The following is a 576716-nucleotide window of genomic DNA, read 5'->3' on the forward strand; positions in this document are numbered from 1 at the left end:
GGGGAACACCTGTACTATAAAATTTAAGAGTTAGGGGTTTGTGTTGTGTCATAGCAGCTTAAATTGCTACTTGCAAAGCTGGCATCTCATTTTGGAGTGCTGGTTTGAGTCTTGGCTGTTCCTCTTCCAATCCAGCTTCGCATGCCTGGAAAATCAGCAGATAATAGCCTAAGCACTTGATCCCCTGCCATCAATGTGGTAGATCAGAATGGAGTTCCTGGCTTTGGCTTGACCCAGCCATGGCTGTGGTGGGCATTTGGGGGAGTAAACCCACAGGTGGAAGATCTCTGCCTCTTTCTCTCCTTTTCTGTCACTCTACTTTTCAAATAGATAAATAAATAAATCGTTTTTTAAAAAATTAAGGTTTAGTTAATATGGTGTATAAGGGTACAAGTGAAAGTTCTTTCCTTGTTAGTTCCCTATCCCACTGTGCTCTCCAGAAGAAAACACTGTTAACTGTTTAATGTCTGGAATTGCATACACTATGGATTCACATAAGATATGAGCATGTATTTTATGCATATTATATTTTGGACTTGCTTTTTAAATATTAGGGCTTGAATATGTTTTTGAATCTGCAAAGATGGGACTATTTGAATTCTTTAAACTTCTGCATAGATGTTCATTTTATGGATGTGTCACAATACTTTTAACCACTTTCCTTAGTGATAGACTAAGATTTTTTCTCTTACTATGTACAACACTATTACAGTGCATAATCCTCTCTGATATTTAAGTGTGAAAAGAAAAGTTATATCAAATTGAATTCACATTTGAAAATTTGATAATACTTGGAAATTGTTCTCCATAAAGACTACTAACTGGCATTCATACAGATAGAAAAATGACTCATTTTTCCTCACCCTTGCCAATACTGGCAATCATAAAATTTTAATATTTTGCAGCTGAATTAGGGTAAAAGGTATGTCATTATTATTTTAGTTTACTTTTTTGATTATTAATGTTATTAAATATGTTTGCAAGCATTAATTGGCCACTTTTATTTCTTTTTCTATAAATTGACCATGAGTATCCTTTGCTCAGTCTTGGTTACCATGTCTTTTTCTTAGTGCCTTTTAGGAGTTCTGCATTTATTAGACATATAGTTAATTTGTTACATGAATTACAAATATTTCATTCTCTTTCACTTGCTTGTGGATTTTTTATGGGTTTTTCTAAAATGTAGCTATTTATTTGAAAGGCAGAATTACAGAGAGAGAGAGAGAGACAGAGAGACAGAGAGAGAGAGCTTCCATCCTGATTCACTGTTCAAATGGATGCAATGAAGCCAGGGCCCAGGAGCTTCTTCCAGATCTTCCAAGTGGGCGCAGGGGCTCAAGTACTTAGGTCATCTTCTGCTTCTTTTCCAGGCACATTAGCAGGGAGCTAGATCAGAAGTGGAGCAACTGGGACTTGAACCAGGGTGCATAAGGGATGCTGACACTGCAGGCAGCAGCTTTACTTGCTATGATATAGCTTTGGCACATTTTATGGATTTTGTTTTAAAAAGTTATCTATTTATTTGGGAAGGGGAGGAGCAAGAGAGAGAAAAAGAGAGAAAGAGGGAGAGAGAAAGAGACAGAGAGAGACAGAGAAAGAAACTTATATCTGCTGGTTCACTCTTCAAATACCTACAATGGCTGGGTTTGGGCCAGACAAAAGCCAGAATCTAGGAATTCAATCTATGTCTCTTAAATGGGTAGTGGGAACTCAGTTACCTGCGTCATCACCTCTGCCTCCCAGGGTCTGCATCAGTAGGAAGCTGGAGTCAGAAGGTAGACCTAGGCATCAAACCCAGGCACAATGAAATGGGATGTAGGTTTCTTTTCTTTTTTTAAAAAATATTTATTTATTTGTTTGAAAGAGAGAGCTACACAGAGAATGAAAGATACACAGAGGTCTTCGATTTGCTTGCTCACTTCCCAAATGGCCACAATGGCCAGGGTTGGACCAGTGCCCATTTGGGGTGCTGGCATCACAGGCGATGCCCTATCTCACTATGCCACAATGTGGGTCCCGGGACATGAATTTCTTAACTACTTGGCCAACACCGGCCCCATCAATATTTTCATGTAGTTCCACCTGTCACTAGTTTCCGCTATGGCTTCTTGGATTTACACCAGGCTTACTAAGTGTTCACTTAGCACCCAATGACTGTGCAGTGGCCTGATAACACTATGAGTATCATGATTTTCCCACCAACTTTGTGTTCTCAAAGAGCTTGGATAGAACTGAGCTCTCTAGATATTTTTTAAAAAATAACTTTTCTGTAACATGGGAGTTAATATTTTAGTTTATTTTTTTCTAGAATTACCAGAAATTAGCTTATTCAGTTCCTTGTTCTCTACCCTGACATAGAATTTTTACTTGGAGGGGCCGGTGCCATGGCTCATTTGGTTAATCCTCTGCCTGTGGCACTGGCATTCCATATGGGTTCTGGGTTCCAGTCCCGATTGCTCCTTTTCCAGTCCAGCTCTATGCTGTGGCCAGGGAAGGCAGTGGAGGATGGCCCAAGTGCTTGGGCCCTGCACCCGCATGGGAGACCAGGAAGAAGTACCTGGCTCCTGGCTTTGGATCGGCGCAGCACTGGCCATAGTGGCCATTTGGGGGGTTAACCATCGGAAGGAAGACCTTTCTTTCTCTCTCTCTCTCTCTCTCTCTCTGTCTATAACTCTACCTGTCAAATAAAAAATAATTTTTACTTGCAATAAAACCAGTGCCAAAGAAAATGAGGAAATAATGGATAAACTCATTCTACTTCCCCAGGATCATGCTGGTGAGAGGGTGCTTCTTAGTCTCCCCTAAATCATTTGTATTGTTAGTTTTTATTCTCCGCCATTTTATTGACTGAGAGTTAGTTGTCCCCAGTTTCATCTATCATGTGAGGAGCCCAACTGGAGATGGTATCTGACATGGAAGTTGAGTATTTTTTTGTAACCACACCTGCCGAGTTACCCTGCAGCAGCTAGTTTTGGTCAGTGCATCATCAAGAAGTGACACAGTTTCAACTGACATTCCCGAATCCCAGGAAGCATTAAATATGAATGATTACCTTGTGATATGGTGTAATGTGGCTTCCTGTTGGGCTTCAATTGAGTCCTCACCTGTTTCTTTGATGTTTCATCTGTTGTATGCAGCACTGAGGCATCTAGAAAATTCTCCTGTTAAATGTTTTTCATCAGTTTTCTCATGCTCTTGTAACCTGAGAATTTGGCAAGAATAGACTCCTTTGAAAAATTTCAGTCTTCAAAAGTTATGTTTATTGAATGTTTTTAAGGCACAGAAATTTTTTAAGGAATTGTGTTTGGAATGTTGTATGTTTCAAGGCTTTTTTGAGCCAATGTACCTAAGTGGACGTAAATAAGAACTCAATATCTGAAAAAGGAAAGAGAAAAATCAGTGAGCATTAGATTCAAACTCCCGTGAAAAATTATAACTCTTATAGCATTTAAAGCTTTTGAATAGGCAATATATTCATAGTTATTAAATATATTCGAATTCATAGTTACTAAATGATATTCAGTGAGAAGTGTCTCTATGTTCTCTATTTGCCAGCCACAAAATTCCTTCCAAGAAGGCAAACAAAATGACCAGTTTCTTATGCATTTTTAAATTTATTTATTTATTTATTTATTTTTTGACAGGCAGAGTGGACAGTGAGACAGAGAGACAGAGAGAAAGGTCTTCCTTTTCCGTTGGTTACCCCCCCCGCCCCCAAATGGCCACTGCAGTCCGGGCACCGCGCTGATCCGGTGGCAGGAGCCAGGTGCTTCTCCTGGTCTCCCATGCGGGTGCAGGGCCCAAGAACTTGGGCCATCCTCCACTGTCTTCCTGGGCCACAGCAGAGAGCTGGCCTGGAAGAGGGGCAACCAGAACAGAATCTGGCGCCCCGACCGGGACTAGAACCCGGGGTGCCAGCGCCGCAGATGGAGGAACCGCGACACTGGCCAGTTTCTTATGCATTTTTAAAACCAGTTACATGCAAGAAAACATCTCTCTCTCTCTCTTCATGTTTGTATAAACACATATATACATATATAATCTATCAGTTATCTCTTTCAATCTATTGTTATTTGTTCTGTAGAGTGGGCTGTCAGAAAAGGTAAATTAGAACTCTCAGACTAGAGGCTGAATTTCTGCATCAGGGAGATTTTAGTTCTTCTCGTTAGAACATTCAGCTGGTAGAATAGGGCCAAATCAGATTATCTAGGATAACATTACTTACGTAGAGTCAGTTGATTGATTAATCATAGCTACAAAATACATTCATAGTAACATCTAGATTAGAATTTGAGAGTATGTATGAGAGTATGTAACTAGAGTATGTATCCTAGCCAAGTTGACACAAAAATGATCATCATGGTCACTCCTTTTCAACCAGAAACCCATTCACATCTCCTTGAACCATACTTATACCCAAATAAAGACGATAACAGTCATACTCCTACCTAACATGCTGCAACTACCACACATACATTGAAAATATCCCGGTCGGCGCCACGACTCACTAGATTAATCCTCCGCCTTGTGGCGCCGGCACACCGGGTTCTAGTCCCGGGCGGGGTGCCGGATTCTGTCCCGGCTGCCCCTCTTCCAGGCCAGCTCTCTGCTGTGGCCAGGGAGTGCAGTGGAAGATGGCCCATGTCCTTGGGCCCTGCACCCCATGGGAGACCAGAAAAAGCACCTGGTTCCTGCCTTCGGATCAGCACAGTGTGCCGGCCGTGGCAGCCATTTTGGGGGGGGGTGAACCAATGGAAAAGGAAGACCTTTCTCTCTGTCTCTCTCTCTCACTGTCCACTCTGCCTGTCAAAAAAAATTAAAAAAAAAAAGAAAAAGAAAACAAAAAGAAAATATCTCAACCCTCTCCCAGAAGAGGATGCAAATTTCCTGGTAATATTCACTCTTATACTTGATACTCTGTGACATAAGTAATGTGATATAAATTTATTTATGAAAACATCTTATATTAGCTGATAAGGGGATAAGAGAGGGAAGAAAACGCATACATATGCTTAAAATATATGCAAAGATAATTATAACAAAATAAAAAGTCCTTAAACTAAAAATAAGGAAGAAATCTTCATAACTAAAAATAAGGAAGGTATTCTCATGTGATCATAACTGGTGTTTATAGCTACCTTCTCCTACTACCCATTTCATATCCTTTTTGCTGCTATCATACAACTTAGCTTATCATGACTCTGTCTGGTAGAGGGATCTAACTTCATTCCGAAAGGTCTGGGATATTAGTATTCCTACCTGAATTGGTATGTTGTAGTTTTTCAGCATGACAGTACAACAGTACAAGGAGACACTTTGAAAAATTTCTGGCATCTCAGACAGGGTGTTGCATACCATTATTGTGCAGTACCAACACAATTCCATATTGGTAATAGAATCAATATCTCCCTTCCCCTCTTTTCCTGTTGGTATTCAGGGCCATGAGGAGCAAGTAGCTGGGTGGTAGCCTTAACTTCTAGTTTAGTGAATCATTGTTGAGTCTCCTGGTGGAAGCTTTCTTGAATTTGAAACTAAGGCTTAAGTCAAAAAAGTCTCTGCTGGGTATGGGGACTCTTGTGGATTACAAGCACAAATTTTACTTTTTTGTGATCAGGGCATTCTCATTTCCATCCATTGGTTCAAGAACCTGTGAGTACAGATTATAAAAAAAAAACACCATTTATTGGATGCTAATTCAGAGCATATGTAGATAGCAACCTGGAGAACATCACCACAGCTTTGCAAGTTATAGCCAGGATTAATACTTAATTGAGCCTATAAAGTGAACTGTTTAAGGATGGTGGTAACATGATAATATCAGTGAATTTTAAGACCTTGGGGCATTCCTGCACTTTGTTTTCTGAGAGGTGAGTTCCTTGACTGAAAGCAATGCTGTGTAGAATACTGTGATGGTGATTAAGACATTCTACATGTCTTAGACTTGACAGAAACAAAGCCATATCTAGAAAATGTGTCTATCCTAGTAAGAAGAAAGTGCTGTCCCTTCTGTGATGGAAAGGTTCAAGGTAATCAACCTGCCATGGGTAGTTGGCTAATCTTCTTGGAAAAATGGTGCCACATTGAAGATTCTGTGTTGGTCTTTGTTGATGGGAGATTGGGCACCCAATGGTGATGTAACTAGATAAGCCTTGGTAAATGGAAGTCCATGTTATTGAGTCTATGTATAACCTCCATTTCTGCCATCATGGCCATTTCATTCATGAATTTATTAGGAAAAGTCAGGGGTTTCAGGGGGAAAGAACTGACTCATATTTACAGTAATGCTACCTACTTGAAATTCACTCTACAGACTGACTTCTTCCTTCCTTCTTTCATTTATTAAGCCCTTGGCAAATTTCCTGTATTAGTGCATGGGGAGTCATAAGAAGATACATCTTTCAAGAAATTGTATTTTTTCTTTTGTATGATGTGACCACACCAGTTTTATAGCCATGTGATTTAGTGGAAGTGGACAATAAAGGGCAAGCTTATTTCTAGACCTAAACTGTGCAATGTTTTCTGATATTTTAAGCTGACATCATGATACTACCAATACTCAGGACTTGATCAGAAAATCTGTGCCATTGAAACACCAGAGAAGTTGTCAATGCTTTAGATTCTAGTCCCATTTGGGCCATAATTGTAAATCATTTGTATGGTGGTTAGAGATCATTGACCAAAACCAGAAACTATTCTTAGCTGTCCTTGACTCCTCCCAATCACTTTAATGCAATGGTGTCTATTGCTTTTGCTCATTTAAAATGTTATTTCTTTTAATTTATTTGAAAGGCAGAGCGATAGAAAAAAAGGAGAGAGAGAAGGGAGAAAGTGAGAGAGAAGGAGATAGAGCGAGAAAGGAGAGAGAGAGAGAGAGAGAGAGAGAGAAAGAGAGAAAGAGAGAGAGAGAAATTTTGCTCATCCACTTTCCAAATGCCTGCAGTAGCAGGAGCTGGGCCAGGCTGAGATCTGGAACCAGTAACTCCATCTGAGTCTTCTATAAAGGTACCAGGCACCCAAGTAATTGAGCCATCATCTGCTTCATTCTAGGGTGCACATTAGCAGGAAATTGGACCTGAGGTGGAGGCAGGACCTGATCCCAGGCTCACTGATATGGAATGCAGGTGTTCCTAGTGGTGGATTAACCACTGTGCCACCTCTTTCATTCATTAGCTTGTGTATCCTATCTCTAATTTTCTTGTGGATGGGGATCTTGATGCATTCTAAGTGCCTAGGATAATGACTGATACACAGTGTTTATTTCATATTCACTTATGAATTCAACAAATATTAACTGATCCCTTACTACTAATAAATGTTGAATGGACGTGTTCTTTCCCTTTCCCTTATTAGTCAAAAAACTTTATTAGCCGTAACATTTTCCTGCTTGCTTTATTTATTTATCAAAAAAGGAAAAGACCTTACTGAAAGACATCTTAGTTCAGTTGAATTCTACAAACACTGAGGTCCTACTTTGTGCTAGGCATAGATTTGACAAAACTTCCACTTAAGACCACTGCCTGTAGGAAAGAAAGACATGAAAGAATACAGTCGACCAAAAGTAATGTGAAGAATGTCATGAGAGGAAGCTGTGAAGCTAGGAGAGTATTGTGCTGCCAGCAGATGTTTATGTGATGGAGGAATTCAGAGATAAGAGATTGATAGTAATGACTACAACATCTAGCATTGATATGGTGATTGCTAAGTGCAATTTACAAATATTTTTATATAATTCTCACATAACTCTAAAAGATAGTGTTATTCCCACTTTATGCATGAGGTGATTGAGACAGACAGATGCTCAAGAATGTAATACAGACCTATATTCCACTGCTACCTTTGCCCAATCATATCCTCCATTGATGGTCATCAGGAGCTGGTGAATTAATGTCTCAAGAGCCTTGCCTCTTAGATGGATTGTTCTGGGTGGATTATTCAGAAGCAAGAGCTCTACACTTTTGCTCAGTTTCCCTGTGGGATAAGCCAGCCATCTGCAGAGATAGCTGGCTTGATAATGATCTCTTTACTGGTGAGACATTTCTTTCCTGTCTCACTTTCCCACTCCCTTGCTAATATTTTCTGAACCCCCCAAATAAACTTTGACACCTGACTCATTATCTTAGTCTGCTACTGGATAGACCGAAGTTTTGAGTGAACCCAAACCAAGACAACTAACATGACCAGGAGAGAGAGAGTATTTGAACTCTGACATTTGGATATGAGTCCATGCTTTTATTAGTCCCTTTACTGACGTTTGGGAGAAGGTTAAGCAGGGAATATGAGCAATGGCACTGAGGCTTGAGAAAGTCTGGTGGATTTGAAGAAGTAGTTCACATAGCTAGGACAGATTGCTCTGGGGTACGTAGGTGTCCATTGTGAGAGACAGACAACCCAGAATGAATGCATGAAGTTTTGTAGGTCGAGCTAAAGCATTTGCATTTCAGCACAAGGTCAATGGGAAGTCATTACAAGGTTCAAGATATGGTATAATCAGATATCCATTTATGAAAGTTCTTTCTGGTGAAGATTTTTTAAAAAGATTTATTTATTTATTTGAAAGTCAGAGTTACACACAGAGAGGAGAGGCGGGGAGGGCAGAGAGAGAGAGAGAGAGAGAGAGAAAGAGAGAGAGAGGTTTTCCATCCAATGATTCACTCCCTAATTGGCCGCAATGGCTGGAGTTGTGCCCATCCAAAGCCAGGAGCCAGGGGCTTCTTCCAGGTCTCCCATATGGGTGCAGGGGCCCAAGGACTTGGGTCATCTTCTACTGCTTTCCCAGGCCAAGCAGAGAGCTGGATCAGAAGTGGAGCAGCTGGGTCTCAAACTGGCACCCATATGGAATATTGGCACTGCAGGCCAGGGTGCTAACCCACTGTGCCACAGTGCCGGCCCCTCTGGTGAAGATTTAAAGTATTAATTGAGATAAGGGGCAATGGAGAGATTTCAGGTAGGAAGACTGGTTCTGAGGTTAAAGCTGGAAGAACAACGGAGTGGGTGGAAAAGAAAGGATTAACCTGAGAGATGCTTGGAGCATAGGATCAATGCAACATGGTGACTGGTTGTAGTTGCATGCATGCATGAGGGCCACCAAGAAGTGTAGGATTAATTTGAGCATTGAAGTGAAAGTAGTAACTTCGATTGAGGCAGGAATATGGTGGGGAGGTTTGGGGCATGTATAAATGTATTTAGAAAGAGTATGATGTTGATTGAACAGGCAGAGATGTTAGTACCTGAAGGTTTCCCAGGTGGAGCTGTCCACAGGTAGGTAAAGGTAGAGCTTTGAGATTTAAGAAAGAGGCCACAATTGCAACCACAAATCTGGAAACATCAGTGAACCTGTGAAGATTTTTAAAGCCTTGGGCATGGATTGAGTTCTTTGGGGGGAAAATCTATTGACAGTATATAAAGTATTTTCACAAACATTTAATCTTCATAATAACAATCTTTGGTAGGAAGGATGATATTATTTTCACCATCATTTTGTTGAGGAAACTGACACACAGAGAGATTTGGGGGATTTGCCTCTTTGGGGAGGAAGGGAGAAGAGCTGAGACAAGAATTGTGTATACTGACTCCATGTCCAGTGTTCTTTCCGTAACACCACACTGGCCCTCCAAAAATATGTTAGCATGCCCGTATTGATTTTGGATATCTTCAGAAAATGTTTTTAAAGAGACATAATCATATTTTCCCTCATATAATATACCAAGGTACTTCAAAACGTTCTTAGAAAAACATGGAGCTAAAAGGTCAGTGTATTTTGGCAGAAAAAAACTTGCAATCTAGGCGTTGTTTTATTACAATGTACATTTTCTCTGATCTTTCTGATGACCCTTCATGTGCATGAATTTCAGGGTTTTTTTTGCACCAAAATAAATCTATCTTTTAATCGCATTTTCTCATGAATGTTCGAAGAGTCTTCATATGTCTGTCATATTGTAGAAATGACTTATGTTAAATCATGATGCAGATGTTCTTTTCTGTAACATGTTCTTGTTTACTGGTAATCAGACATGCATCTAACATAAGGATTGGGCTTGGGAATAGATGACAGAGTTCCACACTTTAAAGCAGTGCTTTCATGACAGGTGAATTTTAAGCTAGGGCCTGGTCATTTGTCTTGGTCCTTTCATTTCTGCATCGCCTGTCACCACGGTTGTCTCCCTTTCCATTATTTTTGGCCATGTGATAGCATCCAACCTAACTTTATAGAATTAAATTTTAGACTGTAATAATTCAGGTTTATTCAGTGGGCGCCTACAGCAAATCTTCCTGAGGTTTTTCTCTCCCACCTTTTATGATCTGGGGAAAGCATTTCCCAAGCAGTACTGTAAGTCATGCCAGGATAGGATTCTGTCAGCGAGTCACCTCAGTACACGGAGAACACAGCCATTTTTGGGCAAAGATAAAAAAAAAAATGACTTCTCTCTCTTATTTTCCCTGGAGATAACACTGACATTTGGAAAATGCTACAGAGGAGGTCTTGTATGTGACAAATTGTAGCATCTCTTATTGCATGATTCGTGGCATATTTGACTTATTTGGGAGAAATGGCACATGCACATAGTATTGTCACATACATGTAAGAAAGTCAAGGCCTTGTCCCATGCCTGGGTCAGCTACAGTCAGAACTTGACTGAACAGATCGAAGGAGCAGCTCCAGTACACAGAGATCTTGTTGGGGGGGTGGGAGGTGGTGGCCACAGTCTCTTTCCCATCTCTTCAAGCCCATGGTAAGTGGTGGGGGGAGAAGTAACCTCAGATTATGGTCTGATACCCTCTGTATTATGGCTTTTAGCTTTCTGCTGTTTTAATTAATTTCTAGTCAATTACATTGATGTGTGGGTGTATGAGTAATTTTTGTTTTAGGCAGAAAAAGATTGCTATCCTGATCTTTTTCTGTGATCACCAGAGTTTGCTTATTCTACGTTTTCATTGTGATAGAACTCAATTATGACTCATTTGTGACAAGGAACAGTTTTTGTCCAGAACAGAGCAACTACATAATGACTCACTGAGGAAGCAGATGTGCCCTGCCTAGTGAAACTTGAATATGATATATCTGTTTAAAGATTTATTTATTTATTTGAAAGTCAGAGTTACACAGAGAGAGGAGAGGCAGAGAGAGAGAGAGAGAGAGAGGTCTTCCATCCGATGATTCACTCCCTAATTGGCCGCAATGGCCGGAGCTGCGCCGATCCAAAGCCAGGAGCCAGGGCCTTCTTCTGGGTCTCCCATGTGAGTGCAGGAGCCCAAGGACTTGATTCATCTTTTACTGCTTTCCCAGGCTATAGCAGAGAGCTGGATCAGAAGTGGAGCAGCCGGGTCTTGAACTGGCACCCATATGGGATGCCAGCACTTCAGGTCAGAGGGTTCACCTGCTGTGCCACAGCGCTGGCCCCGAATATGATATTTCTTACAGAAAGTGTGTTTGTGTATGCATGTACAGAGACTTCTGAAGCACACCATAGCCCTTTTTCTACCACACCAGGCTTTCTGAGTATTTAATTTATTTTTATGAGAGCAGGAAATGTTTTATCTTATGGAAAAAATGCTGCTCACCTATAGCCATCATTTTGTTCTTGGTGGATAAAAATATTTCCAGTATGATGATATTGAGCCATATATTAGGTAGTTTTTTTCTTTATCTTTCTAGTTGTCTGGAAATTGGATACAGAAAGTAAGGGATAAATAACAGTTTCACTTTTTGAATGGATAGCTCAAGTCTATGTCCTTAATCTGATGTGAAAATAAATGCTGAGTCATTCAAGTATTAAAATGTGAACATATTTAAGACAAGGTGTGTGATTAACTAGATCCTAGCACCTTGATTCTCTTTTCTAGGGAAAAACAGAATTTCAGTCTGGTGACTGGCTCTCTTAAATGTGACTTTGGCTACCGACCCTGATTCAACTGCACATATTGATACTCTACTTCCCTGTGTGTATCGCCCTGTACCGCTTGTGTCTCCCTGCAAGTGGCTGGACATGAATTGGCACTCATATGAAATGCTGACACTGTAGGCTGAGCTTAACTTCCTGCTCCACAACTCCAGCCCACCATGCTCCTATGTTGTAAAAATTTCTGGAATTTCAGACATGCCACATGAACTTCAATCAGGGACCAAATCCCTCCTCATACCACTGAGGAGTGGATAAGTACCCTTGCCAAAGATTTCTTCCCTAAAGAACTGGGGAGCGAGTTATCCATGTTCTTCTGTAGCCAGATGCTTTCCTATCGCCATAGATCTGATCCTAATTGTGATTTCACTTGGCAGTGCTGAGACTGGGGCCTCCCTAGGAAAAACCAGAAGAGGTGAAGCTTGTCTGAAGAATCCTTAGTGCACATGCTTGTGCCTCTTCCTACCTCTACCTCAGACTCTCAGTCTCTGCCTTTCGCTGGTAATTATCCTTTTTTAATATAAAAATATTTTAATAAAACACAGTTTCAAGTATTGTTCCACATAACAAGGCAAACCTAATGTGGGAGGAAGGGCTTGTGGAAGCAAAGGCCCAGTTCCTAGCACATTATAAATTCAGGATGTTTTCATGTCTACTTCAACTTTCATTTGCCACTGGACCTCTTGGGTCTTCCCTGCAAATGTCTGCAATTGCTCCGTCGGGGAAGCGTACAGGAGAACTTAGCTCACTCTTCTATAGCTCTCTTATTTTCAGAATCTCTCCATTAAATTTGAAGTACGTTCACCACTTACCCCAACAGGAATTTCAACCTCAAAGTAGAAGCCATGGATTTTCCCACTCATTTCTAATCAATTTTGTTATTTTTATTGACCTTGCTTCTGAGTATGAGATTTTTTTAAGTTTTTATTTAATGAATGCATTTTTTCATAGATACAACTTTAGGAATACAGTGGTTCTTCACCCATACCCACCCTCACCCCCCCCCTCATTCCACCTCCCTCTCCCTCTCCCATCTCCTTCTTTATTACGGTTCATTTTTAGTTTGATTTTATATACAGAAGACCAGCTCCATGTTTAGCATAGATTAAACAGTTTGCACCCACGCACACACACACCATATAGAACACAGTTTGGGAACAAAATTTGCAGTTGATTCTCATAGTACAACTCATTAAGGACGGAGGTCCTACATGGGGAGTAGGTGCACAGTGACTTCTGCTGTTCCTTTAACAATTAGCACTCTTATTTATGACATCAGTGATCACCTGAGGCTCTTGCCATGGGCTGCCAGGGCTATGGAAGCCTTTGTGACAACAGACACCATCAGTATTTGGACACGGCCATAAGCAAAGTGGATGTTCTCTCCTCCCTTCAAAGAAGAGTATATCCTTCTTTGATGACCCTTTCTTTCCACTGAGGTCTCACAGAGATCCTCTGTGTAGGATATTTTTTTGCCACAGTGTCATGGTTTTCCATGCCTGAAATGCTCTTACAGACCTTTCAGCCAGACCAGGAAAACTTAAGGGTTGATTCTGAGGTCAGAGTGTTATTTACAGTGAATGTCATTCTAGGAGTCTGCTGTGTAGACTGCTTCCCATATTGGACTTTCTTTCCTTTTTAATTCTATTATTTTTACCAGACACTTCATGTTATTTATATGATAACTTTTATACTTAAACCAATCTATATGTGACTTTAACATTTAATATGATCATTTTAACAGTTAAGATGGCATTTATACCTCTGATTCTTATGGGTTTGGAGCCCCATGACAATTTCTTAGGCTGCACCCATAGAGGTAAGTCTGTAGGACTGTATGCAGGACTATACTGCTTTACAGTTATAGACTACCTCCTCCATCTCTGATTCCCCCTCTTATTTTTAATTGGGATTTTTTTCCCATTGCCTTAAAATGCATATGATTATGTTATATAAAGAGTTCAGCATATAGTATGAAGAAGAGAAAAGAAAAATAAAGAAAGAAAGCAGAAAAAAACAAAACAAAACAGAAAGGATATACAACATAAAAAGTAACAATGATAAACTGTCCCTCGACAGTCAGGTCAAGGACTATTAAAGTCATTGATTCTAAAAGTGACAATTTCACTTCTATATAGCTTTCATTTTAGGCACTCTATTAATTCTCCCAAATCAGGGAGAATATATGGTATTTGTCTCTTTGGGACTGGGTTATTTCACTAAATATGAAGTTTTCCAGCTTGCTTGATTTTGTTGCAAATGACCAATTTCATCTTTTTTTTTTTTTACTGCCATGTAGTATTCCTTAGTGTATAAATACCATGATTTCCTTATTCAGTCTTTGATTGATGGGCATTTATGTTGCTTTCATGTCTTAACTATTATGAATTGAGCTGCAATAAACATGGAGGTGCAGATAATTCTTTTGTTTTTTGATTTTATTTCTCTTGGGTAAATTCCCAGGACTGGGATGGCTGGATCATATGGTAAGTCTATATTCAGATTTTTGAGGTATCTCCATACTGTTGTCCACAGTGGCTTTACCAGTTTACATTCCCACCGACAGTGGGTTAGGGTGCCCTTTTCCCCACATCCTTTCCAGCATTTGTTGTTTGTTGATTTCTGTATGAGGGCCACTGTAACTGGGGTGAGGTGAAACCTCATTGTGGTTTTGATTTGCATTTCCCTGATGGTTAGAGATCCTGAACATTTTTTCATGTGTCTGTTGGCCATTTGGATTTCCTCTTTTGAAAAATGTCTAAGTCCTTGGCCCATCTCTTAACTGGGTTGTTTGTTCTGTTACTGTGGAGTTTCTTGATCTCTTTGTAGATTCTGGTTACTAATCCTTTATCAGATATGTACTTTTCAAATAATTTCTCCCATTCTGTTAGTTGCCTCTCTACTTTCCTGACTGTTTCTTTTGCTGTGCAGAAGCTTCTCAATTTGAGGTAGTCCCATTTGTTCATTTTGGCTTTGACTCCCTGTGCCTCTGGGGTCTTTTCCAGGAATTCTTTGCCTGTACCAATGTCTTGCAGGGTTTCCCCAATGCTCTCCATTAATCTGATGGTGTTGATGTATAGAATTAGATCTTAATCCATGTTGAGTGGATTTTTGTGTAGGGTGTAAGGTAGGGGTCTTGCTTCATACTTCTATATGTGGACATCCAGTTTTCCCAGCACCATTTGTTGAAGAGACTGTCCCTGTTCCAGGAGTTGGTTTTAGCTCCTTTGTTGAATATAAGTTGGTTGTAGATTTTTGGATTGATTTCCATGGTTTCTATTCTATTCCAGATCTGAGAAGAATGTCTTTAGTATTTTGATTGGTATCACATTGAATCTATAAATTGCTTTTGGGAGAATGGACATTTTGATGATATTGATTCTTCCAATCCATGAGCATGGAAGATTTTTCCATTTTTTGGGATCCTCTTATATTTCTTTGATATTTTGTAATTTTCATCATAGAGATCTTTGACATAATAATTGCTTTTGTTTCACCAGAGTTTATTACATGCTATACATTTTGTTAAGCACTTTATATTTGTTGAATCTTATGATTATTACCTTTCCCATTTTCAAAGGAAGAAATGGGTGCACAAGTTAGGTGTATTTCCCCAAATGCCAAGGCTAGCGAGTGGCAGCACCAGGAGTCAAGTTCAGTTCTGAATGATTCCAAGACCTGTGGGATCAATCACTCCTTTAGACTTTCTTACCCTTCCTGGGCATTGTTCTAGAAGTTTAATAGTCCAGCTGTTTCCCACAAGAACTTACCTCTTATGGTTCCTTGTGGCCCAACTCTTAGGTTTCTGGGGTGACAGATGGTAGATGGTTCTAGGGCACACTAGTGTGCTGAAGAACTATAGACTGAGAAAGTCAACATTTTCCTGGGCCATCTGCAATTTTATTACTGGAAGAGTCTGCAGTGAAAGGCATAGATCTCTAATGGTGGCTTTTCAGGTATCTGGTCTTTTGGGAAGATCTTCAGTTTATAATGGAGATAAGTCTGCTAAAATGCCCTATTTTTAAAAGTTAGTGATTCAGTCAGCTGTGCATTCATTTAAGTAACATTTCTTGAGCTTTTCTTGTGTGCCAGGAATTATATGGGACTAGTGGGTGGCAATGGAAGCACAGACATTAAAATAAAGGTGAATAATATAAGTACATGCTCTCAAAATCTTGTAGATGTTCCGGAGAAATAAATCAAAACTATAATGTGGTTTGATAAGTACTTTTATAGAGATGTGCAATGCGATGGTGTTGAAGCATAGCAAATGGGAAGTAGCCCAGGCCTAAGGAGGTCAGAATCCTTCTGGTGCTAACAAGGTTCCAGCTTAACCTTAAAGGATGAGTATGAGATAGCCAGGTGGAGAGAAGGAAGATCAGAGATGGGAATCTGAGCAAGAAGAGATCGTGAATTAAAAACAAAAATCCAAAGGTATGAAAGAATTTGGAACATTTGGGATGAACTTTGATTGGAATCGCTGAGGATAACAGCTGTGGGGATGACAGTGGGAAAGACCCTAGAAGGAACAGTGTACTCCATGATCCAAGTCATCTGTGGCAGCAAAATGCTATTAACTGTCTAGGAGTACAAGTTTGATTTGTAAAGGCTGACCTGCTTGTCCTTGTTGAGTGAAAATCTCCTTTTGGCCTGCCTTGACGTCAGCAAGTGTAAGGTTTGGGCTGAGCTTGACTTACTGCTTTTCACAAAACAGAAGTGGAAATGGGAACAGGACCACCCAGAGATGGCTTTTAATTCTGCAGGAGCTGTTGTTCCTGGATCTGGGACTACACTGATCTAAGAAGTAAAGTAAGTTGCTGAGTTTTCCTGGTATTCCAAAGACCTCATCTGTTCTGAGTCTCCGTGAGGTTGTTCTAAATTGAGTTTAGTGGTAAATTCTGGCAGTTTCTGAGGCCACTCAACTATTAAAATATTCCCTTCATAAAAGAGTAAACAGTTGCTGAATTGCACTGTCAGATGATTTGGACATGTGGATTCTCAGACATACGGAGGGAATCTTCTAAATAGTCTTGGATGTTTGCCAGGATTGTTAGTATTCAAAGGATTATTTATTCGGCAGATAGTGTGACATTTTCAAATAAACTGAGAATTAGAAAAGGGGAAATCTCTTTGTTTGCACAAAAGCAATCTGCTACAAGTGGCCTCACCCAGCTAAGCTGGACCTGGCTCCTGGGATTTCTGTTGGCAGTTGCCTGAGCAGTATTTAGATTGTTTTATTTTTCTAAGAAAGCTGAAATCTCCCAACTGAGTATGACTTTTTGGATGTGAACTTAAGGGTAGTATTGGCACCAAATTCTGCATCTGTCACAACTGTTGGAAAGGAAGGGATATATTTTACATATATTATGAACCCCCAGTATGAACTCCATGCTTTCTTCTCAATATTGCTAGATGTTAGACAGCAGCTGAATGCTTTTAGTTAGAGATAGACACTGTTAATTGCTCCAAAATGATACTTCTGTCATGCTCCAGGATGGCACAGGGAGGGCCTGTTGTGTTTGCTCACCATGAGAAGCAGTAAAGTGTCAGGGTTTACAGCTGCCTGGTGGAAATTGCTGGAATTTTAATGCAGCAAATTAAAAGGGCTGAAATTTGATGACTCTTTGCCTAGAGGAGGCTGATGAGTTTGGACAGAGCTTAGTTGAGGATGTCCCACACAAGTATAGGGGGTGAAGTAACAATGGTGGTGCAGATGACAGGTGAGGCTACAGAGGAGAGTAATGCAGCCTGTTGATTTATGTCTGAGAAGAAACATCTCTGGATTGTCTAAGGAGGAATCATTCTCTTAAATGTTATGATGTGGAAAATCCTAAGGAAGAGGGAGAACTCATTTTTCCATTTCTTTACACATTCCTTAAATTAATTTACTCCAAAAATAAGCAATGAATAGGACAACTGAATTTATGCTAGGCCAAATAGATATTTCTCAGCCCCAAAAGATCAGGCCCTTAAGAAAAATGTGGAGAAATTATTCAGCATCTGATTAAGAGAATATTTGTTCAAATTTTTATAATTTCCTATCTACTTTCCATGTATATTATCACCCTCCTTCCATCTTTTCAGTTAATTTCTGTTTCCTATTAACCCTTTCATCCTGTTCTGGAAAAAGTTGCCCAGACATTTTCCTGTAATTTAAACTCTTGTCTCCTACAAAAATCAAAGAGAGAACTTCCACTTTGACTATGACCTTCTCTAAATAAGATCGAAGTCAGCGAACTCAAGAGGCTTCCATAGCCTTGGAAACTCATGATAAGAGCCTAGGGAGATTTCTGACGCCATAAATAAGAGTGTCAAATTGTTAAGTCAACAGCAGGAGTCACTGTGTACTTACTCCTTATGTGGGATCTGTCCTTAGTGTGTTGTCCGATGTGAATTAACAGCATAACTAGTACTGAAACAGTATTGTACACTTTATGTTCTGTATGGGTGCAAACTGATGAAATCTTTACTTAATGTATCTAAATTGATCTTCTGTATATAAAGATAATTGAAAATGAATCTTGATGTGAATGGAATGGGAGAGGGAGCGGGAGATGGGAGGGGTGCGGGTGGGAGGGAAGTTATGGGGGAGAAAAAGCCATTGTAATCCATAGCCTGTACTCTGGAAAATTATATTTACTAAATAAAAGTTTAAAAAAAACAAACAAAAATCAAAATGTTACTGAAGCTCTCAAGTAGTGAAAATCAGAAACGATTTTTCCCTTTTAAATTATGTGAGATAATTGAGAGCATCACAAAAAATGTGCAAAGTGAATTCTGAGTAGTTGTTCCCTTTAATCTTTTACTTTCTTGGTAGCCTTGTTTTTCCTCCCATTCAAATGGTGCTGTTTTCTGTTTGACCAAAATCTGTGCTGCAAGAATTGGGTGTGATATTGTCCCAGTTGCCTGTAGTGGACAGCAGCTATTTTCACTTGGCCAGCACCCATTCTACTGTTCTTTAATATACATATATATATATATATATATATATATATAAATTTCTCTAAGAGGAATTATTCTTCTGGTGGTGGCGCTGCCAATTGCACGACCTACCTTCATCATTACAGATGTGAGCCTATAATGCCATATATAATGTGGGAATATAATGCTCTGTGGTCTGGCCCGTGGGGGTTTACTATCCCCTGGGCTATACTAGTCGGCTCAGTAGTGGACATATGATACAAAGAGAAGTGGCTTTTTAAATCACTGATAGGAATGATATGTTTTTCTCCTGTGGTTATAGATAAAGGGTCTTATGACATGTAGTTGCTCAGGATTATCTTTGTTGGTATATGGAGATTAAGAAGCAACCAAGAGAAGAAAGAAGAGGTATGGTTTACATGGGGAGGGGGATGGATTTGGGGAGGCGGAGAGAGAGAGAGGAGAGAGACATGATGATAGTAACTTGGGACTTTTATTGCCAACAATTGGTGAAATTGTGTAGAGGATCTTGACGCTTTCTCCATGACCCTGATAAATGGTGTTGGTAAAAAGTCATAATTTGCAAGGTCTCAAGCATTGAATTTGTTTTATAGGATCTGGTTAAACAATGCTTCTGGAAACTCTAATTAGATGACTCTATTTCTCTTCCTACTTAAACACTCATGAAGTTACAACTAGAATTCACAGGCTGACATTTCTTCCAATTTGTTAGCAATACACTGGAGAATAGTAGCTTAGCCAAGAAAAACCCATGGCAATTGTAGCAACATTTTGTTAGGAATGCATTTATGCTCTTAGGTAATCCTAGTATGGTTGCCAGAAACTTGAATAAGAGCCTGGTGTGGAATTTCAGACATTGTTACCTTTCAGAAGGCCACATCACCACGTTTCAGAAGGATTAAAAGTCACATGGCAGCAAAAATATTTAGCTAGCTCATCAATTTAATTCATCCACGAACATTTAGATTCTAATGGATCCATTCTTAACTGGTAAAATTGATGTCATTTATGCTACCCTCACAAATTTCCCTTTATGCTTTAAGTTCGGCTGAGTGGGTTGTTTTCATGATCTTGTATTTTAAGCAAAAGGAAGTTTCTGTTTCCTCAACTCCTCCTTCATTTTTCTCAATAAAATAACACTAATAAAATAAGAGAGCGACAAGATAATTGGTTTTATTTTGTGCATAATTGAAGAGTAGATATCATGGGATGGCAAACTTCAACTTGTTGGCAGGTAACCTTTCTAACACTAAGTGATGACATATTTCATCACTGGCGGGATTCAGTTAGTAACCATCCCTATCACTAGATGATCCCTTCTGAGGATATTGTAGAAAGGATTCATGCATTGGTGTGAGTTTTGGACAAAGTGATATTTTAGAGCTATTCTAGCGCCAAGGACTAGATACTACTAGTATTTACACTAGATTTCTACACTTATTAATAATTGCATTTTGCACACACACACACACACACACGCCCCAACACACAGTGTTTTCTCAACACCTTGCCAGTACATTATAGACTCAATAAGATAAGGCAGTGTTGTATGCTTTGCATACTTTGTATTATCTTTTACAGTTGCTGAAAATATGGAAGGATGAAACAGACTCAACATGTACATTTCCTGTCAATGTCTGCTATACATGTTATGCTGATAAATTTTTCAGGAGAATCCTGAAGCTTTTATTCCTTCAAATTTCCCATGTGGTACATATGTTGGAGTGGTTATTGTAGAACCATGAGGTTATTTATTTTTTTTTTACAGGCAGAGTTAGATGGTGAGAAAGAGAGACACAGAGAGAAAGGTCTTCCTTTTTCTGTTGGTTCACCCCCAAGTGGCCGCTACTGCCAGCTCTTTGTGGCCAACGTGCTGCGCCGATCTGAAGCCAGGAGCCAGATGCTTCCTCCTGGTCTCCCATACGGGTGCAGGGCCCAAGGACCTGGGCCATCCTCCACTGCACTTGCAGACCACAGCAGAGAGCTGGACTTGAAGAGGAGCAACCAGGACAGAATCCGGCGCCCCAACCAGGACTAGACCCGGGGTGCCGGTGCCACAGGCGGAGGATTAGCCTAGTGAGCCGTGGCGCCGGCCCCATGAGATTATTCTTACTGAAATATTTTACCTGGGGAGAGGGAAGAAAGCAGATATTGAAAAGATAAGGAATAATGTCTAACCTCTTCCCTGTCAGGACAATGAGAACTACCTCAGTTGCTTGGACATTGTTCACGTTAGTATTTTGGTGAAGGAGAGGAGAAGTTAATCTGTGCTGTGTTGTAACAAATAATTCCTTTAAACTGTTTTAACTTACTTCAGTTAATTATTCATATTATTTTTCTATTGCATAGGCCTCTCTGGTAATTTAATAGCATGATTACAGTGTCAGGATGTTTTACTCAAAGGAATGTAGTTACGTATTTTTTGCTTGACATACTGAAAATAATATATAATATTTGTTTTATAAATGCAATGAATTAGTTTTTTTTGTTTTGGTCATTGATGTCAATGGGAAAAGGGTGGCATGCTAGAATGCTAAATGTCATGTGGTCTACATAAGAAGTATTTTATGATTGCACACACCATTATTACCATCAGTCAGTGTTTTGCCAGTAGCTTTCTATAGAATCATTTCTTTTTATTATAGCTATTTGCAAGAAGTCATTGGTACATTTATCATTTCTGGTTTTAATACAATTGCAACTCAGGGAATCTGAAATCAATAAAGTTTTAGATGGCATGTGCCAATTGGATAATGAAAATGATTTGGAAGCATAGGCATTCATATTATTTGAGGAAACCATTTGTGTTGAATAATGTGAAGTCTCAGAGCTCTGCTTCTGGCAGACATAAATAAAGTTTTGGACCTAAAGAGGCAAGTAGGTTATTGGGAATGTCAGCAGGGAGGCTGCTTTTTAATCTGTGGATTAATATACACAGAATCTGTTTGAGAATCAGACCTGTGCTCTGAATGTTGGAGAGTAATGTTTACTACTCCTTTCACATGCCTAAGATACACCGTTAGTGTTAAAGAGAACCTTAGTGGTCAGCTGGCCGCACCTCCTAATTTCATAAAGAAGTCGAGAGACTAATTGAGAAGCAAAAAATTACCTAGTTACCAGAGCTTAAACAAAGCTCTTTTGACTTCCAATTCAATATTCTTTCTTCTTTAAACTCTTTCAAACCTCAGCTAACCCAATGTTAGCAGAAAGACCCCACAGCTCTGGAAATGGTTGCCATATTAGAAAGATAAGCATTTTCTCAGCTCCCCACTATCATAATATCAGTTTTTAATCCTGCAGAATTTATTTAACATTTCTGAGCTTCAACATTTTCAGCCCCAAAATGAGATAATAGTGCCCCCTTCAATAGGGTTGTTATAAAGATTAACATGTAAAGTATTTAAAATATTGTTGTGATTCCGGGTGTTTCTCCTATAATAATGAGCATTTAGTTGTGTACATAACTAAATTATTTAAGTGACTGTTGCTGTGTTGGAATTCAAGAAGGCACTAGTTAATATCTTTTATGTGTGTGTGTGAGTGTGTGTCCTTCAGATTTCTACATTCTTAACTAAAATATCAATTTTCCCCCAATTTTATTTTTGAATAAAAATTCAGAGGGAGGAAAACCTATCTAATAATTTCATTCACATTTATTTCACCCTTGAGTTGTGGGTGATCCTGTACCTGGCTGGAAGTGTACCTGCCTACTAGCCTATGCAGGAGGTCAAGAGAGCATGGCACACCATGCTCCCTGGGAAAAACCCTTGTTGAGGACTCAGCACACTGAGACCCACATATGATCTGACTGCTGGCAGGCAGCAAGGGCCCCAGACACATTTCTCCCACCCCTGTTTCCTGTTGAGGGGCCTTGTAACTGTTAGCTAGATGTGGCCCAGACTCATAAGACCACCTGGAAGTCCATGTGGGCTACATGACCTTCAAGCTGATTGGAGAAGCACAGCGGCATCAGTATCAGCTTTATCCTTTAGAATTAGTGTTGCTACCCTGAGCTAGCTACTCCCCTTTGCCTGCCCTATAAAAGCTTGTGTCTAACTGCTAATAAATGGACATGTTCACCAAAACTGTCTCTGGTGTTTATTGTCAAAGAACACTGTCGCCCTACCATCCTGACAGTGTGGACCTTGCAGGATGAGCCCACATTGGATCACTTGAAGGGAAGCCCATGGGATATTAAAGGTTATGGATTGTTGGCTGCATTATCCCAAAGATTACTATCTTCAGAATTATGTTTTAAAGGGAGAAGAAGAGTAAAGAGTTTTCCCATATTTTTCATTTTGTAATGTTATGTGTATGTTTTTGTGTGTTAAAAAGGGAACTTCTTATAATCTCTTAAAATACTTTAGGGCTAGCAGATTACAGGTTTTTGGACTGCTATAGGCCTATCAGCCCAGAATGCAAGAATTATTCAAATCTTGTGATTAATGGACTTAAAAAATGTTAACTTACACATTTGAGACCTGATCACACCCTAGGGATTTATTTGCTTATGAAAAGTCAAACTATAAATTACAATATTGCAGAATAACTTCCACTTCATCATATTAGTTTTACCATTCACTTCACAAAGTGATTTGTAAAATTTTGCAATACCTAAAAAACTATATTACAAAAGGTACTTAAATATAGATGAGAAAGATAATAATGTAATATACTACATTACAAAAAGGTACTTAAATATAAATGAGAAAGATAGATGTTTGTCTTCTCCTTTTGATGTTGATATTAAATAAAAGATGGAATGTTTTTATTTAAAACCAACCCCTCATTCCCCGCCCCCCCAACACAATATAAATAGCAATGTGAACAAAGGCTTCCTTTAAATCTGTTATTCAATTCAAATGTGTGTTAGGAAAAAGGTATATTCTGTGTATAAAATATAACAACCAAAAAACAAAAAGAATTGTAAATAGAAAAATAAAACATGTATAGGAGACAAATATACTGTGTACATAGTTTTAAAATCCCACAAGCGAACACTTGGTCAGAAGGAGAGACTACACATTCATTATTTCAATAATAAGTTCCCAAAGAACAATATTCCAACATGTTAATTTGCCACAATAGATTTACCCATTGAAACAAGTCCATCCATTTTTATCAGAAAGTAACATTTTAACTTTACAATCTAACAACTCAGTTGAAATGAAATTGGGGTTTTTCACACAAGAATCTCAGCAACAGACATTTTTGGATTGAAATGGAGCACCTACTAGCATTCAGTCAGCTCTTAGGCTATGAAACTCCTTTTAAATATCATTTCTTCACACAGTAGCAGGGTCTTAAATGGAAAAGGGCTCTGTTAATTTCCTATTTAAATCACAAGAAGATATTATAGAATTGGTTAATGAAAACATTACTTTTTGAAATCAGTTAAAAAGTTTAAAGTTATGAATAAAAAGTAATGAAAGAAAAGTAGCTGGCTAGGTTTCCCCTCTTCTTTCCAGCGATATGGTAAAAATACAAGGAAAATATTTAACACCTTTTAATTGGGAAATTTTGATTCTCATTTGCTATGGGGCTCCATTTAGAATAAGAAAAGAAAAAGATTTTTGGCTATAGCTTTAGTAAACAAGAGATGATGAAATATTGTCTTCAAGAAATCTTACAACTGAGAATACCAACCTTATCCCATCAATATCATCTACACTCTTCCACAAAGCTTGGCAAATGAGTAACTGAGCCTGTTTTGGTGGAACAAGAGAAGGAAATACTAGGTCCAGCACTGAAACAAGATTATGAGAACAACCAACCAACACAAAACAGTTATTTCTTCTCCTGAATAAAGACATCATGTTTGCATATAGAACAGCTTTTGCGTTATTGCTCTACATAGAAGAATATATTAAAGAAATCATAACAGACTGCACATTACAAACTTAAGGTTCTTTGGTGAAGATGAAAGAAAACAGTATTTGAGCTTTAACAAAAATTATTTCATCCATGTTTGCTTTTATCTATTAATCCGTTGGATCCTCTCACAAAGCAGGGAGAGGTACTGTGTGAGTTTCACCAGGGCCACGATTGCCACACCCCCAGCCATCATACATGTAGGCCAAAAGAGTGAGTGGAACAGCACGTTGGAACTGTAGAGTTTGGTTAGGATGACGCTTTTCTGGTTTCCTTCTGGGTCAGAATAACAAGAGAAATGTTGGTACTTCCTGAAGTTTTCCATGACGACATTCACCAGGGACATGGATTCTTCAAAGTTTTTCTCACATTTAGGTATATAGGAGCACTGTGGAGAATAAGATAAACTGTTATGGAAAGATGGGGTGTGTGTGTGTGTGTGTGTGTGTGTGTGTGAGAGAGAGAGAGAGAGAGAGAGAGATCTGTGAACTAACCATAGTGGTTATTCTTTCTACATTCAAAGTGCATTCTAGAAACTCTAAGAAATCATAAATTGATTAAAACAATGTTTTAATGTGGTGAAGATGTTCCTTGATAACTCATCAACATTTTATTTATTTATTTATTTTTTAAAATTTATTTATTTATTTGAAAGAGTTACACACAGAGAGAAGTCTTCCATCTGCTGGTTCATTCCCTAATTGGCCGCAGCAGCTTGAGCTGCACCAATCTGAAGCCAGGAGTCAGGAGCTTCTTCCAGGTCTCCCACCTGGGTGCAGAGGCCTAAGTAATTGGGCCATGTTCTACTGCTTTCCCAGGCCATAGCAGAGAGCTGAATTGGAAGTGGAGTAGCCAGGACTTGAACCAGGGTCCATATGGGATGCTGGCACTGTAGGTCGTAGCTTTACCTGCTATGCTACAGCGCCAGCCCTTGATATATTATTTAATTATTGATTATACTCATATGATGAGTATGTTCATTGACTTGATGTAATTGTTCCCCATTTTATACATAAGAATTAAAGAGATTCCCAATGGCTTGTTTTTTCCATAGCTAAGTGTGGTAGGTTTTAATTTTCCCCAATTTAACATACTCCTGATTCCAGCTTCTTGCTATATCAGAATATCAACCTTTCCATCTTTTGTCCATATAATATCAAAAGTTTCTGGGTATGATGTTGTGGCATGTGGGTTAAGCCACTACCTGTAACACCAGCATCTCCAATGTGTGCCAGTACAGCTGCTCCACTTCTGATTCAGTTCCCTGTAGTATGTCTGAGAAAGCAGCAGGTGATGGCCGAAGTACTATCCACCCACATGGGAAACCCTGATGCAAATCACATGGAAGACCAGGGTGGCGTTCCAGGCTCCTGATTTCAGCTTGGCCCAGCCCTGGCTGTTGTAGCAATTTGGGGAGTGAATTGGAGGACGGAAACTAACTTTCTCTCTCTCATTCTGTTTCTCTCTCTTTCCAACTCTGCCTTTATACATATAAAAGTCACTTTTCTGGGGATGTGACAGTAGTTGTTTAACTCTTTCCCCTCTCTATGGTAACTATTTCTTGATAGGGAAAACAAAGACTCCTGGTTCTCTCTGTAATCTAATGATCAATGTAACTGATTAATGTGAATTAAGTTTGCTTCTGACAAGATCACTGATAATCTATATACTGCTTTAGTATGAATTAGAAAGCTATGCCTTCTCTTCAAAACACTATTTAATTTGGAAAATTAACATAACAAACCTATTTTATGAACAAAACCCTCACATTTTATTGCCACTTACCAATTTGTAAATTGTGATTATAAATACATCTATGACTTTTACAATGTGGCTGCTACTCCTAGAGTTTGTGAGGTGCACAACTGACACGACTGTAAGCTGAGACACAAAGGAGGTAGGCTGTGGGTGACTTTCAGGAACATTGATAGAAGTTTTGGGGATAGGATCCTGGAATTATAGAAAATTTAGACCTATAGATTTCCCAAGATGAAAGTATAAAAAAATAGAGTTTTTACTAATGAAAACTAGCCTTACTCTTTTCCCTGATTTTATTAATGGGCACCCATGCACCTTGTTTTGTCTGCTGAGCTGCAATCATTAGATTATTTTACTATAAACAGCAGGAAGGTTTTTTGATTACTTAAGCATGGAGGCTGGGCATGCTGACAGTACTATAAACCATGTGTAAAGTGATATTCTTTTTAGCAGTATCTAGTTGATACCTTTAAATGTAAGCAGGTATGAATGAAGTGAAAACATTCATACATGTGCATAGCCTTTTTTTGGGGCTGGCACCATGGCTCACTTGGTTAATCCTCTGCCTGTGGCGCCGGCATCCCATATGGGCACTGGGTTCTAGCCCTGGCTGCTCCTCTTCCAGTCCAGCTCTCTGCTGTGGCCTGGGAGGGCAGAGGAGGATGGCCCAAGTGCTTGGGCCCTGCACCTGCATGGGAGACCAGGAGGAAGCACCTGGCTCCTGTCTTTGGATCAGTGCAGTGCGCCGGCCGTAGCGGCCATTTGGGGGGTGAACCAACGCAAGGAAGACCTCTCTCTCTCTCTCACTGTCTAACACTATCTGTCAAATAAAAAAATTTAAAAGTATAAATAATAAAATATAAAAATAAAAAATATATGTACATAGAGCAGGGTGAGGTGCCAGTATGGTATTAAGGTTCTGAAAGTATCTCCAAGGAGCAGGATTTCATAGCAAGTTAATGATGTAGTTCAAAAATTGGCTGACGACTGCCTGAAGCAAATTTCCTATCAATAGATGCCTTTGAACCAAAGGGTGAGGGTGGTATGTGGATCCTTCTTCTTTGCCACCATCTTCAAACATGCTCAAGTCATGTGTTTAAAAAAAGATTTAAAAGATTTTGGAAGCAAAGCATTAGCAACAACAACAACAACAAACCCAAGGACATCATTTGTGTTTGAATTTAATGTGGGCCAATTTAGATTATAGGTACATAAGAACTCTGTCTATTTTTTGTGCCAAGATCATTTATATTAATAGTTTCAGGGTTTAATAGTACTGAGTTATTGTAATGATCTCTATAAAATGGCATTCCATTAAAAATAGAGTTTTTCCTTATCTTATGCTCTTGTGTGTTGACTTGAGTTAAAAAACCTTTCTTTGAAGAAACGTTTGTTGGCCAAATGGCAACAATTCTATCACTAGGTAAGAATTCTTCCAGGGACTGGTATTGTAGCATAGCAGGTTAAGCTACTGTTTGCAATGTCAGAAACCCATATGAACACTAATTCAAGTCTCAGATGCTCCACTTGTGATCCAGCTTCCTACTAATGCTCCTGGGAAAACAATGTAAGATGGCCCAAGTGCTTGGGCCCTTGCACCCATATGGGAGACCCAGAAGAAGCTCCTGGCCCCTGTCTTTGGGCCACATCCAGCCCTGGACTTTACAGCCATTTAGGCGAGTGAACCAACAGATGGAAGATCTTTCTCTCTCTCTCTCTCTCTCTCTCTCTGTCTCTCTCTTTCACTCTGGCTTTCAAATAAATAAATAATTCTTTAAAAAAAGAATTCTTTCAAATAAAATGGGATTATAGACTGCCTTTGACACCATCTGGCAATGCTACAATATAGGAATTGCCTTTTTTTTTTTAAAAAAAGAAGATTTTATTTATTTATTATTAAAAGAGAGTTTCAGAAAGAGAGAGGGATAGACAGATAGAAAGATCTTCCATCACTGGTTCACTCCCCAAATGGCCACAATGGCTGGAGCTGGGCTGATCCAGAGCCAGAAGCCAGGCGTTTCTTCCAGGTCTCCCACTTGGGTGCAGGGGCCCAGGCCCTTAGGCCATCTTCCACTGATTTTCCATGCCTTAAGTAGAGAGCTGGATCAGAAGAGGAGCAACCTGGAACTGAATTGCATCCATGTGGGGTGCAGGTGCTGCAGGTGGAGGCCTAGCCTACTATGCCACAGCACTGAACCTAGGGGCTGCTGATTGACGTTTCAATCCATCAAGGTCTGAATGTGTACTTTTTGTTGGCAGGTTGAGGCATGTTCTACACATGTCTGGACTTAGGTCCTCAGGCCAGTAGCACACATAGGTGCAACAGGCAGATTGCTAGTGAAGAAATGATTATTGCCCTAGTAATATAGCTCTTCATGATCTCATCATCTGCCACTAGATTATTTTTTATTGCCTCTGAAAATTCTACCATATATCACTCTCTCTTTTCATTTTATTATTTTTACATTTTTTTTCCTGAAATAGAATCAGCTTCTATCTGCTAGTTCACTCCCCAAAGGATTTCAATGCCCAGGATTGGGCTGGGACCAAATTTGAGAGTTGGAAATTCAATCCAGGCCTCCCACATGGGTAGCAGGTACTCCATTTCTTGAGCCATTACTGCTACCTCACAGCATCTGCATTAGTTGATAACTAGAGTCAAGAGCTGGAGCCAGGTGTTGAACCTAGGCATTCATATATGGGACATGGGTACCTTAACTGGTGTCTTAACTGCTGAGCTAAAAACCCACCTCTACTTTTATTATTGATGAGTCCATTTGTGATAATTAATGTATGAGGTCATATAACAAGCTCCTGACTTGTGTTCAGGAGATCTGGTTGCTGGGTTACTATCTTACTGTAGTCAAGTTATATTGTCCCTCAGAACCAATTTCACTGTATAATGGAGTTAACAGAGCCTTTCTGATTGAGTTTTTGTGAGGATTAAATAGAAAATAAACTAAAAGCCTCAATAAATTTTCATTATCATGTTTTCCTATGGGACTATCACATTTGTCCACATGATCTTTTCTAAAGTCTTTAATCAAGTGCCACCTACTAATATCTAAAACCTCTAAGGAAGACAAAACTACCAACCACGTGTTTTTGCAGGCACAGGCCCATTCAATTACTCTTGTCTCATGTTCTTTAGCTTTTTGCCCTAGATGATTTGCAGTATGTTAAATTCTAAATTAGGATTCTAGGATTCTGTGTGTGTTTTTTTTTTATGGCTCAAACTATAGCTCTGTGTATGTTCTTGAGGCTGGAATGCATTTGGAGTTCAAGTTATTTTAGTATGGTCTTGGAGGATAGTTCTAAATGATTGGTTTACAATAAATAGAATGTATGTCAATAAATGATTATTCCTTTTTAAAAAAGATTTATTTATTTATTTGAAAAGAAAAGTGAGAGAGAGAGAGACAGAGACAGAGACAGAGAGACAGAGAGGGTTCTTCGATCACTCCCCAAATGGCCACAATGGCTAGAACTAAGCTGATCTGAAGCCAGGAGTCAGCAGCTTCCTCCGGGTCTCCCACGTGAGTGTAGGGGCCCAAGCACGTGGGTCATCTTCCATTGCTTTCCCAGATGCATTAGCAGGGAGCTGGATCAGAAATGGAGCAACCAGGACTCAAGCCTGTTTTCACAGGTGCATTAGCAGGGAGCTGGATCAGAAATGGAGCAGCCAGGACTCAAGCTGTTTTCACAGGTGCATTAGCAGGGAACCGGATCAGAAATGGAGCAGCCAGGACTCAAACTGGCTCAAATCATATGGGATGCCAGCATTGTATGCAGTAGCTTTACCTGCTATGCCACAGTGCCAGCACCATGTTTTTCTTTTTAAAATGTTTATTTATCTGGAAGGCAGAGTTATATACACGCATAGGGAGAGATATAGAGAGATCTTCTATCTGCTGGTTCACCCCCTGAATGGCTGCAATGCTAAGGCTGGGCTGGGCAGAACTCAGGAGTGAGGAGCTTCATTTGAGTCTCCCTTGTGGGTTCAGGGGCCCAAGGACTTGGGCCATCTTCCACCTAGGCGCATTAGCAAGAATCTGGTTAGCAAGTGGAACAGCAGAAACTCAAAGTGGCATCCATATAGGATGCTGGTGATACAGGTTAACTGCCGCCTGCGACACTACAACGCCAGCTCCAGTGAATCTTCTCTAAGTGATCTACTCTTAGTTGGAAAAACATAATGTAGATTGAGTGGGTAAAGACCCTAGTATATGTAGGTCATTTTTATGGCAGTTTTGGCATATAAAGAGTTAACTTTTAGACTCTGAATGATATAAACACAAAGGAACATATGAGTAATAATTTTATATACACAGTGATGATAAAACTGTTACCATTTTTATCATGTTATTGGCCATTCTTTCTTCTGTGCCTTACATGAATATATAAAGCTACCAAACCTCTAAGGTAGCCAGTCCATGGAAAATAAAGGCTTACATCTCTCTTCCTAATCCAGAGCTTTGTTCATAACTCTTATTGCTTTATGCAATCCATTGGATGCTTTATGGACAGACCTTCTCTTTTGTATTGAAGAGAGATGGCCCCATGGGCATGACCTTTCTTCTCCCCGCAGAACGCTTGTGCTACCAACATTTCCTGATGATCCTTTCCCTTACCCAGACAATGAAGAACTAACAGTTGCATCTTTCCTCCAGTTCTTTGCAAAGTGACTGAAAGTTTTCTTTTCTTAGCCTCATGTTGAGGATCTTTTCATTGAGAAAGTTATTTTTATTTTCATGATGGACAGAAGTTTTGAAAAACTACCTGTTGGATCACTCCACTCGGACATGCTTCACTAGGCATGTCTGAAGCAAAGAATGACAAGACTTCACCTTAAACAGTGAAGATGTGGGGAGGGGGCGGGGCAGTGAGGGGGATTTGGCTGAATAGCCTCACTGACAGTCTCCTTCTTCTTGTGAGGGAAGGAAGGGAAAGAACAGCTTCTCAGGATCATCTCCAGGGAAGGGTGCGTTGTACATTTATTTTTTTCTAAAAAGAGAAGTATCTTATTTGAGAAAGGGTTAGAAGTTTAATAAAATACAGTCACTATCTATTAAATGTGAATTAATACTGTGCCAGTGTGCCAGGCAGTATGATAAATATGGGTGTTAGAAAACATAAACAATGCATGAGAGACAATTAGAGAGAAATGGAGAAGAGAAATGAGAACGAGGGTGGAGTGAAGCCATGGAACAGGAATGTGGCTAACACAGCTTTTAGTAGAGACTGCACCAGCACAGAGCTGGGGCACAAAGTCCTTCAAAGAATTCTTCGGGAATGGGCACGTCCTACATTGCAATGTCTATGAGCTCAACAAACAACACCAAAAACAAACAAAAAGCCCACCGCAAAGCAACATTGCCCTTGTGGAACATTCATTTTGATGCTAGGACCAGATGCAACATCTAGAGTTCACAAGCAGCAAGCATTATGCACATATTTAAGCACATACAGTGTTCCAGACTCTGTGTTCTGTGTCAGAGGGTAGGACAGAATCTCCATGTCCAAGGAATAAAGAGATCACCAGCGGATAGCCTTGGCTTACTCTGGCCCAAATTTTTTGAGTTTTTTGAACACTAGTGATATATAGAGCAGTTGAGAATGTAAATTGGACTTCATTTTCTTTTCCCCTTTGAGATTTCCTGCTCCTTATAATTTTTAAAAGAGTGAATCTCACAAAATTTAGTTTAAATTTATTTATTTTGCAATTTTAGTGTCAACTTGATTTCAGTAAGTGGGACTGTTTGGTAGAAGAAACAAAAGCAGAATTTCTGCTTTACTGCTGCTGATGGCTTTAGTGTCAAGATGATGGTTCCTCTGGAGACAGATTTTCTTTCCCTGTATTTGCTCAAAGTTCTTAAGTCTATTATGGCATTTGTGCTTGATATGGAGTAGAGAAAAGGCTTAAAAGACCTAGGATATCCACTAATGATACAGAAGTGTCCTGGTACCTGGGGTTAACCAACATGCAGAATAGACTAAACCATGCGGTGGAGCCATGGTGAGTTGTATATTTTTTTTTTTTTTTTTGACAGGCAGAGTGGACAGTGAGAGAGAGAGAGACAGAGAGAAAGGTCTTCCTTTGCCGTTGGTTCACCCTCCAATGGCCGCCGCGGCCGGCGCGCTGCGGCCGGCGCACCGCGCTGATCTGATGGCAGGAGCCAGGAGCCAGGTGCTTTTCCTGGTCTCCCATGGGGTGCAGGGCCCAAGCACCTGGGCCATCCTCCACTGCACTCCCTGGCCACAGCAGAGGGCTGGCCTGGAAGAGGGGCAACCGGGACAGAATCCGGCGCCCCGACCGGGACTAGAACCCGGTGTGCCGGCGCCGCTAGGCGGAGGATTAGCCTAGTGAGCCGCGGCGCCGGCCTGTATATTTAATATGACCTGGACCCTTCACCATGGCCCATTTTCTTGCCAATTGGGAAGGAATAGATTCCATGTCCCAGCTTTTCTTCTTGATGTTCAGAAACAGCAAGGCTTATGTAAGCCTCTTTATGACCAAATTTAAGGTGCTAATTATGAAGGTGTCAGAAATTAAATTTCAGGGCATATTCTCCCTTTGAGCCCAGTGTTCTCCTTTTTCAGTGTGTTTCTAGCTGATATATTCGGTGTAATCTGCTCCTGAATGGACATCTTTGACCTTCCTCAAGGTTGCACAGAATCACTCAGAGATAATTCTTGTACATGACCTTTCCCTGACTTTCAGTACCTCTTGTGACTGATGGAAAGGCACATACTCCCTGTTTACACAAATTTAACATTTTATAGAACTTGGAGTTTTCAGAGCTCTTTTCAAAGACAACAAATTGATTAACATGTAATGCTTGTACACCTTTTATGGGGAGCAGAGTGGTATTGAAAATATTTATATAGCATAAATGAATCAAATTAGGTGGTCAGCATCTGTATCACCTCACCTTTTTACCAGCTCTTCTTTTCTAGTTCATTTTGTAGGATTTAACATGTTTGTGACCTGTAGTCACATGCAAATGCATGTAGAAACTGTTACTTTTGTCTGTGTTGTGGTGCATGGTTGGTATACAACTTCAACTTCCTTTCTCCCACGCTTCCCAGACTCTAGTTGCGACTCTTCTAAGTTCAAATTTATTTTTTTTAACAGCCCATAAAAGAGGACATGCAGTGTTTATCTTTCTGTATGTTTTGTTTCACTTAACATAATGTCTTCCAGTTCCATTCTATTGCCTTTATTTTTCAAGAGGAAAAAGTTTCACTCTGTTATATGTAGCATGATGAAGTGAAGTGACTTAAATTCTAATTCAGCCCTAAAGTGACTTAAATTCTAATTCAGCCCTAATTAGTGAGGTATGACTTTGGGAAAGTTGTTTCATTTTCTGGACTCAGCTTCATTATTGTAAAGTGAGGTATAGTAGTGGTATTTAACACATGGGGTTGTTGAATAATTGAATGGTAAGTACATGTAAAATTTTTAGTACTTTACAGTACCTAGTACATTAAAAACTTCTGATAATATTTGGCTGCCAGCTCAATTCACAGAAGCTACGATATGGAATAAACCCAGAGGTCTTTCAACTGAAAACTGGATAAAGAAATTATGGTATATGTATACCATGGAACACTACACAGAGGTTAAAAAATTGAAATCCTGTCATTTGCAACAAATGGATGCAACTGGAAACCATTATACTTAGTGAAATAAGCCAGTTCCAAAAAGGCAAATACCATATGTTCTCCCTGATTTGTGGTAATTAATAGAGTACCTAAAAGGCAATCTATAGAAGTGAAACTGACACTTTGAGATCTGATGATTTTGAACACCCTTTGTCTCAACTGTTGAATAGGTTTTTTTCACACTATTTGTTGAATTCTTTACTTATGTGTGTAGAGTTATGTGTGTAGAGTTAACTGAAAATAGATCTCTGTAAAAAATAAAAATGGGGATAGGAGAAGGAGGAGGAAGAAGAGTGGGAGTGCAGATGGGAAGGAGGATAGGGTGGGAAGAATCACTGTGTTCCCAAATTTGTGTGTATGAAATTTGTGAAGTTTATAGACTTATGGCCCAGGATTTCATGCAAATGCAGGCAGCTTTGCATGATCCTCCAGTATAATTGTAAAAAAGATAAATAACCCATTAAAAAGTACTTGCTTCCTCCCCCAAATTTGACTGCTATTGTTTTGGGGTAAGGTTTTAATCAGGATTAAATGAGATGATTTTTATAAATTTTTAGCATAGTGATGGGCACATAATATATAGTAGACACTTAATAAATGCTGGGTCTCTCATGTTTCATTTACATTCCCAACTTCACTTTATTTTCTTCCTTTATATCCTTACCCTATAAATGCTATGTAGAGAATTTATAATTCTATTTGCATAAGATTTTAGGATCTCACAGATGCCAAGTACAAAGCTAAATTAAGTTTAAGCACTGATCTGTCAGTGTTTGGAAACAATTTTAGTTGTAACTGGAGCAGGAAGGATGCAAGTTATCCATTGGGCAGTTTCTAGGGATGCTGCAAAACAACAAAAAGGACAGGTCCCTACCTCGCCCTCACAGCCAACAGAGAATTCTCTTACCACAAATGTGAGTGATGCTCAGGTTGATAAACTGAGGTCTACATATATTTTCTGGGTTTAGGGAACCCATAAGGCTTTGGAATGGGTGGCAAAATGAGGGGTAATGCTCATTTTGTCTATTGTAGTGTTAAGCAATTGGCTAATTTATGTGAATACTATAAATAGTTTAGCTATTTGGAATCAATAATTTATGTAAATATTATAAATAATTGGCTAATGTATGGAACTTACTTTTTACTAAATGTGCATATATCTTTCTCATGATAGTTTTATATAAAACTTTTACCAAATATATGGTATGTACTATATACCAAAGAATGTATCTAGTTTCATGTTTTGTACAAAACTATTTTGAATCTACCCTCAAAGCAGATGGCATGTTTTGAGAACCACTGGTGAGTAAAAACAGACTTAAACTTTTGAAGGAGGTCAGAGTTGAGGAATACACAAGCAACAGCTATAGGATGCTATAACGATTCTAGTGACAGCCTTGTAGCCAACAGTCAAGGGCCCTTGAGCCCACTTGTAGCTCCCAGAGACCATTAGTGAGCTGCCTGCTGCATGACAGCATGCCAGCTTATCAGCTTAAGCAGCTTTGACTGTGCTGTTGACAAGAGACTAGGCACTGGGTTTAAAGGCTAAAGAAAAAAAAACATGAGAGATATGAAAATTTAAAAACAAAACCCTTTTGAATGTCTTTTTGCAAAGATACAGACAGCTTAATTGATGTCCTTTTGCCTCCTGTTGTTGCAGATCAAATGCTGTCAGTAGTTGCCTCATGAATCTCAACAAAACAGTGCTTATTTCTTGGTAACTATGCGGAAGGCATTATTTTTGGTGAGCTTGGAGGAGGATATCAGAAAGGGGAGGCTGACACTGAGAATATTTCTTTTTTATTTTTGACTCGGAATATCCTGAATATTACTCACATTGCAAAAGATGGTTGAATGACTTTCTGACGTGGAGATAGGAGTACTTTCAGTATGCATAATTCTGATTCAGAGCAAAGGCAGGCTACCCAGAAAGTGAAGAATTGAATTGTTGGGCTAAGAAGGTGAGCCAAGGGGTTGCTGCCTTTCCCCCTGGGAACACTAGCTAATTGTGAGGGGCACTGTGGGCCCAAGGGGCTGCATTGCATTTTTGAGAACTTTGTACAGCTATGGGCAAGCACTGTCCTTGAGACATATCCTGGGGGTCCCTGATGATCCCCACATTCACTGTGGTTTGGGGCTCTGAAAGGTTGCACCCTAAGAATAATGATTAGCTTGAAGTAGATAGGTCCTCACAGGAACTGAAGTTCAGATTTGAATTCAGATTATAATTGAGGAAGTGGGAATGTGGTAATCCTGAATGACTTGTGCCCCAGGGGCCTAGCAAAGCAACTGGAAACAATTTTTGAGAAGCATGATATCATGTCATATTCCTGGACTTAAAGTTATTTTTATAAATATACTTGCAGATATGGTTTCTATCACCTAATAAAAAATAATCAGAGCATTCAAGACAACATAAAAAATAAACAAGAGAAGATATTGAAATCATCAAAAAAACTTAAAAATATAATTTTACTTAATTTAAAAATTTACTTGAATAGCAGGGAGATATAGAAAGACAGATGTTAGATAGATAGGTAGATAGATAGAAAGTTAGAAAAAATGTTATCTTCTATCTGCTCCCCAAATGCCCACAACATCTGGGGCAGGGACAACCTGAAGCCAGGAGCCTGAAACTCCAGGTTGGTCTCAGACAATGTGCTTGAGCCATCAAGTAGTTGAGTCATTACCTATTGCCTCTGAGGGTGTACATTGGTAGGAAGCTAGAATCAGAAGCAGAGGTAGGACTCAGACACAGGCACTTTGATTTGGGGTGTGGGCAAGTGGCATCTTAATTGCTGTACCAAATGCCTGCCCCTATAAGTTTACTTTTTATATTGAAGAACTAAAAAAAAAAATAAGAAATAGAAAGTTGCAGGGCACTGCAAATGGTAAAACAAAACACAAATAGACATTTTCTAAAAAATATAGAATTTCTAAAATTTTCTAGAATTGAAAATATAGTAAGAAAAAGTAAGAACTTAATGAATGAGTTTAATAGTATATTTTTTGAAGTTGAGGGAAGAATTGCTGAACTAGAAGCTAGGTACATATCTAGAATGAAAAAGAGACGAAGGGAGGGAAAATATTGAAGGGAGAATACATGCATGGGAGACAAAGTGAGAAAGCCTAGCATATGGCCCCTTGGAGTCCCAGAAGTAAAAGAGGGAGACAATGTTTGATGAGATAATGACTGAGAACTTTCTAAAATTGACAAAGAACCGTAAGGAACAGGAAAAGAATCCCTGGGACACTGAAAAAAAGGCTAAAGAAAAATAGCTGCACATTTTGGCATAGAATAGTTAAATTGTAGAAAGCCACAGAAATTAATATTTAAAATAGGTCAAGATTACCTTCACAGAAGCAGCTATTAGGCTGAGGCTTGATGTCTGAATAGTAACAATGCTTACCAGAAGACAATGGAAGTAAAATAATTGCCAGTTTAGAGTTTTGTACTCATTGAATGTATACTTCAAGAATGAAAATGAAATAAAAATATTTTCAGAAAAATGAAAACTGAGAACATTCTTTGGAGCATCTGCAGCAGTAAAATAAATACTAATTAGAGAGTACTCTTTGAGCCATAGAAAAACGGTCCCCAGATGGAAGATCAGAGATACAGAAATGAATAATAATGGAAACAGGGAAATACAGGGACCCGTGTCAATTTGTATTTATTTTATGCAGCAATAATAATAGTGTCTACATGAGCTGAAAGTATATAGAGAGGAAAAGTGACAATACTATGTAAGCTGGGAAAAGAAAAAATGGAGTTAAAATGTTCTAATGTTCTTGACTACAAGTTGTAATTTCTAGGATGAACATTAAAAAATTAGTAACATATTAGAAAACTTTTGAGAAAACAGGATGAAATGGGATAATAAAAATAATCCAGTGAGGAAAGGATAATCTTTTTAATAATGGACTGGAGCAAGTAGTTGTCTATGTGAAAAAAACAAGGCTAAAGAAACCAAGGAATTTGACCCCTAAATAATCAATCCAAGGCAGATTGCATTCCATTGTGAAAGGAATGACTTTATGACCTCGGGAGAGGTAAAGATTTATCAAACAGAACAATGAAAGCACTAAACCAAAAGAAATGGTCACAAAATTTGGTGTCACTGAAATTAGGAACTTCTTTTATTGAAAAACATCATTCATAGAGTGAGAAGGTCACACAATGAATGGGAAGAGAGATTTGCAACACCTATAACCAACAGAGGTTTGTATTTAAAGAATTCCTACAACGAATATGAACAAAAATTAATCCAGTAGAAAAGTGGGCAAGAAAATTGAACACACATTGCAAAAAGAGGATATTGAAGTGTTCAATAAATCAGTGAAAAAAGGCATTTGGCTAACATTATTTACCAGAACCACAAGGAAATATCACTACATTAGCTACAATTAAAGTTATAAATGATGCTAAGTGTCGGTGCAGATTTGGAGCAATAATAACTCATACTCACAGGTTGGTGGGAATGTAAACTGGTATAAGCATTTTGGAAAAACCATTTGGTATTATTTATTAAACTTCTTGAGATTTATACTCTATGATCTAGATGGCCCATTTCCAGGTTTCTACCTGATAGCACACAACCTGTGTGTGGTTGTGCACCAAGAATCATATGCAGAATATTCATAGAATTTTATGTAATAGTTCCATACTAAAGATAACTCAAAATGCCCATCAACAGGGTGAAAAAACCATCTGACATATTCATACAATAGGATATTTTCCAATTTATGGATGGACTATGACCAAATGGAATGAATCTCACACATATAATGCTGTGAGAAGAAAACAAAATGTAAATGAAAATATTCTGTATGAATCTATTTATATACTTTAAAAAATGAAGCAAAACCAGACTATAGTATTTAAGGATGTATGTTTAAGTGCTACAATGACAAAGAAAAATAAGAAAATATTTGTCTTAGTAGTCAGGATAGTTGCTATTTTTGGCAGGGAGCAGAGACTATAGTTACTGAGAGGGGTCACAAAGGATGTTTTAGGGATGCGGGAAATGTTTTATTTCTTTATTTTGTGGTGATTTACATAGAAGACTCTCTTTATAATAAATATTTTTTCATCCCATGCATGTTACAGCATGTATGTCATAATTTACATTTAAAACTGGTTGTGCAAATAAACCAAATAATGACTTAGAACCATACTGAGGGACAGTTAGAATTCTGATCCTAAATATATAACTGGGACTTTTATGGTAACTTCAGTTCCTGTTTATAGGCTAAATAATGCATTCACAGAGCTGTACTGATAAAATGTCAAAATCAGGACATGGAAATATGTTCCATTTTTGATGCTTATTCAACTTTGGCCACTTTCCAATTCCTTAAAGATCTGAATTTTATAGGCATTTGTCATTACAGGTCAACTTTGATTTAAAAATCTGACTCGAGGGAAGGTCTTGAAATACAAACACTCTGTGAGAGAGCTAAGCCTTACATAACTTGAAGCACAGGCTCAGAACTGTACTTGTGGCTACTACAAATGAAAGCAAATCAGAGTAAACATTTTCAAACAACATTCTCTGAAATATTCACTATGTTGAGTTCTCAGAGATATTTGTAATACTTTTTTTCAAGTTACTGTCACCAAAATGCAGGGTGAGTTTATTTTGTGTCAATATACCAAAAATACATCATCCTACTTGTTCCTCATGTTCTAGTATTGAAACTCTCAGCCACTGAATTATTTTGATAACTGTTAAGATTTACAGTTAAGTGCTAACAATTACAGTGAAATTTTTTATAAAACAGATTCGAGTTCATGATGGTTGTACCCTGTCTTGGTATATGAGAGTCTTGTGGACATTTAAATTGCTGCCATAAATCTAAAACTCAATGCAGTTAGCTTAAAATTGGTACCAGTGAGTTGGTTCTATTGATACTTTACTGATCATTCCAGATGTTATAAATTTCAGTGTTATGTAGATATAATAATTGTTTGTTAAGATCTACTGGATGGACTTGAATATATACTGATGTGAGGTTTTCAAAAAATTTTATTTATTTTTGTTTTATTTGGAAGGGAAGGAGGGAGGGAGAGAGAGAGAGTTAGAGAGAGAGAGACTCACACTGGTTCACTCTCTAATTGCCTGCAACAGCCAGGCTGGGTCAGGTTGAAGCCAGGAGCCTAGACTCAATCTAGGTCTCCCACATGGGTGGCAGGCATCAACTGTTGCTTCCCAGGTTGTGCATTAGCGGGAAGTTTGATCAGAAGTGCAGTAGCTAGGACCCTAACTAGGCACTTGGCTATGGAATGTGATTGTCCCCAGTGGCAACTTGACTGCTGCACCAAATGCCCTATATGAACAGCTAGAAACACAAATATGAAGAAACACACACACACACACACACACAAAATGTGCATGGGTTAAATTTTCTGACCTAGCAATGAGGTAACTTGTCTTTTTAGAGACAAGGAAACTGTACATAAAAGTCACATTATTAATTAATTAATAATAGATCCCTTTTTAAAATATTTATTTATTTATTTGAAAGGCAGAGCCACAGAGAGAAAGAGGCAGAGAGAGGGAGGCAGAGAGAGGTCCTTCACTTGCTGGTTCACTCCCCAGATGGCCACAACAGCTGGAGCTGAGCCAATCTGAAGCCAGGAGCTGGGAGCCAGGAGCTTCCTCTGGGTCTCCCACATGGGTGCAGTGGCCCAAGGACTTGGGCCATCTTCCAGTGCTCTCTCAGGCCACAGCAAAGAGCTGGATCAAAAGTAGAGCAGCTGGGTCTCTAACTGGCGCCCACGTGGTATGCTGGCATCACAGGTGGCAGCCTTACCCACTCACAGTGCTGGCCTTGCACATTATTAATTTACAATGTCTTCAGAAAAACAAAAACACACTTTTACCTCCTGATTCCCAAGTACGTGACAAGTACTTTTTTTTTTTTTTGGCTTACACATTTCTAAAGTTTTATTTCTTTATTTGAAAATCAGAGTTACATAGAGAAAGGGAGAGATGCAGAGATATCTTCCATTCACTGGTACACTCCCCGGGTGGCTACAATGGCCAGGATGGGTCCAGGCCTAAGCCAGGAGCCTAGAATTCCATCTGGGTCTTCCATGTGGGTGGCAGGGTACCAAGCACTTGGGTCATCTTCCACTGTTTTTTCGAGGCCATCATCAGAGATCTGGGATCAGAAATGGAGCAGCAGGTATATGAACTGATGCCCACATGGGATGCTGGCAGTGCCACAATGCCAGTCCAGGCTTATATGTTTCTAACTGAGCTGCTGTATACTAGCTTTGAAAGACCCAGTCTATTTGTGCATAGACATAATGCATTTATATTTACTGATTCCACTTATCCAAATGGAAGTTAAGGTTAAATCTGCACTACAAAAAAACGTGGGACTGACTTGTCCATAGTTGGCACAGAAAACAATATTTCCTAGGCAAGAGTCAAATAGCAAGTTCTGGGAATGCAAGAAGCAGGGCCTGCTTCCTGCTACTATTTTTCCTTTGAAATGCTGGCAAAGTGGAACTTGAGAGAGAGAGAGAGAGAGAGAGAGAGAGAGATGGAGGGATGAATGGGTGAAGCTCTGTGGAGGTGCTTGAAATGCAGTGTGCCAAGCTCCTACCTTCTGATTGATTTTCATTGTCTCTTCATTGTGGTAGAGAAGGAGCTTTTCCCCAGATGAAGTCAGGTTAACATACACCTGGAGGCAGGGATATTGAGAGACTTTCCAGCATTCTGAACCGCAGCTGAAGGAGCAATTAAATGTTTCTGTGATGGATGCATTCAGCAAGGTGCATTGAGATTCTTCAGTCCAAACACTGCAGAGAGAGAGGGAGAATAAACAGAGGCCCAGGAGCTAGAGAGGAGGAAAGTGTGATGGGGGGGGGGGGAATCATTTCTCAGTTCTTGAACCTGCAAGGTCTTTTCCATATTATCTATAATATGATATTTTTGTGTAAAGTGTACACCTTTGAATGGAGTAGCTTTAGGCAAACTGCCATGCAACTTGGACAAACTTTGGTTCCTAAGAACTTTTTCTTTCTTTCTTTTTTTTTTGACAGGCAGAGTTAGACAGTGAGAGAGGGAGACAGAGAGAAAGGTCTTCCTTCCATTGGTTCACCCCCAAAATGGCCTCTACGGCCGGTGCGCTGCACCAATCCGAAGCTAGGAGTCAGGTGCTTCTCCTGGTCTCCCATGCAGGTGCAGGGCCCAAGCACTTGGGCCATCCTCCACTGCCTTCCCGGGCCATAGCAGAGAGCTGGACCGGAAGAGGAGCAACTGGGACAGAATCCGGCGTCCCAACAGGGACTAGAACCCGGGGTGCAGGCGCCGCAGGTGGAGGATTAGCCAAGTGAGCCACGGCACTGGCCCCTAAGAACTTTTTCAATGACTTCCAATAGATTTAGATTTTTGCCAGTGCTTGATTTAAGAATTTTTCTTATTCAATTCACTGGTAAGTGTAAGCCATGTTTTAAATATCATAATGCATTCTCGTCCCGTATTCTGTAGTGTAAGAGTCTTCTTGCCATGCTCGGGCCTTAGGTCTGTACTTCATGCTTGAAAGTATTTTCGTCATTGAAAGGACTCCATACTTTCTCCATGTCAACTTGCACCCCAGCCTATTTTTAGGCGGAGACTGTGAAAGGGAACTGGGGAAGGAGATGGAAGAAGAGTGGGGGGCCTTGGAGTCCAACTTGGCAGATGGAAGGACAATGACACTGAACCTTAAGGTCTTTCTAATGAGGGAGAGAAGATAACTTGGCCCTTTGATTTCACCAAAAGTAATCACTTATTTCATCCTTTCACCCTCATGGGTGCTTTACATCAATTATCTTCTTTTATCCTCTCAACAACTCTACAAGTTGGATATTAATGTCTTTTACAGGTGAGTGAACTGAGGGTCAGAGAAATCAGGTAACACACTCAAGGACACATAGCTAGTAAGTGATAAAAATTGAGATTCTACCCAATCCTGATTTCCGTAGGGCCTAGATTCATTCTATTGTGCTGGGCCGCCTTTCCAGGAACAGAGAGGAAAAGATAGCATTCTACACAGACTAATGGATTCATAAGGATGCCCCAGGACCTCGCAGCTGGACAGATTCCAGCTGCCCATTGGCCAACTTCCATTTTAAAATACTTTTAATTTTATGATCAAAGTGAGCATTTGTAATTAGGTAGTAACATACCAGCTATCAATGTTTTGCCTCTGGACATAAGCTGATTACCCTAATGATGGGAAAACAACATGTTTTCTTTGCAGATTAACATCCTTTCCTTTCGCTGGGCAGGCATCCTGACCCTTTACAGGTATGAAGTTTTATGCCAGAGGCAAACACTAGGCCAGACCCCCCCTTTACTTTGGCAAATTGTATTTTCCTGGAGCACGGATGGTCATATTTTGCTTATACAATAAGGGAAAAAAAGGGTTTTGATGGCGCTAAGCAGATGTGAGGATCTGAGCGTGGTTTTAGAATCAGCAAACACTTGGGGCCTGAGGCTCTGTGCTTTCATTGAGAGGAAGCCCAGCTGAAGTCCATCAGAGGAAAAGAGCAGATCAGCCCCAAATGTGAAAGACGATGCCTTAATTTTGGCAAATTACTGTATTTCAGTGAGACTTGCTTCCAAAATGAAAGTATTAATTTAGATGGAGAAACGAATGTCACAGACCAGTTAGATTTTCTTTTAGATTGAAACCTCAATTTTTCATTTGAAAGGGTCTTGTTCTTTTCAGCTTGAACCACCATGAGACTTTCCCCTATTAGTCACAGCAGTGCTGGGCTCACCTGTGTTTAAATTGTCCAATTTCTGGACATCTGTTAGCTAGAGACGCTGTTGGGATTTATCACATGGCTTAATCAGAGAGGATGTACATCCCCCTCACTATTTGGATGCCTCCCTATCTATTCAGTAAACCTAGGGCAGCTATTAAAATGAAAATAGTTCAAAATCTGTTATTTTTGAAATTTGTTGCATAGCAGTATTTTTAAGCATTGATAGCATATCAGAATCAAATGGAAACTCTAAAAGATATTGGTGACTGAGTCACCCAATCTTCTGGAGGTGGTGGTGCAGCAGCATTACAAAAAGTTTCTGAGGAAATTGGAATGTACGCTTGAGAGTTCCTGATGTGGAACATGATGGAGGGGTGGGTAGTATGGAAAAATAATGAGGGAGAAGAATGGAATAGATGTGAAATGTCACGAGAGGCTCTGCCCTGAGCAGGATGTGGCTTTGACTCTTATCTCTGCCACATGATACAGTTCTCTGACATGGGGCAAATTACATTTCTGCTGAGCCTTAGTTTGCCATTTTTATAATGAATATATTCATACTCACCTTCTAGAGTGGTTGTGAGAACCACTTATTCATATTTACCTTCTTGTCTCTGTGTAGGAACAGCCCTGCACACATCATAGGCAGTCTTTACACAGATCTGAATTTATTGCTACTGCTAGATATCATTATTGAAAAATAGGGTGCCAGGTACTTCCAAAAGTTCTGATTAGGAAGGAAGGGAAGGAAGATGACCTTGGGGTTGCTTATGTGATAGGGGAGGGGAGAGCAGAGGGGAGCAGAGCAGTGCCCTTCTCCTCGCCCAGCCTTACCTCTGCAGGTAGGAGCGCAGCATTGTGATGCCCAGCAGAAAGTACATCATGATGGAGCACACCATCATGGCCAGTCCCAGGAGGATGGCCCGGTCCTCTCCTGCTTTCAGTGCTGTGACTGTTTTCCTTTTATCCAAGAGGTCGTGGTCCCTGATTTTTTGGTAAATGTTTCTGAGATTGAAAACAATACAATCTTACATGAAGTTCACAGTAAATCATCATATCTTTAGAGAGCAACTTTCTGCCAGTGCCTTCCTAGGGTTCAGAGACCTAGAGGACCCCTCAACTCTCCTTAATGCAGCTGGATCCCTGTGTGTGACCACAGCCTCCCAGCATGCACGCTCAAGCATGTGTGCACACATACACACACATGCATGTACCCACAAATACATGTACACATGCGTGTGCATGACCCTGAGCAGACAAGCCACCCCTCCTTGGGGCCATGTTGAATTAGAAATTAATTTTTCTTCTTTCCAATTCTAAAGAAAGAAATCAGTCTCTTCAATTCTCTCAATAATGTATTGGATTTGTTGACTTTACTGTTTAATGTTGAGTTGATCATCACTGATCTTTTTATACTTGCTGAATACCCAAAGGAGCATTAATTCAAATAAGTGGCAGCATGTATCAGGAATCTACCAGCTCAATCACTTAGTTATCAGTAGTGTCAGAAAGAAGTTATTTTGGTTAGTATTTTTCTCAAGCACAGGGTGCTTAAGGCTCTATGAGCTTGGGATTTATAAACAATGAGAAAAAGTGGAGCAGTGACCCAGTCTTCTTTTCTTTATGTGTAAACACTTGAGTGAGTTTGAAAAGTGTCAGTAAAATCAAGACCACAGCCCATAGCTTTGGACAGTTTTACTAGTTTTTTTTTTTTTTTTTTAATTTCAGAGCAGTAATATAAGGTAAGAAATAACATGAGGTTTAAATCAAACTGTCTCTTGCATTCAAACCCTGATTTCATACTTACTAATTGCGTGATCAGTGTTGTCTTAGCTTTTCTGATTCCCAGTTTCTATTAAAAGTTGAAATCACATGTAAATTCATTGTAGGAGTGGACATTTAGTCTAGTGGTTAAGATGAGAATGCCACATGAGAATGCCTAGGTTCAATGCCTGACTCTGGCTCCTGATTCTAGGTTCTCACCAATGCAGGTCTTGTGGGGGCAGCAGTGATATCTCAACTAGTTAGATTCCTGCCACCCATGTGATAGACCTGGGCTGTGTTTCCAGCTCTGGCCCTGCCCAGACTGCTGCAGGTATTTGGGAAGTGAACCATTAGATGGGGACGCTTTCTCTCTCTCTCTCTCTCTCTCTCTCTCTCTCTCTCTCTCCCCTTCTCCCTCTCCCTCTCCCTCCCTCTCCCTCTGTCTCTCAAGTAGTTTTTTTTTAATATTTATTTTATTTTTTGAAGGTAGAGTTACATAGAGGGAGAAATAGAGATCTTCCATCCTTTGGTTCACTCCCCAAATGGTTGCAACAGCCAGAACTAGGCCAGGCCAAAGCCAGGAGCCAGGAACTACCTCTGGGTTTCTCAGTGGGTGCAGGGGCCCAAGGACCTGGACCATCCTCCATTGCCTTCTCAGGTGTACCACGGGAGCTGGATTGGAAGTGGAGCAGCTGGGACTTTAATCTGTTCTCATATGAAATGCTGGCATTGCAGGCAGTGTCTTAACCTGGCACACCATAACACTGGCTCCTCAAATAAGTTTTTAAAAATTTAAAATCCATTATAATACTGAAATGAGCTGATACAAGTCAATCACTAGGAGAACAACTGATGTAAGTACTTCATAAAATGTTCCCATTCAAAAGTGGGGCAGGGACTTTCAGCTCAATGTTGAAAGCATCAGAATATCCTAAAATTGCTACTATTCTCTGAAGAATTTCTAAAAGATATAACGTCAAGGAAATGAATAGTGTATAAAGCTTAGCAACGGAGGCCTGGATTTCAAACAAAGTCTGGAAGGGACTGGAAACTGCAGTGCTGGGTGCATGGGGAAATGCGTGTGAAGTCTGGGTAGGAAGGCCCTGTTCAGGAATCCTGGTGAGGTAGGTGACCAAGAAACAGCTCAGCAGCTGATCTCTCATTTGTGTTTTGAGGAGGGTGTGCTGGTTTGTGGGGCTGTGGGCGATGGGAAGTCACTAACCTCTTGGTCCTGGAAACAGGACACACTGAGTACTGCAAATGGAGAAACTCAAGTCATTTTTTTTAGCTTCAGGCAAAAAGTCAATATGCACAAAAATAGTTTCAGATTTTCCCTTAAAATTTTTATCACCATCACTTTTATTGCTTTGGAAAGGAACCAGAGAAGAATGCAATGCAGGGAAGGGAGGAGATGCCTGCTTTTTGTACAATTCTGTGCATGTTCATTGCTTATATTTAGCTCTGTGTTCCAGGATGGCCTTACTGGTGCTTAGGGCCAGTGCCTATTCTGATTGGCTCATCCATTTTGGGATGGTTGTTAAATATTTTGATTCCTTATAAAGATGTGAAAATATTTTTTAAATTTATTTTATATTTTTCTAAAATAATTTTAGGTACAGTAATTATTATCAGCATACAAAATTAACTGATCAGCTTGATATTATTATTCTAAAGTCCTCTTCATGAGCTACTTCATCAAAATCTTGCTCTTTCTTTGAGAAGTAGACCTGTTATAGGAGGAATCATAGCTAAGTAGAAATCTGTTCATGATCTTTCACAGCCATGTTCTTCCTGGCTTCCTCTGACCCTCACTCACTCTTGATCATTTCTAGAGATTCAAAGAACTCATATTCCCATTTCTCCATCTCCCAAGCCCAGTGCCTCTGGTTTAGTGACTGCTCTTCCTTTGACTTGCATAAACCAGCAGTCATCTACTATCGAAGTTTCCTTATTCGTTTTTGAGACTTTTTTTTGAGATTGTAGCATTTGCAGCAAATCTTTTTCAAAGTGACCTTATGCATAAAAGCGTAAGTGCCCGTTAGCAGCCAAAGTCAGTGGGCAGGCAGACTTCTGGAGTAGGAAGAGACAGGTAGAGACTGAATAGTTTCAAAGACCTATTGTAAAATGATAATCAGATGTCACTTTGCTAATATTATTTATTTATTTATTTATTTTTTTAACAGGCAGAGTAGATAGTGAGAGGGAGATAGAGAGAGCGAGAAAGGTCTTCCCTCTTGCCATTGGTTCACCCTCCAATGGCCGCAACGCCGATCTGGCAGGAGCCAGGTGCTTCTCCTGGTCTCCCATGGGGTGCAGGGCCCAAGCACTTGGGCCATTCCCCACTGCACTCCCGGGCCACAGCAGAGAGCTGGGCTGGAAGAGGGGCAACCGGGACAGAATCCGGTGCCCCGACCTGGACTAGGACCCGGTGTGCCGGCGCCGCAGGCAGAGGATTAGTCTATTGAGCCACGGCACCGGCCAACTAATATTATTTATAAATGTGTATTTATTTTGATGTCTGCTTTTCCTGCAGATCAAAGCCAGCAAGAAGGGAATAGTAGTATCATAGTTTCCCAGTTTTAGGCTGTCAAACATACAACACTTATGTCAGTCTATACCCATAAAAGAATGAAGTATGATCAATCTGTTATGTCACCAGAACAAGAAACATAGAAAAATGATTCAAATGGGTAACTTAGAAACACATCACAATTTGAAAATAGTTAACAAATGTTTTTTGCATGCTGTGGAATGTATACAGAAGAAGGGAGATGAATGGTTTCCACCCAGTCCAAGGGCATCTGGGAAATCAGGATATTACCCAGCAAAAGAAAAGTAGGTGAGTAGGGTGGGCTATAGCTATGGAATTAATCAATAGATAGTGGTTGAATTAATGGATAAATGGAGGATGAACCAATGATTTGGAAGATTATAGAATAAATATATCTTTTTTTTTTTTTTTGACAGGCAGAGTGGACAGTGAGAGAGAGAGACAGAGAGAAAGGTCTTCCTTTGCTATTGGTTCACCCTCCAATTGCCGCCGCGGCCGGCGCACTGCGGCCGGTGCACCACGCTGATCCGAAGGCAGGAGCCAGGTGCTTCTCCTGGTCTCCCATGGGGTGCAGGGCCCAAGCACTTGGGCCATCCTCCACTGCACTCCCTGGCCACAGCAGAGAGCTGGGCTGGAAGAGGGGCAACCGGGACAGAATCCGGCGCCCCGACCGGGACTAGAACCCGGTGTGCCGGCGCTGCAGACAGAGGGTTAGCCTATTGAGCCGTGGCACCGGCCAGAATAAATATATCTTGAGGGAAGGACCCTCTTGTTACTGGAGAACAATAGCAAGGTAGGAAGTCTGACATGAAAATGAACATGAACGTCAGAAGGAAAGTGCACTGATGAAGCTAGTTTCAGAGAGGAGAAGAGGTGAAAAAGGTGGGCAATTTCTCTACCTGAGGGAGTCAGACAAGGAACAGAGGTTGAAGTTAGAGAAGGCATCTTGGGAGAATAACGCCTTAAATATTTCCATCAATTCTGATTCAGTTAACCAAATGGGACAAGCAGTGGAGGGTATTACACACTGAAGTGCTCATATGAACAAAAGTATAGGGAATGGCAATTTCATGGTGCATATCAGAACTACAAATATTTTAATGTTGCTTGGATGAATGTGGGACAGGTGAAACAGGGAGGTAAGTTTGGAAAGGTGGGTATGCCATGAAAGGTTTTGTACGTTCTGAAGAACTTGGCCTTTATTCTATAGCTAATGGGAAGCTGTCACAGGGTGATGTTGTCAGAACTAAGTGTTAGAATGATCTCTGGCTGTTGTGTGGATATTATATTACAAATGGGACAAGAAAGGTAGGCCTTTGGCCTAGCAGTTAAGATACCCCTGTCTCATATTGGAGTTTTGGGGTTCTGGCCCTGGCTCCTCACTCTGGCTTCCAGACAATGCAGACTCTCGGAGCAGTGATAGCTCAAGTGATTAGGTTCCCCTCTGCCACATGGGAAACCTGGATTAAGTTCCAGACTTCTGGCTTTGTCTTGGCCCAGCCTCAGCCATTGTGAACATTTGGAGAGTAAACAGCAAATGGGAGTTCTCTGGCTGTCTCTCTGTCTCTCAAATCAACACATAAAAATTAAAAAAAAGAGAATGGTACAGGACTTAACTCAGAGAGAAGGACTATGAGATTGTTATGGTAGTTTTGGCAAAGGATGATGAGGACTGGAACCAGGATCAAGGTAGGATAAAGAGCAAGGATTTATGGAGAAATATCTAGGAGATGAAACTTGAGGATTTGGTGATTGATAGAATACAGGGCATGATAAGGAAATGAGAAAAAGGATGTAGGTTAGAGTTACATTCCGATGCTTTGTGAGCATGACTTGGGGAAGTGTTGGAGAACAGTAAGGCAGGATTCTTATTCCGTATTATTCCAGACTCCAGAGAGGCTTTTGCTGACCTTGCCATGTAAGGAAGGAGAAGCTGACTGTACGTTTGTAGACTTCCTTCCTACAAATTTAGTGTCTTGAACTAAGATGGAAAAGTGACTAATCTGGCTGGTGAGGTCAACCAGAACCTGATAGTCAGAGGGCAATTCTATCCTTTAGGTGAATTTGAAGGTCATTGTTCACGTGTGGCACAATTTAAAAAAAATCCTTTTGTATTTGTCATTGCACAAGTCTGATATGTCTTTCTTCTAGTGTCCAGGTCCTAAGCCCTAACTGGGGAAGTGATCGTCCATGGCCTGAGACTGAATAGGCATATGAGGTGGCTCTGGGTACACCAGAATGTGTTCAAAGCAAGGTGGATGGGCCATGAGCTCTATTTTGAGCATCAGGTCTAAGTATCATCCTTCATCTTAGGAAACCTTGGACTTTGGGGGTTAAGGTGGCACTATTAACAGAGTAGCTATTTCATCTCCCTTTGCCTCTTTGGGTCTCTTTTCTACGAATCTACCCAAGAAGGTGAGGGTTAGATGTGGTGATTATGAGAAAAAAGAAAAATAAGGCTGATACAGTTTACTGAAGTAGAGACTTCAGGAGCACAAATGAATCTGGGGCAGGACAAAAAATTCAGTGTTGTGTGGAAGGTAGGCACAGAAAAGGAATTTGACAAAGTTTGAAGCAGATCTAGCCTTGGCATTTCTTGGCAAGACAGTATATTCAAGGCAGTATTGGTTTCATGGTGAGCCACAAATCAATATGGCAAATAAAACTCAACATTTATACATGTTGACAATAACAAATACTATGTGTGTTCAATCTTTACTACATATAAAAGAAACATCCTGCCCAAATCCTTTTGGTGAATGTGGGTTATTAACAAATCTACAGGGCAAATCCAAAGATAGGGAAAGTCAGTGTGATAAACATCTTGTAAGCAAAAGATTAGCAGTTGTTCAATAAAGCTTCATTTTTATCCCACACAACAGTCAAACCAGTACAATTTTAGGTCAATCCTCATGTTCATATAGTTTCTTAAGTTTGATATTAGGGCTCAGGCTATCATTAATTCGTATGTGAGTTATTTATGAAACTGTATGTACAGATGTGGATGTAAAGAGCAAAAAGTGCACGAAAGACTTTCTCCTTGGCCTTCCCCCATTTAAATTCAGTTTCCCTTGGTGTCTATCCTATAGGGAGCAAAGTATTCAGTCTAAGGCAGGATAACATCATTCATTTATTTATTAGTCAACATTTTAAAAATATTTATAAAATGAAGTACACAGGGCTAAATTCTGTGGATACAAAGTGAATAAGACTCGATGTCCTGAAGGAGTTGAGAGAGATATCAACCATGACAAGGCAGGGCAGTGGGAGTATTTGGAGAGGTGTACAAGAGGGAAGCAAGCTAACATGCTGAGGCCCAGTTTGCCAAAGGATCAGTTACTGAATGGTGAATCCACCAAAGCCAATTTGTTGAAGGATCCATTCACAAATGAATAATTTACCCACTTTACTGTACTTACAAATTTAGCAAATATTTATTTTAAGGAGTATTGTTTCAAATATAGTAGAGAAATGTGAATAAATGTTCCTTCTGAATAGTTTAAGACTATATTTGTTCAAGAATACATTTAAATTTAAGAATACATTTATTCATAAAGAATATATTCTTATGAATATAAATTCTTCTTGGCAGCATCTTAAGATCAATATGATTTTCTAAAAAGCTGTTTCTTAGGGAGCCTGAGTCCCTTTATAAATATATTCTAATGAATATATTCATACTTACATTTTTTGAATATGTGCAAATATATTCTGATATAATGATGTTTTAGCATTTCATGAAAAAGACTTTCAGATTCTACAGTTTCTATTGATTTCAAATCATTTTTAGAATCATTTGATGTTTTGCTAACATTTTAGTATCATTGACATTATTGCAGCAAATTTTACATTATGACCACTTTGATGGATATACCAGCCTAATCAATTAACCAAAATTTGCTTCTTTTATTCAGTCATAAACTTATAGTATTGATTTTGGATAGAAACTTTGAATGGCTTTTTGAAGTTTCTGTGAAGTTTTATCTGAACAGTTTTTAATTTGTCTTGATGATATCATTTTCTAAATGCTTAATTTGTCTCTGTTCTGGTGCTGTTATTGCAATAAGAGGGATCTAGGGGGAGGTTGAAGAGCAGAATCAGTCAAACGCGCAACCTGTTCTCCTGGTCTAAGAAGTGGAATAACCCAGGGGCAGAAAAAGGAACAGAGAGAGCAGGAGAGCACATATGAAATAGGGGTCCAGGGATTATTAGGGATCAAAAAGAAGGGGAAACAAAGCAACTGATACCTGGACACAGAGAGGAAAAGACAGAGGAGCCGAAAATGGCTTCAGAGGCTGAAAGTCTGAAGGCCCCAGTTCCTGTAATCTTTTTGGTTCCTGGTAACTCATTTAATGTAGATCATTATAGAGCTGTGTAGGATTATAATGACTATACAAAGTTTTGATACAAAGCTAAATTTGATAAATTCATCAAAATGATTGGCAAATGATTTTTTTTTTTTTTGGCAAATTGACTTAAGGAAAATTAGCTATCATTGTATCATAAATTCCTTAAAATGGACATTCAGTGATGAACTGACCCAGGGCTATGATTTATGTAGCCATACCTTGATTTAAGTGGTGATGGTTAAGGATCTTGTGACAAACTTAATTGCATCTTAGATGAGCAAACAATTGAAGGTGAAGAATATGCAGGCAGAATTTGAGAGATTAGGGGTAGCTGAGGATTCCAGGATGTGGTGGGTGGGCTATGGCAGACAGTAAGCTGGTTAGATGGGCTAGAGCCAAAGATAAAAGAGCTTGGATATCTTCTGAAATTAGAAGGGACAGTAAGAGAATTTAATTGACTACTGTGATTAGATATGTTCTTGAGCAAGATCTCAAGTTGGTGTGATTGGTTGTTTAGAAAGGTTTACATCTGCAGGCAAAGAGACTAATTTTGAAACTCTCCCTGTGTTTCTTGCACTACATAAAAGAGGGGTTAAAAAAAAGTGGTGGAAAAGATGATGATTTTTAGAACTAGGCATTATTTTTGTCCAGACTTAACAACTCATATTTTGGGTTTCAGTAAGGCTGTTTGAGTTGTCAAAGAAAACAAAAGACAGCTTGGGTAAATAACATGGAAAGGGCAGGAAGACAAGTCTACAAAGGACTTTGTAGTTGCCAGAGAAGTAAGAGGGGGGGAGCTAATTGGTGTCTTAAAGAGGAGGGAAGATAAGAATTGGAAGTGAAGAATTGGAGAAGCACCAAGATAGCAGAATAGGGAGGGAGCTTACTGCTCTAGTCTAGAGGAAGAAAAAATAATGTGGAAAGAGTGCAATCTCAGGGAACAGTTGGGAGAACATGGCAGAAGAAACTCCATGCAAATTAGAGGGACACTGTGGACCTATGTGGAGGATGTGGACTCGTGCAACTCAGGACCTCAGCAGCTGAGAGCCTCAGCAGCAGCTTTGGGTAATGAGATGAGACCAGACTGCAGCAGCCCAAGCCACTGGCAAGAGAGCTGCAGGAAGAGACTGGCATGAGTCTGGCTTAGAGCTCTGTGGGAGACAGTGTACCTGCCAACCTTGAGGAAAGAAAAGCAGGCGTGTTTCTCTTTCCCTGACCACTTGGCACCAGTGTCTTGTAACTAGCTGAGAGTGGGCTGGTGTCCTTTTGGACACTTGTAACAGCTGTGCCAGCTTGTGTCCAGGTGCCCAGCACGGAGAAGAGATGCCTGAATCTGGCTGGGAGAATTAACAGGGGGCTGAGTGCTTGAAAATGTGGGAGGCTTGTGTGCTGTGACTGTGAAAACACTATGGCTGCATGTGAGGATGCAGGGTGTGGCTAGGTCTTGGAGAGTCACTGTGGGCAGCTCCATATGCTTGGAGCTCCCTGATTCCCTGGTGAAGGTCACTGTTGCAGGATGTATACTCACACCGAGGACTGGACTTTGTGTGGTTCTTGTGACAGTGCAGTAAATGTTGTACCACTGGGGCTAGCACTGAGGCATTGGTCTCCTTGGAGGAGGGGGGGGTGGATGTGAGACTACGTCAACTGAGCTAAACAAACCTCCATGCTGATAAAAAAAAAAAGAGAGAGATTTACCATGCCAAACTTGGGAGTCACCTTGGACACTCCCCTCGCCCTGGAGCACTGAACAGAGCTCCCTGACACGCCCACCACACACCTCTGGGTATTCACTGAAAGAGCAGACACTCCACTAATCCATATAGGCATAGCTTAAATACAAAAAGCCATCGCAGGGAAAAATATATCTCTACAAATTCCTAAAAATAAATTTAGAAATTCAAGAAAAAGAAAAAGAGTCGGAGAACTCAGAGGGCTTCCATAGCCTTGGAAACTCATGACTGGAGCATAGGGAGATTACTGATGCCATAGACAGGAGTGTCAATTGGTAAAGTCAACAACAGGAGTCACTGTGCACTTCTCCTCATGTAGGATCTCTGTCCTTAATGTGCTGTGCATCGAGATTTAATGCTATAACGAGTACTCAAACAATATATTTCACTTTGTGTTTCTATGGGGGTGCAAACTGTTGAAATCTTTACTTAATGCATACTAAACTGATCCTCTGTAAAAAAAAAAAAAAAAAAAAAAAAAGAAAGAAATTATCAACTCCCAACTTGACTCTCACTGGGATTAAACATGACAATAGGTCTGATCTGATTTCATCATCATTTAAAAAAAATCATCTATTATTTTTCACTTTATGTTTCTGTGTGGGAGCAAACTGTTGAAATCCTTACTTAATGTATACTAAGCTGATCTTCTGTATATTAAGATAATCGAAAATGAATCTTGATGTGAATGGAAGGGGAGAGGGAGTGGGAAGGGGGAGGGTTGTGGGTGGGAGGGACGGTATGGGGGGGAAGCCATTGTAATCCATAAATCGTACTTTGGAAATTTATATTCATTAAATAAAAATTAAAAAAAAAAGAAAAAGAAAGACAACATCATGCTCCCAAAGGGACACAGCAATACTTCAAACTAGAAGGTGAAAATAAAGAGACTGAAGAAATGCCAGAAACACAGTAAAAAAAATTGATTATAGGATTATTTAGAAGTAATCAGAAGGAAATCCACAAACTAAAAAAACCCATACATGACATGAGTGAAAATCTTTATCATGAAATTGAGATTTTAGAGAGAAATCAAAACAAAATATTAGAAATGAAGAATTCAATAGACAAATAAAAATATGATGGAATCTGGAAAGCCAAGACACTCTGGGGGAAAAAAAAACCTAAATGAAAGATCTCCACGAGTGAGATCCCAGTGGAAAGAATGGGTCATCAAAGAAGGAGGTACCTTTCTCTGAAGGGAGGAGAGAACTTCCACTTTGACCATGGCCTTGTCTAAAAATGATCAGAGTCAGTGAACTCAGGGAGCTTCCATAGCCTTGGCAACTCATGACAAGAGCCTAGGGTGATTACTGATGCCATAAACAAGAGTGTCAATTTGTTAAGTCAACAACAGGAGTCACTGTGCACTTACTCCCCATGTAGGATCTCTGTCCTTAATGTGTTGTACAATGTGAATTAATGCTATAACGAGTACTCAAACAGTATTTTACACTTTATGTTCTGTGTGGATGCAAACTGTTGAAATCTTTACTTAATGTATGCTAAATTGATCTTCTGTATATAAAGAGAATCGAAAATGAATCTTGATATGAATGGAAGGGGAGAGGGAGTGGATAAGGGGAGGGTTGCGGGTTGGAGGGATGTTATGGGGGGGAAGCCATTGTAATCCATATTCTGTACTTTGGAAATTTACATTCATTAAATAAAAGTTAAAAAAAAAGAAAAAAAATATGATGGAATCTTAGCCACTAGACTTCCACTTTGACTATGACCTTGTCTAAATAAGATCGGAGTTGGTGAACTCAAAAGGCTTCCATAGCCTTGACAACTCATGACAAGAGCCTAGGGGGATTACTGATGCCATAAACAAGAGTATCAATTTGTTAAGTCAACAACAGGAGTCACTGTGCACTTACTCTTCATGTAGGATCTCTGTCCTTAATGTGTTGTACAATGTGAATTAATGTTATAACTAGTACTGAAACAGTATTTTACACTTTGTGTTTCAGTGTGGGTGCAAACTGTTGAAATCTTTACTTAATATATACTGAATTGATCTTCTGTATATAAAGAGAATTGAAAATGAATCTTGATGCGAATGGAATGGGAGAGGGAGCACGAGATGGGAGGGTTGGGGGTGGGAGGGAAGTTATGGGGGGGAAGCCATTGTAATCCATATGCTGTACTTTGGAAATTTATATTTATTAAATAAAAGTTAAAAAAATAAGAAAAATTGTGGTGGAAAATCTTAACAACAGAATTGGTGAGGCAGAAGAAAGGAAAGAAGACAAATCTCTGAAAATTTTATAATTAGACCAAAAAAAGGAAAAGGAAATTAGAAAACTAAAAAACAGTGTTGGAGATCCATGGGATACTATAAAATACCCAACATGTGGGTCTTAAGAGTTCCTGAAGGTGTAGAAAGAGAGAATGTCTTAGAAGGCCTTTTTAGTAAAATAATTACAAAAAGCTTTCCTAATTTTGAAAAGAAAGGGACATCAAACAGACTAGGAGACAATAGTGAGATATATTCCAAGGCTTAAGAGAAAAAAACCTGTCAACCCAGAATATGGGACCCTGCAAGGTTCTCATTTATGAATGAAGGTGAAATAAAAACCTTCCAGAAATTGAAAGAATTTGACACCACCCATCTAGCCTTACAAAACGTGCTAAAGATGTGCTATACCAGCTCTTTTTTGGTTCCTGTTATAACGGGATATCTTGTTCCATCCTTTCACTTTCAGTCTGCATGTATCTTTGTTGGTGAGAAACTCAGAAACATAGGCATCACTATGAAAGAAGGTGGAGGCAGAAAATCTCCCAGCAAAAGTACAAAGGAAATCCAAAGTAAACAACAAGAATTAAAAAAAAAAAATTTTGACAGGCAGAGTTAGACAGTGAGAGAGAGAGAGAGAGAGAGAGAGAGAGAAAGGTCTTCCTTCCACTGGTTCACTCCCCTAATGGCTGCCACGGCTGGTGCTGCATCAATCTGAAGCAAGGAGCTGGGTGCTTCCTCCCAGTCTCCCATGCGGGTGCAGGGGCCCAAGCACTTGGGCCATCCTCCACTGCTCTCCAGGACCACAGCAGAGAGCTGGACTGGAAGAGGAGCAACTGGGACTAGTACCCGGCAACCCAACCGGGACTAGAACCTGGGGTGCCGGCATCGCAGGTGGAGGATTAGCCAAGTGAGCCTTGGTGCTGGCCCACAATAGGAATATTTATGGAAAAATCACAGTGCAAAGTCATTACTTAACAATAGTCACCTTGAATGTAAATTGCCTCAACTCTCCAGTTCAAAGATACAAACTAGCTGAATGAAAAAAAAAATATGTCTGTGCTGCCTTTAAGAAATATATCTCATCAACAAAGATGCATGTAGACTGAAAGTGAAAGGACGGAAGAAGATATTTGATGCTAACAGGAACCAAAAGAGAGCTGGTGTAGCCATCCTAATATCAGACAACATAGACTTTAACAAAATAAGTGTTAAAAGAGACAAATAAAGACACAATGGAATGATTAAGGGTCCACTTCAACAGGAAGATATGACTATAATAAATGTATATGCACCTAATTATGGGGCACCTGGCTTTTTAAAAGGAATGTTAATGTTAATGGATATAAAGGGAGACACAGACTCCAATACAATAGTAAGAGGAGACTTCAATCTTACTTTCAGCAATGGACAGATCAACCAAAGAAAAAATCAGCAAGGCAATAACAGTTAGCTGACACTATATGCCAAATTGACTTAACAGAACTTTTCATCCTACAATTACAGAATACACATTCTTCTCACCAGTACATGGAATTTTCTTTAGTATAAACAACAGGCCAGGCCATTAAGCAAGTCTCAGCAAATTAAAAAAAAGTCAAAATCATACCATGCATCTTCTCTGATTACAGTGGAATGAAGCTGGAAATCAACAATTCAAGAATCTCTAGAACATATGCAAACACATGGAGACTGAACAATATACCAAGACAGAAATTAACAATAATAAAGACCCTCGTAACAAAGAAAAGCCCAGGACTGGAAAAGCCCAGTAGCCCAGGCCTGCTGAATTCTACCCCAATTCTTCTCAAGCTATTTAAAACAGTTGAAAGGGAGGGAATCCTCCCAAATTCTTTCTACAAAGCCAGCATCACCTGAATTCCTAAACCTGAAAATGTTACAACGGAGAAAGAGAACTACTGACCAATTTTCCTTATGAATATGGATGCAAAAATCCTCAACAAATGCCCATCGAATCAAACAACACATTATAAAGATCATTCACACTGACTAAGTGGGATTTATCCCTGGTATGCAGGAATGGTTCAACATTCACAAATCAAACAATGTAATACATCACATTAACAAGCTGAAGAAAAAAAAAACCATATGATTATTTCAATAGATGCAGAGAAAGCATTTGATAAAATTCAACACCCTTTCATGATGAAAACCCTAAGCAAATATGGTATAGAGGGAACGTTCCTCAACACAATCAAAGCAATTTATGACAAACCCATGGCTAGTATCCTATTGAATGGGGAAAAGTTGGAAGCATTCCCACTGAGATCCAGAACCAGACAAAGATGCCCACTCTCTCCATTGCTATTCAATATAATCCTGGAAGTTTTAGCCCAGAGCCATTAAGCAAGAAAAAGAAATTAAAGGGATACATATTGGGAATGAGGAAGTCCAACCATCTCTCTTTGCAGATGACATGATTCTATATATAGGGGATCCAAAGGATTCTACCAAGAGACTATTGGAACTCATAGAAGAGTTTGGTAAGGTATCAGGATATAAAATCAATACACAAAAATCAACAACCTTTGTATACACAGACAATGCCACAGCTGAAAAAGAACTTCTAAGACTGATCCCATTGACAGTAACTATAAAAAACCAAATGTCTTGGAATAAATTTAACCAAAGATGTCAAAGATCTCTACAATGAGAATTACAAGACATTTAAAAAGAAATAGAAGAAGATCCAAAACTGTGGAAAATTCTTCCGTGTTCATTAATTGTAAGAATCAATTATCATCAAAATGTGCATAGTACCAAAAGCAATTTACAGATTTAACGCAATTCCAATCAAAGTGCCAAGGACATTCTCAGATATAGAAAAATTATGCTGAAATTCATATGGAGACACAGGAGACCCCAAATAGCTAAAGCAATCTTATACAGCAAAAACAAAGCTGGAGGCATCAATATATCAGATTTCAAGACATGCTAAAGGGCAATTATAATCAAAACAGCCTGGTAGTGGTACAAAAACCAATGGAACAGAATACAAGTGCCATAAAGCCATCTGTGCATCCACAACAAACTTATCTTTGAGAAAGAAGCTAAAATCAATTTTTGGAACAAGGACAGTCTCTTCAACAAATGGTGCTGGGAAACCTAGATCTCCATATGCAGACATATGAAGCAAGACCCCTACCTTACACCTTGAACAAAAAATCCACTCAAAATGCATTAAACACCTAAATCTATGATGTGATACCATCAATTACTAGAGAATATTGGGGAAACCCTGCAAGCCATTGGCATAGGCATAGAGTTCTTGGAAAAGAGCTCTTCAGAGGCACAATCAAAGCCAAAATTGACAAATGACGTTACATCATATTTAGAAACTTCTGTACTATAAAAGAATCACTCAGCAAAGTGAAGAGGTAACTGACAGCATGGGAGAAATTATTTGCAAACTATGCAACTGATAAAGGATTAATAACCAAAATATATAAAGAGATCCAGAAACTCAACAGCAATAATACAAACAATCTGGTTAAGAAATGGGCAAAGAACTTAAACAGGCATTTTTCAAAAGAGGAAATCCCAAATGGCCAACAGACACATGAAAAAATGGTCAGGATCACTAGCCATCAGGTAAATGCAAATCAAAACCATAACGAGGTTTTACCTCAGCCCCGTTAGAATGGCTTTTATACAGAAATCAACAAACAACAAATACTGGTGAGGATGTGAGGAAAATGGTACCCTTACCCACCTATGGTGGGAATGTAAGCTAGTAAATCCATTATGAATGACGATACGGAGATCTCTCAGAAATTTGAATAAAGACCTACCATATGACCCCTCCATCCCACTCCTGGGAATTTACCCAAAGTAAATGAAATCAGCATATGAAAGGGTCATCTATATCTCTATCTTTACTGCAGCACAATTTGCAATAGCTAAGACATGGAATCAACCTAAATGCCTCTCAATGAAGACTGGATAAATAAATTATGGAATATGAACACCATGGAATACTACACAGTGTTAAACATGAAATCTAGTCATTTACAAAATTAAGTGAAACTGGAAAACATCATTCTTTGTGAAATAAGCCAGTCCCAAAGGCACAAATACCACCTGTTCTCCCTGACCTGTGATAACTAATAGTGCACCTAAAAGGCAATCTGTAGAAGTGAACACTTTGAGAAGAAATGGCTTTGAACTGCCTTTGTCTCAACTGTTGAGGAACAGTTTTCCCCCCATAGTATTTGTTGAACTCCTTACTTAACATAGAGTTAATCATGTGTATAAAGTTAATTGAAAATAGATCTTAGTGAAAAATGAGAGTGGGAATAGGACATGGTGGAGAAAGAGGGGTGGGAAAATAGGTGAGAGTGCGGATACAGTGGGAAGAATCACCATGTTCCTAAAGTTACAATTATGAAATGTATGAAGTTTGTATTCCTTAAATAAGAGGTTTCTGGGAACAAAAAAGAAAAAAAAATACCACAAATTAACTGTTAGATTTAAATTAACTGTTAGATTTAAAAAACTTTCAGTAAAAACCCTGAGAGATGTTTTGGATCTTTTTGGAAGTAATATATGGTGACTTATCAAGCTGATTTTGAAATTCACATGTAAGTGCAAACGAGTAATAATAGTAAATAAATTTCTGATTACAAAAGGACAAAATTGGTGAATTGCCTTATGAGATATCAGGATATATTGCAATACTACAGTTTGTAAACTCAAGAGTGGTACTTGAGATAGAAAAAATTAATCAACAGAACCGAGTAGAAGTCTAGGAACATATACATGCAGATATGGGAATGTCTTGTATACCACATGTGTGCCTTTAGTTACATGGGGAAAAGATAAACTGTCCAATAAATGTCTAACTATTTAGAAAAACTTGGATGCCTATTTCACACTGACACAAAAATTTATTGTCCATGATTAAAGACTTAATTGTGAAAGGTAAAGTAATAAAACATTTAGAAAATTATCTAAGACGTTCTTTTAAATCTGAATAGAAGGGGAATTTGGAATGTTCAAAAGATTTGCTAAATTAGAATACCTTAAACTAAATGACATATGTTTATCAACAAACATCATAAAGAAAATGAAGAGAGAAGGCACAAACTAGGAGAAGCTATTTGTCTACATATGGCAGAAGATTACTATAAACTTTTCTAAAGAATGGCTACAAATCAAAAAGGAAGAGCTAATCCAATAGAAAAATGGACAAAAATATTTAAATCATCATGTTGCAGAAAAGGACCAAGGGAATAGGCTCTATCATATTAATAATCTGAAAAGTGAGAATTAAAATCATAATACCATCTGCTTTGATGAAAATTAAAAATCTGAACACTCTAAGTAAGACTTAGAGCAATAAGAATTACTACTTTGGGAAGCAATAGCATTTTATCTCATAAATTTGATACTCTATACTTTTGAACCAATGTTTCTATATTGGGCATATAGACCTAAAAACTGCATGTATGCATGCACAGGGAGTGACTAAGAAGTACTATAACAGCATTTCAGAGAACTGTAAATAATGCAATGTCCATTAACATTAGACTAGATGAATGAATAGTAGTGTATTTGTATAATGGCATACTATACAGCTGAGAAAATGGACTACAGCTACTCATCAACAGTGTGATATTTCATAAGAAAGCAAGTTGCATATACATATAGGTTGATTCCATTCATTTAATGTCTCCAAATATTCAGAAGTAGGCAATATATTGTTTAAAGACTCAAATGTGATAAAATTATTGCAAAAAACAAGGAAATGATAAGTATAAAATTCAGAATGGTGGTTTTCTCTGGGTGGGGAGTTGGATAAGGAGTTGGTTGATATTGGGAAAGCATCCTCAAGAATTTCAAAAATTCTGATTGCTGTATTTGTTTAAGCTAAATGATGGGTACTCAGATGTTCATAATATTCTTTGTATGTTAATACCCATGACATTCATTTTATATCAGTTCATTACTTAGTAAAAACTGGAATTCCAAGATTACTGAATAGGGTGCAGACATACCGATTTCAGCTGCCCCAAGAAGTGAAAAGAACAAAGGAAGGACCACATTTCCAGAGGCCTAACAGAAATTTTTGACAGAGAAATAAAATAAAGAAGACTGTGGGACAGGAGGAGAGAAGACAGAGACACTGCTGCAAGCAGCCATGTGGCTCAGCCACCAGCTGGTTGCAAGCTGCCATTTTACCACATCAAGGTGGGAAGAAATTGCTCAAGCAGCCCCCTGCTGCTTGGAGTTTTGGCTGAGAGGGAACTCCACAATCACCCACTGACTTTTATTTTGGCCTGGGGAGCTGACTACATTCTGAGCAACTGCTGGGCTTCAGTCAGGAGACCCCCCTTGCTTCCTTCACCTCCCCCGCTCTGCAGTTTAAGTCAGGCAGTCAGGAGGAGGCACCAGCTTCCTAGAAGTGAAAGGAGTCGGAGGCAACCTGCGTCACTGCTGATACTGCCCAGGGGAGAACCTTGCAGACCACATTCACTTTGAGACCGGCCTGGAGTGCTAGCTGGGGCGGGGTGCCCACCTAACCCTGTGGTAGAGAGCACATTGCCTGCTTCCCATCTGGCTCCACAAAGGCTCCCAGCAACAGCCAGGGAAGAGGCACCAGCACCATCAGGGGGGTGTAGGCAGCCCTGGCTCATGTGCTGCAGGGAGGGGATTTTATCTGAGGGAAAATCCATGACCCCTACTGACTTTGAATCTGGCCTAGAGGGTTGGCAGAGGGCAGGACACCCATTTAAGCCTGTGGGGCACTCTCCTCCCCTAACGTGAAAGCAGAACAGCCACAGGCAGCGGGCTCTGGGGACGCCTTGGCGCTCTCCATGGTTGCAGCAGGCTCATGGGGAGGCTCAGGAGAGTGGATCACCTGCTCCCCTGTGGGAGCCCTGCGTGCTATGACTGCGGGAATTCTGTTACTGCACTATAGGGTGTGGTTGTAGGTGGGTCTCTGGGCAATCACTGGGTTTGGCTTCAGAGGCTCCGAGTTCCCTGAGCAGGAGTAGCTTGCTCACAGGTGTATCAGACGAAGTAGACTTATTATACAAACTTTTTTTTTTTTTATTTTTGACAGGCAGAGTGGACAGTGAGAGAGAGAGAGACAGAGAGAAAGGTCCTCCTCTTGCCGTTGGTTCACCCTCCAATGGCCGCCGCGACCGGTGCGCTGTGGCTGGCGCATCGTGCTGATCCAAAACCAGGAGCCAGGTGCTTCTCCTGGTCTCCCATGCGGGTGCAGGGCCCAAGCACCTGGGCCATCTTCCACTGCACTCCCGGGCCACAGCAGAGGGCTAGCCTGGAAGAGGGGCAACCGGGACAGAATCCGGCGCCCCAACAGGGACTAGAACCCGGTGTGCTGGCGCCGCTAGGCGGAGGATTAGCCTAGTGAGCCCCGGCGCCGGCCATTATACAAACTTTTAAAAGGATAAATAAGGGATCAGTTCAACAGGAAGATGTGAGTAGTAAATACAGAGCACAAAAAATGTAACGTAATCTCCACCCTTCTGTGCTCATTGCTAGTGGACTTTCTTAAATAAAGGAAATGAAAAAAATTACATATAAATATAGTATTTTAAAATGATAACATTTTAGAGTGTTAAAGAGGTTGCTGAAAGATGATTCCAATTGGAAGCAAATGAAAAATAATATGAGCCTTTAAGCCTTAAGAAAAAGGGGGTAAAAACCTAAAGATGAACAAAGGAAGTACATTTCCAGTTAATCTTACTGGTTTCAGGATGCAGATTAGGACTTTGTACAAACACTAGTCACCCTCTGACCTGCCATTTTACTTAAATACAATTTAATTATTTCCCCCATAATTTAGGTAACATAACATATTATGAAGCATATGGAAAATAAGGAAATGAAAAACTTTGTGGCAGTAATCATAGTTTTTATGCAATTTTTCACTTGCTTTTTCCAGTGAATATTATGGCAAAGCATTTTAGTGTGCTAAGTGATATATTGCATTCCAAGATTTATTTAGCAGATTTTCTATTGTGAATATTGAAGTGGCTTCCAAATTTTTGCTGTAATGTATAGCTTGGTGAAAACAACTTTGGTTTTGGAATTTTTCAGAGGATTTTTATTGAGACATTGGGAGCGAGGGGTGAGGGAGGGAGGAAAAGAATATCATTATGTCCTTAGAATTTTATCTACAAAGCACATCGAATCTGTTAAAAACTAATTAAAATTTAAAGAAAGGATTTTCATTTGTAGGACAATTACAATTGTAAAAAGAAAAATAAAAGTGCCAATTCTCAAAGTAATATTCAAGTAAACCTCCCTCAGGTCCTTCTTGTACCCAGCACCATTTATCAGTCCTGATTTCTATCAGTTTCTGCCTGATGTGCTACTTGATTAAGTTGCAATATGCAGAGAGAAGCAGTCATGTTTAAAATTTAGCTTCCTCTAACCAAAAGAACAGTACAAGGTCAATGAGAAAGAGAGACACATGGAAAAAGAAAACATATGGAAAGAAACTAAATATTTAAAAATGGCTAGAGAATTTTGTGAACACTTTAAGTCTCTAAGCCCAAGCGACAGTACTGAATTGAACTGCGTAATTGTCTATTTGTCTTTTGTTAACATTCCCTTTCCTCTTCTACCCTTCAGTTTCTCCCCTCTCCTCAGACTTCTCTAAGGGTTCCGAGAGCTCCGTGCTGTGTTTTGTCTTCTCATCGTTCTGTTTTCCTTCTCTGCCAAGTGTTCAGTGCTCAGAAATCTAGTTCTCCTCTCTTCAGTCAGTACTTCCTGAGCATCTACCGCGTGCCAGGTAGAATGTTAGATGTTAGAAATTCAACAGAGAATAAGAGACAACGTCTGTTAGGATACAGAGCATGGTCAGAGTGGGAATGAGTCTGGAGGATCAGACTGGCTACCTGAAGGCAGAACTAGAGTTGGCTAAGCAGAGTGGGTCCCTATATGTGAGTGTGAGAGGCATTTCTGACAGGGAACAGACTTTGCAAAGCCATGTGGTGGCAGTGAGCATGCACAGCACCAGGAGTTGGAAGGCCATGGTGACTGAACCCTTCTTCTTCAGTGTAGAGCCCACCCCCACATGACAGAACTTAAAGCTCAGTGGCCGGCCGCATTCTGTCTCCTCCCTCTCAGTGAGGTAAATTTACATGAGCTTGAAAAGAATCTGGAGTCCCAGAGCATTTACCTTTTCTCATCGTGTCTGTAAGATGAAGAGGTCCGGCCGCTGGTCCATATAAACATCTTAGAGGATGTTGGTCCAGGGGCTCCTTTCCTTATGGTGGAAGTCCTGGAGGAACGGTAAAAAGACCTAGAAGAGATAGACACTCAAATTAAATTCACTCCTTTAAGTTTTGGGGACTCAGAATTAACAGCAACTGATAGCTCTCAGTGGATTGATGCCCTTAGATAACAGGTGTTTTTAAAAAATAAATTATTTTTATTTACTGGAAGTAGAGAGAGAGAGATAAAGAGAGAAGGTAGAGATAGAGCAAGATCTTCTATACATCTGTTTACTTCCCAAATGCCTGCAACAGCTGGGACTAGGCCAAACTGAAGCCAAAGGCAGGAATTCAATCCAAGTCCCCCATGTGGGTGGCAGGGACCCAATTACTTGAGCCGTTACCTACTGCCTCTTACCATATGCAATAGCAGAAAGCTGGAATTCATAGTGGAGTAGGGACTCAAGCCCAGGTACTTCTGTTTGGGACATGGTTATCCCAATTGGTGTCTTGATGGCTATGCCAAATGCTTGTCCCAACATCAGATTTTTTGATGCTGTGGGGGCAGTGGTTGTCAATCCTGAATGCACATTAAAATTGACTGCTAGTCTTTCAAAACACACTAAAGCCTGATCCCTCCCTTAGAAACTGGTTTTCTTCTTCTTCTTCTTTTTAAATGCTACTTAATTGTTCCTAGTACACTACCGGGGTTGACAGCCATTGACTTAGGGAGCATGACTCTTCTAATTGATTTCAAAATCATATTTCCCCCAAACTGTCATCTTGAAAACACAATTTTGGGATAGTTTCATACTTTATAGTGCACTATATTTCCCCAAAATTTGGGTTCAGATTTGGATACTAAAATTCTACTTCTCCCTTCTTCCAAACGTTTCCCTTGATCCTGACAGGTGTTGACAGGTGGAAGATGAGAATCATCTTTTAAATGTGCTCTACCACTGCCAATGCTGTGGGTTTGGCTCATTTCAACCAAATCTCTGACTGCGAAAATCACAGTATCAGTGGCTGTGGCAGATATTCACTAGTTCATAGACCCAGTGTGCTTTTTTGGTTGTGACTTGGTTTTGGAAGAAGTACTGTCCTGTCCAAGCACAGCACCTAAATAATTACTTATCATTATTAATTTTCTTTGTAAGAATAATTTTCTAGGGAGTTAGGAATGAGAAGTATCATCAAAATCTTAATGGTATGTAGAAGTTGAAATGACAACACATCGCAACAAAGAACGGAAGGTGATTCCTTCAGGGCTGCATAGTCATCAGTGCCTATCCTTTTAGTTCCATCCAACATTAACAGTGAACAGAAGACTGGAAATAATATTCACTACTTTGTAGTATATTAGCTATTATATTCCAGACACTTTGCATATATTTGCTATGTATGCGGCATGAAATGCGATTCTATAGATCTACATTATAGTTATACCATGAAAACCTGCAAGGTGCCAGATTACAGATGATGCTTTCAGGAGATGGATATTTTTGCTTACATTTAGATAATGTGGATCAATGCTTCAAACTCATCTCTGCTTGCCTTTCCTTATTGTTCTCTCTAGAGAAATACACCATCTAGCCTAGTGCTTCTCAGATTGTTGTGCACCTATAAATTGCCTGGGGTTCTGTTACAATGTAGATTCTGATTCTGTGGTAGCTTTGGGGTGGAGCTCAAGATTCTTCATGTGTTAACAATCAGGTGATACCTTATATTGGTGCTGTGCAGACAACACTGAGTAGCAAGGGCTCAGAGCATGCAGTCTGAGTAAGTAGTTGGTTATAGGCCCAGTTTTGTCACTAACTAGCTTATGAACTTGAGAAAGTCACCTGACTTCTTTAGGGCTTAGTTGTTTTTAATCTGCACCATGGAGAGTAGAAAACAGATAAGCTCTTAGATCCTTCTGAGGTCCAACATTTTATGCTGCAGTAGGTTGAATGAATTATGCATAGACACTGTCATTTTGTTTTAACTTTCTGTGGCTAGATTTATTTCTACCACCCATGGGGGTCAGCATGAGTATATGGAACAGAGGCTGTAGGCTGTAGCAGGGGTAACAAGTGTGGATGCAACCAGTCAGATGTCTACCCTTGGTCTCCTAGGATAGGGCAAGAATGAAGGTATGTACCCAAATGGATGTCTTAGATAATTTTAGAAAGGTTTAGAAATTGAATCTACCAGCTTTTTAAATGAATTGTATATGGGGTAAAGTTATTTGTGTTCCTTTTATTAACACCTTTAAAACATCAAATAGAATAGGGATTAAATCTGTTGTTAAAGCAAGTTAGTCTTCAAGGAAATAAGAATGATTTTAGCCCAAGTCTAATTTCTTCCTTCCTAAGGATGAAGAGTGGCTTAAACTTTCAGGAAGATCAACACAGACGCTGATAGAATCCCCTGGCAGCTGTAGTCACTCCTTCAAAGGGCTGAGGGTGTAGAGAGCACAAAGGAAAGTGGCACGGTGTGAGTCTAGGTAAAACAGTCAATTATTGAGTATTGTCTTCTTGCTGGCTGTTAGCCAGCATTTACTAGACACATCATACACATTATAAATGCTTTGAAATTGTTCAAAGCAAAAGAGGTTGTGGTAATTTCAATATATTTAGAATACTTTTCAGACTGTGTGTCATTATCCTAACATTGCACCTTTGCTCTGTTGTTTTAAGATAATCCAAAAAGGGAAAGATGAAAGATATATTTATTCTAATTAAGTGTCTAAAGCTTCTTGGAAAGGACTTAATGACTCTTCAGATTATTCCAATAACCAATAAGCGGATTTGCAGTGTCTTCATTCTGTTTTTTTTTTCTTAAAGATAAAGTATTATTTAAAACCTGCTAAATTCATTGTTAATTAAAATGAAAGAGAGTAGCTGCTTTAAGGACAACAGTACAAAGGTTCTTTAGAGGTTAAAAAAGATGTCCAGGCTTTAAAGAAGCTTCCAGAATGCAAAATAAGTGAGCGCAAACTTGTTTGGAGGTACTTTCCCAGCTCAAAGGCAGCTCCCACCCCCCTAGCAAGCCCCTTACATAATTCACTAACTTTGTTCACTTTACAGGGTAAGGAGCATTTCATCTAAATTGTGGTTAGAAAAATGATACAGAGACTGAAGGGAAGCACTTCAGAAGATTCTGTAACTTGGAATCTTAGTATGAAATAGAGATCTGCATTATGTTAGGACTGTGGGCAGAGGGAAGAAAACTGGATCTCGTTCCCTGGTTAAATGACCTAGGAGCTGGGGTGAACCTGACAAAGCCACTACTATACAGTTGTAAATGAGCATGTTCTAAAAGAACTCCTAGAAGGCCTGATTTCAGTTTTGAATGAAAGCAGGGAGCCAGTGACAATTTGGTTGTCTCAGAAACTCACAGAGGGACACTTTCTGTGTCCCCAGCACAGGCATGGCTAGTTTCTGCTACCCGGAATCTGTTCTGGCCATTCCCTCTGCCTCTCATTCCTGCCTGGTGAATGAGTTACCAGGTTTTAAAGCCACTCAGACGTCCCCTCTTTGTAAGATTTTCCTGACCCACACAGGCAGCTTTCTCATCTCTACTCCGTTTTTGGTACTTGCCTCTGTTGCTCCAAGGTACAATTTTTTCTGCTCCAGTGCAAATCTGTCTCCCCTCTTAGGCCATGAACATTTCCAGGGCGCAATGCAGGACACACTGTCTTGTCATGCACTGGTTGTACTGGCTGCCTTGATCATCTAAGTATTTATCAGGAAATGTAGGCATTGGTGTGACTTTGGCCTCTTGTGCCATGGCTCACCACTGCTGAGTGCAGCTGACATCTCCTTCCTGATCCTTACCTCAGCTCGCCAGGTGTTTCCTTCTGTCACTCCCTACACCCTTTTTTTCCCCCTGTTGTCCTGTTCCCTCTGTCCCTTCACTGACTTGGACAGTAAGTTTTCATTTCTTGGGCCTGGGTCTGTGGTATAGTAAGCTAAGCCTCCACTTGTGGTGCCAGCATCCTATGTGGGCCCCAGTTCAAGTTCCCACCGCTCCACTTCTGATCCACCTCCCTGCTAATGACCTGGAAAGGCAGTGGAAGATGGCCCAAGTGCTTGGGTCCCTGCATCCACTTAGGAGACCTAGAAGAAACTCCTGGCTCTGGATCAACCCCACTCCTGCCATTGTGGCTATTTGGGGAGAGAAACCAGCAAATAGAAGACCACTCTCTCTGCTCTAATAAATAAATAAACTTTTAAAGAAATTTCCATCTTTTGCTAAATTGTCATTTACTAAAATTTTCTTTAGAAAGGGCAATGTGGCCTAAAGGGGGGGAAAAAAGAGCAAGAGCACCAGATGGGGCATTAATCTGCCTCTCAGACCCACACCTACCAACTGTGTGACTTTGGGCAAGTCAATTGAGCATCCCCAAGGTTTAGTTTCTTCAACTGGAAGAATTCTTCAAAATGGAAATTACACTATCTGCTTTTCTCTGCTGCTTGGAGATTAAATGGGACACTACAAGTGAAAGAACCTGAAGTAGATCATGGCACATAAAAGGCATATATGAAACTTTAGTTTCTTTCTTTCTTTCTTTTTTCATTACTAGATTTAAAAGCAAATGGATTAGATGATTTTCTCTTTTTTGTAAAAAAAGATCCAATTAAGTTGCTTTGTACATTGAGGCTATTGATTTTTTTTTTTTTTGTCCTATGGGTTGGTGGAACTCAATAAAAGGAAAAGTTTTCTGAGATACTGAGATGATAAAAATCTGAAGTGCTTCCTCATTAATGTGATACCACCCTAAGTAAGAGGAATGTGAAAACAGTGCCTCTCAGTACTGGCCACACATTGGAATCATCTGGGGCAACTTAGAAATAGTACTGATGGCTGGGCTTCCCCCCAGACCAATGAGAACATACATCAGGGAGTAGGTCCCTGGTGTCACTAGGTTTTAGAAAGCTGTCCATATAATTTTAATATTTTTTTGCAGCCAAGGGGAGAAACACTGCTATAATCTATCAGTTCCAGTTTCATTGAGGTGGGATTCTTTATGATCCCCCACCCCCGCCCCATCTCTAGAAGCTGCAGCTGGACGGTAGTGGCTTCACAGGTGCTGCTCTGTGCAGTGGCTCCTCACTCTCTCTACCACTTCCTTGAGGTGACAGTTGCAAGGACGAGTGAGAAATGGAGCAGAGAAAGAGCAAAGTGGATGCAGTTTTCTAGTGTCAGTGCCCTTGAGCTATGCATATGGGATACTTTTAATGCACTCTGCTTTATTAAATGAGCAAGAAGGAGCCAACAGAACTATTTAACACATAATTACATGCCTAATCTTGCATAAAATTATAACACTAATGACATCACAGTGGCAACCTGAAAGGTCATGCTAAGCACAAAAATTTGGGGTTGCTCCTAGTGTGTGAAACTTCATCTTTGCAGACGGCAAATTGTAGGTTCTCCACAGGAATTGAGTTGCTTTGGCTTCAGGCCCTTTGGGGGAGAAGCCAAATGTGTGGTGATAATTTTAGATCTAGTGATTTAATTTAGAAAATATTGGTACTTTTAATTAGGAGCAGTTTTAAATGTCATTGGGTTTTTTTTTCCTACAAAATCAAATACACACTTTTCTTGTTTTAGTTCATTAATGTGTGGGTTCATTTGACAAACATGTATTAAGTTTATTCTGTATGCTAGGGACCCTACTTGATGCCATGGGCACCAAGACAGTCAGTCTTGCTTCTTCTAAGGAGTGCACAGTCCATGAGAGAGTCAGAAAAACAAATCAGTATTTGCAGCATATAGGACTTGTTCTTTCTAAGGTTGCTGTGACTTCGCAGTGGGTATCTCCAATAGTTACTTGTCTTCTACATCATATTTAACCTCTCAGCTTGCTGAATTTGATATTGCTGATCATTTCCTTCTTAGGAGAGTACTCTACAAGCTTGATATAGAGGCCAATGCTTTGTTCTTTTTCTTTCTAGCTGCTCCTTCCATGTCTTTTGCTGGTTCTTATTTTTTGATCCATTCCTAGAGTGTTGGTACCATATGGGGGATTGCAAGGATAACTGAATAGTCTCCTGACAATGTCCCATTACAGGAAGGGAAAAGATCCTTTTCCCTATGAGTATCCCAATTTATTTCCTATGTGCAGAGGTAAGGAAGAACTACATTGCTAAATGCTATTGCCTCTTTGAGAAGAATCAAATAAGAAAGAATGGATTCCCTGAATTTCTTTGAGGATTGCTTTTTAGCATCTGGGATAGCCATGTATGGAATCTTCTGGTTGGAAAAGAGGTGATGGTCCTGTGTGACCTCTGTCATGTTGTACCTGGACCAACTATTTGTAGATAGTGATGTGTTCAACTTTCATTTATGGAGAATGGCAGCTCAAGTTAAGCATTATACCTGTTTTAGCCTGTTAGTGACTGGCTCATTGAACTCAGTGATGGACTTTAGTTTAGAGGCTCAGGGATTCTAATCTTCACTTTGTCACTGAGCAGTTGTATAACTGCTGGCAAATCACTATCTTTTCCCTCCAGTTTCACTGTATGTGAAAAAATGACAATAGAGTAAAACTCTATTCTCTTAGTCAATTCAACCTTAATTTCTTCTTTCAATAATGTTTTTTGAGGATGTAAGCATTTGGCAAGTACTGGGTTGAGTGTTGGAGATAAGGTGATGAACACAACAATGACATATTTTTAAGGAATCCATGGCTTAGAGGAAGAGACAAACAAGTTAGACAAGTGTTGATGGGTGAATATCTTTCATATAAGATTGCAATGCATATTCATAAACAATTAAAGATGTTTTGCTTCACATCTGCAGCCATAACATCTATCAGAAATGACCATCTTGGCGTTTACTTGAAACAGCCTTGAAATTAGTTTCAGGTTGAAATTCCAGCTCTGTGATATAGTAATTATGTAACTGAAATACATTCCTAAATTCCCCAAACCTCACTTTACTTATCAAGAAAATCTCTATAATAACATATCATCCAAGATTGCCATGTGGATGATTTGAAATAATGTGTGACATTAAATAGGCAGTCAGTAGATGTTAGTTTTTCTCCAGTTGGAGGAAATTGCAGATCCCCCCCCCCCCAAATTAGCTATCCTAATATCAAGCCCTTCTGTTTGATTCAGTTAGGAAAAAAGGAAAGTTCTATGCAGAAAAGGAAAACACATTTCTACATGGTCTTAATTAGCCTACTGTTCCATAATTCATTTCTTAATGAGCTTTTCAAGTAGAAAATCACAACTGATGTTCAGTTTGATTCCTTCCATGCTACGTATTTAAAACCAGTTTAACTGTTAAACATTTCATTCTATTGGGCATCACACATACACAGCTGGTGTGAGAAAACCTGTTCAGAACTCATGTGTGTCTCCTAGATTGGTATAAATGACAGATTCATGCTGAAGCCACCCATCCCTTCTCAGTGAATGTGGCTTAACTCTTGCTTCTATTTCAATTGTAAATGAAGAGAGTTAACCTATAATAAGAGCTTTTCATAGGAAGAACTAAGAATGCCAGTTATAGGCATAAAGATGTGTGACAGTTTGAGGACCTATAGAAATAGTGCATTTACATACACTGTTTGATCTAATACTGAAGTGAGCCTTATGAAAGTTTTATTTACCAGAAGGGGAAACTGGTACTCTTTAGAGTAAGCCAATTTTCTCAGGTCACATATCTATTAAGTGATGAAACTAGAATTTTTTTTAATTTTTAAAATTTATTTATTTATTTTTAAAAAATTTATTTATTTATCTGAAAGTCAGAGTTACACACAGAGAGAAGGAAAGGCAGAGAGAGAGAGAGAGTCTTCCACCTGCTGGTTCACTCCCTATTTGGCCGCAATTGCAGGAGCTGCACTACAAAGGAGGCAGGAGCTTCTTCCATGTCTCCCATCCGGGTGCAGGGGCCCAAGGATTTGGGCCATCTTCTATTGCTTTCCCAGGCCACAGCAGAGAGCTGGATTGGAAGTGGAGCAACCAGTACTAGAACTGGAGCCCAGATGGGATGCCGTTGCCTCAGGCTGAGGATTAACCCACTGTGCCACAGCACTGGCCCCAAAGCTAGAATTTCAAACCAAGTCTATTCAACTCCAAAACCAACACTCTCTCATCCTGTACATTTTTTCTAGGCCACCCAAGTACTGAACTTCATATTGAATTAATAATAATTGCTAAGTGATGTTGGAAGCATTCGACTTATTTCTTCCTTGAGTATTACATTTTTCATCACAAAAAATCTAAAGAGAGAGGGAAATTGAAGGATGGTAGAGTACGAGGGTGCCTACAAAAGTTCACTGAAAAATAGATGTCAACATATAAGTTTATTTTTGAGAAAAAAGTTGAAATCTATTAGATATTTTTATACTATGCCTTTTCTATGGACTTTTTAATCATAAAGCTATGCCTGGATTTCAATTTTTTTTGCATCAAAATAAACTTATCTTTTAGTTTCACCTTTCCAGGAACATTTAGATGTATCTTTGTATGGCAATAATGAAAAAAGGCAGGAGAGCAAAGCACAGTGTTAAGAACATTAACAGGTGGTCCAAATCCAGGCTTTGCTCATTACATACCATGTGGCCTTTCCTACTTTCTTTTTTTTACTGTATGATGAAATGAAAATAACTATAGATACCTTGAAGAATTCTTATGAAAAATGAGTTAGTTTATGTGGTGTGTATTGTGACATTACAATGTAATATGTCACGTATATATAACTATGTAACACTGTGTAATAATATGTAACGGAAATATATGCAAGTTGTATATGTCTATGTTAATATTAGAATATATTGCTTTATGTGTCATTATATGTGAATTGATGAATGAAAAGTTACTACAACATAGGAAACATTAAGTATATGATGTTATCACTACTTGGAAATGGGTTAAATATATACTGGATTTGGAAGATTATAGAATCTGTGCAGAGGTTCACAAAGTTAAATATATTCTGAAGATATTCATAAATGTGATCATGGATTTTAGAAAGTATATTATTTATTGTCATTTTTTAAAAGGGGAGAGAGAGCGAGAGAGACAGAGAGAGAGAGTGAGCACTTCTACCTGCTGGTTCACTCCCCAAATGCCCAGGATAGCCAGCAGCTTCGAATTCAATCTATGTTTCCCATGTGGGTAGCAGGGACTCAGATACTGGAGCCATCACCTGCTGCTTGCCAGCATGTGTACCAACAGGAAGCTCGGATTGGAAGCAGAGCCAGGACTCAAGCTCAAGCACCCTGACAAGAGAGTATTTCAAGTGACTTCCTAACTGTTACGTCAAATGCAGGCCTGCTGACCTTTAATGTTGTGGAAAAACAAGTAATCCAAAGAGTAAGCCATGGACGCAGCATTAGCTTTGCTATTAAGTTGCCTGTAAGTTGTGGCTTTTCCCTCCACTCCTCATATGTAACTTGAGGGAGCTGAAAAAGATGATTCTAAGATTCCTTTTATCTGAAAAACATATTTTGCTCTGCTTTGGAAAAATTTCAATCACAATCTGTTCCTATGATTTATTTGACTTCTAATATGCTAGGGTTATATATAATTAATATTTTATATCCTCTTGACTCCTTAAATGAAGTATGCTGTAATGGTCAGGGGAAATCTAGTAAAGCTGAGAGAGATGAGTTTAAGTGCTAATAAGAAGGCAATGTGAAAGCCCCCTCACTGACCCTCAGAATTGATTGTCATAGACTGCATTCTTATTGGGTTGGGTGTCTTGGGCACAAGCCTTGTTTTTTGTCAAGTGCTATGATTTGGATGGAGTTGTCCCCCAAAGTCTCACGTGCTGGAGGCTTGGTACTCAGGGTAGTGGTGGACCTTTTAGAGGTGGGGCCTAGTGGGGACCTTTAGGTTATTGACTGCATGGGCTCAAAGGGACTGTGAGACCCCGCCTTTCTGGCTCCCCTCTTGGCAATGAAATCTTTCCTACTCACATGCACTCCTGCCACCTGCCAGGAGCTCTTTCCTAGAACTGATGTGACCCAGGCACCATGCCCTTGAATCTCCAGAACCATGAACTTTATAAATAGAGCTTTTTTCTTTATAAAGTTAGCCTACCTCAGATATTTGTTACAGCAATGAAAAATGGACTAACATGTCAGAATTCTATATAAGTTCTCCTGCTTTATTTGTTCAAGTACCTATTCTGCCTCTTCACAAAGCCCCATCGTTAGTCCAGTTGTTAAATCACTGCTCTATCCCTCAGGGAGGCTGAGGATCAGACTGTGGATATTTCAGATGTGGTGGCAGATTGGGAGGGAGATATACTGGGGACAAGAATCTGCTCTGTCCAACTTGGTGGGCACTGGGTGAAATGAAATGAAATGAAATTTGTCCATGGTCTCTCTCAGTTGTTTCTCTCCTCTCCCAGTAGTTTCTCTGCATGGACCTCTGGTAATATGTAGAAAGTTCTATTCCTGGAGGAAACCAGCATTCTGAACTTGGTGTTCTCAGCCTCAAAGTGAGTCATCCAGTCTTTTCTTTATGCCAACAGGACAAAGATTACTTTGATTTATTCATGTCTTTTATTGCCAGGTGGGAAAGTAGAGACAAGTGAGATGGTGAGAAATGAATTTGAGCTCTGTAGATGGAGACAACCGTGTTTGAGGTCCATTTCTTCCCTTTTGCTATCAGTATTTTGTTGGATGCAAAGGTAATTAACTTTTCTTGGTCTCAATCCCCTTCTTGATAAAATGGGAATATTGGTGTAACCTTTAAAATTGACTGTGAGAATTAATTAAAATAACAGACCATGTATTATTGACAGTCATTTATTTACACACAGCTGTTTGCTTATATAGATATAAATGAATATATTTATTTATGTTCATATTCTACTAAATTTAATAACATACCAAACAAAGACCATTATCCTGACTGAAGGATTTTGAGACAGAGTTTAGAAAAATTATTAATATTAACATTTTAAAACTGGAAAATATGTCAGAGATATCGTGGGCCAAATACCAACACAGATTCAGTATTTGTGGTTTGTCTTCTTGCATAGTCTTTTTAAGGCTGCAGATAAACTGCCCCTCAGAAGCAAATGACCAAAATAGTGACAGCAGGCTTTTTCCATGCAAAGGGCACTAAGTAGGTAGAAGAAAAGATCTTTTCAATTATAAATTAAGCTCTGACTACATCCAAGGATACATTTTAAAAAATAAGAAAAAACAATGGCAGTAATAGTGATATTCTTATCATGGCTATAGTTAAAAAGCAAACCTACAGAAAAAGTGTTCAGGGGGTCAGTGTAGTGGCATAGCAGACTGAAAAAAAAAGAAAAACTATTTAAACTGCTTGGATTCTGGGGTAAAAGACTCTTGAGAAATAGTAAAATAGAGGTTTAACCTTGTTTTTATTTATTTATTTTAAATATTTATTTATTTATTTGAAATTCAGAGTTACACAGAGATAGGGGGAGAGAGAGAGAGAGAGAGAGAATGAGAACCATCTGGTTCACTCCCCAGATGGCTGCATCTGCCAAGGCTGGGTCTCTCATGTGGAAACAGGGACCTAAGCACTTGGGCCATTTTTCACTGCCTTTCCCAGGCCATTAGCAGGGAACTGGATCAGAAGTACAATAGCTGGTTCTTTAACTGGCACCCATATAAGATGACATTGCAGGCAGCAGCTTTACCCCTTACACCGCAACACTGGTCCCTAACTCTGTTTTTTAAAACATGTGTTTTCACTGTGTCTGGAAATGTCTGATGTCATGATGTTTCAGTTGCCAAGGAAGCTCTGTGAATAATATAAATATCTTGGAATAGTTTGCTTGAAGAGCTTGTGTCTCCTACATGTTACAGCATTAGATTGCTGGATTGTAAATTAGAGATTTAGAATCCAAGGGATTAAGATAAACTACTTAAGAAGATAAATAAATGACAGAATTTGGCATGCTGAATTCTTCAACCCACACAGATACCGCTAAAAGGTCGACTAATTTAGAAAGACACAGCATGGATTGCGGAGGCAGATGGGATTGCTTTTGTCTCTCACCTCCATTCCTTCCTTACTACCTAACATAGGGTAAGTAAATTAACCTCTGTGAATCTCTATTCCTTGTCTAAAAATTAAGGTTGCAATATCTACCTCCAACACTTGTTTTGCTGCTAAGTGAGAAGACATGTTAAATATCTAGGACATGGTATGTATGAATAAATGCAAACTCTTTCCCCAAATGATGCCGATTTTATCATCTTATCTAACGTCTGCTAAGAAGAATCAGAATAACTACCACCTCTTCTATAGGGGAAAGCAGTCAAAACAAGTCTTTGTTTTCTTGGGAAAACAGACACCAATCCGTTAAATGCAGTTATTACAAGTGCCTTATGTGAGAAGGTGTTAGGTACATAGAAATGATTAAATAGAGGTGCTTCATTACTTTTTCCCATTCCTCACGCCTGTCCAATTGATCACCAAACTCAAACTCTTGTATATAATAATTTCCTTATATCTTTAAAGAAGCACTGTCCAGTGCTCATTACAGATGTATCATGTGAGCCACTTATGTAACTTAAAATGTTCTAGTGGTCATATTAAGAAGAATACAATAATGAGGGATTAATTCTAATAATATATTTAATTTAATCATATATGCCCCAAATGTAATCATTTTAGTATGTAATAAAAATTATTAATGATAAAATTAACAATTTTTACTAATGCTTTGGATTTCAGTGCATATATTTTAGTTATTACACATTACAATGTAGGCTAATTACATTTAAGTGCTCAATGGCCATATGTGGCTAGTGGTTGCTATTTAGAATCTGCCCTCTATCATCATACCAATTTTAGTCATCACTATTATCAATTATTGAGTACTTCCCATGTAATGGCCCTCTGTTTTATTTACATCAAATTGACAACCCTATCACATATGTGTTATTTTACATATGAAGATGATGAGGCTTAGGGAAGTTACATAATTTCCTAAAGGGTCTGTCACTTTCTGAGTGATAGGTCTAGGACTCAAATGCAGATTAATTTGATTTAATACCTATCATGCTGTCTCTCCTTCATTACTCAAAGAGCCTCCCAACTTGCCTTACATTTCTCAATTAGCCTTCTGCTTGCCTTAAAGCAGAAATTGGGACATGGCTTGGTCAAAATAGCCATTTTAAATTATAGTAACATTATTTTTTATCACTACCAAAGAGTTTATGTCACGAACATTCTTGATCTTTATCCACTCTTGAGCCTAAACCCATCTGTCATCATATTCATGAGAAATCCTCACTATCTCACTGTACCTGTGTGTCTGAGTTTAGAGGTTTAGGGTTGGGGTGAGGTACAGGAATATCATAAGCATGCAGGTTAGATTAAGAGTGTATGAGACAATGCCAGCATTGTCTCTAAAAATAATGATGGGGTCTTAGGGCAGGAAATAAGAAAGATGAATCTTAGCAGAGAGCAAGGTATATATAAATGCCTCTCAAGATTATTTCAAAAGGACTCAGGGGCCAACTTGAAAATGGGACAAAGAGGAAAATTTCAGCATCAATCAGGACACCAGCTACAATGGATGTAAATGCAGTAAATATGTTTAGCCTGTGATTTTATAGTGTTATAAAAAAAACACTAATTGGGAGCTGGCATTGTCACACAGCAGGTTAAGCTACTGCCTGCCATGCCAACATCCCATATGGGTACCCATTCTAGTTCCAGCTGCTCCACTTTCAATCCAGCTCCCTGCTAATTCACCTGGGAAAGCATTGGAGGATTGCCCAATTACTTGGGGCCCTACACATGTAGGAAGTAGGAAGCTCCTAACATCTGCCTTTGGCCTGGTCCAGTCCCTGCTGTTGCAGCCAACTGGGGAGTGAACCAGAGGATGGAATCTCTCTCTCTCTCTCTCTCTCCCTCCCTGTAGCTCTACCTTTTAAATAAGTAAAATAAATCTTTAAAAAAATTAAAAAAACTACTTGGTCACTAATGGAAGATTCTAGGAAATCAAATGATTTCATTGAAAATTGGTAAATAGAGGGAAATATTCCACAATTTATTTCTTATATTTATTATATTATACATTTTTAAAGATTTATTTATTTGAAAGTCAGAGTTACACAGAAGAGAAGGAGAGGTAGAGAGAGAGAGAGAGAGGTCTTCCATCCACTGGTTCACTCGCCAATTGGCCACAGCAGCTGGAGATGCGCCAGTCCGAAGCCAGGAGCCAGGAGCTACCTTCAGGTCTCCCAGGAGGGTGCAGGGGCCCAGCACCCAGACCATCTTCCACTAGTTTCCCAGGCAAAAGCAGAGAGCTGGCTTGGAAGTGGAGCAGCCAGGACTTGAACCGGCACCCATATGGGATGCTGGCTGCAGGCAGTGGCTTCACCCGCTATGCCACAGCCTCGGACTCTACATTTCTTCTTCTTTCTTATTTATTTGAAAGTCAGAGTTACACATAGGGAGGAGAGGCAGAGAGAAAGAGAGAGAGAGAGAGAGATCGATCTTCCATCTGATGGTTCACTCCCCAATTGGCCGCAACAGTTCGAGCTGCACCGATCGAAGCCAGGAGCCAGGAGCTTCTTCCAGGTCTCCTGCGTGGGTGCAGGGGCCCAAGGACTTGGGCCATCCTCTACTACTTTCCCAAGCCATAGAAGAGAGCTGGATTGGAAGAGGAGCAGCCGGGACTAGAACTGGTGCCCATATGGGATGCTGGCGCTTTAGGCCAGGGTGTTAACCTGCTGCGCCACAGTGCCAGCCCCAGGACTCTACATTTTTTATATTAAAAGAAGCACTGGGAAGCCCAATGACAGGTTAAATAAAGTTTTTTTTTTTTTTTTTTTTTTTTTTTTAGTATTTCACCTAATTATTGACATGAGATATTAGAATTAAACTATCTTCATTTTGCAACTCATAATGAGCTAATGAAACCAAATCTTGATCATTAATTATTATTATCATCAAAAGAGAGAAACAACTGCACTATCAATTCTGAATTAGTCTTGCCAAAGAAACTAAACCTGATTCTAATCAATCCCCCTGATCCAATGAAAAACTTATAGAAAGAAAAGAGGTCAGAGAACTCGAGGATTTTAGATATATTTGGCTTTGTGATTCAGGGATGAACCTGGTGCAAATGTGGAGGAGATCGTAGTACAACCAAGATAACCTTGGAGGTAAACGAATTCTATCTTTATTGGTCACGTGTGTGTCAGTGCGTGTGTCTTACAAGGCAATGAATTTGGTTTCAGACTGATATGGGTTTGACTCTTCTTTTTATTGACCAGATGGCTTTGAGTTGGCCTTTTTGCCTGTTTTAAAGGTCTCTTCCTCATCTGTTTGAAAAACAGAATTATTACTGACACATAGTAGTGACTCAATGAAGTAGCTCTTCTGAATGAATTTGTCTCAAAGCTTCAGTGGTGTCAAGGTCAAAGGTGACCCTGTTTCTTTGTTTCAGAACTTCACTTAAACTGATACATAGACTCACAATAAATCTCTTCTCAAACTCACTTTGGTCATATTGCTTTCAAAGCATCCCACTGAACTGAAGTAGACACTGACAGCAAATTGAAGAGGAGTAAAATGGTGATTGCATTTTACAAGAAACTTTAGTGAGAAACAAAGGAAAGGCAGCTGCAATGGCCAGGGCTTTGTTTAGCTGGAATCATCTACTATGAATCATGGACCAGGGAAATGATTCCAGGTGATGTGGTATCTCCCTAGATGTCGATTTACTCATCACTGGGTGAATAGTTTTATTGAGCAAAATTAGATGACAAATCAACCTAAGCTGGTGTTATAAATATTTATACTTTATAGACTTTATCCAAAATAATAAATGCCTATTTATTGTTAAATGACATATTAAGCTCTTTGTTATATGAGACTCATAGCATTCTTAGACGTCATTTTCTCCCCAACCCCCAAGAAAACCCTAAACAAGGAGTTATTCCAGCTATTGACCAAACATGTCTAGCGGTGGAGCACCCACTTTTCTTGGAGACAAGCTATCCCATTGTTAGATATTTCTATTTGATGGAAAATGCTTCCACAATTTGAGCTGGAATTTGTCTCCCTACAGTTTCTCTACTACGCTTGGTTCTACAGTCTGGATTGTTTTCTAGATATTTTAGTAAAGCTGTCATATGTTGCAAACACCTCAACTCTAAACTGCATGTTATTTCAGCTAATCTTCACATGACATGGTCTCAGTCTCTTTTTATTCTGGTCAGGTCATGCTCTCCTAAACTGCATTATAATGCTAATTATAATTAGTAGTATTATTAATATATAATATATACTATATATTATTTATATATAATATATTACATTATATATAATATAATAATGTATATTATATTATATAATATATAGTATATATCTATAGTATAGTATATATAGTGCATTATAATACTAATACTTGCTATTTAATGATATTGCATATATTTTAACTAATTCAGTTGCTACAAAATCCCTATAAAGCAGGTATTATCCTTATCTTACTACTGAGGGAACCAAAGCATAGGAAGTTTAAATAACTTGCTCAGGGCTGGCAAGTAGAGTCACAATATGAGCTCTGATAACCTACATTAGGACTCCACACTCTTGGGCAAGTGTTGTGGCGTAGCAGGTAAAGCTGTTGCCTGCAATGCTGGGTCTTTGTTCATGTCCAAGTGCTCCACTTTTGATCTATCTCCCTGCTAATGGCCTGGTAAAAACAGCAGAAGACAGCCTAAGGGCTTGGGCCCCTGCCACCCACATGGGAAACCAGGAGGAAGTTTCAGGTTCCTGGCTCCTGGGTTTGGGCTGGTCCAGAAAGGCTGTTTTGGCCATCTGGGGAATGAACCAGTGAACGGAAGATCTCTCTCTCCCTCTCTCTTTCTCTCTATTTCTCTCCCCCCTTCTCTGTAACTCTTTCAAGCACCGCGCTGATCCGAAGGCAGGAGCCAGGTGCTTATCCTGGTCTCCCATGGGGTGCAGGGCCCAAGCACTTGGGCCATCCTCCACTGCACTCCCTGGCCACAGCAGAGAGCTGGCTTGGAAGAGGGGCAACTGGGACAGAATCCGGCGCCCCGACCGGGACTAGAACCTGGTGTGCCAGCGCTGCTAGGTGGAGGATTAGCCTATTGAGCCGCGGCGCCAGCCTGAATGTAGTACTTTTAGTGTCATCTGATTAGTGTTGAAGATGACAAGATTCTTGGGCTGGCACCGTGGCTCACTTGGTTAATCATCCACCTGCAGTGCCGGTATCCCTTATGGGCACTGGGTTCTAGTCCCGGTTGCTCCTCTTCCACTCCAGCTCTCTGCTGTGGCCTGGGAAGGCAGTGGAGGATGGCCCAAGTGCTTGGGCCCCTGCACCTTCATGGGAGACCAGGAGGAAGCACCTGGCTCCTGGCTTCAGATCAGCATAGTTCTGGCCTTAGCAGCCATTTGGGGGTGATCCAATGGAAGGAAGATCTTTTTCTCTGCCTCTCTCTCTCTCTCACTGTCTAAGTCTATCTGTCAAATAAAAAAATTAAATAAAAAAAAAAGATGACAAGATTCTAATACTCTATTTGTGTATTCTAAGATCACATTAACATTCCTAGCTGGCATGGTTGACCAGGTATATTCAGGGAATTAAAAGTCAAGAGTCAGACCCTAAAATTCCACACCTGCTTTTACAAAGGCCACACATGGGTCCTAGGCTTTATCTTGAAGATAATGGAAGCCTACTATGTAGTTAAATTTTTCTAAATTTTGAAATTCATCACACATTATTAGGCAATGGAGTAAGCCACATGATCACACTTATGCTTTAAATTTATCACTCTGAAAGTAGTATTGAACCAAATTAGATCAAAATAAAACTATAAGTAAGGAATAAGACAGTGGTGGCAATAATCCAAGCAAGATCTTAGAGGGATGGGAGTGAGAAAGAATGAAGAGAAACAGGTATGTTTGGAGATGCAGGGTAATTGTATTGAAAGGAACAAAGATGATGGAAAGAGGACTTCAAAATGATTTCCAGTTTCATCTTTGAGTCTGTGTGAGTGGTGGCATCATTGTCCATAATGGGGACTGTGGGGAGCAACTCAGACTAGACTAAGTTACTGGAATTAAGACTTATTCTATGGATCTGCTCTCCCACAACACAGCTGCCTCCAGTTCGACCAATAACCTGCAGGAGCTGATCCTGCTCCTGATTGGAGGAGAGCAGCGTACTTGGCGTGTGGGTAGCAGAGTTGGGATTGGTGGAAGAGGACTATTAAGGAGGAGAGAGACAACATGCACCAGGAACATCTAAGGGGAACATCCGGATAACATCTGAGCAGCCCCCGAGAGAGCCGGCCGGTGGTGTGCCACTCCCCCGCGGAAGTGGGGAAAGTGGCAGGGGGAACCGCCCTTCCACGGAGGTGGAAGGATCAGCAGCCAACCCGGGAAGGGCCAAGCAGACAAAAGAACAATGCAGGGTCCTGTGTCGTTCCTCCGCGAAGAGGGGGAGCGACAGGGACTATTGCAAAATAAGAGGTGCTTTGGAGCCGAGGTTGAGTGGACGGGGCTGTGGGAGAAGGCAGAAAATGAAAGACAAAGACTATGGTGAGGAAAACGTTCAGGGGAGACTGCTGCAGGCAGTGGCCCTGTGAAGGGACTCAGAAAAAAGGACCAGGCTTTGGAATTGGAATTGAAGTGGGGAGTATTTTCAAGGAAATTATGGAGAGTGAGAAGGGTAGGAGCTTAAGATGGAACCCCTTGGGAGAGAATAAGTTAGTAATCCTTTGAAGATTTCAGATGAAAGGGAGGAAGGACTTGAACCAGTCTGGAGGAAGGTGGTCTTTGTCCAAGTATAGACAATATTCTGTAGTTTGGCTTTTGTTCATGCAAGACCCAGAGGATGAAGTCCTTGAGCTCTCCTTGATGTCTTCCTGTGTCAAAACTCAAGTGAAATGATTCTTCTAATGTTCTGTATTGTCTTGTCAATTGTAGATGAATTTCCATTTACATAAGGAATAACATATTTGACAAGAACCATATTCATCATATCAAAATGTTCTTCAAATGCTGTGGAAAAGTGGTCATTTGATATAAAACGACATGTTTTGTGTAGTATAACTGATGATGGTCAGTGATTATGTCTCAAGACAAATTTTCTATTTGAAGAAGCTAACTATTTTTTAGTATGAATATACAGGAAATTTAGGCTCCAGTAACATAATGGTTAAAAGTCTATTTGCTTAGAATATAAGTGTGGGTTATGCTTCCCTGGCACCTTCTCTAAAAAAGTTAGTCTTCTTTCTTTTATCTTTTAAATAGTTGCTATGGGCTTTTCACCTACTGATGCACTGATGCAATAATTTATATAACATTGGTTAAATAACACATAATAAGTGTAAGATACCATACTAGATAGGAAGGATTAATTCCTTGGTTTCAGACATATGAGAATCCTTAAATAAATCAAATGCTTCAGCCATGAACTTGCTAAATTGGCAGTTAATTTCAATTGGTGAACTACTGACAATTTTTAATAACCACTTATTTTCAGGTGAATTATACATTATTTGCGTTTTTTTATTTTTTATTATTTTTTGCTCCAGAAAGTCAAACTGCAAGGATATGTCTCTCAATTTCTGGAACCAGACTGTAAACATCACATGCCATGAAGAAAAGTCAACCTGCTCTGATGGCAGTTCTAGTTCTGCGTTTGCGTAAAGGTAGTTTGGAGGCCTGATAGCATCTGGAAGTTGAAGCATTTTCTTCCGTATATAGGAGTTTTTGGTTAATACCAAGGCCAAAGGGTCATGTAAAATTCTGAGCTGCTAGATAAAAGGAATACACAGTATCTTTCATGCTAAGTTTAAAAATGATATTTAAACTTTTGGTGTGGTTCTGAGCTACAGTCCTGACTATTCATTTTGCATATACCCTCAACGAACATGAGCAAGAGAAGGGGGATCAACTCATTCCAAATGGAACAGAGAAAGTGAAGTTCCTGCATTTCTAGATGTACATTTTGGCCAGCCTGTTACTTTTGCCCAGAACTGAATCCTCTCAGTGTGACTGTTCCTAGCTTCAGGTCTGGAGTATCCATACCTACCTTGGAATATAAGCCAGAGTAGAGGACTCATCGCACCTAAATGGATCAGAGCTCCTCTCCGTGTAATTTCTCATGGAGCCCCTGTCTTAGGCCATCTGATCCTGTGAGCTCCCGATCTTCTCTTACTGGCTCCACACTTACAGAGTGAGAACTATGAGGTGGAAAGAAGGTCATTCATGGAACAGACACCCTCTACAAAGAATGTGCTCTGTGGATGTTTCTTGCTCCTCTTGGTTTCTTTTATCCTGAATCTTCCTACAGCTCACTCTGAAGTAAGGTATAGAAATGAAAGTTAAGACTATAACTGTTACGATCTGAGTATCACCAAATTCATGTGTTGATACTCATGTGCCAAATGTGCATTATGAGGTTTGGCACTAGAAGTCTGGCACTGTGATGCAGTGGGTTAAGCTGCCGTCTACAGTGATGGCATTGCCAGTTTGAATCCTGGTTGTTCCACTTCTGATCCAGCTCCCTGCTAATGGCCTGGGAAAGCAGCAGAGGGTGTCTCAAGTCCTTGTGCCGCACACCCATCTGGGAGTCCAGGAAGAAGCTCCTGGCTCCAGGCTTCAGACCAGTCCTGCTCCTGCCATTGTGCCTATTTGGGGAGTGAACCAGCAAATGAAGATCTCTCTCTCTCTCTCCCTCTAACTCAGACTTTCAAATAAATAAATAAATCTTTTTTCTAAAAAAGAAGAGGTTTGTTTGGCACTTAGGAGGTAATTAAGTCATGAGAGCAGAGCCCTAGTGAACGGAATGAAGGCCTTTACAAAGGAGCTTCACAGAGCCTTCAGCCTTGTTCTGTACTCTTCCCTCTGCTCTGTGTTAGGATACCACACAGGGAAGATGAATGAACGAAGAGGCAGTCCAGACACCAGTGCCAGCGCCTGGAGCTTAGACTTCCCTGCTTTCAGAAATGAGTAATTTCTCTTCTTTATAAACTACTCAGTCTTTGATATTTTGTTATGGGAGCCCAAGCAGACTAAAGCAATAACCAAAGCAGAAAATCCAGTACTAAAATAACCCTGAATTAATACTTTTGAGGAATGCCCCAGACATTTGGTATATGGCTGAAATGAAGGAAAGACTTTCTGTCTGTCAATGGAGAACTCCTTATTTCATGAAGCTTAGCAACTATTTTAGCAAGAGGAAACGAGGTATTGGAAATACTCAGAAGAATATCATTGGTGATTCTTAGAGTCCCAAAAGGGAATATTGATCTGGAGTTTGGCTTAGTGAGGAGAGTAGGGAGGAACATACACACGTGGTAATTTCTAACAGACGCACTTTCTCCTCACTACATTGCAGTAATGATTATGTTTTGAGTGCTAAGTGTCCCATTGTGTTAAAAATACAATTGCCTGAACAAAAGGTGTAAAGCCTATTTGATTACTCCAGATCCAGATTTAAAAGGGAAGGAAATAAACAGACCTGAGATTATTGAGCATGTACTGCTATAAAGAAATAGTCTTTCATGCAAATACATACAGACTGTATTGATCCAGGAAAAAAGCAGTAAGAGGGTAAACTTTAAGGGAATAGTGAAGGGGAAGTGAAAATATTTAGTATGTATTAAGCCCACAAACCAGGATGTTCTAAGCTTTGCACAGAAGGAGCAGAACGAGAGAGTCACAGGCCTTTTTTCTTCTTCCTATTCTTGATCCAGAAAAGAGCAGCCTTGACTCAATGATTTGGAAGCAGCCTGCCTGGGACCTCAAGATGCTTAGGCACATGTCAGGTATCCCTTTCCCAAGTGCAAAATGTGTAAGGGTGTTCAGTGTCCAAAAGTAATATGGTACTTCCTCCTGAAAGTGTTAGCAGAGCTCTGAGATTCGAAGTCTTTGAAAAGACAAGAGCAAGTGAAATGAACACTGCTGGCTTTGAGTTCCAAAGAAACCACAAGAGGGGTTAAGATCAAACTCACTGAATGAGCACAAAATGTGTTCACAGGGTCTAAAGTGAGCCAAATGGAAAGTGATTACTAGCTGTTGGACAAGACATTTACCTGCTCCTATACACGCTAGTTCTTTGAAACTTGCCTCAATAAGTGATTTCAGTGATTTTAGCAAGTATTTTTTGAGCACCTATTGTTTGAAGGCAATATTATCTGAAAAAGGAAATTTAGCAGAGAATGAAACAACCCCCATACATAAAGCTAAGTTAAACAAGCTGAATTTATAAAGTTAAACAATCCGAATTTATAAAAATTTGACCATTTTTAATTTGGATAAATGTCAATTTCATGTGACTCAAAAAAAAAAAGATATTCAATTGGGAATAGAGATACAAGGACAACTGAATTAAAATAAATGAATCATGTCAGTTGGTTATAGAAGTGGCTTGGAGAATATTAACCAGGGTAAGTAAGTGGGTACTTTGGGAGTAGGGGGTTGGTAGTTTACCTCTCAGTGGCCTCACAAATAACTAGACATGTTGGTGAAAATACGAAGGATGTAAAGGATTTAGCCAGAGAGAGAAGGTAAGAAGGGGATAGCCATAAAATAAGGAGGTAGGTATCAGCATGACCTAAGGTGGCAAGGGATTAGCCAGTGGTAAGGCGGTGAGTAGCCATAAGATCAAAGATAAGGGGTAAGCTAGAAGTAAAAGGATTAACCATGAGGTCAGGAGGTATGGGATTAGCCAGAAATAAATGGGTTAGCCATGAGGTCAGCAGGTAAGGGATTAGCCATGAGGTAAGGTATGAGTCATGAGGTAAGGAGGTGAAGCGTTAGCCTTGAAGTTAGGAGGTAAGGGGTAGTAAGAGGATAGCCAAAGTCAGGAGGTAAAGGATTAGATGTGAGGTAAGGCCATGAGATAATGAGGTAAAAGTATAATTATTAGTCAAGGAGGGAAGTGATTCAGCTGGAGGTAAAGAGGTACAGGGTGAGCCATGAGGTGAAGAGATAAGGAGTTAGTCATGAGGTAAGGAGGGATGGGATTTAACCAGAGGGAAGGAGATGAAGGGTGAACAGTGAGGTGAGGAGGTAAACGATTTGCCAGAGATAAGGCCCTTAGGCAACAGCCAGAGCAGCCATGAGGTTAAGAGGTAAGAAGTTAGTCATGAGGGAAGTGATTAGTCACGTGTCACAGGTTAAGGGTTAGCCATGGAGGAATGCGTAGGGATTTAATTATGAGGTAATGAAGTGACAGATTTCACACTCAAGGAAGGGGAATGCCATGTGCAAAAAATGAGGTGACAATACACTTATTGTTTTTCAGAAACAGTGAAGCAGCTAGTAGACAGGCTAGCATGGCTGCAACAACCTGACATGGGAGTGTTAGGAAGATCACAGAAGGGCGGTAGGCAACGCTGGAGCTTGTAGTTTGCTGGGAGTGCATTGGGAAATTGTTGTAGCATGTGAGCATTGGGAGGATGTGATCAATGCAAGTTTTAAAGCAGTTGCTCTGGCTGATATGTGGAGAACAGACTGCCAAGGGAAAGGGTTGAAGCAGGGAGACACATTTGTGGTTGTAGAAACAGTCAGGAGGATAGGCACATGGAGTAGGCAGGTGGGAATGGTGATTCTGAATATTTGAAACTGGGCTGCAGGATTTGCTGAAAGATTGTTTTTACTGTGTGTGAGAAAAAGAGGAGTCAAGGATGATTCTAACACTTATATTTTGATTTTTCTATCATCAAGTAAACCAAGCTAATTTTAATTTAGTGAGTATTTATGCTCTTTAAAATAAAACCATGGCCGACTAGTTTGTATACAATTGTTTTCTCCAGGAATCTTTGCTAGATTTATCCTATGCTTATAGGCATCTCTATTCATTTATCAAAAAAGTAATCATGGTACCAATAGACATGAAGACTAAGTCAAATAGACTTGGCTTTTGACTCTTCAATTTAGCAACAGTGTGTGGTGCTCCTCCTGGAAGATGAAGCTCATAAAATTACTTGAAGCGCTGGCTATGGTTAAACAAGATAATACAAGTAAAGTGTCTAGCAATAAATGTTTATGTAAATTTCAGTGATAGTGAAATGTGTACCGACATTATCGGAGTGCTTGGCAGCCTCAACAGCACTTTCACATATTTTATCTGATTTTAAGTTCTGGAAATTTTTCTACTGAGAACCATTTTATGATGGTTTGCTTTTTTATGTTGGTGAAAATTATGGCCAATCTTCCTCAAAAGTTTTACCAAAAAATTGTGACACTTAGGAAATAAACAAAAGTCATAAGGTGTAATCTGTGCTAAATCCTGTCTTATTATTGGACACTGCATGATGCTACCATTGCTCCCTACCTTCTGGTCATGCTGGACCTAAGGCAGTCACTCCTGACTGGCATTTAACTTGATGCTCCTGTCTCTTGTATTTTTAATCATTCAAATTAGAATTTTGCCTTGATTGTTTTCCCCAAATGCCTGCAGATGAAACTCAAATAGTATTTTTTGATCCTGAGGATTTTGACCCTGGCTTAGTCGTTAGTATCTTGCTTGGAATGCCTACATCTCACATCAGAGTGCTTGGATTTGAGTCTCAGCTCTGCTTTTGATTTCAGCTTCCTACTAATGAGTATCTTGGGAGGCAGCAGATGGTGGATCAGGTAGTTGGGTTACAGCCACCCACGTGGGAGACCTGAATTAAGTTCCCAGATCCTGGTTTGGCCTGGCTCCACCTTGGACATTGTATGTATTTGAAGAGTGAAACAGCAGATGGAAGATGTCTCTTCATTCATCTCTATCTCTGTCTCTCTGCCTTCCAAATAAAATAAAAAAATAATTTTTTTGAAAGCTGAACTTATCTGGGACTGATTTCCTATGTGGCACATAGATCTGTTTCTAAAATTTACTGGATTATCTATGTAATTTGCTTATTCTGACATCAAAGTATTGATTACTATAATTCTTAGGATAGATTTTAAAATATGTGGTAAGACTAGTCATAATTATATTTTTTTCCACCAAAATTTTCTTAGCTATTCTTTAGCTTTTATTCATCCAAAATACTTTAGATGGTCACATTTATGTTTTAAAAGTAGGTGCTAAACTTAGCTAGACAGGAGTACTTAGTTCTAGTGTTCTATAGCATTAGGTAATTATAGTCTGTAACATTTCTGATATATTTCAAAGCATCTAGAAAACAAAGTCTGAAAGTCCCCACTGCATAGAAATGATAGATGTTTAGGGAAATGGAAATACTAACTACCTTGTCTTGATCATTGCATATTGTATACATGTATCAAATTGTCATATACTCCAAATATATATACACACACACACACACACACAAATACTGGGAAATTAACATCTTATACTTCTGTCTGGATATTTATTAATGCCCCACTGTGGTTTTTATGTGCTATTTACCTTTTGGGATATTCCACTGGTAGAATTTGTTGCCTCTCCCTAAAGTTAGTATGTTCACCCCATGCTGAATCTCAAACTTTGCACAAATTGCACCATCTTTCAGTCTCTTCAGCTGGACCAGACCTCACTCTTATCTTGCCCCAGCAACGGGGGGCTAGTCTTTCTCATTTTACCCAAACCAGGAGTAAGAATTGGCTATGTAGTGTCAAACCATAAGACATGACAGAATGAACTTTCATCAAGCAGTGCAAGCTTTTAGAACTCACAGTGAACCTGAAGATGCATTTATATCATATATACTCTAATGAGAAAATAATGGCAAAACCATCAAATAGTTCCAGTTAATTCGGGGTGAACAAGAGACCATATACACCAGGAGTGGGAAGCTGAAAAGTCAAGTCAAGGAAGGAAGAAGACAGGCACATTTGAAAACTGAAGTTGTCGTGCATTGCTTTGCACATTACCCTGCAGGCCTGTTGAATGTTCACGATGTTGTAAACATAACTGGCCTAGTGCTATCTGTTGAGTTTGTTTTGCTGGAACATTAGACAGTTCTTCTGGGTAACTGTGGATATTGCTGTGACTTTGCAGTTCAGTTGTAGGACATTATTGTGCATCCTTCACTTTCAGGTTTCATGCATGCAAAAATAAAGGAAGTGTATGAAAATTAGAAATACCAAATTGGTGAGTCTGGTTTAATTTTTTATTTTCTCTGGGAGGTCGGTATATAGCTCTTTCATCACTCTTATTATTTATGTGAGAGGAATTAAGCCACAGGTCATTAGGATCCATGAGGAGAAAATGCAGATCTGATGCCTGAAAATTAAATGCTCATTGTCTTTCTCTTGAAAAGACAGAGCTCCTTTTGGGAAGTGAGATGATGAAGCAGATGTCCTGAGAACAAGATTTCTTGACCTTTGAAAATCTATATCTCCCACAGTGATTTCATTCTATTCTCTCCCAGCCAAGAAAATGTTGTCAAGGTTTACTAGCCATAATATAAATTGCAGAGAAACAAAAACGTACTGAATATACATTTTCTCCAACCATTTGTTTGATATGTGATCATTATTTAGAGCCATTTTGGGTGTGTAGGCTGTGCAGATTTTATGATTTTAAAATTCTTAAGGGTGCTCTAACTTGCATGATGAAACCTATGATTGTGAGTCCTTTGGGCCGAGGTCAGTGTGATGATCTTGGTCTTATGGGTTCAGAGGAAGAGAGGAAGCACAGTCAGGCAGAAACTCTTGAAGGGAAGCATCACAGACAGGGTAGGGGAGAAACAGATTTGAAGAGATGCCGCCTCAGTAGCAGGACAGCAGATGCCTCAGGCATTAAGGTTTGAAGGCCAAGAGCTGGGAAGGTGTCTCGTAAATGGTTGCTGAAAGAATCTCTAAAGAAATTGTTTTAGAGCAGTCTGTATGTACTTACAAGCCTGTCTGCGTATAGTGGGTAATGGCGGAAGACATTCCTGGACAAAACCTGGGCATCAAGCAAATGCATTTATCTGCAGTTCATGGTGATACAAATGGTTAGATCAAGAAGAAACTGTCTTCACCAAAGTCCTGTCTAATGGATTGGTTGGATATTGAGTTTGTGTGTCTGTGTGTATACCAGTGTGCTCCATCCCAGGGATGAAGAGGCACAAACCTACGTAGAATCCTCAGACCTTGATTTGTGATATCTAGCTGCTCTTGAATGATACTTTGTGGGTTTGGAGAAAAAGAAGCTGGAAGGGACTAAAGGTCATGGCTGTGACACTTGATCCTAAATCTGAGAACAAAACAATCCCTAGTACCACTCAGGGTGTTGTAGATGGATGAAGATGATGTCTGATGCCCTGACTCTTTGACTTGGTAAGTAACTTCCTACCTTTGTCATTTCTTCAAGAGTTCTACACATAGAACTTTTTTTTTTTTTCAATAACACTTTGGTAACACTAGCCACAAGATAGGGTAGATTTATTTGGATTCTAGGGGATAGTGATTGCTTTTTTAAATATAAAAGACTATAATAAAGTTGAAGTGTATTTTGTTGTACTTCTTAGATTCATTTTTCTCCCTCCTACTCTTGAAAGAACTCAGGATCATGAATGTGAGTCTTACTTTCCCAGTTCATGTTTTTTATATAATGGCTTTGGACATTTCTGAAATATACATACATACATATCATTTATTATGTGTGTTATTTCTCCACATTCTTGTTTCACTAAATGCTATTATTTTAAGATCTATTTATTTTGATATAAATTTGTTCATTTTAATGCTATTTCTTTAAATAAACATATTACAATGACTATGATGAACATTTAGCTCAGGGTCCCTCAATCTCATCACTTCTCACTTAGTGTTAGATAATTCTTTGTCTGAGGGGACTGTTCTGTGCATTGTAGGATGTTTAGCATCATTTCTGACCTCTACACACCGGATGAAAGTAACTCCAATCATAACAATCAAAATATACATCAGACGTTTCCAAATATTCCCTGGAAGGCAACATTGGGAACCATGGCTTTAGATTGTTTGCAGGTTTTCACTGTGACAAGCAATGATACAGTGTGTTCTTGGTCATGCTCCTTGGGGACAAAAGTAAGCATCTCCTTTGGGTAAATATCTAGAAGCAATAAGTTTTGGAGTAGGTAGATTGTTAAATTACTCTCCAGAATTATACCTATAATGCACTACTCTTTGAAAACCATTTATATGTTAGTTTGGTGTCACATCTAAGCTAACAAATTCCACATATCAAATTAAATGAACAATTCTCTGCGTATTCAATGCACTATAGAAAGGAACATTTATTACAGCGTCTTCCTTTCAAACACTTAAAATCTAGTTGGGAGACATGACAGGAACATACACAAAGCTAAATAACAATAAAATAGCAATTGAAGATAATTTTGCAGTTGTGACAAGACAGGTCAATTGCTGAATCACATATATATAAAAAATACTTGTGATAGGAATCTGAAGAGGGGCACTCTTTTTGGGGAGCTGAAGGAAGACTGTCTGTATAAGGTGAAATTTAAAATGTACATTTACATTTCAATAAGATTTGGATAGGCAGAGAGGAGCGATCATGTAGTGAGAAAGATGTGGGAAGATAGACATGCATTAGGTGTATTACAGGGTTGATGTGTTGGGGAAGAAAGGCCTTAAAATGAAAAGAAGGAAGGAAGAAAGGGAAAGATGAAGGTAGACTCTAAAATGGAATATTTGGGGTAAAAAAGATAAGATATTTCATATCTTGCAGTTGCCATCTTCCCAATAGAAGTGTTAGAAAAGGTATTTAATTAAATGTGAGAATAGAAGAAATGGGATTGAAGGCTTAATGAACATTCAGCACTTGGGAATAGCAATTTTTGAGGAGTGATTAATAAAACCATTGCCATGTACAACACCAGAAATGAAGCAATTTCAGTTTTGTCTCTGCAAACACATGTGCATTTTCACACACACACACACACACACACACACACACACAGATTCGAAAAGAGTTGATTTAGAGTGACAGTCAGGCATTTGCTGAGGAAATGGATAGGTTTTGGGGAGAAATGCTGACAGGTTATGTAGGAGGCATGCTGTGTCATATTTACTCAAGTAAATGAGCTTTTCTTATCTCTTTTCATGCCTTCTTCAGAAAAATAAAAGGAAAAAAGGTAGAATGGAAAAAGTCAATGAGAAATGGGAGGTGGTTTTTATTTTATGAAAAAAGAAAATGAGCAAAGCTGTGATAAAGTCTCTTGTCACCCACTCACCCATCTTACCTAGGGGAATGGCATAGTTGGCCAACAGTACCCATCCTTGTCTAGTGAATAGCTGATAACTGGCGAGTGGAGTATGGTAGCCAAACAGTACCCTGGAGGTAACAAAGAGTGAACTCTGGTAGTTTATGCCCTATCTCACCCACTGGAATAGCTATTTATGGATGCTTACTTTACAAGAAAACACAACCACCATTACTGGATTAGTGAAGTCTAATTTGTGAGCAGTGTGGTAAAAGCTATGTTGAATGTCTTAAAATGGAAGAAATTCACGCTGTAATTTAGTCAGGATTCCCAGACTACCTTATTCCTCCCAGATGTGAAGTGCAAGAAATGTGCTATTTCTTTTCTTGCTGTCCTAAATTTAATATTTTTCTCATTCCTTGGATTCTTTTTTTCCCCAAAGAAATCATTTATTGATGAGTACAAATTTCCTAACTACAACTTTAGGAATTTAGTGATTCTTCCCATGATACCCGTCCTCCCATCCCTACTTTCACCCCACCACTCCTCCCTCTACCATTCCCAGTCCCATTCTCCATTAAGAAAAAACAAACAAACAAACAAAACAAAAAAAAAACAAAACAGAAAAACAAAAAACTGTCCTTTGACAATCAAGACAAGGGCTGTTCAAGTCACTGCTTCTCAAAGTGTCAATTTCACTTCTACAGATTGCTTTTTAGGTGCTCTGTTAGATTAACAGATCAGGGAGAACATATGGTATTTTTTCCTTTGGGACTGGCTTATTTCACTAAGTATGTTTTCCAGATTCATCCTTTTTGTTGCAAATGACTGGATTTCATTTTTTTTTTACCACTGTGTAGTAATCCACAGAGTACATATCCCATAATTTCTTTATCTAGTCTTCAGTTGATGGGCATGTAAGTTGATTCCATGTCCTTAGCTCTTGTAAATTGAGCTGCAATAAACATTGAGGTGCAGATTAACTCTTTTATTTGCTGATTTCATTTCCCTTGGGTAAGTTCCTAGGAGTGGGATGGCTGGGTCATATTTTCTAAAGTATCTCCAAACTGATTTCCATAGTGATTGTACTAGTTTAAATTCCCAACAACAGTGGATTAGGCTACCTTTCCCCCCACATCATCACAAGCATTTGTTGTTTGTTGATTTCTGTATGAAAGACATTCTAACTGGAGTGAGGTGAAACCTCATTGTGCTTTTGATTTGCATTTCCCTGATGTCTAGTGATCCTGACCATTTTTTCATGTGTCTGTTGGCCATTTGGATTTCCTCTTCTGAAAAGTATCTGTTTAAGTCCTTTGCCCATTTCTTAACTGGGTTGGTTGTTTTGTTGTTGTTGAGTTTCTGGATCTCTTTATATATTCTGGTTATTAATCCTTTATCAGTTGCATAGTTTGCAAATAATTTCTCCCATTCTGTCAGTTACTTCTTAATTTTGCTGAGTGTTTCTTTTGGAGTAAATAAGCTTCTCAATTTGATGTAATCCCATCTGTTGATTTTGGCTTTGATTGTCTATGCTTCTGGGGTCTTTTCCAAGAACTCTTTGGCTGTGCCAATGTTTTGCAGGATTTCCCCAATGTTCTCTAGTAATTTGATGGTATCACATCATAGATATAGGTCTTTAATCCATTTTGAATGGATTTTTGTGTAAGGTGTAAGATACGGGTCCTACTTCATACTCCTATATGTGGGAATACAGTTTTCCCAGCACCATTTGTTGAAGAGACTGTCCTTGCTCCAGAGATTGATTTAAATATAAGTTGGTTGTAGATGCTTGGATTGATTTCTGGCATTTTTGTTCTGTTCCATTGGCCAGTCCATCTGTTTTTGTACTAGAACTAGACTGTTTTGATTATAACTGCCTCATAGTATGTCTTGAAATCTGGTATTCTGATGCTTCTGGCTTTGTTTTTGTTGTATAAGATTGCTTTAACTATTCAAGGTCTCCTGTGTTTCCATATGAATTTCAACATCATTATTTTTTCTATATCTGAGAATTATGTTGCTAGTACTTTGATTGGGATGGCATTAAATCTGTAAATTGTTTTTGGTACTATGCACATTTTGATGATATTAATTCTTCCAATCCATGAACATGGAAGATTTTTCCTTTTTTTGTATCTTCTTCTATTTCTTTTTAAATGTTTTGCAATTCTCATCATAGGGATTTTGACATCCTTGGTTAAATTTATTCCAAGGTATTTGTTTTTGTAGCTATTGTGAATGGAATCGATTTTTACAATTTCTTTTTCAGCCATGGCATTGTCTGAGTATACACAGGCTATTGATTTTTGTGTGTTGATTTTATATCCTGCTATTTTACCAAACTCTTCTATGAGTTCCAATAGCCTCTTAGTAGAATCTTTTGGATTCCCTATATATAGAATCATGTCATCTGCAAACAGAGGTGGTTGGACTTCCTCATTCCCAATTTGAATCCCTTTGATTTCTTTTTCTTGTCTCATGGCTCTGGCCAAAACTTCCAGAACTATATCAAATAGCAATGGTGAGAGTGGGCATCTCTGTCTGGTACTGGATCTCAGTGCGAATGCTTCCAACTTTTCCCCATTCTATAGGATGCTGGCTGTGGGTTTGTCATAAATTGCCTGGATTGTGTTGAGGAATGTTCCTTCTATTCCCAGGTTGCTTAGAGTTTTCATTTATGAAAAGTGTTGTATTTTATCAAAAGCTTCTCTGCATCTATTGAGATAATTATATGGTTTTTTTCTTTGCAGTTTGTTAATGTTATGTATCACATTGATTAATTTGCGAATGTTGAACTATCCTTGCATGCCAGGGATAAATCCCACTTGGTCTGTGTGGATGATCTTTCTGATGTGTTGTTGGATTTGATTGGCTAGATTTTTATTGAGGATTTTGGCATCTATGTTCATCAGGGAAATTGGTCTGTAGTTCTCCTTCTTTGTTGCATCTTTTTCAGGTTTAGGAATTAAGGTGATGCTGGCTTTGTAGAAAGAATTTGGGAGGATTCCCTCCACTTCAATTGTTTTGAATAATTTGAGAAGAAATGGAGTTAGTTATTTAAATGTCCAGTAGAATTCAGCAGTGAAGCTGTCTGGTCCTGAGCCTTTCTTTTTTGAGAGGGTCTTTATTACTGATTCCATTTCTGTCTTAGTAATAGGTCTACTAAGGTTTTTTATGTCTTCTTGGCTCAATTAAGTACCAAGAATCTATCCATTACTTCTAGGTTTCCCAGTTTATTGGTGTACAGCTCTTTGTAATAATTTCTGATGATTCTTTTTATTTCTGTGGTGTTTGTTGTTAAATTTCCTTTTTCATTTCTAATTTTATTTATTTGGGTTTTCTTTCTCCTTTTTTTTTTTTGGTTAGTTGGGACAATTGTGTGTTGATTCTGTTTATTTTTTACAAAAAAACAGATTTGTTTTGCTGGTCTTTTGTATTGTTTTTTGGTTTTAATTTTTGTTGATTTCTTCCCTAATTTAATTTCTTTTCTCCTACTAGTTTTGGGTTTGGTTTGCAGATGTTTCTCTAGATCCTTGAGATGCTTTGATAGTTCACTTATTTGGTGTCTTTCATTTTCAGTCTGTGTGCATTTTTGTGGTGAGATGTGTTTCTTGTAGGCAGAAAATTGATTTTTTTTAAAGATTTTTATTTATTTATTTGAAAGAGTTACAGAGAGAGGAGAGACAGAGAGAGAGAGTTCTTCCGTCCACTGGTTCACTCCCCAATTGGCCACAACGGCTGGAGCTGTGCCGATCCAAAGCCAGGAGCCAGGAGCTTCTTCTGGGTCCCCTACATAGGTGCAGGGGCCCAAGGACTTGGGCCATCTTCTACTGCTTTCCCAGGCCACAGCAGAGAGCTGGATTGGAAGAGGAGCAGCTGGGACTAGAACAGATGCCCATATGGGATGCCAGCACTTCAGGCCAGGGCATTAACCTGCTGTGCCACAGCGCCAGCCCCTGGGTTTTGTTTTTTAATCCATTCAGCCAGTCTGTGTTTTTTATCTGGAGAGTTAAGGCCATTTACATTCAAGATGACTATTGATAAATAATGACTTTGCCCTGCCTTTTTTCCATAAATATTTCTATTTTTTTCTTTGGATTTCGTTTGTAATTTTACTGGGAGTTTTCCTTCCTTTACCTTCTTCTGTAGTGATGAACATGTTTCTGTGTTTCTGTGTGTAGCACATTCTTAAGCATTTCTGCAGGGTTGGATGAATGGTGACAAATTCTTTCAGTTTCTGTCTCTTTATTTCACCTTTGTTCATAAATGAGAGCTTTCCAATGTATAGTATTGCAATTGACAGTTTTTTTCTCTTAAGACTTGGACTATATCTCACCATTCTGTCCTAGCCTGCAGGGTTTCTGATGAGAAGTCCACTGTAAGTCTAATTGGAGATCCTTTGAAAGTAATCTGGTGTTTCTCTTGCACCCATTTTAAAATCTCTTCTTTATGTTTTACTGTGGTGAATTTGACTACAATGTGTTATGTTTAAGATCTTTTCTGGTTATATCTATTAGGAGTCTGTGTGCTTCCTGTACTTGGATGCCCCTTTCTTACTCCAAATTGCAGAATTTTTCTGTTATTATTTCACTAAAAATGCCTTCTAATCCATTCTCTTTTTCTACACCTTCATGAACTCTTAAGACCCATATGTTGGGTTGTTTGATGGTACCCTGTATATTCCCAGTAGTGTTTTTTAGTTTTTTAATTTTTTCCTCTTGTGTTTGGTCTGACTATAATTTCCTGTGTCTTCTAAGTCAGATATTCTTTTTTCTGCTTCACTGATTCTGTTGTTAAGGCTTTCCACTATATTTTTTATTTGTTTTATTAAATTCTTCATTTCCAAGATCTCATTTTGATTTCTCTGTAAGATCTCAATTTTATGGGAGAAATTTTATTTTATGTCGGGTATGGATTTCATTAGTTCTTGTGTTTGCTTTTGGTTACTTCTAAGTAATCCTATGATCAATTTTTTGAATTCCATTTCTGGCATTTCTTCAATCTCATCATCTTCACAATCTAGTATTGAGGTGTTGTGTTCTTTTGGAGATGTCATGTTGTCTTCCTTGTTCTTGTTTCCTGAATTGGTGCATTTGTTATTTGGCATTTGTAGGGATACTTGTTGTTTTCTTCTTTGATTTTTCGCTATGGTGGCTTTTTTTAAAATTTTTTTTTTTTTAATTTTTGACAGGCAGAGTGGACAGTGAGAGAGAGAGACAGAGAGAAAGGTCTTCCTTTTTGCCATTGGTTCACCCTCCAATGGCCACTGTGGTTGGCGCGCTGCGGCTGGCGCATCACCCTGATCCAAAGCCAGGAGCCAGGTGCTTCTCCTGGTCTCCCATGTGGTTGCAGGGCCCAAGGACTTGGGCCATCCTCCACTGCACTCCCGGGGCATAGCAGAGAGTTGGCCTGGAAGAGGGGCAACCGGGACAGAATCCGCGCCCTGACCGGGACTAGAACCCGGTATGCCAGCGCTGCAAGGTGGAGGATTAGCCTATTGAGCCATGGCGCCGGCCTCGCTGTGGTGGCTTTTATCTTTGGACTATGTCTGATTGGATTAGTGGAGCGTCTGCTTTCAGAGAATAACTGGAGGTATTTAGTGGGAGTGGCCAGGGAGCTCTGTTCAGTGCTTCAGGATGAAAGGTGTGTCTCAGGTGACACAACCAGGTTTGGTGTGGTAAACCTCCTTTTTTTTTTTTTTTTTTTTAATCAAGGGGGAGGTTTCTTCTTGTCTGTTGGTGTAGACTCAGCTGAGCTCCTCTCCTTGAGGCAGATCAGTGTCTAGTGAGTATATTATTTGTCTGCTCTGCCACAAAGACCATACAAAGGTTCTGTGCAGTCTTTAGTATAACTCAGATTCCCCAGCAATGTTTCTCACCAGGTAACCAGGGAGCACTGATTGTTTGGAGCCTCCTACAGTGACTGCCCAATGTCCCAGCCACACCCGGAGTCCTCTCGTGTTTTTCATGGGAGTTTTTCATTTTTTTCAGTGTTTTCACAGTCCCAGCATAGAGCCTCCTATAGTCCCAAGCACCCAGCCCCCTGTATATTCTCCCCACCAACACAGGAATCTTCACTTGGCTTTGTAGATTGCTGGGCATGGACACAAGCTAGTGAAGCTGTTATGTATGTCCAAAATGGCACCTATTCTCTGTCAGCTTGTTACAGTATGCCTTTGAAGGATGATTGGAGAGGGAGAAAACGTGCCCCTCCCTTTGTTTTTTTTTTTTCTCCTCTAGTTTGGTGGGTACACTATCCCCCACAGGGCTCTAAGCAGGATTGCCTCTAGGCTCTTTCTGCAGCTTTTTCACCAGTGGCTTAGGCTGCTGCAGTCTGGTCTCACCTTGCTCTCCAATGCTGGTGTGGAGGGTCTTGTCTGGTGGGGTCCTAAGTTCCACTGGTTGGATTCTAAAGGGTCACATGAAGAAATGTAATTTACTTGCATTGGTTCAGTTTTCTGAGTTAAGTAACTATCCAAATATCTTTTAATTCTACTTCTATTTTCTCCTGTGACACACCTAGGGAGGACTCAGGGTGTGGCTGGGACATTGGGCAGTCACTGTAGGAGGCTCCACACAATCAGTGCTCCCTGGTTACCTGGTGAGAAACATTGCTGGGGAATCTGAGTTATACTAAAGACTGCACAGAACCTTTGTATGGTCTTTGTGGCAAAGCAGACAAATAATCCTATTAGGAATTTAGTTCTGGATGCTTCCTTTACCTTGATCAGTTGGCTTCTGGATCCTTACCTTGATCAATTGGCTTTCTTGAGCCTTGAATTCCTTATTTATATAATAACTCTTACCATGACTTTCATTTTATAGTTGTTTGATGCTTTTTGTTTGTGTATGATACACTATTTTAAAATGACAGTGATTGTATGAGGGTTAGTCCCCATTTTTTCACATGATGAAAATGAAGTACTGAAGTTTTCCAAGTCATGCTACTAGTAAATGGCAGAAGTATAACGTGATCCAGGATATCTACTTCCAACTAGATAGTTTGTCCCATCTCTCCACAGAGGTGTGTTTGGCTTGATTTTCTTTTTTAATTTTTATTAATATAAAAATAGATTTAATGTATTTCATAGACATAATTTTAAGAACATAATCATACTTCCTTACCTCTATTCTCCCACCTGCTTCCTTTTGTTTTTTAATTTTTGTGATAGCATATTTTTTATTTACTTTATAATCAAAGGCTTAATGTTCTACTAAATTAAGCATTCAACAAGTAAAAAGTCCTCCCTCCAAACTCAACTCACTCCCACCATATCAAAAATGTGTCTCCTTTAGTTACTCTCCACCTCTCCTTCATCATCAATATCTGTATCTTTCCACGTTCATTCCAATTAACAGGATTCTAGAATAGTCCACAGTAAAACATAAATAAAAAAATTTAATCTCCCTTGACCTTGAATCTTCAATCAGTCACCTCCCCATTTTTTTTTACCATCACAGAAAAACTTTCAAATAAGTTGACTATGCCTGCTTTCTTCTTTTCTTCATTTTCCATTTACTGTTCATAAATTCAAATTGGATGTTAATCCTTGCTCACTGGAACCTCTTATGAGTGTCAATATTTTTTAGGTACCAGATACAATGTACAGGCATTTGTTTTAATTTTTATCAGCATTAAGTGTATAGACTATTTATGAGAGAGCTTCAAACATTTCATGGAAAAGTAGAGCTGAAATATAAATTTATCTTGGTACAAAACTTTTTGAAATCCACTCAGTTTTTTTTTCATAACACATTTTTCATGAACTTTTTGGAATACCCTCATACTTGCTGAGCAGCTCTCACATTGTGGATTCCTTTATCACCACATATTCCTGGTTGTTCCTTCTCAGTCTCTATGGGAAGCTCCTCAATATCCAAATATTGCAAAGATGTGGGGTTTGGCCCAGGAAATTATCTTGTTTCTATGCTTCCTAGATGATTTTGAAGAGTTAAAATTGTATATGTGCGGGTGTAAAAAGTTAAGCTTAAGCTTACAGGTTTAAACCTTCCTGGTGCAGCTGTAAAAATAAAACAGTGAAGTAGCACCTTGACAGTAGGGACTCCATTTTGGAGCACTTGAGACTGCATTCTGGGAAAGCAACCCCCCCACCGTGAGACTCTGGTCCGAAACTATGATCTCAAATAGTCAGACAATAGCAGTGCACTACATCACCCTTGGCAACACACAAAAACCCCCTAGCATGATTGCTCAAGCTTAAAAGTAGAAAAGTTGCACCTGGGTTACCTGGGCTAATAATGAAGATGTGATTTGTCTATGTCTTAAGACCATAATTGCTGATTGTAAGACTTTAGCAACCGCTTAACAACCGTGTATTCTCTTCCCCTTCCCAGTTTTGCGGTTTTTGCCTTTATAAACCCTAACCTTTGGTTATTCGGGGCTGCTCTGCTCATGATGATCAGACAGCCCCAGCATGCTGGATAATCAATAAAGCTTCCCCTTGCTGTTTGCATAAGAGATGTCTCTTGGTGACGTTTTTCGGGCGGTCGACTCTAACAATTTCACCAAGTTCCATGGATTTAAATACTATCTACAGAGAATTAATTCCCACATTTATATCTCTAGACTTGTTTTCTAAATTCCAGACTACATAGACCTCTTCCTTATGTGATTTTTGTATCTAATAGACATTCAAAAATTGGTATGTTCCAGGGGAACTCTCACGATTACTTCCTTAACAAGTCTTCATTTCCAGTTTTCCCCAACACAATAAATGATTACATGGCCTCCCCTGTTTCTCAAGCCTAAAATGTAAGATTAAGTTTTGATTCCTCTCTCTACTTCCCCCTGTTTTCCTGTATTCAATCTGTCATTTCTACCTCTGATATATCTCTCTAACCAGTTCACTGCTTCTAATTACTATTACTGCAACCCTGATCTAAGCTACCAGTTTTTCTCTCACCTGAATCTCAGTAATAGGCTTATTACTAGCATTCCTGCTTCCTTGATTGTTCTCTTATAATCTATGCCCTAAAGCATGTGGAGTTCTATTTTCAAAGAGGAATTATATCAAGCCTTGATTTAAATCCTTTAATGAATTTTCAATGCTTTTAAAATTTGAAATCCATGTAGACCCTGTATGTTTCCTTTAACACCATTGTGTCCCACTCATCTTGTGAATATGACCTAGCTACACTGCACATGCCAAGCCTTCTCAGGGCCTTTGCATATACCGATCTCACTTCCTTGAATGAATGCTGCACTTACGTGTTGTGGTTTGGCTGGATCCTTTATGTTCAGTTAATATCATGTATCGAGGGAGGCTTTGAATGACTATTCTCTAAGAGCCCTTCCTGCTTTTCTTCTTTGCCCTAATTAGTTGCTATTATTAAAGTTTTTTCTTCATAGTCCTTAATCTGACATTATTTTTGTGTATTATCCCCACACCATGACTCAATGAATGACATTATAAATCCTGTCTATATTTTTTACAGCTATTGTCCAGTGCTTGACACAGTTCCCAGCACTTAGTAGGTTGTCAGTAAGAATTCTTGTTTACTTATTGAATGAGTGTACAAACATAGGAGTTGTGAAACCATCTGTTGTGCTATGCTGCTACTGTCTATTGTAATATGCATTCTACTCTCACAGATGGACTGAATTGCTTTTAGCAGATCACTGGCACAGATGATTTGTATTGGGCAGAAAAAGGAAAAACGACAAGAAATGTTGGCTATATATATTATTCAGTAGCTTTTCTTCCCACAGGATGATCTATGTTTTAGTTTACAGAATAAGGAATAAAACTAATAGGATGTGGTAGACTATAGGTATAATATAGGAAATATTGGCTCAGGTAAATAACACGTTAAGAAAGATTTGTGGGGAAATGACATTGCATATGATGAGTGCAATTTTATTTCTTCTGGGTTTAAAAAATAATACTGACCTTTTGCTTATTCCAGATGATGATCTGAGCAGAATATTCAATCACACTATTGCTCTAGCACCACAGAAAAATGGGTTTAAAAACTCTGTCATCATAAAGCCAAGGAACAGGAATCAAAGACGGTCATTCTGCATGAATTGTTTGTGGCCTCTTTGCCCAAGCTTTGAGATTTTTCTTAAAGTAAGTTAAAGTTCATTCTGATTCAATTAATGCAGACTCAGAAAAACTGCCCACACCTTATCTTAAACATGTCAGTAATTACAGGTATGCTGCTTTGAAGGCCTCACATCCTCTCATGTTCATTGAATTCAAGGGATCAAAGAAATCATCTAATCTCTTAATGCCAAGTCCCAAAAGCCCAGACTTGCTGAACTGGGGCATGTCCTTATTAGTAAGTCGAGTTGTTAGATGACACTTTGATCAGGAAATGGTATAATGAGTGAAAAAGTAAGCACCCAAATACCTTTTCTATGATAATTCTCTCCTTGAATGAGCAATGTTTGTGATTTTTCCTAACTGTCACTTATTTCTAAGGAAGTGGTTGGTTTATAAATATTTTAATTTAGAGATTGTATTTGTGATTTAAATATGCAAAATTTAGGCTATTTTCAAATCCTTACCTTCCTACATCCGTTCTTGCAGAATTCCTGAATATTTTTCTATAGTGTCCTTGTTTCTCTTTTCTTTAAATTTATTTCCTTCTTATAGAAGAAAATGTAGTTAATGCTGACAAGTATAAAGAAAAATAAAAACAAACAAAGAAAGGAAAATCACCACCAAGCAACTGCAGTTAAAATTTTGGTGTGTATGTATATACTCTGAGTCATTTCTGTGAAGTATTTAATGTCATTTTTCACACTTTTGTGCTTTTGCCAATTTTTTTAATTTTACTTTTTAAAATAACCCCTAAGTGCTGAAGTGCTGGTTAGTGCTGAAGGCTGTAATGGACCTTTCAGGTACTGTGCTAGTGAGCTTCATTCAGGCATAGATTATAGTATCATTGTTGGCAAACTCAGTGTTAATGAGACAATAGGGTACATCCAGAAAAAATGTAGAGTAAATTGTCCAATCTGTATGTGAGGTTGCTCGGTAGAGTGCTAATGCAGCATTGATAGTGGGTGATGAAGCCATGGGCAGTTTGGGAAAGTGATTGAATTTATAGATTCTTGAGATGATGATTGATTTTAACAAAGCATCATAGATAGGGAAATGTCAAACTGTTCTTATCCAGTGCTTTATTAGAAATAAATAATAAATAATCATTTAGAAAAATATGTGTTAGATATGTGTCATCAAACAGAAACACACATTTTGTGGATTGGTTGATAAAGTGTTGTAAGTGTTGTTAACTAGAGGCTAACAGAAACCTCTCTTTTTCCATTACGGACAAGGGCTAATTCAGTGTTCATGTGACTTTATAAAGCACAACTAATGCAAATCTTGAGAATCAACTGTAATATACCTCTCTGTCTAGGCATGCATACATGTGTATAAACATATGGAAAATGCATACTATACAATCTGTAACTTTTATTATACTAAAATGTGATCATATTTTCAAAATTTTATAATTTGCCTTTTTTCTACTTTGACATTTGATTGCCATCATCTTTCCAGCTGAATTGCTTTCTCTTGTATAATTTTAACTGCTGTGTAACATCTATTACATTCTTTGGATATACCAAGTTTTCAGCCAGAAAGTTTGTGATTAACGTCTACCTTTCTCAGTAGCACCTGAGCATCTCTCCAGCTGAGCATTATCCTGACAACAGATCTTTAAATGCTTCCTCATTTTAGTGCTGTGTTTCTCATTCAATCTCTGTCATGTCTTGCCCTATTCATGCCTAAGATAACCTGAAATGTGATACTTCATGCATGGGGCTAATCTCTGGGAGTTTTCTCTGGCTTTGACAACAATGTTGGGTGAAAATCACAAGATTGTTTTGTTGATGGGACAGCTACTCCTAAAACTTAAATTTGTCAAATTTCCAACAGCTAACAGTTAAAAAATGGTGAAGGAAAAATAACCCAGAAAACTTCCAAGTATAGCTAATAATGTCAAGACTTTGTCACCCTAAAAACTTCATTTTCAGGTCCCAAATTAATCAATTTCTGAAATACTTTGGGAAAAACAAAAATAGCATAACAGTAACACTGACATTTTGTTTTACTTGCTTGATACAAAAATGTGGCTTTGATCCCACTGAGGTTAAAGAATATTTTGTTCTTAAATGAGGTCAAGCAAAGGCATGATACTAACACATACTTTCACACTATGTATTAATCATTGAACAAAAATTCAAACAAGTTATAACTTTTAGAGGGTGCTTCCCTCAATATGTGATTGAAAATTAAAAGAATGCTGAACTGTAAAGTAAGTGTAAGGACATTGATACTGTAATTTTTCTCATAATGACTACCTTAAAGCCCTTTTATTTTCAAAATGCCAGACCCTTTCATAAAGTATTTACTGGGTCTACCTGCCTTGCAGGTGTCCAGGCATGTCCCTTGTCGCTATCATCCTGGACAGAGGAGCTGCTGACACTGCCTGCCTTGGACACAGTGCCCTCTACACTCTTGGTCACGCTTCCCTTTCCCTTGCTGCTGACATTAGCATCTCTGGGTTGTGGTGGGGCAGTTTAATGTGTGCCTGCCAGGAGGGGAAAATGGTCCATCTGCTGGGCTCTGGGCTTTAAAGCAGATGCCCAAACAGGGGGTGCACAAGGTCATTTACTCAGAGGCTGTGGGAGGGGAATTTCAGTTGTTTTGTTTATAGCCAGTAACAGGAGGAGGGCCAAATATGCTAAAGAGGCTGTCCCTGAAGCTTCAGAGACTATGTAGTCCTAGTCAGTTGGAACCAGACCGGAGCTGGATGCACTCAGTTTCTAGCCCACTGATATGACTTTGAACTAGTCATTTCACCTTCACATTCTGTCGTACAAAGTGTCGTCTGTAAACTACAGAGAAAGTACTCCATCTCTCTCCCCCAGCTGTTGTGGGGACACATGACCACATCAAATCTCACCTGAGTACAGCACAAATGCTGCCTCTTCTGTCATCCAAGGGCACCTCTGCTTTTCCAACTGAATGGAAGTTTTATTTTTGAATTCTGTGACATTTTATTAGCATCTCTCTTTAGACACATAATAAAATACACTAGCAAACATTTATTGGATGTGCCCATTTGATTCCAGGTACTATTCTAGGGACCTCAGTAGTGGTGAGAAGGAAGTAGGGATCAAGTACAGAGATAAATAACAAAGTTCATGAATATTTGTCTTAGAAATAATATGAATTAAAATAAAATCACTATGTCAAAAAGGCATCTGCATTTCTGTGTTCATTGAAGTGTTATTCAAAATTGGCAAGATGTAAATTCAATATGAGTATCTATCAGTGGATTAATCGATAAATAAAAATGCAGTCTCTATATACTATGGAATAATATTCCTAGTATTCACTATCTATATACTAAAATGCAGTATCTATATACTATGGAATATTATTCAGTTTTAAAAACAAGGAAATCTTGTTATTTGCAAACCTTTAGATGAACATAGAAGACATTATTTTAAATGAAATAAAGCCAGTCACAAAAAGACAAATATGGCATGATCTTTTATGTGGAATCTAAATAAAAGAACTCATAGAAGTAGAGTGAATAGACTAGCTGTTACCAGGGACTGGGTACCAGATGGGGACGGAAGTGAGGACGTGTTCCCAAAGGTCACAGAACTTCATTTATGAGGAATAAACAACATATTCATCATACAATAGGTGACTAAGTAAATAACAGTGTATTATATATGTGAAAATTGCTGAGAGTAGATTTTCAGTGATCTTACCACAAATAAAATAATATGGATGTGAGGTAATGAATTGGTGATTAGCTTGATTCAGCCATTCTATAATCATTACATACATCAAAATATCATGGGCACACCATAAGCACATACGAATTTTGGTTTTCAATTTAAAAACCTGATTGATCTTTCACTTGGTTTCCTTACAAAAACCTCCACTCCTTCATGGTGGAGCTCTGCCTTTAAAGACAGCTTTGGCTATATGTGTACATTCACCAGAGTACCCTATAGAAATAAATGATGGGTAGGTGTTTGGTACAGCAGTTTGAGTCCTGGGTCCACTTCTGATTCAGCTTTTTGTTAATGTTCACCATGAGAGGCAGTACATGTTGGCTCAAGTACTTGAGTCTCTTCCACTCATGTGGGAAACTTGGACTGAGGCTCTTGGCTTCAACCTGGCCCAGCTCTGGCTGTTGAGGGCATTTGAGGAGTGAACTGATAGATGGAACATTTTTCTCTTTCTCTCTGATTTTCAAATAACTAAGTACATTTATTTTAAAAAGTAATGATAACCTATTGAGCACTTTTTTGCCTGCCATTTTTTCTAAATGTTTACATGAATTAACTCAGTCATTCATCACCTAAATATTATTATCCCTATTTCATGGAAGAGATGAGAAAACGGACCAGAAGAGTTCAGAGACCTGTCCAAGGGCATGCAATGAGAGTGTGGCATAGTCAGGATTCGATCACAGATAGCATGTCTCCAGAGCAGATATTTTGATAAACTAAGTTTACGTTTCATGGTGAGCAAGTTTCCAGAGACTTTTTTTAAATGAATGAGTGTTACAGTGTTTAAAAACACATGAAGTACTTTATAGGTATAATGTGTTGTGTACAGTTATGTACACATAACTATTACTCCATGATTGCAATTGACATTCTAGCATTTTAGGGAGAAAGAAATATCAACATTCTGCCTTTTTAAAAATGTATTTATTTCCCTTTCATTTTAAAAGCAGAGAGGCATAGAAACAGATATAGAGAGATTCCCATCTGCTGCTCACTCCCCAGATGCCTATACCAGCTAAGTTAGGCCAAAGACAGGAGCCTGGATCTCAATCCATGTCTCCCACATAGGTGGCAGGGACCCAGGTACTTGAGCCATGGTAATAGTTATGTGTACAACAACAGTAGTAGTAAGGCATTACACTTATAAAGTACTTCATAGGTTTTTAAACACTGTAACACTCATTCATTTAAAAAAAAAGTCTGCTGTCTTCCAGAGTGTACAATAGCAGAAAGCTGAAATTTGAAACAGAGCTATGACTTGAACCCAGGCACTCTATTATGGGATGCAGATGCTCTAAATAGTGTCTTAACCACTGTGCAAAAGGCATTCTACTTTTCATGTTGAAGCTCAGGGACATATAGGGGGCAAGCTCCCGATCAGAGGGCTGAACAAACTTAGTAAAAAATAAAGTTCAGCAGTGGGACAAGTAGAAAATAAAAATCTCTGTTTACTTATTCTCACCCTTGGAGGTCATGGCTCAGAAGCCTCAGCCTGCAGAGATTGTCTCCCAAAGGGTCACTCATGACATATACCTTTTTTACTCCAAACTGATTTTCACTGACTTTATATTTGCTCTCAAATATACTCTTTCTAATACTTAAGCTAGATAATATGATGTCATCTTTAATTCTACCCCTCCTTCAGTTGTGACTGAATCTTGTTCACGAGGTGTTTCTCAAAGATGTTCCCTCACTTCTACTCTGCCATTAACTTCAGTACCTCAGATTACAACACTGTCATAGAGCTTAACTGGCATCCCAGCCTGCAATATATATTTTTTCTAGTTGTTCCTTAAACTTTAAATTCTCTACTTTATAATTATGAAATGAATTCAGATAATATCTCTTGCTTGCAATTCTATTCTGACAGTTATTTGATGTTATGAGATTATTCATGTGATTTTTTTGTACTAGATTGGAAGTTCCTTGAACTTATAAAAGGTATTTAGCTTTGTAGCTTCACAGCACCTAACATAGTTGTCCTATATTTTTAGCTTTTTAAATATGTAAGACTTATCTCCTCATAATAACTGTAGGTCTTTGGCAAGTAGTGACCATTTCCAATAGGAGTTATCTTCTGTATTTGGAGCATTTGTTAACTTATTCTGCAGATGTAGAAAAGAAAGCCATTAATTCTAATGTCCTCTTCCAGTGATTGCTGCAAGGGCTAAAAGGGGTAAAATCTGTGAAGCACTGGATTAATACTAGAGGGTCAAAAAGTAGCCATTGATAGGTTACATTATGGTTAAACTTGATATATATTATGTTATGTGACTGAGACTTGGGGTGAACCATTTAGTCTCAGGGATTGTTTGTACGCTAGAATACTTTCCAAGGTAGCACTCCTCTTTCCTTCTTCTCCATTGCACCTTTGTGTATGAAAGGACTTCAGAGAGTTCAAGAAAAAATGGAATTGATGCTTATTTTGGTGCAAATTTTTTTAATTTTAAGTATTTTTTCATAATATGCATTTCTCTGAACTTTTAAAAGATGCCTCATATGCATGGATTTCAAAATGTGTTTACAACAAATAAACTTATCTTTAAATCCTATTTTCCACTAACTTGTTGAAGTATGCATATACTGCTCTATCTCCAGTTGCTCTATTTAATAGTTTTGTAAAAGCTTTTAATTTTGAAGAACTAAAAATATTATTATTTTTCTCTAAATTATTTCTCTGTATATTTTTTGTTCTGGTCTTCTTAGAACACAGAAGGAAGCCTCATTCTTGCAGAGTTCCATGTCTCAAATTTAGTACGAAATGAATAAATTTTTTGACCCAATGAAGAGTCTCACATTGCTGGGAGGCAAAAAAGCACAAGCTATTTATTTATCTGGGATGACCATATTAATCATGCAAAACTAGCCTGGGCTTCTTAGCAACATATGTACCTGGGAATGTTTCTCTATGTAGATGTAGATGAATCTTTTCTTCTGTCAAGTAACAAATAGACCCATTGAGAAGAAGAGCTATGGTGGATGCAGGCAGAATTAAAAAGAGCATGAGCATTATACAAAGTAGGAAATTAATTGGCCTGCTGGTGTTGATGAGGAAGAAACACCAGGGAATGACTATTAATCTCTTTAGGACTGCCAGGGTGAAAATCTTCCTCTCCCACTACCTAATGAGGCTTTGCCAGCTGAGAGGCCCATAAACTTCCACCATCTGAAGAAGAATGTGGAATCAGGATTCTTGTTGGAAAGCCTGACTCCAGTCTATGTGGGCTTGAGAGTCTGGCTGGATGCATCTGAGCAGCATGACAAAAAAATAACCTCCACAGTGACCCCTTCAACCCAGATTAAGATTAAATGAGGGCAAGGGGAGGCAAAGTTAGCTAGGAAGCTCCTTGGTCTACCAGGTTCTGGAATAAGATGCCGTTGGATTCCACTTCAGAGAGAAATGGCTCTGTGGCCATTCAGTTGCCTCCATCAAGGGAATGTGTTCAGAAGCTGAGATGCTGTAGAAATGGATGTTTTGTAGACGACTGCAACAGACTGGAATAATATCATGAGACTATAATATAATCATCTGCTTTATGTTCTTGTTTGGAAAACACAATGTCAAAACTATCTCTTTTTTCTTTCCTTCCCAAGATCCCTACATTTCCATGTCCTTCACCTACCCACTGCCCACCTCTCAACATCATTGAATAATAAGACCAGGGGATCCACTGGCAGATTGAGTTGATAATTTTAATACTCATCCAACTTTTTTTTCCAAGTGGCTTCCTCAGCAATGAGTAAGAGTTGCCCTTTTGAGTTCTAAAAGTAGCTAATAGATTTATCTCTCACCACACACTCAGGATATGTTCTCCTGTGATTTTCATGCTAATTCACATGGGAAAGAGACTTCTGCCATTTTATGTAATTACTCGGATGTCATCACCAAATTAAAGGCAGATGAAAATTCCGAAGCGGTAATCCACTATCCCAGAGCTCAGTCACATTCTCGGCACCTCTGCCCTGACATAGCTACATTCTGATCTGTGCAATTCACCTTTCCCAACTTCACCCCAGTTTACCCCTTGCAAACATTTGAAATGCTGCCTTTAATTAATTCTCTACACTCATAACGTTGAGCAATGCCAAGTTAGTTAATTATCCGAGTTTATTGCTTTCCTCATTTCCTAGATGCAAATAATGAACATTCTTGGTGAGTGTCAGCATCAGATCTTCAAAACCTTCAGCCTCTCCACCCTTTATGAGCTGTGCTGAGGTGTGTGGGGTGGGTGTGCTGGGTACCAAATGAGCAGATGGCACAGAACAGTATCTGGGTGAAACTTCTCACCTACCAGATGTCCAGGAGCACTCTCATTTGCCGTATTAAACAAGTGAGGAGGTTCAAGGGAAAGTTGTCACCAGCTATTGAGTAACTTAAACCAGAAATGTGGTATATAACCTTTCTTAGGTTTTCTTAGGTTTTTTAAAAGAACATTTATTTATTTACTTATTTGAAAGGCAGAATTACAGAGGGAAAGAGAGGGAGAGACGGAGAGAAAAAGTGATATCTTCTATCCACTGGTTCACTCCCGGATGGCTGCAATGGTTGGGGCAGGGCTGAAACCAGAAACAAAGAGCTTTTTCTGAGTCTCCCAAGTGGTTACAGGGGCCAAAGCAGTTCAACCACCTTCCAGTGCTTTAGTAAGGAGTTGGATTAGAAGTGGAGCAGCAGAGACTTGAACCACTGCCCATATGGGATGCTGGTGTCACAGGTGGGGGCTTTACCTGCTATGCCACAGCAGCAGCTTTGGACTCCTGGCTCTTATAACTCTGTGCTCAGTGGTAATTTGAGATCATGTATGATTTTAATGGATAGCAAATTTCCTGTTGAGGTGGAAATTTGTTTTTATAAACTCTCTCATGATGAATGAAAGAAATAACTTTTATGCATTTATTTTTTGTGGGCATTCTAATAAGCTACATGTATTCATCAGACAACTGTGTGATAGGTATTAATGTCCCCATTGTTCAAGATGAAGAAACCAAATCTCAGAAAGAGAAACTAAGTGATGACAGAGGAAGGATTTGAATTCAGATCTGTCACTCTTGGGGTCAGATTGTTTCCAAGAGACCAAAATGCCTTGGGGCATTTGATAAACAGGCTAAAGCCATTAGGAAAGTCATTACTCAACTTTGTGCTCTTCTTAAGACTACTGGCAGCAATTTGTTTTTTAAATTGTGATCTCCTTGGTTTGTCACAGTCATTATTACTTGTCAGCAAAAGGTATGTCTCGAGGTTCTTAAGTACAAGCAGTTGTCTTGCTTTGCCTAGCAGAGGACAAGTCTCAGTCAATATTTCAACATAATGGACATGGTGTCGCTGAGACACAAGGCCCGAGGATTGCCAAGAAATAGCTTTGTGTTCCAGTGTAACTTCAAGTGTGATGCTCCAGTCTCAATTTTCAATAGCTAGCTTCTGTTTGTGGACATTAACCCAAACTGCTAAAAACAAAAGCTCAGAATATTTCTGGCAGGTCTGAGGGAAAAGGTACAGACTGAAGTCCAAAGTCTTTGTGTAGAATCAATTAGTATATACAACTGCCAGCTGAGTAATAAGAAATGCCCAATTCCCTGCTCCCACTCATGAGCCATCATTTTTCTTTGCTGATTTGTGAGTGCTATATATTCTCTGGGAGTCTTCATCAGTCCCATAGACTCCCCCAACCTCCAATGGCATCTGGCAGTGTTTGAGCTGGCAAGATCTGTGAGTTGACAGAAAAGTTACTTTCTTCTAAGCTCATACATGGGAAATCTTGATATAGTAATCAAGAAGGGAAAAGAGCAAATGTTTACTAGAGAGAATTTATGGTATTTTAGCAAACCAACTACTGTTACAGCAGACTGAGCTCCAGAAAGTAGAATATTTCTCACTTATTTTAACTTGCACTTGTTGATTATTATTTTGGCAATAGTCATGTTGAATGAAGTGATGGCTCTACATTAAGCAGAATTTGGCCTCTATCTATGCAAAGAAATATATTCAAGAGGAAATATGAAAGTTTACTCTCCTTGGAGTGGAAAAAAACTCTTGTATTTGAATCCCGTATCTAGTGACAATGGAATGAGCTTGGGTTAGCGACCAGACTTTTTAAAAGCTGGACTGTTGAATTTGTAGAATAAGCATATTAAAAATATCAGTCATTTTGGATGTCATGTCACTGTCCTTACTATCTGGTACTGCTTAAACCAAGTCATTTCACTGTCTACAGTCACAGTAGACTGACCTTGGATAGACCCTTGCCATAAGGGTGGGCCAACAAATTTGAGGGACTTTCTCATGAAAAGACAACCTAGGATTTGAAATAGGAAACAGAATAAAGCCATGCGGTAGAATCAGACTAAGGGAAATCATGGGGAGCCAAATGTTAGGAGCACTTTGATCAATGAACATTAAGATCAAGAGATATACAGATTCAAGGGCAAGACTAAGTTTTTTTTTTTTTTTAATTTATTTATTTATTTGAAAGTCAGAGTTACACAGAGAGAGGAGAGGCAGAGAGAGAGAGAGAGGTCTTCCATCTGCTGGTTCACTCCCCAATTGGCCGCAATGGCCGGAGCTGCACCGATCTGAAGCCAGGAGCCAGGAGCCTCCTCTTGGTCTCCCACATGGGTGCAGGGGCCCAAGCACTTGAGCCATCATCTACTGCTTTGTCAGGCCATAGCAGAGAGCTGGATTGGAAGTGGAGCAGCCGGGTCTTGAACCAGTGCCCATATAGGATGCCAGCGCTTCAGGCCAGGGCGTTAACCTGCCATGCCACAGTGCCACCCCCAGCAAGACTAAGTTGGTAGTTATGTTGGTACAGTCATTAAGACCCAAGATTTGTGGGGTGAAAAGATATGATTTCTTATTAACTATGTGATATTCAGCTATTTGCTTGACTTCTATAAAGCTGTAATTTTTTGTTGGCAAAATGAAAATAATAGATTTTCTTCATGTTGTGAACATTATATGAATTAATACATGGTAAATGCTTAGAACATTGCTTGGTAGTTTGCTGAGTACTAGTGTTTGTTGTCATAACTTTAATTGCCTGAAAAGCAGTGTACTAAGTATTTATAAGGTTTAGGTCAGTGAATCCTTCAACAACTTGATAAGGTATGCTCTGCTGATATCTATTTTGTGGTTAAAGAAACTAAAGTATAGAAAGGTTAATTAATATCTTCATGGTCACAATAGCTACTAGAGGGCAAAGCTGACATTAAAATTGGGGCTGTTTGGCTCTAGAGTCTGCTTGTTAATCACTATTTTCTGCCTCTGTTATGAACATTGGCAAAAAGATTGCAGAGGAGGTAAGTAGAAAGTAACTGAGTCCTAGAGAAGGCTGAAAATTGGTGAAAAGAAGAGCAAAATTGAGGCTGACACTGTGGTGCAGAAGGTTAAGCCACTGTTTGTGACATTCCACATTGGAGTACCATTGGAATCTTTGGCTTCTCTGTTTCTGATCCAGCTCCCTGCTAATGCACCTGGGGAAGCAATGGAAGAAGGTCCAAGTACTCAGGCCACTGCTTTCCACATGGAAGACCCAGATGGAGTTCCAGAGTCCTGGCTTCAGCCTGGTCCAGTCCTCACTGTTGGCATTTGGAGAATAAAGCAGTGGATAGAAGATATTTTCTCTCTCTCTCTCTCTCTCTCTCTCTGTGTGTCTGTCTGTCTATCCCTCTCTCTCTCTCTCCCTGTCTTCGTTGCTCTGCCTTTCAAATAAATAAACAAATAGATAAATAAATATACAAACACTTTAAAAAAAAAGAGCAAAATCAGCCTGTGGAAAACTATAGCTGTCCCAGATCTCATATCAGGTCATGGGAAGCTGCGCCATGCCTACCTCAATAACCAGAATCTCCCAAGATTCTTGTGAATTCTTTCATAGTATCCCCTTCCTGGAGAAGGCTAAGGTAGGCTTTGTTCCTGGCATACAACAAAAGAGAGGAATTGAAATGACTGATCATTCGGCATCAACACTTGTTCTTGTCTTGAAGAAACAAGGTTTGTCAAAGGTTTCTGATGATAGGTGGCAACTAACTGAGCACCAAAAAGGAAACCTGTTAAAGTGAAATGAACACTATGAGAAACGGTGACTTGATCAGCCCTCACCCTGACTGTTGATGAGCAACTTGATATGTTATCCCTCTTAGTATTTTTTTTTGTTTGTTCTACTTAATACTTTTGGTTGAATACTGTAATCAATACACAATTACTCTTAAGTGCTGAAACTTAACTGAAAAGTGATCACTGTTAAATATCAGAGTGGGAATAAGAGAGGGAAGAGATGTGCAATTCGGGACATGCTCAAGCTGACTTACCTCAAACGGTAGAGTTAGAAACATACCAGGGGATTCCAATTCAATCCCATCAAGGTGGCATGTACCAATGCCATCTCACTAGTCCCAGTGATCAATTTCTGTTCACAATTGAAATTGATCATAATGATAGGACTAAGAACCAAAGGGATCACATAAACAAGAATAGTGTCTGCAAATACTAGCTGATAGGATAAAAAAGGGAGAGAAAGATCCAACATGGGAAGTGAGATACACAGCAGACCCATAGAATGGCAGATGTCCTAAACAGCACTCTGGCCTCAGAATCAGCCCTTAAGGCATGCGGATCCAGCTGAAAAGCCCATGAGAGTATTTCAGGCATGGAAAGCCAAGACACTCTGAAAAAAAAAAAAAAAAAAAAACCTAAATGAAAGATCTCCGCGAGTGAGATCCCAATGGAAAGAACGGGTCATCAAACAAGGAGGCACCTTTCTCTGAAGGGAGGAAAGAACTTCCACTTTGACCATGGCCTTGTCTAAAAATTATCAGAGTCAGTGAACTCAGGGGGCTTCCATAGCCTTGGCAGCTCATGACAAGAGCCTAGGGTGATTACTGATGCCATGAACTAGAGTGTCAATTTGTTAAGTCAACAACAGGAGTCACTGTGCACTTACTCCTCATGTAGGATCTCTGTCCTTAGTGTGCTGTACTTTGTGATTTAATGCTATAACTAGTACTCAAACAGTATGTTTCACTTTATGTTTCTGTGTGGGAGCAAACTGTTGAAATCTTTACTTAATGTTGCTAAACTGATCTTCGGTATATAAAGAGAAACGAAAATGAATCTTGATGTGAATGGAAGGGGAGAGGGAGTGGGAAAGGGGAGGGTTGCGGGTGGGAGGGACGTTATTGGGGGGAAGCCATTGTAATCCATATTCTGTACTTTGGAAATTTATATTCATTAAATAAAAGTTAAAAAAAAAGGTTTTTGTTCCATAGAAACAGGGATTGGTTTGGTTTGGTCACCACCATCCACTGAACCAAACATTTGATAAATAGCATATAGTAGGGGCTTCTGAAATACAAGATAGTTTCAAAAAGTTTGTGGAAAATATAATTAGAGTGGATTTTTTTTTGTGCCAAAAAATTGCAATCTATGCATGTGTTTTTCCCCCCAAAGAAACCTTTTATTTAAGGAATACAAACTTCATGCATTTCATAAGTACAACTTCAGTAATATAGTGATTCTTTCTACCACACCGGCCCTCCCACCCACATTCCCACCCCTTCACCTCTTCTCTCTCCCATTCTCAGTCCCTTTCTCCAGTAAGATCCATTTTTATTAACTTTGTGTGTTTTTAGTAATTTGAAATTTTTGAAGAACATTTGTACTAATTGAGTAAATGCATGAAAAACTGTAAAGTGTTAAATGCAAAGCATCATTACTTTTTTCTAGTGATTGCTATTGTTATTCTCTTTCTTTCAAAGACTAATTCTTCCTGTACCAATCTACATAGTTACATAAAAGGACTTGCTGTTGGAAAACTGAAGAAATTGTGTTATGATCATGCAGTGAGTGGTTCTTTTCCTCTTACTTGAAGGACTCAGAGAGCAAAAAGACATTTCGGGTTACTATTCTATATTTATCATGTCAACAATTTATCAGACATAATACCTAACAATAAAACACTCATTATTGCTTTATTGAATGTGAAATACTGTGTTATTAACTTGCTATATTAAGTACACTTTATCCTAACTAGTAATTTCAGAGATCACAGAATCTTTCCATCTCTGTTAGTTGTTAAAATAAGAATTAACTTCCATTACTACAGCAAATATTATTCCAGTGAGTTTTGACCTTCTTGGGGGTTACATGCCTCTCCTCTGCCCTCTAAACTGAAATTTGTGAACTATATTTTGCAAATCTAAAGGAGTAGATACTTCACATTCTGACTAATGTCGCATTTTCTTCAAGAAATGCCTCTCCTTTTCTTACTGAAAATTCATAGTAAAACCAGTGGTCGATGAAGCTGAACAATTTTCTGGCTTCCCCTTGATCCTCCTGCATCAAATGCTTAAAATTTAATGCTAGAGCTTAGAGCGCCATGAGCTCCAGAGGTAGAAATAAATGAAAAGGCAACCTTTCAGGCTGTATCCCTGCGTAGGCTTTTGTATTTGTGTTTCCCTCCTATGGCGGCTGAGACAGTTTGCTATCAGAACACTTTCCTGTCAGAGGAACTTTGTGATTGACATGACGCAGAGATTGGAAAATGTCACCATGAGAGAATTACAGTAACCAGGGCTCTCTCTGAGCAAGTCCACTGGTGCCTGTACAATTTTGTCAACACTTCAGGAGCCTGGGGACTCACATCACTTGTAGTAGCACTTGACAGTCTATGTTTGCTGTTTCTCAGGGAGAAATCAGGAGATGAGAGAATTCACCAGTTCTGAGGCTCTCTGAGCCTCTGTAATCTTGGAGGACAGTGTTTTAAAGGAAGGGTATGAGAGGGTGTTGGGGTGTAGGTGGGAGTTGGATATAATTTGATATCTGGTATGCCAGAGATAGGTTACCCTTGTAATTTGCTTCATTTTGATTTTTGTCTTGATACAAACTTGGAAAAATACATGTCTATCTATAATTTCTAGAGTTGCTTTATTCTATATTTCAAACACATAACTTTTTTGTGGGAGGCAGAAACTTTGGAGAGAGGGTATGTGATGAGGAGGGAGAACAGTGTTACACAGTTTGGACCCAAGTCCCTTGGATTCTCTTCCTGCTTACATGGCTACCCTGCCATGGAAGGCACAGTGGTCAGCTGAGGTTGTTTCCACTCTTTCATTTCTATTTTGCTTGCTAGTCTTCCCTTAAGATGGTGTTTTCTATAACAGTCCCAGGCTCCCAAAACTGTGCAGTTTACCTTGCCTTGAGCTCTACACGTGCCTCTGAGATATGCCTGAACAAGCCTCGGCAGTTTCTTGCTGCTTGCCTAGTCTTCCTCTGTCAGGTCATGGGTAGGATGCTTCTTGGCCACTATGCGCCACAGCACTGTGGTGGGAAATGATGCCCCACAGCCATACTCAAACAATATTCCTAGGTGTGTGAGGCTATCAATTTAGACTGTTTTAGGGATTCCCCCACCCCCAGCCATATGCTTGGTCCTACAGGTATAATTGTCTGCCTGTATTTCTTTGGGACTTTTTTTTTACATTTTCCACTATACCTCTGTTTGCTCTGTTGACAAGGGGTCTCGAATGACTGCCTTGTTCCTGGGCAGGGAGCAGAGAGATGAGCCTTGGATTTCAGCTGAGAAGATGTTAATTATTCCAGTGACAGACATGCTCTAATGAGGCTTTACTGGCATCTTTGTCCCTATCTCAGTAAATATAAACACAGGACATTTAAAATTTTGCCTTAGTTTTCACCTTGACCAAAAAGTGATCATTATTCCCAGGGATTACATAATGATGTGTTAGGGGCCAACTGAGAGTGAAACTTGAGGAACATCCAATGTCATTAGAATGATTTGCTTGGCCATGGTCATGACCCTACAAGTGTGGAATAAATATCTGATTGGAGCGGTTTAAGTAGTGCCAGGACCTAGCTGTGCAGGTGCAGAGCATGTATGATAGAGGACTCTGACTTGCTGGAAGAGTATGCTGTTCCATTGGAGCTTTTATGAATGTGAGTAGCATTTGAATCTTTCTAGGTGAGTGTACCTAATTTCCCTATCAGTTCACCACAGAATAGTTTGAATGGCTGTAATCCATGAAAAATACATGCTGACAGTGAAATTGCCTTTATAAGGTTTTCTGTGTCTTTCAATGCTATAATTCCTAGTAAGAGTGTATTTTTTGATGGACAATAGTACTTATTATGTGCATACATATATGTATTTACAATAATAAAGATGAATTTGCTAAAATTATGCTTATTATTCTACATGACAATCTTAAGAACTGGATGGAAGCTTATTAATTAACCAATAATGTTGGACTTCTTTATAGTCAATGGGCAACTCTATCTATAACCTATGAACTTTGGTTAGATGTGGAGTTGGAATTTATGAGGGACATATTTTTTAAGTCTACTTACTTGTATGTAAAAATATGGAATGGTTCATGAATTTGTGTGTCATCCTTGCGCAGGGGTAAGTCTATTTATTTGTACCCCAGGCATCTCCTGACTGTCTACTGTTGGCCATGTTAGACTGCAGGAGCCAACAAAGATGTGGAAGATACAGTCTGTTCCTTGAAGATCTTGCATTCCCAGAGCTGAGTGTAAGACATGGTCTGCTGGTCAGAAATTGACAGTGGAAAGCCAAGAGAATATCAATGTCCTTCCCTTTTACTCCCAGGCAGAGATAAAGAGGAAAGACTTGTTATAAGAGGAAAGTCCGATTCAGTTATGGGGAGGACAGTAATGAAAGAAGAATGGGATAGGGATAAATTTGATGGCGGTCACAACCCCTTGTAGGAGTTCTGTTGCTTAAAATCAACAAAAAAAAACACACACACACACACAAGAAGCATCTGCCTTTCCTGCAAGAGGAGTGGGAGGAAATAAACAGTCATTGGGTTTCTGTTATGTACCACATAGTGTGCTTAGTGTTGCCACATTTGTTCCAGTGATTTCTTACAAAAGCTCTCTAAGTGGATGGCATGTCCATGTGATAGGTAAGAGAGGTTAGAAAGGTTAAATATTTACCAAAACTGACATTTCAGTACATGGTGAAGATGATGCTAAAGACAGGTGTGTCTAACTGAAAATATACTTCCTTTCACACAACAGGTACCCATACCTAAAACACAAATGCATCAACATGTACATTTATTAATTAAATAAAAATTTAGACTATAACATGTGCCAGATAGTCAATAGTATTTTCTTATCACTCCTTCTTTTTTGGACCTTATGTTCTCCCCTCTCCTTATCTTCTGACTATTATCTTTTTATGTTTTATAACTTTTTAATGCATGAAAAAATGATTGATTTTGATTTCCAGGTTTGTCATTAAGGAAATCAGATTATTTTGTTATCTTGTGCCTCTGATTTTTCTTTTTTCTCTGCAGCAGCAGATGAAATGGGTACAGACCCCCATTTTTTGGGAGGGGGAACAATAGCGTTGCTGCTGCCACTGATGGTAAATATAGATGAAGGAAATTCTTAAGGTCACAAGACATGTTTTGTGTTCCAAAACCAGTATTGAAAAAGAAGGAGAAAAAGAAAGACAGAAGGGAGAGGATAAGAAAGGGATTAAATGGTGAAGCAGAATAGTTGTCAGTATCAAATATCCAAAAATTTTACATAAAGCCTAAATTTCTACATTCTCATAAATAATGGGAAGAATTCTCAACAGGGGGTTGATATTCCCATACATTGAGTTAAACAATAGTTATACCATTTAGGCAGGATCATGCCACATGGTTAGGGTGATTTGATATTCTGGCTTGCCTGGAACAGCCTGCTTGATGTGCATTGTTTTGACACAATGATTGGTAGCATCCCCTTTCCCTCTAGTTTGGAGCGTATTTTATGTGTTACCCTCATCACTAATGTGTGATGGGCCTCACTGGGGCTGCCTAAAACTTTTATGGTATCTACTTGTCTCTGTAAGCATCAGAGTATGTGACCTCTTATAAGGTCATCTTTCTTTGACTGTTTTTCCTTAGCACACTGTTTTCCAAAAGAAGCAACACTCTGGAGGTGAGAAAGATTTAGCTTCTCCACTTTCAGAAAACATATTTACCAATCACACTTGAATGCAAGCCAAGGATAATGTTCTATTAAGTCGTATCTGCCCTATGGCTTGCCTCCATGGGGCTTGGTAATGTACTGGAAAATTTGGTCAGACTCAGACCCAAAAATAGATAATTCATTTGCCTCTGAGGAATTCCTTTAATTCTTGAATGCAGAGGCGGGGTGGGGAGAAAACAGACTGTTCCCCAGAGGCAAATTCTTTGAAATACTTAGCCAGTGGGAGAAGATACTCTTCCCATGGCTCTGATTATAGCCTGTTGTTACTTTTGTGAAGCTCTTTTCCTTTGACATACAAGTCTTTACATCAAAACGGTCAGTGGATATGGGCATATGTGTGTTTTACATCTAGTTTTATAGATGAATGAACTGAGAGGTTAAATGACAGAATCTGAAGATACACAGCCTGCATTCTACAGCAGTGGGATTAGCTCACTTCTAATCATCTTCCACAGTCTCTTTCCACCTCCCCATCCCTCCATCCACACAAATCTTTTTCTCGTTTATCTAAGGATATTACTTTAATCTAGACGTTCCCTAGACTGCATAAGAACCATCTTAAGATGTTTTGTTTTGCTAATTATAAGTCAGTTGGCCATTGGGAATTGTGTATTTTCAAATATATGACCTTACCTTAATTTCCAAATGGACTTGAATTAATTTCCATATGTTGGGCTTGTGTTAATTTCCATATGTTGGGAAAGAGAGTTATTGAGTAAATACTTATTCCAGTAATACCATGGACTAGATATGGTCCCTGATTCTATGACACTTACAGTCTGGAGAGGAGGGAGAACAGAGATCAGTCAGGTAACAGGAGAGTATGTAGTTGGTCAAGACAAAGTCTCTACTCTTAGGAGGCTAAGGGAAAGTACTGGGAGTTTTGAAACAGCCTACTAGGTAGTAGGGGGAATAATCTGTGCGTAGGAGAGGGTAGATCTACTATGGAGCACCAGAGAAGCTTTGCTCAGGAAGTGAAATTTAACTTGTGGTTTAAAATCAGCCAGAGACTGGGCAGGAAAATTCCAGGCAGAGGAAAGAGGATGTGCAATACCCCTGAGATGGGAGAAAGTTTGGCTTGTTGGGAGAACTTGGCAAATACCAATGGGTTTGACCTCAAATAATGGGGAGGGTGGTCAACCTGAAGTTGCCAAATCACATAAAACCTTGGGCCTATGTTGAGGATCTTCGGCAGTATTTTGAAAGCAATGAGGAGTTTGCAACAGTTGTAAGCAAGGGAGTAACATTTGAATTTTGAAAATATCCTAAGTTGTTAATATTATGAAGAAAATCAACTGATGAGGAGGGTCAATAGATGTATAGGTTAGAAGGCTGGAGATGCTGGTGGGGGTGTTTAAGGTTGGGAGTGGCATTAGAGATGGAGATGGAGAGTGAGAGTGATAAGACATCAAGATTGCTCCTAGGTTTCTGTCTTGGGTGATGGTGGTGTCATTCACTAAGACAAGAAATGATAAAAGGAATCCACTTCGAGGGGAGGGGAGAGAACACTGAAAAGTTAAATAAATGGCTCCTCAGTAAACCAGCACATGGACTTTCACTCATCAATAGCAGCAATCAGTACTCTCTGATCTCTTGGGCGATGTTACTGCCTATTTTTAGCCATCCTGTCAATAAACATCTATTAGCACTTATCTGAGTATTTACTAAATGTCAATGTTGTAAGCAAATGCAGATGTTTCATAATACACAGCCCTTTTCTTAGGGAATATCTTCAGTTTCACTGACAAAAGTCATGGCATTGAGGATCACTTAGTTCAAGAATTTCAATCTAATCCTATGGAATTTTGTCATCTCCAAGATGTATTTCCTGATACATTTCTCAGCTTACATTTCATGTTCAGCTCCCTAAAATTACCCAAAGCCAGGATAGCATTTTCCCACCATATTGAATTCTTATTTTTTTTCTGTTTCTATCACTACTTTGAAAATTTCTTGAGGGCAGGGACCATATCATTAGTGTGTAGCTTTTGCCAAGCACATGAGACTTCCTTAAGCAAATTATTGTTGCTTGAATATTTGGTATCATAGATTTTTCATTTAATATTCCTTGGTTTCATTTTTGATCCTACCATAAAGATTGTAGGAATATTTTCTAGAAAGTAATGAGGAATAAATTTGAGTATAACCTGAAATTACTTAGGCTGTAGTTTGTTAAAATGTAAACTTATTTTTATCCTTGCTTTATGAAATGCACGCCAATAGCCATTAGCTACTTGATTTTGGAGGTAGAGATGGAGCTGCAGTTGGCTCTAGTGCTGCTGTGAAAAAACTTGTTTATAACATTTGAGAGGGAAAAAACTGGGTCCCTGTCTTGCTTTAGATGATCTTTAATCCATGCAGTTCTGGTAGAATCCCCTGGCCAGGGCCACTCACCCATGATATGTCATTGTTTGGTACTAGAATTTCAATGAATTAAACTTCTTTACTAGTTTTTTTCCCCCCAATATCTGGTTAGCATCATTTTTCTCCCTGATGTCTTGCCTTACTTCTGACTCTTCTCTGTGGTAGGCATCTGTGTGCCTTTCAGAAACTCCCAGAGTCTCTGTTTCTAAAGAGGCCCCTTTAGAGGCCCTTCTATTGAAAGCTGGGGCTCATTCTGAATGTCATCCAAAGCCATCCATCAAGCTGGTTACTGTGCGGGCAGAGGTGAATGTGTCTCTGGTGTTGTATCAGGTGTTTCCACAGTGCCTGGGGCTTGCTCCTACACATTCTTTTTCAGCTGCAGAAAGGCAAGGTCTGGGAAGGGCTGTTCAGACAATTCTTTGATGAGAAAGACAAGAAAGCCCAAGTGGGTATGGGTGCAGGAATCTCAGTCTAGCAGAACAAGTGCAGAATTTAGAAACAGGCCCTGTTAGGAGTCAATGCCAACATTTAAATGGTTAATTAATCCTTTGGGACATGTTGCCTTTGTGAAAAATGTATTTTTTTAACTTACAAGTAATAATTACATGTACTTAAGGGATACCATTATGTTCTAATCTATACACAAGAATTCCTACAGAAAAGATTTAATCCAGCTAACTATCAAATTTATCACACCACTATCGCTTTTTTGTTTGTTGGTTGTGAGAATTTTAAATATCTGTTTTAGCAGTTTTGAAATATATAGTATATTATTGTTAACTGTGGTCACAGTTAGTGACACAATGCACTAGACTACTGGCAATTAGTACACTAGACTACTGGTAATTGTTTCTCTAGTCTAACTGAAATTCTGTATTCTTAGATCAACATCTTCCCTGTCTCCATCCCACTCCTTTCCTTCCTCCCCCAGCCTCTGATAGATTATCTTTACAATAATGTTACTAAGTCTTCTCAGGTAACAGGAAATATATTTTTGTGTTTAATTTGGTGTTTTAATTCATTGGAAGTTATCTCCTTTGCCACATTTGAAATAGCAGTTTCTAGTAAATGTGCTATTTTGGACCAGGAATTTGTTCGGTGTCCAGAGAGGTGTTGGATTCACAGCCTAGCTCTGCCTTCACTAGCCTTGTGTCCCAGAGCAATCCTCTTTGTCCCTCTGAGCCTCAGACACGTTTTGAGTTTTAACAGATGGGAGAAAGGTGCCAAATGTCTTTTGAACACCACATAAATGGCAGATTTTATTTGTACACATACAAACATTTTACTGGACATGCTTGAATCGTCTCTGATGGTGGATCCCCCTCTATTCCGTGTTCATGAGATTGCCCCTGTTTCTCTATTGTCTCCATCAACCACAGCACCTTCTCCGTCAGATGGTGAAAGCAAACTCTGATGACAAAGTTTGTTTTTTTATCTTCCATTTTTAGCAATCAGGATAGCACTTGACTTTCTTCTTCTAACTCCTTCTCCATTAATTCTCAAGCTCTAGGTTTGCATGTCTGACTTTGATTCTTTCTCTGGCTTTCAAATAATAAAAATAGCCATGAAAATAATTTAAGAAAATTATTGGGGCCGGTGCCGTGGCTCACTTGGTTAATCTTCCGCCTGTGGCGCTGACATCCCATATGGGCACCAGGTTCTAGTCCCGGTTGCTCCTCTTCCAGTCCAGCTCTCTGCTGTGGCCTAGGAGGGCAGTGGAGGATGGACCAAGTGCTTGGGCCCCTGCACCTGCATGGGAGACCAGGAAGAAGCACCTGGCTCCTGGCTTCAGATTGACGCAGCGCTGGCCATAGCGGCCATTTGGGGAGTGAACCAATGGAAGGAAGACCTTTCTCTCTGTCTCTCTCTCTCTGTCTATAACTCTACCTGTCAAATAAAAATAAATAAATGAATAAATAAATAGAAAATTATTTTATTTATTGAGGCCAGTACTATGCACAGCATCCAGATTTTGTCACTTAAAATGAGTATTGTCTCCCATTTAAATATGTACTAATTCAGGTATATAAAGATATGGAAACAGAGCTCAGAAAGGTCAAGCTACTATACAGTGAATTATGTAGGAGCTGTAACTTGAAGTCACAGATGTTTTAAACATATCCTCCAAAACTGGGATCTTAATCCTCTAAGCCAGGACTCTTGAATGCATGTTGGCTTACATGCAAAGAAGTAAAATGGACATTAGATAGATACTCTGCTCTACTTCATAGTTAGAAAACCACTCTGATTTGCAGATTTTGATTGTTTGTTGCTAGCCTTGGTTCTTGGTGGTTTTCTTCATAGCTACTCTGGTTACAGTGGGGTGAAATGCGTGTTGGTTTGAGAACTGCTTTTCAGGGTATCTCCTGGGTCCTTTTGCCTCTTGGTTCTGAGGAGCTGGCAGGCATCAGAATGAATGCTGCTCAGGTGCATACCACTTACCTCCCCTGGGTGGCTTCCCAGTCTTTCTGTCCATTTTAGCACATAACAGATGCTTTCAACCTTGTTTGAGTTTGTGTACACACAGACACTAACTTAAGCTTGTAACAGGGAGTGACATGTCTGGGTATCTTGTTCAATTCAGGCTGGAGAGGTGCTAAGAAGGCAAATCTGACTTCCTTGTCTTATCCATTACCCTACTATGCCCCAGAGAGAAAATTTGAAGGGGTATTGATATGACAAAAAGTGAACTGAGGCAGAGGTCTTTTGAGGTGAAAAGGTCTTAGCTGGTAAGCAAGAATTAGAATTTTCAGAACCTTGACTACTAAAATTAGTGATAGTTTGTGGGGATCTTTGGAAATCATTAAGATTATATATAAGTGGTTCATATTAGGACTTTTAATTAATATTCTATGATCAATTGAAGTTAATTCATCGATTTGTGGGAAGAAAATGAAATTAAAATAAAGAATCTTCTGGAATCTGGTTCCAGGGTTAGAATCAGAGGATTCAGATCTGAAACTTATTTTTGCCACTTGATATATAGTTTGAACAGAAGTGAGTGATTTCACACCTTGGGTGAAATTTAAGGAGACTGGAATAGATGATTGGTAATTCTAGGATTGAGCACGTCGACATTCTAACAGAGAGCAGTTGAACAGTTAATTCATTCAACAAATAACACTGAGCATTTGCTATATGCCAGCCTCTCTTCCAGGAGCCCCTGTTGTATCAGTGGACCGCACATCTGAAGTCTTTGCTTTTATGGCATTTTTATTTACTAGAGGGAGGCTGAGAAAGTGCAGAATAACCAAGATCCTTCTAGATGGTGATTAGTGCTAAATGTACCTGACATAAGCTTATTACACACACACACACACACACACATTTTCCTTGTTAAGCACATCACAAGCTTCTTGTGCTTAGTTATGAATACCAGACAACACTTTCACACTATGCTTGTGGGTCATTTTAACAATGGAATCACTAATAAGTGCACAACAGTGTCGCACTAACTAGATGATGAAAAGGACAGTTGTTTTCAGTGTGGGAGCTGAAACAATGCAAAGTGTTGCCATGTTCAACCTCGGCTGAGAATGTGTACTTCAAGCAATTCAATTTTTTTCTGTACACGTCCTTGAATGACTGAAAATGCTTGGAGTGTCAATTTTGAGGTTACAAATAAATTTCAGTGAGCCAGCAAATTTCTAAATATGGCTTCTGCAAATAATGAAAATCTGCTGTATCTTAGTATCTAGTTCCAACAGAGATTCTTTTAAAAAATAAAATTATAATACTATTATTTCACTAAAATGTTAATGCTATTGTCCTTGTTATTCAAGGGGGATTTGTTGCAGGACTCCTCTGGGATGTTTAAGTTCATTACAAAATAGTGTAGAATTTGCTAGGCACATCCTCCCAAATTACTTCAAATTACCTCTGGATTATTTATAATACCTAATACAATATAAATGCTGTGTAAATAATTGTTAAGCTGTGTTGTTTAGGGAGTAATGAGAAGAAAAATAAAAGTCAGTGAGTGTTCAGTACAGATGCAATTTTTTCCTCAACATTTTTAATCTGCAGTTGATTGGATCTGCAGATGCAGAACCCATGGATATAGAGGGCTGACTGTACTCAATATCATCAGATATTCAGTGATTGTGGTATCTCTCCAAATTGTGCTCTATTTCCTAAATCTCTTTTAATCTACAGATTCCCTTTATTTGCCTCCCTCTTTTTTTCTTTTTTTGTTCCTGCCTTGCAATCCTTGGTTGAAGAAATAGATTCTGTGCTTCCTATAGTCTGGATTTTGCTGATTGTCCATCTGGTGTTGTTTAACATGGCCCTTTGACCACTATACTTCCTGTGTATTGGTTGCTAGATCTAGAGGCTTAATCAGATTTAGTTTTAATATTTTTCTTTTTTGCCAAGACTGCTTTATGAGCTGTGTTTTGTACTTCCATCATGGAATGCGCATTGTCTATGTGTCTTCAGTTTAGTCACAGAAGTTGCCACCAATGATCATTTTCTAGGTTGATGCTTCCCATGCAGGGATAATCCCTTTCCCCTAAGGGACCTTGGGTAATGTTTAGAGACATTTACTGATGCCCACTAGGTAGAGGCCAGAGAAGCTGCAAAATATCCTACGGTTGGGGCTTAAAACATGATACCCCAAAGTAGGATGACTTGGCATGCTGAATACTTTGAACTGAAGGGCATTAGAAAGGCCTCAGAAACAAGTTCTTTCTGACCTTTCATCCTTCTGTCTCACACCCTACTTTCTCCTCCTGAATCAAGTCAGAGAAACCAGAATTCTTCTTCCTTAAGGAAGATTATAGAAACCAGACTCCTCTTCCCTAAAGCAAGTCATGAAACCTAGAAAGATTACTCTCTGCCCCATACCTGGGAGGAAGAAATACTACACAGAGAGACCAAGAAGAAGCTGAGCAGAGAGTTTCCCACTTTGGTCTACTACTGTTAGATCAGACCCTTTGTCCACATTTCTGCACAGCTGTCCACTCTTCACTTAACCTAAGCATTACAAATAGAAAGCGTTCCTGGATCTGTGGGTCTTCATTTCTGAAATCTCCTGTTTTGTATAAAACTTTGATTAGATGCATTTATTACACTTTTCACTTGTTCATCTGTTTTTTGGTATAGGAAGCTTGACAGTGACCCTTATGATGGGTGAGAAAGGTATCACGTTTCTGCTCCTACACTGCAATGCCCAAACAGCCCTGCGCACCGACGAGCTGTCCAGTCCAAGCTGGGGGTGGTGATACTCCAATTCCAGCATCTCCTTTCATTGTTAGATGAAACACTTTTATAGAGAGACTTTTTTCCTCAAAGTATAATCATTATCTTTTGTTATCACCAAGTGTAGATAAAGGACAAGATTTAAGTATAGTGATGTTCAATATTGTCCAAATTTTGGTCAATAGGAGTCTATTCAAATAGGCTTCCACTTAGCTCTGACTTTCTTTCTTTTTCTTCTTTTTTCCCCTTCCCTTCTTTCCCTCCCCTCCCCTTTCCTCCTTCCCCCTTCTTGCCTCTCCCCTCCCCTTTCCTCCCTTCCCCTCTCTTCTCCTCTCCTGTCCTCTCTTCCCCTCCTGTCCCCTCCCCTCTCCTCTGCTTCCCTCCCCTCCCCTCCTTTCTTCTCTCCTTTCATCTCCTTTCTTCCCTTCCATCCATCCATCCTTTCATCCTTCCTTCCTTTCTTCCTCCTTCCTTCCTTTCTCTCTTTCTCTCTCTCTCTTTCTCTCTTTCCTCACCTCTTATTAATACTATATATAATAATATATCATCATATATAGTATGTCTGCTCTGCTAAAGCAGGAATATTTTTGTTCATGAATATGCTTAAATATCTAAAATAATGTCTGGCACATAGTTAACTCTTGAGTATTTGTTAAATGAATGAGTAACAGTAAGTGATTGGAGAGAGTACTATCTTACTTTGTGTGGTGAGGGACAGCCTCTCTGAAGAGGGTGTACTGATATAAGGTCTGAATTAAAAGACGGTGCTAGTTCTGTGGAGATTCAGAGAAAGAGCATTCTAAGCAGAGAGAAGATTCAATGCACATCCTAATGCGATAATTAGCTTGCAATAGTTAAAGATGAAGAATGAAGGCCATTGTGATTGAAGCAGAATGGGCAAGGAGAAATGGTGGAGATGAAAAGGCATCTCATAAGCGATGAGAAAGAATTTGTAAAAAAATTTTTTTTTAACCACAGCATAATCTAACCCATAATGATCAATACATGGTGCTGATCCGATGGCAGGAACCAGGTACTTCTCCTGGTCTCCCATGGGGTGCAGGGTGCAAGGACTTGGGCCATCCTCCACTGCACTCCCTGGCCACAGCAGAGAGCTGGCCTGGAAGAGGGGCAACCGGGACAGAATCTGGTGCCCAGACCGGGACTAGAACCCGGTGTGCCGGCGCCGCAAAGCAGTGGATTAGCCTAGTGAGCCGCGGCGCTGGCCCAAAGTCTTGAAGACAGAAAACCAAGAAGTTTCTGGAAATGATCACTTCAATGCACTTTGAAATGTAAAGAATTAACAAATTTAGATGAAGCAAAGTATAAAACACGCCTGGAAATGGGATAGGAATGTAGTTTCCTGCCCAAAATGGTCATCTTATCAGTGTATTTTTTAATAAAAAATATTCCAAAGGAAGCTTTGACCTAGCTACCTCTAGCCCAGCACTGAGCTAGTTGAAAGTCTCATCACATGAAATACAGAAGTCAGCATGGTAAGAAACTAGGAAGAGAATGTCTCAAAAAGATTGAGAATTACAAGATCACCAATTGTGCTATAGATTAAAAAAGAGAAGGCTGAGAATAAATGAAATGCCTGACTGGATTCGGTTTGCTTGCAGCTGATATACTTGACTCTGGAAAGAACAGTCATTTCAGCCATCTTCCTAATCAATACTGGAAGCTGGGATCAAATTGATTGGTTGTATGGTAACAGACATACAGCCTAGGAAAAGCTGATGAGTCGTGGACACACTTTGGTAAATTTCAGTACAAATATAGTTCTGAGGAACTGGTACTTCTTTTTTCACTCCCACCATGTCCCAGTCTCTCCTTTGTTAGCAAACCTAACACTGTTTTCCTTTTACAATATTTGTGCAAAGTTTTCAAACATGCACCTGGCACAACACATTAACTTTTGGAGAATTGCTTGATATATCAGGATAACACATAAAGCTCTTTTTAATTTTTTTTGAAAGCTCTTTTTAAAGAGAGAGAACCAGGGCTATGTGTGAACTTACAGACCAAACTTGACCCCTTGATTTTCAGTGCTGAGGAGAGAGGGTTAGGTAAGCTTGTAGGAAAATGAGATAAGTGCAAATGATGAAATAGAATTGCATTTTTGAGTAACTTTCCAGGACTGAAGAAGTTCTCAGTTTAATAGAGGGTGAGATAACAACTCCAAAGTGTATATACTATTTTTTAAAAACTAAAACATGTCCTTATATAAAAGGCTACTTTGAGGTGTGTTATTGCACCAGAGGTAGAGCCAGGCACTCTGCATATAAAAGTATATCACAGGTAGAGAGAGAAAGTGTACGAGAGCACAGAACCTTTTTAACCCGGCAAAGGTGAAAGGTAGGTGCCTCTTGCAAACAGCCAACAAGAACACAAATTCATCCTAAAGTCTATCTCATCCCCTTTGTTTCTTGGACAGACAGCGCTAACATGATTCATAACTTGGCTTAAAAATAGTCATCTGTTTCATGGTGTCATGGGCAGCATTACTTGATGCCTCCTGCCTGATGCTCTTTGTGTGAAAAATAAGCAATTGCATTTCCTTTCTGCAGTTTCTCTCCTTTCTCCTTGGGCCATCATAGTCCCAAAATAACTTCACTGATTCACTGGAAAGCTTTTGTGGATACAAATGTCTTTAATGTCCTCTAACTGCAACATGTAAAGATATGCATGCTGTTAAGGTCTATTTCCTGGTATAGTCACCCATCTTTATAATGTTTAATCCATACCCAATCTCTATGATGAAAAAAAAATCACAGGCAAGAAATTGATTGGATTGAAAAAGCCTTGTTAATATGCATTACCATTATCAGAGTCTAACACAGAGCCTGTTGTGAAGGAATGCTTTAGTACCAGTTTTGTTGTTTTTGTTCAATGAATGAATTCAGACACCCAGTTGTCTGCATGAGACGACTTCCATCTGCTTTCAAGGCACTAACAGTCTATTGTAGGAAGCAGACAAGTAAGCAGATGATATCAGCACTGTACAATAAATACTGCATCTATATTGTAAGCAACGTGTGGGCAAGATAGCAAGTCTATGAAAGTAGCATTTAATTTGACCTATAGGGGATTTTATAGGTTCTTTTTCTGTCACATCACTTACCGCAAACTTAGTGGCTGAAAACAACATGTTTGTTCTCTTATATTCTTGTAGGCCTATGTCTGACACAGATCTCATGGGGCTAAAATCAAAGTATCAGCATTCCTTTCTGTATGCTTTGAGAGGAAAATGTTTTCATGTCCTTTCCGGCTACTAGAGGTTGTTCCATATTTTCTTTTGGTTCCTGTCTACCTTCAAAGCCAACAACATTGCACTTCCCAGTCCACTCTTGCTTGGTGATGTTTCCTTCTGACCTTAACTGGGACTCATGTAATTTGACTGGACTCACCCAGAATAACATAGAAAAATTTCCCATTTCCAGACCATTAACTTGGTCACATCTGGAGAGTTCCTTTTACCAAATAGGTAATAAATTCGCAGGTTCTAATGCTTAGAACATGGACATTTCAGGGGATTACTATTCTGTCTTTAGCAGTAGTGAAAGAGGAAATGAAAAAAATAGTTAAAAGGAGTGATATTTGATGAGAGTCCTAAAAATTGAACTGAGATTCTCAAGATGAGTGAGGGAAGGGGAGACTATTAGGGAAGGGATCTTCAGTCAGATAGAAGACTCAGATTAGATGGAGATTATATGTATTAGAACCAATTCATGGATTCAAGATCAATTGGGAGCTAGAACTAATATTTCCTTGGTATTTCAAGTATATGGATATTTACTATATTTCAGTAAACATTCAAATAATCAGAAGTTACACTTTTACTAATTTATTTTTACTTAATTAGCAGTCGGTAAGGGAAGCATGTGGTATTATTATATGAAGATAGTTGGTTTATTGTTTGTTTTTTATTTCCAGACTAATGGGATATAGCCAGGGCAATAATGAAGGTGTGATCACAGGATGAGAAAATCAAATTAACCTGAAATGGTAGTTAGAGAGAAAATACATCTTTTCAGTTAATTGTGAAAGAAAGATTAATTAATCAGCATCTCACATTTTATATTTTGTATAGAAACGTTTCTACTTTGAGATCTAGAGGGAAAATGCATCAGTGGCAATAATGAAAATACTTTACAGTGTATTTAATCAATCTTATCATGATAAGAAGACAAACAGACTCTTGTTTCTGATCTGTAAAGACAATCTCAATGTTCTTCAGATTCAGTGCCTACTAAAGAATATATGAGGAAATATATAAAGAAAAGGACTGTTAACCCAGAACACTACAATCAGTGAAATTGTCTTTCAGGAATGAAAATATTTTAAAAAAGAAAAAAAAAAGAATTTGTTGCAAGTCACTTGCTCAAGAAGAATTTATGTAAACTGGTATAAACATTATGGAAGACAGTATGAAGATTCCTTAGGAAGCTAAAAATAAACCTGGCATATGAGAATATATCCAAAGGAAATGAAAGCAGCATATGAAATAACTATCTGCATGCCATGTTTATAGCAGCTGTATTCACAACAGCTAGGATGTGGAAACAACCTAGATATCCATGAACTGATTATTGGTTTAAGAAAATGTAGTATATATACATGATGGAATAGTAGTCAGCCATAAAAAATGAAATTTTGACATTTCAGCAAAATGAATGCAGCTGGAGATCATTATGCTAAGTGAAATCATCCAGATCAAAAAAGAAAAATATCTCATTTTATCTTATTTGAGGTAGTTAATATTTATAGGCAAACTACTATAGTTTTAATAATCTGTGATTATCTTAAAATTTACTGTATATGAGTGAAATGGACATCTTTTCATTTGACTGTTTTTATAGCCCTTGCCTATATTCCTGATAAACTATGATCTTTTTACTTTTTACTGTTGAGCTCTTTATTTAGTAGAACATTAAGCCTTTGACTGTAATGTAAATTAAAATATGTAACACCAAATATAATGTAAACTAAAAATACAATGTAGTAAAATAAAAATATAATGCAAATTAAAATATCTCAAAAATTAAGAAATAAAGAAGAAAATAAAAGAAAGAAAGTGTAGAGAGGAAGTGAAGAAGGGAAGTATTATAGTCTTAGAATTGTATTTAGGAACTACCTCGAATCTGTTCTCTTTGTACTGATATCACATTTACATGAATAGTGATGAGAATTGTGCTGAAGTAATTACCATTCATTTGCTGTAATCCTGAAAACCTAATACATTAACAAATTTGTTAAGAGAAAGAGAGTCAGTAAAAATCTTTAGACAGGAGGGAAATGATGCCAGAAGGAAACCTATGATTTCAAGTATGAAGAAAGGGCAACAGAAATGGTCAATATTGTCCTATTGTTCTTTCTTAAATAGCTTTGATGGTTGAAAACATAAATTAAAACATTACCATATGATATTTTTAATACATGCAGATATAATATGTAAAATAATTATAAATTAAGAAGGGAGGATAAAGTGACTTGTATGTGGGAAATATTTATGTTATTCTTTAAGTGGTAAAATATTGATTCTCAGTAGACTATAAAAAGTTAACTGCATGTATTGTAATTCTCAGAGCAGATACTGAAAAATTATACTAAGATATAGCTAAAAGTGCATTAGCTAAATGCATTAATAGGCATTAAAATGTTTAAATAACCCCAACAGAGTCAGATAATGGAAAGCAAAGGAACAAGACAAGGATGAATCAATATAAAACAAATGATAAAATAGTAGATTTAAATTCACAATGATTATGTTAAATGCAACTGACCTAAATACACCAACAAAAAGACAAAGATTTCCAGGATGGATTTTAAAAAATGAATCAATTTTATGCTGTCTACAAGAAGCTCATTTCAAACCCAAGGATATAGGTAGGTTAAAAGTAAAAGAGTAGAAAACTATACACCATGCAAACTGTAATAACAAGAAATTTTAGGCATCTGTACTCTGAATATATGCAAACATAGATCCCTGAGCAAAGTAAATTTCCATGGGTTAAGAGTGATGTATTACATCGTGACAAAAGGGTCAATTCACTAAAAATAAGTAACAAATCTTAAGGTTTATGCACCTTAAACAAGTTTCAGAATATACAAAATATGGAATCTGATATAGTCTAAAGGTGAAGTAGAAAAATCCACAGTTATCGTTAGAGAATTCAAAATTTTTCTCAGTAATCCATAGACATAGTAGACAGTAAATCAGTAAGTACATGGAAGACATGTACAAGATTGTCACTATTAACAACATTATCAACCAACTCAGTCTAGTTGACATTTATAGAACATTCCACAAGATCATATTTGTAAAATCTTCCTTTTAAAGTATGCATGGAAAATTTACCCAGATAGACCATATTCTGGGACCACACACATGCATAAACACACAAATTTAACAAGTTGAAAAGGGTATGTTCTCTGTCTGTTTTTACTAGTTTCTACTAGAATTAGACTAGAAATAAATCTATTTGAAAGATAACTGGAAAAATATTCAGATACTTAGAAACTAAAAAACACTCTACTAAATAATGTGTGCCTTCCGTCTATGTTAAAATCTAAAAAGCAGTGATGAAGAATTGATGGAGGGCTTAAACAAAAGTAGAGAAATACTATATTCATGAATTAGAGAGTTCCAGGTAATAAAGATGTTGCTTATCCCAAAATCAATTCCTAGATTTAATGAATCCCAGTCACATTTCTCACAGAAAATTTTAAAGATATAAATAGCCTAATTCTAAATTGTATAGGGAAAGGTAAAGCAATTAGAAGAACCAAAACATTATGAAAATAAAAAACAAAGTTGGAAAAATTATACTACTAATTTTTTAACACTTACTATAAAGCTACCATAATCAAGACTGTGTGGTATTGGTGAAGGGATAGACTCATAGATAAATGACACCGAATAGAATCCAGAAACTTATTCATATGAATAATGCCAAGTGGTTTTTCGCAAAAGTACAAAGACAATTCAAGGGAGAAAGAACAATTTTCCAGCAAAGGTGTTGGAACAATTAGACACATGTGAGTTCTTCAAAACGTTCATAGAAATGTATATTATGAAAAAAAAAGCATGAATGGATTTCAAAATCATTTTGCATCAAAATTAACATAGTTTTAAAATTCAATTTTCTGTGAATTTTTAAATGTGGACTCATATATGAAAAAACCCTCAATTTAAATTTCATACTCTTTTATACAAAAATTGACTCAAAATTGATGGTAGGTCCAAACACACAACATTCATTCATAAACTTTTAGAAAAAAAAACTAAGAGAAAATCTTTGTGACCTGGATCTAAGCAGAGTTATTAGACATGACCCTAACATTGGTAACTTGTATTTTATCAAAATCAAATATTCTGCTCTACAAAATGCTCTGTTCACATAATGAAAATACAAGCCACAGACTGGTAGGAAATATTTGTGAATTATATATCTGAAAAAGAACTTATATCTGTATAAGTTCCATATATATATATATATATATATACATTAAAATAGCTTATTTTTAAATGGCTAAAAGGTTTGAAAAGACACTTCACCAAAGTAGATGCAAAGGCGGAAAAAAATTAATATATTTACCACTTTGGAAATATCAATGAAAACCAAGATAATACAGCCCATTTATTAAAAGGCTAAAATGGAAACATACTGTCAACAGCAGCTCTTGAATGTAGGAATACTGGAATTGTGGTGACAATGCAAAATGGTATAGTCACTTCCTACAAAGTTAAATATAGGTTTACTACATGACCCAACAGTTGTGCTCAGAAATATTCATTCTGGAAAAACAAAAACTTATATTCACACAAAAAAGTATGCACAAATATTTATAGAAGATTACTTACTATCACCATAAACTCACCCCAAATATCCTCCAATGGATGAGTGGAAAACTACTGGCATACATCCATACATGGAATATCACTCAGCAATAAAAGGAAAAACTATACATACAACACCATGAATGACTCTCAATTGCATTATGTTAATTGGAATAATCCTGATTCAAAAACAAGATTTCAAATTCTGTTATTCCATTTACATCATTCTGGAAATGGTAAAACTATAAGACCATAGTTGCCAGGGGCTCAAGTAGGAGAGAGAATTCGAGGATTTTGGTAGGGGAAATATTGGTGATTGAAAGAACTCTGATTGTGGTGAGGGTTACATGAGACTATACATCTTTTAAAATCCGTAAAACCAAATACTGAAAAGAAGTTTTACTATTTGATAATTTCTAAAAATGAGAAAAAAATGTAATAGTTGAACACAAAGATAAAAGAAGCTGACAAATCTGCTGTATGTCTTCAGTTTGCAATGGTGTCTTTGATGTCGAAAAGGAAAGAACATTAAAACTGTGAACTTGTTCCACTTGAAAATCACAAGCATTCCTTAGTCTGGTTTCATAAGAAAAAAATAAGTCAAAAAAGAAATTGAATATGGAGAAAGAATACAGCAAAGCCAAATGCTGCCCATTGGCCCCTAATAGGCAGGGTTAATTGCTTCTGATGTGACTGAGAGGTCCCGAGAAGAGTCACATAAGCTGTCCTAGGAGTTGCAAAGCAAGGCCTCTATCTGGTTCCTGGAGACCAAGGTCAAATGTAGCATCATCATAGTCTCTTTAGAGAAGGATCTTGAACTTCTGTCCCCAGGAATGTTCAAAGATCCTGCAACTCCCTTGTGGTTAAAGGATTCTGGTGAGAAGAAAGTTCATGATTTTGGCACGCTTGGAGCAATGCCAGGCTCCCCAGTGCCAGATCTGAAATACTGAGAAGATAAACAATGTTGACACTCATAACCATAAGGGAAAATAGAGAGCAAGTGTTGAAAATGCAAGAAGCCAGGCTAAGCCCTAAGACTTCGCACTCTGTAAGCAGCCTTAATCAGATCCAATCTGGAATAGTGATGCCTTCAAAAATATCTCAGGGCAGGGCTGGAGACCATCAGAACTCAAAAGTTTAGGGACCTTCCTGCTTCCGGATATCCTTATCTTGCATTAAACCCCATTTACATGTCCACAGCTGCCTTAAATGCCACGTGGAAACCTGCCTAACTGCAGAATAGATCTTATAACACTCAGGCCTCAAATCCATGACTATGAGATTAGAGACAAGATATTCTAGTCCCTATGATGCCCTTAAACTCCTTTATTTGGTTAGTCTTGAAAAATACCCACATGATACTGAGAAAAAAAATCAGACTAAAGCATGCTGTAGTGCTTCATGGAGAGGCTTTCTGAGACAGTGTGGGATGGTGAAAAGAACCCATGGATTGTCCTAAACCCTGATTCTGTGCCAACCAACATAGGACCTTAAATAATTCCACACTCTATTGTAATCTATAATTTACCTAATCTGTGTCCCTTCCAAAAACTGAGGTCCAGAAAGATGAAAAGATATGTTTAGGTAATGCAGTAATTTAGGACTGTAATTGACTTGAATTCAGATGTTCTGATTCCAGGCCGGAAAACAGATAAGGAAATGATTCTGATCCGATATGACTAGCTAAATCCTGAGAGGAAAATGTCCTTCCCTCAGAGGAAAATTAGATGGATGGATAGGTAGATATATTAGATAGATAGATAGATAGACAGACAGACAGACAGACAGACAGATAAGCAGGCAGGCAGGCAAAACCTCAGGTATTGGTAAGGCTTTTTATGTTTGTTTTTGACCTGAACACAGGATAATGCAATAGAGGACACCTACTAGAGAGGAAAATACTTTAAAAATGGCTTTTCTCAGGCACAAACATCAAGGCACTATTATATCCTGAGTTATAATTTGTCAGGTGTTATTCTGATCTCGTCCTTCCATGGAAGAGATGCAGAGTGACCTACAGAGAGGACTTAGATCAGAGACTGCTATTTGACGGGCAACAAATGGGAGCTAATAAAGGGTATTCAGAAGGAAACAGTTATCTGGTAAGGGATAGGGGATATGACACCCATATGTTGTTGAAAATGAAATGGTGGCAGTGTTGAAGTCGAATAGTAAAAGCTTTAGAGGAGAATGAGACGTAAGGAATGATGGTCTCACTTTGGATTTTCAGGAGCCGCCAAAGATGGAGTTAGGATTTGTGTAATCAAAGATACCAGAACCTACAACACTTCTGACTTTCCTTTTATTTCTTGGGTAAGTTCCCGTCTCCAGCTTGTCCTGAGGCTGTCTTATTCATTTTTGTACCCCTTAGACGAGTCTCGTAGAATCAGATGCTCAAAAATTCCTTGCTGTGTAAGTGGTAAGGTCGACCCTGTTATCTCTAAAAGGCCAATAAGGAATTGCCGTACTTGTTGAAAGCCCATCTCTCCAAAACTGTTTTATTTTAATTAATTAATTAAGCAGAGAGGGAGGGGGAGGGGTGCTACCATCCACTCACTGGTTCATTCTCCAAATGCCCCTAATAACCAGGGCTGAGCCAGTTTAAATCCGAGGACGAGGAACTCAACCCAGGTTTCCCACATACGTGGCAGGAACCAAATCACTTAAGCCATCATCTACTGCCTCGCAGGGTCTGCATGAAGCAGAAAATTGCAGTCAGGAGCTGGAGCAAGGAAACCAGGCACTTTGACATTGAACATGTGCTCTTTTTTTAAATTTTTTTAATTTTTTTTTTTATTTTTTGACAGGCAGAGTGGACAGTGAGAGAGAGACAGAGAGAAAGGTCTTCCTTTTGCCGTTGGTTCACCCTCCAATGGCCGCCGCAGCCGGCGCACCACGCTGATCCGAAGCCAGGAGCCAGGTGCTTCTCCTGGTCTCCCATGGGGTGCAGGGCCCAAGCACTTGGGCCATCCTCCACTGCACTCCCTGGCCACAGCAGAGAGCTGGCCTGGAAGAGGGGCAACCGGGACAGAATCCGGCGCCCCGACCGGGACTAGAACCCAGTGTGCCGGCGCCGCAAGGCGGAGGATTAGCCTAGTGAGCCGCAGCGCCGGCCTCTGAACATGTGCTCTTAAACACTAGATTAAATGACATCCACCCCGAAGTTTAGAAGTTTGGAAGCCTGTCATCACCCTTGATACATTTGTCTAATCTGTTGGGGGTATGGAAACAAATCCAAAGAGCTTGGCCCTTATGGATTGGCCATTTGGTGGGGTCCTACAGTGAGGCTGTACTAGGCTATGCACTATCAGGAGTGAGAAAATTCCTGACAGTTTACAGCCAAGGAAGGAAGCCAATGTCAGCTTGAGAGAACCATGACCTAAGGACCCAAAGTATGAGTGAGAGGCTTGAGCAGGATCTCAGGTGGTCAATTTTAAAAGCCTAAGCCAAACTAGATAGAAGGACAAAGCACATTATAGAAATTCAGTCATTTTCTTCTCTTCGATGTTGCATTCATATCTGGACAAATCTTGATTTTCACACACACACACACCACACATACACACACACATATTCAGGTTAGACATGTTGGAACTTCAATACTAATGTCATTTTTTTTTATAATTTATCCAAACATAAAATAGTAACATAAGCCTGAAAAACTGATTATTTAACTTATTCCAAAAAAGAAATTCATTTTTTAGGAACACGTAAAGGGAAAGCTAGATTCTACTATTGAATGTGAGTATAATTTGCTCTCTTTAAGTGAACCATATCCTGAAAAGAGAGCGATACAACCTGGTCCAGGGAGCTCTGGGCCCCCCTACAGTAATTAATCTGCAAGTGCTCAGAAAATCTCTGTTCCTGAGAAGCCCCCAAAAGCTATGTTATCAGAAAACACAGTTTAACTCCGGCTCTTCCTCGTAGCTGTTCTGTGACTACTGGTGATCAGCTGTCTTGCACTTAGTTTTCTCACTAATCAAATGGGGAGAACAGTGGCATTTAGTACATAAGGTTGTTGTAAGGCAGAAACAAGATAAGCTGATGGTTAGAATCTCTGATGTATAAGTGCTCAAGAAATATTAGGTATTGTGAGTGTTATCATGACTGTTGTTAGGCAAGCCGAAAAATGCAGCAACATCAAATGTGGAAGAGAAACTGAGATGACTGCTAGAGAATGTGAGACCCAGCTGAGGAAAGCTCTGCTTTGTCTCATGGATAATTCAGAAGGACCACTGGCAGCTGGCTGAAATGTGTGTGTGTGCAGGTGGAAATGAGTATGAGCAGACACTTCATGGGGTTGGGAAGCTCTGACAGGGAGTAGTTAGAGAGCAGGGGAGAGGGCCAGGTAGTTCTGGCATCTCATCTAGATCTCAGTCAGGGCCAGGGGACCACTGTAGAGCTCTGACTAAAGTCCTGAAAAATTGAAGCCTGTTCATCCAGGGCCCTGACTTCTAGTCAGGTCTGTTTAGTCGACATCCTACCATGAAAGGGAAGCCACTAAAGCTGAGTCCTTTGTTAAATCATGTAATTAAAACCAATGGTGATATGAAGCCAAACTTGATTAACTGAATACACGTAACCTCTGAAAGATGCCCCCTCCACCCCACTCGTATATGGTGTTTAATAAATAATCACCAAATGAGTAAAATGCTGCTCCTGACTACATATGACAATAAATCCTCCCACAGCAGTGTGGTGTGGTTTCTGGATAAACTGTATTTATAGTAGGACTCCGAAAGCAGAAAAAACAATCCAGTGTTGCAGGTCCTATCTTGTCCTGCCTTGAAATCCATGCTGAGGGCTGGTGTTGTAGCACAGTAGGCTAAGCCTCTGTGTGTGGTGCCAGCATCTCATGCAGGTGCCAGTTTGTGTAGCGAATGTCCCTCTTCTGATCCATCTCTCTGCTTATGGCCTGGGAAAGCAGTAGAAGATGGCCCAAGTCCTTGGGCCCCTGCAACGTGGGAGGCCTGGAAGAAGCTCCTGGCTCCTGGCTTCAGATCAGCTCAGCTCTGGCTGTTGGGGCCATTTGGGGAGTAAGCCAGTGGGTGGAATACTTTTCACACTCTGTCTCTCCTTCTCTGTGTCTCTAATTCTACCTCTCAAATAAATAAATAAATCTTTTAAAGAAAAAAGGAAGAAAAACACACATGGGACCAGTGCTGTGGTGTAGTAGGTTGAACCTCCATCTGCAGCACTGGCATCCCATATGGGCACTGGTTCATGTTCCAACTGATCCTCTTCCAATCCATCTCTCTGCTTATGGCCTGGAAAGCAGTGGAAGATGGCCCAAGGGCTTAGGCCCCTGCATCCATATGGGAGACGTGGAAGAAGCTCGTGGCTCCTGGCTTCATATCAGCCCAATTCCAACTGTCATGGCCATTTGGGGAATGAACCAGTGGACAGAGCTCGCTCTCTCTCTGTGTCTATAACTCTGCCTCTAAAATAAATAAATAAATCTTAAAAAAAGAGAGAGGGAGAAATCCTGCTGAATGTAGCTAGAAACCAAGTTAGCTCCAAAACACAGGTGGACATATATCAAAATATAGAAGGTGAGTTTCAAGGGAATGATTCATGCAAAACTTCGATTTGGGTCTGAGGAAGGATTTTCCACTCTTTGCTTCCACCACCCATCAACTTTCTGAAGCAAGCAAACAAGCAAGCAAGCAAAGTCAACGATCTCACTGCTCCTTCATATTCCTTCTACCCAAATGAACTGAGTGTTTGGGAGTTAAATTCCCTTTTGTGGCTCTAGCAATCCCCCTAGAATAGCTCTCTAAAAGGAGACAGACAGCTGTTTCAGAAAAACAGGAGGCAATAATCAGCAACATTGCTTACCAAAGCACAAAGCTCTTGGGAACACAAGCCGTTATTCCAATCAGTCCTAAAATCTCTCTTTCTCTCTCTTTTTGAAATCCTCAAACTAAAGAAGTGGGCTGGAAGCTTCAAAATTTCTCTGTAACTTACCCCCAAAATAAACTAAGTGTTCAAGTATTTTTTCTCCTTCAGGGATATAGAAATGTCAGTGCAGACATACAGAAAATCATATTCAGGGTTGAGGAGTTTCAGAAAGCTGCAGACTCATTAGTTTTTGAGAGGTATGGACACACACACACACACACACATACACACATACAGAGACAGAGTGATAGAGTTCCTATGGTGGGGGGTCACTCTCCAAATGCATGCATTGACTGGAGTTGGGTTGGGTTGAAGGTGGGAGCCAGAAATCCAACCCATCATCAACTACTTGAACCACTATCACTCCCTCCCCTTAAGATGTACCATTGAGGTACACCTTAGTGGGAAACTGGAGTCAGGAGCCTAAGCTGGGCATGGTATCCATCTGGTATGGGACTGTGGGCATCTTAGCCTCTAGACTGAAGGCCCACCCTGTTTTTTTTTTCTACACAGAAGACACTGTTTCAGTTGTGATTTCTGTAATCAAACCTTCCTCAAACTCTCAACCTCAAGGGAGGAAGCTTCGCCAAAGGCTTCCAAGCATTACATGTTTACTACAATGAGCCTGAATCTGATCACCGTTACTTAGCAGACTCTACTGGAGCAAGAACTACCCACCTTTGGGTTAACAAGTGTAAACCCTTTCACTTGACAAAAAAAAAAAAAAACAAAAAACAAACAAAAAAAAACAAAAAAAAAACAAAAAAAACAAAAAAAAAACACCTGCTTTCTTATTATTGGAATTCACCTTTCCAAACTGTCCTCACTCACTTCTGCCCTGCATTTCTTCTTGTCATTTACAAACCACATTGTACTTTCTCCTGCACCTCCATCCTTCCACATGCTCTTCTCTAATCCTAAGTGCTCTCTCCAGTCTTCACTTGGCAAATTCCTGCTGGTCCTCCAAGATTTAGTTCAAAGTCACTATTGTGTGACACCTTCTTGACATATCTCAGGAAGAGATGCCTATTCTTTTTTGCTGCCTGCCCATCACTGTACCATCCTCCAGTCTAGACAAGCCCTTAAAATTTATCTCTCTAAATCTATTATACTCTAGAGAGTACTACATATGTGTATATATACTGTATATGATATGATATGAAATAATAAAGGCTCTGTCTTCCAAAATTCCTGCAGGACCAGGACTGAAGCTTATGTATACCTAAGGACCAAATACATAGGAGGTCTGAAGGAATTTTGCTGAATAAATAAATTAATGAATATTGAATTAAATTTATGGTAGAGCTAGGAGCAGTGAAGAAAGGGTACATTTGATATTTCAGCTCTTTCTTTCTCTCTCTCTCTCTCTCTCTCTCTTTCTGTGGGTGTGTGTTTTTGAAGGAAAAGACAGGTAATTTAAGCATAACCAGAATCTTTAACTTTTTGTTTTGGAAGATTAATGATAAATGTTTCTGGCCTGTAGCTAATTTTCTGAAGGATTACTTTTCTCAAGGACAACAGAAAAATATGTGGGGACCTTAACACAATAATTATAAGATTTTCATATGGGAGGGATATTTTCTTTTTCTTGAAAGATTAAGCAGACCCTAAAACCAATCCAGAAAAATGCTTCCCCTAGAGAGTAAATGATGAGAGATTTGTGCATTCCGTGGTCTCTGTTACTCGGGAACTTCCATTTCTTTTTTTTTTTTTTCTTTTTGACAGGCAGAGTGGACAGTGAGAGAGAGACAGAGAGAAAGGTCTTCCTTTGCCGTTGGTTCACCCTCCAATGGCTGCCGCAGCCGGCCCGCTGCGGCCAGCGCACTGCGCTGATCCAAAGGCAGGAGCCAGGTGCTTATCCTGGTCTCCCATGGGGTGCAGGGCCCAAGCACTTGGGCCATCCTCCACTGCACTCCCTGGCCACAGCAGAGAGCTGGCCTGGAAGAGGGGCAACTGGGACAGAATCCGGCGCCCCGACCGGGACTAGAACCCGATGTGCCAGAGCCACAGGTGGAGGATTAGCCAATTGAGCTGCGGCGCCGGCCTCTATTTCATTTTGCTCCACAAGATTGAAATTTTTAAAATAATGGTCATTCTCAGTCCACATCAAAGGGGTTCTTTCCATTCAACTGTACCAAGGGGAGATGACCCAAAGGCAGCTTTGTGTGAAGGCTGTCTTAAAGCTTGGTTCATAAGGTGGCCTTATTGGGTACCACTGAGAGCCTTGGGGAGGTCATTCGTTGTGGATGAGGGAGGCATAGGGGCAGGTTTTCAGAACAGAAGTCTAGTTTTAAGTATATTGCCCCCACTGGATGTGGAATGCTGGACAAGGCCATTTGTATCTGCATGTTGGTTTCCTGCTTTGTTGGGCTAAATCTCTCAAGTGATCTCTAAGAACTATTTTTGCTGTAAGAGTAGATGACTTCAGGAGTAGGTAAATCATTTTGTTAACTTCTAGCTATGACATTATTTTTCTTATTTTATATGCTTAATAACATTCAGGTGGCCTGACTTTACAATGCTGGCTTTGTATTATATTTAACAGTGAATTGACTTCAGAAATTTCTCAGGAATGAAATGCAGTTTCTCTGAGTATTTGTCTATACTCAATGTGCAAGAATAAAAACACAAATCTGCAACTGGCAGATGAAAAAGGTCTGACATTTACAGAGTAAACTTTAACTCTAATTATTGTATATGCCTCGTCAGTTCTTACGAAAACCAACCCAAGGCTATTTACCCAGATTTAACAATGAAGAGACAGAGCATATCAAGTACTAGAAACCTAGGTTCTTCTGTCTACTCCCTCAGAGACTAGAGGGGTGACTTTGCCATTTGTTACAATTTTCTGTTCTGTTTTAATTTCTAGTATGGTGATTTTTTTCTTCTTGTAATCCTAATTCATAAATATGTTGCAAAGTTCATAAAATAAACTACAAAATTTCTTAGAGTATTAGAAAAAAATTTCTCAATACTGCAGTTTATACAGAAAGGTAGCTTGCAGAAATCTCTAGGGTCTGGGAACTGGATCCGGGCTCTGATATTAATCTTGTGTGTGACCTTGGGCAAGTTACTTACCCTCCTCATACTTAGATTCCTCATTTCTATCATGAATATAATAAAGGCAACTAACAATTATGGGGTTCTTAAGAAAATAATATTCATCTGAAACATTACTATTAAAGTGCCTCACATGTAGTATACATCACTTGTAGTAATTTTTCACTAGGTTCAAGTTCTATGAGAGCAAGGCCCCTGTCAGCAATGTTCAACATCAACACCCACGTTACTGGCTGGCAACCAGGAAATATTTTAAAAATATTTGTTGAGTCAGTATAACACCCACACTTAATCACATCACTGCAGGCCCCTTCTACCAGTATTTCCAAAGTAAAACGTGAAATTTTAAGCAATTCCAAGCCCCACCCATTATATATAGTGTCTAGAGATGAAGGCATGTAAGTGGTTTGGCTCCTTAATAAATATGTTAACCTCATTTTTTTCTCTTATGAAAAAATGACTTGGAGCTAATCAGATATACTATTAATCTGGTTTGAATAGGTATGAAAGGTGTTTGAATAGGTATGTTAAAAAGAGTACAGTCACAAAATAGAAGTAGAAAACAGATTTGAATATTCCCTAGGCACAGTGACATCAGCCAACACCTTGCCAGATGAACAGAGGGTGGCACTGAGGAAAGCAACACTTGTTGCCTGTGACCAGAGGCCAGATAACTGGTCTTCAACTTGATCCCCATAACAACAAGGCATTTTACACTTTCCAGTTCACAGGAAATCAGAAGTTCAGGGAAATTAAATAGTAGACACAAGAAAGCATAATGTATCTTGAAAGGAGAAAACATAGCCAAAACTTGTGCTTTCTGCACTAAACCAAGCCTGATAAATAGATAACTGTTGGTAAATGGAGAATATTAAAGAAAAAATTTGATTCAACTCTATTTATTCTGACTGGTCAGAGATGATGGTGAAAGTGATGTCTGGCCACTTAAAGTGGAACTGTTGGATTGTTTTGAAGACTCAGCTATTTTCTGACTCTTTGGGGGTGAATTGGCTTCCTAGAGGAAGGGGCTTTACTAGCTAAAAGATTCCTCCCAGCACCATGGGAACCTAATCTGGAAGCTGGCTCTTAGTTGGTGCTCTTATTCTTCAACTTTTGACACATTCTTGTTTATTGGTTTTTAGGGAATAGATGGGAATCTATCTTGAGGGTAGACATGGGTCAAAGTCAGAAGGAAGACAGTCTGGGATTGCATCAAAGGGTGTTGGATGTGGTAGGAGTTTTGGAACTCAGAATCTGTTAGGTTCTCTCTTTTTAGGATATGAGAATAAAAATAAGTACTACACACTAAAAAAAAATGCCAGGCACAATGTCAAGGGTTTTACTTGCATTACGATATTTAGTTTTCACAATTAAAATATTCACAAATATACAGAATTAAAATAGAGGCTGCTGGCATTGTGGTGATGTGTTTGCATTCTGGAAGACCTGGCTTTTGGCAAGTGCCATTGTCTCTCTAGTTTTCTCATCTGTTAAAAAGACTTAATCGTCATATCTACTTTATGCGATTGTTGTGAGAATTGAGTACAATAAAAACTTAATAAGCTAATGATGTGAAGGGAGTACTACAGTCTGGAATGCAGTAAGTGCTCAGTTAATGTCTCCTTGACAGCAACAGGTGCAAGAACAGGACCCAAGTCCATTATCTTCACCAGTGTGTCCCCAGATCTTTATGCATACCAGACAATCAATGAATATCAAATATGGATTGACTAAAGAATGGTAATGTAAAGGACATGATGAAGGAAACTTCAGAAGATCTGGAGGTTGAATTATAATTGTGATACCATAAGGAGGTTTAATATCTAAATAAAATTAGCAAGAACCTGAGGGAAGGCTGAAAACTCTCAGACTTTTTTCTTTACCCTATTTAGTGCTAGGATAACTCAAATGTTTTGAATGCCTTTAAACTGCATAAGTTTTTCTAGTCCTCTCCTATAATATACACACACCTGAGATGGGAAGCCACTGAAAACCACACTGCCTCCAGGCCCTGGGTCCAGTTCTAGCCCTCTCTAAATAAGGGCATTTAGATAGGAGAGAAGAAACACAAATCTCATTTCCTCCAGGTGGCATGCAAATTTAGAATTTAGAATTATTGAGTTTGGAACAAAGCACCTGAGAATTGTGTCCTCTTGATAAAGCTCTCTCCAAATCCCCCAGACTGTCCTCCATTCCCTCCTCCATTTTGGACATGAGTAGTTCAGGAATTATAATGGGGAAAGGAAAAATCGTGAAGGAAATATAGAGATGGATGTAATTCTGGGCTCTGAAAATGCCTTGCTGTGTGAATGAGTTGGAGCTGGGCTCTGCTTGACTTCCTATGGCTTGAGGGTACTATTTAGTTCATGCTTGAGATTCCTCCCGCTGGTGGTATTTTTGTTTAACTATACGTCTGGTCCCTGAAGGCCACCTGCCTGGGCTGGCAGGGCATCTGAGTGAGGAGGCACAGAGAAGAACCAAGGTGGCTGGTTTGGGCAGCGTGACTGCAGCAGGCTTCAAGGTTCAGAAAAGGTAAATGTGCATCCAGAGGGCTCAGGCAGAGATTTAAATGCTCGCTGGAAGTTTATTTTTATCCTAGGCTCCTCTGAATGTCTTTGAAACCCAACTATAAATTCTAGACATGGATCTTATCAGACTATCTTAGCTGCTTTATCTGTAAAAATGATGCAAAGGTTTTCTTCCCAGAATTGCAGTGGAGATGAAACAAGTTGCATATGGAACTGCTTGAATGAATGGTGCAAATAAAATCCTGTGGAGACTGGTAAACAAATACCAGAATTGCTTAAACAAGAGGGTCAATGTGTTAATTAAAAAAAAAAAATCCTCAACTTCCACTAAAGTAGAATTTCTCCTTAGGCTTGTTAGTTCATTTGAAGTCACAGAACTTAACTGAGTGAATAAAATTCTACTCTCTAATTTACAGTGCTCACTACTTTGGAGAAGCCCTTCTGACATTCGACTTAGGGAGTTTTCCTGTACAAGAAGTTGAGTTTCTAAAAAGTCACACTGTGTTGGTCTCTTTTGCTACTGACCCAGCTCTGACAGTGACTGCTGCTAGTGACAAGTCTCAGACAACCTGTTTGAAGCCGAGTGCCCGCTTCAATGCTTTGTTTGTCACAGGTGTGGCTGGAAGTTTAATTCAGGACTTCTTCAGAGATGAAGCCCAGGTGACAGCCTTGGTGCCTGGAAAGCAGGAAGACCATTGCCTAGCAACTAGAAACTTCCCAGCGCATTTCTGTTTAGTGTTCGCAGCCCTCCTGATTTACCAACACACATAGCAGATGTTAAGCCTCCTGTTTGAATTTTAAAGGCATGAGACAGAGTAGTGAAAGGTGGAAACAGTGCTTTCATTTGCTAACTAACAATTTCACTTCAACTCCAAATCTCTGGGAGTTTTCAGACACTCATTTCCTTCGTGTTCATTTCCCTTCCCCCTCCCCTAAATAGAACTAGGATGCTGCTATTCCCCCCACCCCTTTAGCCTCTAAGATTTAAGCTTTATAAAAATAAGGGATGCTTGCTGAGCATGTTGATAAAGAAGAAAAGAAGAGAAAAAGACTTTAGAACATCATTCATTATTTGCTCTTTTCATCATTTGTTGTTTCTTTTCACCTACTGAATAACATGAAGGTAAATGCAGTATTGTACAGTAATTAAAAGCCAGAAATCACGTATGCCTGAATTCAAATTCCTACCTCACTTTAAAAGACCACAATTGAGGTTAGTTTACCTTTTATGAAATGTCAATTTCCACAGGACATGCTGTGTACATGAATTGAGGTAGGCAAAGAGATCAACAGAGCTCATTGTACAAAAGGAGTTCATAATAAGTTGATGGCTATCCTAGCCACTATTGTTATTTTTGTGGTAAACATGGACACCAAGCCCACCGTAATACAGAGGTTTGTATAGCTTAATGCAAAGGAAAATAGGCCCTGCAATCAGGCTACTGAGATATCTTGAAGCAAGTTTCATAACCTGTTTTAGTTTCCTAGGGTGTAAAATTTTACCCCATAGGTAAAAGAACTGAACGAGAGAGTATATTCTAATAGCTTAGCCCAATTTAGGCACATACCAATGTTAGTACTTTGCAAAAGTTAGTTTCTATCATCATCATTCATCACTGCCCCTGCAATTTTAAAAGTAAATAAATCATGAATCTTGAGCTGTCTTGTGGGGGGTTCAGGCATTTTCTAGAACACACTTAAAAGTATCTGCCTAGAGGGAGACAGTACAATGATAGAAGTACAAACAGAAGGCTGCGGAAGCCCCAATGAGCCCGTAATCCTCCACAGGCAGCCATGCGAACTACGGTTCTGTAAAAAGATAAACTTGGACATATTAAAACTTTTGAGAGTTTATTTCAGCAGGTAGAGATTATGATTATGGAAGTGGTTTGGGGCTCTGTGCAAAGAACACAGAGAGGAAGCTTTTACAGGGTGAATGTGGAAGCAGAGCAGATAAATTGATTGGTTCAAGTTTGAGCAATTGCCTTACTTGGACTATTCCAGTGGGAAGTTTAGGCCAATATAACTAATGTCAAGATGGTTGCCAGTGTTTAGGTGACCTAAACTTTATTTTCTTTCAAGCTAGCTACTGACAAGAAATGAATCTGAGTTAATTTTCCATTTGTTGATAAAGGAACCCAGATCTTTAGAACCACCTCAGTCTAATGGCCTCTCGTTTAATTATTTTAGCACATATCGCACTTGGCTACACATTAGAATTGGCTTTAAAAATTACTGATGGCTGGGTTCCACTACCAACAATTCTGAGAACTGGTCCTGGGCTAACCTGGACATCAGAATTTTTTTAAAGCTCTCAGATGATTTTAACGTGAAGCCAAGTGTAGAATTACTGTAAGGTAGTCACCACTAGGTGCTGACCATGTTTATTGCACAGTTCACACAAGTCTCTGAGGAGAGCCCTGAAGTTCTTATCTTCATGTGTCTATCCCTGTCTTGACCATGGCATGTCAGAGCAGTGACTGTAATAGCAGACTTGGATTTTTCCAGGTAGCAGTATTGACAATAATGCTGACATGGACAGTAACTGTTATCACTTTTTGGAATTTATCATCTGATTTAATCGCAACAAGAGGGAGTCTAATTTCCTTTACATGGACAAGGCAACCAATACAGTATACCCAGAGGCTCATAGCTAGAAATTGGAAAGTATCTTGGTCCCCATTAATTCAGCTATAAACCATACCAGAGACCCTGACATTGAACCCTGAATTGATTAATCCCATTCAAATACACCTCTTCCTTCAGGTCTTTCTCCTTCTGTCCTCCTCTTGCAAGTGGAAAAAACTGGTTTTGCTCCCTGAGGCACTCTGGTGGCTGTGGGTTTTCAAAATTTTTTCACTTTTTCTTTAAATTTTTTTAAACTTTTATTTAATGAATATAAATTTCCAAAGTACAGCTTATGGATTACAATGGCTTCCCCCCCATAACGTTCCTCCCACCCGCAACCCTCCCCTTTCCCACTCCCTCTCCCCTTCCATTCATATCAAGATTCATTTTCGATTCTCTTTATATACAGAAGATCAGCTTAGCATACATTAAGTAAAGATTTCAACAGTTTGCTCCCACACAGAAACATAAAGTGAAAAACTGTTGATGAACAACTTAATATGTTATCCCTCTTAGTATTTTTGTTTGTTTGTTCTACTTAATACTTTTGGTTGAATACTGTAATCAATACACAATTCTTCTTAAGTGCTGAAACTTAACTGAAAAGTGATTGCTGTTAAATATCAGAGTGGGAATAACAGAGGGAAGAGATGTGCAATTCGGGACATGCTCAAGCTGACTTACCTCAAACGGTAGAGTTAGAAACATACCAGGGGATTCCAATTCAATCCCATCAAGGTGGCATGTACCAATGCCATCTCACTAGTCCAAGTGATCAATTTCTGTTCACAATTGATCATAATGATAGGACTAAGAACCAAAGGGATCACATAAACAAGAATAGTGTCTGCAAATACTAGCTGATAGGATAAAAAAGGGAGAGAACGATCCAACATGGGAAGTGAGATACACAGCAGACCCATAGAATGGCAGATGTCCTAAACAGCACTCTGGCCTCAGAATCAGCCCTTAAGGCATGGGGATCCAGCTGAAAAGCCCATGAGAGTATTTCAGGCATGGAAAGCCAAGACACTCTGGGGAAAAAAAAAAAAAAACCTAAATGAAAGATCTCTGTGAGTGAGATCCCAGTGGAAAGAATGGGTCATCAAAGAAGGAGGTACCTTTCTCTGAAGGGAGGAGAGAACTTCCACTTTGACTACGACCTTGTCTAAATATGACCAGAGTTGGTGAACTCAAAAGGCTTCCATAGCCTTGGCAGCTCATGACAAGAGCCTAGGGTGATTACTGATGTCATAAACAAGATTGTCAATTTGTTAAGTCAACAACAGGAGTCACTGTGCACTTACTCCTCATGTAGGATCTCTGTCTTTATTGTGCTGTGCATTGAGATTTAATGCTATAACTAGTACTCAAACAGTGTTGTTCACCTTGTGTTTCTATGTGGGTGCAAACTGTTGAAGTCTTTACTTAATATATACTAAACTGATCTTCTGTATATAAAGAGAATTGAAAATGAATCTTGATGTGAATGGAAGGGGAGAGGGAGCGGGAAAGGGGAGGGTTGCAGGTGGGAGGGAGGTTATGGGGGGGGGAAAGCCATTGTAATCCATAAGCTGTACTTTGGAAATTTATATTCATTAAATAAAAGTTTAAAAAAAAAGAGTAGGGGGTTTCAAAGATAAGGAGACCAGGAAAAAAACCTTGTGTGCCATCAATTTCATTTGTTCTCATTTGGAAATATTGTAGACCTTGTAAAAGCTCAAATAATTTCTGTACACTTATAAGGATGGGTCAGGGAGAGTTGCTCATGCGGTCTTTTTTTTTTTTTTTTTTGACAGGCAGAGTTTAGACAGTGAGAGAGAGAGAGGGAGACAGAGAAAGGTCTTCCTTTTCCGTTTGTTCACCCCGCAAGTGACTGCTATGGCAGCGCGCTGCGGCCGTCGCGCTGTGCCAATCCGAAGCCAGGAGCCAGGTACTTCCTCCTGGTCTCCTATGCGCGTTCAGGGCCCAAGCACTTGGGCCATCCTCCACCGTACTCCTGGTCCACAGTAGAGAGCTGGCCTGGAAGAGGGGCAACCGGGACAGAATCCGGCGCCCCAACCAGGACTAGAACCCGGGATGCAGGCGCCGCAGGTGGAGGATTAGCCTAGTGAGCCGCGTGGCAGGCATGTGGTCTTATTATATACAGATTCCTCAAAAAGCCTGTAGAAAATGTAATTAGGAGATAAGTTTATGTTGATGCAAAAACTTTGACATCCTTGCATGTAAGAAGCCTTCAAAAATTGTATTAAAATACATATTATGAAAAAGTATGCATGGATGTCAATTTATTTTTTTGCACCTTTTAAATCAACTTTTCCATGAACTATTTGAAGTTCCCTATACAAAAAGGATATACTCTCAAAAAGAAACAACAGCTGTTGTTTGAGGAAGTCTTATTTTGTGCCAGGCATTTTTACATACATTATCTCATTTTGTTATAAAATTCTTATGAACTTGGAATTACTATGGCTTTGTGACAGGAACATAAAAGAGAATTGAATCACTAAGACTGTATCTTGTGAAGGATGGTGCATCAGGAATTCTGAGAACTAGAGAAATGCCTGCTACCTGATGCCTGACATCAAAGGCAGGGGAGGGCTGTTAAACAGAGGAGCTATCACTGTGTGTCTTGAGTGGTGCTCGTGTGCAACCTCAGACAACCAAATGTTAGATCTGATAGGCCAACATCCCCCCTGCCTCCTTAAACACGTAGAGGTATGTCTGACCCAGGGATGGTAGAATCAGGGGCTTGATGGAACCAAAGCCAAAGCGTGTTTTGCATGTTTGTAACTTTCTCCCTCTGCTTCTTTGACTAGATTTCTATGTACATTCTTAAGGCAGAAGAATATGGAGTTCTGTTCTTCCTACCACTGATTCCAGGGTTTGTGGCATTTTATTTCCTGAAGGAGATGACTTTGACTATGATCTTGTTGTTTTCTTTTAATTGTAATTATTGCAGAAATGCTGATTCTAAATAACAGCTCAAGAGCTTTGGAAAGAATAATAAAAAAAAGTTTTGATAGCAAAGAAAAGACTATTACCAGCCACTATAAAAAGAATTCTTTTTTTAGTCTTTCCCAAAATACAAGCATCATAACCCTTCTGGGTGTGTGTGTGTGTGTGTGTGTGTGTGTTTCTGGAACTCATTTCCAAACCTTATTCCCCTGTGATTAAGCTCTACTTTGAATAATCCATGATGTCAGAGTATCTGATACTTATTCTGGAGTAGGCTAGTCTTAATTTATGGAATGACTTGAGCTGTAAGTCAGCCCTGATTATTGACATATCTCTGTAATACTTAGATCTAACATTTCCTACCCTCAAAAATCTGCCGCATGCTGCCCAGTGACAGTTTCATCAACATAGGCATGGGATTCACTTTCTTCCTTGCTGCTTGAAACAAGAAGTGGCTTCCTAGGAATGTTTCCAAGAAATCACCTTTACATGGAAAATGCCAGACTGAAGGTCCAGGGATTCATGCTAGATCTCTGCTGGATAGTCTCAGGGAAGGTCACTGTGGGGAGAGGGATGTAAATGGCGGGTGAGTTCCCAGGACATGACTGGTTCAGAATCTCAGCTTGAAAATTATGGTTGGGAGCATGAACCTCTTTTGAGACCTAGGACTGTAGACTTACAGAACAAAGCCTGTACTTTTGGCTTAGATAGCCTTAGAAAGCAGCTCAAAGGAAAGTTTGTTTTTGAGTTTCATGAGGAGGATAGGGTGATGGTGATGGTGATAGGTGCCTACTGAGGTAGGACTAGAGATGGAAGAAGCTGAGAATTTATCAGAGTTTCATTTTATAGGAATAAGGAAGTGATGTGATTGGAAAATACTCTGGCACCTTCAATGCACCATTTGCTCCTAACATTAAATTAAAAAGGCCTTGTGGAGGATCTGGGACTGAGCACAATACAGGAGAGGTAGACTTCAGTCTTCATTCTCTCACTAATTGGTGTTTCAGCCTTGAGAAAGTCAGTTTGTTTCTTGAGTCTCACATTCTTAAATGGGAGGAGAATTGGAAGGGTGATTGCCTACTTTTTCTCCTTTCCAATTAACGTATCTTTAAATACAGTTTACACCTTGCTGAAGGAAAATATTTGAGAGACTTTTTATGAAAGATGGAAATGTTCTTACCTGGAATGACCAATATAGTAGTCACTAGCCGCCCGAAAGTTTGGCTACTGAACATTTGAAACATGGATAATAAGACTGGAATACTGAGTCTTTTTAACTTAATTAATTTAGCTGCATGTGGCTAATGGGTACCTGGTTGGACAACTCTCATCTTGATATCTTCAAAACCCACTGTATGCATCTAAGTTTGTAATGTGTATGGGAGTGATACCCAAGATATTTTGAAATTAGCACAAAGAAGACATTGTCTCTTGTTAGCTTCCCTTCTAAGGGCTGCTGTCACTGTTTTGAACCATCAGAGCACATTTCTATGGGAGCTTAATTTATATAGAAAATTAAGTATAGATTATGTCATTTTCTACCTTAAAACTCAATTCTTTTCTATGAAGAATGGAATTTTTAAATAAAATGATCTAAAACTAAAAGTACTTTCAAACTATTAAAGCCATATGTCTTAAATTCTAGCATTATAAATGGAAGGGATTCCCTTCTTCAAGACTTGCTGTTCTTTAGTCTATAAAGGAATGCATTGCTTTATTGCTAAGAGATTTTCCTTAAATCTGCCTCCTGAATTTTCTTTGAAAATTTCTTTCTGGAATTGTGTTGATTCATACATCATTCAAACTACCCTATCCTTTAGTTTAGCATCTTGTATTAAATGCTTGAAAATGCCCACAAATTAATTCCTTTTAAATTAATAATTATTGGAAAGACCATGGGTCCGCAGCAAGCAATGGTCTCCAGGGAAGAACCGAGATACATACATCCTCATAAGCAGATACATAGTCGCATAAACATAGCCAATGGTCAACTAAATTATTCAGTATTTAGTACATAGAAAATGCCTGATAAGTAGTTGTTAATACTATTGGTCAAGACCTCTTTGTCATTCTTTTTTTCTAATCCTTTTTGTTCTCTAATCCTTTTCCCCTCATTTTCCTTTATTTTTTATTAGTCTTAATGATTTTCATATTTTTCAGCTATCTTAAAACTCTAATGGAATAAAGCTATATGTATAATTGACCAAGTAATCCTCATCCCTTTCTTTTTATCTACCTTTTCTTCTTCAGCCTGCAAATAATTGGCTATCCTTACCCATTAGTCCATTACTGTAGAGGAATGAATGCATAGATATAGATATAGATAATATGGATATGGATAGATAAATAAAGTTGAAGGAAACAGTTAGGAAATTTACTTAAGCAAAAATAAGGAAAAATTACTCAGCACTCCTTTCATGTCAGGCAATGGTATTAGATACTCCTGGTAAAAAAGAGATGTGTGGTGTCTATACCCTAACTCTATTCATTTCTATGCAGACTTGACAGTGATGATATCAGACTGGGTTCATATCCCTTGATTAACAATTTTTAGCACTGGCATTTATTTAGAAGTGAATGCTATTGGAATTTAAAAGAAAATCATCAGATAAAATATGTTTGTTGCCTTGAAAAAAACCTGCTAAAATGTAAACAGCAATAATCAAGTGAGTTTAGACCAGCTGTCACAGTAAAATCCTATGGAGGAGGACCTTTGGCTCTTGTAAAACAGCTCAGCAGGGCTCAGTTTTGCACTCAATCAAACAAATTCTCTACAGCTTTGATTCTGTTTAAATAGTATTTTAAAGCTTGAATAGTTTCTTAGGTTTATTTTATAACATTACCCAAGAGGATGTTGATAGTTGAGGATGATTTGAAAGAAAAAAATGAGCTCATTCTTTCTTTCTTCTTTTTTTTTTTTTTTTTTTCATTTTGAGTACCATTTGCTGCAAGGATCTTCTTATCTCTCTTCCTAAATACTAGGCTTGTTAGATATGAACGAACATACAGAACCACTGCGTCTTAGAAGGAAATAGCCATGCAATGATTATTCTTCACCTTCTTGAGCCTGTCTCCTTTCTTGAGAAAGGGCTATGACTATGACCCTATGGCTTGAAATATCCCTTCGATAGGCCGGTGCCGCAGTTCACTAGGCTAATCCTCTGCCTGCGGCGCTGGCACCCTGGGTTCTAGTCCTGGTCGGGGTGCAGAATTCTATCCCGGTTGCTCCTCTTCCAGTCCAGCTCTATGCCGTGGCCCAGGAAGGCAGTGGAGGATGGCCCAGGTCCTTGGGCCCTGCACCCGCATGGGAGACCAGGAGGAAGCACCTGGCTCCTGGCTTCAGATCAGCACAACACGCCGGCTGCAACACTCGGCCACAACACTCCGGCAGTGGCGGCAACTTGGTGGGTGAAGCAACGGAAAAAGGAAGACCTTTCTCTCTGCTCTGTCTCTGTCTCTCACTGTCTAACTCTGCCTGTCAAAAAAAAAAAAAAAAAAAAAAAAAAAAAAAGAAATGTCCCTTCGATGAATCTAAGATACAATAGTCCTGTGATTTAATTAGTTACCCTAGGGAAAGGTTGGGAAGCTGTAAAGGAGATTGTTCATGCATTTTCAAAACACAAAACATATGTATCCATTTATTAATGGTTTAGGCTTAAAATGGAATTTTAAAGAAATTTTATAATTTAGTATTTTAGACTGTAAAGTGGAATTATTTAGTTGATAGGAGATGAATACTGAATTGGAGATGAGAAGAACTTGCTTTTTTCTAGCTAGTTTGGTATCCATAGGCAATTAACATGGGCTTATAAAATTAATATAATTATATTTGCATAGAATTATTTTGAAGACTAAATGAAATTTGGCTTATGAAAATACTTTGCAAACTCAAAGGCTTTAATTGAGCTATATATCTCTGAATCACTTTGCTCACTTGTGGGGTATGTTTTAGAGGAGAATCCATATATAGCCTACAAGTTGCTTGAAGCATATGGCCTTTAAGCTTTACTACAACCTTGAAGACAGAAAAAAGTTCCTGTGTAAACTATCCAAAGTGCTGAATCTGAGTGCATTAGTTTATCAAAGGAAATCATATTGTATGTGAATATGGGTGCCAGTTTGTGTCCCAGCTGCTCCTCTTCTGATCCAGCTCTCTGCTATGGCCTGAAAAAGCAATGGGAGATGGACCAATTCCATGGGCCCCTGCACTTGTGTAGGAGACCCAGAAGAAGCTCATGGTTCCTGGCTTCGGATCAGTGCAACTCTGGCCATCATGGCCAATTGGGTAGTGAACCAGTGGATGGAAGACCTTTCTCGCTCTGCTTCTCCTTCTCTCTCTGTATAACTCTGATTTTCAAATAAATACATCAATCTTTTTTTAAAAAAAAAAGTATATTGGAAGATATGTGGAGTTTCTATGTAAATACTGTGCCATTTCACACAAGGACCTTGAACATGCACAGATTTCAGTGTCTGCAGGGGATTTCTGGAACTAGATCCCCATGCATATGTGGGACAACTGTACTTATGTTTTTCTATCCTTGTTTGAGGGAGGAATGCCACAAACTCACACTAAAAATAGACACTCACATTATAATATACATAATATTTTCTTTAGACCCAAGATTTTCTGAATGTGACCTTGTTTAAAACTTTACAAGAGTACTTGCTCTGAAGTCTGTTGACTTAAGTCAAAACTGATGATTAGGTTAAGGTTTCTCTTCTCTATTTCTTATATGTTAATCCTTATAGAGGACTTTTGTGAGAGATTAATTGAAAGATTTGATGTTCAAATAAGGATAAACACTGATAGCAAGGTTGATGCATATTAGTATTCAAGGTCTTTAGTAGGAATATGAAGAGAGTTCACCACACTTACTTAAATCCTACTCTATTTTGATCATATTTGACAGCTTCTGTTTGTATCTTCCACAGAATTAAAACATATGGAAATATGAATAAAAAAGTCAGGAAAAATGAAACTTGAGCTAAAAACTCAACCGCAAAAAGTTTAAATATTAAAAGTTCTATCTTTAGGTAATCTTTTTTCTTCTATTGTGTTTGGAATTACAAGTAGGACAAAACTGCGTCTGATCTCTGAGGTATGCATTCTCCAGGTATAATGGGACAAGTTATCAATCAAAAAACACTGTTATGGAGACTTAAGCCTCAGATTTAGCACATTTGTTTTTGTGTTGTACAAGTTCCATTTCTGTGTACTCTTCCTACTATAAATTATATTTTTTCATTAAAATTAACTGTATTCTCAATTTTAGATCCCAAAGTATTGTGAATCAATTTGATGAGAAATTTCACAAAGTTGCCAGAGACATGTAATCACATATTGAGTTTTAAATATTCATGTTACAAATACTACAATCCATCTTATTTTTTTCTGGAGATGATATAGCAAAATTTGTTATAAGTCTGAACCTCTAATTATTGTCCTATAAAATACCTTTCACCTGAACATTCAGAATGTCATTAGTTTCTTTGTTTTTTCAGACCACTAAATTCTGAGAATTCTTATCTGAAATGTAAAACCAGAGTGTTGTCAATAGTCCACTTAACTCCCGATTCCCAATTTTCTTCACTCTAAACCTAATCTCTTTCCTTCCTGATATTTCACTCATATGTTCAAGAATATTACCCAGCTTTAATTGATTGAGTTACCTTAGCAACAGTGGACCCGTACTTCTCAGTTAAGAAGACAGCAGTTGTGTCAGGCCAAAGGTATTTTTCCTTCCAATTAAATTCATTCGTAGTTTCCTCTTTAGGAAGAAATTGTATTTAAAATACGGCGTATATAGAAATATTCTGTTTTCAAAGGCTTTTGTGTTTTTCCTTTTCTTTATCTTCATTCAGATTTTAAAGGGTATTTACAGCAAAGAAAAAAATAATGAAAGCACTGAGAAGTGTAAAACTATAGTTATTTCCTAATAGTCTTTGTGGTTGCTCAGGAACAAAAACAGAAAAAAAGTAAGTGATAAAAATTGAGGTTCTGCTGTCATACTTTATTTAAAAGTCTCTATTTCCATAATTTTTGAAACTCATTCTCTGCTCTGCAGTACTATTTCCAAGTCTTTAATTGTTTTACTCACATGATTCTTGAGCATTATGCTCATTCCCACAAACAGCAGGACACTTCAGCATTCTATTGGATACCTGCCTCTCCTGTTATCATTGCAAAAGTCTTTGTTTAGTTCAAGCTATTTGATTCCCATTGGGCAGCAATGAAGAGACTTCAGACTCAGAAGGACACTGAGATATATCATAATATGAAACTCAGCATAGAAGATTTTAGATGTGAATGTTAATCTTCTTTTTATCAGGATATGAACCCAAATCTCTGATTTTACTTTCCAAATTATTATCCATGCATTTCATTCTAGTCATGCAAAAGTAAATCAGTATCAGTTTTATTTTAATGGCACTGTCTTTATTTTGAAAAACATCATGACTGCAACCAGAGATGGAGAGACCTCCTTAGCTCCCGTTTCTACCTGCATCCTTAAGCAGGTTACTGGGTAGAAATGCAGGGCTCTTCTGTTTTCATTAATCACCTCCACTGGGCTGCTCTGTCCTTCGGTGGTAGTTGTTTTCCTAAACCAAGCATGCTCTACCAGAAATTCACCATCCATCAACATATACTTACAGATTCAATATGGAGCACTCAATTATTTGCTTTCATGGTTAAAAAATAAGTAAATAAAAGATGTCTGCAGTTTTTGCCAATAGAAAATCATGATCTACTATTGGCTGAGACATGATTTGGTCTTTTAAATGCAGGCTGTCCTGGATTAAGCAGATAGTGTATATAGATATCATGCTCTGATTCATCAGAATCTCGTTAGAATCTGATTTTTCCTCTTTGATGATTTGTGTTTGGGAAAGTTTTTTCAATTAATGATGAACTAATTGAAAGTTATATGCCATATACAATTTTGGACCTGGAAACATTCCTACACAAAAAGATGTTTCTTGATAGCGTTCAGGATATGACATCCCATAATATGACAGTTTTGTATTTGAGAAAACTGCAGAAGAAAGAAGATCACTCTCGCTTTCCCTCCTCCCTTGAATCAGGTCATTAAACCCAGGATGGATTTTTTTTTCCTCTCTCCCTGAAGCAGTTTATAAGACCCTCATTTGAGAGGTAGCTTCCCTATAGATGTATGAAAGAAACAACTCTATCTTTGAAGATACAGGGACATAGAGAAGAATCTTTAAAGACAGGTTCTGCTAAGTTTTTCTGGTTTATTGTCGTTAGAACTTGCTTTTTGATCCAACTATACTTCTCCACTACTCCCAGTTCTTTGCCAAACCTAGCACACAGTTTTACCCATTTCAGTGGGTCTTCATTTCTTTGACAGCTCTCATGTCCTGGAGAAATTACATTAAATAAGCTGTATGCTTTTCTTCTACTAACACTACTTTTGTTATAGAAACCTAAGCCATCAATCTGGTTTGAAAAAGATATTTGTCCTCCTCTACATATTTTTAAAAAATATTTATTTATTTATTTGAAAGCCAGAGTTACACAGAGGGAGAAGGAGATGCAGAGAGAGAGTCTTCCATCTGCTGGTTCACTTCCCAATTGGCCACAATGGCTGGAACTGGGCCACTCCAAAGCCAGGAGCCAGGAGCTTCTTCTGGGTCTCCCACGTAGGTGCAGGGGCCCGAGAACTTGGGCCATCTTCTACTGCTTTCCCAGGCCATAGCAGAGAACTGAATCGGAAATGCAGTAGCCAGGATTGGAACGGGCACCCATGTGGGATGCCGGCACTGTGGGTGGCAGCCTTACCAGCTACGACACAGTGTCCCTCTCCTCTACATATTAAAAAGTGAGTTTCTTGTTTGTGAAAATGTGGAACTCCCCCCCCCCCTTTATCTCTCTCTTTCTCTCTCTCTCTCTCTGAAATGATTGGGAATGTGTTGTGAAATAATACTAGTTAGAGTTTCTGAGCAATATTTCATAATAATTTTATAAGAATATGGAGTTGTTATAATGTTTTTTCATGAAGCCTGAGGGAGTTTCTACTTTGATCAACAAGAATTTGCCACTTGTGTGGCACGTATCTCCAGTTTAAAAGGGAAAAGGATAATTTGCTTAGAAATAATTAGCAAGACTATTAGATGCTTAATTAGATTTTCATCTTCTGGTTCTACCTATCTTCACTTATTCTTTCAGACTAATACTGCTTTAACGAGACAGCATTTGGCTAGATTACGGGGACATTGTTGATGAACTCCATGGTAGGAAATAAAAATTGCCCAGATTTGGAGTTAATAACTTCCTAACATGAATCTTCCCATTGCATATCAATAGCTCTGCAAAGCAATAGAATGATGTTACACAGAAACAAGGTGACTAAAATATTAAATATTAATTTTTTAATTTAAAAATGAAACCAACGCTGATACGCCTGACTGATTTGGCGAGGATGAGCAATATCTGCCTGTCTCTGGCTGTCTCTCTTGGTATTAACACCCACAGAATGACAGGAAAGGCAAACCACAGGCACTCCGCAATGTCACAAGGCAATAGGTACCCTATGGTGTCTTTGAAACTTCCACTGAAAAAGCATTCCCAAGTGTGGATTCTTTGAGTTAAGCTAGGGTATTATTCTAGTTAATGATGGCCTCTTTCGTGAGCTTTTAACTCTGCCATTTGGGGCAAGTCAGCTTGAGCATGTCTCAAATTATACATCTCGTGAGCTTTTAAGATACTGACAGCTACTGGTTCCAGTCCAATCTCCACCCGTATTTATCAAGAGTAGCTAGTGGCAGAGCCTACTCATGAATGTAAAGCGAGGCTTGCTTCACACCAGAGTCCTTACTCTTCACCTGATCACTTTCTATGCATGATCAGGAAACCTCTCTTTTCTGTCTGTGACCTCATATCCGGGTAGAATAAGGCAGAGCCAGAGGCAGACTCTCTGGAGGAGCTGTCTAATACCCAAGGTTCTAAAAGGGGAGAATATGAGAAGGATGTATCAGCTTCCACATGAGTAAAGATGTATGTGTTTGTTCAGGTAAGACAGGGAGAACACAGAGATCAACGTTTTTTGATTAAGTATTTGATACCGCTGGCACACAGGAGCAGTTGATAGGGGAAGGTTAACTTGAAATCTCGGCTGCAGTCTAATTTGACAGCCACTACTCACATACGGCTATCGAGCCCTTAAAGTGTGTCCACGCTGAACTGAGATATGCTTTAAGTGTAATATACAAATGTGAATTTGAAGACAATAAAAAAATATAGTGTGAAAAATCTCATTAATAATTTCTATATCATTATATGTTAAATTATAATATTTGGATATGATTGAAATAAAATAAATCACTAAATTATTTTCAGCTGCTTCTATTTAATGTGCTTATTAGATGATTTAATTACATATATGGCTCACATGTGTGGCTTGTATCATATTCTACTGGGCAATATTGATATAGACTTTGAACTTGAGGGGCATATAGTTTAGGAGATGTTGAAAGAAAGGCCTGAGTAGATAGGTGATAAAGTGAATTTCAAAGTTGACAATTTTTGTGATTGTTTCATCTTATAAAATATTGCAGCTTGTAAAATATATGCACACAGGGGCCAATGCTGTGGCTCACTTGGTTAATCCTCTGCCTGCAGCGCCAGCATCCCATATGGGCGCCAGGTTCTAGTCGCGGTTGCTCCTCTTCCAGTCCAGCTCTCTGCTGTGGCCCAGGAAGGCAGTGGAGGATGGCCCAAGTGCTTGGGCCCCTGTACCCACATGGGAGACCAGGAGGAAGCACCTGGCTGCTGGCTTCGGATCGGCACAGTGTGCCGGCCTTAGAAGCCATTTGGGGTGCAAACCAACAGAAGGAAGACCTTTCTCTCTGTGTCTCTCTCACTGTCTAACTCTGCCTGTCTAATAAAAAATATATGCACACAAGACAGAGAGAAGAGATAGCAATAGCAATTATTGTGCACTGACTATATACCAGGCATACTGTTTCTTTATCTCAGTTCCCACAGTGCCCTTGGTATAAATGCATTCTTTCTATTTTACAGATAATAAAACTTAAGTGTAGCAATAGTAAGCAATGTTCCCCAAAGTACTTAATCTAGTGGAATAAGAATGGGGATTCAATTTCAAAGCTTCTCCAAGTCCTTCAACTTGACCAGGGAAGTGGAGAAAAATGGCTACAGTTAGCCAGAACACTACTATGGGGTTGAACACCTAGAAAGAGTGGGAAGAGAATAATTAGCAGAATTTGAGATGAAATTGTGGAAGCAGCTAAGAAAAAGAGATTCAAACACACCTGGGAAAACTGAGAAATGATAAGATGAAGTCCAAAGTTCTATGTTGTAGGTTATGCTGATGAAAAATGAATTCATTCCAATAATATACATGATGACTCCCACTGTATGCAAGTCACTATAGTATGAGAGGGTGGTACAAGAAACTCATAAAATATTCTCTAGTCACTTGTCCATTTGGGAAGGCAAGAAATAAGTCCCTGGAACATTGAATAGTATCTAAGCATGAGGTAGTAGAAATAATGGCACAAGACTAGGTGTAAATAGGGACACCTCTGTTTGACCTCATGCCCCTACCTGGCCACACTTGTGTGCCCACCTGTCAATCAGACTAATTAACCACTCCCCTTTGGAAATGGATTAAAGGCCTGAAACATGGTGGGTCTGGCCCCTTTTTTCCATTACATAAATCATTTAATTCTTCTAATGTTCAATTTCTTCTTCCATACAAAAACCTGAATAAGACAAGGCATGTGAATGTGATTTGTGAATTGTAAACAGCTATATGTGACTTGAAAACACAATCATTAGCTGTTGTTGGGCTCAGTAGATACCAGATCATTGTTTTGGGGCAGGGGCTTGGGTAAATCCACAGATGCTATCAGGCTTCTAACTCTTTCCTAATGTCACCTGAATATGAATTCCATTGACTGAGTTAGCAACTTAAAACAAACTATTGGGCACAAGTAAGGAATTCTTACATTCTAACATCACTTCTGTAAAGTTGATACTGGTGGACCTATTTTACGACTAGGAGAACTGCATCTCTGAGTTGAGAGACTCCAGTAGTAAGTATCAGAGGAGGGTCTCAGTTCCATGTTCTCTGACATAGCTTCTGTGCTCCAGCCCCCAACCTTCAGAGTCTCATTCTGTGGGTGTGGGGTAGAGGCCAGGGATCTGTATATTTATTGAAACACTACAGAGATTGCAGTAAGTTTCTAGCTTCAGAAATCACCACTCCAGAAAGCTTGTGAATATCGTGGGTAACGGGAATTGTCTGTTGAGGCAGCTCTGAGCTCTGTAAGTGCAGTTACTATCTGCTTCCTTAGGCTTCTAGTGTTTGGCCCAATTCCTACCCTGTAGGAACACAGAGGCGGCCTAAACTCTTTCAATGACAGCTCTTAGACCCTTCAGCTGTTCTTCAGGAACATCCATTGAAAGCCATGTGAGATCCCTTCCTAAGAGGTACATTTTTACAAAGTCATCAGACTCAGGTCTATGCTTTATTTACTAGGACCCTTTTGGTTAAGGGAACTGAGAGATGAGATTTAGAGAATGAGTCCCTAAACTCGCACATCAGGACAAAAGCAAAAGCAGCAGAGCATGGTGTCCCTTGTGGACATCTAGACTACATACTAGCAGAGAGGCCTAGTAGAGGAGCCTACAGAGGCAACCTCATTAGCTTCATAAGCCAAGAAGAGAAGTGCTAAATTCCTACCATTAGAATTTGGTTCTAATGTTTCTTCCTTTTAGTAAAATGGAGTGTAAAGTATTTTGGGTGTGCTTCTATTTTCCCTCATTTTCAGTTTCCAAAGTGATACATAGATAGCATTTTGTGAAACTTTGTTTTAAATCTTTATCAAACAAACTGTTATTTTTAATTTAGTAGATATAAATTTCCAAAGTACAGTTTATGGATTACAATGGCTTTCCCCCCGACTCGCACCCCTCCCATCTCCCATTCCCTCTCCCATTCCATTCACATCAACATTCATTTTCAATTATCTTTATATACAGAAGATCGATTTAGCATATATTAAGTAAAGATTTCATCAGTTTGCACCCACACAGAAACACAAAGTGTAAAATACTGTTTCAGTACTAGTTATAGCATTACTTCACATTGGACAACACACTAAGGACAGATCCCACATGAGAAGTAAGTACACAGTGACTCCTGTTGCTGACTTAACAATTTGACACTCTTGTTTATGGTGTCAGTAATCTCCCTAGGCTCTAGTCATGAGTTGCCAAGGCTATGGAAGCCTTTTGAGTTCGCCGACTTTGATCTTATTCCAACAGGGTCATAGTCAAAGTGGAAGTTCTCTCCTCCCTTCAGAGAAAGGTACCTCCTTCTTTGATGGCCCCGTTCTTTCCACTGGGATCTCACTCGCAGAGATCTTTCATTTAGGTCTTCTTTTTTTTTTCCAGGGTGTCTTGGCTTTCCATGCCTAAAATACTCTCATGGGCTCTTCAGCCATATCTGATTGCATTAAGGGCTGATTCTGAGGCCAGAGTGCTATTTAGGACATCTGCCATTCTATGAGTCTGCTGTGTATCCTGCTTCCCATGTTGGATCATTCTCTCCCTTTTTGATTCTATCAGTCAGTATTAGCAGACACAGGTTTTGTTTGTGTGATCCTTTTGACTCTTAGACCTATCAGTGTGATCAATTGTGAACTGAAATTGATCACTTGGACTAGTGAGATGGCTTTGGTAGATGCTACCTTGATGGGATTGTATTGGAATCCCCTGGCATGTTTCTAACTCTACCATTTGGGGCAAGTCTGATTGAGTATATACCAAATGTTAAAAATTACATACTACATAGTTGTAATGACTCATTTAAAATTTACCCTATGGGGGCCAGCATCATAGCTTAGCAGTTAAAGCTGCTACCTGCAATGATGGCATTCAGTACAGATGCTGGTTCATGTTCTGGCTGCCCCATTCTTTGATTCAACTCCCTGCAAGTGGCCTGGGAAAAGTAGTGGAAGATGGCCCAAGTGTTTGGGCCCCATACCCACTTGGGAGACCTGGATGAAGCTCTTGGCTCCTGGCTTCAGTTTGGCTCAGTCCTGGTAATTGAGACCGTCTGAGGAGTCAACCAACAGATAGACGATCTCTCCTTGTCTCTCTTTCTATCTTTGTAACTCTGCCTTTCAAATAAAAATGAATAAATATTTAAAAAAAAGCAAAAGAGGCTTGGATAAGTGAAGCTCATGTGAGTGACAGCCCGGTAAGGAAGTATAGAAACTGTCGATATGGCTGGAGGACCTAGAAAACTAGTCGGACAGCCTCCTAGAGACCTTCGGGCCTCTCTAGGCAGGTGCTGGCAGAGTCAGATTAAAGCAAAAGGCATAGTCTCCCCTCCCACCTCCAACTCTCCTAACCTTATCTCTCTCTCACAAGCTTTGCCAGAATGTTATTGGGATTAGGATAATTGTGTGCAGTCTCATTCCAGAAGAGAGAGCGGGAAGCAGAAACAAGCAGCTGCTAATTTGTGTGAGGGAGCTGCTCTAGGGAGGTCTCCTGTGCTGTCTGCTATCAACCCGGAGGACTGGGCAGAACATATCCACCCTTTTCTACTGTCACATGCCAAGGCTGGACTCTATGCTGTCCTTCAACCACTGGGTGGGGGTAGGGTTGGGGCCTGAAATGGGTCTTTAGATGACATTTCCAAGGATAGAACAGCCTAACAAGGACATATGAAGGCATGCTGCCTCAAAAAATTCTTTCTGGAGAGAAGGAGGGAAATTTAGACCCAAATATACTGTTGAAGTCCTGGAGTAGTGAGGGAACATCTCAGGTTATATTGCACTGGGCAGTTTTCAAATCCTAGAGGTGTGCACTTGGTCCCTCCTGACAGTCTCTAAGACATCCTTAAACATTCACTTAGCCACAGCTCACTTGCTTTCTATCTAAATCAGCACACTATGGGGCCGGCGCTGTGGCACGGTGGGTAAAGCCACCGCCTGCAGTGCCAGCATCCCATATGGGCTCCGGTTCGAGTCCCAGATGCTCCACTTCCAATCCAGCTCTCTGCTATGGCCTGGGGAAGCACTAGAAGATGGCCTAAGTACTTGGGCTCCTGCACCCAAGTGGGAGACCTGGAAGAAGCTCCTGGCTCCTAGCTTCAGATCGGCGCAGCTCTGGCCTTTGCAGCCAATTGGGGAGTGAACTAGTGGATGGAAGACCTCTCTCTCTCTCTCTGCCTCTCCTTCTCTCTGTGTGTAACTGTGACTTTCAAATAAATAAATAAATATTTTTTAAAAATCAGCATGCCTGTCAGTGTGCCTTGTGGAGGATCATACATGCATGTACCCATATGCTCCAATATACCACTGGCTCTGAGAAGCAGACCTGGGGTTAGGGAATACCTACCAAATGCAGCACTGTGCTAGATCTGAATACTCATTTATCCGTTCCATTGAAATAAACTGAGTCTTTGCTTAGTAATATATCATTTTAATAATATATGCTGATTTGCCTTATATCATTTGGGGGGGATACAGTCAAAAAATAAAACAACTGACAAGTGAACAAAATAATTAGGGGTATTATTAAATGTTAAGAAAGGCATAAATAGGGCATTGTGGTAGAAATTAGTGGAAGGATCTACTTTAGAAGAGTGATCAGGAAAGGTCTCCAGGCTTCCTAAAATTGAGGCCGGCAATGGAATGAGAATTGACTGGGAAATGCAGAATGCTCATGGCCCAGACTGTTCCAGGACATGTTGGCCTTCTCTTTCCAAGTCAGCCAAGTACCTGGCACATAGAATAATAATAATAATAATGATAAGCCGGCGCCATGGCTCAATAGGCTAATCCTCCGCCTTGCGGCGCCGGCACACCGGGTTCTAGTCCCGGTCGGGGTGCTGGATTCTGTCCTGGTTGCCCCTCTTCCAGGCCAGCTTTCTGCTGTGGCCCAGGAGGGCAGTGGAGGATGGCCCAAGTCCTTGGGCCCTGCACCAGCATGGGAGACCAGGAGAAGCACCTGGCTCCTGGCTTCGGATCAGCACGATGCGCAGGCCACCGTGGCCATTGGAGGGTGAACCAACAGAAAAGGAAGACCTTTCTCTCTGTCTGTCTCTCTCTCACTGTCCACTCTGCCTGTCAAAAAAAATAATAATGATAATAAAAAACCCGCTCATCTTTCAGTTGTTTCTCTTTCTGATACAGGCAATCAGAATGCACAGTGGGTGGGCTCTTCTGAGTCTTCATGTCCTGGTGCCTTTTGGGGTGGTGGGCACTGGACCAGTTCATAAATGAGGTGTCAGTCTACATGAAATGCTCTGTAGTGTGGACTACAGTAACCCCAGGTGAAGATAAACAAAGAGAAGTTCTGTTTGGGTTTTCTCCAATAGTGTCTCCAGATTTCCCTCTTTCTTCAATGACCTTCCTCTGACTTCTATGCCCTTTTGGCTAATTTCTTATAAACTCTGGCTGTCTTTTCCCCATATGCAGACATTTGGCAAGGAGTGTTAGGTTAGGAAGCTGGGGAAAGAAGCTCCTCTTGATGGAAAGACCAAAGCCACTGGGGCTTAGGGCAGTCGTGGGATGAGGGCAACCGCAGGGCTCTGGGCCAGCCCAGAGGGCTGAGGATGAAGAGTGGTCCTGTGTTGTGCTGGGACTTCTTGCCTGACCAGACTTGTCTTTGTGTCTTTTTGTGTTTTGCCCTTTCTATTGTCCTTAGTCCTCATTTTCTTCTGTTGTTCAGTCTATAGTTGTCCTCTGTGTAACTTTTCTTATGGCTTCTAGTGTTTTTGGCAGGAAAAGCGATGCCATTTACCAAAGTACAGACAAAGGAGAAATTCCTGAGTCAGGAGCCCTCTGTGCACTTATGTCAGCATGGAGACCTTGCATTTTGCACTCCCAGAGTTCTGGCAGCTGTTTTGGTTTTAAGTTGCTTTTAGGTATATTAACTGAGACAAACCTTACAACATGAGGAGATGAAAGTTAGTCTAAAGAAGACATGTCTTCTATGACAGGTTGAGTCATACTTTCTTTGGCTGAGGCAAAGGGTGCAGAGCACACAACAGGTGGCAGTGGGCCCTGGACTCTGTCACTGTCTGAGACCCACCCTTCTGCAGCGCTGAGCAGAATTCTCACCTCTTCTTCTTCCTCATCTGACTCACCCCGGGAATGTGTCTCTAGCACTCTCAGTGATGCAGTGCAACTGAAAGCAATTTGTAAACCATAAACTGCTAACAACGACAAGAACAGCAAAGGTGGTTTTGCATTTCCCATTGGCACGGAAGGGTTAGGAATAAGTGAATGGCAGGGAAAGCACGAGAAAGTTGTGTACTGGGCACGCATATGAACTCCACTGCCTAGGATGTGGGTGTCAGGATTCAGTGCCTCCTTGAAGGACTTTTGCTGACGGAGGCTACCTTAACTCTAGTGGCATTTATTCTGCCTCTTTGTGAATAATTGTTCCCTGGATGCCAATGAGAAACTTGAGCCCAGGGCTGATGGCCTCCTCAAGAGGAGGAGATTGGGAAGTCGAACCCTCTATGCCAGGATGCTCCTTTGGCAGAACCCAAAGGTGTACTCAGAAAGAATGGGAGAGGCTACAGGGGCCCGTGCTAGGGCGTAGTGGGGGAAACCACCGCCTGCAGTGCAGACATCCCACATGCGCACCGGTTTGAGACCTGGCTGCTCCACTCTGATCCAGCTCTCTGCTTTGTCTTGGGAAAACAGTGGAAGATAGCCCAAATCCTTAGGTTCCTGCACCTGCGTGGGACACCTGGAAGAAGCTACTGGCTCCTGGCCTCATTTCATCTCAGCTTTGGCCCTTGCAGCCATTTGGGGAGTGAACCAGCGGGTGGAAGATCTCTCTCTCTCTTTCTCTCTCTCTTCCTCTGCCTCTCTGTTGCTTCACCTTCCAAATAAAAAATAAATAAATCTTAAAAAAATAGAATGGGAGAGGCTGCAAGAGGAGAGGGGGTGCTTGACCAGGAAATGGAGATACACTTTTGATGACATTGAGAAGGGAGAGTGACCAAAGTTTTCTCCACTCAGTCTTGTCTGCCCTGACCCTCTCCACCAATGTCTGTGTCTACATGGATGTATCCACCACACTGCCTGCCCTGAGCTTCGTGTGAAGTCCTTGCCATTCATGCCCTCTGAGCTAGTCTTGACACTTTTACTACTGGCTGTGTCCAGGCTCTCAAGCTGAACTTGTGCCCCAGGTGGCTTCCAGGTCCTTCCTGGGGACTGTGACCTGTGGTGGTGCCAGCTTTGTACCCTAACCGTCTCCCCTTCCCAGGCCTGAGGGCTTTCTCTAAAGCCCTGCTTCCACCCTGTGCAAGAGTATTAACCTGGGCTGGGGTTTGAACACTGACTCCATCTCATACCAGCTGGGAGACTGTGTGAGAGCTGATTAATCTTCCTGAGCCTCAGTCTTCTCATCTTTAGGATGCTGTGGCACGTGTTTTGAGCATTTACGAGATAATGTGTGTAAAGGACTTGATAGACCTGACACGTACTATGTGTTAATGAGCAGCTGATATATTACTATGGTTATTCCTCATAGGGAGGAAGAAGCACGCTCCTATCTGCCTGGCAGAAGGCCAGAGACTCCTCCCCCAACTGGATCTGACACTGTATGTACCATCTTTCTTTTGCAAGGTTGCCATGGGCCCTCTAAGTTGTACTCTGGCCCCTGTTAGGCATGGCTATTCCTAAATGTGCTTCTGTCGTCTTGCCTCCAGAAGTGGTCTACAACAGAATAGATGCTTTTCCAGGAAAACACATGGATACTGATTGGAGATTCCCTATATCTTTCAAATTTTTTTTTCTTTTTTAATGTCCAAGGGATAAATACTCAGATGCTAACTGCATGCTGTTTACCCTCCCTTGCCCTTGCTTGGTTTTTGTCCTGAGTCCACCCTGAGCAGGTGTGTCAGAAGTTCTGACATCGACAGAAATCAAGCCACGGAAATGATGGCAGTTCATCCTTCTAAACTGGACTTCACCTTGTTCTCCTTGGAATGCTCTTGGAAACATGGTACCTGGTGCCTCTCTTGATTTTACTTAGAAGAATAAACTTCATTATTTTAAACCTCATCAGGTTCCAGAAATCACAACTGTTTACTATTCAGTAATTTACATATAGCAGACTTTTCACAAATGCTTATTAAAAGGCTCGTTAGGCTTTTAAGTACTGAATAGCTGTTATAATAGGACATGCTGGTGAATGAATTAAAAATAAATAAAAATCATATTTTAAAGTTATATTATCCTTTATTCAACATTCAACAAATGTTTACTGAATACTGCCATGTACCAGACACACAGGGCTGAGGACTCAAGACTATAGAAGTCTCTGCCCTCATAGAGTTTACCTTTGTTACAACAATGAGCACAGGAAACACTTAAAAGCTTCAAATATCTGAAGATAACATTTGTTGTAGGGTAACAAAAAGTAGAAAAGGAGGACAGAAAGTTCAAGAGCTGCCATTATAACTTAATGTGTTACAGAAGGCTTCACTGGGAATTCCAAATCAGCCACATGAAACTCTGGGAGACGAGTGTTCTAAGTAGGGATATGGGCAAGTGAAAAAGTTCCCTTCCCAGAGCAGTGCCCAGCCTGCTTCACAAATAGCAAGGGGCCACTGTGACTGCACTGGACGGAGCAAAGGGAGAGGGGGAGATGAACTCAGATTATGAAGAGCCTATGAAGCCATTGTAAGGACCTGGGTCTCCATTCTGAGAGAGGTGAGTTTGAGGAGTGCCATGGTGGATCTTGTCTGTTAACAGGGGCATTCTGACAACTTTGTTCAGAACTGATTGGAGCAAGGGGAAGGCAGAAGCAGAGAGACCCACAACAACCAAGGTGGGACATGAATGTGGCAGAGCTGTGGTGTCAGAATCTGGCTCTACTTTGAAGGGAAGGTCAATCAGACTTGCTGATGGATTGGATGTAAAGGATGAGGGGGAAGACTCAATGATTTCTGCTAGACATTTGGCTTGAGCAATTGAGAAGTTATCATTGACGGAAAAGAAATGGATATGGGCACAATAGGTTTGGAAGAAAATCAGACCTTTAACATGCAAAGTTTAAGATATATAATAGACACCTGATTGGAGGTGTCTAGGAGGCATTTGGGCCTATGTATCTGGAGTTCATGATAGAAACATAAGGAGTTATGAGTTTATGGAAAGTATTTAAAGCTGTGGCAATAGACAGAATCTTCTAGGGAGTGAGTGTAGAACAGAAAAGCAGTGCTAAGATGAGGAGTAAACAGAGAGGACGGAGCAAGAGTGGCCAACAGAGTACAAACTCAGAGGAGTATGATGTTCTGAGAGCAAGTAGAGAAAGTGCATGAGGAGGAAGAAAGGCTGGGAGCAAATGTGCAAATTCTCCTGAGATGTGAGTAAAGTGAAGCTTTAGAACTGCTATTTTCTTTTAACAGTTACAAGTGTTGGGAAACTTGATGAAAACAGTGGATAAAGTTATGTGTGCAAAAGTCTAATTGACAAAGTGAGTTTCACAAAGAAGGTGAACAGAAGGATTGGGAAGAATGAGTATAGACAGATTTTAGAGGACCTTCCTGTAAAGAAAAGCAGAAAAATGAGGCAGTTCCTGAAGTGAAATGGAAATGAGACAGTTCTGAAACTGTTGGGATAGTGTTTGCTTCCTTTGCCTGATAGCAAATGTTCCACAGAGAAGGATTACATGGTGCCAGGTTGGAGCTGTGTTTCAGGTGGCCATGGATCTAGCGCACATGTGAAGGGCTTGCTCTCCCACAGGTGCCTGGGGGACCCATTTCTGTGAAAGGAGGGATAGCAGAGTGTGCACAGAGACACTGGTGGGTGCAGCAAGTGTTCTCTTAGAGTTGCTTCTATATTTTTTCCTCTTCAGTGAATTGGGAATTAACATCATAAGCTGAGAGTGAAGATGCGGGAGTAGGGACTAGAGATATGAAAAATAACAAGATATGAAGCAGAAGAATATTACATTTGACAACAGAGGTTGAAAAATTAGATGCTTGCTCTTAGGCCCATGTGAGATTTACAGTCATGAATAAAAAGACAATTTTCCATTGTTGTATGTTAGTATCCACTCGTATTTAACTCCTTGAATACAGGTGAAGAATAAGTGAAGAGTTGAATTTAACCTGAGTTGAGATTTTGCCAGATGTATGAGATGAGAACATAGAAACCACTCAGTGGGACGGTGCCATGGCTCACTTGGCTAATCCTCTGCCTGTGGCGCCGGCACCCTGGGTTCTAGTCCCGGTTGGGGTGCCAGATTCTGTCCTGGTTGCTCCTCTTCCAGGCCAGCTCTCTGCTGTGGCCCTGGAATGCAGTGGAGGATGGCCCAAGTGCTTGGGCCCTGAACCCGCATGGGAGACCAGGAGGAAGTACCTGGCTCCTAGCTTCGGGTCAGCGCAGCGTGCCTGCTGTAGCAGCCGTTTCGGGGGTGAACCAATGGAAGGAAGACCTTTCTCTCTGTCTCTCTCTCACTGTCTAACACTACCTGTCAAAAAAAGAAAAGAAACGAAACCACTCAGTGAATATTAGCTACTGATGCATGATGGCAATGTAACTTCATATCTGGGTTATTTCCAGAGTGGCACACTTCCACCTCAGCCAGCCCAGTGCTACAGTCCTTTAGAGAAAGAGGATATTGGGAGGCAATTGATTCTGCAGCCTCTAGCAATCCTATAACATGCCCAGTGGGAGATGATGGAAGAATAATTCGGACTTTTACTAGTAGATCAGACTTCATGAGTTCTCTTAGCCAGAGGTGGGCACCTCTCTGTACATGCAGCCCAGGAAATGCAGTGCCTCGGTCTCCATAGTTACCCAATGAACTGAAGCAGTGTTGCTAGTTCTTGCTTCTGTGTTGCCAATGATTACATTATTGTATTACATGTTGATTAAGCAAGAGTACCCTGATATGATCAATGTTCATTTATTAACACTAGAACTACTGTTTCATAAAAGCAGATGCGAAGAATTGCTCCTAGGTTGTTTTCAGGGAAATAAAGAGTCACGGAGTGGGGTGCAGTGGGCTAAATGTTGACTGTCTCATGCAATGAAGCTGTTTTCTGTCCTGATTAAAGCCCTCCACTTCTGACTGAACAGCAAACTGTGCTGTGGCTGGTCAATTTCACCTTCTGCCTGTGTTTTGTATTTTCTCCCTAAACTCAGAGCTCACTCCTCTCGACACTGGGGGCTGAGATAATGAGGCTAGACTGCTCATTTTCTCTGCCAAACAGATGGGAGCACCTGTCATATGTGGGCAGACTGCCTCTCTGGAGGTTGGGCAGCGGTGTTGTATTTGGACCTTCTTTCTCTGTTTAAATGCCAGAAGGTTACACAGTTAAGACAGAGTTTGAGTCAAAACATCTTGTGGCAAACCTCAAAGCCACTGGAAAGTGCCTCTCCTTCTATTTAGGTTAGAATTTTAGTGGGATGAATCTGAACTGGAAACCTGGATCAGAAGCAATTTTCTTCCAATGGGACTTGAGTCTTCTGGAAGCAATGCATGCTTTTTGACTCTAGATCTCTACCGGTGCAGATCAACAAGTGAACTATTTCCTTCTGGCCTCTGTGATTGTGTGAATGTGGCTTTCATAATTAATGAAAGTACAGGAACTGGATTGAGTTTGAAGCAGCTTTCTATTCCAAAGTCAATTCTATTGTTACCTATTACTTGTTCCAATCTCCTTTATGTCCAAGTTTTCCAGTAGGAAGAAAGCAATACCCTTTTTGCCTATCACCAAGGGACTCTAGGTATTGGAAAAACGTCTGAAGAGTGAGTCTGAAGAATCGGATTTTAGCCACAGAGTAGCTGCCAACAAATGAGTGATCCTAGGCAGATCCCACTACCTCCTTCAGTATAAGCTACCTACCTAACAGAATAAGCACACTGAGCTCATTTCTAATCAAAGAAATATAACAGAGTGGGTAGGACTTTTGGCTAAGTGTCATGACCCAGTTCAAATTGTGGATTCAAAACTTTAAGAACTTAATGACTTCAGGCCTCAGTTTCATCATCTGTAAAATGGAAATAATAATTGCCCTTCATTTATAAGGATTGAGGCCTATTGTGGAGCCCCATCAACAGCTGAAAAATGCTCCATGAACTCTAGGTAAGTTTATTTCCGCAATTTTAAATCTACTTGGTACCAATATGACACGTATTCTAAAGGTTCATGAGAAATGTGTATTATGGAAAAGCTATGCATGGATTTCAAAATTCATTTGCACTGATAGTATAACAAGAAATAACACCACAGTGAAGAAACGAAAGAATATCTCCAATATGCCAAACATCAAACGCAAAAACTGAGGTAATAAGAACAAGGAAGACACTATGACACCTCCAAATGAAAAAGACACCCCAATTCAAGATTATGAAGATGATGAGATAGAAGAAATGCAAGAAGCAGATCTCAAAAAATTGATAAGAACATTAAGAAGTTCTCAAAAACAAATTCTTGAACTATAGAAATCCTTAATGGACAAGACAGAAAATCTTTCTCACGAAAATGAAATATTAAGGAGGAATCAAAATGAAATGAAACAACTAGTAGAACATGAAACTGTGATAGTGATGAGAAATCATAATGAAATGAAGAATTCAATAGATCAAATGACCAATGCATTTGAGAGCCTTAAAAACAGAGTCAGTGAAGCAGAAGAGAGAATATCGGACTTAGAAGACAGAGAACAGGAAAGTATACAGTCAAACCAAAGAAAAGAAGAGGAAATTAGAAATCTAAAAAATATTGTTGGGAATCTACAGGATACTATTAAAAAACCCAGAATTTGGGTTCTAGGAGTTTCTGAAGGCATGGAGAGGGAGAAAGGATTAGAATGCCTTTTTAATGAGATAATAGCAGAAAATTTCCCAGGTTTGGAGAAGGACAGAGACATCCTAGTACAGGAAGCTCATAGAACCCCTAGTAAACATGACCAAAAGAGATCCTCACCACGACATGTTCTAATTAAACTCACCACAGTGAAACAGAAAGGAAAGATCCTAAAATGTGCAAGAGAGAAATGTCAGATTACTTGCAGAGGATCTCCAATTAGACTCACAGCAGACTTCTCATCAGAAACCCTACAAGCTAGGAGGGAACGGCGAGATATAGCCCAGGTACTAAGAGAGAAAAACTGCCAGCCCAGAATATTATATCCTGCACAGCTCTCATTTGTGAATGAAGGTGAAATAAAGACCTTTCATAGCAAACAGAAATTGAATTTGTCACCACTCGTCCAGCCCTGCAAAAGATACTTAAAGATGTGTTGCACACAGAAACACAGAAACACGGTCATCAATATGAAAGAAGGTAAAGGAAGGAAACCTCACAGCAAAAGATCACAGGGAATTCAAAGCATATATTAGAAAATATCTTTGGCAAATGGCAAGGCAAAGTTACCACTTAACTTTTTTTTTTTTTGACAGGCAGAGTGGATAGTGAGAGAGAGAGACAGAGAGGAAGGTCTTAGCCTAGTGAGCCGCAGCGCTGGCGAAAGTTACCACTTATCAATAGTCACATTGAACGTTAATGGCCTGAACTGTCCAGTTAAAAGACACCGATTGGCTGATTGGGTTAAGGAACAAAACCCATCTATTTGCTGCTTACAAGAAACACATCTTTCCAACAAAGATGCATACATACTGAAAGTGGAAGGCTGGAAAAAGATATACCATGCCAACAGAAATGAAAAAAGAGCGGGTGTAGCCATCTTAATATCGGAAAACATAAACTTTACCAAAAAAAACTGTTAAGAGAGACAAAGAGGGGCACTATATAATGATTATGGGGTCAATTCAACAGGAAGATGTAACAATTATCAATGTATATGCACCTAATTACAGGGCACCGGTTTATTTAAAAGATTTGTTAAGGGACTTAAAGGGAGACTTAGACCCCAATACAATAGTACTGGGGGACTTCAATACTCCACTCTCAGAAATAGACAGATCAACAGGACAGAAGATCAACAAGGATACAGTAGATTTAAATGACACTATAGCCCAAATGGATCTAACAGATATCTACAGAACTTTTTCTCCTACATATAAAGCATTTACATTCTTCTCAGCAGTACATAGAACCTTCTCTAGGATTGACCACATACTAGGCCATAAAGCAAGTCTTAGCAAATTCAAAAGAATTAGAATCATACCATGCAGCTTCTCAGACCATAAAGGAATGAAGTTGGAAATTAGCAACTCAGGAATCCCTAGAGCATATGCAAACACATGGAGATTGAACAACATGCTCCTGAATGAACAATGGGTCATAGAAGAAATTAAAAGAGAAATCAAAAATTTTCTGGAAGTAAATGAGGATAACAGCACAATATACCAAAACTTATGGGACGCAGCAAAAGCAGTGTTAAGAGGAAAGTTTATACAATAGGTGCCTACATCAAGAAATTGGAAAGGCACCAAATAGATGAGCTTTCAATGAATCTCAAGAATCTAGAAAACCTACAGCAAACCAGACCCAAATCTAGTAGGAGAAGAGAAATAATTAAAATCAGAGAAGAAATTAACAGGATTGAATCCAAAAAATTACAAAAAATTAACCAAACGAGGAGCTGTTTTTTTGAAAAAATAAACAAAATTGACACACCATTAGCACAACTAACTAAAAAAAAGAAAAGACCTAAATCAATAAAATCAGAGATGAAAAAGGAAACATAACAACAGACACCACAGAAATAAAAAGAATCATCAGAAATTACTACAAGGACTTGTATGCCAGCAAACAGGGAAAACTATCAGAAATGGATAGATTCCTGGACACATGCAACCTACCTAAATTGAACCAGGAAGACATCGAAAACCTAAACAGACCCATAACTGAGACAGAAATTGAAACAATATTAAAGGCCCTCCCAACAAAGAAAAGCCCAGGACCAGATGGATTCACTGCTGAATTCTACCAGACATTTAAAGAAGAATTAACTCCAATTATTCTGAGACTATTCAGAACAATTGAAAAAGAGGGAATCCTCCCAAATTCTTTCTACAAAGCCAGCATCACCTTAATTCCTAAGCTGGAAAAAGATGCGGCATTGAAAGAGAATTATAGACCAATATCCCTGATGAACATAGATGCAAAAATCCTCAATAAAATTCTGGCCAATAGAATGCAACAACACATAAGAAAGATCATCCATCCAGACCAAGTGGGATTTATCCCTGGTAGGCAGGGATGGTTCAATGTGCACAAAACAATCAATGTGATACACCACATTAACAGACTGCAGAAGAAAAACCATATGATTCTCTCAATAGATGCAGAGAAAGCATTTGATTAAATACAACACCCTTTCATGATGAAAACTCTAAGCAAACTGGGTATAGAAGGAAAATTCCTCAATACAATCAAAGCAATTTATGAAAAACCCACAGCCAACATCCTATTGAATGGGGAAAAGTTGGAAGCATTTCCACTGAGATCTGGTACCAGACAGGGATGCCCACTCTCACCACTGCTATTCAACATAGTTCTGGAAGTTTTAGCCAGAGCTATTAGGCAAGAAAAAGAAATTAAAGGGATACAAATTGGGAAGGATGAAACAAGCTATCCCTCTTTGCAGATGATATGATTCTTTATTTAGGGGATCCAAAGAACTCTACTAAGAGACTATTGGAACTCATAGAAGAGTTTGGCCAAGTAGCAGGATATAAAGTCATTGCACAAAAATCAACAGTTTGTATACACAGGCAATGCCACGGCTGAGGAAGAACTTCTAAGATCAATCCCATTCACAATAGCCACAAAAACAATCAAATACCTTGGAATAAACTTAACCAAGGACGTTAAAGATCTCTACGATGAGAATTATAAAACCTTAAAGAAAGAAATAGAAGAAGATACCAAAAAATGGAAAAATCTTCCATGCTCATGGATTGGAAGAATCAATATCATCAAAATGTCCATTCTCCCAAAAGCAATTTACAGATTCAATGCAATACCAATCAAAATACCAAAGACATTCTTCTCAGACCTGGAATAAATGATGCTGAAATTCATATGGAGACCCAGGAGACCTCGAATAGCTAAAGCAATCTTGTACAACAAAAACAAAGCCGGAGGCATCACAATACCAGATTTCAGAACATACTACAGGGAAGTTGTAATCAAAACAGCATGGTACTGATACAGAAACAGATGGATAGACCAATGGAACAGAATAGAAACACCAGAAATCAATCCAAACATCTACAGCCAACTTATATTTGATCAAGGATCCAAAACCAATCCCTGGAGTAAGGACAGTCTATTCAATAAATGGTGCTGGGAAAATTGGATTTCCACATGCAGAATCATGAAGCAAGACCCCTACCTTTCACCTTACACAAAAATTCACTCAACATGGATTAAAGACTTAAATCTACGACCTGACACCATCAAATTATTAGAGAGCATTGGAGAAACCCTGCAAGATATAGGTACTGGCAAAAACTTCTTGGAAAATACCCCAGAAGTATAGGCAGGCCAAGCCAAAATTAACATTTGGGATTGCATCAAATTGAGAAGTTTCTGTACTTCAAAAGAAACAGTCAGGAAAGTGAAGAGACAACCAGCATAATGGGAAAAATATTCACAAACTATGCAACAGATAAAGGCTTAATAACCAGAATCTACAAAGAGATCAAGAAACTCCACAAGATCAAAACAAACAACCCACTTAAGAGACGGGCCAAGGACCTCAATAGACATTTTTCAAAAGAGGAAATCCAAATGGCCAACAGACACATGAAAAAATGTTCAGGATCACTAGCAATCAGGGAAATGCAAATCAAAACCACAATGAGGTTTCACCTCACGCCGGTTAGAATGGCTCACATTCAGAAATCTACCAACAACAGATGCTGGAGAGGATGTGGGGAAAAAGGGACACTAACCCACTGTTGGTGGGAATGCAAACTGGTCAAGCCACTATGGAAGTCAGTCTGGAGATTCCTCAGAAACCTGAAGATAACCCTACCATTCAACCCAGCCATCCCACTCCTTGGAATTTACCCAAAGGAAATGAAATTGGCAAACAAACAAGCTGTCTGCACATTAATGTTTATTGCAGCTCAATTCACAATAGCTAAGACCTGGAACCAACCCAAATGCCCATCAGCAGTAGATTGGATAAAGAAATTATGGGACATGTACTCTATAGAATACTGTACAGCAGTCAAAAAAATGAAATCTGGTCATTTGCAACAAGATGGAGGAATCTGGAAAACATCATGCTGAGTGAATTAAGCCTGTCCCAAAGGGACAAATATCATATGTTCTCCCTGATCGGTGACAACTAACTGAGCACCATGGGGGAAACCTGTTGTAGTGAAATGGACACTATGAGAAACAGTGACTTGATCAGCTTTTGTCCTGACTGTTGATGTACAATGTAATACTTTATCCATTTTAGTATTTTCTCTATGTTTTGTTCTAGTACTATTGGTTGAACTCTGTAATTAACACACAATTATTCTTAGTTGTTTAAATTTTAACTGAAAAGTGATCCCTGTTAAATATAAGATTGGTAATAAGAGAGGGAGGAGATGTACAATTTGGGACATGCTCAATTGGACTTGCCCCAAATGGTAGAGTTAGAATCATGCCAGGGGATCCCAATACAATCCCATCAAGGTAGCATCTACCAAAGCCATCTCATTAGTACAAGTGATCAATTTCAGTTCACAATTGATCACACTGATATGTCTAAGAGTAAAAGCGATCACACAAACAAGGCTAGTGTCTGCTAATACTAACTGATAGAATCAAAAAGGGAGAGAACAATCCAACATGGGAAGCAGGATACACAGCAGACTCATAGAATGGCAGATGTCCTAAACAGCACTCTGGCCTCAGAATCAGCCCTTATGGCATTCGGATATGGCTGAAGAGCCCATGAGAGTATTTTAGGCATGGAAAGCCAAGACACCCTGGTAAAAAAAAAAAAAAACAACTAAATGAAAGATCTCTGTGAGTGAGATCCCAGTGGAAAGAACCGGCCATCAAAGAAGGAGGTACCTTTCTCTGAAGGGAGAAGAGAACTTCCATTTTGGCTATGACCCTGTTGGAATAAGATCGAAGTCGGCGAACTCAAAAGGCTTCCATAGCCTTGGCAACTCATGACTAGAGCCTAGGGAGATTACTGATGCCATAATCAAGAGTGTCAAATTGTTAAGTCAGCAACAGGAGTCACTGTGTACTTACTTCTCATGTGGGATCTGTCCTTAGTGTGTTGTCCAATGTGAAGTAATGCTATAACTAGTACTGAAACAGTATTTTACACTTTGTGTTTCTGTGTGGGTGCAAACTGATGAAATCTTTACTCAATATATACTGAATTGATCTTATGTACATAAAGATAATTGAAAATGAATCTTGATGTGAATGGAATGGGAGAGGGAATGGGAGATGGGAGGGGTGCGAGTGGGGGGGAAGCCATTGTAATCCATTAACTGTACTTTGAAAATTTCTATTTACTAAATAAAATTAAATTAAAAAAATTCTTTTGCACCAAAGTAAAGTTATTTTTCAATCCACTTTCCCACAATCTTTCTGAAGTCTTCTTATATTATAAAAACCTTAGGACACTGGCAGGTAGCAAAAGCAGTATTAGTTGTTGTCTCTTTTATTAGACCTCTAAGAAATGTTCCAGTATAAAAGTTGTCTTTTGCTTGTTTTATTGAATATCGAATATCTCTCACTACACTTTTCATGGTTCATGTTCATGCTATCTGGTGCGTAGAGCCTAGTGATGCTGCCAGACATCCCATGGGCCACAGGGTAGCCCCTCCACCAACAAAGCATTGCTGTAACCTTGAGGACTGCTATGGGAATGGATTTAAAGTTTGCTGTGAGAGATTGGGGCTGATGATGTGCTTTTCCTTTTCTTTGCCAAATTAGATTGCATGGGCAGTGGTGACACTTCAGTCTCTGTGCGAGTGGAGATGGAGAGGGTGCTGATTTGCATACTGTATCTTCCTTTTCAATGGGAAAGCGCAATTTCTAGTCCCGTTCCCAAATCAATCTTTTTTTTCTTTCTTTTTCTGTAATCTAGAAGAATCAGCAAAAACCTGCTCTGGACACCTACAAATGAAACTTTCCTTGGCTGTATCTACATTTCCAATCACTTTCCCTTATCTCTGTGGTTTGCTGCTGCTTCATAAATTACCCTCTGCTAGGGACATGTACCAATTCAATCGTGCTCATTCTTTAAAACCCCTATCAAATGTGACTCCTTCCATGAAGCTCTTCCATCATCTGAATGCTTCGTTTTCACCTCTGACTCGCAGAGCCTTCTGTGTTTATGTCTTGTAACCTATCTCATAGCCTGTCCTCTATTACACATACTGATGTACTTACAAAATCACTTCCTCTGAATGATAAGCCCCTGGACAGGGCTTGCCTCTTATTCATCTGTGAGTCATGTGTAGAATGTGGCACAATGTGTTGCACACAGTGCAGTCTCCACCAACATGTGTTGAATTACAGTATTATCCCCATGGCTAACTCCACCCCCGCAGTCACTGCAATTGCCCATGGTGTTGCTAGGCCTGCATTAGGATTCCTGTTTTAATGCTCCTAGTTATTACCTTCATGACCCCATATTTCTGTCCTTCCTCCCCTTTTTTTTGCTGAAGGTTAATTATTTTCATTGACGAAATCTGGATACACTTCATTTGTCTGCTCTCTTCTGTGAACGGGTGAGCTATTTTAGGAATGCAATAAAACGTAGCACCTGCTATTTATAAAAGAAGAAGCAGTCCTGAATTCCTCTGTGAGTCATGTGCCCATCCATCTTCGTTAATGCTTGAAAGGGTGCTTCCTGATGGCCACGTGGTTTTCTGTTTTCCTACGTTACCACCCACCCTATTTACTGCACAGTCATTGAGGATTTTCATCTCAGTCTTCCCCGGCCCCCTGGCTTTAATTTTACCTTTGGTGTGGATTCCTCCCCTACCCCTCTCTTCTCATAAGAAGCAGAAGAGAAGCGGGGTGGAGGGGAGGGGAGGAGAGAACTCCACTAAGCTTTGACAATATCTTTTTATGAATTGGGCTTCTAGAGATGAGAACTTCATTACTGAAGGTAAAATGAACACTGCTCCCATGGTTTGGTAACAGAAATATGCCATTCTATGAAGCCTTAAGCGGTTCTTTTTGAAATTGTGGTAACACATAAACCATTTATGGTAATGATCATTTGCTATTGAAGAAGCAAAGACATAGGGAAGTGCAGTCATTTAAAGAGCTTTATTTTTAGTGCTGATGAATTGCATTAAATTTGGATCTGCTCACATTTCTGCAGTGTCCACATGTGTAGGGAGCAGTCTGATTGACTCAGACATTGTAGCAATACTCTTAAATTGACACGTTCCTAACTGCAGGGTCTGGTGAATAATGAGATTCTTCATTTCAAGACTTTAAAGACCTTTCACACCCAGCCTCCTAATATTTCTCTTTCCTGCCCCTGCTAACCTCACTTCTGACAGGGTTATAATTTTAAAGATAACCCCAGGTCTCACCTTCTTAAGAACTTCAGTAGATTCTCCGTATGCACACATGAGGTACAAAACTCCCCAGTGGAGTGTGGCAGAAAAGACATTTACACTCCACCCAAATTTATTTATCTCTTGGCTCCTGTATTCAACACACATTTCATTTTAGGCACAGCAAACTTTCCTCAAATCCATTGTGATTCCTTTTTAGCCCTTGACCTTCTGATCAAAAACTGCCTATTTGCTTATTTCCTGGAAAGCTCTGCTCAAGCCAGCTCCTCTTGGCACTGCCCCCCACCCAGCTTCCTTCTACTGAGAAGTAGCTGTGAAGTGGCCAACAAAGGGCTGCTACAGAGCAGGCTCACCCATTCAGTGAGTCAAGGGACAGCTGAGCCTGCAAATTCAAAGGAAGACCTTTGTCTCATGAATGGGTTCTGTTCTGGATGTTTGTCAGTGCAGCATGGCATGCCTGGTCTATGCACAACATTGCTTTGTGTGAAAATAGATATATACTTTCCCCATTGACAATTCCTAGGGGCAAAAGAGGACCCTTCTTCCTTAACAGTCCTAGTAGCATTTCCCCTGAGGCTGCTGCCCTATCTGCCTGGGTACAAAAGCTAATATTCAGGAGTGGGCTTTAGAGGCAGAGGCCTGGTGTAGTACAGGATCTGATGGGAGTGTATATGAATTTATTAGGGTTGCCATGATCAAGTAATCCAGATGGGGTTGTTAAACAACAGGAGAGAAACTTTTTTTCCCCCATAATCCCAGAGGCTGGAAATCCAAGATCAAGGTGCTAGGAGGGTTGTGCTCTTCTAAGTCTTCTTTCCTCAATTATCAATAGACATCTGTGTCTTCACTCGGTACTTTTAATAGTTTTCTAATGTTATAAAAATGTGTGAGACTAGGTTTATAAACACTGGAAATTTTCTTCTGTGCGGTTGTGGAAGCTGGAAAGTCCAATGCCAAGGTGCCAGCCTTTGGTGTCTGGTGGGAGCTTTTTGACTGCATGCTCACACGGTAGAAGGTAGAAGGGCAAGTGAGCTCAATGGAGCATGAAACCTAAGGCCTTCATCCTGTTCGCAAGGAAGGGACTCTCACAGTTGTATCATTAATTAATGGTCCCCCCTACCTAACTCTTAATACCAGGACTTTGGCAACAGCTGAGTTTTGGAGGGGACACATTGAACCCATAGCACTTAAATCTACCCTCTGTGTGTGTTTGTATCCTAATTTCTTTATATAAGGACATCAATCCAATTGGATTAGAGTTTATCTTAATAACTTCATAGTAACAATTTCCTCCTTAAAGAATCTATCTCCAAAACAGTCATATTCTGAGGTATAGTACTGGGATTTAGGACTTCAGCATATGAATTTTGGGGATATACAATTCAGCCCATAAAAAGGTGATAATTGGAACAGCAGTGTGTGCTCACAGGAGTCCCCAGAGGACATGAGTTATGTCTGGCTTGGCTTTTATCACAGCACCTCTTTCATGGTAATTAATAAATATTAATTCAATTAGAATTGAACAATAGACTCCACTTAAAAGTGAGGTAAGATTTTGGTTGTGTACTTTCAACATGTAAGCTTTTCCTGTCGTCCCCTTCTCATATGTCAATTTTATTAGCATTTTGTTAACATTCTGATTCAAATAATTGTAGAAAATGCTGCCCAGGATCCAGGAATAAGGCCTTCCACTGTGAAATACTTCCAGGAATTGGCAATAGCCGTGATTTTAGTTGAGTTTATTTAGCTAATTGTAAACAACTAACTATATTTCCATGTAGAACAGACTTTTCTATAATAATGTTTTACTAAATCTTTATTTCACCGAGGGTGTTCATCAGATTCTTACTTATATGTTTATTGCCAACCTGATTCTTTTTAAAAAAATTTTTTTTAAAGGTAGAGTTACAGAGAGAGAAGGAGAGAAACAGAGAGAAATATCTTCCATCTGCTGATTTACTCCCCAAATGGCTGCAATGGCCAGGGCTGGGCCAGGCTGAAGCCAGGAACTAGGAGCTTCCTTCAGTTCACCCATGTGGGTGCAGGGACGCAAGCACTTGGGGTATCTTCTGCTGCTTTCCCAGGCACATTAACAAGAAGATGGATTGAAGGTGAAGCAGCCGGGACTCAAACTGGCACCCACATGGGATGCCAACACTGCAGGTGGAGGATCAACCTTCTATACCACAGCGCCAGCCCTGCCAACTTGATTCTTAGGAAAGGATTGGGGTGGGGAGGCCAGCGCCCTGGCGTACCAGGTAAAGCCTCCGCATGCAGTGCTGGCATCCCATGTGGGTGCCGGTTCGAGACCCGGCTGCTCCACTTTCAATTCAGTTCTCTGCTGTGGCCTGGGGAAGCAGTGGAAGATGGCCCAAGTGCTTGGGCCCCTGCACCCGTGTGGGATACCCAGAGGAAGCTTCTGGCTCCTGGCTCTGGATCGGCACAGCTCTGGCCGATGCAGCCATCTGGGGATTGAACCAGTGGATGGAAGACCTCTCTCTCTCTCTGCCTCTCCTTCTCTCTGTGTAACTCTGACTTTCAAGTAAATAAATAAATCTTTAGAAAAGAAAAAGATTTGGGGTGGCTCTTAAAATGCAGCATCATCTTCAGCTATCTCTTTTATGACCTTATGCAAATCCAAGTTGTGTTGATTTGCTGATTTTACTTGTTCTCAATGGACCATGCTGCCACCTAGTAATTGCCCCATCTTTAGCATCTACCAATCATGTTTTAAAATAACCTTTCTAGGGGCTAGTATTGTGATACAGTGGGTTAAACTGTTGTTAAACTGTTGTTCTATCTTTCAAATACATAAATAAATGAATAAGCCTTAAAAAATGAAGTAGCTTTACTATTACCACTGGTCTGCAGTTCTGTAATGGCACATAGGCATCTACAGTGACAAGCACAGCTAGGTGTAGAGGATTGCATACCAGTCCACATTGCAATAATGTCACATCAAACATAGCTATCAGCTTTAGCTGCAATCATAATACAAAATCTTGATGTGAGATATTCTAGGACAACCACTCTGTAGCGTTTTTGCTGATGGAAAGCTGTTAGGAAAAACTTTGAGGTCTGAGACAGATGGCTTGTATGGTCTCAATCTCACCATTTATTATTTTTCTGGCATTATATTGCATATCTGTTCACCTATTTAGAAGTAGCTCTCATTCTAGAAGATGAATTATGAGGGCAGAAACTTTGCCTGTCTTATTTAGTGCTCTGTAGCCAACAATTGGGGCACTTCTTGATGTTAAGCATCTCTCTTAGATTCTTTGAGACTAAAATTCTTTGGTCAAATTATAACAGTAATATTTGTTCTACCCAACTTCAAGGATATTAGAAACATCTAAAGAGACATATGTAAGGGCAATTTGTAAATTGCAAAGTGGCTTGTGAAGATAAGTCAAACAGTTATAAAGATATTTGGTTCTGAATGACAGCAAGCATGATAAGGATACACTCTAAAGAGCCTTAATGTTACGTAAGGACTTCAGCCTTGACTGAGTACAGTTTTAAAGGAATCAGTCCATTTCTGGGCTTGCCAATTCAGCATATTTTAGGATTTATATTTTTTAAACAAATGTTGAATTTGTCCAGAGAAATCTAAAAGAAAATAACTATTATCCAAAACCAGAAATTGCTGAATTTGCAGGTGCTACATGAACCCCTTTCCTTTGTTAATAAACTCTTTCAAAGGTGTGACTCCCCCCTCAAATAAACCCTTTCTATGGAAGTGTCCTTTGGTGAAGCCTTAAAGGTCATGGAGAATTCCTTGAAGGTCTTTGTTTGAATAGTCACATGAAAAGATCCCTCTTAAACCTCTCTATCAGCAAACAAATACCACAAGCCAGAATGAGTTTTACACCTTTTGGGAGTCCATTAATTTACTTTTAATGGCATTAAGTAATGTACACTTATAGCAAGGTCACAGTTCCATTTTACATCGAACAACTATCTTTTCTCATGTATGATACATGAAGCACATTTCCTGCTCAGGGCAAAATGTTTTATTAAAATTATTTCCTTTGTTCCTTTTTTACATGGCTCTTTGTGGTAATAAAGATGATCTGCATGATATATCTCTTTAGGACATCCAGTGTACAATTATACTAATAGCGCTTCATCTGATGCTACATTAATTTTCTTCTATTACTGTCGCTGAGAAGGGTGCCATTACTGTTTACGCCACAGAGCAGTTTCTTTCTTTCTTTCTTCTTCCCTCCCTTCTCCTCTCTTTTTTCTTTTAATTATAAGAGATTTATAAGAAGACATTGGATATGGAGAGGCCTTTCTTGATCCTCTGAGTACAGATATCCCTGATAGATAAATTGTATGGAACAAAGGTGTCAATGTTCATCCACTGCTCCACCTTTTATCCAACATTATTGATGAAAGGAAAAAACACCTCTGTAGCATATAGGACTCCATGCCTAAGTTGTTTGACCTCATAGCTAGGACTTGTGTCTTTGTAGCCTTTCATCTAGATTACAGTAAAGGACTCTTGACTGGTATCCCTGCTTATCATCGCTGCTTCCTCTAACCCACATTCCTCTCTGTGGTCTGAGAGATCTTTCAAAAATATCAGTCTGGTCATGTTGGCCATTCTCTGCCCTCCTATTAAAATTTCATTCCTCTCCCCCACCCCTAGAATTCACAGGAGTAGCCACAAGTTCCTGAGGCTCCAGTATACCACAGGGAACTTCTCTGAATGAGGATGACCATCCCTGACTTGCTTCTCACCAGGAGGTTCTATTAATGTAAAACACCACATAAACTGGAAGGTGGCAAGTACAAGGACATTCAGAATAATTGAAGCATTCCCTGCAACCCTCCCATTTTCTCTTCCCTTCTATCCATAGAGTCACTAGGACCAGCTTTTTTTTTTTTTTTTGTAGGTGAGGTGTGTTCCTTTTCCATTGCCAAGACTCCCTTAAGCCTGTTCCATAATCTCCTAGTGAGTCTTCTCGTCTCAAGTGTCTCAGTTCTGATATATTTTCACACCATTTTAATACCCTTTAAACACTTTGCTTCATTTGCTTTCAGATGCCTATAGGGAAAGCCTGAAAGCAGGAGTTTTATATTTACTCTGAAAGTCCTGTGTTGACAGTGAAGTGTTATACAAAATGAGGTAATGGTGTTATCTTTTAGTGCATTGATGCTATTTTTGGTATTAGCTAGGTCTCCAAAGGAGGATTATGTAAAGTTCAGTTCCTTCTGATAATACAAATGACTTAAGGAATGAAGGAAGAATCTTCCTTGAATTTGTACTTTGTTAAACCTACCATAAATTTCATGAGATTTTCAAAATCAGAAAGAAATCAGTTGGAGATGAATAGGAATGTCTTCACTTTTTTAGAAGGTGACAGGTTAAAAGTTAAAGAGTAACTTACATCCTTTAGAAAATATTAGGGAAATTTTCTTGTAGCCAATTGTGGTATTGTGGTTAACAGCATGGCACCTACATTTGCATTTCTTAGGGTCAAATTGAACACTCACTTATACACTGGAAAGATAAGTTATTACACTAATGCCTCTTCAGGAAGCTTCTTGTATGCACATCCTTGTTGAGTTCTCTGAAGCCAGCTTCCTCTGTTTACCCTAGACTTGGGACATTCACAATATGACACAAAAATAAATTTGAAAAGTGCTTATTCATTGAGGATTGTCCTTTCTTTCTGCTCACTGGTAACCCCTTTGTCAACAAGTGAAGAAATCTGGGCTAATTTCCTTGAAGATAAAAAAAAAATCACATGAAATGGGAAATCTTGCTATCCAACCCCTCCCAGATCTAAATGAACCCAACCACTACCACACATAGCAGAGATGAACCATCCCAGCAGATCCCAGTCCAAATACTGACCAAAAGAATTGGAATAAGTAATTATTATTGCTCTAAGTCATTATATTTCAAGATGGGGTTTCTATAATAATAGATGCCTAATATACTAGATGATTGAAATCTTTACTTAGTATATACTAAATTGATCTTCTGTATATAAAGATAATTGAAAATGAATCTTGATGTGAATGGGATGGGAGAGGGAGTATGAGATGGGATGGTTGCAGGTGGGAAGGAGGTTATGGGGGGAAAAAGCTGCTATAATCCAAATTTGTACTTTTGGAAATTTATATTTATTAAATAAAAGTTAAAAAAAAGAAAAAACAAATTTCTCTCAAACATTTTTTGTCATTTCTAAGTGGGGATAATTTATCCTACTTTCTGTTTTCAAAATTGATTCTTCTTTTAAAAACAGACTTTTTTGTTGGAAAGGCAGAGTCACAGAGAGAGAAAGAGAGAAAAAGAAAGAGAGAGAGAGAGTGAGAGAGAGATATCATCCATCTGCTGGTTCACTCCCCAAATGGCCGCAATGGCCTGGGCTGGCTAGGCCTAAGCCAGGCATCTAAACCTTCATCTGGGATTCCCACATGGTTGTAGGGGCCCAACCTCTCAGGCCATCCTTTGCTGCTTTTCCCAGCCATTAACAGGGAGCTGGTTCAGAAATGGAGTAGCTGAGACTTGAACTGTTTTCCAGATGGGATGATGGTGTTGTGGGCAGCAGCTTAACCCACTGTGTCACAGTGCCAGCCCAGGATAATTTAAATAATTTAGAGTTGTTGTATTGTAATGGTCAAAAGATAATCTATTATTAGCATAATAATTTATCAATTACTGCTAGTTATGATTTTATTTTTCATCAGTAATTACAATAATTAATCAAGTCATCACATTTTCATACTTCTTATTTGATATAATTTCTTCATAAGAAATTATTATCCACATTTTACATGTGAAGAGTAAAAATTACATTTTAGGCTTGACAAGTAAGTGTTTTCCAAGTCTGGGCTCTTTGTGTTGTATAACATGATACAAGCTCTGGTTATAGTTTTTAAGAACAATATAACAGAAAGGGCACAGGACATTATGGTGTGCATTTTGTATGTGGCTCTCACTCTTGGCCATATATTATAGCACTGTACCATTGTCCATTCATTTTCATCTTGTGTTTATATGTGTCTCTAAGTTGTCTCAAATTCTTTTTAAAAATTTTGATGAGACTTTAAAAATATTACCTAAGTGGCCCCTTGAAGAGTTTATAATGCTAAATTAGTTGAGTAAATAGCAATATGTGAAGGGAGTATTTTGGCAAAGCATGTTTTACTTTTATGATTATCTATAAGAGCAGAAATATATTTCTGTTGGCTATGTTATATTTTTAATGCTTTAGAATAAAAACTACTATGTTCATAGTAATTAAAATAATATTTATTCAAAGCCAGAGTTAGAGTCTCTGGAATATTCTATGTGACCTTGCTCATTACCATTTCTGAGATAAATATCAGTAATGGATTATTTAATTCTTCTACATTCTGGATTTGCTTAATTTCTCTGAGCCTTTGTTTCCTCATCTGTAAAACAGGATATTGACAGCCTACCTTTCCCATGTGTGAGGATTATAGATTAGTAGTATGTGTTATGTCTGGAACAGTACCTGAACTGTAAGTGCCATTCAATGAGTCGAAGATGTATAGAGCAGAGCATCTCAAACTCAGTATTTGTGTGAACCAACTGAGGATCTTGTTAACAGCTAATATCAGATTCAACAGATTTGGGGAAGGGTCTAAGATTCTATAAGCGCAACAAGTTCCCAGGTGATTCTGATGCTGCTGGTGTGTGGACCACACTATAAGTAATGAGCATAAAGTGCAAGGGTTGGCAAGGTAGGACCAATGGGCCAAATCTATCCAGTGTCTCTTTTTGTAAAATAAGTTTTACTGAAGCACAATGATGCCCATTTATGTATCACCTCTAGCTTCTTATTTACTACAGTGGAATAATAAAGATGCTGCAACAGGCTATGCAGTTTAAAATGCATAGTGCCTGGTTCTTTATGAAAAAATATGTAGATACAGAACACTGTCAGTTTGTAGTATCTTGAGGGAGTGATGCAATGCTGCTAGGGGTAGAGGGAAGGATCTGTCAGAGGAATCAGGTTACTGAAGGGATCCCACAGGGACCACCCTATAGCAAGAAGAAGAGATGAAGAGTGGGTAAAACTTGATCTGTGAGTATCAGGATCTATGTATGTAAAGCAAAAGGATCTGATATGTGAGCAGGATTTGGAGTTCTGGCTCTACCTTTACCAGGTCAAGTCATTTTAACTTCTACAATCCATCCAAAGAGCTCAGGGATTATTTTAGGGATTGGTGATTACAAGTGGAAGATATTTAACATGTGAGCATAACCTGCCACAGAGTAGATAATAAAATAACTGTTATAATGCATGGGCCAGAAAGATGGTCTTGTTGAGTGTGAAAGACAGAGGTACTGCAGTTCCAGAGTTATTGTGATGTTCAGAGTCAAGTCCGTAGATGTTTCCTGGTTCCAGGTAATCCTTCTTAGGAAAAATTCCATGTCAAGAGCTCAGGCTCAGGCAAGTGGGCTGTGATTCATGGCGGAGTTCCAGTCCTGATAGTAATATTTCAACTCCAGACAAAAGACTCATTACACAGCCATAATAAGAAAAATAATGGCTAGTTTTGGCTGAATGCTTATCATTGTCATGTGCTGTAGTAGGTATTTTTGCATACATTACCTTATTTAATATTCTCTACAAACTTTCCAGTTTAGGTCCTATTTTTCATGTTGCTTAAGATATGAGGAAACTAACGCTCAGTAAAATTAAGTAATTAATCTAGGGGTAATCAGGTAATAAGTGGCAGTACTGGATTCACATTCAGTACTGTAGTTTCCATTACAGATCACAGTGTGCAAATCAGTCCAGCTGCAGAACACAGTGATTGAACAACTCTGGGTCTGTGTGTTGGTTTTGATATTAGCTAACTGAGTGAGCTTGAGTGAGCAACGTATTCCTGTGAGTTTCAACTTATCTGCAAACACAGGGAGTTGCTCTGGAAACCTCATGTCTATCTCAACATTAGCATTTTAAGATTCTATAAAATTGATACCAAAGACAAATATTGCTATTTCCAGAAAATTCTATTGCTTAAATTATATTTTTAAGAAATATGTTGGGGGCTTTAGCTTTCAACATTCATAACATTCATAGAAACAAGGAAAGGTGAAGGACCTCCCTGTCTAAATGTGGTTTTGCTCTTCACAGATGTTTTGTCTGGCTGGCAACCTTAGGATGTAGAACATTCTGCTTTGAAATCAAATTGCATAATATTATGCTTCTGTGATTTTCACCTGGCAGTTGTCACATTGGATCTGGTTTCCATTCTGGAAGCATGCACAGAATTCTAGAGTGACTGCTTCATGGATGAGCTGACTTTGCTATTTGAAATGTTGAAAACATCCTTAGCCTATTGCTTTAGGAAAGCTCCTTTAGCAGAAGGAGAGGTCAGAAGTAAATGCATGTCTTTTTGGAGCCTATCACTAAATTATTGGATTTCTGTTGACATTCAAGCTCAGGCAGCTGCCTGGAGAAATAACTTGATGTTCTCAATAGTCTGTGGAGTGGGAGCTATCTCCCAAGCATGTCATTCATGATCGTTCAGCACCGTGCATGCCAGACTGTGAGGGTTTCCTAAATCAGGACAATAACACCTTAGGCACAACGTAAGCCTTTGTTGTAGCTATCTGAGCAGTTTTTAAGTGTGTTAGTGTTTTTGGCATAAATTACTGAGGAATAAACAATGTATGGTATGGTTTTAGCTAAAGGAGGGTTGGTGTAAAGAAAGCAGAAGTCATGGCTCTCTGGGATTTCTGTCCACTGGTTGGCCTGCATTCCATCTGTCTCTCCATTGAGAGACAATCACACATATCAGTTAATCAGCAAAGAAATTTTGCTTTTAAACCAATGCAGGAGAATGTGCCACAGATTTCTTAGCTGTGAGGAAGAGGAAAGCAAAGGCAGAGAGGCATCAGTGCAAGAGTTGGAAAAGGTATCATGCAGTAACTAAGTTGAGTTTCTAAGAAAGTAGAAAATTAGGGTGACATAGAAAAGGAAGGGGGTCCTATTAAGAAGAGGCAAGTTTACCTCGATTTAACAATGGAGATCCATTTATCTTTCACGAGCAGATGGCTTTGACCCCAATCACTCAGTGATGTACAGACCAGCAGCTTGCTGGACTAACCAGCTGCTATTATAAAGAAAATTTATTCTTTAGAGTATATATTTTGGAAACTTTACAAGTGAACTGAGAACATGGCATATATTAGACAAGGTCTTAAGTTTTGGAACCAATGACGGCCATTGTGGGGAGCAACTCGGACTAGACTGTTACTCGAATTAAGACTTATTCTATCCATCTGCTCTCCCACAGTATGGCGCTGGGAGAGGAGTAGACAGCTTCTACACAGCTGCCTCTCACTAACTTGACAAGCTGCAGGAGCTGCTCCTGATTGGAGGAGAGCAGCGTACTCGGCGTGTGGGTAGCAGAGTTGGGATTGGTGGAAGAGGACTATAAAGGAGGAGAGAGACAACATGCATCAGGAACATCTAAGGGGAACACCTGAGGAACATCTGAGCAGCCCCCGAGAGAGCCGGTCGGCGGTGTGCCGCTCCCCCGCGGAAGTGGGGAAAGTGGCAGGGGGAACCGCCCTTCCACGGAGGTGGAAGGGACGGTAGCCAACCCGGGAAGAACCAGCAGCAAACCCGGGGAGGGCCGAGCAGACAAAAGAACAGCGCAGGGTCCTGTGTCGTTCCTCCGTGAAGAGGGGGAGCGACAAGCCATCTCCCCTCCAGTCCTCTTTCTTCATTCTCTCTTTCTTTTCATATGTCTCGTTCCTGGACTGGTTCTATGCATTTAAGCAGGATTGATTCAAAAGATGGAAGTAATGGCAGAATGGGGCAAGGTCAAGATCAGAGACTTGGGATACTATGGAGTAGAACACTGACAATGGATCAAAAACATGCTGATTACAGGTCACAGCCATGAGGATGGATTTCATCCTTTGATAGAAAGCTTGCAATGTGCAAGTTACTTCATTTTAAAATGGACTCCTGTGAGGTAGGTGTAGTTCTCCCCATTTCACAGGTAAAAATCCAAGACTCATAGAGGTGACACTTGACCAAGGTAATGTAAAGGCAGAGGTGGGGTTTTTCCCAGGTCAGTACACCACCAAAGCTAAACCTTATGCAGAGAGAAACAAATCAAATCAAATCAAAACAAAACAAAACACCCTTGAATCCAGGCTGTAGCAACTGAGTAGCAGCAACCAAAGACAACCTGGAGACACCTTCCAAAGAATGCAGAAAGACTAGAGAATAATACTGGGGGTCTGGACATGTGAACTCAGAGGCCTGCCCTGTATGGCTTGGTACCCTTTGGAAGCTGCATAACAGAAGGTGGGTGTAAGGGTTCTGGAATCAGACTGAGGTTAGATGTTGTCTTTGCCGCTTAGTGATTGTGGAGTCTTGGACAAGTTGCTTTTATTCCATGAACCTGATTTTCTTCACCTTTCAGGGGTGCCATGACAAATGAAGTACAGACAGCAGCTAGTAAGCAAGTAGCAGTGGGTCAGCCCACAGTAGGTGTTTCATCAATGACAACTCCCAAAGGCACATGCTGTCTTTGGGTTCAATTGAGGTCCATTAAAAAATATTTTGATTTTGCCTGCTTTTCTCTTTTACTCTAAGAAAAACATGATTTAATTATTCTGATGTATGTTATTTAAATTCCACACAGGAGACTTAGAATATAGGCTGAGATAAGTTCAGTTTTCCTTTAGATGATGGTGAGAATACCCTGTTGCCTTTTCTATTAGATTGATTAGCACATTCCTGACATACCTTATAATGCCACTATTCAAGACGAATTCTTGGGTGGTAATTTCCACTTTATAGGAATGTTGTTTCAATTCAGTGTTCATTAGCATTAATGCTTATTAACCTATGAAAAAGAACTTTCCTGTTCCTAGAGAATCATTTTTGGAAACTCCAAGCTTCCATCCTCCTGGAAATTAATTGTCAGGAATAGAGTTCTATTTGCATTTAGTAGACTGAAAAGTGATCTAAGAAGAAACTAAACACAAATTCTCAATTATTTTAATGTGGTGTAATTGTGATCTTATTCAGCACTGTCTAGGCCATGTTTTTGTCATGTTCAATGACATTTACATGTCTAGATATGAGATTATCATTGCCATTTTATGGGACCTCTTTAAGGAAAATATGTCAGGTATAATTGTTTTCGTTACTGTTACAGTCCCAGTCAGAAGAGAGCCAGTTAATGTGATTCAGATCTGTTGTTTTCCCTGGGAGGAAAGTACATTCAGACATGAGTCTGTGAGATTCAGGAAGTCTGAGAAGCTCCTGCCTTTAAGTACAGTAATTTCCCAGGATAGAGCTTTGGGGAAAATCCTCTGAGACTGAGGGGCATGCAGGGCACTGTTAACTGTTGCTGCCTGGAGCCAAGGTCTGGACCCTTGCTGCTCTGGGAACATGGCTCATCTCACCTGTAAACAGAAGCATTGTCACCACCTCTGCAGGGCTGTCTCTCTTCCCTTGTTTGCGTTTTATCTTGTTTTGATTTTTCCTGAGAGTAGTCTTTAGAAAAGATTGGAAAAGCTCAAAGGAAAGTGAACCAAGGAAGGGTCTACACTGTCCTTGTCAGTGTTTATTTCTTTCTTACTCATTCTTTCTCTTTTCATTTCTCAGCACTCCATCTGGGCTACAGCTGTGATGTTTTATTTCTAATTCCTCTGTCTACATCTTGTGGATGAAACCCAGCTATGGTTGTGTATTAGCTCTCTGTCACTGAATTTCTCACCTGTGGTTTAAAGCTGCCTGGTACCATTTAAGTCTGAATTTGGATGTATTCTTATTTACATATCACTATCACATATGGAGAAATAAAATTAATACCCAATCTAAGTTTATACAAGATTTTATTTTCTAGAGAAGGGAGTATTTAAATATAATACATTTTACTATGCCCCCACACAGAGAGCTAATATTTACTGAATACTGTGTTAAATACATTATAAACTTTACATTACCTCATTTAATTTCATAACATTTCTTTGCAGTAGGAACTACTATATTCCCCATGAGGCCAGTGAGAAAACTGAGGCTCAGAGGGTCTGAAATGACAAAGCCAAGATGTGCAGGAGCCCAGAATGGGTCTTATTTAAGCTCCTTCTAGGGCGTACTTTCTTAAAGAGGTAGACTACACTATCTCTCCATAAGAACAGTAAGAAAATTTAGTGTTTGCTAGTAAAGTTTTACTCATCAAAACTTTCAATGTTTTAACATCAAAACAACAAAAACAAGCAAAAGAAAAACCCATCTCTTTTATTTTGGTTCTAGTACTGGCACATGATTTAAGGTCAGGCTTCAAGAGACATGTGTGTAAAAGTGCCTTGAGAAGTATCAGTTGTCAATTTTGGCTTTTTTCTGATTCTCTAGTTTGTTGATTTTTGCCATGAATTTTTTTCTTCCTCTTATTCCTTTTGGTGTATTTCTTCTGCTCTCTTGCTCCTTTGCATTGAACATTCAGTTCAAAATTTTAGCTTTTCTTATGTTTGATAGACATATAATCATGTACCACATAACGTGTTGTACAATGTGAATTAATGCTATAACTAGTACTCAAACAGTACTTTACACTTTGTGTTTCTGTGTGGGTGCAAACTGTTGAAATCTTTACTTAATATACTTCTGTATATAAAGATAATTGAAAATGAATCTTGATGCGAATGGAATGGGAGAGGGAGCAGGAGATGGGAGGGTTGCAGATGGGAGGGAAGTCATGGGGGGCGGGGCGGGAAGCCACTGTAATCCAAAAGCTGTACTTTGGAAATTTATATTTATTAAATAAAAGTTTAAAAAAATTTTTGATCATCAATAGACCACATTTGCCATGATGATCTCAATTGCCTGGTGATGCCTCAGCTACCCTGTTTTGTCTGTGTTTACTCTTTCATCTTCACACAGCCAAAACAACAAACTTCCCAGAATGCATTCCAATTGTTAAGAAATGCCGCTGTACCCAAAGCTATGGAGTTTCCTTGAGTAACACTTTAGCTCTTTCCCTCATATGCTGACATGAGATTCTTCAGTTTAACATGTCCTACAAATGTACCTAAATAAAACCAAATTATTCTTCTTTGAAAAGACAAAAAAAAGGAAGCAATTTATTGCAATACTAATAAAAAAGAGGCACACATGTGGTTCAGAATGAAGGAAGGGAAATAGTTATATATATAAAATCAATTAATGATATAAAAATAATTTAATGAATGGTCACATGCCAATAAGTTCAAATGAAATGAATACATTTCTGGAAGTGTATAAAATGCTAAAATTGGCACAACAAAAGAGACTTGGCTACATCTACAAAATAAAACTTCTTGATTCAGCCCATTTCACAGATAAATTGAACCAGATTCAGAAGAAACAGGTAGTTTCCACCTTACCAGAGTTTCAGAAAAATAAAAGGAAAACTTGTGTAATTCACTCCATGAGGCTAGTACAATACTGAAGCCCAAGACAGTGGAGCACATAACTCATACAAAAATTGTAGGCCAAGTAGGTCATTGTAGCAGAGAGAGTTAAGCTGCTTCTTGAGACACCTGCATCCTTTATCAGAGTACCTGGTTTCAGTCCCAGTTGTTCCATGTTTCTGACCCACTTCCCTGGTTAATGTTCATGGGTGGTAGTGGATAATGGTCTGAGTGCTTAGCTTCCTACCACTCATGTGGAGACCCAGATGGAGTCCCCGGCTCTTGATTTCAGCCTGCCCCAGCTCTGGCTGTTGTGGGCATTTGGGAAGTGATTAAGAGGATGGAAAGTCTCTCTTGTTCTCACCTTGTCTGTCTGCCTATTTCTCTGTCTCTTCCTCTTTCTGTGTCACTGTGCCATTCAAATAAATAAATCTTTAAAAATAATTAATAGACCAATTTCACTGATGGTTATTGAAGTAAAAGTTTCAAATGAAATATTAGCTAACCAAATCTAGTAGTGTGTTTTACAGAAACCGTTACAAATAATAGTTTAATTCTAGAACCACAGGAATGACCTGATATTAACAGTATATTAATATAATTAAATGCATTAATGAATGGAGAAAAATAATATAATCATCTTAGCAGTTATTTTCATAAAAGAATATTGAAAACACTCATCAAAGTTTTTTACAGTAGCTAAAATTCTCCTAGTGAAACATGCCTTCTTCAACTTTATATAAGCTATATTTCAAAAGGAAAGAGCAAACACCATGCTTAGGGGCTGCATTGTGGCACTTCAGCTTAAGCCCTTTATGAGGCTGTCATGCCATATAGCGGCCAGTTCGTTTCCTGACTGATCCACTTCCGATCCAGCTCCCTGCTAACGTTCCTGGGAAAGCAGTGGAATATGGCCCAGGTGCCTGTGACTTTTCCACCCATGTGGGAGACCTGGATGTAGTTCCAGGCTTTGGCTTTGGCCTGGCCCAGCTCTGGTTGTTGTACCCATTTGGAGAATGAACCAGCAGAGGGAAGATTTCTCTGTCTCTCCCTCTTTATCTCTGCAATTCTGTCTCTCAAGTAAATAAATAAATCTTTACAAAAAAGAAAAAAACCACCATGGTTAATGGACATGCTTTAAAGTCAGGCACAAAACAAGGATGATTACTATCTCTACTACTGTTCAACATGGTGTATGGTATCCTGGCTACCCAAAAGAAAGGAAACTAAAGGAATAAAGACTGAAAGGGCAGAGATAGAACGGTTATTATTTGAAAATCATGTGATCGTTTACATCAGATATGAAAGAATACATACATAAATTATGAAAACGACTAACAGTGTTTACTATGTTTAGTGGTTTTAAGAATAATTTAGGGGGCTTGCTGTGGCACAGCAAGTTAAACAGCAGCTTGGGATGCCAACATCCCATATTGGAGTGCTGATTTGAGTCCTTTCTACTCTGCTTCAGAGACAGCTCCGTGCTACAGCACCTGGGAATGTAGTGGATGATGGCTCAAGTATTTGTGCCACTGCCATCCCTGTGGGAGACTTGGATGAAGCTCCTGGCTATTAGCTTTAGTTTGATCCAGCTCTGGCTGTTGTGAGCATTTGTGAAGTGAACCAGCAAGTGGAAGATCTTTTTCTCTTTGTCTCCCTGTCTCTGCTGATCTGTCTTCCAAATACATAAATAAATGCTTATTTTTTAAAAAATATTTTATTTATGTATTTGAAAGGCAGGGTTACAGAGAGGCAGAGGCTGAGAGAGAGAGAGAGAGAACATTTTCCATCCATTGGTTCATGCCCCAAATGGCCGAAATGGCCAGAATTGTGCTGATCTGAAGCCAGGAGCCAGGAGCCCCTTCTGGGTCCCCCACACAGGTGCAGGGGTTCAAGGACTTGGGCCATCTTTCACTGCTATCCCAGAGAACTGGATCGAAAGTGGAGCAGCCAGGACTTGAACTGGCACCCATATGGGATGCCGGCCCTGCAGCCAGCAGCCCCTCCTGCTACGCCACAGTGCCAGCCCCGATAAATTTTTCTTTAAAAAAGGGTAAATTAATATTTTATTTTAGCATAAATAAAATCATGCATCTATCTTTTTGCAAAAGACAGGATTTTTTTTTTTTTTTTTTTTTTTTTTTTTTTTTTTTTTGCAGCTAAGTAGTACTCCATAGTGTGTGGTATAGAAACTCCATAGTGTCTTTATCTGGGTTGATTTCACTCCCCAGTTTTTTTTTTCTAAAGACAGAGTTACAGAGAGAGGTAGAGAAAGAGAGAAAGTTCTTCCATCTGCTGGTTCTCTCCCCAGTTGGCCGCAATGGCCAAGCTGTGCCGATCTGAAGGCAGGAGCCAGGAGCTTCTTCCGGGTCTCCCTTCTGGGTGCAGGGGCCCAAGCACTTGGACCATCTTCCACTGCTTTCCCAGGCCATAGCAGAGAACTGGAATGGAAGAGAAGCAGCCGGGACTAGAACCTGCACCCATATGGGATGCCAGCACTGCAGGCCAGGACTTTAACCCTCTGTGCCACAGTGCCAGCACCTCTGGGTTGATTTAATATCTTAGCCATTGTGAATTGAGCTGCTATAAACATAGGGGTACAGATAACTCTTTCGTATACTGATTTCATTTCCCTTGGGTAAATTCCCAGGAGTGGGACAGCTGGGTCACATGGTAGGTCTATGTTCAGATTTCTGAAGTATCTCCATACTGTCTTCCACAGTGGCTGCATCAGTTTACATTCCCATCAACAGTGGACCAGGGTGCCTTTTTCCCCCCATGCTTGCCACCATTTGACGTTTGTTGATTTCTGTATGACAGCTATTCTTTACCTTTTTTAAAAAAGATGTATTTTTTTGTTTGAGAGGCAGAGAGACACAGGGAAGGGGAGAGACAGTGTTGAGAGATATCTTCTATTTGCTGTTCATTCCCCCCAAATGCACTCAACAGCCAGGGCTTGGCCAGGTGAAAGCCAGGAGCCAGCTACTTGATTGAGGTCTCCCACATGAGTGGCAGGAGTCCTAGTACTTAGACCATCATCTACTGCCTCTGGGGCATTTAGCAGGAAGCAGGTTCAGAAATGTGCAGTAGCTGGGACTCAAACCAGACACTCCAATGTGGAATGGGGATGTCCCAGGTAGTGGCTTCACCTGTTGCACACAATGCCCACCCCCTATTATATTTTAATGTGATCAGATGTCCATATTGTACATTTGCATATCTTTGCACCTAAAACATTATTGCTGGCCCATGTGAAATGTTCAATAAAAGTTTTTTTGAATAAATAAATAAAACTGATACGATTATCCAAAGGAAAATAACATGCAGTGACTTAAATCATTGTAGTGAATAATATATATTCTCATTTAATTGGCAAATCGCTAGTATATCAGCTCTTTTGTTTGTACTTCTTAGGTTATGTAACTTGAATTCAGAAAATTTAAATAACTTTTCTAAGCTTATTAGTGGTGAAACCAGGATTTTAACTGTGGTTGTTTTGGTTCTAGAGGTTTTTAAATTGTAAAATATTGCTAGGTCTTGATAGAAAGCAACTACACCACTTATCTTGTTTATTTTAGTCTCCAAAGTTTACTTTGAATGCATTTCTAGAACATAAAAGGGTAACATGGAAAATGCACACAGATAATGAACTTTTGTCACTTGATAGGAATCTTTTTTTTTTTCGACAGGCAGAGTGGACAGTGAGAGAGAGAGAGAGAGACAGAGAGAAAGGTCTTCCTTTTCCATTGGTTCACCCCCTAATGGCCACTGCGGCCGGCACACCTCACTGATCTGAAGCCAGGAGCCAGGTGCTCCTGGTCTCCCATGCGGGTGCAGGGCCCAAGTACTTGGGCCATCCTCCACTGCACTCCCAGGCCACAGCAGAGAGCTGGACTGGAAGAGGAGCAACCAGGACAGAATCTGGCGCCCCGACAGGGGCTAGAACTCGGTGTGCCGGAGCTGCAGGCAGAGGATTAGCCTATTGAGTTGTGGCGCCGGCCACCTGATAGGAATCTTAATCTTTACCTGCTCCTTGCAAGTGGCATCAGGATGCGTGCAAACCAAAGAAGTACCATGGAAAGCAAGCTAAGCCTTAACTTACAACTAGATAGATTATAAACCAATACAGCAGAGTCAAAACACATTCTTTAAAGATGTCTTCTTTATTATGTCTATTTTCAATTACAGTATGGCTGTAACATCATATCTGTTTTCTTTAAAGGTTTCAGCGTTTATACACCAGTAGCACACAAGGAAATATGGATTCCAGAGATGAATTTTCTGAATATTTATTATTGAAATTTATTATCGAAATGGTTTTTTTTAATAAAGACAATGTATCTGTGAAGCTGGCATAGTTTTTATTGAAGTAATTTTTCTCCTTATGGAGTGGAGGATAAATGTTTTCTAATGAATTCTGTCATCAAGGCCTGATCAAGTTCATTAACAGCACGACACATTATTAACTTCCTATCCAGAGCTGTGGTTGGGAGATTGATGTCAGAGAATGCGTCCCCCACCCTCCCCTCTACAGTCCAATCCTCAGATCCACCAGCCTGAAGGAGCTGCTTTGGCAATGCTCACAGTGGCCGACCCTGACTTCTTCACAGCCAATGTCATGTTTTCCCTGGGCTTTGGCATCAACACCTCCTGCCCCATCACTGTTTCCTTTTTGTTCACTTTTAAGTAAGAGAAACAGATACCCCTTGAAGATTCAGTCTACACTTTTCTGGCCAGCCTAGCTAAATAAGTCTGGGGTGAAATGCTGTAAGTTAAACCAAGCTTTATAACAAGGAGGAAGAAAATCAATGTCCCTGATTATTCATTGCAGCCTGTGTCACAGACACTGAGCTATTGACAGATTTTTGCCTGGTTCCTGAGCCCTGATAGAGTCTAACGCCTCACACAGGTGGAAGTGTGCCTTGGGCTCTGCCCTGCAGCTGTTTGATTTCCCTCTGATCTTGAAACTGTCTCTCCAGGACTATCATGCAGGCAAGGAGACAGATGCCCTTAGGAAATAAATGTTCCTGGGCCCACTTCTCTGGACATGGTCATTATTTGTGATACATAGCACATTTTCTTGTGTTCAGATCAGAAGTTTTCTTTTTTAAAGCGATGACACCTTTGGATGCAGGTTGATGTGTGCAGGCAGAGGCCAGAGATGTTTGGCCTCCTAGCTGGTAAAAAACTCCTGCTTAAGTGCTTCCAGGAGGACCCCATAAAACCCAAGTCTCTCCTAAAGCAGTGCCAGAAATCTGATTAGCATTGTGAAATGCCTTGTTTTTCCTTCTGTCTAAAGGCAGATATGGAGATCAGATCATATTAATTTTTTTGATGCCTATGTGTTTCTCAGATCATTTCATACCTGCCCCGCACCCATATCCTGCCCTTCACACCTCAGTGGGCTCATCTTTCACCTGTCTGATGTAAGCACCTCCCTGTCTTGACCTGGGCTTGCTCAGGTCCCTAGAGCTCACTTTGCCACCTATTCAGCAAGGCAGAGGTGCTATTCATGCCCCACCAGGAGCATCCCTAACCAGCCAATGGATAAATACTTCTCCTTTCTCAGAGGCATCCTTGAGCACTGGCTCCCACAGCTTCTGAAGCAGGTTTCTGCATCAAAGGCCCAGAGAGGGAGCTGGCAGGATATTGCCCCCTCACCAGATGCCTTTCATTCTGGGTGTTAATTTGCTCTCCCTACACAAACATTTCTTTTTCCTCCCAAATAAATGACTGAAATGACTGGCACTGTTCCATGGTTGGAATGTGTCCCCCAAGTTTCGTGTGTTGCAAGTTTAATCCTACAGATCCCTATGGAGTGGCTTCAGAAGTGAGACTTCTGGAATACGATGGGTCTTGAGGGCTGAACTGGTTTTTGAGGGACTAACTCTGTCTTGAAGACTGCTCTCTGGCATGCTTGTCTGTCTTGTCATGTGAAGCTCTGCACCAAGCTGAGACTCTGCAGGTGTCCTGCCAGTTCTAAAGAGGGTCTTCCACCAGCCTCCAGAACAGTAGACTGAATAAAACTTTATAAGTGACCCAGTCTGTGGAATTCAGTGATAACACTACAACATGGACTGACACAATGGAATTTTGTCTTGGGGTTTACTTTGGGTGTTTCAGAAAGGACAGGCAGTGAGAAAACATGTCAGAATAAGATATTGAACAAGGAAGGTGAACTATCATTAGAAGAAGAAACCAACAATTTTAAAAGAAGAACCTATCTCCTGGATGCTAAGGCCCGTGAAAGACATTTTCACATACATTTCTCTATTTATTTCAATGACAGTTCTGTGTGGCACATTCTTAGCCCCATTTTATATGTATGTAAACCTAAAGCTTAATTGAATGAACTTGCTTAAATGAACATGGCTTGTAAGGGACTTATAACTTTGGTTCATACTTAGATCATCTGGTTCCTGGCCCAGTGCTTTTTAAAAATATTTTATTTATTTATTTGAGAGGTAGAGTTATAAGCAGTAAGAGGGAGAGACAGAGAGAAAGGTCTTCCATCTGCTGGTTCACTCCCTAAAATGGCCACAACAGCTGGCACTGAGCAGATCCAAAGCAGGAAGCCAGGAGCTTTTCCAGGTCTCCCTCATGGGTTCAGGGGCCCAAGGACTTGAGCCATCTTCTACTGCTTTCCCAGGCCATAGCAGAGAGCTGGATTGAAGTGGAACAGCCGGAACTAGAACCAGTGTCCAAATGGGATGCTGGTGCCACAGGCAGAGGATTAATCTGCTGTGCCACAGTGCCGGCCCCAGGTCCAGTGCTTTATAAAAAATTATATATTTGAGAGTCACATGTGCACACATGCACACACACACATACACAAAGAGAGAGAGAGACAGAGAGAGAGAGAGAGAGAGAGAAAACTTCTATCTGTTGATTCACTTCCCAAATGCCCACAATAAACAGAGTTGGGCCAGATCAAAGCTGGAAGCCAGAAACTCTATCCACATTGCCCACATGAGTGGCAAAAGTCCAATTACTTGAGCCATCACTGTGCTGCATGAACTGGAGCCAGGAATCCCAGACACTGTAATATGGGACATGGGGGTCTTAACTGATAGGCTGAATACCCACCTCAAATTCAGTGCATTTTCTCCAAGACCATGTTTGTCTAGGACTTGTCTCACAATTTTGGACAGATACAATTAAAAGGGTAAATCTATGGAAGAAATGGTCAGAAAACAAAGAGGACAAGTTGGCAAGACATTATATGTATAAAACCTTTAGCATAGGATAATCTGTGAGTACAGTAGGATAGAAGCTGTCCTTCTAGCTTCCTTAGTCATCCCACTGCTGCACTACTGTTGAAGAGTGTTTACCAAGCCAGGCAAGTTGAGCTTCAGGTGACTCGGAGTGACTGTGTGCAATGGCTCTTCTATGGTTATATCTCAATATGTTCCTCAGTCACATGCTACCTTGGGGACCATGGGCCATGGAAATCAGCAAGTCTGAGTCCCGGGCCTCATCTTGGCCCCTCTGGAATGTCAGCACTCCAAAATGAAGTACTTCTCTTCCTTGACCACATGTGCTCTCAGTATTGTGCACAGGTCCTCCCTTGCCTGGAATTTTCTCTCATCTCCTTTCAATTGGGAGGGTTTCTTCTTTGCCCTAAAGTCTCAGTCAAGCACAACCTTCTTACAAACCACCCCTGATTTGGGTATTGTGATTAAATGCTATATTTTTCCTCAATCAGAGGACGTTATCCTTCCTTCAGATGCTAAAAAGATTCTGGACAACCAGATGCAGTTGGTGATGTGGTTGTACTAGGGAACCCTTGAGTGTACTCCATCTGTTGGTTTGTGTGGGTGTCTAAAGATGTGGGTGTGAAGAGCAATAAAGAAGACTGATGCCTATCCAGAGAAAGACAATGTTTTCTCTACAAATACCTAACAGTAAATTCAGAAATACAAGAAACAAGAATAAGGAAGAACACAGGATGCCCCCAAAGAAATGCAACAACACTTTAACACTAGAAATTGAATATGAAGAGATTCAAGTATTCTGAAAATAGAATTATAAAAATTGATCATAGAATTACTTACAAGTAATCAGAAGCAAATCCATAAATTAAAAAAAATCCTTACAAGACATAAAAAACTTTTTCCATGAAATTGAATTTTAAAGAGAAATCAAAATGAAATATTAGAAATGGAGAATTCAATAGATCAAATAAAAATGCAGTGGAAAACCCTAACAACAGACTCAGTGAGGGAAAAAAAGAATATCCAAGTCAGAAGACAAATCTCTGGAATTTTTACAGTCAACCAAAAAATGAAATTAAAAAATTTAAAAATGGTATTGGAGAATATTGGGACATTATCAAATGGCCCAAAATATGACTCTTAGGAGTTCCTGAAGGAATGGAAAGAGAGAATGGATTAGAAGCCCTTAATAGTAAAATACTTACATAAATCCTCCCCAATTTGGAGAAAGAAAGGGATGTTCTAGTACATGAGGCACATAGAACTCTTAATAGACATGACCAGAAAAGATCTTCACCAAGACATATTCTAGTTAAAGTCTCCATAGTAAAACATAAAGAAAAGTTTCTAAAATGTGCATGAGAGAAATGCCAGATTACTTTGAGAGGATCTCCAATTAGACTGACAGCTGACTTCTCATCAGAAACCATACAGGCTAGAAGAGATGGCATAGTGCAAGTCTTAAGGAAAAAAAAATCACTCCAGAATACTATACCCTGCAAAACTCTCATTTATGAATGAAGACAAAATAAACCCTTCCATAAGAAACAGAAATTTAAAGAATTTGTCACCATTCATTCGGTCTTAAAAAAGTTGCTTAAGGATGTGCTATACACAGAGACACAGAAACATGATCATAACTGTAAAAGAGGGTAAAGGCAAAAAATCACCCAGTAAAATTACAAAGGAAATCCAAAGTAAACAATACGAATATTTATGGAAAAATGGCAGGGCAAAGTTGTTACTTATCAGTAGTCACCTTGAATGTAAATGGCCTCAACTATCCAGTTAAAGATACAGACTGGCCGAATGTATGAAAAAACAAAACCCATCTATTTGCTGCCTACAAGAAACATATCTCACCAACAAAAGTACACACTGACTGAAAGTGAAAGGATGGAAGAAGATATTCCATGCTAACAGAAACCAAAAAATGGCTGTTGTAGCCAACCTAATATCAGACAAAATAAAATTTAACACACACAGATAAAATAAATTATAAAAAGAATTTTACACAAAAACTAAAAAAAAGAGACAAAGTAGGGCACTATGTAATGAATAAGGGATCAATTCAACAAAAATATGTGACTATAGTAAATATATATGCAACAACTACAGGGCACTTTGTTATTTAAAAGAAATGTTAATATATCTAAAGGGAGGCATAGACTCCAATACAATAGTAATGGGGGACTTCAACTCCCCACAATCATCAATGGACAGATTCACCCACCATAGAGAAAATCAGGAAGGAAAGAAAAGAATTAATCAACACTAAAGACCAACAGCAGAGATAATCAACACTAACTAATATCTAAAGTACTTTTCATCCTACAGATGCAGAATACACATTCTTCTCAACAGTTCATGAAACTTTCTCTAGGATAGACCACAAACTAGGCTATGAAGCACGTCTTAGCAAATTCAAAAAAACTGAAATCATACCGTGTGTCTTCCCAGACCATAATGGGATTAAGCTGGAAATCAACAACCCAATAATCTCTAGAACTGATGCAAACAAATGGAGACTAAAACACATGCTCCTGAATGAACAGTGGACCATAGAAGAAATAAAAAAAAATTTCTGGAAACAAATGAAGAAAACAATACAACATTGAAACTTATTGGATACAGCAAAAGCAGTGTTAAGAGTAAAGTGTATAGCAATTGGTGCCTACATCAAGAAATTGGAAAGGCAACAAATAAATGAGCTATCAATGCATCTCAAGGATCTAGAAAAACAGCAGCAAATCAAACTCAAAATTAGTAGGAGAAAAAATAATTAAAATTCAAGAAGAAATAAACAAATTGAAGCAAAAAATACAAAAGATCAGCAAATGAAGAGCATGTTTTTTTAAAAAAATAAACAAAATTGACACACTATTGGCCCAACTAACCAAAAAAAAGATGGAGAAGACCCAAATCAATAAAATTACAGATGAAAAGGGAAATATAACACCAAACAGCACAGAAATAGAAATAATCAGAAAAATTACTACAAAGAGCTGTATGCTAACAAATCAGGAAACCTAGGAGAAATGGATAGATTCCTGGACATATAAAACCTACATAAATTGAGCCATGAAGACACAGAAGACCTAAACATACCCATTACCAAGACAGAAATTGAATAAGTAATAAAGACCCTCCCAACAAAGGAAAGCCTGGGACCAGATGGCTCCACTGCTGAATTCTACCAGACATTTAAAGAAGAACTAACTCCAATTCTTCTCAAGCTATTTAAAACAATTGAAATGGAGGGAATCTCTCCAAACTCCTTCAATGAAGACAGCATCACCTTGACTTCTAAACCTGAAAAAGATACAACAGAGAAAAAATTACAGACCAATTTTCATGATAAATATTGATGCAAAAATCCTCAACAAAATACCAACCAATCAAATCCAACAACACATCAGAAAGATCATTCACCCAGAGCAAGTGGGATCCACCCCTGGTAAGCAGCATTGGCTCAACATTCACAAATCATTAATGTGATATATCACATTAACAAACTGAAGAACAAAAACCATATGATTATCTCTATAGATGCATACAAAGCATTTGATAAAATACAACATCCTTTCATGACAAAAATATTAAGCAAAATGGGTATAATAAACACAATCAAGGCAATATATGACAAACTCATGGCCAGCATCCTATTGAATGGTGAAATGTTGGAAACATTCCCACTAAGATCTGGAACCAAACAAGGATGCTCACTCTCAGCATTGCTATTCAATATAGTCCTTTGAATTTTGTCCAGAGCCATTAGGGAAAAAAAACTCAAAGAGATACAATTAGAAAAGAAGAAGTCAAACCATGCCTATTTTCAGATGACATGGTTCTATATACAGGGGATCCAAAAGACTCCATTAAGAAACTATTGGAACTCATGGAAGAGTTTGGCAAAGTAGCAGGATACAAAATTAACACACAAAAATCAATATCCTTTGTATACGCAGACAATGTCATGGTTGAGAAACAACCTCTATGATCAATACCCTTCACAATAGCTACAAAAACATAAATACCTTGTAATAAATTTAACCAAGGATGTCAAAGATCTATATGTTGAAAATTACAAAACATTAAAGAAAGAAACAGAAGAAGATACAAAAAAAATAGAAAAATTTTCCATGTTCACAGATCAGAAGAATCAATATTATCAAAATGTCAATAATACTGAAAGCAATTTATAGATTCAATGTGATACACCCATCAAAATACCAAGGACATCTTCTCAGAAATAGAAAAAAAATATACTGAAATTTATATGGAAACACAGGAGACCCCAAATTGCTAAAGCAATCTTATACAGCAAAAACAAAGCCAGAGGCATGACCATATCAGATTTCAAGACATACCACAGGGAAGATATAATCAAAACAGCATGGTATTGGCACAAAAACAGATGGATAGACCAATGGAACAGACTAGAAACTCCAGAAATCACTCCACACATATACAACAAACATATCTTTGAAAAGGAGCTAAAACCGATCCCTGATGCAAGGACAGTCTCTTCAACAAATTGTGCTGGGAAAACTAAATCTTCACATACAGAAGTATGAAGCAAGACCCCACCTTACACCGTTATAAAAAAAAATCCACTCAAAATGGATCATGACCTAAACCTATGACCTGATGCTATCTAATTATTAGGGAGCATTGGGGGAAACCTTGCAGGACATTGTCTTAGGCAAAGAGTTCTTGGAAGAAACTCCAGAGGCACAGGCAATCAAAGCCAAAATTGACAAATAGGATTACATCAAATTGAGAAGCTTCTGCACTGCAAAATAAACAGTAAAGTGAAGAGGCAACCAATAGAATGGGAGAAATTATTTCCAAACTATGCAACTGATAAAGGATTAATATCTAGAATACATAATGAGCTTAAGAATCTCAATAACAACAATACCCACACTCCCACCTAAACCCTTAACAACCCAGTTAAGAAATGGGCACACGACTTAAACAGGACTTAGACATTTTTCAAAAAAGGAAATCCAAATGGCCAACGTACACATGAAAAAATGTTCAGGATCACTAGCTATCAGGGAAATGTAAATCAAAACCATAATGAAGTTTCTCATCACTCCCATTAGAATGCTCCTCATACAGAAATCAACAAACAACAAATGCTGGCAAGTATGTAGGAAAAAGGGACCCTCATCCATTGTTGATGGGAATGTAAACAAGTACAGCCAGTGTGGGATACAGTATGGAGATACCTCAGAAATCTCAATATAGACTTTACCATATATAAGTCTTTACCAATATAAATCTTTACCATATGACCCAGCCATCCCACTCCTGGGAATTTACCAAAGGGAAATGAAATTAGCATTTGAAAGAATTTTCTGTACCCCCCATGTTCATTGCAGCCCAGTTCACAATAGCAAAGATATGAAATCAACCCAAATGTCCCTCAACTGAAAACTGGATAAAGAAATTATGGGTATGTACACCATAGAATACTACACAATGGTTAAAAATCAATCCTGTCATTTGCAACAAAATGGATGCAACTGGAAAACATTTTACTCAGTGAAATAAGCCTTCCCTAAAAGGACAAATATCATGTTCTCCCAATAGTTTACCTGAAAGATAATCTATAGAAGTGATATCAACAGTTTGAGATGCAATGACTTTAAACAGCCGTTGTCTCAACTGTTGAGAAACATCTTTTTTTTTTCCATTTTTCATACTCTTTACTTAGTATAAAGTTACTCTTACTTGTATAAAGCTAATTGAAAATAGATCTTAGTGAAAAATAAGAATGGGAAAGGAGAAGGAGGAAGAAGAAGGGTGGGGGGTTTAGATGGTAGGGTGGGTATTGTGTAAAGAATCATTATGTTTCTAAATTTATATTTATAAAATGCATGAAGTTTGTATACTTTAAATAAAAGGTTGAAAGGTAAAAAAAAAAAAAACAACAAACAAAAAAATGCTTTAAGAAAGTGCTCCAAAAATGAAATTAAACGATAAGTTTATTTTGGTGCAAAAAAAAAGTATAACTAAAACTTGGAAATTTTGGACAAATAAAATTGCCTTAATGATGATGTTTAAGTACAAAAACTGATGAAAGGATTTCAAAGCTCCTACTTCCTAATGTATACCTTAGATATTAGAAATGCCTTTATTTCTAGTCCACTTGAAAATGATAAAAGACAATTTCACATCCATTGTGTTATTTAACTGAATTAATACCGGTAGGTAGGTCTGGAGCACATGGTGTGTCAGGTGTTACTGTCATTGCACTTGACAAATATGACAGACATATAGAGATGTCATCTGATTTGTCCTGGATTGCACAACTACTTAATGAAAGAATCTGGCTAGAATTCTGATCTTCATTCTACCATTACTGTATTAGACTGCCATTTCTCATGGATAAGTAAACCCTTTTTATAAAAACATGCTTTTTTTACTTGGAGATTATTTTCATCATTTGACTTTTACAATCCCATATTTCAGTAATCAACATGGGAATTCAAAGCATTCACTTACTGAAAGTCATGTTCATAAAAACAGAAGCGTGCTCTTGATTGTTTATTCCCAAGCAACTCTTAGAGATATTTAGAATAAACTACTGTACATTATTACATATGATTACAGTAACTTATTTTACCTGGTGGCAAAATCCTAGTTAATTAATAAGTTTTAGAAAAATCTCCAGATGGCTTAATTATACCATTTTGGGAACCAAGGATATAAAAATAAAATGGATAAACAAGCAAAATTTAGAAATAGAAGTGAAAAATAAAAACTAAAAGAAATTTTTGAATCTCAAAAATGAAATTTTCCTGTTTATGATAAAAACCCCCAACAAAGTAGAACTAGAAGAAGAACTTCCTTACCTTGATAAAGAAAATATACAGGAATCTACCATTAATATCCATACTTAATGGCAATAAACTTAATATTTTCCTCTTATGATCAGAAACAAGGCAAGAATTTTTCTGTCTCACTACTGTTATTCAACATTGTACCAAAAATTCTAGCTACTTCTTTTTTTTTTTTGTAAAGGTTTATTTTATTTATTTGAAAGAGTTACAGACAGAGGTAGAGACAGAGAGAGAGGTCCTCCATCCGCTGGTTCACTCCCCAGATGATCGCAACAGCCAGAGCTGCGCCGATCCGAAGCCAGGAGCCAGGAGCTTCTTCCAGGTCTCCCACGCACGTGCAGGGGCCCAATGACTTGGGCCATCTTCTACTATTCTCCCAGGCCATAGCAGAGAGCTGGAATGGAAGAGGAGCAGCCGCCACTAGAACCGGCACCCATATGGGATGCCGGTGCTTCAGGCCAGGGCATTAACCTGCTGCACCACAGCGCCGGCCCCCCTAGCTACTTCTGTAAGACAACTGAAAGAAATAAAGTCATATCATTTTATAAAGATGACATAAAGCTTGTTTTGTTTGCAAATTATATGATTATCTATACAGAAAATCCTAAAGAATTGGGAAAAATGCTCAAAACCTTCTGAAATTTATTCAGCAAAGTTGCAGGCTACAATGTTAATATACAGAAATCAGCTCTGGTGATCAGACTTGTGGTACAGTGGGTTAAGCCACTGAGTGCAATGTTGGCATACCATATGAGCACAGGTTTGTTTCTCAAACATTCTACATTTTAGGAGGCGATTGGTGGATGGTAGATTTCTCTCTTTCACACTTTTTGTCACTGTCTCTCTCTGTAACTTTGTCTTTTAAACAAATAACTCTTTTTAAAAATCATTTTATTTCCTATATGCTAGCAATAAATAAATGGAGGGGTGGGCATTGTGAAACAGAGGGTTAAGCTGTCACTTGAGATGTCTGCATCCTTTTTCGGAATGTCCAGTTTGTATTCTGGATACTCCATGCTTCTGGACCAGTTTCTTGCTAATGCGCCTTGGAGGCAGCAAAGGATGGTCCAAATACTTGGGTTCTTGCTGTCCATGTGGCAGACCTGATTGAAGTTCCTGGCTATTCACTTTGTCCCTGCCTAATCCTGGCTGTTGTGGGCATTTGGGAAATGAACCAGCAGAGGGAAGATCTGTCTTTCTCTGTCTTACCCTCACACTCTGTTACCTGGCCTTTCAAATAAACAAATAAATGGAATTTGAAATTAAGAAAAAATATCATTTACAACTGCACCAAAAAATACTTAAGTTCATATGCAACAAAATATGTATAGAATCTATATGTGAGAACTTCAAAAATTTTGATGTAAGAAATAAAAGAAAATCTAAATAAATGGAAAGATATTCTATATTCATGGATTGGAAGTCTTGATAATGTTAAGATGTCAGTTATCTCCAACTTAATTAATGGAGTTGATATAATGCCTGACAAAATCCCAGAAAGCTACCGGGTAGACATTGAAAACTGACTATGAAGATTACATGGAAAAGCAAAAAGCTTAAAATCACTAATGCAATATTGAAGAAGATAAAAGATCAGAGGACTTATGCTAACCTGCTTTCAAGCCTGACTTTAAAATTAATCAAGACACTATGTGAAATAACAGACACATAGATCAAAGGAACAGGTTTGGGAACCCAGAAATGGACCCAAACAAATGCAGTGACCTGATCTTTGATAAAGGATCAAAGAAAAGTAAATAGAGACATGGTTGTCTTTTTAACAAATGGTGCTAACTCAGTTGAATAACCATATGTAAATAAACAGACAAAAGAACCTAGATACAGACCTTATGACTTTTACAAAAAGTAACTCTAAATGGATCATGGACTCAAAGGCAAAATACAAAACTTCATAATTTATAGAATAATATAGGAAAAAAATCTATGACTTTGGGACCTTGAGTTGGGTGATGAGTTTTTGGTATAACACTCAAAGCACAATTCCTGGAGGAAAAATTGATAAGTTGATCTTTATTAATGAAAATGGGAACCTTGGCTCTGTGTTGCTGAGAATGAATTTGCTGAGTATTAACTCTTGGCTGTGAATATTAATGACTTTTAGTGCAGATGAATTTTCTTTTTTATTTTTATTTTTAGTTTTTGACAGGCAGAGTGGACAGTGAGGGAGAGAAAGAGACAGAGAGAGACACCCCCAGTGGCCGCCACGGCCTGCACACCGCGCTGATCCAAAGCGGGGAGCCAGGTGCTTCCCCCTTGTCTCCCATGCAGGTGCAGGGCCCAAAGACTTGGGCCATCCTCCACTGCACTCCCGGGCCACAGCAGAGAGCTGGACTGGAAGAGGAGGAATCGGGACAGAATCCAGCGCCCCCACCGGCACTAGAACCTGGAGTGCCAGAGCCGCAGGGGGAGGATTAGCCTATTGAGCCACAGAGCCAGCCAGTGCAGATGAGTTTTCAAACATATATAAACAAGAGAATGGGCTGGTGCAGTGGCTCCTTTGGCTAATCCTCTGCCTGGGGTGCCAGAATCCCATATGGGCCACTGATTCTAGTCCCTGTTGCTCCTCTTCCAGTCCAGCTCTCTGCTGGGGCCTGGGGAAGGCAGTGGAGGATGGCCCAAGTGCTTGGGATCTGCACCCACATGGGAGACCAGGAGAAGCACCTGGCTCCTGGCTTCGGATCGGCGTAGCTCCGGCTGTGGCGGCCACTTGGGGGGTGAACCAATGGAAGGAAGACCTTTCTCTCTCTTTCTCTCTCTCTCTCTCTCACTGTCTGTAACTTGACCTGTCAAATAAAAAATAAAAAACAAAAATAAAAAAAAAAACCCTGCTGCTGCAGGTTTGCCAAGTTATGTACAACTAAAAAACAAAAATAAAGAGAATGGGGAAACTTTCAAGACTTTGAGGCCTATTAATAAATGTTGCACATGAGCCCATTTCATTGAAGTGTAGTAAGTTATAAAACACAATGTCCAGAAGAGTGTGAGAGAAATTTTTTTTTCCATTTTGGTATTTCAACATTACGTATAGCATTTTCATTTGGGGGAAACGGAAACAACTAATATGAGGATATTTCAAAACATTTGTGGAAAATGGAATTATAGATAAGTTTATTTTGATGCAAAAAATGAAATGCATGTATTTTTTTCAGAATACACAGTTGCAGGAACTTTTTGAAGCCCTCTCCTCCGCAAAGGCTTCAAAATATTTTGTATCAAAATAAGATTATCTTTTAATTCAATTTTTCAAGAATTCTTTGAAATCTTGAAGTTAATTGAGTACCTGTTCTGTCAGGCATTATATTAGACACTTAAATGCAGGATGCCAGAGAAAATCTTTTCTTCTCCCATTCTTAACCATGAAGTTAAAGCATGCTCAAACTGTTCATTGATTCTATTTGTCACTCTATGCAGAAATGACAGGAGAATGTTCTAGAAGACATTCAAACCAAGAATTTTATGAAAAAAAATTGAGAAAATTTTTCATTTCAAGAGACAACATCCGAAGTGATGTTAAATAGAACCAAGTTACAGGTAGACATGTATGTACTACATGGGTTCTTTTTTAAAGCAAAAAGTTCCAGGAATCCTTAGAAGTGAGTGATGACTCACAAAGAGTGAAAAAACAGAATAAACAACTTAACACCAGGTTGAAGAAAGCCCCCTTTTCACCAAAGAGGAGAGTACACCTGGGGTGAGGAACCTGAGGCTTTGGTTATACATATATTATTTTATATATTTCTACTAATAATTCTGTCAGATAGGTATTATTTTAATGATTTTATAGGTAATGAAATGAGTCTCAGAAAGTTAAATAATTGGCTTAAGTTCAGACAACTCATAATGAATAGCAGGGGCCAGGGTTGTGGCGTAGCAAGTTAAGCCACCAGTTTCGGCATCAGCATCACACATGGGTGATTCCTTGAGTCCTAGTTGCTTCACATTTGATCCAGCTCCATGCTAGTGAACCTGGGAAGGCAATGGAGGATTGCATAGCTGCTTGGGTCCCTGAATCCATGTAGGAAACCCAGATGATGTTCTGGGCTCCTGGCTTTGGGCTGGCTCAGTACTAGACCATTGTGGCCATTTTGGGAGTAAACCAGCAGATGGAGAACCTATCTCTGTCTTTATCTCTCTTCCTTTTTCTCAGTAACTCTGCCTTTCAGATAAATAAAACAAGTCTTTTTAAAAAGTATTGAATAGCAGAGGAAAGACTGAATCCTAGTCTAACTCCAAGGCCAATACTCCTTTTTCTCTAAAGGAGTAGTGTAGTATTTGGTTAGTGGGTTGAGTCTAACGTCAAGTTACTGTGGCTTACTTTCTGAGATTCCCACTTCTTAGTTTTTTAACCCTGGATAATTCAACATTTCTGTACCTCTATAGTTAGATCTGAAAAGTAGTAAAAATGAAAGACTTCATCAGATTTCTATAACTATATGACATAATTAGCATCAAATTAAAAAAAATAGTTTATTTGAAAGGCAGAGTTATAGAGAGGGAGGGACAGACAGAGACAGAGAGAGAGAGAACTTCTATCCTTGGTTCAGTCTGCAAATGGCCACAATGACCAGAGCTGGGCCAGATCAAAGCCAGGAGCCAAGATATCTGTTTAGGTCTCCTACATGGGTGTAGGGACACTTGAGCTATCCTCTTTTGCTTTCCTAGGCTCATTAGCAGGGAGCTGAATCAGAAGTGGAGCAGCCAGTACTAGAACTGGTGCTCATATGGGATGCCCATGCTGCAGGCAGCTGCTTAACCTGCTATGCCACAATGCTAGTCCCAACATCAAGCTTTTAATATATTGCATGGTACATAAAAACTTAATGTATGTCAGCTGGAATTATTCTTTTTTCAAAAAGATTTATTTTATTTATTTGAAAGGCAGAGTGACAGAGAGAGGGAGAGATAGAAAGAGATCTTCTGTCTACTGGTTTACTCCCCAAATGTCTTCAATAGCCATGACTGGATTGGGTGGGACCTAGAAACCATGAACTCCATCCTGGTCTCCCACATGGGTGACAATGGCCCAAGAGCTGCTTTCTCACGCATATTAGAAAGAAGCTGGATCAGAAGCAGAGCAGCCAGGATTCTAACTGGTGTTCTGATATGGGATGCCAGCGTTTCAAGTGACAGCTTAGCTTGCTGTACAACACTGGCCCCTCAGCGGAGATTATTCTAATATGACTTTGCTTCTGTCATAAAGAACAAACAATATGTAAAGATGTTACTTAGATTCACAGGCATGAGAAACATTTATCCTGCAACTAGAATCTCAGGGGATTCTATATAGAAATGGTTGACTGAAGTTATTTAAAAGGCTTGAATGAAAGAATCTCAAACAATTTGAAAGTCTATACTAGAATAGCCATCTGAAGCCACTGCTCTAATTCACATGTTCTTTCTACTATCAAAGAAAATACTTCCTGGCTAAAATATGAGGTAATTTCTTCCATGTCTGTCTCCTCTGATGGGGCATTTCTTAACTTTGTACAAATTGGGACATCCTATATACAAGGCACTACAATTAGTTATTCACAGAGCTTACATTCCTGTCAAGAGTGTTAGTTAATGAAATATTTTAATATAAAAAGTGAGAAATGTCCTCAGAGTTGTAGATTAAGCACAGATGTTTGAAGGTAGGAAAGATCCATCCAGAAGGAGGATATGGTGGCATTTGCTTGGTGCCTTGACATGAGTAGATATGAGCATGTGGAGATAATGGAAAAGAAATTTAGATGGGACTAAAAACAGAAAAAACAAAAAGGAAGGATAATGAAATTCAGGAACATATGTGAAAGAGACTATAAGGAAGCAAAGCAAAGAGGGGTGGTTGAAATCAGGTTGCAGAAATCTTAAGAAGCAGTCTAGGGAGTTAGAATTTTATGCATGGACTCAAGAGTATAAGTGAATATGCTTAAGAATAATAGACTCTGACCTAACCCTGGGGAAACAGCTTGTGGATTTTTACAGAATGAACTGGAAGGCAAGAGAGAAGAGGCACGGAGGAGAATTAAGTATTATAGAAATCCACAGTGAGGTCTGAACTAAGATGCTGCTGATGAAAAGCACTTGCCTGCAATGAATTTAGGAAGTAGAACAGCAGGATTAAGCCTGGTTTGGTTGAGTTTTCAAGAGCAAAGGAGAATCTAAAAAACACTAAGGCTGTGTGGCTAAGAGAATGCTAGGGTCCTGCAACAGAAAGATAAATAATAGTAAATCATTGTGGGACTTGCTATGATTGAAGTCCTTCTTATAGAACATCTGGGTAGATATGTCTAGTAAGTCGTTAAAGAAAGGGAATGGCATTTCAGAGGTAGAAAATAACCACCAGTCCAGTTTTAATTATGAGCCTTGAGTTTCTTCTAACTGACTGACCATATATGCTTCCTAGTGGCTTATTAATAAATCATCTCCTTGCATGGCCATTATTTCGCTTGTATTAGGTCACTTATTTTCACTGACTTTTCATGTACTATGTCACATCATAGATTAGGAAGCTAAAGAACGATGTAATTATGTAGTCTCTGAATGTCATTAGATGATGATGAAGAATCTGCTCACATACAGTCCTCTGCCAGTGTCTGAGTTCTGTGATGTCACAGGAAACCTCTCTCCAAGGATGCCCCATATTGTAAGATCCTTCTGCTCACACTTATGTAACAAGAAACCTTTCACCGAAGAAAACGAAACAGCAACACTCAGAAGAGACCCAAAGGTAGAGGTAGACCATTGGAAAGAGAATACAAACAGATCAATTAATGAGGCTAATTTTGCATATTTGCTCCACATAAAGATGAAAAGAACACTGGAAGCTTTAAGATACCAAGCAATTGAAGAAATGCACTTTTTTACTGATTTTATATATATGTATATATATATAGATATACAGAAGCACATATATATGTTCCCAACACATAGTAATATCATGACAATAAATTATGAAATAAGTTCCTCTATTTGCATTTTAATGATATTCTGAAAAATATAATCCATCTAAGTTGAAAGGATATTTTGTGTAAGAAATAATTTGCTGTGACTATGGGTTAAGGTTGGAAAACTTGGAAGAAGAAGACACTGCTTTATAGTTGACTCCAACCACAAGTATTTAAATAATAAATTTTATTATTTTTGAGTTTTGAGTTTTATTATTTTTGAGTTATTTATTATTTTTGAGATTATTATATCTGATTTTAAACCTGAAGCCTGCCGGAGCCAGGGCTCACTAGGCTAATCCTCTGCCTGCAGCGCCGGCACCCTGGGTTCTAGTCCCAGTCGGGGCACCGGATTCTGTCCTGGTTCCTCCTCTTCCAGGCCAGCTCTCTGCTGTGGCCCGGGAAGGCAGTGGAGGATGGCCCAAGTGCCTGGGCCCTGCACCCGCATGGGAGACCAGGAGGAAGCGCCTGGCTCCTGGTTTCAGATTGGTGCAACGCGCTGGCCGTGAACCAACAGAAGGAAGACCTTTCTCTCTGTCTCTCTCTCTCACTGTCTAACTCTGCCTGTCAAAAAAACAAAACAAAACAAAACAAAACAAAACACCAAAACAAAAAACCTAAAGCCTAAAATTACATTTATTTTGGATAAAAATGAACAAAATATATACAGTATGATACACACAGGTGGAATATCCCTTCTGCATCTCTGGTATCAGTGATGTCAAGAAAATTATAACTCACTTTTGGTTAATAATAAAAGTGTTTGTGGTACTAACAGCTCTAATTTGTATGTAATGAGCAACAACAGGAGTGTTGAATTTTAATTACGATTTATCATCTATTATCTTGTGATAATAAGACAAAAGATAATCTCAGGTCTAAATGTCATCTTTCAAATGTGGCTGTATAGACTCGGGGGTGGGTGATGTGTTAAAGTAACATAGAATGTGCATTCAGGTATGAATTTTTTCAGTTCTCTAACTTAACCACGCAGTCTAGTAGAAGAATAATGTGACACAAAAACAGGGCAGAGTTGTGCAGTGAGAAGTGACACATAGGTATGGAGGACTTGCAAGATGAAAAATGATGCACCTACCGATTTACAGACATCTGTGATATGGAGTCTTTCAGAGCTATTCCACTGAGGAATGGAAGTTGTCTCTTTTTGTCTTTTGCTTGATATGAAACCTGTGCTCATTGGGAGAATGTGTTCTCTATAATATATATAATACATATGTGTATACGTATTTGTATTCCCCATAATGGCACAGTCCGGGAGCCTCAATAGATTGCACATGGAGCAGGGAAAGGAAAAACTTTTCCACTCCATTGGCTCAGATTTTGGCATTGCACCTCCATTGCCTCATCTCTCCCCTTCAACCTCACGCCTGGGGAGACCAAGACCTTTCATTGCAAAGGCTCTCTTCCTTACAGTTCACCAGTTCAAATAACTAGAGATCTTCAGGGTCACAAGGTACTCATAAACTTACTCTCAAGTCATTCCCCCGCTGCGTTCTTAGACATTTCTCCCTGAGATTTCACATCGGAAAGATGAAAGCTGTTCACTTCAGCTTTTGAGTGAGTCTGGTTTTTGGTTTTGCACCTTTGGGCCACACTACAGGTCTTAGTTTGATCTGAGAATTTTAGGAGCATACTGTGTGTGCTGCCTTTTCCCTTGATCTAGACACCCTTTGTGCTTCAATGTTATTGTTTGTTATGGAGATAAAGGCAGAAGGATTCACCTGGCAGTCAGACAGAGCCCTGTGTTGAGAGTCATCCATTTCCTGAGGCATTATGCTATGCTTGTTTCCAAAGGAAACAAAAGCATAAGGATAACATGGTCTTGCCTCCCAGATGATGCAGAATAATTAATTGTTTCAATTAAACTGCTTCCACACCTGTTGCACTGTCAACCTGTTGCATTGAATTCAAACTAAATAGCCCAAATTTTTATTTTGCAGGGAAGATTTCTAGGAAAGCTGGAAATCAGGCATGAAGTCATGACTAGAACTGCTGTTCTCTCCATTCGAAAGTTAACATCTAGATCCATTAGTTTTAAAGAGTTCATGGAAAATGTTTATTTTGATAAAACAATGCATGAATTTCAAAAATCTTTGCACCACAATACATTTTTTAATTCCATTTTCTATAACCTTTTAAAAACACCCTCATATGCTGTGATGCTTGCATGACTTGGGAATTACAACGGTGTAGTTAACTCTTAGTAAAATTCAAATTAATTAGCCAAAGGAGTAGCAGAAAAGCTGAAATCCACAAATTGAAATTTATAACATAATCTCAGTCTCACTTTGCCTCACCCTAATTTTTTATTTGAATTATAACAAAGAACACACCTAAGAACTTTCTCATTCTTTATCTACCTTGTTTCTGATCACTGGCTCCTATCTGCCCTTTCATCCATCCATCCAGTTTCTATTACATACTATTTGTGCCTAAACATGGGCAAGAAAAGGGAATCAAAGAATTCTAGCTGGACAAAGCTGTAGATTGTGGGATAAGATGCATTCACATTCTTTTAGCTAAGATATGGGAGTCCAGTAGCCCTTTCTCTCACTGTAGCTCTGACAATACTAATAACTCGTAGCCCCTTCTTGGACTGTGTCAGACAGGATGCACCCCTGTGAATGACACGTTTACCAGAAACTTCAGAAAGTACTAAGAGGTTGATCAGTCACAGAGAGGAAGATCTGGGCTGGTGCTGTGGTGCAGCGGGTAAAAGCCCTGGCCTGGAACACTGGCATCCATATGGGTGCCGGTTCTAGTCTTGGCTGTTCCTCTTCTGATCCAGCCCTCTACTATGGCTTGGGATAGCAGTAGAAGATGGCCCAAGTCCTTGGGCCCCTGCACCCTCATGGGAGAATGGAAAGAAGCTTTTGGCTTTGGATTGGTGCAGCCATCTGGGGAGTGAACCAGCGGATGGAAGACCTTTCTCTCTGTCTCTACCTCTCTGTAACTCTGTCTTTCAAATAAATAAAGTAAATCTTTTAAAAAAAAAGTGGGAAGGTAATTAAGATGACTGGATAGTGAGTGAGAAGTTATCTTCATCTCCAAAGGTCATGTCAATTAGGAGAACAAGGGTTCTCTGGCTTTCTTGAACTTTAGTTCTCTGAATCCTTTTTGCGAGTTACATCTTTAAATTAGAGAGACTGTGTAGTTTCAGTGAGTTTTTGGTTTGTTTCTTCTATTTGTAAATATTGCCTCAAACATATATTGAGCATTATCAAAAAGAAAATGTTTCTCTTAAGTTGCTTTTCCAGATCATTGTAATTTGCTTCTCCAAAAACTAAGGCTGGTCAGGGTTTGATGAAAGTTTTCTAAAAACCCTTCCAGTTCTTCTGATCTTCAGAGTTTGGTCCACCAACGTAATGGAACACTTTGCTTGGAACATTTGAAATTCAGGTTTCTGTTCCCCTCATCACTCTGTTTTTACACACAAAGGCTTCTGCTCTGTATCCCAGAAGAAAGTGATAGGAAAGGAGGATGGAGGGCAGGGCACGGTGTCTGCTTCCTCTCACTGCCTTGGGTTTACTGTAAGCAAGCAGCTGGAGCCATCAGTCAAGTTATAAGGATCAGAAGCTGGCATAGCTGTTTTCAAGATCTGTATATATGAAACACATGAAGTTTATTCACATAATATAAATAAAAAATTACTTAAAAAAGAATTCGTGATATTCCAGACCCAAGTTAGGCCTATTTGTTACCCAAGTGACAAAAATATAGTCAAGAGTTTGGAAAACTCTCATTCTCTCTGTGACTGAAGCCAGCGGAGTTCAACAGTCCATGATCCTTTGTGTTAGTGACTGCTTAATTAAATTTACTTCAGTAAAACAAGTATATATTGTGTTGTTGAGATGTCAGGACACCGTATCTAAGTAGACAGGAATCTTACGTTGAAATCAGTCCATACTCTCGGGCCATGAGCAAGTTAAGACTGGGTGTGTGTTTTCTTAGATATAAACGTACTGATTGTTATGTCAACACAGTTGGAAGTATTTTCTCCAGAGCAACCCAACTAGAATAATTTTGAAACACATCTGAACATTTCTCTTTCTTATAGAATGATTTTAGATTCCCCAAGTCTCAGGCCAACTACAGTATCCCTCAATAGAAATATCAGCAAATGCCCTCCCTGATGGAGTTCAGTGAATGTGCTTCTAGAGGGTCTTTTGTAAACTTCATCTCCTTATAATTATTCTTAAATTTATTTGAGTCATACCTTGAACCATGTACTTTAAAAATCCCATCATTTTCTCTATAATTTTAGACTGGAATTCCTTGCAAATATTGCTAGATCACATTGACCTAACCTCATTCTCTAATCTCAGAAATGATGGCAAGGCACAAGTGCTTGGGCCCCTGCTATCCACATGGGAGACCTGGAAGAAGCTCCTGGCTCCTGGCTCCTGGCTCCTGGCTCCTGGCTTCAACCTGGCCCATGCCCCTGCTATTGTGGCCATCTGTGGGGTGAATCAGCGGATGTAAGATCTCTGACTCTCCCTTTCTTTATAACTCTGAATTTAAAATGAATAAATAAAATCTTAAAAATAAATGGCGGCTAGCTTTCCCTCTCCAGCATTTTTGATGACATTTATTATCTGATTTATGTTGTGTTATGGGAAGTTAAATGGTAAATTAAACATATTTTAATTGGGGGAAATTGAATCCTTTCATAGGGTTCCTTTTCAAGAAATATTTACTTCTCAAGCCAAATGACAGAGGCTGGTATTCACAAAGAAAAGCCAAGTGTTCTTGACTTGGGTGTGCCCCTCTTTTCAACATTAACCATTGCTCGGAATCCAATAGAGCAGGTGCAGGAGAAGAGCTCAGGGCAGGGCTGGGGGAAGCGATTGCTGTGTAACACACACTGTAACCTGGCTCTACACTCACATTAGAAGTTTGGTTGTGGCCAGTGCCACAGCTCACTAGGCTAATCCTCTGCCTGTGGCGCCGGCACCCTGGGTTCTAGTCCCGGTTGGGGCGCCGGATTCTGTCCCGGTTGCTCCTCCTTCAGGCCAGCTCTCTGCTGTGGCCAGGGAGTGCAGTGGAGGATGGCCCAAGTGCTTGGGCCCTGCACCCTCTTGGGAGACCAGGAGAAGCTCCTGGCTCCTGGCTTTGGATCGGCATGGTGCGCAGGCCACAGCGTGCTGGCCGCAGTGCCATTGTGGGGTGAACCAACGGAAAAAGAAGACCTTTCTCTCTGTCTCTATCTCTCACTGTCCACTCTGCCTGTCAAAAAAAAAAAAAATGGTTGTGAGTATACGCTGAAACTATTAAAAATACAGAGCAAAATCTTCCATAGTTAATTTGCAGCTAAGTCATTTTCTTAATTAACATCGGGCTAAGTGTTTAGTTTGCACTCATCAGCATTAGCTGGAAGATTCACACTAGTCACTTCTGCACAATTACAGCTGGTCTCTTTAGCATTTCCTGGACGTTCAAGTTTCACTTTTCTCCTTCCATCAAAATTTATATTCTTAGCTCTTCTTCGGAAAATCAGTGACTAAAGTACAAGACCAGAATATTTGATTGCACTGGTTGCTGTCTCCCTGTCATTCTCCATCTTTGAGAAGCAACAACTTATTCATATACAATGTTATCAGATTAGCATAATCAGGCCTGAAATGGCCCATAAAATTCAGGTAGTGATAGAGCAGCACCATCAGCAGCTGTGGGTCTGTTCTTTTCCACCTGTGACTGTGAATCAAATGGTCACTCTGATGAAAGAAAATTAACAAAAGGTTTTCAGGGACAAAGTTGAAGTGTCTGAACATTCGGTGGCAGAGAGGTTGTTTCATGTAGAATGTCAGCATAAGTGAAATGAGTCAACGTGAGATACTATTTCTCTGATGCCTTTATGAGAACAAATGTAAAATCCACATTTGAAAAAGACTAGAGTTTGGAGTTTCAGTATCTAGTCCAGATATAGTCTAGTAATAAGACTCTGGACCAGATATAAAAATGTCCATCTAGAACACTGTACTCAAAGCTCTAAGTAGATTTTCAAAGCCACACAATCAGACCTCAAACTCTCACTTCAAGGGCAAAATTGATGGAATAATATAATATAGATTGACCTTAATATTTTCTTCATAGTTGCACATGTAAGGAAATATATTAGCAGGCAATCAAAAGCATAAAGGAGTAACTGCCTTTTTTTTTTTTTTTTTTTTTTTGACAGGCAGAGTGGACAGTGAGAGAGAGAGACAGGGAGAAAGGTCTTCCTTTACCATTGGTTTACCCTCCAATGGCCGCTGCGGCCAGCGCACTGTGGCCAGTGCAATGCACTGATCCGAAGCCAGGAGCCAGGTGCTTCTCCTGGTCTCCCATGCAGGTGCAGGGCCCAAGCACTTGGGCCACAGCCGAGAGCTGGCCTGGTCTCCCATGCGGGTGCAGGGCCCAAGGACTTGGGCCATCCTCCACTGCCTTCCCGGGCCACAGCAGAGAGCTGGACTGGAAGAGGAGCACCTGGGACAGAATCCGGCACCCCAACCGGGACTAGAACCCGGTGTGCCTGCACCGCAGGCAGAGGATTAGCCTATTGAGCCATGGCGCCAGCTGGATTAACTGCTCTTTCTGGTGACTTATGAAGTTTAGGCCTTTAACAGAAAGAGAATAAAACAAGTCTCAGAATTTGTGAATCCTGCCAACTCAAGCCTTAGACCTCAATGAGGCTCCCAAAAGTTGCTGCTAGTTATGCTTAATGATTTTAGAGACATGGACACTTGCTGTTATAAATTACTATTATAACCTCAGATTTTTTCAGGCTGATGTTAAGGTAACATAGTCACAGCACTAACGATCACTCGCTGAATGCTTATTATGGGCCAGACCCTTTTCAAAGCATTTTACTTGCATTGTTTTGTTTAATTTCTGTGAGGCAGACTTTATTATATTTTTGTAGATGAGAGACCAGTACTCAGAAGCATTAAGTCACTTGCTTGAATCTGACAGTTAATTAGAGGAAGAAGCAGTGTTTAAAGGCAAGTCTCTCCTCACAGTCCAAGTCTCCTTTGCTTGTTTGCAAAATTTCTCATTTCCCCTGAATGAACATTGCCATTTACTACTATTTTCCATTTTCCCAGTGGTATACTAGAATGTAGACAGGTACCCAAGAATTCTGAATCCATCCTGCTTCTGTGCATCTATGAAAATAATTTCCTTTTCAGTGTCTGTTTCAAAAATCATCCATGTTTTCAGGCTTGTTTCATAGCCTAATAATCCAGAGGGAAGAATGTCCCTTTGATTGCATATATGTGTAACAAGATGAAGTCTCATTTACAGGGTAAGTCACGTGAAGGTTTTACCTTTAGCTATTGATACACTTGGAGGGACATAAACAGATGACCCTTGGATTATGTGAAAAGGGCAGACAAAGTGAACAAATATGTGTTGAGTGTACCTTCTATGCCAGGTCCCTTAATCCTTTTTCCAGTTCATTTGCTGATAAGGAAACAAATTCAGAAAAGTTAAGTGCTTGCTCATTCAAGTCCACCTGCTAAGTAGGTGAGCAATTGGGATTTGAACCCAGGGCTGTCCGACTCCACATCCCATCATTTCTTGATTTAACCTTGTTCTGGGCTGCATAATTGCCATTTCCTTTGTGGTAACCTCTGTTCTGTCTCTTCCCGATAGAGATTTTGCTACCAGTTTGAAAGTGGAACACTACTGAAACCCTCTATTAGTCTCTAAATTCAAGATATTATGGAAATGACTAACACAGAGGCCAAATGATTACACCTGACAAATGATGTCTTGTCCCAATGAAAATATTTGAAATGGAGCAATTTGATTCTACGCAACATTACACACTTCATAGTAGAATTGTTTTCTTTGGTACAGACATTTTAGTACAGACATTTTGCAGCTGCCAAAAATGTAAATTTGTATATTTTCAAAAGTGTAAGGTAATAATGTGAAATATTTTTAAAGAGCTGAGATGTTTATGGCTTGGGTGCCAACCAACCAGGGGGCAAAGAAATAAATACTAGGTAAGCTGAGTCCTGGTAGCTGGACGTATTGTGATGCCCCTCTAAGGAATGCCAGTGTACCACTGAACATGCTTTGAAAGGTTCTATGCTAAGCTATGTTGTGCATGATTTGAGTTCTGTGACTTAGCTTTTCATTTTAGTATAGATAATACCTTCAATTCTTAGTTCTTATCACTCTTTTGAATGCTGATGCTATTTCCATTTTCTGCACATTTGAGATTTCTACTATGGTCCCACACTTGACATATCCAATGTTGAACTCATTCTATGTTCCCTCAAACAAACTTTTCCTACATTGATTATCTGTGTTCTTGTCATCCACTGGTTAGCCAGGCTTGAAACTTAGTTAACTCATTTAATCTCTGTCTTCTCATATCCAACCAAGAAGAAATTAATGTCCCACCTTGATATGGTCCAGTGAAAGCACTCCAGGTTGGTGTCAAGCTGAATCTGAGATGCTGTTTTACTCTGTTTGGGTTGGGAAGTAGATTCAGTAAGGGTGCCTGGTCAAGGGGAAACTTAAAGGACACCATTGAGAAGGCTATGGAACTATGTTGAACAGCAATTAGAAAGGTTGTCAGGAATCACAATAAAGTCAGGGTTTAATCTCATCGTGACTCAGGAAAACACTGTGAATGGAGAGTGGTTCAACCTTGCTTTGCTAAGTCTCTTCTGGGTTGTTATGAAGGTAACATAGGCCTTGAGCAGTCTGGGAGTTAAGTTCCTCTTTTAGATCTACCAATTACTAGCAATGTGACCTTGAGAAAGCAATTTTCTGAGACTACATCATCAAAGGCAAAATAAGTACATTAGTTCCTTCCCTGTATTTTCAGAGGTTGTGGTTAGAATTAAATAAGACAGTGAAGCAGGTATCATGTATGTTAAAGTTCCCCATCCATGTGGTGGTGTTAGGTAGTAAGTTCTGTGCCCTGAGACTTTCATGTATTCATTCACTCAACATTTACCAGGTATTTTGCTGTGCACTGGCAATACAGTGGTAAACACATCCTCTGCTTTTTAAGGCAAATGCTGCCTTCACTGAATAGAGGGGGAGAGAGGTTTTAAACTAATTGTCACTCGACTAATAATAGTGTTTTAAGCCTTTACCTCAGCTAATCTCTCAAACAATCATTTGAGGGAGGCATCCCATTTCACGGAAGAGAAGATTGAGGCACAGAGAAATTAAACAACTTGCACCTTGAGTGTCACATCTAGTAAATGGCAGAGGCAAGATAGTCTGAACCTAGATTTTATGATCATGCTAATAATCATCATATCAAGCCACATTCCTAACATGAGCTAACAATATCAGGAAGGAAAGAACAGCCACTCCCCAGTCCAATGCATCAGTTTCCTCCTCTGGAAAATAGGGATTAATACCAGCACCTACATCACGGGGTTATTCTGAGGATAGATAATACCTCCAAAGGACTTGGAGTAATTGACATCGCAAATGCACAGTTAATGTTAGTTATCAACTATAGTAAATGCAATGAAGAAAATGTGCAGGGTGCAATGAAGGAGCAAAAAAGAAATTTCTGGGGCCAGCATTGTGGCATAATGGGTTAAGCTGCTTCCAGCGAGACTGGCATCCCATAAGGGTGCTGGTTTGTTTCCAGGCTGCTTCACTTCCAATCCAGCTCCCTGCTAATGGCCTGTGAAGGTAGCAAAAGATGGCCCAAGTACTTGGGCCCTTGCCACTCACATGGGAGACCCAGAAGAAGCTCCTGGCTCCTGGCTCCTGGCTTCTGCCTAGCCCAGCCCTGGTCATTGCAGCCATATAGGGAGTAAGCCAGCAGATGGAAGATTCCTCTGTGTCTGTCTCTTCCTCTCTCTATTACTCTTCCTTTCAAATAAATCACAAATCTTTAAAAAAAAAAAAAAAAACAGAAATTTCTAGTCTATATTGACTTAGAGGACCAGGAAAATACTCCTGAATTAATATGTGAAGCTGAGACCTAAAGGTTGTAATAATGAACAAAGGTGTCAGCAGGAAAAAGGCGAAGGGAGCCGACTGAGGAAGGGCATTGGGCACTGAGGTGATTGGCTTCTTCCAGGGACAGAGAGGAGGCCAGTGTAGCTGAAGTGGACGGAGCAAGAGGAGTCAGGATGGGTGCCAGCCTGGAGACGTGGGTAATAAAGCTTTTCCTCTTGTTCTTCCCTCGTCATGACCACTGCCTTCACCAAGGAGTGCAGTGGCATTTTCAATATGGTCTCAACTTGCTTCGAATCTTTTCTCTCACAACTTCCTTTCGCAAGCCCAGAATTTTTAATAATTATGCTCTGCCATTCTCTGCCTAAAGTGGATTCTTATTCCTCTTTTGCATTCAGTCTTGGCCTGTGCAAGCCCTTTTTGTCTTTCAAGGTAGCTATCAAATGTTAACATTCTTCCAGAAGTTATGTTCTCATCTTTAAAATGCTATACTTTTTGGGGGCTGATTTTTTTGCTATGGTATGAATGTTTGTGTTCCCGCAAAGATCTTATGTTGCAATTCTAAGCCCCATGATGATGGTACTGGCAGGCGAGACCTTTGGGCCATATTTAAGTCACAAGGACAGAGCTATCATGGTTGAAATTGGTGCCCTTATCAAGGATATCCAAGAAAAGTACATCCTCCCTCTTTCCATGGGAGAACACAATGAGAAAGCACAAACTATGATTCAGGAAGCAGTCTCTCACCAGGCACTAAATCTTCCAGGGCCTTGATCTTGGATTTCCCAGCCTTCAGAACCATGAGGAATAAATTTCTGTTGTTTGGAAGCCACATCTACGATATTTTGTTACACCAGTCTAAATGGACAAACATCTTTCCTGCATATAATTTTTCTCTAAAAAATGCATTTCTTTTAAAAATTTAAAGCTACATATAGGAAAGTATAAAATAATCATCCATAATATTATTGCATGATGCGGATATTGTTAGAATTTTGGAATATTGTTTTCTAGTTGTAAGTATGGAAGCTGAGAATTTAATTGTTTTATACTTGTCATTATCATTTCAGATTCATTTAAAGTCTGAAAACATTATTTTAAGAGATGCATAATATTCAAGTGTAATAATGTACTATAACAGATGTAACTGTTCCCTATGGGAACTTCCATTTCTTTGTTCATAAAATGAGTCAACGAAAATGCCTATCTCCTGATGTTGTAAGGATTACTGAGGCATATATGAAAGCATTTATAATAGCAAGTAGGCCACAGTAGATACTCAATAAGTGATGATCTTTGTTCCCTTTCTCTTGCTAGGAATTTTTCCTATGGTTCATTTATTCTCAAAAGAGAGATGGAATGTATATTGGAGAGGGTAGGGAAGTTCTAATATAATGGATTTTTCTCTACTCCTAAAAGAAATGCTCTGCCAATGAGAAACAATAGACTTTCTCCACACAAGACAAAAATTATTAAACTCAGTAAAAATTATGCAAGAAATGCAAATTTGCATTTTTAGTAATTTGTTGGATCAAAGTGGAGATTGGAGACTTGGGTAAAAATGTAATTTAAAGATGGAGATTAAATTCACTTATATTTTCTGCAGCCTTTCTTTCTATATATAATTGTAGATTGGCTTTAGGCTTTTTTGGTTTAATTGTTGGAAGGAGAAATGCCTTTGAACTTAGCTTTTCCATCCCCAATAAATCTTCATAATAAAGTGTCTTGGAGGTGGTCTTATTTCATCCCATTACTCTCAATTTAATTGCAAGTCCAAGAGCATTTTCATCCTTCTTGGTATATAGAGTCTGTAAATCTTTGATAAATTCATGTGACAGCCATCTTTTATTGAGAGTTATATGTTTAGTGCTTTGGGCATTTCCTTAAGTTTCTGTCCCCTTGGCCACAATTGAGCAGCCTACTTCCAGTTTCCATATTTCAATATCCATGTGACTTCTCTTTTTTATCCTTTATTCAGCTTTTACTTTTTTAAAACACTTATTTATTTATTTGAAAGGCAGAGAGAGAAAGAGAGGCAGAGAGAGAAAGAGGGGGAGAGAGAGAAAGAGGGGGAGAGAGAGAGAGAGAATCTTCTATCTGCTGGTTCATTCCCCAAATGGCTGCAATGACCGGAGCTGGGCCGATCCAAAGCCAGGGGCTTCTCCAGGTCTCCCATGTGGATGTAAGGACCCCACTTAGACTTGGACTTGGACCATGCTCTGCTACTTTCCCAGATGTATTAGCAGGGAGCTGGATAGGAAGTGGAGCAGCCATATGGGATGCCGGCACTGCAGGTGGTAGCTTTACCTACTAAACCACCATATTGGCCCCTCAGCTTTTACTTTCAAACATATCTCCCACACTTGAAGTTTAGGGTGCTAGTCTATGTGGCCTCCAGTCTCACACTCCTTCCTCTGCTGCACCACAGACTCCTGGAAGCCAGAGGTTGTGTAACACTCTACTCTGTGTTCTTAGATCTAAACTGGGTCTGATATATGGCAGTGGCTTAATAAAGATTGGCTGAAGAATAAAAGATGATTGTTATTTCTTCACTCTATTAGTTAGATAAACTTTCTTCAGACATGAGCTTTGGCATCAAACACACCAGGATTTTAATCCCAGTTTCAGTAGTCCCTGGCAGTTTATTCCTGGATGATCATTTACCTTCCCTAGACCTGATTTCTTATCTTTCCATTGGGAAAATAATTCTCACCATGCCATAAGGACTAGAGGCAAGTCATTCATGAGAGAGCAGGAGAGAAATTGGCGTATAAACATACACTGTAGAAGGTACCTTCCCTCCCTTTTTGAGATACCACTGATTCGAATTTCTATAAAAAATTATTTTTGTCCTCCTTCTCTCTGAAACTAAATTTAGAAGAGAACAAAATATGTAAGAGAAAGGTTATAAAAAGCAGTAGGAAGATTAGAAAATGGCAGGGACATTGAGAATTTTTCCAACCTCTTTCTGATGTTTTTTCAGTAACTTTCATTTCACAAAAATAGGTTTCTGTTTGTCAGAAAGATTACCTTCTTTTAACTTCCCCATTTCTCACTTCTGAGTTGTAAGTGCGAAGGGGGTATAATGAGGATGAAATAAAGTGTTAAAGCTCCCCACATTTGTCCCCAGAATGCAAGATCGGGGCTCCCCAGGTCTTGTCCTCTTAGTTACATACTTGGCTTTTCTCTCTCTCTCTCTTTTTTTTTTTTTTTTTTTTTTGAAATAGGGTGAGCACAGAGAAGCATTAGGGCAGGATGATTCAGCAGACAGCTTTGTGATCAGATTGGCTGTGGGGATGAAACAAAATAATTCATGTAAAGAAAACCTTAGGAAGGAATCTGGTACACTGTGGCCCTAAATAATGCCAGTATATATGACGGTGGCTGATGATAGTGTAGATCACTAGATAAAGCCCAGTAACAAACCAAAAACTTGTATTGGTGTTGATATTTATTTTTAGTAATGCATAAAAATATGAATTTGGGGGCTGACACTGTGGCATAGCAGGTAAAGCCGCCACCTGCAGTGCCGGCATCCATATGGGCGCCAGTTTGAGTCCTGGATGCTCCGCTTCCGATCCAGCTCTCTGCTACAGCCTGAGAAAGCAGTAGAAGATGGCCAGGTCCTTGGGCCGCTGCACCCATGTGGGACACCCAGAAGAAGCTCCTGGCTCCTGGCTTTGGATCAGAGCGGCTCCAGCTGTTGGGACCAATTGGGGAGTGAACCAGCAGATGGATGACCTCTCTCTCTCTCTCTCTCTCTCTCTCTGCTTCTCCTTCTCTCTCCATGTAACTCTCTTTCAAGTAAATAAATAAGTCTTAAAAAAAAAAGTATGAATTTGGACTTGTAGAACTAGAATTTTACATTGATTGAAGTTTTTTTCCTTTTTTTTGTTAATGCTATGTTACCTATAGGACATAAAAATTAATTTTATTGTTTTTCTTACAAATGCAGTCTAAAATACTCCAATTTTATCAAGAGTCTGTTTATCTATTTGCCTGTCATTTTTTACTGTTAAGTACATGTGTGTTAGAATATGGCTTGTATGATTTTTCAAGAATGATCAATTCTGGATAATAAGTTTTCCTTCAGTTATGTAAAAACTTTCATCTATATATTTCTTGAAAATATATCATTTTTAAAGGATAGCATTTATTTAGATTAACACAATGATTTTTTAACAAATCCAGCAAACAGAAGCAAATATTGCAAAATTCTAATAATTTTGAGTGGTAAGAATTTGGTCAATTCTTTTCTGTTTCTTTGTTCCTTTGAAAACTTTTTGAAAATTTTTAATTTTTTTAAGATTTATTTTATTTATTTGAAAGTCAGAGTTGCAGAGAGAGGTAGAGACAGAGAGAGAAGTCTCCCATCCACTGGTTCACTCCCCAGATGGCCGCAATGGCGGGAGCTGCGCCAATACAAAGCCAGGAGCTTCTTCCGGGTCTCCCACCTGGGTGCAGGGGCCCAAGCACTTGGGCCTTCTTCTACTGCCTTCCCAGGCCATAGCAGAGAACTGGAATGGAAGAGGAGCAGCCAGGACTAGAACCGGCGCCCATATGGGATTCTGGCACTGCAGGGCAGGGTATTAACCTGCTGCGCCACGGCGCAGGCCCTTGAAAATTTTTTATTAATGTGTGATCTATGTTCTGTTAAAACTATAACCCTGCTGCCTGCTTCCCCCCACCGACTCTCTGCACCCCTCCTCAACACAATAAACATCATATTTGAGCTGCCTCCCTGGTCTCAGACCACATTTCCTCAGTGAGAAAGATGGATGTCTACCAGTCTTGGAATCTGCACAGGGTAGAGAATGGAGTTTCTCCTCTGGTCATCCATTCCAGTGTGGTCTAGTGAGAAAGGAATGGGCTGGGAGACAAGATATTCAGGTCTCATTTTCAATTCTGACAAACAAGTTGGTGTGAATCTATAGGGATAATGTAAAAGCTTACTTCCCTTTATTTTGCCATCTATGAAATAGGGATTATAAAAACAACCCTATATGCACGTTAGAACTGCTTTAATGAGAAGATAAAAGGTAATTTGAGCATTTCAGTTATGCTGGTGTGTCCTACCAGTCCAAATGACTTTTATCTGTCTGTGGGTAAAATTATAACATGCTCTCGCATCTTTGTTCACTTTCCTTCTCTGGGTTAAAAATCTCATGGAATCCAAACGTCCCCCCAAAAAGCACATGTAACGGTTATTGCTTTCCTTTATAAGTTTTAATTTCACTTTCTTATCTCATCTATTTTGTTCTTACCTCTCTTTAAGTGTCTTTATTGCATAACCATCTATAATTTTATTTCCTTTTCATGCATCTTTTCTTGTTTGTTTCTTTGTTTTTTGTTTGTTTAGAGTTATAATACAGAGCCATATTTACAAGTTCTCCTTCTCCTTTTATGTTCACTGTGTCTCCAAAATATCAAAATTTTATTTAAATGAGAATCCTACAACTACTTCACAAATGGCATTACTGTAAGCTGAATGGGGATGAAGATTCCATGCATGTTAAAGCTCCTTTTAAAGGTCTGATTATAAAGGAATGTGTTAACAAGGAAGCAAAGAATAAAAGGAAATTATTCAGGTTAGATATTCACTAGTTTGATCTGAGAAATTGTAATTGATTTTAAAGTTTTTTTTCAGTATTTGCTGATAAATCAGTTGGTAAACATGAAACATGAATTCATGAATGAGTGTACACACACCACACATGTTTTTATCACCAACTTTGAAGAACTAATGCTAAATGAGGTGAACATCACATTTACTTTTTTCACTACTTTTGTGATCCTATATATAAATTCTCAGATAAATATTTCATTACCAAGATTGAGAAACACACAGCTCTAATTGTAGTTCTGCAATGTCCCCACCTTAGAACAAGTAATTAGCAGACTGTTGTAACCAGAGGGTTTGAAGGCATTCAAAGGCATTTTAGAAACAAAAACTTCAGTTTTAAACAGCTAATAACAGTCCTTGTATTTTGAGCTATTATGCAATGAGCCCTTATATATGTTTCAAATTCTTACTCGTGACTCACTTTAAGTTCTTGTGTTTGATCTATAGTGTGGTCTTTAATTCTAAGAGGCAGAGGCTGCAGTAAGAGTACTGCTCCTAATTCTGAATCTGTCTGTCTTACTGTTTGGGCTGCTGTAATAAACCACCACAGACTGGTAGCTGATAAACAGCACAAGTGTGTTACTTAGAGTTTTGTAGGCTGGGTAATTCTAAATCAAAGTACCAGCAGATTTGTGAGAATCTGCTTCCTGGCTCATAGATGGCTGTGAACTTTACCCTGTGTCTTCACAGGATGGAAGATAGGGACTCGTTCAGTGTATCTTTTATAAGAGAACTAATTGGGGGCCAGCCCTGTGGCACAGTGGGTAAAGCCTATGGTGTCAGCATCCCATATGGGCACAGGCTCCTGTCCTGGCTGCTCCTCTTCTGATCCAGCTCTCTGCTATGGCCTGGGAAAGCAGTGGAAGACAGCCCAAGTGCTTGGGCCCCTGCACTCATGTGGGGACTTGGAAGAGGCTCCTGGCTCCTGGCTTCTGCCTGGTCCAGCTCCATCATTGTAGCCATTTGGGGAGTGAACCAGTGGACAGAAGATCTCTTTGTATCTCCTTCTTTCTCTGTAACTCCACTTTCAAATACATAAACAAGTAAATAGAGTCTTTAAAAAAAAAAAAAAGAACACTAATCATACTCACAGAGTCTTCATCTACCAAAGGCCTTAACTCTTTATTTTATTTAATTTTTCAAAATCAAAGGTAAACTTCACCTCTTATTATTGTAATGGGGATTAGGACTTCAATATGTGAATTTTGGTGGGAAAAAAACAATCTATGGCATTCTGCCCCAAACTCCCCAAATCTCTCTCCTTCTCACATGCAAAGTAGGTACACTAAATCAAAGCAGCCTGGAGATTGGTGAGTCCCAAGGTATGACTCATCCTGGAGAAAATTGTTCTCCAACTGTAAAACTGCAAAATGAAACAAATTATAAAATTTCAAAATGCAGTGGTGGGACAGGCATAGGATAGAAATTTCCATCCCAAAAGGGAGAGATAGGAAAGAATAAACTAGCAGGCCTCAAATAAATCCAGATTACATGACAAATTCCATGAGATTTTAGACCTCCGGAATAATCATCTCTTGCGTGTGGCATTGCCCTCCAGGCCTACCAGGAGGAAGGTCCCTCTTTCCTGACTGTAACTTCCTGTTAACGCAGACTCTGGAAGGCAGTGGTAGCAGTTGAAGTAATTAGGTCCCTGCTGCCTATGTTGGGAGAGTTAAATTGAGTTTCCAGTTCTTAACTTTACCCTGATCTAGTCCAAATCATTGCAGGTGATAAAAGGTCTGTCTCTGTCTGTCTGTCTGCCTCCTAAATCAATAAACACAAACTATTTTCACAATTTTTATATTTGTTATTGTGGCGCCTCTATTTTTCTGTGCCAATTTTCTACCTTTGTCCCTTTGGGCTGCAATAGGAGAATACAATTGATGAAGTGGCTTGTAAACAATAGAAATTTATTTTTTCGCAGTTCTGGAGGCTAGGAAGTTCCAGTTCAAAACACCAGTAGATGTGATGTTTGGTGAGGGCTCACTTTCTGGTTCATAGACAACATCTTTTCATTGTGCCCTAGCAGGCCAAGGGAAAGTGAGGGAACTCTGCATAGTGTCCCTTGTCTGAACGCTAATCCCAATACCCAAGGGTCCACCTTCTAATACCATCAGATTTCAGCATATGAATTTTGAAGGAACAAATTCAGTCTACAAACGGCCCTAGTCTTTTGGAGCCTCTTTATTGATTGGTAAAATAAATGGATCTAATTGGATAAAATCCATGCTTTCAACAGCTTCGTGACTCTGTAGGTTATAAGCTGTTATATTAGACTTAGTATAATGTGCAGTGCTTACAGAATTCTTAAGCTAACCAGGAGTCTAGAGGTTGTTTAATCAAATTGAATAAAAAAGTACTTCCTAAGAAACTGATGGAGTAAATGATTTATTTCATGTCAAATAAGAAAGCAAGAGCACCAGTTTTTAGGCTTTCTCATAATAAAGCAAATAACTTTGAAATAAATGCCAATAGTCCCTCCTAAATCACATTGATGTTTTGCTAAGGGAAATGCCAATAGGTGTTGCTTGAAATATCTCTAGATTTCCACAATTTTAAAAACAAAATATTATAATACCCAATTGTGAATTGCTTTACATTTCCTTCATTCTTTTAAAAATATTCATTGAAGATTTAATATTAAACCTGAATTTTGAATTAAAGCCATAGGACAAACGTGTGTTGAGGAGAAAGCGATGTAAATTCCAGACATTTCAGAGGGCTGCTGCCTGCATGCCATAAAATATTCATGGGTCTGGGTTGTACCCACGTATGTCTGTGTGTGTTTATAACCCGGTTTCATTGCTTCTTTCAGAGTGTCTTCTATTCTTTATTGCATGATATTCAGTTAACCTCTGTTTGCGGCATTATCTTCTGCATTTTGGAGTTAAGTTTATAATTTCTCACAATCATATCTGACTTTGTCTTCTCCCCATGCTGTTCTCACAGGCACTTTTGGTGCATTTGAATTCTCTGTCCGTCTCCTTCTCTCTCTGCCTACCTCCTCCCTCTCTTTCTCATCCCTACACAGTGTTTACATTTAGCAAGGAACAGTATTCCTATTTGCTTTGTTCCAGAGGAGTGAGACAATTGGGGGAAGGTGGACAGGGAATGAGGATATGCTGAGAATGAGATGAGGGGAAGAAAAGATCAGAAACAGGATGTCCTCAAAAGAAAGAAATGAGCAGAGTCCTGTTGGATTTGCTACGGGGCTTCCCTGGTAATAGGTGCTTTGGCAGACAATACTCCTCAGTGTAAGAACTCTTGTTCTGAAGTTTTGAACTATGTTCCAGGTACTCTCTTCCTTTTAGACTAATATATGTGTGCAATGTCAGTTTCTTTTACCAGTCTTCATTGTTTTCCTATACATGTGGCATGTTGGATGTCTCTGTGCAAGGAATTAAGGTTAAACTAAATTAAGGCTTAAACTAAAAAACCAGCAGGAGAATTTCCATATCATAACAGTATTTTCACTGCATCAATAATGGTATCATCAAGCTGGTACTGCAGCCAGTTTTTTTTTTCCTTATCGTTCAACCAAAACGTCCTTCCTGAGGTCACAACTCTCCCTTGCTTCTCATGCCAAAGAATGCCTGTGACTTTCCTTGTTTGTCCTGTCTGCAGTTGTAGAACATGACCTCCTTGAAGTGACTGCTTCTATTCTGTTTAATTCTTGGCACTTCTGGTTGACTCTGAATTTCTTGGTCTTCCCTTTGGGGTTTTCTCCTTGTCCATTTGTCAAATTATCTTTTCTTTCCTTAAGGTTTCATTCTATGAATGCTACATGTTTCTCCCCGGACTCTTTCTGTAGTTTCATTCTCTACCTCTATGCCAATGCTATACGTTCTTAGGGCCTTCATCTATGACTCTAACCCATTTAAAACATTATTTATTTATTTTCATTTTATTTGAAAGGCAGGGAGATTGACAGAGAGATCCTTCATCCACCAGTTCACTTCCCAAATTTCTGCAACAATCAGGGCTGGGCCAGGTGAAAGCCAGGAGCCAGGATCTCAAGCTGGGTGGCAGGATCCCATGTGGGTGGCAGGAACTCAGCAACTTGAGCCATCACCTCCTACCCCCAGGGTATGCGTTAGCATGAAGCTGGATTTGAAGTGGAGACAGGGGTTTGGAAACCAGGCACTCCAGTGGAATGCAGGCATCTCAAGCTGCCACTTTAACCACTGCAACGGCTGCCTACCCCCTCCAGCCCAGTTTTTAATTTCCTTCAGCTCCTGAATAACATATGTTTGAACACCTACTTTATTGGCATTTGATACACACATTTGAAATAACAAGTAACATCATTTGATGATGGCTCTCTACTTAGGAGATTGTAAACCAGGATCCAGTTGCCTTTTTCTGTCCTAATCTCCATACTTACTCCCTGCCCACTACGTTCCCTGTCTCACTGAGTAGCACAAGCTTTCTGATGCTTCCTACACCCTACCGCCCTCTTTATCCACCTAGAGAACTGTCCGTTATAGCTTTGTTCACTCTCCATCACCTTTCCCAGGTCTCTAGTGCAGGCCACCTTGTTTAGGAAACCTGCTCCCAGCTCCCAGCCCCCAGCTCCCTCCAATATTCAGCTGCAAATATAGTGGTTCTTAAAATGTGGTTCCCAAACCAGCTGCATCAGAATCACCTGGGTGCTGGTTCAAACTGCAAATTCTCCAGTTCTGTAACATCAAAATTTTAGGTGGGGGCCCAGCTGTCTGTGCCTTAACAAATCCTCCAGAGGGCTTGGTGCTCACTAAAATGTGAGAACCTCACCAACCTCACCTGACTCTCTTCATGGATGTCCTACTGAACTATGGGCCGTTTTCCCCACCATGTCAACCTCCTGCCTGTCACAGGGTCCTCCTACTTGCTGCTTTTCACTCTTCCTCTTCACCTGCATGATTCCTCCTTGTCCCGGGGGCCCTCCGTGGATGTCACTTTCCCTGGAGAGCCTCATCCAACAGCCAGGGTTGTGTAAGGGCTCTAGTTTTCATTGATCTCCCTGTATTGCTCTGTATCATAATTACTATCAGTCATAGTCTAGAAACTCTCTGAGGATTAGGGCTGTGAGTTCTACTTGTTAATGCCTTATCTCACCCAAGCTATCTATTAAACTGAGATTATTCCAGGCACGAAGGTAGTAGATGATACAGACACAAAGAAGTTTTTGGCTGAATGATTTATGTTTGAACCCCATAGCACTCTGGCTTCATGCTATTCTGTCCAAGGTTGACAATCTCTCATAATTTTCCAAGTCCATACTTTCCTCTATATTTTGGGGCATCTGTCACACCGGTTAAGTAATCTGAGCTGGCGATCAGGGTGTTATGCTTAATCCGATCCTTCCTTGGTATGTCTTCTTTCTGGAACCTATCAAGATAGTCAGTAAACCTGTTAAGGAAAAATCAGGCAGAAGCCAGTTTTAATCATTGAGAGGCCCAATAATTCAGTTGGGCAGAAAACTCCTGAACTTAGCCAGTCTCCTCCATTCTTTGCTGAGGCTACTCAAGGAGGGTGGGCAAGTACAGGCCAGATAGTTACATAATGGCTGTCCTTTTGTTGTCATTGTTCTTTTGTGGTTCCAAGTAATTGCTTGAGGCTGCCACTGTTAACTCTCAGCTTCTGATGGGAACCCTCTCTGCTGATATGTAAAACTTAGGTAACTTGCTTTTTCAAAACACCTTGCAGAGTTTATTGGTGGTGAGGCTTTGGAATACCAGAGCAGCAGATAAGGGTCCCTAGGCAAACTAGAAATGTGGGACTTCTCTACACTTTCTTCACCCTGTGACTTAGAAGGAGGGTCCCTAATGAGTAGAGGCTGGGAAAATGATGGCATTTTTAATTTTTCTAAAATCTTCACAGAAGCTTTCCCTCTGGGGATACTGTAACCGGGGACATTCATTGATCCCAAGATTATGCTCTTGTGGGGAGCAACTCGGACTAGACTAAGTTACTGGAATTAAGACTTATTCTATGCATCTGCTCTCCCACAATATGGCGCTGAGAAGGGAGAACCAGCTTCTACCCAGCTGCCTCTCACTAACTTGACAAGCTGCAGGACCTGCTCCTGATTGGAGGAGAGCAGCATACTCGGCGTGTGGGTAGCAGAGTTGGGATTGGCGGAAGAGGACTATAAAAGAGGAGAGAGACAACATGCACGGGGAACATCTAAGGGGAACATCTGAAGGAACACCTGTGCAGCCCCCGAGAGAGCCGGCTGGCGGTGTGCAGCTCCCCCGCGGAAGTGGGGAATGTGGCAGGGGGAACCGCCCTTCCACGGAGGTGGAAGGGACGGTAGCCAACCCGGGAAGAACCAGCAGCAAACCCGGGGAGGGCCGAGCAGACAGAAGAACAGCGCAGGGTCCTGTGTCGTTCCTCCACGAAGAGGGGGAGCGACAGCTCTCTTAGGGATTTTGTTTCATTTTCATAAATCCAGGACTCCTCACTGGGCCACAGCTATTAAAAAAATGGCGATGGTGTTTCAGTAGGGAAGGGGGAGACAAGGGAGAAGTGATCCCAGAGATCTTAATAGAATCACAAGTTCACTTCTCTGTTCTATCCCTGCCCTTGCTCTCCATGCCTACCACGTCTGTCCTGCAATCCCCCTTGCCTCCCATTCTCTACGAAGCAGCACATCCATCTCCTTCCCTTGTGAAATAACTTCTTATTCAGAATTCTGATTTATAAAATATATAAAGCTGCTCTTTATAAAGATACCCTTTTCAATGTACATATAGCTTTTACTTATTAAAAGTCAATGTATTCCTCAGAAAATTAAAAATAGAATTAACATATGATCCATCAATTTCATTTATGAGTAGATAGGCAAAACCACTGACAGCAAGGTCTTGAGGAGACCTTTGCACATCCATGTTCACTCAGCTCTGTTCACAACAGCCAAGAGGAGGGAGCAGCCCAAATGTCTGTTGATAGGCAAACAGATGAATAAACAAAATGCTGTATATACATACAAGGGAATATTCAGTCTTAAAAGGGAGAAAACTCTGACATATGCTACTGCATGGATTAGATTTGAAAACATTATGCTAAGTGAAATAAGGTAGTTACAAAAAGACAAAAACTTCATGATTCCATCTGTAAGAGGCAGCTAGAGTAGTCAAATACAAGTGAAATAGTTATTGTAGGAGCTGGGGAAAAGAGGGGGAAATGAGGAGCTATTTAATGGGTATAGAGTTTTGGTTTTGCAAGGTGGAAAAGTCTGCAGAAGGCTGACATTGTGGCCGAGCCAGTATCCCATATGCCAGTGCCAGTTCAAGTCTTTGCTGTTTTGCTTCCAATCCAACTCCCTGATAATGTACCTGGGAAAACAGTGGAAGGCCCAAATACTTGGTTCCCTGCTACCCACATGGGAGACCAGGATGGTGTTCCTGGCTTTGGCCTGGCTAAGAGCTGGCTGTTGCAGCCATCTGGGGAGTGAACTAGTGTGTAGAAGATCTCCCTTGCTCTTGGTCCATTACTCTCTCCCACCCCTTCTCTGTCTTTCAAATAAACAAATTAGTAAATAAATTTTAAAAAAAGAAAAAAGAAAAAATCTGTAGACTAGTTGCACAACATATGAATATATTTCATACTATATAGTATATTTAAAATGGTTAGGATGCTAATCTCCATGTTTTGTGTATTTTCAAACAATTAAAATATAAATGTATAAGTTATTAAAAAAAGCCAATGTATGAGAAAAATGAGTTTGAGGCATACAAGATATCTGAAATTTGGGATAGTTAATGGCCATTCATTCCCAACATTTAATGTGTTTTCTCTTTTGTCAACACCATATTTAAAAAAAAAAATTCCTATAGTCTGGTGATATTTTCTTTTCTCTTTTTTTATAAAACAGCTTGCCATATACTTCCAGGCTATTTGCCAATTAAAATATCAGAAGAGAGGTGAGAATTTAGGTTAGTGGTTGTTAGTTAAGATGCCCACATGCCGTGTTGGAGTGTCAGAGTTCCAGTCCTGGCTCTGGTTCCTAACTCTAGCTTCTTGCTCATGGAGACCCTGGGAGGCAGCAATATGGCCCAAATAGCAGATCCATAGGAGACTGAGATTGAGTACCTGGCTTCCAGCTTCTGCCATGCTCATCCCCAGACATCGCATACATTTGGGGAATGAACCAGTTATGGAAGCTCTGCCTCAGCTCTGTGTCTCTGCTTCTTAAATAAATAAAGAAAAGAATAACCAAAAGAATCTTTACTGAATTAGTTGGAAACATACACTTAATAACTATTGCTGATGTATTCAAGTTTGATCTAAACCATGTTGGAGTTTTAGTCAATTCTTTTTAGCAGTAATTGAGCAAATGTTTTGAAAAGCACATTGAAAGCTATTATTTTAAATCCCTTACAAAAACTCCATGAAACTCTACAGTTTGATGAATCACAGTTTGAAAACAATTGCTCTAATAGATTATGCTAATCTCTTATTCAGTACCTCTTTTCCCACACATCTGCTGCGCTTGTCTTTGTCAAGCACAGGACTGACCTTGACATTTCCCTGCTTAAATGTCCTCAGCCTAACTCTATCCCTGTAGAGTGGTACTCAGTTCCAGATGTCCCTGGGCTAGCATTGAAAATTCCAACCACAAGACTTTCCTCACACCAAATAGATCAAAGCTCTTGGGATGGGGTCTGAGTGTATTTCCGAAGCTCTCCAAGTATAATGTGCAGACAATTGAAAATGACTGACTTAGAGGAAAGTATACACACTTATTAACATGGCACACAAGACCCTCAGGATTTGCTCTTTCTCCAATTACACTTAACTTCAATATGGCCCCACACACTCATCAAATTAGGGTCCCTAAGCTCTTGTGCACTCTAACATCCTACTCCTTCTGCTCATCCTGCTCACCCTGGCGCTGGTCTTTTCCACTTCTCCTTTCCACACCACCCACACACAGATTGGCACTCCACTTTAACAGCATAACTCTAGCATCACCAATTTCATCTTGGTTCCTCCTCCTGCCCCTCTTTCAAACTATGAACCAATTCCTCTGTAATCATAGCTGTTTTTTTTTTTTTTTTAATTAACTCTCTCTTATTGCCTGGCTCATTGTTGATATATATCCCTGGGATAAATTTCCTTACCAGAATGAGAGAATGAATGAATAAGTGAATGAATGAACAAAAATGGATGGGTAAACAGAATACATAGATTTCTAAGAAGTCTGACTGCTCTATCTCTATATAATAATTTGTACCATCTCAAAGAAGTGCTGCTGTGTAGCTATCACTTGGTGGTACTCAAACTAGAGTCCTCTACTAATTCCAGGTTCATACCACCAAACTTTTTTATTATAGAGCTGCTCTCCAGGTTCAGATGGAGGAGCTGGAGCAAAAGAGCAGATAATCCAATTCATGACTATGCCCTATGTAGAGAATTTAGGCTGATGTCAAATTTTAATTCAAACTTCAGATCTGAATACTTTGTCATTTGTCCTGTACTTTTCCTAATTCTTTGTCACCAACTGTCTTCTAGAAGTTTAAAAACATGACTTTTTATTAAGGCACTATTGGTTTTCCTGACATTCCTTCTCCTCAAACATTGAAAAAAATATTTGGTTGAGAGACAAAAAGTGCCAGATAGATAGAGCTTTCCTGTACTGGTCCACTACCCAAATTCCCCAAATGTCGAGGGCTGGGCAGGGGTCAAAACCGGGAGCTGGGAATTCAATTCAGGTCTCTCATATGGGTAGCAGGGACTCACTTGAGCCGTAACAGAATCTTCATTAGCAGGAAGTTAGAGTCAGAAACTATAGATGGGTATTAAACCCAGGCACTCAGAAGCAGTACATGGGCCTCCTAACTCGTATCTTAACTGCTGGGTTAATAACCCACCCTTTTCCAACACTTTAACATCTGGAACGTTGCAGAGCAACACAAAGGAAGGAGTGGTAGCCGAAGAGATTAAAAACAGGGCCAGCTGTTTCTAATATAGCTTGTACAGAGAGGGAAAGGTGAGAATCACCATCTATGTATCTTACCCACAACCATGTCAAGCAAACCCACACAAGTTAGGAAAATAAGTAGTGAATAACACATCATTCAAGTGTGTTTATATGGAATTACTGACACTGTGGTACTAGAGCACCTCCAATATTTATGCTTCAGGAATGTCAATACAATTCATGGTGAATGCTGTGTTTGTTGTATCACTGCGTCAGTAAATGGAAATGACAATGTGACTTTGTCCCTACTCTCATGCTTTGCATGCCAATTTTATCCTGATCAAAACTTTTCCCTTGATTATTCAGTGGGCCTGGCTGTGCAAACTCAGTGTCATGTACATCTCATGACGAGGAAGCTAGGGAGAGGCAAGTGGCTTTCAGATGCCTGCACATTTATAAGGGAGCTTTACTTTTCTAAGTGGTGGTGTCCTTTGGGTCATTTTCTCCTTCATAATGATGTTATCAGGAATACAGTTTCAACGAGACATTAATGGAACGGTTATTGAACAGTTCATTGTGTATCTTTGTATCTATTAACATCACAATCAATGTAAAATTCCAGAGTGCCCTGCAATCATAATTGATTCAGAAAGGCAATGATTTCCAATTGGCTGAGGAGCTCCTTTGTGATGTGATAAAAATCCATTATGGGCAAGAGGCCTAAGACTGTCAGCTTGTGACTTGAACTCATCCCAAAGACGCCTGTGTTGGGCAGGTAACTTGAGACTGTTCAACTAACCCTGTGCTTTCCTGAGTCTCCTCAGGGTGTGTGGCATCTGTGTGGAGAATAACAGCAAGTACACCTGTGAAAACGGGGCATCAGGATGGAAATGCTGCCAGTCCTCCTATCTTCCCCAGCCACACACCACGTAGACACCTTGATTTGAAGCAAACCATGAGATGGTTGTATTAACCGAAAGAGATTCTTTAATCAGCCTTTTTGGGGGGATTGGTACAGATTTATGGGAGAAATTTGAGAAATAGATTTAGTGTCTGGTACAAACTGGATCCTTTGCCTTCTAGACACATGGAAGCTCTTTTCAGTCTAGCTATTATACAGACATCTGGTTCATTCCTGGACCTCACTAACTGCAACAAGGTTTTGACAGTCTCTGGGGTGCTGGTGGGGGTAGGTAGAGAGGTCATGCGGATAGAGAATAAAGGAAAGACCACAGAAATTTTGAAGCTGAACCAAGAAGCAAGTTCACCCAGTAGCAGAGAAAGACTATTTAGTTTATATTTATGTTGTCCTATAATAGTGGGACAGGTCAACATGGGGAATGGGACAGGCAATGCAGAGTTAGAGAATAAGCTTGTGCTTTGAAGTTATACAGATTTGAATCCATATCTCAATCCTCCCAATTATGACCAGCATTATCATCATAGCAAAGAACATAGGGGATTCCTTTTCCCTAATTTTTATATTAGGAAAATAATGTCTCTTTTATAGGATATTGTACAGCTTAGATAACACGAGCAAAGGTCAAGTGTGTGGAAAATACAAAATCAATAGCATTGGTTCCTATTTTGAACTATCATTGCTGAGAAGTGGCCATTAAAGTTGAAAACAGGTAATCTGCACCTGGATGGAGAGGAGTGTGTAGAATTGGGCATCAGGATGGGATGCCGCATTTCAGGCATGGAAAGCCAAGACACTGTGGCAAAACAATGACCTAATGAAAGATCTCTGTAAGTGAGATCCTGGTGGAAAGAATGGGCCATCAAAGAAGGAGGTGCCTTTCTCTGAAGGGAGGAGAGAACTTCCACTTTGATTATGGTCTTGTCTAAATAAGGTCAGAGTTTGTGAACTCAAGAGGCTTCCATAGCCTTGGCAGCTCATGATAAGAGCCTTGGGTGATCACTGACATTATAAATAAGAGTGTCAATTGTTAAATCAACAACAGGAGTCACTGTGTACTTGCTCCCCGTATAGGACCTCTGTCCTTAATGTGTTGTACTATGAGAATTAACGATAAAACTAGTCTTCAAACAGTAGTTTATACTCTATGTGTCTGTGTGGGTGCAAACTGTTGAAGTCTTTACCTCATACAGAGTTGAGCTTCTGTATATAAAGATAATTAAAACTGAATCTTAATGAAGAATGGGATGGGAGAGGGAATAGGAAGTGGGATGGTCTGGGGGTGGGACAGCGGGTATGGGGGGGGGAAGAATCACTATAATCCAAAAGCTACTTACAAAATTTTCTACTTACAAAATTTATATTTGCTAAATAAAAGCTTTCTATCAAAAATAAAATACGATGGAATGCTGATCCCTTTGTACATATGGGAATAAACCCAAAAACAAAGGTGACAAAGGGCTGAGGTTGTTGCATGGGGTGTGAGTTCAGACAAATTGGCTGGTCATTGTTCTCCTCCTCTACAGTGTTTCTTCAGAAAGGTCCAGATCCACTGTGTGAGGATGTTTATGGGGTGAAGCTCACACCTACAACACACACAGTGCAGCTGACCTGATGAAAGGTGCCCAGTAAAGCTATTTGTTTTCTCAGTCTTGACTTTCAGTGTAGAACAGATCCATACTACTTTTCTACCCACGAAAGTTTTATTTGCACTGCAGCTAAGGATGGGAAGGACCTCAATGACAAGTGGAAGTGGAGTGGGCCCGTAGACTGCCAGAATTCAAGCTATGAGGACCCATTCATCAGTACAAGCGTATTACTTCACCTCCTGAGTCTTAGTTTCTCAAAATTTAAATCAGGAATAATAATGCTGTCTTTCCTTCCTAGTATGTGTTTGTCCTGAGGTGCAAAGTCAAAGAGATAACGGATGATAAAGCACATTGGAAACTGTAAAGCACGTGGGAGGATGTGAGAAATTTCAATGTTTTCAAGCACCTCCTTTAGCTGTGATTCCCATTTAAACTCGACAACCTCATCATCTTGATGTATAGATTTTTATTTCTTTTTGCAAATATGTGATTACTAAGGCTAGTAATCCAATATTCAAACAGATAATTGTATTTACTATGTCTGTATTAGCCTAATAAATAATTTCATTAGTAGCGTGTTTGGAAATGAGAATTGCCAGCACGTTTTCCACAAGAGAAGATACTGAACAATGAAATCCCTCAAATGGTACTGATATGAGGCTGTACAAATTGGGATTTCACTCAGTAGCATTTATTCATTTATTCATCTTACTTTCTTAAACTGATTTTCTCTGTGTTGATATTCTTGTTTTACATCTATACTTTTGTAATAAATAATACATGCTAATAATTTCTGAATTAATTTCTCTAGATGCAACCCCCCATTTGAATTTTAGACTCATACAGCCAACTGCCTACAAATAGGCATCTTCAATTGAGCATCTAAAAAGCATCTCAAGTTCAACACCCCTGAGACAGTATGTTTAATTTGTTGCCATCCTCTGCAAACATGCTCCTCTTGCTCTAAGTTAATGATGATTCCAATTTTCCAGTTGCTTTGACTCAAACCCTGATTTCTTCTGTCACCTTTCCATCAATTTATCAGAAAATGTATTGGCTATAGCATCAAACATGCACAATGTTGATATGGCCTAGTGTTTCCACTGCTTCCACACTAATTTCTGACCCACACTGTTATAATTTCTTCCTAATAGGTTTCTCTGCTTTTGTTCTTCTCATACTTTCCACTCACATGGATGTTCTAAACACAGCAACCTGTGTGAGCTTTTAAAATACAAACCAGATCCTTCTAGTCCTTTGCTACCATCCTTCCAATGACATTGGACCTCACTCAGGGCATAATGTCCTCCCATCTCCTTCACCTTGCCTCAGTGGTCTCCTTGCTACTGATCAGAAATGTCAGGCACACTGAATAGGTAAGGAGGAAAAAAGGAGTGCATCCAAGAAGGATAAAATAGCATCTTCAAAGTCATAACGTCTCAAAAAACTTGGCAAGGTTGGAATTTCAGTGTCTCTGGAGATAGGCAGATATGATTAGAAAGGCAAGGGCTTAGCCAGGTAATGAGTAGTCTGGCATGTCATTTCCAAGAAGTTGGACTTCATCCAATAGGTAATGGGTAGCTAATAAAGAGTTTCAAGCAGAAGACTGACATAAACAGATTTGCATTTTGGGAATTTAGGACAGACGATGTATTGATAGTAGTAGGATGGCCTGTTGGAAGGACATTGCAATGGCACAGGTGAGAGATATAAAAGCCCAGTCTGTGGCAGTGGCATTGGTGGTAGAGAAAGGAGGAGGGTGATCAAAAGTCATTCAGGAAGTATAATGTGCCGCACTATAGGCAATAAATAACCATTATCAAAAAAAGCATGGATTGAAAATCAATAGAGTAACAGCTGGTTTTTAGAGTAGATTCCAGTGGGAGAATTCAGATCAGTGACTCAAAAAACTAATTTTTTAAAAATTAAAAAATAAAAACTCAAAAAAATCAGTTTAGGAAACACATTCAATGAAAAAGTAGGCTCATAAAGGGCCAAATCATGCCTTTTGATATAGTATTCTCTGGTTAGACTGCACAGCATATTTAATTGTGGATTTCAAGACAAATTTCATGTGATTGTCCCTCTAGGAGGAAGTGAGTCAGGTGACTTATGAGTTCTTCCTGTTTTATTAGACTTTTTTCATTTTTTGTACTTGTTCCCAAATGTATCATTTTCCATTTCACACATCATAAATATGTACATAAATATTTTAAAAGTTTCTGTTTCTCCAGGTTGACTATGTGCCTTATAATGGATGATAACTTCACCTGAAAAGTATCTAGGTAATGAACTACAATGGCTTCCAAGCCTGAGATAACTCAAAACTCAGGAACAGCATGTTAGGATTGGCAGAGACCTTAGAGATCACCTACAATCCATGCTGTACCCCACTTCAACTCTAATACCAGACCTCCCCTGGCCTCACTTAATTTTAAAAATAAGTTGAGTGATATAAGATCTTGCCAAACCACATACCTTTGGTGGCTAAAACATTGTGTTTTCTGAGGCTGCATTACAGCAAAGCAGTCACAAAATAGGAAAATAACCTCGGCATGTATTAAAAGCCCCAGAAAACATACTAATAATCTAAGCCCTTCTTGCAGAGATTGAGATTCAGCAGAAAACTTCATTTTTCAAAAAGACTTCCCTGCCCTGATGCTAACATAGATGGTCAAGTACTCATACTTTGAGAATGACTTAAATGAAACAAAATATGCAGGCACAAACAAGCAGCAAAGGCTTCAAGGGGCTCTATTATTGCTGAGATCTTAGGTTCACAAATATTACTTTAAAAAGTCTGCTGCTCTATTAATGCCTCTCTTTGTGGAAAACACATATAGACTACTTGAGGGCTTATTGTGGTTGATGGTGGCATAACATCATAATTACAAATACAGCTATCCATTTCCAGCAATTTGAGTATCAAGGTCTTCCAATTTTGATGCATTTCACATATGCATATTTCCTTAAGAGAGTTCAAGATAAGCATAAATATTAAATGATGTATTTGTCCTCAGTGAACCTCTGTCTTAGGAAAGCAGATAGGGGAGCCAGAAACTGATCAGTATTATTTTATCTTCCACCTAGAATTCTTCTTTTCCCCATCATCTTGAAATAATGCTGCTAGACTATGTTTTAAGAAATGCTATGCCTGAGGGTTGAGTGTTGGTGCTCATACATTAGGTAGCCTGAAAGAAATCTAAAGTTGCTAGTGTGATTAAGATAACTCAGACTCTATATATGTTGCCAGTATGAGATGAGAGAGGGAGAGAGAGTGAGAGAGAGAGAGAGAGAGAGAGAAACCATGGGTAAAATAATGTATGCTCCAGGTATGGAGGGGGATGGCATCTTCTGTCCTTGCATAAAAGATGCAATCTGGAATTGGGTCATTATAAAAATTGTGTTAACACTGTAGCAGACTTTAGTAACCATTCAATCCAATAACTTTTACCAAAACCATTTACTGTCAGAATCTTTTTTTTTTTTCAAACAAAATTTTAATACATTCTCCAAATATAAAAAGATAAAGGCAGAACATCTCTGAATGAAGCCAGGGGGTGGGGAAAGCTGGGCCCGACCCTTTTGACCTGTTAGCTGGCCTGGTGTGATAGCCTACATCAGAGCCCCAACACTTCACAGGAAATCACTGTTGGAGTCTTATCCCTTTATTTTAGAGAAAGGTAACTATGACCAAAGAGCTTAAGGGATTTGCCTACAACAACAGGGAAGGGCTGGAGCCTTCACTCCTGGTACCGGAACTTTTTTACTGGAGGCCAAGTTGCCTTGAAGTCCTTGACAGAGATGTGAGATTCTAACAGCACACCATCCACAGTGGAGGTCCAGAGAGTCTCGATAGCTTCTCTGTTCTTCAATGTGGATTTGTTTAGGGGAGATATGACTAAGGTAATGAGATACAGGGAGAACTACCTACTTCCCCTGACCCTGTCCAAAGGTTTGGGGCTGAAGAAGTGGAAATCATGGTTCCCCATATGTCTATACCTTAAAGTTCACTGAGTAATGGGTTTGTTCTAGAAAAGATGGAATGAACCCTTGGGAATGGAAAGGTGACAGAAGCCTGATGATCCCCGCAATCAAAGGCAGGATGTGAACCCTCAGTCAGCTCTTCCTTTTGGCAGATATGTATGTTGATTCCTCAAAGGAATGTTAATTGACTTTCACCACTCAGTATTGATTACATATGAGGTTTGGGATTTTTCTCTGGCAGTTCTCAGCTATATGAACCAACAGTGAGAGGATGAGAATTACTTTTGGTAACGATCCATCCAAAAGTGATTATGAGATATTAGCTTCTTCTCTATCCTACATTGCATCACATTTTACAAGTTTCCTGGGCAAAGTCCTGAAGTGACTTGCCTTCAGTCACTAATCCGCTGTGCTTTGTTATTTATTGATTCATGGCTCATGCAACATTATAGGGCACTATGAAATAAAGTTAGACTTGATTTGTCTTTCATCCAAATATAGATTAGGACATTCCCCAGGAAGAGTGTATGTACTAATCAGGTTCCAGACTTGTGAGTGCGGTATGATCTAATTCTATTTTAAAAAGTGTTTAAACTATCAGGTGACAGTAGGGTGGGTGGGATGTGGGCAGTGGAATCCCACTGTCTGGGTTTGAGTAGTGTCTGTACCAGTTATACAGTGTGTGACTCTGGGAAAGTTATTCAATAGACCTGTACCTTAATTTCAAACGTAGATGGGAGATAATAGTATTTGTTGAGGAGTGAGCAAGATAATGCTTTCAGCTCTTAGAGAACTGGCTGGTTTGTAGAAATTTCTTAATAATTATCAGCTATCATTATTGTCAAGTCATGGAATAATAGATGATTTTCATTTACCTTAACTTTCCTAAAATTATTTTAATGCAATATATATTATGGCAGATATGAAAGTTGTAAGTACAAGAGAAAGAAAACAATATCAATTTTTGAAAGTTGAAGACTTGAAAAGCTCCTTCCTTTTCCAATTCCAACATCCACCAAGACCAGATTCAATTTCTGAGTGGAATACTATGTTAGTAAAGGGAGAAGAAAGAGATGGGGAAAGTGGAAAATGTTGTTTTACCCACACTTCTTGCAACTAGTTATTTTCCCTTTTCAACTACACCATTTGTCACTATGACTTTCTGGCAAGAAAGAATGGAGGGAGGGAGAGATAGAAGGAGAAGGAGAAGGAGAATTAGAGGGAGATGGAAGGGTAGAGGAGGAAGAGAGAGAGAGAGAAGAAGGAGGAAGGGGAGGAGTCATAGGAAGAAGAAAAGAATAAGAAAATTTAGATGCACTTTCCCTGATTGAACATTTCTAAATCTCAATGGAAAAACATTTTAATCTCATGCCAACCCTCCCCTCTCACACTTTTGGGTGAGGAAATTCAGTGTAATACATAGGCATGGAATGCACTTGACTGTACCTCTTTGTCAGTTTAGACAAGGAGATCATTAAAAAGATTTCTAACTGAAGATGAAGAATTTAAAATGCTATGACTTTATATAGAGAATAGTAAGGTAAGGTTCTAACAGCACACTTTTACCTCACCCTGTCATGCCGATCAATTAGCCAGCTAGGATTCCTTGAATGGTTACTCTGGGCCCAGGTTATACGATTCTGGCTTGGTCACTACCCTTCCACATGGCCTCACAGTATCTTTTTATATGAGGGATGTTGCCCGGGCTCAGGCAGATCTGGAACTGTGGTCTGAGACCCTCTGATCTGCCATCTGTTTCTGATCCACACCGATTGTCAGTGAGATAGAAAGTAGGTATAGAGACAGTATCCTCTGCATTACTGCAGACTGCAGTGTTGGGATGTGGGCTCAGGCAGAGCCCAACATGCTAGCAAGCTTAACTTGTTTTATGGGCACTGAGGGTTTCCATCAGAAGCCTGGGGTCTGGAAACCTGATGTCTACCTGACTGGAGGTCTTGGAACAGAGAAGTGGAATTGTTGGAATATTTCAGGAAAACCCCATTACATTAATTTCATAATGAGTGCATATTTTAAACAATTTTTTAGACAAACCTACCCTTCTTTTTACTTAGGGTTATTTTTGAAGAATATGGCTTTTAAAAAGTCCTAATAAGTATTTAATGTTTGATTTAAGCCTAAGAAGAATCACTTAATTCATATAGGCTCTGCCAAACCACATAATAGTTGTATGACCTGAATTGTAATTAGCTGATGAGCACTTCTAATGTGCCAGGCTCTTACTACATGTTTTATATCCATTATGTTATAAATTACTCAGAATAATCCCTTGAATGGATCCTCATACTCTCTCCAGAAGAGCCTGAGACTGGGAGGACTGCAGTAGCTGTCCAGGGTCCTGTGAGGAGTGGGATGATGCTGGGCCCCTGAGCCCCGGTGTCTCTAAGTATGAAGTGAAAGTGATAATGACTGTGAGGTATAAATGTATATGCATATATATAAAGTCCATATAGGGACTTTATATGTGTGTATATAGGTACCTATATAAAAATTAAACTAAAAACTTATGCATGCACCTACACACACACAAACACACACACACACATATACACATAAAGATTTTTCTACACATATATATTTGTACCTATGTCTGGTACATAAAAAGCATTTCACAAATAGCATTACCTTTACAGGGATTACTTTTCCACAAAGACCAATTTTCTTCTGCAGAGGAACATGTGTATATAAGAAAGGTGAGAAGTCAGGGCTGGTATTGTGGTGTAGTGGATAAAGCTTCCGCTTGTGATGCCAGCATCCCATATGGGTGTGGGTTTGAGTCTCAGTGCTCCACTTCTAATTCAACTCCAGGAAAGCAGTGGAAGATGGCCTAAGTGCTTGCGCCCCTGCACCCATGTGAGAGATCTGGAAGAAGCTCCTGACTTCTGGCTTTGACCTGGTCCAGCCCTAGCTGTTGCAGCCATTTGGGGAGTGACCCAGCAGATGGATGATATCCTCTCTCTCCCTGTCCCCCACCTCTCTCCCTCTCCCTTTCCCTCTTCCTCCCCCTCTCCTTCCTATCTCTGTGTAACCCTTTTAAATAAATAGATAATAAATAAATAATATTTAAAAAGAAAAGAATGGTGAGTGGTAAACAAAATTCTCATTTAAGATTTGCTGAAACACTACTAGGGCAGAATTCTAGCTACCTTCTACCATCGCCTTGCTCAAAGTTTTCTGAAACTTGTATATCTCTGAGTAGTCAAGTGAATTATTCACTGATAGGACTCATCTGTTTTATCTCAGGTAATGTGGAAAGGGTTTTTCAAATCTCATTCAACTCATGGTTAGAAAGAACTTTCCTCATATAGGTATCTTTTCCTACTAAACTGTGACTTTTTTAAAGGCAAGGGCCAATCTGGCCAAGATTATGTCCCCTGGCCTGGCAAAGTAGCTGACATAGTACAGGTACTCTGCCACAGAATCAAAGTACCCTAGATACCTGTGGCAGAAGGGATCTTGAAGGGATCAGCGCTGTGGGCTAAGCCTCTTCCCGAGGTGCTGGCATCCCATAGAGGTGCCAGTTTGTGTCCTAGATGCTCTTCTTCCAATCCAGTTCTCTGTTATGGCCTGGAAAAGCAGTAGAAGATGGCCCATGTGCTTGAGCCCCTATACCCCCGTGGAGACCAGAGGAAGCTCCTGGTTCCTGGCTCCTGGCTTTGGATCAGGCCAGCTCTGGTTGTTGTGGCCATTTGGGGAGTGAACTAGCAGATGGGAGACCTTTCTCTCTGTCTCTCCCTCTCTACGTCTCAAATAAAAAAAATAAAATCTTTAAAACAAAAGATCACTGGAAAAGTTCATTGATGCACTGAGTTCTGTTTATTCAAAGAGAACAGCTTTGGAGGACAGGTGTCTCAAGTCTGTCCTCTGATTCCCAACACTTCCTGAGCTCAATGTGCAGTAATTCATCTCTTCTGGAAAGTTTACTAAGGGATATCTGTTGAAGGTTAAATAAAGACACCCAAGGAAGATCTTCCCAATCGAAAAAATATAGTATAAAAACTGATGGGGCCATACCAGCATCCCACGTGGGCACCAGTTTGAGTCCTGGTTACTTGACTTTTTTAAAAAATATATTTTATTTATTCATTTGAGAGGTAGAGTTACAGACAATGAGAGGGAGAGACAGAGAGAAAGGTCTTCCTTCCATTGGTTCACTCCCCAAATGGCTGCAACAGCTGGAGCTGCGCCGTTCCGAAGCCAGGAGCCAGGAGCTTCTTCTGGGTTTCCCATGTGGGTGCAGGGGCCCAAGCACTTGGGCCATCTTCCAGTGCTTTCCCAGTCCATAGCAGAGAGCTGGATTGGAAGAGGAGCAGCCGGGACTAGAACCGGCGCCCATATGGGATGCCAGATCACAAGGCGGAGGATTAACCTACTCCACCACAGAGCCGGCCCCTACTCGACTTCTGATCCAGCTTCCTGCTAATCTTCTGGGAAGCAGCAGAGATGGCTCAAGTGCTTGGACCGCTGCACTCATGTGAGAGACCTGGAAGAAGCTCCTGGCTTCTGGCTTTGGATGGAGGATCTTGCACTCTGTCTCTTCCTCTTTCTCACTGTAACTCTGCCTTACAAATAAATAAATAAATCTTAAAAAAAAAAACCTGAGGAAATTAGCACCCATATCATATCAGTAGAGGAATAGATAAATGGTTATTCTGAAGTAGAATGGAGGTCAGATTATGCTTTCCACCCTAAATACTATGTTTATTTGTGGCATTTTACATTGGTAAACAAAGAAGGAACTGTTTTATTAAAGAAATTTGGAAAAATATAAAAGTATATTTTTCTTATATCCAAAATAAAATACAGATAGGTTAAAATTCTAAACATAAATACTTATATTTGTATAATAGCAAAAATTAGGAGAAACATATTATAATCTTGACAGCAAAACCATAAGGGAAACTATTTGACTATTAAAAACGAAAAAGGATGACACACTAGGCTCAAACACATAGAGGGAAAAACTATTGAATAACATGCTAGCAATGGGTGCTTCTAGAGAGGGTAATGCAGAGGACATGTGGTCAGTCATATATTACTCAGGGTACTGGAAAAGCATTGAAAAGAAATGTGTTTAGAAAAAACACCTAGGTATTTAATGCCCCCCAAAAAAATGTATGGGAAATCATTAGACACTAAGTAATTTTGACATGTATTAGCCTTATTTGTTTCTATTAGTAAAGGTTATTTTTTCATTCTTTGTAATTTGCTTTTAGAAAATCTCATCTTCTGAGAAAGATTATATCACATTATCTGTACAAATGGACTCCTAAAGATCTAAGATTTGTTTTAAGCTGAAATATAATGTTGACCAAAACAACCCATCCTCAGACTCCCTGACCTGTTGTACTTGTTACTAAATTACTATTCCACCCCTGCCCCCTTCTGATAGTATATCACAAAATATTTTTGAAATTTGGTGTTCTGTGGTGTTTGCAGCCTGGAATTAATTCCACTTCCTGTTCAGGGCCAGGAAAACACAGGGTTAAAAGGAACCTTAGAATTCAGTCATATCTCCCATCTCAAAGTTCTACCAAGTCTCCTCTTGTCCCATCAGTACTTCTCCCCCAGCTTTTGTGGATGAGGCAGAGAACAAGGGGTGGAGAGGAGAAGTATCAAGAAGTGAGCATTGGCAACTGCCACACTCTGAAATCTTATTAAGTTTCTATACTTCTCTCCCACACAGGAAAGAGTCAATTAAAGATCATTTTATAAGAGGTTTCACTTTCTGTATGGAATTTCTGTTCCACTATACACACTAAGTAATAAACTTACATGGCAATGTTTGAACATTTATGAGAACGAATTATTCCTAAATTATCAGCTCACATTATCATATAAATGATCACTCTGGCTTTCTCTCCCAGTAGTGCTATAATCTCTAATAAAGCAGTTTATACATGTTTTCAGGGAGGATACAGTGCCCCAGAAAACTAGCATTATATTGCTTTAATATTAAAAAGCAAAATTACTCAGGCAGATTTTATCAGATGCCTAAGTATCTGGATCAAATACAAGTCAGCCTATCCTACATCTGTAAGGAAAACCAGTCAGAAAGAGCCCTGAACATGGTGTTGTTTGAAGCATCCCAGGCGTGGTGCATTCAAACACCCCTATCAGATTGTTGATGATAGGATCAGTTCCCAGCCTCTCACTCTTTCCTCTTCTGCTCCTACAAGAATTTGGCTCTCTAGAGAAGAAAATAAGTGGAAAATAATGGTCCTACCTTTGATGCATTGTGGCCATGATATAGACCATAAAAAAGAAGTTCTGTAGTCTGGTGAAAGGGATGGTTAATAATAGTTTGGACTTAAGTGAGGCAGATTGGCTCTGTGGAAAAAAAAAAAAAAAGACGTGCCCCTAGGGAAAAACAGACTTTCACAAATTTCATCATGCATCATGTGGGACAGAAGAGCCATTGAAATTAGAGTTTGTACAAGTATTATGATAATGCTGTTTTGAACAAGTTCTGCCAAAGTCTTGAAACCACAAGCACTTTTGGAGTTGATAATTGCCTGGAGAGATAATCTACTTTCTGTTCGCTGAAGTCTAAGTGAAGGAAACAGGACCCTGTCCAGAGAGTTTTAATTTGCCTGAAAGCCTTAATCAGATGATGATTTCCCTCTGCGGGCCCCTCTCTTGTCTGTCAAGAAGAGCTCTGCTGCGAAAGTCGAAACTGTTGGCAGACAAACACCCTTATTTAGAAGGAACAGCGTTGTGGATGGGTGCACACAGATGCAGTATGTAGACAATGCCCGTGCCTCGGATGCGTTCTGTTTGGTTTTTGAAGGGAGAGGGAGATTATTTGCAGTTACTGCCAGTAATCACAGGTGTAATAACCGACTTACCCTTTTATCAAGAGAGTGAGTTTGAATGGGTCCTGCTTACTTATTAATATGTTAGAAATATGATGGTTTGGACCAGAGTCAAGAAATAGGGATGATTTTCCACACAAACATTGGCTCTTGGAGAGGGAGAGGGAGAGAGGAAGAGCAAGCCTGTGAGAGATGGGGCACAATCTCTCTCTAACATCAGAAAGGCTATTGCCTGTTGCAAAATAACATGCAATGTCTCTCCCTGAGTCTTACCAATGTATCTGAGTCTATAAATATAAGAATCCTCTAATACTTCAGCCTTGGACTAGGCTCTGATTCTTGTCCAGGATTTCTGTGGTGGGTAGTGAGCTGTTCTGCAGCCACTAAAACCGTCCGTTGCCTGGGATGGAAAAGCCTTGCCCTGATGCCATGAGCCACTCCCCTTTCATCACCTTTTTAAAGCACAGGTGTTAACCCCATCAGCCAGGACAAACCCTGGGCCAGATGCCTCTGTCTTCTGTACATATCATTTGTCAGTCCCCGTGGAGAAGCTAGACATCATAAAACATGACAAGAATACTGTCATTTCTGGTTAAACAGGTGACTTCAACCCAGGGTTTCCTGGTGAGTCGGAGCCTCACAGACCCCAATCTATTTTCCTTTGTCACTGTATCACTTTCAGATCACCAGGGCAGACAACTGTACCATGAAGTGCAATGAACAGCCTGCTGCTTATCAGCACTCAAAGAAAGGAGCCACTAACTCTGGCCAATTCTTTCCTCCCTGTTTCTGAGGACGCAGAGGTCTAAGTGAATCATCGTATTTGTTCCTCAAAACAACTCTGTTAAGATAGTGGGGTGGACGTTATTCTCACTCTTATAAAGAGTTTTGAGTGTCAGAAAGGGTAAGCAACTCTTCCCAGATTACACAGCTGGTAAATGGTAGTCGTAGGAAGGAAATTTATCTTCTGCTTCCAAATCATGTTCTCTTGAGGTCGTCGTGGTAAGAGATTCAGTGAAAGGCAAATCGTTGTTTTAACATTTTGTAATTCAGCTCTATTGGAAATAAATAAATTTCTGAAATGAGTATTTATGATTACAGAATATTGTTTCTGGAGACTGGATTAAATAATGTTTTTGATAAATTCTCAGCCAAGAAGAGACTGTAATTTGCATTATTACGTTCCCTCTTTATATTTCTACAAATTTCCGGGTTAGCTGAGAAAATAAAATTTAGTCAATGATTAGTATAACCTAATGTAATTGCTTGCATTGCTTTGTGAAATGCAAATAGCAAATGAATCATATTTTGAAAAGTCAATTATCCTGTAAGGTAATAGAAACTTTTATAACTTTTTTGTTTCTGAAGAATACATCTTGGTATGCATTAATATCTCTAAGGTAATTATTTTCTCCATTATGTAACTATCTGTATATTTACACTGTTCAATTCAAGTCCTAAACCACACATTGTAATGAACCCAGAGAACAATATTTCTCCTTCTTTATTTAACCAAATGAACATATAGAAATTGATTCTATTTCAAAAGAAAAGTGGTATCATTGAGTTCTTATATTGTGCCAGAAATTTTACATACACCATCTCTTTCCATATTTAATTTTCCTATTAAAGATATAAATTTCAGAAAGTTAAACAATTAGCTCAGGGTCACATAACTACTTAGTGATAAAAATAATACCAATAATATCAATCCCAGATCTTTTCTCCATAACATGTTGTTTCACAAGTGAAAATATTATTCAATTCTTATAAATATGCATATAAACAAAATAATAACCAAAATCTTCCTAACTTGGAAAGCCTAAAGGTGACATAGATATAGATATGGATATAGAAAAAAACAATAATTCTTCAGGGAAAAATTCAATGTGAATTAACTTGATGAAAGGAATCGATGTCAGATATGGGAAGAGGTCAGTTAAAAAATTGCCTACTGAACACTTTTCACGTGTACATTAAAACTGGATAATCTATTATCATATAATTGCATGACCATGTCTAAAAGAAATTAATAGACATATTTGTCAAACTAATTATCTGATTTTACGTGAGCTTGGAGTGATATAAAAAGGTAGTGGGACTTGAGAATGCAACCTCAAAATCAGGGACAAAATTCTGACATAAAAACACAATACTGGGCCCAGCACTGTGGCGCAGAGTAAAGCCACTGCTGCAGCACTGGCATCCTGGCTGCTCCTCTTCCAGTCCAGCTCTCTGCTATGGCCTGGGAAAGCAGTAGAGGATGGTCCAAGTCCTTGGGCCCTCACCCACATAGGAAACCTGGAGGCTCCAGTCGTTGTGGCCATTTGGGAAGTGAATCAATAGACGGAAGACCTTCCTCTCCCTCTCTCTCTGCCTCTACTCTGTAACTCCGCCTTTCAAATAAATAATCAAATCTTTAAAAAAAAAAAAACATGATATTTTTGTGTGAAACAGCTATGGAAATTACAATGTATGGAAGCTAAGTAAATGGTAAAAACCGAAGAGACTGTGATTTTCAATAGTGTTCTAAACAGGAATGACATAAAAATAAATTTATGAAGTTATTTTTCCAGGGAATTTAGGCTTGGTGAGTTTCTACCATTCAAAATGGGTACATATTATAAACATTTTTGTATTACTCACATTTTCCAAAAAGAGAGATTGCAGGATGCCTACTCAGTCTGGGACTTGCTGTCCTTCCCTTCAGTTTATATTAGTTATGATCACGATCCTGTATGTCTATATAAAGTCTCTTGACTCACAAATGCTTTTACATTTTTTATTTCATGTTGGTTTCTATCCTCTCAATAACCCTGTAAAGTAGGAATCACAGCAAGTAATTGTTATCTGTGACAAGATTATATTGGTTTGTGTTTCTTTATGGCTCATAATAGCTAAGGTATACAGGCTGTCATAGTAGCTAGGGTATATTGATAGTCCCAGACATATGATGGTTCAATTCACGATTTTTATTTTACTGTATAATGGTGCAAAGTTAATGTATATTCAGTAGGAACTGTACTTTGAACTTTGAATTTTGATTTTTTTTTTCCCCACACAGTGATATGTCATGCCAAATTCTCATGCAGACGGTTGCAGTATGATTCTGGGAGTAAACAACACACAATCTAGAGTGTCTAGTTTTGCTAAACTTTGGTATGTTAGGTACAATATATTTTCATTTAGAATATATTCAGCTTATGTGAAGGGTTTATTTGGATATAACCCTGTTGTAAATCATGAAACATTTGTATATTTTAAACTTTTTTGACCTTTGTTGAGGGGGGATTGCAATGATAATTTAGCAGCCTTGTTACTTTTACTTATATGATATAAGCCCCAAGCACCACATTCTACTTAACTTACTCGATACTCACCATTCTATAACAACCCGCCCAAAACTAGAATCCCATGTTCCTCCTCACTCTGTCATTTACATTATGTATTTTACTATTTTCATAGCATTTATGGCCCGCTGACATTATCTAACTTATTTTTCTTACTTTTGTTATTGTTGCTCCCAACTGGAATGAAAGCCACATGAAGATGCAGATTTTATTTCTAGGTCTTTTTCACATTGTATCAGCATACACAGAGAAGTATGTGACTGACTGAATAAATATGTGTGAACAAAAGATAAAATCTAAATGGTCATGTTTGAATCTTACGAACTTTTCTCCCAGATCAAATCTTATTGGGCCATTGCTGGGCACCTCATTCAAGGGCACTCAATTCTGAAAATGCACAGGAATATCTGACATGAGCTGCTATAGAGAAATTAAGCTACAACAGGCAGCTTCCCTTCTTGGGGAGTTTGAGCCAAGAACCATAAAGAGAATCAGTCTCATGTGGTGGCTGCGGAAGCAAAGGCATATATGGAAGGCAGCCTTACGGTAGAATCTGAGGCCAACTCAGGTAAGGGCAAGTTGAAGATGAAGGAGAACTATTCACATGATAGACAGCAATGGTGCAAGGAAGAATAAAGCTCCCATCTCTAGTGGGAGAAAGAAGTGCCCTGTGAACAGCCAAGTTAAAGTGGTGGGTCCAGGGTCCCACCACCCAGTACCCACCAATCCCACCGTCTGGGTACTCAGTGCAGCCTGTTCCTCCAATAAGCTTCTGCCTCAGATTCTTCCTCCACCAGGACCTGCCTTGTCTGGCATCTCCTTGTCTGTAGTATGATGTATCTCCTTACTTCCTGTGCTCAGTGGACCTGTTTTAACATTAACCATACCTAATTCAACTGTGCTCCCTGATGTCTAATTTAAGATTGCAAGATGTTCTGTTCTATGGGGCCGGCACTGTGATGTAGCAGGTAAAGCTGCCGCCTGCAGTGGCAGCATCCCGTCCAGGTACCAGTTCAAGTCCTGGCTGCTCCACTTTCGATCCAGTTCCCTGCTAATATACCTGGGAAAGCAGTGGAGGATGGCCCAAGTGTTTGGGCCCCTGCACCTACATGGGATACCCAGAAGAAGCCTTTGGCTCCTGGCTTCAGATGGGCTCATCTCCATCCACTGTGGCCATTTGGGAAGTGAAACAGCAGATGGAAGATCTCTCTCTCTCTCTGTCTGTCTCTGTCTCTATTTCTTTCTGTAATTTTTTTGAATAAATAAAATAAATTTTTAAAAAGAGAGAGATGTTCTGCTTTGTGCTTAGAAAAAATCATCTAACATTAGAACAGGATTTTATAATTTACAAAATTCTTTAATCTCTATTATGCCATTTGCTTTACACAGAAACCCACTCTCTATGAAGTTACTGATTTCCTCTAGGTGGTAAATTTCTCTTATGTGCTAGGTTATCACTTTTCTCTCTCCATTAGTTTGCATCACAAGCTTATTTGTGTAAATGCCTTGTTTTGCTACTAGGCACTAAGCATATAGAATGCAGTATCACATCACATACAATATTGTTGCCAAATATATCTTTGTTCAAATAGTGAACCTGTTTTAAGACCGAATGTGAAACAATTCCACAAACTCTACTTGCATTTATCTAAACTACTGAGTTAGACTCTAAATTGTGAGTTTTTGCATTTGTTATTAAAATATTTCTTTCCTTAGTGTAGGGTTAATATTATGAATCTAAAGTAAACTGAAAACAGATCCTTGTAAAAATTAAGAGAGGGAATAGGAGAGGAAAGAGGGAGGGTGGGAATATGCGCAGGAGGGAGGCAGGGTGGGAAGAATCGCCATGTTCCTAAATATATATACATGAAATACATGAAATTTGTATACCTTAAATAAAATTAAGAAAATATTCCTTTTCTCAACTGTATTTATTTTTGTAGTTATATTTTTATTTTGACTATAACAATTTCTAGGGAACTTCTCATACTTGCATGAGTTTGTAAGTAAATTTAAAAAGCACCTAAAATGTCTCTAATTATAAAATTAGTAATTAGAGTTCCATATCTGTTTCCCTTAGTTATTTCAAACAGTGCTTGGGTTTTTATTCTGATTTTTTTTCTTTCTCTGTGAGTTCTCATTTGCCTCAAACACACTAGAATCTCCCACCCCTTTTTATCTAGCTGTTTTATTTCTAAAGATGTAGAACTTAAGAGAGTAAGCAAATCAGCAACAAAATACACAACAGTACAAGTCTTCCTCAAGGGTGGTAGAAATAACACTAGGATTTTATATAAGTTTAATAAATCTCCCATATTATTCTCACTAGGTATTAGGTTTTAAGCAACTATGTTGTTATATACTGATGTTACATGTTTGAGATCTTTGGTAATCTTACATTTTATTAGTTGGGATAAAATATTTCACCAAATAAGAAGTTTAACAAGTAAAAAGCAAAAAGACCCCTAGTTTAGTGGGAATATACACAATAAAGCAATAATTGAATGGAAAAATGGTCATTTCACCAATATACTTTTTCTGTCAGTTAGTCATTCATAATTGAAGGTTTTTAAGGATGTTAACAGTAAGTCCAGAGTTTCACAACATGAAAGGCAGGTGCAAGGTTGGGATAAAGAGATGACATTATAAGCTAATATGTTTTGTCGGGGCACTTTAGAGCAAAGATTGCAAATGAAATGATATTTTGCTACCTATTGTTATTCTTATTCCTCACACAAATTGTGATTTTGAAGCTCAGAAATTAAGTATTATCAGCAAAAACACATTTAGCCATGTGGTTAAATATGGTTCCAGAAAGCATATAATGCCTATCTGTCAGCTAGTCCACCCACATCACCTATTCATTTCAGCTATGGGGAAATAAAGTGACGATGCACTGCAGGGTACTTAACCACACTTGAAAGAGAATCAAGTGGATCATTACTCACCTTCCTGAAGCAGGTGTGTTTGATATATGTTTGTACACGAGGAATAGTGGTAGGGCTTGAGTCAGAGGACCTGGGTTTGAGACTTTGTTCTGTTATAAATTATGTGACTCTCAAAACAGTAATTGACTTTTCTGAGCTTGTTTGTTCATCTTTAAAATGGGGTAACCCATTCTTGATGTAACTATTCTATAAGATCATCACTATGAGAATCTGTTTAAGATAGTATCTTAAAAACAATGGTACTGTATGAATGCTTTCAAAATGAAGGTATCCATGAAGAGTTCTAATAGAAAGAAATCAGAAAGTTTTATTCTATTAAAAATCCCCAAAATGCTTTAGGAACAAATATGCACCCTAGAAACTTTGTATCTCGATGCTTACTCCTCTGTGATCCATTTTCCACTCTATAAATTGCTGTGCAAGTGTAAGAATTTATTTTTTGGATTTAAAATGTTATCATTCTGCATGTTACACAATGATCATTACTCCAAGAAAATAGGGGAAACTTCAGGGCTAGCTGAACAAGAATATATACAAAGGAAGGGTGGTTAGTGCACATTGTGTATGTGTGTGTGTGTGTATGTATGTGCATTATAGTTTAGTACAGAGAGAGAATTTCCAGTGAAATCATATCACTTTTTTATTTAACTGACTCAACCAGGTTATAAAATTTTACCAAATGGTAAAGGTGGATCCACAGAGTTAATTTAATGATAAATATTCCTTCAACTTTTGTTAACAGAACGTAAGAAATTCTGGCGACATTGGGATTGGAACTTTAAAGCATTTCCAGTGGACTTCAAAGCACTTGCAACTCTGGAAAACTTGTAAAGTTAGTCATTCTTCACACTGTCTTTGTTTACAACATAATTGCCATGATGGAATCAGACTGAAATGAAATGACCTGAGGAGTGCTGCTGAGGTCTGGTCAGTTACTTCTGCTCAGGATTGCATGGAACTGGCAGCACTGTTTGAGGCAACCAAAATGAGTATCTGTAGTGGGAAAATAATGTCAGCAGGAAAAGGAGGCATTCATATGATTTTCATTTCCTGCCTCGTCTTCACGTCCCAAGATTCGAAACTCTAACCACTGGTCTAAGATTGCACAGGTTTCTGAACAGTAGATGGCTATTTATTTAATTATTTAAAGTCAATGTGCTGTCCAATGTACTGAACCAAGAGATTCAGAGCAGCGTACGTTATCCGGATGATTAAAGCAACAAAATTTGTGAAAGGTATTTATGGATGTGAGAACCAGAGACTTTGAGGCTATTTCCTCTTTAATTAGACAAAGTGGACTGGAGAGAAATATTGGGTATTTTAAGTTAATCTTCCTGTCTTCATAATTAAGTTGCAAGCTCATTTAAGGCCTTTCATGCCTGCACATGTACGCAGGCCTTGTCTTCTGCCCTTGTTTCACATTAAACTTGCAAATTGGGGGATAAAGCTGTGCTAGACAAAAATTTAGTACAGATAATGCTTATACCTTTCACTGAATAACACACTTTGTCAATTCCTCTTACAACTATTAAATGACCAGCATAAGAAAATATGAAGGTGACTTTATTTCATAAACAGAATTGGTATCTCATTTTCATTGACCTTATCCAAATTATTAGAGGCCATCTACATTCTGGATGATATTAGTTATAAGAAAAAGTAAAAATGATTGAGTAACATTATATATTAGGCATACCTATATGAGGCAGCTAAAAAAAGTAAATAAAACATAAAGTTTTAATGAATTAGAAGTGGTATATGAAACACATATAGTATTTTTGTATTTCAAAAGTATATAGTTAATTTTTGGAAGAAAATAGAAGCAGATGTGACAAACATTAAACTGCAGAATCAGCACAGAAGTTTCAAATCAGGAGAGGACTAGCCTTAGTCTCTTGGGAAAACAATTTAAAATCTAAATCTCAGTTTCCCAGTCTGCAAAGTGATAAGAATATAAAATCAGTTTCATAACTTTGTTGAATGGTTATACTCTGTGAACCGATGTTTTTAAACTTGTGTGTAAATTTCAAAGTAAGAAATCATACTTTTTTGGTCAAAGTTCCTTTTATTCTTGGCAGTCTATAGATTTTATCACTATTCCTCACTACCTTTTATAAAAAAGGAAGATGTTACATTTCTTATTTCTCTTGACAGTCCTTTCTTTGTGAGGCTTGCTGTTTAAGTTGGTACCTTCTACTCCCTTTTCTACCTGCTCTTTCTTACAGAATTCAGTGTTCAGGACTTTCTACCTTGCACAATAGCTAGTGACAATTAAGAGGAAAGCACTGAGGAATAATAGTCTTTGTCACATTGAGTTATTAACAAATGAAAGTTTTATTTCAGCAAGAGCAAAAAGGCAGCATCTTTACAATTGGTGACTTCCAGGAGGACCGTGGAAATATTTTAATTATAACCAACTTCTATTGCAGCACTGTTTACCTTAACAATATGACTTCTAGTCTTTATCTTTCCAGAATACTTTTCACATTCTCTTCACTCTGTCACTTCTCAGAATAAATTAAAAACATTGAAGGGAATTTTTTGATTGCAGGAAAGTATGACTGATTAAAAACCAACATGTAAAACAGCCTTTCTTTACAGGTTATGATTTGTCTTCCTAACATAATTGTAAATTCATGAAAACTAGAAAACCTTAAGCAAGTAGCTTCGAAATGGAATTTCAGAAAAATGGGTGAGAGTTGAATTTTCAAGATAATGATGACTTGATGATGATTGTAAATATATTGGAAAGTATTGGCCACAAGCCTCTTTGCTCTGCCTATTGAAAGAAATGCCGTCTATGGGAAAAGAGTCAGTGCGTCCCAGAACAGATGTGACAACTAACAAAAAGAAACGGATGTGGTTACATCCAGGTATCCTTTTCAGTGCCAGGAATAGGGAATTTATATTACAATGGGTACTGTAGGAGTTATGCTTCAAGGTAGTAACATGATTTTTAAAAATTTTATCTTCAGGGCCGGCGCCGTGGCTCACTAGGCTAATCCTCCACCTTGCGGCGCCGGCACACCGGGTTCTAGTCCCAGTTGGGGCGCCGGATTCTGTCCCGGTTGCCCCTCTTCCAGGCCAGCTCTCTGCTGAGGCCAGGGAGTGCAGTGGAGGATGGCCCAAGTACTTGGGCCATGCACCCCATGGGAGACCAGGAAAAGCACCTGGCTCCTGGCTCCTGCCATCAAATCAGCGCGGTGCGCCGGCCGCAGTGCGCCGGCTGTGGCGGCCATTGGAGGGTGAACCAACGGCAAAGGAAGACCTTTCTCTCTGTCTCTCTCTCTCACTGTCCACTCTGCCTGTCAAAAAAAAAAAAAATTATCTTCAGTCCCTTCATGATGTGATGAGAGGAAAATGCATGCAATAAAAATACAGGAATTGAAGAATGCACAAATGAAAATGATGTTGCCAGAAGCAGTCTTTTCAGTTCTTAAGCTCACTAAATTTTGAGATAGAAGTTCTGATGCTTTCAAAGACAATTAAATCCACCCCCTGACTATTTGTGTATCTTTTTTGCAGTTTACAAAGTGGTATTGTATCAGTTATTCCTCTCAAATAGTGAGCGACCATTATAATGTTCAGTGTACTGTACCACAATGTGAAGAAAACACATTTTTTCCTTCCTGAAAATGCTTAAATTTTGAGGCTGTCTGGGGTATGTAAACAACTGACCACAGTGTTATTTAAGCCAGGAGACGGACCCAGCAGAAAATATGAAAGTAATTTATAGTAGGGAATTTTAGGTGTCATCTATGATTTTTCACTCCTATATCCTTTTATTTTGGAAATTACACCTTTCTCTTACCATATGACCCCGATCTGGCTATCAATCATAGAACTGCTCCCTGCCACCCTCTCATGTGGTCACATGAACAAAGATGTTCAGTCAGAATAAGATATCCTTCTAACCATCATGATTGTTCATAATGATCGAAGTGGGGCCAGCGAGATCCAAGGTGGGTCACTTGTAAGCCCTTCTTGGGTAAGTTTTTAAATGTTTCAAGAGAGAACTTCTCTATCTTTCTGGGAGATATTTCAAGCACATTTGAAGTTGCTGGTAGCTATCTTTTCTTATGATGGAGAAAAAAACTTCTGGACAATGCAGCCAATCCAAAAGAAAAAGAGCCAAGAAATGAAAACATTGTTGAGCAGCTGAATCTAGCTATGCCAACCCATTCAACTTCTGACATCTTTAGTTATATAAGCCAATATCTTTTATTTGCTCGGATATATCTGAGCCACATTCCTGTCACTTACATCCAGAACAGTTCTGAATAAGGCAGATAATCAATTTTTTCAAACCAAGGTTCTAGTTTTATCTATCACCTATCTATCATCTATATATCTAACTGTTAATCATCATCATCTTAGAGAATTCTCTGTACATTCCATTTAAGATAAATGCTTCTATTAGTTCAATAGCTGTTCTTGAGTGCCTTACTAGCTCAGGGGAGGCACTACCATTCCTCTTAAATACAATGAAATACTGTGACTGTTAAGCTATTGAAAATTCCCGTGATCACAGCATGAATGTCATCAGAAGGTCTTGTACTCTTTCAAAGGATTCCTTCCTCTGACGTTGTAGATGTTCAATGTGTCACTGGCATTTGTAAGCATATACTCTGGAGGATTTCACATTTTGTCTGTGATAAACAATAGAGTGTCATGAAACAAACAGCAGAAATCAAGAGCTGTAGTGATTAGTCCCGTTCCAATAATTATTCAGCAGGCTTTAAAATCTGAGACATTTGCTTTTGATTATACATCTTCTAATCCACGTGTGAGTATATATTGTGTGATATACCAAATGTGGAAATTAGGCTTTCATTGTGTTAATTTTCTAAATAACTGAAAGTCATCCACCTAAATGACAAAGTTGTTTATAAAATTAAAGTATTTGAAAGAGACATTAAAACGCAGTATATATTTTAATATTTCTTAAGAAAAGTATGGTAACAATAATAGTATCACTACCTAAATGAATTCCATGAGGTGGGCCCTGTGTTAGCCATTTACATTCAGGATTTAATGTAGACCTACTTTTGTGAAGAAAGAGACACTATCCCCACTTAAGGGAGCAGTAAACTTAGCATGAGAGTGGTTAAATAATTTAGCCAAGATCAGAAAACCACAAGGTTGAACTAAGATTTAAATTCAGACCTACTGGACTCCATAGCTGGTATTCTTAACACAGTGTCATCATTAAGAACACAAATTGTGTCCTTTGCAAAGATTAAACAATGCTCTCTTTGGATACAAATAGTCTAAATTATTTGTCCTGGTGTAAATGGACCCAAATTGTTCTTCTTTTGAGTTATGTCTGCCTTTTATAATTTTCCCCATTTTTTTATTGTTAGAGTGCTATCTATAATGATTTACTATTGCAAGTAGTCCTGAGTAGAGCAAACGTGTCCTTCATTTCAGATGATTGCTTCTTAGCTGCTTTAAAGCTAAATAAGTATTCTAGGATAAGTTATCTTAGATTCTTTGCTATGCAGAGGCAATAAGGATGATAATGATAATTTAGTGATAATTTCTTGAACACTATATGCAATATATATATATATATATATATATATATACTGAATCCGTACGTTTACATATTTCTTTTGTTGCTCAGGACTCTTCCAATTATTTTGTGGGTATCGAGTACATTTCAAACAGATGGTTTTGGCTGATAAGTGATATTATGCTTAAAGCAATCTGCTTATGTTACGCACATACATGCAGGAAACTTCAAAAAGTTCTTTGAAAATGGATTAAAAGACCTTTTTGTGAGAAATGTTTGAAATCCCTGCATAGTTTTCTTGTAATGTGCCATTTGTTTATATAAACATATACACACAGACACATACACAGGATATAACCACTCATTTCTATGCACACTCAGAATCTGATTGCTTCAGTTAAAATTTTTTGCTAAGGTCAAATGTTGGCAAGGAAAAATATGGGAATAGAAAAACCCAAAAGAATGATCTGTCAAGGACACCTTTGATAGAATCATAATGTGTTGGTTTGGAATAATGTAACTCCTTCTAGTAACTGCCAGGAGGCCGGAGGGGATCTTATTAATTCATGTGATTACTCATTATTATCTATCCTCACTACCTAGAGCTACAAAAGATAGCAAGTTTATCTTTAAGTGAATGCTTCTCAATTATACCAGCACCAATGTGTTTTGTTGTAATAGTTTCTTTGGAGCCGTTAGGTGATTAATCTGTAGATTATGACTACACATGTTAAAGCACAAGGCTGCTGATAATTTTTGTGAAGTTCCCATTGTAAATGTATCATTGCAGAAATACCCCCGCCTGAGCAACATTCATATGGAATTTTCTGGGCTTTTACACATTTACATAAATGTAAAGTAAGGGGATGGATTTGATGTTTGTCTGATTAAAAAAAAAAAAAAAAACTGCCAGATGCTTTTCTCCTCTCTGACCTTGATTTCAAACAGAAAACAGTGACAATTGTTTTCTGGAAGGAGACAGGATGTATTAGCTAGATGGACTGACTTTGTTTTGATTTGGTTTTTGAGAAAGTTATTCAGTGACTTGTATGTCGTAGTCCATGTGAGTTTTCTCTGAGCTAAAACTGGCAAGTAGAAATGCATGTGTGTGTGTGTGTGTGTGCTGTGAAAGCATGCATGTGTGTTTTGTGTTGTAGTTAGATACTGTCTATTCAAATGCTGAATCATTTAATGATACAAATGTGATTCAAGTTTATCTTTGGGCCTATATCTACAAGTACCTAATAGAGAATCCATATCTTTAGGGAACTGCATATTTTGAGTGGTTTTTTTTTTTTTTTTTTTGCTTTTAAATAAATGAAAAAAAATTGGATTAAGACTCTTTCTTGAGAGGATTATAAACTAATATAGCACTTAGAAAATTAGCCTTAAAAATGTTCCTTTGAAAGACTCTATGGTTGACTCTGTGGTTACTTTAGAAAAAAGTGCACATAAGAGAAAGAATAATCTTAAAATAATGTATAGCTCAATTTTGGTGTTTGAATTTGTGTTCGTGGCTATTCCTCTGTCAGTAACAATCTGCTCTGCTTCAAGACGATAATTCATTATCACTTGTCCACTTTCCATGTTCTTGGAACTTGGAACGTATCTTTGAGTTCCTTATATTCATTTTCTGCTCTATACTGGTTCCCTTGTTTCAGAATTCTGGCCTTCATTAATAATTATAATCAGTAGTGCTATTAAATGTTATAGTATTTCTAAAAATCCAGTTCTGCCTGCCACGAGATTTATACTATAACGATGTTTGGTCATTAGAATTTTGATTTTCAGCAGAAGACTGAAAAACCCAGAGGAGATGCTGAAGGTTTAACTTTGGAGATATAGACACATTGATAAGAGTATTTGTTAGTGATGTTATAAATGGTAACCTTGTACTTGACCGTACTCTGCTCTGGAGTGATTTAACTTAATAGTCATAACTGCTATGAAGAGCTCTACTCTTAGAAAAACAAACCCATGTTATATAGCATTGTTTTGCCCAAATCTGCATGTCTCGAGGTTCATATTCTTTCTTTGGCAGAGAATGTATTTATGGTTGCTGTCATGGCCTCCATCCATGCTGTAATTGATTTTCCTTGGAAAGTTTTCACCTTTTCTTTCAGTAATTCTACTATGCATAATTTTCCACCCTAGCCAGAAGAAATGCATTTCAGAAGATAACTCGTAAACTGTAAACTTAGAGGTAGATTGCGAAGCAAGAACTATGCTGGATCATTACTGTCAGGGGATGCCTGTGCAACTTTGGGGTCATTATTCCTTTCTATCTTTTTAAATGGTATTTATTTGAAATAGTTTAGAAGAGCAAAAGGTAGAATGTATTCTCTTTCCCCCAATCCTTCAATCTTACTTTCTTGGTGTAACTACTGTTAAAAAACTTGGCATGTATTATTTCACACCAACTACATCTATACAGATTGATATATTAATATTTAATAAAAAATTGACTTTGCTACATATGGAATTTATATCTTGATTTTAATGCTCCCTCCAAGTTTCTAAGATGCCCTTCTGAATGAGTTTAATTTCATGAATGTGAATGTTTTTATTTCATCCACAGTATTCTAGAATATAGTGCATATAAATTACTCTACTGAAGAACCTTTAGGTTGTCTTCAAATTTTTAATACTATAAGTAATACTTCAATAAAGAAAATTGCATGTAATATCCTTGTACAGCGGTGAAAGTAGTTCTGAGGAACAAATGGATAGAAAGTGAATTGCTAAGGCAATAATTTTGTTCCTTAAAAATTTTGATAGATTCTGCTGAATTACTACCAAAAACGTTTTTATTGATTTATAATCCATCAAGTTTATGAGTGTTGAGTAAATTTATTAGATTGAGCTCTAATTTTCTTGTGTAAAAATGTGAACAAGTTACCTCTTTTCTGGAAGTTGACATGTTGATTATATTAGAAGTAACATGAAAGGGCTTCAAAAAGTTCATGGAAAATACAATAAAATGTTTTTCACTTTAGTGCAAAATGTTTGAAATATGAAACCCATGCATATGAGGGGTCTTCAAAAAGTTCAAGGGGGTTGTTTGTTGTGAGAAAATATTTTTTCAAGGCTTTTTCACACCAAAATAAACATATTTTAGTTCCATTTTTCCAACATCCTTGTGAAATATCCTTATATTTAAAACACAGCACTTATTGTGCCTGACCAAAGCTGAAGCTTGATAAATCTTCATTGCCATTTTGTCTTTTGCTTCTCCAACTCCTATATTTTATACAAAGCAATAATGTACAGTCATTAGTTGGGGCTAAGTTTTCCTCACTATTTTCCAGAAGGATGAAATGTCCATTACTCAACACTCCAAAATTCAGAAGCACTTCAGTACTGAGTTCTTATTAGTTAGTTTTGGTCATGATTGTTTACATTGGTCATTGCACCTTAATGAGTATATGATACTTGTCATAATGAGAATCTCAATGATTCAAAGTTCTTTGCAGATGCCTTTTCAGTCTTCTAATTTTGATTCTTCATTTCTACAGTTTTTGGGATTTTGAGATGTGAATTCTGTTTTGGATGATCCAAGATCAAAGTGTGGGTTGAGAGATTTCCAGATCATCTTTCCCATCATCCACTCCTTTGTTGGAGGACTCTAGGGGCTCTGGTATTTCCTATTCAAAGTAACCACATTTCCACTGACTCCATCCTTACTCTCCAGGATTGTATATATTTTTCTCCTACTTTATTGTTATTGAGAATTAATTTACAAATTCAGTTTATTTTCATCTCAAAGTTGGGTTGCCACTTGTCTGAGAATTGAGATGTGTTTCAAGACTAATTAGTAGGGAGGTGTGTGATGATTCTTACCTGACTGTATCTTCTCAAAATGAAGTAATCCAGATTGAAAAAGGTCACATTGGTTAACTAAATTAACACAGCTAATTAAGCTAATTAAGAGGCACCAAGAACTGGGGATTCCAAGGTCTGTGTATGTAAAATTGCACTTTATACAAAGTTACTAGAGGTTGTGTGAGATAAGTCTTGGTGATAGTATTTTAGATCTGGCCTTATTAACAACTAAATGGATAAGTGAATTTCAACAGAGTTCAACCAAAATTGTAACTGTGATGGGACTATTCTCTAAAGTGGCTCAATCTTACCATATTCCTAATCTTGTCTTGACTAGTGTAGTGCCAAGGAAGCAGCATAGTTTTCCCTTCTGTTAGTCTTATTGGTGTTCTTCTGCTCACTTTGCACATATACTGTAGTTGCTGCACCTCAGCTTGTAGCTGAAACCATTCCTCCCTCCCTCCCTCCTCCTTCCTTCCTTCCTTCCTTCTTCCTTCCTTCCTTCCTTCCTTCCTTCCTTCCTTCCTTCCTTCCTTCCTTCCATCTTTTCTTTCTGTATTGAGTTTTGACACAAAGTACTTTTTGGATCTCCTGACAGTGTTTTACAAAAGGTAGAAAATTGTGAGGTGAACATTTCTAGCTATTAGACTCTAATACAGCAATATTACAGAATGACGGGATTTTTAGAGTTGGAAGGACCTTATAAATCACCTAATCTGATCTTCTCCTACTTTCAACTATGAGCAGATTTAGGCTCTAAAGGGTCAGCTTTTTGATTTGAGAGTCAGTTTGTTTCAAAATCAAGAATAGCACCCAGCTGTCCTAGCTCTAGTCCAGATGTACAGATCCATACAGTTCTCATGCAAACCTGCATGAACAAGAAAGCCTGTTATAAGCATGGTTTTCTTATTTTCTAGGCATTTTTTATTGAAAGTGAAGGGGATCATGTGCCACTTACAGTAATCTTTTAAAATTTTACAATAATCCTTGCATTATCCTGTTAAACTGTTGCTGTAGCTCTGAGCTCAATAGATTGCAATCTATTATTCACTATGCCATCCGATTTTTGTTTAAAAAACATTACCTTTATGACTAAAATTTTATGGATTCATACTTAATTTCCTAGCACAGTGAGATGATAAATCATTGGAAAAACAGAGTTTTCATTTGTGCATTCAATTCAGTAGGTATTTTTCCAGCATCTACTCTGTGCCCAGAACATTCTTGGATTCAGAAGCAATAAATGGAGAGGCTTTTAGCCTCAGACAACTAATATTCTGCAAGGTGGGCTTCTGAGCACCCAGAAGCACCTGTAGAATAATGCAATTTGTATCCTAAGGAGGTGGGATAGTGTAGTGGGTAAGCCCCGACTGCGGTCAGGCAGATCTGTGTTTAACTCCTGGTTCTGCCATTTACCAGCTGTATTATCCTGGGCAAGTAACTGTAGTCAAATCTCAGTGTCCACACCTGGGAATAAAAAAATCACTGACTTCAAAGAGTTATTTCAATGATTGTGTTAAAAGGTAAGACAGAAATCATGTGTCTGACACATATAGTGCTCAAAAATGTTGGTTAATGTTTGAAATCCTTATCATTTTACATCAGTTAAGTTTCTATCTTTGGAGGACACTGGAGAGCAGTCAATTATCTCAACATATATAGTGGAAAGAAACTTTGGTTTTGGGTCTGAAGAATCTAGATTGTATTGATTGATAATTGGCTGATTGGCTAAGTTCTAGCTCTGTGGCTCAGTGGAGCCCATTTGTTCACAAGGCTTGAAGAATTCCAAGGTAACGTTGAGAACAGTAATCCCTTCAGTTGGGCATTATCCTCAATTTCATTTTGGACTGTTCGTTGTCTTAGTGAGAGCACACTCCAGATAGGAGTCTCCCTCCCTTTGACTGTCAGTGTTTCCTATGCACCTTAGGTTGTCAAAGTCCTCTTGATTGGCTATCAATTTCTTGAGTTCCTACTGTGCCTTATGTTCATAGTCTCTGCTGTTAATAAATTATCCCCGACCGGCGCCGAGGCTCAATAGGCTAATCCTCTGCCTGTGGCGTTGGCACCCCGGATTCTGTCCTGGTTGCTCCTCTTCCAGTCCAGCTCTCTGCTGTGGCCTGGGAGTGCAGTGGAGGATGGCCCAAGTCCTTGGGCCCTGTGCCCGCATGAGAGACCAGGAGAAGCACCTGGCTCCTGGCTTCGGATCAGCGCGGTGCACTGGCCACAGCGTGCCGGCTGTAGCGGCCATTGAGGGGTGAACCAACAGAAAAGGAAGACCTTTCTCTCTGTCTCTCTCTCTCACTGTCCACTCTGCCTGTCCAAAAAAATTAAAATAAATAAATAAATAATCCCCTCAAATGAAACTGTGCAACCAAAAAAGTACAAGATATTTTGGAAAGGCTGGAAGTATTCTGTTTGATGATCTAAGAACAAAATGAATAGACTAATTACTTACCCAATTCCCCTTCCCTGCTTTTTTTCCTTCTTTCCTTCCCATTTCCCTCCCTTTCTTTCTTTTTGTGAAATATATATATTCTTTTTTAAACAAGAAAACTGAGTATAGGAAAAAGAATAGTATTAATGCATCTCTAAAAAATTTGTTTATGACTAATTTGAAATGAAAGGTTTCTTAAACAATCTTGTAGTCAGGCTATTAATAATCATTTTGCAAAGTAGGTGATATATACCAGAACATATTGGAATGTCATGGATTTGTGAATTGATGTCAGTTTGGGTTTGTGTATATTTTTCATCACTAAAAATACTGTGATCTAGTTTGCAGAGGAAAAAGAAAGTTCCATAAAACAACAGCATTAAATGTTTGTGTGAAACAATTTCTATGTATGCAAAATTAATGAGAGATCTAAAACACTTACACTATTTGGATAATTAATAGCAGTGAGGACTAAAGACTTGTTGCCTAATAAAATCAATTAAGATACTTTTGTCTAGACTCATCTAGGTGTTTGTATCTATTCTCCAATTCAGTTTGCATGTCTAGACAGAGCTTCTTTCAGAAAATTGATCAAATAGAAGAAAATTCTGACAGTAAAATAATTGAGAATTTGAAAAGCTGAGAAAAATAACACGACTCCAATGTATTAGAGTTGAAACCTGAGACTTGTGAATTACCACCACACCATTTTTTAAAATATGAGGAAATATACACCAGAATCAACAAACAACCCCAAATGCAAGTGAGAGAAGAAAAATCACTTCCTTCTGAAAGAAAGCATTCCCACAAGTTTTCATTTCCCTAGGCTCCTATTTTTGCGGCCACACAGAAGGTTTCAAAGCCAGAAAACATTGCATTCTCTTTAGTTTTCCATCTTTATCCATTTTTTGAAACACCCAAACCAAGACTGCTCTCTTTAAGTGTTGCTCCTCTCTGAATTTCTCCAATACCATTTGTTTACTAATTCAAGATGATGAATGCAGAATGAGCACGGTTCTCTGGGAGATTCCAGCTTACCTACAGCGCACGCTGCTCTCACATCACTCGGCTTTGTTTGCTCTCTCTCAGTTCTTTTCAGCACACCCCCAGGGCTCTTAGATCACTCAAGAGTGTATTGCACACTTGGATAGGATCAGAGAAAAGAAAGACAAGAGAAAGGTGCCCAGCTGCCTTCCTCTCAAGATACCGGGCTCATTGGTCGGTGTCCTCCCTGGCTAAGCAGGGTGTGGGAACAGAGCATTCAGTCACACAGGTAAACAGCAACCTGCCCAGTGCGATTGGCCAGAGGTAGTGAAAAGCTCACTGAACAGCAGAGCTAAGTTTCAAATATTTGCTTCACCACTCCCCCATTGTACAGATAAAAAACTTGATATGGAGTCATAATTTTACGTATAATGCAAAAAATCTTGAAACTATGATTCATGGAATATTCTTTGTAGTTTGCTTTAATTATTTTTAGAGATTTTCATGGAATACTGCTGACAAGAAGTAAAGTACAAGACAGAGGGCCCTGGAGAGGTGATTTCGTTCATTTGTTTTGTTTAACAGTTGAAGAGAACCTGGCCCAGGAGGTTAAAACATCAGCCTGTGTACTGCAGCCTTGCAGTGGAGGAGACCCCTGGTCTTGTCACCACTTGAATGCTCCTTCTTCATTATGCTGCACACAGTTTCACAGACTCTGTCTTGCTGCTTCCCTAGGCTTGCAAGTTTTCCTTTTCCCCTGGGTTGGATTTCAAACAATGTACAGAGTGTAACAACTGAATTATTACACTCAGTTATCTGTATATTCTATGGATAATTTAAAATTGGCTTGAGTTAAAATGGGAAACTTCACACTAGTCATAAGAAACTCTTAAGAGATGCAGCAATTCAATCTGATGCTCATAATAATAGCAATAGAGAGGAAATTGAACATTTTTTTTTCTTTCCCTTACAAAAAGCTAAAAACAATCTACAGAGTTTTCTTATTAATCCTCACAGAAGAGCTTTAGCTATTTTGATAACTGGGAACTTTGACCACAGAGGTCACAAGGAAGACATGTGGAGGAACTGTGGGCACCGGTGCAGGAATTAAGAGACTTCAAGTTTTCTTGCTGCTTTTAACTGATTGTCTAAAAGTGGTCACATCATGAATCTCTCTGGACTTCTCTTTACTCATTTAAATGGGACAAGTTGGGGAGACGAATTCCAAGATTCCTTCATGGACAAGTTCTAAATGATTTCACAGAGATCTGAATCCACAGCATAGATTTTCTAACTCTTCATACCTCTGTTTAAAGTCTCCTTTCAGACTTTATAACTACTACTTTTCTAGTTCTTCCATGATTATAAATTTTCTTCTCCTCTTTTTTTGGGGGGAGAAATAAGAAAGACAGTAATGCCTTTCCTGTGTTAGGAAATAGCTATCCAAGAGGATAGAAAGAGTGAGGCAGTAATTGGATAATTACCTTATTTAGCACTGGTGGAATTCTAATGGTTGCTGGAGATGTTTTGAGTTTCTTTCATGACCCAAACTTATTCCTGTACCCTCACTGTAAACATCTCACCTCCTATTTTCCCATACTGAACTCATCCATCATGAGTTCTTTCAATGTCCTTCCTTCAAAGTGTTTCTGCTCCTAATTCATCATTACTTTTGCACCCCAATGCTGCCCCCCCCTTACCTGGAGGAAGAAGATAACTTTTGTTATCCAAAAGTAACCCTCCACAGTGGCCTTAATCCAATGTTCAATTCTTCTAAGTCAGTGGTTCTCATACCTAGATACATATTAAAATCACGTGGGCAAACTGATATATAACACAAGTGCTTGACCTTTCCAAAACAATTTAACTATAAATCTGTAGACCAAGACCAGTCATTAGTATTATTCCAAGAGTTCCTAAGTGAGCCTTAAGAAAAGATTGGTAACTATTGCTCTGCAGTTTTTATTCATTAATTAAGCTTTATTTTTCTTCAGCTTTGAACCGTTTTAGCAGCTCTTTCTCTCCAATTTGTAAATAAACCCAACCTAATAAAATGCCATCCCTTGTTCCTCACACCCCCTTGCCTTCTACTTCACCCTCTGAGGATCCTCAATCATGCAACCAATCCTCAATCATTTTCTTTGCAATCATCATATGACCAAACGATCTCTTCCTGCCCTTCATCCTTTCAGCCTCTCTTTAGGGTCTCCCACTGTCTTGAAAGAATCCTCCCTTTGTCTCTGTGATTCTGTGTCCCTTTGGTTTCCTTCTGAGGTCTCCAAGGTTTCTTTTAAAGCCATAAGTCCTCAAAGTGTGGCTGCTCTCACTGTTGTATTCTAGTTGCTTATAAATTACTGGTATATTCCTTCCCTCAAAGTTAGCCCAAGTTTAAATGATCACATCCCTGAAAACATCTCTGAAATCTGCATCTGTCTGCTAAGTTGCACTGTATACCTCACCAGGATAGGTCCTCACCTGATATTCTTCTTCCACATCAAACTCAACACTTCACAAACTAAGCTGTGTTCCACCAATTCCACTCCTTCTCTGGGTTCTCTTGCTGAACTCCGGCCAGCACTGTCCTTCAACTTTTCTGGGTTTGCAAGGTCAGGCAATTCTTTTTGCTGCTCCTTCTTATTCTCTCCTCATATCTCTGGCATCCCCTATTTTACATTTATAATTTTAAGACCTCTATTTTCTTCTTGTTTCTAATTTTTTTCAAATTCTGTTTTAGATCTCTTCAGATCAAATATCCATTCTTCCATGATACTATCCCAAACTCCCAGGTGAAATTAGCTTTCCCCTCCTTTGCAGTCCCCAAACACTTCTAATTTTTAAAATCTCATCGCTTGTGCAGTCTTCTTCTAACTGTAAATCTCTAAATGTCAGAGGCCATATTTTCTTCCATGATAGAGTTCATATCAACAATGAAGGACCTGTAATTTACTCAGGTAAGCAAAAGTAGCTCCCTTTTCCCCACAGACATGTAGCTACAGTGCAGTGGAGGTGGCTGTTTACCATAAAGTATAATGTAGGGCTCTCTGACAAGTGATCCTAATAAGAGAATGGCTAGTTTTGACTGATCACAGATTATGCCAGCAAGTATTTTGTATGGGTCATTTTTTTCAAAGCTCTCAAGAAACCTACAAGATCAGAACTCTGAAAATTAATTTTATAGATGTAGGAACTAATGCTTAAAACATTAAGTGACTTGACCAAGGTGATGAGCTAGAGCAGGAATCAAAAATAGTGAAATCCTGTCTTTTGCAACAAAATGGATGCAACTGGAAATCATTATGCTTAGTGAAATAAGCCAGACCCAAAAAGACAAATATCATGTTTTCTCTGATATATGGCAGTTAATATAGAATACAAAAAAGTATAGAAATGGGCACCTAGTGTATGAATGTCATTTTTAGCCCTTGTTTATACAGCTGCAGAACTGTAGTCTTCCTACTTTGTACTTGTTGAATATTGTGGTTAGAGGTGAATTAAACCTGTGATATAGAATAGATTAAAATTATGTCTTTGCAAAGATGAATGAAAAGGAAAGAAAGAAGAGAAAGAAGTGATTGGGGGAGGGAGAGGAGAAGGAAGGAAGTATGGTTAACTTGTTAGAACTGTACTATGAAATACATGAAATCTGTTATCCTTATATTAATAAAAAAGCAAATGTTCTTAACACCATGTGATTCTTTTAGATTAAATTGGATCCTTGCCATACAATAAATGTTGGTGGATTGGGGAGGATGTGGATCAGGGGAAGTTTTGTAGACAGTGAAGAGCTGTTTTATTGTCGAGAAAGAGTAAAAGGTTAGGCTTTATCTTTCTTTTGAGTCTTTTTACTCTTGGGACTTGCTAATCGTAGAGTCAACCTGAGTAGCAAGCTTCAGTGTGTGAAGACACTCTTTCTAATAGGTTTGTTCCTCCCATCTGTCAGTGCACAATTTGTGTCATCTATTTTTTCATTCTGAAGGTATCCTCTTTCAGAAATCCCAAAATGAAAATGATGAGAACCACTGACTTGGTCATATATTCTTATCAGCTAACCATGCAGGAAGGTATATTTTGACAGCCTTGTCAAGTCCTCTACGCAACTTCTGTTCTTGATAAAGTCACTTGCAGGGAACAGGGACCCATGATTTTACTCAGCACTCACATTCTTTTTTTTTTTTTTTTTTTTTTTTTTTTGTTTTACTTATTTTTTTGCAGCTATTTGTTTTTTTTTTGTTTTTTTTTTTTTTTTGTTTTTTTAACTTTTATTTAATGAATATACGTTTCCAAAGTACGAATAATGGATTACTATGGCTTCCCCCCCATACCGTCCCTCCCACCCACAACCCTCCCCTTTCCCACTCCCTCTCCCCTTCCATTCACATCAAGATTCATTTTCGATTATCTTAATATACAGAAGATCAGCTTAGTATACATTAAGTAAGGATTTCAACAGTTTGCTCCCACACAGAAACATAAAGTGAAAAATAATAGATGATTTTTTTAATGATGATGAAATCAGATCAGACCTATTGTCATGTTTAATCCCAGTGAGGGTCAAGTTGGGAGTTGATAGTTTCTTTTCTTTTCTTTTTTTTTTTTTTTTTCTTTTCTTTTTTTTTTTTTTTACAGAGGATCAGTTTAGTATGCATTAAGTAAAGATTTCAACAGTTTGCACCCCCATAGAAACACAAAGTGAAATATATTGTTTGAGTACTCGTTATAGCATTAAATCTCAATGCACAGCACATGAAGGACAGAGATCCTACATGAGGAGTAAGTGCACAGTGACTCCTGTTGTTGACTTTACCAATTGACACTCCTGTCTATGGCATCAGTAATCTCCCTATGCTCCAGTCATGAGTTTCCAAGGCTATGGAAGCCCCTTGAGTTCTCCGACTCTTATCTTGTTTAGACAAGGTCATAGTCAAAGTGGAGGTTCTCTCCTCCCTTCAGAGAAAGGTACCTCCTTCTTTGAAGACCTGTTCTTTCCACTGAGATCTCACTCACAGAGATCTTTTGCCAGAGTGTCTTGGCTTTCCATGCCTGAAATACTCTCATGGGCTTTTCAGCCAGATCTGAATGCCTTTAGGGCTGATTCTGAGGCCAGAGTCAGCACTCACATTCTGTTGGGAATCCAGGCAGTACTTTCTTTTGAGTAGTAAGCAATATTAATTTGCAAGCAATTTCAGGGTGAGGGAGCATGACTTCGAATCTTTTGTCAATCTTAGTATATTACTAAGGTATCAACTTTGAATACATATATACTTACTTCATAGAAATAAATTTGAATTCTTTATTTTTAAGGAGAATGAAAAGCATAGGTGATTTCTCTTAAAAACATTCCAATAATTGGTTGTGAAAAAGAACTGAATTAAATAGATTTGCCATTTGGTTATTTGGTGTTCATCAGAAAAAAAAAAAGAAGTTTTTGATTCTGATGTTTGCTGGCATGCTAGTAAGAGAAAATTTTTTTTCTTTATATATAAATGTTTATGAACTCTCTCAGTGTTGCTATGATTCTAAGTTCCATTTCATCACAGCGTATGATGAATAAGCATAGTGCTTTGGTTCCAATTGTAGCTTCAAGATTTGACTCTGATAAATATTCCAAATACGAATTCTAATTGGAAGTTCACTCAAATTTATCTACAGCCATATGCTCTGGAAGTTATTTCTCACACACTGATCTTTGGAATTTCTTGTATTGGTGATTTAAAAAAATTATTTATCTATTTGAAAGACGGAGTTACACGCAGAGAGAAGGAGAGGCACAGAAAGAGAGAGGTCTTGCATCCACTGGTTCACTCCCCAGTTGGCTGTGAAGCCAGGAGCCAGGAGCTTCTTCCGGGTCTCCCACGTGGGTGCAGGGGCCCAAGGACTTGGGCCATCTTCTCCTGCTTTCCCAGGCCACAGCAGAGAGTTGAATCGGAAGTGGAGCAGCTGAGACTTGAACCGGCACCCATATGGATGCTGGCATTGCAGGCAATGGTTTTACCTGCTAGGCCACAGTGCTGGCCACCAATTGGTGATTAAGAGTATAAGAATATAGGCTTTGGGGCTGGTGCTGTGGCACAGCAGGTTAAAGCCCCAGCCAACATTGCCGGCATTCCATGTTAGTGCTGGTTCGAGTCTTGGCTGCTCCACTTCTGATCCAGCTCCCTGTTAATGCACCAGGGAAAGCAACAGAGGATGGCCCAAGTCCTTGAGCCCTTGCACCCATGTGGTAGACCTGGAAGAAGCTCCTGGCTCCTGGCTTCATATCAGCTCAGTTCCAGCCACTGAGGCCATTTGGGGAATGAATCAGCAGATGGAAGACCTCTCTCTCTGTCTCTACCTCTCTCTCTAACTCTGCCTTTCAAATAAATTTTAAAAAGTCTTAAAAAAGGGGCCAGTGGTGCCATGGCTCACTTGGTTAATCCTCCGCCTGCAGCGCCAGCATCCCATATGGGTGCCAGGTTCTAGTCCCAGTTGCTCCTCTTCCAGTCCAGCTCTCTGTTGTGGCCCAGAAGGACAGTAGAGGATGGCCCAAGCGCTTGGGTCCTGCACCTGCATGGGAGACCAGGAAGAGGCACCTGGCTCCTGGCTTCAGATCGGCGCAGTGCTGGCTGTAGCAGCCATTTGGGGAGTGAACTAATGGATGGAAGACCTTTCTCTCTGTCTCTCTTTCACTGTCTATAACTCTACCTGTCAAATAAAAAAAATCTTAAAAATAAAGAATATAGGCTTTGGAAGTAGAATGGGATCACCTGAGTTTGAATCCAGGTTTTAACACTTGTTGACTGCATAACCTTGAACAAGTTGCAGAACCTCTCTGTGCCTCAGCTCTCATTATCTGGAAAATGTAAAAAAAGAAATGAACAAAAAACCTACCTCATATTTTTGCTATTAGGGTGAGATGAGGTAATCACGTGAGGTGCATGTTATAGTGCTTAACACAAAAGTATGTAAATAAATGTCAGCTTTTATTAATTTTAATAATTTTTGTTAAAATAATCTGGTTCAGGCATATTTCTTTGCAATGATTTCTTCTAATTTCCTGCCTTCTTTTCTCTCCTACTTTTATTCTTTCTCGTTTTTATTATTGGAAAAATCAATTTGATGACCCCCTCAAATCGTAAGAATCTTTGAAACTGACTGGAGGATGCTTAATGCTCAGTAACAATCCTGTCCTTATCCCCAGACTCTTTCTGTCTCCCATTCCCCATTATTTCTTGTATTCAAGTGGCTTCCCATTATCTGGTTGCTTTCCCCAGACATTTCTAAAAGTCTGTGTTTGCTGGTATCCATTTCACTTTTTAAAATTCTTTCGTCATACCTTGTAAGCACATCCAGACCAAGACCAGCCTCAAATGAGGAATTTTTCCCACTTAGCATGGTGCCAGATGGCACTTAGGTAGGATAATAAAGGAAATATGTTTCCTTCTTTAGATTTTATATATATATGTGTCACAAATCTTAACTGACTCTAGATGAACGGCAGTTTAGAAGTTCAAGTTTCAAGTGAAAGTTCAAGTTGAATTTCACTTTAATGTTTCATTAAGTCAATTTGCTTTAGTATTTATGAATAAATGCAATGTCATTTTAGAGGATGCTTGTTGACAAGCAGTGACAAAAAAATCCAGCCAAGATAATGCTGCATAGGATAGTTTTCCCTGCTTATCTTTACTGAAGAACTACAAGTAAGAAACCCTTAAGTCTTCTTATGTCTTTGAAACATGGATAACAACAAGCTCTGCACTATTTAGTACAGAAAAAAGAAAGCTCAACACTGTTATGGTTGCTTTCAGAAGTGACTGGTATTTATTTGCAAATCTAGCAGACTACTGAGGCTTAAAATACGTAACTTATTAGGTCACTGCTTTTGAATACAAATTGTAATAATTTCAGGGTAATGAAGTGAATTTCTGTAATTTGAGGAAAAGCAAAGCAAGGATAATTATAATATTTGATTCAATTAAAATAGCTACAAATATTTTTAAGCAGCTGGTGAAATTGAAAAGAACTGTGATCTAAAATTCTCCCTTGTCTGGAAAAGGTGATTTTATGGGAAGGCAGACTATACATTACATTGCTCAGATCAAGGTTGATTTCAGGAAAATGAAATAGGAAGAAAATAAACCTTACAGTGACTTTGAAATATATGGATTTCTGGAAAATACAGGGCAACAAAAACAGGGATAAAATTAGTATTTTATCTGAAATGAATTGTCAACCTGAATTATCTTAGAGATAAGTGGCCAAAAAGTAGAATCCCTTTTTTTTTTCTGTTTGGTTATTGAAAAGATAAAACTGAAGAAAAATAGAGAAACAATTTGATGACATATTAAGGAAAAATTGTGAAAAAACTTTGGCTTATTTGTCTGTCTCCTTTCTCTTGCACTACTGCTCAGTGTGGAATTTTGTGGTGGGAATACCACTGAATCATTCTATACAGTTGCCATTTAGAACTGCATCTCTCAACCGTGGCCAGTATCTGGGTGAGGACCAGGCTATACACCAGGGGTTTGCTTGGTAAGTACAGAGAGAGCAAAAATAGATTTTAATCCACAAGAAAGCATGTAGCCTAGGTTAGCTGCTCAAGGCCCTGTGTATGAGTCACATGTATCCCTCTATGTCCCAGAGCTGTTTGCATGGCCTCTTGAGGACCTCACAGTTCTGGGCCTGCACATCTTGGGGGTATATATGCACTCTGCCGTTTAGGCAGGAAGTATATCAAACAGCCAGCATGTGTCACATGCAATGCTTGAAGCTCTCGGAGTCAATCTTGCTTCAGCTGAAGTCCACCTTTGCTACCTTGGTTGTTCACCTTGGGCAAACTGATCTTTGTTTCTGAGTTTCTGTTTTCTCAAGTTCAGAATCACAAAATCCCAAACCCTTCCTCTTCAAACTCTATAACATTTGACACCATAACCCACCCTTACCTTAAGAACAACAGGTGTCGTTTTTTGAGAAGACACTATGGGCTGCACTGTGCTTCCCACCTTGCATGCATCATTTCTGTAACATAAAAATATCTGGTGGCAGGTGTTCTGATCCCATTTTACAGAGGAGGAAACTGAGACACAGGGAGGGTAGTTCTCTTGCTCAATGTCACCTTTGAAATCCTTTTAATACTGCTTCTTCTTGGAGATTTGTCTTTTTCTTAGCTTTTGGTTGTAATCTTTCCCTGTCCACCAAAATATGCAAAGCTATTATGATGTACCTTTCCTGTGGCATTTATCTCATTCCTAACACCTGGGAACCTGATATACCTCTTGAGTAATCTGTAATCCTTGAGGAACTCCTTGAGCATAATGCCTTTATGTTAATAGCCAAACAACCTTTCCTTGGGCTGATAAGGTAAGAACATGGAAACATCAACTCCTTCCTAGTTCATTTACCTTTATATTCAACATCACATTGACCTTCTCAAACTAAGTTTCCTTTGTTTTAACTGGTCAATAGGTTTTTCTCATAATAGTTCAGAGAAAGAAGAAGATAGCCAAAGAGACAAAATGTGTATGCTTTGTTTTTCTTTTTAGAATTTGCGTTTGAAAACTTTATTGCTATTCTGATTTAATGACAAAGAATCCCATCCAGGGTGAAGTGTAAAGTGATTTAAATAAATGTGAGGGTAAAGCAATTCCCAGGAGAGGAATTTGAGGAAGTTTGCTTGATGCCCAGATGGACCATAAACAAGAGACCTTGAGTGTTGTTACTTCCCTGAAATGCTGACCTTTATTTAACAGCATTCTCTCATTAGAAAAGAGCTTGCTTTAGCTTATTGTTGGAATTGTTGTTTGTTCACCTGCTTTGAAAAAGAATAGGCAGGAGTAAGCATGGAGGGAGGGCCATAATTTGCTCTTTTTGTATTGGTGTGGTTCTCTGAAATTTGGATTCTCCTTCTAACTCTTCTCTCTCTTCAGGCCAATAATGACAGCACCATTATATTCACTTAGATATTTAGTGGGTTTCAAAGGGGCAAGTGTGTGAAGTTGATAGGAAGCATATGGCATGGGGCATGAGAACATTTAAAGAAAAATGTGCTGAAGCAGAGAATCCCTAGGTCTCATGAAAATGCCATTCTGCAGGTGAAAATATTTCATACTGGCTATCCCATATAACTCATCTTCTGACCAGACATCCCAACTTACACTGACCTAAATTCTGTATGGTAAGTAACTATTTCACTTAACAAAAAAGGGAAATAATTTGCCCAAGGATGTGCACTCATGGATATCAATGTCTGGTCAATTTTCTTTCTATTCCATCAAGATATCTTTTGCATGAAATGTAGATACTGTTTCTGCTTTGTAAATAGGAGAAAAAAAAGAAATTTTATTTATGTATATAACTGTGAAAGTAAGCAGCAACAAGTAAAATCTACTGAAGGAGTTTAAAGATTTGAAAGAGTCCTAGCCTAGAGGGCAAGAAATAGAAAGGGAGGTCGCAAAATGAGGATGGAATGAGGAAAGGATTTATTTAGGAAACACCATCAAAGGAAGGTAGAATTTTGACAGGTGAAAATGAGATGGAAAGGAGACCATTCCCGGCTGTATGAAACTCATGGGTCAAGTGTCAGAGGCATGAGGACTTGATAGGCATGCTTGAGACATGGTAAGTAGTGTAGTTCAGCTTTAACAGGGTGAGAAAAGGGGCGCACAGATTAGGCTGGAAATTTACCTTCCAGCAATTGGAAGCTCTGGGAGACTTTGTTTTGTTAAGTTAGAGCCAAAGGAATTTCTGTGATCAAGGTTATGCTTTGGACCTATGCATTTGGAAGTTCAATGTAGAAAAAAAAGGGGTAAGAAAATATTATAACTGATTTTCTTCACATTTATGTATGATAGATCCATGTATGGTATTTAGTAAATTTCCAGGTCCTACACAAAAAATTCTGATTAAATATAGGCTACAGAAATTGATATTTTTAAAAACGTCCCAAGATGACTCTTGTGCAAGTGATTAAAGGACTGTACTTCGAAAAATATCAGACTAGAGGTGAGGAGGTTACTTATAAAACTCTCTTGATAGTCAAGGTGTGAGATTAAAGGGTGCTTTGTTTTTATGAAGAGGAAAAATATACAACTACAAAAGATGTTCTGAAGGGAGAATCAGTAGGACTGAGGCCAATTAAGTCTATATATACTAGAGAATTCAAAGACAATTGTTGACTTTTAAATCTGAGAGGTTGGCAGTACAAGGAACAGAAACATGAGGCAGGAAAGATTTATGAGGTCTTGACAGGATTTCAGTTTTGTCAAGTGAATTTTCACATCTAAAGATGGCAGCTGCAAGAAATGTCTACGACAGAGTAGGCAATGTAGCACTTGGGTTGGAGAGCAAGGTCAAAGCTGGAGAAATAATTTGGGATATAAGTGTAGACAGATGACTTTGTAATTACTGGAGATATTTTAAAAAGCAAGAGAGGGAAATGGAGAATCCAGCAAAGAATAAAGGATAGAAGAGAACCATAAGGTAGGAGGAGACTGGGGAGATTAAAGAGTGAAACCTAATTAAGTCATGGGAACCACAGATTTCAAGAAAAATAATTATAAATATGAAGTGGAGGCAGTGAGTACAGTGACAAGTTCAAAATGTTTTTTGATGAAAAGGAACTCTAGTAATATTCCCGTGTTTTATAACCTTCTCAGTTACTCAGTTATTCAAGCTGGAAATGTAGAGTTACCTTTGGTACCTAATCTTTTTTACACTTATCTTGTCAAATTTTGTGCATCATCAACTTTGTGATATGATTTGCTAAATGCATCTTGGCTGCCCTTCTGCTGTCTCACTGCTGTCTGACCCAAGCTACCATCACCTGGGTCACTGCAACAGCCTTTCAACTGGATTCTCAGCAGATATTCTTGCATTTCTTCATTTGATCACCATATTACAGTCTGATACTTTTATATAGCACAAGTATTTTGTCAACTTGGATGGCTTTCCATTGCTTTTAGAATAGTGAGCAAACTAAGGTCCAATTTAGCCTGCTTCTTTTCTTTCTTCCTAGCCTTTTTGCCAAACCACACACTGCTTGGTCCCTGCCTTCCAGCTACACTGGCACAGGCACAGTTTCCATCCATTCCCTGTAACAGGCTTCCTTTGTGATATCATTTATTAGTTTTTGTTGTTCTTGTTTTATTAATTCTCACTGAAATATAAGCTCCATGAGAGCAGGAGACACACACGTTCACACACACACATGCATGCACACAGGTTTGGCCCTTGATAAACATGGAGCAAATGGTTGTGCAACGAGTTAGCCCATGCACATGCTTTTTCTTGCGCAGAAAGCTTCTCCTCCAGTGCTGCTGCTTCCACACTTGCTCTTTTTTTCACTTTAATGCTTCTTATTTAGCATCTCTGTCACCTTTCCCTCAAAGCTTTCCTTGACATCTTGATCTCATTAATGCCTCCAATTAAAAAACTCCTTAGCACGCATTACATTTCTAATTTATATTTATTTGTGATAGCATTTGAATTATGTCTTTCTTATCCAGGGCTATAACATCTCATGGTTGTACATGTGTGTGTATACATGTGTTTGTGTGTGTAGGGGACCATTCTTTATGATTTGGCTGAATACTGTAACCCTAATACCCATTGTAGTTCCTTCTCCATAGTGGATGCTCAATAAATATTTGTTGGATAAATGAATAAATAAAGGAATGCCTGCAGACATATGAAAAAAGCATTATAAATTGAAGTTTAGCAGGATAGAGAATGGATTAAGAAAGCTGATGTGGACATTTGAGCATATTCATAAGTCAAGAGGAAGAATCTTCCCCCACCAAACACACTAAACACCAGCATGCATCTGAAATCAAAATTATGTCAACTACTATTCATATAGGCATATAAATCAGAACTTGTCTTTCTTCTTCATATTGTTGTGGTTTTTCCTTTTCAGTTCAGCAGATACTAAATCTACTTGTCAATGGGAAATAGACCTAGAAGACTGAGAAACAGATTGTAATAGACATTTCCTAGCTCGTTTTCTCTGTGCCAGGGCTATTGCTGCCTTTCTTCTTCTTCTTTTTTTTTTTATCTTTTTTACATGTAAAAAGATTTTCTCAAAGTTGACAAAATGTAATTTAAACCTTCATTATCTGTTAAATACAAACTTCATTTTTCATAACTTTTCTTTTGATTTGCTCCAAAAAACAAATGAGTCCAAGGATGTTCTATATTTACTTTTAAAAAGTAAGCAGTTACCTTGATTCGTCTGCACAAAGCCTCACACGTGTGTGCTCAAGTACACACAGGATCAAATAAAACCACTAGGAAGCAAAGTCAAAGCAGTCACTGATTATCTTCACAGAACAAAAGAAAACGGACTAATTCTTCAATAAGTTAGCCTCTAAAGTTAGGCATTCTTCTGAATGCCATCAATTTTTTCTGTTTTCTAATTTCTTCATTTGGAATATATGAGGAGATTAAAAAATACAAAGACAATCAATAATTCCAGAATTACTACAGAAATGCATTCCTTGTGAGTTAATTTTAGTTCAGCTGGATGGAGCTACTCATTCTTCGTATGGTCTAAAATTTTTAGATGTTTGTGCAAAACCAAAATCAAGGCATTCAAGAATTATGAGCAATATTTACCAATTGCTTCTCTCTCCTTCTCATAAAGTGCCTTATGCAGCATGTCCAGAATGGTTCTCTGCATCTGATGCAAAGCTAGAAAGACTCCAGATTTGCATTTGAATTGCTGGCTATTTTTAACTTTCTAAGCATTTTACTGTAAAAGATATTTTACCTTTGTGGCTAAGAGTTTAGAGTGAGGTGCTTGACCTTTACTAGTTTTCTAGTGAAAAATTTAATGACAGAAAGCCTTTAAAAGTCTGACAAAACAAAATTCATTATTTATGAAGTCTTGAACTATGTCGCAAAACCCAATGGAATCCTAGAAACACATAGTATAGGGATGATTTTCTTTTGAAAACTTTTCAAATTGGATCTTCCTTTGCAGGACTCCTGTGTGAAATTGTTTTGTAAACCATTTCAGATCACAGAAATGTCTGTAACTAATATGACCCGTGGAAGCAACAGGACTCACAAATGCCTCTTTCCTTTTCATTGCATACAAGTCTTGTCTACACCATAACGGGTAAAGGAGGAGACCCAATGGAACTGAGATTCATGTGGCTTCCAAAACCCTAAATCTCTAGTCAAGCAGCACAATTAATAAAGATGAGACATTTTTCTGATTTCTCTAATACAGTTTTGTCTTGGGGATGGGGTGAAAAGGAGAGTATATATTAATCAAAAAGTTATTTAAAAATAATCATATATATTTAACATAACTATTCATCTGACTGTTATAAAAACAATGTCTGTTCTCAATAAATTAACTTCACAAAAATTATACTTTAAAATTTAAGTTATGTATTTTATTACTTGCCAAGCTATTTCCCTTTCTCTCTGTTTCTCTCTCTGTCTCTCTCTCTCTGCCTCTGTCTCTGTCTCTCTGTCTCTGTCTGTCTCTCTCTCTCTAATTTCCCTTCTTAACTCTCTTTTTTTCCCCATTTTCTTGTTCACTACCCAAGTGCTTGCAATGGCCAAGACTGGGCAAAGCTGAAGCTCAGAGAACCAGCAACTCAGTCCAGAACTTTCAAGGGGTGGCAGAAACTGTTTGAGCCATCCTCAGCTGCCTCTCAAGATCTGTACTGGCAGGAAGCTGAAATTGGGAGCTGGGGCTGGATGTAGAACCCAGGTACTCTGATATGGGACAGAGGTGTCTCAACAGCTAGGCTAAATGCCCACCTCTGCCTAACTACTTGCTACTAACTAACTACTACTTGCTCATTAAGGGAGATTTGTTAAAAACTGCAATCTTTTGGAGTTTAAGTGTCACACTCAGGAAAGCACCAAGGTGACAGAGACTCTGCATATGGATTCATCTGACATTTTGGCTATTTACAACAAATGCTGGAAAATGTGAAACAAAGCCCTCCTGCCCAGTGTTATAAGCATCTTTTCCTTCTTTCCTAAGAAGTCTCAAGCTTGACATTTTGACAGCTGATTTATTCCTTCCCCTCCCCCTGAGCTGAAATTCTCACCCAGGCTCATCTGTCACCTTGGCTTTGAAGAGGAGAGGGTTTAGGCATTTGCTGTCTGAGCTGTCAGCCTTGAAGTCAGCTCCCAAAGGAAGGTCCCACCATGCACTTTAGAAAGATAGGGTAGAGTCTGTGGGCAGATGTCAAAGAGGAAGGGAGCTGGGAACAGTCAAAGAGAGCATCTGATATGGCTCTGAGAATAGAAAGAGGAGAGGTGAGAGAACTGATGAATGAGAGCTTCGTAAGCATGTAGTGGGTTCAGAGCTTTATTCATATAAAATTGCTCCTCTCAGCACCCTGTTTCTGGATTGTGTGATTTATTTGTCCATTTGATCGTTTACCCTCCTTTAGCCAAACTGGACACTGGAATCTATCATAGATATCATTGATTCATTCATTCATGAAGCATTTATTGAACATTAAGTACTGCCAGGAATTCTGCTAGGCACTAGACATTCTGTGATGACGACTACCCTTAACCTTCTAGGGACTATAATTTAATGGGTGTGGGGGAAGGCAGATAAGTGAACCAACCATCACACATTGTATAATAAAGCCATGGAAGAATCATGTGCAGGGTATCCTAGAAACAAAACAAATACCAACATCTTACAAATAATAAAATAAAAATCTAACCTTAAAGTCTGTGCTGTTCTAATGACAATGCGTATCACACTTATGGAGAAGATACTACTGTTGGACCTGGTTGCACATATAAAAATGGATTTGAGATATGACAAAGTATTGAAGAATAAATCCATAAGAATACAACCATCAGCAGCATAAGCCAAGCTTCAGAAATCTGAAATTTGAGAAGATTTGGGGCACAGAATGAAGTTCAGAATTGACTGAAGAAAGGGAAAGTTTAACCTAGGTGGTAGATCAGTCTTTGAGCTTCCCAATAGTTAAATTGGAGAAAATGATATTTTGATTGAGCAATTACATGAGCTACTCTTTGCATTCAGAAATTTGAAATGCTAAATTAGAATAATTGATGAAGCTAATTGACAATTGCATGCATGTTGTTGTACACAATATGCATGAAGTCATATTGTATGATTGTATATTCATTTGGCCAGCTTCTGAAGGGTGCAGGTAGTATAGCTATAAGCAGATGAAGACATGGAAAATGTTGAAGCTGGAAACAGACAAGGACAAGGAAAGGCACAGGGGTTGAAATTCTGTAGTCTTGGGCACATGAGCCTGTAAAATTGGGTTTGGTATCTGAGAAGCATTTTCCATGATTTTGCTGGAACTGTTTCTTACATTTTGTGTGTAATAACAAATGTGCAAATGTCATACATTTCAGAAAAATGTGTTTCTGGTTCTGGTAAAATGCTCCAAAGGTATATTATACCTCGATGCTAGTGACTCTTAAATGATATCTATTAAATGAAATTAGAGTCATGCAATGCCAAGCAATAAAAACTAGAGATCTTCAAACAAAATAGCTCAGCATTATAGTATAAAATTAATATTCAATTTTGTCTTAGATAGTAGTCAATGCAAATAATTAATATGTATTGTTCACTTAATTTCAATCCTCAAGGCCCCCTGAGTGATGTACTCTTTTTTTTTTTTAACTTTTATTTAATGAATACAAATTTCCAAAGTACAGCTTATGGATTACAATGGCTTCCCCCCCCATAACGTCCCTCCCACCCGCAACCCTCCCCTTTCCCACTCCCTCTCCCTTTCCATTCACATCAAGATTCATTTTCAATTCTCTTTATATACAGAAGATCAGTTGAGTGATATACTCTTAACTGTCTACATTTTTGTTGAGCAAAGAAAGGCTCAGAAGGTGAAACAGCTGATACCAGGCAGGAATGGGATTCAAACCAAGGTTTTCAGGGATGTGAAGCTGGTAACCCAATGTTCCTTCATCGCGCATGTCTAGAGGTTGAGGTTTCTGAGTCTGTAGATTTGCGTGCATTTAAATTGTTTCATGGGAGTTTGAGCAGATACTTTTGTTGAGGAAAGGAGTATACCAGGCACATGTATTATTCACAAGGGAAAGAAAAATCTCTTTCAGATTATTAATTTAAAAATTCCCTAATCACTGGCAGCCTTCAGTTACTGAATACATTAAAGATAGTTAGCCTGACATTCTATTTATCAGGAGTCTCTGTGGCTGAAGGGAAAGTCAATTTTGATAATTTTCTTTGACTTTGAGCAATTTGATCAACTTCTCTCTATCATAATTTTCATGTCTATTAAATGGAAAATGTAATGTCCTCCACTGAGTCATGCTGTGAAGACTAAGTAACCATAGCAATGGGTTGACTATTACTTTATAAGCTTCTCCTCTGTGTCAGATACTATGATGGGTAGGTGGCATATATTACTCCATTTAATCTTCAACCCTAAGAGGGAGGTATTACCAATATCATTGACCAATAAGGAAACCAATACTTGATAAGATTTGAAAATTGTTCCAAATTTACATAGCTGTGGAGTAGAGAAGGTCAGGTTCAGACCAAGTTTATTCTTATAGTCTGTGTGTGTCTCAGATTCTGTGTCCTTTTCACATCATGTTCCCTCTTCTAGATTATAAAATATTCTAGACATATTACATGTCTTTTGTACCCAATTTGGACAATAAGATCATCTAGTTATACTTAAATTATCTGAAAACATATATTTTATGAATAGTAGAGATTTACTGATAAACAAGTACAAGATTGTACAGAGCTGATTTTAAAAGAATGCAAATGCATGGTGCAATTATTGATCATTATTGGTTTGTTCCTATTGTTATATAGGCTATTGGGGCTTATATCTCAAAAAAGGCACAATTAGAGCCGGCGCCGTGGCTCAATAGGCTAATCCTCCACCTTGCGGCGCCGGCACACCGGGTTCTAGTCCCGGTCGGGGCACCGGATTCTGTCCCGGTAGCCCCTCTTCCAGGCCAGCTCTCTGCTATGGCCAGGGAGTGCAGTGGAGGATGGCCCAGGTGCTTGGGCCCTGCACCCCATGGGAGACCAGGAAAAGCACCTGGCTCCTGGCTCCTGCCAGGATCAGCGCGGTGCGCCGGCTGCAGCGGCGGCCATTGGAGGGTGAACCAACGGCAAAAGGAAGACCTTTCTCTCTCTGTCTCTCTCTCACTGTCCACTCTGCCTGTCAAAAAAAAAAAAAAAAAAAAAAAAAAAAAAAAAAGGCACAATTACACAAACCACACCTTCCAACCTGGTTTTATCATTCCTTCCCTCATCGTTATACAGAGCACAAATAATATAGGACATGCCTATATCCATTGTCCTTTGTGTAGGAGATATATGAAGATGTTCTTTTTGAAATAGAAATCATTTTTTGGGTAAGATCAAATTCAAACAAGTTGAATTTTTATTTGCTTTGATATAGTTTGGAATCAGTGTTGTAATTTTCCCCCTCTGGTACAGAGAGAAAATTGTTCTTGATAAATATGCTTGATTTTCTTAAAGGTGTTCCTTGTCCTTCTCTTTGGAAAAAAACAACAGGGTATTATGACATTAACCTCTGACCTTGAGGTTGAAAACTTTATGCTTGGAATCTATACTGCTCATGGATTTTGATGGGGGAAAACATTAAATTCTCACATTGAACAACTAGTCCATTTGTTTGACAATTGCTTATTCAGTGTCTACTGCATTAAAGGTGCTATTCTAGGTGCTGCAGATACATTAAGGAACAAAACAAACTCTCTGCTTTCATAGCATTTTTGTTCTATCAGGAGTCAGGTAGATAATTAAAACTTAGCATGTGATATATTGGGAATACTATAGCATGCTATGGAGAAAAAGAAAGCATTGAGTGGGAAAAAGAAATGTGCAGGGGGGTGTGATTTTTGAAGGGTGGTTTTGTTGAAAGTCTTCTATGATAAAGTGACAGTTAGGAGAGATCTGAAAAAAGCTAGGAGCTGAATCAAGTTGCTATCCAAAGGGAGAATTTTCTAGGCAGCGGACACAGCCAAGCCAAAGATCTCAAGGTTTAAGAGTGTTTGGTGAGTCTGAGGACTAGCCACAAAGGCCACTTCCATTGAACTGGATTGGGAAAAAGGGAGGTAGCAGAGAAGCCCGGGAGGAAGCAGATCATCCCAGGTGTTAGGGAGACATTATACAGCTATGGCTTTTATCTACAGTCATATGGGAAGACAACGGAGGTTTTTGAGCAGAAGATAAGATTTAAATTCAGTTTTGAAGTGACCACTGGTGTTGGGTACAGAAGAGAATATTTGTACAAGAGCAGAGGGAGGCAGAAACAAGAGACCAGTCATGAAAACAGGGCAATAATTCAAGAGTTAGTGGTAATTTTCATAAGCATTAAGAACAAGTAACTGAATTTTAGATAAAGCTTAAAAGTATACGCAATGGGTTTTTTATGACATAGGAAGGAAAGAGAAGATTCAAAGAGAATGCTAAGATTTTTGTGTTGAACAAGAGAAACAATGAGGTTTCCATTTGGATACACATGGAAAACATCGGAGGGGATTTTGTGTTGAAATTCAGAGATTTGATTTTGAACATATTAAATGTGAGATACCATAAGTTATTTAAGTGGAAATGTTAGTAATTAGTTAGATATGTATGTATAGAGGTTAGAGGAAAAGTCTAGGTTAGTGATAAGAATTTGTGAGGTTTTGTGTAGGCATGGTGGTGTAGCGGGTTAAGCTGCCTTTTGAGATGCTCGCATCCCATATCTGTGTGCTAGTTCAAGTCCTAGTACCTCTGCTTCTGGTTCAACTTCTTGCTGATACATCTTGGGAGATAGTATATAATGCCTCAAATGTTTAGGACCCTGTTACCCACATGGGAGACCTGGATGGTGTTCCTGGCTTCTAGCTTCAAGCTGGCTTAGTCCTGGCTGTTATGGGTATTTGGGGAGTGAATGAATAGATGAAAGATCTCTCTCTCTCTCTCTCTCTCTGTGTCTCTGTCACTCTGCCTTTCAAGTAGATGAAAATAAATGAAAAATCAAGCAGATGAAAAGGAATTTGTAAGCTGTCTGTATAAGTTCTTGAGATTAGAACGGACTCATTTAGAGACTTCTATATATAAATAAAGAGATTAATAGTAGAGTCTTGGAATACTCCAACATTTAAAGATTTAGAAAATGAGGAACCAGCAAAGAAGACTGATATCAAATAGAAAGATCTCTCTCTCTCTCTCTCACACACACACACACACACACACAAATATACACACACATGCACACACAATCTCCTTTTCAAGAAACTGCTAAGATGTAGAAGTCAGTCACTAAGAAAGGATAATGCAGAATTTTTCACAATTCATCAAGACACTGGGAAGATTAGGGCTCTGACAGGGGAATGGTGCTTTTTTGGGGGGCCTGTTGGGACAAACAAAAGACTTTGGAATTTTGAGTGAAGGTAAAGTACATTATGTGAAAGAAGAGGATGATAAACAAAGACAGAAACACTGTTGGAAAAGACTCAGAGATAAACTTGCATGCAAGTCTTCCTGAGAATACAAACATAATATATGATCTTTGAAAAAGATCTATATATTTAGAACCATGCAAATAGGTAAAGAGATGAAAATGAACCAGGCACACCACAATGAGATAACTGCTATTAACATTTTGGTTCATTTTATTCTAGTTCTTTTCTTCAAATACACACATATTAACAAACTTAGGATTATGTTATATATACTTTACTGAAGTCTATTTTTTATTTTATATAATAGCAGGAATATTTTTTAAAATTCATTTTTCATCATATTTTTATGAGGGTAAATGATCAGAGACTGAGCACTTTGAGAAATGTCTGGTCCAATATCTTCCAGTAAAAGGGGACGATGGCTGCATGTGGGCTTGAGAGAGACAGAAAACAAGCATGACTCTGGATTCTAAGTGTTTGGTGACTAATCTGATGGTTACACTACTGATGGGAACTGAGGAAACAAGACTGACTAAAGCATTGCTTATTTTTATGTCAGGGTAGAGTCGGATTTGCTTTCTTTTTAGGTGGAAAATTGTTTGTTTTACATTACTAGATATAGCAAAAACTGAAAGGGATGGATAGCTGTAAATGTTTGGGTTATATCTACTAATGTAAACAGACAATGAAATTAATTTATGACACAAAATGGATTGTTTTGATCAAATTACTTGCTCTGGTTTTCCCCACACCTAATGGGAAAAAAAAAAGAAATAATCATTTCTCTCCTACACTTTTTATATTTTGGGATACATTTTAGAGACAAACAAACAGTGTAGGAACTTTTCCCCATAAATCTGTAAAAAATCATTTTAGTTTTTCAGTAAAATGTTGATGATGACCACAACAAAATAATTTCTCTGACAACTTTTAAGACATTAATTGCCTCTGTAGTAAATATTTGATGAGATTAGATTCAGAAGACATTGGTAAGACCAGAGGAGGTAAAAATGCTTTTAAATTTGATAGAATTAATGAAAATGATGAGACTAAATGTCCAATTGTAAACTTCTGACAATAATACGTAAAATGTGTGTGTATTTCTGTTTGTGTGTTTTGAGGTCTTTCTAAATATGGACTCTTGACTGGTGAGCTCAATTGCTACAGAATGGTACTTTACAAGGTCAAGGTCATAGATTCCACTGGTCACATGCAGGCAGAATACTATGTCATAGCTATCAATTACATCAGGAATTCCATAGAGTCACTTCACGGACATGTGTTGTTGGTCACATAAAGTCCAACCCAGTGGGTTCAAATGGTTCAGTAATATCCATCGCACTATTAGGAAAAGCAAACACACAACTTGAAGCATAAATGTCACCCACTATGTGGTAATGATTTCAACTTTGTGTGTGAATGGCAGTATCCACACAGAAGCTTGGGAATGTACACACTCAGCTGCATCAGAGAATAGCAAAAGCCCCACTTAGCCTTAATTCCCGTATTTAGCTGAAAACAAACACACTATAATTGCCTTTCACTTTTATTTCTATTTGATACTGCATTAATATAAAAGTTTTAGATGCATTTGAAGATTATATTCTTTTACAAATAGACAATTATTTCATATATCTTTGCCACTCAATACAACCAAATCAATGCATCAAAACATAGAGTTTTTCAAAACACAAAACAATAGCTTTTCTTAGAGTTTGTGAAGTCCACAGTGGGGGTAGGGGGTGGGAGGGTATGAAACAGCGCAGATAAATTTCACAAACTACATTCCTGCCACTTCACACGGAGGGTCAGGTGCAATGACAAAGACTGAAACTTGTGCAGCTACAGATCAAGTTAGGGGAACCACAGATTTCTGAACAATGTACTTTTGCTTTAAAATTTTCAGCCTGTGATTTCCTGACATTTCTTTTCCACTGAGCTAAACCGATCCCATATAAAGTACAAAGCAGTGTAAGTTCCTCAGCAAATCTACTCATTACTCACTGGACTCTGGAACCCAACTGTCCCTCTAATCTTTCAAGGAGAATTGTACTTTTATGCTGATCATTAGGGGGAAAAAAAGGAGAAAGGGAAAACATCAAGCACAGAACCTCTAACGAATCACCATTTCCATCTGCAACTCCGCAGTTGTTCAAAAGCAGGAGCAAGAACAAACAGTCAGCCCCTTCTTTCAGTGTAAAACTTGCTCTTAGCACAACCCTTCATGCAAACAGTGTGGATCAGCCTTCCGATATGCAACATGGAGAAAGCACCCAATTTTCTTTTACAATACATGAAGACTGAAATAGTTCTTTATCAAGAAAATCTATTGTGATCTTTCAATGCACCCTTTAAAAATTAGACTCTGGCTATCAAAACACAGTGACCACAGGAATAAAATATTTATCTAACAGGTTTCAAGTCTTAAGGACAGCTTTCTCTTCTTTATTTTCTTGGACCTTTATGCTTCCCATCTATCTACTGAAGTCTTCACTCAACCCTACCAGTAGTCCAGCTGGTATATCAGATAAGAAGCAAACTGTTTTCTCTGTGACCTCTAAGGATTCTACTCCACGGGAAAAGCAACGTGGAACGCACACTCAGCAGGCTACGAGCCTGGTGCCAGTTCGTCCTCGAGGCATTTCTGCCATCAAACCTAACATCATAGTGCACTGTGTTTTGCTCTAAGCAGTCAGTCTCCCACTCCCCTCTCTCTCCCCTTCCTGCTTCACTCGCACCTGGCTGCAATTCAGGACCCACACAGCACAGAGCAAACAAAAAGCACGAAACAGCAACAGATTCCTTTGTTTAACATGCAAATCCTACCTCCGGTAGTTGTCACATCTTCCTCAAAAGCCACGCTTAATTTTTAATGACAGCGATCCAGCACGGTCCTCCAAGTAGCCACCGGTAATCATCATTACCTCTTGTGCCTACAGCCTTTGTGGACCATTAATGTCACAATCCCTGTTAACTCATAGCTTTAATACTCTGCTCAAAATGTCTGAAAGAGTTTGGAAGGACAATAGGAGTGACAGGCACGCTAGACAGCCATGCTTAAAATTAGTTATCCGAAGCTCCGTGAAAGCTGCTTTATACTGTTTTTAAAGCATGCAGGAGGTAGGATTTATTAGCCTATGATAGGCGTGCTGTTTCTGTTTTTATTAAATACTGTAATAGGCTGTCTGTTAGCAATGCTGTGATAGGTCCAACATCACTTCCCCACTGCTTTCGAATTCTCTTATTAAAAAGGGAGCGAGGGCTCAGACTTCCTTCCGATCAACCGACACCACCCTGCCCATTGGATCAGATTTCCAAATCCTCTTTAAGGCAGGAGGGAGAACTCCTTTTGCAAATGGGTGTTTCTACATGAAAAGTGATCTTGGGAATAACACTCTTAGGATTCCCCAAAGAATTCTCATACTCTCGGCAAGGGACTCCTACTCCTCCCATTTACAAAAATAAGCATTCTCTGGTGTTAGGTCAGAGAATCCATCCAAATAGAAAAAAAGTTCCCAGAATTACTGAAGTATGACTTGGGGTACATATTTACGCAAAATCTACAGTTATGAATGAAATGGACTGAATGATTCAGTGAGTGCAGTAAGTAATTATTTCATGATGATTTACCAAGTGCTTTGTTCCAGTCTGAAGCTGCCATTGGTCATACACTACCAACAGAATGGAAAGAGTGAGTAGTGGGTGGAAAGAATAAGGATGTGTACACTACCTTGATCTACCTAGAATAGTCACAGCCAGGAAAAGTAGAAGAGGAATTTTTTACCATTGGCCAGAGAGGAGAGTGTGATGTGGCTAGACATACTGTTCTGAAAAGTTGTAAGTACTGTTCCAAATAGGGGATAGAAAAGGAAGTTCTTGGTGGCTCACAATAATAAGATTATTTTATGCACCAACTACCCAGAATTGGTCCTTTTCTTTGCTTTTCTTCCCTATTGCTACCCCAGGAGCAATCACAGTTATGTGGTAGTTACTATGGAAACTGAGTGGTCCAGTCAAGGGGAGGGGCTTAGTGAGAACAGCAGATGTCATATGCACAAAAATCTACTCTGCTGGCCTATGGAATGAAAATGAGCAGTGATTAACAAGCAAGGAAAACCCCACTACAAGCAACTATAACTACGTTTCAATGGGGATGATTATAAATGACCACTATGTAGTTACTACAGTTTTGTTATCTGAAAATGCTATCATGATCAAATCATGTTATGCATTATTTTATTATATGCAAGAACTGAATATCTGAATTGCTCACATATCTGATAAAAGATATCCCCCTGCCCTTTCTTTTTCAAAACTCTTGGTTGTTGGTTTGAATATGCCCTGATTGTATTTGAATTTTAGTTGTTACTTGGCTGGTCACAATTTCTTCTCAGGAATAAAATGTCATTTAGCAGAAAAAAAAAAAAAAACTCCTTGTATCACAAACTGTGACCATATTTCACTGTAATTGAGCATTCTTATAGTGGTTTTTCTGGGACAAAACCAAGTCAGAAAATACTGACTACAATCTGAATTTCAAAAAATAACTCTGTGCCAATTAAGTTGGCAGGACAAAAGAGGATTTATTCATATTTTCAGTTCTTCATATAGAAAAAATAAAATGAAATGTTTTTATGTTAAGTGTCCAAGATCTTTCACTAGTCTCATGATCATCCAAGAGAAATTATTTCTTACCAGAGTAATTATATTTTCACAGTTGTAAGGAGTCTGGGGGAATACAGAATTATTGTCTTTAGTAGCTCAGTTTCATAGTTAGTAATTAAAGTAATTGACACCATTGGTGTGACAGCACAAAAACTTCAAAAGGTAATTGTTGGAAAGTAGTTCTTTGGCAGTTTTTGGAAATCCTGTTGTATGGGAAAGCATATCAGCCAAAAAAATGTAATAGAAGAGCTATTTAAGGGGAAAAGTGTTTATGATAATCTCTTTTAAAAATGATAGAAGAGTAATATTATAAATTGTTTTTCAAATGTAAGGAAGTTTAAATAATCACAAACACCATTACAATGACTGTCTATATGATTTAGAAATGGAGGGAGGGAGGGAAGGGGGAGAGAAAGGAGGAAGGAGGACGGGGAGGGGGGGAGTGAAGAAGGAAGGGAAAGGAGAAGGGAGGGGTGTAGCACAGTCATCAAACACTCCAGCTGGACACTTCCTCCAGTCCTACCTGTGTGAGCTCAGGGAACAGGTGATAGGGATACAAGAGATAAATGGATAAGATTCTGATCCTGGGATGAAGTAAGAGAGAGGCTCTTCCTAGAGGAGCAAAGCAAGTGGGCCTCCTGGACCTCTCAGAATGAAGGAGGTTTCTGGAATTCAGATGGGAGTTGCAGAGGCAGAAGATGGCTTGTTGAGGTAATGGAGGAAGAGCAGGAAAAAAGGAAGGGAATCTATATGGATAGAAAGAAGAGGGAAAGAGAAAAGAAATCTAGGCAGGAAGCAGGAGAAAATTTCTTGGGGTAGCATGGTATTGAAACAGGCTTTGGAATGAGCAGTCTGGCTTTTAGAACTCAGTTCTGTTAGCATGTTTGAATTTCACATGTTAAAAACAAATGGTAAGAGTGGCTATTGCTAAGACTGCAGTGATAGGAGACAACGGGAATGATATGTTAGGAGGAAAGCTCTTCATAGTGCTAAAATAAATGCTGGTTATTAGCAAGCAGGAAGAAAGCGGGGATGCATGATTAAGGAGGAGGAAAGGTGTGTTCTAGGAAAGTAGAGAAAAGACAAAGAACAGAAAGAATAGGAAGCTTGGGATGAGGAAGAAGAGAGAACTTCTGTTGAATCATAGACGACAAAATTTCCTTCCTGGCTGTGCATTGCTTTCTGGATCACGTTCCAGTAACTGCTGCTTTAGTTCTAACCCTGTAAAGAAGTTTCAGATAATAAAGTATCTTTGGAGTTGACACCTGCAACATGAGAGAAACTTGAAGCTGAATTGGTTAAAAGCTTGTTCTACCATTTTGAAAATGGCTGATCTGAGGCTTGAAATTTTGTAACTTTTAGCAGTGTTTTTCTGGATGGCTCCCTGGAGAATGGAGTTTGGGTTAACAGAAGGCAGGAACCGAAGTGATATTTTAGAGCTATATTATCAAACGCATTCAGCAAGAATGCCCTGTGCATCTGTAACTTGATAACGTTTCAGCAGCATCTGCTCTCTGAATGCCCATAAGAAAACTTACTCTGGAAAGAACTTGTGTGTTAACAAATATTAAGTTGAGAACTGGAGACTGGGTGAGAGGGTGCCATCACATGCACAGAGAATTTGCAGTTTATATGCATAGCTGGCAAGTGGAATGGTTTAATGAATGGGATGATGAATGCATAATTTCATTATGAGTCATCACTATTAAAATGAAAATTTGATACATACATAACTAGAAAATGTAGCTATCTGTTACAGATACAAGTGCTAATTATCTTTTGGAGTATATAATTTATGCTCTGAACAATACAATGAATGAGTGCATTTGTCCTGTTGTGCCTATTTTCTAGGAACAACAGGAAAGTTAGTTTAGAAACTGCTTCCTTCCTATTATATTCCTGAGAATGCTGAAGCTGACTCACTTTGAAGTGATCTCCAACTCCACTTAAGGTGCATAAAGAAGGCATTCTCTAGAATAAACTCAAATGCTTAGCCCCAGAAAAGTAATTAAAAGACAACAGTTGAGAAGAAATCCTAACCTTAGAGCAGTATCTCATTTCTAGGATAGAATGAAGTGCTTCCATTCACCTGAATTCACTTTTCCTGAAGATTTTCTTCTGATTTGAGATTTCTAAAGAAGGTTGCTAATGAAATGCTAACCTCTCAAAATTCACATTTATAGACTGTATTTACCCAGATAATATTCAATCCTCAGAATAAAGTTATTGGAAGGCAGACCAAATACAAAGAGCTCTTAAAATTCAGCAGTAAGAAAAAGAACAACTCAGTTAAAACACACACCTATTAGAATGGCCAAAGCACCAAAGACTGATAAAGTTGTCATAGGAAGTCAATGGTACAGTGGGAATCCAGAGTTTGGCAATTTCTTACACACTCTTACCACATTGCTATGCTTTAAACTTTTGTAATTTGAGAGAGGGAGGGAGGGAGGGAGGGAGAGAGAGAGAGACAAAGAAAGAGAGCGAGCGAGCTCCCATCCAGTGATCCATTTCCCACATGTCTGTAATGGCTGGCACTGGGCTGGTGCCAAGGTCAGGAGCTCAAAACAGTCCAGTTCTCTCCTTCTCTCCAACATTAGTGGCAGGAATCCAGTTACTTGAGTCATCATTGCTGCTTCCAGAGTTTGCATTAGCAGGAAGCTAGGGTCAGGAGCTGGAACTGCTTTTCAAACTCAGGTATTTACGGACATTTTAACACCTACACTATATACCTTCCTCTTTGTATGAAAGGCTTAATCCAACAGGATGAGAGGTGGAGACTTTGAAAGGTGATAAGGTCATGAATGACTTAATCTGCCTTCAGGAATGATTGATGCCCTTATTGCTGGAGTGGGTTAGTTATGGCAGGAGTGGGTAAATGGGAAATGGATGAACCCATCCTCATTCTCTGTTTCTTTTTTCCCCCTGCATGGACACAGACACTTGTGTGTGTACTCTTGCCCTTCTGCTTCTGCCACCCAACAGGAAGGTTTGCACCAAACGTGGGCTCCTTAACTTTGTACTTTCTAACTTTCAGATCTGTAATAAAACCTTTGCTCTTTTTAAACGGCCCAAACTCAGGTAGTCTGTCACAGCAGCACAACACAGACTGAGACACACATGATCTTGCTGTCTCAACTCCTCAAAGGAGTTGAAAACTTGCATCCACATGAAAATCTGCACTTGAGTGCAGTTTTATTCATTGCTCTCCAAACCTGAAAGTAATCAAGATGTCCTTTAGTGGAATGGATGAGTAAATTATGTACATCTAGACAATGGAATATTATTTAGTATTTTAGAGAAATGAGCTATTAAGCTCTGAGGATAAATGGAGAAATGTTAAAAATGCATAGTACTAGTCGGAGAAGTCCACCTGAAAGGTCTACATAATGATTCCCAACTGGCTGACAATGGCAAAACTACAGAGACAGTACAAAGATCAGTGACTGCCAGGTGTGTGATCTGGAGGGGAGAGCACAGAAAAATTTTAGAACGGTGGCAATACTAAGTACATTGACATCAAAAGTGAGCCCTGAGAGAAACACAGGTGCTGGATGATAATGATATGTCAATGAAGGTGAAATCGGACAAGACCCCCTAAAATTTACCCTGAAATGTGGCTCCTTAAAGTTCCATAGAAATGCTATCCGGGGTGCCACATGTGCTACCAGAATTTGGGGTGCCTTACGATTTCACCACGGGCTTATTACTAAATTGCCAATATTAATAAGCCCAAGAGGGTTCTTGCCTAATATTTAGAGAAGAATTCTAAATACCAGCACAGATAAACGAGGCAGCATGGTACATTTTAAGCTTTTATTTAGTAAGAAAGATGCGTAAGAGAGTGAGAGCTTTATTTAGGGGAGAGAGGTGAATGGGGGTTCATACCAAGCACCAGGAACCAGCCATGTGGAAGAGCATCTAGGCCTGGAAGCCTAGGGCACATGGCCTTCAGGAGGCACAGGGCTACAGCAAGCCCTGTCCTGGCAAGAGGCTGGGGAAGAAGAGTAGGCCGGGCCACACTGTGGCCCAGCTTTTAACCCACTCTAAAAGGGAGTGGTTAATTAACCTGATTGGCTGGTGGGCACCCCGATGTGGCCAGGTAGGAGAATGAGGCCACTCAGGGCCGTGGCAAAGGCATCAGGTAGGGGCATGAGGTCACACAGGGGCGTGGCAAAGGCGTGGTCTTCCAGTTCACAAATTTAACAATTTTAACCTGTATGCCTGCCTACTTCAAAGATTCCGTCATAACAATGGAACACTCTGCTGAGGGATGTTGATAATGGAGGAGACTATCCTTGTATGAAGGCAGGCAGTGTCAGGATGGCAGGATATGGGAAATTTTTGTGCATTCCTCTTAAATTTTATGTTAATTTTAATGATAACCTAAAACTGCTCTAATTTTTTATAAGACTGTAAACAAAAGCAGAAAATGAGGGTGGTCCCTTGGCACAGCAATTAATCCTCCACTGGAGACATCTGAATCCAAAATGAGAGTGCTGGGTTTTCGTCCTGGCTCTTTTCTCCATTCCAACTTCCTATTAATGCACATTGTGGGGAGCAGCTGGTGATGGCTCAAATTCTTGGGTCCATGCCACTCATTTGAAAGACCTGGATTGAGTTCCTTGCTCCTGGCTTCAATCCGGTCCAGTCCTGGCTGTTGCAGGCATTTAGGCAGTGAACCAGTAAGTGGAAATTCTCTCTTTCTTTCTCTCTGTCTCTCTCTCTCTCTGTGTCTCTGCCTTTCAAATGAATAAAATAAATAAAAACATTTTTAAAGCATTAAATGGAGCCTAGTGGCATAATTGTTTCTCTATTTGGCAAATATTCACAGCTAGAATTTTTACCTTTTATATTTTTAAGGTAGAATTGGAAAACATAATAAAAGATAAACTGTATTAGTCTGCTTTTCATTACTACTGAGAAAAACACCTTGGGAAGGAAAAGATTTATTTCAGCTTTAGTTCGGAGGTTCTCAGTTCAAAGTTGGACTACCCCTTAGTCTGGCCTCTGCTAGAGGCTGGCAATGCTGGAGAAGGTGCAGAGGAACCATCAAACTGTGAGCCAGGCACCGGAGAGATGCTAGGTTGAACTTGGCTTAAAACTCAATCCTCTTCTGAGAATCTTCCAAGAGCAAGCCTCCAATGGCCCACAGACCTCCCACTAGACCCACCACATAGCTGCCATAATTAGATCAATTGTGCACCCTAACACATCAATCATTGGCATGAATCCATTAACTGTTAACATAAGACTTTGAGACTTAAATGTTTGCCTGTAAAGTTCTATTCAATACACAACATAAAGCAAAGATTTTCACAATTTTAATAACAAAATTTACCATTCTAAACTAAGGATAGCTTAGCAGGACTTACTATTCTGTGGGCTTTAAGTGCAAACCCATTTAAGTAGGCCATGATTTGAGTCATTTTCTTGGATCCTTTGATTGCTTTTCTGTCCATATTATAACAAATAAGAAGGACAATCCTCTCTGAACAATCCATTTACCTGACCACTCACTCCTGTGGTGTGAGTGCACACACACGCACATGAACACACCTGACAGTAGTTGGCCATATCTGTAGGTTTCATGCAGTGTAGTACCATTCTTTATGCATGTGGTTGAAATGGAAGGAACAAGTAGATAGTGATATGAGGGCACTTAAAAAGTTTGTGGAAATAAATATAAAATATGTTCATTTTGGGTAAAGCCACTGCCTGCAACACCAGTATCCTATATGGGCATTGGTTGAGTCCCAGCTGCCCCACTTTCCATCTGGATCCCTGCTAATGAGCCTGGGAAAGCAGCACAAGATGGCTCAAATATCTGGGCCCTTGCACCCATGTGGGAGACAGGGAAGAAGATACTTGCTCCTGGCTTTGGCCACTGTGGCTATTTGGGGAGTGAAATGACAGATGGAAGAACTCTCTTTTCCTCTTTCTCTGCCTCTACCTCCTTATCTGTAACTCTGACTTTCAAAGGATAAATAATTTTTTTAAAAAAAAGATGTTGATTTTGGGGCAAAAAAATAAAGCTTACTAATTTGATGGTAAGGATGAGATATGCCACCTTGAGAATAATTGAGAATTGAGCACTTGTTGCTAGGGTCATATTGTCAGAGATCTCATGCATATTATGCATATTATAAAACATTTTCCATAAACTTTTTGAAGAATTCTTGTGTAATATACATATTAATTAAATATCTGAATTTATAAAATAGTAGCAACATCTTCTATAACACCTCCCTCTCTCCTACACCAAACACAGATGGAGCTGTCCCAGAGCCCTCGCTTGGATACCCATGAGAAAGCACTGGCATAAGCAAGTTTAACCATATTCATAAGCCATCACTCATTGGTTGAGCCACTGCGTTTGGCAGACAGTTTGGAGCTGCATTACCATCCTTCTGAAGACTGTCAGAGTACTGGACATAAATCAGCTTTAAAAACAAAACAAAAAATAGGGCATTGACAGTTGCTGGAATTTTATTTCATTTGGATTCCCTTACTTGCTGAGGCCTTTCTGCAATCGGCATGCTTACCCAAAGTGTAGACTGTATGAATATGGCAATCTAGGCTCCATATGTCTATGTACAATCAATGGGAAATGACAACTGGTTATTATTATTGTGTACTCTTTACGCAATATGGTATTAGATATGATACCTGCTGCTTTCAATATAATAACTTAATTAAAAGACATCTGTCTTCCAAACCAAATCAAACAAAACCAGAAATCCACAGTAGGCTGAAAACTCTGAGCTTGGGATTTTCAGGACATGGATTTATGTGTATTCTGGTATTTATGTGCATATTTTATTAACTAATTTTATGTTGGTAAATTCTTAAGGTGAGACAAGAACCACCTGATAAACAAAATACTTCTTAGCAAAGTGTAAACATCTGGTGGAAAAGGTTTTTACAAAGCAATAGAAAACTCGCAAAAAATATACTAAGTTTTTTTGCAGGTTGGAGAATTTGTAAAGTTCTACTCAGTATTAGGCAAATAGAAAAGTCATAATAAATATTTTTTTATTTCATAGATTACTCAGAAAAAGAATCAACAAAATATGAGCAGACATTTTTGTGTAAAGAAATGTATTTATAAAATTACTTTCATCAAGGGTATGGATCAGATAGGGTGATATCCACACTGTATACTGTTTCTGTCCTGAAAAATAAAACAAAGACTCTAAAACTTTAGTTCTAAATGTGAAAGTGATATAAGTTCACTATTAGGAAGCTGGAGTATACAGAAAATGTAAAAATTAGAGTATATACAAATTTTTTAAAATCTCCTGTGATGCCACAAGCCAGAGAAAATTTCTACTACTAATATTTTAAAAATTAAGATTATGTTGCATAAACCATTCTACCTATTAACCTTCCCCTTAACATTTTCTGTGTTATTTTGGAATCTTTAAGTCTTTTAATAGACGTAAACTATTTTACCATATGGACCTTCCCTAATTTGTTAAAACAACTCACATTGCTGAACAGGGAGGCTATTTTTAGTTTTCTTTAGCCCCACACTTTGCTGAAACCTTTGCATCTCTGATGATATCTACAAAGCACAGGTTTCAAGATCTGGATTGTTGGGCTGAGTGCTTCAGCATTCTAAATGTTCCTGGTATCTGTTGTGACGTTGCTCTCTTGAAGTGTGGAACCATATCTGTCGTTCTTCTGTGGGGTGGGACCTGACTCCTTCCTTGGCAGGGTAGACATGGCGGTGGGTGGCCATGTTTTCTCTTCTCTTTCACCTCTGGAGGTTTTTCTCACTTTCTTTTTGCTTCTGGGATTAAAATGGAAGTCAGGTGTCACATAAGAAGAAAAGAGAGAGAGGAGGCAAGGACAAAGGGTCACTGGTGGTGTTGTTTTTATGACAGTTTCCCAAAATGGAAGCTTTTTTACTCCTATTGTAGGGAGAGGGTTAAGAACTCCTGCAGCCTGGCCCCTGCTTTCAGGCTGTTCCCATTGCTCAGAGCAGACTCTCTTCCCAGCCCTGCTCTTCGAAACTTGCAGTATTCCTACTCTTCAAAGAGTTGGATGTGTGCCAGACACACACAAACCGAAAGTCAAATCTAATGTGTTTTTCTGGAAACTCAATTTGCTTAGAGGTTGGGGGCAGGAATTTTGAATTTCTGTGAAGTTTTGAGCAGATGCATAAAAGCAGCTTCTCCAACATCATGAAATCTGGATCTTTTCAAGTAAGTTCAGCAAATAAAACATTTTTATGAACTTGAAGTCACTGGAAATCTGAAACTTTGTCTTAGAGGAACTTTTGTGACATTAGTCAAATGGGCAGAGAGCATATTTTCATTGAGAGCTGGGAAGGCTAAATCAAAAGAGTGCGAGTTAGACAACTATCTATGTTGCTTGCTGTATGAAACGGGAACTCATTTTCTAAGATTTAATACTTTTTGATGTTACAACTCAAAAAAAATCACTCACACACAAATCAGACCAAAATTCTACCCAAATTGTACCCAATGAAATATTAATTTACATGATTCCATTGTTATTTTACTTCCTGATAGTTCAACCTGAGTCATGAGTGCAGTGTGTGTGTGTGTGTGACTTAGGTGGTATAGCCAATTTATCTTTTTAAAATTTATCTTTGTAAAGTATATGAATTCTATAATTGTGTTTCAACTGAGGTAATTAACTAGTTAGAAGAAACATTATACTCTTTACAAATGAGCTTGAAATATCAGAAACTATGAAAGATAATGAAGAAAATTCAAAATAACCTGAAATTGAGACATGTCAAGACTGGCATCTCTAGAGCTCTTTACAAAGCCCTTGATTGCAACAAGGTTGATAGCATGACTCATCTATGTCTAGAAAATACATAATGAGAAGCAGCAGCACTTCACCAAAAAAAGTGTAGAATGTATTTAAATATTTTTATAAAGTATCTAAATATTTTATTATGGAAATGGAAAGTGAACTTTGTTCTTGTGCAAGGAAACACGGGATAAGCATCCTGAGAATTCATTACTTCTACAAGAAAATGTAAAAACCAATCAGAATTTTTTAAGAAAAAAAGAAAGTCTTGTGTAAAAATTTATAATGCAGTACAAAACAAACCATTCAAAACAACTGGATGTAGACTTATGCTTAAAATGTTACATTTTTATTTCCGTTGGAGGGTGAAATTCCTGGAAGGGAAGATACTTTGGCAAACTGCTAACCAAGGATGAGGCCATATGGTGATTCTGTGAAAATTAGAAAAAGCCACTCCTTCATCAGAATATTTATCAGCCTTCTTTGGAAAATTGTCCCAAAAAGTAGAAAGAAACAATGGTGTCTCCGACTATGAATAGCAGCCCTGGATGAGAGAATAGAAAGCCTGCATGACCACATGCAGTGTCTTGCAGCCCGAATCAAGAAGTGGTGGCATCAGCAGAAATAATACTGCCAAACTGTGTCTAAAAATACTGATTAACCTTAGTCTTTTCCTTATATTGTCACGATAGCTTAGATGTTAATAAATGTCCATTTTTATTTGACAGTACATTACTAATAATAATATCTATGATTGTATTGTTTGTTTACTACTTGATGGTAAAATAAACCATAAAGATGTGTTTAATAAGTGGTCTATTTCACAAAAACCATAATAAATCCAAAATTACAGTCACAAGGAAGAGATTCTATGACATAGTAAGTTGGATGCAGCTCACTTCTGCTCTGGTCCTTTTTTAATGGACTGTAGCTGGAGCAAGTGTGGCTTTAAGCTCTGTTAGACGTCCTGCAGAGAAAACTGCAAGGAATAGATAAATGCCTGGATGCTGACCGGCTGGAAGTCATAGGGTAAGGATAAGAAAATAGTATATCTTTGGAAGTCTTGACCCATGGGACCTATGACTTTCTTGGGAAGCTCTTTAGTGGAATTTTGGTTTTTATGGGATTGAAGAAGGGAATAAATAGTAAAATATGTGGTTGATTCCTCTTTGGCCTCTTAGGAGAGAAAAAAAAGATATCTGAAAACAAAGGGGCTTCTTTCAAGGTGCCCCAGAAAGAATCTGATACTGTCTACTTCTGACAATAGGTACCCTTGGGAATAGAGAGACCACCTACTTAGAATGTTGCTCCTTGGATTCTCCAAAGATCACATGTGATCTCAATGAGCCAACAAGGAAAATAGCAAGCAATCTAAGGGGAGTTAACAGCTAATGAAAAGATCATTCCAAATCAACAGTACCTAGCTAACAGAATGGAGCTTCTAGAAAACAAAAAAGCAGATTTTTACGTGTGTATATGCGCGCGCGCGCGCGCGCGCGCGCGCGCTTGTGTGTGTGTGTGTAATAACTCAAGGACATTCAAGTTCTAGCTACAATTTTTAGAACTAAATATATTGCTTTCCAACTAAACTTTTATTGATATCAATGAAGCTGCTAACTGTTGAGATGGAAGATGAACTGCAAGATATGTTTTGAGGCACAGAGCAAAAATATAAAGAGACAGAAAAAGATATGAGATGTGGAAATTTAATCCAAAAACCCAAACAGGTAAAAATAGGAGCTACAGGAGCAGAAGAAGGTAGAAGAAGGATAAGTTTAAAAAGAGGCAATAATTTTTTTAAAGAGCAAAGAATTGTTTTCCCTGAGCAGAAGATTTGAAATCTGTCACAAGAAGGATTTCTAGTAGTTTCTCACCATAAGCTTAAAATAGCAGTACCCTAATAGCATTTCGTTTATTAAATAAATTTTTTTGGAATAACCAAACAACCACTGGAGACAGCTGAAGAGAAGACCTGGTGAGCCATGACATAGGATACACACATTCAAACTCACACAATGCATACAAAAACATTGAGTGGGGAAAGACTGACTGGCAAGTTGTGGCAGAAGCAACAGGGGAGGACTCTTGATATTTTTTAAGATTTATTTATTTTTTTGAAAGTCATAGTTACATAGAGAGAGGAAGAGGGAGAAAAATCTATCCACTTGTTCACTCTCCAAATGGCCACAATGGCTGGGTCTGGGCCAGGCCAAAGCCAGGATTAGGGGCTTCTTCTTGATCTCCCACCTGAGTCCAGGGGCTCAAGCACTTGGGCCATCTTCTGTGGCTTTCCCAGGTGCATTAGCAGGGAGCTGGATAGGAAATGGAGCAGCTGGGTCTCCAACCAGCACGCCCATAAGGGATGCCAGCATCGCCAGTGGTGGATTTATCTGCTATGCCCCACACCAGCCACATGGGAGGACTCTTGAAGTAGGATGGTGTTACTGGAAAAGGAATTTGACAATAGCCTAGAAAAGAGGGTTCTAGGCTGACTCAACAAACACAAGGAGCCAGGCGAGAGGGGGGGTTTAGCAGTGTTCCAATCCTACTTGGGGATAGGAGGAGAAAGTCAAACATTTAAAATCACACACAGTAGAGGATGGGGGAGACCAGTTAAAGAGTAGTGTAGCGTCTTGGATGAGCAGACAGCATGTTCAAGTCCTGGCTCATCAACTTCTGATTCAGATCCCTGATAATGCATCTGGGAAAACGGCAAAAGAGGGCCATGTGGTCTCCTATGTGGGAGACCAGGATGGGGCTCCTAGTTCCTGGTGTTGGCCTGGCCCAGCCCCAGTTTTCGTGGACATTTGGGGAATGAATCAGTGGATGGAAGCTCTTTCTCCCCCCAATCCCTGTAACTCTGCCTTTCAAACAAATAAAACAAATGTTTATAAGAAAATAGGAATAAGTCTAAAACTTCAAAAAGCTAGTGGAGGGGTCAGTATTGTGGCATAGCAAGTAAAGTCACTCATATGGGTGATGGTTCGTGTCCCTGCTACCGACCTGGGAAAAGCAGCAAAAGATGTCCCAAGTGCTTGGGTCCCTGCCACCCAAAGGGGAGACCTGGATAAAGCTTCAGGATCCTGGCTTCAGCCTAGCCCAGAACTAGCCATTGAGGTGTTTGAGGAGTGAACTTCAACTTTCAAATAAATAAATCAATCTTCATTTACAAAGAGCTAGTGGAATAGATATATCCTGAGAATGCTTAAAAAAACAGCAGAAATATAAGATACAAATTATTTGAAACTGCAAATATAGTGGTTAAAATAACTGGAAGAAAATAATAAATATTTGGGGGCTGGTGTTGTGGTTCAGGACCTGGGCTGCTGGTATACCACCAGTACCAAGCCCTGGCTGCTCTATTTCCTATCCAACTCCCTGCTAATGCACCTGGGAAAAGCAGTGGAAGATGACTACCCACCCCCCTGCCATCCATGTGGAAGACTCAGTTGGAGTCCCAGGCTCTTGGTTTTAGCCTGGCTCATCCTTGGCTGTTGTGGTCATTTGGGAAGTGAACCCATGTGTGGAAAATCTCTGTCTGTCTCTCCTCCATCTCTGTAACTCTGTCTGCCAAATAAATAAAATAAAGCTTTCAAAAACAGAAATGAAATATTTGAAAACAGATGAAATGGATGATTTCACAGCAAAATATAGGTAAAGCTGACCTTTAAAAGAAACCAAAAACTTTGATAAACCAATTGTCAAAGAAGAGATCAGGCTGGTGATTGAATAACTAGACATGCAGAAATCCCAGAACTGCTTAGGTTTTTAGGGAAATCTCATCTAAATTTTAAGTAAAAACAGTTCTAATCTAGATCAGAAAAATTATTCAACTTAATTTTTTAAAAGTCACAATAACTTTAGTACTACCCAAATCAGGATAAAGCTCCTTTTATTTAAAAAAAATCAGAAGTGGCAGCAAAATGGTTCAAGGAGGGAAAGAAAACTACAGAATTTTGATCAGAATAAATTCAAAATTATAAATTATTAAGAAATGAAATGTAGCAATATATCAAATTGAAATAAATTATGACAAAACAGGCTTTATTCAGGAAATGCAACATCCATCAATTGATCAACATAAGCCTTCAAGAAATTCAAGGGGAAAGGTATTAAAAAGGCTTCTGAAATGTGCTAAAAAGACATGAGAGATGTTAAAAGAAATTTGATAAAAGTTAACATCCAGTTGTAATAAAATTCCTAGTAAAATAGGAAAGAAGAGAACTACTTAAATATACTAAAGATTACATACCAAAATCCAACAACAAATATTCTAAACTTGAATCTCTCAATAATTTCAATGAAAATAATTAATAAGACATCTTCTGTGCAAAACTATTTGTTGTTTCCCCATTATCAAAATGCTCAAGCTTCTTGCCATATGAAGCCATCCTTGAGGAACTTCTGCCTCCTACCTTTTTAAGCCTCGTTTTCTTATTTGATGATACTTAGGTTACTGTCCACTCAGATCTGTGTCCAGTCCTCTCCCACATAGTCTCCTCCCCCAACACTGCTTCCTTGGTTGTGTTTCATCCCTCACCTCTTTTCTTTTGCTTGTGTTGCACTCTGCTTTCCATGGCTGCTCATGCCTCTTTTTCTTTTTCATCTGGGGAGTTTGTCACTTTTGAGACTTGCTCCTATACTCCCTAAGACACTTACGCATTTCTTCAATATTGCTCATAAGAAAGACTGCTTCAGCGTAGAAATGGCATCCTGTTTCCTTTGTGTGCTCCATATCTAGTACTGTGCCTGGCATGTGGAACAGATGCGGCGAAGTTAACTGCGCCAATATAAGGAGAGATGAACAAATCTGTGAACATTGCAGCCTCTGTTGCCTTGCTGCCTTTGGTTTTACTCTCTCTCATAACAGCAATAGTGGGGACTTCCTGCTGAGATACCCACTGATGATGACAAAACTGTCTTTTTTGTATGCATGAATTCTCTTTTGTTTTATGACCCACATGCACACATGGCAAATGGTGCTGTTAATGGATTTTACTTGCATTCTGCTTCATGAACTGCCAATTGCTTCTCTATCTGCTAGATTATTTGTTCATTCCTTTGTTTTTGCCATGGTGTCCTTGACAGCATGGGGTGAGAGTGTGGGCAAAAGAGATGTTTCAGGAGCTCTGTTAAGTGACCCGGAAAAAGTCTTCTCTTTGTAGATGGTGTTTCATACAAATTCACTAGTGTCTTGCTGGGGTGTTTTCTTTGGCTGATAACTTATTGGACACTTTCGACAACTATTACTTGTAGAAAATGCACCTTTAGTACTGTAACTATAATTCTCAAGACTGTCTATGGGGAAATTTCCCCTGAATGGATTCAGAAGAGTTCAATAGGTGAGTCTGATTCTACAGCTGCAAGAATTTGCCACTTGTAGTTTTTTTTTCCTTCCACTTAGTTTCTGCCATCTGCCATTATTACACAGCCCAGGTGTGCAGAATTTTCTTGTTCTCTTGTAAACATGACTCTGTCATTCCCTTCATTTGTCTGGTCATCAGTTATTGAACTGTTGATGGTTTGATCATTCCTCAAAACATCTGTTCCAGATGCTACAAGGAAATTGGGGAATAGCTAATATGTTTTTGCAACTACTAGCTCATTTTTAAGTACTTTCTCCTAATTCTGGTCAATTTGCAAAATGTTTAATACTTTATGTAATTTATACTCAGTTGCACTAGTTATGAGGGCATATAAATATGCCATATAGAAATCAAGGCTGTATACCTATACCTTCAAAACTCATTTCCTTACCATAGTCTTCTGGGGTCTTGCCCCACTCCATGGTGGAGTTAGGATTTCCTGCTCTAATCTTGTCAGTGTTTTACCATGGGCCACATTTTATTACAGGTGTTTGGGTCTCTTTAACTGAGAGGTGCATTTGGGTTGAATGTGTCTTTTTTTCTTCCATATCCTCATTTATTTGCACAATTAGAAGCACTTAGAAATTAACAGGTACTCAGTAAAGCTTGTAGACTGACTGACCATCTATCATCATTTGAACTCCTTACTGAATGCAAAAGAGCAGTGCTACAGGATATCCTAATAAATAATTTTCATTAGTACCCTTTTAGAAGCCTGGATGAAAGGCAAGAGCACCAGATTTATAGTTGTAAAATGTGCATTTCAGTATTGTGTCTCCTCTTTTGAACTTTACATGCTGCAATTCTGAATCTCACCTTGGAAAAGTCATGTGTATCCAACTGTCCTATTAGTAATATGAGGACACTAATATGTCACACCACCTCTTAGGAGTGTTGTGATTACAGTTAAGATGACATTTGAGAGCATTTGATAAAATGCAAAGCAATATGCAGAGGAAAGCTGTTGAAGTTGCTTCTGCTCATTTTGATATATTTGATGTACACACAAAGGTCACTGATTTAATTTGATACACTTAGATACCATTTAAAAATGATTTGTCACATAAACTATTCTAAAAAAGATCATGAAAATTATTTGCCTCCTGGGCTTAACCAAGGCCTTAGTAAGCTCTCTAGGATGAAAATACGGCAAGTAACAAAAAAATGAAACCCACAGAGATAATCAGAGCACACTTTTGCAAAACTGGCTGCTTATTGCCTCTTTAGTTCCTCTCCAAAATAGTATGGGATCTTTGTCTTCATATATGGAGGTGACACCTGACCAAATTGGTTGTCTATATAAAAGCTTTATTGAGCAATCTCAAAGGAATTTCACACTCACCCTTGTTGTTATGAGGTCACAGAACTCACTAGGCTTCAAATAGACTTGTGGATATTGGAAGCTGCTTCAGCTTCCCCTCCGTTTGCATATTTTGCTGAGATTCCATTGGTGCCTCCTGGTCTTTTTAGTAAGACCATTTAGTAAGCGTTGGATTACTGATCAAACACTCTTTCTCTGACAGAGCCTGCAGTGACTTAGGAAACTTCGTATCTTACTTTTCTTTGGGAATCCAAAGAAAACTACTATCCTCCTACCTTTGCTAATTCCTCTGAAACTTTCCAATTATTGTTACCTCTCTTCCTTCTTTGGTACAATCAAAAGCAGCTGGGAGACTGAATTGGCACCCAGGGCCCTTTTCAGTTTTCTGAGCTACTTTCTTCAACACATTGTCTCTGACCTTAAATAACTATGTCATTTAACTGCACCTGTCCAACTGTTGGGGATTTTTAATTTGTTTCATTCATCTTAAATAAAGATCAAAAGTCTATTATTACACTTTTTAAAAGTCCTATTTGGTCTCATCCTCTTATTGCCTATGTTTGGTTGTAGCTACTTAGCATACCAAACCAATATGCTAAAAACTAGACATGATATGATGATATAGATCAGTTCTATGTTAAAGGGCAGATAGTGGACTAAAAGTTAGAAATAAGAGGAGTAAAACAGGGACCAAAATATTTGCAAAGATAATACAGATCTATTGACTAAACTCTTGGAGATATCATTGTTTCAGATGTTTCTCTGGTTGCCAGACTCCATTCTGTTGAACCTCTCTTGTTTTGTCCCTAGACTAGCTTTATTTTCAAGCACAATTTTCTGATTATGTCTCTCATCTAAAAAGTCTGGCTAACTTATATTCCATAACACTAAAACAGTTCCTTGTTCTTGTTGGTGGACTATTAGCTCAATTAATGAAGTCTGAGAACTTATCTGGAGATCAAATGTGAAGTTACAGGAGTATAACTTTTCAAAAGAGGAAGCTATTACAACATTCATTTTTCTAGAACCCAAGAGTTGATATAATGTTTGATCTAGCAATATTTACCTTCAGCTCTGAGTTTAGCCACTGAGGTGTGTGTGAATCAAGGCAAGCTCCTTAATTTCTGCAGACTTTAGTTTTCTCATCTATTAAATGGGACTTAGAATGCCTTCCTCACAGTTATCACTAGGTTCAGTTATGTGAAATTCCTTTGAATCCTACAAATGTCAGGTAGGGTTGTGATTCTTGCTTGTCAAGATCAGGTCTTATCAGAAAACCTTAATCTCATTTAGAGCAGAATGTTTAGTTTATGTAAATGTTGTTTCCCTTGACCTTGGTAATGTTTTTAAACTGATCTTTGCACAACAGTATCATATGTGAATATGGCTATTAACAGGTACACATCCTAGGTAAGTTTGTAACATCTGGCTAGCAACAATCTGTGAATAGTCCTTGAAAATGAATAGTAAGCTGGGTACATAACAGGTAGTAGTGTCCAGTAGGAAGAAGTTTTGGCACCAGGGTAGATCTAATTTCAATCACTGACAAAACAGAATCCAATAAAGATTATTAAGTAATTTAAGTTTACCAATGACAAGGTTGCATAAACTGAATTATATTAGTTTAATAAAAATTCAGAATTGAAAGTGACACTGGTGATGTAAAAAAGAGGTTAGAATTAGAAGCTAGGAGTAGATGTAGTCACACTATGGGGAGAAGGTTCAAGTGTGCCCATCTTTGCAGGGGAAATAGCTGACTACGTGTGAGGAGGCGGAAAGAGACAGCGAGGTTCTGGGTAGTCATGCCATTGCCTATGAGTCAGCAATGCGGTGCTGCAGTCAGGAAACCAGCTGCGTGCTGCAGGGCAAAGCAGAGAGGGGCAAGGTGCACCTGCACAGCTCCTCGTGGAGGCAGAAATGGGCAGGCCACTGAAGGGTTCCTGGGGGTTCGGGGAAATCCAGTGGATTTTTTTAGCTGAGGAGTTCATTTCTGATGAAGTACCTGTGCTTCTTTGCTTCAGATTCAGACACCGATTACTTTTGCAGAGGTTGGAGATGGTTTTTGTCCTTGTGATGAGAACTCTAAGGGGTGAATTATGAAAGTACAGCTATCTAAAAAGCGAATGCTCTATCTGTAACCATCCCAATCTCGTTTAACAAATCGTTATTTGGCATTTATTTAGCAAGTTTCAAAATATTTTAGACATTCTAATTTTCAGCCAGTGCTCTCTCTTGCATAATGAACTGCCCAAGTTTTACTACCCACAAGGACTCTAGAGATGGAGACCACTGCTTTGCCTGCTGTGTTTAGACTCATTCTCTTCCTTGGACAGACCCTTGCCTTTTTGTCTGCCTGGTGAGCTGCTCTTCGTCCATCAGCTCTCCACTGAGGCCTTTCTCCTGCGTGAAGCCCTCTCTGACCTTCCAGGGTAAGGCTACATCCTCTGTGCTTGCCTCTCCTCATCTTGTACTTTCCCCTGCTAACAGCTTGTTAATCACACTGGATTGAATTAGAATGTGAGCTTCTTGAGGGTCCAGATCAACTCTTATTCATCTTTGTTTTCTCATTACCCAGAAGGGTCACTAGCACAGGGTGTGTGGTCTAAGTATTTATTGAATGAATAAACCAAGGAATGATTAATGGTGAGTACAGAAATATCAAATCTATGCAAATCTGCTAAAAACGTATGATAATTAACCAGAACAAGGAAGCATTAGCTTTCTGCATTCCATTGTGTACCACACAGGTAGAGAATTAGATTAAAAACACAATTTTAGGAGTTTTCCATCAGCTATCAGGAAGCTCAGTAAGATATCAGGATAGCTCAGTAAGATTGAGGCATTACTGTTCTTCCTTTCACAAACATAGAAAGAGCTAGACTGAGTCACTTCCAAATTTTAGATTCCTTACCACCATGTATGAAGCTCCAGTGTTTACGATTGCTTAGGCCAGATGCTTGAGAGTCCATGATGGAAACAGGGTCAGCATGAAGGACTCAACTCTATCCTCAGCAATCTGCAAGAGGCCTCCTCTGGTGAAGTAATTCAAAAGTTTAACAAACAATGAAATGTTCATATTGTCACATGTTCTTGTATTAATGAAGAAGAATGTAAAGCCAGCTCTTGAATTTTTTCGGGCAGTAATGCATACATGATCATTTTGATTCTGTGTGTATTCTTTTTTCTCATGCTAAGGTTGGTCAGAGGGAACCAAAAAATCTTCAAAATAGCGTTGCCTCCAAATGTTTTGTTTCTGTCCTGTGAGTGAAGCATTTGCTGTTTGTGAAGGATTTAATGATCTGATCCTTACTCTGACAGTGCTGGTCTCTAAGATGTGATTTCCTCTATTTGCCACCATTTTTGTTTCAGAAAAAATAAAAACAATAGAATACTATGTGTTTGTCTAAGGACATGTCTGAAAAAATAAAACTAGCAACAAATAAACAAACAAACGAAAACCTCATCCCTCCTTTCCCCTGGCTCATTTTTAATTTTTACTGTTCCATGAATCCCCTCAGCCTGTGTTTAATGTTGCCAATATGCTCCTAAGCAGGCTGACTGCAGTGTTGGCAAACATCAGCGGCAGGAAATCTCCAGCCTCTGACAATCATAGAAGAGAGCTCCTTTCTAAGAAATGAGTCAAGAAGGCAAATACTAGTTAATTTTTTAAATATTAGAACTCTCAGCAAATTTATTAATGCCACGACTTAATTATCTGTTTAAAAATGTCATGGTTTTCACATTGTTCCTTGATTCTAGTAGTTCCTTCTGGTGACAAATGAGTTGTGGATATTTTAATTTATTGCTGAAATCGTAAGAGTCTAGAAGAAACAATTCATCAAACAATCAAAGACAGCAAGACCTCAGTGAGGGATCTGAGCAGTGGTGGTGACAGCCTGAGCTCGGGACAGTCCAGCTGAATCTGAATTATGGCCAGGTTCTAACTTTATAGTTAGGGAATCAGCCTCATTGTGCCTCAGTTTCTACACTATCCTCCTTGCCAAGTTAGTGTCAAAATTAAATTACTATATATGAATCTCTTCGTAGAACATTAGTTACCTAATGAATTCTTTTCTTTTTTTTTTTTTTTTGACAGGCAGAGTGGACAGTGAGAGAGAGACAGAGGGAAAGGTCTTCCTTTGCCATTGGTTCATCCTCCAATGGCCACCGCGGCCGGCGTGCTGCGTCCGGTGCACCGCGCTGATCCGATGGCAGGAGCCAGGTGCTTCTCCTGGTATCCCATGGGGTGCAGGGCCCAAGTACCTGGGCCATCCTCCACTACACTCCCTGGCCACAGCAGAGAGCTGGCCTGGAAGAGGGGCAACCGGGACAGAATCCGGCGCCCCGACCGGGACTAGAACCCGGTGTGCCGGCGCCACAACATGTAGGATTAGCCTAGTGAGTCGCGGCGCCGGCCCCTAATGAATTCTTGATAAGTGCTGATTGTACTACTGCTACTGACGATGATGATGAAGGAGCTGAAAATGCAGTTTTTCAACAGACAAGGTTCATCTCGAGTGCTGTGTTCCCTAACTCTTTTGAAGAATTTAAAACCTTATACATAAAAACAAATTCTACTTCTTTGAGTAGGAAAAGTTCAGAGATTTTTCAAGGCACTAATTTTCCATTTCTTGGAAAGCAAAAAACAACTAAAAGCTTCAGTACTCAGACTTTCACTTGGCAGCATTGAAGACACAAAGCCCTGTGTCCATTTAGCAATAGCAATTTGCCATTCATTCTCTAGATCTCCAGCTATATGTCACATACCTTTATTTTATTTAAAAACTTGGATGATAATTGAATCACAGGAGTAGTCACTGTTGTAAGCTCTTGGGTGAAGCTTTGTCGTGAACACCCTGGACACAGTTTCTGACAAATTAACATATTTTAAAGAAATTTACAAAAGAGGATCAGTGTGTGTGTGGGGAAGGTGCTACTATTTTAAGGTAATTAATATATTGGTTTCCTTGGCAGTAAAAATAGGACTTTGCCAGATGGCAGATGTCTTTTTGGTCGGTAATGTCTTGCTATATTTGAGTGAAGAGATGGCAGGGGGTGGGCAGGGAAGCACTGTTGAGAACAGCTTTTTCAAATCACAGGAATGCAGGCAATATGGGGTTTGGGAGTGGAGGAGGAAATGTGTAAACAAACAAGGCATTTTTATTGCCTAAGAAGATAAATTTTGCTTTCTTGGGAAAATGTGACTTCTTCAGATGGAACTGAGTACAAGAAGGCTGTGGAAGTCTGTGTGGGTGTAGGTGTAAGACAGAATGATGTGAAGACAAGAACATTTCCTGACATCTTAGAGCAGGGCTTTTCAGGGTATCCAGGAGAATGCCACAGCGACGCAGAATGGAGAGACATGCCAGGCAGGTCTTCCCCACCCTGGACTCCGCAGTGACCTTCCCTTTTCATCACATGTGGAATGATTTGAGACTCTTGTATGACTCTAGGAAAAGCACTGGGAGAAACAAAGGTATCCCCAAAGTCTCTCACAGCCTGGCAGAGATGGTGGAATGTAGCTACCATTTGTAGCTAGGAGTTTAGGTTAAACAAGGTAAGAGAGAGGTCAAGATGTGGCATCCATGGGAGCTTATGGCTACTATTACTGAGCCGCAGCCTTTTCTCAATGTGATACTCTCAATCCTCTCCAAATGCCTCATGTAGGTGCTGGAGAACCAGTTGGCTGAGCTGTGAGCCTCAGATATAATACCAAATGGCATTTACTGAATGCCTCCTATGTGCCAGGATCCTTCCACCTGCACTCTCTGTTCCCTTACCATCTTATTGGAGCCACAGTGGTTGTAACTGAAGCTCATGGTGCTGTGGAGTAACTAGCCTAAAGTCACACTGAGACATCACTTAAACCCATACTTCTGGAGCTTAACCTGTGTTCTTTCCGTGAAACCATGGGGATCTTCTGGCCTGTTCAGATTGTTTTTAGCATCAGGGTGAGAGTGAAAGGAAACACAAATTCATGTGGTAAGATAATACACCCAAATTTCAATGTGACACAATAGCATGAAGTACAAGTATTTGTCAATGTATTTTTTCTATTGTATTTTGTTATGGTGAGACAGGGAAGTGTGTGGAAGATGCACTAATTTGGAATTTAGGATGTGTAGATTTTAGATTAGGTTAAACCACTACAAAGCTGTGGTTGTGACGAAATCATTTAGATTGCTTTGCGTCTTAGTTGTTTCTAATGAAAGTAAGGAGTGGACTAACCACTGATTTTCTAAATTTTTCTTCTGATCCAATATTCTATGATTTTTTAAAAAATATTCTTGACCTTTTGAAAATATCGTTAGTCTTCCTTTTTTACCTTAATTTAATATTGAGAAACAGAGAGAGAAATAAAGAGCTAGAGTAAGCTCCCATACACTGGTTCTCTCCCTAAATGCCAGCAACAGTCAGGCTGAACCAGACAAAAGCTGGGAGCTGGGAAACCAACTCAGGTCTCTTGTAGAGGTGGCAAAAACGCAATTGCTTGAACTGTCACTGCTGCTTCCCAAGTCCATATTAGTAGGAAACTAGAGTCAAGAATCAGGCCAGGTACAGAACTCAGGCATATCAATGCAGGATGTGGGTATCTTAATCGGTAGTTTAAGTGCCCTCCCCTAATATACTATGATTTTAAAGGATCTCAAAGTCCTTCCCTGACAAAGCCTCTATTCTGACTGCAGCTATTCTATTTTCAGGTAAAAAGTACAGCAGATAACTTAGAGCCACTTGGAGTGTGGACTGACTGCTGCCCTCTTGATTGAGCCCTCAATGATGTGATGAGCAGATTCAGAAGCACGCTTTCTAAATAATTATCAATATTCATGAGAAGATAATTAACTTACACAGACATTCAGAGTCATAATATAATGTTTAGAAATATTGTCTGATGCCAGGAATGTTTACTGAAGATTCATTTATTTCCCCAATCAGCTGAGGCATGAGGGGGAAGTAAAAGACATTTTCATGGTTTTACGTGCTCTAAGGATACATTCTTAGAAATCTCCCTAGTCTTACTATTTGCTTTCTAGACTCATTAATTCTGCTGAGAAGATTAAAAAAGCAAATGCTAGTGAAAGAGAATTAAAAACTCCAAAAATGTCCACACTAACGTAAGTTATTACAAGGAGAGTAACAGTAGCTGCTGAATTGTTGAGCACTTCCTAAGTTCAGATTCTCTACACATACCGTGACCGCTCTTCATGGTCACCTTTTTAAACAATTTAAACCATTTATTTTAAATTTATTTGAGAAGCATAGAGACAGAGACACAGATAGATGATAGATAGATACATAGACAGTAAATAGATAGATATATAAGAGCTCTTCTATCTGCTCTCCAAATGTCTAGCTGGCCCAGGCTGAAGTCAGGAATCAGAAATTCAACCCAGCTTTCCCATGTGGGTGGCAGGGACCCAACTGCTTTTGTTATCACCTGCTGGCTCCCAGCATTCACATTAGCAGGAAGGTGAAATCAGGAGTGTAACAAGGAATCCCATATGGGACGCTGGTGTTCTATCCAAAATCTTAACCAGTAGGCCAAAAGTCCACCCCATGTAAACGTCTTTTAAGGCATTATTATATTTTTCCCTCATTAGTTTTATTGATCTATAACTCACACTGTCATCTTCCTTTAATAAGCAAAGCAAAGAACTTCTCAGAATTTATGCTATATGTTCAAACAACTTAGCTGCTATTGCTAAGTATGACTTGAGCGAGATAAGTCTTACTATATGGCTTGCAGAGGAGAGCATACTCACAGGATGGTGCAAGGGGTGATCTGTAAGATCAGCAGTCTGCTCACTCTGAGTGTGCGCCGAGGGGGTGCTCATGCCACAGCACATCTGCAGTCTGCAAGCATTTCTCTTCAATCTGGTATGCATGGCACTTTTTTATCATTTTGCTCATTTTCCACCCACTGTTTCAAAACATTAGAATGACCAAAATTGAAAGGTCAGTTGGCTCAACTCTCAATTTTACAGATGAGAAAACGGACACTCAGAGAGAAGTAATTTCCTCAAGGTCACATGTTCATCTGAGGTTGGCTTGAGAATCAAGTCCAGATGGTGAAATGCAAGCTGCTGCACTCTGCACCCTTCTTCTCTCTATCACTTTAACCCTTGATCTGCTCGCTTGAGATTAGAGTGAACTGAACTTTAGGTGCCAGGGTAGCCCCAAACTTTGTCACTACTCTGTCATAGAAGTGCAAGCATGTGCTGAAAAGAAAACTGTGAAGAAATGTCTTGTATGGAAAGCAATTTTTACTGTATTGAGTTTAATCTAGATATCTTTCAGAAGAAAGAAAGCATCTTGCACTACTGCCTCAAGCAGTTAAGCTTAGTAGAAAGTTCATAGTTGCAGTATATGAAACACTTTGGAACATAGTGGTTTCCACCTGAAGATAGAAAGATAGAAAAAAAACAGTACTTCTTACCTGGAACGTATATTTTCTTTCTTTTTTTTTTTAAAGATTTATGTTATTTATTTGAAAGACAGAGTTACAGAGAGAGGTAGAGACAGAGAGAGAGGTCTTCCATCTGCTGGTTCACTCCCCAGATGGTCGCAATGGCTGGAGCTGTGCAGATGCGAAGCCAGGAGCCAGGAGCTTCTTCCAGGTCTCCCATGAGGGTACAAGGGCCCAAGGACTTGGGCCATCCTCCGCTGCTTTCCCAGGCCATAGCAGAGAGCTGGATCAGAAGAGGAGCAGCCGGGACTAGAACTGGCGCCCATATAGGATGCCGGCACTACAGGCCAGGGCTTTAACCCACTGTGCCATAATGCTGGCCCCTAAACATTTATTTTCTTTCTCCCTCATGGATGCTCAGGGGATCTGTAATTTTATGTACCTACTTAATCCACCTGTTCAACATTTCAAGAACATATTATACTTTCTTGCACCCTCTCTTTATACACACAGTTATACTTCTGATTATCCTCTGATATTCTTATCTCTGCTTCTCTACTTTTGCTCTAGTGTCTGTTTTAATTTTCCTTGCTTTCTTAAAAAAAGGAACACACACACACACACATCTTCCATTATGTAAATGAAAATGATGTGTTAATGTAAAAGTCTATGTTAAGGGAGCCGTGCCATGGTGTAGCAGATAAAGCCACAACTTGTGGTGCTGGCATTCCAAATGGGTGCTGGTTCAAGTCCTGGCTGCTACACTTCCTATCCAGCTCTCTGCTGTGGCCTGGGAAAGAAGAGTATGGCCCAAGTCCTTGGGTCCCTGTGCCCATGTGGGAGACCTGGAGGAAGCCACTGGCTCCTAGCTTCGGAGCGACGCAGTTCTAGCCATTGCGGCCAAAGGGGAGTGAACCAGAGGATGGAAGACTTCTCTCTCTCTCTCTCTCTCTCTCTCTCTCTCTCTTTGCCTCTGCTTCTATGTAATTCTGCCTTTTGAATACATAAATTAATTTTAAAAATTAATTTAGAATAATTAATTTAAAAATTGGCAACAGATTTGGAAAATATTTTCAAAATCTATGTGACACCTTCTTAAGAGTGTTTTACACTCTTTCAGGGCATGCCACATTACTGTTCAATATTTCCAGATTAATTTTCTATTCAAATAATATTGTCACAGCCTGGCTTCTCTGACAGCTAACACTGAGGCTGAGTTTGGGGTCTACATTAATTTTCTAGGGCTGTTATAACAAAGTGCCATGACTGAATGTGTTAAATGACGGGGACATACACTTTCGCAGTTCTGGAGGCTAACTCTAAAATCAATGTGCAGCAGATTGGCTCCTTCTGAGGGCAGGGGAGGAAGGGTGTGTTCCATGCTTGTCCCACAGCTTCTGCTGACTTTTACCCATCTTTGATGCTCCTGGGTTTGTGGCACCATCATCCCCCCCAATTTCATATAGTGTTCTCCCTTTCTGTGCATCTTATTCAAATTTCCCTTTTTTTGTAACACCACCAGTCATGTTTGATTAAAGTCTACCTTATTCCAGTATGATCTCAACTTAACTAGTTACATCTACAATGATTCCATTTTCTAGTAAGGTCACATCCTGTGGTCCCAGACTGAGGAATTCAACATAATTTTGAGAGTGCACAATTCAATTCGTAAAGAGTACCAGATGTCGGCCGGCGCTGTGGCTCACTAGGCTAATCCTCCGCCTTGCGGCGCCGGTACACCGGGTTCTAGTCCCGGTCGGGGCTCCGGATTCTGTCCCGGTTGCTCCTCTTCCAGGCCATCTCTCTGCTGTGGCCAGGGAGTGCAGTGGAGGATGGCCCAAGTACTTGGGCACTGTACGCCATGGGAGACCAGGATAAGTACCTGGCTCCTGCCATTGATCAGCGCGATGTGCCGGCCACAGCGTGCCGGCCATGGCGGCCATTGGAGGGTGAACCAACGGCAAAGGAAGACCTTTCTCTCTGTCTCTCTCTCTCACTGTCCACTCTGCCTGTCAAAAAGAAAAAAAAAAAAAAAGAGTACCAGATGTCTATCTGTGAGGGAAAGGGGGAACAAGCTGAATTGGGAAGAGGCATTGGTTAAACTGGTTGCAAGTGCTGCAAAGTTTTGGGCTGACAATGAGCTCAAGAACAAATACCACCCATCAGAATACACCCCATAGGCCATGGTGGCCTTTCCGCCCCCACCTCACTCAGTCGTCACATGTGGTCTGCTACAGAAGGGTTTTATTCAGGAGGCAACATCTCTCCGAGGTAGAGGCAGACTCTGAGGGAGCTGACATCTGAAGCGGATAGCACTCATATGGAACAGCAAGGCCTTCCATGAAGGGATGTCTGGGTGCACATCTGCATGTCTACCACAAATATTGTAAGTCTTGCTGATCTCCATGAGCTCTAAAGAATGACCTTGATCTCAATTTAAAAAATCTGGCCGGTGCCGCGGCTCAATAGGCTAATCCTCCGCCTGCGGCACCGGCACCCCGGGGTTCTAGTCTCAGTTGGGGCGCCGGTTCTGTCCCAGTTGTTCCTCTTCTAGTCCAGCTCTCTGCTGTGGCCCAGGAGTGCAGTGGAGGATGGCCCAAGTCCTTGGGCCCTGCACCTGCATCAGAGACCAGGAAAAGCCCCTGGCTCCTGGCTTTGGATCAGTGCGGTGCGCTGGCCGCGGCAGCCATTGGAAGGTGAACCAATGGCAAAGGAAGACCTTTCTCTCTATCTCTCTCTCTCACTGTCCACTCAGCCTGTAAAAAAAAAAAAAATCTCTCTTCCCCGCCTATTTGTCCAATATGCCTCCATTGCCTATAGGTTCAGGTATAAATTGTCTACTCTGGCTCTTCTAGCACTGTGTCACTGGACTCAAATGTGCTGTCAGTCTCTCCCTACTCTAAGAAAATCCTCTGCTCTAGGCACACCGATTTTTCTTTATTTGACGTGGCCTTCCTGTTCTTGACTCCACTGCTTCAGTGGGACTCCTTCAAGTCCTTTAAGCTGTTGAGAAGTACAGAGAGGTTGAAAAGGCAGACTGTAGTCCAATCAGAAAGGCCTGGAAGGCCAGACTAAGAGCTTTACTACCACCTGTAGTTAAATTCAGGGATTGACAAAGTGTGGCCAGGGAGGCCAATCTTGTTCACCATTTGTTGTTGTAAATAAAATTTCCCTGAGACACAGGCATGCTCTGTGGATGTCATCATGCAGGACCTCTACTCGATGGCAGAGCTGAACAGTTGCAGCACAGACTCAAAGGCCCACTAAGCTGAAACTCTGTACTATATGGACCTTTACAGAAAACAATTGCTGACCCTTTAATCCAACCTTTCCTTTCATTAGAAAAAGCACCACCATTTCCTTGCAGGTCCCCGAAGGGTTCCTGTTCTCACTAGTGTCTCCAACATCTAAACTCATACAGCTGATAGTGATAGTGCTGTGCTGGGGCTTTGGCTTCTGAGATCTATGTCCCTGTAGGTCCAGCCACGCTGTGAGCTTCCTGTGAGCAGAGATGTTGCTTCTCATGCTGAATTTTCCACAGCACTTAGCGTGGAGCATTAGTATCACTTGCTTGTAAGGTAGATGGATGAACTCTAGAAAAATAGGTTTTGAAGTCCAGCAGATCCTGGCCCTCCATGTTATATGTGTGACCTTGGGAAAGATGAATGAGTTCTCTCAGTCTTAGGCTTCTGCTTGTTTGGATACGGTTTTCACAGTTTGCGACTTTTGGACTCTTGTACATGATATTAGGCCTACAGGACATTTTTGTTCCATGCTAAAGCCGGTGAGATCCGCAATACCTGTCACACTAAGGGGAAATGGGGCAGAGAGCATTGTGTAGGAGATATTGAGTGACTCATTTACGTCACACACAGACATGCAAGAACGAGAAGGACAGATAAGACTTTGAGCTTTATGGTGGGACACTATCGGCATTTGGGGAGTGATATTCCTCTGAGATGAGGGAATGTTCTCTTTGCAGGGTTTTAATTCCTTGCTCCTCTCTCCTCTCCACAAATGCCAGTGGTGACCTTGCTCACCACTGTGATAGCCCTGGGCTCACACATATTCCAAATATACCCTGAGGGTCACTACTACTCAGAGCTGCTGGACACACTTCAAGAAGTGCCATGGATTCTGGCAGTGTCTTAGAGACCTCTGGGGAGTTGGGGAGATTTCTAGCAGAACACCTCTACTTTTATTTGTTTTGCATCACTAACATTTTGTTTGAAAAGATGCCTGTGGCTAAAATGTTTAAAATGAGATGGAACTGCAGTTTTATAGTTAAAGTCAAACATTGCTTCATTGTAAACTCCAAGCAGTATGAGATCAAAACTCAGAAGAGGCCATTCAAATGAAGGAGGCAAAGGTCAGGATAAGAAAAAAAATTAAGAGTCCTGTCCTGTCAAGGCCTGTACAGGGACTCCCCTATCAGCTGGATAAGGAAGGACCCAAACACTAGCATCATGCTAAAATCATAACTATGATAGAAAATGTGTTCTTATATAATCAAATATTATTCAGCCATAAAACATAATGAAATTCTTTCATTTGTGACAATATGGGTAGAACTGGAGGGCATTATGCTAAATGAAATAATTTGGACACCAATAGAGAAATAATGCAAGTACTCAGTTACATTTGAAATTTAAAAAGTTTGTCTCATAGAAGTGGAGAGTTGGATAGTGGTTACCAGATGCTGGGAAAGATATGGAAAAGGGATGAGGTGAGGGGTACAGGAATGCAGTTGGATAGGAGGAATTATTTCTACTGTTCTAATACACAGTTGGATAATTATGATTGATAGCAATTAATTATATATTTCAAAATAGCTAGTAGAGAGGATTTTGAATGTTCTCAGCTGAAAGAAATGAAAAATATTTGAGGTGATGGAGATATCTATCATCCTAATGCGATTATTGCACACTGTATACATGTATGGAAATATCACATTGGACCCCATAAATATGTACATTCAAGTGTCAATAAAATTTTTTCAACTTTTATTTAATAAAAATAAATTTCCAAAGTACAACTTTTGGATTATAGCGGCTTTCATCCCCATAACCACCCTCCCACCTGCAACCATCCCATCTCCCAAACCCTCTCCCATCCCATTCTTCATGAAGATTCATTTTCAATTATCTTTATATACAGAAGCTCAATTTAGTGTATACTAAGTAAAGATTTCAACAGACTGCACCCACACAGAAACACAAAGTATAAAGTACTGTTTGAATACTAGTTTTACCATAAATTCTCATAGTACAACACATTAAGGACAGTGATCCTACATGGGGAGTAGGTGCACAGTGACTCCTGTTGTTGATTTAACAAATGACACTCTTATTTATGATGTCAGTAACCACCCGAGGCTCTTGTCATGAGCTGCCAAGGCTATGGAAGCCTCCTGAGTTCGCCAAATCTGATCTTATTTAGACAAGGCCATAGTCAAAGTGGAAGTTCTCTCCCCCCTTTAGAAAAAGGTACCTCCTTCTTTGATGGCCCTTTCTTTCCGCTGGGATATCACTCACAGATCTTCCATTTAGGTAATTTTTTTTGCTACAGTGTCTTGGCTTTCCATGCCTGAGAAACTCTCATGGGCGTGTTAGGCAGATCCGAATGCCTTAAGGGCTGATGCTGAGGCCAGAGTGCTGTTAAGGGCATTTGCCATTCTATGAGTCTGCTGTGTTTCCCGCTTCCCATGTTGGATCATTCTCTCCTTTTTAATTCTATCAATTATTATTTGCAAACACTGGTCTTATTTTTGTAATCCCTTTGACACTTAATCCTATCTTTTTGATCAATTATGAACTTAAACTGATAACTTTAACAAGTGAGAGGGCATTGGTACATGCCACCTTGATGGGATTTAATTGGAATCCCCTGGCACATTTCTAGCTCTACCATTTGGGGCAAGTCCGAGTGAACATGTGCCGAACTGTACATCTCCTCCCTCTCTTATTCCCACTCTTATATTTAGCAGGGATCACTTTTCAGTTAACTTTAAACACCTAAGAATAATTGTGTGTTAATTAAAGAGTTCAACCAGTGGTATTAAGTAGAACAAAAAATACTATAAGGAATAAAATAGTAAGTTGTTCCTCTTCAGTCAGGACTAGGGCTGATCAAGTCATTGTTTCTCATAGTGTCCATTTCACTTCGACAGGTTTCCTTTTAGGTGCTCAGTTAGTTGTCACCTATCAGGGAGAACATATGATATTTGTCCCTTTGGGGCTGGCTTATTTCACTCGGCATGCTGTTTGCCAGATTCCTCCATTTTGTTGCAAATGACCAGATTTCATTGTTTTTTTTTACTGCTGTGTAATATTCTATAGATTACATATCCCATAATTTATTTATCCAGCTTTTGTTGATGGGCATTTAGGTTGATTCCAGGTCTTAGCTATTGTGAATTGAGCTGCAATAAACATTAAGGTGCAGACAGCTCTTTCATTTGCCAATTTAATTTCCTTTGCGTAAATTTCAAGGAGTGGGATGGCTGGGTCATGTGGTAGGGCTATATTCAGGCTTCTGAGGAATCTCCAAACTCTCTTCCATAGTGGCTTTACCAGTTTGCATTCCCACCAACAAAGGATTAGTGTCCCTTTTTCCCCACATCCTTGCCAGCATCTGTTGTTAGTTGATTTCTGTATGTAAGCCATTCTAATGAGGTGAAACCTCATTTGGTTTTGATTTGCATTTCCCTGATGGCTAATGATCCTGAACATTTTTTCACATGTCTGTTGGCCAATTGGATTTACTCTTTTGAAAAATGTCTATTGAGGTCCTTGGCCCATCTCTTAAGTGGGTAGTTTGTTTTGTTGTTGTGGAGTTTCTTGATCTCTTTGTAGATTCTGGTTATTAAACCTTTTTAACAGATTTGTTTATTTTCTTGAAAAGCATAGTTACAGATAGATAGAGAGAGATGTCTTCCATTTGCTGGTTCACTCCCCAAATAGCTAAATAGGTGGAGGTATGCTGGTACAAAGCCAGGAACCAGGAGCTTCTTTCGGGTCTTTCATATGAGTGCACTTGAGCCATTATCTGTTGCCTTCCTAGGAACATTAGCAGGGAGCTAGATGGGAAATGAGGCAGCTGGGACTTGAACCAGCACTCATCAGGGGATGATGGTACCACAGGTGGCAGCTTTACCCCCTATACCACAGGTGGCAGCTTTACCCCCTATGCCGGCCATAAGAGTCAAAACCTTTTTAAGAAATAAATTTTAAAAATCATATCCCAAATGGATGATTTAGCACCTTTTAGATACATATTCCATAATACTACTTACACACTTACAGCAATGTAGGGAGGTCAATGTGATACAGACAAATCAGACTCATGGAAGTTGAGTTATGTTCGACACTTACATAGGCAGTTGACTGAACCTGAATTTGAACCTACATTTTACTAAAAAGGTATACACATTCTTTTCTACTGGTTACATAATATCATTTGTAACTTATTCTTTACCTAATATATCAAATTAAAATATCTTTGTAATGGGCATGTTGCTATGTTTGTACTGAAATTATCAAGATTGAATGTGATATATTGCATGTGATAATTTGACCCCTATTCATTCAATCCATTTTTGTCTTTATAAAGACACCCTTCATGTAGTTAAGAAAGATGGAAGTACTGTGACCAACATTTTCACTGTCCTGGATCCTAGTACAGGCATGCCTACCAAGGGAATATTTCCTCCAGAAAGAGAATGATAGGGGCCTCTTTCTGTGTCACTTATTACTCCGGTTTGGTACTGATTAGGGAGAGAAGAAAGAGTACACAAATCAAATATCTCCACATGGGTCAACCTTTTTTCCTAGCAAGTCTTAGGAATGGTTCTGAGAGGCAAAGAAAGCAGTGTTTGAAAACTAGGGACTTTTTTTTTTAAAAGATTTATTTATATTTGAAAGTCAGAGTTACACAGAAAGAGAAGGAGAGGTAGAGAGAGAGAGTGGTCTTCCATCTGCTGGTTCACTCCCCAGTTGGCTGCAATGGCCAGAGTTCGAAGCCAGGAGCCAGGAGCTTCCTCCAGGTCTCCCACATGGGCACAGGGACCCAAGGACTTGGGCCATCTTTTCCTGCTTTCCTAGGTCATAGCAGAGAGCTGGATGGAAAGTGGAGCAGCCAGGACTCAAACGGGCACCCATAAGGGATGCCGGCACTGGAGGTGGTGGCTTTACCCACCATGTCACAGCTCCGGCCCCAAAGCTAGGGACTTTTGATTTTCTTAGGCTGAGTAGATGTGTACTACTTATAATAGTGCTGAGTCAAGCCTTTAAATGATTAAGTGCATTGCTACTGTTAAATAAATAGAAGAAGTCAATTGATTCTCATCTATGTGACTTGGGACTCTATCTTGTGAAATCAGCTAATGTACCTAATCATGCGTGGAAGTTGGATGTGAGGCCTTTATGTATATGTCAATAATCAGTCATTGCTCTGAAATACAGATACGGGGTTTCCCATTCTTTTGCTGATAACTTCTCCTCCCATATGTTTTGTCTTTGACAGGAGAGCAGAGACAGGCAATATTTCTCACACACTTTCTGGCTTATTGCACAGATCAATTGTCTAAGAAATGCCACAAGGAAGTTTCTCTGTATTTACTTAAATTGCTTATACAAATTGCTCTATCAGTTCAGGTTATGAAGGTCTATAAGAAAGTGCAGATTATGTGCCTGTCTTTGAGTTTATAGTCTTGTGGGGTTTCACTATTTGCTTGTTTAAAATAAAGTATGTTCAAGGAGACTGTGCCAAGCAATGGTAGACAAAACCATTTTTGGCCAAAATTTGTTTTGCATTTTTCCCTCACTTCATTTCTCTATTTAACATCCCTTTTCATATGGTCACAGAAAAAATTATCTGAGAAAATGAAATCAAATTGTTATGTTAATGAATATTTTAGAGGAAGAATAATACTGCACTTGCAGTTTAAAAAAATGGAATATCCTTTGCGTTTACTATCTTTATATGACCTCTGGACTGGATGAGTGCACTGGGTAAGCTATCTGTTAGCCTGGGCTAAGATTTTCACATCTGCCAGATGAGTATGTTGGATCAGGATGGCAGCCCTTTACAATTTCTTTTTTTTTTTTTTTTATTTATTTATTTATTTATTTATTTATTTTTGACAGGCAGAGTGGACAGTGAGAGAGAGAGAGACAGAGAGAAAGGTCTTCCTTTGCCGTTGGTTCACCCTCCAATGGCCGCCGCGGCCGGCACGCTGCGGCCGGCGCACCGCGCTGATCCGATGGCAGGAGCCAGGAGCCAGGTGCTTTTCCTGGTCTCCCATGGGGTGCAGGGCCCAAGCACCTGGGCCATCCTCCACTGCACTCCCTGGCCACAGCAGAGGGCTGGCCTGGAAGAGGGGCAACCGGGACAGAATCCGGTGCCCCGACCGGGACTAGAACCCGGTGTGCCGGCGCCGCTAGGCGGAGGATTAGCCTAGTGAGCCGCGGCGCCGGCCCAGCCCTTTACAATTTCTTCACTACATCCTTGTCCTGCATCCCTACTTTTGGGATGGCTCAAGCAAGGCTTGGGTTTCCAAAGAAGTTATCTAGCTTCATTGTTCTTCTCAATATGGGGTTCTAGATAGAATTTCTTTTTTTCTTTTTTTAACTTTTATTTAGTAAATATAAATTTCCAAAGTACAGTTTATGGATTACAATGGCTTCCACCCCCCCCATAATTTCCTTCCCACTCTCACCCCTCCCATCTCCCGCTCCCTCTCCCATCCCATTCACATCAAAATTCATTTTCAACTATCTTTATATATAGAAGATCAATTTAGTATATATTAATTAAAGATTTCATCAGTTTGCACCCACACAGAAACACAAAGTGTAAAATACTGTTTCAGTACTAGTTATAGCATTACTTCACATTGGACAACACATTAAGGACAGAGATACTACATGAGGAGTAAGTGCACAGTGACTCCTGTTGTTGACTTAACAAATTGACACTCTTGTTTATGGCGTCAGTAATCTCCCTAGGCTCTAGTCTTGAGTTGCCAAGGCTATGGAAGCCTCTTGAGTTCACCGACTTTGATCTTATTCCAATAGGGTCATAGTCAAAGTGGAAGTTCTCTCTTCCCTTCAGAGAAAGGTACCTCCTTCTTTGATGGCCCAGTTCTTTCCACTGGGATCTCACTTGCAGAGATCTTTCATTTAGATCTTTTTTTTTTTTTCCCAGAGTGTCTTGGCTTTCCATGCCTAAAATACTCTCATGGGCTCTTCAGCCATATCCGAATGTCTTAAGGGCTGATTCTAAGGCCAGAGTGCTATTTAAGACATCTGCCATTCTATGAGTCTGCTGTGTATCCCGCTTCCCATGTTGGATTATTCTCTCCCTTTTTGATTCTACCAGTTAGTATTAGCAAATTTGGAATCCATGTGAATGATCTGCAGCATCATTTAAATCTTATTATTGAATGAGAGAAAGCTATTTCTAACCTGAACATGATTAAAATCTCCCATATTAAATAATAAAAACAAAGTAGTCTCTCAATGTTGTATAGAACTTTAAGTTTAAAACATGCTTGCTAATACATTTTTATTATCTTTTCATTTATTTAATCAATCAATAGCCAGCCATACTTTACCACAACCTCATTTAGAAAGGAAGAAACTTGGTAGACATTTGGTTTACTGGTTAAGACCTTAAGACGCTGCTTGGTATGCCTACATCCTATATTGGAGGGTCTGGTTCAAAATCTAGTTTCACTTCTGACACATTTTCTTACTAATGAGCAGCCAGGATGGGAGCAGGTGATGGCTCAAGTGGTTGGGTCCCTGCCACACGAGAGCCAGACTGAGTTCATGGCTCTGGGTTTCACCTGGCTCAGATCTGTCTGTTGGGGACATTTGGGGTAGTGAACCACTGGATGGAAGACTTCTCTCTCTCTCTCTTTATCTCTCCCCCTTTTGAATAAACAAAAAAAAAAAGAAAGGAAAGAAGAAAGCCATGGGTACAGTGGTTAAGCTAGCTGTCCATCTCTAGAAGGTCTAGAAGCTGTTTCTTGATCCTTTGTTCTGATATCATTTGCCTATGTTCTTTTCCGTTTTCAAAAATTATTTTTTGGGTTAATTACTTAGAAAAATTTTAAATGTTAATAAGTAGAAGCAGATTCTCATTAAGAAAATTGAAGGAATAATTAAAAACTGCAAAATTTTGGACAAAGGTAAGAAATTTTTTATTAATGTGTTTGGGTTTCTTAGCTTAAGCAGAATAGATACTGACCTCCAATATTTGATGGATCTTTTCACAGATGACAGGATTTTTGTATTACTATTAACCATGGAAATATGTTGGGAACATAGATTCAGAAAACCCTTTTCCCATCTTCAAGTACACACAATCAGTCCTTTTACTCAATGCTCATTCCTTTTCTCTATCTGTTGGGCTGAATGCAAAGAGCTGATCACAAGAGACACATATTCTCAGGTTGCCATTTATCTTGTATGCACTTCCAGATTTGTTTGTGTTCTCTTTTGATGGGATTATGGCCTTTTGTAAATTGTAGGACGGACCAAAAACAGCATATGCCTCTTCAGTTCTGCTTCCCCTTTAAGCTCAATTTAGCAAAATGACTCATGTAACATTGTAATAGAATCACCTCAAACAAGCTTGCTCCTCCTGCTCATGCCAAGATCCTTGCTGCCAAACACCTATGAATTTGGGGATGTTTCTACTACTAAATACTAGTCATATTTATTAACTTGAATATAGCCTATTTGTTTTAAAGTACAAAAAGGGTACCAAAAAGGAAGTGGATAGATTTGAAGCTCTGGCACTGGACAGATAGAAGTCTGTCATTTATTAGTTTGTTTTCTGGTAATATTTTGACTTTGTTTTTGTGACTTAGCTTTCCGATCTGGTTAAAACAGAAAAGTTTCTAATGTATAATAGATGCTTGAAAGTATTTTGCATTTTTGCTATATTATTGTTATTATTTGTTATTAAATAAGAAAAACCCCAAATATTGAAAATTCATATAAATTGTCTATTTTTGTTTGGACTGAGTTGAGAATTGAACATTTCCTATTGGAGAGAGTCTATAAAGTCTGCTTTTGTTGTCTTAGGAAGAAGAAACTCTTGTACCAGAATATGGACTGAAACTCTTTAGAATATTATATAGGATAAATTGATACCAACTCCCATTATTAATCTGCTTAATTGGCCCTCCACCGAGAGTTGGTCAGCACAAAGAACACAGTAGAGCCCATTCATTCTCACTTTAATCTAATTTAATGTAAAAGTCAGGAAGCAAATGGTGCTTATGCTATGGCATTTTGTGTGTACCCTACATGACTGAAGTGAGCTCCTTAAGGTAGCAGAGAAGCCCTAAATCCGGTGGTATTGTGGTATTTCCCTTTCTAGTTTTATTTTTACAGCTTCATGCACAGCACAATGAGAAACACTTCAACCCAATCAGATCTTCAAACTCCTCATTCGTGCACACTGGTTTTATTAAAATACAGTGATTGTTTTGAATCTCTATAATAATATTAGCTAACATTTGTGGGATGATTATCTTGTTCATTTTGCTAAGCACTAAAAAAAAAACATTGGATATAGACTCTGCCTTTATGTTGTTGACTTGTCTAGTAGGGAAAGACAAGCATAAATAAACAAGATCTATAAATTTTTATAGATACTCTCATGACATTGATTAGGGAACAGGGAGAGTTTAAAGGCAGGAGCAGTAAATCCCAAATTCCTTATTTCAACATCCAAGGCCCTTTGTGACCCTTCAGTAGCCTCAGTCCTCGGCTTCAACCCTTGCCATTTCCCTACTCCCATACTCACTCCCACCCCTCCCACTCCACGTATTCATACCTACTCCACTCTATTAATTGCCGCCCGTATTAAATTAGTTTTCTGTATGCCCCTGCACAGTTGCATGATTTTAATTTTAAGATGACCTAAGAGTACTTCTAACTTGGGAGAAACCTATGCCTTGGCTGAGGTTTAAATCCAGGCATCTGTGGAAAAAAATTTAATATATTGTAGGCAAGAGATTACATCCTCAATGAAAAGCCACATTTATAAAGTAGCTGCCTGATCAGTACATGGTTTCTCGAGCGTGGTGTCTGAGGGAAAAGCCTAAAGAACCCCTTTTTAATAACCAGTCCAAGGAGCTGGCAAATGTTTTCCCTAGAGCACTTTCTGCAAGCGAGGATGGGAGTCTCAGAGGCGATGAGCTTGAGCACACTCACTCTCAGGGTGATGTTTTCTCATGCAAGCCAGTTATGGGGTAGGCCTGAAAACAACTTTTATGCAGCTACCAACACAGAGTTGACTTTTGCATCTGAAATCTACGTGGCTGAGAGGTTCGTGGCAACGACTTTACAACCTGATCTCAAGAGACCTATTTTGCAGAAATTTAGTCCCAGGGGAACACGTTTGGAACACTAGGCTTATGAGGAACTGTCTGTTGGGAGAATTCTAGCCTGGCAAGTCTCTTTTTTTATTCTTCATTTCATTCACTTCTTTTTTTTTTCCTTTATATGCTGATTTTATTTCTTTTTGGTTTTTCGCATGAGTGGGATGGCTGGGTAACATGGTAGATCTACTTTTATATTTCTTTTTTTTTCACACTTTTATTTAATGAATATAAATTTTCAAAGTACAGCTTATGGATTACAATGGCTTCCCCCCCATAACGTTCCTCCCACCCGCAACCCTCCCCTTTCCCACTCCCTCTCCCCTTCCATTCACATCAAGATTCATTTTCATTTCTCTTTATATACAGAAGATCAGTTTAGCATACATTAAGTAAAGATTTCAACAGTTTGCTCCCATACAGAAACATAAAGTGAAAAATACTGTTTGAGTACTAGTTATAGCATTAAATCTCAATGTACAGCACACTAAGGACAAAGATCCTACATGAGGAGTAAGTGCACAGTGACTCCTGTTGTTGACTTAACAAATTGACACTCTTGTTTATGGCCTCAGTAATCACCCTAGGCTCTTGTCATGAGCTGCCAAGGCTATGGAAGCCCCCTGAGTTCACTGACTCTGATCATATTTAGACAAGGCCATGGTCAAAGTGGAAGTTCTCTCCTCCCTTCAGAGAAAGGTACCTCCTTCTTTGATGACCCATTCTTTCCACTGGGATCTCACTCGCGGAGATCTTTCATTTAGGTTTTTTTTTTTTTTTCCCAGAGCATTTCATTCACTTCTACAAGCAATCTTTGGTCACCTCTGTTAGGTAACATGTGAAGAAATAATTCAAATCATTTTTTATCACAAAGAGGGGGCGTCTTAAAAATTCATAGAAAACAAGCAATACGCAAAACCAAGTAAATATTTCAAAATATTTTCACACAAAACAGGGATGGGTTTTGTGGCACAGTGGATTAAGCCACCATTGAGATGCCCACATTTCACATTGGAGTTCTGGTTTAAGTACCAGAACGTTCATTGCCAATCCGGCTTCCTACAAATGCATGCTGGGAGGTAGCAGATGATGGACAAAGTGCTTGTATCCTTGGCATCTATTTGGGAGACTCAGATGGAGTTCTGGATTCCTGACTTTGACCTGGCCCAGCACTAGCTATTGCAGGCAGTTAGGGAGTAAATCAACAGATGGACACACTCTCTCTCTCTCCACTCTACCTTTCAAGCAGATTAAAATAAATAAATTAATAAACCTTAATTTTTTTTTCAGCAAAATAGACTTGTCTTTTAACGCCATTTTCCCATTTGATGTATCCTTGTATGTGTTGGGTCACTGCGAAGGTAACATATGAAGAAAAAATCCAAGCTGTTTGCATAAAGAGAGATAACTGTTAAACCATTTCTGGGATTACCTGGTGAAAGCAGTGGTCAGGTTTTAATAGTCAAGTCCACAGCTACTGTCTTAGCAATGATGCACAAGCTACAGTTCTGGCCATTTTTCTTGAGGGAAACAATGAGGCTTTCACATCATTCTAGCAAAGTTTCTTTAAAACTTATTGAATATGGTTCTGATAAGAGATTTGTCAAAGCAAACTGGCTTGGCTAAAATTTTCCATTATCTGAATAAGATCCCCGAGTTTCTGGAAATGGTTCAGAGGTCTTCTGGGGTTTAATAGTCTCATAATTCCAGAGAATGGTTGAATCAGAAAAACTACTTACATATGATGATGGTTAATTATTAAAAATGTTTACTTTTTCTTCTATTTGAAAAGCAGAAAGAGAAAGGGAGAGAGAAATCATCAATCCACTGGTTTACTCTCAGGCTGAATCCCGGAGCCTGGAACTGCATCTGGATCTCCTACATAGGTACCAGGGACCCAAGCAATTGAGCCATCATTTGCTGCTCTTAGCATGCATTATCAAGAAGCTGTATTGGGAGAAGAGTAATAAGGACTTGAACAAGGCACTTTAATATAGGATGTGGGCATTCAAACTGTCAGTTCAATCTGATGTGCCCCAACACACCTAGCTCACCACACACATGATTATTATTTTTGAAAACTTTAATGATTTCATTAGGGTGGAAACACATAGAGTAATATCACACCACAGCTTGGCAGACTGCATCTTTGAGCTATATGTGGGCAAAGATTTATGTCTGTGCTCTTCATATACTGATGGGTTCTGGTAGGGTACAGAGAAGGGAGGAAGGAATGTTTTATGGCCTCCAAGGAGGCACAGGCCTGGACTGCGAAGAGGTTAGCCTTCTGAGAAGTGACGTACATTACTGTGAGAGTGGTTTATAAATTTCTGTCATGCACTGAAAGGATATGAAAAGTAGAAAAGTGGATTCTAGAGTTTATTGTTTATATGTCCATAAGCAAGTCATATAACCTTTCCAGAGCTCAGTTTCCTCATCTGTAAAATAAGAGGATTGAATTAAACCACCTGCAAAGTCTCTTGAGACATCTGCGAGATTGGAAGAGTTGACACTAATGGGGATTAAAAGTATCATCTATGCTGTTTCCTTCATGAAAAACAAAGCAAATGAAACAAAATGAACTATATTCTGAGAAAGAAATTCCATGCTCAGGTAGTCATATTGATAATGGCTTATCCATCAATACTTCGAACAACCCTCCCACTACCTTGTTCTTACAGGAAAAAAAATCCCAATAGGGCTGGTTCCTGAAAGGTCTGCCTTGAATTACATCACTAATCCAAATCACCCCTTATGCTCCCCTGCTCCATGCCTCTTCTGGTACCTGTTCCAGTGGAAGAGTTGTGGTTCTCTCACACCATCACCCTTTCCCTCACCTTCATGCCAACTTTCTCTTGGCTGCTTATTGCATACACTTCAAGTCTTGACATACCAGAATTCACCAGGAAGACTCACCTTCCAGACATCATATCTCCTCTCACCAAAGTAAAGTGCTTAGCTGACCCTCTCTTCTTTGCTCCCTAGCATCCAAATACACTTCCATCATTTTAATTTTTAATTATTTAATCACCCTTCTCTCCCTCACTAGTCTGTAAGTTCCTGGGATGCAAGGGTCTCTTATTTACCTTTGAATTGTGAGACTGAACACTTTGACTAGTACTGGGATGTACTCAACTAATGTTGCTGAACAAATGAATAAATAAATAATTTAGGGGCCGGCGTTATGGCACATCAGGTAAAGCAGCCATCTGTGATACTTGTGTTCCATCTGGGCACTGGTTTGTGTCCTGGCTGCTTCACTTCCCATCCAATTCCCTGCTAATGTGCCTGGGAAAGTAGCAGAAGATGGCTCAAGTGCTTATGCCTATGGTACCCATATGTCAGAGACCAGGATAAAAATCATGACTCTTTGCTTCAGTCTGGCCCAGTTCAGCTATTGTGGCCATATGGGAAGTAAACCATCAGATGCAAGATCTCTCACTGTCTCTCACTGTCTCTCTCTGTCTCTCTCTATCTCTATCTATCTCACTCACTCTGCTTTTCAAATAAATAAGTAAATCTTTGAAAATAAATAATTTAACACTATTCAGGGAAAAAGGGAGAGACAAAGCAACATATCTATAAAGACAACTCAGACACATGTCTGCTTTTTTAAACAGCCTATAGCAAAAGTATACACTGTCACCTTCCCATTGGGAAGACTCTAACAGCAGAGGTAATACTAATCACTCCCCATTTGCATGCAATTGCCAATTTTTCTGAGCTGTGTTTGGCTGGTAGCAATGGAATCTAATCTGGTCCCATCCATTGGAGAGCATTCCATTCTAATAGCTGCCTCACCATAAGCTGGGAATGCATCACACACACTACTTATTTCTGCATCATAAACTGCTAATGTTTCTTCGGGCTGATGGGGTTTTGCGTTTCTTGAAGTTGGGCGATGAGCTAAATATTCTTTTCTTCTTGGCAATGTTTTAGATTGCCCCCATCTCGTTGTGCCATCATCCTGTCCTGGTATTTGGTGGGAACCTGAGATTTCTGTCATTAGCAGATCTTTTCCTATGATGCTGCTCTCTCCTTTTAACCTAATATGTTAGCAGATTGTGACTAGAAACAAGAGGTAAGCCTGCCATGGATTTAATGCCTCATAGGTATATAGATAGCAATTCGGGGGCATGCTGGGTCAACCTATACTAGCCCTCCTCAGGTGAAAACCTTTTGATACTTCTCCCTCTAATTCTTGAGGAGCAGTGGGGAATATAAGCATAAGATAATGTCAGGAAAGAGACCTCAGCATTGAATTACTGATGGCTTAGGATTCATCCAGAGCCAAACTATTAAGATGGGGTTGGGAACACAGAAATATAAAGGACATGATCTTCAGTCCCGTGGGGACCACAATATAATCAGGAGACAGGTGATTAGAGTATAATACAGACTTATAAATGCTAACATAGGACAAGTATGTACTGCTGCGTTCCATTTCTACCTCCTAACACATGAGTAGAAAGTAGTACAGTGTGTAAAATATGGTTATCTGCTCCACATAGTGTCTATGTATTTGTTCCTTCAGGAGACTGGGGTCAAGTTGCTCTGGCATATGACTGGTTACAGTCGAGGGCCAGGTAGAGAGGACAGAGACATGCACTGGCTTTAGACCATTGCAAAGGAATTCACTCACTACCTATATGAGGTGCTGAGTCACAGGGAAGCAAGTCCCATGACTGTGACCTCACAGTCTTGTAGGAGAGATAGACATGTAACATATTTGCAGCCAAGACTTTGACAGAATGGTGGAAAGATTTACAGGGCATAGACAGAACAGGTGATGTCTACACTACAGAGCAATGTGTGTGTGTGTGTGTGTGTGTGTGTGTCTGTGTGCATGTGCATGTTGTGGGGAAGGCTTTTAAATTGAAATTTGAAGGTCAATAGATGTCTTTTGTGCTTATAATAAGACAAAAATGATATTCCAGGAAGGATAGTTCTGCAGTTCTAGACCTGATGACCCAAGAGCTCAATGATGGAGGAGGAATTGTAGACAAGTGGGTTAGGACTGTTTCATAGGACACAGAATTTGTAGTCATAGCACAGTCGTATGATAGGCATGTATCCAAAGGTCAGGTACCCAGCAGGTGGTCAGAGCACAGGGATGGTAAATCCAGCCAAGTTCACCCAAGAAGTAGAGTTTTGGATATCAAAACAGCCTGTAAAGTAAACACCATCTTACCTCTACTGGGGGAAGGTGCTGACAAAGCAAAATAGCAAAATGAAACCTTTAGGAATCATAGCTGCAGGGCACCCAAGTGTAGCCCAGGCATCAGGAGCAGATACACATCTCTGGGCAGGTTAGGAAAATTTGAAGGCTCACTGTTGGAGAACTGAGAATGCAAAGGAAAATATTGCTGGGATTCATACACTGGGCCAAAGCACAGTTGTTCACACTGCCAAAGTCCCTATGACTTGGTTCAGCCTGAACTTGTACTTACGGGGTACAGAGGAGCAACAGGAGATCCCATGTAGAAACATGGGGTGGCAGAGGCATAATGTGGATTTATTGAATCACCACTTTCACTACTTTATTCCTTCTCAGAGACTTGAGTGGGTCATGTAAACCTTTCACTTTTAAGTCCAGACTCCCCTGATGGGCCAGCTGGGGCCTCACATTGTACTCATCCTTCCTTTATAGTCGTATTCTCACTTTGAAAAGGACCTCTGAGCGATGTTCTCAGACCACAGCAGGCTCATTCCTATCTCTGTGATTTTGCTTCTGCTCCTTTTCTGCTTGAAATAGCTGGAATGACTTCCACACTATTTTTATAAATGACATTCATCATTAAAGGCCCAGTCGGACCATATGCCTTGCCTATGCTTACTTCTGGTATTTTCCTTAAAGCGTTTCCAGACCAATCCAGCCATATGGAGTGCACACACTGCTCTCTTCTCTTACACTACGACACTTGGAGCCAGGGTTATACCATTTAATGAGTAATTATTCCTCGACAGTTTTGAGGATGTGAGTTTTATCTATTCAGTTAGATAGATAATAAACTATAATGGAAAGTTTATTTTTCCTCTTATATTTTTGTCTATCCCGAGTACCTAGCACAGCACTGAGGAACGATATGAGGAATGGACATAGGCATTTAATTGGCCAGATACCAAAAATAATTTAGAGAGACGGATTTGAATTACACTGGCCAATTAAATGCATACTTCATTTAAAAATTGATAAAGTGTTCTTTGTGAATTCTGACTAGTCAATTCCATTTTCATTGTTTACCATCAAATCCTTTAAAAATTTTTAACTTATCATGCTCTTTTTTCACACTTCCTATTATATTGTGTATGAGTTTGGGGCTTTCCATCACCACCACCACTAACAACAAGTTTGGAGAAGACTAAGGCAGGAAACAGTGGCTAGCAGGCAAATGTTGTTTCTGCGTTTTTGTTCCACCTATTTGCTTTACTGTGTTAGTTAACTTGGGTCTAAAAAAGATATTTGGAAACCAGAGAGTTTTAAAATCATTTTCACTCTTGGTCTGAGTACTGACTTTCTCCAAATGAGTAAGAGAAATAGTTTGTTTTATGATACTTCTGAGTAACAATAACAGGTCTATAAATAACCATGATGGCTTTCAGGAGGCTTGAGCTATGAGTATTAGATGCTCATGGTCACTCTGTTCAGCATTTTTATTGAAGTAAACCCTGACTATGTATGTTGTTGCTACCTGCATCTCAGAGAAGATGTCTAGTACTCATTAACATTGCCTGTGACCTGGGGAACAATAAAACAAAGGATGGCACTTTGGTAGAGATGACAGGTGTGGCTCTTTTTTCATATTCTCCAAATACCTTTACAGTCTGTTGCCATCAGTTCACAGGGCTGCTTGATACAGCTTGGGAAGGAAGGTCTGGCATGCAGGACTGGTATGAATCCTAACCCACCACTTCCGTTACTTCCTAGCTTTGTGATTGAGAGCAAATCACTCCACTTTTCTGATAGACTAATTATCAATATGTGGAGACTCAAAAAGGTCATGGAAAATTTGCACTGTCTTTTAATTTTATTTTTCTGGGATCTTGTTGAAATCCTCACACCCACTCTGCAGAACTTATGTTTATATGTGGCCTGACACAACATCTGGCATTTAGCTGTAGCCGTAATTATTATTTGCTTATGGGCTAGCTTTGGAGGCAGCATGATACGGGGAAGGAACAGAGGTTTCAGAGCAGGGTCTGGTAATGGTTCTTCCACTTACTATCAACAAAGGTTGGTAAGTTACATATGCGCTCTGGGCTTCAGTTTCCTGTCATAAAATGAAAGTGATCCGTGTCTACCTTAAAGCGATATCATGTAGATTTGAAGAGAAAGACCCCATATATAGTGTCTGACACATGAGAACCATATCATGAATAGTTATTTTGTCATATTATTTAATCTTATGTTAAATATTTTTTAAAAATGATATTTTAAGCCTGTTCCAAGCTGTTGCTTTCTGATGTGTCTGGGGAATCAACAATGAATGTTGCTGCTAGGATGCAGGGTCGACTAGCAGTATTCTTTTTTTTTTATTTTTAAAGATTTATTTATTTGAAAGGCAGAGTTACAGAGAGGGAGAGAGAAAGAGAGAGAGGTCTTCCACTTGCTGTTTCACTCCCCAAATGGCCACAACGGCCAGAGCTGAGCTGATCCGAAGCATAGATCAGGAGCTTCTTCTGGGTCTCCCACACAGGTGCAGGGGCCCAAGGACTTGGGCAAATCCTCTACTGCTTTCCCAGGCCATAGCAGAGAGCTGGATTGGAAGAGGAGAGCCAGGACTAGAACCAGCATCCATATGGGATGCTGCGCTTTAGGCCACAGCGCCGGCCCCAACTAGTGGTATTCTTGTAATCGTTTAACAACCAGGTAACCGCCCTACCCCCAGGAATCTGATTTCCATGATCTAAATCCTACCTATGCAAAAGCTCTTTCCACACAGAGAAATTGCTTTCAGCACACTGCTGGGTTGGTTTCTCTTCCTGAACCCCTGTCAACAGACGAAAGCTATAAAATCACATTCTTGTTGCTCCATGCCATACACTGACAGTAGGTATCTATGCAGAGTCTGCAATCAAGAATTCCCACTGTGGAGGAGTGCTTGGGTATCCTGACTCAACAGGAGCCCTGAGACCTTGGAAAAGTCACTTGTTCCTTTGAGGTTCATCGAAGTCTGACCCCTAGAGAATTTCTAAGACTTTCTAACTCTAAACGCCATTATTCAATAATTCCAAAGACATATCTTTTCCATTCCTTTCTTTTTCTTAGGTCACATGTATTTTTATCTTGAGACAGAATGGAGAGACTTTGGATTTTAACAAGTTCTGTAGAGAAAAGAAATTAAGAGTGCTTTATCTTTATAAGTCCTGATGAATATTTGTTCTCCATGAAAGGGACTTTATTGATCATTACCAGAGTATATTCAGAAAAGAACTCTGCCAGTGATTAGACACTTGAATAAAGCAGGCCTTATCTTCTTCTTATTGTCTTAGTCCATTTTGTGTTGCTGTAATAGAATGCTTGATGCTGGGTAAGGTATAAAGAAAAGAAGCTTAAAGTTTGATTCTGGTGGCTAGGAGGTGCAATCAGTATAGTGTTAGCATCTGATGAGAGCTCCCCTCCCTGACCATATCACAACATGGGACAGAACAGCGAAGCAGCCTCATGCAGAAGAGCCAAAAATGTGGTGTGGCTTTGCTTTATAACAACATGTTTCATGAGAATAAACCCCTTCTGCCAAGCCAGCATCAATCCTGTCTGGTGCTTTCCTGATTTAATTATGTCCCGCTAGGTCCCATCTCTTAGAGTTTCCACCACCTCAACCTCTCTACACTGGGGACCAGGTTTCTTGCACAAGCCCCTTTGGGGGTCAAACCACATCCAAAGCAGAGCAGTTGTCATGTGACTTGATGAGATGTTGCAGTACAGGGAAGCAGTTGGAGGAGTATAATGTGTTGCCCACTCTTAAGGTGTTATTTTTGAGCATGTCTTTTCTGTATTGCAAAAATGTAGCTGTGCTGAAATAAAACTGTTTATTTATTTTTAATATATACTACAAGGTGCATTACGTGATATTTGCAATATCTGCTCAAAAGATAAACAATGATTTCATGCAAAATGATGCCATCTTTTTTTTTTTTGCAATTAACAAAGGGTAAGGTTTATTGATGATCCGACATGTCGCCCCCCCCCCCCCCCCGTCTCAGTACAGGTGAGCGGCCTCGAATAGTCTTGGGTTGGGGTTTTTATACACGTTTAAACAAAAAAAATCAATCATTACATAGCTCAGAGAGTGGTATAGAGTAAACAATTGATACAAGTGATTTTACAATCAGTTGATTTATAAATACAAGGAGTATGAACAACTTATAAATGATGCCATATTTTAAATAAAGAATGATCCACAATTTACTTCAGAAATATGCAAATGTGACATTTTGCAAGAAATGTTTGTAAACATATGGAATTAAAATGTTGCATGAGGCAATTTTACTTTGTTTTTTATTTTGTTTTAAATTTGTTTTGTATAAGGATAATGCCATCATACATTTTAGTATTCCTGGCACTTAAATATTTGGAATATAATGAGAAAATCTAAATTAAAACATAAAAAGCATCCTCCTTGAGTAAAAAATGAAAAGTAAATAAAGAATTTAAAAGAATATACAAGTTATCAATAAGTAATTAAACTGCCCTAGAGGTTTATGTTAGAAATCTTTCCTTTTTGCATAGTCAATGCTCAAAAACTTTATCTTGGAAACACCAAAGCAATCTGTTGATTGTGTTCATTCAAACACAGTGTTCATTTAGGGACAACCTGTCAGCACGATTGAAATCAGTGACTATTATTCTACTGGTATGTTTCTATTCCACAAAAATTTATTGAGCACACATGTGTGTGCGCGCACACACACACACATTGTTAGATACTGTAGGGATATAGAGATGGTATATACAGAATCCTGTAGTGGGTTGAATGGTGGGACCTCAAAAGACACATCCATGTCCTAATTGCCACAACCTATTATTCTGGAAAAAGGATCTCTTCAAAGAGAATTCAGTGAAGAATCTTGAGATGAGGAGATAATTCTGGATTATCCGCATGGGTTCTATGGGTGTGCCTTTATGGGAGAAAGACAAATAGAGATTTGAGGCAAGCAGAAGAGGGGGTGAAGTGACCACAAAGGCAGAGATTGGAGTGATGTGGCCTCAACTTAAGGGATGCTTACAGGCACCAGAAGCTAGAAGAGTAAGAAATTAACTCTATGCTCAAACTTTCAGAGAAAATGTGGCTATTGACTCTATAATTTCAGACTTTTGACCTCTAGAACAAAATACATTTCTCTTGCCTAAACTAGCAAATATGTGGTAATATGTAGAAGCAGCCTCGGAAAGTGAATGCAGATCGTCTTAAAGGAAACTAACATATTATATTTCTTTCTACATTATATTATTGTTAATGCCATAAAACTGGTTAGAGTAGGAGTTTAAAGGCAGTAAAGACTGTTTTCATTGAAGTCAGGGGGATTTAAACAGCATTTTTAAAAGTTTGCGGAAAATGGAATTGAAAAATAGTGCATATTTTCCAAGACTTCTTTGCAGAGTTCTCATATTCACTAGAAGAAGATGGATTTGAGAATCTTCCTAAAGTTCAGTAAGACTTGGATTTAGGAAGATGGAGCTGATACCTGAGGGTGGTGCTGGAGGGTGGTGGATTGGGTAGCTGTGTCTGAGATGGGGGTGGAGGTGGGCAATGAGCTCCAGGAGAAAGAAAATTTGCTATCAAAGACTGTGAAGCATGAGAGAGTTACAGAGAAGAGAGTGAAATGGAATTAGTTTGGGAATGGAGCAGCCACAGATAAAACCAGGACCAGAAAGGGACTTGAGTGTTGAGCTAGAGCATTGATTCCATTCTTAGACAATAGAATGAGTTTTTAAGTAGGAACAAGGTAAGCACATAAATGTGTTTGAGCAGGATCTCTGGCATGGTATAATTTAGAGAAGAAAGGTACTGGAGTGTAAGAAGGCTGGTTAGGAGGAGATAATGCTAGTCCAAAGAGAGGAGTATTCTGTGTTGACTCCGCTCCTGCTTCCCAATTCATATATTAAAGTTCTAACTCGCAGTCCTTAAGAATGTGACTATTTGTAGGTAGGGCTCTTTAAAGATGTAATTAAGGCAAGAAGAGGTCAAATGGGCAGGCCCTCATCCAATGTGACTGGTGCTTTCATAAAGGAGAGGAGAGTACGACATAGACAAAACAGACCAAGGAGGAACCCTGAGAAGACACAGAGAGACAGTTGACTTCTGCAAGTCAGGGAGAGTGACCTCAGGAGAAATCAAACCCATAGACACTTTGAACTTGTGTATTTAGCCTCCAGAACTGTGTGAAAATAAGTTTTTGCTGTTTAAGTCAACCAGTTTACAGTATTTGATAGTGGAAGCTCTGGCAAATGAATAAAAGGGGGTTATAGTAAGATTACTTTGTGACAAAGCACAATGTCCCCATCTGGAGATTTTTGACTGTGCTGTTATTTGCTCTTCTAGATAGAGTTGTGGCCCATCTTAATATAAAGGCATTCCGTTTAGTGTAGTGACTTCTCAAAAGGAGGTGTTCTATTGTCACATGCTAACATTCTAACCCCAAAAGCATCATGCGTCCTAAGGCACAAGAACAGCATCATTTCTAGTGTTATAATAGTGCTTCTTTCCAGGATACTAAACGGACTCTTGGTTCACAAACTCCTTGCATTTTGCTCCCACCTTCTTCATCCTAAAGTATGATAGAGGTTAGATGCTGCCTACAGATATGTGTTGATTGAGTAAAGAAATATGAGCATTGACTGAGCATATGGGCATCCAGACATAGTAATCTATCTTAATCTTTCCTTTTCTTATTGGTCCAAAATTTACCTATCAGTCAGGCTAATGTGTGGTTACATGTGTAGGCCTTTCCCTGAAGGTGAAAAGCAGTTGGAAGATGAAAGGAATATAAAGACCATTCCTGGGTTCACTACAGGTTTCTGAGGGCCAATGGAATAAATGGTATAAGGCATCCCAGGCAAAACGTCAGGCAGATGATTAGAGTAGAGTGACTGGGGAGGGGTCACAAATCCCTTTTCCTAGGGAGGGATCAGGGACTATGCTGTCCCCAAAGACCCACCCAATACTGCCCACTTTGTAATTTAAATTGTAGTTAAAGTGTTCTGATAAATTGGGAAGAGCTAAACCAGAGACGTCTAGTTTATGGCACATGTGCAACCTTAGAGTAATCCTGCTTCATTTTACAATAATTATAATATAATTTGAATTGAAATGTTTCCCTCCCCTGCCAAAACTGTGGGTATTCCTGCTGCATACTGGGAAGCCACATACACAGAGAGCTCAAGGTATAAAATTCCCAGAAGTTGATCATGAATGGCAATCATGAGCATCATGGTCTCATCACCAGTCAATGGCCCTCACACTTGAGTGATAAAGCCCCAAACCAGGGGCAAAAAAGAGTGCCGCACTTTCTCTTAACTGGCCAATGTTGCTCTTAGAATATAATTTTAATAAACTTTGCTTTATTATCCCTATTTTCATCGCATTGAACTATAATTTATTACTCTATCAGTGAAAACAAATCAAGGCAGGTTGGCCACTGCTGGTGACAAAAATAGAGCTGCAACAAGTGGAGTGGAGCCTAATGGGTCGAGCAGATGCTCTTTCAGGTTGCTCAGTAGACTAGTGAGTTGCTCTTCAGCCTTCTGCAGCAGAAAAGCTCCAACATCTGGAAAGCAAAGTAGATCAGGAAACTCAGACGAATCATTTGCACACCTTTTTTTCAGGACCCATGGAAACCACTGCTACTGACTGCCTACTCTGTTCTGCATGTTATGGTCAAAAACTGGCTCTGTGTTTGCTGAGCACCCAACATTATCCTAGGTGTTTGAGAAGTAAAGGAAAGATCCAGGGACCTAGGAAACTAATGATCAATCTGGGAGGCAGGTCACATACTTAACACCTCATCAATTATTGTAAATTACCATGGAACAGACTGAGCTCAAGTCGGTTGACTTGCTTTGGGCTATTAGACAGCAGGTTTGGGTTGTGTCTATTACATTCAACATGTGCGTCTGATTAGTTGCTAATGTGTGCTCAACAATGAGCCAGGTGAGATGGGAGCTATGGAAGGAGTCTAAGATCTATATCTATCTCTGCTCCAAAGAGCTCTGAGGTTAGCTGAGTAACAAGACAAAGATGAAAGCCAGGTAACAAGAAGAGTGCCCAAATGAATGATGTCACCATGAACCTGAGAATTCAGTTTCAGAAATGAAGAGCACTGTATCAGTTGGAATACTTGTAGAAGGTTTTATAGAAAGTACTTGTTAAAACAACAAAAGGAGTCACTGTGTACTTGTTCCCCATGTAGGATCTCTGTCCTTAATGTGTTGTACAATGTAAATTAATGCTATAACTAGTAATCAAACAGTACTTTACACTTTGTGTTTCTGTGTGGGTGCAAACTGTTGAAATTTTTACTTAATATATACATAATTGATCTTCTGTATATAAAGAGAATTGAAAATGAATCTTGATGTGAATGGGATGGGAGAGGGAGTAGGAGATGGGAGGGAAGTTATGGGGGGGGGGGTGAAAAGCCACTGTAATCCAAAAGCTGTACTTTGTAAATTTATATTTATTAACTAAAAGTTAAAAAAATAAATTACAAACAAAGAAGAACAGAGAATTTCTTATGGCCTGTTGCTTCACAGAAAGATGATGGGAGAGGGGTTAGAATGTTAGGAAGGTACTTCAGAAAGCTGATGAAAAATGGAATTAAAAGATGTTAAATTTAGGGGTTGGCATTGTCGCACAGTAGGTTAAAAGCTACCTTCTGTGATACCAGCTTCCCATATCAGATTACTGGTTCGCACTCTGGCTGCTCTGCTTCTAATCTAGCTCTTTGCTAATGCACTTAGGAAAGCAGCAGATGATTGCACAGGTGCCTGAGCTCCAGCATCCCAGAGAGGAGACCCAGAGGTTTGGGCCTGGCACAGACCTTGCTGTTGCAGCTATTTAGGAAGTGAATGAGTGGATGAAAGAACTCTTTCTCTGTTTCTCCCTCTCTCTTTGTCATTTTGTCTTTCAAATAAATGAATGAAATAAATCTTAAAAAATAATAAATGGGGGCTGGCACTGTGGCGTAGCAGGTAAAGCTGCCGTCCACAGTGCTGGTATGCCATATGGGTGCTGATTCAAGCCCCAGATGCTCCACTTCAGAGCCAGCTCCCTGCTAATGTGTCTGGGAAAACAGCTAAGTATGGTCCAAATACTTGGGCCCATGCACCCACGTGAGAGACTTGGCTCCCCACTTCAGATGGGTTTAGCTCCAACCATTGAGGCCATTTGGGAAGTGAACCAGCTCATGGAAGATCTCTCTCTGCCTCTGCCTCTCTGTAACTCTGACTTTCAAATGAATAAATATGCCTTTTAAAATGGTAAAAAAAGAAAGTAGAGCCTGAGATTCACATTAATTCATATGTTATTCAGGTATTTTTATTCACATAGAAAATATTATATAATGTGTATACAATGTTCCAGCTTTTCATAAATTAGTGGAGAAAACAGACATTGTTTCTATCTTCCTGGAGCTTGCAGCTTAATGGGAGAGACAAGCATTAGTCACAGAACTGCACTGCTATTAAACAACATACTACACCAAGAACCTTAAAAAATATTAGGTGAAGAAGTTTGAAGTAGGTCATCAGATTCATGTTTACTCAAATATCAAAATGATGAGTAGGAAATGATCAGGTTGTGGAGGTGGGAAGGGTTTTAGGTATAGGACTGAGCATGTGCAAAGACCTGAGGGGAAGAAAGAAACTATCCAGCTGTAGAAAAGTAATCAACCAGTGTAACTGGACAACAGAAAGGGGGAGAATACTTCCTGGGATTTGAGGGCTCAAGGGTATCTTTAAGGATCTGTGAAGAGCCATGCATCTTCTCTCCGGGAATGTTCTAAATACAATCAGCAAGATCACAGATTTCTAGATGCCTTTGGACTTCAGAAAAACAACCCCACCTTAAGAACAGATGTGGTTGGCACTGGCTCTCAGGGGCAAAAAGGGTTTTCACAGCAAAATAAGGATTTGGAATGAGCAATTTTTGCATGATTGTGGAGGGCAGAGTTTATCCCTAGGTAAGGTTTTTATCATTCTTACTCCAGTTCCATTGACTGCCCTCAATTCACAAAAGTCAAGGTGAATAATAAGAGAAAGAATATTTCTATGCTTCTGTGCTTCTGTGAATTTGCTTGCAATGCTAATGGTGGCTTTTGGTCTTAAAATGATAATTTCTCTCCTTTTTCTCATGGCTTCTGGGCCCTCTCCTCCCACTGTCATACTCATCAGCACCGTGGGGCTGTAGAGTACACAGGGCTATGGAAGAGAAATGGACTCCATGGCATTGATTTTTTTGACTCAATGGACTTCAAAAGCAGTGGTAAGAATATTACTAAAGCTGTTGACTATAAATCATTTTTGAATGCATTTTTAATCAGCATTTATCCAGCTAAGTCAATCAATCTAGAAAGTATGTGAAGATAAGGTCTAATAAAAGAAAATTCATATTTTTCTGGGGTAAACCTCCCCATAAACTTAGAACTGAATACTAGATATTTCCTCTGAATGGGAAATGTGTTTAGGCAGGTACATAGATCCCCAACAGAGACTATTTTCAATATTAATTATCTTGCTGTGCCTTAAATGGTTTTCGTTTGAGTGTTAAGAGGTTTGTGAAGATTAGATTATTTAAATAGCAAAAATCAATTTTCCTGAATTTAGACAGTCTTTTGCAGTCAACTGTAAAAAGCCAGAGGGGGTGGAGAAAAAGGAATGTTTCACCTATCTTGTTTGTTCGTTTCCAAATGTGCAAACAAACTGAATGGTTAGAACAAAAACAGGTAGGGTGTACATTAGAGGAAAACAAGATTTCAATTACATTTGTCTTTCTTGGGTTGATGGAGGCCTGGGCGTGAGAGGAGTCCAGCAGTCATGGCCATGGTCAGAAACCACATCATGAACTGCTCTTCCTCAGCCAGGACGTTGCTTAGTTCAGAAGTCAGGAGTGCTCAGCAGGAAATGTGAGATAAACATGTGTAGCAGGGCTGCACAGAAGAGGAGCTCATATGTGCCCGGAAGAAATGGAATGCTGTCTTTTATTGCAAATGTCTTTCTCTTCCCCAGGGCCAACATGAAGCTTAAGCCAAGCTTGCTTTTAATTCGGCAGATGAGTAAAACTTATGTTTTTTTTGTGTGAAAGGTTTGTGCTTGGCTCTGAGCTATACCTGTCTACAAAGAGCATCCCTTTGGTTAGAAAAGAGTATTCTCAAGCATCACTATTACAATGCACAGTGAGATGTCTTACACAAGGGCCATGATCAAGAGGCCTAATGTGCAGCTTATATGCAAAATGTTCATGGAAAATTCATATTAGCTTTTAATCCCATTTTTTCATGAATTTTTCCAAGTACTCTCCTATTGTAGTTCTCAATACTTTGGTAAGTGCATTGTTCTGCCCAGGTTGTCATAACAAAATACCATAGACTAACTCAAGGAACAGAAATTTTGTTTGCTCACAGTTCTGGGGACTGGAAATCCAACATTAAGGTGCCCATAGTTTTGGTTTCTCTAGATATCTTTCCTTGAAGATGGTTACCTTCTTGCAATATCCTCACTTGGTCTTTTCTCTGTGTGCTGTGGAAACAGAGAAAGATCTCTGGTACATCTTCTCTTGTTACAACGATCCTAGTCCTATTGAATTAGGATCTTACCTTCAGTAAATCATTTAATCTTAATTCTCTCTTTAAACACTCTATCTCCAAATGCAGTGATGTTGGGAGTTAGAGCTTCAGCATATAAATTTTGGGAAAACACAATTCAGTTCATAATAGTAAATGAATGCATGAAAAGGAGGAATACACTGTAAGTCCATAGTGCTATGGAAAAAAGAATAGAAAGAAAAGGATAATCTTGATTTGACATTGGTACCTACCTTAGAGAACTTGTCATTCAAGCTAGATCTTAAATAATGCTGAGAACTCTGACAGCACAGCATGGGGGAGACAAACTATCATGCAGAGAACATGGTTTGAGGCATGCTCAGAGGCCTGAATGTTCAGAGAAACCATGTGGGAACAGAGACTGGGTAATGAGTACCCATTGTGTGTACTGGGGAGATGGCATGGACTTGCAGGATGAAGAAGATTGTAGAGGCCATTCACTTAGAAAATGCATTACTTTGAGGGCATTGAGGACATACAAGATGCCAGTCAGGGAAAGGTCATGATCCCATGGAGAGTTGAGGAAGGTCATGTTAGTGGTGGGATGGCTTGTAGTGGAGAAAAGAAAAGGCAGAGGGCTCAGGTAATAAGTGCAAGTGTCCCTCTTCCTTTTCTTCACAATGCCAGACCACATGGTCATCCTGTGGCCCTCTGCACTCTAGGGTTTCCTGCCTCCTCTTACATTTGTCTTTCTTGGGTTGTTGGAGGCCTGTGCATGAGAGGAGTCCAGCAGTCATGGCCATGGTCAGAAACCACATCATGAGCTGCTCTTCCTCAGCCAGGACGTTTCTTTTTTTTTTTTTTTTTTTTTTTTTTGCACTCATGCCCGTTTATCTTTTCATCCCGTTTTCCGGTGAACTTTCTGAAGCACCCTCATGGCCCTGGATTTGTCTGACTTTGCATTCTGATTGTCCATTCGGTATCAACCAGGACTTTAAATTTGTTTTAGTTTTTTTTTTTTTTTTAACTTTTATTTAATGAATATATGTTTCCAAAGTACGAATAATGGATTACTATGGCTTCCCCCCCATACCGTCCCTCCCACCCACAACCCTCCCCTTTCCCACTCCCTCTCCCCTTCCATTCACATCAAGATTCATTTTCGATTATCTTAATATACAGAAGATCAGCTTAGTATACATTAAGTAAGGATTTCAACAGTTTGCTCCCACACAGAAACATAAAGTGAAAAATAATAGATGTTTTTTTTTAATGATGATGAAATCAGATCAGACCTATTGTCATGTTTAATCCCAGTGAGAGTCAAGTTGGGAGTTGATAGTTTCTTTTCTTTTTTTTTTTTTTTTTTTTTTTTTTACAGAGGATCAGTTTAGTATGCATTAAGTAAAGATTTCAACAGTTTGCACCCCCATAGAAACACAAAGTGAAATATATTATTTGAGTACTCGTTATAGCATTAAATCTCAATGCACAGCACATTAAGGACAGAGATCCTACATGAGGAGTAAGTGCACAGTGACTCCTGTTGTTGACTTTACCAATTGACACTCCTGTCTATGGCATCAGTAATCTCCCTATGCTCCAGTCATGAGTTTCCAAGGCTATGGAAGCCCTCTGAGTTCTCCGACTCTTATCTTGTTTAGACAAGGTCATAGTCAAAGTGAATGTTCTCTCCTCCCTTCAGAGAAAGGTACCTCCTTCTTTGAAGACCTGTTCTTTCCACTGAGATCTCACTCACAGAGATCTTTTGCCAGAGTGTCTTGGCTTTCCATGCCTGAAATACTCTCATGGGCTTTTCAGCCAGATCTGAATGCCTTTAGGGCTGATTCTGAGGCCAGAGTGCTATTTAGGGCATCTGCCATTCTATGAGTCTGCTGAGTATCTCACTTCCCATGTTGGATCACTCTCCCCTTTATTTATTCTATTGGTTAGTGTTAGCAGGTACTAGACTTGCTTATGTGCTCCCTTTGACTCTTAGTCCTTTCATTATGATCAATTGCGAACTGAAATTGATCACTTGGACTAGTGAGATGGCATTGGTACATGCCACCTTGATGGGATTAAATTGGAGTCCCCTGGTATGTTTCTAACTCTACCATTTGGGGCAAGTCAGCTTGAGCATGTCCCAAATTATATATCTCTTCCCTCTCTTATTCCTACTCTTATGTTTAACAGGGATCACATTTCAGTTAAATTTCAACACTTAAGAATAACTGTGTATTAATTACAGAATTAAACCAGTCATATTAAGTAGAACAGACAAAAAAACTACTAAGAGGGATAATGTATTAAGTTGTTCATTAACAGTCAGGGCTATGCTGATCAAGTCACCATTTCCCATAGTGTCCATTTTACTTCAACAGGTTTCCTTTTTGGTGTTCAGTCAGTTGTCACCGATCAGGGAGAACATATGGTATTTGTCCCTTTGGGACTGGCTTATTTCACTCAGCATGATGTGTTCCAGATTCCTCCATTTTGTTGCAAATGACTGGATTTCGTTGTTTCTTACTGCGGTATAGTATTCTAAAGAGTACATATCCCATAATTTCTTTATCCAGTCTACCGTTGATGGGCATTTAGGTTGGTTCCAGGTCTTAGCTCAGGACGTTTCTTAGTTCAGAAACAGTACACAGAAACTTTTCTGTGTACTCTACAGCCCCACGGTGCTGATGAGTATGACAGTGGGCTAGTCAATAAACCTTGGTTAAATTGTAGTACAATTTTATAACAGTGATTCCCAAGTATGTGTAAGGAGTAGGGATTATTCTGAAAGGGAACACAGGAGATCTCAAAATGACTCCAGCCACCGGACTGTGTTCCATAGCCATCCACATTGAGATTCCAAAGCTTTTTCCCAAGAGGCATCCCCACCATCACCAACTGTGTGAATGTTGGGGATATACCATGTTCTTGAGTGTAACGAGAGGAGGATGAAGTTTGAGAATCAGCCTGTCAGAGGTTGGGTAGCTCACCTTTTTCTTCCTCCAATCACACCCGGAGTTCTGCTCCTTGTTTTTGAAGTTAGGGAATAATTTTCCCCACCCCCAACCATCCATAGGGCTGCTGTCTCCTTCCCTTAGAATTTGAGAAAGAGGAGTTGAAGAACTATTATCCTGGGTTAACCAGTTGACACTATTGAGAGATTTTAATCCTCATTGCCTTGCCTTCTTTTTGGGTATTGACTTCTTCATGTATCATTCTCTCTCTCCATCCCTGTTCTTCAGATTTACTTTCCTCAAACATTAGAAGATTAAAACAATTGATGAAATTTCACTTTAGTCTATGTGGAGGTCTCATGTGGAAATATCATTAAATCTAAGACTGTAGAACACTCTGTTAGGCTGGGAAGAGATGAATTGGATGCATTTTTCATATGATCACAAGGAACAAATGGCCAGGTGAGAAGTGAATTGGGGTTTGCCTCCCTGAGTTGTCAGAACTACATTTCCCTCTTCTCTCTGTATGCATCTCTGCATATTTCACTGTTATTCAGAATTTCCCAAATTCCTATTTATTTTTTAATTCATCATAATATAGGGCTGAAAATTTTATTTCATCATTTTTCATGCATAATGAGCTTTTATGTTCAATTCATCATCTTTTTCCAAACTATATAGAGAACAGAATACTAAGAAATATAGGTGATAATTCGAAAAAATGTTTAGCTTTGGCAGCTCATGACAAGAGCCGCAGGTGATTACTGATGTCATAAATAAGAGTGTCAATTGTTAAATCAACAACAGGAGTCACTGTGCACTTACTCTTCATGTAGGATCTCTGTCTTTAATGTGTTGTACTATGTGAATTAACGGTAAAACTAGTCTTCAAACAGTACTTTATACTTTGTGTGTCTGTGTGGGTGCAAACTGTTGAAATCTTTACTTAGTATATACTAAGTTGATCTTCTGTATATAAAGATAATTAAAAATTAAAAATGAATCTTGATGTGAATGGGATGGGAGAGGGAGTGGGAGATGGGATGGTTTGCGGGTGGGAGGGTGGTTATGGGGGGAAAACCGCTATAATCCAAAAGTTGTATTTTGGAAATTTATATTTATTAAATAAAAGTTAAAAAAAAGAAAAAAAATGTTTAGAAATAATCCTGGCCTTTGAGGAGCTTAATATCTGGTACAATATAAGTACTTTAATGAAACGGAGAAGGTTGTAAAAGTAAACTATGATTGCCATGGATTGGGGTAAATTACCACTTTTCTATCAAAGCAAGATAAACAAAACAAAAACTGAAAGGCAGCTTTGGTAGACAGGTATCTTCCAGCAGTGGCTGCACTGAAGTTGGGGGGTGGAGGGTCTCTCATTGATTGTTCTGGCTATTGTGGGAGGCTTAGGACCTGATTGTGTATGGACAAGCCCCAAGCGATGGTTGGCCCCAATTGATGCTAGCTTCTCTTTCAGCCAGCCTGCTTGCACATATGGCTTAGCCATAGGCCTCTCATATCATGGGCATGTTTATCACAGTTGCCACATCCAGGATATTCCCAAGAATTGTGCAGACACAGTACCTTAAGAGAAAGTTTGAAGATTGGAGTTTAGGTAAGAGAAATATTTAAAGCAAGGACTTGAAGGAGGAATTTCCCAACTGATCTAAAAGGGAATATTTTGTTGAAACAACAAGTTTTTAGGTAGATTGAGAAGGTTTCTGTATTTTTCACCATTGTTCTATAATACAGATGTCATCCTTTCCCAATGGGACTATTTCCATTAGTATTGTATTTTATTGAGATTGCTTCTTCTCACCAGTGGGCTAGAGCCATTTAGTGCTCTGATTTTTAGCCATTGTGACCTCTTATTACCCATGCTACTTTGCCTCATGATCATATAAAGCACACATAATAATGCTACTGGCATTTAAATTTCATTACAATTCATATGTTGTTGAACACTTTTTCCATTCTACACTTTAATTTTTGTACATGGTGGAGCTGCTTCATTTCCATAAGAATGAAGTTATACCCAAAGTCTACAGGCACTGGTTCTAGAGGTCGTGATTTATTTTGGAGCTTCTGTGTGTCTGTCATCCCACATGGGAGAAGCACACAAACGTATATACATTAAGTTCTTTATCTTTTTTTCAGACTCTGTTCTCATTATCTTTTCTAAGAGTAATTATAGAAACAAATCTTTGCTGTGCTCAATTGTTTTTAACACCAAGGACCACTGGAAGTCATAGAGCAAGAACGTGAGTGCACTCTCAGAGCTCAGAAAAAGTTTCAGTTGCAGAAAAGCAGTCGGATGAAAACTCATCAGCATTTTTTGAACAGTGGACATTATACATATATAAATCTATAGTTATACATATTAGGCTTTATATGCAATATATAGTTAGATATATAAAGTATACAGTATGTCTGGGGAAAGCTAAACTTTCTATGTGTTGTGGATGCATCAGAATGGAGATGTTGGATGGGAGCAGTGCATATTGGTGACTAGGAAGGTTCCAGGTGAGAGGACTGAGCCAGGATGGTGAAAGAAGGAAAGTAACATGCCCTGTGGTGTGAGAGGCAGAACTGATGGGACTTTGACAGAGTGTGGTGAGTGGGAATGGGAGTAGAAACAGAAGTCAAAAAAGCCCTCGGGGTTCTGAATCAGTGACTGATGGTAATATTAGTGTGGTTTGTAGCCATCAGAAATGTCTCCCGGTCAGTGCAGTGGCTCACTTGGCTAATTCTCCGCCTGCAGCACCGGCATCCCATATGGGTGCCGCGTTCTAGTCCTGGTTGCTCCTCTTCCAGTCCAGCTCTCTGCTGTGGCCTGGGAGGGCAGTGGAGGACGGCCCAAGTGCTTGGGCCCTGCACCTGCATGGGAGACCAGGAGGAAGCACCTGGCTCCTGCCTTCGGATCGCTGAAGCGCCGGCCGTGGCGGCCATTAGGGGAGTGAACCAATGGAAGGAAGACCTTTCTCTCTGTTTCTCTCTCACTGTTTATAACTACCTGTCAAATAAAAAAATAAGGAAAAAATAAATGTCTCCCTAAAGGAGAAACAGAGATCTTAGGGAATTTAAGGGACTGACACCAAAGTCCAAATTAGTTAGCGAACACGAAGGAGGATTAAAAGATGCTGATGGTCTGAGAGACATATTCAAAACAGGAAACTAACAAAAAAGGGAGAGCACAGAACTTCCCCTTTACATGCACCAAAACAGACACCCCCTCCCCCAGCTCAACAAGCGGATCTGGTACTCTACCTACACAGTTAGTGTCCCCATCACAGACCAGCTCAAGCCTATGATGGATTGGTCATGCGGGTGTTAAAGGCACTGCCTGGGTGGAGCTTGTTTCAGACAGGGTTGGGGAAGGGTGTATGCAGTGGATGTCAGAGAGCTGTGCAGCCCACTGGGCCGAATCTTCCCTGACATCTCCCAGCCTCTGCCTATCAGAAATGGTCTGTTACATTGTGTGGTCTGCCAACTTTCTGAAAACGGTTTGGACACATCTTGGATCGAAGGTTAAGACTCACAAACAAAAGCCTTCTTGCTCCCATAGCAAGTGATCATCATTAGTCAAGCTTTTCAGAGGAAACTGAAATCTTTCCTGCTTGCAGGTGCCTTGGCTGGACTCCCGCTGATCTCTGCAGTCCCTGTTCTCGCCTGGCTGCCCCCGTGAGTGGAGAGCAGATGCGCTTGCAGAATTCTGCCACACATGCCCCTCCCTCTCCTCAATGGTCACTTAGGGCAAGGCTTATGGGAGTGCTGGACAGACCAGGCCAACCTCCATCCATGCTCCTGACAAGGGGGAGGTAGAAGGCACAACATGGGCCTTTTGTTTCCTCTCCTGCTGATTTACATGGACTAGGCTGCATTTCTTTGATTTCATTTGCAAAGGGCTTTGGGATTAAAGATCCTATATAAATGGAAATTATTTTATCATTGAAAAGCGAAAGTGCAAGTATGCAAGAGATGAAGAGAAACATTTCACCGGAACTTTTCAGCACTATTTCATATGCCATTTTTTCTTTGGGTGTGTATGATATGTGGCAAATATGGGCATCCTCAGAAGTTTGCTTCCATATTGGTCCTGTTCTGGACCCACACTTGTCACTCTTGATTCCTGGATTATTTCTATAATTTCCTAAATGGTAACTTGACCTCTGGTCTCCCCTCTCTCTCCACTATTATTCTCTTTAAAGTACACTGCATGTTGCTACCACGTACCCAGACAAAGCTAAAAAGAAAGTAATACTAAGATTGATGAGGATTTGTGGAAACTAGAACTACATAGACTTCTGATGAACATGTGAATTGCAGCAACTCTTGGAGAAATGTTTGTCTATGCAGACTGTGGGAGACTTAGGATGGTTTGGCTTACAATTTTTAGGTTTTATCATGGTGCGAAAGTGATTGGCATTCAATAGAAACTGTCCTTTGAATTTTGACCTTTATGTGGTAGGACACCCTAGATAGTGCTTGTGAACTGTGGCTCCCAGTCAGCTGCACAGTCATGCAGATAAACAACCCATACTGTGTGCTATGTTGCTAGCTGTGACATTCAGCAGATTAGGGGTGTTAAATGCATTTTTAACTTGTATTTTCAACTTAACATTGCTTATTGGGATATAATTTCTGTCATAAGTAGAGGACCATCTCCATACTAAGGTTGAACATCAGCATATTCTTTGACACACAAATCCAGTTCTCCTACAAATACTCCACAGAGATAAATATTCACAAGTATCAGAAGACTTGAATGACATGTCTGTAGCAGAATTTAAATAGTTCAAATTTGGAAATAGCTCAGCCGTCCATCTCAACATTAGGACTGATAAGTTTTGGTGTATGTGTACAATGGAATTCTATTTAGCAATTGAAATGAACAAATTCAACCCTTCCCTATCATGTGAATAAATCTCACTAAGATTGTATTGAGCAAAGAAACAAAACAATAACACAAATGCATCACATAGTCTCATTCCTGCAAGTTAAAAATCAAACAAAACTAGCCAAGAGTATTAGATGTAGGGATCATGGGTGCCTTTGTGGGGAAAGACATTAATAACAGGAAGGAAGGGAGCATGAAGGGTCTTCTGGGGAATTGGCAAAGTTGTGTGTTTTTGGCCTGAGTATTGGTCACATGACTATTCAGTTTGTGTAAATCAGCAAGTGGTGCATTTATTATGTATCAAAGATACATTTCAACAGAATTGATAAGACAAAGTAAAACTCCCATAGCTGTAATCACATTACTTTCCTGAATAGAAATCTCAAATGGTCCTCTACACCTTTCAGATTAAAGTTCAAACACTTTAGATTCAGATAGGAACTTTTCCAATCTGTCTGTATAAATGGTCCAACCCCATCTCTTACTCTCCCTACTAAGTACCCTGTGCTCCAGCTGCAATGAATTTTTAAACCATTATTTTTGTGGACCACGTACTTGTATAACTTTAGCATTTAGTTTATGTCATTCTTTTTGTCTAGAGTACTTCATCACATTTGTTACCTTGGTAACTCAGCTCACATGAAATATTACTTCCTTCATAAACTTTCCCTGACTTACCTGGAATATTAATCAGCTTTTCATCACTATAACTAAATACTTGACACAGGCTACTTGAAAGCAAGGAGTTTTATTTGGCTCATAATTTTGGAGGTTCATGGTAGAAGACCACACAGGGTCCACTGGATTAGTTGTCTGCTGAGACTATTGCTTGCAATGGTTGAGTGATATGAAGGAATGATCAAGTGGTCAGTCAGGAAACAGAGACAGGAAGCACACTCATCCTTTGGGTCCATGTTACCATGATTTGATCATTGAGACTTCGCCCTCATAACCTAATCATTTCCCAAAGGCCTCGCCTTCAGATACTACAATTGGATAAGATTTCTACCCGAATCTATTAACTATGAACATAGACTTAGGGAACCAAGCTTTGAACACACGTGTCTTTAGACGACATGCAAACCACAGCACCTGGCCAGGTATATTTATATCTTCTGTGCTCATTTGCTATTAAAACACACCTTGCTGGCTCAAAGGATTTAATTTAACAATTTTTTGAAAGATATTTATCTATTTTGATTTATGATTTATTTATTTAAGTTTTAAGATTTATTTATTTTGAAAGCCAGAATTGCAGAGACAAAGAGAGAGATCTTCCACCTGCTGGTTTACTCTTCAGTTGGCTGCAATGGCTAGTGCAGAACCAGGTTGAAACCAGGAGTCAGGAGCTTCTTCTGGGTACCCCATATGGGTGAGAGGGGTCCAAACACTTAAACCACCTTCTGCTGCTTTCCCATGCCATTCGCAAGGAGCTGAATGGGAAGTGGAGCAGCTGGGACACGAATTCGTGCCCATATGAGATACCGACATCATAGCTAGCAGCTTTACCCACCACAGCACAATGCTGGCCCCTGGTCTAACAATTAACACACTAGCTAGGTTGCTCATGTCCCACACTGGAATTGCCTGAGTTTAATTCCCAGCTCTGGTTCCTCACTCTTGCTCCTGCTAATGCACACCTTTGGAGGCAGCAGTGATGGCTCAAGTATTTGGGTTGCTGTCACCCATGTATTGAGTCCTAGCTCCGGATTTTAGCCCTCAGACCATTGTGGACATTTGGGAAGAGAACCAGGGAATAAGGGGTTCTCTCTCTGCATTTCAAAATAAATGAATAGTTAATTAGTTTCAAAAATTTAAAGCACACATTTCTGAGTCCAGAGTAAATTTAATTAATAATTTCTTTTTGAATTGGGTGACCTGAAAGAATGGGATTCGTATTTCAGTGACTTTCTTGACATGGATCAATGCAGATACTGTCACCAGGATTGACTGATTTACTGCTTTCCATGCTGTTCACTTTGTGCTGCTGTCCCCACCCCTTCCAAAGGAAGAACATGTTTGTGGGCTTCAAAGCTTTGCGTGTGACTATGTTATTTACTAGTACTATCTTTTGAGGGATCCAGAAGCAGCTGCAGACTGAAGATAATTTTATTTTGCTCTTATCTTTTGAAAGGAAGGGGAGAAATAAGGAAGATATGTGTATTTGTTTATTTAAAGTTAAAATAATATTTTAATCTATAAAGTGTGAACAAGAATAAAATAGAGTTGAGTCAAATTCTATTGTATTGTTCCATTTCTCTAGGCTTCTTGGGCTATGTTTCATTATTTTAGCTACAACTTGAGAGATTTCTCTAGATATGATTGCATTTCTGTAAGATTTAGGCCTCTGTACATTAAATTGATAACAGTGTCTCAGAAATAATCTTCCAATGTTATAGCCAGTTATGGAGTTAAGAATAAGTGCATATGAAGACATTAATATTGCCTGTAAGAGTTCACCCTTGTATCAAAATATGGTAACACAAATATGGTAATCAAAATATGGTAATATAGAAAGAGAAACTCTTGGGGCTGGCACTGTGGCACAGCAGGTTAAAACCCTGGCCTGAAGTGCTGGCATCCCATATGGGCACCTGTTCGAGACTTGGCTGCTCCACTTCCAACCAGCTCTCTGCTATGGCCTGGGACAGCAGTAGAAGATGGCCTAAGTCCTTGGGCTCCTGCACTTGCGTGGGAGACCTGGAAGAAGCTCCTGGGTCCTGGCTTTGTATTGGCGCAGCTCCGGCCATTGCAGCCAATTGGAGAGTGAACCAGCGAATGAACAACCTCACTATCTGTCTGCCTCTCCTCTCTCTGTGTAACTCTGACTTTCAAGTGAAATAAAGAAATCTTTAAAAAATAAAAAAGAAAGAGAAACTCAAGTTAGTACATGGAAATTTGTTTATGAGCCTCCAGGGTCGTAACAGAGAATCAGGAATAAGTGAATAAAAACTCACACTAATTTAACTAGACACATTTTGGGTGTTGTCCTCTCCCATTTTCATTTTATATATGACAATTCAAAGCCTCACAGTTTCTCCAGCCTCTGCAATTATAGCCGCCTAATTCTGTGTGTACCCTGGAGATATAAATGAGCTAAAAAGAGACTTTCTAATCAACTCTTATAATTATGCAGTCAGATGGAAAATACTGATAACTAAGTCTTATTCTTGGTTATGAGCTTTGCATATTTGGAGGTAGATGAGTGGGTTACAACATGGAGCACAGCGTATGTCTAGATGCTGCCTGTGACCTTCCTGAGCAGATGTCCTAACAAGCTAGACTTTCACAGGCAGTCTTAAAGTAGTAGAGCGAAGATGGTGCAGTAGGCTTTATATAGTGGTTTCTGCATTGTTTGTATTTATGTTAAGGTTATTCCCACGTAGTTAAGAACATCGTGTTGCCTAAGACATTGTAAATGAAAACTCTCCCCATAGTGTGAACACAGGAATAAGGAGATGGCTCACAGATACACTGCAACAGAGCAGAACTAGACTCATGCTCAGGCAACTGGTTGCCAGCTTTGGATGCTGTCATTAACCCACTGCATTTTGCCCACTAGATTGCACTATTTTACAAATTTCAAAGGTGTCAGATAAGATGCATCCCATATGAATGCAGATTACAGTAATCATGCTGGAAGCCTCAGTCTGGATTGTGCCAAAACCAAATAAATACTCTGCCAATCTGCATCTCCTTCAGTCCTTGGGAAGAACTGGATGTTGTGATGATGGCACACACTCTCCTTCCACGGAGTGTCTCCATAGCCCTAAGTGTATTCCTTGGAGGAGGCCAGAATTAGCCACACTAATTGCTCCAGCCAGGCAGCATTTTATGCAAGTGTCTCCTGAGAGGTTCTTCTCCCCTCCCTCAGCCACCAGTTGTTGTTCACTGATTGTAAGGGAGTAGTTTGGGGAATTGGAGCCCCAGAGCCCTGGGTTCCAGTCTTTGTTCTTCTGTAGTTTTGATTTTATGCAAGCTACTTGCCTCTCTGAACGTCAGGCATCCCTTGATCAACACTGTCCTTATGGATTATGTAGGGATTTAGTGCATCTTATGCAACTGCTTAATACATAGTAAAAACTCCAAACTAATTTGAAGTAAAAAATTATGGCCATTCAACCTAAAGAATTTTAGATTCCATGTAAATTAAAGTGTATCACATAAATAGCAACTCAGAATGTATGGAGCAGCTAATCTAGTTTTCTATCTTCCCCCATTTACCATCATCTCAGTGGCTTGCAGTTCCAGTTAGACACTTTGTCCACTGTATCTAGTTATGTGTCAGACCTCTTTATACCTGGAGATACCCATTTTTACTCACTCTTCAGCCCATATATGACAAAATGCATTAAAACAAAAATTGAGAAAGTTTTTTGGGCTCCAAGAGGGTAGGGCATGAGCCTGTTTTTGCTCAGTGTATTTTCGAAAATTAATTAGTTTGAAAGTCAGAGTCACAGAGGGAAAGAGAGAGAGAGAGAGAGAGAGAGAGAGAGAGAGATTTAGCATCTGCTGACTTACTCCCCTGTGCTTGCAATATCCAGGGCAGAGCCAGGATGAACCCAGAAGCCTGGAACTCCCACGGGTGGAAGGGACCCAAGCACTTGGATCATCAATGCTGCCTTTCCAGGCACTGTTTCAAGAATATGGATCAGAAGCAGAGTAGCCAGTACTTGAACTGGCACTTAACTATGTGATTTAGATGTTGTAAACTGCAGCTTCATGTGCTGTGCCACACCTTCTGCCCCACACATTGTATTTTTATTGCTGAGATGTGGATATGTGAATGAATTAATGAATGAATGGGTCAGAGAGTGCAGAGGATTCTACGCAATTTATCATCCACAGAAGATATATCATGAAATCATGTCCTGCTGTTGGTGGGGTCAAGCATAGTTCTTACACTTAAAGGGCAGGGTGCCCATTTTGTACTGTGGGTGTTCTGAGTTCATGATTTGGGTCTGCTGCTGATTCACAGTCTGTTACTAGATAATGAAACTTGGCTTTGAAATTGAGTGGAGGGTTTGATATTTGTCATGGGGGGATGAACTAATTAATTATTATGGCATCTCACTTCATAGAAGCAAGGGGGTAATGAGTATGGTCATTAAAGTAAATTAGTTAACATTTCAAAAGTGAAAGGAAGACTACAACATGGATAAAAGTTGAGATTCAGGATCATTTGGGTAAAGAGCAGCAAGAGGGGCATGGCATGCACATACTTGTTCCTTCAGTAAAGCAGCACAAAGCTTTGAGAAGCTTGCATTGCCCAGAGAGAGCATTCCTAATCTATGTTGAATCCATATTAAAAACTGCAGGAAGACAGGCCAGCTCTGCATGCTGTACAATCTCTCCCTCTCGCAGGTTGTCTTTAAGCATGATTTTTTGCTTTTCTTAATGTTTCAATATGAAAGTTAATAAGATAAGACCCTGTGGGTCATGTGGTTCCATGCTCTAAGCCTACCAGTCCTGGTCTATTGAGAATGACTTCTGTTATATCCCTGCTAAGGGTTTACTCATGCTACTAACCAGTAAAGTTAGCCTGCTTATTCTTCACTCACTGTCTCGGTTCTCTTCTCTGCCCTGGAACGAATGACCAAGCAGGCAGATAAACATCTGCTTGAAGTAACACATCTCGTCTTCACATTGCTTTCTTTCTTCCAGGTGATACAACCCCAGATTTTTCATCATTATACCCACAAGAATTAATTCCTGTCCTCTCACCACTCTGTCCTCACTCTTCTGAACATGTTCCAGTTTTTCCAGTTCATCCTCAACCAACAACAATGGTTTTGCACTGATAACATGTCACACAGTATGTTGACCAGGCTGGTTCCCTGCTTTAACAATCCTCCTGTCACATTGTTATGGTTTCAGTAGCCCTCCTGAGGACTCTGCCCTGCAGGGACAGGAAACAGTTCTGAGGAGGGTCAACAGAATCTTAGGAGCCTTGGTTTGTTAACTCTTTCTAGGAAGTTACTATGGCTGTTAAGTCTTGTCTGGGGTCTTTCTACTGAACTATAGTGAGTAGATTTCCATAAAATTTACGCAATTAAGTTACTTTCATCCATATGGTCATTCATTCATCCTAAAATATTTATTTAAAATCTAAAATGGTAAGATTTAGATATTTAAAGATGAATCTATCTTTAAGAATGTCCTAATCTAGTGGGAAAGATGTGTCCAGATATTACATTGTATAAAAGCAGAACTTTGTGAGTTGCATATCAATCAGCATGGAATTTCATTTACTTTTATTTCAGACTTGTTCTCTGGACTATATTCCTTTTATCCTGGATCCATTTCTGTTCATGGTACATCCTTGGCACTGACTGCTGACTGAATCTCTACCTATAAGGTGCGTTGACCAGACAGGTTCCCACCATTATCTCGAATTCCTAATGCTGCTTTCTCCACCAAATGTTAGGGTTCTATTCAACCTTACAATTCTGCATCCTGCCTCTCTTTTACTTAAGGTAACAGAGTGAGCTAATACAATTGGTCATAACTGTTTAAATCACAACTGTTGTTGTAGCCTGGCAATCAATATCTAATTATGTATTTTGCTTGGGAAATAATTCCAGGGACCTTAATCCTATCTTTAAGCTATATGGCCAATGTGCCCAGGTATTGACCTATATTCTTTTTTGTAGGTGTTCATGGAGTAGCTCATGTGTTGGGGATGGCTCCATGCTGCCTCTCAACATTATTGCTGATAAGTCATAGGAAAAGTATATCTTGTCTTCAGCTCTGTGATCTTACCTACCTGCACATCAGATACATAAAAACCAACTGTGAGCTCCAGTTCCTGATCCCACTGTTTATCCAGGCTTACTAATAATTTTCTGCTCAAGTGTTCTTTCTTTTTTTCTATTTGTTCATTACTTCATGTTTTCCTGGGTTTGTATTCCAGCTTCCACAAAGCATATCAGAATTCACTTCTTCTTGGTATAAAGATCAAACTTGACATAACCAATCTTTTTTTTTCTTTTTTTTTAACTTTTATTTAATGAATATAAATTTCCAAAGTACAGCTTATGGATTACAATGGCTCCCCCCCCATAACGTCCCTCCCACCCGCAACCTGCCCCTTTCCGACTCCCTCTCCCCTTCCATTCACATCAAGATTCATTTTCGATTCTCTTTATATACAGAAGATCAGTTTAGCATACATTAAGTAAAGATTTCAACAGTTTGCTCCCACACAGAAACACAAAGTGTAAAACACTGTTTGAGTACTAGTTATAGCATTAAATCTCGATGTACAGCACACTAAGGACAGAGATCCTACATGAGGAGTAAGTGCACAGTGACTCCTGTTGTTGACTTAACAAATTGACACTCTTGTTTATGGCATCAGTAATCACCCTAGGCTCTTGTCATGAGCTGCCAAGGCTATGGAAGCCCCCTGAGTTCACCGACTCTGATCATATTTAGACAAAGCCATGGTCAAAGTGGAAGTTCTCTCCTCCCTTCAGAGAAAGACACCTCCTTCTTTGATGACCCATTCTTTCCACTGGGATCTCACTCGCGGAGATCTTTCATTTAGGGTTTTTTTTTTTTTTTTTCCCCCAGAGTGTCTTGGCTTTCCATGCCTGAAATACTCTCATAGGCTTTTCAGCAAGATCCACATGCCTTAAGGGCTAATTCTGAGGCCAGAGTGCTGTTTAGGACATCTGCCATTCTATGGGTCTGCTGTGTATCTCACTTCCCATGTTGGATCATTCTCTCCCTTTTTGATTCTATCAGCTAATATTTGCAGACACTATTCTTGTTTATGTGATCCCTTTGGTTCTTAGTCCTATCATTATGATCAATTGTGAACAGAAATTGATCACTGGGACTAGTGAGATGGCATTGGTACATGCCATCTTGATGGGATTGAATTGGAATCCCCTGGTATGTTTCTAACTCTACTGTTTGAGGTAAGTCAGCTTGAGCATGTCCCGAATTGCACATCTCTTCCCTCTCTTATTCCCACTCTTATATTTAACAGTGATCACTTTTCAGTTAACCAATCCTTTTTTAAGAAAACTTTTATTTAATAAATATAAATTTCTAAAGTATGACTTTTGGATTATAGAGGTTTTTTTCCCCCCATAACCTCCCTCCCACCTGCAAACCTATGTCCAGGAAAAAAGTCTTGGAATCATATAAGTGAGTTAAAATAAGGCTATGCCATTTATTATCTGTGTGAACTTTGTCAACAAAAAGAACTCAGCCAATGTGATCTAGTGATGCCTTCATAACTCAACTCACAGAATTAGAAAGTCAGTATGAGTTGGCACATGCAAACATCTTCACATTGGCTAGATCCTCAATCAATGCTTATCCCTTCACTCCCCTGCATAGCATCACAAATACCCTATGTAACTCATTTAACTTTTTTGTGATCGCTTCTGTAGCCTTTAACCTGGAAACAACAGCAGTCTATTGTGTGGTCATTCTGACTTGATCAGAAACAACTGTTATGAACCTTGGAAATACTTTTGTTATATTATAAATACTGAAAACATTTATCATTGATCCAGGACAACTGGTAGAATGATGATATATATTTTCTTGGAAGAAGTTAAGATCAAGAGGAAGTCAATGCAGAGTATATCTTTATCAGTACAAAGCTCACAGAGTGTGGAGTTGTCCTTGAGACCAGCAATAGCATCAAAGTTGGAAGCCACTGTTGTAGAACCAACTGGGTTCAACCACCAGAACTGCCTGCACTTAGGTTTAAGATCTTGAATCCTAGTTTATCTGTTTATAAAAAATTATTAAGATTTATCTAATGTAATGCCTAATACAGGGGAATATTCTGAAAATTACAAGACTAAATGCATATAAAGCATTTAGAAAAAAAGGGGATCCCTAGGAAACATTATGACTACCTTTGCTGTGATTTGTCTACCCTTACCAGCATTATTATCATTCAGCAAACATTTTTGCTAATCCGTAAGCAAATATACTTTAACTGGATTAACATAATCATAAAAGTAATAATTTTATTTATTTACCATTTGTATTTTTTCATGATTTATTTATAATTTTTTCTTAGAATTTGCATTCATTTTCCTTACCAGTTTTTAATTTTTACTGTTAATGATTTTAAAGGACCCTTTTTATGTTGAAAATTATATTCCACAGTCCTTTGCTTTATTGTTCTTTCTTAAACACACACACACACACACACACACACACACACACATATATATATATACAACCCAGATTATATTTACTTCAAGTAGAAGACAGGGTGGGCATTTGGTACAGCAGTTAACTCACTGTTTAGGATGCCTGCATCCCATTTCAAAGTGCCATGTTTGAGAAAATAGCTGTATCACTTCCAATTACACTTCCTGCTTCCTGCTAATCTGGGAGGCAACAGATGAAGTCTTAAGTACCCGGGTCCCTGCCACCATGTGGAAACCTGGATTGAATTCTGGGCTCTTCGTTTCACCTTAGCCCAACCTAGGCTGTTGTGGGCATTTAGAGAGTGAATCATCAGGTGGAAGACTTTGCTCAATATCCCTCTGCCTTTAAAAACAAAAATGAAAATAAATAAATGAAAATTAATGAAAAAGATAGTAGACATGGTTTGTTCATAAGCCTTTAGAGAAAACATTTGAAATTAAAATGTATTTAGCTTTTTATACAGTTTTCTTCTATTTTACAATATTTAAGATCATACAGTGGGCTGATACAACTTGCCATAGCTGTTCAAGTTGCTGCTGGTGTTTTAGCCTAGCAATCAATATCTAATTATGTATTTTATTAGGGAAATAATTCCAGGGACCTTAATCCTATCTTTGAGCCTTATGGCCAATGTGCCAATCCAACTGCTTTTACCTAAGTAAATTTTCAATCTTGAATTAATGGACTTCAAAATTACACTAAGATTTTTGGCTGAGAACATTGTGGGTGAGGGGATGAATAATAAACATCCATATGCTTTTGCTTCCCTATGCAATTTTATTGGTGACCTTTTGCAGTACAATGCATTTATAATCAATTTTATTCTTTCAATTATTTTCTCACTTAATAAAGACTCTTCCTTATAATTTTCACACCAGCATAACCATTCAAAATTTTGGAAGACAAGGTATAATAATGATAACATAGAGTGCTTACTATGCACAATGATTGTTCTGAGTATGTTATGTGAATTGAATTTATTAAGTTCTCACAAATAGCATATATATTTGGTAGTATAAATTGAGGTGAGGGAGGACTGGTTAACCAATGCAAGAACATTTAGCTAGGTGGTAGAGCAGGATATGACTGGAAGCAGAGTGATTTTAGGAGACTGGCTGGTGAATTTTTGTAAAGGGACAGGTTATTAAGTGTCTTCGACTTTGAGGGCCAGATGGTCTCTGTTGCAGCTATTTAGCTCCGTGACTGTAGCACAAAAACACACAATATGTGAATGAGTGAATGTGGCTGTGTTCCAGTATAATTTTATTTGTGGACAAGGACATTTGAATTTTGTATAATTTCCCTGTCATAAAATATTCTATTCTTGTGACTTAAGAAAAAATCTATTTCCAAAATGTAATAAACATTCTTAGCATGTGGGTCGAAGATATAAGTTCATATTTGGCCCATAGGCTGTAGACTGCCAACTCCTGTTATAGAGGCTAAAATCTCAGCCCTGTTCTGTTCTCCTACTGACTTGCATATATGAAAAAGTGAAAGTTAAAGGTATGCTTGATACTAAAGGTATTATCTAGTAAGGACAACCACTTCTTTTATTTAGGTTGGAGTTAATTACTATGATTAGATGATACTACTTATTAGAATACTTTTCTTTGGTTTGACAGTTAGAACTTCATCAATGGGATCTTAATTTCTCTGGGTTGTTTGCATTTGTTTTCCCCTTACTTGTGGGTATACTCCCTGCAGGCTAACTAGTGAATGTGCAGAGAGGTTGTAATTACATGGCTGGTTTTGCTAAAATGTGAGCTTAATGGAATAAATCAGAGTGAAAATACACGACTTTGAGTTCTGAGTTATGCTGTTTCACTGTCTGCATCTATAAGTTAATCCAATTCATCATCAAAACAGAATTTTGCTTGGTGTTGTGTGGATACAACCTCACTCATGACACCAGCATCCAGCATTTCTTTATTATGGAAAATAAACTCTCATTAAGCCATCCAGCAGCAGTATGATTAAATTTTAAAATAACATTGGCATTGTGGCCACATCATTTTAATTGCCCTTCCTGCCAGACTGGTTTATCTGCATGGCAACCACCTTGTTCATTAGCACCTGCCACCTGTCCAGAAGGTGTGCAGTGCCTTGTCTCTGTGACAGTGCCTAACAATGGAGTCAGTTAGGTGTCTGGATGTGTCATGTTGATACATAACATGACCGTAGCACCCACACTTCTGCAGAGGTACTGACACCTTTCCCTTCTCACTGACTGACTCTGAGGGTCCTGAGAATTGTAAAAGAAGGAAGGCCAGGGCTTGAAGGGTTTGTGGAGCAAGAAGAGTAGAAGTCAAAGCTATTCTGGAGACAGCTTCTCCAACTCAAAAAATCCTTGGCCATGCTCACACCAGATAATGTCAAATGCCATTGATTAGCCATACCATGAAGAGGGGAGAATAAGCTGAGAAAATGAAGAAATTTAAGAAGTTTTCAAACCCAGTGGTTTTAACTCATCCCATAGTGATAGAGTAGCCAGGCTATTTGGACAGATCTTTTCAATAACTGGGCATTGTGCCTACAAATTCTAGTTCCACTTGTTTTCCAGTCCTTAATCATTGTCCAGTACTTTTCCACAGGCACAGGTGTTCCTTTTGACCTTTATAGTGTAACTCGGGCCAGCAGCATAAGTGTTCTTCTCCCTTCTCACAGCTGGAGCAGATAGGGGCTATTCATACACTTCAAGGGATTGGGACAAACATGGGTGCTATGACTGCATTGTTGTTCTACACTCGTAGTCTTTTTGCTATGGTGCACTATATATGGCACCTAGGAATGGTGAAATATTGCCAAAATCACCAGCCAGGAGAAAGGAACCAAATAAAAAACTTTTTATTTCATTTAAAAAATGTATTTGAAAGGTAGCGTTACAGAGAGAAAGGGAGAGATTTTCCATTCATTGGTTCACTCCCCACATGGCCACAACGGCCAAGGTTGAGCCAGGCCAAAGCCTGGAGCTAGAGCTTCTAATGGGTCTTCTACATGCGTATAGGGGCTCCTGCACTTAGGCCATCTTCTGCTGCTTGCCCAGTCCATTACAAGGGAGACAGATCAGAGTTGTAGCTGCAGGGATTTCAACAGGTGCCCATATGGGATGCTGGCATTGCAGGCAGTGGCTTTACCCATCTTGCCACAAAGCTAGCCCCCCAAATTTTTATTTTCATTTTTATTTTTTAAATTTTATTTAATAAATATAAATTTCCAAAGTACAGCTTATGGATTACAATGGCTTCCCCCCCATAACTTCCCTCCCACCCACAACCCTCCTATCTCCTGCTCCCTCTCCCATTCCATTCACATCAAGATTCATTTTCAACTATCTTTATACACAGAAGATCAATTTAGTATAGAATAAGTAAAGATTTCAACAGTTTGCATCCACACAGAACATAAAGTGTAAAATACTGTTTGAGTACTCGTTATAGCATTAATTCACATTGTACAACACATTAAGGACAGAGATCCTACATGGGGAGTAAGTGCACAGTGACTCCTGTTGTTGACTTAACAAATTGACACTCTTGTTTATGGCGTCAGTAATCTCCCTAGGCTCTAGTCATGAGTTGCCAAGGTTAGGGAAGCATTTTGAGTTCGCCAACTCTGATCTTATTTAAACAAGGTCATAGTCAAAGTGGAAGTTCTCTCTTCCCTTCAGAGAAAGGTACCTCCTTCTTTGATGGCCCCGTTCCCCGTTCTTTCCACTGGGATCTCACTCACAGAGATATTTCATTTAGGGTTGTTTTTTTTTTTTTTTTCAGAGTGTTTTGGCTTTCCATGCCTAAAATACTCTCATGGGCTCTTCAGCCAGAACCGAATGCCTTAAAGGCTAATTCCTAATTCTGAGGCCAGAGTGCTGTTTAGGGCATCTGCCGTTCTATGAGTCTGCTGTGTATCCAGCTTCCCATGTTGGATCGTTCTCTCCTCCTTAATTCTATCAGTTAGTATTAGCAGACACTAGTCTTGTTTATGTGATCCCTTTGAGTCTTAATCCTATCATTATGATCAATTGTGAACTGAAATTGATCACTGGGACTAGTGAGATGGCAATGGTACATGCCACCTTGATGGGATTGAATTGGAATCCCCTGGCGTGTTTCTAACTCTACCGTTTGGGGAAAGTCAGATTGAACATATCCCAAACTGTACATCTCCTCCCTCTCTTATTCCCACTCTTATATTTAACCAATAGTATTAAGTAGGACAAAAAATACTAAAAGGGATAACGTATTAAGTTGTTCATCAACAGTCAGGACAAGGGCTGATCAAGTCACTGTTTCTCATAGTGTCCATTTCACTTCAACAGGTTTCCTTTTGGGTGCTAGGTCAGTTGTCACAGATCAGGGAGAACATATGATATTTGTCCCTTTGAGACTGGCTTATTTCACTCAGCATGATGTGTTCCAGATTCCTCCATTTTGTTGCAAATGACCAGATTTCATAGTTTTTTTTACTGCTGTATAGTATTCTATAGAGTACATGTCCCAAAATTTTTTTATCCAGTCTGTTGTTGATGGGCATTTGGGTTGGTTCCAGGTCTTAGCTATTGTGAATTGAGCTGCAATAAACATTAAGGTGCAGACAGCTTTTTTCTTTGCCAATTTCATTTCCTTTGGGTAAATTTCAAGGAGTGGGATGGCTGGATTGAATGGTAGTGTTATCTTCAGGTTTCTGAGGAATCTCCAGACTGACTTCCATAGTGGCTTGACCAGTTTGCATTCCCACCAACAGTGGGTTAGTGTCCCTTTTTCCCCACATCCTCGCCAGCATCTGTTGTTGGTAGATTTCTGCATGTGAGCCATTCTAACCGGGGTGAGGTGAAACCTCATTGTGGTTTTGATTTGCATTTCCCTGATTGCTAGTGATCTTGAACATTTTTTCATGTGTCTGTTCAACCCCCCAAATTTTAAACACTTAACCAAAGCAAATGATCTCAGGAGCATTTTAATTTAGGAGACAAGAATTAATAGATTAGTAGGAGAGTAAACCAGGTTTGTCAATTATAATATCAATGTTTAACTTCCTTTTCTATCAAATGAGAATAATAATATGGCCCACACAGTACTGCAAGGATGAGACAAAGGCAATGGAAGCATCAAGCACAGTGCCCAGTGGTTAGTATTAGTCCCTTTCCTGTTTCTTGAAATTTTTCATTCTGTCAAGACAGGTATACATGGGGAAAGCAGAAGAGTTATTGCCCACATCTGTGCAATCTTAAGAATATCTTCAATTTGAAGGAGATTTTTTTCAGACTCTATTATAATTTTAGTTTTATCTTTTATTTTTCTATCTCCTCTTACTTCACAGTGAATTGAAATTTGCAAACCAGCAAAGAAAACTGGGGTTATTTAGGAGCAGTGGGGTTTTTGAAAAGCTGTTTTGCAGATTTTTTTGAAAGTCAATGTTTTAGGGGTTGGTGCTTTGGCGTAGTAGGTTAAGCTTCTGCTTGCAAAGCTGGCATCCCTTACGGGTGCTGGTTCGAATCCCAGCTGCTCCACTTCTGAACCAGTTTCCTGCTAATGGCCTGGGAAAACAAACGAGGATGGCCCAAGTGCTTGGGCCCCTGTGCTCATGTGGGCAACCTGGAAGATGTTCCTGGCTTCTGGGTTTGGATCAGCCCAGCCCCAGACATTGCAGCCATTTGGGAAGTGGACCAGCATATGGATGACCCATCTCTCTCTCTCTCTCTTTCTCCCCTTCTCTGACTGTAACTTTGCCTCTCAAATAAAAATATAATTTTTTAAAAAGGTAATATTTTTATTGTAGTAAAAGATATTTATCATTTTAGTAATTTTAATTGTAAAATTTAGTGACATTAAATACCCTCATATTGCTATGTCAATATCACCTCTATCTCTGGTTTGTCATTCCAAACTGAAAGTCTGTACCCATTAAACAAGAGCTTCTCTTAACCCCTGGAAACCACTATTCCACTTTCTATCTCTATCAATTTGATGATTCAATAACTTCATATGAATTGACTTGCATCTGTAACTTTCTACTTTCACATGTTGTTTCTTAAAGTATCAGGAAATCTGACTTTCATTTTTTGTTGCAATATTTTGTAAGCATAATATAAAATTCTTTCATTAATTTTCATCTCGGGAAAGAGCCTAACATTTAAAATTACATCTTTATATAATCAAAATACAATCTTTCAACAGAAAGTGACACTGGAACTGAAAATAATTTGCAAACTAATTAAAAATTTTGCCAGCAAAAACACTGAGTCAATAGTAATTATGCCCAGGACAGAATATGCAATTATGCTGGGTGGGTGTATAAAACAAAAACACATTTTGGTACATTGTTGTGGTGTAGCAGGTAAAGCTGCCATCAGTAAGATGCCAACATTTTATGTAGGTGCTGATTTGAGATCTGGCTGTTCTACTTCTGAGCTAGCTCTCTGCTAATAGTCTGGGAAAGTAGCAGAATACGGCTGAAGTGCTTGAGCCCCTGCACCCATGTGGGAGAGACCTGGAAGAAGCTCACTCTTGGTTCCTGGCTTTGGCTTGGCCCAACCCTGGCTGTTATGGCCATTTGAGGAGTGAACCAGAGTATGGAAGATGAGTAGATCTCTCTCTCTCTCCCTTTTCTTCTGTCTCTCTCTGTAATTCTGCATTTCAAATACATAAATAAATTAAAAATTTATCATATTAACTATCCAATATATAATCATATTAGATGTTACGTTCATGTCATTGAATAACTTGTATTTAAACTTAGAAAAACTGGGTCATAAGGTTTAAATTACTGAAAAGACTTGCATTGTCATTTTTCACTTGTATATTGTTTACATTTTACTATGAATATTTTTTACGTACTTATTTATTTAGCATACATCAAAGTTCCTAATGACCTTTCTATCCCTTAAAAAACTACTTTCAAAATCAAGCAAATATTAACAACAAAATGATGTTACAAATGGTCAGTAAATTCTCATCTAGTTGCACTTCAATTTCAACCAATTGACATACATCATCTCAATTAGGCAGAAATGCTGTGAGGAGAGATTATTACTTCCATTTTATAGTTAAGGACATGGAGATCCAGAGGTGTTGAGCGACTTGCCCAAGTCATAGATTTCTGGTTCGGGACTCAAACTCAAGTCTTCCAGTGCTAAGTCCTGGACTTGTTACTCACAAGACCATTCTTTTGCATAACTCCAGGGACATCATTTGCTCTGTACACCTGTACCTTGTCTTTTTCCTTTTTATCATCATTTGTGTATGACACCACTTTGCTTCAATTTGTAGTAAAGTGGTTTATGCATGTGTCTACTACGTTCTACTAGAACTCCATTATCTTGCAGTCTGAAGAATTCTTAGTAACCCTGATATCTTCCTCAGGACCTCACACGTCACCACTAAACTTTTCTGAATTGAGGCAATGTTGTTGCAGTTGTACAGTATTTATCACATAAGCTTATTTTCTTGGTGCCAAATTATTAGGGGAAAACTGAGAACTTCAGTCAATTATCCAGATACTTTTCTCATAAGCCCCTATTTGGAAGCAGACATGTGGCTTCATCTTTTCTTTATAAACAGTAATACTAATTATATGTAGCAGCATCTTTATCATTGGTGGAGTTCAGTTGATATTGCTATGGAGACTGGGTTGTTTTCATGAAGTTCCAATGAACTGTTTAAGAAAGTCTGTTGTAAGATTTCTGATAGACTCCACAAAATTGAGGCACATTCATTTCTCTTATGCTGATAGAGTTGATCATCTTATAGATTCCAGACAGTCATAATGGCTACAATATTTTGATTTCTGTAAACTGGAAATAAGCACAGCCTATGAAACAGTTATTAATAGTATGCCCAAGTGGGAAGGTCATTTTGAATTTAAGTTACAAATTAAATCCTGGACATTTGCAGATACTTGTTTTCTTAAACTGTTTTATATTTAAGCCTTTCTTAGTTATATAAATGCTGTTTATATAAATACATACATATTGAACTATGTCATACAACTGAGGTTTAGGAGTTATTCTTCATATCTGATGTAAAACAAGTTGAGGGAATCAGAATAATGTATTGCATAGATGGCCTATCTGCTAGGTATTTCTCTTTTTGGCACCTCAAGAACACAAGATTCACTGAGGCCCAATTGAAAATCTGTATGTCTTGTGTTTGCTACATACTCGTATTATTTGAGCCTACGCATTCATTTAATTAAAATTTCATAAAGTCGAAGACTATACTACTTCCTTAGACTATAAAAAACATTCTATGTGCTGAATTTGCTGTCACTATAAGTGTATCTCCTCTGCCAATAACAATACTTTATATTCTTTGGGTTTTAGACAAGCTTTAATAGGAACTTGTTTTCCCAGATATTTTAATGGCACCATATAACACAATTAATGAGCAAAATTTTATAATCAGTCTTAGAGGGAAAGTGAAGGTAAGAACTGTTAGCCATAAGGAAAAGAAAGTGACATCAAGAAGGAAGAGCAGGAGTCAGTGCCATGCCTGTCATTCTATTACCTAGAGATGTCAGCACCAGCTCCAATTAGTATTGACCTGATAGGAGTACAACCTCCTCAAAGCTTAAATGGCCTTTGGAGAAGAGAAAGTTGTTAGCAGTTCTCCGATCAGCGAAACTAAAATTCTTACAGCCTACAGCTAATTGGAGTAGAGGAATTAAGTATTTCTCTGGAGTTTTCACACTGAATCTGGGGAGCTGGGGAGCTGCATACATTTTGGTCCCTTGTACTTGGCCCTACTAAACTACTGCCTCCCGATGAGCCTTGTCCATTAAAGGGTCCTGGGCATGCCATGCTGGACACTTGAGATCTATGGATGAAGAAGAGCTCTTTGGTAGGCTTGATTTCCCTGTTGGCTTCTGAATTATGCAAACTCTAAGAGTTTCATCATGTGTGTTGCTCTAATCTCATTTACTTTTCTTCCTACCGCAGTCAAATTTTCATTCTATGTGATTCCCTGAAGCCCAGGGTAACAGATCAACAGAAGCAAATGGCCCAGCGTGGTGATGGTCAAGTTTAGTATAGAGGGGAAGAAGGAAAACGTTTTGTTTCTGTTTGGTTCTCGATCCTGAGCCATGCAAATGTCTAGCAGAGGCTTCTGAACACAGTTGTTGTTTTTGTTTGTTTGTTTGTTTTTGTTTGTTTGTTTGTTTGTTTTTCCTGGCAGAAACACTCCATCATAATAAAGAAGAGCATGATAACCTGAAGAAGTAAGCCACAGTGAAATAACATCCAGTTGACAATCTTGGGACTACATCAGGGAGGAGAACACACATTGATGCTTATTATATTTTGGATGCTGCAGTCAGCTCCTCACAGGCATTATCTCACATATTCTCCATATTTACACTTTAATGCTGGGGTGAGGAACATCTGGCTAGTGTGTCTATGAGGCCTAAAAATAATTTGGTCTGGCCCAGCCAAGGCAACCACAGGAAGGACTTGAAATTCAATAAATCTATAGCAGGTTAATTTTTTAAACTTTAATTTTTAAATTTATTTGTATATATCTCATAAATTCAACATTTGGAACATAGTAATTCTTCTCACCATACCTGCCCTCCCACCCACTCTCCCACTCCTCTTCCATTTCCCTCTCCTGTTTAGTCCAAGAAAGAGAAAAAGAGAAAGAAAGAAAAAAAAGGAGAAAAAAATAAAATAAAATGAAAAAACCTAGAAAACTACCAGGTTAACTTTTTAAGTTAATAATTTTGTATGGCCCTTGGCAAGAAAGAGGTTCCCCACCCCTGCAGGTATTTTCATCCTCATTTTATGATCAGAAAGCATAATTAAAAACATTAATTTAGGAACACTTATTTTGCTGAAGTTGGTGCCCAAGTGCTTAACTTTTGTAGCACTGGCTGGCTATGGGCTCCTTTTATTTGAGGATTTGTGACCTGGTGCTCACCCTCAGTTTCTAATAATTAATACTTTTGGTAATGGTTCCATCACATTTGATTTCATATGTTGCTGACACTAACTGAAATCCTAGCACATTTTTTTTTGCTGTTTCTGTTTCTACTGCCAGATCTAGCTTCATAGTAACCAGCTCTTTACCAAATCTTAACTGTGAGAATTACTCATTCTCCAATGAAGAGGCTGGTGAGATCATCAATGGAGAAGTTCCTTTTCTGTAGGGATAGTCCCAAGTAGGTACACCAGAGCTTCTTCCCTGGACCTGACAGACAGAAAACATAATGCTCCCAAACCGTGATGTTCCATTGAGAGCTGCTTGTCCCTGATAGGAAGACCTCAGGAAATCCTTTGGTTCCTGTCCTTTAAAAACTGGCTTTTTAGCTGGCACCGCAGCTCAATAGGCTAATCCTCCACCTTGTGGCACTGGTACACCAGGTTCTAGTCCCGGTCGGGGTGCCAGATTCTGTCCCGGTTGCCCCTCTTCCAGGCCAGCTCTCTGCTGTGGCCCGGGAAGGCAGTGGAGGATGGCCCAAGTGCCTGGGCCCTGCACCCCATGGGAGACCAGGAGAAGCACCTGGCTCCTGCCTTCAGATCAGCGTGGTGCACTGGCCGCAGCGCACCGGCTGCGGCGGCCATTGGAGGGTGAACCAACGGCAAAGGAAGACCTTTCTCTCTGTCTCTGTCTCTCTCACTGTCCACTCTGCCTGTCCAAAAAAAACAAAACAAAACAAAACAAAACAAAACAAAAAACAAACAAACAAACAAAAAAAACCTGGCTTTTTAAGTTTTCAATTCCATGTGGGTAACCCCATATTTTACCGCTAGATTTTTTTCAAAATATTGCCAACTCAAATGTGTTATTTAAAGAAAAATAACCTCAAATGAAATAGGTTCCGTAGTGTTTCTGGACACTCCAGTCATACTAATTGAAGACTTCTTAAGCTTCAATCAGCTGAGCCCAGTCATTCCTGTATGTCCTCTTTTTGGGCAATGTACACATTGAGTCAGAGCAAGTTAAGCCATGGAAAATCTTTCTCACTCACCAATTCTTTCTGAGCAATGGACAAATGGGAGGAGGTCAAGTGCACAGGAAAAGCATTCAGGAGGACAAGTTAGATATGAGAAAAACCACAACCAAGGGAAAATGAGGCTCATGAAAAAAATGAAAGTTGAGAAAAAGGTATTTAGGTGCATAAATCTTCGGGAAGCCAGCTTCTCTGGCACACTTATCACTGATGCGTGTATCCTGTTCAATGACATTATTAATGCCATGCTGTGTGACACTTACAATCTAATGCAATTTGACTGGCCTAATCCATCAGAAGTGACACGTCAAAAATGGGCCTGTCAGCTTGAGTAATTGAAAAAGAAACAGTTCTTTGAAATTTCATTGTTAAATGAACTTTGAGAATGTTAATAAACTTGATGACCAACATAAAAAGAAAATTTGTTTTTTAAAAATATTGTTTGTTCCCATCCCCACGGAGAGCTCATTGCTCAGCAAAGCAAGCATTAGGAGTCACTGATAAAGTCACAGAGAGACTAACTGACTGTGTCTCACTGAATTTACATGGCTTGGTTCCATGAAAATCATTCATCTAGCTGGCTTCTTCTTTCAGCCCCGCCCCCTTTGGAAAAGAAAATTGCTAAAGAATAAGCACAAACCTATTCTCTCCCAAAATAAGTACATTGTGCATCACCTGTAGGAGTGATTCTCTTTTCTCGGGCTTCTCTCATTTTCTGGTAACATGCAATTAACTGTTGCATGTGCTTTGCTTGAACATCAACATCAACACAGGTGTACTGGTTATGTCTACTCCATGCCTCTTCAAGACCAACTCAGCTGGGATCCCTGCACACATAACTCTGAACAGCTGTTGGGCCACTCTAGGGCAAGGAGTGCAATGCATGGAAGCAGAAAGACGCTGCTTTGTTGTGACATAGTCTGCCCTTGGCCCAGCCATGTGAGCTAACCCTGATTAGCTAGCACTCTGCCTCAGCACTTAAAAAAATAAGATCTCCAAGTTACTGCCATAACCACAGCCCTGTCCTCACAGGCTCAGCATGTTGGGTTGGCACCGGAGCCTCTGCCCTGTCTCCCTTTTCAGGAATTGACTCTTCATCCCCAGTCATCAGACAGGAGTAGGACTGGTCCTGCTCTGAATAGCTTTTTGCATCCCTCTGCTGCCTGATTTTAAGACTCATGCATTATTCATACCTCTGGGATTGTGTCCCACTCGCTGGATTAGACCTTTTCATGTTGACTACTGACTACCCAGATTGACCCAAAGCAGATGTTGACCCTAATGGGAATCTCCATAGTCTGATCCATTTCTTTAGCTTCAGGCCTACCAATTGGAATTACTACCCCCACCATCTGCAATCTTCCAGCAGTGCAATCATTCAAGCAGTCTCAGCATACCTTGTAGCCCAGCTCCAGCCTGAGTTATATTGTGTTCCGGTGCATCAGATCACAGAGGGAGAATCACGCACTTCAGAAAGTGAGTGTGCCAGAAAAGTTGTTCAGAAGTATCTTTAGGGGAGATTACAAAGGGCTATTAAGAAAAGAATATTAATAGTAGAAAACAACAACATTTTGTAAAATAGGTGTTATAAATTACATTTTATAGATCGCAGAAATGAAGATCTCTTATTTCTCAATTATCTAGCTAGCTATCTAGCTTTATGAGAGAGAGAAAGAGAGAGAGAGAGAGAAAGGGAAATAAATCTTCCATATTCTAATTCTTCTACAAATGCCCTGGGATTGGGCAGGATCAAAGTCAAGAACCTGCAACTCAATCCAGGTATCCCATGTGAGTGACTGGGACTTATTTGAGTTATCATCTGCTGCCTCCCAGGGTACAAATTAACAGAAAGCTGGATCCAAAGTGGAGTAGCCAGGATCACACCTAGGTATTTGGGATGCTGGTGTCCCAAGTCATATCTTAACTGCTGCACCATATGCCTGCCTGCTGAGATTTTAATGAGTGTTTAGAAGATGGAGGGACTGGCATTGTCTTGCTACTAGTTAAGCCTCCACTTGCGTCAGAGCACCAGTTCAAGTCCCTGTTGTGCTTCTGATCTAGCTCTTTGTTAATGTGCCTGCAAAAGCAGTGAATGATGGCCCAAGTGCTTATGGCAATGCCCACATGGGAGCCCCAAATGGAATTACTAGCTCCTGACTTTGGCCTGGCCAATCCCTGCTGTTGTGGCCATTTAGGGACTAAACCAATGGATGGCAGATCTCTCTCTTTCTATCTCTCTCTCCCCGCCACCCTTTCAAATAAAACTAAATAAATCTTTTGGGAAAAAAGATGGAAAATGCACAGTTGGAAGAATGGTAAAAAGTGAAGTATTTCATCAGAGATTGAAAACAGCAGAATTAGGTAACAGTGAGTACTGAAAAGTGATTTCCCAATTCTTTCCCCTAATAGGTTCCAGGAAGTCTGTCCAAACCTTCCTCTCCCTACTTCTCTCAGGAAGAGACAAATGGTTTTCTAGAAACACTGACAGATTCAGGGAAATATGTTGGATATTGATATTTTGGGGTCCCTCAAGAAAGAATCAGTTTCCCAACAGATCTCACAGTGAAGTCCACCATCTGGCAAGTTCCATCTTTTCATACAGAGCTTCTAATGAGTATTAAAAGGATTTGCTTTTGGGGCCATTGCTGTGGCATAGTGGGTAAAGCCACCACCTGCAGTGCCAGCATCCCATATGGGCACCGGTTCGAGTCCCGGCAGCTCCATTTCCCATCCAGCTCTCTGCTATGGCCTGGGAAAGCAGTAGAAGATGGCTCAAGTGCTTGGACCCCTGTACCCACCTGGGAGACCTGGAAGAAGCTCCTGGCTTCTGGCTTTGGATCAGTGCAGCTCTGGCCATTGCCGCCAATTGGGGAGTGAACCAGTGGATGGAAGACCTCTCTCTCTCTCTGCCTCTCCTTCTCTCTCTTTCAAATAAATAAATCAATATTAAAAAAAAATAAAGGATTTGTTTTTAAAGAGCAGACAGCAAGGCTGGGCACATCTTACTGAGAGTATGCAATATGGAAGTCCGAACTAAACAGATGAAAACAACAACAAAAAAAAAATAGTAAAAAAATCCCTCCATTTAAAAAGACATATGGACATGTAAGTGTATAGATCTCCACTTTATGAATGATTCCTTTGAATAAATATGAAAGAGTAAAGCTTTGTATTTTGGAGCTTAGCCTAGTTGAAGAGCCAAGTACATGATATAGATTGGGAGCTTTCTATAACGTACATAAGAATGGCCAAAAAGTAAAAGGATGACCAATTCCTGCAGTGAAGGGGAAATATTATGTAAAACAACAAAAGAACTTCTGAAAAGATGCTTTGAAACATTTTTGACTGGCAAAAATTTAATGCAATTAATGATGTCCAATATTGGTATGAGGAATTGCATTCTCCAAAATAATGTTGGTCAGAATGTAAATTGGTAAAGCATTTTGGGGGATAATTTAGTCTTATTTGTATGCATTTTAAATTATGCATATTCCTAGTGTCATTAAATTTATTTCTGCATACCATGTATCACAGATACTTGTATAAGTGTGCAGGATATAGTGCTCTTGGTGCTCATTCACAGCTTATTGTTACAAAGAAAAATTGATAGTGGAATAATAGAATCAAAACACTAAGTTAGCTTTGTGAAACATTCTATAATTTTAAAGAATCAGACATATATATATATATATATATAATTCATGGGCAAATATCCATGATAAGTTCTTAAGTGAAAAAGTTTTTAAAGAATTATTTATAGTCTAACAACATTTTTTCAAAAGCAAAAAGTACTCAGCAGTTTATACTTAAACACACAGGAACATATTGCACACAGAGGGAAAAAAATCACTGGAGAATTAAACAACAGTGGGATTAAACAAATGTGGGATGGAAGCAGTGGTTAAGGGAAAGGCATTTATTTTTCATTTTATCTTCAAATATTTTTGAATTTATAAGCTTGCATTGTTTACTTTTAAAACACCGTGATTCTTTAAGTTCAATTCATATGCACAAGCATCAAATAGCACTGGGCTATACGTGAGATCAATGCCTCTCAAAATAGCAGTCAATAGTTACTGTTAGTTTTGAGCAAATATAAAAATGCAAAAGCCACTACACTATCTGACTTTAAAATATATTACAAAATTGGGACTGGCACTGTGGCATGGTAGGGTAAGCAGTTGCCTGTGGCCTCAGCATCTCATTTGGGCACTGATTCAAGTCTCAGATGCTCCACTTCTGATCCAGCTCCCTGCTGATGGCTTGGGGATGCAACAGAAGATGGCCCAAGTATTTGGGCTCCTGCACCAGCGTAGCAGACCTGGACAAAGTTCCTGGTTCCTGGTTTTGGATCTTCTTTGCTCCAGCTATTGTGGCCATATGGGGAGTGAACCATTGGATGGAAGACCTCTCTGTCTCTCCCTCTCTCTGTCATAACTCTGTGTCTCAAATAAATAAATAAATCTGCAAAAAATTACAAAGTCACAGAAATTAGAACAGCCTGACGTTGGCATGAAAACAGATCCATAGATCAATAAAACAGAATATAGACCCTTAAAGTGAAACCACACATCTACAGCCAACTCATCTTTGATGGAAATGTTAAGAATATACATTTGAAAAAGGATCATCCTTTTTAGTAAATGGTGTTAAGGAAATTGAATATCCACACTCAGAAGAATGAAACCAGATCCTTATCTTTCACTATGTGTAAAAATTGACTAAAATGCATTAAAGACCTAACTGGGAGACCATAAACTTTGAAACTGTTTTAAGAAATCATAGGGAAAATACTTCGTGGCATCAGAAGGCAATGCAATTTCTAGATCAGATCCCCAAACACAGGAAATACAAGCGAAAGTAGACAAAGATGATTTCATCAAACTAAAGAGTTTTACACAGCAAAGAAAACAGAGTGAAGAGACCATGTACAGAAAGGGAGAAAATGCAAGTTATTCATCTGAATATATAAAGAACTCAAACAACTCAATAGGAAAAAAACCCAGATAATCTGATTAAAATGGGCAGTAGGTCTAAACAGATACTTCTCAAAGGAAGACATACAAATGGCTAACAGATACAGGAAAAATGCTCAACATAATTATCATGGAAATGCAAATGATAACCACAGTGAGATGTCACTTCACTCCCATAAGACTTGTTATTATCAAAAAGGTGAAGTTAACAAGTGTGAGAATGTGGAGAGAAGGGAACACTTGCACAGTGTTGGAGAGAATGTAAATTAGTAGAGCCTTTGTGGAAAACAGTATGGAGGTTCTTTACAAAGCTGAAAATAGAATGATCATATGATCCAGCAGTCCCACTATTGTGTAAATTTCCAAGGTAAATGAAATCCATCTGTCAAAGGGACATCTGCACTCCCTGTTTAGTGCAACACTACTCACAATAGCCAAGAAATGGAAAGAAACCAAGAGCCCATCCATTGATGAATGGATAAAGAAAATGTGTTATGTATTGACATGAGATATTGCTTGGTCATTAAAAAAGAAGAAATTTGTCACTTCCAATAAATAACATGGAACTGGAGTTCATTGTTAAGTACCATTAACCAAGCACAGAAAGACAAATATCATAGCAATAATTCACACATAAACCCCACAAAACAGGTGATCTAACGGAAGTGAAAAATATAATGGTGGTTACCTGAAGCTGGAGGGAGGAGTGGGGAGGGATGATGGAAGTGTTGACAAAAGGTTATTGACTGGTACTAGGTTATAGCTGCATAGAAGTAAGAATTTCTGAGTTCTATTGCACAGGAGTGTTACTATACATACACACACACACATATCTATAGTAATGTTAGTGTATTGTATACTTCTCTATTTAAAAACTAGAAGATAGTATTTTGGATACTTTCACTATAAAGAAATGTTAAATGATTAGAAGGATAAATATATTCACCCTGTTTGGATATTATACAATGTACACATGTAATGAAACATCATATGATACCCATAAATATGTACAAGTTTTCTGTTGTATTAAAGTTGCTAGATAAAAAATTAAAAAATAAAAAATGGTTATTGTTTGAACAAATGTTTTCTAAAAATTATCACTATAAATAATTCAAACCTGTACTTATAAAGCTATTGTTTTTATGCTTTCTCTATGTAATCTCATGAAAATTGCTTGCTTGATCTGAATTTTTTTTTGTGGTTTATAGAAGCATATTTATTCAGAACTTGGTCTGTGGTAGCAGCATCTTTTAAAACCAAGAGACTAACAGGAGTGAAGAGAGGGAATGTAGCTTCAGCTACTGCAGAACCAGAGGCAGGACAGGGCATTGTCAGTTTCCACACTTGCATGAAGACTCTGCAAGGGTCTTGGAGGCTCAGATGCATGTGGTCAGGTGATGATTGTCAGACCCTGGACAGCTCTCAGTTGGGGTTTCAGCCCAGCATGGGGGTGGTAATCAATCAGTGCCTTCAGCAGTTGCCTGACACTGTCACTGGCAGCAAACAACTCCAGAAGGGGCCATGCACAACCAATGATTTTCCTCCTCAGTTTTGTCTTTCCTCCTGCACCTGCAACAGCCACTATAGGAGGTGGTAATTGATGGCTTTGATTTACCAAAGAAAAATAACTGGCAATTTTCTAGCACAGGCATGAGCCCTTGTAGATGTGAAAACTGTGCCCTCTCAGTTACAGGGAGCTGTTGTAGATCTTCACACCATCATTTCTGCTGTGCACCAACCTTGACCAAGTGTGGGCTTTCCATTATATGTTCCTGTACCCAATTTGGTCGCAGCACAGCTGGGAAACCCACTCAACCTCTTTCTCAGCTTAGCATTGCCCCACAACATGGACTTGTTTCCAATGGCTCCCTCATGGCTTGTGAGTCCATTTGTGTTTTATTGTTTTTCAATCAGTATTCTCTGTTCTATATTATTTTCAAGTTGTGTCCTGCTCTCACCTTAGAGCTGAGTTGGCAGAGGAAGGAAAAGAAAATGTACTGATGCCAAGGTAAGTTTATCTTTACTCAAACTCTTTTCACTGAATAATGACCATCATTTCACAAGAGTGTGAGGGCTTTGTTTATGGGTTTCACAGAAGAGAAAGTCTATCTCAGGGCATGGGCAAAAAACTTACCATGACCTCTAAGTTTTTGGAAATCTAATAATTCATATTAAATATCATTCTGAATTTTGCATTCTTATCCATGATCTACATCTTTATTTTAGTGAGTAAGTAATAATTGGAATTATTTGCAGTGTAGAACAGAATTGATGCCCCCAGAAATGGGGCTTTCTTTCTTGTAGCATCTGATTTTATGTCCAGGCAGTATAACTCAGGATGTGTACAATTCCAGAGATGTAGAGAAACAATCAAACAACAACCCTAAAAAGAAAAGAAAAACTACAGTGTCTATTTTAGAAACAAACTACTGAGCCTTAGGAATTTTAAGTAAATTGCTCAGATTCACAGATTATCACTTGTCAAATCTGTGTTGCAAGTAGTTATTCCCACTAGATCATGCTGAATGTATTTTTCTCTTAATTTTACTTCTGTTTCTCCTTTTTCTTACCTCAAAAATGAATATCTTTAATTTGTAAAATTTCCCACGTTTTGAGTCTTACCAACCCAACTATAGACTGGATACCCACTTTCCAGCCTCTCTTCTAGTTACGGTACTCTGTGACTTTTAGGCTCTGCCATTCAGAAGAACATGCATAAGACTTTGATTGGAAGAGAGCAATGTGAGTAAGAAGGCGCTGTGTGGGATTCATTGCTGCCCAAGGTAGAAGCATTGGTGGAGTCTCGGCCAACTCATGCCTGGGGTCATTGTATGGCTGCTGGAGAGCGTGCTTGGTGGAGGTGAGAGTGGTCTTCACCAGAGCCTCTTGTCTGCACTCACTCCCCCTCCTAGAATGTCTAAAGAGCTACTTAATATCCTTTAATAAATTCTTTCTTCCATCCTCAAGCTAAAGTGATTACTGTCTTTAATTTACTTAGTTTGCTTCTAAATCTCAATTGACACAATTGCCTATAAACCTTCCCTTCACTTTAGGAAAAAAATGAACACTTTTAAGGATACTCTCTAAGGCCTCCAACATACCTTTCAGTCTCTACTGTCTTCAATGTGCTCTGTGGCTTAGTCACCCTAAGCTCACCATGGGTCAAATATAACAAATTCTTTTGTATTTCTATGCCTTGCAGATGATGTCCCATTTGTGTAGTATGACTTTCCCTAGTGTTTTCTCACCACTTTAAAACCTTCTTTTCATGTTGTCCCTATTCACCTTTCACCCCTATTTATCCTTCAAAATCCATCTCAAATATCACCAACTCAAATGCCTTCTGTGAAGCTTTTCTTGCCAGCCTTACCACGGCCTCAGTGTCCCAGAGCTCTTTGCCTTCTCTCTGAGAACTTCTCACACAATGTCTTGGTTGTTTGTTCATATATCCATTCATTCACTAATACTTACTGAGCAAATACTATATTCCAGGTAGAGAGCCAATATCTGAATGATGAATAGGATTTAATTATCAGAAGAATAGAGTCCAGTGAGTTCCCCAGAGAACAGCACAGAAAACTGGAAGATGTATTCACTGAGAGTGTGAGCATACATGTGAGGGCATGCATAATGCTTAGGATTGAAGAGCAGGTATGAACCGTTCATTCTTTTGTAAGTTCTTTAAGGCAGGAGTCAAGTCTTACTCGTCTCTGTGCCTTCAATGAAACTGATCCAGGCACGAGCTGGACAATCGATGAAGAATTCTGGAATTAATAAATAAGTGCCCACAGCATGTCTCTCCACAAGACTTTTGTCTAATGCTTGAATCAGAGGAGATAATCAGGCTTAATTTCTGCTCATCAATTCATGGCCAGCATATAAGAAACGCTTTTATTTATCAATCAAAGTTTCCCATTTCCTCACACTAATGAGCCGGTGTTGTACTGATATAATAGCATCTGATCAACTTCAAAAGTGTTTTCTTGGATAATTATTTGGGTGTCATCAGTTTACTCATCGTTAAAAGTCTATTAACATAGCAAACATCTTCAGATTTGCTTTTTGATTTGATCCTGTCATCATAGCAGCCCCCCACATCAGCTCTCTGATGTGTCCTAACATTGTACCTTGGGGGAAGAAAGGTTCTCTGATCATGACATGGGAAATCAGTGGCATAAACAGGAGTAATTCTTCTCCAGACCTCTACTTCACAGTCAAGGGTTATCTTTTGGAAGAAGTGCAATCAAAGAAGCAAAGACTATATGTTTAAATAATCTTGGGTGCAGCAGTGTAAACACCACCAGTGGCTCTATGTCCACAGGGTGCAGAGAGAGTTTTCCAGCTCGGGTTATAACACGAGGCACTGAACCTCAGTATTATCTGCAGGGCTTGGAATTTAAATGTGTGACATTGCTGTTTCAGACAGTTCTGCAAGCCCTACTCCCATCAGATAGAAATGCCTTTCCTTTGATTCGGTACCAAAGTTAGGCTGAATTTTAATCACCTCTTAATGCTTAACTTCACAGAGAAACAGACTGAGTATTAAGGATATCTTTCTGATGTTTTCAATGAACCAGAGGCACAGACTTTGCTGTCATCTTCAGCCAAGGACAAATTGTAATTGGCTAGACTAGCAAATTGCTTCTTCTTATTGGAAATTGCCATTGGCACATTAGATTGAAAATAAAATCCTTACTGTATGAAAGTGATGTGGTTCTTCACTGTGCAGCTGAAAGTGAAAACTTGCTTTTCTAAACTAATTTTTATAGATAAAATTCAGTTGTGTTACTTAGGGATATACATTTAGGGAGGTTACTGAGGATGATTCAGCTTTCCTTTTTTCTTGGACTCTTGTATTGGCCTCTTTTTTCGCTCCTTAAATGTGGGATTGTACATCCATCTTCTTAGGAGCATCTTCAGAGGATATAAATGAGCAGTCTTCCTGAAGAAGAAAGTGAGAACTGAAAGGTGGAATCTTCCATCCTCATAAGGATTGCCCCAAGATGACAAACATAGGGCTTCATACTGGCACAATCAATCAAGAAGGAGATCTGTGGCTGTCTGGTATTCAGCTCCCTATTAGACATACTTTCCAGTATCTGAGAGGTTCATTTCTGGATGTTCAAGATGGTTAGCTCTGTTGTCCATTTAGTGGAGACTTGGGGAAAGTATACTGTTTTTTTTTTTTTTTATTTGACAGGTAGAGTTATAGACAATGAGAAGGAGGAAGCACCTGGCTCTTGCCTTCGGATCGGCGCAGCATGCAGGCCATAGTGGCCATTTGGGGGGTGAGCCAACAGAAGGAAGACCTTTCTCTCTGTCTCTCTCTCTCTCACTGTCTAACTCTGCCTGTCAAAAAAAAATGGAGGATAAGAACACTCCCAGTTTATTTCTATGAGGATTAAATAATATCTGGTAAATACTTAACACACAGTGCCTGATAGCTGATAGGGATTCAATAATAATAACTGTGTTTTTTTTTTTTAATGTGTGATAGCTTTAGAAGTAGAAGATATATGCCTTTAAACCACAGCCAATTTGAGAGGCAGAGTTAGAGAGAGACAGAGAGAGACAGAGAGAGAGAGAGAGAGAGAAAGAGAGAGGTCTTCCCTCTGCTGGTTCACTCCCACAATGGCCACAGTTGATCAGATCTGAAGCCAAGATCCAGGAGCTTCTTCCAGGTCTCCCACGTGGATGCAGGGGCTCAAGCACTTGTGCAATCTTCCACAGCTCTCCCAGGCCATAAGTAGAGAGTTGGATCAGAAGAGGCGCAATGGGGACATGAACCAGCAGCCATATGGGATGCCAGTGCCATAGGCAGAGGCTTAGTCCACTGTGCCACAGTGCCAGTTCCTGGGGTTTGGTTTAATTTCTATCAGTCTATCTGATATGCTTTGGGAATATTGTGTAGCAAGTGGACTCACTGCCCTTAACTGTTCTGTGTTGGCATATGCAGGCTAAAGGCTCCTAAAGAAGCACTCAAGAGGTTCACTCACCAGACAATCTGGAATGTATTTGATGGCTGGAGGATGGTGGGCTTAAATTTTTGTAACTGTGCAGTTGAATAGTCAATAACTTGGAATACTTTTACATTGAGGGATGGGTTACTTTAGTTGAGGATATTTATTGTAAATTCAGACTTGAGCAATGTAATTATATATTAACCAGTCAGATTAATGGAATGTAGCTAATTTGTCTTTGAATCCCCAGTGTTAAACTAGTGCCTGAGATACAGTAAGTGCTTGGTAAGCTTTGGTTAAGTGAATGAAAAAATAAATAAGTAGTGCCTGATTAAGAGGATTCTCTATAAGCCATATAGGGGCTATGTCGTATCAAGTGTTGTTCTATTTTTGGGTGAACTCACCCTTCTTTTTTATGTGTCTACATTTTTAAAAATTTTATTTAAGTAGAACAAAAAAATACTAAAAGAAATAAAATAGTAAGTTGTTCCTTGACAGACAGGACAAGGGCTGATCAAGTCATTGTTTCTCATAGTATCCATTTCACTTCTTAGTGCTTAGTTAGTTGTCAATAATCAGGGAGAACATGATATTTGTCCCTTTGAGACTGGCTTGTTTCACTCAGCATGATGTTTTCCAGATTTCTCCATTTTGTTGAAAATGACAGGAATTCATTTTTTTTTACTGCTGTATAGTATTCTATAGAGTACATATCCCATATTTTCTTTATCCAGTCTTCTGTTGATGGGCATTTAGGTTGATTCCAGGTCTTAGCTATTGTGAATTGAGCTGCAATAAACATTGAGATGCAGACAGCTCTTTCATTTGCCAATTTAATTTCCTTTGGATAAATTCCAAGGAGTGGGATGACTGGGTCAAGTGGTAGAGCTGTATTCAGTTTTCTGAGGAGTCTCCAAATTGTCTTCCATCATGGCTTTACCAGTTTGCATTCCCACCAACAGTGGATTAGTGTCCCTTTTCCCCACATCCTCGCCAGTATCTGTTGTTAGTTGATTTCTGTATGTGAGCCATTCTAACTGGGGTGAGGTGAAAACTCATTGTGGTTTTGATTTGCATTTTCCTGATTGCTAGTGATCCTGAACATTTCTTCATGTGTCTGTTGGCCATTTGGATTTCCTCTTTTGAAAAATGTCCTTGAGGTCCTTGGCCCATCTCTTAAGTGGGTTGTAGGTTTTGTTGTTTTGGGATTTCTTGGTCTCTTTGTAGATTCTGGTTATTAACCCTTTATCATTTGCAAAGTTTGAAAATATTTTTTTCCCATTCTGTCGGTTGCCTCTTCACTTTTCTGACTGTTTCTTCTGCAGTACAGAAACTTCTCAATTTTATGTAATCCCAAATGTTAATCTTGGCTTTGACTGCCTGTGCTTCTGGGGTCTTTTCCAAGAAGTCTTTGCCGGTGCCTGTATCTTGCAGGGTTTCTTTGATGTTCTCCAATAATTTGATGGTGTTGGGTCATAGATTTAGATCTTTAATTCATGTTGAATGGATTTTTGTGTAAGGTGTAAGGTAGGGGTCTTGCTTCATGCTTCTGCACGTGGAAATCCAGTTTTCCCAGCACCATTTGTTAAATAGACTGTCCTTGCTCCAGGAACTGCTTTCAGATCCTTGATTAAACATATGTTGGCTGTAGATGCTTAGATTGATTTCTGGTGTTTCTATTCTGTTCCATTGGTCTGTCTACCTGTCTCTGTACCAGTACTATGCTGTTTTGTTTATAATTACCGTGTAGCATATCTTGAAATCTGGTATTGTGATGCCTCTGCCTTTGTTTCTGTTGTACAAAATTGATTTAGCTATTCGAGGTCTCCTGTGTCTCCGTATGAATTTCAACATCATTTTTTTTTCCAGATTTGAGAAGAATGTCTTTGGTATTTCGAGTGGTATTGCACTGAATCTATAAATTGCTTTTGGGAGAATGGACATTTTGATGATATTGATTCTTCCAATCCATGAGCATGGAAGATTTTTCCATTTTTTGGTATCCTCTTCTATTTCTTTCTTTAAGATTTTGTAATTCTCATCATAGAGATCTTTGACATCCTTGGTTAAGCTTATTCCAAGATATTTGATTGTTTTGTAGCTATTGTGAATGGGATTGATCTTAGAAGTTCTTTCTCAGCTGTGGTATTATCTGTGTATACAAAGGCTGTTGATTTTTGTGCACTGATTTTATATGCTGCTACTTTGCCAAACTCTTCTATGAGTTCCAATAGTCTCTTAGTAGAGTTCTTTGGGTTCCCTAAATAAAGAATCATATCATCTGCAAAGGGGCATAGTTTGACTTCTTCCTTCCCAATTTATATCCCTTTAATTTGTGTTTCTTGCCTGATAGCCCTTGCTAAATCTTCCAGAACTATACTGAATAGCAATGATGAGAGTGGGCATCCCTGTCTGGTACCAGTTCTCAGTGGAAATGTTTCCAACTTTTCCCCCATTCAATAGGATGCTGGCCATGAGTTTTTCATATACTGCTTTGATTGTATTGAAGAATGTTCCTTCTATACCAAATTTGCTTAGAGTTTTCATCATGAAAGTGCATTGTATTTTATCAAATGCTTTCTCTGCATCTATTGAGATAATCATATGGTTTTTCTTCTGCCATTTGTTAATGTGTATCATCCCTTGTCCTGATTGTCAAGGAACAACTTACTATTTTATTCCTTTTAGTATTATTGTTCTATTTAATACCATTGGTTGAAAGATATTCAAATGGTATTCAAAACATGTGTTTAATTAATTCACAGTTATTCTTAGGTGCTTACAATTAACTGAAAAAGGATCCCCACTAAATATGAGTGGGAATAAGGGAGGGAGGAAATGTACAGTTCAGCACATGCTCACTCGGACTTACCCCTAATGGTGGAGTTAGAAACGTGCCAGGGGATTCCAATTCAATCCCATCAAGGTGGCATATACCAATGCAATTATACTAATCAAAGTGATCAGCTTCAGTTCATAGTTGATCATAATGATAGGATTAAGTGTCAAAGGGATTACATAAATAAGATCAGTGTTTGCAAATAATTATTGATAGAATTAAGGAGGAGAGAATGATCCAACATGGGAAGCGGGATACACAGCAGACTCATAGAATGGCAGATGCCCTAAACAGAACTCTGGCCTTGGAATCAGCCCTTAAGACTTTGGATTTGGCTAAAAAGCCCATGAGAGTTTCTCAGGCATGGAAAACCAAGACACTGTGGGAAAAAAAGTGACCTAAATGAAAGATCTCTGTGAGTGAGATGCCAGCAAAAGGACAGGCCATCAAAGAAGGAGGTACTTTTCTCTGAAGGAAGAAGAGAACTTCCTCTTTGCCTATTGCCTTGTCTAAATAAGATCAGAGTTGGTGAATCCAAGAAGCTTCCATAGCCTTGGCAGCTCATGACAAGAGCCTTTGGTGGTTACTTATGTCATAAACAAGAGTGTCAATTGTTACATCAATAACGGGAGTCACTGTGCACCTACTCCCCATGTAGGACCTCTGTCCTTAATGCGTTGTACTATATGAATCAGTAGTCTATACTTTGTCAGTGTGGGTGTAATTTGTTGAAATATTTACTTAATATATACTAAGTTGATCCTCTGTATATAAAGATAATTAAAAATGAATCTTGATTAAGAATGGGATGGGAGAGGGAGTAGGAGATGGGATGGTTGTGGGTGGGACAGAGTTTATGGAGGGAAAAGCTGCTATAGAAGCACCTGGCTTCTGGCTTCGGATCAGCGCGATGCCGGCCGCGGTGGCCATTGGAGGGTGAACCAACAGTAAAGGAAGACCTTTCTCTCTGTCCCTCTCTCTCTCACTGTTCACTCTGCCTGTCAAAAAAAAAAGTTCAACAAACAGCATAAGGAAAAAAACCACTTCTCCTCTACAGTAGAGACTCATCCTTCCATCACTATTCTTGAAGGAATCAGCAATGAGGTAAATCTGACTCTGATGTATTATATTTTGAGAACATGTTTCATTCCGGTGGTGGTTAACCTATAGAGCCAAAGTTTGGGTCACTTTCTACAAGCATGTTGCCATATTCCTCAGTCATTATTCAGAGTCATCCAGTTGCTTTTTTAGTGAATAATTATTATTAGTGTGATGGTTAAAGTTGTGTGAGTAGAAGCTGCCAATGTGGTACAGCAAGTTAAGCCATCACATGAGATGCCTGAAACCCATATCAGAGAGCCAGTTCAAGTCCCAGTCACTTGGATTCCAATTCAGCTTCTTGCTAATAAACCTAGAAACAGTGGATGATGATTCAAGTGCTTGAGTTCCTATCATCCATGAGGGAAATGTGGATGGAATTCTTGGCTGCTGGCTTCAATCTGGCCTAACTTCAGACCCAGCTCCAGCTATTTGGGGAAGATCGCTCTCTCTCTCTCTCTCTCTCTGCCTTTAAAATACATTTTTTTTAAATATGTGAGTAATGAAAGTGCCTATATTTATGAATTCCTGGAACTGAACTGCTTCAGTAGAGAAATTATAGAAAAGATGCCGATTGAGTTTTTTTCCAATTTTTTTGACAGGCAGAGTGGACAGTGAGAGAGAGAGACAGGGAGAAAGGTCTTCCTTTTTTCCGTTGGTTCACCCTCCAATGGCAGCTGCGGCCGGCATGCTGCGCTGATCTGAAGCCAGGAGCCAGGTGCGTCTCCTGGTCTCCCATGCAGGTGCAGGGCCCAAGGACTTGGGCCATCCTCCACTGCACTACCGGGCCACAGCAGAGAGCTGGCCTGGAAGAGGGGCAACCGGGACAGAATCCGGCTTCCCGACCAGGACTAGAACCCGGTGTGCCGGCGCCTCAGGCAGAGGATTAGCCTAGTGAGCCGTGGCGCTGCCCGCCGATTAAGTTTAACTTAAACCTGAAAAGGACAAAGGAAGCCTCAAGATCTCACAAAGATAAGACACGGAAAAATTTCCAGCTGATCATCCTTGACATTTTAGACCTCAGGCATTCATAAATCCTAATTTTACTTTACGTGTATCAGTACATTGAATCTGATGTAGTTCTCATTTTCATCTTAGACCTTACACAGCGTTAAGTGTATCTATTTCCAGAGGACATGGGAATGTACTGAGCATTAGAAAGTCCTGTGCCATTTAAACTTAAATTGTTTATGAGCAACAATTTAGAGAGGCTGGAGCTTATTTTGATACTGATCAGATAATTCTGGGCAGTGAAACTGTGATTCTTTCACAGTGCATTTTCAAGGAAACAGTTAAAGAGGTATTTTTACACATAAACATATTTTTCAAAATATTTATTTATTTTATTTGAAAGTAAGAGCTGGGGGAAGGAGAGAAAGAGAGAGTGTGAGTGAGAGAGAGAGAGAGAGAGAGAGAGATATCTTCTATTAACTGGTTCACTCCCCTAGTGGTCGCAACTCTCAGGGCTGAACCCGACCGAAGCCAGGAGCCAGGGATGATCAAGGTTTCTCATGCAGATGGCAGGGGCCCAAACACTGGGGTCATAATTCACTGCTTTCCCACCTGTGTTAGTAGGAAGCTGGGTCAAAAGTGGAGAGGCAGGGACTTGAACCAGTGTCCATACGGGATGCTGGCCTAGCAGGTGGAGACTTTTCAACCATTACACCACATCAGCCCCTACACAACAACTTAAATTACTTGACTCTGTTTCCTTAATTATGAAGCAATATATTAATGAACCAATCTGAGATGGCACAGAACTTTAATGCTCAGTAAATTCCCATGTCCTCTGGAAATAGATACACTTAACGCTGTGTAAGGTCTAAGATGAAAATGAGAACTACATCAGATTCAATGTACTGATACACGTAAAGTAAAATTAGGATTTATGAATGCCTGAGGTCTAAAATGTCAAGGATGATCAGCTGGAAATTTTTCCATGTCTTATCTTTGTGAGATCTTGAGGCTTCCTTTGTCCTTTTCAGGTTTAAGTTAAAACTCAACGACCATCTTTATTAACTGGAAAAGGACTAATATTTAGAGTTCAAGAACAATGCGTATTTTTAAATGATGATGATCACATTTAAAATGTGCAATTTCCTACCTTTCTTCTTTGTGATAATGAAAACTCGTACTCATAAAACCATTCTGGAGAGGTTAAGGCCTTTCTAAATAAACCTGTGAGTCACCATTTGGACTGTTTTCTCATCTGTAAAATGAGAGCTGCACCTAACATCCTTAACTCTGTCAATCTAAGTGTCTAGGACTTGAATTTTCATTTCTAAGGTTTCTGAAATGTAGAACACTTGTTCACAAAAGGACAGTACACATTGTCATGGTTTATTCACTTTCCAGTGCCAATAAGGGGCCAGCGCTATGGCTTAGTGAGTAAAGCAGCTGCCTGCAGTGCTAGCACCCCATCTGGGCACCAATTAGAGTCCCAGCTGTTCCACTTCCAGTCCAGCTCCCTGCTAATGGCCTGGGAAAGCAGCGGAAGGTGGCGCAAGCCCTTGGGCCCCTGCACCTGCATGGGTGACCTGGAAGAAGCTCCTGGCTCTTGGTTTTAGATCAGCCCAGTTCCAGTCATTGCCTCCATTTGGGGGGTGAACCAGCAGATGGAAGACCTTTCTCTCTCTCTCTGCCTCTGCCTCTCTGCAACTCTAATTTTCAAATCAATAAATAGATCTTTAAAAAAAATGCCAACAAGTCTTCAATAGATTAATTCATTGGTTGATTATTTAGAATAAGACTATAGTCTTCAATAGGCAAGTGATTTCTGTTGTCTTTGATGGTCCTGAAGCATATTGGCAATTAGATTGGTCAAGTAATGCTAACAAGACAATGTAGAACAATTTATAGGAATATTCCTTGAAAATCTTTTCTCTCTTCTTACCTTAAAGCTCTTGTCATCTTTATATCCACTGTGTAATTTTATCAATTGACTTTTTCAGAAGTCAGAGCATTGCATTCCAGTATCTCAAACCCAAAATTCACTATGTGTACCTATGATTTACATGATTCAAGTTCACTCAACTTAAATTACTGAGTCATAGAACCCAAAGGTTGGAAGTTAACAGAGAGATCATCTATCATGATACCTTCATTTCTTGGAAGTTCCTGTTAAATCATGGCTTGTGTGTCAGGGATCCAGATGTAGATGTTTCACCAGCTAACACACTTTCCACCCTCACATGCAAATTGGATTCAGTATATGCAGTCATCCATAGAGCAGGCTTATGCACTGTGAAGATAGGTAAGTATCTCCCCCAGAGTCAGAGGGGACTGAAGCTATTGAGGGTGTCATCTTGTATCCCTCTCTTAGGAAAGACTAAGAGCTTGGGCTGCAATAGGAAAATGAAGTTTGTGGTAACATGAGAACTTCACTCTTCTTGTGAAAAAGTTAGACTTGAAATTCACAGAAAACTGCATAAGTATTGCCCAAACTGGCTGCCCTGCACAAACCAGTCATTTACTTGTTAACTAAGGCATTTTAGATGAGGATACAAATGAAAACAAATATAGATATTATTGTCCAAAAGTGTTGATTTCCCCTAAAAAACATAGTCTAAAAATTTAGCTCTAAATTTTCAGCTGTAGATGTTTGATTATGATTTCCTGAGTGCTAGATAACATAGCTCAAATGTCTTGGCAAGCTATTCGAAGTGAGGCAATATGTATATAAATGTATGTATGTATATGTATGTATATATAATTTAATGTGTTTGAACACAAACACAAGACAGAAAAAGGAAATAGAGCAAGTGCTACTTCTAGCCATGCTTTCCTCCCATTGCAAAGAAAAACAATTATATTTTATAAGATAAAGCAGGATCTAATTGTGCCTGGTGTTCTTTTAAAGTAATAAAATGCAATAATCACAATGATGATGAAGATGTACATGTCAAAGCATAGTCAAACATGACAGCTGTTAAATGCTTGGTTGGAGAAATATCACTAATTACACAGGGTATTAGATGCAGTTGGATTGGGAAGGATTATTAGATGAGTCAACAAAATTATTCTCAAAGCTATGTCTGTGTTATACAAGTGAATAGAATCTAAGTCTCCAGTTTTAGATGCATTTAGATTATAGGTGCTACCAGGCTTTAGAATCTTCTCTCTGTCCTACCATGATCACTGGTTGTGTCTGTATGAGAGGGATATTTTCATTCCCATGGAGACTTTTGAAAATGTGAGCTGTCAGAATGGTTACTGATGCTTAAAAACAAAGAGCTTGCAGAGGCTTCTTAAGTAGGAGGGCTGGTGGTGCAGAAAAAAAGCAATATAGGAAAAGCAAGCTTAGGCAGTGTCCAGGAAAGGCCCAAATTCAAGTCTCAGGCTAAGGGGCAGGACCTCTCTTTCTTGCAAGACATTGTCAAGAACAAAGAAGTCCTCCTGTTCAAGAAGATCTAGAATTATGAACTGAATGAGGACTAAAGTGTCAAGAGTAAAGAATTATTAGCTAAAATATCTTGCATGTTTGGCCTATGCTAAACACCATACATATAACTCAATTTTCGTGATGGTCTAACGAGGTACATATTAATATTTTACCCAGTTTACATAGTAGGCATTGAGAGGTTAGATGACTTGCTCAAGATAACGCAGTTAGAATGTGAATTTAGGTTGAATCTCAGTTTGGGATACTATATTTTCAGTGCTGGGACACTATACTTTCAGTGGTAAAATCAGGGCAGTCCTGGGCAATTGTGAGTGATCACCCCAAAATGATAGTAATAGGACTCAAACTCATATCCTGAGACATTAATCTATGTACCCAAGGTAGAGACTCAGGTTCATTACAAGAAGGCAATGGATCCAAATGACAAGAACCTGGGACAAAGAAGGGGCTTTGTCTAAGGCTTAACCCGTGTGATAAGCCAGGTGAACTTAATGTCAAATCACCTTCTAAATAGGAGAAGAATGTCTCCAGAACTTTAGAGGGGAGAGTGCTGAGTATGTAGGGCTGGTCAAGAAATTATAGGTATAGCAAGTACTCCTGACAGTAGAAATTCCTGCAGATGATTTCCCAGTCAGGAACATCTGGAGGTAGCAGCAGTACTGATACCCATGATGTATTCCAAATGTTACCTTTGAAACTAATACAATAATTGATAACAATAATAATAGATGATGAGCAAACCCAGTGAGATTTTACCACAGTGCTCTTTTGAAGGGTTCAGATATCCCTGGGATTTGGTGGGTAGCCCTACTCTATCCCAGACTCAAAGGAGGGCTGCTGCTGAGCTGGTGCTTACTGGGCCCAGCGTGGCACTCAGTACCCTAAACTGGCATGGAATAGAGTTGGAGAGGAGAGGGACCTGAGTTGTTTGGTGTCCACTCTTTGAACCCCTCTGCCTATTTTGTTTGTTTGAAGCCTTGAGGGAGTATGGTAAAGCAGAATTTGACCAGGATTTAGGTGCACATGAATCTGTGTTTGAATATTGACTCTGGTACTTAAGAGCTGCATGCCTTGGGAAATTAACTTCTACGAACCTTTTTTTTTTTTTTTCATTTGTAAAATGGGAATTAAAATCAATACAGAATGCCTTAGTCCATTTGGGCAACTATAATAAAATATCATAGGCTGGGTCATTTCTAAACAACAAAAATTTGTTTCTCACATTTTGGAGGCCAGCTGATTTAGCATCTGGTGAGGCATAGGTGGCCTTGCTCTTACCTAGACTCACATAGCAGAAGAGGTGAGGATTCTCAGGGAGGACACTGATCCATTCATGAACAAACTACCCCCAAGAGCTAATGACCTCCCAAAGGCCTCATCTCCTAATCCTATCACATTGAGGACTGAAAATTCAATGTGAATTTTGGGGGGATATAGACATTTCTACCAAAACACAAGGTTATTTCAAAGATTAGAAATAAAGTATGTTAAATGCCTAACACATACTAGGCACTCAGCAAATGGGAGTTGCTATATTATTATAGATCCAGAACCACAGAACACAAAATGGAAGGCTGAAATCTTCTTTATTAAAAAATAAAACTATCTCCATGTTGGATTTATCATTTTAGCCCGAGGCTGACACCTTGTGGAATTCTCTGATAATTATGAGCTTATATCCTGGTCTCCTCCAGTGCTAAATCCTTCCTGGAGTTTGAACAATCACACAGCTTAAGGGAAATACACTAGCTATTTAAGTACAAGAAAAACAGGGAAGGAAAAATCATATTAATTTCTTGAAATTTTTGTAGACATTATTTCAGAACACAACTTAAGGGAAATATGCTAGCTATTTAAGTAAAACAGGCAGGGCAAAATCATATTTATTTCTTGAAATCTTTGTAGACATTATTTCAGAATTTAATTATAATTATTTATTATTTATTTATTTAGTGTGTTCTCAGAAACAATACTAATTCAGAATTTTAAGTCTCTGTCTCTTTATATAAATTATCTAATTTCCAAATATCACTCAAGGTTTGATATAAATCTTTCTGCTCTGTTTCCCTGAATAGTTGTGCACTCAACCACACAACTGAAGATTCCCATATCCCTCACAGACAAGAGCAGCAACATAGTTTGCAGGGTCTAGTGCAAAATGAAAAGTTGGAATCCTTTTTAGTAAATAGTATTTTACACTTTGTGTAACTGTGTGGGTGCAAACTGTTGAAAGCTTTACTTAATATATGCTAAATTGATCTTCTGTATATAAAGAGAATTGAAAATGAATCTTGATGTGAATGGAAGGGGAGAGGGAGCGGGAGAGGGGAGGATCGCGGGTGGGAGGGAAGTTATGGGGGGGGGAAGCCATTGTAATCCATAAGCTGTACTTTGGAAATTTATATTCATTAAATAAAAGTTAAAAAATAAAAGACTTTCAAGATATCAACATCGAAGAGTTAACCTAGTGCAGGTACTATCCAACTGTCTTTTAGTGACTATTTTTTTATTTTAGTACTTAACTTTCTACTTGGATATAAATTTTATGCTAGTAGAAATAAAATGTTTTATTTCTTATCTTTATTCTAATTGTTGAGCCAATTATCTCCTTCATAAAAGCTTCTTCCTTAAAAGTTAAAAACTATGAAAATTAGTCAGACATTCTTCTTAAATTGAATTTCTATGTAGAGAAGGTTAGAGAAGGCAGTCTGACTATGGGGAGGTGCTAAGTGATACATATTCTGTCTTGAAACTTCATTAACATAATAAGAATTTTGTTTTTATTGATATTTATTGACTTTTTGGATTATCAAGAGGTTAAACCACAAATAACACCTCTTAGAGTGTAGAGATAAGGCCTTACTTTGTATTGTATCCATTATATGCTTTTTGGATTCTGACTTCCTGGAAGAGAATCAAAAACCAGTTCTTGGAAGGGATATCAGTGGTGGATAGTGGCCAATAGATGCATTGACCTTGGTTTGTAATGAGTATTTAATTTGAGTCATAACTACACAGGATTTTGAGAGCATAACTTATCACTGTGCTTAGATGCATAACAAGCGCTTAATAACTGTTGACTCAGTGGAGACAGGGATCTCTAAATGGTTGCCTGTGATTGTTTGGTCAGTTGAGAATCAGGATATTATTGATCATGGCTATTTTCCAGCTCAGAACTGGCAAGCATTTATAGTGATAAAAGCTGGGCTGAGTGGCTGCAAACAAATAATTTCAAATGGTGCAGACTGGGGGCATTCACCTTTTGTTCCTCTGCTTTGCCCCCGTTCTAGCCCACTCTTTATGTTCCTGTGACTGATGTGACTGTAGCTTGTGAGATCCACTAATTTCTTTCTCATCACCAGGCCTTTGCCCGAGTTGTTTCCTCTGCTTGCGTTGGCCTTGCACAGTTCCATTGTTCTCCCAGCATCTGCCCATCCTTTAAGACAGTGCAATCATCACCTCTAGTTCAGTGATTGCCATCATCATCATTATTATCAACAAAAGGAAACAGAACCCTTACTAGGTTTCTCCTTATATGTGCTACAGGGAAAAATATGGTTTTTTTTTTTTTTTTTTTTGCCAGTTTTGACTTTAGAATTGTTCTTGTAACTTCTTTCTTGGCAAGTTGGAGGAATCATATTACAGAAGGGGAAGACGAGATGATTTTGACAGGGACTAAAATGAATTTATGCAATATTAATTTTTCTAGAATCTAATGAACTGTCAAATCAAAGAGTTTTATTAAAGGTTTTTAAGGCTCCCTTCCAACTAGAAACTGTGTTCCTAAATTTTTTTCAAGTTTACCCAAGTGACCTGATTTTATGTTGACACCCTTATTTAATTTTTTATAAATGTATTTAATTAGAGCAAAGCTGAGAGTATGTTATTTGTATTCTGGGAATTGTATCTGCAGCGGATGTGCAGTGAGTTGTGTACTGACAAAGTGGGCATATTTGTGTTATCTACCAACACGCCCATACATGGCACTTCCGTAGGCATCAAAACAATATGTCCAAAAGCAGGTGAAAAAACATTTGTAACACAGTCCAGTGAAAACTGTCTCCAGTCAATAACTGGAAATCAAGGTAAACATCCTTGACTTATAGAGATGCCTGTGTTGCTTAGAATCCAAGGTGGTTATAATGATTCAGTAAGATGAGGACAAGAGGTAATTTAAAAATAAAAAGAATCATAGGGCCAGATGTTAGGATGCTCACCTTCCACATTGGAATATCTGGTTTTGAGTTTCAGTTACACCCCTAACTTCAGTTTCTTGCTAGTGCAGACCCTGGGAGGAAGTGGTGATGGCCCAACTGACTGGGTTCCTATCATCTGTGTTAGCATGTTCCTAGCTCCTGGCTTCTGCCTTCAACAAAAAAACATTGCAGGCGCTTAGGGAGTGAGCCAACAGATGGGAGCTCACTCTGTCTTTCTCAAATAAGTACATAAATAAAAGTTTTAAAAATGTCGTATGCTTATGTGTATAGTTTATGTTTCATATACATAACAGAGAGACTTCAATTATTTTTTGAAACAAGGTGGTGCCTTCAGAAGAGTTTAATTATAGGTACCTTCCTGAAGTCTGTTTATAGAGATTTGGGCAGGATGTAAGGATCCAAGAACCTTCCCAATGATGTACCATTGGCCTCCCTAGGCAAGAGGAAGTGAGAAGAGAACACTGTGCTATCAGGGTCTGGCTATGAAAGACACTGCCAACAGGAGGTGTAGCCAGGGAGACAGACAGGGAGTAACATCCTTGCCCTACCACCCTGACCACTTTTCCATAAACTCTCAAAGGCTGTCCTGACCTGGAAGTCAGAGATAAGGATGTCTAGGTATGTGTGGTTCAGTTATGAGAAGTCAGGCTTAGAACAGGACAAAGTGTGGAGAATGGATGGGGGCTGTAGGAGCAAGTGAGGCTGTCAAGCAGCTTCCAAACAGCAACAGGGAGCTGTGTGTGTGTGTGTGTGTGTGTGTGGTCTGCTCTCCAGAATTCCTTCAAGTTGACTGAGCAGGAGACAACAGGCCCAAATGGATTTAGATAATTTATCACTCATGACACAATAGGCCTTATAAGCTTCATGTCTTCATCAGGTCCCCTTGCCCTGCAGTTGCATAGAGTGAATTTAGACGCAGGTGCAGGTGTATACCACAAATTGCTCCATGGCATAGGAACACTGAACCCAGGGAACTCCCTCAGAGGATGCTAGCAAACAAGCTCATCCTTTGTTCTCTTGGGAAGACATTATCTATATCATCTGGGTCAAGAAACAAATATTCCCTCTGCCCATGGTGGGGATGCTATCTCTATTTTCTACATCTGTGTGATATCCTTATGCTGTATGCTATGATCTTAAAAAGATCATTCTTAAGTCATTACAAGACTTGTAAGAATACCATTAAAACATTAGGTGCAAATGGAGATTAACCAGCACTGATATACATACATTTAATTTTCATGTAATCAATTGGCTGGGCCTGACTACCTGACTTGGTCTGAGCTCCACACTCAGGCCTAAAGTTGTCCATTTGCATCAGAATTTTCCTTTCCCTCCAACTGTGCTTTGGATATTTATTTTAATAATATTTTCAATGATTATCTGGATTAATCAGGGTTCTCCAGAAAGACAGAACTAATAAGATATGGATACACAGATGGATAGAAATAGACATAAATGGTTGAGAGAGGATTTATTATGGGCATTGGTTCACATGACTATAGAGGCTGAGAAACCCCAGGAAAGCTTATCTGCTACTGGAGCCTTAGGATTCCAGCAGCATGACATGGTCCATGTCCAAAGCTCCAGAACCAGGGAAGCTGATGATGTAACAGTACAAGGCCAACATCTGGAAAGCCTAGAAACCCACAGATGAAGGTCCTGGAGTGAAAAGGCTGGAATATTTGGAATTCTCATGTCCAAGGAAGGAGAAGAAAGATGTTTCAGCCCTAGAAGAGTGAGCAAGTTTGTCTTTCCTGTGTCATTTTGTTCTCTGGGTTCTAGGCAGATTGGACAGTGCCTGCACATATGTAGGGTGGTTCTTCTTCACTCTGTCATCAACTCACACACCAGTCTTCTCTGGAAACACCCTCACTGACACATCCAGATAATACTTTATTAGCTTCCTAGGGATTCTTTAACCCAGTCACTTAGACAGTTAAAATTAAAGATCTTAGTAGAGAAATGTTGCATCTTAGTGAACATGGAGCTGGCTTTGGGTTAGACAGAGCTTTGTTAGATGCTCTTGCCATTTGTCAGTGGATTGCTCTTGGGCTTTGTTTCCCCTCTGTTATATAGAGATCATTAAACATTTTAAAATGTAGGTTTATAAGAGTGAAACAATGAATGTTAAGTATCTAGTACAGGGCTCAGTCCAGAGCCGGGTATTACTGCAGTTAATTACCTAGTGCAAGAAGCAGAGCCAGATGGTATGATTTGCCCCTAGGTTCCCCCATGTGAATTCTTCCATGCACATGTTAAGATACAGAAGGCTCCACTGGTGTTGAGAAACCTGGGCAGCCCAAAACAATTGCAGAGAACCTCTTGACTTAGCATAAAGGAGACCTTGCCTGTTCTCCAAGTGGGGAACACACTTGGTCTCATCCATGCCTTGCAGGGACTTTCCACAGACCAAATGTAAGAAGAGGTCTCAGAGATTCTTACTCATGTGCTCCAGTGTGGACTTGTGTTTTGGGGGATAAACATTTTAATAACCTTGTGAATTTAGTGAGAAAAAAATGCTATACACATTTGTCCAGTGACTAAAATGTGGTCTGTTTATGAGGATTGATGAAAGCCAGTACCTGGAAATTGATATCAAATGAGTTATTAAAACTCTTTTCAAAATGTGACCCTCACTGGGTCAAATACGAAGAGAAGCCAGGATATATTTGTTTAACGTCATTAATGATTGAGCATCCCAAACTTCTTAAGTTTCATAGCTAATATTTAGTGAGGCGTTTTTTTTTTTGTTTTGTTTTGTTTTGGTTTTTTTTTTTTGACAAGCAGAATTAGACAGAGAGAGAGAGAGAGAGAGAGAGAGAGAGAAAGGTCTTCCTTTTTCCCAAGTGGCCGCTATGGCTGGTGTGCTGCGGCCGGTGCGCTGCGCCAATCCGAAGCCAGGAGCCAGGAGCCAGGTACTTCCTCCTGGTCTCCCATGGGGTGCAGGGCCCAACGACCTGGGCCATCCTCGACTGCACTCCCAGGCCACAGCAGAGAGCTGGATGGAAGAGGAGCAACTGGGACAGAATCCGGCGCCCCAACAGGGACCAGAACCCGGTATGCTTCAGGTGGAGGATTAGCCTATTGAGTCACGGCGCCAGCCAGTGAGGTTTTTTCTAAATGACATGTAATTTAATGTCTCAGAGCAAAGAAATATTGCAGAAAAGTATTTTTGAAAGTAAGAAGGTTTGCGAGTTACATAAAGCCAGACATATGGGAATGCATTACTGTTCTTTAATTGTGAGTAGGTGCAGGGTAATGAGAGTATGTCCAAGTTTGGAGGCTGTAGAGATTTTTCTGATCATATCCAAGCCTGCTTTCCTGGCTTTCTATACAATCACTTTCACCAGCTGCTATACAAGTATGCCTGCGCATGTGTATGTGTGAGTGCCTACACTGTACTTTCCTCACTTCAAAGTTCTTTCCTAAACAATACCATCACTTCTATTTCTCCAATTTGTTGCACATCATTATATCTTCCTATCCCTTTTTTCTTGCTTATGAGCACCTTCAAAGCCTGGCATATAGTAGGACATTAATATGTGTTTGCTAAACAATCAGACTCACATTTATTTGTAATGATTTTTGTAGGCACAGTAAAAGAAAGCAATGGATGATTCTCTTGTTTTAGCAATCCTAAGGCTGATTCCCTGAGCAGATCATTTCTTGTATGGCATAAAGAGATTCTATAACATCCCACATGAATTGCATGGGAGCAGGCCTTCACCTCTCCCATATGTTCAAGAAACACTGAATGAGTACATATATTGCTTGGGAAATTATTTTTCTCCATCTATATCCCATATTGTTAAGCACAGAAAAGTATTCTTACTTGTAAATGAGTAATTTTCTTTACACTGTGAATATTTTGTTGGTGACTCAAATCAGAAATTTGAAATTCAATGCCTGTATTAAAGGCATTTTTTCTTTTTTAAATTTATTTTTTAGGGAATACAAATTTCATAAGTACAACTTTAGGAATATAGTTATTCTTCCCATCATACCTGCCCTCCCACCCACACTGCCACCCCTTCCTCCTCCTCCTTCTCCCCTTGCCAGTCTCACTATCCACTAAGATTAATTTTTAACTAACTTTGTACCCAGAAGACCAACTCTATACTGAGTAAAGATTTCAACAATTTGCACACGCATGCGTGAGCATGAGAGCACACACACACACACACACACAAACTATTTGAAAACTGGTTTTGCAGTTAACTCTCAATATAACTCATTGAGGACAGAGGTCCTCCATGTGGAGTTAGTGCACAGTGACTCTTGTTGTTAATTTAACAATTAACACTCTTATGTATGACATTAGTGACCACCTGAGGCTCTTGAAATGAGCTGCCTAGGCTATGGAAGTCTTTTAATTCACAAAAACTGTCAGTATTTGGACAAGACCATAAGCAAAGTGGAAGTTCTCACCTCCCTTTAGAGAAAAGTCCATCCTTCTTTGATGGCCACTTCTTTCCATTGAGGTCTCACTCACAGAGATCCTTCATGTAGAACATTTCTTGCCACAGTGTCTTCGCTTTCCATGCCAAAAAATGTTGTTATGGGCTAAAGGCATTTTTATGATACTTTATTCTGCTCAACTTTACTTTTATCTTCAAGAACCTAATCAAATATTATAGTTCTGTGAGTAAAATATTTATTGATGTTTCATTGTTTCTTATAGGTTTATATCAATATTTTAATTAAGAACAATAACAACAAAAGACTAAGAGCCTATCTTACATTCTCTTCCCCAATGGAACCATAGAATCTCAGGTCAGGAAATCTTTAGGTGTAGTTTTGAGGTCTAGTCTGAAGTTCTTATGAATTTTAATAGTTTCTGGCCCACTGCTTCTTATTTTTCAAAAATTTTATTTATTTGAGCCCACACTGAGAGCAGCACAGATACTTTGTGTGGTCCTTGGGAAAGAGCAGACGAATGTTATACCCACAGGAGCCAGAGATTGGAAGCTGACTACCTTCATTTCCACTCAGCTGTGTGGAATTACTTCCCTTCTGAATCAGAGAGAGAGAGAGAGAGAGAGAGAGAGAGAGAGAGAGACTTACCATGCCTAACCTGGGTGTGTCACCTTTGGCATACCCTTAACCCTGAAGAACCAGAGCTCTCTGGCCACACCCATCTCAAGCCTCTAAGGCTCCATCAAAAACAGACAGTCCACCTAATACAGTCATAGAAAAAACACCAAGTGAGGGAAGAAGAGTCCAAAAAACATCTCCACAATTCCAAGCAACAAACGAAGAAACCGAGGAAACAAGAACAAGGAAGACATTATGACACCCCCAAATGAACAAGACATCCCAAGCCAAGATTATGAAGATGATGAGATAGAAGAAATGCAAGATACGGATTTCAAAAAATTTATGATAAGAACATTTAGAAGTTTTCAAAAACAAATCCTTGAACGACAGAAATCCTTACTGGACAGGATAGAAAATCTCTCTCATGAAAACGAAATCATAAGGAGGAATCAAAATGAAATGCAGAAACTAGTAGAATAGGAAAGTGTGATAGAGAAGAGAAATCAAAATGAAATGAAGAACTCAATAGATCAAATGACAAACACATTAGAGAGCCTTAAAAACAGAGTCAGTGAAGCAGAAGAGAGAATATCGGACTAAGAAGACAGAGAACAGGAAAGTATACAGTCAAACCAAAGAAAAGAAGAGGAAATTAGAAATCTAAAAAATATTGTTGGGAATCAACAGGATACTATTAAAAAAAACAACATTCGGGGTTTAGGAGTTCCTGAAGGCATAGAGAGAGAGAAAGGATTAGAAGACCTTTTTAGTGAGATACTAGCAGAGAACTTCCCGGGTTTGGAGAATGACAGAGGCATCCTAGTACAGGAAGCTCATAGAACCCCTAGTAAACATGACCAAAAGAGATCCTCACCAAGACACATTGTAATCAAACTCAACACAGTGAAACATAAAGAAAAGATTCTAAAATGTGCAAGAGAGAAACGTCAGATTACTCTCGCAGGTGAATTAGACTCACAGCGTACTTCTCATCAGAAACCCTACAGGCTAGGAGGGAATGGCGAGATATAGCCCAGGTACTAAGAGAGAAAAACTGCCAGCCCAGAATATTATATCCTGCAAAGCTCTCATTTGTGAATGAAGGTGAAATAAAGACCTTTCATAGCAAACAGAAATTGAAAGAATTTGTCACCACTCATCCAGCCCTACAAAAGAAGCTTAAAGATATGCTAAACACAAAAACACAGAAACGTGGTCATCAATATGAAAGAAGGTAAATGAAGGAAACCTCACAGCAAAAGATCACAGGAAGTTCAAAGCATATATTAGAAAATATCTTAGGAAAAATGGCAGGGCAAAGTTACTACTTATCAATAGTCACATTGAACGCTAATGGCATCAACTCTCCAATTTAAAGACACAGATGGCTGAAGGGGATAAGGAACAAAACCCATCTATTTGCTGCTTACAAGAAACACATCTTTCCAACAAAGATGCATGCAGACTGAAAGTGAAAGGCTGGAAAAAGATATACCATGCCAACAGAAATGAAAAAAGAGTGGGCATTGACATTTTAATATCAGAAAAAATAAACTTTAACACAGAAACTGTTAAGAGAGACAAAGAGGGGCACTATATAATGGTTAAGGGATCAATTCAACAGGAAGATATAACGATTATCAATGCATATGCACCTAATTACAGGGCACCGGTTTATTTAAAAGATTTGTTAAGGGACTTAAAGGGAGACTTAGACTCCAATACAATTGTACTGGAGGATTTCAATACTCCACTCTCAGAAATAGACAGATCAACCAGACAGAAGTACAACAAGGAAACAGTAGATTTAATTGACACTATAGCCCAAATGATCTAACAGATATCTACAGAACTTTCGATCCTACATTTAAAGAATTTATGTTCTTCTCAGCATTACATGGAATCTACTCTAGGAATGACCGCATACTAGGCCATAAAGCAAGTCTCAGCAAATTTAAAAAAATTAGAATCATACCATGCAGCTTCTCAGACCACAGCAGAATGAGGGTGGAAATTAGCAACTTAGGTATCCCTAGAGAGTATGCAAACACATGGAGACTGAACAACATGCTCCTGAATGAACGCTGGGTCATAGAAGAAATCAAAAGAGAAATGAAAAAGTTTCTGGAAGTAAATGAGGATAACAACACTACATACCAAAACTTATGGGACGCAGCAAAAAAAGTGTTAAAAGAGGAAAGTTTATAGCAATAGGTGCCTACATCAAGAAATTGGAAAGACACCAAATAAATGAGCATTCAATGCATCTGAAAGATCTAGAAAAACTGCAGTAAACCAGACCCAAATATAGTAGGAGAAGAGAAATAATTAATTAGAGAAGAAATCAATAGGATTGAATCAAAAAAAAATTACAAAAAATCAGCCAAACAAGGAGATTTTTTTGAAAAAATAAACAAAATTGACACCCCATTGGCCCAACTAACGAAAAAAAAGAAACCCAAATCAATAAAATCAGAGATGAAAAAGGAAACATAACAGACACCACAGAAATAAAAAGAATCATCAGAAATTACTACAAGGACTTGTATCCTAGGAAACAGGGAAATCTATCAGAAATAGATTCCTGGACACTTGCAATCTACCTAAATTGAACCAGAAAGACATAGAAAACCTAAACAGACCCATAACTGAGAAAGAAATTGAAAAAGTAATAACGGCCCTCCCAACAAAGAAAAGCCCAGGACCAGATGGATTCACTGCTGAATTCTACCAGACATTTAAAGAACTAACTCCAATTCTTCTCAAACTGTTCAGACAATCGAAAAATAGGGAATCTTCCCAAATTCTTTCTATGAAGCCAGCATCACCTTAATTCCTAAGCTGGAAAAAGATGCAGAATTGAAAAAAATTACAGACCAATATTCCTGATGAAAATAGATGTAAAAATCCTCAATAAAATTCTGGCCAATAGAATGCAAAAACACATCAGAAAGTTCATCCACCCAGACCAAGTGGGATTTATCCCTGGTATGCAGGGATGGTTCAAAGTTCGCAAATCAATCAATGTGATACACCACATTAACAGACTGCAGAAGAAAAACCATATGATTATCTCAATAGACACCGAGAAAGCATTTGCTAAAATACAACACCCTTTCATGATGAAAACTCTAAGCAAACTGGGTATGGAAGGAACATTCCTCAATACAGTTAAAGCAATTTATGAAAAACCCTTGGCCAGCATCCTATGGAATGGGGAAAAGTTGGAAGCATTTCCACTGAGATCTGGTACCAGACAGGGATGCCCACTCTCACCACTGCTATTCAATATAGTTTTGGAAGTTTTAGCCAGAGCCGTCAGGCAAGAAACAGAAATTAAAGGGATACAAATTGGGAAGGATGAAAAAAACTATCTCTCTTTGCAGATGATATGACTATTTAGGGGACCCAAAGAACTCTACTAAGAGACTATTGGAACTCATAGAAGAGTTTGGCAAAGTAGCAGGATATAAAATCAGTGCACAAAAATCAACAGCCTTTGTATACACAGACAATGCCACAGTTGAAAAAGAACCTCTAAGATCAATCCCATTCACAATAGCCACAAAAACAATGAAATATCTTGGAATAAGCTTAACCAAGGACGTTAAAGATCTCTATGATGAGAATTACAAAACCTTAAAGAAAGAAATAGAAGAGGATATCAAAAAAATGGAAAAATCTTCCATGCTCATGGATTGGAAGAATCAATATCGTCAAAATGTCCATTCTCCCAAAAGCAATTTATAGATTCAATGCGATACCAATCAAAATACCCAAGATATTCTCAAATCTGATGATGCTGAAATTCATATGGAGACACAGGAGACCTCAAATAGCTAAATCAATTTTGTACAACAGGAACAAAGCCGGAGGCATCACAATACCAGATTTCAGGACATACTACAGGGCAGTTGTAATCAAAACAGCATGGTACTGGTACAGAAACAGATGGATAGACCAATGGAACAGAATAGAAACACCAGAAATCAATCTAAGTATCTACAGCCAACATATGTTTGATCAAGGATCTAAAACCAATCCCTGGAGTAAGGACAGTCTATTCAATAAATGGTGCTAGGAAAACTGGATTTCCACGTGCAGAAGCATGAAGCAAGACCCCTACCTTTAACCTTACAAAAAAATTCATTCAACATGGATTAAAGACCAGAATCTACAACCCAACACCATCAAATTATTAGAGAATATTGAAGAAACCCTGCAAGATATAGGCACCGGCAAATACTTCTTGGAAAAGACCCCAGAAGCACAGGCAGTCAAAGCCAAAATTAACATTTGGGATTGCATCAAATTGTGAATTTTCTGTACTGCAGAAGAAACAGTCAGGAAAGTGAAGAGGCAACTGACAGAATGGAAAAAATATTTTCAAACTATGCAACAGATAAAGGATTAACAACCAGAATCTACAGAGATCAAAAATTCCACAACAACAAAACAAACCAGCTACTTAAGAGATGGGCCAAGGACCTCAATACACATTTTTCAAAAGAGGAAATCCAAATGGCCAACAGACACATGGAAAAATGTTCAGGATCACTAGCCACCAGGGAAATGTAAATAAAAACCACAATGAGGTTTCACTTCACCCCAGTATGAATGGCTCACATTCAGAAATCTACCAACAACAGATGCTGGTTAGGATGTTGGAAAAAAGGGACATTAATCCACTGTTGGTGGGAATGCAAACTGGTAAAGCCATGAGGGAATACAATTTGGAGACTCCTCAGAAAACTGAATATATCCCTATCACATGACCCAGTCATCCCACTCCTTGGAATTTACCCAAAGGCAATTAAATTGGCAAACAAAAAAGCTGTCTGCACCTTAATGTTTATTGTAGCTCAATTCGCAATAGCTAAGACCTGGAACCAACCCCAATGCCCATCAACAGTAGACTGGATAAAGAAATTATGGGACATGTACTCCTTAGAATACTATACAGCAGTCAAAAACTATGAAATCTAGCCATTTTCAACAAAATGGAGGAATCTGGAAAACATCATGCTGAGTGAAATAAGCCAGTCCCAAAGGATCAGATATCATATGTTCTCCCTGATTGGTGACAACTACTGAGCACCAAAAAGGAAACCTGGTGAAGTGAAATGGACACTATGAGAAACAGTGACTTGATCAGCCCTTGTTCCCACTGTCAATGTACAATGTAATACTTTATCCCTTTTAGGTTTTTTGTTGTTGTTGTTGTTCTACTCAATACCATTGGTTGAACTCTGTAATTAACACAGAATCATTCTTAGGTGCTTAAACTTAACTGAAAAGTGATCTCTGTTAAATATAAGAGTAAGAATAAGAGAGGGAGAAGTTGCACAATTTGGGACATGCTCAATCGGACTTGCCCAATTGGTGGAGTTAGAAATGTGCCAGGGGATTCCAATACAATCCCATCAAGGTGGCATGTACCAATGCCATCTCACTAGTCCAAGTGATCAATTTCAGTTCACAATTCATCATACCGATAGGTCTAAGAGTCAAAGGGATCACATAGACAAGACTAGTGTCTGCTAATACTAACTGATAGAATTAAAAAGGGAGAGAATGATCCAACATGGGAAGTGGGATACACAGCAGACTCATAGAATGGCAGTTGCCCTAAATAGCACTCTGGCCTCAGAATTAGCCGTTAAGGCATTCAGCTCTGGCTGAAGAGCCCATGAGAGTATTTCAGGCATGGAAAGCCAAGATACTCTGGCAAAAAAAAATGATCTAAATGAAAGATCTCTGCGAATGAGATCCTGGTAGAAAGTACAGGCCATCAAAGAAGGAGGTACCTTTCTCTGAAGGGAGGAGAGAGCTTCCACTTTGACTAGGACCCTGTCAGAATAAATCGAAGTCCGCGAACTCAAAAGGCTTCCATAGCCTTGGAAACTCATGACTAGAGCCTTGGGAGATTACGGATGCCAAAAGCAAGAGTGTCACTTTGTTAAGTCAACAACAGGAGTCACTGTGCACTTACTCTTCATGTAGGATCTCTGTCCTTAATGTGTTGTTCAATGTGAATTAATGCTATAACTAGTACTCAAACAGTATTTTACACTTTGTGTTTCTGTGTGGGTGCAAGCTGATGAAATCTTTACTTAATATATGCTAAACTGATCTTCGGTATTTAAAGATAATTGAAAATGAATTTTGATGTGAATGGAATGGGAGAGGGAGTAGGAGATGGGAGGGTTGCTGGTGGGTGGGAATTTATGGGGGGAAATGCCATTGTAATCCATAAACTGTACTTTGGAAATTCATATTTACTAAATAAAAGTTAAAAAAAATACTGATGAGTTTTTCCCATGTTATAAAATTTTTAAAAAAGAGCATTGCAGTCATTAAGCAATACTATTTGTAATGCACATTTTAATGTATATACAACATAAAAATTATGGTTCTTGTTTTGCAGTGTGCAAGAAATTTGTCAGGATGACTTCTTATAACACAGGTTGCTGGGCACCGCCTCTACAGACTGATTCAATTGGTCTGAAATGGGGGCTTGAGAACTGTGTTTCTAACTAGATGATCCTGATGCTTCTGGTCTGGAGCTCAACTTGAAAACCTCTGATCTCTGTGAGAATTGTTTCTGTTTTTTTTTTTTTTTTTTTTTTTTTTTTTTTTCCAACATTCTCTTTAACTTCTGGTTAAAGTGGCACCACCTAAAGGACATACTACAGAAAAGTTCTCAACAGAAGCTTAAAGCATGTTTTAAGATTTTATTCCTGAGGAGCCTGTGAAGTTCTTATAAATTCTTGTGATTTTATGAGTTAGAAATGAAGAAATTATTTTATTGAGATGTGATAATATTTTTGGTATGATTTTTAGAAAAATTAAGGAATTCTGAATTCTGTTTACAGCTTAAAGTCCTAGAACTATTTTATTCTAAGTGTTGCCAATTAGTCATTGATTTCTATTCCCCTTGATTTTATGGCAGGAAGGGCCATACCCTGGCACAATAGGCAGAGATTGTCTCTTCTGGTCTCCATTTATGCATCTCTACAATGAAAAAGAGTGAGATAATCACAGAAATGTTTTCTTATATTCTTTGATTCTATCTTAGATACTTTGCTTACTGAACCTCAGATAGGAGAATCACATTTGGAATGGAGTTGTATTTTCAGAAAACACACAATTGTTGCATTTTTTGAAAAATTAACCTAAATGTTTTGGGGGCTCAAGAGTACTTCTTTAATTTAGGCCACCAGATAAAGAAATTATGGGATATGTACTCTATAGAACACTACACAGCAGTAAAACAAATTGAAATCTGGTCATTTGCAACAAAATGGAGGAATCTGGAAAACATGCTGAGTGAAATAAGCCAGTCCCAAAGGATCAGATATCATATGTTCTCCCTGATTGGTGACAACTAACTGAGCACCTAAAAGGAAACCTGTAGAAGTGAAACTGACACTATGAGAAACAATGACTTGATCAGCCCTTGTCCTGACTGTCAAGGACAGCTTACTATTTTATTCTATGTAGTATTTTCTTTTTCTACTTAATATCATTGGTGGTACTCTTTAATTAACACACAATTATTTTTAGGTGTTTAAAGTCAACTGAAAATTGATCCCTGTTAAAAATAAGAGTGGGAATGAGAGAGGGAGGTGGTGTACAATTCAACACATGCTCACTTGCACTTACCCCTAATGGTAGAGCTAGAAATGTGCCATAGGACTCCAAAATCCAATTAAGTTGGCAGGTACCAAAGCCATCTTACTAGCTAAAGTGACCAGTTTAAGTTCATAATTGATCATAAAGATAGAATTGAGTGTCAAAGGGATCATATAAATAAGAGAATGACCCAGCATGGGAAGCAGAATACACAGCAGACTCATAGAGTGGCAAATGCCCTAAACAGCACTCTGGCCTCAGAATCAGCCCTTCAGGCATTCCAATCTGGCTAAAAAGTCCATGAGAGTTTCTCAGGCATGGAAAGCCAAGACACTGTGGTAAAAAAAGTGACCTAAATGAAAGATTTCTGTGAGTGAGATCCCAGTGGAAAGAACGGGCCATCAAAGAAGGAGGTACCTTTTTCTAAAGGGAGGAGAGAAATAAGATCAGAATTGGCGAACTCAAGAGGCTTCCATAGCCTTGGCAGCTTATGACAAGAGCCTTGGGTGATTACTGATGCCATCAACAAGACTGTCAATTGTTAAATCAACAACAGGAGTCACTGTGCTCTTGCTCCCCATGTAGGATCTCAGTCCTTAATGTGTTGTACTATGTGAATTAATGGTAAAACTAGTATTCAAACAGTACTTAATACTTTGTGTGTCTGTGTGGGTGCAATCTGTTGAAATCTTTACTTAGTATATACTAAATTGGTCTTCTGTATATAAAGATAATTGAAAATGAATCTTGATTTGAATGGGATGGGAGAGGGACTAGGAGATGGGATGGTTTTTGGGTGGGAGGCTGGTTATTGGGGGGGATAGCTATAATCCAAAAGTTGTGCTTTCGAAATATATTTATTAAATAAAAGTTTTCTAAAAATAAAATAATTAAAAATAATTTGGCCACCATATTTGTATTAGTTAAATTATAATAATTTCTTTTTCAGAATTATTTTAAGAACATAGTAGAAGTAGAAACATCTACTTGTATTCATTAGCTAGAACTGCTATAAAAAGCACCACAGACTGGGAGACAAGCAGAAACCTGTTTTCTAGAGGCCAGAAGGACAAAGTCAAGGTTTCTGCAGTATTGTTGAGTTATTCTGAAACTTATCTCCCTGGTTTGAGAATACTTGTCCTCTACTGACATCTTCAAATGGCTTTTCCTGTGACCAAATTTCTTTTTCCAAAAGGACACTGGGTATCGGATTAGAATACACCTCAAGGACTCATTTTAAATTAATTACCCCTTAAAAAGATTGCCAGACAAAGTCCTCTTATGAGGTACTTGAGATGAGAGTTTCAGCATATGAACTTTGAGGAGACCCAATTCAGTCTATTACAGTTGTTTCAAACACTGTACATATATTTTCTTAAGGAACCCTATCGTCTCATGCTTCCTGTTGAGTATTCTAAGGGAGTTCCTAGTAACTCCAGTCTTTAATATCTCAGTCTACAGTTACGGAGCAGCATCTTTAGGAGCCACTGTGTGTTGGTTCTCAGGAGAGAGGACGTTTTGCATTCAAGTAGTATATTGAAAAATCAAAGCCACAGATGACTGACTTTCATCCAACTAGCAATTTTCTTATTGAGAGAACTTGGATACAGCACTCAATTTCTCTGGGTTTCTGTTTCCATCTATGCAAAATGGGGTTGAAACACATGTCTAGCAGTACAGTCAAAGTAGGGAGGGCAATATGTATGCAACATTCAGCACAAAGATTGCATAAAGATTGTTATGGGGCCTGGGAACATGATGCTACACACGGCATGTTGACTCTTACTTTGCCTCTTCTGATGCAGAATAAACCTTACAGAAATGCCTCAGTGGTATCTAGGAAACCCACATTTCTCCTTATTTTGAGCCAGAGTTCCCTCCACAGGGGCCTGTGATGATAATGGTAATTCCAACAACTATTTATCATTATACCCTCATATGGTTTTGTTGTAAGCTCCAGAATTTCAATACTAGTACCTCTATTTAGAGTAGTCTGTACCTACAGTATCCCACATGAGGATAAAAGGTGCTACTTCTGGCCCAATAGCAACTCTGAGGAAAACCAGGCTCTAGAGAACATACTAGGTGAAGTTTCTCATGCCAGACAATTGTGTTGAACTTTGGAAAGTGTTAAGGTACTTCTTTCCCTATTTCAAAATTACCCAAGGAGCAGATGTCTAAGCTATGATTAAGATACCAAGAACTTCATAAGAGTATTCAGTTCCAGGCTCTAGTTCCTGACCCCAGCTTCCTGCTAATATGAACCCTGGGAGGCATGGATGATGGGCTCCTGTCATACATGAGGGAGACCTGAATGGTGTTTCTGGCTCTCAGTTTCAGCACCTGCCCATTGTAGGTATTTTTGAGAGTGAAACAGCAGATGGACATTTTCTCACTCTTTTTTTTATGCCTCTCTCAAGTAAATATATATTTTTTAAAGAAATTACCAAAAACAGATCACTCAGATGTTTTATGGGTTAAGTCTCCTAGGAGTGGAAGTTATCATGTCACAATCTCACATTTAGGCAATTACAATATTACTTAGACTGAAAAATAATTAAAGGCATTAATAATTCCAGTACTCTAAGCAGGTATGATCGTTTTGCTCTAGATTTTTCAGTCTAATATCCATATGCATATATTTATAGAACGCAAATTGTAGGATGCAAATATTTTCTCTAAGACTATTTCTATTGCATCATAGCCCAGAAGGATTTTTAATATTTACAGTTTTGGTGATTGAGTTCCATTCTATAGCTGTCCCTGTTCTCTTATCTATGAGCATTTGTACTGTTTCTAAATTTTTAAATGCTGCCGCCATGTGCAACTTCGTGCTTTCCCACCTCTTCTATCTCTCAAGTCATTTCCTTAGGATACATTTCCAGAACTCAGCATGCACATTTCTAGGTAGATTAAACTCTCAAATTTAACATCCTTTATTTTCCTAAGTACCACAGTCCTTAGATTTTTGATTCTGTATAAAAGAGAGCATCTCATCATTAAAACCTTGAGTGCTGAGGTATAGGAGAGAGTGCCATCTACTGCTTTGAAAACAATACTTCCTACAATTTCCTGCTCATTACCAGAGAACACAACCTGGATATCGAATGATGAGAAGTGTTTATTAAGTGAGGTCACATTGCCAAGTTCTCCAGTGTAACCTTCACTTACAGTGCAGAGAGCAGCTAAGCACTGTTTCCTGCATCCTTTGGGGAACATCAATTTGTGTAATAATTGATTGATGACAGCTTGTGATGCAAGTCACTGCAAAATGATGTGTTCTGTGCTCTGGGCTTTATTACTCCATCTAATCCATTCTTCTCTACTCACAAATGTATATTTAACAGCTTAAGTGTTTAGACTACTCTTTTATCCAACTTTGTGCCATATTGCTCTACTTGTTGAAAGATTTCCCCTCGTTTCTCATTGGCTTTGAATTCTGTTTGGCTTTGGAGTTTCCTCTTAATCCTTCCTCTTTTCCACCCAAAAGTTTGCCAAAATTTTCAATCCCTGCAATGTCCCTTACACAATGCTTCCATTGACTTCTTCCAGGTTGTTATATAGGATTTTCTGGAAATTAAGAGATTGTGTTTCATGATGCCAAAAGCTTTTACTGCTTTGTTCCAGCTATTTATGCAGCCTCATCTCTCATAACTAATTTTTCATTTTCTATACTCTAAGATAGCATTGGCCAATAGAAATATAGCATGTACATGTAACCTACATGCTTAAAATTTTCCAGTAGTCAAATTAAAATATGAATAAACAGCCAAGTAAATAGAAGACTCTAAACACCAACAGATAAACTAGAGTATTTTAATTTTAATGTATGGTACTGCACACATTTCAAGTGTGCTGTAGACTCATGTATTCCCAGCTCCAGGAGTCCCAAGCCATTTATAAGTTCTCCATAAACACCAGATATGTTTTAGCCTCCAACTTCTATGCTTTGCACCTTCTCTTCTTTCCATCTGGAATGAACTTGCTCTGTCTGGAGAACTCCTACTCACCTTTAATAACGAAGCATAAATGTCACATTTTCCAGTAATTCCTTTTTGCAATTATTAATCTCTCTTTTCTCTGCCCTATACTTCTACTATATACATATTTCTGTTTCATATTTACCACCCCCAATAAAATATGTTGACTTACATTAATAAATTATTTAATAAATAATAGATACTTTAATAAATAAATGAATTAATAAATATTCATGATTTTGAACTTCTTTTGGGAAGAGATGTTTCCACTTATTGTCTCTGTATCCTGAGAGTTGAGAATGGTGCACATTCTCACCATCAGGTTGAAGTAGGTGGATGAATGGATGAATATCTATTCATTGAATTACCACCAGTCATCTATGCTGAATACTTACTCTTTATCCCCATGTCGCCTTACAGGGTTTCAATCTAAGCCTGATGGAAAGATCTACCTAGACATGCCATTGTTTCCATTATTGATTCATTTCTCAGGCAAACAGAGTTAGAATGAAATGAAATAACTGGCAGAAACAGAAGAAAAGATTAGTGGCTTGGTTTGGATGCTTGTCACTCCACTGATTTCCTGGATGTTTTCTGAGATAATTAGCTTTTCAAATTAAACTGAGAACACTATTTTAAACTATTCAAACTTGAATGTCTTTATGTTATGAAAAGGTATTTCCAGGAGAACAGTTCTTCCTTCTCAAAATCTGCTTCGATATGTATGAGGCATGGGACTTAATGTCATTTTTGGTTAGATCAGATTTCTTTCTTAACATCTCATTCCTTATACTTCTAATAGAAAGCTATTCAAAAAGGTTGAGAGGCAAGATAATATGCAGTTTTTGGCAAACAAAAATGTTTGCCATTCTTACCTCATTTCATCAAGCATTTGAAGGAGCACATTCAAAGTTGTTTAATTCTTGAAAGATTTTGTAGAGAAGCAGCAATATAATAAATCTTATTGTACATAATATACTTCCCCTATGTAGTTGTACATAAATGACAAAAAATCAGCTCTGCATTTTAAATGTTGTAAACCATAGGGAAAGATGATGCAATAGTATACTTGCATATAGTTTTTCAGAAGATTAGACATCTATTTCTAGGATCAAGTAAAAGAGGAAAATAAAACATAATAAAAATAATAGTGCATCTGCCCTTATACCTGTCTCATTACTTTAAATCATTATATAATATATGCATATACATATATCTTTTAAGTAGGTCCATTTTATGCACTAGGCAATGTTAAATATATAGATAGATACAATGTGAGGGGTTAATGACTTTTTAGGAGTATATGACAATGCATTAGACTTGAAGGGTAAAATTTACCGGCCATCACATATGATCCATCATGATAAAATTTAACTAAAAAAACTAGTTGTCCTGTGGTCATTCAATTTTTTTGTTTTACTTATTAAATATTATGGTTATTGGAGCATTAAACCTGTGATTATAGAGTGGACTGAAATTATGTTTTTGCAAAAAAGAAAAAAAAGAAGGAGTATCGAAGGAAGGAGGGAAGAATGGTTATCTTCTTAGAATGGAACTCATAAAATATGTACATCTTTATGTTAATAAAAATTTTAAAGGACACAAATATTCAAAAAACCTAGTTGATTCAAAATGTAAACTGTATAAATTTAATCAATAGTTAATATTTAGAGACATTTTATTATATATCAAAATATTTTATAGGATAAATCCCTTCATTTATAAAAATTCTCAAGCCCATGCTATAGTTTTTGAGTAATTTGTGATCATAAATTAAATGAATTATTCAGATTCACATAACTTCAAAAGCAGGATTTTAAAAATATTTTCACATTCTTATAGCACAAAAATTACTGTAGGATGTGGGAACATTTTAATAGCTTCTACGTGATTATTTTATTTTTAATAGTATTTACCTGGTGTGGCTTTTTTAAGAAAAAAAGACTTTTCCATTAAGTGGAATTACCTCTCTGGTCTGCTTTCATGGTGACTAATTCATTCTTTAAGAAAGACTTAAGGCCAGTGCTGCGGCTCACTAGGCTAATCCTTCACCTTGCGGCGCCGGCACACCGGGTTCTAGTCCTGGTCAGGGCGCTGGATTCTGTCCCGGTTGCCCCTTTTCCAGGCCAGCTCTCTGCTGTGGCCCGTGAGTGCAGTGGAGGATGGCCCAAGTGTTTGGGCCCTGCAACCCATGGGAGACCAGGTAAGTACCTGGCTCCTGGCTTTGGATCAGCGCGGTGGCCATTGGAGGGTGAACCAACGGCAAAGGAAAACCTTTCTCTCTGTCTCTCTCTCTCACTATCCACTCTGCCTGTCAAAAAAAAAAAAAAAAAAAAAAGACTTAAAGTGACTTTCAGGATCACTACTGTTATTATTTTTTATTCAGGGTGTCTAGCCAGTGTTTTATTTTGTTTAGTTGGCTGTCTCTGATGTTGGGTGTTCACTTCCTATTGTGTTCTAGATTAATTTTCTTTCCTTTTCTTCTTTTAAAAAAGATTTATTTGTTTATTTGAGTGAGTGAGAGAGAGAGAACATCCATCTACTGGTTCACTCCATGAAAGACTACAATGTCCAGAGCTGGGCTGATCTGAAGCCAGGAACCAGGAGCTTCTTCAGGATCTGCCATGTTGGTGCAGGGGCCCACGCACTTGGGGCATCTTCCACTTCTTTCCCAGGTACATTAACAGGGGGCTGGATAGGAATTGGAGCAGCCAGAATTGCCCCTATGGGATGTTGGCGTTGCAGGCAGTGGCTTTAACTGCTATGCCACTAAGCTAGCCCCTCTAGATTAATTTTCACATATCATTTACTCTTCTTTGGATTTCGTTCTTTATAAATGTCACTCTAATGATCCAGAGTACTTTTTTTTCTGAGAAAACCTGTGACTGTTTTACAGTTTCCATCATTTAGCATATGTCAATTGATTATTTGGCTATTACCAGAGAGATAATATATTTTAGTGTAAATAACACAGGCTTAAAAATCAGAAGTAGATAACAAGCCCTACCTATCTGGACATCGAACCCTTAGTAAAGGATATAGTGATACCTTATCTGCTTTTGAACACGTCAACCCTCCTGCTTGGAGGTCTACTTTAAAAAACTTCATTTTGCCATAAAAACCCAATTTATAAGACAACACCTACAGGACCCAGACCCTTTCAGATAGAGTCAATCATTCCTCTTGGTCTCATGGATACTGCCACTCACCATGACACAATTCATCTATTTTCATGTCAGTTGCAAGGTTATTGTAAGAATAAAATGAAATGCTGTTCAGAAGAATATATTGAAAACCATAAAGTTCCTTCAAAACATTTCAGTAGTCACTGCATTTTTTTACCAAATTGCGTTTTTTGCTTTTCGACATGTCAGTATCTACTATCAGTATTATATTAGATTAGTATTTGACAGCATAAGTATGTTTACTCCTTCATTCAAAAAACGTTTATCAAAGCACTAAGTCCCAAGAACTGCATATGAAATGCATAGCAAAGAGAATGAAATATTTTAAAAAGTGACAAATACATATACAAACAAACCAACTGCAAGCCAGTATGACCAATAATCAGTAACAAAGCTTTGAAATCTAGCCTGTACATCTCCATTGCTGACAACAGAAACAGGCAACAGCTTGGCAGCCATCAACGGACCACAGTTACTCCTTTGCTCCTTTAGTTGGGGGTTATCATTTGTGCAAGAAAACCTGGAGTTTCATAGCACAATACATTGACTGTCTTTTTTTTAGAGTTTAGTATAAATGTATATCTGATATATCTCTATTCACAAAATGTGGCTTTAATCATCTTAATAAAAACATTTTTCTTCAATTCTCTGGTTAAAAGTCCTTTTACGTCATCTTTGGCAAATTAAGTGGAATTGGGTTGGATGGCTCCTATATGACTAAGAAGATCAGGATTCTGGTGCCCATAGTAGACAGGGCCATGAAAGCAAAGTCCTCTATAGCAGTCTGTTGTCACAAGACTTCTATCTGTCTACATACATATCATGTGATACAATTTCTCCCAGCCTTGGTTTCCTCATTTACAGGTTTACCAGATCCCAGTGTCTGCTCTGCGCTGTGAACTTCTTGACCAACTTTAATCTCTTCCTAAAGTTGATTTTTCAGGTGCCTGGTCAAAGCGTTGTGGTTACTGAGGTGATACCAGCTCCTCCTAATCACATGTCATTGTATCATCAATATGATCTTTGTGTTTCCCTATGAGGTAAAGAGTAGAGGTATTATCCTCAATTTACAGAGAAGAGACTACTCACATTGGTGATGTGAAGCCATAAAGAGATAAGTAGGACTGGGGATTGGGAACGGCAGTAGAGAGATGAGGATAGTTGATAAAACTATTTTGTTTACTACTTACAATGCAATTTCTGATTAATGGGATAGAGATCACAAGTGATTTCAGTATTATGTTTATTCACTGATTTCTAGACATAATCTCAAAATAACGATATATATGTATTAGGCAAAAGAAGTAATATTTAGGCCGGCGCTGCGGCTCACTAGGCTAATCCTCCACCTTGTGGCGCCGGCACACGGGGTTCTAGTCGTGGTCGGGGCGCCGGATTCTGTCCCAGTCGCCCCTCTTCCAGGCCAGCCCTCTGCTGTGGCCAGGGAGTGCAGTGGAGGATGGCCCAAGTGCTTGGGCCCTGCACCACATGGGAGACCAGGAGAAGCACCTGGCTCCTGCCATCGGATCAGCGCGGTGCGCCGGCCGCAGTGTGCTGGCCGCAGCAGCCATTGGAGGGTGAACCAACGGCAAAGGAAGACCTTTCTCTCTGTCTCTCTCTCACTGTCCACTCTGCCTGTCAAAAAATAAATAAAAAATTTAAAAAAAAATTAAAAAAGAAGTAATATTTATTACATGATGTGGAGCCAAAGAAATGTTCTGTGTGTTGTTTTGGTTCTTAGTGGAATAAAAACATATTATGAATGCAACCGAAACCTTCTTAAGTCCCTAGTGATCATAATATTTCTTACAAAAGTAACTAGATAATCTGTTTCACAACTGATTTTGGTTTTCACTGGGTAGAAGTTCTAGTCTCTTTTAAATCCCTCACAGACACTTGATTCCTTCTTATCCCAGCAGAGCTGTTCTGGCTGGAGTCCCAAAGACTGAGCAATGTTGAAAAATGATCATAGGTACATAGGACAGGGAAATAGGTGTAGAGGAGAATTGTGGCATATATTTGTAAATGCCTTAGGGTTTTTGAAACTGCTTTGTCATTGTATCTTCAATATGGTCTTTGTTTTTCCCTATGAGGTAAAGAGCAGAGGCATTATTCTCAGTTTACAGAGAAGAGACTGTATGACTTAGAACATTCATATAGCTTTGTAATTCCTGATCCAGAGCTCTTTTTATGTTTGAAATCTTAACCACAATCACATTGATTTTAGAGTGTCATTGATATTTCCAGAAGTACCCATTCATACTTCTAAGATAGTCTCACTATAGGTTTTATCATCTATTCTAAGTCTGTATGTCTTACATGAACTGGTCATCTTTTCCTTGTGGCAAATCCACTGGAGTTTAAGCCCTTGGTTAACTTCCAGGCAGCACAGTTACCCTCTTAGAAATGTGGACTTTATTTAGCTCTTCCCCTCTCCTCAATATCCTGCCTTATAGTTCATCTTTCTTTTTTTCCCAGAAACCTTTTATTTAAGGTATGCAAACTTCATATATTTCATAAATACAACTTTAGGAACATAGTGTTTCTTTCTATCCTACTCATCCTCCAACTCCTACCTTCTTCCCCCCTCCCTCTCCTATTCCCATTCTTGCTTTTTATTGACATCTATTTTCAACTAACTTCATACACGTAAGATTATACTAAGTAAAGAGTTCAACAAATGCATGCTTTCCTTTAAGCCTCTGCTGTTATAATTTTCTGGACAGGTGTTCTGCAATAACTTTAGTCTTCACATTCATTCTGAACTTTCCAGATTGATCTTCATAAAGTCAGCTTTAAATATGGCATAAAATTATCCAATGGCTCAATATTGGACAAAACGAAGTCTAAAGTCTGATCCTGAAGGAGGGTGTCGGTTCTGACTAGGATTACTTTTTTGTCGCAGAAGCCTGGGCAATAGTGGGCCTGAATCCATCAAGAGAAACTAGGATCACAGGTTGGCACTGAGAAAATAATGTTAGGTAGATAAGCAAGGCTCTTCTAACTATTTAAATTGATCTTTTGTTATCTTCAACATGAATCTCTTCTGCACTGCCATTTCTTTCAATAAAATATGAATGTGCTCTGCTCATTTCTGCCCATGCCTTTGCTTGTATTCTTTCTCAATCACTCAAAAATTCATTCAGTCAACATTTATTGAGCACCTTCAAGTCTCTGGGAACATAAAAATGACAAATCCAGCTTTGCCCTTCTGTAGCTCATAGGGAGGTAAAGAATGTGTTCCTCTGGGAAATGAGGAGGGGTTAAGCAATTGCAATACGTTATAATAAGTGCCACGGCTTGTAAAACATTTGATGGGAATATAAAGAAATCATTAGCTGTGCCTTGGGAAGTCAGGAAAGGCTAGACAGTGGAAATAACATTTGAACTGATCCCCTTCATTCTCTACAATCTCTCCATGTCTTGTTCAGGCATCACTCCAGTGGTGCTATTGCTTTTGAATGTCTGAGGCCTTTATGGAACTCCTTTAGAGATTGCTGTTAATCATATCCTGCTACTCCATTTTTTGCCATGTACTTACTGGGTTCTTACAACTAGATTATAATCTCTTATACACCCCTGAGCATTTTAGGAATCATATTTTACACCTTGCAGCATCCACCTCTAGAAACAGAAACTAAATCCATGTTTGATAGATTTCTTCATGCACACAGTAATTTTCAAGAAATGCTAAATTAAGGAGATACATTTTCAGTTACATATTGGTGGCTACAAGCTCTGAGGATAATGACTTTCTCAGAGAGAAGAATGCACTGCACTGAACAGTTATAATTTCAAGCAAAATGTGTCATTAAATAATTCTAGTTACATGTACAAATCTTAAACTGATTATTATGTTGATAATGATTCTGTTATTTAGAGATCACAAAGAAATATATGCATGTTTTAAAGAAGCACTGCAGGCAAGAGACAGTGGTGATGAATGGTCAGCAATATATGAAGTGTTCTTATCACCTACATGCTAGCTAGAATGTTTACTGACTTCTAAATCCTTAAACAGTACCCCAGGTCTATAAACCATGTTATACTGTTTATTAGGATCAGGTTTCGTTAAACAAATATAGGTGATTGCTCATTCCTGATGCTTTTCCATCAATGATTGCCAGGCTGGCCCCATGGTATGGGTCCTCTTTCCTCCTTCACTGGGTACATAAGGAAAGCTTGAGCTATGACCATTTTTGACTCAGTCATTTAAAACAAAAAGAAATACAGATGGAACCAGACCAATTTGGGGGCTTTCATGGCACAGGAAGCATGCATGCCAGAGAATAAATGAACCATTCTAAGTTGACTCAATTTGCTATTCAGGGAAAATTCAATCCACCTAACTAGGTTTGGATTTTCTGGATAAATTTTCAGTTTTATAACCACTTTCCTATTTAAAAAAAAAAAGAATCTAGTCACATTTTAAAGTTTGAGTACTTGGAAATTCCCTCATTTTACAGGCAAAGAAACACAAGGTAAAACCTCTGCAGAAAACTGTGGTTAATGTTTGCATAATACTTTCACAGCCTTTGAGAATGTGTGAATTCAATCACTTCAGTTATATCTCAATATGTATTATGTAGAAACATTAGCAAAATTTAGATTAATAAAAGTGGGATGTATTTATGCTTTACTGATTGCCAGTTTGGGAATTTAAATTTATAAATGGCTTCTTTAATAGACTTCATATTTTACAAAAGAACAGATTGTAAAAATTATGAAATAGTCCATTTGGAATGTTTAAATTATTACAGAAAATAGCATCCTGTTTTATAGAAAGCAATTCTAAGTTATATCAAAAACACATAGACCATAGAAAGAAAATATTGCTATCAATTCAACAGATGATATCTAGATTTTACTATATAGCATATTATTTGAATATTAACAAGAGTATCCATGCACCACAGAGATTGTTTTGTGTATAGATATAAAAGAGGGGTTATTTCTAACAATTTCATCTGGTAGAAAGCACTCAACAATGCAAGATTCAAATTATAACATTACAAGTATTAAAATCTGGTATAATGATTTATCAGCATAACCTCATCAAGTAAGAAAACTCATGCAAACATTGTCAATGGTTTACTAGTAATCAGGAAGTTGGAGACAACTTCTAAATATAGTTTTCACTTTCAACAATGTGTGTACATATCATAAATATACATTTTCATCTAGCATTTGGTCTTCTGCAACAATCATTCTGTTTGTTCACCTGGTACCTTTTTATGATGAGGCTAATAACAAGTGCTCTCCTCTGTGCCCTGGACTGCTCAAATGACAGCCTTTCCTTTGTTCAGGGCCAGACCCTCACTTTAAGATAATATTGTCATGACATTTAAAATATTTAATTTTGTTTTGAGGACATACTTAACCAAGTCTTCAGGTGCTATCTAACAAAATACACTGTCTAACCTTCAATGTGGCTTCAAGTATTAGCTAAATATTCAAGATTAATCAAAGGTCAATGCTGTCAAAGATTGAGAAAGCAAGGTTGCTCAAAAATCCTATTCTGAAATTTATTTATCATATTTTTAGAATTATATTAGACTAGATTGGGTTTTTGCTTAAAAACATTGATTCATATTTGGTCCCAGCACCCAGTTGTTCCAAATATTAAATAATGGGATATTCAAGCAAGCTCTTGGAATAAAAATGCCATTTTCCTTGTCAAATTCATTTTTACCTAATGCAATAGTGAAAGATTAAGTTAAACTTACAGTTTGAAAGGCAACCTTATAAAATAAGTTTTAGGTGTCAAATGATTAATAAATTTATCTTTCAAGGTTTTATGCTTATTACTTGTTTGTACAAACATAGAGAAAAACACTTTAGAATATTTACCAAACGTTCACATGCAATTTTTTGATACTACAGTGAAGTGGTATTCTCTTCTGGGAAGTGGGAAAGTTAAGAAAACATTCAAAATGAGTATCTTATGACACAGTAACATTACTTTTTAAAACAATTATTGTACCAATTGTTTCTCTTTTTTTTTTGAAAAAGGACTTACCTCACTGTATCTGTGTGGTGTTCAAAGTAAAAGCTCATTTTTTCAGGTAGTGAGGAGGCTGCTGTGCAGAGCATTTCCTGGATTATTCATGAAAACATCCTAAGCACAGGGACAGGAAGCTGTGAGTAAAACAAACATAGAAACCCAAGCGAAGAGAGGTGCCCTGGAGACTTGTGCTAATGGCAACGGAGGGGAGGGGTGCTCCTTCTCTAGCACCTTCCTTGACTTCCAAACTGTGTTAGCACAAAAAGACATGCTTTTTAGATATGAAAACAGTGCTTTGGCCCAGAAATACTTAGCACAGAAATGTACTGACAGTAGTTTTTATTCTCTCCTGGATACAGAAGTCATATCACACAGTTATATACTAATATAACATATAGTGTGCAAAGATAACAGCTTGCTGACATCTCTGAACTATATACAGTCAAACCAGAGGCACAAAAATATAACTCGCTATTTGTTTCACTAGCTGTTGGAAATGGCTTAGTTTGATTTTTAACTCAAATTATATAACAGAGTTGCTGTTTTAAAGCCCACTTTTACAGCAATTTCTGGCTAAAAGGCCTGGAAAAAAATCATGTCTATAAAGGAGCTGGTTCTGAGAAGAGGTAACCCAGACAGAAAAACCTGAGTCACTTCTAGTGTCTTGAGATGATTGCCATCTTTGATGTCTGCATCCACATACAATAGGTTGAAAAGTAATATTTTCAGAATTGAGAGTACAGAAATAGACCCATATAAATATACTCAACCAATCTTTGACAAAGTAGCAAAGAAAATGTAAAGCAGAAAAGATAGTCTTTTCAACAAATGATTGTGGAACAATTGGATATATATGCCAAAAAAACACAAAAATCAGCACACATCTAGACCTAAACCTCAAAATGGATCACAGATTTAAATGTATAACACAAAACTATAAACTCTAAAAAGACAATATACAGGAAAACAATTTATAAAGGCCTACAGCTTGGCAATGACTTTGTAGTTGCAACGTCAAAGGCACATCCATGAAGGAGAAAGTTGGTAACCTGAATCTCATTAAAAATGAACTTTTTTCTCTGCCAAAAACATGGTTAAGAGAATAAGAAAAGAAGACACAAACTTGGAGGAAATATTTGCAAATGACATATCTGTTAAAGAGCTATTTTTAAAAATGTACAAATAATGGTTTAAGATAAAAAAGAAAACAAACAACTTGGTTAAAAAGAAGACTAAATACCCTAATGGGCACCTCAACAAAGATGTGCAGATGACAAATAAGCATAAGAATGGATGTTACACATCACAAGTTATTAGAGAAGTGCACATTTAAACAATAATGAATTACCATTACCTGTTAAAATGGCCTGTAGTGCAAGCATTCCTTATGAGTGCCAGTTCAAGTGTAAGCTGCTCAATTACCAATCCAGCTTCCTACTAATGTGCCTGGGAAAGCAGCAGAAGATGGCCCAAGTACTTGGGTCCCTGCACCCACATGTGCAACCTTATTGGTGCTCCAGGCTTCTGGCTTTGGTCTGGCCTAGCCCTTGCCATTGTAGGCAGCTTTGGAGTGAACTGGAGGATGGAAGATCTCCCTTTCTCTCTCTTTCCCTCTATCTAACTCTGTGTCTCCCTCTTTCTATGTAACTCTGCCTTTCAAATAAATAAATAAATCTTAAAAAAGATGGGAGGAGGGCATTATTATGGCAAAGTAGGTTAAGCTAATGTCTGTGTTGCTGGCAATCCATATGAGTGTCAGCTTAAGAGTGTCAGCAATTCTGTTATATAATTTGAGTTAAAAATCAAACTAAGCTGAAATCTGTAAAACTGATACTACCAAATACTGGCAGGCATGCAGAGCATTGCTGATAAGAATGCAAAATGATAGAGCCAATTTGAAAGATTGGTTCCTTAAATCTTGTTTAGTTATTAATCCAGTCATTTATTAATATGTCAGCTTAAAGATAGTGTTTTATTATTTGATTTATAATTCAATAATGTTGTTGTTTATTTTGTTACTCAAATTGTTTCAGGCCATTGAGAATTTTTTAGATTGACTCCTGTGTGTGTATTTATTTTACTACTTATTTAAAATTTTAAAAAATAATTTAATAGTCCATCAGCCCTTTTTTATACTAATTGTTTCATGAATTAGTAGGGAATGGGTTCTAGCAGGTCAGCCTCTTTTCCATGGGTTCTGGCAAAGCAGATTTCCCTGGTTGGAGCAGTCTGGCACTTCAGTTGATTCCAGGGAACTTTCTCTTTGGCTTCCTTCTTTTTCTGATCATGGTTTCTTTCTTTCTTTCTTTCTTTCTTTCTTTCTTTCTTTCTTTCTTTCTTTCTTTCTTTCTTTCTTTTTTTTCTTTTTCTTTCTTTTTTTTTTTTTTTTTTTGGCAGAGTGGACAGTGAGAGAGAGAGAGGGAGCCAGGTGCTTATCCTGGTCTCCCATGGGGTACAGGGCCCAAGTGCTTGGGCCATCCTCCACTGCACTCCCTGGCCACAGCAGAGAGCTGGCCTGGAAGAGGGGCAACCGGGACAGAATCCGGCTCCCCGACCGGGACTAGAACCCAGTGTGCCGGCGCCACAAGGCGGAGGATTAGCCTAGTGAGCCACGGTGCCGGCACCTGATCATGGTATCAAGAGCCTATCTTGGCTCTTAGAGTGCTTAATATGCTGGATACACATTAAGTCTCTTGGGATAAATCTTGCTTTTCACTTGTTTGCAGCAATTCCAATGCCATGCAGGGTAACATTGTGGACTCTTCCAGTTTGCCCTGGTAACATTCATAAACATTTCTTTTTGAACAATACCTATTCCCTGATAGTCTACAATATCACCTGTCTTGTAGATTTGCATGTATGTGGCCAATTCTATGTTTTCTAAAAGGCCTGGAATACAGGTTTCAGTGCCTTTCTTGTTTCCTCATGTTGGGGAATTACTGGGAGATGGTGGTTCCAGCCAAAAGGAAGTTTACTACTTATTTTCTGGCATCACAAAACACTTCAGGCTGATCTTGAAATTTTCCAGGCGTGTTCCACAGCCACATAGAAACTTTAAGCACTTTTATTTTGAAATCTCTTCATGATTATATAATATTTGCAGAGATAGTATAGACTTCCAATACAAGCATGGGGAGTGCATATTTTGAAAAAATATGTATAGGACATTTGCCATTCTATGGGTCTGCTGTGTATCCAGCTCCCCATGTTGGATCATTCTCTTCCTTTTTGATTCTATCAGTTAGTATTAGCAGACACTAGTCTTGTTTGTTGATCCCTTTGACTCTTAGAACTATCAGTGTGAACAATTGTGAACTGAAGTTGATCACTTGGACTAGTGAGATGGCATTGGTACATGCCACCTTGATGGGATTGTATTGGAATCCCCTGGCACATTTCTAACTCCACCATTTGGGGCAAGCCCAATTGAGCATGTCCCAAACTGTACATCTCCTCCCTCTCTTATTCCCACTCTTATATTTAGCAGCGATCACTTTTCAGTTAAAATTTAAACACCTAAGAATAATTGTGTGTTAATTACAGAGTTCAACCAATAGTACTAGAACAAAAAAAATACTAAAAGGGATTAAAGTATTACATTGTACATTGACAGTGGGAACAAGGGCTGATCAAGTCACTGTTTCTCATAGTGTCCATTTCACTTCAACAGTTTTCCCCTTTGATGCTGTTAGTTGTCACCGATCAGGGAGAACATATGATATTTGTCCCTTTGGGACTGGCTTAATTCACTTAGCATGATGTTTTCCAAATTCCTCCATCTTGTTGCAAATGACTGGGTTTCATTGTTTTTGACTGCTGTATAGTATTCTAAGGAGTACATGTCCCATAATTTCTTTATCCAGTCTACTGTTGATGGGCATTTGGGTTGGTTCCAGGTCTTAGCTATTGTGAATTGAGCTGCAATAAACATTAAGGTGCAGACAGCTTTTTTGTTTGCCAATTTATTTTCCTTTGGGTAAATTCCAAGGAGTGGGATGGCTGGGTTGTATGGTAGGGTTATATTCAGGTTTCTGAGGACTCTCCAGACTGACTTCCATAGTAGCTTTACCAGTTTGCATTCCCACCAACAGTGGGTTATTGCCCCTTTTCCCCACATCCTCGCCAGCATCTATTGTTGGTAGATTTCTGAATGTGAGCCATTCTAACCGGGGTGAGGTGAAACCTCATTGAGGTTTTGATTTGCATTGCCCTGATTGCTAGTGATCTTGAACATTTTTTCATGTGCCTGTTGGCCATTTGGATTTCCTCTTTTGAAAAATGTCTATTGAGGTCCTTGGCCCATCTCTTAAGTGGGTGGTTTGTTTTGATGTTGTGGAGTTTCTTGATTTCTTTGTAGATTCTTGTTATCAACCCTTTATCTGTTGCATAGTTTTCCAATATTTTTTCTCATTCTGTCCCATCAATGTGGCATGTACCAGTGCCATCTCACTGGTCCAAGTGATCAGTTTCAGTACATAATTGATCATAATGATAGGATTGAGTTTCAAAGGGATCACACAAACAAGAACAATGTCTGCTAATACTAACTGATAGAATTAAAAAGAGAGAATGGTCCAAAAAGGGAAGCAGGATACACAGCAGACTCATAGAATGGCAGATGTCGTAAACAGCACTCTGGCTTCAGAATCAGCCCTTACAGCATTTGGATCCAATTGGGGTATTTTAGGCATGGAAAGCCAAGACACTATGGAAAAAAAAACCTAAATGAAAGATCTTTAAGTTAGATTCCAGCAGAAAGAACGGGCCATCAATGAAGGAGGTACCTTTCTCTGAAGGGAGGAGAGAACTTCCACTATGACTGGCCTTGTCTAAATATGATCAGAGTTGGCGAACTCAAGAGGCTGCCATTTTGCTCATGCCAAAAGCCTCAGGTGATTACTGACGTCATAAATAAGAGTGTCAATTGTTAAATCAACAACAGGAGTCACTGTGCCCTTACTCCCCATGTAGGATCTCTGTCCTTAATGTGTTATACTATGTGAATTAATGCTACAACTAGTACTCAAACAGTACTTTATACTTTGTGTTTCTTGTGGGTGCCAACTGTTGAAATCTTTAGTTAGTATATACTAAATTTATCTTTCTCTGTATAAAAATAATTGAATCTTGATGTGAATGGGATGGGAGAGGGAGTTGGAGATGGGATGGTTGTGGGTGGGTGGGAGGTTACAGGGGGGAAATCCGCTATAATTCAGAAGTTGTACTTTGGAAATTTAAATGTATCAAATAAAAGTTAAAAAAATTAAAAAAGAAAAAAATGCATAGATTTTTTTTTGCACCAAAATAAACTGACTTTTAAAACCACCCTTTTATACCTACTATTCTGTTTTTCCTCATAGTAATGTCTTAGCAACCATAATGCAATTATTAAAGCAAAGAAAATACTTCTTTCATTTCCCCTGTTCTGTCATGGACTTGGACTTTTTGAAGGATTTTGAGTATATTTGATAGAATTATCCTCAAGTAAGTTTAATTGATGTTTTCTCTTCCTAGGTTATATTTTGCAAAGGAGTACAACAGCACTAATGAGATATGCTCTTATAATCTGCTTAAGCCTGTTTTCTCATCTGTAGAGTGAAATGAGAGAAATGCCTTCCTTGTAGGTCTGCTGTGACAGTTAATGCTTAGTACGGGACTCTGCACGTTGGAAGCCTTTGATGGATATCAGCTATGAAGTCATCATCATCATCATCATCATCTTCATCATAGTTATCTTGCAATTTTTATTATCACTGCTGTCTTCATTTTTGAACATAATAATTTCAAAAAATATATATTGAAACTAAGTATTTGGTCTCCTGGATTCAAGTCTCACCCCTTAACCTCCTCAAATCCATCTTACATATCTCTACTACAGTGGTTTATAAAATGCATATGTATATACTTGATCTATTTGATCAAGTTATTTCTCAAAAACCTTCTATATTAGATTACTAAATATTACCCGAAGGTCAATTTTAAGCTTCTTACTGTGACACAAAATGTTCTTTGTCCCTTATGACCTACTTATTCACGCTAATTTCTAACTAGTGTTTTGAAAATCTGCTTGCAGATTTTTGCATTAAAGTCACACTTTTTCCTGTTGTGTCATAACTCAAGGAGTTAGTACTCTCTGTGGCTTGGTTTTCACAACATTCTACATCCATCACCATTAAACTTCTTCTATCTAATCACTTTAAATCAACTCCAATTTTAATATCTCCCAGAAGTTCTTTTTCCTCTTGTGCTAAGTACCTGTTTCTAATGTTACATAGTCTCCATTTATTCATTCTTAAGTTCAATAAATGTTTCCTGAATTTCTCCTATGTTCCTGGTGGGTGTTAACCTGGAGCCCTGATGGGAAAAATACTATGGAGTTGCATGTACACAGCAAGAAACTATGACAAGAATTATGACCAAATCTGTACATTCTGGTCCATCCCACATTTGGCAGTCATGACAAAACAAGTAACTGTTTTGAGTCTGCTGAAGTTTTTAAAGGCAAGCCCACACTGCTAACCTCTGATACCTAATATATTCAATGCTTATTTAAAGAGACACAGAAGTTTAAGGAGTGAGTTTGCTTTAGAAAAGTCTGTCCCCCTAGTATTAAAATAAATAGAAATTAATGTTATATCATTAACTTCACCATTCCCAATAAGGGTAGATACAACTGTAGCTCAAATATCATAGAAAGAATAATATAAAAAATATAATCTATTCTTTTAGTCATCAGAAAATTATCTGTCTTTCAAAGATTCTATTTGAGTACAGTTTAAGCACAATTATTTTTATCCTTCTTGACAGGGTCTAACCATTTTGAAGAGCCTCAGTTCGCTTAAGTGCTGAACAAAATTGTTGGGAATAATGAAAAGATCTTGATGCTGTCTGTGGATACCTGTAGTGTTCTCAAACTAAGCTTTGATTTAATAAATCATTGTAGAAATAGAGTTCAACATGTACAGAGTACAGTTGCAATGAGAAGTTGACAATAATTGTTTCCCTTTATTATAATCCTGTGTTCCAATGACTGCAGAAGTTGTTTTACATACATGGCTTAATTTAACTCCTTCAATAGCCCTTCTGATGAACTATTAATCTATCCATGTTGAGAAGCACCTCGAATAAATTGTCACTTGTCTAAAGTCAGTTAATTAATAGTGGATTTGGGACTAAAACATATATAATCAGGATTTGAAACTCTACTTTCCCCCTATACAAATCTGTTATCATGAGGATGCTGCAACAAGAGCAAAAATATGTGTTGGAATAAGATGGTAGAGCTGAGATATCTTCGCTTGACCAAGCATTACAATATTTGGAAATAGCTTTTTCAAAATATTGATTGTCAGAGTGTATTTAGATCTAGTAAATGCTGAGTAGTTTCTATAGGCACCTGGGTAATTCACACATATTCTCTCCCTAGAAAAGGGTTAAGTAACCCCTGGAAAGGGTTTTTAAGGATGTGTTTGAATTGTGCTATATCGAAAGAATAAAACATTTGGCCTTGGAAAGAGCAAAAATATAGGCTTAGGAGAATTATTTGAAACACTTTATAGGAAGAAGAAATGAAATTTAAGGCTAGTAAAATAGGTTATGATTTATTAACCTGATCTCCTAATCTTACTTCTCAGAAGTTGCTTTCAGTGACTTTTGGCTATTTCAAAAAATACACCATAGAAGATTATAATTTACTACCTTTGAAGTTATTCAAAAGAATTTGCTACAGGCACTTGAAGGCAATTCCAAAATAGGAGATTCTGAAATTGAATTATGGCAGCTTTGTGTAGCTTCTCAAAGGAAAAGGCCAGGATTTTCATTATAGTTGTGATACAGGGTTCCACAAAGATTTTCCTAGTTTTTAACAAAATGTTCAAAAGTCACATGATTTTGTGTTAAAAGTCATTTATTAGTGCTTAAATTCATTATTTAGACTATATCCCCATAGTATAAATTAACAACATAAGGTTGGATAGTTAATTAAAAGGTAATAACTGACATTTGACATTGTAGTTGACTGTGGCAATCAAAGGAGTTGTTAATTTCTCAACTCTGGGAGCAATGTGGTTTAGAGCTCAGTACTGATAGGAAAAACATGGAAGAATCCTGGCACTGGGTTTTTGCATTATCATATTTATGAATTAAGATATTAACATTTCCAGGGGTGGAGCCAAGATGGCAGAATAGTGAAGGCATGCACTGATAGTCTGGGAAAAAATAGTTTAATAAAACTGGAAGTCACTGTAGTCTCAGGGAAAGGCTCAGGAAAAAAATTGCAGAGGAAATGCTTCCGGATCTAGTGGATGTGACACGGAGGACCTACAGGGAGAACAAGGATGCCCATGGCTCGGAAGCCCAGCCGTGGAGTCTGTGCACCAGCGCTGGGAGGGGAGGTGAGACAAAAACCTCGGTAGCCCGAGACATTGGTGGGGAAATGGCAGAAAGAGCCTAGAGGGAATGAGGCTTGAAGCCCCGGTGGAGAAAGTTCACCAGGATGACTGGAGGAGAGAAAAAAAAAATGAATAAATAAGGGGAGCCAGCACGGACATGAGCCTCTCTCTCTACTCACCTTAGAAAGCCAAGCAAGATAAAGAGCAGGCTACATTTTGGACATACATAAAGCAGCACCCGCCATCAGCCAAGCAGAAAAACCTGACTCTGGTGGGGAAAAATAACAGGAGGTTAGGACCTAGTGAAGGTGTGGAGCTAATGAACTGAGACTGTGAAAATCTGAGGGTGGGCAAGAGAACTCATAGAGTACACAAACTCGGTAACCTTGGTAACCCGGTGGGAGACTGCAGAGAAATTTGAGGCCACACTGAGGACTGCACAGACCCTTTGTGTGGTCCTTAGGGCAGAGCAGACAAATATTATACCCAAAGGGGCCAGATTTCATACATCGACTACCCTCAATTCCACTCAGCTGTGCAGAATTACTTCCCTTCTGAGTCAAAAAAAAAAAAAAAAAGAGAGAGAGAGAGTGAGTGAGCGAGCAAGAGAGAGAACAACCTGGGTGAGTCACCTTTAGCATACCCTTAACCCTGAAGAACCAAACAGAGCTCTCTGGCCACACCCATCACAGCCTCTAAGGATCCATCAAAAGCAGACGGTCCACTTAATCTAGAGTCATAGTATAATGAGAAAAAAACACTACAGCGAAGAAAACAAAGAATATCTCCACAATGCCAAGCAACAAACGCAGAAACTGAGGAAACAAGAATAAGGAAGACACTATGATGCCCCTAAATGAACAAGACAACCAAATTCAAGATTATGAAGATGATGAGATAGAAGAAATGCAAGAAACGGATCTCAAAAAATTGATAAGAACATTAAGAAGTTCTCAAAAACAAATTCTTGAACTACAGAAATCCTTACTGGACAGGATAGAAAATCTCTCTTGTGAAAATGAAATCTTAAGGAGGAATCAAAATGAAATGAAGCAACTAATAGAACATGAGACTGTGATAGGGAATGGCGAGATATAGCCCAAGCACTACGAGAGAAAAACTGCCAGCCCAGAATATTATATCCTGCAAAGCTCTTATTTGTGAATTAATGTGAAATAAAGACCTTTCATAGCAAACAGAAATTAAAAGAATTTGTCACCACTCATCCAGCCCTACAAAAGATGCTTAAAGATGTGCTACACACAGAAACACGGCCATCAATATGAATGAAGGTAAAGGAAGAAAACCTCCCAGTAAAAGATAACAGGAAGCTCAAAGCATATACTAGAAAATATCTTTGGGAAAACGGCAGGGCAAAGTTACTACTTATCAATAGTCCCATTGAACATTAATGGACACAACTCTCCAGTTAAAAGACACAAGACTGGCTGAATGGATTAAGGAACAAAACCCATCTAAACAGACCCATAACTGAGACAGAAATCGAAACAGTAATAAAGGCCCTCCCAACAAAGAAAAGCCCAGGACCAGATGGATTCACTGCTGAATTCTACCAGACATTTAAAGAAGAACTAACTCCAATTCTTCTCAAACTATTCAGAACAATCAAAGAAGAGGGAATCCTCCCAAAGTCTTTCTATGAAGCCAGCATCACCTTAATTCCTAAGCCGGAAAAAGATACAGCACTGAAAGAAAATTACAGACCAATATCCATGATGAACATAGATGCAAAAATCCTCAATAAAATTCTGGCCAATAGAATGCAACAACACATCAGACCAGACCAAGTGGGATTTATCCCGGGTATGCAGGGATGGTTTAATGTGCGCAAAATAATCAATGTGATTATTAACAGACTGCAGAAGAAAAACCATATGATTATCTCAATAGATGCACAGAAAGCATTCGATAAAATTCAACACACTTTCATGATGAAAACTCTAAGCAAACTGGGTTTGGAAGGAACATTCCTCAATACAATCAAAGCAATCTATGAAAAACCCACAGCCAACATCCTATTGAATGGGGAAAAGTTGGAAGCATTTCCACTGAGATCTGGTACCAGACAGGGATGTCCACTCTCACCACTGCTATTCAATATAGTTCTGGAGGTTCTAGCCAGAGCTAATTAGGCAAGAAAAAGAAATTAAAGGGATACAAATTGGGAAGGAAGAACTCAAACTATCCCTCTTTGCAGATGACATGATTATTTATTTAGGGGACCCAAAGAACTCTACTAAGAGACTATTGGAACTCATAGAAGAGTTTGGCAAAGTAGCAGGGTATAAAATCAATGCACAAAAATCAACAGCCTTTGTATACACAGACAATGCCATGGCTGAGGAAGAACTTCTAAGATCAATCCCATTCACAATAGCTACAAAAACAATCAAATACCTTGGAATAAACTTAACCAAGGACGTTAAAGATCTCTACGATGAAAATTACAAAACCTTAAAGAAAGAAATAGAAGAGGATACCAAGAAATGGAAAAATCTTCCATGCTCATGGATTGGATGAATCAATATCATCAAAATGTCCATTCTCCCAAAAGCAATTTATAAATTCAATGCAATACCAATCAAGATACCGAAGACCTTCTTCTCAGATCTGGAAAAATTGGTGCTGAAATTTATATGGAGGCACAAGAGACCTCGAATAGCTAAATCAATTTTGTACAACAGGAACAAAGCCGGAGGCATCACAATACCAGATTTCAGGACATACTACAGGGCAGTTGTAATCAAAACAGCATGGTACTGGTACAGAAACAGATGGATAGGCCAATGGAACAGAATTGAAACACCAGAAATCAATCCAAACATCTACAGCCAACTTATATTTGATCAAGGATCTAAAACTAATTCCTGGAGCAAGGACAGTCTATTCAATAAATGGTGCTGGGAAAATTGGATTTCCACGTGCAGAATCATGAAGCAAGACCCCTACATTACACCTTACACAAAAATCCACTCAACATGGATTAAAGACCTAAATCTATGACCTGACACCATCAAGTTACTAGAGAACATTGGAGAAACCCTTCAAGACATTGGTACAGGCAAAGAGTTTCTGGAAAAGACCCGGGAGGCACAGGCAGTCAAAGCCAAAATTAACTATTGGGATTGCATCAAATTGAGAAGTTTCTGTACTTCAAAAGAAACAGTCAGGAGAGTGAAGAGACAACCGACAGAATGGGAAAAAATATTTGCAAACTATGCAACAGATAAAGGGTTAATAACCAGAATCTACAAAGAGATCAAGAAACTCCAAAAAACAAAACCAACAACCCACTTAAGAGATGGGCCAAGGACCTCAATAGACATTTTTCAAAATAGGAAATCCAAATGGCCAACAGACACATGAAAAAATGTTCAAGGTCATTACCAATCAGGGAAATGCAAATCAAAACCACAATGAGGTTTCACTTCACCCCGGATAGAATGGCTCACATTCAGAAATCTACCAACAACAGATGCTGGAGAGGATGTGGGGAAAAAGGGACACTAACCCACTGTTGGTGAGAATGCAAACTGGTCAAGCCACAATGGAAGTCAGTCTGGAGATTCCTCAGAAACCTGAAGATAACCCTACCGTTCGACCCAGCCATCCCACTCCTTGGAATGTACCCAAAGGAATTTAAATTGGCAAACAAAAAAGCGGTCTGCAGCCTAATGTTTATTGCAGCTCAATTCACAATAGCTAAGTCCTGGAACCGACCTAAATGCCCATCAACGGTAGACTGGATAAAGAAATTATGGGATATGTACTCTTTAGAATACTATACCGCAGTAAGAATCAATGAAATCCAGTCATTTGCAACAAAATGGAGGAATCTGGAACACATCATGCTGAGTGAAATAAGCCAGTCCCAAAGGGACAAATACCATATGGTCTCCCTGATCGGTGACAACTGACTGAACACCAAAAAGGAAACCTGTTGAAGTGAAATCGACACTATGAGAAACGGTGACTTGATCAGCATAGCCCTGACTGTTAATGAACAACTTAATACATTATCCCTCTTAGTAGTTTTTTTGTCTGTTCTACATAATATGGCTGGTTTAATTCTGTAATTAATACACAGTTATTCTTAGGTGTTAAAAATTAACTGAAATGGGATCCCTGTTAAACATAAGAGTGGGAATAAGAGAGGGAAGAGATGTATAATTTGGGACATGCTCAAGCTGACTTGCCCCAAATGGCAGAGTTAGAAACATACCAGGGGATTCCAATTCAATCCCATCAAGGTGGCATGTACCAATGCCATCTCACTATTCCAAGTGATCAATTTCAGTTCACAATTGATCATAATGAAAGGACTAAGAGTCAAAGGGAGCACATAAACAAGTCTAGTACCTGCTAACACTAACCGATGGAATAAATAAAGGGGAGAGTGATCCAACATGGGAAGTGAGATACTCAGCAGACTCATAGAATGGCAGATGTCCTAAATAGCACTCTGGCCTCAGAATCAGCCCTAAAGGCATTCGGAGCTGGCTGAAAAGCCCATGAGAGTATTTCAGGCATGGAAAGCCAAGACACTCTGGCAAAAGATCTCTGCGAGTGAGATCCCAGTGGAAAGAACAGGTCTTCAAAGAAGGAGGTACCTTTCTCTGAAGGGAGGAGAGAACTTACACTTTGACTATGACCTTGTCTAAACAAGATAAGAGTCGGAGAACTCAGAGGGCTTCCATAGCCTTGGAAACTCATGACTGGAGCATAGGGAGACTACTGATGCCATAGATAGGAGTGTCAATTGGTAAAGTCAACAACAGGAGTCACTGTGCACTTACTCCTCATGTAGGATCTCTGTCCTTAATGTGCTGTGTATTGAGATTTAATGCTATAACGAGTACTCAAACAATATATTTCACTTTGTGTTTCTATGGGGGTGCAAACTGTTGAAATCTTTACTTAATGTATACTAAACTGATCCTCTGGAAAAAAAAAAAAGAAATTATCAACTCCCAACTTGACTCTCACTGGGATTAAACATGACAATAGGTCTGATCTGATTTCATCATCATTTAAAAAAAATCATCTATTATTTTTCACTTTATGTTTCTGTGTGGGAGCAAACTGTTGAAATCCTTACTTAATGTATACTAAGCTGATCTTCTGTATATTAAGATAATCGAAAATGAATCTTGATGTGAATGGAAGGGGAGAGGGAGTGGGAAAGGGGAGGGTTGTGGGTGGGAAGGACGGTATGTGGGGGAAGCCATTGTAATCCATAAATCGTACTTTGGAAATTTATATTCATTAAATAATAGGTAAAAAAAAACCCATCTATTTGCTGCCTACAAGAAATCCATCTTTCCAACAAAGATGCATGCAGACTGAAAGTGAAAGGTTGGAAAAAGATATCCATGCGAACAGAAACTAAAAAAAAGCAAGTGTAGCCATATTAATATCAGATAAAATAAACTTTAACACAGAAACTGTTAAGAGAGACAAAGAGGGGCACTATATAATGATCAAGGGTTCAATCCAACAGGAAGATGTAACTATTATAAATGTATATGCACCTAATTACAGGGCACTGGTTTATTTAAAAGATATATTAAGGGACTTAAAGCGAGACTTAGATTCCAATACAATAGTACTGGGGGACTTCAATACTCCACTCGCAGACATATACAGATCAACCAGACAGAAAATCAACAAGGAAAGAGCAGATTTAATCGACACTATTGCCCAAATGGATCTGACAGATATCTACAGAACTTTCAATCCTACATCTAAAGATTTCACATTCTTCTCAGCAGTACATGGACCCTTCTCTAGGATTGATCACATACTAGGCCACAAAGCAAGTCTCAGCAAGTTCAAAAGAATTAGAATCATACCATGCAGCTTCTCGGACCACAGTGGAATGAAGGTGGAAATTAGCAACCTAGGAATCCCTAGAGAGTATGCAAACACATGGAGATTGAACAACATGCTCCTGAAAGAACGCTGGTTCATAGCAGAAATCAAAAGAGAAATCAAAAACTTTCTGGAAGTAAATGATAACAACACTACATACCAAAACTTACGGGATACAGCAAAAACAGTGGTGAGAGGAAAGTTTATAGCAATAGGTGCCTATATCAAGAAATTTGAAAGGCACCAAATAAATGAGCATTCAATGCATCTCAAGGATCTAGAAAAACTGCAGTAAACCAGACCCAAATCTAGTAGGAGAAGAGAAATAATTAAAATCAGAGAAGAAATCAACAGGATTGAATCCAAAAAAAATTACAAAAATTCAGCCAAACGAGCAGCTGGTTTTTTGATAAAATAAACAAAATTGACACCGCATTAGCCCAACTAATGAAAAAAAAAAAAGAAGACAAAGGACCCAAATCAATAAAATCAGAGATGAAAAAGGAAACATAACAACAGACACCACAGAAATAAAAAGAATCATCAGAAATTACTACAAAGAGTTTTATGCCAGCAAACAGGGAAATCTATCAGAATGGATAGATTCCTGGACACATAGAAAACTAATAGACCCATAACTGAGAAAGAAATTGAAGCAATAATAAAGGCCCTCCCAACAAAGAAAAGCCCAGGACCAGATGGATTCACTGCTGAATTCTACCAGACATTTAAAGAAAAACTGACTCCAATTCTTCTCAAACTATTCAGAGCAATCGAAAAAGAGGGAGTCCTCCCAAATTCTTTCTATGAAGCCAGCATCACCCTAATACCTAAGCCAGAGAAAGATGCACCATTGAAAGAAAATTATAGACCAATACCCCTGACGAACATAGATGCAAAAATCCTCAATAAAATGCTGGCCAATAGAATGCAACAACACATCAGAAAGTTCATCCACCCAGACCAAGTGGGATTTATCCCTGGTATGCAAGGAGGGTTCAATGTGCCCATATCAATCAATGTGATACACCACATTAACAGGCTGCAGAAGAAAACCCATATGATTATCTCAACAAATGCAGAGAAAGCATTCAAAAATTCAATACCCTTTCATGATGAAAACCCTAAGAAAACTGGGTATGGAAGGAACACTCCTCAATACAATCAAAGCAATTTATGAAAACCCTTGGCCAGCATCCTACTGAATGGGGGAAAAGTTGGAAGCATTTCCACTGAGATCTGGTACCAGACAGGGATGCCCACTCTCACCACTTCTAATCAACATAGTTCTGGAAGTTTTAGCCAGAGCTATTAGGCAAGAAAAAGAAATTAAAGGGATACAAATTGCGAAGGAAGAACTCAAACTATCTCTCTTTGCAGATGATATGATTCTTTATTTAGGGGATCCAAAGAACTCTACTAAGAGACCATTGGAACTCATAGAAGAGTTTGGCCAAGTAGCAGGATATAAAATCAATGCACAAAAATCAACAGCCTTTGTATACACAGGCAATGCCACAGTTGAGAAAGAAACTCTAAGATCAATCCCATTCACATTAGCCACAAAGACAACCAAATACCTTGGAATAAACTTAACCAAGGACGTTAAAGATCTCTACGATGAAAATTACAAAATCTTAAAGAAAGAAATAGTAGAGGATACCAAAAAATGGAAAACTCTTCCATGCTCATGGATTGGATGAATCAATATCGTCAAAATGTCCATTCTCCCAAAAGCAATTTATAAATTCAATGCAATACCAATCAAAATACCGAAGACATTCTTCTCAGATCTGGAAAAAATGATGCTGAAATTCATATGGAGACGCAGGAGACCTCGAATAGCTAAAGCAATCTTGTACAACAAAAACAATGCTGGAGGTATCACAATACCAGATTTCAGGACATACTACAGGGCAGTTGTTATCAAAATAGCATGGTACTGGTACAGAAACACATGGATAGACCAGTGGAACAGAACAGAATAGAAACACCAGAAATGAACCCAAACATCTATAGCCAACTTATTTTTGATCAAGGATCTAAAACCAATCCCTGGAGTAAGGACAGTCTATTCAATAAATGGTGCTAGGAAAACTGGATTTCCATGTGCAGAACATGAAGCAAGACCCCTACCTTTCACCTTACAAAAAAATTCATTCAACATGGATTAAAGACCAGAATCTACAACCCAACACCATCAAATTATTAGAGATCATCAGAGAAACCCTGTAAGACTTTGGCACAGGCAAAGACTTCTTAGAAAAGACCCCTGAGGCACAGGCAGTCAAAGCCAACATTAACATTTGGGATTGCATCAAATTGAGAAGTTTCTGTACTTCAAAAGAAACAGTCAGGAAAGTGAAGAGGCAACTGACAGAATGGGACAAAGAAAAAAAGAAAAAAAGAAACAAGTGGAAAGAACAGGCCATCAAAGAAGGAGGTACCTTTCTCTAAATTAATGCTATAACTAGTACTCAAACAGTATTTTACCCTTTGTGTTTCCGTGTGGGTGCAAACTGATGAAATCTTTACTTAATATATACTAAACTGATCTTCTGTATATAAAGGTAATTGAAAATCAATCTTGATGTGAATGGAAGGGGAGAGGGAGTGGGAAACGGGAGGGTTGCAGGTGGGAGGGAAGTTATGGGGGGAAAAAGCCATTGTAATCCATAAGCTGTACTGTGGAAATTTATATTCATTAAAGAAAAGTTAAAAAAAGACATTAATATTTCCAGCAATTGAGAGGATTTCCTTGAAGTTCTTGATAGAGTAGAGAAGATGAGGTCAATATTATAGTTTGTTGTTTTGTCTCACTGGTGGAAGCCCTCAGAGATAAACCCAAAACCCTTCTATGGGGTTGTATTGGAAATCAGTAGTGTTGATGAACTGTGAGAGAAGCTTACTGGAATCAGTGGGATTCCTCTGGAATATATTGATTTTGTATAGAGGAACTTTTCCCTGTGATATTTCTGTTTTTGACATTCATCTAGATTTGGACTAGAATCCTAAAATTTCTACTTTGAATGTCTGGCTTCTTTATGTCTGTGGTGATGGTGCAGTTATATTTCATAGGGATAAAACAAAAGAAGCAATGGAGTTGACAGATGAATAAAGAAACAAACTGATGAGAAAAGAAAGCTGTCGACTCCAGAAAACTGGACATCCTGAAACATAGTCGGCTCAAAAAGAGAAAGCACTAAAAAATATATGGATGGAGAACCAAATAAAGATCTGACTCAAGACTGACTCTGCTTGCATAGCATTTCTCCTGGAAGATTTTTAAAAAATGATTTATTTATTTGAAAGAGAGAGATCTTCCATCTACGGTTCACTCTACAAATATCTGCAATGGCTAAGGCTGGGCCAGGTAGAATCCAGGAGCTTCTTTCAGGACTCTCATGGTGTTTTAGAGACCCAGGAACTTGGGCCATCTTCTGCTGCTTTCCCAGGAACACCAGCAGAGAGCTGGATTGGATGCTGGCACTGCAGGTGGCAGCTTTACTAGCTATACCACAACGCTGGCACCAGGGGATTTATGGTTTTAGTGAGAGGTTCACTACTGCTGTGTAGTTCCCATTATGGTCAGATAAGGTTGGGGAAACCTCTGACAACATCATTTTTAAAAAGATTTTATTTATTTATTTGAGAGGTAGAGTTACAGACAGTGAAAGGGAGAGACAGAGAGAAAGGACTTCCTTTGGTTCACTCTCCAGATGGCCGCAATGGCTGGAGCTGCGCCGATCAGAAGCCAGGAGCCAGGAGCTTCCTCCAGGTCTCCCATGTGCATGCAGAGGCCCAAGGACTTGGGCCATCTTCTGCTGTTGTACCAGGCCATAGCAGAGAGCTGGATTGGAAGAGGAGCAGCCAGGACTAGAACCGGAGCCCATATGGGATGCCAACCCCACAGGTGGAGGGTTAACCTACTGCGCCATAGCGCCAGCCCCCAGACAACATCATTGATTGGAATGCCCTTCACCAATCAGAAGCTTAGTGCCCAATGGGCCGCTGTTTTGACTTGGAATCATACTGTGTACTATAATCAGATGTACTGTAATTTGAACATGGATGTGCAAAAAAGTAAAAAATAAAAAAGCAAAGTGGAAACTCTGCTACTAGAAAAGAAGGAAGAGAAATGAGCAAACTTTTTTATTGCAGATGTGCACAGAGGTCTAATGATCACTAAAATGTTCTCCCCTCTTTTCTAGACTAATCCTTCCCATTTTTAATTGTTCTTTAAATCTCATGATTTTGAGTCACCTTGGTATCCAGGATGTGGTCTTTTATAACAATTCTACTTTCCCTATATTCTTCTCAAATTTGTGTGTCCACAGACATTTGAAATTAAAAAATTTTCAGTAGTTATACCTCATTATATGGTGTAGTATTAATGGCGTGTGAAGTAGGAGGATTCCTAGTTAGTTCGGGTAAGTATTTTTTCTGCATTGTTTTCTCCTTTAAATCTGTATCCCTCTGTATGACCATGAGCTCCCTGAGGTGAAGGAGCAGATGTTTTAGAGCACTTTCTGTCTTCATGTTCAGCATAGTGCCTATCTGATGCACAGTTAGTATTTTACAAATATCCATGATTGATCAGATGGATGGTGGATGGTAAGTTCTGTGACATCATTTCAATGTTAATTCAATAATAAACTATTCACTCATGATTTCAATAGGCCTCTGATACAAACTGGTTCATGGCAGGAAATCTCATCATCTATTTTCTCCAAGAGCTATAAAATCTTTCTTGCATGACTTTTACAAAGGAGAAAACATCACATATCAAGAGGATGTATCATACAGGATGAGGTAATTTTAGCTTGTGGAGTTACCAAGTTAATGTCATTTATTTTCCCTCTGAGTTGTTGCTGATGTCTCCCTTTGGAGTGCAGTGAAGATGCCAGGTGATTATTTAGTTGCTCTGTGATAGCCTTGTTACCATATTATCCATGTTGTATCAGGACTGTGGATGAGAATTGTGAGACTGATCAAGGTGTGAAATAGCATGGGTCTAGAATATTTTTTGAGTATCCTGATCTCTTAATCCCAATTGTTCTCAACAGATTTGAGTGGTGTTGCAATTTGATCCTTTTCTAATGCATAAAATGATACAAGAAAATGCCATACATTGTACAGCCAGACTGGAAAACAAAATCTTGTGGAACACTAGAAATTATGAAGGTATTTAAAAGAAGGGAAGCAGATAAAAAACTGCATCCTGTGTTTTAAGCTCTCACCATGGGTTTTCATTGCTTTCAGAGTCGTTGCATAAAACATGAAAGGCACCCCTGGGAGAACCTCAACCCAAAATGACACACAATCAAACACTTGAAAGATAGATGCAAAAAGCTTTCAACTGTTTGGGTAAGGCTGTGTTAATTGAGTAAGGGAGGTGGTGGTATCAGGTATCATTTCAGTAGGTATGTGTGAAAGTTTATGTTCTTTTTCTAGTATAATGAATTTAGAAACATGATTGAAAATCAATCTATCCTGAAGAGTATTGACTGAGACAGAGAGGGAATTTTAGATTTCATTATTTGAGAAAGGAAGAACTATGGAGATTAGAACAATCAATCATTTTTTTAGATTTATTTAATTATTCCTAAGTCAGAGTTATAGAAGGAGAGAGAGGAAGAGCAGGAGGAAAGGGGAGAGAGAGAGAGAGAATGAAAGAGAGAGAGAGAGGAAGAGAGAGAGAGAGAGAGAGAGAGAGACTCTTCCATTTGCTGGTTTACTCCCCAGATGGCTGCAAAAAAGCAGGAGCCAGGAGCTTTATCCTGGTCACCCATGTGGGTGGCAGGAGCCCAAACACTTGGGTCATCTTCTGTTGCTTTTCCTAGGCCATTATTAGGGAGCTGGATCAGAAATGGAGTAATTGGAGGCCGGTGTCGCGGCTCACTAGGCTAATCCTCCGCCTTGCGGCACCAGCACACTGGGTTCTAGTGCCAGTCGGGGCGCGGATTCTGTCCCAGTTGCCCCTCTTCCAGGCCAGCTCTCTGCTGTGGCCAGGGAGTGCAGTGGAGGATGGCCCAAGTGCTTGGGCTCCTTGGGCCCTGCATCCCATGGGAGACCAGGATAAGTACCTGGCTCCTGCCATCGGATCACTGCAGTGCGCCGGCTGCAGCGTGCCGGCCGCGGCTGCCATTGGAGGGTGAACCAATGGCAAAGGAAGACCTTTCTCTCTGTCTCTCTCTCACTGTCCACTCTGCCTGTCAAAAAAAAAAAAAAAAAAAAGAAAAGAAAAGAAAAGAAACAAACAAAATAAATGGAGTAGTAGTTGGGACACAAACAGTTACCTATGTGGAATAGTGGCATCCCTGGCTATGACATTACCCACTATGCCACAATGCTGGCCTTAAAACAAATCATTCTTAGCTCTCTTAATGAAACATGTCCCTGTCACTCACTAAGGAACTTAGTGTCTTAGAATTGGAATAATCAGAGTATATGCAATTTTTAAAGCTTTTCAGATGGTTCAAATACATACCTCTGGCTGGAAATCATCAAATCAGACCTAGCGTAGGGATGTTAGGAGATAATGATTGCCTGCCACATTCATCCTTACTTCATCCGCTGAAACAGACAGTTGGTCATTTATGAACTGGAATCCTTTACCATTTTGAATAAATTGGTAAATCTTAAAATAAAACAAATAAACAAAATTAACAGCCAACCAGGCATAGTCCAAAGGCAATGCCTTTTAGATACCTACATTAGAAGAGTGGGCTTTAATAGATATCACTGGCATAGAAGCATTGTCCTTCTTTGCAACTAAATTTTGTCATTAGATGCTGAGAGTGGCTTTTCTTACCATCTTCTCACTCCCCACTAGATACATGTCTTGTTTGAGGGTAGTCCAGACCTTTGTGAGTGATATGAGTCTAGACTAGGACTAGGGCATGGATGGAATTATGCCTTAAGATTTTACATGGTGGGCCAGCACTATGTTGCTGCGGGTTAAAGCCCTGGCCTGAAGCGCTGGTATCCCATATGGATGCCAGTTCTAGTCCCAGCTGCTCCACTTCCCATTCAGCTCTCTGCTATTGCCTGGGAAAGCAGTAGAAGATGGCCCAAATCCTTCAGCCCCTGCACCCACGTGGGAGACACGGAAGAAGCTTCTGGCTCCTGGTTTCGAATCAGCACAGCTCTGGCTGTTGCGGCCAACTGGGGAGTGAACCAGCAGATGGAAGACCTCTCTCTCTCTCTCTCTCTCTCAATCTCTCTCTCTCTCTGTCTCTCCTCACTCTGTGTAACTCTGACTTTCAAATAAATAAATAAATCTTAAAAAAAGATTTTGCATGGTTTACAGTTTATCTAATATATCAAATATATCAGAATCCTTGGCTCTTTATTTATAAATCTCTTTTTCATTATTACCACAGAAACATCAGATTAGCAAATAGGTCCAATTTATTTAAGGTTAAGTAAGTCTTCTCTATTGCAACAAAGGCCAACGTGTTTGACAGAGATTCTCATATTCTGCTTTGCAACAATTTGCCAGTATTCTTACTTACTACAAAGGAGTTTAGATGATTCACCACAACTTTTCCACTCTTCTGTCTCTGTCCATTGTATTTTACAAATTGGGTTAGTCATGGCCAAATGGATTATACTTCTGGTTTTGTTTGTGATTATCTGATCTTGAAAATGAGGAATGGAAAAAGCAACATCAGCTAATTTGTGAATTTTCCTCCCAGATAATCTTACAATTTTCTCCCCTTGGAAAAGGGTGGTGGCCGAGGTCTTAGTCTTTAACTTATAAAGTGAGTATGTTGGGGCCAGCACTGGGGCATAGTGGGTAAAGCTACTGCCTGTGACACCAGAATTTTATGTGGGTGTGCATTCATGTCCCATTGTTCGACTTCTCATCCAGCTCCCTCCTAATGGAGCAGCAGAAGAAAGCATCAAAAGAGGGCCCGCCTGATTACTTGAGCCACTGACACCCAAGTGGGAGACCTGGATGAAGTTCTTGGCTCCTGGCTTTGGCCTGGCCCAACCCTGGCTACTATAGCCATCTGCAGAGTAAAACAGCAGGTGGATGATCTCTCTCCCTATCTGTAACTCTGACTTTCAAATAAATAAATAAATAAATAAAAGAAAATATGTTTAAGCTTAAGATATACCTTGGTCTAAATATAATTTAATTTTCAAATTATTAATATAAAGAGAACATATTTCATGTATTTTATAGACATAATTCTAAAAACATAACAATATTTCCTTCCCCTACTCCTTTCTTTTTTTTTTTCTTTAATTTTATTTTGGTTTCACTTTCAATTTTTTTTAACTTTTATTTAATGAATATAAATTTCCAAAGTACAGCTTATGGATTACAATGGCTTTTCCCCCAAAACTTCCCTCCCACCAGCAACCCTCCCCTTTCCCTCTCCCTCCCCCCTTCCATTCACATCAAGATTCATTTTCAATTCTCTTTATATACAGAAGATCAGTTTAGCATACATTAAGCAAAGATTTCAACAGTTTGCACCCACACTGCAACACAAAGTGAAAAATACTGTTTGAGTACTAGTTATAGCATTGAATCACAATGTACAGCACATTAAGGACAGAGATCCTACATGAGGAGTAAGTGCACAGTGACTCCTGTTGTTGACTTAACAAATTGACACTCTTGTTTATGGCCTCAGTAATCACTCTAGGCTTTTGTCATGAGTTGCCAAGGCTATGGAAGCCTTTTGAGTTCACCAACTCTGATCATATTTAGACAAGGTTGTAGTCAAAGTGCAATAATATACTTTCAATTTATTTTATAACTGCAGGCTTAATATTCAACTAAATATAGTGTTCAACAAGTAAAAAGGAGAAACACCACTTTTTCACAGTAAATAGATGGTACATAAGCAATAACAAAATTATAGGATGCTAGTTACACTCTTATACATTTAGTATTTTTGTGATGTATATATTAGCTACCATAAATCAGAGAAAACATGCCATTTGGCTTATTTCACTAAGCAAAATGGTTTACATTGCATCCATTTTGTTGAAAAATACAGGATTTCATTTTTTATGGATGAGTAGCATTTCATTGTGTATACAAACTACGTTTTCTTTACCAAGTCATCAGTTGATGGACATCTGGGTTGATTTCATATTTTAGCTGTTATGAATTGAACTGGTATAAACATAGGGTACACAGACAACTATTTCATATGCTGACTTCATTTCTTTTGGGTAGATTTCCAGGAGTGGGATGACCGGATCCTATGATAGATCTATTTTCAGATTTCAGAGAAACCTCCATATTGTCCTCCATAATGGCTGCTCTAGATTACATTCCCATCAAAAGTGTATTCGGGTACTTTTTTCCACACATCCTTATTAGCATTTTTTTTTAATTTTTGGATTATAGGCATTCTAACTGGGTTGGAATGAAATCTCATTGTGGTTTTTATTTGCATTTTCCTGATGGCTAATGGTCATGACCATTTTTTCACATGTCTATTGGATATTTGTATTTCATCCTCTGAAAAGTGCCTGTCTACGTACTTTGCCCAATTCTTAACTGGAATGTTTGGTTATTATTGTTGAGTTTCTTGAGCTCCTTCTTTCTGGATATTAATCTTATCAGATGCATAGTTTGCAAATATTTTTTCCCAATTTGCGGTTTCCTCTTAACTTTGTTGATTGTTTCCTTTGATGTGCAGAAGTTTCTTAGTTTGATGTTATCCCATTTAAGTATTTTTGCTTCTACTGGCTGTGCTTCTTAGATCTTATCCAAGAAGTCTTTGCCTATGCTAATTCTTTCAGTGTTTCCCCTATGCTTCCTCTAGTAATTGATGGTTTCAGGTCTTAGGTTTAGATTGTTGATCCACTGTGACTTGATTTTGGAATAGGTGTAAGGTTTTGTTTGATACATCTGACTGCAGAGATCTAATTTGCCAAAAATCATTTGTAGAAGAGATTGTCCTTTTTCCAGGGAATGATTTTAGCACATTTGCCAAAATAAATTAGTTGTATGTTTGTAAATTAATTTCTGGGGTTTCTGCTCCATTGGTCCTCATGTTTATTTTTGTGCCATTACAATTCTGTTTTCATTATAATTACCTTGTAATACATCTTGAAATCTGTTATGGTGATGCCTTCATCTTTGCTTTTATTTTTAAAGATTGCTTTAAGGTGGATTCCAAGATCGTTGAATAGGGAAAGGGTGGACTGCTCTAGCCTAGGGGAAAATAGTAGCAAAAAAATTGGAAAAAGTGCATTCTCAGGGGAGAGTTTGAGGGAAAACTGCAGGGAATATTCTGCAGAAAGAGGAGAGATGCTGTGGATCTGTGTGGAAGGTGTAGACGTGTAGATGTTCAGCAGTGATCAAGGACAAAGCACATGACCCCTGCATCCCAGAACAAGAGAAGGTGCCAGTTTTGGAGAGCAAGGAAAGATTAGACTGAAGTGGTCCATGCCACTGGTGATATGGCTGCAGGGAGAGCCTAGTGGACTACACAGTCTTTGAGACTTTTCTGGAGCCCTGAAGGGAACAGGGTGCCCATTAACTCATTGAAGAAAATTGGCATTTTTCTCTCAGCTTTCTTCCCTCCACAACAGTGCCTGGGAGCCAGCTGAGAGAGGGTTGGTGCCATTTTGGACATAAGTATGTAGCAGCTGTGGTAGCTCTTGTGCACACACCAGCAACTAGCAGGGACAAGAGGCACAACCAGCAGCTCAGGTAAGTGTACCCAACAATGGCTGACAAGAAGGAGCCATTCTGACGTTAGTATTGGCTACAGAGACTCTTGTACATGCCTGACAATCACAAGGAGGAGGCATGATTGTGTAAGGCTGTGGTCAGCAGTTATTGTGATCCAGGGACTTTACCAAAGGGAAAACTCTACATTCTGCACTCACTTTAAGTCTGACTGGGTGGATTGAGAAGGGGCTGGGCTGCCAAGCATGACTGTGAGGTGCCCCCAGCCTCTCAACTTATCACAGACTCTGAGCTCAAATCACCAAGGTGGAGAACCCACAGACAGCTGGTTCTGGGAATGTCAGCCTCCCAAAGGATGGAACAAGCAGAGGGGGTAGAGTGAATCCTCTGTATCCCATGATTGTAGGGGCGCTGTGTGTTGAGACTGTGGGAGCTCTGACTGCATGAGAGGACCCAGGGTGTAGTTGGGTCTCTGGGCAATTACTGTGTACATCACCACATGCTCAGAGCTCCCTGATTGCCTGGAATGGGTCATTGCAGTGCTCACATGCTCACACTGAAGACTGCCCAGATGCTTTGTGCACTTCATGTGGAAGCATGGATGAGCATTGTCCCCACTGAGAGCTAACCCCGGCATTGATCACCTTGGAAGAGTGGAGGTGAGGGTGTGATTATACCAACAGAGGTGATCATATACACACCTTCTGTTAACAAGAGCATATCTTCTATCTCTCTCTCTCACAGTCCACTCTGCCTGTCCAAAAAAAAAAAAAAAAAAAAAAAGGGCTGGCGTCGCGGCTCACTAGGCTAATCCTCTGCCTTGCGGCGCCGGCACACCGGGTTCTAGTCCCGGTCGGGGCGCCGGATTGTGTCCCGGTTGCCCCTCTTCCAGGCCAGCTCTCTGCTGTGGGCAGGGAGTACAGTGGAGGATGGCCCAAATGCTTGGGCCCTGCACCTTGTGGGAGACCAGGAAAAGCACCTGGCTCCTGCCTTCGGATCAGTGCGGTGCACTGGCTGCAGCGTGCCAGCCGTGGCGGCCATTGGAGGTTGAACCAACGGCAAAGGAAGACCTTTCTCTCTGTCTCTCTCTCTCTCTCTCTCACTGTCCACTCTGCCTGCCAAAAAAAAAAAAAAGCATATCTAACATGCCCAACATGGGTGTCACCCCGGATATACACCCCACCCTAGGGAACTGTGTAGAGCTCTCTGGCCACACCCAGCACAGACCTCTAGGTATTCACTGAAAGAGTAGGCATTTCATTAAACTCCAGAGGCATAGTTCAAAGGTAAAAGACATCAGAAGAATAAAACAGCAAGAATCTCCAGAGATGCCTAAAATTAAATGCAAGCATTCAAAAAGCAAGAAGAAGGAAGGTGATATGACCTCCCAAAAGAAATATAACAACACTTCAATAGTCCCAAAGGGACAAATATCATATGTTCTCCCTGATCAGTGACAACTAACCAAGCACCAGGAAGGAAACCTGTTGAAGTGAAATGGACACTATGAGAAACAGTGACTTGATCAGCTCTTGTCCTGACTGTTGATGCACAATTTAATACTTTATCCCTTTTAGTATTTTTTTGTTCTACTTAATACACAGCAGACTCATAGAATGGCAGATGTCCTAAACAGCACGCTGGCCTCAGAATCAGCCCTTAAGGCATTCAGATATGGCTGAAGAGCCCATGAGTATTTTATGCACGGAAAGCCAAGACACTCTGGAAAAAAAAAAAAAAGAGGACCTAAATGAAAGGTCTCTGTGAGTGAGATCCCAGTGGAAAGAACAGGCCATCAAAGAAGGAGGTACCTTTCTCTGAAGGGAGGAGAGAACTTCCACTTTGACTATGACCTCGTTTAAATAAGATCAGAGTCAGCGAACTCAAAATGCTTCCATAGCCTTGGCAACTCATGACTAGATCCTAGGGAGATTACTGATGCCATAAACAAGAGTGTCAAATTGTTAAGTCAACAACAGGAGTCACTGTGCACTTACTCCTCATGTAGGATCTCTGTCCTTAATGTGTTGTCCAATGTGATTCAATGCTATAACTAGTACTCAAACAGTATTTTACACTTTGTGTTTCAGTGTGGGTGCAAACTGTTGAAATCTTTACTTAGTCTGTACTAAATTGATCTTCTGTATATAAAGATAATTGAAAATGAATCTTGATGTGAATGGAATGGGAGAGGGAGCAGGAGAAGGGAGGGTTCCATGTGGAAGGGAAGTTATGGGGGGGGGGAGCCATTGTAATCCATAAGCTGTACTTTGGAAATTTATATTTACTAAATAAAAGTTAAAAAAAGAATGTGAAAATGAAGAGATTGATAAATGCCAGAAATGGAATTCAAAGGATTAATAATATTAGTAATGAAAATCCATACATATTATAAATAAAAATCTATCCCATGAAGTTGAGAAAAAAATGAAATATTAGAAATTAATAATTTAATAGATCATTTAGAAATGCAGTGAAAATACTTACCAAGAGACTTTCAGATAAAGAAAAAAGAATACCTGAGCTAAAAGACAAATCTTTGGAAAATTTTTCAGCAGACAGTAAGAAAAGAGAGAGAAAGAAGAAATTAGAAAAAAATAATTTATATTCATTAAATAAAAGTTTTCTAAAGAATTAGAAAAATTAAAAACAGTGTTGGAGATTTGTGGGATAATATGAAACATTCCAAAATATGGAAATCCAACCTATGAAAACAATCCAACATATCAGGAATTTCTGAGGATAAGGAAAAGAGAATGGATTAGAAGTTCTATCTAGTGAAATAATTACAGAAAACATTCCCAATTTGAAGAAAAAAATGGAAGTCGAAATACAGGAAGCACATAGAACTCCTAATAGACATGATCAGAAAAGATCTTCACCATGACACACATCAAGGAAAGATTCTAAAATGTGCTGAGAGAAATTCCAGATTACTTTCAGAGGATCTCAACTTAGACTCACAGCTGACTTCCCATCAGAAACCCTTCAGATTCAGAGAGAATGGCAAGATATATTCCAAGTCTTAAGAGGAAAAAACTGTCAACCAAGAATACTGTACCCTGCAAAGCTCTCAATTATGAATTAAGGTGAAAGACCTTCCACAGCAAGTAGAAATTCAAAGAATTTATCACCACTCATCCAGCCTTACAAAAGATGTTGAAAGATCTATGCACAGAAACACAGAAATATGGTCATCACTATGAAAGAATGTAAAGGCAAAAAATCTCCTAGTAAAAGTACAAAGGAAATTCAAAATAAACAATAGGAATATTTATGAAAAAATGGCAAAGCCAAATCATTACTTATCAATAGTCACCTTGAATGTAAATGGCCTCACTAAAGTTACAAGATGCAGACTGGCAAAATTGATTAAAAAAACAAGATGCTTCAATTTGCTGCCTACAGAAACACACATAACCAGCAAACATACATGCAGACTAAAAGTGAAAGGAAACAAAAAAGATGTACAATGCTAAAAGAAACCAAAAAAGAGCAGGTTTAGACATCATAATATCAGACAAAATAAACTTTAACACAAAAACTCTTAAAAAATAGAAGGGCACTATTTAATGATTAAGGGATCAATTCAACAGGAAGATATGGCTATAGTAAGTGCATATGAACCCAATTCCAGAGTGACTGGGTATATAAAACAAATATTAATGGACCTAAAGGGAGGCATAGACTCCAATACAATAATTATAATGGGGACTTCAACGTGCCACATTTATCAATGGACAGATAACTAGACAGAAAATTTAAAAATGAACAACAGAGCTAATTGACACTTAGACCAAATGTACCTAACTGTTATCTACAGAATTTTTCATCCCACAGATGCGATATACACATTATTTTCATCAGCGCATGGAACATTTCTCTAGGATAGACCATGAACTATGCCATAATGCAATTTTTAGCAAATTCAAAAACATTGAAATCGTACTATACATATTCCCTGAACACAATAAGAAGAAGCTTGAAATTAACCACTCAAGAATCTCTAGAACATATGCAATCACATGGGGACTGAACAACATCCTTGATTAAACAGTGAATCATAGAAGATAACAAAAGAAAAATTTAAATCCTAGAAGTGGATGAAGATAAACACAACATATCAAAACTTATGGGATACAGCAAAGCAGTGTTAACAGGAAATTTTATAATAATTAGTCCCTATATCAAGAAGCTGGAGAGGTACCATATATATGAGCTATCAATGCCTTTTTTTTTTTGACAGGCAGAGTGGACAGTGAGAGAGAGAGACAGAGAGAAAGGTCTTTCTTTGCCGTTGGTTCACTCTCCAATGGCCGCCGCGGCTGGTGCACCGCGCTGATCTGATGGCAGGAGCCAGGTACTTATCCTGGTCTCCCATGGGGTGCAGGGCCCAAACACTTGGGCCATCCTCCACTGCACTCCCTGGCCACAGCAAAGAGCTGGCCTGGAAGAGGGGCAACCGGGACAGAATCCGGCTCCCCGACCGGGACTAGAACCCGGTGTGCCGGTGCCGCAAGGCGGAGGATTAGCCTATTGAGCCGCAGCGCCGGCCTATCAATGCATTTCAATAACTTAAAAAAACAATACCCAAACCTCAAATTAGTAGAAGAAAAGAAATACTAAAAATTAGAGAACAAATAATCAAAATCAAAGCAATTTATGACAAACCCACCTATTGAATAGGGAAAAGTTTGAAACATTCCCACTAAGATCCAGAACCAGAGAAGCAGACAAGGATGCTCACTTGTTTTTTTTGTTTTGTTTTGTTTTGTTTTGACAGGCAGAGTTAGACAGTGAGAGAGAGAGAGAGAGAGAGAGAGAGGTCTGCCTTTCGTTGGTTCACCCCCAAAATGGCCACTACAACTGGCTGGCTGCACTGATCCAAAGCCAGGAGCCAGGTACTTCCTCCTGGTCTCCCATGCGGGTGCAGGGCCCAAGCACTTGGGCCATCCTCCACTGCACTCCCTGGCCACAGCAGAGAGCTGGACTGGAAGAGGAGCAACCGGGACTAGAACCAGGGTGCCAGTGCCGCAGGCGGAGGATTAGCCAAGTGAGCCATGGTGCCGGCCCAGGATGCTCACTTTTACCATTGCTATTCAGTATAGCCCTGGAAGCTTTAACCAGAGCCATTAGCCAAGAAAAAGCAATCAAAGGGATACAAATTAGAAATGAAGAACTCAAACTATTCTTGTTTGTAGATGACATATTTCTAAAGATGGGAGATTAAAGACTCCACTGAGAGACTATTGAAACTCATGAAAGATCTTGGTGCAGCACCAGGATATAAAATTTATGCATAAATTAGTAGCTTTCTTTTTAGTATACACAGGCAATGCCTTGGCTGAGAAAGAATTCCTAAGATCAATCCAATTCACAGTAGCTACAAAAATTAAATATCTTGGAATAAATTTAACCAAAGATGTGATGTCAAAGATTTCTGATGAAAATTATAAAATATTAAAGAAATAGAAGAACATACCAAAAAATGGAAAACTCTTCCTTGTTCATGTATTGGGAGAATCAATATCATCAAAATGTTCATACTACCAAGAGTAATTTACAGATTCAATTCAATTTCAATAAAAATAACAACATTCTTCTCAAATCTAGAAAAAATGATACTAAAATTCATACAGCATACAAGAGACCTTGAATAGCTAAAGCAATCTTATACAACAAAGCCAGAGGCATCATAATACAAGATTTGAAGACATACTGCAGGGCAGATATAATCAAAACAGGCTGGTACTGGCAAAAACATAGATGTGAGGCTATGTGATGACTGGATAAAGAAATTATGGTGTATATACACTATGGAATACTACACAGTTGTAGAAAAATTAAACCCCATCTTTTGCAACAAAATGGATGAAACTAGAAGCCATTATACTTGGTGAAATAAGCCAATCTTGAAAGGGCAAATACCGTATATTTTCCCTGATGTGTAGTGACTAATAGAGCACTTGAAAAGTAATCTATAGCAGTGAAATTGACATTTTGAGATAGCCCTTGTCTCAACAGTTGTGGAACAGATTTTTTCTTCATACTATTTGTTGGACTCTTTACATAGGGTAGGGGTGATCTTATGAGTATAAAATTAACTGAAAATAGATCTTTGCAAAAACTATAAATGGGAACAGGATATGAAGGAGGAGAAGTATGGGAGTGTGAATGGGAGGGAGGGCAGGATGGGAAGTATTACTATGTTCCATATGAAATACATAAAATTTGTATGCCTTAAATAAAATTTAAAAAAGATTGCTTTAGATATTTGGGGTCTCTTGTGTTTACTTATGAATTTTAGAAAATTTTTTTCTAGATCTATGAATGTTCTTGATATTTTGAATGGGATCTTTTAGAGTGCATAAATTGCTTTGGGCAGTACGGACATTTTATGATGTTAATTCTTCCAATCCATAAACATGTTGGAAGTTTTCCCTTTTTTGTGTCTTCTATTTCTTTCTTTAATATTTTGTAATTTTCACAGTAGAGATCTTTCACAGTCTTAGTTAAATTTATCCCAAGATATTTAAATTTTTTGTAGTTATTTTGATTGGGAGTGATCTTCCAAATTCTTTCTCAGCCATATCATTGTTTATGAATATAAATGCTATTGCTTTTTGTGTATTGATTTTCTATCATTTAACATCTAAACTCTCATGAGTTCCAATGGTCTCTAAGTGGAGTCTTTTGGTTTCCCTATATAGGGTCATATAATCTGCAAGCAGGGATATTTTGTGTTCCTCCTTTTCAACTTGTATCCCCTTGATTCTTTTTTTCTTGCTTAATTGCTCTGGCCAAAGCTTCCAGAAGTGTATTGAAAAATAATGATGAGAGACTAGTGCTGTGGTGTAGAAGGTTAGGCCTCCACCTTCAGTGCTGGCATCCCATCTGGGTGCTGGTTGCATCTTGCTGCTCCATTTCTGATCATGCTCCTTGCTGATGCACCTGGGAGGGCTGTAAAGTATGGAACATGTGCTTAGGTCCTTTCATCCATCTGGGAGACCAGAGGAAGCACCTGCCTCCTGGCTTTGGCCTGGTCCAACCTCAGGCCATTGTGGCCATTTGGGTAGTGAACCAGTAGTTGGAAGATCTCTATCCATCGATCTCTCTCTCTCTCTCTGAAAAAAATAAAACAAAAGAAAGAATGAAAAGTGAATGGTGAGGACCCAGCATTGTGGCATAACAAATAAAAAACACTGCCTATGATGTTTTCAACCCTTATGGGTACTGGTTCAAGTCCCGGCTTCTCCACTTCTGACCCAGCTTTTTGCTGATGGCCTTGGAAAGCAGCAGAGGATGACACAAGGGTATGGATCCCTTCAGACCACACGGGAGATCTGTAGGAAGCTACTGGCTCCTGGATTTGGGCTGTCTCAAGCCTGGCATTGTGGCCACTTCAGGGGTAATCCAGCAAATGGAAGACCATTCTCTCTGTCTCTTTCTTTCTCTGTAATTCTGGACTTCAAATAAATAAACTCTTTAGAAATGTAATGATGAGAGTAGGCAAACTTTTCTGGTTCCAGGTCTTAGTGGAAATGCTTCTAGCTTTCCCCATTCCATATAATGTAGGTTGTGGGTGTCATATATTGCTTTGATCGTGTTACTGTGTTGAGGTTTGTTCCTTTTATACCCAATTTGTTTAAGGTTTTTATAATGAAAGGTTGCTACTTTTTCAATGCTTTCTCCACATCTATTGGGATAATCATATAATTTTTGTTTTCAATTTATAAAAGTGATGTATCTTGTTTACTGATTTGCATGTGTTGAACCATCCTTATCCCTGAGATAAATCTATTTCGTCTGGGTGGATGATTTATTTTATGTCGTTTTGGATTACATTAGCTTATGTTTTGTTGAGGATTTTTGCATCTATGTTCATCAAGGATATTCATCTATACTTGTCTTTCTTTGCTGTATCTTTTTCTGGTTTTGTATTTAAGGTGATGCTGGCCTAATAGAAGGAATTTGGTAGGATTCCTTCTTTTCAATTGTATTGAATCGTTTAAGAAGAATTAGGATAAGCTCTTCTTTAAAAATTTGGTAAATTTCAGGTGTGAATATATATGGTCCTGGGCTTTTTGTTGTCAGTAGGGTCATCATTATAGATTCAATATGCATCTTAGTTATTGGATATTTAGGTTTTCTTTTTTTAAGATTTATTTATCTATTTGAAAGTCAGAGCTACACAGAGAGAGAAGAGGCAGAGAGATAGGTCTTCCGTCCACCGATCCACTCCCCTATCAGTCACAATGGCCAGAACTGCACCGATCCGGAGCCAGGAGCCTGGAGCTTCCTCCAGGTCTTCCATGTGGGTGCAGGGGCTGAAGGATTTGGGCCATCTTCCACTGCTTTCCCAGGCCATAGCAGAGAGCTGGATCGGAAGTGGATCAGCTGGGACTTGAACCGGAGCCAATATGGGATGCCAGCACCACAGGCAGCGCTCCACCCGCTAGGCCACAGCACTGGCCCCTGGATATTTAGGTTTTCTAGGCTTTTATGCCCAGGTTTTATTAACAGTATGTGTCCAAAAATCTATCCATTTCTTCCAGATTTTCCAATTCTTTGGCATATAGCTGCTAGTCGTAATTACTAATGATTTTTTTTGTGTGTGTGCGTGGTATCAGTTGTAACCTCTTGGGTCTTCTCCCTTATTGGGTTTTTGAACCAATGGATTATCTTTTTTTTTTTTTACTTTTTCAAAATAGCACCTCTTCATTTCATTAATCTCTTGTATGCATTTCTAATTTCAATTTTGTTTATTTCTTCTCTAATTTCATAATTTTTCCTTCAACTAATATTTTGTTTGGTTTGTTCTTATTTTTCTACATCCTTGAGTTAGATTTTAGATCATTCATTTCATAGCTTTCCAATTTCTTGAAATAGGCACTAATTGTTGTAAACTTCCCTCTTAACACTCTCTTGCTGTATCCCATATATTGTGTTGTCATCTTCATTTGTTTCTAGGAATTTTTTTTTTATTTCTCTTTTGATAACTTCTATTACTCACTATTTATTCAGGAAGATGTTGTTTAGTCTCCATGTGTTTCTATATTATCTAGAATTTCTTTTTTTAATTTTTAATTTATTTATATTTTTCATTCCAACTTTATTCCATTGTGGTCAGAAAAGATACATGACGTGATTTCAATTTTTTAAAAATTTGTTTAGGCTTGTTTTATGGCCTAGCATATGAATCACCCTAGAGAATGTTCCAGGCACTGATGAAAATAATATGTATTCTTTGGCTGTGGGATATTCTTTTTTCCATCCTAGAGTTTTTTGATAAGCCTTTGTAGTTTTTTATTTGACATATTGAATTCTTCATTTCTAATATTTCAGTTTTATTATTCTTTGATATATGTATCTTCCAGCAGAATTTCTCATTTATGTCATGTATGGATTTCCTTAATTCATTTAATTGTTTCTCTGTGTTCTTGAGAAATCTTACAATTATTCTTTTGAATTCCTTTTTAGGTGTTTCATCAAGCTCCTCATCTTCACAACATAATATTGAAGTATTATTGTGTTTCTTTTGGGGAGTCATACTGTCTTTCTTGTTCATGTTTCTTGTATTTCTATATTAATTCTTATGCATTTGAGGAAACTGTTTTATCTCTTCAGAAGGCCTTATTCTTGGAAATGTGCCTCTGTGGCTTATTGGAATACCTACACTTTGAGCAGACATCTAGAAGTGTAAGCTGGGTGGGGGCAGGGAGCTCCAGGCAGTGTTTGTGAGTGGGACAAGAGTCCAGACTGACACCCAAATATCATCAGTAGGTGGTAGATAATCACACTGGCTGGTGTATTCATAGCCTCAGGCTTTCTCTGAGCCAGGGTGAAATGGTATCCGAGGGTGAACTCACTGTGCCTGTGCACCACATCCACTCAAGTGCCCAAACTGCATGAAGGATCTATGTGCTTCGCAGTGTCAGCATGGAGCCTTCTGTGATGCCCTCCCTCTCTTCTTGGAGCTCAGTGGGTGCTCTTCCCCCTGACTACTCTCTAGGCTGGACTTGATGTCAGTGGGGACCACAGGATTTCCCCTCAGACACATCGCCCATGGCACATGGGCTGCTGCAGGCTTCTCTTTGCTTGTTCTGGAAAGATGGCTTCCCTAAGAGCCATTGGCTGTGGGAGTCACTGGTAGCATCTTACCAGCTGATGCATGTTTGTACAGGCTTTACTGCTCATGTATCATCTTCTGTCCTGTAAAGTTACCACTGCAAATTTTTCTCCACTATCCCTTAGGAACACAGTCCATCTTCTGTTCTTCTGGTATCTTCTCATGGTGAAAATCAGTATATCTTTTCCCTATTTCACCATCTAGCATCTCTGGCAAATACAATTTACCTCTATAGTATATGAAACCTGGCCAGGAGAAAATATTTCTTTCTTGAATATTGGATAAGCAATTGTCTAAAACTAATAGTTGCATTCCTAGTGATATGACAGCTTTTGGGAGAAAGAGATGACTAGGGTCAGGTGTGTTTCTCAAACACAGAGACAGATAGGGGCAATTTTGGAAGAGGACTGAGGCATGATGAAGAGGTGGAAAGGTCACCTCCTATATTGTGTCTCCAGAAGATCTGAGGCCCAAATGCACAAGAGATGATCAAATGATGCATGGAAAATGCCTAGCATATATACATGGATTTCAAACATTTTTACACTAAAATTAACTTATCTTTTAATTCCATTTTTCCATGAACTTTTTAAGAAAGATTTATTTTGTTTGAAAGGCAGTTACAGAAAAAGAGAGAGAAGGAAAGACAGAGACAGAGATCTTCCATCCAATGGTTCACTCCCCCAGTGACTGTAACAGCTGGGGCTGAGCCAAAGTTGGGAGCCTGGAACTCCATCTGGGTCTTCCATGTGGGTGTCTGGGGTCCAAGAACTTGGGCCATCTACTGCTGCCATCAAACAGGTACGTTATCATGAGTTTGGCTGAAGGTGGAGCAGCTGGGCTGAGACTGGAATTGTCTTTCATATGGAGTGCTTGCGTCACAATTTGTGATTTAACCTTCTGCGCCACAACGCTTGGCACTTTGTGAACTTTTTGAAGTTCCCTCAAACACTACTGCTTTTTCTGTTAGACAAGATATACCTGAAACCAAATACTCAATGCACACAATTCGTTGGCCAATGCATCTTTCATGGCCTCTCTGTTCTGAGGAAGCAGGAATTCCCAGCCAGCCACTTTGGGACCAAGGAGTTGAGAACACAGAAGTAGGAATCTAATTGCTCCTATATTTCCAGTTTTGCATGCAAAGACAAATCAATCATTCCTCCTTCACTTCTCTTCTCCCTTAATTTAGTATTGTTATAAAAGAATTATATGATCTAGCACTTAATTCTTCAAAATGTGAAACTAGCCTTCTGCTATCACCATTAAGAAAAGTACTGATAGCAATTTTCCCCCCATGCAAAGACCCATCTAATGAGTAACTCTCTTAAGCATGTGTTCATTTCAGGACTTGCACTTTCAGGGCCGGCGCTGTGGTGTAGCCGATAAAGCCCCAGCCTGTAGTGCCAGCATCCCATACCGGATCGAGTTCTGGCAGCTCCACTTTCAGATCCAGCCCTGTGCTATGGCCTGGGAAAGTGGTAGAAGATGGCCCAAATCCTTCAGCTCCTGCACCCACATGGGAGATATGGAAGAAGCTCCGAGGTTCGGATCGCCGAAGCTCTGGCCATTGTGGCCAATTAGGAAGACAACCAGTGGATGGAAGACTTCTCTCTCTGCCTCTCCTTCTCTTTCTGTGTAACTCTGACTTTCAATAAATAAATAATCTTTAAAAACAAAAAGACTTGCACTTTCTAAAATAAGCCTTTTAGTTTTTTATTAAAGAAATTTCACATACTTAGACTTAAGTGTGGCTAGTGTGAATATGGAGTATATTTGTAACACAGAGTTACCTCAAGGCTCCTGTGTTCATATGAAGACAGAAACACTAACATGTATGGATTACAGCAATGACATAGGAGCAGACTCCTGTGTTAGAATTCCCATCACTTCTGAGTTTTCCCAGCTGTGACTCCTCATTTACATAAATGGACCCTTTTAAAGTATATTAATGACGTTGATGTTCTACCTCCAGCTCCATTTGTTTATCGACATTCTCACCCTGACGAATCCACCTCATGGCTACTTTTTTTAGATTTATTTATTTATTTGCAAGGCAGAGTTACAGTGAGGCAGAAGCAGAGAGACAGAGAGATCTTCCATCTTTTAGTTCACTCCCCAAAAGGTCTTAACAGCCAGAGCTATGCCGATCTGAAACCATGATCCAGGAGCTTCTTCTGGGCCTCCTACATGGGTGCAGTGGCCCAAGGGCTTGGGCCGTTTTCTACTGATTTCCCAGGCAATAGCAGAGAGCTGTATTGGAAGTGAAGAAGCCAGTTCTTGAACCTGTGCCCATATGGGATGCCAGCATTGCAGGCAGGGGATTAACTATTACACCACAGAAATGGCCCCTCATGACTTCTAAATGATTGGTGAAGAACTTTCATGTTAGCAAGGTCATAGTGCATAGAGATTTCAAGTTTGAGCCTTTCAGTCAGGAATCTGGGATTGCATTCCAACACTTTCACTGATTAGTATGGCCTAGATTTACTTTCCCTGATTCACAGATTTCATATGTATGAGGGAGGGACATGATGCTCAACCTCCAAGGGAAGAGCCAGAATATCTATTGAGTGCCTGCTGGTAGAATAAGCAGCAGAGAAATGGTGGTTAATATTTTGATGGCCATGTTACCTACTAATCCAATAGTTTCCTTTCTTCCTCTTTTATTTGTTAAGGCATTGAAAGTCTCAGAAAGAATAATTATAACAGTGATTGACAGTAATTATAATTTCACTTAACATTTATTATATGATGGTAAATTTAAGTATTTCATCTGGCATATTATAAATATTATCTCTGTTTCTAATGAAGAAATCAAAACTGGAAACTATGACTAAATATTCTAAATATAATTCACACCTACCCTCAATGCTCTATTCAAAAGAAATCTCATACTCTGATTTTGAAATTCAGTCTTTCCTTTCTCCTTTCTTGATTAAACTTGGCCCTTTTCACAATGAATGCCATAAAAATCCAATTCTGATACAGTAGTGGAAAAGATAACTTTAGGGGATGATTTAAGCTGAAAGTACATTTTGTTTATAGCATTCACTATCCCAGGGCAATCTGGATAGAATGAGGGCTGCCTCGGGCCAGTGGCTTCTCAGGTATTCATTAATCCTGAAGAAAGCTTCAAGTAGGGGTCATTACCGCTTAATTACAGTTTGTGATTACTGGCACATTCTTCAATGACCTTATTCTGTGTGTTGCCCTGTTTGTTCACTAGAGAATTCATGCAGCTGGAAATTTTGGCTGACTAGAAAGTTTAAATGAGTTTTTTGTTTTTTTGTTTTTGGCTTGAATTGAAGGCTGTTCTTGCTGAAATGTCAACACATTTTTCTCCCATCTGGATATGGTTAATCACGGTGCTTGCTTTTATATACTTTCCCCATAAGCTTTGCTTTTGAGTTGTGCCTAAATTTACCAAGATGCTATTTTAAAGCAGACCATGGAGCAGAAGTTTTGCTCAATCATGATTTACTCTTAATGGGGATAATGGGAAGTTTTCACATGAACACTTCAGCCTATTCAAACCTGCAGTCCAGGGGATGCCCAACTGTAGAAATTGCAAGAAATTTTAATTCCATTATTACCCTAAGGATAATATTGTTCTAAAATCATAGGGAAGAAGACCCAATTTAGTAACAGAGAGTACTTGGCTGGGATCTGGTAAATCCGACTGGACTCTGTGCTGAATCTCAACTGGTTCCTGGGCAGAATAGTTGTATTTATTTATTCACACATTATTCATACCAAAAATACTTGCTGAGTGTTTCCTCTGAGCTACACATTGAGGATGATATTGTGGCTACTGATGACTGTGGAGACTGGGACTTTGTCCTTCCTCACTGTATTCATAGTACCTTCTGAAGTGTGTGACAGCACATAAAACAAATAGCTGGGCTTAAACAGAATTGTGTTTATGGACAAAGAACTTTGAATATAATATAACTTTTAAATGTCCTGAAATGGTGTATTTCTTATGTGTTTTAAAACTATATAAAAGTCTGAAGATTCTCCTTACCTCATGGGCTCTACATAGACAGGTGTCCAAACTTGTCAGATGAGTTGTAGTTCACCTACCCCTGAGTGATACACAAACAAAATAAACTGTAACATAATCAGTGTTGTCATCCTTTCTCTTTTTGTTGTCCTAGCATAGAAATCATCATTTCTGTGGGAAATAATGACACATTCAAGAATTCCATATGCTTCCTTAAACCTCAGAAAGACAATTACCAACATTGATACCAAAGGGAAGAGTAGGTAAAAAAAAAATCAAAGGGAAGAGAATATGGTATGAGTATACCAGAGTATAAGATGGGGAATTATGAGAAACATGGAGTCCACAGAAGTAAGCAGGAAACATATAAATAGTCTTGTGTGCTGTATAAAGGATTTTGAATGGGCCGGCGTTGGGGCACAGTTCGTCATGTTTTGCTAAACCCTTCTCTAGAATCAGACAGTGTGATTCGAATATTATTCCATATCTTACAGTGGATTGTTTTGAGAACATTACTAAAATTCTGTACTATTATGTTCTAGTGAACTCTTCTTTTTTCCATTAAGGAGAAATCCAGGAAAAAATTATAAATATAGTATATAATTACCTTTTAAAAGTCAAGAGTTGGTTAAGATTTAATTTTAAAAATCTAACAGTCCCATAAGGATTATTTTCTCATAAACTCTTCTCCATGGGCCTCTACCAGGTGCTCACAGAGAAACTGGGTCTTGGGTAAGAGACTGGAGAGCCCCCTATATTGACCCATGGTGGGGCATCTGTGCAGGAGATATCTAGATGGCACTAGTTGACAATCAATGGCCAACTTCCCCATATCCTTTTCTCCCAGGACACAGATGACTTTAGTCACTGGGAGAGGACAGAAAACACTCTTAATATTATGGATGTTAATGGAGGAACAGGAAAACCTCTCATCAACACAAACTACAGATATGACACTATTTGTGGGGGGATAGAAATCTATCTCTAGCCTAAGACTAAGAGTTTGACTGATATGGGAAGAAGAGGAATGTTGAAAATTCTGAAATTATAGACTGACATATAGAAGATGCCCTAGTCTGAGATTGGAATAAGAGAACTAAGAAGATTGTTCTCAGCCTTCAGAAGACTAGCTCAAAGTAACAAGCAGCAATAACCAACTGAACAGAGTACAGAGAGACCCTTTTGGGGATTTAGACACTCGGGAACTGCTAAAGGGGAAGGGTAGAATAGGGTCACTAGAAACCCTCCAGTAGTCCCTGCCCCATATTAAGCAGAACACTGAAGGTAATGGAAACTTATGGTACAATGATAAGAATAACAAAGAAAGCCAAACCCAATTCAATTGTTGTCTAGAATTGATCTGATACTTCTTTCGCCAACAGCTAGGAAAAATTCATTTCTGGGAATAAATACAATTATTCTCAAACTCTACTGTTCTTTGACATGTGATGTTTACCATTCAATCAAAGATTACATAACACACGCACACAGTCATTGTAAAATGATAAGAGTTATCTACAGAACTAGTTACAGAGATGAACCAGTTGTTTAACAATTGGAAAACAGTTTAAAATTTCTATCATTGCTTTCTAAGAAATCTAGTGAACAAGGTGGACAACATTCATGAGTAAACAAGGATTTTTAATAAAGAAACGAAATTTTCTTAAACTGCAAGAAAAAAATATCAAAATTAAGAAAAATGGCTTATCAGAGGCACAGGTTTCCTTTTATGGCTTGATCAGCTGACTGCACAATATTGTGGAAAGAATGAGTGAGCTTGGATAGAGATTAATAGAAATTGTCCATAATAAAATGTAAAGTGAGGCCGGCGCCATGGCTCACTAGGCTAATCCTCCGCCTTGCGGCGCCAGCACACTGGGTTCTAGTCCCGGTCAGGGCTCCGGATTCTGTCCCGGTTGCCCCCTTCCAGGCCAGCTCTCTGCTGTGGCCAGGGAGTGCAGTGGAGGATGGCCCAAGTACTTGGGCCCTGCACCCCATGGGAGACCAGGATAAGTACCTGGCTCCTGCCATCAGATCAGCGCGGTGCGCCGGCCGCAGTGTGCCGGCCGTGGTGGCCATTGGAGGGTGAACCAACAGCAAAGAAAGACCTTTCTCTCTGTCTCTCTCTCACTGTCCACTCTGCCTGTCAAAAAAATATAAAAAAAAGTAAAATAAAATGTAAAGTGAAAAAAAGAGCCAGAAAATATCCATGTAACACCCAAGAGTTATGAGTCAAAGAGTTATGATCTAAAATATTAACTAATTAATTAGAATTTCAAAAGAGAAAAGATATAGGATGAGGCAGAATAACTAATTGTATAAATAATAGCTGAGAACTTTTTTTCCAACTTTTATTTAATAAATATAAATTTTGAAAGTATAACTTTTGGATTATAGCAGCTTTTCCTCCCATAACCTCCCTCCCACCCACATCCACCCCATCTCCCACTCCCTCTCCCATCCCATTCTTCATCAGATTCATTTTCAATTATTTTTATATACACAAGATCAATATAGTATATACTAAGTAAAGATTTCAACAGACTGCACCCACACAGACTAAGTACAGAGTACGATTTGAGTATTAGTTTTACCATTAATTTGCATAGTACAGCACATTAAGGACAGAGGTCCTATATGAGGAGTAGGTGCACATTGACTCCCGTTGTTGATTTAACAATTGACACTCTTATTTATGACGTCATTAATCACCCAAGGTTCTTGTCATGAGCTGCCAAGGCTATGGAAGCCTCTTGGATTCACCAACTCTGATCTTATTTAGACAAGGCCATATTCAAAGTGGAAGTTCTCTCCTCCTTTCAGAGAAAGATATTGCCTTCTTTAATGGTCTGAAGAACTTTTCAAGATGAATGAGCAACAAGTCTATGTTTTTTTAAGGATTTATTTATTTATTTGGGAGGCAGAGTTACAGAGAGAGGGAGAGATAGAGAGAAGTCTTTCTTCCACTAGTTCACTACCCAAATGGCTACCCAGGCCAGAGCTAGGCTGTTCCAATGCCAGGAGCTTCTTCATGGTCTCTCATGTGGGTGCAGAGACTCAAACCCTTGGGCCATCTTCCACTGTTTTCTCAGGCCCCCAGCAGAAAGCTGAATTGGAAGAGCAGCACCTGGTATACCAACCGGCATTATGGGATGTTGCCATTGCAGGAAGAGGCTTAACCTACTACACTACAGCACTGGCCCCAATCTATGGTGTTTAACATACATTTATTCAATAGTAAATGACAAGCAATTTTTCTATAAAGTTCACAGCATCCACTCATAATATAATGTAAACATACCTGTATGTATAGTAGAAAACTTCTAAAAATCAGACAATGAGTGATATTTGAAAGCAGCTGAAGAATCATCAAACAATGCAAAGAGAGGGATAACGACTTGATTTACAACTGACTTCTCATCAGAAACTGCATGATGGAAGATAATGGAGTGACATTTTTAATGGTTCTAAAGTAAAAAAAAAATCAACTAAGATTTTTGTCAGTCAGTGACAATGCACTTCAAAATTGAAGACAAAATAAATATTTTAACATGCAAATACATTGAGATAATTTTGTGCTAGCAGAAGAACTACACTACAAGGCATTGTGAAGCAGGTTGCCAAACTGAAGTAGTATGAATGGAAATCTGTATTAAACAAAAGAAAAAGGTATAAAAATGGTAGAAATGAGAGTAGATATAATATGTTTTTGTTCTTTTCAATGACTTTAAAGTTAATTGACTAAAGTAAATAATAATATTGGATTCTGGAAGTTGTAAAATGGGAACTGTAAAATATTTGACATTAATAATGCAAGTGATGGGCAGGAGAAAATGGAAATATACTGTTGTAAGATTTTTACACCATATGAGAGAGGTTATGGTATCATTTGAAAGTAGATTGTATTAAATTAAAGATTCATGCTGTAAACATTTGAGCAGCCACTGAAAAAATTAGAAATGTAACTAAAAATTAATAGTGAAGGCAAAGTAGAACTATAAAAACTGCTCAATTAAAAATGACATGGTGATAACAAATTTTAAATAATATGTGGTACCAGTTAAAAACAGTGAGCAAGATGATAAATTTAAAACAAACCATTTAAATGTTTACTTTAAACAATATGAAATGCAAATAAAAGGCAAAGATTTTCATATTGGTGAAAAATTAATTTCGAACTCTGTGCTAGTCATAAAGTAATCTCTTTTACATACAAAGCAATAGGGTCTTAGTCTGTTCAGGTTGCTGTGACAAGGTACCACAGACTGAGGGACTTATGAACAATAAAAATGCTATTTCTCAATGTATGGAGAGTGGGAAGTAGAAGATTAAGGCATCAGCAGATATGGTGTCTAGTGAGGACTCCTCCCTAATTATAGGTGAGCCAACTAGAGCTGGCTAGCTCCTCGGAATCTTTTATTAAAGCATGGATTACAATTATATAGGTCATACCCTCATGACCTAATTACCTTCCCACTAACTAATAACATTACTTTGATGGTTAAGATTTAAATGTATGAATTTTTCAGGGATAAGCATTCAGTCCATTGAAACACAAATCATTGAGTATGTGGATCTTCACAATCACTAATTACAAAGAAACTCAAAGTGACTCTGTTATTACAAAATGTAGTAGACTGCAAATACAGGAATATTAACAAAAAGATAAAGAGTGACATTACACAGTAATAAAGAAATAAATTCATCAAAAACATAAAACAGCCCTAAACGCTAATGAACTCTAGTAAGCAGTTTCAAATATATATTTCAATTCTAATAAATTTTCTTTTTCACATTTTATTTATTAATATAAAGAAGACAGATTTCATGTATTTCATAGATATGATTCTAAGAATATAATGATATTTTCTTCCCCAGCCCTCCCTGTTCCTTCATTTCTTTCTTTTTCTTTTTTTTAACTTTTTATAATAGCACACATTAAATTTAGGGTCAAATCTACAAAGACAGTTGAAAATGTCAACTGTTGTCAATCAGTAATTAAAAAAAAGTAGAAAGAAATCAGTAATGCTATATAATAGCTGAACAAAACTTGAATTAATTGCTATTTATAGAAAATATACTAATCCGTGGCTAAATACACATTTTCTGAAAGTTCATATTAAACATCTACCAAAATATTTGTTTGATATTCTTGGCAATCAAACAAAGTACACAACAAATATAAATAATATACTTAATCCAAAGGTAAATAACAGAAATATGTATGGAAAATCCTCATCTACATGGCAGTTAAGCCACATATTTCTAAGCAACTTTCACACCAAATAAGATTTCACAAGCATCATTAGAAAAGACCTTTATTTTAATAAAAAGTTGAATACTCTAAACTTTATGGAATGCAATTACAGCAGTGCTTGAGGGAAATTTATAGCATAAGCTACCTATATTACAAAAGAAGAAAGGTTTGAACTCAATTATCTAATGTTTCACCTCAAAATAATAGCAAAATGAAAGTAAAGTAAATATAAGCCAAGCAAAATAAAGGCTGTAATAAAGTTAAAGCTGGAATAAAAGTTTCTTCAACAGAGAAAATCAATAAAGCCAAATGATAAACTTTTAGAAACAGATGACAAATATCAGGAGCAAAAGTACATATCATGCAGTCTGATTTTATCAACAAAAATACTAAGAGCAGATTTATTTCAATAAATTTGATGTCATGGATTCAATAGAAAAAAATAACAGAAAGTCACCACTTATTACAGCTCATTCAAGAGAAATTAGATGACTTAAATAGTCCTTTATATATTAAGTATAACCTTCGGTCAAAGAAAGCTCAGACAGGGACGACTTTACTGATTATTTCTACCAAAATTTATATGCCACAAAATGTCCACCAGATACTAGAAAAATCAGGAATTCTTGTAATTCATTATATGAGGCAGCTATTATCCAAATCTAAAAATACAGAAAAAGAGATTGTAGAACAGAAAACTAGAGTTCAATATTTCTTATGAATATAATGGAAAAATCACTAAAAATAAACATGATAAAATGGAATTCAGTGACAAATATAATGTATATGACTAAATGGGGCTCATCCGAAGAATGCAAAGTTGCTTCAAAGTTGCAGAATCAATCAAAAGAATTCATTCAAACAGATATTCAAAATCCTAGCATATTAGACTTAAAATTAATGAAGTTATTATAAAATTTAGACAGAAGTACAAAACAAAACCTCTCCTTTACACCCTATACAAAAATCAACTCATAATGGATCAGGGATTTAAATTTAAGACCCCAAATCATCAAATTACTACAGGAAAATAGGAGGGCATAGACAAAGAGTTGTTGGATAAGACCCTAGAGGCACAGGCAATAAAGGCAAAAATAGACGTAGTACCTCAAGCTAAGAAGCTTCAGCACAGCAAAGGAATCACTCAACGAAGTCAAGAGGCAACTGATAGAAAAGGAGAAAATGTTTTCAAACTACAGATTTGATAAAGGATTAAGATCCAGAATTTATAAGGAGCTGAGGCAACTCAACAACAACACAACAAACAATCCAGTTAAGAAAAGGGCTGAGGATATGCACAAGCATTTTTTTCAAAGGATGAAATACAAATGGCCAACAGACACATGAAAAGCTGCTCAGGATCACTATTCATCAGAAAAATGCAAATAAAAACCTACAATGAAATGTCATCTCACCCCAGTTAGAATGCCTTTTATAGAAAAATCAAAATTTATGAAAAACAAATTTTGGTGAGGATGTTGAGGAAAAGGTATCCTAAAACAAATTTGGTGGGAATGTAAAGTAGTACAACAATTGTGGAAGGGACTCCGGAGATTCCTTAGAAATCTGAAAATAGATGTATGATATTACCATTCCATTCCACTGTTGGGAATTTACTTAAAGGAAGTGAAATTAGCATATGAAAGAGTTATTTGTACTCCCATGTTTAAAACAGCTCCACTCACAATAGCTAATATATGGAATCAACGTAGATGTTCATCAAATGATGACTGGATGAAGAAATTGTGATACATAAACACAGTGGATTACTATTTGGCTGTAAAAAGAATGAAATGCTGTTTTTTTTCACAACAAAATGAATGCAACTGTAGATCATTGTGCTTAGTGAAATAAACAAGCCTCAAAAAGATGAATATCATATATTTTCCCTGATTTTTGATTACTAATATATGGAATACAAAAATATGTAATGTATATGTATGCAATTGACATTTTGAGACTTGATTATTGGATATAGTCACTGTCTATACTCTTGAGGAACCGTGGTTTTTCTATTTACTGAATATTGAATTTTTTGTTGGGTGGAAGGTTAAGTTTGTGATTATAAAGTAAACTGAAACTACACCATTGTAAAAATTAAAAGAAAAATAACAAAGAAAGATGGAGGGAGATGAGTGAATGACAGAGGCAGAGGGAGAGTAAGTAGTATGAGAAGTATTATTAAGCTCTTAAAACTATATATTTGAATTAAATGAAATTTGTTATCTTTATGTAATTAAAAAAAGAACGAAAAAATTTTATTTAAAAATGGGAAAGGTTAACAATAACGAAAGCTTAAAGCCAATTCTTGAAGAAGAAAAATGACAGATGGTAAAATTATAGTAAATAAGACAATGTAGTATTGGCACCTGGACAGACAAACCAATGGAGCTAAACAGAAGTTACTAGAACATGCCAACGCATGTAGTCATTTGATTTATGACACTTTTTACAGTGTAGTGCTATGGGAGAAAGGCTAGTCTTTTCAACAAATAGTTGGTTGATTAGATATTCATATAAAATCAATCTTTATTAGTGTTACATAGTATAAACAAAAAACTCAGCATATTGAAACATGAAAGTTTAAAAAATACTGAAGAAAATAGGAAAATATATTAGTGTTCAAAAAATGCAGTTACAAAAAGCGCTAACCATGAAAAAAAAATGAATTAGTAGGTTAAGAGTTTCTCTTCGTGAAAATTCTCAATTAACAGAATGAAAATAAAACTATTAGAGCAGGGTAATACATTTAGAATACATGTATCTGGAAAAATATTTTTATTCAGAATATATTGAGGACTTCTGCCAACTAATTAAAAAAGCAGCAGACAATATAACAGGAAAATGGCTTAAATGGACACCTCACAGGGTAGGGTACAAAGTGGGCAATAAAATATATGAAGAGGTCCTCAACTTTATTATAGTTAGCAACATGAAAATTAAAGACTGCAACGTGATATTCACTACCCTCTGGAGAAAATATAAAAAAATAGAAAATACTGATGGCAGACAAGGATGTGAAGCAACTGAAAGTCTCTTTTGTACATGAAGTATAAATTATAGACACTTTTAAAAAAAATTTGACAGTATAACAAAACTGATTAAATACCATTTCAATTGAATACCTATTATATTCCTATCAGACATGTATGCATTGATTTATCAAAAGATGTATAAAAATGATTCATAGAAACCTTCTATATTATATTTATCTACAGTAGAGTTTAAAGTGGACAAATGAGTATTCTTCTACATCAGTACACTCATACAATGGAATAACATGGAATAGTGAGAATGAAAGACTTTAAAGTGTATGCACTTATGATTCTTACAAGTGTAATGCTGAGCATAATGAACCAGAGACAAAAGAGACATAGTTTTAGTTCCATTGGCACAATTTTTAAAAAAGATTTATTTATTTATTTGAAAGTCAGAGTCACACACACACACACACACACACACACACCAGAGAGAGAGAGAGAGAGAGAGAGAGAGAGAGAGAGGTCTTCCATCTGCTGTTTCACTCCCCAATTTGCTGCAATGGCCAAAAAAGTACCAATCCAAAGCCAGGAGCCAGGAGGTTATTCCAGGTCTCCCACGAGGGTTCAGGGGCCCAGGACTTGGGCCATCCTCTACTTCTCTCTGAGGCCATAACAGAAAGCTGGATTAGAAGTGGAGTACAAATTTAAAACAGACAAAATTGACAGTGCTAAGATTCTAGATGTTTTGGAAGTTACTTTTGAGGAAAGATGGTAGGTGAAGTCACAGATGTACTTCTGTGGAGAGTTGTAAATTTTTATATCTTTATCTGCATGATGGTTACATGAGTGTGTTTACTTTGTGAAGATACATTGAGCTGTACACTTGGAATTTTACACTTGCTGTATTTATGTTTTACTCCAATGTTTTAAAAACTGTATAATTTGGGACATGCTCAAGCTAACTTGCCCCAAATGGTGGAGTTAGAAATGTGCCAGGGGATTCCAATACAATCCCATCAAAGTGGCATGTACCAATGCCATCTCACTAGTCCAAGTGATCAATTTCAGTTCACAGTTGATCATAATGATAGGACTAAGAGTCAAAGGGATCACATAAACAAGATTAGTGTCTGCTAATACTGACTGATAGAATAAAAAAGGGAGAGAACGATCCAACATAGGAAGTGGGATACACAGCAGACTCATGGAATGGCAAATGTCCTAAATAGCACTCTGGCCTCAGAATCAGCCCTTAAAGCATTTGGTTCTTGCTGAAGAGCCCATTAGAGTATTTTAGGCATGGAAAGCCAAGACACTGTGGCAAAAAAAAGACCTAAATGAAAGTTCTCTGTGAGTTAGATCCCAGTGGAAACAACAGGCCATCAAAGAAGGAGGTACCTTTCTCTGAAGGGAGGAGAGAACTTCCACTCTGACTATGACCTTGTCTAAATATGATCAGAGTTGGTGAACTCAAAAGGCTTCCATAGCCTTAGCAACTCTTTTTTTTTTATTTTTTTCTTTTTATTTTTTTATTTTTGACAGGCAGAGTGGACAGTGAGAGAGAGAGACAGAGAGAGAAAGGTCTTCCTTTGCCGTTGGTTCACCCTCCAATGGCCGCCGCTGCAGCCGGCGCACCGTGCTGATCCGATGGCAGGAGCCAGGATCCAGGTGCTTTTCCTGGTCTCCCATGGGGTGCAGGGCCCAAGCACCTGGGCCATCCTCCACTGCACTCCCTGGCCATAGCAGAGAGCTGGCCTGGAAGAGGGGCAACCGGGACAGAATCCGGCGCCCCGACCGGGACTAGAACCCGGTGTGCCGGCGCCGCAAGGTGGAGGATTAGCCTATTGAGCCACGGCGCCGGCCTAGCCTTAGCAACTCTTGACAAGAGCCTAGAGTGATTACTGATGCCATAAACAAGAGTGTCAATTTGTAAGTCAACAACAGGAGTCACTGTGCACTGTCCTTAATGTGTAGTTCAATGTGAATTAATGCTATAACTAGTACTCAAACAGTATTTTTCACTTTGTGTTTCTATGTGGGTGCAAACTGTTGAAATCTTTACTTAATATATACTAAATTGATCTTCTGTATATAGAAATAATTGAAAATGAATCTTGAAGCGAATGGAATGGGAGAGGGATCGGGAGATGGGAGGGTTGCGGGTAGAAGGGTAGTTATGGGGGTGGGAAGCCATTGTAATCCATAAGCTGTACTTTGGAAATTTATATTTATTAAATAAAAGTTTAAAAAAGCAAGCACCATATACCGATTGAAATTGTAAATCATAAGTGATATTCAGAAAAACAAATTGAAAGAAAAATATACTGAGAGAAGAAAAAACCTTTCAAATAAATAGAAAGAAAAATGCTGCCCCCAACCAATTTGTGTATGGGTGACTAGTTTAACCCTTCGGCCTGAAATAGCTAAAAACCCAAATGAAATATATTAAACATAATTTTTTAGACGTTAGACATCAGGCAGTACAGGACAGTTAAACCTGAGAGAGGAAAAGCAAGCCAGGTGAGCACTACAATGGCCTCAGGTAGCTGCTTAGATTTTCCAGGCTGCAGCACGGGAGGAGAACTCCAGAAACTGAGGAGACAGACTTGGGTGTCCCAGGATATTAAGATCTGGAGAATGTAAAGAACATCCAAATTAAGTTTCTAATGATAAACACTACAATGTCTGATGTTAAAAAATACATTGGATGAGATTGGCCCCAGATTAAATACTCCAGAAGAAAGATAGCTAATTTAAAAATGTATCTATAGAAAGTGTAATAAATTCAACAAGCATTTGAAAAGACTGAAAAAATGCAAACTATGCATCAGTGCACTCTTAGATAACTTTGGTTGTCTGAGTGTACATCTATTTGGAGTTCCCATAAGAGAAGAAATAGTACACAAAATACTGACAACATGAGCTGTGCTATAGACTGATTGAATCTGTGAGTTGCATTCAGGTATTAAGAAGTAGATTGCAATGTGAATGCATGTTGAGCACAGTTCAAACCAAAGATGTATCCATCAGGACATACATCATTGGCCAGAGTGGTAGTGAAATCTAAATAGAGGGATTTTTGGAGGAGGAATGATCTGTGACATGAAGGGAGAAGCCAAAGCTATAGGAATCTATGTAAGGTCAGTGCCTATGTGAAATGGAAAGGAATCAGCAGGGCTTTGATCTAATGGTGTCTGAAAAGGTGATTGTTTCAGAGAAGCCTTCATAGGATCATAGTGGAGACTGCCCTCTCCCCTATTTTCATTGTTGGGAAAAGTGTTTGCAAAAGGTATCTTGGTGTTTGGGTTTTCCTGCTTTCTGCTGTTTTGGGTTTATGGTTTATAGCACTCCCTCTGCCTTGCTATTTTCAAATAACATGCTATATTCTGCGAACAGGAAATATGACATTCAAAGGATAACTGGAGAGATTTGAATTAGCTAAAACTGAATTAGCTGAAAACTCCCAAAATTCAAGATTTTACAGAATTAATTTTAACCCATTCCTTTAAAAATATTAATTTAAAACCCTACTTACTATTTTCTAGTCTTGTCTCCCCAAAACAAATTGTAAATACCTCTTAAACACCATGAAATTGAGGGAATGTCTTCCACTTGTTTTCTCCACTTGACTAGCAAGCAGGTATTTAATATTTGTTTAGTTAGTTTGAGAGACAAAAATGTAGAAACCTAGAGTATGACTAACATATGAACTGAATGTATACTGAGATTTTGATACATCTGTCAATCTTAGTTTTCTTTGATTGCTGTGACAACTCTCTTCTCTATATGCATATCATTTGATATAAACTTATAATTGAAATATATCTACAAAAAGTGTGGGAATAAAGTGGCTAGCAGAGAAAATTTTCACAAAGTGAACAAATTCATGTGACCAGCACCCAGATTTCAAATAGGACATTACTTACATCTCCAAAGAACTCATTCATCTTCTTGCATTTGCTCAGCTTCTATGAGTAATTGCTGTGTTGAATTTTGTTCCTGTAGACTAATTTTGGCCTGTTTTTATAATTTTTATTAATAATTGCAAAATATGTATACTTTTGAGTCTAGTTTCTTTTTTTCTACATTATAGTTGTAACATATCCTTGCTGTTTTATATAGTTATAGTTCATTCTCATGGCTGGATAGTAGTCACTGTGTAAATATACCACTACTTATTCATACAGTCTATTGATGTGTATTTGGGTAGCTTTCTATGTGGGGATATTATAAATAGTACTGTTATGGGCATTCCTGTGCACATATTTTGGTGCATATACATGCATTTTTGAATAGACTAGACCTAAGGAGTGGAGTAGCTTGATCAATGATATGCATAAGCTTGCCTTTAGTAATTATGCCAAGTGCTTTTAACTCACAGTCCTGCCTCAATGTATGGGAGTTATGGTTACTCTAAATCTTTACTAACACTTGGAATTATTACATTTTTAATCTTAGATTTTTAGGTATATACTAGTGTTGCTTTTTATTTAAATTCTCATTTTCCTAGTACCAAATATTATATAGAAGTAATAGAATCTACTGTTTCGTGGCATAGTGTAGCAACTATAATTCACAACTATGTATCATATACTGACAAAGAGGTAGAGCTTGTTAACCCCTAAACTCCTTACACAGCGGGGAGGATGAAGATGAAGATGAAGATGCTCATTAACTAATTTAATCAGTTTATGTGGTATGCATGTGTTGAAAAATTACACCATGTTACATAAAGATGCATAAGTATTACAGGTTAATCGAATTTTTAAAAATTCAAATTTTCATGGTGATTAATTAAGTTGAGCACCATCCCTATGATTATTTACCAAATGGGTATTTTATTTGTGAAGTGCTCGTTCATATATTTGCCTGTTAAAAAGCTGGCTTTTTTTGCAGTTGGAATGTATCATGTGTTTTTGTTGATTTGTAGAGGTTTTTTGAATATTGTATATAAAAATCTTGGTTGGGTATTTGTGTTGCAAATATTTGTGGGTTGCCTTTATGTTTGTTTAATTATATATTTTTATGATAGAGTGTCAAAAATTTCTTGGAAGCTTGCTATTTAGGTTTCAGTTTCTTGCCTATTTCCCCAGAATTTGATAATTGTGCTAAGAGAGCTAGCAATATACCTTATCGTCTTCATATCCTCAGAAAAAACTTAATTTTTCCTCTATGATTTTCCATGGTATATCTCTCTGAGTACAATTGGCCCCCAGGTTCCACTAGGTTCTACGTTTGCAGATTCAACTAATTGTGGAACAAAGTTATTCTTTAAAAAATTGTATTTACCCAGAACATGTATAGTTACTTTTTCCTTTTCCCTCTTCCTTAAAATGTACAGTGTAACAATTATTTAATTGAGTTTTACATTGTATTAGGTACTACAAATAATCCAGAGATAAAATATAAGGATTCTTCAAAAAACAAAAATAAATATCATGAAAAAAACTATGCAAGGATTTCAAACTTTTTGCATGAAAATAATGTTGTTTTAACTCTCTCTCTCATGACTTTTTTGAATTACCTCCTATTCAGAAGGATGTATGTAGGTTACATGCAAATGCTGCATCATTTTATATAAGGGAACTTCAGCATTTGTGGATTTTAATATCTGTAGGGGCTCCTGGAGCCAACGCTCAAAAGATGCTAAGGACTGTACAAAACTCAAATTATCTTTAATAGTTGGGATTCCCCAGAGAAACAACACTCATATTCTAAGTAAATGAATTAACACACAAGCGAAGAAAGACATGAAAGCCAGTGCTATAATTCATTGTGAATCTGAAGGCTGAAGAATTAGTGGAGCTGATGGTGTGACTTCCAGTCTAAGTTTAAAGGCCTGAGAAGGATGTGGGGAGGTCTCTGAGTCGAAGGTCTGAGAACCATCAGCTCCAAATCTGAAGGCAGGAGAATATGGACATCACACCTTAAGTATCACTATGTTCCGAAATAAATTTGTATATCTCAAATACATGAAACTTGTATAACTTAAATTAAATTTAAAAAAAGAGAAAGAAGAATTGCCCTTCCACCCATTTTTGCATTTGAGTCCTCAATGGATAGGGCGGCAACTATCAGCATTGGCGAGGATGGGTCTTTTCTTGATCTACTGATTCAAATGTGAATCTCCTGCAGAAATAGCCTCCCAGACAGACATGCAAATAAAATTTGAACAGCTTTCTTGGCATCCCTCAGCTCAGTCAAGTTGGTACAAAAATTAACTATAATGTTTATCTTTATGTCATGCACAGGGTTGGCAAATGACCTTGTGTGAAAGTGACTGAAAAATTCTGTTTGCTTGTGTTGTGTTTTTCCTCCTCTGAAGTTGTGACCCTTGAAATTCTTTTTTCTATTGCAGCAGTCTTCTGACTTCATGCAGGTGATTATCATAACTTACCAGGTTTCCTATTTTTTCCAAGTGGCAGTCATCATTCTGTCAAAATCTGCTCTTCCATCTTTAAGCAAAAATATTTTATTGCATATTTTGGGTTAATAGGGACTGCATGAACTATCAGTTATCAATCTACCAAGAATACTATTTAAGAAATAGTAAGAAAATAGGAACTTGCAAACATTACTAACTTTAATACACACATAATTTTAGGTCACTGGGCATCAGCGAATCTGAAGAGGAGGATCTCTTGAAAATTAATGAGACCTCCGTCTTATTTGCTTTTGGGAATTGAACACTGATTAGCAGTCCTAGAAAACTAGAATGGAGTTGATTGTTCTCATAAAATGGGAGAAGTGAAATAGAAATAGATTTCAGAGTTTTAAATGCATTAGTAATGGTTTTCTCGTGCCTGACTGACTCTGTTGCCAATCCAAGAGCTAAATCATAGGTTTGGTCTTTCTCAGAAAACCGTGAAAAGAAACTGAAAAATTACTTGGCAAATCATGCAAAAAAATGTGATTTGTTTTGAAATGAATTCCTGATCGAGATTACTAGCCTAATTACTGTTTTTGTGCCAGGGGTGGAACTTGAACATATAAGAGGTCTTCAAAACATTCACAGAAAATGTGTATTATGAAAAACTATGCATGTGTTTCAAATTATTCTGTGCCAAAATGTTTGTCTCCTAAAATATTTGCACATTTATTTATTATTTGAATGATAAAGAAAGAAAGAGAAAGATCTTCCATCACTCTGCAATCACCAGCAACAGCTGCAGTTGAAGCTAGAAGCTGAGAACAGAATCTGGGTGTCCCACGTGGATGGTACAATACTTGGGCTATCACCTGCCACCTAGGCAGAATGAAGCCCGGAAATACATTCGCAATTCGCGGATGATTGATATCCAGACCAAGATGGCTGGGCGGGCCTTGGAGCTCCTTTATCTGCCTGAGGGTCAGCCCTGTTTTCTGTTGGACATTGGCTGCGGTTCTGGGCTGAGTGGCGATTACCTCTCAAATGAGGGGCACTACTGGGAGGGCATCGACATCAACCCTGCCATGCTTGATGCTGCCTTGGACCGAGAAACGCAGGGAGACCTGTTTCTGGGGGACATGGGCCAGGGCATCCCCTTCAAGTCAGGCTCCTTTGATGGCTGCATCAGCATCTCTGCCGTCCAGTGGCTGTGCAATTCTAACAAGTCCGACGTCCCGGCCAAGCGCCTCTTGTGCTTCTTTTCTTCTCTCTACTCCGTGCTTGTGCGTGGAGCCCGGGCTGCCCTGCAGCTGTACCCTGAGAACTCAGAGCAGCAGGAGCTGATCACGACACAGGCCACGAGGGCCGGCTTCACTGGCGGTGTGGTGGTGGACTACCCCAACAGTACCAAAACCAAGAAGTTCTACCTCTGTGTGTTTTCTGGGCCCGTGACGGTTCTGCCAAAGGGCCTGAGTGAAAATCCCGATGAAGACGAAGCCAGTGAATCCCAGTTCACCAACGCGAGGGTCCCCTTCAGGCTCGAGAGGCGGTCACCGGTGAGGAAGAGCCGAGCGTGGGCGCAGGCGGCAGGGCAAGGAGGTCAGACCTGACACACGGTACACCGGCCGCAAGTGCAAGCCCCGCTTCTGAGCAGCCGCCGCCAGCAGAGGCATGGCTCTGGGGGGCCTCAGCCCCGGGCTGGACCACGTGGCCCCGGCAGGTTCCCTGTATCGAAGTGCGGACTTCACTAGTTGACAAAGCAGTTATTTTAGAAAACTTCAAAAGTTGTATTTTTCTTTACCAAAAAAAGTTCCGAGCATATTTTGTTCTAAAAGCAATAAAAAAATCACTTCCTGAGGAAAAAAAATAATGCCCTGGACATTAGCTAGACCCTGGAATTGGAAGCAAAACTGGGACCTAAACCTAGACACTCCAATACAGGATGCAGGTGTCCAAGAAAACATCTTAACCTTTATGCCAAATAACTGCTCCTAAACTTATCTTTAATTGATTTTTCCACACACTTTTTGAAGTACTGTCATATGATGTCATAGCTTATTGCTGGCGAAAGCAGAAATACTAACATAATTTGGCAAATTCCATGGCTGTTAACATGCCAGGTATTTATCTCCATTGTTTCCCTTACTGGTATTTAACTGAGGCCAACTTCTTAATTGGGCTTAAGCAGTGCTTGCATATGAAACAACTATTTTTTGTCTAAATAGCTGCTTCATAACGAAGCAAAAATATTAATAATTAGACTATCCCAGGGGACACTTTTGGATTTTGATTTTATAGCTTGGAGACTTTCTGAAAATGATTTGTAATAATGTTTGTTTGTTTTAAATAGAAAATCTACATTCAAGCAACATTCACTAAGGGCTGGCAGAAATAATATGACATTTGCATAAAATAGTTAAATATATTAAATCACAAATGTTCTGGTTCCAATTTTTAAAATAGCACTTACTTTTTCAAAAGATAAAGACAAGAGCTTTCTATACAAAACTAAAAATCCTTGTAATTTTATCCAGAAAAGTAATAAAAATTTGTGTAAAATCTTATCTTTTTACATTATATATATATATATATATACACACACACACACGAAAGCATACTTCAAAAACATGATGGAAAAATGGGCTTAAAATATAAGTTTAGGGGCTGGTATTGTAACACAGCAGGTTTAACCATTGCTTGTGATGTTTGCATCCTTTCAGAGTGCTTGTTCAATCCAAGCTGCTCTACTTCTAATCCAGTTTCCTGCTAATGCTCTTAGGAAGGAAGTGGAGGAAGACCAAGTGCTTAGGTCTCTGTCTCCTCAGTTGGAGAGCAGGATAGGGTTTCTGACTCCTGGATTCAGCCTGGCCCAGTCCTGGTTGTTGCAGCCATTTGGAGAAAGGACCAGCAGATGGATGATCTGTTTCCTATGTCTCTTGTCTTTCCCTCTGTCTGTTGCTTTGCCTCTCAAATCAATAAATATTTGAAACGGAATATAAGTGTAGAGTCAAGTAGTAAGAACTGCTGTTTGGGATACCCGTATTCACATTGGAGTGCTGGTTTGAGTCCTGGCTTCACCACTTAATATCCAGCTCCTGCTAATACATCCAGGGAGGCAAAAAATGATGGCTCAAGAGCTTGGGCCATTGCTACTTATGTGGAGACTCTGATGGAGTTCTGGGCTCCTTGCTTCCGTTTGGCCCCATCCAGGTTGTTGCAGGAATTTTGGGGAGGAGACCAATAGGTGGAAGATCTTTCTCTCTCTCTCTCTCTCTCTACCTTTCAAGAAGATGAAAATAAATAACTTCTTTTAACAATATGTATTTTCATAAAAAAATTTTGAAAATCTATGCATCTAGGAACCTATAAAAAGATCATGGAAATGTATATTATTGAAAAACTATGAATATTTATACACATGTGGGTGTTTAAACTGAATTTATAATGTATATGGTCTTTTATAATCTGATTTTTTTCATTTAACTTTGTTATGAGAAACTTGTGACTATATTTTTCCTATAAAATTTGATTTGGGAAGATGCATAAATATGTGTATACTACCATAGTGCTGATAGGTATGTAATTTGAATCATTTCACTACTTTTTGTGGACATCCTTGTATATACATATTTTGTGTACATCTGATCATTTTATTAGAATAATGTCATAGAAGATTGAGACAACAAATTCCCTATATGAAGGTTCTTGAAGCATAATGTCAATTACCCTTCAAAGTGGTGGTAAATATATGAAAGCATCTAGTTCACTAAACATTTCCCAGTACTGAGAATTGTGCATTCAACTACATTTTCCTAATGTATCAATGAAAAATTATACACATTTATATAATATATAATATAATATGTGTATATTTTACACTACTTACCATTTTTTTCACTATGGGCAAGTTTAATACCTTTTTGAAATGGTCATTTTTATGTGTTTCTCTTTAGCACACTGCTACTCCTGCAGTTTGTTTATAGTTACATTGATGATTTATATCTATTTTTTACTATCAATGAGACTTCTTTCAATATAGAGGTTGTTATTCGTTTATTTGTCTGCAACATGTTTCAACATTTTTCCATTTGTAATTTGTTTTTAATTTTCAGATGTAATGAAATTTTATTACCTACATAATCAAACCCATAAAACTTCTTTATGATTTTTTATTTTTATATTTAAAAAAGTTTTTATTGGCTACCAATTCAGACGAATGTTTACCTGAATATCCTTTGGCTTCTGTTACAGTTTCATTTTTTACACTTAAGTATTCAATCCATTTGGAATAGATTTAGCATGGGATAATGCTATAATTTAATCTATTCTAAGTTTCAATTTATTACACAGTTTTACCATATACTAAGTTGTTAAGTACCTTAAGTATTTGCTATGCTCTTTCTGTTTGTGTGATCTATCTTATGCTGGTATTGGACTGTTTTACTTCTTTTAGAATGTATTTGGATATTTACACATTTGGGTAGTCCCATTATTACCTTATAATTATTCTCTTCAAAATGTCTAGAGTGTTCCCACTATTTTATTTTTTTACTCCACATTAATTTAAAAGTAATTTTATAAGATACAAAAACAATCCCATACAGCTTTCCAAAAGGAGAGTTAGTTTTTGGTCAACTCTAATATATTCAAAGATTTTCAAGATATATTTGTATGTAAAAAAAGACATCTATAGTAAATTACCTTTGATGTTAAAAATACATTAAAATGGCATTTGCTTGACTTTGCAAAGAATTCCTCTAGTAGAGCTCATAAGAAACTGTTTTTTGTTTTTCAGGTTGGAAAGAAAGAGTGGGTGAAAAATTTACTTCCAATTTTCTGCATTTTGAATTTTGTATTATGCATGTTGAATAAAACAAATCAAAAATTTTCCATGCTAAGATAACAAAAGCCCTGAAGGTATATTTTAAACTGGCCTGAGGCTTACACTTTGAGAGAAATAAAGTTGAAAAAGTAAAGCAGTTTCCCTAAATCTCATGGAGAGCAAATTGTCACCTAGCACCTCTCCAAGAACACAAGTGTTCATTCCATGCTTTACACAAGAAGAGGAGAAAACACATCATTTATGACTTGCTAGTGTTTTGATTAAACATATTTCAGTTTGAATATCAGTTTCAGAATGCAGTTTGTGTGTTTAAAAACATACTTGAGGATAGAAAGCTGGTTTGAAAAGTTATATGGCAGAGAAGTTATAAAAGCCCAAAGTAAAAAGATACTTCCATTCTAGGTACCTTTCTCTGAAGGGAGGAGAGAACCTCCACTTTGACTATGACCTTGTCGAAACAAGATAAGAATCGGAGAACTCAGAGGGCTTCCATAGCCTTGGAAACTCATGACTGGAGCATAGGGAGATTACTGATGCCATAGACAGGAGTGTCAATTGGTAAAGTCAACAACAGGAGTCACTGTGCACTTACTCCTCATGTAGGATCTCTGTCCTTAATGTGCTGTGCATTGAAATTTAATGCTATAACAAATACTCAAACAGTATATTTCACTTTGTGTTTCTATGGGGGTGCAAACTGTTGAAATCTTTACTTAATGCATACTAAACTGATCCTCTGTAAAAAAAAAAAAAAACAAACAAACAAAAAAAACTATCAACTCCCAACTTGACTCTCACTGGGATTAAACATGACAATAGGTCTGATCTGATTTCATCATCATTAAAAAAAATCATCTATTATTTTTCACTTTATGTTTCTGTGTGGGAGCAAACTGTTGAAATCCATACTTAATGTATACTAAGCTGATCTTCTGTATATTAAGATAATCGAAAATGAATCTTGATGTGAATGGAAGGGGAGAGGGAATGGGAAAGGGGAGGGTTGTGGGTGGGAGGGACGGTATGGGGGGGAAGCCATTGTAATCCATTATTCGTACTTTGGAAACTTATATTCATTAAATAAATAAAAAAAAGATACTTCCATTCTGCTTTTAAAATTGCATATATGAAATACATGAAATTTGTTCCCTTTTATAAATAATTTTTTATAAAAGCCCAATGTTAGAAAAGTAAATTGCTGAGAAAATAGAGGGACCTGGTGAAACCTATATGATACATGGCATGAAAGGTTATGTCACGGATGAGCAGTGGTCATGCAGTGCTGTTGAGTGGGATGCATCTGAACTGTCATGGTCCTGCACAAAGGGATGACTGCATTTCAGCTGGGCCCCATATAGAAAGCGTGCTTTCCTGTCTTAACAGCAAGAAGGTGAGTGAAATTCACTGTGCCAAATAGTGAGAATCCAAGCTTCCCTCTCAGAGCAGACACACAGGATGCACAATCCATAGAAGATGTCTGGAGGAAGGTAGTACTTTCCATAACAGCAGACTTCGCAAATTTGAAATACATCCTTTGACCTTTGAAGTTTGATAGAACTGGGCTTTATCTCAGTCCCCAAATGTGCTATGTGATCTTGGCTACCTGTTCTTTGTCCTGTTCTTTGATACCTTTGAGGCAAGTTGACATCCTTGAAACTTAGTTTTTCATCTGTCCAATAGTCCCCTCAACATTTGTTCATTCAACAGACTGCGTAAGGGGCACTGTTTCAGGCATTGGTGATTCACTGAGGAATAAGATAAAGCAAAGTTCCTGTCTTTAAGGAGCTTCTGTTTTCCTGGTGGATAGCTAGCTAAATTAAATAAAAATGATGCATTGTTTCCTAAGAACTCCAGCCCAGTAAACCCTGGCTGAATTAAATTTTTGTGTTACATTCATAATGCAATTATATACATATATTTTAACATTGTATATTATTTTTCTTATTTTAAAAACTATCTAAGCAAAATACTAGTTAGAGATTAAAGACCTGGGCACACTCCTCAGAAGAACAATAGCAACATAGCACCCACCAAGAGAAATCTAGACAGAAGCAGAACTAGATCCCTTAATTCCCAGTAAAGGAGTTTCACTGGTCCTTAGCAGAGGTATTGAGCCTCAGAACTAACCTCATGGTCTTTGTTAGTCATGCTTGGTTTTCATTATATTGCATGTTTCAATTCTTTGCAATAATTTCCTCTACCGTTTTCATAAAGTATTGCATTTTAGCACAATTCTGTATAAATACATAGATTAGGAAAACATGATTCTGTGCCTTGAGAAGAAATGAGGGAGAATTCACTCTTACTGAGGCTACCCACATCCCCTGAGGTTAAAAAATTTCAATTTGATGGGTCTAAGGAAATACAACTCTTCTGAAAGAAACTGTGACCTTTCTATGACCTTTATTATTTATTTAACATATATTGAGCAAGTCTTTCAAATTCCTCAGAAAAGAATAAGGAAAGGGTCAGGCAGTGCATGGTGTTATTCTTATTTTCAAAAGCCTTTGGATTTGATCCCTCAAGGGATTGTGAAGGGAAATTGATAGTCCGGTGGTGAAGTATGAAGCATAGGCCTTTATCACTGAAGACTCAAAATGAATCAAAACTACACTGGGAATCTACTGAATTTTCTTCTGGAATGAGAAAAGGGTGCTCTTAAAGACAGAGTAGAGAAGGATGCATTTGCAATTAATTATATAATTAAGACATCATCATTAAGTAGTCCAACTACACTTAAGATAATAGTTGAGGTAATAGAAATGCAGTGATGATATTTGGCCACAAGCAACAATAATTCTTTCCTTTTCCTTTTTAGGAAAAGGCTTTTGACTTTTCGTTTCCATTAAAGAGGCTCAGACATATGGCATTACTCAGTGCTCGGCAGGTCTTTTCTTAATTGGAAAACATGTGTGCTCTTCTTTTAGATTCATTAGGATACCCTGGAGAAACCGTTGTACTATCCATGAACTTGCACATCAGGCCCTCTTTATCCATATCAGAAGTCCTGTGTTAACAAATCTGGTTGCATTCGTGTGACCATGACTATTTTTAACTTGGTTAAGCGTTTAGGCAAAAGGTGGGGAAGGAAAATCTTCCTATTAAAAATATTTTTCCAGCCTTTACTGTAGCCATCTCGAAGGGCAGATGAATGGCAAGGCCAAGGAACTCAGTAGAGTTCCACATTTATAAGGAAGGCATTGGAAATAGGCCATTTTCCTTTTCAAAGAAGTGGAAGTTGTTTCTTGTTCCTGTTGCCATCTAGAAGTGGATTCCAAAGGAGATAGATCTACCACTGCTAATGCTGTGCAGCTTGCTGGGGATCAGGAAGGCTTCTTGGCATCCAACAGGCTTAATGTCTCAGCAGGCTCGGCCAGAGGGATGATCCCCTGGTGCATTTGTGGAACATCGTGGGTGGCGATAACCCAGTAGGTGCATCCTCCTCCATCACAACATGGCCGCACACCAGGAGAACTGCATACCAGGGAGCAGATGGTGTAACCCTTCCCTCCTGGCATGGCCACAGGGAAGTGCAGAGCTTTATGAAGTGTGAGATACAACAGAGAAAGATTAAAGGTCCTATAGTACATGGAAAAGGTTTATCACGTCTCTTGCCCTCTAGCACTGACAATGTCTGCTAAAGTTCAGTGTTTTTGTGATAAATATGTTGGCCTTTTGTACTCCTACCATATATCAGCCCAATACCACAGACTTAAAGGCCCTAGTAATTCAAATTTACATCATATCTCCCTTTAAAGGGCTCCAAAGCATTTTGGCTTACTTCTCTACCTTCCTCTCTGCATTCTGTCTTGCCACAGTTCTGGGACTGTATTGTATTGATGTTGAGACACGATTCTGGGCAAGGGCAGATAGAAAGTCAGCAGTCTGAAGATATTGCTAGAGAGGGTGGCCATGCTGAAAGCAGTTTGGAAGACTTCTCTTTGCCCCTCCAGCCATCTTTGTGGTGTTCCTCTTGTGAGAGGCTCCAGTTTCACCACATAGCAGTGGGGGTGTGAGGGCAATCTACCTAAGTCTTAATTCCAATAGTTGGAGCCTTTGTGGTTTTGAGCAAATATTTTCATCTTTATAGCTTTCAGCTTCCTTTATTTTCCTGTTTCAGCTTCCTTTTCTGTGAAATATATTAATAATAGTACCTATCTGTTAGAAAAGTTGAGATAATGAAATGAGTTAACAGATGAAGAGCACTTGGAATACCATATAGCCCATAATAAGAGCTATGTAACAGCTTCCTGCAATTAACAGTAGTCCTGGGGTCCTTCATCAACCTGAATTTCAAATGTTTATAAATTCCTTAGGATTGTATCCTGAACTATCATGGTTCCTCAGAACATTCATGCTTCCCATCATACCATGAACTAAAATGTTTATGAACTACTGTGCTAGACCCCATAGGCTTCCAAACACTAAGGGCTAGTCCCTATCATTAGTAAAAGCCAAGCATCATTATGATTTCAGTTCATATGCAAAAATTTGTAACTTCAATTCTTAAGAAATATTTATAAGGTCTGTTCAAGCTATTGGTTAGAAATGTTAATTTCCCTACAACTTCCTTTGAATAATTTTTGTAAAATCCATGAAGCAAGAAAAACAGCTAGTGGAATAAATGGGCCAAATTAACTAATCAAAGAGAGCACATCACAATGAAGATTCTAAAAACTTCAGGATTTTTCCCAGCTTTTCAGCTGCTCTGCATTAATGCAGTGACCCACTAGATGTCAATGTTTCCATGTGAATGAATAAAGGCATTCTGTTGTCATCCTTGAAGCAGAGGATTAATTGATTGCTATAAAAAGTTAGATGAAATAAAACGTTCTCCTTGCTCTTCAGACTAAGATAAGCTAATAACTTTGGGCACAATTTCACTCCTCTGCATTCACCAAATGTCCAATTACATATCCTCTGTGCCCGGACCTTCAAAACAATATAAAATTGAATGAAGGCAATGAAAGCAGTCACAGGAGGATTTCTGCAGTTACCATCAGGTTCAGAAACAAAGCAATTCAATATGTGATGCCAAGATTTCTAAAGGCAATGACTTATTAAGGAATGTTCTCCTTGTGTTGCTCCTTATGCTCTTTCTCTTCTTGCTTTATTAAGGCATTTTTAAAAATGTCTCTTTATGTGAACAATGCTTTAGCCATGATTCTTCAGGTAGCCTTGCTTAATGGGACCAAGAAGAGTCTATGTGAATAATAAACTTGCTAGGAATATTTCTGTGTTTTTAGATGTTCTGTTTTCATCCTTCGCCTGAGCATACATTTTAGATGATGTACCTTACTCCTCAGATACAGACAACCAGGAGAACCACGAAGAGTAGTCTGGAGAGGCAAGAAAACACAGCATATGTATGTAACAAAATTATATATGACCAGTATCACTGAAATGAATGAGGGAGACGCTAAAAGCATTAACAAAAGGAAAATACCAGCATAAGGGATTCCTCATCTTGCTGCCTTTGTGGTTTTTTAAAGATTTATTTATTTATTTGAAAGACACAGTTAGATTTAGACAGAGAGAGAGAGAGAGAGAGAGAGAGAGGTCTTCTATCTGCTGGTTCACTCCTCAGATGGCCACAGCAGCCAGAGCTGTGCCGATCCGAAGCCAGGGGGGAGTCAGGAGCTTCCTCTGAGTCTCCCATGCAAGTGCAGGGGCCCAATGACTTGGGACATCTTCTTCTGCTTTCTCAGGCCATAGTAGAGAGCTGGATTGGAAGTAGAACAGCTGGACTAGAACCGGTGCTCACATGGGATGCCGGCACTGCAGGTGACAGCTTTACCTACTATGCCACAGCACTGGCCCCAGCCTCTTGTGGTTTTCTATAGTACCAGGTACTGTCAGTCCTTTGAACAGAGGACATAGCAAATGTGACTGGATAACACTCTGTTCTATTTGCATGAAAGCTTTCCCCATGTCAGATTTCATTTACTTGGGAATTTAAAGTCTACCATGTGTGCTAGCACAAACCTAGCACAATTGTCAAATATATGCAGGGAAATTGATTAGGGTGGAACTGTTTTTCTAATACAAACAGTAGGAAAATGGTGTTCCAAGAATTCAGTCATCTCTGGATATTTTCAGGTCTAGAAGCAGATGGCCTCAGAGGCTGTGCTGGACACTGGCTTAGAAACATAACACAAGGTTAACAGTAACATATGCTGTCATTCACAGAGTACCACAGTTCCAAGAGTATGCTAATTTAGCCCAGTCAAGACAGTTCTCTGAAATATTGTTTCTTTTGAGCATTTTCTAAATGTTAATGTAATCAAGGTATAAAATGACCAAGAGACAGGTCATTTTATATCCCTAGGACCAGCTGGGGAATTGTCACAGCATTCAATCCTTTTATTTTTTCACAGTTTTCTCTTAATAACATTTTGAAAGTGAAGGTAGTTAATTTTCAATGATGGTACATTATTTTGATAAAATATTTTAATGTAATGTAAATATTCTAAAATTTATCATTCTCTATATTGAAAGTCATATACAAACACAAGGGTAAAGATGGCAAATAGAAAGGGAGATTACTGCTTTATGCTAGGGGAAGATAGTTACAAAATGTGGAGAGAGTGCAATCTCAGGGAAGAGTTAGGGAAAAATCTGAAGCACAGGAAGATGGCCTTCATTATGAAAGAATGTGGAGGCAAAAAATCTCTCAGTAAAATCACAAAGGAAATCTAAAGTAAACGATCAGAATGTTTATGCAAAAGTGGCAGAGCCAAGTTGTTACTTATCAGTAACTTGAATGTAAATGACCTCAACTCTCTAGTTAAAAGATATAGACTGGCTGAATGGATTTAAAAACAAGACTCAACTATTTTTTGCCTAGAAGAAACACACCTGACCAGCAGATTCATGCAGAGAGCAAATGAAAGGATGGAAAAAGATATTACATGATAATGGAAACCAAAAAAGCTGGTGTTGCCATCCTAATATCAGACAAAACAGACAAAAACTATAAAAGAGACACATTAGACCATTACATAATGACTAAGAGAATAATTCAACAGGAAGGTGTGATTATAATAAACAAATGCATTCAATTACAGGGCACCTAGCTGTTTAAAAGAAATGTTAATGAATCTAAATGGATACACAGACTCCAATACAATAGTAATGAGAGACTTTCAACACCCCTCTTTCATCAATGAACAGATTAACTAGACAGAAAATCAACAAAGAAACAACAAACATAATTGACACTATGGACCAAATGGACCTAAATGATATTTAGAGAACTTTTCATCCCACAGTTACAGAATACACACTCTTCTCACCAGTGTATGGAACTTACTGTAGGATAGACTATATGCTTGGCAATGAAGAAAGTCTCAGCAAATTCAAAAAAACCAAAAACATATCATGCTTTTTCTCTGACCACAATGTTATGAATCTGGAAATCAAAAAATCAAGAATCAAGAACCTCTAGAACATATGCAAACACATAGAGATTGAATAAGGTGGGGTAAGAGAAGAAATCAAAAAAGAAAAAAAATTTCTGAATTTCAGGGAATGAATGAAGATGGACGTGCAACATCTCAAAACTTATGGGATACAGCAAAAGTGGAGTTAAGAGAAAGGTTTATAGCAGTTGGTTCCTACATTAAGAAACTAGAAAGGTACCAAACAAATGAGTTATCAATGCATCTCAAAGACCTAAAGAAACAACAAAAACAAAAACAAAATTAGTAGGAGAAAAGAAATAATTGGAATTAGATAAGGAGTAAACAAAATTGAAAAAAATATACAAAAGACCAGTGAAACAAGGAGCAGATTTAAAAAAAAATAAGTAAAATTATATACTGCTGATAGAACTACTGAAAACAAGAGAGAAGACCTAATTCAGTCAAATCAGGTATGAAAAAGGAAATGTAATAACAGATACTACAGAAATTAAAAGCATCATCAGGAACTACTTCAAAGAACTGTATGCCAACAACTCAGAAAACCTAGAAGAAATGAGTAGATTCCTGAACACACACAACCTACCAAAATTGAGCCATGAAGACACAGAAAACATAAATAGAATAATAACCAAGATGGAGCTTGAATAAGTAATAAAGACCTTCTCAATAAAGAAAAGCTCAGGACTGGACAGCTTCACTGCTGAATTCTACCAGGCTTTTAAAGAAGACTAATTATAATTCTTCTCAAGCTATTCAAAACAATTGAAAGAGAGGGAATCCTCCCAAACTCCTTCTAAATAGCCACCATCAACTTAATTAAAAAATCAGAGAAAGACACAATGGAGCAAGAGAATTATAGACTAATTTCTCCAATGAACATAGATACAAAAATCCTCAACAATATACTAGCTAATAGAATCAAACAACATATTACAAAGATCATTCCTCCAGATCAAGTGAGATTTATTCCTGTATGCAGGGATGCTTCAACTTTTTCAAATTAATAAATGTGATATATCACATTAAAAAATAGGAATAAAAACTGTATGATTATTTCAATAGATGCAGAGAAAGCATTTGGTAAAATACAACATCCTTTCGTGAAGAAAACTCTAAGAAAATTGGTTATAGAAAAAAACATTCATCAACACAAACAAGGTAATTTATGAGAAACTAATGGCCAGCATGTTATTGAATGAGGAAAAGTTGGAAACATTCCAACTAAAATCTGGAACCAGACAAGAATACTTACTCTCACTGTTGTTATTCAGAATAATCCTGGAAGTTTTATCCAGAGCCATTAGGCAAGAAAAAGAATTCAAAGAGGTACAAATTGGGAAGGAGGAAGTCAAATTATCCCTATTTGCAGATAACATTATTCTATACATACAGTGGAAGCAAAAGACTCCACTAAGAGACTGTTTGGTAAAGAGGCAGGATATGAAAGTAACATACAAAAATCAGTACCTTTTGTAGATACAGACAATGCCATGGCTGAGAAACAACTTCTAAACTCAACCCCATTCACAATAGCTATAAAAAATTTAAATTTCTTGGAATAAATGTAATCAAATATGTCAATGATCTCTACAATGAAAATTATAAAATATTTAAAAAAGAAATAGAGTAAAACACCAAAAAAAAATGGAAAACTCTTCCATGGCCGTGGATTTGAAAAATCAATACCATCAAAATGTCCATGCTACTAAAAGCAGTTTACAGATTTAATGTGAATCCAATCAAAATGTCAACAACATTCTTAGAAAAAACAGTGCCAAAATTCATATGGAAACACAAGACACCACAAATATCTAAATCAATCTTATACAATAAAACCAATGCCAGCGGCATCAAAGTACCAGTTTTCGAAACATACTACAGGGCAGTTATAATCAAGATAGCCTTGTACTGACACAAAACAGATAGACAGACCAATGGAACAGAATAGAAATTCCAGAAATCAACCTTTTCATCTACAACCAACTTATCTTTAGGAAATGAGCTAAAATCAATCCCTGGAAGATGGACCGTCTCTTCCACAAATGGTGCTTGGAAAACTCGATCTCTGCATGCAGAAGTATGAAGTGAGACATCTACCTTTCACCTTACACAAATATTCCCTCAAAATGGATCAAAGACCTAAATCTATTAACCTATACTGTCAAATTACTAGAGAACATCAGGAAAACACTACAAGACATTGGTATAAGCAAAGAATTCCTGGAAAAGTCTCTAGAAGCACTGGCTATCAAAGCCAAAATTGCCAAGTGGGATTATATCAAATGTGAAGCTTCTGCACTAAAAGAGAAATACTCAACAAAGTGAAGAGGCAACCAAAAGAATGGGATGAAATATTTGCAAACTGCACAACTGATAAAGATTAATATCCAAAATCTATAAAGAGCTCAAGAAATTCAACAACAACAAACAACTCCATTAAAAATGGGCAAAGGATTTTAACAGACATTTTTCAAAAGAGGATATTTAAATCACCAACAGACACAAAAAATGCTAAGAATCTTTTGCTATCAACTCACCCCAGTTAGAAAAGCCATCATAAAGAAACCAACAAACAACACATGCTGGTGATGATGTGGTGAAAGGGACCCTAATCTATTGTTGATGGGAATGTAAACTGACACAATCACTATGGAAGACAATATGGAGATACCTTAGAAATCTGAATATAGACCTACCATATGACCCAGCCATAGCACTCCTGGAAATTTACCCAAAGGAAATGAAATCAGCATATGAAAGAGTTATCTGTACTCCCATGTTTATTGCTGCTCAATTCACAATAGCTAAGATATGGATTCATCCCAGATGTCCATCAGCTGAAGACTGGATAAAGACTGGGTAAAGAAATTGTGGTATATGTACACCTTGGAATACTATATAGCAGCAAAAAATGAAATCCTGTCATTTGCAACAAAATAGGTGCAAGTGGGAACCAGTACTCTTAGTGAGATAAGTCAATCCCACAAAGACCTTGTTCTTTGGTCTTTGTCTCACAAAGCCCTATATGTTCCTCCTGATATGTGGTAACTAATAGAGTACCTAAAAGTTAATCTATAGAAGTGAAATTGACACTTTGAAATGTGATGATTTTGAATAGCCCTTAACTTGACTGTTGAGGAACTGTTTTGCTTTTCCATCCTAATGTTGAACTCTTTACTTAGTGTAGGGTTAACCTTATGAGTATAAAGTTAATTAAGAATAGATATTTGTAAAAAAAAAATAAGAATGGGAATAGGAGAGGGAGAGAGAAGAAGAGTGGGAGTCCTGGAGGAAGGGAGGGTAAGGTGGGAAGAACCACTATGATCCTGAATTTGTATATATGAAATGAATGAGGTATGCATACCTTAAGTTAAAGTTTTCTAGGTAAAAAATAAGGTTTATACACAAATTTGTTCATTATATCCAAGGTTATAGACATCAATAAAATTATTTTAATAAAATGTAAATATTCTAAAATGTATTTATCCATAGTATAAGCCATATTCACAAATTATTCATATAAGCCCAAGGTGGTAAATGTGAAATAGCCATCTACCTAATGATAATGATGAGTCTTAGGGATAGCAGTTGCTAGTACAGCATACCATTCCAATCGTTTTGCTTTGCATATGTCCTTGAAGTCTGAAATTACCCTTTTAGGGATTCACAACAGAAATATCTTTGCTGTCAAAATGAAGCCCTTCAGCTAAATCATTATCATTAATGTCTTGGTGTGAACTCACTTGTTTTCCTCTTACTAGTGTCATGGAAAACGATGGGCAAAAAAGACATTTAGAGTTCTTCCATAAAATGTGTATTTGGTGGATGTCCCTGCATAGTGAGATGTCTGGGGATAAAAGGGGAGCAAAGTTATCTAAACTTTAGAAGAATAGTAAAGGGTTGAAATTTCAGGAGAACATGTTAAAATCTCCTGTTCCATTTCCCCGGTGATGTACTATGAATAGTATATTCAGGATGTTGGGTCCTGCAAGTTATGTCACCAGTTCTACCTGAGAAATGCCATTTTCCAGGGAGAGAAGTAAGATGACAAAGAAGAAGTAATTATCAAAGCTCTTGATGTATGATACATTGAGTTCAGCCTGTCACTTGAGCTCCAGGCTCCACTTGAGGGGCACTAGGAAAGACTCTACAACATTTCTCCCACGGTTACCCGATTGAGCATCCCCTATGTATGAATGAAGTGATCATAGTTTATGTGAAGATGTGTGGATTTCGAGGACTACGTTACCATTTACATGTTATGCTAACCTTGAGAATTTTCCTTAGTCTTTCTAAACTTCTATTTTCTCCCTAAAATGGGAAAAAAGCAAACATATTCTCACCAAATAAGTCATAAGGTGGTTTTAGGTTTAAAATAGAAACAACCATGTATAAATGGGCTTTGTGAAATGTAATAGATTTTATACAATCTCAAGTGTGATTATTTGTATAAATAGTGTAATTAGGTCCCCACATGGGGTTCTTCGGGTCATGGAATCTTATGTAATTGCAGGTAAAAATACATCTGGTTTGAACTAGGTTAGAAAATACAGAAATGTGAATAATAAGATTAGAAAAAGGTTAATCCTCCAAGAAAGGGGAAAAAAAGAAAAAACTGCTGTGGGATTTTATTGGACTTCTGACAATGGCACAAATTTCATGTGATAGTAATAGATTTGGGGGATGGAGTGAGAATGTTGGAGTTGTGACAGAATCCTCTGGTGTTTTCTTTGGAGATGAAAGAGAAAAGGCAATTTTTAAAAAGTGTATCCTAAGTGCTGACTTAGCTTGTGACCCTCCTTTCAAAACATTTGCAATCATTCATTTTGAAGGCCTTTCTGATATGACTAAATCTTAAGAGTTATTTTTATGAAGATCTGGCAAGGCTGCCAGACAGCTAATTGTGGTGGAAAAGAGCCAGGGAGCAGGGCCAGAGTTGCACATAGTGTGGTCCATCTCTCCAGCCCTCTAGTTATCTGCTTTCCTAATCATTCCAACAACCTCCTTTTTATCTGAACACATAGTACTCATGTTTCAGCATACTCACGTATTTTTTTGTCTGTACCAAGTGCATGCTTGTAATTTACTTCTCTCATTAGATTACCATCTCCTCCTAGGCATTCTGTGTCTTCTTATCTATGAGGTTACCTGTAGGGTCTAACAGAAGTTTCAGCACAGGTGTCTTATGCTAATGTGCATCAGCTCAGCTGCAGGGAAAGAAGCCGGGGTCTAAACCTCACTGGGTTCTTCACCAGATGTACAAATTTTACAATTGTCTTCCAAAACTTGTTTTGAATCTTTTCATGTTTACCCAAAGAACTGGAAAACATGGCTTATTCCTTTATATTAGTATATATGCCAAACATTAGTGATGGCACAATGGATGTCAGGCTCTGTGTTAGATGCTGAATTTGTCATACAAATATGATAAGAATTCTGTCAAGAAGCAAAGTTGAATAAAGATCCCAGAGAAAGAGAAACACAGAGATGGGGGAAAGAGGTCATGGGAAGAGAGAATACCATGGCAGAGCTTTAAAATTTAGATGTATTTGTGTCTTTTTCTGAACCCTGATTCTCTTTTATTTATTATTTATTTTAATTAATTATTAATTGGCAAAATCGCATATACTTGTGGTGTACAACATGATGTTTTGATATTAATCCTCTTTTAAAGAAGACACTCCAGATTTGGTTTTTCCATGCTGAAATACATTCTCAATAGCAGGATATTTGAGATTATTTTATATCTTTGGGGTTTTTAAGTCGTAAACATGTTTTCTCAAATATTCTTCAAAGTGGTAGGGTATAGAAGAAACATTCTTGGATATTATGAAATAAGATTCTGTCATAAAATTATTTATTTTTAATTTTTAAAAAATATTTATTTTCATTTTATTTAAAAGAAAAAAACAGATGGAGAAGAAAGCAGAGAGACAGATGCATGGAGATCTTCTATTCATTGGTTCACTTCCCAAAAGCTCACAATAGATGTATCTGGTCAGGAAAAAAAAGACTGGGGACCCATCTGAACCTTCTATGTGGGAGTCAGGGACCCAAGTGCCATTATCTGCTGCCTCCAAGGGTGCCCAATACTGTGAAGTACTCAGAAGTGGAGTACTTGGAACTTGAACTAGGAACTCTGCTGTGGGATATGGGTGTTCCAAGTGTCAGCTTAACCACTATACCACATGCCTGCCTTGATTTGGGGGTTTGGCAAAGGAAAAACAGGAAAAGATTGAATGAGAATAGGAGAAGGCATTGAAAGTATTAAAGTATCCATATCTGGATATAGGTAGACATAGGTGAAGTAGAGCAGAGGATGGAGATGACAGAAGGTGGTAATCATTAACCTAAATCTTAGGCACTAAAATGTTTTCTGGATGGTGTGGAAAGGTCAGTAACCATTCATCACCTTTTCTACTTCTTAAACTTTCCCCAGCCATCCACGTTCCTCCCTCTAGAAGATAGTTGAAAATAATTCTTGGCTAAAAGTTTATTACTGAAATTGATGGACTGGTATCTATCCAGTTGTTCCCAGACTTAAGACTGAGTTATGTCCTGACAAATCTATTTAAGTTGAAAATGTCAAGTCAAAAATGCATTTGCTATTCAATTCACCTAATCTATTAATCATCACACTTTAGCACCACATTGCTCTCTGTATGGTGTGGGTTGTTTTCTCTTGGGATTGTGGGGTCTGATTGGGAGGTGTGACTATAGACACTGCTCAACATCAAAAGAGTATGAAATCGTACATTGCTGGCCTGGGAAAAAATTGAAACACAAAATTCGAAAAAAGAATTTCTACTGAGTATGTATGGCTTTTGCACCCTCAAAGGCATGAAAAATTTTTAAGTCAAACCATCATTTAGTCCAGGATCCTTTGTATTGAAAAATCTTGAGGGATTCATATCTCAATATAACAAGCAGCAACAACTGATGTGGAAGACTCTTACAGCTGCTTGTTTAATGGGAGAATGGAGCTACGTTTTCAATCCATCTTTAAATGGTCAGAAATAATGGTAGACATAATGGTAGAAGAATTCCTCTTGTATTTGCACAAGTTGTTAAACTAGTTTGTTGATTCAATGCTAAACCAATTCTGTTGACTCTCCATCTGATGGATGTGGCTCAGGGTGTGCACTGGTTAGCCCATTAATTGCACCATTAATTCAGAGAGAGGGAAAGAGAAGGAGAAAGGAAGGGAGACTCGTAATTTGCAGATTCAGAATTCGTGAGAAGCAAATGAGACATCTGAGATATCTATACATAGAGAAGGTCAGAACATGGGATGATTAACCTCATCCAAAGAAGAAACTACCTGCCAGTATATATAGAATCATATTTATTACAATATCTGCTTAAAAAGAAAAATATTGGAAACTACATAAATATATTTCCATGAAAATAATGTATAGCTACATTGTTGTCCTTTATGTATGCTTTTACACACATCTGGCTTTTTCCCTTAGGATAAATCCCTAGGAAGAGAACTTCTATGGGAAAGGATATACACATATTAATTAACTCAATTTCACCTTCTAAATTTTTCCATAATATGTTTCAGACTTGTCTGTTTTTACACTAGTACTACATTGTCCTTTGCTAAATTAATATCTGATAGATATTATCCTCACCTTATCAGCATTTTTATGTGTCTACTGTACTTTTTATCTATCCAATAATAGCAAGTTACTCAGTGTGAAAAACAAACCAATAAAAAGGCCTTAGTGATAAAGGACTAAAACATCTCCTGTAAGTAGAAGAAGCAGAAGTATGAAAGATTCTTTTTAAGATTCCAGAGAGGATGAAGGTTATCCAATTGAGATAACCATTCTGACTCAACTTCAGATTCTCTGGACTCAGTTGCTCCAGTTAATCCTATACCAGCTGCCACTTCAACGGATTTGGAAAGTAACTTGATAGCTTACAGAAATCTACCTTGTGATATCCAGAACCAAAATAGCAATTGGCTGATGAGACATGCAATTAAAATAAGTAAAATTTGTACACAGGGGTGCACACTCAAACTATAGCTTTTACCCAGCCAGTGGAAATGAGATATTTTCTTTAAAGCATTGACCACATGTTGCCACCATGTAAGAAGGCCTGGAACTACCCTTGGGAATTCACCATTCTTACCCTCTCTTTTTTCAGAGTGAAACCTGGTAGCTCAACTATGACAAATGGAATTTAAAACACTTTTCTTAGACCCAGGCTCCACTAGGAGCTTAAGGAATTAAACAGACCTATCCCACCCTGATCAGCAATGCTGGTTTTATTTATTGCTTGCTATGATTCCACCTTTTCATAATATTATCATTAAAAAATACTCTCTAACTAGTATATTCCATAATTTTAAAGTAGTGAAGTGCTCATCTTCTTTTTAAAATAGGAGATTGATTGCAAAACCACTACCCCTACTATGTCAGACTAATAGATTTAACCCCAACTTGATACAAGAACTGAAAGCTCCATCATGGTGTTTCTGACAAGGTGGTTATTTAACCTTCTCTTTTCCTTTATTTTATTAGGTCAAAGTATCTCTTCCTGTAAAGTCTGAGGCTGGGTCTCCTGAGCCCCAGACAACATATCTCTCTCTCTTTGTCAAGTCATTCTTCAAACATTTGAAGAGCATCCAAAGAACCACCAGGTGGACCACATTCACTCCTGCAGCTGCCCCATCTGATGCAGTTTTCTGAAATTTCCTGGTTCCTTTCCAGATTTATTACAGTCTGAGACTCCAAACCAAAACAGAAATCATTCATATTCCATCAACACAAAGTACAGTAAGATGGATCATTAAAAAAAATGCAATGCTTCTTTTTGTGTCTCCATGTCCATCACAGAAATGAATCTCTGGTTAGTTGGTACTCCTTAAATATTTCAACATTTAGAGGCTGGCATTGTAAAGGCACAGCAGGTACATGACTCTGGCATCCCATTTGGGAACTGGTTCAAATCTTGAACTCTGCTCCGTGATAAAATGCCTGGGAAGGCAGAAGAAGATGGTCCAAGTACTTGGACCCCTGCCAGCCATGTGGGAGACCTGGATAAGTTTCCTGGCCCCTGACTTGTACCTGGCCTATCTCTGACCATTGTGGCCATTTGGAGAGCGTGCCAGCGGATGGGAGATCTCCTTCTCTCTGTGTCTCCTTCTGTCAAATGAATTAAAAAAAATCTTTAAAAATATTTGAAGACAACTGAATTAATGAGATACTTTTGATGTTTTTCATAACTATTTCAGGAAATATACAAAATAGTTTCTTTTCTCTAACTAGAAAGATTCTTTTGCATATGTGCTCCCGTTCCTTGACATACATGAGAAAAACCAAACTTGAGTGGGTTGAATACATTTTAGGCTTACAATTTGCTTAGGTAGCTTCAAGAGCTATACAGATATTATTTTGTTGTTATTTTGTTATTGTTCAAGGATCCAAAACAGAAGTTTATTTTTTTGGTAGTTATGAATATCTCACAAAGGAACATTTCAGCTGGAAAGTTTCTGCGATGTCCCAGTACACAGACATCGGTCTTTTTTAATGTGCTGATGTTAAAGTAGTGCACTTCTTTGTTTAATGACCTGGTAGTTTATTTCTCAGCTGCAGGTTGCTTTTGTTAGTGTTTCTGCCATAGCCAGAGGCACCTCTGTTGAACCTGGCATCTGTTAGTGCACTTTTTCTGAAACTGAAAGCTAATTTAGAGTTTGTAGTGTATGAAGGTCTGTTAGCTCTTTCCACTTCTGATTTTACTTGTTCTTCAACTGGCCATTTTAATGAGGCTGTTTTTTTTTTTTTTTCCTCAAATGATTTATTTTTCCTTGTGTTTTTGTTTTTTTCTCTTGGAATTTGATCTTGGACATGTATATTTGAGTTTTATTAGGGATATTTTAATATACCTCCCTGATTCTTCAATTTTCCTCTGCCTGCCCTCTCATTCTGCCATCTCAGCTTGTTGGTCTAACTTTAGTATAAGCTTTCCTTTGTCCACCACTGAGAATTGGCTCTCTTTCTTATAATCTCTTGTAACTACCCGAGGAGTATATTATTTGTTATTCCAGAGTGGGATAGAACCATTTCCTAAGGAATTGAAGAAGAATTAACATAAATACAAAGGAAAATCACAGAAACAAGTGATATTCTCACGATTTCTTCAGGAAGAAATTTAGGGTGACAATCAGATTGAAAGAATTGGAGAAAGGGTGATATTTAGGTGGTTGTGTTAAAGTGGTGTGTACATATGAAGCAAATTTTCTGCCTAAATTGTATCTTTATTGAATGAGCAAGTGATAAAGATTACTGTGGCATGTAAAGCCCCCTAAATTAACCCTCTGAGTACTCGCCTCCTCCCTTCCACTCAATCCTCTTTCAGGGTCCCCTTTGTCTTATGACAAGATGAAAGGGCAAAGCTAGCTCAAAATGAAAATGAAAACCCAGGAAAAATTCCAGTTTCCAATTTAGCTCCTGAATTTCCTGCCTTCCCCAATTTCCTCAGTTCAGCTTTCTTTCTTCTTGCTCATTCTGGGATGATCCTGGCATGTAGCAGGAGAAAAGGGAATTCGGGTTGATGTAAGAGTTGATAGCTGTGTTGAGATTCTGCTTACAGCATGTATGAGTATGAGGAGCTGGGCAAGTACTTGAACATCCTTGTGCTCCAGGTAGGCTCATCTGGAAAACAAAGATAATAAAGTTAACGTTTAGCTTAACTGGCTAACAGGAGGGTTAAATCAAGTGTTGTATGTGAACTTCTCTTTGTATTACAGTGTTGAACACATGAGTCATCTTCCTCTCTTAAGGAAACAATGAAAATGATGCAACAGTTTGAGAAACACAGAATATTTTCCTCTTTCTGGTAATGTTTAATTCTGTTCTGTTTAAAGCATTCTTTATAGGGTTGTCAAAGCTAATTGAAAGATGGTATGGAGAGAGTACCTAGGCTTATTGATAGTGATTCCTTAGTATTAAATTGGTATATAAGACTCTATTTGTACTATTTTCATAATTTAATATAACATTTTATAATAGTTCAAATAATTTTTAAGCGACAATTTTTAGCAAGTAAATCTGTGAGACAAGAGAGAGTTGTGTGGTGTGTATGTATTGTAAGCGCATGTGCCCGTTTTAAGGAAACCATCTCTGCCCTTCTACTTAAATAATGTGTGTGTGTGTGTGTGTGTGTGTGTGTTCCTTTTTCTCTACATGTAAGACCTACTGAGCTACCACTTCACAGGCAAGTAGGCACATAATGATACTTGAGTGCGTCCAATGAGAGTACAGGCCATATTCAGATTATGGACTCTAAATCTAAAGAGAAGCCAGGTCATTTCCAAAGTGACCTTTCCTTCAGTCTGAATATTTGGTTTGGAATCTCAATTCCATCATTAATGCTCCATGTGACCTGATAAACCAGTTCCTGAGTTTGCATTCACAACTGTAAAATAAGATTTTATTTGATAACAAATTGTTTACAGCCCTTGTCTCTAGAGTTGAGGAACAATAGTTTTTTTTTTTTTTATTCTTACTATTTGTTGAATTATTTACTTAGTTTAGGGTTAATTTTATGAGCATAAAGTAAACTGATAGCAGATCATAGTAAAAGTTAAGAGAGTGAATAAGCGAGGAAGGAGGAAGAAGGGTGGGAGTATGGGTGGGAGGAAGGGTAGGATGGGAAGTATAACTATTTTCCTAAATCTGTATATATGAATTATATGAAATTTGTTTACCTTAAATTAAAAAAAATGTATTTATTTGAAAGGCAGAGCTACAGAGACAGAGAGACACAGGCAAAGAAAGAGGAAGGGAGAGAGAGAGAGAGAGAGAGAGAGAGAATCTTCCACCCACTGCTTCACTCCCCAATTGGCTGCAATGGCCAGTGCTGATCCACATGAAATCGAGGAGCCAGGAGCTTCATCCAGGTCTTCCGAGTGGGTCCAGGGGCCCATATACTTGGGTCATCCTCCTCTGCTTTCCCTAGCACATTAGCAGGGAGCTGGATTGGAAGTGGAAAAGTGGGGACTTGAACCAGCAGCCATATGGGGTGCTGGTACTGCAGGCAGTGGCTTATCCTACTGCACCACAAGGATTTTTAATTTTTAAGATTCCCATATTATAGGTTTACAGCAGATTTCATATAACATATGAGGAAAATATTTGTAAGGAAAAGTGCTACCTATGTTTTAGTTATTAATTAATATGGGGCATGGACTCATTGTGCAATAGGCCAACATTGCTTTCTCAGTGGCAGAGGCCATGTGGACACAGGTTTATGCACCATGAGTTCTTGTCCTAGAAGGTAGATCAATTTCTACCTGTTCAGGATTTTCCCTTCCATTTATATTGACATTTTTTAAAAAGATTTTTTTTTATTTGAAAGGTAGAGATACAGAGATAGAAGGAGAGAGAGAGATATCTTCCATCCTCTGATTCACTCCCTAAATGGCAACAACAACAGGGGCTGGCCAGTCTGAAGCCAGAAGCTTCTTTGGGGTCTCCCACGTGGGTGCAAGGTTCGAATGACTTGGGCCATCTGCCACTGCTTTCCCAGGTGCATTATCAAGGAGCTAGATCTGAAGTGGAACAGCTGGGATACTGGTGTTGCAGGTTGTGACTTAACCTGCTATGTAAAGCAATGGCTCCCTTGTGTTGACATTTTATGCTACAAACAATAGTGCAGAGGAAGACTATAAGAAGCAGGAAATTTCCTTTTGAAATCCCACAAAAATCACGCATTAGATCTTACAACACAGAATGAAATAAAGAAAAAGAACCAATGTATCAGTTCTTTTTTTCCCATTTTTTTATTTAGTAAATATAAATTTCCAAAGTACAGTTTATGGATTACAATGGCTCCCCCCCCATAATTTCCCTCCCACTCACACCCCTCCCATCTTCCGCTCCCTCTCCCATTTCATTCACATCAAGATTCATTTTCAATTATCTTTATATACAGAAGATCGATTTAGCATATATTAAGTAAAGATTTCATCAGTTTGCATCCACACAGAAACACAAAGTGTAAAATACTGTTTCAGTACTAGTTATAGCATTTTTTTTATAAATCAACTGGAATCTTGTGTGACTATGTTGTTCTCTAAAAGGAGATAGTCACATATGATTAAATGAAAAGTGAGTCTTCAAGTGGATAGAAACAAGCTATTCTAATGTTGTATATTTTCCCTTATGTACATATGATTATTCCAAGGACAAAACACTTCCAAACTTGTCAGAATGGAGCCTTAGTAATTTAAGTGCGACAAATTAAGGGTAACAGTAAATTGGTAAACTTGAGCTCATAATGGTGTTGATAATATTAATCATAGATGTTATTTGAGTATATGTGGGGGAAGTAATTTTACAGATGTATTAAGTGAGGTTAAAATAAACGTGTATTGGTATGAACTTACTTTTTATCTCGGATATAGGTTTATTAGATTGAAAAAGATTTGCAATTATTATGTTTGCAAAAGATTGCCACGATGGTTACTGTGTATGAATTTGGGTGTTTTACTTTTGCTGAAAATGTCTGAGCCAAGTTCTCATTATGACTGTGTGTGGGTGGCCATGGGACTTGCCTGCCATCTGGGATGCAAAACAATCTCCTGGATCTGAAAGGTCCAGGACCAGGTGTAAAAAGCATTGAAGGCAATACATTTTTGTGAGGGAAGCTAACTTGAGGAGATGAACGCACTGTATTGTCATGAGGGGAAGTCACACATCAGAGAAATCATCCACATGCTGCTGAGAGCATTTCAACAGATTCCGTCAGAGGGCCTCCAGCTTTTATAAAACTGTGTGTGCATTAGTGATGTCTATTCAGGAGCATCGTATACATCAGAAAAGGAAGGGTCAAGTCTAGGAGATCAGCTATTTTGCAATCAGCATTGCTGCTTCTGTGGAAAAAAAAAAAAAAAAAACATGTACAAAATGGAAAAGAATGGAGGAAGGGGCAATGTTAGACATTTTTTCCCTGCCTCTTTTGGTATCTTTCTTTCTCATGCTATGTGCACATTCTGAAGGACCACATTCTAGTAATGATGGTCATAAATAGAAATGTTCTCTGGGTGGAGAGTGGCACCACTATGGTGGGAGGTGGATCCTGAATCCCCACAATATAGAGCAGTAGAATTCACACAGCCTCATATTGTCATTACTTATGTCAAATAAATGAATAAGTCCACAAACTGAGATTTTATTATGGTACAAATATTCCCTGGATGAAAAAAAATCATAGCTTCTTAAACAACACAGATTTAGGTGAGTGCTGTTTCTGTCACACTATCTATGGAATCAAAAAAGTTACATCAGTTCTTCAAAAATGACAATTTTAGAGTATAGAAAATCAAGTGAATTTGAATTGCTGTACCACCCTCTTCCACTAAATTAGAATATGAAAGTACTAATGAAATCTCCCTTAAGTTTCAAATTAATTTCCATAATGTAGTTACCTACAACTCACTCTAAATAGCTAGATAGGGTCAATCTCATTCATTTCCCTGGGTGTTAAATATTTTGTATAACAATATAAGATACTGTTGCAGGTTCCTCAGGGTTAACTATTCAACCTTCATACAATTGATATATTCAGACAAATTGATCAAGACAGATATGAGTGTAGCACAAAATAGACTTTAATCCAGTTTCTCTCTATTCCATACACACTAGTAGATGTTGCAGCACCAAGCCATGTGTGTGGGAATCCCAGGTGTTACTCCTTTCATTAAGCAATCATCGCTTACTAGCATGCCTTCTCTTTTAAGATGGAATTAGAAACACATACTGATGCTTTTATCTAAACCACACATGAAATAAATGCTTCACTTGATCCACATGCTTGTTAGTGTACAATATAATGTTGTGGACTGCAGCCATGAGTGTTTTATATGTGGTCTCATAGAACTGGTGGACATGAGAAAAGCAGAGGTAACAGCCACATCAACTTTGGTGGAACATTTACTATATTTAAGGCATCGTCACAGCCACAGCATACGTTAGTACCACTCAATCCTGAGAGGCAGGTACTCCTATTGTTCCATTTTTTGTATGAGTACTATGATGCCAGCTTTTCTGTATGATTTTGTCATGACTAGGTCCAAGTATAGAACACAAATCAATGATTCGCATACCTATGTCCTTAACCATCATCTGTTTCAGCTTCTTTTCCTCCAGCTCTTAGACATTTGAATGTTTGATCCATTTGTTTAATATTGTGATTAAGTGTTTGTTTCATCTGATTCTTTAGAGGGAGAAAAGAAATCCAGCCATCAGTAAAGTGGATATCCACCATTTCCACTCAAGGAGTCACCAAAAGTAGAGTAAAACTAAACTAAAGAACAGCAATGAAAACAGATTGAAAATTATAGACTTAATCAAATAATACACATATTAGATTTTCATGTATTTTGTTTTATCCTGAGGCTTCTTCTCCCAAGAGAAGCTTCATGAAGAGATCTGCAGATAAACAATTTTAAACAAATGGAACGACAGGAAATAAGGTTTTCTAGACAGCAAACATATTTTTATTTTTAGGAGAGATTTTCTGTCTTTAAAATATAAAACTTGATTTACACCTTGATAAACTATACATGACATAACTTTCTATGAACACACTTGAAAATAATTAAATAACCCTTGCATATGTGATGATGTAGTGTTAAAACTAATAGACTTTGGAGCCAGGTGGTCTGGATTCAAATCCCAGATTGGCCATTGTTTGTGTGAGAATACTCAATTATTTAACTTGCCTGAGCTTTTGTTTCCAAGCTTCTGTAAAATGAAAGTAGTTATATTCCTATTTCAAATAATTTTAGGGGTGGACATTTGGTGTAGCAGTTAAGACGCCTCTTGGGACACCCCCATCCCACAGCAACAGTGCCTGAGTTTGAATCCTGGCTCCTGCTTCCAATCCCAGCTAACATGCACCCAGTAACATGCACCTTGAAAGATAGCAAATGATAACTCAAGTACTCATGTCCCTGCCACCACATAAGAGATGGAATTCTTTAGCCTGGCCCCACCTTCGCTGTTGCAGGTGTTTAGGGAGTAAACTGGCAAATCGAAGATTAAGCTCTGTCTCTCTGCCTTTCAAGTAAATAAGTAAACAAAGTTTTTAAAATAAAAGATTTTGAGTAATAAGTCAAAATACATTTGTCAAATTCTAGGCGCAGTACCAGATAATAAAAAAGCAATCAAAAAATAGTAAACAGAATGGGTTTGCTTATTTAGGGACTCTCATATAACAAAAAGAACGGAGAGGTAAGGATGAACTCATTAGGGTGGGAGGAGGAAGAACAAAAAAGTCCATGAGGAAAATTAAGTGTGACTGGAAAATATAATGAAAACAGAAACTTAGGAAAGGAATTCACAGGACAAAAGTGATTAATAGCTTTACCAAGGGAAGTCAGTTGTCTAGAAAGGCAAGGAAAGAAACATGCCCATTATCTTCGACAGTTAGGCATGCTATGGACGATTTAAAAGTTTTAGTCTGCTGTGGGGAGAAGCAACATTCCAGATGTAAAGAGCAAGCGAAGTTGCACCACTTGAAAAGGAGTGTTGGAAGCTGGAGGGGTCAAAGGAAAGGATTTTGTGGTTGTTACTGTTAGCATTTTTTTTTCCAAGTAGGAAAAAGAAATGTTCTTGAGGGGCCAGTAGTATTGAGAGAATGGTTTAAAATAGAATGGAGAAAGTGAGCTGTAAGCTCTTGTAGGAACTGAAGGGCTAGGACACAGGCCGTGTTCCTTCATTTGTGCTTTTTTTTTTTTGTTATTCTATAAGTACAAGCATTTACTTCTTGTCTGTTCCCAAAACCAGCACTGGAGAGAAACCAGACTTAGGGGATTTATATCCTCATGCAGCTTTCACTTTGCACTTTGGATTTTACTCCAAGTCCAGTAAGAAAAAGTTTCTGAAAGTTCTTTTTAAAGATTTATTTTTTATTTGAAACAACTCAGAGTTACAGAGAGAGAGGGAAGAGAGAGAGACAGAAATCTTCCATTCACTGTTTCACTCCTCAGATGACTACAATGGCTGGGACTGGGCCAGACCAAAGCCAAGGAGCTTCATCCATGTCTCCCACATGCCTGAAGGAGCCCAATCACTCCAGGCATCTTTGGCTGCTATCCCAGGACATTAGCAGGGAGCTGGATTGGAAGTGGAACAGCCAGGACTCAAACGGGCACCCATATGGGATGCCGGCATTGCAGGCAGCTTCTTTACCTGCTAAGCTACCATGCCATGGCCTCCTGAAAGGTTTTAACAAAGAAATAGTATGGTTTGGTATGTGGCACTAATGCAAGTTAGTAATATACATCAATAAAGAAACATGCACCTCATGGGAGCAATCAGAAACACATGGAAATGACCTCCTGTCCTAGAGGGAGAACCCAAGTTCTTTGTTTTAGCTTTTCCCTCTCCTGGGGACTCGTTCCCATCAACATGTGCACGGGTCATTCTTATGGTTCATTTTGCATCTTCATCCTCATTCTCTCAGAGAAGCCTTTCCCATTTTCCAATCTAAAGTAAGAGCTAGACAGCTCTCTATCACCCCATTTTAATTCTTTGTATAGATTTGATCAAATGTTACATTTTCTATAAATTCTTAAACTGGATTTCTTACTCTGTTGGGATTTAAATTCCATGAGAGCAAGGATACTGTGTAGATTTCCCCACTTTGTCCCTGTTTCTTGAATGGGTCCTTGCATATCATAAGTATTTGATCATTGAATATTATGAACAATGCATTAAAACATAATGTAGCTGCAGAAACAGAGATATATACCAAACACTATTACTACACAGAATGAGATAATATACAGACTAAGTGCCCTTTATAACAGACAAGGATCCAAGGGGGCATTCTATCTCCAAACAGCTAGGATTGTGAGTGATTAATAACTTGCCACACCATAATAAGTGATAGAGGTAGGATTTGAACTCAGGTACAGGAGAGTTTAGATTCAGTATCCTTTATATCCCTCCATGTGACTTTTTTCCTTTTATTTCTCCCTTGAACAGGATCATTTTCAGTAGCTTCTTACAGATGAAAGGAGCACAGTCCTCTAGTTATTGAAATGGAAGGCAATTTCATGTGGTCAGTGTCTGGAATGGAATGAGGCAGAGTTGGGTATAAAACTTACTCTGCTGCTTACCAGATGTGTAACCTGTCAACTCATTGACTCTGTGCCTTTTATTTCTCCAGAGTAATCGAAGGAATTAAACCAGACAATACTTACTGAAAAGCATAGTAAGGAGTGATTAAGTGTAAACAAGATGCTCAGACTAAGTATTTCAGCAATTGAGGGGAGGGAATTGATACCACGGACCAGGGCAGAGTCTTCCCACGCTGCATGCAGGAGGAAGGCATGAAAGAGATAAAACACAGGTTTTGTTAAAGTATAATGAGTAAAAGGTTTGGAAAGTGGACAGTTCCTGCTGGAGAGCTGATTTTGGAGAAGCACAACTCAGACAAATGCCTGGAAAGTAGGATCCACGTAAGTGAGCATTGTCTTGTAGGAATCAATGCATCTGTAATTAAATGTTTTGAAGTTTTCTTTCGAGGAAAAGTACTGTCATTCTGCAGCTGGAATGTAAGTGGAATCTTTTTCTGAGCTCTGTTAAAGCATATTTTGTAAAGATGCCTCTTAAGATGTATTCATCTCTTGTCCCTCATCAAAGTGTTCACTCTAGTAACACCCAAAAAGAATCCTGTGGTTTCTCTCCCCGGCTTACCCTTGCCCTTGTGTATCTTCCCAATGTGGCAGATCTTATCCAAATACCACTTGAAAGCCTCCAACTTCTTACATTTTGTACCTAAGAATCCTGTCTCTTATACACGTACACACGCACACACACACACACGTATAGATTTTATGTATGGATTATATATATATATATATATTCACATACATATATACCAGGTGACATATACAATTATGTTGAGGGCAATATTATAGGAAAAAATTTCAATACAGCAAATAACTATAATATCCATTGATATGGGCATCAAAATAGGTAAATTGCTACATATTATTGTGATAGAAAACTATTGAATAGTAAAATGAAAGCTAAACATGAATGACTTAGAATATTAAGTAGAATAATAATAAAGTGCCAAAATATGTCTACAGGATAATATTATATACATTTAAAAATTCACACAAAGGGGCCAGGGCTGTGGTGCAGTGGGTATATTCCATAATCCCATATGGGCACCAGTTCAAGTCCTAATTGGTCCACTTCTGATCCATCTCCCTGCAAATGCACCTAGGAAAGCAGGGAAGGATGGCCCAAGTCTTTGGATCCTTGCACCCATGTGGAAGACCTGGATGAAACTCCTGGCTCCTGGAGTTGGCCTGGCCCAGCCCCAGCCATTGCAGCCGTTTGGACAGTGAACCAGCAATTGGAAGATCTCTCTCTCTCTCTCTCTCTCTCTCTCTGCCTCCCACTCCTTCTCTGTAACTCTTTCAAACAAATAAATAAATCTTTTTTTTTAAAATCACAGAGGACAATAATATATGCTCTTTATGGATATATATGTTTAATAAAACATAGATAAGGAAGCTATAGATGAAATTCCTGATGATAGCTGAGGTCAGGAACAGAAAGTGAGGATTGAGATTAAGAAAGCATTGATTAGAATACTGCAATGGTTTGAATACATCCCCCCAGAGCATCAGTTGGACCTTTATCCCCAGTGTAGTGGTGGGGCCTAACAAGAGGTGATTAGATCATGAGGGCTTCTGCACGTGCATGAGTTCCATTGTGAGAGTGGGTTCCTCTCTTGGGAAAATGATACTTAAAAAAGAACAAGTGTGGTCGCATTTTGGTCCCCCCCTTTTTTTCTCTCTGCCACTCTCTTGTCTGCCATTGGATGATATAGCAAGAGAGGACTCAGCAGAGACACATTCCTTGATCTTGGACTTTCTAGCCTCCAGATCTGTAAGACAATAAATTTCATTTTATCATAAATATCCAGTCTATGCTATTGGCGATAGCTGCACAAAATGGACTAAGACATATACTGAGTAATACTTTTTCTACCTTCAAAGACCCATTTTTCTATTCCGAGGCCTTCATCAATGAGTTTTATATCATGAAGGAGTTTGTTCAACATGTTACATTATTTATTATAATTAAATTCTGCTCTTAAAAATCTAATTAGCAATAAGAGTATACCACATTCTGAGATAAACAGTGGTCTGCGTGATTTAAACCATGTAGAATTTTGGCTTTTTAAGACTGAAACACTCATCATAGTCCATGACAGAGTGATTTTCATTTTGCCTAGGTGTGTATTTACTTTGAATGTTGTCTAATTGATTAATAGGCTTAATGGAAGCCTGTGCCACTGCCCAGCCCTAATCTCCAGACACAATCACTGCTCTCTGCTCATCATTAACCAGCTGATGACTCTTATAAAGGATTACAAACTTTATATTTTTTCACAAATTCATCTATGTTCAAGGTTACTGTTTTTACCCTAACTAGGTTATGCAATGTCCTTTAGAGTTTTCTGGAAGGGATTTTGTGTGTGTGTGTGTGTGTGTGCATATGTATGGAAAAGATAGTTTATGTTAATAGGTATAGTCTAGAATTCAATTAATTAGGGGTATAAAGGAGTAACATTTACCTTTAGCTATGGTATATGACATTTCATAAGGTATCATTTATTATGAAGTATAAGCAGAGTGGAGGAATCATGAAGTTATTGGGAATACTTTGGGAATACCAAAGGTTTGATACAAGTAAAATATAATTCCAGCCAAAGCAAAGGGAGTTGACATTTTGGTTAGCTCATGCAGTGTCATTTTTGGTAAATACATGATTCCTTTTTTAATGTTTGAAGCATTTAAAGTAACTTAAAATTTCCATTACAATATTTGTGAGATTTTAGGTAATAAGGAAGTTCAAATTGGAAATAAAGACTTAATTAATTAATGTTTTAAGAATTAATGAAATAATAAAATTTTGTTACTAAAGCATTCAGTCACTTTACAAGTATGACTACTTCTTCATTTAGTCCTCTTTTAGAGTACAATAGAGAAGCACTGAATGATAAAAATATAAATATTGGCACAATAAAGTGGAATATAGGGAATATGCAGATTATCTCCATGTGCCCTTTATATGAAAGGAAAGAAAGGGTGATGGGTGTCTGGGGGTTGAAAACCCATTAATGTGATAGGATCTGAATTCAGGAAGAATATTGAAATTGCTATAGTATAACTACAAAGGAAGACTAAGAAAGCTGAGACCATAATTTCTCATAGAAATTCCAACCTGAATAAAGGAAATCATTACTAATTTATATTTGCAAATCACCTTAACTTTTCCATCTTTTTCATTTCTGGTGCATACTTGGCAATGCTTAAGATTCCTGCCAAAAGTGCTAGCTGCAAGCAGAGAATATTCATGCTAGTGCTGAAGTCCTTTGCCAGATTTCAAAGGTAATTTTAGGTCACTAGTCCCAAGCCAAATACCTCCTCATTTTAGAAAGACTGCTGAATGTAATAGGATGGGGGCAAGGAGGCAAACACTGAGCTTCCAAACGCTATCAGTGCTCCTCTGAACATCATTACTTCAAAGTTAGATGTCGTTCTGTATCGCATTCCAAAAGGATGGAATGAGAATCTGCCTGCTAATGATGACTCATTTAACAGAATGACAGTTGTTTGATATGCACTGGGAATGAAGCAAGCATTCCCTGATGCACACCACATCCTCTTCAACAGCTTAGCTGCCAAGGATCTTTACCATAATGAGCATGAGAATAAAACGTGGGCCATCAATGAAAGAAAATCTCTATCAAATAATAGTCTTAAAAAGGACAAGATAACAGAAGAAAACTCCGAGCAATAGTGCAATGCTTTATTGCGTGTAATAAGTGAGTTGGTTGTTAGAGCATTTGCAGCTCTGGGAAACCCATGCAGTAAGGATCTGGGGTCACAGATATATTCACATGAATCCTTACTTACATTCATTGGAGAATTCCCAGGGCCAGTTGTCACGAGGAATATGCTCTTTCAGGCAGCCCATCTGTGTGCAACCACACGGTTACACACAATAGTGTTTGTGTGATTTAGAATTTAGATAGCAGGAAGTCTGGATTCTGAATAGCTCTATGAAAACCTTAATAAAAATGCAAAAACAGATTCTATCATGTAATTTTAGCTACCACATTTGATTGAGTTTGAAAGGGTTTTTGAAGAATAATTTGATTTATTATTATTATTATTTTTAGTGCATCAAAACAGGACTGGAGATGAAAGGATGGTGATTACTGACATTTCTGTTGCTCAGTTTGTTATTATGATTTGAGCTGTAAACAGAACCCTGTTTTGTTTAGCTGCTTGAGAGATAACTATTACAAGACTTTTACAAATTCATTCAAATTTTATATTTCAAGGAAGAGTAACTTGTTCATGAATTTACATTTTAGAGGAAAAACTGTTGCTTTTTTTTGGACTTTGTATTCCTTTTTATAGCAATGCACAGTTGGCTACATGAGCATAAACAAATGTGAAATCACACACTGAGAGGTGCTACATTAAGAAAGAGAAATGAATTCAATGCACATTCAGGAAATATTCTCTATTACTCTCTGAACGGAAGGATAATATGTTTCCTCGTGCCAGCATTCCTTGGTATAAAACAGTCTAGCATATCTCTTTGGGCTGTTTATTACTTTCCTTTCTTTGAGTCCTTTGCCTTACATTGTCTCATTTTTATTTCTTCTAGAATAATGCATTGCTAAAATATTTAAGATCAATTATTTGGTATGGCCTTTTACTAACAGTGCAATAACCTCCTCTTTGGGAACTACCAATGAAATCTTCCTGCTTATGTGTTTTGTTGGGAGATCTTTCCTGGACTTACCATTTTGAAGGTAAACACATTCCTTGATTAAGAATGGAAATCCTGAGGGAACGAAGTTGATAGAAAGTGGCTGTGGTACCCTTTCAAGAAATTTCTCCTCCTTTTCTTTAGGCAGGAAATGATCTAATTCCTTCATCAAGGTGAAGCTGATTTTCTCTGATATCTCTGTTGTTTTTATAACACTTCTTAGAAGACCATGGAAACGCTACCCTATCCTTCTTAGCCTGATTACATGGACATATGAGGAGGACAGGTGTGGAAGGATCTCTCTGGGGCTCCCTGTTGCTACAAGGACTTTCAATTATTCCTTGCATGAAAGAGTTTTGCTCTATCTCCTTCTAGTTAATGCCTACTTAACATTTAGGATTTAATTTAAGTATCATTTTTGAAAGAGAAATCTTCACCAAGTTCCAATCCAAATTAATCTCTTTTGTTCCACTGGTGTACTCAGAGAATCACTTGTCCCTTTCCTGCTTGATGAGATGAGAACTTGTTTTTATTCACTCGCTGTTTTCTCAGGAACATAGCATGGTTCCTGGCACTTACCTAAATACATAATACAATGATGAATGACTATGTAAAAGAATTGGCAAAAGACTTGGTAGACAAAAAATTCCCAGTCAGTAATTTTGGATGTACTCACAGAAAATGAGACAACTTTGTTTTTAATATCTTAGAATTAGAAACATTGATTTTGCCTACAGAACAATTTTTATTGTTTTAGTACGTATTTAAAAGGAAGGTGTAGGCCGTCGCCGCGGTTCACTTGGCTAATCCTCCGCCTGCGGCGCCGGCACACCGGGTTCTAGTCCCGGTTGGGGTGCTGGATTCTGTCCTGGTTGCTCCTCTTCCAGTCCAGCTCTCTGCTGTGACCCAGGAAGGCAGTGGAGGATGGCCCAAGTGCTTGGGCCCTGCACACACATGGGAGACCAGGAGGAAGCACCTGGCTCCTGGCTTCGGATCAGCGCAGCGTGCCGGCTGCAGCGCACGAGCCACAGCAGCCATTTGAGGGGTGAACCAACGGAAAAGGAAGACCTTTCTCTCTGTCTCTCTCTCTCTCTCACTGTCCACTCTGCCTGTCAAAAAAAAAAAAAAAAAAAAAAAAAAAAAAAAGAAGAAGGTGTAAAGGACACCACTTCTACAAACAATTACAATTAGGCTATTGCTTGGTTGCCACAATAGTTAAGAGATGTAATCAAGCTAGATGTCCATCAAGTGATGACTTGGTAGAAAAAATGTGATATATATATATATAAAATCATATTATATATGATGAAATACTACTCAGTCATATAAAAATGTTGTCTTTCGCAACAAAATGGACACAAGTGGAGACCATTATGCTTAATGGAATAAGCCAGATCCAAAAAGACAAATATCGTGTTTGTGGTAGCCAATATAAAGAATACAAAAAAAAAAAAGTATGTGAGTGAAATTGAAAAAAAAAATTAAATAGTCACTGTTAAGTTCATTGGCTCTTCCTACTCATTATATAATCATTTAATCAGTTTCAGTTTACCTTGGATGGAAAATGGAGGTGAGAAGTTCACATAATGAACATAATTCTCTGACACCCAGCAAACTGTGCTAGGATTTAATTTTGCTTTCTTATTGTCAACAAACACATCATGTATGTGAGGTAGAGGAGGAGGGGCTGCCAAGTAATGAAATGTAGGACTGTGTCCTGGGGCATGTAGGGTGATTGGGCTCTCCAAAGAAGCTACTACTTAGGCAAGTAAAGTGATTCTCAGAGTTATTCTAGAATTTTTTAGGAGGCTGTCATTGGCTTCTTCCCTGAATATGTCATTTCTGACACACACAATATGCTCTAGCCATTTTTAGTGGATGCTCTGTTTTTTTTCTCTTTATTTTATCTTCATTGTCATCCGCATTGGATAATTCTCCTGAACTTTTTTTTATCATAGCCTTTTCCCAAGTCCTTCTATACTCCATTGCTATGTCTCAATGCTCCTTTCCATCTGAAGGTGACTGCTGTGTTTACTGTCAGGGTGCTGGGTCCATCTGTCCTCCTCTTTGAAGGATGACATACTTACCCATACTTACCCTCTTCTCTTTAGAATCATCAATGTGTTTTTGTTCCTTCTCTCATTGCTCATATATTACGCATCGCTATCACCACTGTCTTCCAGAATCTGCATTGGCAGGAAGCTGGAATTTGGATCTAGAGGAAGTGAACCTAGGCACTCAGATGTGGGATGTGGCTATTCTAACCATTAGGCAAAAAAAACCCACCCATTCCCAGATAGTGTTTTTGTGCTCAACCTCTCCATGCAGCTCGAGGACAAAGTTGCCCTCTCATTAAGCTTTTCCTTGTAGCTTCACATTATGAAGGAAACAAAGACCTAAACATAATAACTGTAACTCTACCAACTGATTTCTATTAGGGATGACTTTATATCCGAATATTAGAAAAAAAATGGGCAATGTGGAAGTAGAAATTAAAGATAACTGAAATGTGAAAGGATATTTTCCTCCACCATTAGCTGATAAGAAACTGGTACTTGCCAGTTTTATCTGTCCTTAAGTGTAAAAGCTTTGGGAAGAACTCATGTTGCATACTGGTATTTTTTTCTTTCTTTCTTTCTATCTTTCTTTCTTTCTTTCTTGTGAATCAATAGTACTTTCCTTCAGTCTAAATGATCGTATATTTAAAATGTTTTTAATGTATGATTACAGATTTTAATAATTGTACAACCATCAAAAGAGTTTAATAAATACTGAAAGAAAAAAGATACTCCTAGTAATCCAGCTCATCTACTAATAATATTCTATATTCAATTTTCCAGTTTTTTTCATATTTTATACTTTGCATGGCAAAATTATAGTGTATATGCAGTTTTTTTCTTGGAAATTAAAAAAAAAAACATTGTATAAAAATATCTCCCCCAGATACCCTGCATAGATTCTATGTTTCTTGGATTTTTTTAGTAACAGGATCTAAGTCGAGATTTGGACAAAGTCTAAGGAGGAATCAGAGCCAAAGGCTTTCCTTCATTGGTAATAGGCTAGCTTCTAGCTCACTGTCACACACCACTGTTGTAGGATATTTGTTCTAAAGTTGTTCATATGCAGGGAATAAATGAGGCTCAATGACTTGAGGTTTAAAAAAAAAGTTAGAAGTGGCTCTATATGAGAGAGTCTCTGTACTGTAATGCAGACTGAGAAAGTAGGATAATGTTTCTATCTATGTAATAAATTCTCAGACAATGTAAACACCCTCATGCTGAGAAAGAAACATTCAGCTCTTTCAGTGTTTAGAAATGCAAGAAATTTGCTCTTTTCCTCTTGACATTTTTGCCATATTTAGCCATCATCTTGAGCTGCCTGCACCTGTCCTAGCACTTTCAAATACCATTTGATTTGGGTTCACCAGTTCTTTCATCAGAGAGTATAACTCTTAGTGCAAAAGAATTTAAATCAAGATGAAATAGGCTCAGGTTAACCACATTTTGGTTTCCTTGGTTCCCTTTATTTTGTATATCTGTTAATTCCCCCATATATAGAAAAAAAAAAAGTTTCTCTGCCCTGTTCATTTGCTTCTACCTCTCCCCCAACTCCAATGCCCTATACTGCCTAAGTGCTTCAAATTAGGTTTCAGCTCTTATTTGAGAAGGACTTTTAGAAGGCTTTAATTTTATTTTATTATAATTCATTATTATTCCTCATTTTTTGTTTTAGAAAATGTCCTTATTGTTGATGACTGCTCATATATTTGGTTTTTTAACTGAACCTGAAGGTGTGTGAAAATCCACCCACCCATCCATCCATCTTTCCATTTACTTACTTTTCTGGGGTCACCTTCTCTGGCTGGCAAAAACCAGTTGAACTTCTTTCACTGAACTGATTCACTTAGTTCAAAGACAGAGCTAATTTAGCCTAATAAGTTTGTGATGTGTCAATTTTTCAAAGGCATCCGTGCATGAAATCAGAATCTCTTTATATTCCTGAAATGGAGTTTTATGTGATATGGGTGTGTGGTATTGAAAACATAAAATGCATTTTCCAATAACTACTTAAGATTTTACTTTTAATATCATTATTTTAAGAGCTCACAAGTTTTGTTTCCTAAACTGATATATTGGGATTAAACCGATACTGTTCTATTTATAAAATAAAATGTTTTATTTTTGCGTGTTAGTTGTCATTATGTTTTATTGTGCTTACTGACGCTGATAATTGGTCTATGAATATACTTTGAAATTTCAGCTTATGCTCATGTACTAAAGCTTATTTTCTTATTATTTTCTGCCCTTGTTTTCATTCATCTTTTTTCCTAATCTATACGGAGAAGCAGTGGCTTCAATTTTCTCACACTCTTCATTCAATCCTTTCTGCAAAATGTTTCTGATGTTTCCTTTCTTTGAGACAATTCTCTAGACAGTCTTCAGATACACATTTAAAGAGTTATTTTGGTCTAATAATGACTGATTAATTGCCTGGTTGTTTGCTGCTAGTTTATCACATTTTAAATTAGACTATACTGGATTGAAGCCAAGTAAATATCATTAGTGATATTACAATTTTCTTTTTGCTGGAACACTGTTAGTGACAGGTCTCCTGATGATTGTTTTCATGTTGTGTTTTACAGGAGGGAAATGTGCTTCTTCATAAGAATATTTTCAACCTAGTACCAACTATCATTTTCCATTCTTACTAGCAATGTTTCCCCCTGGCCTAATAAACATTTGTTGAAAATGCTACCATGAATAATTATCTCTTCCTGTATTAACCATTCTAATTCCTTCAAAGTTACTTAAGTGCATCAAGTCAACTGAGAATGAACCCAGATTTTAAAAAATTGTTTTGGGTATCTTCACTACAATAAACAATTTTTGCTAAAGGGAAATTTACTGACAAAAAGGGGAGATGGTATAATTAGACAAAATTTCAATGGATTCTTGTTATATTTTGTTTGGGCCATTGCATTCCCAAGATTTCTCCTTCCCCATGAGATTCCCTCAAAATGCATTGGTGCTATAAATTAAATATACTTATAATACACAAGCTCTTTTTGTTTTACTTATATCAACTTTGATATTTTAGGAATTGACCTTCACTTTTGTGAAAATAGCAGAGCAGTTTGATTTCATAAAACTTGGCATGAAGAACTGAACAGAAAGCACTAGATCTAAGTCAGAGAGCGAACATTCTTATATTATTTCCATAGATAATGAAAATACCCATTTGCCACCATAATTTCCAACACAGTGCTTTATACTTGTTCTTTGTTTTATTTCTTTTTAAAGATTTATTTATTTATTTGAAAGGCAGAGTTACAGGGGAGGGATGGATGGAGAGAGAAAGAGAGAGGAGAGAGAGAAGGAATCTTCCATTTGCTAATGCACTCCCCAAATGGCCACAATGGGCCAGGACGAAGCCAGGAGCCAGGAGCTTCTTCTGGGTCTCCCAGGTAAGTGAAGGAGTCCAAGCCCTTTGTCCATCTTCTGTTGTTGTCCGAGGCACATTAGCAAAAAGTTGGGTCAGAAGTGGTGCAGCCAAAGTGCAAACTGGTGACCATATAGGATGTCAGCATTGCAGGCAGCGGCTTAACCGTCTATGCCACAATGCCAGCCTCTTTCATCTGTTTATGTTGGAAAAGTGTCTTACGATTTTTTTTCCTGTTTTCTCACTTTTATTCTTCATTTCAGTTCTTTAAGTGAATTCTTGTCTTCAAAATTTCAAATAATGTAAGTACTTATGAATCAAATAGAAAATTTCTCCCTCTTCCATTCTCAAAGTTTACTGCTCTCAATGGATTAGTTAGCGTATGTCTTATAAATCCATTTTAAAGCACATTTTATACTTATGTGTGATTTTTTTACACACACATGAAACAATGTGTGTTGTCTTAAAATATTATAGCAACAGAGTTTATATCTTTGTGTTTTGTACCTAGTTCTATAGTAGTGAACATTTATGTTTATTCTATTATATTCCTTGTACACATATCTGTAATTGGTAGTGCTGTCTAGAAGACATGAACATGCTGGGAGCTGGTTTTGCTACAGAATTGCTGAAACTGCTGTCTGCAATGCCAGCATCCAATATGGATACTAGTTCAAGCCCTGGCTCCTCTACTTCCAATTCAGCTCCCTGCTAAGGTCTGGGAAGCAGTGGACAATGGCCCAAGTGATTGCTCCCCTGCACCCAGCTTGGAAACTGGGATGAAGCTTCTAGCTCCTTTTGGATATGTCCCAACCGTAGCTGTTTGCAGCCATTTAGGGAGTGTCCCATGTCCCCTCTCATAACTCTGCCTTTCAATTAAAAAAATTTAAAACAGAGAAAACATGAATATGGCTAACTTTAATACATATTATCAAATTTATTGACAATTGTTTACCCAATAGTATTCATCACTTTTCCTAAGTTCTTAACTAGTTTTACCATATTTAATCTACCAATTTCAGAAAGAAGTTTCTAAAAAATTTCCCACTTTGTAAATTGGTCATTCTCCATAGTGTTAATTTTGCTCTATATACTTGAAAACCATTTTTTTTACTGCTACACATTTTTATAAAAAAGATTTTATTTGTTTATTTGAGAAGTAGAGAGAGGGGAGACAAAGAAAGTTCTTCCATCTGCTAGTTCATTCCTCGAATGGCCACAATGGCCAGAAATGGGCCAGGCCAAAGCCAGGAGCCAGCAGCCAGCAGCCAGGAGCTGCTTCTGTGTCTCTTACACAGGTGCAGGGGCCAAAGTGCGTGAGTCATCTTCTGCTTTCCCAGGCAATAGCAGAGAGCTAGATGGGAAGAAGAGCAGCCAGAACATGAGCCTGAGCCAATATGAGATGCCAGTGCCACAGGTGGAAACTTAGCCTACTGCATAGCGACGCTGGCCCCAGTGCTATTCATTTATGATTAATATATCTTCTTAGTGGGTTGTTCCTTCATTACAATTTTATATTATTCTATATTCATTAATAAATTTTTAAATTCTGTTTTATCTCATTGAGTCTTGAGGAATACATGCTTTGTTTGTTTGTTTGTATTTACTTGAAGTACTAGTTAGGATTCTCTAAAGACACTGAATCAATGAGGTAGGTAGATAGATAGATAGATAGATAGGAGATTTACTATGAACATTGTCTTACATGCTGCTGGATGAATAGAGGTTCCAAAATGTGCCATCTGAAAGCTGGAGAACAAGGAATTTCAATAGCATAATTCACATTGAATTTAAAGACCTGAAAACCAGGAAATATGATGGAATAATTCCTAGGTGCCAAAGACCAGGGAAGCAGGAACCCTGGTGTCAATGAGTAGCAAAGGCAGATGTGCCACTGTATGATTCAAAGGCTTATGACTTCTGAAAACATCTCAAAAGCATATCCAGAAAATGTTTCACTAGCTCTCTGGGCATCCCTTAGCACAGTCAAGTTGACACATAAAAATTCACCATCATATGTTTCTTCTTTATGAAAAACTGGAGGAATAATCATCTATGATTTCTAATTTACTCTCATCATTGATAATTCTTTTATTTTTATTTACATAACTGGCTTATTTAATTTCTAATAAGAAAATAATTTATGTACACAGAGGTCTTACTATCTTTAATGTAAGTCATTAAGTACATTTTAAGATTAAATTTATTATTCATCAAATCATCTTATTTATACTTTTGACTGATTTCTTAACTTACCATTATTACTGACATTTTTGACTGACTTCCTATCATATCTAACTAGTTTGTTGTTGACTGAATAGTGTGACTGATGAAGATTTGACTTCCAGAATGGCAATGTCAATTTTTGTATTTCATTTTTGTTTTTCTGTGCTTTCTTTAAGATTTAGAATCTCTGGTTTACTTCAGAAGCAATTGAAGATCATTTGACCATTTTGGGGGGATTAGTTTAGTAAAAATGCATAATAAAACTGGAAAATTCTCTTGACATCATAAATCAAAAGTTGAAAGAACAAAGAAATAAGGACACCACTGTCAATGTTTTTGGGTTGAGAAATATCTCATCCTTACTTGAGTATATTTTACTAATTTTGCATACCAAGAAGTCATCTGATATGTAAAAATGAGAGTGCCAGTGTCAATTTGTACATTACACTCTAGAAAAGCTTAATTTCTTTGCCTTAAGTACAGGTTTCATTTAAAAGAAAGCATAGTGTTTTCTTTTCCCTATCACAGTGAATTAATTAATGTGGTGATTCCAGAAGTATGGTCTGTGGAACTTTGAAAATAGACAAGATTCTTTTTTAAGGGTAAGGGAGATCAAAATCATTTTCATCATTATTGCAGAAAATTATTTCTTTTTTTCACTGTGTTGCCTTTGCATAGAGGTTGCGCATGCCATTCCAGGAAAAGCTATTAGAGCTTTAGAATGGAACAAGATAGTGGAAACAAACTATTTTGGGAGATATTGTATCCTTCATTGTCATGCAATTACAAGGGAAAAATCCAATTTCATTTATGGAATTCTTGGATGAAGCATTACATTACTAATTTTATTAATTCTCAACCCTTAAGTATGTCTTTTTTAAGCTATGTGTGACAAAGTAGGAATCTATGCATAAAGAACATCTGCTACATTGAAAGTATGATAGGTGTTGAGGTGTTCAGTTGTTGAGAGTAGATCTAACCCCTTTGTTTCATGAAGTACTATTTTTTGAAAGAAACAATGGTGATTCAGACTTGAGAATTTGGCAAATATTTTCTTGAAAAAGAGTGAGTGAACCTGTCACTTAAAGGAAAACAACTGACAGTATTTGTGGTCAATGCAAAACATTGAGCTTTCAAGTTAAAGTCAGAATTTTGAAAATGTGTATCTGCCATCATAAATATGACAGCTTCTCAATACTTAAAGACAGGGTCAGATACATAATTTTCAGTGCTCTATGCAAAATTAAAATAGGAAGCACCTTGTTCACAAAGCAAGGAAAAAGTGATTCATTTTTGTTTTTCCTTCTAGGGTCTCTGTTGCGTTGTGTCATGGAGGTTTTTATTTCTTACTTACTGCTGTGTTAAGTAAAGTAAATTTTTATATAATTGGCTTTAATTTTACCATTTGTCTTTATATTGTGCAATGACAAGTTTATATGCAATGTAAGAACATTTGGTTTATATGCAGATTCACAATTACATAATTTGTATTTCAGAGTTCATACATGTGTGTATTTTTCTTATTCCTTCCATCAGGATGGAAATGATGCACAATACCATTCATCTGTTTGTGTGGCTGTCTTCTTCTTGGCACTTGCAGATTCCACCAACATCACCTTCAGATTTCTTTTGATAAAAGACTGAAAGGAAAAGGCATTATGAGTTGCCTTATGTTTCTTTTTTCAGTTGTCATTATTTTCAGTGAAAATTGTTGGTTATTATAGGAAAGCACCACCAGTAAGAAGGGGTGTGATAGAATTCCTTGGCAGTACCTTCTTTTTTGCATTAGAAGAAAATTCTGGTTTGACTGGAAAGTGTGTTTTCTTGGCGGCTGTTAGCATTCTCACTTAATCAGAGTCTTAAACTGTTACTGTTTTAATTTTTGTCCCCTCCCAAAAGGAAGCATTTCTACCAACATTAAGTAGTGCAAGATTTAAGAGGTGATTAGGCCACAAGAACTCTGCTTTCATGAATGGACGAATGCCATTCTTGCAGAAGTAATTTCCCAATCTTGAGAGTAGGTGTGTGTCATGCTCTCTTTTTTACCCTCTTTTGCTGTTCCATCTTCCACTGTGGGATGACATAGCAAGATGTGTTTCAGTAGAAGTTGCCCTCTTGATCTTGGAGCTCCCAGCCACCAGAATGATCAGCCAATGAATTTCTGTTCGTGATAGACTGCCCAGTGTGTGGTTTTCAATTATAGCAGCAGCAGATGGACCAAGACACTTACTTTGAGCTTTGTACCTTGCAGAACTCCCACACATCTTGAGTTCTAACACAACTTTGAAACACTGTGAATAATATATGCAAATAAGGCTCAAAGAGCCAGAAGACACAATGTATATTGTAAGTATCTCCTTTGCTTCACTGTATCACTGCACTTGTCTTAAGCAACACAAATTCTAACATGAAATTTTGAAGATTTCATGACAGCAACAGCACTGAATATTTTTACAACAAATATGTATTAAATGAAACACGTTATTTATGGCAACACAATGGATTTGGTTTAAGTGAATACATAAATTAAACATTTGGCAAACTTTTCATTTAGAGTAGAGAAAATCAAACAGATATATAAGGAAAAGGAACTTTTTTGTATTGAATGTGTTCAATGTTCTTGAAACTGTTTTAGAACTTTTATCTAACAAGAATAGTGTTTTATGTCCAGTGCCCAACATGAGTCAATATTTCATGAACAAAGCTAAATAATCAATATAGACCTTTGATAGAAAATTCTAGAAATTTCTCAACTATTTTTTTTTTTTAGAATAAAATTTTGGAGAGGCACTTACATCATGGCTTACCATTGTTAATATCTTTTCTTTTCTTTCTTTTTTTTTTTTTTTTTGACAGGCAGAGTGGACAGTGAGAGAGAGAGACAGAGAGAAAGGTCTTCCTTTTGCTGTTGGTTCACCCTCCAATAGCCGCTGCAGCCAGCCCGCTGCGGCCGGCGCACCGCGCTGATCCGAAGGCAGGAGCCAGGTGCTTCTCCTGGTCTTTCACGGGGTGCAGGGCCCAAGCACTTGGGCCATCCTCCACTGCACTCCCGGGCCATAGCAGAGAGCTGGCCTGGAAGGGGGGCAACCGGGACAGAATCCGGCGCCCCGACTGGGACTACAACCGGTGTGCCGGTGCCGCAAGGCGGAGGATTAGCCTAGTGAGCCGCGGCACCGGCCCCGATGTTAATATCTAAATCTTAATGAAAGACACTGAATGTGGGTCAGCTCATATTTTCATAGCAGTTATGGAAGATGTATTTATTTATTTAGAAAAAGTGTCTATAATTTATTCATAAATATCTTCTTGACCCAATCAGGAGACCACTCCACCCATCTTTCTCAGAATATTTGATTTAAGACTATAAGAGATGAGACATTTACATGAAAGTAACAAACTAACCACAAATGAAATGATTCATATTAAAATATACTCATATTTTATATCAGATTATTTTAAAAATTATTTTCAAACTGTTACTGACATTGGAGCAAGCCTACTCAATCATGTATTATACATTTCTGTAATCCTTTTGTAAAGCAATGTGTTGATAAAGATAAGCCACAAAAACATTCTTATTCCCAGCACAAGAGTCTAATTACTGGAAATGTATCATAAAGAAATATTCAAACAAAAATAATATAAATATAATAGTGAAAAGATATTTAAAATATGGTTTTTGTTGAATAAATCAAAATGATAAGAATGAGCAAATACTGGAATTAGAATTGTATAAAAGTTTGAATATTTTTGGATAAATAGCACTAGGGAATACACAAAAATTGAAAAGTTATGCTAGGGTAATAAGATTATGTTTGATCTTTTTCCATTTTGTGAAACATTCTTTAATATTGCTTTTTCTTGGTAAAACAAACACATAAAAAACTCAAGAGGCTTCCTGAGGCAGTTACAGTGTAATGAACTGTGCTTGGAATTCTGACTCGGACTGGCAACCTGGCTTTCTCCCTTACATATGTGGGGCTGGAGATAAGTAACCTAGCTTGATGAACCTTAGTTTCATCATCAGTTAAACATAGACTACCAGTCTTTCAGGGTGTTGTGATGATTAAGTTTATATATGTGAAAGTGTCCCTTAAATTCCTGCAACACAGTTTGAATTCAGCACAGTTTAGTTGATTCTGAAATCAGAGAAACCTTTTTTCCTTCAAGTATTTTAAAACTGCTAATAAACTTTGCCAAAAGGCTTAGCATACTGGCCTAGAGAAGGTTATACACATTGGGAATTGCACTTGAAAACTGCACTTATTATTTTCAGTAGTTTGTCTGCATGTGCTTGAAGGATTTTAAGTAGCAAATTCATTTTACATCTAGAAACCATTTATTGCCCTATCTGAAATGACAAAATGAGAGTCAAATGTAGGTGTGTGCTCAATGCAGGCAAAATGCTTTATTTATCAAAAACCCAACTAATCTGCAATGAATTTCTGTAAGAGGATTTTCTATTTCAGATTTTGAAAATATTTTGCATTGTGCAAATAGTTTCAAGGATTATAAATTCTTTGGTATTATTTGACTGCAGGATTCTATGGAAATGTTTACAAATCACATTCTGCTGTAGCGCAAATAGCGTGAGAGTAGAAGTGAGAGAAACATGTTCTGGTAAATTCAGCTTCATCCCTCTCCTCTTCATCTGTAAAATTAGGGGTTGTGTTACTAATTAGTTAAGGTCTTTTATTTAGTTTCTCAAATTCCATCATCTATGAATCTATGCATAATCTATCTTTCTAATGTAACATCATCTCTTTTACTATCTAATGGTCATTGTACACTTCTTTCTTTTTTTTCCAAACAACCTATTTATTTACTTGAAAGTCAGAGTGACAGACAGGGAAGGAGACCGAGAGAGAGAGAGAGAGACAGAAAGAGAGCGAGAGAGTCAGGCAGAGGTCTTCGATCCTCTGATTCACTCCCCAAATGCCCACATTGGACAGGATTATGCCAGACTGAAGCCAGTAGCCCAGAACTCCATCCATGTCTCCTGCATGGGTGGCAGGGACCATCACCTGCTGGTTTCCCAGGCACACTAGCAGGGAGTTGGATAGGAAGCAGAGTAGCCAGGACTTGAACTGCTATTCCAACACTGAATGTTGGTGTCTATGTGGCTGGTTAACCCACTGCACCATAATGCTAGCCCCATTATACATTTCCTAACAAACAGTAGGAACTTGATAAGAGTTATTGTTGCATTATTTCTCAGCATGCAGTGTGTCCACAAATACTAAAAGACCTGAAGTTAACCTTGTTAAAATGACTGCATATTTCAATCATCTTTCTTTTCTTAAAGATTTATATATTTATTTGAAAGTCATGTTGACAAAGCAAGAGGGGAGACAGGTAGAGAGTGAGATCTTCCACTGCTGGTTCACTTCCCAAATGCCCACAACAGATTGGGTTGGGCCTGGCTGAAGCAGGAACCAGGAATGCTATGCAGGTCTCCCACATCAGGTGGCAGGAACTCAAGTATTTGAGCTAGCATCTGCTGCTTTTCAAACACTATCAGAAAGCTGAATGATAAGTATGGAGTAGCAGAAACTTCAACCAGGCACTCCAATATGGTATGCAGTTGTTCCAAGTTGCTGTTTAACTGCTGTGCCATAATGCCCACTCCCAAATATGGTTGTCTTACAGGCTAAATTTCCTGTTTTTGTACTTAATTATGGAGAAATATCAAACTATTATAGCAAAGTCTATAATGTAGCATAGTCAACAAAGCAACTTTTTTGGGAGTAGTGGGTGATAACTACTTAGCATTGTTGTAGCCTATTTTTTTAAATACATGTTACAAGCATCATTATATTTAAGAGCCAAGATAATATCCAAAGTAATATATGTATATATTATATATAATAATATAGATTATATTATATATGTATATATGTGTGTGTGTGTATATATATATATATATATATATATAAAACCTGCTACCCAGAAAGTGCACTTTCCTGAATTCACAGATCTAAATGGCAAAAGTAGGACAGAAAACCAAGTCCAGCTGTGTTGAAAACCTGAGCTCTTCTGTGGTATGCTGAACTGCCTTAGGAAAGCTACTCAACTAATAAACCTCTTTCAAAATTCCTCTCATTCACAATCACACATATAGATATCCGTAAGTGGATGTTTTACAAAAAGAAATAGAAGTATGTGTTAGGTTTCAGGATCCCCAGTTTGTCTAGTAAAAGGAGAAAGCAGAGAGGAAAGGAAGCTTTATGTCAATTTTTCAAAAGGCAATAGAAATAGGAACAGCTATACTAAAATGAAAAATTGGAGCAAAGGAGAAGAAGCGGAGAAAAGACAACAGAGATGTGATTGAGAAACTATGCTTATTGAATTATTAGACAGGATGGGGCAGGAAGAAAAAAAGATGTTTCCACTAATGATGACTGATAGTTGGCAAAGATATTTTTGAAACAAGATAACACATTCTCCATAAGTCAAGTGACAGGGCCAAATCCAAATTTTAAGAGAAAAATGTGGCCATGATATAGTGCACTTGTATGAACATCACAGGCATAGCTCTGTCAATTGATGTTTCCTGCAACTAAAGCAAGATATTACTGAAGTTGCACGTTCATCACTTTCTAAACGAGATGTCAGAGATCTTAAAACACTCTAGAAGGCAGAGTTCCATCTTTTATATTGTGAAAGAGATGAAGCACACAGCAGGGCTGCTCTTCTCTTACGGCTTCTTCCCAGCAGATTTCATAGGACAAGTTGTTTCTTACGTAAATATCTTTCACAGAAATTTCAGCTTTTGGATCTAATTAAAGCTATAATTCTTTGTGCTAAAATCACATAAGGATAAAACAGATTGAAATACATAACACTGGCAATGACCCTGAAGCTCAGTTAGCAGAGCAACTGTCAATCAGCAGTCTACAAGAAAGCCTCAGAAACAGTCCAGCAGAGTATGGGTCTGTGAAGATAGGGTCATGGCCACAGATTCGATCCACGTGTGTGACAATATTTTGGGTTTCATGGCCAGTACAATTAACTCCATTCATCTCCCCTACTATCCAGCATTGGATCTCTACTTTCTCATCCCAGGGCCAGATTGCCAGGTTTCTTAACCACTGACTATGGTTTTATCTTAACCATCCTGGTTTAGCCATACTGTCTTTTTCCTATATATTACCTGTCACTTGAGATTTTACTTTATTATTTGATAGTGACTAAAAAGAGATGAGAGGTGGAATAGTTATCTATTTCTTGTGTTACATATTACTATAAAATTTGATGGCTTGCAGAAATTAACATTTATTTTCTCACAGATTGTGGGAATAAGTAATCCGAGTGGTTTAGCTGGGTGGCTCTGGTTTGGGATTTCTTACAAGGTTGTAACCAAGGTGCTGGAAAGGTCAGAAGTAATCTTAAGACCAAACTGAGTGACAACCTCCAAGGCTGTTCATGTAGCTATACACAGGGTGCAAGAGACACCTTCAGCCTCACACACAACATGGCAACTGGGTTCTCCAAGAACAAGCAATAAAAAAAGGACAAAATAAAAATAGATTTTGAGAGTTCAAAGGTTATAATAAACTTTTTACCAACTAAAAAATGACACATTTTTACTTTTAGAATATAATCTAAAATTTCTTTCTTTCTTTCTTTTTTTTTTTTTTTTTTTTTGACAGGCAGAGTGGACAGTGAGAGAGACAGAGAGAAAGGTCTTCCTTTTGCTGTTGGTTCACCCTCCAATGGCCGCCGCACCACGCTGATCCGAAGGCAGGAGCCAGGTGCTTCTCCTGGTCTCCCATGGGGTGCAGGGCCCAAGCACTTGGGCCATCCTCCACTGCACTCCCTGGCCACAGCAGAGAGCTGGCCTGGAAGAGGGGCAACTGGGACAGAATCCGGCACCCCAACCGGGACTAGAACTCGGTGTGCCGGCACTGCAAGGCGGAGGATTAGCCTAGTGAGCCGCGGTGCTGGCCTAAAATTTCTGGCTCCTTGTGTGTTGTTGTAGATCAAGAGTGTCAGAATATGAACATTATATTTTGAAAATCATCACAAATGGCAACTGACTTACACACTTTAGCTGAGTCTGAATAATATGAAAATATTCATTCTAAACCACTCTCAACTTAAAAATAAACTAATCAAAATTGTAGGTATAAATATTTAGAAATTAGCATGTAAAACAATATATAGCATGTTATCTTAGAGATTAACAATGTAATGAATGCAGTCATATCAAACTCATGACCTTACACACTTTTTTTATAAACTAAGAATTGTACAAATATGTGAACCAGGAGTTCAAGACAGAAAGTTAGGGGAAAAAAATCAAAGAACAGAGGATTATAATGATCAAAGCAGAACTTTATAAGATAGAAGAAATCAAGGGATATTTCTTGACTTTGTCAAATAAATATAAGTACCATTTTCCTAAGTAGAAAAGGCAAGATTATTATAAATATAATACTGGTTTTTGTAGAAGAATATTTATTGCAAGGGTGTGATGCATTAGGGGAAGTCATGGTATATTTACATAAAGTTATTCAGCATTATTTAGAGATAATGCTTTGGAAAAATATAATTTACTATAAAAATAATAAACAGTATGTGTCAAATTAATACTTATGACAAAATACATAAATCTGATTACTTTAATTGTTGAAGGTAAGGGTTGCTTATTTTCTTAGCGTGCTAAAATTAATCAACTGGATGATATTGTCATAGTTAAATCTTAAATTGTTTTCTTATAGTGTTAAGTTTTTAAAAATTATGTACTTTAGACTTCTGTTTCCTGTCATGTCAGGCTAGGGAAGTCTTTCCAAATCTCACCTTGAAGTCCAATAAATCGCTGGACAACACATAAAAGCTTTGCTTGAAAGCACCAAGATAAGCATCATATTAAAAAATTGCTGGGCCAGTATACACAGGAGGATTGAAGTCAGGGAAATGAGACTGGAGTTTGAGCACTATTTTACCTGGGAGCAGGTGTGACATCTACAGAAGCTGTAAGGATGAAAGGATGAGTGTCTTATTTGACAGCCTCACAGGGCTGATGTAAAAGGGCTTAGAGTTCAAGACCTGCCAACAGATGCCCTGATGAAGCTTCCTTACACTGAGTTAAAATTTGACAAAGCTGCCCTGAAGAGTTAAGGAGTATATGAAACATGTACAACTTAAATAAAAACAAAACAAATAATGATTGGTCCAGGAGAAGGCAGGTTTTCAATTGGGACTGCAACTCAACTTTGTGCACATCTTACCCATGGAGAATCCCAGATAGCTCGTATATTCTCAGACTGCTTGATGTCAAAAATCTAAACACTTGGGAGGAAAATTAAAACTATTTCGACAACAGTTTTAAAATTAATTAATTGGTTAATTAGTGAATTATTTTATATTTGTAAAGCAGAGAGCCAGAGACAGACTCTCCCATTTGCTTTTTCATTTCCCAAATGACCATAATAGCCAGAACTGGGCCTGGCCATAGCCAGGAGCTGGAAACTAATTCCAGGCCTCCCATGTCTGTAGAAGGTACCTCAGCATTTCAGCCATCATCCCACCCTCCTTGATGCACATTGGCAGGAAACTGGACTTGGAAGCAGAGCTGGACTTGAACCCAGGCACTCTAATATGGGATGTAGGCATCCCAAATAGTGTCTTAACCCCATGCCAACCATTTACCCCTACAAAGATTTTAAATATGATATTGGGAATAAAAATAAAAATACTAATCATACAAGTAGTAACAATAACATAAATGACAAGTATCAATTATGACAATAGAAATATATCTTCTGGAACTCCAAACAGTGCCGTTAAAAGACAGTGACTATTAGATGAAAAGCAAGATTAAATTATATTTTATATAAAAGAGAAGCATCTTAATATAAGCAAGTTAAAAGAAGTGAATAAAAAAAGACACACCAAGCAAAAAGAAAATGTGAACATAAGGAGATGAATGAAACTAAATCAATTAATAGCAGACAAAATAGACTTGCAGAATATTAATAAATGTAATATATTGCAAATATAAAGAATCTTAATTCATTCTTTAAGTCAATGTATTAGCAATCCAGGATAATCATACATATGTATGAATCTGAAAAGAGAGCCTTAAAATATATAAAACACAAAAGAGGAAGTATTGAAGAAATAGATAATTTGACAATTATTTTACAACCATTCATTCAGAAACTGATAGAAATACTAGACAAAAATATTGATAAAACTTTAGAGGGTAAAACTACTACTCAAACAGAACTCTATACTTTGTGTGTCTTTGTGGGTGCAGTCTGTTCACATCTTTACTTAGTATATACTAAGTTGATGTTCTGTATATAAAGATAATTAAAAATGAATCATGTTGAAGAATGGGATGGGAGAAGAAGTGGGAGATGGGACAGTTGCAGGTGGGAGGGAGGTTATGGGGGAAAGCTGCTATAATTCAAAAGTTGTACTTTGGAAATTTATATTTATTAAATAAAAGTTGAAAAGAAAAAAATAACAATCACCTTTAGGAGTCATAGCTCACAGAAGTTGTTACTTTTTTCTACTAAACAATATAGTTAGTAGAATTCCATTGCCATTGTGAAACAAGCCAGAATAAATTAGAAGATAAAATTTAGTAGAATTCTCTAACTCCCTTATTTCATATTTCAACTATGTGACTGGAAACAGATCCTATGTATATTACTTCATGTATTTCAGAATAACTTGTGCAGAAATTCCATTATACTGTTCTACCAAATGCAAGTATTTTACATAGTATACAACCTCAAAAATTAGACATTTCCTTCTTCAATTCACTTGTATGTGTACATACACATACAAATATGTATACCACACACCTGCATGGAAATGTTCTGATTATATGTAGCTTATACATCCAAAATAGACAATAAAGAAAGTTATTTGAATTCTTAAAAAAAAAACTTTAGAGGGTCTGAGCAACACCAGCAAGAATCTTGACATAATTGGAACATGTACAACCCACTACAGAATATACTTTTCATTTTCAAATAATCAGGTTATATTCATCGTTATAGACCACATGCCATAGAAAAATCTCAATAAATTGAAGTATATTGAAATCATACAGTGTATTTTCTATGACTACAATAGAATTAAATTACAAATCAATAACAATAAATATTTAGGAAGCCACAAATATTTGGAACTAAATCAATATATTTATACATAGGTTAAGGAAAAAATCCCAAAGGAATAAATAAATATTTCAAACTAAATGAAAATAACAGATTTTATAGCATTTGCAAGGATAATATATGAATATCTTGAGGAGCTGTAGGCCATCAAGTTTGAAAATTTAGATGAAATGGGACTAATTCCTTCCAAGACACAAACTACTTAAAGCCTCTCAAGAAGAAATAGATAACTTGAATAGCTATACAAGGGCTCTGCAAAAAGTTCATGGGAAAAATAGGCATGGATTTTACTTTTTTGTACTAAAATAAACTTACCCTTTCAAAAAATTATTTATTCATTTATTTGAGAGGTAGAGAGACAGACACAGAGCAAAAGACAGAAAGAGAAAGAGAGCTCCCATGTGCTTGTGTAGTCCTCTATGTCCATAATCACTGGGACCTGGTCAAGACAGAAAACTGAAAACTCAATGCAGGTCTCCCACTTGGGGTGCAGGGACACAACTCCCTGAGCCATCATCTGGTGCCTCCCAGGTGCACATCAGCATGAAGCTGGAATTGGGAACAGAGTTGGAACTCAAACCTTGGCACTCCAATAGGAGGTGATGGAGTCCAAAGTGACATCTTAATAACTTGACCAAATATCTACCTCTACACTTAACTTTTAATTCCATTTTCCAAAAATTTTTGAGTATACACTCATATAGTCATTTATTAAACAAATTGAATTAATAGTTACAAGTATTCCAATGAAGAAAATTCCATCTAAGGTGGCTTCAGTGATGAATTTAAGTAAGCATTTAAGGAAAAAAATAATTTCAATTCAATACAGACTATTCCAGAATACAGAGGAGAAGAATAGTACCACATCCATCACATGGGACAACATGATACAACTACCAAAACAAGTCAAGGATACACAATACATGAAAACTACAGAGCAATATGTCTTTGCTGAACATAGTTATAAAATTCCTTAAGCAAGATACTATCAAGGAGAAGCAGCAATAAGTAATAATTTTGATATATTATGGCATATTTATCACATGAAGTAAAAAATGATTTGTCATGTGAAAATCAAGCAGTATAATTCACTATACCAATAGAATAAGGAAAAAAAAACTCATATGATCATTTCAATCGATGCAGAAAAACATTTTCCAGCATAAAAAGCCAGTCCCAAAGGGACAAATATCATATGTTCTCCCTGATCGGCGACAATTAACTGAGCACCAAAGGGGAAACCTGTTGAAGTGAAATGGACACTATGAGAAACAGTGACTTGATCAGCTCTTGTCCTGACTGTTGATGTAAAATATAATACTTTATCCATTTTAGTATTTTTTTTTGTTCTAGTACTATTGGTTGAACTCTATGATTAACACACAATTATTCCAATTATTCTTAGGTGTTTAAATTTTAACTGAAAAGTGATCCCTCTTAAATATAAGAATGGGAATAAGAGAGGGAGGAGATGTACAATTTGGGACATGCTCAATCAGACTTGCCCCAAAGGGTAGAGTTAGAAACATGCCAGGGGGGCCGGCGCTGCAGCTCACTAGGCTAATCCTCTGCCTTGCAGCGCCAGCATACTGGGCTCTAGTCCCAGTCGGGGCGCCGGATTCTGTCCCAGTTGCCCCTCTTGCAGGCCAGCTCTCTGCTGTGGCCAGGGAGTACAGTGGAGGATGGCCCAAGTGCTTGGGCCCTGCACCCCATGGGAGACCAGGAGAAGCACCTGGCTTCTGCCATCATATCAGCTTGGTGCGCCGGCCACAGCTCACTGGCCATGGTGGCCATTGGAGGGTGAACCCTCCAATGTCTCTCTCTCTCTCTCTAACTGTCCACTCTGCCTGTCAAAAAAAAAAAAAAAAAAGAAAGAAAGAAACATGCCAGGGGATTCCAATATAATCCCATCAAGGTGGCATGTAATAATGCCATCTCACTAGTCCAAGTGATCAATTTCAGTTCACAATTGATCACACAGATAGGTCTAAGAGTCAAAGGGATCACACAAACAAGACTAGTGTCTGCTAATACTAACTGATAGAATAAAAAAGGGAGAGAACGATCCAACATGGGAAGCGGGATACACAGCAGACTCATAGAATGGCAGATGTCCTAAAGAGCACTCTGGCCTCAGAATCAGTCCTTAAGGCATTTGGATCTGGCTGAAGAGCCCATGAGAGTATTTCAGGCATGGAAAGCCAAGACCCTCTGGGAAAAAAAAAAAAAAAGACCTAAATGAAAGATCTCTGCGAGTGAGATCCCAGTGGAAAGAACGGGGCCATCAAAGAAGGAGGTACCTTTCTCTGAAGGGAGGAGAGAACTTCCACTTTGACTATGACCCTGTTGGAATACGATTGAAGTCGGCGAACTCAAAAGGCTTCCATAGCCTTGGCAACTCATGACTAGAGCCTAGGGAGATTACTGACGCCATAGACAAGAGTGTCAAATTGTTAAGTCAATAACAGGAGTCACTGTGTACTTACTTCTCATGTGGGATCTGTCCTTAATGTGTTGTCCAATGTGAAGTAATGCTATAACTAGTACTGAAACAGTATTTTACCCTTTGTGTTGCAAACTGATGAAATCTTTACTTAATGTATACTAAATTGATCGTCTGTATATAAAGATAATTGAAAATGAAAAAAAAAATAGTTTCTGGCTCCTGGCTTTGCTGGCTCCTGGCTTTGGATCTGCCCAGCTCCAATGGTTGCAGTCATCTGGGGGGTCAACCAGCAGATGAAAGTCCTCTCTCTCTCTCTCTCTCCTTTCAAGTAAATAAATAAATATTTTTCAAAAAAAATCTGATCATGCTAGAAACACTTAGAACATTAAGAGTAAGGGTCGGTGTTGTGGTGCAGTGAGTGAACCTGCTACCTGTGATGCCAGCAGCCCATATGAGTGCTATTTCAAGTCCTGGTTGCTTCACTTCTGATCTAGCTCCCTGCTAATGCACCTGATAAGGCAGAAGAGGATGGCACAAATAGGGCTTTGGCTATGTATGTGGGAGACCTGGAAGAAGGTCTTGGCTCTTGGCTTTGGCCTGGCACAGCCCGGGCTGTTGCTAACATTTAGGGAGTGAAATAGTAGATGGAAGATCTCTTTCTTTTTCGGTCTCTCCCTCTGTAACTCTGCTTTAACAACACAAAAAAATACTAAAAAAAGAAAACTAAGTAAATGAGGCAGTAATGTTTAATCCTAAAAAACCTAGAGCACATTGAGATTTAATGCTATAACTAGTACTCAAACAGTATTTTTCACTTTATGTTTCTGTGTGGCAGCAAACTGTTGAAATCTTTACTTAATGTATGCTAAGCTGATCTTCTGTATATAAAGAGAACTGAAAATGAATCTTGATGTGAATGGAAGGGGAGAGGGAGTGGGAAAGGGGAGGGTTGCGGGTAGGAGGGAAGGTAATGGGGGGGGGGAGCCATTGTAATCCATAAGCTGTACTTTGGAAATTTATATTCATTAAATAAAAGTTTGAAAAAAAAAGACAAAGCAAATTCCATAAAATGAGTCCTTCCCATTTGAAATGAGATAGGGGTAAAGTCTGATAGTACTAGCCACCCTATCATTGGCCAGGTTCAATTTCAGGTCTGATCTGGACATAATAAAGATTTCAGGCTTAAAAAAAAAAAAAACAACAACAACAACAACAAAAACAAACAAAAACCTAGAGCAAACATTATACTTATTGGTGTAGCATTAAATACTTTCTTCCTAAGTTTGAAAACAAGGCTGATATTGACTTTTATTTCTCATTTAGATTGGGCTAGAAGTAGTTATTTCCATAAGGCAACAAAAGCAGTTAAATTAATAAAGATTGGGAAAGAATGAATAAAACGGCTTGTGTTTGAAGATGGCAAGACATTTGCTAGAAAGTTCTCAGGAATCTACATACTAACTACTATAAATAATAACTAAATTTAGGGGCCTGCACTGTGGTGCAGTAGGTTAATCCTCTGCCTGTGGTGCTGGCATTCCATATAGGCGACAGTTCGCGTCCCAGCTGCTGCTCTCGGCTCTCTCTAAGGCCTGGGAAAGCAGTAGAAGGTGGCCTAAGCACTCAGACCCCTGCAGCCACGTGGGAGACTCGGAAGAAGCTCCTGGCTCCTGGCTTTGGATCAGCCTAGTGGCTGTTGCGGCCATTTGCGGAGTGAACCCATGGGTGGAAGACCTTTCTCTCTTTCTCTCCCTTTGACTGTCTGTAACCGTACCTCTCAAATAAATAAATAAAATCTTAAAAAGTAATAACAACAATTTAGGAAGGTCACAGGATACAAAGGATATATGCAAAAATGAATTATTTTGAACATGAACAGCGGACAATTAAGAAATAAAAATGCCAGTCAAAAATCCTCTTAAAATGCTTCCAAAAACATAACATTCTTAATAATAGTTTTAGCAAAACACATGTAAGACTTTTTCACTGACAATAGAGGAAGATTTAGGTACACAGTTAAACAAAGAAGATACAGGTTATGGAAAAGAAGCACTTGTTCAGCAGTACTATTCATTTGGAAAATACACTTTAGAATCACAATGGGAAACCACTATACACTTGGTAGAGTGACCAAGAACAACAACTTGACAATACTTAGTGCTGGTAAAGATAACAGGCCACTGGAGCTAATACTTGGCATCTTCAAAGAGTTTTTTTTTTTTTTTAAGATTTATTTATTTATTTGAAAGTCTCAATTACACAGAGAGAGGAGAGGCAGAGAGAGGTCTTCTAACCACTGGTTCACTCCCCAGATGGCCACAATGGCCGGAGCTGCACCAATCCGAAGCCAGGAGCTAGGAGCTTCTTCCAGGTCTCCCATGTGGGTATAGGGGCCCAAGGAGTTCTACTGCTTTCCCAGGCCATAGCAGAGAGCTGGATTGGAAGTGGAGCAGCTGGGTCTCAAACTGGTGCCCATATAGGATGCTGGTGCTTCAGATCAGGGTGTTAACCCATTGTGCCACAGTGCCGGCCCCAGCATCTTCAAAGAGTTAATGGAAAACCTATGCGTAAATATCATTTTTTTTTAACCATCGCTGGTGATAGTGTGAAATGGTTCAGCCACTCTAGTCCTTACAAAACCTGGGGAAAACTGTGAAACCTTGGATTAGGGAAGTCATATCTGTAGAAGTTATATAAGGACATGCACTTTATTTCTCTGATTATTCCTAAATTTACTTATGGATAAGGGTATTTATTAGTTTTAAATTCTTTTTAGCCCACAAATAATATTTGGGGCGCACATCAATAACGCTTCTTGAATTTGTTTACAGTAAGTACTTCTGCCTCAAAAGTGCTTTCACTGACCTCTGACCGTGCAAAGACCACCGTGAATGTGCAGTTTTACACGGTGATAATTAGAGGGAAGAATTCTTCCATCCCTATTCATTTCAGAAATCTCCAAAACACGATTGGACAGAATGCTTATAATCCTTACCAAACAGGAGCAGAGCTAAAAATGAAAAAGGGGCCTGAGAGGCATGCTGATTTCCTCTCTCCTGAGTCGGAAGACCTTTCCCTTTATTTGCTCTTCCCTTCAGAGGTTCACATTATTTGGTTACCAGGAACTTCAGATATTATGCCATATCTTTATGTTTAAGAAAAATCTATTACAAGCAAAGCAGTAACTTTGCAAATTGATAAAAGCTATATATGCATTTTGAAATGTTTCCTAACATTTAATATTTTAAATTACATTTGTAGGTAGTAAGGTAGGCAGAAACAGTGATGCTTACTCTGTGTTCAATGACTGAATAATATAGAAATAAAAAGTAAAAGAAATTCTGGAACGTTAACTCTACCATGCGTTAATTTCAGATATTCCAAAACATTGTGTTTTGGGACCTGCATACTGATTCCATTGAGTTAAAATACTTGTTGTATAGGAAAGTGATGTCATTGCACACCCTTTTTTTCTTTTTACATATAACTTCATTGGTTAATTAACAAAAATATAAAATTCTGAAGAGTGGAAGTAGATGGCATAGAATCTATTTTGCAGCCATTTCTAAATTGTATCATTTATGTCATCTGACACCTTAGAAACACATAATTCTATTTTAAACTTTCTCCCATTCTCAGCACTTTTATCCTTAAATGCTATGCTCTGGGCAGTTTTTATTTTGTGATCACAGAATTTATTGCTTTAACCTCATGTTTCAAAGTATGTTTTTTTGGGGGAAGCAACCCTGTTCATAAACTACCCCTCTTTCCACTGTCACTGTACCACTCTCACTTCAACATTTCCTAAAGGTCGTTGCTCTGGTTTCAAGATCATGTTGCTGATTTTTCTGCTGTTTTTGCAGTGTCAGGGAAAGGGAACATTCTGCAAAGGTTTGCTGGTCTCCTCTGTTCCCAGTGGAGACTAAACAGAAAACTGATTCCTTAAGCTTCAGAATCTCTAGGCATGCTCCAGATTCTTATTTAGATATTAACACTTGTGACTTTCAGAGAGTCAAAGAGTATCAGAAGGAAAGCACTGAGGGATTATAAAATGTTTTCGGAGGCTACAGTTTCTACTTAGAAAACAAGAATGAAAAAGTATCATGCCCACCTCTGCACACCATATTCCTCCCTCATTATGCATCTAGTTTCTGGTGGAGGCAGTGTTTATGCTCATAGTAAAGTATTAGCTGAAGTTCGTTGTGAGTGTCTCCAAGGAGGAAGCTTCGTATTAGGAAACACGAATCAAAGAGGACTCTGACATTTACCAGGTACCACATATGCTTTCACTTACACTTCCCAGTTCCATGAGGCAAATATATATCAGCATTCTTGGTTTGAAAAAGGGAGAACTTGTGTCCAAAGATGTGAAGGAGCTTCCCAAGTACTAGAAAGATCAATCCGATGAAAGATATGCACATAGTCATCAGTTGCAAATTCTTCATGTATTTTTGAATCATTCTGTTTGGGTTTTATTTTTCTAAGAATCATTTGTTGGGTGTTGATATTTAATTGATTGCAGTTGTCATTCTTACTGAAATCCCTTAAAACTTAGCCTTGTGATCTCTCCCCTCCTGAGGAATTTTGGCAACAGAGGCAAGATCTGACTCCAAGTAATTAAAGTGGATCAGAGATGCATCCCTTTAGTTGGTGAATGTTGTCAATAACATCAGCATGAGACATCAATTTGTCCAGTGCTTGTTTCAGCCACTCTAGGGCTTACAGCCTAATCCATAAGCAGTAGGCAAGTGTTGTTCAATTTAATTGGTTCTGTAGACTGCAATCTTTAAGGTATAGTAAATATAGTTTAGGGTCTAATGCGAAAGGAAATAGAGCAATGCTGCAAAATTAGGATATGCTATAATTTATCATCTATTTCTCTGAAATGTTGAGACATGAATGATACTATGCCCATAACATGGTTGAATTCCTTTAAATAAAGTTGGTTTTTTTTGAAAAATTTATTCATTTATGTATTTATTTGGAATACAAATTTCATAAGTACAATTTTAGGAAGATAGTTTTTCTTCCCACCATACCTGCCACCCTACCCACACTTCCACCCCTTCTCCTCCTCCTTCTCCCCTTCCCACTCCCATTCTCCATTAAGATTCATTTTTAATTAACTTTGTACACAAAAGACCAACTCTACACTAAGTAAAGATTTCAACAATTTGCGCACGCATACACACACATAAAAAAACTGTTTGAGAACTAGTTTTACATTTCACTCTCATAGTATACAACTCATTGAGGACAGAGGCCCTGCATGGGGAGTTAGTGCACAATGAATCCTGTTGTTAATTTAACAGTTAACACTCTTATGCATTATGTCAGTGACTACCTGAGGCTCTTGACATGAGCTACTTAGGCTGTGGAAGCCTTTTGAGTCTACAAACTCCATCAGTATTTAGACAAGACCATAAGCAGAGTGGAAGTTCTCTACTTCCTTTAGAGACAAGTACTTCCTTCTTTGATGCCAACTTGTTTCTGCTAGGCTTTTACTCACAGAGATCCTTCATGTAGGACTTTTTTTTTTTGCCACAGTGTCTTTACTTTCCATGCCTGAAATGCTCTTACGGGCTTTTCAGCCAGACCAGCAACCCTTAAGGGCTGATTCTGATGTCAGAGTGTTACTTGGAGCAATGATCATTCTATGAATCTGATGTGTGGACTGCTTCCCATGTTGGAACATCCTCTCCTTTTTAATTCTATTCATATATATGCCACAAACCCTCTTTTTCTGCCTAGTCACTCCTATCATTGCTTGCAACAGCATAGGATTTAAATAGAAAATTCTAGCCCTGAGTCCTGGTTCTGCCAATAATTACTTGTGAGACTTTGTGCAAGTTATTTAATCTCTCTGGGTTTTTGTTTCTACATCTTTGAAATTAATATTGCAATATTGACCTCATAGTGTAATTTGGTGTATTAAATGTTTAAAAGTACATGAAAATGCATCGTCAGCTATATGTAGAAGTAGTCATTTTATACTCCCTTATCATCAGAAATTTAATATAATTTGCATACAGCAATATAACAGTAGCTCTCAAGTGTATTCTATAGAAACACAGTGCCACTGATGTTATTTGAGAAGTAGATTTGGTGTCGATTTGACCTGAAGTAGTTTTTTCAAAAATAATCATGTCTGTATTCTGAATATGTTACCCTAAACATATATATTTATATATCATATAATAATATATTATGTATAAATAAATTATATTTATGTATGTAAATATATATTATATATTTTATATATATGCACTTAGTCATTTATATTATATATAGATTCTACATATAGACCCTAAATCCCAGTGAAATTGTGTGGGTGTAGTTAGGCTTGTGAGGGTGATTTCTCTCTCTCCTGCACTTCTGCCATATGAGAACACAATATTCGACTTCTCTTCTCTTCCCTCTCTTTTTTTTTTTTTTTTTTTTGACAGGCAGAGTGGATAGCGAGAGAGAGAGACAGAGAGAAAGGTCTTCCTTTTGCCGTTGGTTCACCCTCCAATGGCTGCCACGCTGATCCGAAGCCAGGAGCCAGGTGCTTCTCCTGGTCTCCCATGCGGGTGCAGGGCCCAAGGACTTGGGCCATCCTCCACTGCCTTCCCGGGCCACAGCAGAGAGTTGGCCTGGAAGAGGGGCAACTGGGAAAGAATCCGGCCCCCCGACAGGGACTAGAACCTGGTGTGCCAGCGCCGCTAGGTGGAGGATTAGCCTATTGAGCCACGGCGCCGGCCATCTCTTCTCTTCTGCCTCCCAATGGGAAGAGATAGCAAAAGGCCTTCACCAGATGCTGGCTTCTTGATCTGGGACTTTCCAGAATCCAGAACTGTGCAATTAGTTTTTCATTATTTCTGTACTATTCAGCCTGTGATAATTTGTTATAGCAGCACAAATGGAGCAAAAACAATTGTTGAACCTTGCTAGATACTTTTGTCCATTAGTAATGAAATATGGCTCATAATTTTGTGTTTTATAAAGCTCAATGTCATGCAACCTATTAATTTGTTTTGTACTTAAGTCCAGTTTCTTTTTTTTTAAGTTTTATTTTATTTGTTTGAAAGGCAGAGTTACAGAGAGGCAAAGGCAGAGAGAGAAAGAGGTCTTCCATCCGCTGATTCACTCCCAAATGGCTGCAACAGCCGGAGTTGCACCGATCCAAAGCCAGGAGCTTATTCTGAGTCACCTAATGGGATTCAGGGACTCAAGAACTTGGGTCATCTTCCACTGCTTTCCCAAGCTATAGCAGATAGTGCCCATAGGAGATGCTGGCACTGCAGGCAGTGACTTTACCCACTATGCCACAGCACCAGCCCCAGTCATTTCAAAAGTATATGTGTAGTCTTTTCCTGTATGCATCGTTCACATTCTCCTTTATTCTTTTGCATTTTTCACTCTTGAGCCTCAGTCTAACCACAACATCTCTATCCTCTAGATGTATACACAGAATATCAGATAATGGGTATGCATAAAATAATGGATAAGAAGAATGTTGGCTTTTTCCTAGTCTCAGAAAAAGAAGCAAAAAAAAAAAAGCAACTAAAGCTTCTGTCTAGTGATTTTTTATATAAACAGTTTTCTTTATTGTTGGATTATTTTTATAGCATTTCAATAATTTTCCCCAAAATTGCTCATAAAAGATTTTTCTAACTTCCCTTGTTTTCCCAAGTCCTGTCAATCTAAATGCTTTACATCATGAGTCTGAAGATTATTTATCTTCCAAGTGAAAATCAGTTTTCTCTAATTTTAGAAATATTTGTTTGCTTCTGAAACTATACTGACAGTCTTTGTGAGACAGAAGAGAAAGTATAAAGGCCAGGAAAAATTGCTTTAATTTTTGTATTGAAAACTCAATACTCAGGCTTGAACTTCCTGTGGTTAAGCCACATGTTTAATGCTCTGAGGACGAACTACATGGCTCAGCTTCTATGTGCAATGTCACATCCAGCATTCCAAAGAGGTTCCACCTGAGACAATTGCACTTGAGACATACTGCAATCTCAGAAATATAGGACTTTGGAGCTATAAATCCACTTGGTTTATTACAACTTATACCAGGAAAGATGTTACATATTTGTAAGACCTTTTATTGCCTTTCCTGTGATACCTGAAGTTTTAGACAAACCTTCTATTGTGAATTGTGATTAGGAAAATGAAAATGAGGGTTCAGGAAATTTGAGCCTAGACAGCTAAAACATGGATTGGCATTAGCAGGACTTACATGGGTTTCTTAATTCATTTATTGACTTCACTCAATCATTCATTTAGTTTCTCAAAACATTAATTTGTGAAAATCAACTCTAGAGGGAACTTGGTATCACTTGGAGACCAGAATGGCCTATTTGTTGCACACTTTGTGCTTTTAGCCCACTCTGCTCCTAGAGCAGAAACAGGCATAACACTTTTTTTCCAGAGGTCTCCTCTGAATTTCTTCAGCATAATGTTCTGCAGCCACTCCAGTTCATCAGAGCTGATATGTAAGAAAAAAATACTAACCACCTCTGACCTGGGCAGTAATGGCAATAATATCTTACGGTTAGCCAGCAGACTAAGTATTTCATATAGTTTATATCATTCCTTACAACAATCCTACCAGAAAGGTACAAATAGCATTTCCTTTCTTTAAAAATGAGAGAATTGAGGCTCAGAGAAGGTAAAATACCTTAACCACAGTCACACTGCTTACAACAATATAGCTGGAGTTGAATCCAGGCAGTTTGAGTCTAGAACAAATTCTCTATGAGATAGTGTTGCAAAGGGCTTTCAGATGTGAATGTATCAGCTGGAAAGCTTACTAGCTCACTTATAGGTGACACTGGTGAAAATCCAGTTGACTTAAAAATCTTGAGTTATTTTCAACTAATATTCAAAACTGATGTTTTTTTTAAAGATTTATTTATTAATTTGAAAGTCAGAGTTAGAGAGAGAAGAGGCAGAAAGAGAGGTCTTCCATCAGATGGTTCACTTCCCAATTGGCCGCAATTGCTGGAGCTGCACTGATCTGAAGCCAGGAGCCAGGAACCAGGAGCTTCTTCTGGGTCCCCCACGCGGGTGCAGGGGCCCAAGGACTTGGGCCATCTTGCACTGCTTTCCCAGGCCATAGCAGAGAGCTGGATCAGAAGTGGAGTAGCCAGATCTTGAACCAGTGCCCATATGGGATGTCAGTGCTTCTGGCCAGGGGGTTAACCCACTGTGCCACATTGCCAGCCCCAACTGCTGGTTCTTAATAATTATAATGGGGATAAATTATTCCTATCACATGGTTTGAAGGGCGATTATAATGAGATAAATAATAGCTGCAGGAGAATTATTATAATGAATGACATGTGACAGATACTGAATTTGATTGTTCTATTTCTTTTGGAAGTGTCTTATTTTTTCTCTCTTATAACTCTTAGCTTAAGAAATAAATGAATTTCTCTTTCTGGATATATTTGGGGTTGGAGTGGAGCTCTTTTGTCCTATTGGGATGAAGGGAGATGGCAGCTGAATTATAGAAGATGGCACTATAACTTGCCATCTCCTCTGGAAAAGCCATAGTTATTGTGATGAGTTTTCCTTTTTTTGCCTAAAACCTTGATGCCTGTAAAATACATCATTCTTAGATTGAAAAAAAGTTGATGATATTTTCTCTTATTTACATTTTAGTATAGATGGAAGCTTCTAGAGAGAATGCAGATGCAAAGATGTGAACTGGGTAGTATTTTGTGATTGGAAAGGCAAAAAGAAGAGGCTCAGTCTCTTAACATGCCTCATTTTGATATCATTTTGAAAGATTGGCTTCCTGCTGCCAGGTTCTGGAACAGCTTTGGGGAATAACTGTGGGAAATGACTTCATATTAATAATCATGCTTTCATATCATCAGACCATTGGCAGAGTCATCATCGCGGTGCAGCAGGTAAAGCTGAAACCCATAGAGTCAACATTTTGTGCCCCACTGCTCCACTTCCAATACAGCACCCTGCTATTTGCTTAACCAGAGAGCAGAAGATGGTCCAGGTACTTGGATCCCTGCCACCTGTGAGATCTGGATGGGGTTCTTGGCTCCTGATTTCAGCCTGGCCAAACCCCTACTGCTGACACCATTTGGAGAGGAACCAGTGGATGGAAGATCTCTTTTTGTCTGTCTCTCTTGCTCACCCCTCCCCCTTCCTATCTCTCTCTTCCTCTCTCTCTCTTTTTCTCTTTCAAATAAATAAATAAATGAATAAAAAACATGGGATAACACAGTGGTTTATGAAGTTTTCTGGTAGCTAATTTTATGGGTGCAAATGCAAGTTTTCTACTTCAATTCATTATGAAGCCCATATTATTCAACTTCTGTAAATATTCATTTTTACAACAGGGATACTAATGCTTATGTTCCTAATTGATGAGAAGATTAAATTAGAAGAACTATATGAACATGCCAACTACATTAAGAGGGCATGTTTGGGCCTTCTTAGCTAAATACAACTTGAAACTTTCAGGTCTGTCTGGTACAGAATACTCTTAGACACTTCTATGACTTCTTCATGGCCTAGTAGCTTCCTGAGAAAAAGAGAGCATTAGCACGCAGCTTATTTATAAAGCACTTAAGGGATCTTGGATCCATATTCTGATAAGATTTTCATGTAGTACCATGAAGCTGAAGCTAAACTAAATGTTTGTTAGTCATGTTAGTCATTCTTACTGTCATTGGGTCCACAATCCATTGTCAAAGGGAAGTTCAGTGGAACTTTTATCAATTATCCTAACTCAAGAGGCTGCATAATACAATGAAAATGATGAAATGGGATTCAGCATATCTGAGTTGACAAATGATAAGGGACTTCTCTGGGCCTCTAAATTCTTACTACAAGGTAAGTGGTAGAGAGGCCTCCAGTCCAGCTCTTAGGTCTCTGACCCTTGTGTTCAATTTTGATCCTTCTTGACCTTCCTAACTGCCCATTTTTCTACTTTTCTTGATATTTCAATAAAATTAGAAATTTATTTTCTACCACATTTTGTTTCAAGATCTTGACTTTCTTTGGAGAAATGACACTATATAAATGTGAAATAGGATCTCATAGTTATTTCTTGCTAAGCTCATCTTGTTCAAATTAGCTATATTATAGCTAGGACTATGTAGAGATTCTCTTCATACCTGTTTTTTACATGACCAAGTGTGAAAATTCAATTATTTATTTCAACTATGTATTCAAGTAAGAAAGTGTCCCCCAAATACCTACTTCCTTGATAAGGATTACTGGAGTTTTAATAATAAGCTTTCTGAAGCCAGTTATTTCTCTTTCTTTTATTGGTGATATTCAATCTTTTCTACTCTAGAGGTCAGTATAATGTTACAAATGGAAGACTTTTCTTTTCTATGATAAAATCTTAAAAAATAATATCCTTAAAACAGAATCTCAAATGAAGCTGGAAAAAAGAAATCTCTACCCACAGAAAGGCACTTGTAGGATTATGATAAACCAAAACAGAAAGTCCAAGGAAAATTAAACAATGAATTAAGTGCACGGACTACTTACCCACAGTTATGTAATTTTGGGAACAAGAATATGTGATGAGGGAAAGGTGGGAAATAACACAAGAAATTGGCAATACAAAAGAAAACCATAAGGCATCAGATAGGGTGTGAACAAATACATAGGAAAGTCACTTTGCAAATTCTGGAGGTGCTTCCATGATGCTTAAATAATAGGGACTCAAAAATAGGAATAAATGCCTGTCTTTACATTTGGAATACCTACATTTTACAAAAATCACAAGTCTTCTCAAGCCCTCATGCCACCACTACCTTTTAACTTTTAGTCAATGACCCTGTCATTTTCTTTATCTGGAAAATCTAGGCTTTAGCTATGACATCTTCTATCTCCTGCCCTACCTGCTGGTTTACATGTTCCATCATACTCACCAATACTGGGAGAAGGGGTGCCTCACTTTTCAAATCCCAAACCTGATCCTATGACTTCATCTCTTTCCATCCTTACAAGCCTTGCTTCATTAGATACTCAGTTTCTTCAATTAATGTGTGTGTGTGTGTGTGTGTGTGTAAGAGCAAGATTTATTTAAATCAGAGACCTCCAGCCAGAGTGGTTTGGAGAGGGGCTCCAAGAGAGAAAAACCTGAAGGGGCTGCTAGTACTGGGGTTTTTAAGCACAATGTTGGGGAGGAAGTTGTCAACCAGAACAAGGCAGGGACAAATCCAATAAAAGACCTGATTTGTAATCTTCTTTACCTGTCTGACTTGCTCATGATAAAACAAAAGAACCATCAGAAGGGCAGACACCTAATTTTTTTACAGTGAACTGGGAGCTCAGAAGGGTAGAGTCACCATTCCCTAGATATTCTCATGATAAGATTGGAAGCTTCCAAGGAATGGGCAGGCACTTTTGACCCAGCTAAATATAAAGTTTGGGGAAAGAAATATTTTGCACTCTAAATTCCCACTGAGATCAGTCTGACTGCCTATTAATATGCTTGATATCTTCCCCATGCCCCACTCCCTAGCTCATATTCCTCAATTTATAAATGTGTCTGAACATTTCCTTCAAAAAGGAAAAAGAAAACAGGAATAATCTCTTTTTGCCTATGCATCTTCATTAGGCAAATATCCGATTTCTCTGGTCCTTCAAATCTCTGATAAGACTAAGCCATAATTTCTTCTAATTCATACTTCAATATACTCCTTTCTATTTCTTTGCTTGCTATTTCTCTGCACTTGGCCATTCTGAGTCATGAACAATCTTTTGGCTTATTTTTTAAAAATACTTATTTTTTATTTATTTGAAAGGTAGAATGACGGGGTGGGGGTGGCAAAGGGAGAAACCTTCCATTCTATGGATCATTTCTGAAATGACTGAGATTGGGCCAGGCCAAAGCCAGGTGCTTTGAATTCCATCTGCATCTCCCACGTGGATCTCAGGGGCCCAAGTACTTGGATCATCTTCTGCCGCCTTCCTAGGCACACTAGCTGAGAGCTGGATATAATATGGGATGCCCACCTTGCAAGCAGCAGCTTAACGTGCTGTGCTACATTGTTGACGCCAACAATGATCTTTTTGAACGCTTCTCATATGCATGGTTTCATCATTTTTTTGCACCAAAGTAGATATTTTGCTTTATATATTTATTGATTTATTTTAAAGGCAGAGTTATAGAGAAGGTGAGGGAGAAAGAGAGAGAGAGAGAAAAAAAGGGCTTTCATTAGTCTCATTAATCCAAGTCATAACTGCCTAACTCATATTTAAATTCTCACAACAGTAATTGCTAAAAGATGGAAAAATGGTTTTGATACAACATTATGAAGAACTTTCTTCCTTGAAGCTAGACCCCATAGAAACTCTACCCAGAAATGGTTCCCATTTGCCATTCTCTCTCCACAGTGACTCCGGAAAAGCTAGAACATATAAAAAGAAGAAATGTACTGAAAAGTGCGCCTGGGTGAAGACCAATGGTTTTTGTATCTGTATGTGTACTTTACCCTCAACCCTTAGCACCAGATATACCTATACAGTTGCCTATGAGCTTCTCCACATGGAGGTTTAGATATTTGGCTGTTATATGTCTTGCTACACTCATGACTCACAATTTACCACCAGCACGCTAAGTTCCAGTCACTCACAATATTTCTAGTTTTTAAGGCCTTTCCTAGCATGTTATTCTCATTATCTTCCTTGCCCTTGTCTCTTTCTATCCTTTTTCACCTAGGCAACATATATGCGATTCTTGAGAGCTTCCTCTGACCTCAATCCTCTATGCCTTCAAATATGAATTTGATACCCTTTCAATATTTTATCACATTGTATATATGGGCATCATTGGTTAACTAGGCTAGCTCCCCTACTAGACTATAAACCTGAAGGGCAAGGATATTCCTTTGATTTCTGAATCCCTAAATCCAAACATACCCAAAGCTCAGGACTTGTTACTTCTAGCCTTGGTGTTTTTCCTGAGCCCATATAAATGATACATCCCCAGAGACAATGTTGTTAGTATATTAGTGATCCCTTCATTATTTATTGACAACACTGACAGAGACCACTGGTTCAAATTTACTCACTAGTTGTTTGATTGGGTAAACTGTTAGTAAAATGGTACAGTCTTACCTGTGGCACAATCTATGCCTCGGACACCATCCTAGACTCTAGCCCCATGCCACCATTGCTGGAAGCCAGGTGACCACATGGCCCAAACACAGGTGTCAGCTCCACCCCATCCTAATAGGATTCACTACTCCTACTTCCCTGCCCACCTCCCGGCAAAGGTTTAACAGGACCTGCTCCTGAACATGTCTCTCTCTCTCTCTCTCTCTCTCTCGATCTCTCTCTTATGCTCTCCTCCTCTATCTTACCCTCTTGCCCACTCCCCACCTGCCAATCAGGCTTCCCACACCCAACAATAAACCTTGCCTTTAACTCCAGTGTTTGGTGTGTTTTGTGGCAGCCACTTGCTTTCCTGTGCTTTTGTTGATACGTGTGAGTGAAAAACAGCACATAACTTGACTTTAAGGTAGCTGTCTCTCTGATAGTAAATTATATGCAAATACAAAGAGTTTTCATTATCTTTCACTGATTTTCTTTCTTTGTTGTCACCATCCATGAGGACAGAATGGGAGAATTATTGTTAAAGATAGTCATAGAATAGCCTTTAGAGCTGGAGGAAAACTTAAAGTGAAATCTGCTGGTCTCCAAGATATGAGAACTGAAATCCAGCTCAACAGCGTGGCTTGCTGGAGTCACGGGGATCAATGAGAGCAGAGCCAGAGAAGTCCTTCCTGGCCAGCTCTTAGCCAACTGAAATAGCTGGTTAGTTCCTCCAGCAAGATTGGTAATGAGTCCTGGCCAAAGAAATGTTATGGAAATACTGATGATTCTATACCTGCCAACAAATTCCCAGGGCTAGAAAGCTGTGATTTTACAAGTGGATAATTTTGTGGAAGAATTGTGAAAGTGGGAGCCTTCCTGATCTGTAGGCATCTTTACCACTCAGATTGTTTTCACAGAGGGTAGGCTCTACATGGTCGGACATAGGGAGAAGGCAGAAGCAAAATTCTGATTTCTCTGGTTCCTTGCTATTCATTCTGTCATGTTTACATTGCAGGGCTGTAGAAGGCAGAGCTGCATGCGCTCCCTCCATGGAGCCAAGACTCACTGGCAGTCCTGTGAGATGGAAATTTCATCTTGGTTTCCTGGCCAGCTTCCATCTAGTCGAAGGTATTTTATCTAAATATTTCCAAGGCGCCTATCTCTGCAGTATTGAAGTGCTCAATTAGACATGGCCTGAGTCTTTGTAGCATATCAATGTGCACTGCTGAACAGCTGCTGCATTCCAACAGAGGGTGAAGTCATCTCTATATATAGACTATAGCAAGCTGTTTAGAACAGTGGATTTAAGCAGGCAAAAGCACACCTGAGCTATAAGTCAGTCACCTGCCCAGAGTGACAGAAGAGCCTTGAAAAAAAAATTACTGCTTCTTTCAGGGAGAACTCGCAAAAAGGCCATGGAGTCTTTTTTTTTTTAACTGATTTATTTATTTTTTGTTCTGTAACTTATAGCTTCTCCAAAATACTTTTTCCTGTTAATTCCATAAATAGTAAACAAAAAATCACTATCTACAAAACTGGGATTATTTTCTTCCATGATTCTATTTTCTCTTAACAACTTGTTGTTAGTTCATTGGTAAGAAGTTCATCACATTTTAGCTGATGTACAGGGCATTATCATTTATTAAGTATCATTTTACAATGAAAGCATTGTGTACTTGGTCATTTAATGCGTGTTATCCCCATTAGATGGTAAGTTTCTTGCTTGGGCACAAAGTACTTGAATAATTTATAACAACTAATGATATCTCATGAAGTATGATGCCTTGCTCCTCAGCAAAAGGCCACAATTATTGCTGACTCTGAAATATTTTGGAAAATATGTGAAAATAAACTTTAATTCCTTGGACTGATACTCAGATGACTATTGCTGCTAGTGCAGTTATGGATACCTACCTGATGTTGGAAGAATCCTACATGGTCATCTAGGTCTCCCCTTTACTTGACTGAGCACAAGTTTCTCTGATTTGGAGGCAGAGACAGGATAACTAATTTCACAAATGCCCAGGAATAGAAATAAGATGGACTTGGCATCGGAGGGTCTATAACTCCATTCTGCCTCAAACACTTGCTACTTGTGCATATTCTTATTTTTGTTACCTCTATCTCATCTGTCAGCCATGGATCAGATAGCCTTATGAGCATTCCAGTTTTGGACAGCTGGAGGGAACAGCTTCATTGCTGCCATTTCTCCCTTGGCTGTTTGCAATGGTGTGTCAAGTGAACAGTTGGGTTTCTCACTTCCTATCATTACAAATTACTTGAGCCAAAAAACGAAGACTTCTCCTGGGCCCACTTCACTCTGAACTTCACCAGGTAGAGGTTCTACTTCATTTCACAGAATCAGAAGGCCAAAAGCACCTCAAAAAAGAATATCAGAAGAGAGTAATTCATGCTTGGTCAAGATCCTCCTTATCACCTCAGCCTTGTTATCAGCTATGAAAGCTAAAGCCTGTCTGTGGGAAGATAAATCACTTCCTGAGAATCTAGACTGTCTTTGATACCAGAACTCACATTTTTAATGAAGAATTTATAACGTGAACTTTGACTTCTGTGAGGCCAGTAAGATGCAAACTCTGTGAAGTGCTGATTTGTGGGACACACCTAGTTTTTCACTGATTAGTCATTAAACAGCATCAGAGGGATATAAACTCATGGTATGAGGAATGTGAATTAAGGAATCCAGAGAAAAGAAGACTTCCCTGGGTAAATGACCTCCTTAAATCGGTTGTAAAATTCTGCCATGGGTCATGAAAATCTATTCTCAGTGAGAGAATAACCCAAAGTAGGTAAATGTCTTGCTAGTACTAATACTTCTTCTTTCCCCCAGTTCCTTGAAGGCATAGATGATACATGCAACTCCTCACTCTCCCTAATTTTTTTCCTGCCCACCTCTGTCAATGTTCAGTCTGTGTAGGTCCTTCCGAGTCACAGAATTTGCTGGGCTGACAGCTAGCTACTCAAAGGCAGGAGGGGGAGGAATTGAGCTGATTATCTATTAACTTCTGCTTGAATTAAATAGATTTCCATATTGCTTTAAAATTCATAGTTCTCTCTTATGCATCCCCCCTGGGTTTCCATGATCTATATATAAAAAAGGCAATATGACAAATTTCTTTGCCAAGGCTTGATGTTGGGAACTCAAGAGTTTTTTATTTAATCACGGTGCTGAGTTCCTGTCTGGCCTTGGCTATGCTATTTTACATTTCAAATATTCCATCTGTAAAGGATGAATGATAATTCTTACTGATCTCACAGGAGCTTAGAGATGATGGATTAGTTAGTGTTTTAAAGAGCTTTGGACACACCAAGTGCTAAATAATAATTGGTATTATTAGACTCTTCCTGAATTAACTGAGGGTACTAGGAAAAAATGGAAGCTGAAGCATTGGCCAGCTGACCTGTTCTGTGATCAGATCTCCTGAGGTTTCCCCTTCCCTATCACTCATTGAGTGATGACTCTGTGTGTCTAGTAATAAAAGGAATCTGGGCCATTAACTACATTGTTGAAATGTTTCAGTTCTTTATTCCTTGTCCTATTTTATTTTATGAGGACACAATTCTAAACCATCACATCAGTAGAAATTCTATTATATAATAAATATGCCTCAAAAGAACTATTTTATCACAAAATGTGATATGTTCTATCTTGAGATAATAGCTGGTGATTGGCATAAGAGGATTTCTGGTCAGTGTAAAGTTTTTAAAGCAAACTCTATCTTTGATCTTTACCACTTCTGTGATGCTGACTGAATTGATGAGATCTGGGGAAATTCCTCCACAACTTTTATGTATGTGGTAGAGATTTTTTTATTTGTTGGTCAAACACACATTGAATTTCTATAATGTGTCAGTTCTTAGATTAGGAGACAAATATCCATATCCATATCATATATGATCGACATATATACATATTCATATCACTCATGTTGACTCTATTGCAGAGGACTTCATAATACTGGAAATAATAGATATTCAATGAGAAATGAAATGCAAGTAGAGATATACACAAGATAATTTGTGAACATGAATAAGGATAACTATTGCCCTGAGAATTCAGAAAAGGTTTCTCAGACATTGAAGGCATTTCAATTGGAACTTGAAAGCAAGATTATCTTGCCGCATAAAGAAAAATGAATGAGAAATGGAGGACTTTGTAGAAAGTGTAGCATGTGTACTAAATGTCATAGGTTTACTTTTTACTGACAGAAAATGAGAGAATAGTGCATAGATTCACCTGTCAAGTTCCATTTAGCATTCTGGAAGGGGTTCTTTTAAGTGCATTGATCACAAATTAACACCTCTTAAAGGAAGAACTCCAATTTTAGGAGTACCCTGTAACACAATTTTTACTTGACTTTTCTGATGGGTAGAGGAAAAAAATAGTGGTTGAGGGACATATTACGCACAATGACACAGGATTGTCTTCTTAGGCCCTTATAATGCCTGGTGTTTGCTAGAATCATAAGAAATCCTCATAGTTAATGACTGTTCCTCACCAAGTTCACATTGCCTCCAGCTTAAACAGTGTTCTGTGCACTGCTGTTGGCTTGCAGGAGCCGTTCAGGGCTTGGGGAGCACCTGTGATAAGCTCTTTGAGGACGAGGGATTTGCAGAGCTGCACCATTACATTATGTGATTCCCTTCAGACTGCATTAGTCTCCAAGGGCTGGATATGCACAGGCTATTTGGGCAAACTTCTGCTGCTTACAGAAGGTTATACATACAATTATAAATGAATAATCCACTTCATTCAGCTTGTTTTTCTACTTATTATTCAAGCTATTGTATTAAGTATTTTCGTATATACGGGTATTCTGAAAGTTCATGGAAGGGGCTGGTGCTGTGGTGTAGCAGGTAAATCTGCAGCCAGTTCCGGTCCCAGCTGCTTGACTTCCAATCCAAATCCCTGCCAATGCACTGGAAAAGCATCAGAAGATGGCCCAAGTACCTGGGTCCCTGCATCCATGTAGTAGAGACTCAGAAAAAGCTCCTGGCTTGGCTTAAGCTTTGCCCAGCCCTGACCATTGTGGCCATTTGTGGAGTGAACCAGTAGATGGAAGATCTCTCTCTCTCTCTCTGTCTCTCTCTCTGTCTCTCTCTCTCTCTCTCTGTGTGTGTGTGTGTGTGTAACTGCCTTATAAGTAAATAAGGCTTTTAAAAAAAAGTTCGTGGAAAGCAGAACTAAGAAACTACAACAATCCAGCATCATTAGGTCTTATACTGATTTTATGATCTTGTAAATTCTTATTTTTAAAAAGGTTTATTTATTTATTTGAAAGGCATAATAACAGAGAGAAAAGAAAACAGACAGATCAACCCTATAGCCACTATTTCCCCCCCAAATGGCTACAATAGCTAAGACTGAGCCAGACAGAAGCCAGATAGCTGGAATTCCATCTGAGTCTTGCACATGAGTGACAAGTACATGGGTTAACCTCTGCTGCCTCCCCAGATGCATTGGCAGAGATATGGACCCAAAGCAGAGCAGCCAGGACTTGAACAAGTGCTCATTTGGGAAGCTGGCATTGCACAGGGTGGCTTAATCCACTGTGTGTATAGTCAACCCTGTAATCTATAAATTCATAAAAGTGAATTATTATAAGTGTAATTTTCTCCTTATTCTTGGCAGATGCAGGGACAGACTTTTCAACATGGTGGCAGCTATCAGTTTGGCAGTTGGAGTTGGTGCTCTGTAAAATCCTTGTAACCTTTCCTTCTCTGAATTTCTAGAGCACAAGGACTACAGAATCAATTTTTTGTTGCTGTTGTTGTTGGATATTTATTGCTTTACAATAAGACTGCACACTACTTGCACACAAGCATTTCCTCTTCTATTACCCATAACATCTAACCATGCAGATGGTGGGCATGTTGATTTCAAAGTTATCAACATGACTATGAAGGTACATCACAGGAACACCTATCAGTTATCAGGTAGGTTCAAACAGATGAGGTTGAGTTGTACTCAGCCAGTACGTGAACTAGTTTTCTGTCTTGAATAGAAAATTACCACAAACTTAGTAATGGGAAACAACACAGATGCAATATCTCCTAGTTTCTGTGGTATGTAAGTCACAAGTGACTTAGCTGAGTCCTGTGCTTAGAATATCACACAGCCATAATCCGAGTGCTAACCAGCCTGTGTTTATTTTAGAAGTTTGGGGTCCCTTTCCTTGCTGTCATGATTGATGGCAGAATTTCATTCCTTTGTTTGTAGGAATGAAGTCCCTGTTTCCTCACTGGCTGTCAGCTGGAGATCGCACTGAACTCTGGAAGTCACTCTTGTCACGTGACTCTGTCATAAGTTGTCTTACAACATGGCAGATTATGTTTTCTAAGCCAGAAAGAGAAGCTGTCTTTCCAGTCTGCTAAAATGGAATTATATGAGGAGGGTATATATATCCTATACACATACAGAATAATTCACACAGTTCACAGAAAAATAGAATTCAAAGAAAATGCACATTTTTATGAGCTTTTGAAGACCCTTCATACTATAATGAAATTATGAGTGAATTAACTAGGCAAAAGTCACAGGCTTCTCCTGCACTCAAGGGAAAGGAATTATATGAGTGGTGTGTTGGTGGTTATTTAGGTTATGTCTGCTACTTTGAAAGGTAAGATCTTGAGCAATACTTATGTCCGGTTGATAGGCCGATTTGCCTAACTAACAATCACCTAGACTTGATAAAACCTCATATCTATTAGCAGGATTAACAGTTGCTGTAACGTTTATGTAGATACACATGCCAGAAAAGATAAAAAGGGCACTGGTGTTCAAATGGATGACTCAAAAGGATTTTACACAAGGCCTGGACCGAGAGTTCAATGTCAATGAGTGAAAGTAGCAATGAAGATATTGAATCGTCACTCTCAAATCTAAAATCTAAAAGTAACATGCATTGTTCAGGGAAGTGATTATATTATATGATAGAATCACCGTGTTCTGGACTGAGTAAGACTTTGCTCCCTACATTTATTCAGAATCTCAAACTGGAAAATGTTATATTAACGGTTAATGGAATAATGATAATTGGTGGATTAAGACAAAGACTTCATCTAATTTCAGCAGCAGGGAGGTGGATCTACTAGGGCTTGTCCTTTGGAAGAGTTGGTGATTTAAGCTGTGCTTGATCTAGCTTCTCTTTCTCTGCTTCCCAGGTCACCATGTAATCATTGCTCTGCCATTGCCAGTCTCTACTTGACACCAGTAGACTAATTGACCACCCAATCTTGAACTATGACCCTCCAAACTACAGGATGAAATAAATCCCTATTCTCCCAGAAGTTCCTCTCAGGTATTTTAGTTAAAGTAACCCAAAGTTGACTAACACAGACTGGAATTACAAAATGAAAAATACTTTAATGGGATGTCGATGAGCCAGTAAAATACAAGTTAATAGGAATAAATGAAACATCACCACAAATAACTCAGCATATTCTCTACTCTCCACCATTAACTCCAGTGTTAGGCAGCATGGAAGAATGGTCATGAAAGTATATAGAGAAAATTAACATTTGGAGGACAAATGGGTGCCAAATATATTAGTGATGTTAAATAGCAGCTGATAAGGAGATTTACAGTGAATAAATAAATTATGCTATAAAATACCTCTGATATTTATCTTGATCATGCTTCCCTCTGGAGTATTCTGCTGGGAAAAGTGGAAAGAAACAGCATTTCATGAGGAACAAAGCAAGTCTCCAGCACTGGTGCTAAGGTAGAAGTAGGGGCCATCAGAAAAAATTGATATGGGAACCTGTACTTGAAAATATCCAAGAGAAATTAGGCTATGTTATCTGACGATCACAGATAATTTAAAATATCCGAAAAACTTCAGGTAAAGGATGAAATGGTTTATTTGGGGAAGATCCAATGGGGGTAGACCAGGTGGCTGCTTTTTGGGAGTACTCATGAGAGAGATGATGCTCAGGTAAAGTTCTGGAGGGTTAGAAGGACTTCAGGCTTCGGGTGAGAGAGAGGTCTATTCCTTTTAGCTCCAAGGGCTTTCACTCCATGGAAAAGAAAGGTCCTGAAAGGCAGTTTTAACAAGACAAATGAGTGAGGATGCTTGGATTTCTTTGAAAATGAATAAAAGAGAATGAAGAAAAGAAATCCAAAAGTGGATGAAGAATCTTTCTTAGAATTGGAGGATAAATGCTCTTGAAGGGAAAAGACGGCTCAGTGGAAGCAAAGCTCTGAGATTAAGTTATCAGGAGATAGTTGTTCAAAAAGCAGACACCTGGAGATGAAGTCAGTTTGATGATGTTTCACAAGCAAAATCCAAAAAGCCACCATTGGTGTTTGGATCAATTAGCTTTAAGAAAATTATCTGTTACCAAGAAATAAAGACAGATCTTGTTCTGCAAAACACTACAGTTGCTGAAACATGTAGCCCTTGAATGAGCTGTAGCAGAAAAGAAGAGAAGTTAACAGTGATTGTAAAACCTAGTCCTCTAAATACTAATACAAGATAATTCATGTATTGCATGCCCACCAAATTTTCCTAAATTGCCACAAGAAATTGATCAGTGGGGCCACTGTTGTGGTGTTTTAGGTAAAGCTGCCACCTGTGATGCTGGCATCCCAAATGGGCCCTGGTTTTCTTGGCTGCTCCAATTCTGAACCAGTTCTCCACTAAAGGCCTAGAAAAAAAAGGAGCGTAAAATGGCCACGTCCTTGGGCCCTTGCCACCCACGTGGGATACCGGGATGAACCCCCAGCTTCTGGCTTTGGATTGATCAGTGAAGAATGAATAATAGAATCATGTCCATTTCTGAAGGAGTGTCCCTGTGGTACCTGTCTGGTGGAAATGGGAGAAAACCTGCCAGAAAATCTTTGACAGTTTCCCTTTATATTTTTCCATGATTTTGTGGAAGCATGGAAAACAGCTACTTTTATTTATGTGCCAGTAGAAGGAACATGACTTTTCCCTACTTTATTTATTTAATATGATTTATATGGCTTTTTAATTTGCTACCATAGCACTTGTTGCAGTATGTCCTCTGGCTTGAATGACATTGAATTGTAGACTTGTGTGCCCCTTTCTCTCCCTTGAAAGTATGTAAAGGTGAGAAACATGTTATTTTTTCCCTAGGTCTAGCATTTACCATTTATTTGATGACACAAATGTTTTCTAAATGGGTAGATACTGTCAGCACTTCAGGATTATGTCTTTTAAGTCATGAAGCTCCTACCAAAATATTCAACAAAGGATTATCCTGCTCTGAGCTGAAAGGGCATTAAAACCTGGTTAGAGACAGAGAATCTAAGAAACTCACTAAGAATTTAGATTCAGAGTTAAACAAAAGATTCAAAAGAATTTGAAAAAAATTTCACACTGATTTTAAAAGCTCATAATAACTGGGTTCAACAGACACTTGACTTCAGACTGTTGAGGTCAACAAACACCCTGTTGGTTTCTACAGGTTTAAAATATATGTCACAGGGTCCCTGTCCAGGATGTGCTCCCAATCCAAAGAAAGAGACAGATACACCAACAGATAGTTCCTAAACAGTGAGTAAAATACTAACAAAGATTTACACAAAGGACAATTTGAATATAGAGGAAAGAACAATTCAGCCCAGCATCAGGAGGGGTGGTGGGAAGGCTTCACAGAGTTTCTAAGGAACACCATCACCTAACAAGTGAAAAGGGAAGGAGAGCACTTCCTGAGGAGATGAGTACATTCCAGGGACTGGAAAGATAAAGGATGAGAGAGTGTTTGGCAACAGGGACCGATATCTGGAATCACTGGGAGGTGACAAGGTCCCTGTGGAAAGTGGCAAAGAAGAGACTTGGAGGTGGATTTTGTGCCTTCAAAGTCATTAAGCAGGATTAGGAAAGAAAATGGGTTTATGACAGTGTGGGAATTGACACAGATCTTTGAATAAAAGTATCATGCAGCTGCTCTTCCATAACTCTTTGTTTTTAAAGATCTATCTATCTATCTATCTATTTATCTATTTATTTGAAAGGCAGATTTACAGAGAGGCAGAGGCAGAGAGAGATCTTCCATCTGCTGGTACACTCCCCAAATGGCCACAGCAGCTAGATCTGGGTCTCTCCGAAGTCAGGAGCCAGGAGCTTCATCCGGGTCTCCCAAGTGGATGCAGAGGTCCAAGTACTTTGGCCGTCTTCGGCTGCTTTCACAGATACATTGTCAGGGAGCTGGATCAGAAGTGGCGCAGCCAGGACTCTAACCTGCATTGTACGGAATGCTGGTGTTGCAGGCAATGACTTTACTTGCTACTTCACAGGGCCAGCCCCTCCCTAACTCCTTTAAAATTTGACTTTGTACTCTTTAGACAAGAAAAACTCTTTTCTCATCTTTGAATAGAACCTATTGATACTTATTTGGTTACTGTAGCCAGAGGCTGATTGAAGAAAATGAAAAAAAAAAAAAAAAACTATTTTCATTTTGTGTTCCTACACCCAAGAAAGGAGTGAATGCCAAAAAGCCCTGTGCATCACTCCTGCTACCCTGCCAGGCATGTGGAACACACTAAGGGTCATCACTCTGACTATGACAAGCATAATGTTTTAATATCTGTATGCTAGACCCCCAGTTTTTGTTGTCTCAATTCTCATATCACTCAGGAAGGTGGGTTCTATTATTTGGGTCTCACTTAAGGCTTTGGGAAGAGTAGAAAATTCAGAAGAGAAGGACAAATAAATCATAAGCAGAATACCCCGAGCCAAGGAGCAGATGTTAAAACAGAGGAAACAAAGCATGATAGAACCCAAGTAGCTCCAGTCATTCGAAGAAATGTTTCAGGATTCAGTATTTGTGGACTTGTTCAGGGTCCAGTGCAGAACAAAAGGATGGAGTTCTGGATGACTGCCAGGAGTGTTTTCTGTTGTATGCAACTTGGTTTGCTTTGCCCCATTTGGGTTACAGGCAGGGGCAAAGAGAGAAGTCAATGAATTTCACTAAAAACAGTGCAACAAGTACATTTAAATCACTAGTAAGTGATGGAGTTTAATTTTTTGATAATTTGTAATTTTAATTTTAGAAAATAAATTTTTAAAAGAGGAAATTTAAACAAGAGGTATATAGATCTAATAATTAAATTATATGGATGAGTGACAAATTAGAGGGGGTGGAAGTGAGGGACAGCATTCACATGAGTCATCAGATCATGCCTTACATGGACAAATGGCTTTGCTTGTCACAGAGGTCCACAGACGAGCCTCATGAGCCATATTCAATCCATGACCTGTTTCTTTAAGCCTACCTGGCTAAGAATGAATTCTATATTTCTAAAACGTTGTTAAACACATGCGTTCATACATACACACACATATACATCACAGAGGATGTAGGATAGAGGCTTTATGTTACACGTAAGGTCTAAAATAGCCTCTCACCTTTTATAGAGCGAGCTTGCAAACCTGAGTCTATAAGATAGCCCCTTGTAAAGATCACCCTCTTTATCCTCAGTCCCTTCTTGTTTGACTTGCCGGAAGCCTTTCCATCTCGGGGCTTGTTTCTGCTCTCACCTTGCTGTACAGCATTGCTCCACAACCCATAAAGCAAATCTGCAGACTTCATTTCACCTCTTAATGGATTGTGACATGAAAACCACCAGAGCAAATGAAGCCCTTTCTAGGATTCCCTGCAGATTTTACCAGCCTGTGGAGACCAAGCCACCATCATCACGTGTTGGGAAGCAGTGCTCACCAATGCATTCAGAAGGTTTAATTGCGGATGCCTTTTCCTACAAATAAACAGTTGCTGGTGCTGTCAATCTGTCACCTTCCATGAGCATGAAAATCACGAAGAATTCATAGGAAGCTGCTATAAACGTCATGCATTTTCAAAAAACTTTTTAATCAATTGTGAAAAATGCTGTATACAAATCAAAACATGGAGGTTTTACACAGTATCTTCCTTCATTGATCATTAAATTTTTATTGATATTCATAATGTTTTGAAATACTATAGTCAATAGCTACATATAGATAGATCAGGTAAGAATCAAGGATACTTTGGAAAATCAAGTGTCTCTTTTTATCCTTGTGATAATAATAATGCTAATAACAGTCGCATGCCCTACAGTCCTATGGACATGTAGATTATCTCAGCTCTCTGCACATCCGTGTTTTGCTTCATATGTGTTATGTGAGTTTTGAGGAGCAGCAGCTGGTGTTCAATGTCTTTCTCTCACACAGTGACTGAACTTGACAAGTTTAAGGAAATAACTTAAGATCATGTTAGGACAGGAACAAGACTAACATTATTTGGGCTTCTGGCCTATGATATCTCTATGGTATGACCATAATAGCTGAAAAAGATATAGAAAATTTAATGTTTAAAATTATAATTATAGAATTGTAATTATTGAAATGCATACTAGAAATTTTTAAATCTTAAATGATAGCTATTACTACTACTAATGATTACTTTCCCCACCTTGAGCAATTCATTAGGCCTAAAACAAAAAGTATATTCTAGAAGTGTTCTATGCAGATTGATTCCAATTATATGTCTGTGGTAAATATTTTTCCTTCTTTCATTCCTGTCTTTCAAAAGATAGAAAAACAACTCTTTTATTACTTCCCTGGTCAGATTCCTCCTGGGTAGTCATCGGTCTCACAATCACCTAAGGCCATGATCCAGACTTAAGAGATTCCTTTCCAATAAACTTCAAAAACAGTTTTTAAATCCTGTCAAATTCCTCTGGAATTTGCTTTTGAGTTGATGCTGTTGAGTTAATCATTGTGCTGTTCCATGATTAATGGTAAAAGCAACTACATCATATGAAAAGTGAAGACAACTACATTTGATTGTATTTTTACTTAGCAGTATAACTTCTAATTGAAGTGTTAATATATTGGCCACAAAATAAAACAATCATTTTTCAGTTGTACATTTAGAACAAAAAAGAACAGCTTGGGAACACACAAGAGAGGGGCAAAACACTTTTAAGTTAGGCATTTCATGCATTATTGATTTTAGACGGAAGAATATGCATAATACTAATCTCTACATTGCTGAAATATAAATTGCTGAGTTTTAACTAAAATAAGATACTAAATTCAATTTCTATCTAAGTCAATTATCTTTGCTCTATTTCATAAACTAGTCTTTTAAATATAAATTAATATTTTCTGGAAACAAAATAATTCTCAATGCATAAAACTTGGAAAACAGATAAGACATAGAGAAAAATAATTATAACATACAAATTATTTTAATAATGTTATTTTTCAGTCTTTTTTAAAAAGAATTATTTTATTTATTTGAAAGAGTTACAGAGAATTGTAGAGCCAGAGTGAGAGAGAGTGTTTTTTTTTTTTTTTTTTTTTTTTTTTTGACAGGCAGAGTGGACAGTGAGAGAGAGAGACAGAGAGAAAGGTCTTCCTTTTGCCTTTGGTTCACCCTCCAATGGCCGCGCGGGCACACCGCGCTGATCTGAAGGCAGGAGCCAGGTGCTTCTCCTGGTCTCCCATGGGGTGCAGGGCCCAAGGACCTGGGCCATCCTCCACTGCACTCCCGGGCCACAGCAGAGAGCTGGCCTGGAAGGGGGTTAACGGGGACAGAATCCGGCGCCCCGACCGGGACTAGAACCTGGTGTGCCGGCGCCGCTAGGCGGAGGATTAGCCTGTTGAGCTGCGGCGCCGGCTTAGAGAGTGGTTTTCCATTCTGCTGGTTCACTCCCCAAATGACCCCAAAGGCGAGAGCTGATCTCATCTGAGTCAGGAGCCAGGAGCTTCCTCCGAGTGTCTCACGTGGGTACAGAGGCCCAAGGACTTGAGCCATCTTCCACTGCTTTCTCGGGCCACAGCAGAGAGCCAGATCAGAAGAGCAGCAGCAGGGACTGGAACTGGCACCCATATGGGATGCCGGCACTGCAGGCTGGGCTTTAACCTGCTGCACAACAGTGTTGGCCCCTTTCCAGTCTTTTAATTAAAAAAAATCTCCAAATATACAGGATTGAGAATAGGTTTTCTGTTCCTATTCAAGTGGCAGATATTTGATGCAAACAAACCAACCCAGCCCTCTGACATTCTGAATTGGTATATAGTGATTCAAAGACTGAAAGAATTTGAAATCAAGTGGTGGTAAACAAGTGAGATTTGTAATAATTTCATTAGCTCTTATTCCTTGGATCCCTAAAACTGACTTTTTGATTCTTTTATTTTCCTTTTTTGTTTTACATTTCTTTTCATTAATATTTGAAAGACAGAAAGATAGGGACAGAGACAAAGGGAGGGAGAGACAGAGAGACAATAAAAGATCTTCCAACCACTGATTTACCCTGGAATGCCAGCAGCAGCTGGGCCAGTTCAAAATCAGGCAACTTATGTATATCCAAGTGGTATCCTAGGTATCCTATGTAGATGGCAGGGACCCAAGTACTTGATCTGTCACCTACTGCCTCCTACTGCCTTTACAATAGCAGAAAACTGGAATATGAAGTGGTGCCTAGACTTGAACAAACCAAGCACTGCTATGAGATGAAAGCATCTCAAACAGTAAATTAACTGCTGTGTCAAAAGTCACCCACAGTGCAGGCATCCCTTATGGCCATTGGTTCTGAACCAGCTTCCTGCTAATGGCTTGGGAAAAACCATGGAAGATGGCCCAAGTACTTGGCTCCTGAGACCCACTTGGGATACCTGGAAGAAACTCCTGGTTCCTGGCTTCAGCCTGTCTCAGCCCTGACCATATGGACATCTGGGGAGTGAATCAATGGATGTAAAATCGAAATCTCTCTCTCTCTCTCTCCCTTCCTCTCTCCCTCCCTCCCTGCCTCCCTCTGTGTAACTCTAATTTACAAATAAATAAATAAATCTAAAGCAAAAAACTAGAAGTCCACCTCTGTTTCTTCCTGCTCCTTTTTCTTATATATTATATCTTCTGGCTTAAACTAGGCAGGCAACACTTTTCCACTTGCTTGCAACAAAAAAAGCTCATAATTCACGCATAACCTGTTTTATTTTGTTTTCATTATTATTATATCATATTGTTATTGGCTTCAATAAAGATCAATGCTTTAATAATATTCTGTCAGGTGAATGCATTACAATTTTGGAGTGAAAGCATTAGTAGTGTTGGATACGAAATAGCATTTCAATGAATATCTTTGTATTTAGATCCATATCCACACGTCTGATTATTTTCCAAAGTTACATTCAGAAATAACATCATTGGAGCAAACATTATGACTTGTTAAGAATCTTGCTTTTTAAAAATTACCATTAATTATCCTCTATTCAGGGCTGCATTTGTGTGTATTTCTTATGTCCTTACTAACATTATTATAATTTTAAGCATATTTTGATAATTCAACAGTTAATATTGGTATCACTTTGTTTGAATTCATATACTTTTTTTACTCTAAATGAAGAGCATTATTTTGCCCTAACACTGAGTCAGCAATAGCATGGAAAACAGTAAAAGCATTTTGTCTCTGTTAGGTGGTGGGAGCCAGTGCTTTCTGAATGATTCAGCCTTATAAAATATTTAGAATTTTATATGAATGTTACATTTTGAATTCATTTAGACTCATTTATTTACCTAAATTTGGTATTCTCACTCTATAAACACCTGTAAGCATCCTCTTTTTATTTGTAAAATGAGAATACTTCTATTCATTTCCTATATCTTTCAAAAGTTTTTAGTTACATTCAATGAAAAATATCTCATTATTATTTTGTGTGACCAAATTGATCTATTACTTCTATAATTTGTTACTTTTTAGCTAGCATATGAATTTAAAATGTAACCTAGTCATATTAAGGTGTATTAAGGTTGGGGCTGGCGCTGTGGTAGGCTAAGCCTCCACCTGCAGCACAGGCATCCTTATGGGCTCCGATTTGTGTCCCAGCTGCTCTTCTTCTGATCCTGCTCTCTGCTTGTGGCCTGGGAAAGCAGTACAAAATGGCCCAAGTGCTTAAGCTCCTGCACCCATTCGGGCGACCTGGATGAATCAGCAGGCTCCTGGCTTCAGATTGGCCCAGCTTCTGCCATTGCAGCCAACTGGGGAGTGAACCAGCTGATGGAGGATCTTTCTCTCTGTCTCTCCCTCTCTCTGTCTGTAGCTCTGCTTCTCAAATAAATAATATCTTTTTTTAAAAGTGTATGAAGGCGTGACTCAGAAACATGTTTTCATATTTTTGTGTGTGTTTTTCTTCTTATTGTTCTGGTTTGTGTGTTTAGAAAAAAGATACTACTATTGAAGTATGTATTTAAAGCCTGTAGTCATTGAGGTTATTTGTTGAGATTGTGGTCAGTGGAAGTTATATAGCAAGGAGTAATTTTAAATGTAGTCAGACTGAATTCAATCATTTTTAATATTAGCATAGTTATCTAATTTGTCAAATTCAGGGTAAAGAAAATTCCATTCATAAAGGATAATTTTGTAATCAATTTTCACATTGGTGTTTTAGCTTTTTATGTATTAATTTATTTGACAGGTAAAGAGAGAGAGAGGAAGAAATCATCCATTTGCCATCTTCTGGTTCACTCCCCAAATGCCTGCAACAGCCAGCAGTGGACCAGGCTGAAGCCAGGAGCCCAGAACTGAATTTGAGTCTTCCACATGAATGACAATAACCCAGGTACTTGAATCATCATCTATTGCTTCCCAGGGAGAGCATAACAGATTATCTGGCACTGAAATCTGAGCTGGGTCTCACACCCAGGACTTCAATATGGGATGCTGGTCTTAACCTTTGAGCAAAACATTGGCCCCTCACATTGGTGTTTTTAAATGGTGGCTATGGTGGTATATGAATTACAGTAGTAAATGAATTAGAAAGAATTTAAAGATAAAAATTTATGATTTAGATAAAAAAATCTTTTAAAATGTAAATAAATACATTTGAACTAAGTGGAAGGTAATCCCAGGTGAGAATATATATACAAATTGCTTGACTCAATTACTTGACAATAACATGAGGACAGTTTTAGGACTAGAAGATGTCATTTGACTGTATTATTTAGACTCAAGATTGTAAGAGTTGAGCAACTTGAATCCCTCCTATCTGAGTTTATACTTGGCTTTGGGACTTGGGGCTCAGGCAGTCCATTTTCCAGGAACGTTCTTGTTTTCTTAAACCTCTGTTTACCCTCCTTTTAATTCTTGTTATTGTACTCAAGTTCCAGAAACTGGATTTTTATTTGTACTTTCCTGATGCTCTGTCTCTACTGATGTGCTGTAAAAACTTCTGTTCCAGTCATGAGTTCTGCCCTTCCTCAGTCTGATCATGGCATGCTGCCAC

General features: G+C 38.7%; 1 protein-coding gene and 1 pseudogene across 3 annotated transcripts; one reads left to right on the forward strand and one right to left on the reverse strand.

The window, feature by feature from the left end:
• Positions 1-23312: 23312 nt before the first annotated feature.
• Positions 23313-435507, reverse strand: KCNMB2 (potassium calcium-activated channel subfamily M regulatory beta subunit 2). Of its 3 annotated transcripts, XM_089332145.1 has the most exons (6): positions 435362-435481; positions 327220-327377; positions 65711-65833; positions 44737-44907; positions 41751-41946; positions 23313-25098 (listed from the first exon to the last, which is right to left on the reverse strand). In XM_089332145.1, the coding sequence occupies exons 3-6, from the start codon at positions 65764-65766 to the stop codon at positions 24814-24816; spliced, it is 708 nt and encodes a 235-aa protein (XP_089188271.1). In that variant the 5' UTR covers positions 65767-65833; positions 327220-327377; positions 435362-435481; the 3' UTR covers positions 23313-24813. The 3 variants fall into 3 exon arrangements, with proteins under 3 accessions (XP_089188271.1, XP_089188269.1, XP_008264754.3); XM_089332143.1 differs by lacking the exon at positions 327220-327377 and having other exon boundaries at positions 435362-435507; XM_008266532.5 differs by lacking the exons at positions 327220-327377; positions 435362-435481 and adding an exon at positions 302141-302604.
• Positions 435508-489928: 54421 nt separating this feature from the next.
• On the forward strand, positions 489929-490687 carry LOC100344672 (18S rRNA (guanine-N(7))-methyltransferase pseudogene; annotated as a pseudogene).
• Positions 490688-576716: the final 86029 nt, after the last annotated feature.

This window comes from Oryctolagus cuniculus, chromosome 4 (genome assembly GCF_051225735.1).
Source record: "Oryctolagus cuniculus isolate XC-2025 breed Fujian yellow rabbit chromosome 4, ASM5122573v1, whole genome shotgun sequence".
Taxonomy (NCBI): Eukaryota; Metazoa; Chordata; class Mammalia; order Lagomorpha; family Leporidae; genus Oryctolagus; species Oryctolagus cuniculus.

Coding starts and splice junctions, on each gene's coding strand:
- KCNMB2 (XM_089332143.1), bottom strand. CDS start 435,435: ATGCTCTGCACAGCAGCCTCCTCACTACCTGAAAAAATGAGCTTTTAC. Junction 65,834..435,361: donor CACCACACAGATACAGTGAG/GTAAGTCCTTTT, acceptor TATCTCTTCTAG/GTCTTTTTACCGTTCCTCCA. Junction 44,908..65,710: donor TACAGACACGATGAGAAAAG/GTAAATGCTCTG, acceptor TTTCAATCTCAG/AAACATTTACCAAAAAATCA.